At 40.7% G+C, this 576,716-nt stretch overlaps 1 protein-coding gene across 4 annotated transcripts; it reads left to right on the forward strand.

The window, feature by feature from the left end:
- The first annotated feature begins 30,767 nt into the window (after nt 1-30,767).
- Nucleotides 30,768-435,946, forward strand: NLGN4X (neuroligin 4 X-linked). Of its 4 annotated transcripts, none has more exons than XM_040338158.1 (7): nt 30,768-31,196; nt 187,317-188,074; nt 258,001-258,060; nt 296,137-296,289; nt 347,721-347,906; nt 393,688-394,477; nt 433,807-435,946. In XM_040338158.1, the coding sequence occupies exons 2-7, from the start codon at nt 187,603-187,605 to the stop codon at nt 434,648-434,650; spliced, it is 2,505 nt and encodes an 834-aa protein (XP_040194092.1). In that variant the 5' UTR covers nt 30,768-31,196; nt 187,317-187,602; the 3' UTR covers nt 434,651-435,946. The 4 variants fall into 4 exon arrangements, with proteins under 4 accessions (XP_040194092.1, XP_040194095.1, XP_040194093.1 ...); XM_040338159.1 differs by lacking the exon at nt 30,768-31,196 and adding an exon at nt 68,600-68,665; XM_040338160.1 differs by lacking the exon at nt 30,768-31,196 and adding an exon at nt 81,470-81,536.
- Nucleotides 435,947-576,716: the final 140,770 nt, after the last annotated feature.

The following is a 576,716-nucleotide window of genomic DNA, read 5'->3' on the forward strand; positions in this document are numbered from 1 at the left end:
TAAATCTATGCCATAGTTTATAGATGCTATAACTTTTGCACAAACCAATCAATATTTACGCTTATTGGGATTTTTTTTAACCAAACATATGTAGCAGAACACATATTGGCCTAAATTGATGAAGAAACATTTTTTTTTTTTTATATATATATTGGATATGTTTATAGTGCAAAAATTAAAAAATGCAGAGGTGATCAAATAACACCAACATAAAGCTTTATCTATGTGAACAGTGTTGCACGGCCGCGCAATTGTCATTTAAAGTATTGCAGTGCTGCATTGCAAAAAATGGCCTGGTCATGAAGGGGGGTATACCTTCTGAAGCTGAAGTGGTTAATGTGAAAGTATTGGAGTCCATTTACATTTTTTAAACATCACATTTATTGAGTATCAATAAGAAGAAAGAGGAATTACATAAAAGCGGAGTTGCAGCTCTAAGGAGTAACATAGAATTACAAACCATAATCATAGAATTGTCTATTGCTACCAACTATTCTGATGAAGCATTAGACATTATCTAGAAAATCCAATGTGTTGTAACTGAAACAAAATACTCACATAGGCTGCTGAAATATAACTGACAGCAATGAATCTCAATACTAGCTTCCTTAGGTTTTTATGTACTATAAAATAAATCAGTAGAGCAATCGCAAATAATACTGTAAGAATTAAGAGAAGGAGAAAAAATACAAAAAAAAAGAACGGAAATAAAAAAGCAAAGTGGAATACCAGAAGCAGGAAAGTAATAGAAAATACCTGTTCAAGTACTGCGAGTGAGGTTTAGGCCCCATACACACGAGAGGATTTATCCGCAGATACGGTCCAGCGGACCGTATCCGCGGATAAATCCTCTCGAGGATTTCAGAAGATTTCTATGCGATGGCGTGTACACACCATCGCATTGAAATCCGCGCTGAAATCCTCTGCCGATGACGTGTCGCTCCGTCGCCGCTATTATGACGCGGCGACGGGCGCGACGCTGTCATATAAGGAATTCCACGCATGCGTCAAATCATTACGACGCGTGCGGGGAATCCCTTTGGGCGGATGGATCCGGTAAGTCTGTACAGACGAGCGGATCCATCCGTTGGAATGGATTCCAGCAGATGGATTTGTTGAGCATGTCAGCAAATATCCATCTGCTGGAAATCCATCCCAGGGGAGATTTATCTGCGGATAAATATCCGACGGAGTGTACACACCATAGGATCTATCCGCAGAAACCCATTTGATGGGATTTATCTGCGGATAGATTCTATGGTGTGTATGGGGCCTAACTCATAACAATGTCAGTGTCATCTTAGAGACATCACAATGCCGCAAGGGGCAGAGCGAAAGATCGGAGGCCCCTAGTTTATAGTTATGCTTTGTCCATGAGGGTCATGTAGACCTGAGAGTATTTGAATACAAACCAGGGTGACCAGGTCTCATGGAATGCCTTAGCATTGTCCCCGGCCTGAGCTATAGATTCCTCCATCTCACATATATTTTAGAGATTTTACAAAGCCACTCTTGAATCGTTGGGATATGGGAGGATTTCCAGAATAGTGGAATCAGAGCCTTGGCAGCGTTAAGAAGGTGCTAGTAAGCGACTGTTTGTACTTTTTGATGGAAAAGTTGGGGTTATGGAGGAGACAGCCCTTTGCATCCAAATCTAACTTTGTTTCAGTGATGTGATATATCAATTACTTCTTCCTGGTCCAAAAGGGTCGTATCACAGGCCATAACCACAATATGTGGAGTAAATAGCCCTTCTCCCCAAGGCATCGCCAACAGGTGTCTGGTGTTTGTGGGAACCAGGAGTGGAGTCTCACTGGTGTGGCATACACCCATTTAAATTTATGTGGTGTGCTAACAGATGTGTATGTCATGCATTAAAGTGGAGTTCCACCCATTTTTTTATGTTTGTCTGTGCTGCATGCTCTAATCTCATAGTGTTCAGAATGGACAATTTTTATTTAATTTGTTGCTTGTAAATACCTTTATTCTGTAGACCTTCATTACTTCCCCCTCCTTATTTGCCTAGGCTATTTGCAAGGGTTTCTGGGATAGGCATCATGTTTCCCAGTAGTCCTTGCAAACATGACTGAAACCTATTACATTGCTTGTGCACTGAGCATGTGCGAGATATGCAAAGCTGAAATCCAGGAAGTCATACAGTCTGGCTTCATGATGCCCACGCTTAAGATGGCCACGGTCTATTTCTAGATTATAAATGCTGTAACAACCTAACAAAACGGACCATAGTTTACAGACTAACTTTACTAGAATACATTAAGCTTGTGTATTACAGGGGTATTTATATTTAAAAAGTGAAATTGTGGGTGGAACTCCCCTTTAAGGTGAGATGCATTACGACTGACCACCAAAATGTCCCAAAAATTGAATGCACAAAATTTCAAATGCTACTTATCACTCTATATTGTGTTTCTATGTGTTGTTGTGTGCTCAAATGTAATGTCAAAACAAATGTAGCAATGCATACAATATATATTAACACAAGCATTAAGGGCCAGATCCACAGCCAGCGGGCTTAACTTAAATCTTCCTATTTAAGTTACACCGCCGCAAAATGTCTACCTAAGTGCCCGATCCACAAAGCACTTACCTAGAAATTTTCGGCTGTGTAACTTAAATCTGTCCGGCGCAAGGCGTGCCAAATCTAATGGGGCGAGTCCCATTTAAATTAGGCGCGCTTCCGTGCCGGACGTACTGCACATGCTCCCGACGCGATTTTCCCGACGTGCATTGTGCGAAATTACGTTGCGCCGAGTTTTGTGAATCGCGCCGGGTAAAAAAAGTTGCGTCGGGAAAAAAAAAGATGCGGCGGGAAAAAAAACATTTAAAAAAAATTTTGACATCGCCTCGGGAAAGAAGGGTATACTTTTACAAGGTGTACTAACTTTACACTTTGTAAAAGCAGCCCTAATTTTGCGTTTGCAAACTAACAACTTAAGGAGACTTCACGAAGGGAAACCGCTTTGTGGATCTCCGTAAGTGCTAATTTGCATACCCAAAGCGGCATTTCGACGAGAAATGCCCCCAGCGGCGGCCGAGGTACTGCATCCTAAGATCCGACAGTGTAAAACTATTACACCTGCCGGATCTTAGGAATATCTATGCGTAACTGATTCTGTGGATCAGTCGCATAGATAGAAACAGGGATACGCTGGCGTATCAGCAGATACGCCTGCGTATCCCTTTTGAGGATCTGGCCCTAAGTTTCCTATTTATAGTTTTGCATATAACTGAATTATCTTTGTTTATATGTTTACAATGTGTACAGTTAAAAGCTTTGATGTATTTATTAACGCTACTGAGACTAATATTTTTTATTGTTATATTGTTGTTCAAAGTTTGAAGAATTTCCTTTGTGAGCAATCTTTTTAAAATATGTGGGCTTTGGGTCCTGTTTTCCTGGTTCAGATCAACAATTTTAATTTTATTTTTTTCAAATAAAAAAAAGTGCAGCAATACGAATATGATCTTGTCAAGTTTTTTTTTTGGAAAATGTAACGTTTTTGGAGTTACAGTAGAATATTCAAAAAAGGAGAAATTGTTTTTGTAATGACAAAGTAAAAAAGAAAAAAGTTACTATTTTGGCCCCTTTTTGAAATTGCATCAAAACTCCTGCATACAGGACTTCTGATGCACTTCAATTCCCCGTACACAGGATTGGAAATTCGCTGTCGGAATTTCCACCAACCAAAGATTGAGAGATGGTTCTCAAATTTTCAGACGGAAAAAAATCCAATCTAAAAATCCGATCATCTGTATGCAATTCCGACATGCAAAAAAACATGCATGCTCAGAAACAAGTATGAGACGGAAGCGCTCGGTCTTGTAAAAATAGCGTTCATAATGGAGATAGCACATTCGTCACGCTGCAAATTATTGTATCTTTTATTGCAGCGCATTCTTTTCTTCTTTATAATGCTAGAATAATGAAGTTGTTTTGCTGCTGATATTCACACAGAGTTCAGAAAAACGTATTTCTTTATTATTTCTCGTGATCTTCTGAATAATCTTTGTTTATTTTTTAAAAGCCAGATCTCCATAATAATGTTTAGAATTATTTTTTATAGTCATCTTTTTTAATTTTTTTTATTTTAATCAAGATCTCCTGTTTTTTTGATTATTTGAAAATTATTTTCTAATGATTTCCATCATTTTTTTCTTTGTGTGTCAACTTACCACAACAACATTATTATCTCGACTTTTTCAACCTTGTGGAGGTTGGTTGGTGTCCCTTGTTAATTTGACATTGTATTTTTGAAATGTACCTGCCTACTCACAAACTGTCCTTTTTAAGAAAAACGCATATACAAGTATTTTCAGAAAAAAAAAATATCCATTTATTCTGGCTCATAACAAAATGAAGAAGAAGGCAATGCTGGAGCAACTGCTGGAATTTGTGAAGCCTTTGGACCCCAGGACAGACATCAACTTTTTGCAAACAAAAATTGATAGCTTGAGAAGAACTCCCAGAGATCAGGAACAGCAGCAGATGACATATATGTCCCCAGTCTGTGGTACTACAACAGCCTGAGTCTTCTGTCAGACCAGAATGAACCCAGGTCATCACTTTCTTGTCTTCCCTGCAGCCTTCCCTGTAGTCTTCCCTCCTCGCTTCCCTGCATGCTTCCTTGGAGGCTGTGGCTCTGGAGGTGGACTTGTGGCAGGAGGAGGAGGATAGGCGATGTTATCTGTCAGTTTGCCCCTCGACCCCTTATGAATGGCCTGAAAAATAATGTCCTCACAGATGAGGCATTGGCCCTCCATTTTCTGCAATTTCACAGCTACATAGTAGCCATAGGACTCTTCAGCATCGGGGGAGGACGTTTCAGGGCCGCATTAGCCTCCTTAATGAGGCCTAGTGCTGCCTCCTCCAAGTTCCTCCCCTTCCTGGGCCTTTTGTTGGAAGGCGGAGGGGAGGCACCTGAGATTGGGTGAGGCTACTGGGCCCAGCCACCTCCTGGCTGACACTTACCCCACCTCCTCCTGGCTGCCACATTCCAGAGCCTTGTCCTGGCTGAGGTCTTCCTGTGTATACAAAAGGGACATAGTTTTCGTTTTTGGTTCATCAATCACACACAAGTTTCAGCTCATGAGTGTTGCAAATTGAATGTTAATAAATAGAAAAGACTCATTCTGACCCCAGCAGTTTTCATTCTTGTCCCAATCATTTTTGGCCACTACTGCCTATTGATATGTAAAACACTTTTTGTTAAATCAATCATTTGTTATCAATAATAACATCTTGTTACCATCAATAATTTAAGGACAATAAATACTGGGGCAGATCCACGTACATCGGCGCATACTTCCGCCGGGCGTAGCGTATCTAAGATACACTACGCCCCCGTAACTTACTTTTTATTTTAATCCTCAAAGAATGCACGCCGTAAGTTATGGCGGCGTAGTGTATCTTTCGCAGCGTAAGGGCGCGCAATTCAAATTGATGTGATGGGGGCGTGTTTAATGTAAATACGTCGTGACCCAATGTAAACAACGCCGTCCATGGGGGTATCCCAGTGCGCATGCTCGAAATTAAACCGGGACAAGCCAATGCTTACGACGGTGACGTCATTCTACGCAAATACCTATTCGCGAACGACTTACGTAAACAACGTAAAAAAATCAAATTTCAACGCGGGAATGACGGCCATACTTAACATTGAGTACGCCTCATATAGCAGGGGTAACTATATGCCGGAAAAAGCCGAACGCAAACAACGTAAAAAAATGCGCCGGCTGGACGTACATTCGTAGATCGCCGTATCTAGCTAATTTGCATACTCAACGCGGAATTCGACGGAAACGCCACCTAGCGGCAAGCGTAAATATACACCTACGATCCGACGGCGTACTAATATGTACGCCTGTCGGATCGATTCCCTCATTCCATCGTATCTTGTTTTGTGGATACAAAACAAAGATACGACGCAGGAACTTTGAAATTACGCGGCATATCAATAGATATGCCAGCGTAATTCGTTTGTGGATCTGGCCCACTGTATGTAGAACAATACTATACCTGTCTCCAGCTGGGCTCCTCCACTTTTTCTAGGATGGAAGGCCCAGGTTGGTCCTTGGAAGTCTCAGCTGGGGTTGATGGAAGGGTGGAGGAAAGGTTGGAAGGAAGTGTGGAAAGTGATTCCCTGACTTCAGTCTGGTCGTCCAAAAAATGCATTCTCTCATAGTACTACAGACTGGGTACATAAACGTCTTCTGCTGCTGATCCTGATTTGAGGGAATCCAGGACCTTCCTATATGTGCTCCTCAAGCTACCAATTTACTTTTCCACAAAGTTGATGTCTGCGTCGGGGACCTGTGTCTTTACAAATTGCTCAGCTCCCTGTACCTGTCTATGAATTGGCCCATGAAATATTGGTCATTAACCACTTAAGCCCCGGACCAAAATACTGCCTAAAGACCCAAGGGGTTTTTACAGTTCGGGACTGCGTCGCTTTAACAGACAATTGCGCGGTCGTGCGACGTGGCTCCCAAACAAAATTGGCATCTTTTTTTCCCCACAAATAGAGCTTTCTTTTGGTGGTATTTGATCACCTCTGCGGTTTTTATTTTTTGCGCTATAAACAAAAATAGAGCGACAATTTTGAAAAAAATGCAATATTTTTTACTTTTTGCTATAATAAATATCCCCCAAAAACATATATAACATTTTTTTTTTCCTCAGTTTAGGCCGATACGTATTCTTCTACCTATTTTTGGTAAAAAAAATCGCAATAATCGTTTATCGGTTGGTTTGCGCAAAATTTATAGGGCCAAATTCTCAAAAATCCTGCGTAACTTAAATTTCAGCAGTTAAGTTACACTGACTTAAAATTTCTACCTAAGTGCCCGATCGTCAAAGCACTTACCTAGAAATTTCAGGCCGTGTAACTTAAGTGCCGCCGTCGTAAGGCGGTCCTCCTCTCCTGGGGGCTTTTAAAATTTAAATGAGGCGCGCTCCCGCGCCGGCCGTACTGCGCATGCGTGTGACGTCATTTTCCCGACGTGCAGCGCGCGAACGTAATTAACGCCAGGCGGCTTTGAGAATTTCGACAGGACACTAAAGTTGCGACGGGTGAAAAAAAAAAGACGCGCCGGGAAAACAAATAATTATTTAAAAAAATGACAGCGTCGCTCAGCATGCATTCCCGAGGGAGAACTCCATGCCAATTTTCAAAGAAAAAACCGGCATGGGTTCACCCCCCAGGAGCATACCAGGCCCTTAGGTCTGGTATGGGTTGTAAGGAGACCCCCCACGCCGAAAAATTGACGTAGGGGGTCCCCCTACAATCCATACCAGACCCGTATCCAAAGCACGCTACCCGGCCGGTCAGGAAGGGAGTGGGGACGAGCGAGCGCCCCCCCCTCCTGAGCCGTGCCAGGCCGCATGCCCTCAACATGGGGGGGTTGGGTGCTCTGGGGCAGGGGGGCGCACTGCGGGCCCCCCCACCCCAGAGCACCCTGTCCCCATGTTGATGAGGACAGGACCTCTTCCCGACAACCCTTGCCATTGGTTGTCGGGGTCTGCGGGCGGGGGCTTATCGGAATCTGGGAGTCCGCTTTAATAAGGGGGCCCCCATATACCGGCCCCCCACCCTAAGTGAATGGATATGGGGTACATCGTACCCCTATCCATTCACCTGGAGGCAAAAAGTAAAAGTTAGTAAACACACAACACAAGGCTTTTTAAAATAATTTATTATTCTGCTCCGGATGCCCCCCCTGTCTTCTTTATTAGCTTATTTCCAGGGGGGGCTTCTTCTTCCGCTCTCCGGGGGTCTTCTTCCACTCTCCGGGGGGGGTTTCTTCTTCCGCTCTCCGGGGGGGGGCTTCTCCGCTCTCCGGTGGGCTTCTTCCATCTTCTCCCCTCTTCCGCTGTTGACTCGGCGAACCCCGGTTCTTCTCCAGATGTCCGGTGCCTTCTTCTTCAGCGCTGGCTGCCTGCTATGTTTGTGTGTTAGCTCAATTAGTAACAGGCAGCCGGCGTGGTCTTCTGTGACGTCAGGGTCTTCTATTCTTCTCCCCTCTTCCGATGTTGACTCGTCGCCTGTTGTCGCTGTAATGCTGGAAGCGCGCCTTGCATCCCATTTATATAGGCATCACCGTCCCATCATGCTCCGGTAGGTACCCACGTGGTGGGTGCACGTGGGTAGGCACCCACCACGTGGGTACCTGCCGGAGCATGATGGGACGGTGATGCCTATATAAATGGGATGCAAGGCGCACTTCCATCATTACAGCGACAAGATGCGACGAGTCAACATCGGAAGAGGGGAGAAGACCCTGACGTCACAGAAGACCGCGCCGGCTGCCTGTTACTAATTGAGCTAACACACAAACATAGCAGGCAGCCAGCGCTGAAGAAGAAGGCACCGGACAGCTGGAGAAGAACCGGGGTTCGCCGAGTCAACAGCGGAAGAGGGGAGAAGATGGAAGAAGCCCACCGGAGAGCGGAGAAGCCCCCCCCGGAGAGTGGAAGAAGACCCCCGGAGAGCGGAAGAAGAAGCCCCCCCTGGAAATAGAGCTAATAAAGAAGACAGGGGGGGCATCCGGAGCAGAATAATAAATTATTTTAAAAAGCCTTGTGTTGTGTGTTTACTAACTTTTACTTTTTGCCTCCAGGTGAATGGATAGGGGTACGATGTACCCCATATCCATTCACTTAGGGTGGGGGGCCGGTATCTGGGGGCCCCCTTATTAAAGGGGACTCCCAGATTCCGATAAGCCCCCTTCCGCAGACCCCGACAACCAACGGCAAGGGTTGTCGGGAAGAGGTCCTGTCCTCATCAACATGGGGACAGGGTGCTCTGGGGTGGGGGGGCCCGCAGTGCGCCCCCCTGCCCCAGAGCACCCAACCCCCCCATGTTGAGGGCATGCGGCCTGGCACGGCTCAGGAGGGGGGGACGCTCGCTCGTCCCCACTCCATTCCTGGCCGGCCGCGTAGCGTGCTTTGGATACGGGTCTGGTATGGATTGTAGGGGGACCCCCTACGTCGATTTTTCGGCGGAGGGGGGGGGTCTCCTTACAACCCATACCAGACCTAAGGGCCTGGTATGCTCCTGGGGGGGGAACCCATGCCGGTTTTGAATTTAAAAATTGCCGTGGAGTTCTCCCTCGGGAATGCATACCAAATGCCGTCGCTGGAATGGGCCTTTACAATGTGTGACTAACTTTCCACATTATAAAACCAGCCCTAGTTTTGCGCAGGCAAATTCGGAACTTAGGCAGAAATCACAGTGATGAAATGCTTTGAAAATCTGCTTAAGTCCTCATTTGCATACGCAAAGCTGCATTTCAATGAGAAATGCCCCCAGTGGCGGATGCGGTACTGCATCCTAAAATCTGACCGTGTAAGTGTCTTACACATGTCAGATTTTCTGCCTAACTTTGGAAAAAGCCTTTTGAAAATCGTTTCCAAAGTTAGGCACAGGGATACGCAGGCTGAACAGCAGTTAAGTCTGCGTATCTCTTTTGAGAATCAGGCCCATAGTGTTTACAAAATAGGGGATAGTTTTTTTGCATTTTTATTTATTTTTATTTTTTTACTACTAATGGCGGCGATCAGCGATTTTTTTCGTGACTGCGACATTATGGCGGACACTTCGGACAATTTTGACACATTTTTGGGACAATTGTCATTTTCACAGCAAAAAATGCATTTAAATTGCATTCTTTATTGTGAAAATGACAGTTGCAGTTTGGGAGGGGGGCGCTGTAACATTTAGGGATCACTGTGTATGTGTTTACTAGTGTAGGGGGGTGTGGCTGTAGGAATGACGTCATCGATCGTGTCTTCCCTATAAAGGGAATGACGCGATCGATGCGCCGACACAGTGAAGCACGGGGAAGCCGTGTTTACACACGGCTCTCCCCGTTCTTCAGCTCCGGGGAGCGATCGCGACGGAGCGGCTATAAACGAATAGCCGCGCCGTCGCTGAAGCCACGGGGACCGCCGCATGTACGGGGGGGGGTCCCGATCGGACCCCCGACCCACGTCAAGCAGAGGACGTATATATACGTGGATGTGCCTGCCTGTGCCATTCTGCTGACGTATATGTACATGAGGCGGTCCTTAAGTGGTTAAACTGTTTTATATTGTCTGCAAGACAAAACACAAGACAAACACACTAATGTTAGGCTAAACTCTCCTAATCTTATCCAAATTTAGACCTCAATCTAGAATCAGTATAGGCCACTGATGCCCCAAGTTAAAATTTTACCTTTGTAAGAACGATCGGTGCTTCCATTACTCCTTCCTCGAGCGTAGGTAAGACACATGCGTGTTAGATTTATGTACACTGTGCATGCGTGAAACTCTGCACACGTCGCCCGCCCCTGACGTTCTTTCTAGTATATTCCCCACCCCCTTCTCTTGCATTGCAGTGGGAAAGGAACATGGCGGAGACACAACAGGTGCGTGATAATAGCAGTAACTAGGAGGAAAGTCCGGAGCCAGAAACGTCCCGATCCAGGAGGAGATATGAGGCCTCAAATATGTCTTTTGTAGATGGTGGATATCTTGAAGAGGACTGATTATGATGGGAAGTAAGGATGAGCCGATCACCCCCCTGAACTTGCGAACTTGCGAACACACCAAATGTTTGTGTGAACTTAAGAACCCTGTTAAAGTCTATGGGACTCGAACATTTGAAATCTAAAGTGTTAATTTTAAAGGCTAATATGCAAGTTATTGTCCTAAAAAGTGTTTGGGGACCTGGGTCCTGTCCCAGGGGACATGTATCAATGCAAAAAAAAGTTTTAAAAACAGATGTTTTTTCGGGAGCAGTGAATTTAATAATGCTAAAAGTGAAAAAATAAAAGTGTAATATTACTTTAAATTTCATACCTAGGGGGGGGGGGGTGTAAAGTCAGCATGTGAAAAAGCGCATGTTTCTCCTACATAGAACTGTCCCTGCACAAAGTGTCATTTCTCAAAGAAAAAAGGGCATTTAAAACCGGCTTTGCGGCTATAATGAATTGTCGGCTCTGGCAATTCAGAGATGATCATTCATAATTTATTTTTAAAAAAAGCGTGGGTGTCCCCCAAATTCAATTAACAGGCCCTTCAGGTCTGATAGGGATATTAGGGGGAACCCAGCCATCAATTTAAAAAAAAATGATGTGGGGTTCCCCCCAAATATCCATACCAGACCCTTCAGGTCTGGTGTGGATTTTAAGGGGAACTCCACCCCAAATAAAAAAAAATGGCGTGGAGTTCCCCCAAAAATCCACACCAGACCCTTATCCGAGCACGTTAACCTGGCCGGCCACAGAAAAGAGGAGGGACAGAGTGTGCCCCCCCTCTCCTGAACCGCACCAGGCCACATGCCCTCAACATGGGGAGGATGTCCCCATGTTGATGGGGACAAGGGCCTCATCCCCACAACCCCTGCCCGGTGGTTGTGGGGGTCTGAGGGTGGGGGGCTTATCAGAAACTGGAAGACCCCTTTTAACAAAGGGGACCCCCAGATCTTGCCCCCCCTATGTGAATTGGTAATGGGGTACACTGTACCTCTACCATTTCACGAAGGAAGTGTAAATAATAAAAAAAAAACACAGACACCGTAGAAAAAAATCCTTTATTAATAAATAAATAAAAAAATCCAGCGGTGGTAATCCACTCTCGATGCCGCTCCCTGCTCCAACTTTGTCTTCTATCCAGCGACAGGTGATCTCTCCAGCGATGGGTGATCAGCGGTCCGGTCCAGCGATGAGAAGATACATCCATCCAGAGCGCAGCAGGTGAAATCCATTCTCCGCTGGACACAGCCCAACGGAATGACGCGCTGGAGCTTTGACATTTCTTATATAGGGGAAGCAGCCACCCATCACGTGACACCGCCCCCTCTGATGCACCCTCGTACGTCACTGGGAAAGACCGGGCTTGCCTGCTGCGCTCTGGACGGATTTATATTCTCATCGCTGGACCGGACCGCTGATCACCCGTCGCTGGAAAGATCATCCGTCGCTGGATAGAAGACAACGTTGGAGCAGGGAGCCGCATCGAGAGTGGATTACCACCGCTGGATTTTTTTTATTAATAAAGGAATTTTTTCTACAGTGTCTGTGTGTTTTTTTTTAAACTATTTACACTTCCTTTGTGAAATGGTAGGGGTACAATGTACCCCATTACCAATTCACATAGGGGGGCAGGATATGGGGGTCCCCTTTGTTACAGGGGTCTTCCAGATTCTGATAAGCCCCCCGCCCGCAGACCCCCACAACCACCGGGAAAGGGTTGTGGGGATGAGGCCCTTGTCCCCATCAACATGGGGACATCCTCCCCATGTTGAGGGTATGTGGCCTGGTGCAGTTCAGGAGAGGGGGGGGCCGCACTCTGTCCCCCCCTCTTTTCTGTGGCCGGCCAGGTTAACGTGCTCGCATAAGGGGTCTGGTGTGGATTTTGGGGTGGAGTTCCCCTTAAAATCCACACCAGACCTGAAGGGTCTGGTATGGATATTTGGGGGGAACCCCACGTCATTTTTTTTAAGGGTTCCCCTTAATCTCCATATAAGACCTAAAGGGCCTGTTAATGTTTTTTATTTTTTATGAATGAATCATCTCTGAATTGCCAGAGCCGACAATTCATTATAGTCGCAAAGCCGGTTTTAAATGCCTTTTTTTCTTTCAGAAATGACACTTTGTGCAGGGACAGTTCTATGTACAGGAAACATGCGCTTTTTCACATGCTGACTTTACACCCCCCCCCCTAGGTACGAAATTTAAAGTAATATTACACTTTTATTGTTTCACTTTTAGTATTATTAAATTCACTGCTCCCGAAAAAACGTCAGTTTTTAAAACTTTTTTTGCATTGATACATGTTTCCTGGGACAGGACACAGGTCCCCAAACACTTTTTTAGGACAATAACTTGCCTTTAAAATTAGCACTTTAGATTTCTCCCATAGACTTTAACCGGGTGTTCCGCGGCTTTTCGAATTTGCCGCGAACATCCCTAATTGTTCGTTGTTCGACTCGAACTCGAAGCTCATCCCTAATGGGGAGTATGGACCATACCCCAACCCAAATGTGAGAAAGGCCAAGATCATGTCTAAAGTTGTTAAAAGTCTGCACAGGAATTTTGGGGTACAGCGAACCAAGGAGCAATTGAGGGAACGCTGGTCAGACCTGAAACTGAGGGAGCACAATCAGTAGAGAAGGATCAGGAAACTGATTCTAAAAAGTAAGTATTTGTCCTGTGTTCCTATTATTATTATTGCTTGCATGTTGCTCCATGTGCTTTTCTTTACTGTTGTACAGTTTAACCACTTGCCGACCTGCTCATGTACATATACGTCAGCAGAATGGCACGGACAGGCACATGTACGTACCTGTACGTCCTCTGCTTGACGGCGGTGGGGGGTCCGATCGGGACCCCCCCCGGTACATGGCGCGGGTCGGTAAGCTGTAGAAGCGATCCGTGATGAGGGGGCGGCTGTACGTTTTCAGCTCCCCCTCTGCGATCGCTCTCAGCCTATCCCAGCGCTTCCCCCTCCTCTTCCTGTGTTTAGTGTAAACACAGGAAGCAGGAACAGTGTGATCTCTCCTCGTGGTGGTCATATCGACCACCGCTGAGGAGAGAAGACATCACAAAAGTAAGTGGCACCAAGCAGCACACTGACACCAGCACATTAGGCACATTTAACCCCTTTTAACCCCTTCAGTCACCGCCGATCGCCTCCCCCAGTCTCCTGTAATAGTGTCACTGGGGTAGATTCAGGAACAATTTCCGCCGGTGTAGACTGAGATGCGCGGCGTAAATGCCAATTTGCGCCGGCGTATCTCCGCGCCGTATTCAGCAAACAATATTACGCCGTAACGTAGATTTATTTTTTTCGTTTGGACCTTTCCACGCCGGTGCGGCGTGGGCGCCCATTTACGCTGGTCTGAACTAGCGCGGCCCTGGTTTTTCTATTTTAAATATGCAAATGAGGGAGTTGGTCCGATTCAGCAAATTACGAATTGCCGGCGCAGGCTACTCCCGGTGCGTGTAACTCTGGTTTGCAGCGGAAAGTTACCCTTTATAAAGCAGGGGTAACTTTGCACCAGACTTGCTCAAGTCAGCTGGAGAGGGCCCGGATGGCCCGGATGGGAACCCCCTTAAAGGTCCGGAGGCCACCAGGGCCCCAGATGGCAACCCCCCTTTTTTTTATAAAAATAAATTACCAAATAAAGGGGGCTTTCCATCCGGGACCTCTGGGCCCTTTAATAATAATAATAATGATAATAATAATTATATATATATATTTTTGTCCGAAAGGCACTTGCCGTGAACTTGTTCTGCATACAGACGGCAGAACTTTTTCAGCCAACATTCACAAAACTACGTAGTTTTTCTGCTCTTTTGTCCGATGGAGCGTACAGACGGTTTGATTATACGACAAAACACGTCCATTGGAATATTCGATCCCAAAGGTGTTGAGGTCAGGACTCTGTGCAGGCTAGTCCAGTTCCTCCACCCCAAACTCACTCATTTATGTCTTTATGGTCCTTGCTTTGTGGACTGGTCCAAATCATTTGATGAAAGGGGGGATTATGGTGGGGGGTTGTTTTTCAGGGGTTGGGTTGGCCCCTTAGTTCCATTGAAGGGAACTCTTAAGGCGTCAGCATACCAAGACATTTTGGACAATTTCATGCTCCCAACTTTGTGGGAACAGTTTGGGGAGGGCCCCTTCCTGTTCCAACATGACTGCTCACCAGTGCACAAAGCAAGGTGCATAAAGACATGGATGAGCAAGTTTGGGGTGGAGGAACTTGACTGGCCTGCACAGAGTCCTGACCTCAACTCGATAAAACACCTTTGAAATGAATTAGAGCAGAGACTGCAAGCCAGGCCTTCTTGTCCATCAAAAAATATAATTACAAATATATTAAAAAAAATATATAAACAAAAAAAAAGGGGGGTTCCCATCTGGGCCCCTGGGGACCCCCGGGCCCCTTACAGGTGTACTGCCTGTACCCCCCTGATGGCGGCCCTGGTCATAAGTCTCCATTGCTGTTATGAGGGCTGACATCTCCTGGGTGTTAAAGTTTTTTTTCCTCCTCTGCCTGTGGGGAACGGGAGTAGCCATCTCACAGCAAATGTACCTTCCCTGGGGGGGAATAAAACTGGATGTACATTTGCATCGGCTGGGCGTAAGTTGGGCCGGCGTATCTCTGTAAGTTGGGCCGGCATAGTTGTGAGCATGCTCAGAAGGGAACGAACATACTGAGCATGCTCCGTTCAAGATACGCCGGGCGTAAATCACTGCTCCACGTTCAGAACATCATTTGCATAAGGTCACACCCACTTCCACTTACGCCGAGGAAATTAAGTTAGGCCGGTGCAAAGTTAGGCACAAGTGCTTTGTGAATACCCTACCTGCCTCTCCACGCTGGTCCGGCGTAGTGTAAAAAAGATGCACTGCGCCGGACCAAAGATCCGCTGATGTTCCTGAATCTGGCCCACTACTGAATGCAGGGAGCATTTATTTTTTGATTTCTGCATTTAGTGTCAGTGTTACAGAAAAAAAGTGTTAGGGCAGTTAGTCTTAGCCCCCTTTAGGTCCAGGGTAGCCCCCTACCCCCCCTAATAAAGGTTTAACCCCTTGATCACCGCCCTAGTTAACCCTTTCACCCCCTATTGCCAGTGTCACTAAGCGATCGATTTTCTGATCGCTGTATTAGTGTCACTGTTGCCGCTAGGCAGTTAGTTTTTTTTGAGGTTCGCCGCCAGGTTCTATAGCGTTAGGTACCCCCATAAATAAAGTTTTTAACCCCTGATTGCCCCCTAGTTAACCCTTTCACCCCCTATTGCCAGTGTCACTAAGCGATCGATTTTCTGATCGCTGTATTAGTGTCACTGTTGCCGCTAGGCAGTTAGTTTTTTTTGAGGTTCGCCGCCAGGTTCTATAGCGTTAGGTACCCCCATAAATAAAGTTTTTAACCCCTGATTGCCCCCTAGTTAACCCTTTCACCCCTATTGCCAGTGTCACTAAGCGATCGATTTTCTGATCGCTGTGTTAGTGTCACTGTTGCCGCTAGGCAGTTAGTTTTTTTTGAGGTTCGCCGCCAGGTTCTATAGCGTTAGGTACCCCCATAAATAAAGTTTTTAACCCCTGATTGCCCCCTAGTTAACCCTTTCACCCCTTTTGCCAGTGTCACTAAGCGATCGATTTTCTGATCGCTGTATTAGTGTCACTGTTGCCGCTAGGCAGTTAGTTTTTTTTGAGGTTCGCCGCCAGGTTCTATAGCGTTAGGTACCCCCATAAATAAAGTTTTTAACCCCCTAGTTAACCCTTTCACCAGTGATCACCGTATAAGTGTTACGGTTAGTTAGTTTGCTGTTTATAGCATCAGGGCACCCGCCGTATATAACCCAATAAAGGTTTAACCCCCTGATCGCCCGGCGGGTGATATAAATTAAATTTTAGCGTCAGTCAGGGTCTGCGTCGCCCCAGGCAGTGTTAGGTTAGTGCCAGTACCGCTTACACCCACTCGCAAAGCATACACCCCCCTTAGTGGTATAGTATCTGAACGGATCGATACCTGATCTGATCAGATCTATACTAGCGCACCCAGCAGTTTAGGGTACCCAAAAACGCATTGTTAGCGGAATCAGCCCAGATACCCGCTAGCACCTGCGTTTTCCCCCTCTGCCCAGCCCAACCCCCCCAAAAAAAAAAAAAAAATAGTTGTCGTTTTATTGTTCTCTCCCTCTCTATTCTCTCTCTATTGTTCTTCTCTTTTTTACTGTATTCTATTCTTCAAAATTTTATTGTTGTTATGTTTTTTCATGCTTGCTTTTCAGGTATGTAATTTACTTTACTGTTTTCAGGTACACCATTCAGCTGTTGCGCGGACTTATTTATATTGACAGCAACAGCGTTTGCTCCCACGATATATAAAGCCGCGACTCCAGTGCTGTAGGAGGTGATTTCACCACCACAGTTAAAAAAAAGAGCATATATGCCGAAGCATGGGGGCAGCAGGGGCGGAGGAGCGATTTTGCTCCTAATGCCGCGTACATAGGGTTGACATTCCTACGGAGGCTTTCCCGTGGAAAAGTCTGACCATGTGTACACGGCATAGAAAAGTCCAACCGTGTGTACGCGGCATAGAAAAGTCCGACCGTACGTGGCATAACTTTTTTGCGGGAGGATGCCCCCATGCTTCGGCATATATATATTTAGGCACAGGTTGCGTTAAAAAATGTTTTATTTTTTACTATGTTTTTTTTATAGGTATTTGCTTTGCAGGTATGGTATGATCTTACTGTTATACTGGAATGTTACTTTGTTTTAATGTTAACCATCATTTGCTTAGCAGGTACGCCATTCAGTTGCAGTGCGGATTTATTTAGCGTGACAGCAACAGCGTTTGCTCCCACGATATATATAAAGCCGCGACTCCAATGCTGTAGGAGGTGATTTCACCACCACAGTTCAAAAAAGAGCATATATGCCGAAGCATGGGGGCATTAGGGGCGGAGGAGCGATTTTGCTCCTAATGCCGCGTAAATACGGTTGACATTCCTACGGAGGCTTTCCCGTGGAAAAGTCTGACCATGTGTACACGGCATAGAAAAGTCCGACCGTGTGTACGCGGCATAGAAAAGTCCGACCGTACGCGGCATAACTTTTTTGCGGGAGGATGCCCCCATGCTTCGGCATATATAAATGGTGCATGTATGCCCATCATTAGAAGTGGGTGGATGAATGGAGGTATTCTAATGGTGGGCATACCCACCGATCAATCTTTTTTTCGTTCAGCCAACAGGCTGCATGAAAAAAAAAGATTACAATACATGTCCAACAAGAACCATCAACGTACTGGTATGTTGCTGGACTTTGAATGGTTATACCAGAATGATGCCTGCGGGTTTAGGCATCATCTTGGTATCATTCTTTTCAGCCAGCGGTCGGCTTTCATGTAAAAGCAGTCCTAGCGGCTAATTAGCCTCTAAACTGCTTTTACATTCAGTGGGAGGGAATGTTCCCCCCCCCGGATATAAACGGCGCCATTGAGAATATGGGAAAGCATTTTATCACACCGATCTTGGTGTGGTCAGATGCTTTGAGGGCAGAGGAAAGATCTAGGGTCTAATAGACCCCATTTAAAAAAAAAAAAAGAGTACCTGTCACTAACTATTGCTATCATAAGGGATATTTACATTCCCTGAGATAACAATAAAAATGGTAAAAAAATAAAAAAATGGAAGGAACAGTTAACAAATAAAATAAAAAAAGCGAAATAAATATATAAAAAAAAAAAAAAAAAAAAAAAGCATCCCTGTCCCCCCCTGCTCTTGCGCAAAGGCGAACGCAAGCGTCGGTCTGGAGTCATATGTAAACAGCAATTGCACCATGCATGTGAGGTATCACCGCGAAGGGCAGATCGAGGGCAGTAATTTTAGCAGTAGACCTACTCTGTAAATCTAATGTGGTAACCTGTAAAGGCTTTTAAAAATGTATGTAGTTTGTCGCCACTGCGCGTTTGTGCGCAATTTTAAAGTATGTCGTGTTTGGTATCCATGTACTCGTCCTAAGATCATAATTTTTATTTCATCAATAATTTGGCCAATATAGTGTGTTTTAGTGCTTTAAAATAAAAAAAAGTGTATTTTTTCCCCAAAAAATGCGTTTGAAAAAACGCTGCGCAAATACTGTGTGGAAAAAAAAATTGCAACACCCACCATTTTAATCTGTAGGGCCTTTGCTTTAAAAAAAATATATAATGTTTGGGGGTTCAACTTAACTTTCTTGCAAAAAAATAATATGTTTTTATGTAAACAAACAGTGTCAGAAAGGGCTTTTTCTTCAAGTGGTTAGAAGAGTGGGTGATGTGTGACATAAGCTTCTAATTGTTGTGCATAAAATGCCAGGACAATTCAAAACCCCCCCAAATGACCCCATTTTGGAAAGTAGACGCCCCAAGCTATTTGCTGAGAGGCATCTCAAGTCCATGGAATATTTTAGATTTTGACCCAAGTTGCGGGAAATATAAATATATATAGGCAGTGCTTGGTTTTCGGGGCCCCGTACGCGGCTAGGCTCCCAAAAAGTCCCACACATATGGTATCCCCGTACTCAGGAGAAGCAGCAGAATGTATTTTGGGGTGCAATTCCACATATAACCGTGGCATGTGTGAGAAATATATCATGTATTGACAACGTTTTGTAATTTATTTATTTTTGGTCATTATTCAGTGACTTGGGGCAAAAAAATTAAATATTCCATGGACTCAACATCCCTCTCAGCAAATAGCTTGGGGTGTCTACTTTCCAAAATGGGGTCATTTGGGGGGGTTTTGTGCTGTTTTGGCATTTTATGGCCTTCGAAACTGTGATAGGTAGTGAGGAGTGAAATCAAAAATGTATGCCCTTAGAAATCTTGAAGGCGGTGCTTGCTTTTCGGGGTCCCGTACGCGGCTAGGCTCCCAAAAAGTCCCACACATGTGGTATCCCCGTACTCAGGAGAAGCAGCAGAATGTATTTTGGGGTGTAATTCCACATATGCCCATGGCATATGTGAGAAATATATCATTTAGTGACAACGTTTTGTAAACATTTTTTTTTTTGGTCATTATTCAATCACTTGGGGCCATAAAATTAAATATTCCATGGACTCAACATGCCTCTCAGCAAATAGCTTGGGGTGTCTTCTTTCCAAAATGGGGTAATTTGGGGGGGTTGTGTGACATCTTGGCATTTTATGGCCTTCAAAACTGTGATAGGTAGTGATAGGTAGTGAGGAGTGAAATCAAAAATTTATGCCCTTAGAAATCTTGAAGGCGGTGCTTTGTTTTCGGGGCCCCGTATGCGGCTAGGCTCACAAAAAGTCCCACACATGTGGTATCCCTGTACTCAGGAGAAGCAGCAGAATGTATTTTGGGGTGCAATTCCACATATAACCATGGCATGTGTGAGCAATATATCATTTAGTGACAACTTTGTGCAAAAAAAATCAGTTTGTCATATTCCCGCAACTTGTGTCAAAATATAAAATATTCCATGGACTCGACATGCCTCTCAGCAAATAGCTTGGGGTGTCTACTTTCCAAAATGGGGTCATTTGGGGGGGTTTTGTGCTATTTTGGCATTTTATGGCCTTCGAAACCTTGATAGGTAGTGAGGAGTGAAATCACAAATTTGTGCCCTTAGAAATGCTGAAGGCGGTGCTTGGTTTTGGGGCCCCGTATGCGGCTAGGCTCCCAAAAAGTCCCACACATGTGGTATTCCCGTACTCAGGAGAAGCAGCAGAATGTATTTTGGGGTTCAATTCCACATATAACCATGGCATGTGTGAGCAATATATCATTTAGTGACAACTTTTTGTAAACATTTTTTTTTTTTTTCGTCATTATTCAATCACTTGGGACAAAAAAAAAATATTCAATGGACTCAACATGCCTCTCAGCAGTTTCCTTGGGGTGTCTACTTTCCAAAATGGGGTCATTTGGGGGGGTTTAGTACTGCCCTGCCATTTTAGCACCTCAAGGAATGAGATAGGCAGTCATAAAATAAAATCTGTGTAAATTCCAGAAAATGTACCCTAGTTTGTAGACGCTATAACTTTTGCGAAAACCAATAAATATACGCTTATTGAGATTTTTTTTACTAAAGACATGTGGCTGAATAAATTTTGGCCTAAATGTTTGACTAAAATTTAGTTTATTCGATATTTTTTACTTTTTGTTATAAGAAAAATCTTTTTTTTTCAAAATTTATGGTCTTTTTGCGTTTATATCGCAAAAAATAAAAATCGTAGAAGCAATCAAATACCATCAAAAGAAAGCTCTATTTGTGGGAAGAAAAGGACGCAAGTTTCGTTTCAGTACAACATTGCATGACCGCGCAATTACCAGTTAAAGCAGCGCATTGCCAAATTGTAAAAACACCTTGGGTCTTTAGACAGCGTATTGGTCCGGGGCTTAAGTGGTTAAAATGGCAAAGTTCAGGTTCGTGGGCACAGTAATCGGTCATAGTAAACATTGTTCGCCCGCTAAATACAATGTTTTTAGATGATACAGGTTAACTACATTTGGTCATGCCTACAGTATTTGTATAAAAATAAGTTTATTACATTGTTGTCTAGCTGTGTTTATAACTAAAATGAAATGCAAACTTGACTCAGTGTAAAGGAGAGGACACTCAGCAGCCGTTGACACATCTGGACTCATGAGCACTAGTGTGGAACACCAGAACAACCTTTTTAGGGTGTCCCACACAGGTGCTTCAGTGGATACTTGGGGTGTCTCCATGTGTGAAACTTGTCCAAAAAAGGTAAGTATTCCAGCTTTGGTGCTGTTTGGAGCAGGGACAGGCTGTATTCATTCAAATAGCTATATACAAGGTCCACACAAGTCCTTTTAAGCACTGGTATAGGTGTGCTACTTGCTGTGCACTGCAGTATATAGGCGTCTAATACATTCATATACTTTTTGTCAGTGTAGGGAGAGGGTGCTGTTTGGATCAGGGACAGAGTTTAGCGACACAAATCGCTACCTAACAGGTCCACAAAAGTCCTTTCAAGCACTGGCATAGGTGTGCTACTTGCTCTAGTATATAGGTGTCTAATACATTCATATACTTTTTGTCAGTGTAGGGATAGGGTGCTGTTTGGAGCAGGGACAGGCTGTATTCATTCAAATAGCTATATAAAAGGTCCACACAAGTCCTTTCAAGCACTGGTATAGGTGTGCTACTTGCTGTGCACTGCAGTATATAGGCGTCTAATACATTCATATACTTTTTGTCAGTGTAGAGACAGGTTGGCGTTTCCAGCAGGGACAGCGTTTAGCGACACAAATTGCTACCTAACAGGTCCACAAAAGTCCTTTCAAGCACTGGTATAGGTGTGCTACTTGCTCTAGTATATAGGTGTCTAATACATTCATATACTTTTTGTCAGTGTAGGGAGAGGGTGCTGTTTGGAGCAGGGAAAGGCTGTAGTCATTCAAATAGCTATATAAAAGGTCCACACAAGTCCTTTCAAGCACTAGTATAGGTGTGCTACTTGTCAGTGTAGAGAGAGGGTACTGTTTGAATCAGGGACAGAGTTTCGCGACACAAATCGCTACCTAACCGGTCCACAAAAGTCCTTTCAAGCACTGGTATAGGTGTGCTACTTGCTATGCACTGCAGTATATAGGTGTCTAATACATTCATATACTTTTTGTCAGTGTAGGGACAGGTTGGCGTTTCCAGCAGGGACAGAGTTTAGCGACACAAATTGCTACCTAACAGGTCCACAAAAGTTCTTTCAAGCACTGGTATAGGTGTGCTACTTGCTCTAGTATATAGGTGTTTAATACATTCATATACTTTTTGTCAGTGTAGGGAGAGGGTGCTGTTTGGATTAGGGACAGAGTTTAGCGACACAAATCGCTACCTAACAGGTCCACAAAAGTCCTTTCAAGCACTGGTATAGGTGTGCTACTTGCTCTAGTATATAGGTGTCTAATACATTCATATACTTTTTGTCAGTGTAGGGGAGGGTGCTGTTTGGACTAGGGACAGAGTTTAGCGACACAAATCGCTACCTAACAGGTCCACAAAAGTCCTTTCAAGCACTGGTATAGGTGTGCTACTTGCTGTGCACTACAGTATATAGGTGTAATATACACTTATAATATACTTTCGAATATAGAAAGCATATTATAGTGGATTTGTATTGTGCAGCATTGTGACTGGCTGTATATTTGGTTACTGCTGGATTTTTGCCTCTTTCGCTGCGTTTGCTGCACACAAAAAAAAAATCCTGATTTTTTTTTCATACAGTAACTGGTGGAATAAACCAGTGCCCCCCCCCCCCAAAACGACAGATTTTGTAATATACCTTCTTCCAAATATACCGCGCTTCTCTAGAGACTTTTGTTGTCACAGGGTCATTTAAAAAAATGACAGGCAGATGAAGAGGCAGGCCCTTCTGCAGGGGTGGTAGGGGTAGGGCAGGAGCACCAGGCCGGAGCCAAAGTGGGAAGTGGCACAATGTTCGTTCGATTACGTCAAAGGACGCACCAGACTTGGTTGAGTGGCTCGCCACCAACACCACCACCATATACCCTCCACTTGAGTCACAGGAATTATTTTCCGATCCATCAGAAGACATTTCCGATGCGCAGCCATTCTTGGCATTGGATCAGGAAGAGGAGGTAGCAACAGCCGGCACACAGCAGTCTGACGAAAGTACTCAGATCAGCCCAAAGAGGTTGGTGCCCGCTGTTGCTGCCTACTCCGAGATCTCTATTGTTAGTGATGGGGAAGGTGACGTCGATGATGACGTGTCTACAGACGTCACGTGGGTGCCCACAAGAGAGGAAGAGGAGGGGAGTTCAGAGGGAGAGATGAACCAACAGATAGGGAGGAGAAGCAGGCCAAACTTACATTGCACAGGAGAGACAAACCAGACTCCTAATGTATCAGGAGCGAGCCATCAACCATGTACGGTCACATCTGGTGCTCCCAGGATGTCGGCCCATGGCTCCGCAGTGTGGGCTTTTTTTAACATGTCCGCTGCAGACAATGGTGTTGCCATCTGCAGCCTTTGCAGTCAATGCATAAGTTGCGGTAAGCCCAACACTCACCTTAAGAAGGCACCTGGCCTCCCATCACCGAGCCAAGTTGGAGCAACGCGATCAGAACCCATAAAGCCACACTCCAGGCTCTCACTGTCCAGCCTCTTCTCCTTCTCCTTCCCCTCTAGGCTCACAATTGTCCTCCACTCCACCTTCCATCATGCCTTCCTCACGTTTTTCTGCAAAAAGGCAGGCTTCCGTGGCCCAAATGCTCGATCGTAAAAAAAAGATGACGCCGGATAACCCTCTTGCCCAACGGTTGACCGCTGACTTGTCGGAACTGATAGCCCGCCAACTACTGCCATAAAAACTGGTGGAGTCGGAGGCCTTTCGAAAATTTGTGGCCATTGGAACACCACAATGGAAGGTTCCAGGAAGGAAATATTTCTCACAGAAGGGCATCCCAGAGCTATATGGCCATGTTCAGTGGCAAGTGAATGTATCTCTGGCACACAGTGTCGGTGCCAAGATACATCTGACCAAAGACACGTGTTCTAGCCAACACAGGCAGGGAAGGTATATAACTTTCACTGCCCACTGGGTGAACCTTCTGACAGCTGACTCCTCATTTTCCGATCCTACCCTCTCTTCTGCTGCGCTGCCCAAGATCCCCAGAACCAATTCGACATGCCAGATGAGAAGTTGCCATGCTGTGCCTGGAAGACAAGAGCCACACTGGTCCTGCACTCCTTTCAGCTTTGCATTCACAGGCAGATCAGTGGCTAACACCACTCAATTTGACAGTTGTTAAAGTGGTGTGCGACAACGGTGCCAATCTGCTGAGCATGCTGAAACAGGGCAAAATTACACACGTGCCATGCATTGCACACTTCCTGAACTTTGTTGCGATTTGTTGCCAAATACCCTGGGCTCCAGGACATCTTGCGGCAGGCCAGGAAAATCTCAGCCCATTTCAGAAGATCTTACACGGCCATGGCTTGCCTTGCTGACATTTAGCGGCAACACAACCTGCCCATCAGACGTCTTATTTGTGACTGCCCGACGCAATGGAACTCAACATTGTATATGCTTGATAGGCTGCTCCAGCAGAAACGTGCAGTTAACGACTATCTGTACGAACTCTGCTCCAGGACAGGTTCTGGGGAGCTTGGTTTTTTTGCACCGCGCCAGTGACTGCTCATGCGTGACTCATGCAGACTTCTGCGGCCATTTGATAAGATCACCAAACTGGTCAGTCGCAGCCAGGGCGCCATCAGTGACATTGTACCTTACGCCTTCTTTCTGGAACATGCATTGCATTGTGTCATTGATCAAGCCGTCGAGGAGCAGGAGCAGGAAGATGAGGAAGTCGTAATGCTGGATGAATTCCCAGGGGGGCTACTCCACCTGAGACAAGTCAACAACAGGAGTCTGAAGAGGAGTCAGAGGAGGATGGTGCCGGGGCGGAGAAGGAGGATCAAGAAGAGCATGCTTTAAACCTTTCTGGGATCCCTGGTGTTGTCCGTGGATGGGGGGAGGAGAACGAGGATGACATTATCCTTGATGATGAGCAGGAGCCAGGCAAGTACAGCGCTTCCAGTTTAGTGCAAATGGGGGCCTTCATGCTCCGGTGTTTTAAGAGGGACCCCCGTATAAAAAGTATAAAGTGCAAGGACCATTACTGGGTGGCAACGTACTTAGACCCCGGTACAAACAAAACATGGCGGAAATGTTACCACCATCACAGAGGGCTATCAAAATGCAGCACTTCCAGGCCTTGCTTCGAGAAATGCTGCATTCTGCTTTTGCGTCCCCTGGCAGAGGAATTTCTATTCACAGAGAAACAGTTTTGGGTACCAATCCAACAGCGCCTGCAAGAAGAGGGCGGTTTCAAGATATCTTAGTCACTAATGATATGAGATCATTCTTTCAGCCGACCCATCGACAGCTTTCCTCCGGATCCAGCATCAGGGAATGCCTAGACCGACAGGTGTCTGACTACATTGGGTTAATGGCCGATGTGGATGCACTGAGAAGTGACGAAACCCTGGACTACTGGGTGGGCAGGCTTGACCTCTGGCCAGAGCTTGCACAATATGGAATGGAACTGTTGGCTTGCCCCTTGTCCAGTGACCTGTCCAAAAGGATGTTCAGCGCATTAGGGGGGGGGTCGTGACCGATAAGCGCACTCGCCTAGCTCACAACAGTGTTGACTACCTCACATTTATAAAAATGAATGAAGCATGGATCTCGGAGGAATTTAACACATGTGACCAGTAGACCATTTTCATTCAAATTCTGGTGAACGCCTGTGGGCTAATTTTTTGGGCCTGTACTGGCCGACACTTTATACTGTATCCGGTGAATGCCTAATGTTCCACCAGCCACAGAATACAAAGTTGTTTGCTGCTCAGTGAACGCCTGTGGCCTTGGGCTAATTTTTGGGGCCTGTAATGGCCGACACTTACTTCTGTATCCGGTGAATGCCTAATGTATCACCAGCCACAGAATACAAGGTTGTTTGCTGTCAGGTAAACGCCTGTGGGCTAATTTTTGGGGCCTGTAATGGCCGACACTTACTTCTGTATCCGGTGAATGCCTAATGTACCTCCAGCCACAGAATACAAAGTTGTTTGCTATCAGGTGAATGCCTGTCGGCTAATTTTTGGGGCTTGTAATGGCCAGCACTTACTTATGTATCCGGTTTTTCACTTAATACTTCTGGTAGGTCAGTGTCCATGTTGTGGGACTATTTGTGCACAGTAAGTATTTTGTGGCTGCAAATATGACCTGAAGATTTTTATTATTTGCCTGCCATTAAAGTCAATGAGGCCCGCCCCGAACTTGTGGACATTTGCGATCGTTCATGGTTAGCGTTCGCGAACCCTCCCCGTCGTATGTTCGTCTATCACTAGCCAGGAGACTTTGTGAAACAAGTGTAGTGCCTGTATAGAGGTATGAATAGCAGAATCCTGATTAATGGGAAGCTGTCAGAAGCAGTGGAAGTAAAGTCCGGGTTGAGACAGGGGTGCCCCCTTTCTTCCATCACATTTATATGCATAATAAAGCCTCTGCTGAGACACACAATCCAGGATAAGAGCTTTAAAGGTCTGTTCTTGCCGGGTTGTGGGAATGGAGTGCAGTTTTAGCGAAGCTTGGGGTACCAACCGAATAGGGTGAAGACAGTGGAGAAAAACGAGAGGAAGTTGGAATTTTGAAAAAAATGGGGCACCTGACATTATCCGGGAAGACTCTGGTGGTGAAATCTGTTATTCTCCCATTGCTGGTCTATTCTGCTGTAATTTTCCCCCCGAGCAAGCGGCTTATCCAGAAAGTAGTGGGGATGCTCTTTGTGTTCTTCTGGGGTTCAAAGATGGAAAAAGCAAAGTGGTGATGAAACCGATGGTGAAAGGGGGCTATGACTTCCCAAACGCAGAACGCTTTTTGGAGGTGAAGTGGTGGCTGGTAAATTTTGAAACCTTTTCAGCAGGAGGAAAAGCTGCTGCCCTGATGAGGTTTCTGTTAGGGTGGCTGCTATTAAAGTGGGGCTGGTGTGAGTGGGATTGGAGGAGGCCAATGTCACTTGTCTCAACAGTACACTACCGGAGGATGAAAAAGTTATTTGATGGGAATCAGTTGGGTGAGCTGGGGCAGGGAGCTGTGAAGAAGGAGGCACTCTGGAAATGGTTAAGGAGGAGTGAGCTGATAACCAATATTTTTGGACTAGACCCTAAGAGGACAGAGCAGTGATGGAAGAATATGGCCATAAGGGGTGTGACTAATAAGCAAAGGGAGGTGGTGGGGCTGTCGCTAAATAACTGCTTGCTTACTTTAACCTTTTTAAAAGGAAGAGACCTTGTGAGGCACAAAGTGTGTCCGAGGGAAGGATGTAGAGGGCAGGATAAAATAAGGCACATCTTTTTGGAGTTTGTAAAGGAGGTCTGGGTGGAAGGTTTTGTGAGGAGTGTGGTTGGAGTGAACAGAATCACATATGTATATGTATTGACGTTTTGGGGTAAGTGGCGCTGCTGGTCTGGTGAAGGGCTATATATCTTTAAGTGATATGCAAGTATATAGGCAAATAATGAATGTTGGGTTCCTTCCTTTGGTTTAGCTTAAATATATAGCCACCATTAGGATGTGAGGTCCCCCTTTTTATTGATTGGCAGTGTATTTCCACTCTCAATTAATGAATGGTTCCCGTGTATCCGCCAAGGACATTTTTAATGTCCTTGGCGGATACACGGGAACCATTCATTAATTGAGAGTGGAAATACACTGCCAATCAATAAAAAGGGGGACCTCACATCCTAATGGTGGCTATATATTTAAGCTAAACCAAAGGAAGGAACCCAACATTCATTATTTGCCTATATACTTGCATATCACTTAAAGATATATAGCCCTTCACCAGACCAGCAGCGCCACTTACCCCAAAACGTCAATACATATATTTATTAACTCTCATTTGAGGGTACTTAAGGGGAGGCAGCAGCATTCATAACCTAGTCCTAGCGCGGAAAAACCAAACTACTGAGAATCACATATGAGTCAGGTTTCTTGGAGTGGTGGAGGGTGGAAAAGTGATCAAACAAAAAAATGTTTGTTTTTTCTGCAATCTTTAGGGAGGTAGTGTTGGAGACACGTTGTGCATTTTACAAGAAGAAAATTATACTGATGGAGCAGGAGTGTGTGGAGTGGTGTGTGGCCAAAATGTACTATGGTTTGGAGGTTGAATGGAGGAGAATAGGTGTGGAGGCAAATGATATGTGGAACTTTAGGAGGTGGTGGGAGGGGTAATATGATGTGGTTTGGACGTCAGAAGTGCCATCGGATTTTACGTTGTTTACGTAAGTCGTACGTGAATGGGGCTGGGTGTAAGTGAGGTTTCACGTCGTGCGCATTGAGACGTCGTATCGTAGGGAGTATTTGCGACGTGATTCTGAGCATGCAGCGTTCGTTCGGCCATGCATTCACATGGGGTCACGATTCATTTCAATACAACACGCCCACTACCAGCCTACTTTGAATTGCGCCGGCCCATTTATGCTATGCTGCCATAACTTAGGGAGAAAGTGCTTTGTGAATACTGTACTTGCCTCTCTATGTTACGTTGGCGTAGCGTATATGAGATGCGCTACGCCCGCTTAAACATACGCCGCTCTACGTGAATCTGGCTATATGTGTATGCCACAGATGATGTAAGGAACACGCCTCAGTATATTGAGTGCTAAGTTTATGCTTGATTCAGTCTGAGTGGAAAGGAAATAAAAAGGAGGAGGCACTGTGTTACTGCCCCGACTATGGTGGAGGTTGGGGTTGTGGCTATGCAAATCCTACATTGTTTGTATCGGTAGCAACTGAAACCGGGGTGTCCATATGTCAGGTTCTACTAGAGAAATCCAGACGGGTACTTATGATAGGGATGGGGGCTGCACTGGTCTGGCCAAAAGCCAGGTCCACGAAGAAAGCCCTTGTTGCATGTGCCCCTGGAGTGGCATTCCAGGGGTGCCGTAATCTCACTATAAGTGAGGGTCACTTTTAGTTATGGGCCCTAGGTCACTGCACCATCAGGCCTCGTACACACGACCGAGTTTCTCGGCAAAAACCAGCAAGAAACTTGCTGGGAGATATTTTTTTGCCGAGGAAACTGGTCGTGTGTACATTTTCGTCGAGGAAACTGTCAAGAAATTCGACGAGCCAAAAAGAAAGCATGTTCTCTATTTCCTTGATGGGAATAGAGAAAATTGGCTTGTGGAGTTTCTCGACGGCTTCACAAGGAACTCGACCAGCAAAACGATGTGTTTCGCCCGTCGAGTTTCTCAGTCGTATGTACGAGGCCTCACACTTTTTTTACACCTGCCAGCCTTTAGACTAGGACCAGAGGCATTCCTATTCCTGGCCAGAGGCATTCTTATTCCTGGCCAGAAGGCCGGCCATTGTACCATATGGCACCATAGCACTTTCTCCACTTCCCTTTTCCCCACTTCTACGTTGTTTGTTGTGTCCGTCTCATTATGTGTTTTGTTTTTTTTGGTATGTACATGTTTCACGTTTGACCAGTAGGGTGTAGGTACTCGAGCCTCCCCTTAATGTCTTGGGAGGAAGTGGACATTGCCTTCTGGCTTGGTTTGCCCTCTCTCATAGTAAGCCCCAGCTAGTAATTGGGGTGGTCTGTTTTGGCAGACCTCCCAGAGAACGGGGTCCATCTGGTTTCAGCCAGATGGACCATGTGAAGCACCCTAGTCCCCTTCTGGAGCCTAACGCCCTGGGGGATCAGGGCAAAGGTCACTTCTCTTTAGAGGAAGACCATATATATACACCCTGTGCACTTTTTGTGCTTCACTTTTTGGTGTGCCACGGGTATAGTTTTTGGAGTGTGTTCACACACCACAGGCTTAACAAAAAAATGGATTTGATTGACAGCAGCGGAAGCCAATGGCTGTGCTGCTATCAATCTATCCAATCAGGACCTGAGAGTCCAGCTGAAGCTGGTGTGCTCATCCCCGTTGTGGGAAAGGCCGGGTTCAGGTAAGTAAAAGGGGGTCTCTGGGGGGCTGCTGCATCACAGGAGATTTTTAACCTTAATGCATAAAATGCATTAAGGTGAAAAACCCTGAGGGTTTACATCCCCTTTAAATGTAATAGGGTTTAATAGAAAAAGAAAAAAATTAAAAGCTGAAGCTGTTTTTTTTTTCCTTTAGTCTCTATTCTTATTGTCTTTTTAGGCTTTAGATAAAGGCAGACAATGTTATTTTTGTGCTTGCAATCTGGGTTAAACTGTCAAATTGAATGCTGGTACATTTTAGGAAGCCTTATCATGGGCAAGGCGCCAGGCTAAAAACCCACACAGAACATAGTAGCATACAACTAATACAGACCTAATAATAAAACAGACATCTTCCTGATTTCCCATATTTTAAATGCTTGCATAGCTACAACAAAACCACCAACAACAGCGAATATCTCTATATAGTTATCGTTCTACTTATATCATTTGTATTCACATTCCCTGGATAATTAATGAACCAATTTGAGAGTCCTTTAGCTGTTTACTAACATATTTACACCCCCCCCTTCACAATATAATACACCCTATCTCTTCAGACAAGCAAACAACCTTGATGATTCTATTCCATTTGAATTGCACTAGAATTAGCTGCTCTTTGCAATAGGTTGTAGATGTAGATATGGTTTCTGTAGTGATGTTGCAGACTGCAGCAATCTATTGGCTGCTGGCTTTGTAAATTTCATTCAGTTTGCTCCAATAGCTGAAGGAGAACGACTGGTACAGCCTGGTCCTCTCTCCCTCCTCAGCTTCTCTTTTCCTTGCAGATCGGGCTCCCTCTCTGTCTCTGCATAGGCAATCGGAGCTCTTTACTCTCCAAACCTCCTCTGCTCAAGCTGATTGGAATGAATTTTCATGCTGAACGACTATACAGCACTTGCTTCCCCCCTGCCATCAAGACAACCCTTTGTTTTCTGGCTGTTACATTCCTTTGGACTGCAAGACCTCCCTGGATTTCAACAAATATAGCTGTGTATTTGCAGATGTAAAAGGAGCCTGCTTTGCATCAAGCAGTTCGATTAAGGATTTCCATTTTGCAGGATTTGGCTGAGCAGAATACACTGTTGTGCATAATCTCTCTCCCTCTATCTCTCTTTCTCTATGCTTTGTCAAGGTAAGATGCTTAGCAGACTTTAAAATGCATTCTGTGTGCTAGTTAAGCTAACTACGTTTGCAAAGAATGATAAGGCTAAACTGCAGCCCTTTATTTGCGACTACTTTTCCCCTATGGCTGCAAGTCAATACTTTTATTTTTTTTCCCCCCTTGTTCTCTAAACAGTGTCCTATTCAGAGACCAATATATGTGTCCTAGGCAGTAATGGTCATTTTGCTGCAGTCGCCTGTTTGAAAAGGACCATGGTTGTGTGTGTGTAGTGTTTACAAAGTAGCAGATCAGACCTATAAAAATAAAAAAAACATTTCATCCTGCAATCCTAAAAAAAAAAAAATCACTGCTGTGTGGTATCTGTGGGGAAGCCCGTTTGTCGTGTTGGTTAACCAAAGGAAACAAGGATTATTGTTGCTATATCCTGTTACAGCAGAGATACTGTATCTGATCATTTGATACACTTTGGCTTGGATGTTGCAGTGCCAGAGCTTCTTTTTTTTTTTTTTTTTCATTGCCACAATGCTATTGTAGTTCATCTTCAGTATTCAGGGCTTTAGGTGGCTTTAATCCTTAATACAGTGTTGTTAGGAAGCGAGATGTGATATTTTTAAAGGATATTGTGCAGTGAGCTTGGATATAGAATCTATGGTGATGATTTTATTGCTAGACTGCACCTTGCATATTGCAACACATTGCTTGCCATTCTGAATGTGTAATGCATATTGGAACAGAACGTGCTTTACAACTTGAGTATGTCATTGCTATTAGAAAAAAAGAAGTTTAAAGAAAAAAAAAGATGGAAAGCAAAATGATCCCTCCAAAAGTATGCCCAGCCCCCAATTGTGCATCAGAGGTTTTTAGACCCCCCCACCACTTAAATACTGTGATTGCAAGTCTTCTTCATAACTTGATTATTGCCTACCTCTTAGATACCACACCCCCATAAATGACGGGTTCAGTACCCACCCCCCCACCCCCACCCCACCTTATTTTAAGCTGCATGGTTGATCTGATCTTGCAGACATTAGCTTGCATTGCATGACACTGAGAAGAAAAGGAGACTTTGAGGTCCCCTGCTGCCTTTCATGCAGTGGTATCTAGAAAGTAGCTACTGACTAGCCAGCCTTAGATCCTTTCTCTGACCAACTACAGCAGGACAATATAATTTGGCTTGAATAACATATATAGTGCAAAAATGATGCATTTTTTTCATTCCCCCCCCCCTTTTTTACATTTTGGGGATTTTTTTTCTTTCTTTTCACCAACATAGGAGCAACACAAGATCCATTTGATGCTTAACGAAGCTTCATTGTATGGCATTTCAGAAGATACACTGTATCCATAATGCAGCATGGACTAGTTTGATGCACTATTTTGTCTTATCTGTAGCACTGTGCCTTTTGTACTGGAGACCTTTTAAGACACACAAGCAGTTTTCTGTGTACTTGCCTGAAGTCAGGTATGGCTGTATTGATCCTTATCACTTGCAGATATTAAATTAACCCAACAAAGAAAAGGACACTGCTTTTGGTCTTTTTACAAATCATTTGAAGATTTGAGCTTTTAAACATTAGTTAACATTGATGCTTCCACAAGTGATCATTGCAGCAACCTATCATGAAATCCCATGGAATATGGACCTACAGAATCATAAAATGGCAATTGACGGGTGTTTGTATGTAGCTAAATCATGGGCTTCACTGACATTAATCGACCGCCCACTGTGAAATGTGACATTACTCAACCCTCTCTGCTAGGATTTGTCACGTATTGTGACAATAAACGATCTTCAGCAGAGGTCAATCCGTGCTGGACCTTTATAAAGTAAATTTTGCTCTCAGGTTCTATGTAGATTTGCCTATCATTGATGTTTAAGGTAAATTAACATAGTGAGATGAGTTAATGATAGGAATAATCCTGTTGGAATAATCCATGTATATTTCCTAAGAAATGTAAAGTAAAATGACTGGAAAGAGTGGGATGATTAATGATAACTCTTCATTTGCTGTAAGTAATAATCAGACATTATTAAATAAAATAAGATTTTAAAAATGCAAACATTAACATATTTGTTATTGATATTGTCTAGCTCTTCTGACCATCTTTAGATCATAATAAATACTGAAACAGGATCTATTATAGCTACAAGGAACAACATCTGTCCTGTTAAGATTAATCCACAAGGTGGTAGTGTGTACACTTCATTTTCAACATTCTCTGTAGTGGTCACTTATCTGAAAGATGTAGTTAGATGTATATACAGTAAAAGGTCTCACAGAGAGACATTTATTATATATGTAAAGTCCAATACCTGTTTCATGACATCCATTACTCAGTCAAGGCCTTCTGAGTCACATATTTAAAACCAGCACAGTCAATCTAGTAGTGGAAGTGTATTGGAAAGCTGGAACGCAATTACCATTTACAGGCTAACCAGAATTTCGAATCTATATTTTTTCCGACTGCTATGGATCACCATGCTAAATTTATATATATATAAGAAAATCTCAGTTATTTTAGATTAAAGTCCTGTTTAAAGATTCATTATGAAATATATTTCTAAAATACTTAGAAATATTTGTCTACCCTTGCATAGAACATTCAGCCACCTCCTGAATGATTAGGTGTTGACTTTGCTAATTAGAAATCTGTTCCTCAGATTCTAGGGTATTACGTTATTGCAATGAAATTATTGACAGCTATTCCCAACACAGTTTCAGAGGATTTCCCATTAGTCTTAAAGTTCAGGACATCAATCTTACAAGAAATGCAAATGGAAGTCAATGAATATTTGCCAAAGATATTTGAAATACACTTTTTTTTATCTGTATGTTTGAACAGGGCATCAGTATGCACTGGGGAAAAAATACATGTTAGCTGTTAAGAGAAGCGTCTTTCCGTAGAACACACTGTAGCAGTGTGTGAGTGTGTACCTGCGTGTGTGACTCTGCATGTGCGTGTGTGTGTTATTACTATTTGGCATATTGTATTTCATACAATTTACATGGCTTAAGCATACAGAACAATATACGATTATCATTAATGTGTCAAGGTCATTTGTAGATTTTATCATACATCAATTTAAAAAGTACTTGCAGTATACTGAAATACACATATGCATCTAGATTTTTATTTCATATAAGGTATAAAATATTTATAGGTTAACCTCAGTTCTGCAATAGTAACAGTTTGTGTGATTTATGAATCATACAGCTTTTTCCTTGGCGGCCAATTAATTTTTTTGCTTTTATTTTACAACCTACTGAGTAGTTGCTGTAGGTAACACAGTAGTAGATATATTTCTAGCATGGTACAGATCTCAGAATGAGTTACATTGGTAATGTTCGTGCTTTTGAGATGTTTAAGCTTTTGTTGGCAGTCTGATCATTACCATATTGATACAGTTTAGATTAATAGATTACCAATAAGAGGTTTAAGTGATGTAAACTACCCATGTAGACCTCTTAGGTTATCCTGTAACTTGCAGATCCAGGGGCCCCAAAAATAAATTTACACTTTGGCCTCTGTAAATGTCTTTACTTGTATTTGTTGCAGTCCTTACAATCCTTTCTTCTTTTTCTTTCTTTTTTCTTTTTTCTTCTTCTTTTCTTTTTTTCTTTTTTATTTTTTATTATACAACCAGGGATGGAGGTGGTTTACTAACCACCTCATTTAAAGTCCCAAATTTGAACCCCCCCCTTTATTCCTTATAAAAATATGTTAAGTCCATTTTCTCACATGATGGTCTATAGTTTAGCAATTGCTTGACATTTAATGCTCCCTGTATAAAATTACAACAATCCAATCAATGTATGTCAAAACAAATAATTTAAAATAATAATCCATTATTTTGTTTTGTGTCCAGTTTATTGTCTATAATATATGAGATGGGAAATTACCCTTAGAAACCAGTCTGCAGTCATCTTTTATCATTTTATTTGGCCTGACGTATGGTTGCTCAGTTACTTATTCTGTTGTTGATTTTTTTTTTTTTTAATAACCTTAAAGCTGAATTGTATACAGACATAAAATACACACATTAACACAGCTCTGTAATTATTAATATATCTTCAAATGTATTTTTTAAATTCAACCTGTGCAGCTATCTGCATTTGACCTTGTATCAGCCTCGTACAGTCTCTGTACAGATGGGCTGGAGCGTGAGAAAAAGAAGCAGTACAGGAAGTCAATCACTTAATTTACATACAAAATGCATGCTGATAGGAGGATAATGCAGAGTAATAGAGGGATGAGATTTCCTTTTACTGTTTAATCACAGGTTGGGGTGGGTCTAGGATGACCCAAACTCAGAGGTAGAGGGTTTAAAGATGCTGGCCATTGGAATGAGACATGCATTGTCAGAAGAAACAAAAGTACTGTAGAGGAAATCTCTGGATTGAAAGTGCATTTTTTTTAAATGTAGGCTTTATTTTATATTTAACTGACTAATTTGTTTAAATATATATTTATCTATCTATCTATATATAATATATATATATATATATATATATATATATATATATATATATATATATATATATATATATATATATATATATATGCTGGAGTTCTGCTTTAATGCATTTTATTTTTTTATAGTTTGTGTATGATATATTGCTGCCATATTTTATTACATATTGTCATAAAATGATATTGGAAAATTCAAAAGCCTTGGTTTTTTTTTTTTTAATAAGATGATGCAAACAGAAATAGTGCTATATAAAGTACAGGCATACCCCACTTTTAAGTACACAATGGGGTTTATTTCCTAAAGCTGGAAAGTGCTAAATCAGGCTCACTTCTGCATAGAAACCAATAAGCTTCTAACCCAGCTTGTCCAATTAAGGCTGGTAATAAAACCTGGAAGCTCATTGGTTTATATGCAGAAGTGAGCCTGATTTTGCGCTTTCCATCATTAGTAAATAAACCCCATTGTGTACTTAAAAGTGGGGTATGCCTGTATAGTAACCAATAGCAGCCAACCAGAGCATGTTTCTTTTGCCAGTGTTTCTTCAGTTCTTGAATCTATAGTGCTGATTTCAAAGCCCTATCAAAGCTTCAATTCTATTTATATTAGTCCTGTGCAAATACTATTGCTATGTTTATATTCAAATCCATTTTTTGAAAACAATATAAAAATATGCTTTAGAAAAAAAAAAAAAAAAAAATCACTCTTAGTATCTATGTTTTGTATCACTAAACTTAATTAGGGGTTGATACTTGTTCATGGCAGCAGGGGTATAATCTGTGTCTCTCAGAATTGTAGAGTGGTTGGGTTTAATTGAGGGTAGGTAATTGCAAACATTTAACACAAGCCTTATGAGGAAACATTTTTATAGTTCAATGGTGTACTAATTGACTGGGTAAATTCTGCATACTTAACAGAGTAGTCAAGCTCCTGTTTTTGACAGATTCCCAATATAACCCCCTCGGCTCTTCTAGAAGAACAATCTGCCTTTCATGTTACGTAGTCATTCATAGTGACACAGTCACCTGGAAACAAGAGGAAGACAATTCAGTCCTGCAGGCTGCCAAGAAACATATTGGTATGTCATTTTCAGAATTAAGCTGATTAAAAAAAGAAAGACTTGTTGCTATAAGTTCCCAGTCTAAATATCCTATAAGAAGCCTCCTAATAAAAGACTAGGTGCAAGCTTGCAGCTGGCAATAAGCCATATACGTAGATCAATATGGAGCTCTCATTTCAAACAGCAGCACTTCTCTGTCACAGTTCAGCTCAGGTGCACTCAAGCAGTGTTTGTAAAGCATTTATGCTCTGAGCCATTTCGATCCCTACATTTGACAGGGTTATGTACTCAACTCTGTCACCTTTTAATAGTTCTCATTCTGTTTGCTTTATCACTGTTTCCAAGATCTAAATGACAACAATCTTGTCTGTTATTCCCATCACTTAATTGTTGCAATCTAATGTTTATTAGCCCATTACTAAAAAAAAAAAATCCAAAAACCGGCATGCCAGATGGTTAATAAAAAAAGTGTATGTACAATTATTATTTAGGTAGTTATATAGTGCCGTCAATTTACGCAGCGCTTTACATATACATTGTACATTCACATCTGTCCCTACCCTCAAGGAGCTTACAATCTAAAATCCCCTAACTCACATTCATATACTAGGGCCAATTTAGAACAGAAGCCAATTAACCTACCAGCATGTCTTTGGAGTGTGGGAGGAAACCGGAGTACCCTGGAGGAAACCCACGCAGGGACATGGAGAACATGCAAACTCCAGGCTAAAGACTTAGCTATGACTAAGCGCTGATACCCCAGTGCGAAACGCGTCAACTATCCACCCCACTGTCTGCTGTGACTTGTAGTGCTGTTTCCATTTTTTACCATTAAAAGCAACATTTTAAGAACTTCGTGGAAGTGCGGCTGTCCAGTGTTTTTCTCCAGTCTTCGCTCCGTGCATTGCCTGCACCCAGGCTTCTGAGAGGACACTGATTGCTGAGTGCACTCACCTGGAGCGGCAGTTTCCCTTTTCTCTACTAGGTAGTGTCATGGTTGGGATTTGAACCAGCGACCCTTTTTACTGCTAGGCTTGAGTGCTACCCACTAGACCACTGTGCCGCCCAGCAATGGTCGTAATAAAAGTTTTCATAAATATGTAACATGACAAATCTATTTCAACAATAAATATACTGTTCAATTTGAAAGGGAAGTTGCACATAGAAAAAAAATAAAAATAAATAATCCCCAGAGTTTAGTGAGTGTAGTGACACATCGCCCTGCTAAGAAAATCCAATTACATACAAGGCAAAAAAAAAAAATTTTTGCTTGCACAATCAATCCTAAGAGGGTTATTTACGAAAGGCAAATCCACTTTGCACTACAAGTGCAAAGTAGGTCTAAGGGGCCAGATCCACAGTGAGAGTACGCCGGCGTACTTTCAAATTTCCTGCGTCGTATCTTTAGTTTGAATTCTCAAACCAAATACAACGGCATCTGGGTTTGATCCGACAGGCGTACAGCTTTGTACGCCTTCGGATCGTAGATGCAATACTTCGGCATCCGCTGGGTGGAGTTTACGTAGTTTTCTGTGTCGGGTATGCAAATTAGCTATTTCCGACGATCCACGAACATACGCGTGGCCGTTGCATTCTCTTACGTCGTCTCTAGTCGGCTTATTCAGGTGTATAGTTAAAGCTGCTTTTTTTTTACGGAGTATAATTAGATTTGCCATGTTAAGTATGGCCGTCGTTTCTGCAACGAAATTAGAATTTTTTCTTTTTTTTGCGTAAGTCGTCCGTGAATCGGGATGGACGTAAGTCACGTCTAAGTTTAAAAAATGACGTCCTTGCGACGTCATTTCGCACAATGCACGGCGGGAAATTTAGAAACGGAGCATGCACAGTTCATTCGGCGCGGGGACGCGCTTCATTTAAATGAATCACGCCCCCTAATCGCCGATTTGAATTCCACCGCCAGAGATACACCACGCCGCCGTAACTTACGAAGCAAATTTGTTGTGGATTTGAAACAAAGCCAAGTAAGTTATGGCGGCGTAGCGTATCTTAGATACGCTGCGCCGGTGCCGATCTATGTGGATCTGGCCCAAGGTTTTTATGGTCTGACTATAGGTAGACACCCTGTATCACGCACCTAATACCAAAATTAAATAATTAAGGAACAGCAAAAAAGAAACTGGACTATAGCGGTGTCTACTAGATTATGAATTGAACACAATGGAAGAGCCATGTATCTTTTAGTAAAAAAAATATACAAGAATTTTATTAGTTCATTATACAGAAGTCAATAAAAAGAGAACATTGTCACTAGATCAGATGCAGCAGGATGATTCCAGGATGGTGGTTGCATCAAATAAGGGCCGAGAAATTCATACCGGTCCCAACATGTTTCTCCCTTGGGGCTTCATCAGGGGAGGTATGTCTCGGCCGTTTAATATAGTGGCTACTAAAAAATGTAAAGAAAAACATAAGAATTACCATTTAAAGGCAACAATTATAATAATTTATTTGAAATTAGAGGCCCACCCGTTGATGGGTCCACAAATTAAAAAAAAAGGCAACTTGCCACCAGCAAAGTGCACTTGAAATTGCACTGAAAGTGCACTTGGAAGTACAGTCGCTGTAAATCTGAGGGGTAAATCTGAAACGAGGGGAAGTTCTGCTGATTTTATTATCCAATCATATGCAAGCTAAAATGCTGTTTTTTTTTTCTTGCATGTCCCCCTCGGATCTACAATGACTGCACTTCCAAGTGCACTTTCTGTGCACTTGTAATGCAAAGTGGATTTGCCTTTAGTAAATAACCCCCTAAGTATTCTATATAGTAAAACAGATTTTTTTTTTATAATAATACCATTGTAATCCAATGTCTTTCAGAATTTTCTAAATCCCATAGTATCCCTATGGCATTCACAACCTGTATGTTTGTCTTGGGTTAGTGTATTACACTATTGAATGAAGGGACATCTGATCAATTGATACATTAAAATAGAGGTCAACAATAGCAGCACAGTCTCAGTACACATTCCTTGAATGTGTTTTAAATATATAGGGTCTGTGAATTTAGTATTTTAATATAACCTGCAGGGCTATGGAGCAAAATCTAAAACGTGTTCCCATACAAACCACAAAAAGCCTAACAGACTTTTAAAACAAACAAATTTGGTTGAAACATGGGAGCTACTGACTTTTGTGAAGTTGCATTCTTCAGGACAGTTATTATCCCTCATTATATTTCACTATTTAGTGGGTTATGAAAGTAGAGGAATGTGTAACCCAACACCTGATATGTACAGTGCATGCTTGTCCATGGTCAGTGACTCACCAAGCAGGGAAGAAAATATAAAGATGGCATCCCTGCAGCAAATACCTTTAAAACAAGACAACTCCAGTACTTCGAACCTGATATGTTAATTTTAAACAACAGATTACAAGAATTTGTAATAAAAGAGGCAATGTTTCAACAAAAAGGCCATAAGAAATAGAATATATATTTTTTTAGCAGGAGTGTCTTTCTGTATAGATTATAAAATGCTGACATATTCATTTCAACCCCATTCAGTCCTTGGGCCATATATAAATGGCCTATGGTTGAAGTGAGCTTACCGGATCATGGTTAAGGCTACAACCATGATCCTGGTAGGTTTATTTCAGCTGGCAATTCCCTTTTATGTAAAAGTGACCTAAGCGGCTATAAAGCTGGATGCTTTTTTTCAGGTGGCGGAAGGGGGTCCCATCTCTTGCCAACATTACCGGGCTACACTGGATGGAACCAGCTGCATCAACGTTCTGGGACACAGTACTAATGTTGTTCTTCCCACTGAAAGTGATAAGGATTTCAACCCTTCTGGTGTCATTCTCTTATAAACAAGCCATTACGGGCTTGTGAAAGTATCTGATTAAACCGATTTCAGTTTGTTCAGATGCTTTGGAGGCCAGAGGAAAGACCTGGGGTCTAATAGGCCCCAAATGTCTCCAAAAAGAGGACCTGTCACATCCCATGCTATGACAAGGAATGTGTTCATAAAGGTACAATGTGAAGAAAACATAAAAAATAATAATAATAACATTAAAAAAATGAAAGTGCCCATCAGTGCCCATTAATGCCACCTATCAGTGCCCATCACTGTCAGCTATCAGTGTCACCTTTCACTGTCACCTACAGTATTAGTGCCACTTCTCAGTGCCCACCAGTGCCACCTATCAATGCCCTTCAGTTCCACCCATCAGTGCCACCTTTCAGTGTCACCTCTCAGTGCCCACCAGTGCTGCCTATCAGTGCCCACAAGTGTTGCCTATCAGTGCCTACCAGTACCGCCTTATCGGTGCCCATCAATGCAGCCCATCATCGTCAAAGTGCATCAGCGCTGAAAAGCTGAAAATTGGTCTGGGCAGGAGGGGGTTTAAGTGCCCAGTAAGCAAGTGTTTAAGTACTATAGTTTGGCACCACAACCATATGCAATTTTAATGTGAAGAGTGAAATATGAAGTGTCTATTTACTCGGCATAACGTCATCTTTTATGTTTTACCAAACAAATGGGTATTATATTGTGTTTGTGTTCATTAAAACTCATGAAACATTTTTTTCCTGAAAAGTTGTGTTCCATAAACTTTTGTGTAAATATCACGAGATATAAAACATTGCAACAACAACAACAACCATTTTATTCTCCAGAGTTCTACGTATATAATGTTTGGGGGTGCTAAGTAATTTTCTAGCAAAAAAATGCAGATTTTTATTTGTATGTATTTTTCCTAGACTGTTTCTTAAACTGATATCCTAGATATGAGGATTCGTTACAAAAATAGCATTAAACATTTTTAATGGGCATCAGTTTAAAAATATTTCTATAAAAATAATACGTGCACATTTTTGTTGCAGGTAAAAAATGTGCATTTTTATTTTTTTGCTGTAGGAGCCTGTAAAGCATTGCACCAGCGATCAGCAGTTTACTGATGCCATGCAGGATTCCTGCAGACGTGTCAGTGTATCTGCTTGTTATTACCTCATACAGGCAAGCCAATACACTCTGACATGGAGAATCAGTTAAGCGCCATGGTAGTTCATTGAGAATTACAAGCTGATTGCTGCTAAAGCCTAGTACACACTTTACATTTTTTTTTGTTCAACTGACAGCTTCGGGCGGAGCCGTTGTACTAACAATCGGATATTAGTACAGGGATATCCCCCATTGAGCTATTGTGTTTTAACAGGTGGATGCCCCCCCCCCTACCAGAACACTCCAACCAATGCACCATTGGCTGAGAGTGCTGATCAGGAGCCAGTCAGCTGCTGTTTTTTTTAGCATGCTCATCCGACAGAAGCTGGCATCTGTCGGACCAGATGCCATACACACGGGCCAAATGTCGGATGATTTTTATTGAACCTGCATTCGACCCATGTGTGCTAGGCTTAAGGCTTTTCCATTCATGGAACATTGTGAATGAGTGATGTGGACGGCCAGGCGGGGCCCCGCACAGCCATGATTTTTTCTAACTTTTGACAGCTAACTGGTGGAAAAGATCCCTGCTAGCTGTCATATCTGGGAATTGGGGGAGTGGGGGCAGGTCCTTTCATAACATGTTACACTCTGAATATGGGTGTAACATGTTATCAAAGGTGAACTTCTCCTTTAATTATAATCTTAAATGATAAGTTCACCTTTAGTAACATGGGGCCAGATTCACAGAGCAGATACGACGGCGTATCTCCTGATACGCCGTCGTATCTGTTGTTCTATCTATGCGACTGATTTATAGAATCAGTTACGCATAGATAGCCATAAGATCCGACAGGTGTAATTGTTTTACACTGTCGGATCTTAAGATGCAATACCGCGGCCGCCGCTGGGGGGAGTTTGCGTCGTAAACCAGCGTTGGGTATGCAAATTAGGAGTTACGGCGTTCGAAAAAATTATGTCACGGCGCGCAAAGCACGGCAGGAGTTCGGAAACCGAGCATGTGCGGTAGGTCCGGCGTGGGAGCGCTCCTAATTTAAATGGCACACGCCCATTTAAATTGGCCCGCCTTGCGCCAGAGGCCGCCGGCGTAGGTTTTCATCGCAAGTGCTTGGTGAATCAGGCACTTGCGATGAAAAATTGCGGCGGTGTAACGTATCTACGATACGTTACGCCGCCGCTCATCTACGTGAATCTGGCCCATGGTACATGCTACACCAGTATTGTAACACCACTGTGTTGATGAGCGCCCTCATAGTTCATAAATTCTTACTGCTTTTCAATAACTGTCTGTCCATATTGGAGGTACTGTCAGAAAGCTGTACTAAATGTCTGCAGGAGCATAACATTGCACCCACAATTTGCTGATCACAGGTCTAATGTTCTGGGAGCTTCCAAGAAAAGTATAATAAATGTAATTTTTTCATGCAAAATTGATTAGTGGTCTGATTGGTGGCACCATGTAAAAGATTGGAAACAACACATATAGGGGGTTATTTACAAAAGGCAAGTCCACTTTACACTACAAGTGCAAAGTGCACTTAAAAATGCACTTAGAAGTCAGTCGCTGTAGATCTGAGGGGGACATGCAAGAAAAATAAAAAACAGAATTTTAACTTGAACATGGTTGGAGGATAAAATCAGCAGAGCTTCCTCTCATTTCAGTCCTACACCTTTAGATTTACAATGCCTGCAATTTCAAGTGCACTTTGCACTTGTAGCTTGCACTTGTAGTTTGCACTTGTAGTGCAAAGTGTACTTGCCTTAGGTAAATAACGCCCCTAGCCTCTACATCCTCTATAGGCACATTACTGATATCCTCTCTCTATTATCCAAAATAATGTAGGTCTGTCGTTATCTCACAGTCTAAGTTCAGAATGTATGTTCTGTGTGATTATATATAGTGTTGCTCACGAATATTCGCATTGCGAATATTCGACTCGAATATAGCATATTCGAGAAATCGCGCTATATTTCGAATTTCGCGGTGAATATTCGCAATTCCGAATATTCGCATTTTTTCAATTTGATTTTTAAAACAGATCACATCCTATCGACGTCTAAAAGCATTGCTGGTATGATTAGAGACCCTGGGCAGAGTAGCTAAGCTGAGGCGATCCTTTTATGTTGCCAAATTGAAAAAAAAAAAATTGCGATTTTTCGCTATTGCGAATGCGAAAATAATTGCGAATTTTCGATAACTGTGGTAGGAGAACTCTGATTGTCTCTGATGCAAAAGGGGGGGGGGCTTTGTGTATGTGTATGTTATGAATATTTGTATGTTTGATATTATTATTTTTTGTAAGAAGGAAAAAATTGCGCATACCTTAAAAAAGGGGAGAATACAGCAGCAACTCAAAAATGTTATACAACATAAATTAATACAAGACAGAAAATGGAGTCGCTCTACAAGAATAAAAAATATGTCTAGTGACAAGACATGTGGGCAAATTATAAAATAAGCAAGCGCAAATAACTTGTGAAATACACAGTGAAACAAATATATAAAGAAATATAGTCCCAATAATAGAAAAATAATCTTTCATAAAAATGTCTTTGATATGTGAAGTGAAAAAAAGTCCAAAGCATGCAGCATGAACGTGTTCAATCTTCAAGGTGTTTGATTGACAAATGGCTGTGACAGATGGATAGAGTAAAGAATCACCACCAATGCAAAACACTTTTTATTTTCTATTGTAAAATATCAAGAATATTCTGAGCCAATCAGAGTGCTCCTTCTGCATTTGCCGAATATTCGCAATTATTTTGTATTGTAAAATATCAAGAATATTCTGAGCCAATCAGAGTGCTCCTTCTGCATTTGCCGAATATTCGCAATTATTTTGTATTGTAAAATATCAAGAATATTCTGAGCCAATCAGAGTGCTCCTTCCGCATTTGCCGAATATTCGCAATTATTTTGTATTGTAAAATATCACGAATATTCTGAGCCAATCAGAGTGCTCCTACAGCATTTGTCGAAATTGCGCAATAAATATCGCATTCGCATGTTGCGATATTTCGATAAAATATCACGAATATTCTGAGCCAATCAGAGCGCTCCTCCAGCATTTCTCGAAATTGCGCAATAAATATCGCATTCGCATGTTGCGATATTTCGATAAAATATAACGAATATTCTGAGCCAATCAGAGTGCTCCTACCGCAGTTATCAAAAAATCGCAATTATTTTCGCATTCGCAATAGCGAAAAATCGCAATAATTTCATTTCGATAAAATATCACGAATATTCGAATTTAGCGAATATATCTCGAATATTCGAATATATATTCGAGATATATCGCGAAATCGAATATGGCATATTCTGCTCAACACTAATTATATAAACAAAGGCAATCTAAGTTCCATAAAGCATGACAGCAAATCATTATTAAAAAAATATTTATGGATATATAAAATAGATAGGCAGGTATCATAAACTGCAGACCCTGAAAAATAGAGAAAACAAGGTTAATTAAAAATGCCAAGTTTTATGCTGATTTGTCACAACTGTAATACAATTCACCTATCCAACAAATTATGATGTTGTTTTGTTCATTATATAGTAGTATTATCAATCAAAGTACTATTAAGTCTATTATCTAATGATATACCACGATTCGTTAATTTTAAGGTATCTCCAAGTTAATTTTTCTGCTGAGGCAGGCTAATATAACCCTAGGTAGATATAAAAAACATAAAATGAATCCAGGCCTACAATTATTATTACGTCATTAAATGAAGGCCGTGTAAGTATCTAATTTCCACTTGATATTCTACCCCTAAGAGTTACAGAAGAACTAGAGTGTACAAGGAGTACAAGTAACTAAGGTTGAGCGAACCCGAACTGTAAATTTGCTGTAAGTTCGGGTTCGGGTCCGGTGTTCGGCAATGTAATGGCGCGTTGCAGGGCAGCCAATATCCATTTGTTTTACTCCTGTGACCTAGAAGCCATCACAGCCATGCCTACTAATGGCATGGCTGTGATTGGCCAGTGCAGCATGTGACCCAGCATGTGACCCAGACTCTATATAAGCTAGCACAGCTCGTCACTCTGCTTTAGATAGGGTAGGGAAAGGCTGCTGCTGATCTGATCTGAGGGAGAGAATTAGATAGGAGTCAGACTGTCCTGCTACAGAAATCATATTACACCAGCGTTGCATATGTTCCTGTGAGATACTCTGCATTAGATACTTTAGGGAAAGGTTGCTTGGTGATAACCTCAATTCATAAACTATCCATACCCTGAGGCCTCGTACACATGACCGTTTTCCTTGATAGAATCCATCAAGAAATTTGGTGGGACAGCTTTTTTGCCGAGGAAAGCGGTCATGTGTACGTTTTTCATCGAGGAAACTGTCGAGGAACTCGACGAGGAAAAAGAGAACAAGTTTTCCTCGACGGGAGTCTCAATTTCCTCGTTGTGTTCCTCGTCGGGCTGGTTTTCGACAAGAAACGCGAGCGCGTGTATGCTAAGAAACCCGCACATGCTCAGAATAAAGTATGAGACGGGAGCGCACCTTCGGTAAAAGTAGCATTTGTAATGGCGATAACACATTTTTCACGCTGTAACAGACTGAAAAGTGCAAATCATCTCTTACCAAACTTTTACTTAACAAGCAGTAACATGAGATTAGCAAAAGCAGCCCCAAGGGTTGTGCCATTGAAATCGAACTTCCCCTGCCATTGTATGTGTTGTACGTCACCGCGTTTGAGAACGAGAAGATTTTGTCTTGACTGTGTGTACGCAAAGCAAGCTTGTCGAGTTCCTTGACAAGCCTAACAAGGAACTTGTTGAGGAAAACCATGTGTCTTTTCCGACGAGTTCCTCAGTCGTGTGTATGAGGCCTCATAGTTGAAAGGTTGACCATGTTTCCTCACCTTGTTACCTGCTCTGCTGTCTAAGTAGAGCATTAAGGGTAATTTGAGGTGAGCAACACCTCCAAATTTCAAATAACTCCTAGACATGTGCATGACGAAAACATTTGTTTAGTTTTGTTTTGTTTAGATTTGGTAATCTAGTTATTTAGTTTAGTTAAACTTGGTTGATTTGTTCAATTTGTATTCAGGATTTGTATTTGGAATTTGTTTTATGTCTTTTTCTAATTTTCTTGGAATTTATAAATATTTTTTGATTCAAAATGTTTGAATAAATACATTTTTGAATCGGACGAATCAAAAACTTTAGATTTTTTTTCCGATTAGAATGTGGCAAAGTGAACAAACAAATAAACATCTACATCAAATGATTACAATGACTCTTTAAATCATCTTTGACTTAACAAAAACAGCATTATTTTGAAACGGTACTCTAATAACACACACAGTCTTTAATTTCAGAAAAAATGTTTACAGTTCAAAATCGACTGAAATTCGATGTAAAATTTGATTTGAATACCAATATGAATCTCAGAAATTCTGTCAAATTTTATTTAGTTATTGGGAGTATTCAGTAAACCTTGTTTATCCTGTAATTTGCATATACGGACATATCCAAATCTTCAAATAATAAAAAATATGTCTGATTATTTATTTGAAATTAAATGAACCACACATGCCTAATAACCATTAGAAATGGTCTATCACTTGGTGCTTTCATAAGGGGTGATGTGCTCCACTAATTTGTAACTTTTTGTTTAGTTTTTTTCTAGATTGCAATACAAATGCTTTAGGATCACCACCAGTATGACGCTGTCCATGTGAACTATTACTTATTGTAGTGGTTGTGCAAAAGTAGCAACGGAACTAAATATATAACTTAGGTCAAAATAAAGAGCAAGCACTCCTAAATAGTAGTGTCCAAATGCATCTGTATCTATGTAGGGATTATATTTAGACGGAAACCCTGAATCGGGGTAAGATATGGGACTTTATAGATGCAGAACGATATGTTGGAACTAAATCAAGCAAATAACAGATACCAGGTATCTGTTATTTACTTGATTTAGTTCCAACATATCCTTCTGCATCTATAAAGTCCCATATCTTACACCGATTCGGGGTTTCCGTCTAAAGATATAACTTGTTCCACTTCTACTTAAATAAAAAATAGCAAATTCTGTGTGCTTGCTTTTCAGTTCTGTTTTAATTTCCTATAATTTATTATAGTATTACTGTATGACGACTGTATAATATGTGTATTTTTAGAAATTGTAGAGTGGAGGGTCATTTTACTCACTGCATGTGGTAATACTGTTCTAGTATTGAAATTAATTACCCATAAATTGTTTTTTTTTTATCATTTCTTGAAGATGATATTAAGCTATATATTGTATTGCATATTACCATAATTGCATTTTCTATACTTCTATTTGGGGATCTCAACTTACAATAGAATGTAAATCTTTGTTTTTACTTCCAATCAAAGCGAGCTTTGGTAGGCTACATAAGATAAATGTCCTTTATTATATTAGCCTGTAATATGGATAAGTTATGGGCAAACATATTTCTATAAACACACAGTAATTATAAAATCCTATTAAATAATTAACCTTGCTGATACTTGTTACACATGGAAGGAGAATAGGTGTATGTTCACAGTCATACACTGATTGTACCAACCTGATGTATAAACATGTGCGGCTGTGGGCCAAAATTGACACATGCTTTCATATTCTCTAAAGACAAGTGTCCCACTAAGACCCCTTTCACACTGAGGGCGTATTGCAGGTGCTATAGCGTTAAAAATAGCACCTGCAATCCGCCCTCAAACAGCTGCTCCATTGTCTCCAGTGTGAAAGCCCGAGGGCTTTCACACTAGATTGTTGCGCTAGCAGGATGGTAAAAATAGTCTTTGGAGCAGTGAAGGAGCAGTGTGTATACCGCTCCTCCACCGCAGCTGCCCATTGAAATCAATGGGACAGCATGGCTATACCACCCGCAATGCCCTCTGAAGCAGCGCATTGCGAGCGGTTTTAACTCTTTCTCGGCTGCTAGCAGGAGTTAAAAGCGCCCCGCTAGAGGCCACAAATCCGCCCATAGTGTCGGCGGTAAAAATAGTGGCATTTTACCGGCGACGCTATGGGTGGCTCAGTGTGAAAGGGGTCTAAGAGAGGCAAGTACGATGAAAAAGGGTGATGGGTATAAAAGGTAAGATACATCTTGCTGTGCCTGTGATACAGTGCAAACTAAAGCAAACATTTTGCTCATGCACTCATAAAAAAGCTATTCAGTTCAATACTAGGGAAGAATAAACTGATGTGTCCAAGTCATAACCTTCTGTAAATCTGATGCAGGGTTCAACAGGAAGCAGCACTTTGCAAGCATGTTGCAACGTATGCAGTACAAACAAATTATCATATATTCAGCATTGATTACCTAGAATTTAGCAGCAAGGAACCTCAGTAATCATAATGATTTTCACAAGTCATTAGAAAATCACTAATACTGCTCTGTAAATGATTTTATACTTTGATTGTATATTTATTAAGCTTTAAGACCAAAGACATTAAAAACAAACAAGTTTGATGGGTAATTAATTTTATATCTTACAATTTATTTAACACGTGGTTTTTGCTAAAACAACATGTTATATGCTTGAAATAAAAGTACAATACAGGGAACCTAACCACCCTCCTGTCCTTCGACCTAATCTACTAAAATGGGTCAGTAGGGGGCTTTTGGTCACTCCACTTCCAAACAAGTCTATGCGAATGCAAAACCTATTGAAGCAGGTCAGAAGAAGGTTGACTGTAGGTCAATATTGAGGGGTTTTCACCTCTGTTCTTTACTACACCCATCAGAAAGACAAGAAGTAATCTCCCAGTTGGGGAAGTAGACAGCAAATTTTGAAAACGTTTCTTGAAGTTCCAAAACTAAAAAGAAAGGCTAGTGGTAATTTTCAGCTAATAACTTTGTTGGTGAAAATGTTCTAATATATAGCTATTATATATACTATTCTGGCAATTTTTTAGGCCACCAACACGCAAATAATACTAAATCTGTGCTATATTGTATAGATGTACAGCCAGATATTGCCCCACCAAATTGTCTGTCTAGTGTTAATCACCAGTTGTATTGTTTTCTTGGGAGATGGGAGATGAGGCATACAGGAGATTTTATATATATATATATATATATATATATATATATATATATATATATATATATATATATATAAAGGCTTTTAGAAGATGTGTTCAGAATAAAATAGAATAGATGATCAACTACTGTCACTAAGATAGCATCTCTATAGAAATCTACTCAAAACCTCTGTACATCTTGTAACATGGCAGATCACTGCTCTTTCAATAGCAAGGTTTGAATAACAGTCTTAATTTATTACATACATTTGCAATTCAATAATCACCTAAAATTGCCAACAATTAAATGGAAAGGTACAAGCTTACTCATTTGTACTGTAGGTAAATCTGATAATCACACTATATGAAAGTACATATCATATAATTTTTAGGTTGAATTGCTGGCATTAGCAAAGAGTTGCTGTTTTAGAATGCAAAAAAAAAACAAAAACTCGTTTAACTAAACCTGGAGATCGATTCCTGTTTAATATATTTCACAGATTTTTGCTACCAAACCCTAATGGAGCTACTACAAGCATCCCCTCTCTATAACAGGTTTTCTAGATCAGTAGAAGTTTTTATTTATTTATTTATTACGTTTAAAGCCTTGCCCACTATGACTACAACTTGTATAAGAGCCGTGTGTACAGCAATCTATTGTAATGCATTTGCAAAGCCTTTGACAGGCTTTGAGCAGCTTTGTTGAAGCCTTGTAAAGCATATTTTAGCTCTGGAGAGGGAGGTTAATTAAAGGTCTTGATAGGAATGCTGACAGTCAACAAGCTTTTAGCACACTTTAAGCATTGTTGAAAACTCATAGCAGCTCATTTAAAGTGACAGTCAACACTAACCATTAAGATTTGAGCTGTAAAGAGTCATTTCACTTTTGTTGTATCTTCTTATCTTTTTATCTTCAGAAGATAAAGGTAACCTAAAATGATCCAAATATCCTGAACAGTCTACAATACACAGCCCAGGAGTGAGTATCCAACATAAGGCTTGCAATGGCAAGTACTCATTGGTCAGTGGATACATGGGACTATGCTGACCAATGAGTAGCACATCTGAGGCTTCTTCTACTGGCAAGCTGTGAAAGAAATAAGTGCATCTTTTTGGTTAGTGTAGTAATGTGGTTAAATTGACCAACAAATGTTTGTCATTACAAACATGATGGATACTCACTCTGAGGCTGTGTTTTGTAGTGTACAGTGTGTGGACCACTACAGCAACAGTATGGGGCATCACAGCAGCTATGTGTAGTGGGGTTCAGAAGAATGACCTGGATATGTGTAGTAGTTAGTTTATCTTAACGGTTTACAAAGTGAACTTACCCTTTACAGGATTTACTGTAACAAAGCTTCTTCAAATTTACTGAAAGCATTGTAAATGCTTTGTATAAGCTTTCTGTACACACTTTCCTATACATGTTGAAGTAAGGCCCTAAAGTGGAACTCCTGCAGCTCAAGACAGCACCATCTTAGAATCCATTTAGATCTGAAATTGTTATGGTGTTGCACATGTGTTTAGCTATGACCCAGCTATTTTAGGATTTGAAAATTTGGTTGAAAGCATACTGGCTACTGTGACAATTATCACCAGAGGCATACGGTGCATGTTCTAGTAACCAGAGTATAAAAGAAAACAATACTGGTATGTTTGAATAAGGATTTAATTACATTTGTAAAACACTTTTTTAATGTGAGATTTTCTGGGGAAACAGTTGGATTGGTGGATAGTAATGGAAAAAAACAATGTTACTTATCTAATAAATGCTAGCGCCCATCTAAAAACCAATGTGAACTGTAAAAAAAAGAAAACGTGATAGATATCATGAAATAAATAAACCCCAATTTACATAAATTATTCACTATCTAATATGTTCACTGTGGAGTGTAAAGAATCAAACCATGATATTGCAAATAAATAGACTTTAACCACTTAACCCCCGGACCATATTGCTGCCCAAAGACCAGAGCACTTTTTGCAATTCGGGACTGCATCGCTTTACCAGACAATTGCGCGGTCGTGCGACGTGGCTCCCAAACAAAATTGGCGTCCTTTTTTTTCCCACAAATAGAGCTTTCTTTTGGTGGTATTTGATCACCTCTGCGGTTTTTATTTTTTGCGCTATAAACAAAAATATAGCGACAATTTTGAAAAAAAAATATATTTTTAACTTTTTGCCATAATAAATATCCCCCAAAAATATCTAAAAAAACATATTTTTTCCTCAGTTTAGGACGATACGTATTCTTCTATATATTTTTCGTAAAAAAAAATCGCAATAAGCGTTAATTGATTGGTTTGCGCAAAAGTTATAGCGTTTACAAAATAGGGGGTATTTTTATGGCATTTTTATTAATATTTTTTTTTACTAGTAATGGCGGCAATCAGTGATTTTTTTCGGTACTGCGACATTATGGCGGACACTTTGGACACTTTTGACACATTTTTGGGACCATTGGCATTTTTATAGCGATCAGTGCTATACAAATGCATTGGATTACTATAAAAATGCCACTGGCAGTGAAGGGGTTAACACTAGGGGGCGGGGAAGGGGTTAAGTATGTTCCCTGGGCGTGTTCTTACTGGGGGGGGGGGGTGGCCTCACTAGGGGAAACACTGATCTTCTGTTCATACATTGTATGAACAGAAGATCAGCATTTCCCCCACTGACAGGACCAAGAGCTGTGTGTTTACACACACAGCTCCCGGTCCCCGCTCTGTAACGAGCAATCGCGGGTTCACGGACGAGCACCCGCACGGGGTTCACGGACGAGCGGGGGGCGCACGCGCGCCTCCGGCGGCGCGCACGCGCCCCTAGTGGCCGCAAAAAGAGCCAACGTCATTGTACGGGCTCTCGCCCAGGAGAGCCGACCTGCCGCCGTAGAATGACGGTGGCTGGTCGGCAAGCAGTTAATGTTTTACTAAACAAATATACCTAATTCAGTCATAAAGTGACAACAGACCTCTCTGTTCTACTGTAAATAGGTCAAAGTTCTAACAAATAGTTTTGGTGTCTATAAAAAAGTGCAAAATCCAAAATTTAAGTCTTCCATATCCAGCAAACTGTCAAGCTCCGACATTTAATCCTTTTATGCGGTATACACACGTTCAGGCTTTTGCCTGACCAAAAGCACATTGGAATTCGACGGAATTCCATCGGAGTAAAGTTCTATATTTAAATGCTGATCGAATTTCTCCGATGGGGCATACACACATTCAGAATTTTCTATGGAAATTCATAGGAAATTCAGATCGTGTGTATGCGGTATTAGAGTGGCTCGCTCACCAGAATATGTTGACCTCCTAATAATAAGAGGGTCAAACAGTGCTTCAGATTACACACGGTCTTTTTTTGGTCAGATCTTTCCACTAATTGTGCATTAGGGTTAATATTGCATCAGAGTATATTCCTCCTCAACCAGCAGAAACAGTTTCTCAAGTGTATGCTCCAATCCTCCTTTATGTCACTCCATCTCATCAATAGGGGAAACACAGATCGAAACTTATCATTTTATTTAAAATCAGGCAACATTTTTATTGCTGTTGATACCCCTTATTTCCTGTCAGAGAGAAAAAAACATGGAAAGTCAGTCTAGCTGTGTAAGTCCCCTTGTTTTAGACACTAATTAATTAATTTGCTGTTTTGTTTGCTCTGCTTGTACTAACTGTGAACAAAGGGCATGCTTTGTTGTAAATTACATGATTTATTTATGTGTCCTATAATTATTATATTTACATAATATAGTTGCATTATAATCCAAAAAAGTAAGAATGATAAATTATTAAAAACATAGCATAAGTCAAGTGTAGGCACTAATTAATCACTTATTATCTAGAATGTACCTTCTTTAGTACAATATTATTAATTGTGGTGAATTATAGTTTAAGCTAACATTACAGTTTCTTATGTATACTAATATGCTAATTGCAAAAATTTTGCAAGGCAAACTATTTCAAAGTTGAAACGCTATACTTGTTTGTCATACACTGTTACTACTGTTATGTTCAAGTGACAAGATGTACCATTTTGTTTCTCATTTCTCTTTGTTATTATTTTTATTTGGCTTGCCATTTACTGAGACAACAAGTTGCCATGGAGACATGTGGGCTGCCATTACTATTTTATGTGACATAGTTGTTCTAAATTTAGAGGGCAAAGATAGAAACCAATTCTGTTTAGAAGCTTAGGAGTATTTTCATCTTCAGATTAAAGATGCCAAACCTAAGGAGAGTAGTAATACTACTTGTAATAATAATAATAAAAAAAACATTGATTTGAAGTATCGAGTCACCATGAAAGACTGAAAATTCTGTAGAAATTGATCATTAGTTTTGTAAACATAAATTAGGCTGCATTCACACATTCAACAATTTTGGCTAAAAAACATGGTAGGGAAGGAAACTACGTCTAAAGGATAAGTTCAACTTTTCAGAAAAAATAATAAATGCAAATTTTTTTGCAGGTAAAAAAATGTACATGTATTATGTTTTGTTGCAGGAACCTGGAAAGCATTGCACCAGTGATCAGCAGATCACTGATACAATGCAGGTCTCCTGCAACCCTATCAATGTATGTGCTTCATTGTAGTTCATAGGGGGAAGACAATATATGCTGACAGGAAGAATGACACAGTGCTCACAGTGCCTTGGTAGTTCATTGAAAATGACAAAAGCCTTTACGGCTGTCGGACCTTGTAGTTTTCCATTCACAGAGTGGTTTTAATGAGTGATGCGTTTGGGTGGGCGGAGCCCCACATGGCCCCACATGGCCACACTTTTTAAAATGTTTGACAGCTAGCGGGTGGAAAAGATCTCCCACTAGCTGGCACAGTGAGGGAGTGGGAGGAGCGGGGGCTGGTGTATTCATAACATGTTGGTGTTGAATGGGGGATCAATCTATTCTTGTGTTTTTTGAATGTTTTGTATATTTGTTTTAGTCTATATAGGTTTTTGAATGCATGTAAGGTTTTATGTTTATATTAAAAACTTTAAAACAAAAAAATAACATGCTGCACTCTGAATTTGGGTGTAACATGTTATGAATGGTGAACGTATCCTTTCATTTTTGAAATTGTTATATAATTTTTTACCTGCTGATAAATTGCCAATTTATATTTGGTTCTTTATTTTTCATTGTTTGTATACAATTTTTATTTCACAAATAAGCATGATACGTTGTTTGTAGAGCATGCTTGTATTCTCTGTTAAAAAGGCAAGCACTAGCTATCTACCTCATGACATATAGATAAAAGGAAACATTGGAAAGGTCACCATTATTGCTTGGGGAAGATGGGGAGTTAACACTTTTCTTCTGTGTTTTTTTAACCTCTTGCCTACCAGCCGCCGACATTATACAGGGGTAGGTTGGCATGGCTGTGTTAATCACTGTAGGTGTACATTGGTCGCTTTAGGAGGTATAGGCAGGACGCCGGAGATGATGTGCTTGGCCAGTGGCTGTGATGTCTGCCAGCCACCTTTGATCGCTCCATAAAGAGCAAGAACGGGGATCTGTGTAGGTAAACAAACAGATCCCTGTTCTGACAGGGGAGTAGAGAGGGATTTGTTGTACTTAGTGATGAGGGACAGTGATTTCTCTCTACTCCCAGTCAGTACACTCCCCCCACAGTTAGAAACACCTCCCTAGGGAACACCCAACCATTTGTGTTAACCACTTTCCTGCCGCTGAAATTTATACGGTAATGAGTGGCTATTTTTAGCTCTGATCACTGTATAAATGTCAATGGTCCCAAAAAAGAGTCAAAAGTGTCCGATCTGTCTGCCACAATGTCGCAGTCCCACTAAAAATTGATCACCTCTATTACTAGTAAATAAAAATAATACTGTGGCAAACCTAGCCACTTCTGGAACGCTGGACGTTACATATCAAAGGGTTGTCTGTATTATATGCTATGTATTCTACTGGGTCTTATGTGGGCATGGTAATTTGTATGCTAGCAGCCGTAAGCCACTAGCATTCAAGTACTTTGTTTTATGTTGCCCAATCGGTGTTCGGCAGTTTTAAACCAAACTCTCACAACACATAACCCCAGACCCCAGCTATCAACCGACTTTTCCCTCGTGCAGCAATGCCTGATGGGAGAATTATCCAAAATGTGAAGTTACCCATGTGGTCCTCACTTTATTACCCCTGCTAAATCTGTTTGGCTGTTTGGAAACCCCTTGCATGGGGAATTATATAAATATGGAAGCCTGTGAATAAAAAGTCAGTTGACTCCCAGAGCTGTGTTTCGTCCGGTTACTGGGGGGGATTTGGGACATTGCCTTACTTTTCAGCGCTGACTGTGGATTTACCCTAGTTACCAGCGGAGGATCGTGGATTTTAATATTGTACTCCGCTACAAATACAAATGCCATAAATATATCCCTTATTTTGTAGACGCTATATGCCAGATTCACAAAGCCCTTATGCCAATGTATCTAAAGTTGTTTCAATTACGCCGCGCGTATCTTTGCGCCTGATCCTCAAAACGAAATACGCCTGAAATCCAGATTTTTCCATCCTACTTAGAACGATTACACCGGCGCGTCTTGAAGCGCAAAATATGCTAGACACACCATTGATTTTCAATGCTAATATGCAAATGAGGGAGATAGGGCGATCCACAAAAGTACGCTTGTGCGGCGTAGATTACGCCCTGTGCGCATCTGCTAGTTTCATGGTGTAAAATTACACCTTATAAAAGGTGCCCTAACTTTACACCAGCCGTGTAAATGTCAGCTAAAGCAACACCGTTAGGGAAGAGCTGAGCACACACACTTGCAGGACAACAATCTGTATGCCAACATGCCAGGGGAATCCATGCTCATAGCTATACTAGTGACTTTAGTAACTGAGGGTACCCCCTCTTCTGAGGGAACAGCAGCCAGGAGACGCCTCGCAGAATGCATCTTTGCACAGTAAACACACATTAATCATGGCACAATGAGAATGCATGCATGCACACCCACTGTGGTCCCTAGCACAGACACATCACATGCACATCGAATTGGATTAGACCCATGTACCCCCCGATGGTACCAATTATGTCACTGTGCATTCATACACCATTCACATGGACCTGGGATCACTTCTCCCTGGTCCTGGGGATCCCTACTCCACCGAAACTGAGGGTGACACCCTGTTTCACCAGGAATGTCACCCCCACATTCATACATCATTCACACACATAAACCAAATCATAATCACAGTATAATAAAAAAAATAATAAAAATAAAAAAACAAAAGTACAACCAAAAATTAATGGCGGCGGCGTGAGCTACGCCTGGGCCGGCCACGGGCACGGCCACGGCCAACCAGGGGAGACTCATGGAGGGGGAGCAGGGGAAGGAGGAGCCTCATGGGGGGGGCAGCAGGGGAAGGAGGAGCCTCCCCTGGTGACTGTCCTCCTGCTGGCCTGCCCTCCAAGGCCACAGCGATCCTGGTCAGACCCACAGTGAGGGCAGCCATATTGGCCTGGACAGCCTGGGTGTTGGTGTTGACAGCCTGGGTCAGGGCAGACACCTCCAGGGCCATGCCTGCTGTGGCGGTCTGCAGGTCACAAATGCAAGTTATGACCGCCAAGGAGTTGGTGCCCACTTCACTGACCGAGTCCCTAATTGAGCCCAGGCTGTCCTCCATCTGGGCAAAAGACTGGGTGAGCTGACTCAGATGTTGGGTCTGCCGGGCCTGGTCCCTCCGCAGACTGGCCGGCAGAACCTCTGCCACCCCCCTGGTCTTCTGGGTAGCCTTCCTGCCTACAGATGAGGCTTGTGGCCTGGGAGGAGGGGAGAGAGAGACCCTTGTGGGGGGAGCCCTGTTGGGGGAGGAGTGGGAGGGGCCTCAGGGGTAGCCTCAGGGGGAACCACATCCGAAGTCAAAAATATTTCCCTTGCAAGGTCCATCGGATCATCCCCATCCTCCTCCCCCTCATCCTCCCCCCCTCAACCTCCTCATGAGGGGAGGTGTGGCCACTCCCCTCCCCTGAGGACTCTTCAGCAGCCTGGTGGTGGTGCAGCCTGGCCTGATGGCCCAGCAATCTCCTGGCCATCTGTGGAAGACACAAAACATTCACAGGTTGGAGGATCCACACACTTGGCACATATTCCCTCCCCCCCCACACATGCTACTCACCAGATAGAAATAAAATAAAAAAATTACCTGTCCTCACACCCTCCTCTGAGTCAAAGCCAGGCAGGCCCACCACTTGTTGTCGGTGGAAGCACCGGGCCACTGCCCACTCCTCCTCAGTCAGCCTGATGGAGCAGGGTGGTCCTCCACCAGTGCCCGTGGCATGGGCATTTATCTTGGCCATCTTGTCACAGACCAGGCTCCTCAGATCATTTATCTTCTTAGAACACACAAAAAGACACTGAACAAACACACACAAAAAGACACTGAACAAACACACATAAAAATCCAAACGCAAACACAAGACGGCAATATCAAACAACACAAGCAGACAGCTAATACAAATTCAAAAACAAACACAGAAAAAACAAACAGAAAAAACACTCAGAAAAAACACACAACTACTACAACCTCCTACTACAATAAATCTTTTAGCTAACAATACACTCACCAACAAACAGCAACAGACAACAGAGCAAAAGCAACTTGCTTTAGGAAAGGGGAACACAGGGATGTACTTTTGCAATGGAAGTGTGTTTGTCTGGGGCTATTTAAGCACAGGGCGATTCTCAAACTAAGTATGCTTGGCCTTTTTCCTATCTCACTGATTGCGCCGAGCTGAGTTCTGCACATGCCCAGTGAGGTGCATATTCGTGCGTGCATGCGCAGTACGGCCGGCCCTACATTTGCATGGGGTCACGGCTCATTTCAATGGAGCACGCCCACTTCCTTCCCACTTGCAATAACCCCGCCTTACGCCTCGGTATTTACGTCGCGCTGGAGCAAATTTGGGCGCAAATGCTCTGTGGATACGGCACTTACGTCACAAAATTCAGCCGCCTTAACTTAACTGACATACGTTAGGACAAACTAAATTTGCGCCGCTCTACGTGAATCTGGCCCTATAACTTTTGCACAAACCAATCAATATACGCTTATTGCAGATTTTTACCAAAAATATGTAGAAGAATACATATTGGCCTAAACCGATGAAGAAATTATTAAAATTTTTAAAATGTATTTATTGTTTTTTTTTTTTTTCAAATTTGACGCTCTTTTTTTGTGTATTGCGCAATTGCACGGGTGATCAAATACCACCAAAATAAAGCTCTATTTGTGGAGAAAAAAAGACATCAATTTTGTTTTGGTAGAACATTGCAATTGTCAGTTAAAGCGAAGCAGTGGCATAAAAAAAAAAAAGTGCCTGGTCAGGAAGTGGGTAAATCCTTTCGGGGTTGAAGTGGTTAATTGTATTCAAATGATGTTCTACTATACAGGTCACAACACAGACTGTTTACAGTTCAGTATTAAAAAGCTACTGCTTAGGTTGCGTTGTATCCTTTACACTCACTACCTGCTATCTTCAAGTTGTAAAAATATTTTTTTTTCATATTTCATTAACTAAAGCAAAACGTAAAAAAAAATGAATTTTTATTTGCCATGTCCGGAATATAGTACATAATACACACTACATGTACAAATACTATGCTTTTTCTTGAAAAGTAGAAGTTGGAGCAAGACCGTTTTGTGGAGTGATAAAGATTATTTATAAAGCTATTAAATTATCTAACCTGAGAATGATCCATGAAATTTCAAGCTTGCATCCTTTTAAATTTCCAAGTGCATAAGTATTGAGTTGAATGCTAAATTTTCAGTTAGATTGATTGATTAATTGGTTAGCACAACGATTCTCTTTATTTTTTTAGTTCTCCTTGTGTTTTCATCATGAGGGTAATGAACCTTGTTTATTAATTTGCTTCCCATAGTATTAAAAACAATTGAAAAGGGTCACTATATTAAATGCTGCTGCTGATAATATGACCTCTGCTCAACTTATGAAACTATTTTAGGATTATAAAATGCTATATTCAATGACCTTTTTTTTAGCATAAAGCTCTCTAAATATTGTGTGATTTCAAAAGCAGCTCACTAGATGAATCAGTTATCAGTGGAATTTATTCATTCTCTGTAATCATAAATGCTAATCAAAGCACGATTTCTAATCTGTTTGCCTTTTGCTGTGCCAAGTAAGTGTTCTGCCAGATCTATAAAAAGGGCTATTTTAAAATCTTCATTAGATTTCACCCACCTTATGTTAAAAACATTTTAAAAAATAACATTTATTAAATTGAAATTGTTAAGTATTATCATCATGGTAATGTCATGGTGCCAGGATGAGCACAAATATAATTAGTGTCCTATGAACTACAAACACGATTGTGTGATGTGATGGTTACTATAGTTACAGTGGTAGGGTCTTAAGAAAGAGATACGTGTGCTTAGTACTCAGTCACACAAAGCATTTAACCTAGCATTATCAGTGTGAGGGATAATACAATGCATAACAATATATTACTTGTATATGTGACTAATATTGTTCAGTAATGTTATAAAACATAATATGTCTTTAATGGAATAAAAAATTACCTTTAATTGATTCAAAGACTTACACATCACATACAGCTTTCAATATATTCTCCTAGGCAACAAATATACTGTAATACAGACTAAAAAAAGGATATGAAACAGATTACACACTTTAAGATGATCACAAAGCTAGGTTTGAAAATGCAGTTCAACTTTTATAGTATAGTTTTAGATTATTTTTCTTGGGGGGGGGGGTAATAGAACTATAGATTACAGGCTGCAAAAGTCACAGGGGGATTGAATTGCAACTACAATTGAGCTATACATGAAAAGGAAAGCTACCATACTGAAATTTGGGATATTTATTTACAGCCCCTAAACATTGGGGGTATTCAAAACTAACAGGTATACCACTACAATTGCTTTGATGAAATCATTGAAAAATATGTACATGAATATTATAGAACTTGGAAGAAGTGGAAGTAGTGCAAAGAACACGACAGTGTAAAACAGGGGTGGCCAACCAGTGGCCCGCGGAGCCCTCTGATGTGGCCCGCGACCTCCTGCTATGGAATGGGGGTTGACAAGCCCAGATTGCAGGTTGCCGACCATCCATACTACAGCATTATTGTTGTAAATGAAGCTGGTGGTAGAGAAACAAATCAGCTGCAAAGCAGAGCCCCATAAGCCAATGCTTCCTGTACAGCGCTGGCTTTTGCCACAGGCGAAGTCTATGGCAAAGTTCAGCTAACCCGCAGGATAGACACATGTGCAGTACACTGCACCCGCTGTGTGGGAAAACCGCAGCACATCAGTGTGAAAGCAGTCTTAGGCCCTTTTCACACGATCGGCCCGACCCAATCAGATCCTCAATTCACCTCTATAGAGCGGCAGATGTAAACAGACTTTTGTCCGCTTACGCCCGCCTACCGCCACTCCGCAAAAAAAAACAGAAGGAAATTTTTCTTCTTCCATCTGGGTGGATCAGAGGACATATAGAATAGTCATGACCTGTCAACCGCCCGCTCCGTTCATTGTGGTCTGCGGTTGGGCACCCCTAGTGTAAAACATTAAACACTTACTAACCTTAGAATTTTAATCCAAAACTCCCATGAACAAAGCAATTAAAATGAATATTAGGGTTGAATTCTAAATGTTCTAGTTCTAAATGCAAACTTACTGATCTCTCTGCTACAGAGAAACATGCACAAAAAAAAATCACTCAATCTCTAGCATCCGTCAGCTGAACACCAATTTATACAATTATCTTCTACAACACCCCTATTCTTGGACAGTAGACTTCCCTGCACTCCCTTTATTGTGGAACAAACCAAAAGTGTGAGGACATCTCTCAGAGGTGAGAGACAGTTGTCTCCAATGGAAAAATGTACTTCTTCTAGTGACAACTCAAAATTATGCCGCAGCTCCTGTGTCAGTGATCAGTAGGACAGATAGAGAAATGTAATCTCCTTAAAGGAGACATGGACAACAATTCAACTGGGGTTATATTCTTCTGGAACTCAAAATACATATCTTCCATTATGTTCCATGTAACTTCCTGGAGCAAAGGAAATATGTGGCACTCCCAGTTATAGAGCAGAATGTGACTCACCCCATGTGACAGTGCTGGTGCCTAGATTGACCCAGAATTGTCACATTGGGATATGAAGAGTACTCAGCCCTGTGTTAGTTATGCCTTAATTATCAAGATTGTGATGATATTTCTAGGTTACATTGTATATTTTTGAAATCTAAGGCCCCGTACACACGATAGAATCCATCCGCAGATAAATCCCAGCAAATGGGTTTCTGCGGATAGATCCTATGGTGTGTACACGCCAGCGGATCTGTTTCCGCGGAGAAATCTCCTCTGGGATGGATTCCAGCAGATCGGATATTTGCTGTGATGCACAACAAATCCATCTGCTGGAATCCATTCCAACGGATGGATCCGCTCGTCTGTACAGACTTACCGGATCCATTCGTCCAAAGGGATTCCCCGCACGCGTCGTAATGATTTGACGCATGCGTGGAATTCCTTATATGACAGCGTCGCGCCCGTCGCCGCGTCATAATAGCGGCGACGGCGCGACACGTCATCGGCAGAGAATTTCAGCGCGGATTTGTGTACACTGTGTACACTCCATCGCATCGAAATCTGCGGAAATCTTTGAGAGGATTTATCCGTGGAAACGGTCCGCTGGACCGTATCCGCGGATAAATTCTCTCGTGTGTATGGGGCCTAAAGGTTAACAGAAGAGAGAACAGATTTTTTTCAGTATGCTGCTTCATATTAAAATTCAGTATCAATGACTATATTTGGAACAAAAATAAAAATATCACTTTATTGATACTGATTGCTTATAAGCTATAGTCAAATCACAAAGTTTAATAATAAAATAGATTTGCAATTGCATTAAGCATCTCAACAAAGCCAATAATTCTACATAGAACTCAATCCATGTCAAAATGTAGTGAATACCGGTATATATTTTTTATTGAAAGCATAATTTTACTAAGGGAAAAAGAATACCGGTAATAAATGGTTCCGATTATGGTGTACATAGTAACCTACAAAGCAAACTAACTCTACAGTTCAGATGCATTTCTGTGCCAATTCACACACTGCCCTGAAAGACCAGCAAGCTGTAATGTTTGCGAGATAGGAGCACCTAGATCTTACTTCTTAACCCCAGCTGTAAGCTGTAACCTCAATGTAAAAATGTATATCAGTTCTGGGAGAAAATTAAAGGTGTTTCCTAAAAGAAAAGCTAATGTCACTGGTTCTAATACTACCCATACCTCCCCTATTTTGCATGGACCAGATAGTGTTCATTTTTATCTTTCTGCTGCAGAAGCATTCTGATATTGCTTCCTGAATCTGACAAGTCAAATAGACTGTAGTTTTCTGTGCAAATAAAAATAATCACAACAAAAGGTCATACTGTCACTTGTTAAAGGAACATAAACAGGGATGAAATCCTCAGCTATTCTATGTTATAGTGTGTTGTTTCTATTATAGTTTTTGTCTATTTGATTTAGAGTTGCAGTCATAGAGAAAAAAGTCAGGGTTAAAAAAGTAAACAAACCTCAGAGTTACAGTTAGCTTAATTCTTTTAGCTAACTAACTGTGACTACCAATAAGCAAATAATCTGCCAGAATAAAGACCACTGAGGTATAAGGAACTGAAAAAAATGAGCTGAAATCTAAATGAGGAAAATTCCCACTTTAGACAGTTGTCAACTGAACAATTGCCCCAACTGGAAGATTTTTAGTTCCAAATTGTATTGAATACAATGTGAAGGTACATTTTACTACTTACTATTAAAAACTGAATGTTTGATCGGCTTCACAATAGACATGTGGACTCGTTTTCGTCCGAATGCATTTTCGTCCGAATTTCAGATATTTTCGTTATCGTTTTAACAAACGAAAACCGAAAGATCCAACATAAACAAATGCTTTATTTTCATTTTCGTTGCGGTCGAATGTGCCTAACCTTAACTCTATTAGTCCAATATTATTCTACATTTTGAGAAAAGATTTGACATAGAGAGAAAAGATTCGACATTATAGAGACATGAAGAAGAGTCGACAAAGAGAGAAAAGATTTTACATAGAGAGAAAAGATTCGACATAGAGAGACATGAAGATTCGACGAAGTAGCTAAAAACATACGATCGCAGCGAGCAGACATCTATGGTGAAATGCTCTGCCCATAGGCTATAGAAGAATTCTAATGTTGGTTGACTAGTAATAATAATTAATAAATATAATTATTATTAGTCATACAACATTAGAATTATTCTATAGCTTGTAGGCGGAACATTCAAAGCGGCATCGTACAGTTTTGTTGCTCCGTCTAATCTTTTTTTTAAGATTCTGTCAAATCTTTTTTTTTTCTTAGAACATTCGACAGACATCATAAGCCTTCAATGACAGATTCGACCTTAATTAATTTGGATTTTCGGACGAATGCATTTTTTTAACGAAAAACAAAATAAATAAAAACGAATTTCGGGAGTAACTAAATAAATGTATTTTTCGGACGAAAACAAAATTAAGAAACAAAATATTTCAGTGTGCACATGTCTACTTCACAATGGCAGTCTATTTTTTCAATCTTCTGAGTTACAAACTGGGTCCCGGTGGCAACTGATTTCATTTGATGACAAACTCTCCATGTTATATCACATGCGTATATGACTATTATTTTTTGGTCAAACACATTCAGTAAGAGGCGTACGCTGAACAGATTTTGTTGGTGGTGGATAATTTTTTCATCTACATTGCACAGTGCACTTTCTGTATGGTTGGTTGTCGGTTCATCTCAAGACTGTTTGCGATTTACATGAACTTTACACACTGATTTGTTTGTCTGTATTTTTACAGGCAGTTTTTTATGCACAATCACTTTTGCACATTTGCACTTAATGTATTTCCATGAATTTATGTTTATTGAATTTATACTTTTTATTATAATTTATACACATTTATACACATTTGTTTATGAGCTGATAATACAGTTGATTAAGCGTCTGCTTGCTAACTTGTGGTTTTATGACCAAGCGTGGATTTTTTGCATTTGATTAACTGGTAGATTTAATCTATATTTGTGTTTTGTTGACAACTCAAAAATTGACTTTCTCTTGCATATCCAGGTATGACCAAGAGAAAGGGAACACAGAGACCCATAAAAACCTGTCAGGAGTACTAACCTCTCATCACTTTATCCAACCCTTAAACTTAAACTTTTAAAAATCTTTGAACTTCCAGCCTGTCCATTGGACCTAGTCCAGTTTTTTTTCCAGATAGATAGAATGATAGATAGATATATTTTTATATGTATGCAGTCCCATTTTTATGTCAGTACAAGGCAAAGTGGTCTTCAGAATTGGATGAGTGCTTTTTTTAGGTGTTTTTCATCTGGCTTTTAATAGGATTTGGCACAAAACTATTCAGTCAGATTGTGGTTGTATGTCTTTTGAATTAGACTTTATTACATTGCTTTCATGTGGCTAAAAAACTTGAAGGCAGGGCTTTTCTGAAAATGTTGGTATCTTACAACACCTAATATTGTCCCACTCTCATACTCATATATGTAAATTATACCAGCCCCATATTTGGTATTTTGTAGTACATTATTACTCAATTAGTGTCTGCCTACCTATATACACACATATGTCCTTAGTTATACACTATTCCCTAATAGTGATACTTAGAGTTACATTTCAGCCTAACTTTGTCTAGCTGTCTGGATGGTTTGCCGTGTCCAAGGTAACCAGGCATCCAGGAACAGGAAGCAGGATGCTGAGATTAGTGGAGTGCAGACAAAACCTGAAGTGGCAGGACAGAAAGTGAAGTCATAGGACGTGGATGGGCATGGCTACATGATTCAAGGCCTCTGCCTTATTTTCAAGCCAGCTGGCGTGAAAAAAGTAGCATCCAGCTTCTTGTTCCTGGGCTGCCTGGGTACTGTGGACACTGCAAACCATCCAGACAGTGGCGGTGCTCCCTTGGGATCCTGGACTGGTACAGTAACAGATGGATTAGTGACTGCCACCATCATACATAAGTTTTAGAACACCCCCATTTTTCCTTTTTTTATTAAAATTTAAACAGTTTAAGTCCAGTAAATAACCTGAAATGTTATATGGAATTTTTTTTCAGAATTCAACCCATGTATGGCCAGCGTTAAGTTACTCACAGTGTTGCAGAACAACTGTGAGTTATTAAGCCATTTTTCCCTAAAATTTACATTTTTTTTCTCAGCTTTTGTAAACTTAATCTTTTTTCACCTCTGGAGTTTAGAGCTTTGTACCATTATTGGGCTGCAGCAATGGTTGATTTGTGTGCAGCCATCCAATTTGAGTGATCTGGCATGTTGGATTTTTTTCAATGAGAGAATTGTGCGAGAAATGGAAAGAAAAGAAGATTCCTAGACACAAAATGTATTTTCTGTAGCAACATGAAATTGAAATCTTGTTTGGTTGCATTTTGAAATCAATGGTGGCACCATCAGATTACAAAATGGACACAATTTCTGATTTTCTAAAGAACATTAATTCGGAATTCGACCCATGTTGCCTAATTCCTATGGTTGTCCCAAATTTTGTTGATTACTTACAAACTCTCTATTTGTATAAAATCAGTATTGAAACAGAATATGTTACTACACCCTCTTAAGCAATATTTGGATGTTGTACTGCAGGAAGTAGTACAATATATTGTTCTCAAAATGGTGAGAAAAAGGCCATTAACAAAGGAAGACATACAGACCATTATAAACTTTAAAAGTGTGAGGCCGTTTACACACAACTGTTTTTCATGATGAGAAAAATGCAATTTTTTAAATTGGTCGTGAAAAACAGTCGTTCTCGACAAAAAAAATGCCCGTTAAAATTTTAGAACCTGTTCGTTGTGAAAAACGGTTGTGTGTACGCTTTAACGAGGGGAACAAAATACGCATGCTCAGAGGCAAGTTATGAGACGGGAGCACTCGTTCTGTCCGTCCATCGTACGTGTTGATGTATGTGCTTTGCTAGAACATTTTTTTTCACGAGCGTGTGTATGCAAGGCAGGCTTGACAGGAATCACGACAAATCACGTAGATGAAAACGTTGTTTTTTTGCATGACATGAAAAACGGTCGTGTGTGCATGACATAAGTCTTTCCTTTAGAGAAATTGCAAAGAAAGCCAAGGTGTTAGTGAGTACAGTTTCCTTCACCATCAAAAGGCACTTAGAAACTGCAGAAAATTTTGACAGGCAGAGTTCTGGCTGTTATATCTGTAGCTGGGTCTTTTAATGAGTCAAAAATGTAGATTGCATTTTGTTAAATGAACCATTCCGTGATTTTGTTTTTGTCCAATCATTTATTCGTTCTATTCTTTATTTTCATACATAAAGAGACATTAAACTGTGAAAAATGGGGGTGTTCTAAATTTTTTGACTGTTAGTATATATATTATATTATAACTATTACCCTATTGCTATCAAAGCTGGGTCATATTTGGGGCTGTGTGACTCTTTTTGTGGTTTATTTGTGTTCTTTTTTTTTTTTTTTACTTTTCCAGCAGGGCCATCATTACTGATCTCTCACAACAATAAATTGTGGCGTAAGGTAGCAATCATTTATCTTTGAAGTGTTACATTAACACTGCCGTGTATAAAAGAGTCAAACATTTGATGCTATTACTTTTTCTTAGAAATCCCATTGGGGAGTATGCATTATGCTAGCAATAGTACTAATTGGTTCACTTGATACAGAAACTCCCATTGAGTTCAAAAGATGTTTTTTGCTAGTCGACTAGACGTTGGTGCATCCTAATAAAGAATTTCTCTGTTACACATTTTTTAATAAAATAATATTTCAAATATGGCAGATTCCTAACTGCTAATAAGAATACATTTAAAAAATAATATCCTGTAAACAGTTGAAGGAAAAAATTACTCACAATTCCTTTCTCTAAAGTAAATTAGTACCAGATGGATTGGTTGCTATGGGTACTGAACTTCGCAGTGGGAAAATTATGTCGATGGGCAGTCTTCTAGCACTATAGACACCCATTAGATAAATGTATCCTATAATGGATTTTTCTGACTAGTTTCCTCAAAGTAAAGAGGGTACCAGTATATGTCAGTAGAGCCATGAGCCATGTTCAGCACATATGAGCTCTATGTGTTCTCCTCATTGCTTATTTTGATTTCAGATTCTCATTCCCAAAAGTGTATGTACAGTATATTTTATTTTTTGTTGTTGTTTTGGATAGGTTACCTTCACTTTTTGTCCCAGAGATGCAACAGAAATCTTTACAAAATTAAAATCTCTGAGATAGTTATCGCATGAATGAGTACCCCAATGGGAAAATGTACCATTGTTCTGGTGACAGCTACAAAAGTTTGTATTTTTCATTACATGTATTTCGATTTTATTGACAATAGTTGCCAGGATAACAAAAGATTATAAATATCCATAGCTTGTACATAGAACTCTTGTTGATTTTGTGTATGCCTAACTATTAACTAGTACTCTGTCCAAAATTAAAAAGAGAAATGTATATATACATAATCCTGCAAATAACACACTTCCTGTTCTTGCGTGACTGCATCACTCCACTATTGTATCTGTGGAGGGAGTCACGGTTGTAACCCCAGGCTGCTCTCCTGATATAGACTACTAGCATGCCCTTATTTTATCTTCTCCAATATATGAGGAGGAGGGCAATTGGAAAAATAAATAAAATAGCTAGGAAGGAAGATATTATTTGGTGCAGCTCACAGGAAGTCACCGAGACACTGCATTTCTGACAAAATTAACAGGTATTTTCTGTATTTGGTAAAAATGTTCTAAGTGTAAAAAATCAAACAAATGAATCAACATATATAAGTACTGAAAGCTTTAATATATTACATTTATTGTTCTTGGTTTTTAGTAATTCTTCCGGTGCTGTAAGGTTTCCAGTGAAAAAAGTGAACCTGTAACAGCTAAGGATCATACTGAAAGGTAACATAGTTTAAGAAGTCAATTTTTAAAAAGCAAAGCCCTTTTTAGTGAATATTTTTTTTTTATAATCTATTCAACATATAATAAGCATTGCACACATATAAAAATGTGTCAACTCTTTTTTTTTTTGGCTACATTGGTTTTATTGAGAACTATACAAATAAGTCAAAACATATATGGAAACTACATTTTTGGGGTAGCATACATTATAAAGCATAATACGAGCTTATTGCTGGCATTTTGTTGAATAGTAACCTTCATTTAATAAGTAACTCTACTGTGACATACAGTATACATTTGCTACACAAGCTTTTTTTTGTAGTGTTTTAAAGCCCTCTTTAAACCTGTTTCTGGGTGTTAGGCAGGTCTGTCTTCCGTTTGCCTACATGTCCCTCTGCGTTGTCATGTACAGTTTATCTTGAGTGAATTATGGATTTTCACTATTGACTCTTGCATAGGCTAATGTCTACAAGTATGTGACTTTGATATCAATAGTATAACAGCTATTTTATTTTTCTTTACATATTCTCCCACATCATTATGTTCTGTGCTGGTGTAAAATGCCCAATAACCAGTAGAAAAAATGCAGACCATTCTGGTTAAAATGGCAGAGTATTTGCGTTTAATTCACATTTTCATCTACATTGTGATTAAGCATACATTTTTACAGGTATGATAACATATTACGTTCAATAAAACTCACTTAATCTCTTATGTAACAGCTTTCTAAATTGCAGATAAAATGAAGGTGTAGCCTTCTGCAGAGGAAATGTTGACAATAATAAGTAAGAGACCAAAAACTTTGCAATTACTGTAAGCATGGGAACCACTTATTGTTGAAAAAGGAGTTAATGAGCAAAAAGGAACCTGAGTAACAAGTTCAAAATGTCCTTATATTTTTCATCTCCATTTTCCCCTCACAGTATCACTTTCTATTAAGACAAGTACCAATCATATATCTTTTAGAATTATATCATTTTTTTTCTATTTATAAATGTTTTCATACACGATTCCCTCAACTGGGCAATCACATTAACAGATAAAATATTATTAATCAGATTGCAATATTCATAGACTGTGCTGGCCACAAAACTCCTTCCTATTCAATTCATATCTATGTAAATGTCAAATAGGCGAGGATTAAAAACAGGGGGGGCCGGATTCAGATACGAACGCCTATCTGTATGCGCGGCGTAACGTATCTCAGATACGTTACGCCGCTGTAACTTTGGGTGCAAGTTCTGTAATCAGAAAGAACTTGCGCCCTTATTTACGGTGGCGTAACGTATGTGTTGCGGCGTAAGGCCGCGTAATTCAAATGGGGATGTTGGGGGCGTGTAGTATTTAAATTTGTCTTGACCCCGCGTTTTTTTTATTTTTTTTTGAACGGCGCATGCGCCGTCCATAAAAAAATCCCAGTGTGCATTGCGCCAAAGTACGCCACAAGGACGTATTGGAATCGACGTGAACGTAAATGATGTCCAGCCCTATTCGCGAACGACTTACGCAAACGACGTAAAATTTTCAAAATTCGGCGGCCATACTTAACATAGGATGCGCCGCACATACCCCTCATATAGCAGGGGTAACTTTATGCTGGAAAAACCCGAACGCAAACGACGTAAAAAAAATGCCGGGTGGTTGGTCCAGGGGCCCAGATTCACAAGGATTGGCTTAAGTTTAGGCGGGCGTAGCGTATCTCATATACGCTACACCGCCGCAACTTAGAGAGGCGAGTACCGTATTCACAAAGAACTTGCGCCCTAAGTTACGGCGGCGTAGCGTAAATGGGCCGGCGTAAGCCCACCTAATTCAAAGTAGGTTGATAGGGGGCGTGTTGTATGGTAATGAATCGTGACCCCACATAAATGACGCACCTAACAAACGGCGCATGCGCGCGCATGCTCAGTATCATGTCAAATTTTCTCCGTAAATTACGCCGGCTCAATGCTTAGTCGACGTGAACGTAACCTACGCCCATCCCCATTCACGTACGACTTACGCAAACGACGCTGTTCCGATGTTTCCGACGTCCATACCTAAAATGACTTACCCCTGCTTTACGAGGGGTAAAGTTGCGCCGGTCGGACGCCTTACGTAAACAGCGTATTTTAATACGCCGGGCGCAAGTACGTTCGTGAATCGGCGTATCTAGCTCATTTGCATATTCTACGTGGAAATCAACGGAAGCGCCACCTAGCGGCCAGCGTAAATATGCACCCAAGATACGACGGTGTAGGAGACTTACGCCGCTCGTATCTTGGCCAAATTCAAGCGCAAATGATTCTAAGAATCAGGCGCGTAGATGCGACGGCGCACATTCAGACTTACGACGGCGTACGTGGAGATATGCCGTCGTAAAACCTTTGTGAATCCGGGCCCCTATGTTTAATTTTTTCATCAACACAGTCTTTAGTGCTAGGGGTAAGTTTAATAACGGTTATTGCATGCAAGATTAATATTTTCTTTAAAATATCGCACATGAAATCCAAGAGTGAATTCATTAAAGAAAAAAAATCTAATTTTCTGTATAAAATGCAAATTCAGTCAATATGTACATTAATTACTGTAAAATAATTGTGATATATCATTAAAGTCAATTCACAAAAAAGTTATCTATCTCATAGGCATTTGGTATTTAATGAATGTACAACATAAGAATCAGGGGAAAACTGCACTAAAATAATAAAATGTATCAGTCTGAAAGGCGCATACATTTTAACTTATTATAGGATTACTTTGATAGTTTCAGGTTTCAAAATGGTGTAAATATCTTTCAGGTCTGGTATGGATTTTAAGGTGGAACCTAACACACAAAAGAAAAGAGAACAAGGGGTACTCTTTTTTTATCCACTTAAGCCCCGGACCAAAATGCAGCTAAAGGACCAGGCCCCTTTTTGCAAATCGGGACTGCGTCGCTTTAACTGACAATTGCGCCGTCGTGCAACGTGGCTCCCAAACAAAATTGGCGTCCTTTTTTTCCCACAAATAGAGCTTTCTTTTGGTGGTATTTGATCACCTCTGCGGTTTTTATTTTTTGCGCTATAAACAAAAATAGAGCGACAATTTTGAAAAAAAATGCAATATTTTTGCCCTGGCGATCGAGCCCCTAGCCATAGCCATACTACAGCATCCCCTTATTTCAGGTTATAATAAAGCAGGATCAGAGTACAAACTCTGTATGTACGCAGACGACGTATTACTCTTTTTGACTGACCCTTTGTATACATTGCCCAACCTTCTGGACACACTATCCTTATTTGCTGATATTTCTGGCTTAACAGTCAATATATCTAAATCCCTGGCCCTTCCAGTTGGGTTCTCCCCTGCGGAGTTGACTCAGATTAAGCAAACGTTCCCCTTCTCTTGGCCCACCACCTCTCTTCCCTATCTTGGAATAAAACTTTCAGGCGACTTTCACAGTTTATTTGACCTTAACTTCCCCCCTTTAATAGCTTCCCTTAAAAGGCTTTTGAAAACCTGGTCCCTATATAAAATCTCCTTTATGGGGAAAATTACGGCGATTAAAATGACCATCCTTCCCAAGATCCTGTATTTGTTCCGAGCCCTCCCCGTTTTGATCCCTAAGGCATTTCTCCTCAGATTTCAGTCCTGCATTAATAGGTTTATTTGAGGTGATAAACCCGCCAGGTTTTCAAGAGATGTGCTCTATAGGTCTAGTAGGCTGGGGGGTCTTGGAGTCCCACAGTTGTGGCTATACTATCTGGCGGGTAGGTTCTCCCAACAAGCACAGTGGTCTATCAGATGTCCGAGAGTCCCCTGGGTCAAGTTTGAACGTGATTCAATCCTTCCCCGTTTTCTGCCTGGTCTCCTATGGTTCTCGGGCCCTCGTCCTCCGGAGTTGGCGGATTATAACCTCCTGGTGGCCCAGGGTCTGAAGCTTTGGAAGCGTCATTGTTCTTCCCTTTTACTGGCTTCTGCGGCTCCCCCGGGCTCCACTTTCCTGGGGGACCACAGGTTGCCTGCGGCTTTTTCGGACCCTGGTTCATTCAGCTGGTGGGTCTCCTCTGGTTTGACCACTCTAGAGGACTTCCAACATAACAATACATTTTTTTCTTTTGCCCAATTACAATCCCTGAAGGGAGCCCCAGATGAGACATTTTTTAGATTCATGCAGATCAGACATTTCTTTTTGACACATTACTCATTAACCCTTGCACCTTCCTATACGTCTTTTGAATCACTTTGTAGGTCTGGCCCCAGACAAAGAGGACTGATTTCTCTTTTATATAATGTTATGTCATCCACTAGAGACAGAGATAAACTGAAGTATATGGTAAAGTGGGAATCGGAGATGGGCCTGGAGTATGAACTGGAGGACTGGGAGAAAAATTGGCTAAATCTCCGGCAATGTACTGCCTCGCTCTCGTTTCGAGAGACGGCCCTTAAATTTTTCACTCGTTGGTACTACACTCCCCAGCGCATACACCAGATATTCCCCCAGACCTCTACTAACTGCTTTAGGGGTTGTCCTGTTGTGGGTTCCTTCTTTCATATCTTTTGGGACTGCATGCATGTCTCATCGGTCTGGAAGTGGGTCTTTGATCTTGTTGATAAATTGGGGGGTGATCAAGCGGTTTTATCATTTAAACACTGTCTATTATTTGAAAAGATCCCGGATACTCCAAAATCTCTCAGACGTTTGATATATACACTTTGCTCCTCAGTCCTCTGGGTGGTGGCACTAAATTGGAAGTCCCCGGTGGTCCCCTTCCCTCAGGTCCTCTCCAGGATGGACCAAATTATGTTGGCTGAACTAATTTTTCACAAACTGAATGACACAATACCTATTTATGATGCGAAATGGAACCCATGGCGGCTCCATCGTATCCAGTCGTAATTTAGACAATATGCACCCCAATTTAGATATACGAGGCACAATTCCTCTCTTCCTATCTTCTTCTGACTCTCTCTTCTCAGCATAAGTTGATTTTTACTTTTCTCTTCTTCCTTTTTATTTTTATTTGTCCTTTTCTCTTCCCCCATCTCCCTACATTGCTCTCTTATCTGGAGTTTCTATTTACATTGCAACCCTCACCTTGTAGACCGTGCTTACTTACCGTACTGTTTTGGTGGGTCCTTTATGGTCTATGATGGTTGCTGATTTCTAGAATAAACTTACTTTTAGTTTGTTATACTTGTTTTGGATCTTAGATGATCTTTATTTCCATTGGATATGTTTGTCACTTTTTTTTTACTCCATTACTTATGCCTAAATGACATTCTTCTCAATGCAATGTAATGTAATTTGCTGTCTTTTGTGAACTTACTAATAAAACTTTGAAAGTAAAAAAAAAAAAATGCAATATTTTTTTCTTTTTGCTATAATAAATATCTCCCCAAAATATATAAAAAAACATTTTTTTTTCTCAGTTTAGGCCGATACGTATTCTTGAATGAATGAATGAATGAATGACTTGTATAGCGCTACTCATGCGAACTGAATCGCCTCTGGGCGCTTTTTCCAGCCAGTGTCTGCTTGGCTGGTGCGGTAATTTTACCCTGTAGGATTGTGACACGCTTGGGACACACAGTCATACACACAGATATACATATATATACTGGGCCAATTTTTGGATAAAAATGGCCATTCTTCTACCTATTTTTGGTTAAGAAAACGCAATAAGCGTTTATCGATTGGTTTGCACAAAATGTATAGCGTTTACAAAATAGGGGATAGTTTTATTGCATTTTTATAAAAAAAAATTTTTTTACTACTAATGGCGCCGATCAGCGATTTTTTTCATGACTGCAACATTATGGCGGGCACTTCTGACAATTTTGACACATTTTTGGGACCATTGTAATTTTCACAGCAAAAAATGCATTTAAAATGCATTGTTTATTGTGAAAATGACAATTGCAGTTTGGGAGTTAACCACAGGGGGCACTGATGGGGCTATGTGTGACCTGAAGTGTGTTTACAACTGTAGGGGGGTGTGGCTGTAGGTGTGATGTCATCGATTGTGTCCCCCTATAAAAGGGATGACACGATCGATGCTGCCGCCACAGTGAAGAATGGGGAAGCCGTGTTTACACGCGGCTCTCCCCGTTCTTCAGCTCCGGGGACCGATCGCGGGACTCCAGCGGCGATCGGGTATGTGAGTCCTATGGTCCCGATCATGGAGCTTCGGACTGGGTCACGGGAGCGTGCCGTGGGCGCGCTCCCGCGACTCACAGCTGGGTACTAGTACAGGACGTACCTGTACGTGGATGTGCCCAGCCGTGCCATTTTGCTGATGTATATGTGCAGGAGGCGGTCATTAAGTGGTTAAATGTCTGAGATAAGCTTTATGTGAACAAGGTGCAATGCTCTGAATGTGGCAAACACAGGTTCACATTAAAGGTCTGCCCAACTCAAAATCAAATGTCAAAAGTTAAAATGTTGATGTGCTGAATCAACTATTTCTCGTAAACCCCTGTGAAGAGGTGGAAGCACCAGGGTTATATAAAACCATCTTTACCATGACAAGGGGTACTTTTTTCTGTTGCATTTTTCAATATTATTACAATTGTAAGGATATCGCTTAACCCCCTAAACGGTATTCCCGAGTCTGGCTCTGGGTGGAATTTCAGAACCAAAAGCGGTAACCCTGAGCCAGACTCGGGATCGCCTCGCGGTTTCCACAGGCAGGGAATTACTTACCTTGTCCCTGGATCCTGTAATGCCTGCCCGCTGTGTGATCGAGCTGTCTCCTCGCTCGATTCACACAGTGCCCGTGTGCCGCCGAGCTCCATTCCCTGCAACGTTACGACGCACGGGGCGGAGATCGGCGCCAAATTCAAAAAAGTAAATACACACAATACATACGTATACTGTAATATTATAGATTACAGTACTGTATGAAATAAATACACACCCTCTTTGTCCCTAGTGGTCAGCCCAGTGTCCTACATGCACTTTTATATAATAAAAACTGTTCCTTCTACCTGGAAACTGGAGATTGTTCATAGCAACCAACAAGTGTCCCTTTACATCAAAAGTGGTTTTATACCAGCTAGAAAACAGCGATAATAAATTAGAATCACTTGCAGAATTGAGCGATAGTGATTTGTGGGGAAATTCGTCATCAAACAATAAAAGTAATGACAGCGACAATTCTGCAACTGAACAAATTTCAGTGTTTTTTATTTGATTACATTATTGAATCATTTTTATTATAATTACATTATTATTTGTTATAATTATTTATAGTTCAAAGTTTCAAACTTTATCATATCCGAGATGTCTACTAGACTCTTGTTTGGACAGTGAGTTATTCCTAAGAATTACAGGCCTACAATGTAAAACGCCAAACTTCCATGCAAAATAATGGTACCGCTTTCAGCATCCTAAAATGTGAAATAATCATACCACCGGGGAGGTTAAGGAATCCATCCTAAACAATGAGACCAGTTTGGAACAGAAACAAGGATACATGCAATCACTAACTGAGTGTAATTTCTTGTAAATAACAAGTGAAACTATTTCAAGCCAAAAAAATATTGGAAAACAACAGATTTTAATTCCCAGTGGCACAAGGAAAAACACTGCTCAAAAAAATTAAAGGAACACTTTGAAAACATATCAGATCTCAACGGGCAAAAATCTCATGCTGGATATCTATACTGATATGAACTGGGTAATGTGTTATGAATGAAAGGATGGCACATAATTTGATGTAAATGAAAATTATCTACATACAGAGGGCTGAATTCAAAGACACCCCGAAAATCAAAGTGAAAAAATTATGCAGCAAGATAGTCCATTTTGCTGAAATTTCATTGCAACAACTCAAAATGGTCCTCAGTAGTTGGTATGGCCCCCAAGTGCTTGTATGTATGTCTGACAACAACAGAGCTTGCTCCTAATAAGACAACGAATGGTGTCCTGGGGTATTTCCTCCCAGATCTGGCCTAGAGCATCACTGAGCTCCTGAACAGACTGAGGTGCAACCTGGCGGCACCGGATGGACCGAAACATAATGTCCTAGAGGTGTTCTTTTGGATTTAGGTCAGGTGAGCGTGGGGGCCATTCAATGGTATCAATTTCTTCATCCTCCAGGGACTGGCTACATGCTACCACCACATGAGGCCGGGCATTGTCGCTCACCAGGAGGAACCCAGGACCCACTGCACTAGCGTAGGGTCTGACAATAGGTCCAAGAATTTCATCCCGATACCTAATGGCAGTCAGGGTGCCATTGTGTAGTCTGTAGAGGTCTGTGCATCCCTCCATGGATATACCTTCCCAGACCATCACTGACCCACCGCAAAGCCGGTCCTGCTGAATGATGTTACAGGCAGCATAAAGTTCTCCGCGGCTTCTCCAGACCCTTTCCCATTTGTCACATATGCTCAGGGTGAACCTGCTCTCATCTGTGAAAAGCATTGGGCACCAGTGGCGGACCTGCCAATTCTGGTTTTCAGTGGAAAATGACAATCGAGCTCCACAGTGTCCGATAGTGAGCACAAAGCACACTAGAGGACGTCGGGGCCCTAAGGCCACCCCCATGAAGTCTGTTTCTGATTGTTTGGTCAGAGACATTCACACCAGTGGCCTGCTGGAGGTAATTTTGTGGGGTTCTGGCAGTGCTCACCCTGTTCCTCCTTGCACAAAGGAGCAGATACCGGTCCTGCTGATGGGTTAAGGACCTTCTCCTAGAGTAACTGCCTGTCCTGGAATCTCCTCCATGCTCTTGAGACTGTGCTGGGAGACACGGCAAACCTTCTGGCAGTATCACCTCTTGCTACCAGTAGTGACACTGACCCTAGCCAAATGCAAAACTAGTTAAAAACAATCAGAAAAGATGAGTAGGGAAAAAAATGTCAGACACCTCCACCTGAAAAAAACATTCCTGTTTTGAAGGTTGTCTCATTGTTGCCCATCTAGTTAACCTGTTTTTAATTTCAATTAACAGCAAAGCAGCTGAAACTGATTAACAACCCCCTCTGTATACACCCCTCTGCAACTTAACTGACCAGATCAATATCCCAGGAGTTCTGATTCAAAAGTGTTCCTTTAATTTTTTTTGAGCAATGTATAATAAAAATCATATACAAGACATACTAGAGGCAAGTAACAACGTATATAGGGCTAACCAAATAAGGAAAATACTGGACTAAGCACTAGAAACACAAATTTGTAGTACACAACATCAAGCTCACAGAATGCTAAGGCCTTTGGAATTTGAGTCAGGGGTTAATAGCTTCTTAGTAGGAAAACATATGTGGGACATAGTTTTAAGTCAAGAGTCATAAGGAGACACATGCTGGTTTCCCACTAAATCCACTTTTTATTCCCTTCCCCCTGCAGCACCAATCCGCCTGTGGCCCCTCTGCATCACTGTTGGCTTTTACTGCTTTCCCAACTTCAGTTACTGTAGGGGAGCCACAAGGGAGATCAAACTCTGTAAACAGATCTCTCCTGCCACTCTGACCCTCCTGTTCTGGAAACCCCCTTCCCTACAGGACCGATTCCCCATCACCCATTCTCTGCAGCACTGCTGGACTGATTCCCCTCCTTCCCTCTGCCAGCTGTCAGCTGCTACTGGGGCATGTGGTGGGGGATTGGTTCAGGATGCAGAGCTGGGGGGATGATTAACATGTCATGTTTGTACACGAGATGCATATACACTACAGCATATGCCCATGTAAGGCCGTATTTGCCCACATGGGATAACAAGGTTTTCCAGGCATCCCGTGCAGGTAATTCCATTGTTGTGGGATACAGAGGCTGCACAGACAATGCCACTGCTTCCAATTTGACATTTGAGTATGTACATGTCTCCAAACACACTGGGGTCTATTTACTAAAACTGGAGAGTGCAGCGGTGCATGGTGGCCAATCAGCTTCTAACTTCAGATTGACAATAAAGAAGCTTTGACAATAAAAGCTTTGACAATAAAAACTGGAAACTGATTGGTTTCTATGCAGAGCTGCACCAGATTGTGCACGCTCCAGTTTTAGTAAATCAACCCCACTGTCTATGTCTGGAGCCGTGCACCCACACCCATACATATGTCATTGAGAGCAGTGGCTTTGTCCCTGCAGCCATTTTGCCCCATTTGACATCAAGGAGACTGCCTGCATGGGAAGGCATAGAACACTTGTGAGTTATGTTGTGTTTGTGTGTGCTAATAATGGTTTTGATGTATTTTTAGTAAAAAAAAAAAAGATTTGGTAAACATTTGCACAACAAGTGATGGACCTTAAAAAGTATCATCTTTTTTCATTCTATAGGTCATGTACTTTTAGAAAATGTATGTGTTGGGAGCCTTAATGAGTTTAAAAAAAATCTGAAGGTTATAATTACAGCTTTCAGAGTAAGCTGCTTATTTACAATTTTATGTATTTCACCATTTTGCAAAAGGAATTTTTTTGTGTTATTTATTAGCTAATTTTGGTAAACATTTGCACAACAATTGCTGGACCTTAAAAAGTATCATCTTTTTTCATTCTATAGGTCACGTGCTTTCAGAAAATGTATGTGTTGGGGGCCCTAATGACTTTAAAAAAATCTGAAGGTTATTATTACAGCTTTCAGAGTAAGCTGCTTATTTACAATGTTATGTTTTTCACCATTTTGCAAAAGGGATTTTTTTTGTGTTATTTATTAGCTCAATAGAGTTTAACTTTAATTTAGCAGGGTGTTTTTTACATTTTGTTGTGTCTGTGTGAGCTACTAGTAATTTTTGTGTGTTTTTAGTGAAGGTATTATTTTAGAAAAAACAATTGTACAATAATCAGGTAGCATAAAACCAGTAGCATCTTCTTTTTATTCTACTGGTCCTATGCTTTCAGAAAATGTGTGGTTTGTGGGGTCTATAACAAATCTGAAAGTTGTAAGTAAAAAAAAAAAGGAAAAATTGCAAAAATGGTATGGCCACCTAAGTTTAAATTAGAGCACCGGACCTAACAGTAAAAGGGTTAAAGATAAAAACCAGGAAAACAGCTAATTGCATGATTTAAAGCTGACACTGCTTACATTTTTAATTCCCTGGTTTATCTCTCCCACCTTAGGCCTGATTCACACCTAAGCATTTTTAGTGTTTTTTGAAGATTTGCGCTACAGAACGTGTTCCATAGGAAACCATGTTAAATGGACTGAAGGGTAAATCTTCAAAAAGCACTAAAAATGCATAGGCGTGAATCAGGCCTTAATTAAAATGCTAATGGTATTTTAAAAACAAAATCTTTCTGTTTTCATTACATACCGAATTTTAGATCCAGTGACATCATCACTGGGTCTCTGTTCTTCTCTGCAGGTCATGACTCGTGAAAGGCTCCATATATTGAAAGAACTGAAATCCAATTAATGAAAGCAGCTGGCCAGGGAAAGTAAGGATGAAAGGAAATTATTAGACAATGCTTGATGCCTTCCAGCCAGGGAACGGGCCAATCTGTATCTAACTTGAGGCAAATTCTGACTTCTGTGCTTTCTTCGGTCTGCCATGAAATCAGAGTAAGCAATGTTAGTGCTACAGAGGGGTTGGTACAATAATGCACGATTGAAGTACTGTTTTCAATACAATATACAGTGGAACCTTGGATTATGAGCATTATCTGTTCCAAGAGAATATTTGTTGTCCAAAGTGAGTTTCCCCTAAAAAGTCAATGAAAACAAAGATAATTTGTTCCATATTGACTTCTATTGCATGCAATACGGCATTTGACCAGAGGTGGGGGGCGCCGGAGAGACTTGGAAATACTTATTTAGAGTCTGAGATATGCTAGACAAGCATTATAAGACACTAAGTATATTTCAGGTACTTAGACCAACTGCAATAAAAATGTATTTCATTATGTTTTAATGAATGAATAACTGCATTAGCTGATATCATTCAATACCAGCCTGGTGTTTTTAAATACAATAGAATTGTTGGGTGGCCTGACCATATAAACAGACAACATTTTAGCAACTGAAAGACATTCATCAGAATAAAAACAATCCCCATTCATGCGTATAAAAAATGTTTTATTTTTTTATTTAACAATCACTTTTATTCACAATGTACTAGCTGAAAATCTATTGTCTTCAGCGTGCCTTTCAGTTCCAACCCAAAGAACCCTGCTGTCTCCAAGCTAAGGCAGAACATTTGACATTTAACAGTAAATAATAGGCTAGAAATAAGGAAATCTATGGAATACATTTGGTACATTAATTATGATTGACTGAGTTCATAAAACCATTCACATCTGTTCCTCCCACACCGGAGTCTACATTCGATCATCACCACAACAGTAATTAATGCACACTATACATTCTTTTCATGCATACTATATAAACACAGCAATAATCTAAAATTCCCATTGCTTATTACTAAGCCACTAGATCTAAATAACAACAGAAATACTGAACATGATATAAGTATCAATAAATTAAAGGATATCCAAGTGAATAAAATTAGGGCTTATTCACAAGAAAAAAATCTGTTCCATAGAATAATATATCCTTCTATTTTTAACAAGAGAGAATATATGCACCTTGTAAATAATAATGCATTGTTTAGGCTTATTTGCGTTCTCTACATTGACTATGCACATTTTTTTTTTACTATTTTGGGCTAATAATCACCTTTTTTTGCTCATTATATGAAATTTCCACAAAGTGTAGCCCAAGTTCAGTACATAATTAAAATATTAACCGTTGATCTTTTAACAAGGTCATTCTTCATACTAATTCTCATTTTGAAGAATGAATTTCTGCACCCTCCCCCATACTACGTACACAGTACAGAGTCTGTTAGAGGCTTTTGTGTTTTCATCAGTTCATTGCACTTTTGCAGCAGAAGCTCCAAGTCTCTTGAATTCTCCAAGCAGGAATTCACACATTTATTAGTAAAAGGAGAACATATTCATCTGAATGGGGTAAGACATGATTAATGGGAAACGCTTGATTACATCTAAAATCAACATTCCGATTGACTCATTCAATACATCTCATTTCAGATAAGATCTAGACTAGAGTGGAATGAGATGTTATATTTTCTTTTTTTAATCACTCTTTTGTGTTGAGCTTCATTCACACCAATATAGTTTGAACAGCATGCACATGCTTTTGCAAATTTTTGCGTGTTTCTATTGCACCATATTCATTTCAATGGGCTGCCCTACACACACAAATCACAACAAAGAGGTGCAAGCACCTTTTTTTTCCCTTTAAATAATACAGCACCAAATGGCACTTTTATACCATGCATTTTTACATGTGCATTAGTAGGATGTGTTGGAGCTCCATTACAAAATAATTGCATGTCGCATATATGCAAAAGGGATGTGTTTTTTGGACATTTCATGTATACAGTACATGAGTAATTTTTGCGTGCGTTCTTGCATTGTACAAATGTGAACCTAGCCTACTTGTGAAGGGAAACTTCTGAATTTGGCGTACAGTGCAGGAATGTTAGAATGTAGGTTTTATGGCCATGGTTTGTTGCGGAGACTGTTCCCCCTTCTTGTCTCAATGACAATGTTGCCACAGGAACAAGATGTATGGGTATGTATCTCTAACTGGAAAATGATTTTGTATATCCAGCGCGATGGGATCGCGCTGGATAATGCCGCTGTGAGTCTGTGCTTCTCGCGCTCCTCGCCCCCACGAGATGCAGTGCTTCCATAGGAATGTATTGCGGGGGCGAGCAGGAGGAGCGACAGAGCTTGGCGCTGGCTCCCGCGACGGGGATCGCGGGTGGTCAATCTCGCCGCTAGCAGAGGCGAGATTGACACAAAATCGACGGCACCTACTGTAGGTTCAGTAAATTTCTTGAGATCCTGCCAGTCCCTTTAAGAGATATCTGCTTCCTGTTTGTTCATGACCAGATGCAGATACATGCTAGAAAGGTCATTTTGTGTCCATGCCTCCTCCCTGGGACATACAAGATACAAGTCAGCGAACAGTGTGCCTATAGTCCCCTAGTCGCATGTGATGTCACAGGCTAAAGCTGGGTACAGGATAAGGACAGCAGAGGGTGCATCTGTGTGTAGTAGAACAAAAACTAATCTATTTACATGACAATTGACAACTTAAAAGACAATGTAGAAACTCACAGAAGTAAAGGGTTAAGAGCCTTATAACATGTGGGTCTTCCGCCTCACGTGGGTCCGATTGTCCAATTATCATCCAGATTTAAGCGACCCAACAGGGTCCAGCTGTCACTGGAGCCTATGGATGTGGATGGGAGCCCTGGAGAGCACTGGGAGACCACAAGATGGCTAACGGTGGAGAGAATGTGACTCAGGAAGCAATGTCATAGGTATGGGCTTGGTTACACATTTTCAGGCAGGACTTCCTCTTTCTCAAATCAAGCTGGGTGTACATGGATACTCAGCTGTTTCTGTGTGTAATCATTTCTGTTTGACAGAAGCTAATTGTTAGATACGCTTCTGTTGAATGGTCCTTCTGGAAAACCTACATTTAATCAGTTGCTGCAGCCAGTGGCTGTGTATTCTGTGGCAGTGTATTCTAACACGGAATGATTCTCCACTGTCAGAACACAATAGCACAGTGGGGGTGATTCCTGCATCCACCTCAGTTGTATGGATGCAGGAATCTGCAAGTTTTTTTTTTTTCTTTCAGCTCACAAAAAAAAACTTACAGTATGTACTCAGCTTTAGACATTCCTGTTCAGATTTGCCCTGCTTAATTGACACAAGTTACAAGGAGGAGTTGCTGTCATAAGTGTAGCTGTCAATTCAAGAGAGTAGTTTCCACTGCCACAACATAGTGCTAGGAGAGGAAGGGGAGAATAGCAGTCACGGGACAATCACTAATTAAATATTTTTTTTTCTATAGCTTTGCTGATCACTATTATGCTTTTTGAAACAAATTGTGCTTACATCTAATTTAAACAAAAAAAAAGATGTGCATTTGATTAGCTATGATACCAGCCATTCGAGTGATTCATGAGGTAGATTTTGTGGACACCTTCATCAAAGTGATAGATGCAAACGTAGGCTGGATTATCAGGCATCTGAATCATGTGAGTTGCAATTTGCATGTATAAAGTAGTTGGTGATTGTGCTGATTATATTTTCACACAGTTTGCTCTGTAAATGTCTCTAAATTGTTAAGGAGCTGGCAAGTCCAAGTAGCCTTGACATGAAGACTGCACAAGCCATCATCTGTACAATAGATAAGCTTCTAAATTCAGCTTGTTTAGTTAAAGTAAAACTATAGTATAGGCAAAACTTTTTTTTCTTTTTAGATAGAGTATGGGGGGGGGGTTATAACCCCTGTAATGTATTTGTTTTTCATCATCTGTGCCCCATTGCAGAGATTTCACTTTATGTTCCATAGTCAAAACAGGAAGCAAATCCATAGACAAATTAAGGGGATTTCTTGGGGACCCCCAGGTCACCAGAACTAGTGCCCCATTGGACGATTTTCCCTCTATTACTTTTTTGGGGACAACCCACAATTTGGGATTTTATTTTGCTTTCAATTTTAATGATAATGGTTAACAGGACAAATAGAGAGGGTGAATTTCCTTAACCACTTCCAGACCACCCCACGTACATTTACTGCGGCAGGGCGGCCCGGGTGTGAGAAATCACTTTCAAGTACATAATATCGGAAATGCGGTTTAGGGGACGCAGCAGGAGGCAATTAGCAGGCCACCATGACTCGTCGATCATTTACAGGAGAGACAGAGCAGCAGTGAGTCAATGTAAACAAAGCACACCACTGCTCTGTCAGGGAGGAATATAGAGAGATCTTGTTTTAGCTAAGCTGAATCACGATCTCTCTTTTACTTCAGTGAATCCATTCCCCCCACAGTTAGAAACACCTCCCGAGGAACACATTTAACCCCTTGATTGCCCCTGTAGTAAACCCCTTTCCAGCCAGCGTCATTTATACAGGGATCAGTGCATTTTGTTAAGCACCGATCACTGTATTGTGTCACTGGTCCCCAAAAAGTGTCACTTAGGGTCATATTTGTCTGCCAAAATGCAACAGCCCCACTAAAAATTGCAGATCACCGCAATTTCCAGTAAAAACTATAAAGAAAAAATAAAAGTCCCTAAATCAATCCCCTATTTTGTAGACTCTATAACTTTTGCACAAACCAAAAATATGTAACAGAATACATATTGGCCTTAATTAATGAAGAATTATTTTTTACTTTTTTTTGGATATATATTATAGCAAAAAAAATGTAATTATCTGTGATCAAATACCACCAAAAGAAAGCTTTATTTGCAGGAAAAAAAGGACATCGATTTTATTTGGGTACAGCGTCACGCCACCAGGCAATTGTCAGTTAAAATGACGCAGTGCTGTATCGCAAAAAAAAATGGCCTGGTCAGGAAGTGGGTAAGACCTTCCAGGACTGAAGTGGTTAATGGGGGAACAGACAGCAATAAAAGTTGACAGGTGTTCTAATCTCTCTTAACTCCAATCCAAAACTAAAAAAAAAGTTTTTCCTTGAGGTATACTTTAAACTTTGACAAAAAAAAAAACTACAAGCTGATTGGTTACTAAGAACAGCTGCTCCAGATTATGTGTGCACCCGTTTTAGTAAATCTCTCTCATTGTATTTTGTCTTCAAAGAATAATTGTTTAAAAAATCACATGGGCTAGTACAGAGGTATTGAATAAGGAGACCAAACAACAATTTGATACAACATTTTTATTTAACTTTGGTAAAATTGGCCACGGTGTCATCCATAAAATGTGGGGGCGGGGTTACAAAAATTTTCTCAATAAATAAATTAAATTACAAAAGGCCAAATTGGCTAAACTTAAAACTTTAAAATCAAATTAATTTCTGTCCATCCAGCAAAAGCTGGACGACTACTCCCCCCATACAGACGACCCCATGACTTATTATGACAAACTGACAGGTAAGGGTGGGCGGGCGGGCGATGCTGCTTGTCAGGAGATGTGACTGAGCAAATCGCCTCAGCCTCTCCCTTATATAGGCTCGTCCAGTGCAGGTTTTACCTCACGCGAACGGACCTATCAGAGAAGGGGGCTGCCGCAGCTGACCAATCAGAGGCTGTTACTACCCCAGAGCGCGGCAGCCCACTTCTCCCTCTGCTCTATCCCATGCAGGCTCAGCATACTGCCGTAGCCTCACATGGGCTAGTACAGAGGTATTGAATAAGGAGACCAAACAACAATTTGATACAACATTTTTATTTAACTTTGGTAAAATTGGCCACGGTGTCATCCATAAAATGTGGGGGCGGGGTTACAAAAATTTTCTCAATAAATAAATTAAATTACAAAAGGCCAAATTGGCTAAACTTAAAACTTTAAAATCAAATTAATTTCTGTCCATCCAGCAAAAGCTGGACGACTACTCCCCACCGGCCGGGGCCAACCGCGAAGCTGTTGGCCGAGGCCCCCCCACCACCGTGGCTGATTCGATCATGGACTGGATACCCATATTAAAAATGTCCAGGCCAATGCCTGACAGATGAATTTGGTCAACCCGAAACAACCCAGGCAAAAAACCCTCTAACTCGGAATGACGAAAGGAAGAGCCACCAATTGAAGGCATAAAACTATGAATCGTCCTATTTAGCCGTCTGCGGATTCTATCCACGTAGAAAAGGGTGCCGTGCGGCGACCATAACAGCCTGGGAACCATCTCAGAATATACTAACACTGAACCTGGGAACATTTGAGTTATGGAATAGAGATCCCTTTTCATTTCACATAACAAGTCCCATGTGTTGAATTTACCCAAGTCATTAGCCCCCACGTGGATAACTATCACTTGGGGTTGAGGCCAGACAGAAGACAAATAAGCTAGGTGGTCTTTTAAATTGCGCCACCGCATACCTCTAACACCTGACCATAAAATTAAAAATAAATCAGGATCAAGCCCCAGGTTAGCAGAGTATGATCTGGATCCGGAGTGCTTGTAAGCCCAGAACACGTAGGAGTGACCTATGACCCAAGCGATATTCCTGGATAAATCTGAAAGAGAATCATAAAGTTAGAAGACTGGGACGAACATATAACTTATATCTATTGCTGCCCCACCTGCCCACTTTTTTAACCTTACTCTCTGAAAAACCTATAGAATCAGCTGTGGTGGCAGCGCCAATTCGGAAAGAATGGGAAGAAAATTGGTACCCAGATAAATTCAAGCGCTTCAAACAGGAGGCCAAAACAGCTGAGAACTGGTACCTAGTTAGAGAGGACAAGTCTTCATGAATAAAAAAGGAATCGTTACTCAATGGTCTGACCAAAAGATAATTACGAACATGAAACACGGGACAGATAGCCTCATTAGGAGAACTGGATAAAGAAAACCACTGGCCAACCTGAGAGGACTTTGATCTGGACAAAAACAGACGGACAGAACCGACGTCAAACTGAACATGAGAAAAACGGAGAAATGAAAAAGCGTTTCTATTTGCTGCAGTAAACTCACCTAACCGAAGGGCTCCAAAGAATGCTATAGAGAAAGCAGCCTTAAAAAGCAAAGATTCGAAATTGGATGAGCAGACATCTTGAAGGATCTGAAGAAGAATCGATCAAAATGGGGATAGATATGGGACGCCTATTATCTAAAGAGGGCCTAGACTTTTTGAGGCCCTTCAAAACCTGAGTGACCTGAAAGAAAGAGGTAAGAGCAGGAAGGCCTGCAAACTTAAGGAAAAAAGAAACTCCAGCCAATATTTTACCTATGGAAGCCGGGGACAGATTAGACTGAATGAGAAAGGACAAAAAAGACAAAGCCACGTAAGAAGATACATCTAGTGGATCCAAACCCAATGGTTGACAGAAAGAGCACCATTTGTGCCATGAAAGCCTATAATCCCTCCAGGTGTTTTCCGCTACTGAAGCCTTGAGATTCCGGAATATTATTCCCAAATTAAGCCCCAGAGGAAGTCTGGGCAAGGGGTGCCATGTTGATCCGCTGATGGCGCCAACTCTCGGAATCTCTTGAACTGTGAACGAGATAAAGAATCTGCTATGTTATTTTCTTTACCTGCAATATGCTCAGCTCTCAACCATATATTACAGTTCATACAATGAAGTACAAGGAAACGCAATAACCTCAGAACGGGATCAGACTTAGAGGACAGAGTATTGATGGCAAAAAAGACACCTTTATTATCCGTATGAACTAAGATTCTACGATTCCTAAAGATGTCTTCCCAAACAACCACCGACACAATCACTGGAAAGAGCTCCAACAGAACTAGATTTTGAAGTATCTCCTTCTGGAGCCAATCCGGGTGCCAGGACTGGGCGCACCAGCGCCCATCCAAGAAAGCCCCGAACCCAGCAGAGCCAGCTGCATCGGTGAAGAATTCCAACTGAGAACTATTAATAAAGTCCATTTGCCAGGCCGAGGAACCATTAAACTCATTTAAAAAAGCGTCCCAAATTCTTAGATCATCCTTGATGCTTTTTGAAATTCGGAAATGAGCGTAAGGGTTCACCATACCTTTTATGGCTAACGAGAACCTGCGCGAAAATACCCTCGCCATAGGGATGACTCTGGCTGCAAAAGCAAAAAGACCCAGCAAAGATTGTGCCTCCTTTAAGCACACCTTCTTACTGACAAGAAAGGTTGCAATCATAGACTTCATTTTATGTATCTTCTGTTGTGGCAATCTGAATTCCATTCGTTCGGAGTCAACCGTGATCCCCAAAAATTCAATAACTGTCGTGGGAAAAACTGTTTTCTCCTGGGCCAGAGGCACGCCAAAGTCATGACAAACGTCAAAGAAAACCTGTAAAGCTTCCATACACACTGATGACCCCCGGGGACCTAAAAACAAGAAGTCATCTAGATAATGTAGGATAAGGCCTTGAGGGATAACGACTGACACGACCCAATGTAAGAAGGAGGAAAAAGCCTCGAAATAAAAGCATGACATAGAAAACCCCATTGGCATGCATTTATCAAAATAATATTTATTCAAAAATTGAAAACCCAAAGAATTGAAGCCTTGTGGATGCACGGGAAGAAGGCGGAAAGCCGACTTAATATCAGCCTTTGCTAGCACAGCCCCTTGCCCTGCTTGCCTCAAAAGACACAAAGCCTCATCAAATGAGGCGTAGCAGACTGGAGCCTCCACAGAGGCAACTTCGTCATTGAGTGACGAATGCGGTGGGTAAGATAGGTGGTGGATCAGTCTGAACGCACCCAGCTCTTTCTTGGGTACGATGCCCAAAGGGGACAACCGGAAATTAGAGAATGGCGGGTCATTAAAGGGGCCAGCCACCCTACCCTCAGACAATTCTTTGCAAATTTTCTCAAGCACTAAGTTAGAGTGCATGGATACCGATAGTAAATTTTTAACTGGTGTACACCCTGAACCAGTAAAGGATGGCACTAAGAAACCATTGGCAAAACCTTCAGTTAGCAGAGCCGCCATCCTGTGGTCTGGATAGCGCTCGAGCCATGGGCGCATTCTTGCCAGGCTCACCGGAGTCGGAGCCTTTCCCATGTGTGTCCTTGGGTCCTGAATGAGAGGAACTAGCGGCAGCTTTACGAAAACATCTGCTCGCCGCGTGAGTACCGCCACAATAAGAACACTCATGTTTGTATCTACAATTCAATAAGAATTTACATTGACCCTCATTGAATGCAAAGCATACACCCTTCCTGACTGGACTCTGACCATTTGAAGCGGGGCGAGGGGTGAACTGGGGCCTAGGTGGCAGCATAAGGTTTAACCATAAACCAACGTCCTTAGCCCCCCAATGCAGCGATGGGTGCACAGCTAGTTTTTGACGGAAATTCTCGTCATATGAGAACCATGCGGAGCCGCCAAAGTGGCGAAAGGCCTCCGCAATAATATCCAGGTGTTGGAATAAACCTGAGCACTTCCCCGGGAAGCGTTCTCCCATAACTGCTGAATAGATACAGAACGCTTGCAGCCAGTTTTGAAATGTCTTAGGAACCGCTCTCCTCCTATCTTCCTCTGTTCTTTCGCTGGACTGCCTGTCAGATTTAGCCAAAAACTCCTTAGAAGCAGGGAGAAGTGATAATATATCGAGATATTCACCCCTCCAAATTTTTTCTTTGACTGACTTAGACAGATGAAAACCCAGCGGGGATAAACTGCAAGGGAGGGGTTCCTTAAAGGAAGACTCGCTGACCATAGCAGCCGAGGATCTGAGGGGTAAAGTATTATTAACAGCAGGACACCTCACACTCGATCTGACAGTAACATCCTTATTTAGCAGAGAGGGATGACCAGCCTCATGCCACACCACACCAACCTCCTCCATATCAATAGCATTATCGCTATTTCCAGCACCAGTCTCCTGTGCACTCTGACTTACTGTGCATGCCTGAGTACTCAGACTCTCACCTGGTTGCACATACATATTTACATTTTGTGAGGTAAAATCCGCATCATGTATACCTTTGAACTGCTGCACAATGACAGACAAAGATTCAATTAGACTAGAAAATGCAGATAACTGGTTAACATTACTGAAAACAACTTCAGGTAAAACATGCTCACCCAAGTCCCCAGGAGGGGGGGAAGAGGCAGCGCTGCTCCCTTGCTGGCAAGAAGCACCTCTTGTTGCAGCTCCCTCAGCTTGAGGAGCTAAATTATTGGTCTTACATTTCTTTTTTTTTCCAGGCTGTTTCCTGGGGGCGCCCACGCTCATCTCTGGTACTGCAGCTGGGCTGACAGATAAAACAGAGCCACTCTCCTCAGACAGGCAACGCTTCAGCCACTCTTCACCTCCCCTGCTCTCCGCCTTCTCTAGGAGTCTACATAAGAGCTCCTCACGGCTGTCCTGCACAGCGCGCTTCATCCTGAGAGAGAGGGAGAGGCGGGCGATGCTGCTTGTCAGGAGATGTGACTGAGCAAATCGCCTCAGCCTCTCCCTTATATAGGCTCGTCCAGTGCAGGTTTTACCTCACGCGAACGGACCTATCAGAGAAGGGGGCTGCCGCAGCTGACCAATCAGAGGCTGTTACTACCCCAGAGCGCGGCAGCCCACTTCTCCCTCTGCTCTATCCCATGCAGGCTCAGCATACTGCCGTAGCCTCACATTCAGTCATATGGAGAGGTCATCTAATATTCATCCCAAAGATGGTGGCACCTCTATATAAATAATATATTTTTTTCCATGTATGCACTGACGAAGTGAGGAATCAGCTGGTAGAATTTGCAGTGCTGACTGTCTGGTTTTTGTGGGTGCATGACATGAACCTGACAGGTGAACGGGCAGATGTGTATAGGACTTTAGGAGGGAGTGCTGTGAAACCTGTGGCAAACCAGCAAATAAATAAATACAGAAATACATGTAACTATTATTGCAGAGACTACCGTAATAGTTAAAGCGGCTGTTTTTTTTTATTTTATCCCCGTACATACCGTATTTTTACCACCGCTTCCGGGTATGTCTTCTGCGGGACTGGGCGTTCCTAATTGATTGACAGGCTTCCGACCATCGCATACTGCGCATCACGAGTTGCCGAAAGAAGCCGAATGTCGGTGCACAGGCGCCGTATAGAGCCGCACCGACGTTCAGCTTTTTTCGTCAACTCGTGACGCGCTGTATGCGACGGTCTGAAGCCTGTCAATCAATTTGGAACGCCCAGTCCCGCAGAAGACATACCCGGAAGCAGCTGTGAAAATACGGTATGTACGGGGATAGAATAAAAAAAAAACAGCCTATTGTCATTATGTCAACTCGGCTGAATGCAATGTTAAAATGATTTTTTTGGGTGAACTCCCGCTTTAAGAGCATCTAGAATAACAGTGACTTTAGGCACTGTCTAATGCCATGCTAAAGTTAATGTGAATACATGCTAAAGTTGACGTGAATAAATGTAAATGAAGAATATCAGTTAGATAGAACCTTTATTAATAAAACTGTATGTGTACACAGATTCCTAATTATAGTATATGTTTCTGCTTTCCCAACTTCTTTTATCAGCAAGTCCTATAAAATTATTGATATCATACATAATGATATAAATGCATAAATACATAAATATATATACAGTATAAGCTCTCATGGAACAGAGACAGAAAAATAGGTTAGAAGATAAGAGGTTATATGTGCTACTTGGTTTCACCAAATGCATTACAGGATCCCATGTGTTTTAAAAGTACAGCTTCTACCTATAAGTAAAGTAAAATTATTATTTTGAACTTTGGTAAGCATACTCACAATCATTTGAAGGAGCAGTGTTTTATTGTGGCACCTAATTTAATTTACCAAACTCTATTATCTGCAGCCATAATGCTGCATTCCCCTCATCTCTGGAACTTGAGAAAAATAAACACTTTTAGAACGGACAAAATATGCCACTATGGCATCATTGGCTGTAGCTCTATTGCACTGAACACTAGATATGGATTAAGGGCGGTGGTGGAATTACCAGGGTTACACTTGTGACAACAAGGCCCTGCTGTTCTGACACCGTGGGGGGCTCAAGACAGCAGGAAGGGAGTCAGCTGCAGAACATGGGCTTGGTTCACCCTGCAGCAACCCCAAAGTCATGCAACTTGCTTGCAATTTCCTTGCAACTTCCTTGCAAATTGCTTGCAATTTCCTTGTGACTGCCCTACAACTTGCTTTCAACTTTGGTAATTTAACACTGCAGTCTATGGCACTCATATGCCTCATAGTTGCAGAAAAGTAAGCTCAGAGGAAAGGGCCCCATGTCCAATGGAAAGGGCCCCAGGACTAATAGAAAGGGGCCCTTCATTTTTCATATTTTTTTTGCACTGGGACCCTGGTTCTAGCTACACCTCTAATTAAGAGGTCACGGTTGAATAAAGTTTGAGTCTATCTATAGTATAAATTGTACACAGTCCTCATTTATCCTACTCACAATTGTATTTACGTGTCTGTGAGTGAAAGCCTCACAGACACACATATACCTAAAGAACAATGTAAAGTAAAATAAAACAAAATACAGACAGATTTAAAAAAAATCTGATCCTACCTGAAAAAAGAATAAGAGAAAGAAAAAGTTGAGAAATTGTTTGGTCAGGACTATGTAAAACCAAAGATAACATTCTGTATAGAGTGCAGAGGGCAGGCATATGTAACACATTACACATCATAGAGTGTAACTGTCAGGATTATGCAAAGCACAATGTAGTATACAGTGTGCAAACATCATATGTATGTATACTATAGGTCCTTACATTGCTGTTTGATGGAAGAAATAAAACAAGAAATAATGGCCCGTTGTTGCTGGTCAGTCAAGAACAAAATTCCCAGTGGCAAGAATCAGTGGGAGGGAAGAAATGGCAGGGCCAGTAGGATGACAATTCCCACACATTAACAGGAGGAAAAAATGCCCAGCTTTAGTCACTGCCAATTAAAATGTCCTGCATCAGTGGTCTGTGGGACAACAACATGCTTATGATCAGGGTCTGTTGGAGGAAGAATGTCTAGACATCAATGTTCAACAGAGAGGGAATAAATACACTGGTGTCACTAGGGTGAAAAAAAATGCAATAGGTCTAGTTCACACCACTGTATGCATTACCACAGTGTGAGGTAATGCATGTTATGAGTGTCACCATTCTTTGTGTATGGTGCCCCACATTACATTGCACCACATCAAACTGTAAATTACTGCCATGCACTGGAATGTACTAAGTTGCAAAAAAGTCAGTGGGGAAGGAGGGGGGCGGCTAGAGGACATTGCTGGTCTGTGTGGGTTGGAAGGAAAGCACTGATTGGTTGGTTATTTTTTTTTTATTTAATAATTGTAGGTAATTTACAATTGTATGCTCATGTTATGTGCAGAATTAATAGCAGATTCCATATCGTGGCAGATTATATTCGTTTTTTTTATGTTAGAAAAATATCACCTGGACACAATTGTTGATGTGTGCTCTTTGCTGGCTACCACTGCCCCCCCCACCCTGTGATCCCTCACTGTCCCTTCCACCATTAACACCAATGAGACCAGCATCTTGGCTTTATATGTGGCCTATCAATGGGCAACTATTTTTCTGTCACAAAGTGAAACATGAGGTGGCTGTTTGTACCCCTGATATTTCTCCAAAGAGGTGACGGCACATAAGTAAAAAAAAAAAAAATACAAAATAGCATTATATTTAAGAAAATACACCCACCACATACACATCTTATCTACAATGATTTGATTTTCACCATTTAACAGTCACAATTTAACATTTACTAATATCAATCACACTAATCATTTCAGTGTAATTTTTATTTAAAATATTGTTGTTTAAGTAGTATCTCCCAATATCTCAGGACATACAAAATCATTAGCACCATATTTTTATTGGTCCTTTTTCATAAAAAAAATATATGGTTTGGTGGATCTTTTACCAACTCTGAAATCTGTAAGTGAAAAATTATAAAAAAAGCAAAAAAATTGCAAAAAATGGTCTAGTGAAAGAGGTAAAGCAGAAAACCTTCTCTGGTGGCACTCAGCAAAGCAAGCAAATATCCACACAGAGCACCTCCTAACTCTTGTTAGGGCAATCAGGGAGTACAGCTAGCTCTGAGGTGGAGGTGGCAACTTATGTTTGTTTGATTGTGAACTGAGATCACTGCTGGTCGCTTGGTTCTCCCAGCTCCCCAAGTAGAGAGCTGGTGACTGTCAGTAAGAGCTCTCTGCTCTGCCCCTTCTTGCTTACTGAGAGGCTGAGCCAAGTGTGTTGGACCAGGGATCTGGGCGGATCCCAACTTTATGGCCGTGATGATGCAGAGCCTGGGCTGACTCCATGACGTCAACAGAGAGTGGACTTTAGCCCACTCTCTGCTGAAAACGGGTCAAAGGAGTGCAAACAAACTGCACTCCTGTGATCCATATGAGCTTTGGCAGGACTTCTCCTTTAATTCTCTGACTAAAGTTCCACTTTAAGTATTATCTCAAAATCCCTTCTCAAACAGAATTTATTTTCTCCAGGCATTCATTATTCATGTCCTTTCTATTATATATATAATATAACTTGCAAACATGACTTGATTAAAATTGCCCAGAAGAAAGCATGACTCTTTGAGATTTCTATTTTTAAATTTTGTGATCATATTGTTTACAGCAGTGAAATGTGTGCACAAAGCAGAATAACTAGTTGGCTCTTATTTTACGTTAAATTGTCATAGATTAGAAATCAGGGAAACAATTTTTTGTAGTGGCTCAAAACAAATAGAGAGGGGAATGATTTAAATAGTCCTTAAAATTCAAGAGGTGTTTCTTGTTTTTTAAATATTTCCCACATAGCTGCCTGGATGTTCAAAATAACTACAACATTTACCAGTCACTATGTAGAGTGGAGGCTACATGTTTGGGTACAGATTGCTTAACTACTTAAGGAACGCCCCAAGTACAATAACTGCGGCAGGGCGGCCCTTAAGTGCAAAATCATGTACCTGCACGTGATTTTTTTCTATCTGATCTGGGGCACCACCGGAGCCCTGCTCCCTCTGTTATGGGATTCATTGTGGCCACCGTGACTCACCGATAGTTCAGAGGAGAGGCAGAAAGGTAGTCTGCCAATGTAAACTTGTCTTTCTGCTAAGCAGAAATGTGGATCTCTGTTTTCCTCCAATTCATCCATCCCCCACACAGTTATGCCCTGTACACACGATCGGATATCTGATGGAATCTAATCCAATTGATTTTTTCGTCGGATATCCGATGAAGCTGACTTTTATCAGTCTTGCCTACACACCATCAGTCAAAAATCCGATCGTGTCCTACACGGTTACGTAAAACACTACGACGTGCTCAGAAAAATGAAGTTCAATGCTTCCGAGCATGTGTTGACTTGATTCTGAGCATGCGTGGATTTTTGACCAATGGAGTTCCACACAGACGATTGTTTTTTTCTATCGGTTTTTTATCTATAGGAAAATTTTAAATCATGTTCTATTTTTTTTCACCGAAGGAAAACAAACCGATGGGGCCCACACACAATCGGTTTGTCCGATGAAAATGGTCCATCGGTCGGTTTTCATCAGACAAACCGATCGTGTGTACAGGGCTTTAGAAATCACTCCCTAGGAGCACACTTAACCTTTTGATTGCCCCTGATGTTAACCCCTTCCCTGCCAGTGTCATTTATACAGTGCATTTTTTAGCACTAATCACTGTAGTGGTGTCACTGGTCCTCAAAAAGTGTTGCAGTCCCGCTAAAAATCACTGATCACCACCATTACTAATAAAAAAAATCCATAAATGTATTTAATAATTTGTAGATGCTCTATGTTTTGCACAAATTAATATATGCTTGTTGGGATTTTTACCAAAAATATGTAGCAGAATACATTTTGGCCTAAATTGATGAAGAAATTAGATTTTTGTATTTTTTTTATTGGATATTTTTTATCCAATAGAAAGTAAAAAAATATTGTTTTTTTTTTCAATATTTTCAGTCTTTTTTTGTTTATAGCACAAACAATAAAAACCACAGAGGTGATCAACTACCACCAAAAGAAGGCTATATTTGGGGGAAAAAAGGACATCAATTTAGGTACAGTGTCACACAATGCAGTGCCATATCGCAAAAAAAGACCTGGCTAGCAAGGGGGGTGAAACTTGTTCAGCTGAGGTGGATAATAAATCCTAATTGAATGACTAGTTTGTTAAAGCACTACATCATGAACAATTGCAATAAAAAAAAAAACTTTATTCATCCTCAGCATTTCACTACTGCTAATCTGATTCAGTCTATTGCAAGCCAGTTCCTTTTTACATACATTCACTCCAGTGACTGCTGCATTGCATTTCACATGGCGAGTTACTGTACCTGATGGCAACAACAGTGGAACATGCCTATGCGATATTAATTGACACTGCCACTTGTCACAATCAGAAACTTTTGTGACAAGGTGTCAAAGCAGGGACAGAGCATAGTCCTCCTATAACAGAAAGTGTATAAACAAAGACTCAATGACATTCCTACCAGGTATTTTTATTGAAAGCTGCTGATTTACAAAAAATGAAAATATCTATTGAAATTACATTTTAATGATAAATCGGATATGATAATTTTAGTGATTGGGTTTATGTGATATATTTTGGCCAGCTTTAGTAAGCAAAATACATTTCAGTTCATGCATGAACTGTCATTTCTTTCTCTTGCATGCTATTTAAATTTGAAGTGGCAGTGCTGCTTTCTGCAACAGCCACAGCACAGAAGTGTGTGTTTGTGGGGTTAAGGTTTAGATGAAAAGAATTATTAGAAAAATGGTAGCAATGGAAGTATAACTTATACTATCATAGTAGATTATTATTTTAATTTAATTTATAAAATTAATAAAAACATTTTTCATGTGCTTGGGACTCTGTCTCCACTATGGAGTGCAGGTGTACAATGGTGTTCATATGATAATTTTTAAAGACACTGTATTTACATATATTCCACTGTAGTTTTGTGTTTTGTGAAGCCTGTTTTAGATTGACAATCATGTACATTAAGTTACCACTGCTTCTTCACTGGGGAGTGAGATTTTCCAACATTACAGTCAATTAGGGATGAGCCGAACACCCCCCCGTTCGGTTCGCACCAGAACCTTCGAACAGACCGAACGTTTGCATGAACATTTAGAACCCCATTGATGTCTATGGGACTCCAATGTTCAAATTCAAAAGTGCTAATTTTAAAGCATAACATACAGTACAAGTTATTGTTGTAAAACGTCTTTAAGAACCCGGGTCTTGCCCCAGGGAACATGTATCAATGGAAAAAAGTTTAAAAAAAAACTGTCTTTTTTTCAGGAACAGTGATTTTAATGATGCTTAAATAAAAAAGAAAAAAAAGAAAAATTCCTTTAAATATTGTACCTGCTGGGTGTCTATAGTATGCCTGTGAAAACGTCTTTGAGAACCCGGGTCTTGCCCCAGGTAACATGTATCAATGGAAAAAAAGTTTTAAAAAGTTGTACCCAGCAGGTACAATACTTAAAATAATTTTTCCTTTTTTTTTTTATTTAAGCATCCTTAAAATCACTGCTCCTGAATCTTTAGGTGAAAACTACAGAGCACACGGCCAGTGTTTAGGTGCAAACTACAGAGGACGCAGGCAATAAACCACATAAGAATACTGCAGCTAGCACAATCACCTGCCTGCCAGTAAATTAGGAAGAACTGATCTAGCTAAACTATACAGTGTATAAATATATGTACAACACCCGGAATGTATATATATATACTCTACACACTGTAACATTAACTGACTAGCCTGCCTGCCTGCTCTATCTACCTGCAAAAAATGACACTCTCTCTGTACTCTCAACCACCGCAACACACTACACAAGACCGACCTGCAGGCGGCCTTTTATAGTGTGGGGCGTGTACTAAACCCCCTGAGCCATAATTGGCCAAAGCCACCCTGGCTTTGGCCAATTATGGCTCTCCGCTTTTTGCAAGCTGTGATTGGCCAAGCATGCAGGTTATAGTGCATGCTTTCCCAATCATCAGCCAGCAATGCCGCAGTGAATTATGGTCTGTGAAACGTAACTCGAATTTGCGCTAACGACCCGTTTTGTTCGTATTTCGACGAACGATCGAACATATGATGTTGGAGTCGTACATGAGTTCGACTCGAATACGAAGCTCATCCCTACAGTCAATACCTGAGCTAATATTATTGTATTTAGTGATCCTGTTGCTTCTAGTGATACATAGGATTTAGTCTGTGTAAAACAAATTTAAATACAAATTGTATTTGTTTTAAGTTTTTTCCATAGATGCATGTTTTTTTTTTGCCTTGAAAATATACGTTTGTCAAATTATTATACATTTTATTTAACAAAAATGTTATAAATGCATGTGAACTAAGCTGCTTTTAAACAAAAGTGTCTGTGTATGTGAAAGAAAAAACAATGTACTGTGTAGTTTAAACAGCTGCACATTGTGATAACACAAAAAGACCAATGCAGAAAACCAGTTATGTGATTTATTATGAAAAACCTTTGTAAAACCTTACTGTTCATTAACAAGTTGGCCTTATTTCAGGCTTTATTTATTGAGCAAGATTTCCATAAACATGACAATGAAATTACCTTTTTACCCAATGCTCTTCAAAAGCCACAGCCATCACACAATCAGGGATGCCATGGAGGTGGCACTTAATTTGTTTCTATGCTTTGTGTGTATTGGGGACATAGGGTCTATGCAATCCTTCAAAGTACAGATGTGTTCACAGTACTATATAGACTTTGGGTATTTGATATGCTTATTGATAAATAATTTAGAATGTTTCTGATTAACTTTCAATACTATTTTTGTAGCTTAAAAAATTGGTTGAAGACCTAATTTATGATGCTTAAATGGGTTGTAAAGGTAATTTTTTTTTCCCTAAATAGCTTCCTTTACCTTAGTGCAGTCCTCCTTCACTTACCAATCCTCACTTCCTATTCTTCTGTCTGCAACTCCACACAGTAATGCAAGGCTTTCTCTCTGGTGTGGAGTGTCATGCTTGCCCCCTCCCTTGGACTACAGGAGAGTCAGGACGCCCACTAACACACAGCTCCTTTCTCTATCTGCAACATAGAGAGTGTCCTGACTCTCCATTAGATGTATGGGTGGTTTTCTTTATCAGGGTATCATTTTATTAATTATATGCTGACATATTTAAGTGCATGTAAAGGCTTTTTCAATTTAATTTTAAATAAAGTGAGATTTGAGGGTTAGATTCTAAGGTTTTTATTACTGACTACGTCCATGCTGGGTTGATTCAGCCTTTATTTGTACTGGTGACCATTGTCACTGAGGCAGAAAGTAAGGGGAAATCCAAAAAATTGGGCAGAGCCTTAGAATGTGACGTTATCGCTCATAAGATTGGTGATCTAACCGAATGGTGATTCACATAAAGCAGCACTTGGGTGTTGTAAACACAGTCTTGCAAGAGTTTATATATGAGTTTTGTTTTTTAATAAATGTGTGCTGTAGTGGTTTTACACTATGGAGCACCCTTACTTTTTCATGCTACTTTTATTATGGTATGAGATCCTGTCTGCTGGTATTGATGTGGAGTCGGGTGGCAATCCTATTGTTTATCTTGCTTGTGGAGCTAGTAACCCCGAAGCCTCGTACACACGGCCGAGGAACTCGACGGGCAAAACACATCGTTTTGCTCGTCGAGTTCCTTGTTAGGCTGTCGAGGATCTTGGCAAGCCAAATTTCTCCATTGCCGTCGAGGAAAAAGAAGACATGCTTTCTTTTTGGCTCGACGAGATCCTCGACAGTTTCCTCGTCGAAAAGTGTACACACGACCGGTTTCCTCGGCAAAAAAAAAAAAACAGCAAGTTTCTTGCTGGTTTTTGCCGAGAAACTTAGAGGTGCAACATGCTTGTATGACCAATATAATCTTTGTTCATACATATCTGGTAAGCAGCTTGATCACAGTGATGTGGAGAGCTTTTTTTTAAGCACCTTGGAACATTTAAGAAGAATATTTGCACTTTATTTATTGGACACTTTTCAAATAACTCTTTGGACTCATTGTCACTTTTTATTTTTATTTGTTTATTTTATTGAATTTTTGTTTGCATTTATAATATGTCACTATTTTTGTGAATATTGCGGGGGTATGCAGGAGCGGCGAGAATGGGTGGACGTCATATGACCCGGAGAGATGAGAGGTTCCTGCCAGGGTCATATTACAATATGATGGATGGGAACTGGTTAAAGAATATATAAACCTAACATTTCATATCCCTGATATGTGCATGCAGTCCCATGTACTTGTACGAAAAAGTATTCTGTTCTGTTTGTATTGGTTCATTTGTTTGACATCCCTGGTGTTCCAGCCAGTCACTCTGCTTTCCTATCACAACTGACCACACTAGGGATGAGAGCACAGCACGGTCAGTTCTCTAGCTGTTCTGAAACTCAGCCTGATCTCCTCCAATGATAAGACGTGTTTTGACATGTGCTCTCTTCCAATGGTCAGACTTGACCTGACACACCCTCCCACGCACGCCTCTCAAAAGAACAACATAAACGCTGGTGAGTGGCTCGAACGCGCAACACTGCCAGGGATTCTCAGTGCCGGTCAGAGGCACTTTTCTTATAAGTGCCGTCTTTATTAAGTGCTGTTTTTATTATTTTAATAAACAACTATTTTTACGTACTACACTATGATGAGCCCATTGTTTTTGAGGCAATAAGGAAATCTCGCAAGAGGGAGAAGGAGGATATACCCAGTGGCTGGTCTGGTGTTTGTTCAGTTTAGCCGTTGGTGATGGTGGCACATGTTTGTCGGGTGGAAGAGAAAGCTGCACCTCTAATAATTTATTTCGTATAAGAAGCACTACCAGCATTGAACCCCTCCCTCCTTCCCTTATTGGAATCCATCGTTAAATTGCGAAATTGTTTGCTGTTCCTGAACTTTTTAAGTGCTGTTTGCACATTTATTAGCTATTCATGTGACTTTGAAATTTAATATATATTTTTCTGGTATTTATTCACTATTATCAGTAATATTTCCATCACAGGAGCACACGGTGCATTGATTTTGTCCTTTGATGTTCTATGTTGATAATTAACCGCCGTTTACACTTTTAGTATTTTTTATTGCACATTCTATGTAGTTTTTACAACATTTATTTATTTATATATTTGTTTGGTATAGCGTGACAGCCTCACGCATGTTTATCCATATAGTATATCACTTATGTTGTTGTACTTGATATAGCACCTTATTTATGGTTGTTTGTGCACTAATTTAGTTTACGGCTTAATAGCACTTTATGAAATTGCACTTTTGGATAATTGGATCAGCGCAGTAACATTTCTTTCTATATGCATCTTTAACCCTCTGCTGAGGGTTCACACAGTATTGCAGCAGATCACATTTATATTTAAAATATAACTTGTCTTTTATACAGTGCATTATTTTACTCTGAGGGTTTGGGGGGTTGAAAGCCCTAATCTGTCTACCTGTTAGAACTCTATATTTAGATAAGGAATAGATCAATTATTCCATTATTAAGTTAATAAACTGTTCCTCACCAGAGAACATGGACAAAGACCAATAAGTAGGTCAGGAGAGAATGCAGATTTCCTGGAAACATTGCATCAGAATAAACAACTCAACATACTGTAACATACTGTAACTACATAACACATACATAATATTACATTTCAAACTACTAGGCAGCAATATCTTGGTTTAATCCAAAGACAAAAATGTACACCAATGATGTCAGGTAAAACTTTAATCAGGCAACTAGCTTTAGCACATGGTCCACCCTTCTAATATTTTCCACCCACTTGGTGTATACATAGAAGCATCTAGGTAGCAACAACTGTATTTACTAGAACATCCTTGTACAACAAGCTTTAAATAAAGACATAGTGGGGGAAATTTTCAAAAACTGGTGCACACAGAATCTGGTTACAGCTGTGCATAGTAACCAAAAAGTTTCCAGGTTTTATTGTCAAAGCTTAATTCAACAAGCTAAAGTTATAAACGTATCAGTTACTATGCACAGCTGCACCAGATTCTGTGTGAATCAGTTTTAATAAATCTCCCTCAGGGGTTAAAAGTGAAAACTGTGCTACCCTAACTATTTAATATATATATATTATATATAATATATATACTATTAACACATGTGTATATATATATATATATATATATATATATATATATATATACATGTGCTAATAGTGCATATGTATATGCAATACAGTGTGCACAAATAATGAATCAATAGGTGCAATATATACATACATAAAGTGCTTTGCAGTGCATAAAAAAGTGCTTATGCGTAAGAATACTGTGAAATCAGCGGAAAAAAGTAAAAAAGTTAATTGAGTAAGTCCAAGCTCTCAGTGAAGTGACATGCTGTGTAAGCATGTTAGGGTTTACTTTGCTCTGTAAATGTCTCTAAAATTTTAGGGGGCTGGCAAATTTTAGCAGCCTTGAAATGTAGACTGCACAAGCCAACATATGTATAATAGATCAAACTTTTCAAAATCTGTCATTGCAAAAAAACATTTTTAAATGATACAACGTAGCAATACTAAGATCCCAGTTAGAAAGCTTAGGGGGTAATCCACAAAGATCCGGCGTAACTTAATTTTTTCCATTTAAGTTACACTGCCTTAAAATTTCTACCTAAGTGCCCGATCCACAAAGCACTTACCTAGAAATTTTTGGCTGTGTAACTTAAATTCCGCCGGCGCAAGGCATTCCTATTTTCATGAGGGCGATTCCCATTTAAATTAGGCGCTCCCGCGCCGGCCATACTGCGCATGCTCGTGACGTCATTTTCCCGACGTGCATAGCGCGAAATTACGTTACGCCGAGCTTTGTGGATTGCGACGGGTCAATAAAGTTGCGTCGAAAAAAAAAAAAGATACGGCGCGAAAAAAAAAATTCAAAACAAAAAAAAAATTGCGTCGCTGGACAGAAGGGTCTGATTTTACAAGGTGTAAACAGTTTACACTTTGTAAAAGCAGCCCTAATTTTGCTTTTGCAAACTAAAACTTACGGAGAAAAAACGAAGCTGAAAAGCTTTGTGGATCTCCGTAAGTGCTAATTTGCATACCCGAGGCGGCATTTCGACACAAAATGCCCCCAGCGGCGTATGCGGTACTGCATCCTAAGATCCGGCAGTGTAAGTCCCTTACACATGCCAGATCTTCTCCCTAACTATGGAAAACTGATTCTGTGGATCAGTTCCATAGTTAGAAACAGGGATACGACGACGTAACAGCAGTTACGCCGTCGTATCCCTTTTGTGGATCTGGCCCTTAGTGTACAAAAAAAATATTAAAAAGGGGTGAACTGTTAATGCTGTTCAAGAAAATGTAATCTATGGTAATATTATAAAGAACACTTCGTTTAGATGAATCCATCTTATAAGTACAGTAATCTTTTTTTAGATTTCTTTTTTTTTACTTGATATTTATTGAGATTTCAAAAAGAATTTGCAGAATACAGACATACAGTAAATGCATGTCATATGTAAAACATACTGATACAGAAGGTGAACATTTCATATCGGTACAGTATACAAAACATGAGATTAAACTATATGGTAAAGAGTTCAACAGGTGATAAGCTGCAACATTAACATAGGGGGACAGTTTTGAGGTCAGCTTAAAAGTAAGGTAAATTATTATGTCAAATGGCAGATGGGGGGTGTAACAGAATGACCCGGGACAAACAGAGACTTTGTAAGGATGGGGGATACTCCTGTGTCAGCGTCACTGATAACTCTTGGGTCTGAGTCCACCCTGTGCCCCTTTGGGCATGGGGTGGCAAGTGAATCATAATTCATGTATTACATGAGATGGGACATTAATAATAATTCATGTTTGCATATCTTGAGGTATCACAAGTTGTTGGCTATTCAATGTGGGGACACATTCTTTTGAAAGGTGTTAATTGCATCTACTCCTAGACATTTCATTGTCCATTGTGTAAAGGTGTTAATCCAGGTCTGCTCCCAGACCTCTAATTATGTATGCTAAATAATGTTTTGTGTGTGGAATGGAACTTGTCAAGCTGTATGCGGAGACAGAACATCTGTCTAGGGATGTGGATTGAGAAGAGATCATTGTGTGATGGTGTTTTGTTTGAGTTTGGTTAATGAAAGAATGTGCAGTGATTAGGTCATGATAATTATAGCCGGGCGCCGAGATGTCTAGAATGTTTAGTAATTAGCTCAAAGAATGTGATTGAAGCCCCCCAAGGTGTGATGTGTGGGTGGGGAGTTAATTGTTCATGTGCCTTGAAAACTGTATAAAAGCTGAGAGTGAACTATTAAAGTTGTCTTCATTTTGGAACAAGTACAAAGCTGCGTGTCTCATCTTGATTCTGGGGAAATGGGATGGATCGGGTCCTGTTGGTTGTAGTGTCGATAAGCTGTCTTGGATGATGGAAGGTCTTAAACGGTGGTGACCGTTACAATAATTATAGCCTGGTGCTGAGATGTCTAGAATGTTTAGTAATTAGCTCAAAGAATGTGATTGAAGCCCCCCAAGGTGTGATGTGTGGGGAGTTATTTGTTCATGTGCCTTGAAAACTGTATAAAAGCTGAGAATGAACCATTAAAGTTGTCTTCATTTTGGAACAAGTACAGAGCTGCGTGTCTCGTCTTGATTCTGGGGAAATGGGATGGATCGGGTCCTGTTGGTTGGAGTGTCGATAAGCTGTCTTGGATGGGATGGAAGGTCGTAAACGGTGGTGACCGTTACAGGGGGTGTTCAGATTAAGTGTGGATAAGACAAAGTTCCCATTGAACATTACATTTTTGAAGTTGTAAATGAGCTTTGGCATACATATATTTCACCAGGCAGTGGTTGTTGAGGAGTGTGCTCACTTCCAAGGTGGATGGGGGGAGTGGGGATTTCCACTTTCTAGCAATAGGTAGGTGGGCACCTATGAAAACATGGGGAATTATGGTGTGGAATCTCTGGGGCCATGTGTCGATATCCAGACCCAAACGAACCAATTGTGGCGATAGGGAGAAAGAGGTTGAGATGATAGAAAGGATGAGATTAGTAAAGCCATGTACACACGATCGGTTTGTCCGAAATTCCGATAGGAAATTCCCATCGTCTGTGTGGAACTCCATCGGAGAAAAATCAATGCATGCTCAGAATCAAGTCGACGCATGCTCGGAAGCATTGAACTTCATTTTTTTCGGCTTGTCGTAGTGTTTTACGTCACCTCATTTTTGCACGGTCGGAATTTAGTCTGATAGTGTGTATGCAAGACTGATGAAAGTCAGCTTCATTGGATATCCGACAAAAAAATCCATCGGATTTGATTCCATCAGAAATCCGATCGTGTGTACAGGGCATTAGAGTGGACCAGTATAGAGTGAGTGTGGGCAGTTTTACCATATGTGTAGGGGAGATCCATAGCTTCCACAGTGTCTCCAGTAGGAGTTGGTTGTAGAGGGGTAGATATGTACTAGTTAAGCAGTTACAGATACCAGTCATAGAATATTTTCTGGACGGATTCCCAGTGAAATAGGCAGCAGGAGGATTTTAATGGTGCATAAGGGGAATAGTACCATTGCTGTGGGGTGTAAGTACAATGAAGTTGTTTTTCCCAACCGTCCATTGATGGTGTCTTGAGGTCATGGGAAATGGTGGTGATTAATTTGTATATGTAAGAAATACCTTTATGGTATGGAGAGGTTTGATTGTAGAATTGTAACAAGTGCAAAGGTAAAAGGTCATCTGACCAATTTAAACAAGAGAGAACTAAGGGAAGTCTAAGATATTTAAATAATTATTTGCATGTGATGCTGCGGTTGGTCCATAGTTGTTGAAATGAGAGCAATAAGCAGTTTTTATATAGGCCTCCGACTGTTGTTAGGCCTGAGGTAATCCAGTTGGAAAGGTTAATGTCGGGTGTGAGACGTTGTATGATGGTGAGAGGAATGAAGGAGAGTAGGCAATGTGGTATTCCTTTGGTGCAATGAAGATTAGCTTTCCATGTCCTGAAGGTGGCATTAATGGTTTGGAGATAAGAGTGTACTCCATGTTGGTGAAGGAGAAAGGCACTTAGGATTAGCATAGGTTGGGAGGTTAGAGCTGCTGTCTCAAATTGTAGCCAAGTGGAATGTTGAGTGGGTGCCCACCGGTTTTTAGCTTGGTCAATAATAGTTGCTTTGTAGTTGGCTGGTATGCACCCATACCACCTGAAGAGACAGATGTGCATAGAATTTTGCGTTTTATATGAAATCTTTTTACATATGTTTTTTTCAACTATCACGTGTGCATTTAGAAGGGACGTTTACTGTGTTACTATCCTTTCTTACTTATGGATATAATAAAAAAATTCTCTTCTTTCATATTTGCATGGCAGTTGGTATTACCAATCAATCAAGTTAAGACTAGGAAATTGATTGAAAGTGACTTTGTTGCTATTTTTAAAACCCAAAAATATGTTCTTCTTACAAATCAAGCTTTTGCAAGCTCCTACATCATTACTGTAATGATTGAGGAGTCATTGGAGGAAACCCCAGAGCACACCAGGGGACACCAACATCCACCAACATATATTTCCATTGCATTGGGACACCAAAAATCATTTCTAGAAATAATAAATGCTGAAAGTCTTTGAGCAAGATTATCTCTTCAAATGAGATGAGTTTGATGGCATGGACAGAGCAGTAGGTGTGGACTGTAGGTGCATACATACATTCCTGTCAAATGGAAACATTAGGTTGCACTTTTCCTAAAAAAATAAAATAATGGAGGCCCTGTAGATCTAGAGTAAGAGAGATGTGACAAGTGGCCAGCCAGGAAGTATGTTTGAACGCTTGTTTTTCATGTGAGTGGTTTTAACTTCTTTTGATTTTGATAAAAATAAACAGTGAACACTATGGAGTATTTTATTAATTAATTTTGAGCTGAAAATAAACTTTGTGGAGGTGTTCACTGGAGTGGCTGTGTGGAGGAGAAATTTGTATTGGGTGTTGTAACACATGCTGTATATGACCTCCCATAATTATAGAGCTTCTTCCAGATAAGGGAGAGCACATCTGAAGAACACCCATGTCAGAGGAATGCTAGACTGTGTGCACAAAAAAGTTGTTGTCATTGTCACAAGTGAAAGAGTGAATTTGTAATTTATCTAAGTATACACTCACAATGGAGATTTTTGTACATCTTTAATTATTACATATTTATTTATTACCTGTATTATTACCATTTAAGTTCATATATGGATTTTCTGTTTATATGTTTACACAGTTAATATGTAGCCACTAGTTTATGGATTGATTGATGAATTGATTTATTTTATCATTGATCCTTAGAGAGCACTGCACTTGCAAAATGTTTTTTCATGTATTTATTATTGTGTAATCACATTAACCACTTAACCCCCGAACCATATTGCTGCCCAAAGACCAGAGCACTTTTTGCGATTCGGGACTGCGCTGCTTTAACTGACAATTGCGTGGTCGTGCGACGTGGCTCCCAAACAAAATTGGCGTCCATTTTTTCCCACAAATAGAGCTTTCTTTTGGTGGTATTTGATCACCTCTGCGTTTTTTATTTTTTGCACTATAAACAAAAATAGAGCGACAATTTTGAAAAAAATGAATTTTTTTTACTATAATAAATATCCCCCAAAAATATATAAAAACATTTTTTTTTCCTCAGTTTAGGCCGATACGTATTCTTATACATATTTTTTGTTAAAAAAAATCGCAATAAGCGTTTATTGATTGGTTTGCGCAAAAGTTATAGCGTTTACAAAATAGGGGGTATTTTTATGGCATTTTTATTAATATATTTTTTTTACTAGTAATGGCGGCGATCAGCGATTTTTTTTCATTACTGCAACATTATGGCGGACACTTCGGACACTTTTGACACATTTTTGGGACCATTGGCATTTTTATAGCGATCAGTGCTATAAAAATGCATTGGATTACTATAAAAATGCCACTGGCAGTGAAGGGGTTAACACTAGGGGGCGGGGAAGGGGTTAAGTATGTCCCTGGGTGTGTTCTTACTGTGGGGGGGTGGCCTCACTAGGGGAAACACTGATCCTCTGTTCATACATTTTTTGAACAGAAGATCAGCATTTCCCCCGCTGACAGGACCGGGAGCTGTGTGTTTACACACACAGCTCCCGCTCCCCGCTCTGTAACGAGCAATCGCGGGTGCCCGGCGGCGATCGAGCCCGTCAGCGGGGGAAATGCTGATCTTCTCAAAGAGCATACGTTATACTACGGGCTCTCGCCCAGGAGAGCCGACCTGCCGCCGTAGAATGACGGCGGCTGGTCGGCAAGTAGTTAAGTGCAGGCACATTTAAGTAAAGTGGGGGATTTGTAAAAAGCAACATGGGATATTTTTTTAGATTTAAGGTGCTGTATGTATTGAATGCTGAATTTGCAGGATGGATTGCTTTTCATGTTCAAAATAGAAACATGGTCACTTTAAACAAAGGGGTGGTCTGGGCAAAATTGGGTAAAATCCTTAAAGTAGTGCTTCTAAATTTTCAAATTTGTCTCCAGTATGCATTTAAAAATGTGACAGGCCTTATAAGAAAACTGCTAGTTAGTTTACAACAGCAGAAAGACATGTGATTTAAAAAAAAATTGAGAAGGTCATCCATTTAATAAATGATTCTTTATAGAAACGTGAAAAAAAGCACCACTGGCCTTTTTAACTAGTGAGTCTTGCTATTGCAGTAAGTGTGCCCAGGGTTAATGACAGTTGATCTGCTTTAAGTTAATACTCAGCAAATATATTTTATCACAGCAGGCATACTTGTTAGGTCACATTGTTATTCAAAAAAGGACTCTGAAAAAAGTCTTATGATTGCAGTTTGAAAAATATTCAATAAATACAACTTGCTTGAGGTGATTGTAGCTGTATTAGTGACAGAAACAAAGTGGTACTGTCCACGATGCTTTTTTATTTTCACTAACATACAATTTTTTCAGGACAAGCTTTTGGGGGTATGTCCCCTTCTTCAAGGTCCTAGCAGTACTAATTCACAAAAGTAAACGTCTCAGAACACTAGCAGACTCCTGCCATAAGAAAGGGCACAAAGACAAAACCAGCAAAAGCACAGCCTTCAAAACCTGAAGAGAAAATCTACTTCAATACAAAGAGAAAAAAAATAATAACCATGTACCTCTCGTAACCACACACAATCCAGCACTAGAAGGAATAAGAAAGATAATTAAAGATTTACAACCCATCATAACAGAGGATGAAACTCTGAAAGAAATATTCCAAAAATCCCCAATACTGGTATTTAAGTAACTACCCAACCTCAGACATAAACTAATCAGCAGGAAACTTCATTCTGATTATTATATCACACATAATGGAAGCAAATCCTGCAATAAAAAACACTGAAAACTTTGCAACCAAATCAATCCGTGTAAAAGTGTCACACACACTAAATTGACCTTCAATATCCCAGGATCATACAACTGCACCTCCAGTAATGTTGTGTGCCTCATCCAATGCAAAAGATGTAGTAAAGGATCTTACATTGGTGAAACAGGAAAGAAGTTACAAACAAGGATGAATTTTCACAGACACACCATCAAGGAACATAAAGAAGATGCGTTCTGCACTCCTGTGGGACATCACTTCTCACAACCGGACCACACTATGGAAGACCTCAATGTCTTAGTTCCTAAAAGGAATATCAAATCTATTCATGAAAGGAAACTTTTGAACTAGGAATGATAGTTGTATTAGACAAAAAATATTACAGCCTAAATTTAGATATGGGTTTTTGTACTCATTGGCCAAATGTTTTACAACCACCTCTGTGACTGTCATTCCCCACAATCTCTATGTACATTTGTTTGTGTGTGTTTTTTTTTCCTTTTTTTTAACATTCTGCTAAAACTTTTGTGAATAATTACTGCCTGGACATAACCCAAAAGGTTGTCCAGTAAAATTGTATGTTAATGCAACTAAAAAAAGGATTACGGACAGTACGTAATTAAATACAACTGAAACTGTATGTTTGATTTATCAAAAAGCTTATTAGTGGTTTATCTACAGTATAGTTCAGAATTTCTATATTTTGACAGGGTAAATGTTTTATAATTTTAGCTACATGCTAATATTTATCATTATTCTATGCATATGGATTTTTTTTTTATTAAATATAAATGTTTTTTATGCAGTTTGCATTAAGTAGTTCACATTGCATTCCCATCTGTGTCTTATTACCTGGTGGAAAAAAATTGTACCTGCTAGTGATATTAAAGGGGAGTTATACTCCCATTTTTCCCGCCTATATACTGTGTCCCATATTTTAAATACATTATTTGTTATATTGTGAGTGTCCGTGCCCAATTTTCTAACTTTAGGTGGTATCCAAACATTCCTATTTAATTGTGTCGTGCTTAATATATCTTCCATCTGTACCCACTTCTTTTGTGTGTGTATTTGTCCATTCTGCTAACCTTGCTAATATTACTGCATAATAATATCTTTTTATGTCTGGGAGTGCCAACCCGCCGCTTTTTTTTTTTCCTACTAAGAAATGTATAGTTTACTCTGGCCTTTTTGCCTTGCCAGATACATTTCAAGATTACTGTTTTAAATATCTTAAAGAAACTTTGTGGTATTCTTATGGGAAGCATTTGAAATTTATAGATTATCTTCGGTAGTATCATCATTTTAAAAGCAAGGGGCCAGATTCACAGAGCAGATATAACGGTGTATCTCCTGATACGCCGTCGTATCTGTTGTTCTATCTATGCGACTGATTCATAGAATCAGTTACGCATAGATAGCCTTAAGATCCGACAGGTGTAATTGTTTTACACTGTCGGATCTTAAGATGCAATACCGTGGCCGCCGCTGGGGGGAGTTTGCGTCGTAAACCAGCGTCGGGTATGCAAATTAGGAGTTACGGCGATTCCCGATGGTTTTTCGCGTTCGCTACGTCGCCGCTAGTCTAGTTTCCCGTCGCAAAGTTAGACGTTTTTTTTGGTGCCTTAACTTTACACAGCAATCGTATTGCTGTATAAAGTATGGCCGTCGTTCCCGCGTCGAAATTTAAAAAATAACGTTGTTTGCATAAGTCGTCCGGGAATACGGAATTACGCTACGCGCGTCGCCGTTTGAAAAAAGGACGTCACTTCGCGCAAAGCACGGCGGGAGTTCGGAAATGGAGCATGCGCGGTAGGTCCGGAATGGGAGCGCGCCTAATTTAAATGGCACACGCCCATTTGAATTGGCCCGCCTTGCGGCGGCGTAGGTTTTCATCGCAAGTGCTTGGTGAATGAAAAATTGCGGCGGTGTAACGTATCTACGATACGTTACGCCGCCGCTCTTCTATGTGAATCTGGCCCATTGATCCTACCGATCCAGGAGATAGGTTTCCTTGCCAGTCTTTTCAAATCTTGTTTTTTTTCATTAATTAAGGGGACAAAATTGGCCAGATAGAGTTTTTCCACTGTGGGTGTGATCTTTATTCCTAAGTATGTTAAGGTTACCCAAATTCAAAATAACTGTTTTTATAGGATTTATTTTAAAATTAGAGAGTTCCCCGTATTTTTTTATTTCTTTTATTTTTTCGAATTTTATCTAATAGTGGTTCCAGTGATATTACATACATGAGGGGTGAGAGCGGGCAACCCTGTCTGGTTCCATTCTTCATTTCAAACACGGACGACACAATTGCATTCAACAATATATGGGGTACTGCAAATTTGTCTAACCAGTCAACTATTTTGTGTGATATGGCCCTCAAACATTACAAGTGTACATGTAATTTTACAAGCATGCCAACTGTTAAAAAATGTAATCTTTTAATCTTTTGAAACATTCTAAAAGGGTTGATAGTTTCACTTTTAATAACCTGCAGTGCCATTCTTAATCTCTTTAATATCTTTATATTTGAGAAGGGATTAGCAGCACTTATTAAAAAAAAAAGTCTCTGCTTCTTCTGAATTGTTCTTTAGTTATTCCCACAAGTGACATCTGAAAAGCTTTACCAATTATAATTTTAGATAAAATGCAAATCATTTAGAAAATGTAGAACAGTGGATTAATTTTTTAGTAAGTAGTGGGTTGATAGGGAAAACATCAAGAGAGATATCATCATTTGGTTCATCTGGTGTTCTTTGTAACACATTTTTTTTCAAATAATGCATGTGCACATTAACTAACATCATTAGTTTATGAAGCCACAACACACCCAGCATTGTAAAGTTGTCACAGAAAAATGTTTGTATTTCCATTTATTACCATACAAACATACAAACAATGGTATAAAATATCTAAACTGAAGTGATAATGGAAATGGTGGTACAGACTACTGGGTTCTCACTGCAGTGGTTAAAGCAGCTGCCTGGAACCTAAGGATTCAAAAGGATCCATGTCTTCTGTGCCACTGTTGCGGAACAACTGTTATTGAACCCTGAACGAATGAACAGATCCATTGTTACAAAACAGTCAAAGGAACAAATAAATCTTTGCAGTAGTGGTACAGCCTTACATCAAAATTAAAGATAACTTTAAAAAAACATGTATTTCTATCCATAAAGATGTTAAGTAGTTTAAAGACTATATATTTATGAAACTACAAACGGCTACAAACATATCTACTATTAGGGCTGTTGTATTAGGGTTCCTATAGATCAACAATATATCCCAGACTGTGTGAGATTGTGTTTGTATCTCTGTTTGGTAGGCTATCTGTTGTTCGTATGCTAAAATCAGATTGAGATGCTGCATTATTTCAGAGATATTGGAGGCCAAATTACCTTTCCTTTTTCTAAGCATATGTAGTCTAGCTAAAAATATTATGTGAACACATACAGTTCTAAATTGAGGAGGGAAGCTATTTATATCTATATCTATATCTATATCTATATCTATACTTAGAAGAGCCATGGCAATATTTGGCCTTATAGTATAACCTGTGATAATGGAGATTTATTTGAAATATCATCCTCCAATAGTTTTTCACATGAGGAGAGCTCAATAATATGTGATACCATGTGCCCTCATACGATCAACCAAGCCAACATAGCTTATCAGTGATGATGAAAATGTTTCTATATGTGTTGGAGTTAACCTGCCTAGCGGTATTCCCGAGTCTGGCTCGGGGTGAATTTTACATACCAAAAGCGGCAACCCCGAGGCAGACTTGGGATCGCATTGCAGGATACAGGGAAAGTTACTTATCGTGTCCCTGGGTTTCCTGTCAACTCGCTTGATTCACACACTGGTGACTGCCGAGTGCAGCCGAGCTCCGTTCCCGATCGGCGCAACGCACGTGGGCGGAGTTTGGCGCCAAATTCAAAAAAGGAAAAACACAGTATAGATTAAATAATTACACATCTGCTTTGTCCCTAGTGGTCTGTCCAGTGTCCTGCATGCAGTTTTATATTATAAAAACTGTTCTTTCTGCCTGGAAACTGGAGATTGTCCATAGCAACCAAAAAGTGTCCGTTTATGTCAAAAGTGGTTTTAGATCAACTAGAAAACAGCGATAATAAATTAGACGCACTTGCAGAATTGAGCAATATCAAACACTGAAAGTAATGACAGCGACAGTTCTGCAACTGAGCAAATTTCAGTGTTTTTGATTTGATTACATTATTGAATCATTTTTATTATAATTACATTATTATTTTCTTATAATTATCTATAGTTATTTATTATACTATAATTTATGTGTTTCAAACTTTATCATACCCGGGATGTCTAGTAGACTCTTGTTTGGACAGATTTAAGTGAGTTATTCTTAAGAATTGCAGGCCTACAATATAAATCGCCAAATTTCCATGCAAAATAATGGTACCGCTTTCACTACCAAAAATCTGAAAGAATTATACCGCCAGGAAGGTTAAATACCATCTGTGATGTATCTTTTGAAAGAGTTGCCAAAAATGTGAACATTTAAAATATTTGAGATTAGTTCAAATAGCATATATTCCATTGGGCATCAGTAAGATGTGATGTAGACCTCTTTCCCATATCTCTAGTACACAATGTTTATCAGTGGGATGACATTTTAACTGCACTAGTAAATCCTTTAAATACTGTATACTCAAAGTTTAATGCCTCTCTGTTATTTGTCAATGTTTTAGCCTAAGATTTGAAAAACTTTTACCCATGATTCTCACTTTTTACATTAAGATTTTGGATAAAACCTAGATAAATGGATCCCTAAGTGTATCTTGAACTCTTAATTGTTTTCAGTTCAGTACTCTGCCTGCAGTACAAAGTGCTATCAATATTTGTGCAGTATAAAGCTTGTTATGTGCTAGAAATTCTGATGGCCTGACTGTCAGATGCTTATGCACACATTATACAGTCAGGCTCCTTGCGTTCTTTGATGCACATCACCACCTTTTCCTTTGGTCTCAGTAGAAATCATAGATGATTAGTGCACAGTTTACACTTAGCACTTTTTTTAGGAATGCCCTTCATGGTTTATTGTTTTCATTGGTTTTGTACTCCATTTGCTGACGGTGTCAGTTTCTTTCCTATTTTGGCTGTAAGATCAAATCATTTTTAATGATAACATATTTCAAATCTATAATGCGACAGGTGTGCAATTTCCCAATAGGTGATGTTGACTTTGACTGGATAAAATGTATTAATGCTTGAAAGCACAAGATAATAATTTGCAATATTTCAGATATGCCTGATTAAAAATAAATAGTCCTGACTATATTAAATGAAAAACAAGTACAAAACCAATAAACACTATCACCAACTCATAATTATTAGTTACTGAAAATCTATCTATCTATCTATCTATCTATCTATCTATCTATCTATCTATCTATCTATCTATCTATCTATCTATCTATCTATCTATCTATCTACAATATTCATGTTTTTCTTTTGTTTTACAAACACTAATAACTGTACAGTATATAACAAACTGGGTATGTATTTCTTGGTATAAGGAAAGGGATGGTCGGCACTCAGGATGACATCTACAATAGTATTCCTTTATTAAATACATGTACAGATCTGTAAAACAGCCTAACGTCCAAAAAAAAGTAGGCTGTTTTACAGCTCTGTACATGTATTTAATAAATAAATACTATTTTGGATGTCATCCTGAGTGCCGACTGTCCCTTTCCTTATTCTGGTACATTGGAGGTGTCAGCAGCCTCAAGGTCTGAGCACCAGGCAGAGCTTTTATGTGGAAAGGTTGTAGCACCTATAAGAATAATTCTTGTGATATCTTATGTGATGTAAAAAAAAAAAAAAATGTTAATACTAAAGCAGCAGAAATGATAAAAAAAAGCAAAAAGATGTATCATTGCCATATCAGTGCCTCTTTTGCAGCAAGAGATAATGGGCGTATAAAAGCAAGATGTGTTATTAGTTATGAAATTGTCATAATTCCTTGATCATATTTTTTAAAGCAATAGAATGATATGTGCCTCCTACAAGTAAGGAAAAGTTGAAGCTTTGTGCACTGAATCTCATGCTTTGTGCATATACAGTATGTGACACAACTGCTTAAAGAATCAGTATTAAAAACTCCAGGAGAGCTTGTGGGACTGATCTCTTTAGAAAGCATTCAGCTCCACAGATAGGAGAAGTAGCTTCAGTGATCAACTCAGTAATACTGTTTCCAACTGCTCATCACTTCTCTAAAGCTGCATGCAGCAGAGCTTGGTACAAAAGCTACCAGAGCAATAATGAACACTAGTAAAGGACAAACACAGGGAGGGGATTCCTGTAGAGCTACCATGGTTACAGGCTTTATATAGCAATATTTGAAGATCTTTTATACATGCTCTTTTAATGAATCTCTACTACATATGTGGTATTCTGGAACAGATTATAGATAGCAAGATAGATAGACAGAAGATTTTTAGTATTGCATAGGTCTAGAATTATTATTTTAACTCTTTTTTCCTTAAAACAAACAACATATTCAAAACTTTGCTCTATCTACTATTGAGTGGCATATAATCTGCCCCCAACTCCCACATCTGATGTACAATTAAACTGACTGTGCTGTAAGATGCAAGGTCTCATCTCTTCTTACTTAGTTTTTCATTCAATTGATATAGACCCTTGTAATTTCTAATTTCAGTACATTCTAATTTATAGTACATTGTATATAGTAGGTAAACTTGTGAAGGAGGGTTGCTGTAGCACATAGTTTTTAGGATAACGAGAGCTGAGGATCACAATTCAGTTGTTCATCATAAAGCATACATTGAGGTAAAACGTTTTCAACTCCAAATCAGCACAAGGGATGGTACTTACTTTTAAATCAAAGTTTCCCCTCTGTTCTCTGCCCCTCCAATATCCTGCAGCTGTAATCTTCTGATGCCGCAAGGGTTAAAATGAGTTCTGACACTATCACATGCACTCATAAAGAGTGCCAATTATGCTTGCCTTTCTGTCCCCTCCTCCATTCATACCATCTGTACTATAGCTTATATTAATAAAAAGCACTCTATTGCCACGTACAGAGGATTGGACATTCCGACAACAAAACCATGGATACATTTTCCGACAGATGTTGGCTCAAACTTGTCTTGCATACACACGGTCACACAAATGTTGTCGGAAATTCCGAACGTCAAGAACGTGGTGACGTACAAGACGTATGATGGCACTAGAAAAGAGAAGTTCAATACCAGTCGTGTTAGTAGAAGTTTGGTGAGAGACAATTCGCACTTTTCAGCCTTGTGCTTTTCAGTCCGTTACAGCGTGACGAATGTGCTATCTCCATTCCGAATGCTAGTTTTACCAGACCGAGCGCTTCTGCCTCATACTTGATTCAGAGCATACATGGAATTTTGTGTGTCAGAATTGTTCACACATGATCAGAATTTACGAGAATGGATTTTGTTGTCGGAAAATTTGAGAACCAGTTCTCAAATTTTGTTGTCGGAAATGCAGACATTAAATGTCCGATGTGGCCTACACACGGTCAGAAATTCCGAGCATGTGTATGCGGTATAAGAATAAAGGAGGTGGATAATTAATTCATCCACTTGTCCTCTATTGATGGCTCTATTGACACCCATAGTACTGGAAGATTATGGCTGTGGGAGTATGGAGGGGAGCAGAAGACAGAGGATTTCAACTATGACAGCTTTCATCAGCACAAGACACTACTGGCAAACAAGAGAGAGTATGTACTGTTTGATACCACTCTCATCCTCCTTTACCTGGTCTTTCTTTACTTTACTGAGGTCTATGTTATTGACTGGAATATTTCAGCACATATGTTGGAGGAGCATACATGTAGGTAAATCTCCTTTCATCAAAAAATGACACACTATTTCTAAGAAGAAAATATATATTTGGTCAGATTTTTTAATATTTTTTCTTTAAAAAAGAAGATGTGATAGAATAGAAAGTGTTCATTAATACCATCTATGTCACACCTACATTAAAACTTAGACTTAGGGCCAAATCCTCAAAAGAGATACGACGGAGTAACTGCTGTTACTCCGTCGTATCCCTGGTCCTAACTATGGAACTGATCCACAGAATCAGTTTTCCATAGTTAGGGAGAAGATCCGGCATGTGTAATTGAATTACACTGCCGGATCTTAGGATGCAGTACCGCATCCGCCGCTGGGGGCATTTTGTGTCGAAATGCCTCCTCGGGTATGCAAATTAGCACTTACGGAGATCCACAAAGCTTTTCTGCTTCGTTTTTTCTCCGTAAGTATTAAGTTGCATACGCAAAATTAGGGCTGCTTTTACATGGTGTAAAATTAGTACACCATGTAAAAGCAGACCCTTCTGTCTAGCGACGCATTTTTTTTTCGAATTTGAATTTTTTTTTCGCGCCGTATCTTTTTTTTTTTCGACGCAACTTTATTGACCCGTCACAATCCACAAAGCCCGGCGTAACGTAATTTTGCGCTATGCACGTCGGGAAAATGACGTCACGAGCATGCGCAGTACGGCCGGCGCGGGAGCGCGCCTCATTTAAATGGGAATCGCCCCCATGAAATGAGGAACGCCTTGCGCCGGCGGAATTTAAGTTACACGGACAGAAATTTCTAGGTAAGTGCTTTGTGGATCGGGCACTTAGGTAGAAAATTTAAGGCAGTGTAACTTAAATTAGAATTTCGCCGTTACGCCGGGTCTTTGTGGATTTGGCCCTTCGGTCTTAGGCTACAGTTTAAAAAAAAATATATATTTTTTATCTGATTTACTTTTACCACTTATACAATCTGATTTAACATGTTTTAACAGCTTTTCAACTTATTTTATTTCATAAATAATTTTTTTATATGGTTTGCCTCCAATCTAAATGTATGCCTAAAGTCTGGTACACACTAATAGTGACAGATTTGGTTGGAGCTGTTGTACAAATGATCCAATGTTAGAACAGCGATTCCCCCCCTGAGTTATTGTGTTCTGACAGATGGATGCCTCAGCTATTGGCTGAGAGTGTTGATCGGGAGCCGGTCGGTTGTTGGTTTTCCAGCATGCTCATACGACAGAAACCGGCTGAATGACCAACTTCTGTTGGACCGCTTGACATACACATGGGCCGAATGTTGGCTGTTTTTAATTAAAATGTGTACGGGGCTTAACTATGAGCATTCAATAACTAAATTTACTTAAAGCGGAGGTCCAACTGAACTAAAAAAAATACTGCAGCTGCTGACTTTTAATAAATGGACACTTACCTGTCCAGGGTGCTCATGTTCGACTCAAACATTGTATGTTCGATCGTTCATCGAAATACGAACTAAACGGGTCGTTCGCGCCAAATTCGAGTTACGTTTCACAGACCATAATTCACTGCTGCATCGCTGGCTGATGATTGGCCAAGCATGCACTATGACCCGCATGCTTGGCCAATCACAGCTTCCAAAAACGAAGAGCCATAATTCGAATATGAAGCTCATCCCTAATATTCAGGCACTGGAGAAAAGAGGAGCAGAGGGTTAGCTGAAGAGGGACGTGGTTACCCTGCTCTAGACAAGACAAATATTAAATCTCTTATCAGCCAATAGAGGGAAGTGAGCGTTTTAATAATTCAAGACCAGAGTTCAGCTTTAATCAATATCCATTATCATTTAAAATCCAATTTATTGATGATATAATAGCTGGCAAATGTTTGATGCAATCTGGAGGAATTTAAAAACTACTTGGTAATTACCAGTTAGATAAAAATCAGCAAATATTGGTTAACAGTTATCTGTAGTGGTACTTTGTATACGTGTAAATAAAGTGTTAACCTGCTCTCTGTATCTGAACGTGGTTTCAAAAGGGGTAGAGAATTCTCACTTTGTAAGGTGAATTCATGCATCCATTTTAATAAAAGCAAAAGCCTTTATTTTTACATAGCGCTGTACCAAATCACCTGTATATTTGGATGATATTTGAGAATAAAAAGATGGACAAAAGAAAAAAGAAAGAGAAAATAAAAAGGTTATATTTGCAAAAAAATAAATGTTTTATTTGCCGGAATATTCTGAACCAAATAAAGAGTGAACTTTAAAAAGTCCTCTTATCCTTCAATTTAATAATGCTGTAGAACTGAAATCACAATTGCATGCGAAAATAAGCACATTGGCCTATATTGTCTCTACATAATTGCGGTTTTAATCAGCCAGAAAATCATTAATATTGAGTCTTTTATGCTTTCATCCATTGTAACCAGGTAAGATACCTAATGATATCAAGCAATATTTTTCTCAGACTATTCATGTTCAAAATACATATTAAAATAAAATGAAAATGCTTTTTACATTGAAAGAAAAATATCTCCAGCTGATTCAGGTCCTCTGCATACTCATTCAACCCACATACTGGGAATTAAGGGTTTCATGGACCCATCCCCACAGTACCCTTCACTCAGAATATTGCTGAAAAATTGCTGTATGAATGTGTCAAATATTCACACAGCTGCAACAAAACAAAAAACACAACGTTTTGTCTAACATGATCAAAGTTGTCAAAAATATGTCAAAACTTAAATGATAATGGATATTGATTAAAGCTGAACTCTGGTCTTGAATTATTAAAATGCTAATTTCCCTCCATTGGCTGATAAGGGATTTAATATGTGTCTTGTCTAGAGCAGGGTAACCACGTCCCTCTTCAGCTAACCCTCTGCTCCTCTTTTCTCCAGTGCCTGAATATGGACAAGAACTAAATCATTGTGTATAATACAGGAAAAGCAGTGGCTGTAATGAAATACTTTAATTAGGAATATACCAACTTATGTCCACAAGATGGTGCTGATGATTATAGGAAATAATCATATTAGAAAAATGCTGGACATTTCATTACAGCTGGGTAAATGTTTTGTCATGTTTGTAGAGCATTTTTTTTTATAAATACACTCCTTGGTGTCGTTGAACACCACCCAAAAAAAAGGTAAGCATAAAAAAATCCAGTGTGGTCTTCCCATGGGAACGGGGAGGTGGCTGGAGGACAGTAATGTGTTTTAACTAGTGAAAATCATATTCTTTTATAAATCCTGAAAACATAATTAAAAATGACTTGCAATTTCACCTGCACAGAGAGAAACAGTTTATATGCCTTCAAATAATCTGTCTTAACCACATCAAAACTGGGCCTATTATACTATTTCTCACACACAAATCTACGAAATTACTTAGATCCCACAAATATTATGTAAAATGGTACTTGTTGCAATTTTTTATGTCTCACAATATTTGTGCAGCCAATTTAAAAAAAAAGAATTTTCAGGAAAAATACAGTTTAATGAATTTTAAAGCACACAAACACAATCTAAAATCCCCAAAATGTATAAAATATATAAGATGATGTTAAGTAAATATACTGTACTGTACCTAGCATGTCATGCTTTAAAAGCGTGCACACCCATGGAATGGTGACAAACTACAGTACATTTAATTATCTATAGGCAACAAAAGCCTTTACAGATTACAAGTTTAGAGTTACTATTTACAGGAGGCCTAGCATAAAATATACCGTATACCTAATATGTCATACTTTAAAAATGTGCACACCTGTGAAATGGTGACAAACTAGAGTACATGTAACGTAATACTAAAGAGTTTTTTTTTCCATTTAAAAAAATCAACATGTTATACTTACCTGCTCTGTGTAGTGGTTTTGCACAGAGCAGCCAGGATCCTCCTCTTCTCGGGTCCCAATTCAGCTTGCTCTGGGGCACGCAAGCCGAGCCACTGCTCTGTGGGTCAATTCAGACATAGAACGCATTAAGATTCAATAAAAAAAACTTCTGACTTAGAACCACTTTAATTATCTATAGGCAACAAAAGCCTTTACAGATTACCAGTTTAGGGTTACTGTCTACAGAAGGCATGGCACTATAGTTATTTATCACCTTTTGACATTTGTGAGGATACCTCACGTGTGGTGGCCTACGTACAGGAACTACATATGCGTTTGCATTTGCTCATGAGTACAGGAGGACAGAGCACTTAAAAAAGTTTTATTTTACTATTTATTTTATTAATTTATGTTTTTTACACTGTCCCACAAGAGATGAGCAACAACATTGACAAGTACTCTTTACTGAGAGATCTGCGGTCTTATAGACCTCTGCCCTTAATATCATCTGATCAAACCAAGATCAGTCAGAGAGAGAGCATTTTCTTTGATCCTGGGCTCCCCAATGCCATTGACAGCAGAAGGGGGTCTGCTTTCGCACCTTGTAGAAGTGATTTGGTGGCTGTAGAGTCATTTGGACCTTTTCTACGGGAAAGGCCAATACCAGCTACACATTATGATACTAGGCTGATGGCTGCAGTTGCACCCTTCATTCCAGTATAAGGACGGCCATAGATGAAGCAATTTTCTTTTCTGCAACTACGGGCAGTGTTGACAGGGGAATCCCACCTGTGGAGCCATTATGTTCTCCGGGCAGCCACTAGCAAAAATCACATGTAAAATCCTGCAGGGTGTTTGTACCCAAGTTTATTAATTGATCATCTTGGATACATTCAGCCTGTCCATACATGGTTCAAATCTCAGCTGGTTCCTGCTGAACCAGCTGAGATTGGAATTGTCTATGGTCGGCTTAGTCTCCACAATCTGAGGATACACATGTATGTTCTAAGAGTGTGAAGTGATTAAATTCTATACTGGTAGATTATTAATTTCACTTTCATTTAATGTTATCATTAAGTTAGTTTAGAAACCAGAAAAAGGAGAAATAAAGATAGTGAGCCTGACTGAACACAAACATTTTAAAACATTAATATAGAAGATCAGTTGGCTATAGTTTAGAGCACTAGGTAAAATATTATACATTAAGCTTGAATAACTGAAAAAATGCCATTGTCCTATCTTAAAGCAGGGGTTCACCCAAAAATAAATTTTTAACATTACATTCAGCCGAGTTGTCCTAATGACAATCGGCTGTTTTTTTTTTTTTTCCGTACATACCGTATTTTCACCGCCGCTTCCGGGTATGTCTTCTTCGGGACTGGGCGTTCCTATCTGATTGACAGGCTTCTGACCGTCGCATACAGCGCGTCACGAGTTGCCGAAAGAAGCCGAACGTCGGTGCGGCTCTATACGGCGCCTGCGCACCGACGTTTGGCTTCTTTTGGCAACTCGTGACGCGCAGTATGCGACGGACGGAAGCCTGTCAATCAGATAGGAACGCCCAGTCCCGCAGAAGACATACCTGGAAAGGGGCGGTGAAAGTCGGTATGAAAAAAAAAACAGCCGATTGTCATTAGGACAACTCGGCTGAATGTAATGTTAAAAATGTATTTTTTGGGTGAACCTCCACTTTAAGAAGAATACAGCCTACAAATATTTTGGCTTTTGTATATGGTATTGAAGTCTTATACTGTATGTTGTAGCAAAAATAACCAGTACATGCCAGAAAGTCATAAATCAATGAGCCATTCAGTAGATTTTTGCAAAGAATGCTGATACTGAAATGACATCATCATAATGATAACAAAGCATCATTGTTTCATTTAAATATGTTGCTGAGAGCATTTTATGCAAAAGAAGGAGAATTGTAAAACAATCCCTGGGAAAAATAAGACAAATAAATTTAATGAGCATTGTAAAAAGAATTATAGAAAGTCAAATGAGATAAGATTTGCTAACAGATAAGTAAAACAGAAACGTTAGATTAATCAAATCTAAAGCAGTGTTGAGTCTAAGAAGAATAAAGAGGATAATAGAGGAAGCAGGGAGGGAAAAGAAACAAGGTCATTGGAAATGGCATGGATTATGCAAAACAGAAATCCTAATTACAGTAAAAGTAGATTTAAAATGTAAATCCGAAAAAAAAAAACTATACAAAAAGAAAATATGTTTTTTTCAGAATTTCTCATTAATTTACATATGTAATATAGTTTTACCCTAAAGCTTGATTCCAAATAGGTACAGACCAAAAGTTTGGACACACCTTCTCATTCAAAGAGTTTTCTTTATTTTCATGACTATGAAAATTGTAGATTCACACTGAAGGCATCAAAACTATGAATTAACACATGTGGAATTATACATAACAAAAAAGTGTGAAACAACTGAAAATATATTTCATATTCTAGGTTCTTCAAAGTAGCCACCTTTTGCAGCAGACACATCTCTAGAACTGTTAAGAGGAGACTGTGTGAATCAGACCTTCATGGTAGAATATCTGCTAGGAAACCACTTCTAAAGAAAGGCAACAAGCAGAAGAGACTTGTTTGGGCTAAATAAAAAAAAAAAACATCAACACATAGTCAATTCTAATAAGCAGATAAATAAATAAATAAATACTTATTAATTACTAAAGCAGTGCTAGTTGTCACTGAAACTGTGACCTCTCTTTTCTATGACCATGCATAGAAGAAAAAGTTCTCAAGATGTTAGAGTAAAAGCAAGAGTCCAGTGAAAGAAATTTACTTGAAAAGAGTGGTGAGCTGTCTGCTGCAAGTGACATCAAGCGTGCACACTCCACCCTTCAGTGCCAGTGGAGGCCAGGGGGACGGTCGCCCCAGGCGCAAAATTTAGAGGGGCGCAACGGCAGGTGGCAGGTTACCTGAAGCTCTTCTCCTGTGCTGTGCAGTCTAGGATTCTGTGAGCTCTTCCACTTCGTTATGAGGAAGAAGTTGCGGTGCAGTCCTGGCTTAGGCTCCAGCGGTGAGTGAGTGAAAAACTTGTATTGTGCTACATTTGCGAACTGAATCGCCTCAAGGCGACACAGCAGTGAGTAAATGAACACTGAAGACCACCCATGATGATCCCAGGGATTGTGACCATGCAGAGATTGGGGGGAAGGAGGAGGGCAGGCGACTCAAGAGGCATCCTCTCCATTACACGCCACTCCCCACACACAAGGTCCACGTGCGACATGCTGTCCATCCACTTAGCCCACCCCACAGCCCGGACTTCTGACCACCGCCGCTTCTTATGAGTCCTGCATGTGCCTGTCAGTGTGCTGCTATGCCTTCCCAGAACTCTGACCCTGCACTGACCACTGCTGAATGCTGAAATTAGAGAATAAGATTAACCAATTACAGTTGAAATTGGATCCAATTAAGGAGTCACAACAGGTTATATATTTTAATAACAGGATAAAGAAAAAATTAGAAAAGGTCGATAAGGATACTCAAAAGAAGAAGATTAAGAAATTTTATCGGGATTTTAACGATTTTAAGAATAACAGGATTTACTACTGGCAGGAGACAGTGAATAACACTAATCAGAGCAATAGTGAAATAGTGAAACACATATAGATATTGAAATTGATGCTAACCCCATATCTAATGATACACCTACACCTTAAACACCCAGATTCACACAACCCCTACAGAGAGTTGAAAATCATAATAGTGTCAGTGTAGTGGTTAGTATAGAAATCAGATAGTTCAGTTTAGTGGTGAGTGTAGGAATCAGGCAGGTCAGTATAGGAATTCGGTAGGTTAATATAGTGGTCAGGTAGGTTGGTGTAGGAATCAGGTTGATCAGTATTACTGTACTAGCAGAAGGGACTCAGAGAGTGCTAAAAGTCCATGGGTTAGGGTTAGAGGTTGGCGATACTGGTTGCAAATTTAGCGCCCATCGCCACCCCTGTGTGTAAAAACAATTATCGAACCAAAAATAATTGTGCGACAAACAGAAATCTAAAACATCCCTTAAAAACACCTTCTGATGACATTCTGATGATGTAGGAGATCATCTCTCTGGCTTAAAGTCCAATTAAGGGCTAGTAAAGCATCATCGTGTTGTATCACAGTGTACAACGATGTTACATCAGAGGTTACCAAAAAGACTTCATTCCTCCCTGCTAATTTTACATTTTGTAGGGCTTGTAATAGATTCTTAGTATCCCTCAAATAGGCTTTAGTGATTTGGACACTTTTCTGCAAGAATTGGTCCAAATACTGTCCTAGCCTGGAGGTCACAGATCCAATGCCATTAACAATGGGTCTGGCGGGAGGATTAAGAGGGTCTTTGTGTATTTTAAGGAGTGTATAAATGGTGGGGATTCTAATATTGCTTGGTGTCAAAAATATTTTCTCTTTCATAGTACATGTTTTTGTATCCATAATCAATCAGAGCCTCCAGTTCTTTATTATAACGGGGTGTAGGGTCACTATCCAATTTTTTATAGGTTTCCCCATCAGACAACATTACCATTATCTGATTGGTGTAATACTCTTTGGATAGGACAACTACACCACCCCTTTTATCGGCTGGTCTGACTATTGTAATTTCTGGTTTCTAACTTTTTAATCCCTTCATATATATAGTTTGGGTTCACACCTTTTTTTTTGGATTATTTTTTCCATGTCTCTCAGTACTAAGCCTTTAAAGACCTCCAAGTGGTGTATAGCTGTATTCGGCGGGTTGAATAAAGATTTGTTTTTGAGACCACTGTCCACCGCTACTGATGCGACAGTGCTTCCCATCGTAGGATTGGAGGTCCTATTTAGAAAGTATTTTTTGATACTGAGTTTCCTCATGTATCTGTGGATGTCCACATACACATCGGATTTATTAATGGGTCGTTTAAGACCACACTTTAATCCCATCTGTAAAATATTTGTTTCTCTGTCTGTTAGTTCCACTCCGCTCAAATTATAGATCCCAGTTAATCTTTTTCCAGCCTCCTTTTTTTGCTGAACTCTTGATCCTGCCCTACAGCCCCATTTTCTTCCTTCCTTGGGTTTTGTTGTTGTACTCGATCCCTTTCCCAGTTCTGTTGCTCCCTCCATTGTTGCTCCCTGTAATCAGGGCCTATTGGATGGTACGGGGGAATCTTCTGCGGGTACTGGGGCGTTAGTCTCCCTCTCTGTGGAGGGAATCCTCGTCCTCTCCTCCTGTTCCCCCTTCCTCTCCATTGAAAAGGACATGGCGAATGAGTCCGATTATTATTTCCATAATTTGTGAGGGGTTCATACACTGCGACCACCATCTGACAGCTTGGCACACCATTATTGGCACACTCTTCTACTCACTTTTTCACCTATTTTTCCATATTTTATTTTTTGATCACCTCAATTCTTTGGACTTTTGCTCAACTATTTTACTATTTAATTAATATATTAAATCAATTCTTTTTGAGTTTACACTTATACATATTTTGCTTAGTGGGATTACTCACTATCCCACCTTTTACCATTTGTTCACACTCACCATATTTATATATATTTATATATCTAGAGTGATTTACCTTTTTACCTTTTTACCACTGTGTTGGTTCGCGCAGAACCCCTTTATTTATGTTTTATCATATCTATTAGGCCGCGTATACATGATCGGTCCATCCGATGAGAATGGTCTGATGGACCGTTTTCATCGGTCCAAACGGATCGTGTGTGGTCCCCATCGGTTAGTTAACCTTCGGTCCAAAAAATAGGAACTTGCTTTCAAATTTAACCAATGGATGCCTAACCGATAGGTCAAACCTGATCGTTAGTATGCAAAAGCATTGGTTAAAAATCCGCGCATGCTCAGAATCAAGTCGACGCATGCTTGGAAGCATTGAACTTCCTTTTTTTCAGCACGTCGTTGTGTTTTACGTCACTGCGTTCTGACACGATCGGTTATTTAACTTATGGTGTGTAGGTATATCAGACCATCAGTCAGCTTCATCGGTTAACCAATGACAACGGTACTTCGGACCGTTGTCATCGGATGGACTGATCGTGTGTACGAGGCTTTAGCGACCGGTATGTGATATGAATCATCATATTCTCCATATTGTTGGTCACCATTTGAGCTGCCTCGACCTCTCATGCCCCTACCTCTTCCCTGATTTTCTCTCCTGGGTGTGAGGTGATGGATTTTGGGGTGCACGACTTTCACTCTATTATGATTTTCAACTCTCTGAACTAGGGTTGTGTGAATCTGGGTGTTTGAGGTGTAGGTGTATCATTAGGTATGGGGTTAGCATCAATTTCAATATCTATATGTGTTTCACTATTGCTCTGATTAGTGTTATTCACTGTCTCCTGCCAGTAGTAAATCATATTATTCTTAAAATCGTTAAAATCCAGATACAATTTCTCAATCTTCTTCTTTTGAGTATCCTTATTGACCTTTTCTAATTGTTTCTTTATCCTGTTATTAAAATCTATAACCTGTTGTGACTCCTTAATTGGATCCAATTTTAACTGTAATTGGTTAATCTTACTCTAATTTCAGCATTTTCCTCTTCTTCCTCTGCAGAATCAAGTCCTGCAGTTGGAGGCCAACACCATTTAAAAACGTTAACCATTCTGACACTGATTCAGGGTCATCCATAGCGTCCTGAGGTGTAACCTCCCACCTCAGGCTCTGTACTATGATTTTTTTCTTTCAAATAATGCTCTATGGTACATATGTCCCACCATGTGCGAACCTGCTTCTCTAATGTGTTACCCAATGCTGTGATTTTCATGGCTACATACTATTGTGCAGTAGAAAACCTGGAAGTGTCAGCGTGGGTAGCTTCTATGTACTTCTGTGTTGTGCAGCAGAGGAGGGGAGCGGGAAGAAGGCCTGTTTCTGAGTGGGAAACAGAGCTTGGAGAGAACTGTGTTGGAGTATGGAAAATGGAGTATACGTATTTTTTACTATAGTACAACTGCCAGTGCTGCCATTGACAGATTCATTTGGATTCCTATAGTATCAACTGCTACATTTATCTTTTTACTAATGCCCTCAAATGTTCTCTAGAATTGTTATGATATATCTATTTACAGCAAAATGTATTGAGTTCCTATGATTCTCATCTCCATCTACTGGCCATAATGTGGTATTTTTCTGTTGTAGGTTCCTTATCTTCAAATAATACAATGGTTGTGTCAGCATTGTGACAAATTCATATACTGTACATCTCCCTAACATGTATATGAATCTTTCACAAGTTGTGTCGTTTTTATGGAAGCTAATTTCTTTAGTGTCTACAGCACTCTTTTAAGCGGAGCTCCACCCAAAAGGGGAAGCTCCACTTGTTTGCTTCCTCCCCCCTCCACTGCCACATTTGGCACCTTTTTTGGGGGGGGGGGGCGAATACCTGTCAAAACCATGTACTCACTCCCACTTCTGGGTAAGATCGCTGCAACCTCCTCCTTCCCCTCACTGCCTTCTGGGAGACACATAGGTCCCAGAAGACAGTGAGACCATTTGCAGCATGCGCAGTAGAAAACAGGCTGTGAAGATCCCGGAACCTGCACCCAAACCCGATGGATGGATCAGCTTAGGATGCCAATGTTGCGTTATCCCTGGACAGGTAAGTGTCTTTATATTAAAAGTCAGCAGCTACAGATTTTGTAGCTCCTGATTTTTTATTACATTTTTTTGTTGTACTGGCTGGAACTCCTCTTTAAGACTTCCCTGGATTGTGTTTACATGCTGACGTGTTTACATGAGAAGCAAGTGAGGGTTACCATGACAATATTAAACACAGGCTGCTCAAAAATACAGCATGCACTGCCTTGCTCAGTGGCACTGATGAAGACAATTTGATTTAACACACCGAGCGGAGCACAGATACGTGCTTGGAAATATGGTAATAATGGCAGTATCTTTAAGCCCAGGATCATTGTTGTTGAAAGCTGTATTTTGTGTAAGTGGACATGTAAGTGGTTTTAGCTTATTTTATTAAATGGGTTTTATATTAACAGAAAGCACTATGGAACTCTCTGTATTCTGTTTCTTTGAGATGCTATAATAAGAAAAACAATGTGCATGAAAAGCTTTGTATGTCCTTATATTACACACAAGTTCGATTTACTTAAAGCAAATAGGCTGTTCACTTTACAAGGGAAGTTGCCCAAGAGCTTAGCGAACAAGGGGAAGCTCATCCACTTCTATCATCCAATCATGTGCAAGCAAAAATAATGTTTCTTTCATTTCCCTTAGAGGTGATTATTTATTCTTTGCAAACTTCTTTGCAAATTTCACCTCATTCACTAAGCTAACTTGCAAAAAGAGACCATTTGCCTTTTGTAAATCAACCCCATTAAGTCCATCTTAAAAGGAGATTCTGTCTATTGGATTGAAGTTGCACCCAAGGTGTTTTTTTATTGACTCTGCAGTTTTCACAATTGTTGGATGTTTGAAGAAACACTTGCAGAGACACCAACAATTTCAAGTTGGACTTTATTTTCACTTGAAGTCATTTTTATTGTATGCACATATATATTTAATTTAGGGGAATTTGACCAAATGGTTGGGTTTTTGAAACATGTTAAAACAATGTTATCACTTTGTAATGTGAACCCCCATTAAGTAAACGTGGTATTTATTTTTTATTTTTTTTTGTATTACAAATATTATTATTTAAAATAATATATACCAGTAATTCCATTTTATTAAACACATACTGAGTAATTCACTAAACTTCCTGTGCCATGTACTAGGATGCATTGTATACTTTGGGCCAGATCCACAGACGAAGTACGCTGGCGTATCTACTGATACGCCGGCGTACTTTCAAATTTCCCGCGTCGTATCTTTAGTTTGAATCCTCAAACCAAGATACGACGGCATTTGGGTAAGATCCGACAGGCGTACGGCTTCGTACGCCTTCGGATCTTAGATTCAATACTTCGGCGCCCGCTGGGTGGAGTTTGCATCGTTTTCCGGGTCAGGTATGCAAATTAGCGAATTACGATGATCCACGAACGTACGTGCGGCCGTCGCATTTTCTAACGTCATCTGTAGTCTGCTTTTTCCGGCGTATAGTTAACCACTTAAGCCCCGGACCTTTAGGCAGCTAAATGCCCAGGCCAGGTTGTTCGATTCGGCACTGCGTTGCTTTAACAGACAATTGCGTGGTTGTGCAACGTGGCTCCCAAACAAAATTGGCGTCCTTTTTTCCCCACAAATAGAGCTTTCTTTTGGTGGTATTTGATCACCTCTGCGGTTTTTATTTTTTGCGCTATAAACAAAAATAGAGCGACAATTTTGAAAAAAATGCAATATTTTTTTACTTTTTGCTATAATAAATATCCCCCAAAAACATATATAATTTTTTTTTCCTCAGTTTAGACCGATACGTATTCTTCTACCTATTGTTGGTAAAAAAAATCGCAATAAGCGTTTATCGATTGGTTTGCGCAAAATTTATAGCGTTTACAAAATAGGGGATAGTTTTATTGCATTTTTATTATTATTTTTTTTTTACTACTATTGGCAGCGATCAGCGTTTTTTCGTGACTGCGACATTATGGCGGACACTTCAGACAATTTTGACACATTTTTGGGACCATTGTCATTTTCACAGCAAAAAATGCATTTAAATTGCATTGTTTATTGTGAAAATGACAGTTGCAGTTTGGGAGTTAACCACAGGGGGCGCTGTAGGAGTTAGGGTTCACCTAGTGTGTGTTTATAACTGTAGGGGGGTGTGGCTGTAGGACTGAAGTCATCGATCGAGTCTCCCTTATAAAAAGAAAATGTGTAAAACCTGCGCTAGGATATCTGAAGTATAAGGCTGCTGCCTCCCTAAAAACTGTCCCCTAAGGGGCAGAAGTAGATAATAGGTTGGATAGTAGGGATAGTGGCGCTGCCTGTATGGACACTATGAAAGGAGCTAGATCAGGGACAATGACATATCCCCCAGATAGAGCGCTGGGTGTGCAGTCTGCTCTGGTATGGCTCCTCGAATACCTCTGATCACTATGGTCCGCAGCTCATGGGATTATAGTTGAATACAATGCCCTCTGTATTATAAACTGTAATAGGCTCAATATATGCTACTCAGTAAGCTGTGTGTATAGTATGGTAGACCTTAAGTGACAGATATGAGGTTTCTACAGAATAAATAAAGGATTGCAAATTGTATAACCTATTCTTGGTAAATAACCCTCACGGGGAAATACCAAGTGAATGCAGCAGGAATTTAGCTGCGTGCATGAATCAAAATATATGATGCAAGTCAAAAACCAATAAATCATACACGACTGTCCATAGAAAAAATGTCCAGATATAGTAATAGTTAGATGGGCTCCTGCCCCCTGTGGGAAAGAAGAGGTATCTCTATAAACCAGCACCAAATGGTGCAATAAATGAACTGTTAGGTACACACTAAATATATATAAATGTTGTCCGTCCTAGAGGAGGAAGCAGTGTACAAAATCTCATATGCATATACAGTTCATCAATGTTCCTTATATTAACGAGACCATGGGGCAATGTGCAGGAAATCTTGATAGATTGGTGAAAGTCCAGCAAGCAGGTGGGTGTGAAAGTAGTGCCTCTGTCACACAACTCCGAGTGCTCCCGGTGCTCCCCTCAGGGTTCCCCACTCACCAGATAGAAGTCCCCTCTTGGGGTGGTCCGCATGTATCGGGGGTTCAGGCAACCACTGCTCCTGTCTGCTGCTGGGTCCTTCCTCCAAACGGGTATGATACTGCTAACAATCCGGATAGTGTAACTCCCTTGGTCCCTCAGATAAGAAAAAAACACATACGGGGGGCTCCGATAGTGTAATAAGGTCTGACACCTTAATCTTTGTAAAAATAATTATTTATTCAAAAAAGGCATGTCTGATACAGGCCAATAACAGAAAAATAAAATGACTAATAAAAGAAAAAATATATAAACTAAAAATGGCAGTGTCCGCACCTGCTTCCTAAGAGTGAGGTGTACGGGCTAGATGCCAATAAAACAATTGTACCATAAAAATGTAAGCAAAAAACAAAAATAAAATAAAGGAAAAGAAAAAATCACTGGTAGCTGTAGATGGCTGGCTTGGGTCCGCCCTAGGTGACAGCTCAGCCTGGCTACACTAGGTGATAGCGTGTGTGTCCTAGGTAGTGGCGTGCGTTCCAGCCAAAACCACCTATCGTACACCCGGAAGTGACGTCACACGTACAGGCCTGACGTACGTTTCGAATTTGTGATTCGTCTTCTCAGACGACACCTACCAGTGTCATTATAATCTGGCATGCACCACATTAACTAAACAGACTTTTTTAGGTCTATCTGTGCCACCCGCGGCAGTTTCTATTTCACAGTGAAATAGAAGCTAGCACAGGTCTGTCCCTAAATAACAGAGCAAATGTGTCAGTTTCCCAGATATTAAACAGCTGTAAATTCCAACAAGGTGTGACCTATTGTACTGCTCATGCAGTGATTATACAACATGATCAGGGTCTGAGCCCAGGTTCACACTATAGCGATCTCAGACATCGCATGTGATTCACACCCGCACCAAAGGTGCCAATCGCATAAAATGTCTGTGCAATGCGAGTTCAGCCATACAATTGTATGACTGAACTTGCATTGGATTTGCAGAAAAAAGGTGCAGGGACTTTTTTTTCTGCACTTGAATCGGATGGCATGGGTATTCTCACCCATGCCATCCGATTCCTGTCTGAATCCATAGTTCGCACTGAGATCTGTAAACCGATCTGGGAGTGTCATTAACATTTTATTGACACCAGCAGTGGTTTACAGAGGGCAGAACTGCCTGTGGGAGAGATGAAATTTGGGAAACAGCACTGCAATCACACTGGTTCCTGCATCGCTACAGTGTGAACCTAGGCTTAGGGATTAACAGAGAACTGATTGCTCCCAATTAACAAAGAGGTTTTCACCCCTTTTGTTAATTAGGAGCAGCATTTTCTTCATTTTTATGTTTAGAAAAATGGTGCAAGCTTGTGCTTGTGCCACTCTTTATTAAGTCTTCCCATACCATTTCAGTTTAGCACAGTATCTGTTAAAGAATAAATCTCTCCCCTCCCCTCAGCATGGAAGAATTTCTCCTCTACACAGAGAACACATAGAGAGCAGCAGTATGCAGGAGGAGTGGGCATGTCATCCATCCTGCTCTACCTAGAACACACAAGGAGCACTCACATCTTACAGCAGAGAGAGATGTGCAGGGTAAGGGAGGCATGTCAGCACATATCCTCTCTATGGGAGAGCACATATGAAGGACTCAACTCACAGCAGATGAAGATGTGCAGGATGAGGGAGATATGTCAGCACATATCCTCTCTACAGGAGAGCACATATAGAGAACTCTGTTCCGAGAGCGGTGCAAGAGGAGAAGGCATGTCAGCATTTTATTTCACACAGGAAAACACATATTAGGGACTCACAGCAGAGGGGGTGGTAACAATTAAGCAGCACAATAGGAACACCCATAAATCGGGCTTCATGGAGAAGTGGAGCAACCAAGCAACAACAGAGATAAAGATTTGATTTTCTTGTGAACTGATCAGTGTTTTTTTTTGTTTGTTTTTTATGTAAGCACAGATACATGACTCAATAAGGCAGCAGGAAAGTTATTTAATCCTCATTCTTCTTTACGTCATTAAATGCATTAATATATGGAGGTTCAAAAAATACTTGTAAACATACTTGTCATGTGCCGAATTTTATTAATGGATCAATCCATACTTCTAGAGAAGAACCACTTTCAAAATAGGTGTATGATGCTGTTAAGTAATGAATACATGTATTGTACCCTTTCTAACCTGCTTTTCATTTGTGCAATTACATTTTTTTTTCCTGGCAACAAAGCAGAAGCTTATCGCTGTACTTTTTAAAATATATTTTACAGCTTAGGCCAATGCATTTTTAGGTGCCATTTTTAGTTGTGGGTCACTAAGCATAGACTGCACAGAACCTCAATCAATCAAGTTAAAGAAGCAAATTAACGACTTCAGCCCCGGACCATTTCGCTGGCCAAAGACCAGAGCATTTTTTGCGATTCGGCACTGTGTCGCTTTAACAATTGCACATGGCTCCCAAACAAAATGTACATCCTTTTTCCCCACAAATGACACCATCCAGTCGCATCGACTTTGTGTACTGTCAATCTTTCCCAAAAAGCATGAGATCTGTAAGGCCTGTACACACGATCGGTTTGGTCCGATGAGAATGAACCGAAGTTAATTTTCATCGGACCAAACCGACCGTGTGTATAGGCTATCGGTCTGGTTTCCTTCGGTCCAAAATTTCTAAACATGCTTCAAAACCGAACCGATGGACCGCTGCCCCATCGGACCAAACCGATGGTTAGTACAGAAAAGCATCGGTTCAAAACCCGCGCATGCTCAGAATCAAGTCGACGCATGCTTGGAAGCATTGAACTTCGTTTTATTCAGCACGTCATGTGTTTGACGTCACCACGTTCTGACCCGCTCGGATTTTGGACTGATGGTGTGTACACATATCAGGTCGTACGGCCACTTCAGAGGTGAACCGATGAAAACGGTCCAACGGGCCAGTCTCATCGGTTTGGTCCGACCGTGTGTACGGGGCCTAAGTATGTCTCTTTTCTGAATTCTATATGTTTGCATCTCTGAAATTAATGGTTCCATCAGCTCTAAAATGTAATTTATTTTGTTTATATATATATATATATATATATATATATATATATATATATATATATACATACATTTTTTTCTTATAGAAATACATCAGCAAGCTTGTACTCAACCCCTGAAGAAGGATACACATATATAACAATAGGAATTGATTTCCCTGTTATATCTGTTCCGAAACACGTATTTTTTTTTCTGTTGCATCTGCAATTTTCTGTGTTTTGACACTGTGTCAGGGAGATCCGACCCGCCAATGCAACAAATGGGGGTGCAGGAAAAATGGCCAACAAGGGACAGGAAAATCTAGGTATCTAGATAAAGACTGCAGTTTAAACAGTGTTATTGTCGGCACAAAGTTCATGGGGAGGTCGCCATCCAATCACATCAACTAATCCAAAAATCTGAGAGATAGTATTCTGCAATATTAAATAAATATATTAATACAAAATAAACCATTACAGAGCAACAGATAAAATACAGAAAATGTGAGTATACAGTATACAGTCATAAACGGCAGAATTGCATATACAGAGAGTCTAAACTTTCTTTCATATTGTCACACTAAAGAGATTTATTAGGTAAATACATTGGTTTCATGTGATATTAACTGGATAACAGTTAAATTGAAGACATGGGTAGAAAACATGCAGTATAGTGTGCATCAAATAGTTTTGCTACACTTTAGAGTCAGTTATGCATTTATCACTGTGTAGTGATGTGAATGCGTATTGTTAAGTTGTGAGAAGGAAAGTGTTGATTTTAAGGTGGAATTGTGGTTATTACAGGAATCTTGGGTGTGACAAAGAATGGGGGAATTTTGGGAGTGATCTCGATTCGGCGCGGATGTGTAGTGCTGGCACCGACCACAGATGCCGGCAGAAGGGTGCCCGGGGCAGCCGTTGATTTGGGTAAGCATTTTTTAGTGCTGGATGTAGGGTGATCGTCTTCTTCTCGCCAATACTGATGATGTATCAGATATATCAGAGTGTCCAGGCTGTTGTTTGCAATTGTATTGGGGACCCCTGGCACCTACTTTACTAGACCATTTGTAGGCCTTGCCTTCTTAGAAGGCTTGTCTATTTTTGAGGAATTTAAATTCATTTTTTGACAAAATTGTCTTATTGAAAAGTTCAATGTGAACTTTTAGTTTTTCGTTTAGATCATGAAAACAGGATTGTGTTTGCCGGGTTTTAATATTTTCATAGATTGAATCTCTGTTGCTATCGATGTCAATTAGTCTTTTCCTCAATAAGCATTTTCATCATGCCTGTAGAGCATCATTTTAGGTTATTTTCCCAGGCTAATTTGAAGGTGAGATTAATATCCTCAAAAGAGGGAAAGATTTGGACATGAAGTTTTAAAGGATTTAGCTTGTCTTTGATGTACTCCTCGAACCTTTCAACGTGCCAGTATATCAGCGATTTCTTCTCGAGCCATCTAGTAAGGGTCGTGAACAAAAAGCCTAATTCAGACTAAAGGGACTCGTTCTGGCCATAGTCCTTTTTGGAGTTTGGCCACAAAATCGTCCCAAGATTGACTATACAGTTCTGCAATCTCTGATAATGGTCAATAGAAATGTTAAAATATTAAATTCAGAGTATAATAGTAAATAAAGTTGTTAAACAAATAGATTCAAAATGTTAGGGACTGGGCGGGTATCTACTACCCAAATATTAGGGACAATTTTTAAAGATGAATCTATTTTATGAACTCATCCTGGGAGTTCCAATCACATCCAAAATAAATATTGTGGAAAAGAGATGCCCCAAGGGGATAGTGTGGATAAGAACTGAACCTAGGATGACAACAAGGAGTCCCTTCAGTGACTGCTGAGCGCTCTGCGACTTTGCAGTGTTTGGACGCCACCCAGTTGCATAGACTTTGTGCACCGTCAATCTTTCCCCAAAAAGCATGAGATCTGTGAGTATGTCTCTTTTCTGCATTCTATATGTTTGCATCTCTGAAATTAGTGGTTCTATCAGCTCTAAAATTGAATTTGTTTATATATATATATATATATATATATATATATATATATATATATATATATATATATATATATATAAACATACATTTTTTCTTATAGAAATACATCAGCAAGCTTGTACTCAACCCCTGAAGAAGGATACACATATATAACAATAGGAATTGATTTCCTTGTTATATCTGTTCCAAAACATGTAGGGGTTTTTTCTGTTGCCTCTGCAATTTTCTGTGTTTTCACAATGTGTGTAAACATTTTTGTATAGTGCAACAACCAAGCAACTGTATTTCTGTATGATCATGCTTTTCTATTGTTATGATTGTTTTTAATATAGCATACTTTTTTTTACCAATAAAACTGATATTTTTTAGCACCTATTTACTCCTTGTTGTCATCCTAGGTTCAGTTCTTATCCACACTATCCCCTTGGGGCATCTCTTTTCCACTTATACCCTGATGAAATCAAGTTGTGTCTTTTACTGTCTTTATAGCTTATAACTATATCTTTATAAGAGATTACTCATTGTCTTTTCTTATGTACTGTTTGTATATGATTATCCTTTTTTAAATTAATAAGAATATATTGTTGAAAAAAAAACAGCACATATTTATTATAAATGTATGTATTGTATCTGTGTATGTAGCCATTAGTCTGGATTTCAGCTGTAATGGTAATCTTCTGAGAGCAAAAAAAGGCTGGCAATGCCAATCACCCTCTAAAAAAAGAATTGCAAAGCTGAAACTGATTTTAAAGTGCACTGAAGTGCAGAACCTTTTCTATCATCCCAATGGGCCCCCTGAAGTCTGAGGCCCCAGGCAGTCACCTGTTTTGCTCTTATTATCATCTGCCACTGATTCAGCTGTTTAGATGTGATGTTGCTGCCTAATATATTCATGGATTCTATATAAGTTGGTCACACTCATCTGCATCTCAACCCCCCCTCCCTGCTTAAACCCCCTTACATTTTTTTTTTTTTTTTGGCAGACATGATTATTTGAAATGCTATCATGCCATTAAGCACATTTTCATGCATACAAGTTTCCCTGATACAGGATTGAATTCCTCATACAGCTGTCTTTCCTACAGCTATTTACATTGTCTTTTTTTTAGTTTATTTTGTGTTTTTTGTTGTTTTATTTTTAAATGAAAGAAAGCAGATTCTTGTTTTAATTCCAGTATTTGCACAATATAATTTGTTCACTGCATAGACTAGATATTTGCTCAACTGTATATTTGTATATTATAAAAAAAAGTAGTGTAGAGGCCCACGTTTTTTACATACACTTCTATTATTCTCAAATGGCATTGAAATTCCACTCAACCTTTTTAAAATATAAATATTATATTACTTATGGTCATGCTTACAAAGCAGTGATTGTGACTTCCACCAAACATTCACTGGTGGTAAACCAATTACTGTCATTTAAAATACATAGACCTGTAAGATTCACTAGCAGCGAATGTTTTGTGAAAGTCAGATTCACTGTTTCATATATATGCCCCTATTCCTGCTGAATGATAAGTCATTTTATCTCAGGTGATACTTTAGAAATATGTTAGCAGTTTGAAGTGTTAATCCTGATGAACAAATCTGATCTATCCTATCCAGCAGTGTTCTTTTACACACATCAAGGTGAAAATTCAGTAATGAGCATATCATTGCAAAGCACTTTTATCTAGTCTTACCATGCAACAAATTAAAGCTATTGGATGAGGTGTGACCACATGCTTTAGGGAATGTCTACTTACAGAGGTGTTCATCTGTCTATTTAATTTGCTACACCTTACAGTAGTTGTCTAGACATATTTTTATGTTAAATCACAAATGTCATACTGAATATGGATTATCGTTTCACATATCCCTTAGCAGAGACAAAAAAGTTGTATTACATGAAACACATCTGAACAGTAGGTGCCAGATATACTATATACAGTGTATATATATAATATATAGATAGATAGATAGATAGATAGATAGATAGATAGATAGATAGATAGATAGATAGATAGATAGATAGATAGATAGATACTGTATTTTCCGGCGTATAAGACGACTTTCTGGATGCAAAAACATGCATCCAAAGTCGGGGGTCGTCTTATACGCCGGGTACGGTCTCAGTACTCACTTTTTTTCCCCAGCGCTGACAGTCTAGCATGCTGCGATCGCGATCGTGAAGGATTTCAAAGCCGCGCCTTCACTGCAGAGTGTTCTGTGATAGGAGGAACAAAAATCTTCCCAGCAGCGCCTCTGTTCTTTGTTCCTCCTATCACAGATGCCTTCTCATCCTCGGACGAGATGAGAAGACGTCCGTGATAGGCGGAAAACATAACAGAGGCGCTGCTGGGAAGATTTTTGTTCCTCCTATCACAGAACACTCTGCAGTGAAGGCGCGGCTTTGAAATCCTTCACGATCGCGATCGCAGCATGTTAGACTGTCAGCGCTGGGGAAAAAAAGTGAGTGTTATTGCACTGGGGGGGGGGGGGGGCAACAAGTTCAGGCACAGTGGGGGCAAGTGATGGCAATGTGGGGGCATGTAATGGCACAATGGCAATGTGAGGGGCAAGTGATGGCAATGTGGGGGCATGTAATGGCACAATGGCAATGTGGGGGCATGTAATGGCACAGTGGCAATGTGGGGGCATGTAATGGCACAGTGGCAATGTGGGGGCATGTAATGGCACAATGGCAATGTGGGGGCATGTAATGGCACAGTGGCAATGTGGGGGCATGTAATGGCACAGTGGCACAGTCTGGGCATGTAATGTAATGGCACAGTCTGGGCATGTAATGTAATGGCACAGTGAGTAATGTAATGGCACAGTGAGTAATGTAATGGCACAGTGAGTAATGTAATGGCACAGTCTGGGCATGTAATGTAATGGCACAGTGAGGAATGTAATGGCACAATCTGGGCATGTAATGTAATGGCACAGTGAGGAATGTAATGGCACAGTGAGGAATGTAATGGCACAGTGAGGAATGTAATGGCACAGTGAGGAATGTAATGGCACAGTGAGGAATGTAATGTAATGGCACAGTGAGGAATGTAATGTAATGGCACAGTGAGATTTGAAAAAGCCTGTTTCTGTCAGCGGTTCTGGCTCCCCCTCAGCTTCCAGAAAGACAGTAAGAAGGGGGTAGTCTTATACAGTGAGTATATCCCAAAATCAAAATTTTTCCTGGAAAATTAGGGGGTCGTCTTATACGCCGGGTCGTCTTATACGCCGGAAAATACGGTAGATAGATAGATAGATACATAATGAAGTTACTTATTTGTTGCTTAGTAACATGAAATTCAAGGGTTGAAAGGGTTAGCCGACCTAATATTATATTTTAGTAGCTGGAATCTGTTGAGTTAAGTCATATCCCTTGATCACTTCAGCAGCAAAATCTCCCTACCATAACAGCCGGCTGGCTAAAGTCATTCCTCTATTTCCACATCTTTAACAAGCACAGCGTTGTTCCCAGAAACACAGCAAAGTTGCAAAGCTCATGCAATAAAAGACGATTTTATTAGAGCAATGCTTACAAGCGTTTACAGTCAAGTGATCCTTCATAGGCACATCAAAGGCAATCTAGGGATACAGCAGAAATATCAAAGCCTGAAGATCCCTGGAAAGTGGCTGTGCTGAGCAATGGAAGCATCGGCCGGCAGTATTATCCACAGGGCAGAACCAGTTTAGAGATCACAAGCATGTAGTGTCCTTGGTTGCCTGGACAGCTACTGGGAGGATTGCTGCTGGTAACTGTTGCTAGGTGCTACATTTGGAGGCTCTAGAAATCAATATCAATTGCCAGAGCATGCAACTTGGGAATGCAGATGCAAAGATATCACCACCAGAGTCCTTGAAAGACATACCATTCTTTCATTAGCTACAACAAATTAAACATTGATGTTAGATGGAGTGACACCTTTACCCCTTGTTAACATTTACCTCAGATGCAAAATGTTGATTATGGGTGTAATGTTGTTGAAAGCCGATAATTAGGTGTTATGTTTAAAATATATCAAAACCGACATTATTTAACCACTTTAGTCCCGTAAAATTTTACTCCCTTAATGACCAGAATTTTTTTTGCAATACGGCACTGCATCGCTTTAACTGACAATTGCGCGGTCTGCGCACTCAAACAAAATGTATGCCCTTTTTGTTCCCACAAATAGAGCCTTCTTTTGGTGGTATTTGATCACCTCTGCATTTTTTTTTTTTATATATATAAAAAATAATTTCTTCCTCAGTTTAGGCCAATATGTATTCTATTACATAAAATCTAAATAAGCGTTTATTGATTGGTTTGCACAAAAGTTATAGCATCTACAATATAGGGAATAGATTTATGACATTTTTTTTATTAGTAATGGCGGTGATTTGTGATTTTTATCGGGACTGAGACATTGTGGCGGACAGATCGGACACTTTTGACACTATTTTGGGACCATTGACATTTATACAGCGTTTTGGTGCCAAGTGCACCATGCGAATTGGTCCATTTAGACACATGACCTCCTCCTCAATTATACTCTTCCACACTGCTGTTTGTTTCAGAGTGGGTGGAAAAGGGAGAGATGGTGACACGACCTGATAGCTCTAGTTTCCAATATCAGTTTTGTCCTTTGGTAAGCCTAATTTTTTGAGCTTTATGAGGCAGGTTTTCTGTCTTTTTGCTCCAGGCTACCCCTAGACCCCCTGTTTTGGCTTTTTTTTATTTTAGGTTTTGCATTAGGGGCTCTGGTGAGTTGGTTTACATGTAAACCAGAGGCTATTGGCCATGCTGCAGTTGTGGTCTGTGACCATGAATCTAGTCTGTGTCCACAAACTTTTTCAATAAAATGTATGGCTGTTTGGTCCTTTTATATAAATATATATATATACTGCCATACATTTTTTATATATTTTCCTATTTTTTTTTCTTTTATGATATTACTTACTTTATTCATTTGCCAGGATGCGTTATACAATCTGATGACTGCCTGGCATTCCTTGTACTGGGGACACCCATTTTTGGGATATCTGGAACTCATTTCTACCATACAGTCCTTTTTCTCCTTGTGGACCCTCAACATCATATAACCTGCTCCATTTGTCATACTCCATTAATAATGTAATTTCACTAGACGTTGAGGTAAGCCTGATGTGTCTTGCATCTGCTGCATTAGGTTTCCTTGGCCGACCACTGCATCTACAGTCCTTAATGCTGCCCATTTCTTTGTGTTTCTTTAAAGAGCTCAAACAGAATCTTTAAACTCCAGACTGCTTTGAAATATTTCCCTTTGAGAGATATTGCTGGTGCAGTACAACTGCCTTGTGTCTTGTTGCTGTGCTTGTCTTGCCCTGGTGTATGACCTGTGACTTGAAACTGTCTTCCGCAACAGCGTTTGGCTTTTCTTAACCAAGTTTTAAGCTTCCTATACCGCCGTTTCTGTTTCATTTGTCAACTGTGTTTCTGCCTACATATGAAATTGACATTCATTAGCACCTGCTAGGTATAATTGGTTAATCATAAACCTGACTCTAATCCTACAAAATCCCTGACATTGTGCAAGTGTACAATGTGTGCATACACACATACACAAGTGTGTATATACCCTGTATAGTATATAAACATATGTATATATATATTAGGGCTGTTACTGATCAAAATTTTTATGTTCGATTAATCGTTTTTTTTTTATTGATTAATCGACTAATGTCGATTAATTATAACGCACATATAGATCCAACTACTTTTAGCTGATCTCCTTGCAGGCTGATTCCCAGTGCAGCTACCAACCACTGGAAAAATGGATAGCAGGATACAAAAAACAAACAAAGGCAGCGCTCGATGGGAATAGCATTAAAACTTTTTTAGTCTTCAAGTAGATAACAAAATAAATATTGCACTGGAGATAAAATTGATGTAGCTACAAAAACTGTAAAAATGGTGCGAGTAATACCAAACGGGAGCAAAAGCAGTCATAAAAACATGTAGCCATGTATGATACTGGTATAAAAATGTGTACAACGATACCACTGCTGAATCCAGATGCGGAGAGGTTACCATCAGTCCGTCGGCATGTAGATGTCTAGATGTCTAGAGAAGGGAACTATCACAACTCCCAGTGGATGGCTGTAGAATCCCAGGTTGATAAAGGGAAGTGATAGAGGGAAGTGTAACAGCCCTTGCGTGTGGCAGATAGTAAGGTCCCGCCGGCATGCAGATATGAAGGCACAGCAAAGGAGCCCTTCAGATGGACACGGCAAGCCCTGCCGGTTTCCGTGACGTCACCAGATCTGCGACGGAACTCCCTGAAGGCCCGGAATACCAATCCAAAAAATTTTGACCGATCAAAAAAATTAAAGATTAATCGATGAATTAATAGTTAATTTCCACAGCCCATATATATATATATATATATATATATATATTATATATATATATATATATATATATATATATATATATATATATACAGGAGTTCTACTGATAGTCTTCTCACTCCTTCCAGTAAAATCTGAATTTGCACAAGATATGTCAACTCTGTTAAATTATGGTCAGTCAATAAAACATAGGCAAAATAGTAATGTGACTGAATGGGAGCAGTCTGTCGATTAAAAATTGCATTAATGACATTTAATGCCAATGTTCTGACAGCTTAGCTTTACTTTTGACCTGTCATACAAAATATATTGGATTCTCCTCTTCCATGCTTGTAACAACAAAGAACAGATGCACTGAACAAAGCGGATTCAATAAAGCTGCTGCACCACTTTTCTGGTGATAATACTTCGTGTGATATGAAATATTGTGCTAAATTAATGAAGGTTTAGCAACATTTTTAGTTCTGACAGTGACTCGTGCATTAAATCTAGGTAGTTCAAAAATGCAGCACTTTAACATTGTGTCACATTGAATGTGCCACGTTTTCATTGTGTCACATTGAATGCGCCAAATGTAAATGTGGAGCTAATTAGGATTAACTTTCTTTTTGCATACAGAGAAAAACTGTCTCAGACAGATTTTGCAAACGTGTCTCATGTGGATTCTAGTGAAGCAGCATGAGCCAAACTCAAATGCAAGCTCTAGACAGGTACATTAACTTGTTTATTAATTGCAGAGGGATTGTGAACAACATGGTGGGATAGCTATTGTATGTTAGTCTAAGTTAGGATTAGTCCAGAACCTATTATGAACACATGTAAAGCCCCATACACACTATCAGTTTTCCTGCAGGTTTTCTCTTCAGGTTTACCAAAACCATCTAATATGAGGTCAAACCTCAAGAGTCTCAATTTGTATGCAATCAGGCAGGCCCTTGCACTACATAGTTTTGGTAAATCTGAAGAGAAAGCCTAAGGCTTTTTTGCCGAGGAAAACGGTCGTGTGTATGTTTTTCCTCAAGAAAACTGCCGTGGAACTCGACGGGCTGGTTTTCGACGAGAAACACGTTTGTGTGTATGCTAAGAAACCCACGCATGCTCAGAATAAAGTATGAGACGGGAGCGCACCTTCGGTAAAAGTAGAGTTTGTAATGGAGATAGCGCATTTGTCACGCTGTAACAGTCTGAAAAGTGCAAATCGTCTCTTACCAAACTTTTACTTAACACGCAGTAACATGAGATTAGCAAAAGCAGCCCCAAGGGTTGTGCCAGTGGAATCGAACTTCCCCTGCCATTGTATGTGTTGTACGTCACCGCGTTTGAGAACGAGGAGATTTGGTCTTGACCATGTGTACGCAAAGCAAGCTTGTCAAGTTTCTCGACAAGCCTAACAAGGAACTCGTCGAGGAAAACGTTGTTTCAATTACGACGAGTTCCTTGGTTGTGTGTACGAGGCCTGAACTGTAAGGAGTGAGGTCTATATCAGTCTGTGTTAAAGGAGTTCTATGGTCACAGCATATACATATTCACATTGTGAGGCTACTTCACTAAGCATACAAACGTATAAATAAAATGTTCAAAGTTTCCTGCTAATGTGGTCAAACTTCATCAGTGCTATTGACCCTTGCTGTGACTCTATTTAAAAAACATATATTAAGACTGTACTTGATAAAAAGATCACATGCCATAGTCCATATCCAAAACAAATTTTTATTGATTAAAAGCATAGATTGCACTCACATTAGGGAGCCAGAATGACTGCACAAAGAAGTACTAAGCTCCATCTCCCCTCTCATTTCAAATCAGCGCAGAAGAGATATACTGTATTTAGCTGTCTGCTCTCTCCATGTACATCCAAATGCAAAAAGCCATCTGGTAGGTGAAGGGGGGTATACGGCAACACCAAAGCCTGACCAGTTGATTCAAGGCAGCAGCTATTTGTCAGACATGCATGAACCATACTATTAGCATGGGTGGGTTTTTGTTCAAGTGTGGTAACATGTATTTTGGGTGGGTTACATCAATAACTATTTTAATGCAGTTATATGGATTTTATAAGGAGAACATGGCAAGAGAAATCCTTGGAGGGTAACATTAGCATTGGTCTACTGCTTCTATGTGTGTTGGCTTAATATCTGCTTATGAAGCTTCACTCCACTATTAATCTACAATCACTATAAGTGCCTGCTCACGTCTGCTTATTTTCTTTCAACGTTTGTTTGCTTCTACCGTATGTGTGTGCTTATGCCTGCTTATGAAGCTTTCTCTCTACTTTGTTAGGCTGTACTAGATGTTACTTTCCTAATGCCGCGTACACACGATCGGTCAAACCGATGAGAACGGTCTGATGGAACGTTTTCATAGGTTAACCGATGAAGCTGACTGATGGTCAGTCGTGCCTACACACCATCGGTTAAAAAACTGATCGTGTCAGAACGCGGTGATGTAAAACACGACGTGCTGAAAAAAACGAAGTTCAATGCTTCCAAGCATGCGTCGACTTGATTCTGAGCATGCCTGGATTTTAAATGATTGGTTTTGTTCTATCGGTTAGGTATCCATCGGTTAAATTTAAAACAAGATTGCTTTTTTTTAACCTATGGATAAATAACCAATGGGGCCCACACACGATCAGTTTGGTCCGATGAAAACGGTCCATCAGACCGTTCTCATCGGTTTGACCGATCGTGTGTACTTGGCATAATAGTTAGAGATACCGTCTGAACTTTGATTAGGTCCTTTTCAATTTGGAGAGGTTCAGCTATACAGCACATATTAATAACCACACAGAATATACCCACCATACGACTTGCTTGTAAAAAACATATTTAGTTGCGTGTACTCTTGCTATGTGTGCAAACGTATGTCTGCTTCCCCTTTACTTTTATGGGCTCTTCTGAATGATATTGTCTAGTGGTCCCTTCCGGACTGTGATTAGTCCCTTTTCCATTGTGGGAGTTTGAACTATACAGTACAAAGTGGAAAAGGGTTAGGACACCTGTCAGTTTTTATTGTCAGCTGTGCCCCTGTTAGGGACAATTCCCCCTCTCTATTCATCCAGTTTATGATTATCAATGAAAGTCAAAGAAAATTAAAATTTCTGGGTTGCCCACAGAACATGAATAGTGAAGATATTTTCCAATGGGGACAAGTTCTGGTGACCCTGATGACAACCAGGGATTACCTCACTTTAGAATAATTTTCTCTCACTTTCATTTTTTGCCATGACAGGAAGGGAATTTCCCCAGTGACACAGATGTCAAAAGTAAACCTTACTTACTCCCACACTCTATCCAAAATGAAAAAAAAATGTTTTGCCTTTAGTTCTATTTTAAGTGTCTGGGTCATGCAAGGTAGTATAGCTTCTACCTATACTACCTGCGATCATGTCACTGAGCTGCAGAATGGGGAGAGGCCAGTGTAAACAAGTCATCTCCCTGTTCTGCCTAGTGACAGGACACTGATCGTCTGCTCCCTCTCATTGGGAGCATTCATAGCTGCCTAGTGTTTAACCCCTTCCCTGCCAGTCACATTTATACAGAAATCAGTGCAATTTTATAGCACTGATCGCTGTACAAATGTGAATGGTCCCAAAATAACGTCAAAAGTATCCGATGTATCCGTCATAATTTCGCAGTCATGATAAAAATCGCTTGTCGCCGTCATTACTAGTAAACAAAATATTAATAAAAATGCCATAAAACTATCCCCTATTTTGTAGACGCTATAACTTTTGTGCAAACCAATCAATATACGCTTATTGCAATTTTTTACCAAAAATATGTAGAAGAATACATATTGGCCTGAAGACATTTTTTTTTTAAATGTGTGGAATAATTATTAGAGCAAAAAGTAAATTGCAATTTTCACAAAAGATTTGTAGAAGAATGCATAAACTGAGGAAAAATATAGTTTTATATATATATATATATATATAAATATATATATATATATATATATATATATATATTGGGGATATTTATTATAGCAAAAAGTAAAAAATATTGCTTTTTTTTCCAAAAGTGTCACTCTATTTTTGTTTATAGCGCAAAATATAAAAAACCGCATAGGTTTGTGGGAAAAAAAGGACGTCAATTTTGTTTGGGAGCCACGTCATACGACCACACAATTGTCAGTTAAAGTGACGCAGTGCCAAATCGCAAAAAGTGGCCTGGTCATTTGGCAGCCAAATCCTCTGGGGCTGAAGTGGTTAAACTACTCTAAGTGCATTTAAATATAACATAACTATGATGCAAACATAGTCAACCAGAGAGTTTGCATGTAGACTAAAAAAGTGAATGAAATAATTAGGTAATGGCTTGACTGGAAACAATCTAAAGTCTCTCTGATATTCCTCTAATAATTATCATTTGGGGTAAAATAATTGTAAGGGCAAAAAAAAACATGGTTTGCTATTGCTCTCCTCAAGATAAGCTGTCACAGGGGCTGTCTGCGTGTGGTCACTGCTTGCCTTGTCCTTCCTCCAATGTCTAAAAGGAGACTTTCAGGCTGGGTTCACACTGGAACATGCAACAGCTCACAGCAGGAGTCCAGTGTATCTCCATTCACCGTTTCAGGTCCGATTTCAGCCCGCATTTTGGGCTGATTTCGGACCTGAAATGAACCAAAAGCCGCACAGTGCTCCTGTGCAATTTGCACTGGAGCCACAGCGGAGATGTGCAAACCGGCTCCATAGAGTGTTGGTCGCAATCTCCTGCTATGTGGATTGAATGCAGGAAAAGCCTGAATCCAGCCTGAAGCAGCAAAAGTGTTCCTTTTAGGGCATAATCTTTGTCAAATGATGGTACTTGATGTGATTGTAGCCGTACTCAATTTTCTCTGTCAAATGATGGTGAAATGTTGCATGCTGGTCTAAAAGTTCACTGATGTTGATGATAAACTTAAAAGTCCAGACTTTCTCTGGCTTTTCATACTCAAAGCAAATAATTTACAAAGGAAGACTTTAGCTGTTTCAAAAGCTAGTCAACCATATGAACAAAACGTGCAAAACAGTGACAGACTAATGCTCTCTAACGTGTTATAATGTGATATCATTTTTCAGCACATTATAGCAAGTCATGGGAGCTTTGGGAATATAGAAGGCAGCTCTTTTCCAGGCATCTCAGCAAGCACTGTAAAGAATGAAATGGCAAGTATTGATGAAAAAATTACTGTACAGGGAAACAGTTTTATGTAATCTGAGCATGATGAACTAATTTATGAATACAAATAATGTGAATTATATTGTGTTTACATTTCATATAGTAGGTTCAGAAAAAAAAACTATCATGCTTTCTAGGACAAACAACCACATTTATCTGTTTTGTTTTTTAACAGGCCAATTAAAATAACATGACTTATGTTTTTATATTAATTTCTAGCCATATTTGCCTCAGGATATTGGAAAAATGCAGCCATTACAAGCTCAACAGTTAAGCCTAAGAGGTCATTATGATGCTAACAAAAATAGACACCACACAAGCAAGCAGTTTATAAACACTAACTGCATTTGATATAAATGTATAACAGTATTTGATACAGCATCACTGCAATTGTAGTTATTTAGGTTCCATGTTGACAAGTTTGACAAAAAAAAGAACTAAAGCTAAAAGTAGGCCTGGGAAAAATATCAGTTTAACACATTATAAATTTCCTTTTTAAGTGTTTATAGTCTATCTGTAGTAGCATACAGCTTTTTAATCAGTTAAAACAAGAAATAGCAGGGATCTGCACAGTGTGTGTGTTTTTCTAGAACACCAATATTGTGTTAATATACAAATATCAACTTACTCACAAAATGTTTTGCTTAACCTCCTGCCTCCTACCTACATATCCTAATTTGTCAGTGAGATTTGATATCATACAGTAATGATGAATGTGTCAGGATACAAGGGATGTAGAGGAACATTCACTTTCTAGTTGAAATCAGGAGCTTTTTAGAAGAACATTGATAATACATGCTTGAAGGTGACTGCTATTTCTTGAAAATAATGTTTTAAAAAGTTAGCAAATGTATAAAAAAAGCTAAATAATTTTCTGACTCCAAGGGGTTGATTTACTAAAGGCAAATGGACTGTGCACTTTTGAAAGTGCAGTTGCACTTTGCAAGGGCAGTTGCTCCAGAGCTCTGCCAACTTCTATCATCCAATCATGTGCAAGGAAAATTGCAAAAACAGAATTTTTATGACATGTGATTGGATGATGGAAGTCAGCAGAGCTCTCCATCATTTAACCACTTCAATACCGGGCTTTAAAACCCACCTCCTTCCCGGGCCTATTCTGGCACTTCTTTCCTACATGTACAAATCCTCATTATTTTGCTAGAAAATCACTCAGAACCCCCAAACATTATATATGTTTTTTTAGCAGACACCCTAGGGAATAAAATGGCGGTCATTGCAACTTTTTATCTTGCACCGTATTTGCGCAATAATTTTTCAAACGGCTTTTTTTCGTAAAAAAAATGGTTTCATAAATTAAAAAATAACAAAACAGTAACGTTAGCCCAATTTTTTGGTAAAATATGAAAGATGATGTTACGCCGAGTAACTAGATACCTAACATGTCACGCTTTAAAATTGCGTACACTCATGGAATGGCGCCAAACTTTGTTACTTAAAAATCTCCATAGGCGACACTTAAATGTTTTTACAGGTTGCCAGTTTAGAGTTACAGAGGAGGTCTAGTGCTAGAATTGTTGCACACGCTCTAACGCACGCGGCGACACCTCACATGTGTGGTTTGAACGACGTTTACATACGTGGGCGGGACTTACGTGTGCGTACGCTTCTGAGCGCGAGCTACCGGGGACAGGGGCATTTTAATTTTTTTATTATTATTTTTTCTTTTTTATTTTACTTATTTCTTTATTTTTTACACTTTTTTTTACATTTTTTTTTTTTTCAATCGCTTTTATTCCTATTACAAGGAATGTAAACATCCCTTGTAATAGGAATGTGTGTGACAGGTCCTCTTTAAGGAGAGATGCGGGGTCAATAAGACCCCACATCTCTCCTGCAGGCTGGAAAGAATGAGATTGTGAAAAAAAATTCACAGATCTCATTCAAACTAGCCGCAATTGCGGTTTGTTTACTTACGGGGACCCGGGCGTGACGTCATCACATCGCGCCCGGGCCTCCGACGGTCATAGAGATGACTGGTGACCAGATGGTCACCAGTCTTCTCTATGGCAAACATCCGGCGGACGGCGATCATCTCTCCGGGCCCCCGGTGGGACGGGAGAGCCCGGAGAAGCACCGGATGGCGGCGGGAGGGGGGGATGTCCCCTCCCGCCGCCTGTAAGAACGATCTAGCGGCGGAACCGCTGCTATGATCGTTCTTACGGTGCGCAGGATCGCCGCCGCTAAAAAATGATATCTCAATGATGCCTCCGGGTGCAAGCATCATTGAGATATCCCCCCCGCAAAGCCCAGGACGTCATATGACGTCCACCCAGGATAACAGGTCCCCGTTTTGGACGTCATATGACGGCGTGCGGGTGTCAAGTGGTTAATAAGCTCTGGAAAAACTGCCCTTGAAGAGTGCAACTGCACTTTCAAAAGTGCACAGTCCATTTGCCTTTAGTAAATCAACCCCCAAGTGTTTTTGAACATGTTCCTGTTATAGGTTAGTAGTGTATAGGCCTGAAACATAATACTCAAACTTGTTGCAATATGTTTATCTTAAAATTAGTTTTAAAAACATGTGTGCCATTGCACTACCTGTCTGGAGTTTGTGTGTTCTCCATGTGCCTGTGTGGGTTTCCTTTAGATACTCCAGTTTACTCCCACACTCCAAAGACATGTTAGTAGGTTATTTAGCTTTTAATTAAATTGATCCTAGTATGTGTATGAATGAGTTAGGGACCTTACCTTGTAAGCTCCTTGACTGATGTCAATGCCTAATATATATGTAAAGTGCTGTGTAAATTGTTGGTGCTATATAAATACCTACTGTACAATAAATAAAAAGGTATTTTATAATAAAAATTCAAAAGAAGCACTCTCAGATCCAGCTGCTGACATATTCTTGCCAATTTTTTGCACACCTAACCCTCTAATAACCTCCAGTCTAACTAATCCATCAGTTTAAGCTCTGGTTAAAACCTAATGGGAAACCTTATAGTCCTCAAACGTGCTAAACTGTTAATAACTGTTAATAAGGATTTTCAGGCTTTTTGCCACCCAGTGAGGATTGTGATGTTGTTGGCCTGCCATGACCAACCTGTACAGAATAATAGGCCAATTGAGAAATGCAATGATGTTTTGGTGTACATCTGATAAAGCTTCGTAATGAATAGTATGCTTACATGTACAAATCTTTGTGAAGGGCTTAGACGTGCACTCGGACATGCTGTCTCATCCACAGTCTGGGACTTGCCTTCTCCCTCTTGTGTGGCTTGTTTACCTCCCTGCACTGGTTCTGTCCCATTACAGTTTTCTTCAGTGTTCTCCTCACACTCTGAGATGTTTGATGGTGTACTACAATAAAAAGGAGGAACATTTGGTCACAAAACCTTACTATATGGAGACCTACTTTTGCTACTTTATAGATGGTCCAAACGTCACTTACATTCTAACATCCATGACTTTCCTTAGGAAGGTCAAAATTTAAAAAATACAGATTTTTTTTTATTTTTGGTAGCTCTAGAACCACTTGCCTCATCATTCAAATCTCTTTGAAAACGGTCTCTCAGAGAACGCCACCTTTAATTTTGAATCCTGTAAACACACATTGATAAAGATTAGTAAAGATTTTGATTTTGAGTAAAGTGGCTAAGAAAAAAACTACAACCAATAGGACTCCATAGTCTGTGGAGGAATCAGCATGCCCTTGCTTATTCACAATATTAAACAACATGTGCACAGAATATTCAGATGGACAGCAGTATTTTTATGCTTAGGTCACTACAAATTTAGCGTGCAACAAGAAAAGCAATAGACACAAAAATTATGTCCTTCTGGGACAAGGTGCGCAGACTTCAGAGAGGCCGAAAGGATGCGCATTGACCTCAAATTCACATGCATTACTACAAAATGACTTGGAATTTTCACAATTAAAAGAAAGAGTGCAGGTGACTTTCCACATTGACTAGATTCTTCAACTGTGCTATCCATAGTCTTTTTTTCTAGATCCCATGATCTGTACTGGCCATAGGCTAAATTAAGTGCAGCTCACATGAGGACTATTGGGCCAGTAGCACTACTTAGCCTATTTTGAAACCCAAAAGCTTTCCTACTTCAACCTGGAAATCTGGATACAGGCAGAAAAGTATTTTAATTCTGTAATCAGAACCACTGTGCAAAACAGGAGCTCCATTTATGATTCAATTGTTCTTATGCCCATTGTCCAGAGGCATACGAGTATAAAATATAATACATTGTGGCTGGTATGCTTACTTCTAGATTCTGTTGGAGTTACCCAACTTAAAATTTTCCTTCATGACCAAATTTATATATATATATATATATATATATATATATAGATTACTTTTACATTTGGGTTATAGAGGTTAAAAACAAAGAGGGGCAGGGTGTAGCATAAGCAATAAGAAGGACTTTCCATGCTCCAAGTTCCAAGCTCTAGCTTCTTTCCACACAATAAAAGAAATAAAATCAATATTCAATAAGACCTAATTTTAGAGAATTACCGGTAGCTTTTTTGAGCTTATCAGACCCTAGTTTTCATGAAACCGATAGACATACATTGCAATCTACTTTTGCTGAAATTGCAGCTGTTGAATGAGGACTAATGTATGTGGGTGCCTTAAAAGTCCACAGTTTTGCAAAACAAAATACAGCAGTATTTACAGGGAAAAATATAACTTTCTTATTTCTTATTAGAGGAGCCTGCAATGCATTGCAACCACAATCATTGGGCCACGGCTGCAATGCACAGGCCTGTTCACACTCTTTCTGAAGCCACTGCTCCTTACTGACATACAGACCTTAAATTACAGAGCTGTGGGAAGTGTCAATGGGCTAAAAGTGTAGTGTTCACCACATTACACCTACATTTGGGTGAAATGTGTAATTTAGCAAGAAAGATTGAGTTAGCATTTAGGAGAAAATGATGATTCACTCTTTGGGGTGAAATTAAAATTGTACTGTTGGACAGTAGACTTTGTTTTTAACCACTTAAGCCCAGGACAATTTCGCTGGCCAAAGACCAGAGCATGTTTTGCGATTCGGCGCTGTGTCGATTTAACTGACAATTGTGCGGTGGTGCGACGTTGCTCCCAAACAAAATTTACATATTTTTTCCCACAATAGAGCTTTCTTTTGGTGGTATTTGCTCACCTCTGCGTTTTTTAATTTTTTTTGCGCTATAAACAAAAAAACAACAATTTTGAAAAAAAAACAATATTTTTTACTTTTTGCTATAATAAATATCCCCCAAAAATCTCTAAAAAAACCACAACATTTTTCCTCAGTTTAGGCCGATACGTATTCGTCTACATATTTTTGGTACAAAAATCACAATAAGCGTATATTGATTGGTTTGCGCAAAAGTTATAGCGTCTACAAAATAGGGGATAGTTTTATGGCATTGTTATTATTTATTTATTGTTTACTAGTAATTTTATGGCAAACACAACGGACACTTTTTGACACATTTTTGGGACCATTGTCATTTTTACAGCGATCAGTGCTATAAAAATGCACTGATAACTGTGAAAATTACACTGTTAGTGAAGGGGTTAACCACTAGGTGGCATTGAAGGTGTTAAGTGTGCCCTAAGGAGTGACCCTTACTGTTAGGGGGCGTGGCTACAAGTGACACATCACTGATCGCTGCTCCCGATGAGAGGGAACAGACAATCAGTGACAGTGTCACTAGACAGAATGGGGAGATGCATGTTTACACTTGCCTCTCGCCGTTCTGCAGCTCTGCGACCCGACATATATATGTCGCTTTGCCCTGCTGTGCCATTCTGCTGACGTAAATGTACAGGAGGTGGTCGGGAAACAGCTAATTGGTCAGTAAGAAGCATAAAAAATATATAGCTACTGTACAGTGAAAAGATATATTACTAATTTTCAGACGTTTGACTTTGAAGACTTAATAGACTTTACATTTTCGCTGTGGAAATCATCTAACAAACAAACACAGATGACCAAACATTAGCACGTTTGATCCTGATTGTGAATAGTCAATGGTTTAATTGTGCATCGATTTTTTAGTTGTTCAATTTGTTTATAACTGACCTTGAACCAGAGCATACAAGATGTCTGACATGGGTTTGCTCTCATAAAGCAGCTTGAAGCTAAATTTACAACAGTGTAAAAACATCACTTCAGGCAAGATGTTGTTTTCACTCAAGCAAATCTTGTATAACAGTTGTGCTGTACTTCATTTCACAAGGCAGGTTGGATAACATGTAGGTGTAAATGAGATGTCCATAGTGATGTTTCTACAGGCTATATCATTGTCCTAAAGATAATATCATCTTTAACGTAGGTGCTGTATCAGTGATGTCAGGGAAATTCATTGTTCATAGGTTTTAAGACCAATTAGACATTTGGTTCACACCACTTCCTTATGATATTATTTCCATTGTTTTTAAAGGATATTCAAGATTTTAGAAATCACTGTTAAAATAGCTAACTTGGGATAATTTTTTGTGTTTTGTGTTTGCTCAGCATTTGCCAAGAGCCAACAAACATAAAAAAAAGTAAAAAGTAAAATCGTCCTTGCCTAATTCTTGTATGATGATGTGAGCATATGTTTGATAAGTTTCCAATAGAAATATTTTTTTTCTATATACAGTAAATATTTATATGTTACAAAGCAAAAAAAAAAAGGAGAATAAATAAAACAAGTGACTTACATTTAACATTGAGAATTTAAGGACACATTAGTACTGCATAATTTATTGTATGTTTTTGTGTCCTTAATTTGATTTGCTGTGTTCAATAATCAATTCAACATCCAGGATTTAAGCCTGCCATACATGGATAAATGAATCTGGTTCAGTAGGAACCAGGCAAATTGTAATCCATGTATGGACACTGTGGTTGTACAGTAGTCAATCTCTCGATCAACTACCCTTTTGAAATGTACTTGTTGGATTGGCGCTGATGGCTATAGTCTGCAGTGCTGATCAGTGTATTCTGATGATGGGGAAACTCTCCCCACTTTCAGAATACAATGACACAGTGGGAAAGATTCCTCCATTCACTGCAAATGTGTGGATTGGGGAAGCAAGTCCGTTTTTTTTTTTTTTCAACCTGATAGTTGAATAAAACCAAAAAAAAAATGTCTCATATATGGGCTGTCTTAGACTGAATACAAAATATAGTTTAATTTATTGGAACAAAACATAAATAAAAAATAGTATAATGATTTTAATTGAGTTTAATCCAAAAGTATTTAATGATTATAAAAATCAAAATCAAATTTTAATTGCATCATATGGGTTCAACAATTTAGCTTTAACGTTTTTAAAATGTAAAAAAAGATTGTAGTACCATTATAAAAATTTAAACAAGAAACAAAATCTTAATAAAAAGACAAATATAAAGAGAATGCATTTATTATTAAACTTGTGGTTGCAGTTAAAGTTCAGGTCTGCAGCTTACTAGCTACACACTGTGAGGCCTATTCGAGCAGAAATGTTCTCATTGACAGAGAATGCAACAGAATCTAGTTATGCAAAAAAGGGTAAAAGAAGGCACTTAACCTCCATGTACTCTTTTACTGTGTCTTTCTTCTAGCTCTGCGTTACTCATTTTTTCACCCCTCACTGTGCTGGCATATTAAAAATTGCTGCTTTGTTCAGGCTATAACTGTAACACATTTTGTTTCTATCCTTATGCATCTCAGGAATTCTTTTTATTCTTGGAGACTGAATGCTGCTCTCTATGACTTATTTCCCTGGTAAATTTGCTGTTTTCAAGTTGATTTTTATGTTAATATACCAGAACTGTTGTATATACTTGAAGAACATTTTTAGCGTGTTCGTGTAACTTAATAGGTCATTATTTAATAGTGTTTTGTCTTCAGAGACACAGCAACATTAGCAGACGAAACTTGTTACAAAGCACTTGCTACAACTTACAAATGCACAGTTTGGGGCCAATACAAATGATTCTTAAAATGGAATAAGCAGCTAGAATCATAGCTGAAATATATAAGGAAACTTTTACCTGTTAAAGAACTTGAAAATCTGAAGAGACGATTTTGCAACACAGACACTTTTGCTTGAGAGTCCCACTACGTCCTTGAACTCCACAGCAGAAAGCACAAGTTGAAACCCATTCTAGACAGACTATTTGACAGTGAAGGGGCAACAGCACAGTGATAATCCTAATGCCTACTCTGCTCTATTCTCCTACCCTCAAGTTCATTGTCAGCACGTGTGCACTACAGCATGATTGAACAGTACTACTGGTCTTCCCTCTGCCTGTCTGAGTTATATTGTGATGGGGGTGCTAGCAAGAAACATCCAGGTACTGATACTTATACTGGCTGTCTAATATATATATATATATATATATATATATATATATATATATATATGTGTGTGTAGTGCCTGTGTACTTTCAGTCCAGGTGGTATCTTAAATTTAGAGGGGGATGAGAGAGTTAGTTTACTCTCATCCAGTTAATTCATGTAAATTAGGCCTCTACTCTAGCTGGGCTGTACTGCCAGTTCATTCTGTGTTCCAGAGATACCTTTCCATCTCTGGGCGACAGGTGGCAGCAGTGGAGTTCAGTCTGAAGCACCTCTTGCCAGCAGCCAATCAAAGGGGTTTCTCCCTCGCAGGGCATGCTGGGGGAGGGCACTTCTAGAGCGGATGCCATTTTGTGGGGTTTGTCTTCTGCTGGTTCCGGGTGCAGGACCCACCTTCAGGGTGTGCGCACATCACGGGCCCCAGCGATATGGCCTACCAGGCCGGGGCGCACGTGCTACGCAGTGTCCTTGGTTCCGGGACCACGATGGCCCGGAGCAACTGAAGCTGTGGCGGGGCCCCAGTCATCTACTGGGTCCCCAAATTTCTGGAGAAGGTCCCAAGCGAGTTGTGCTGCTCGGTGGGGAGTCAGTCTGAGGAGAGCCCGGAGGCAGGCAATCCAATAGGGCCTAGACAATCCACCGGGGATCAAGGTGACCGGACATTGACAGTTTGTTTGCATGGCAACCTGTCAGTCAGTGACCATTTGAGAGACTACCTGAGGGAGATTCAGGCAAATTACAGTACGGAGAAGGATTCGCTGCATTATCTACGTTCCAGAGAAAAGGGCCTGTGGCAGAGGTTCCACTTCTATCCTCATTTCAGCCAAGTCTGTGGCAGGACTTGTTCCTTCTCAAGGTTCCGAGTGATACCCTGGCTGTCAGGTCGGTGTGAGAGGCCTATCCAGGTACACTATACCCCCTCGGCTGAGGGGCGACGAAAGTGAGACTGTTATTTGAAGCAGGACTGCTTCTGTTCTATCCAAGCCTGAAATTGCTACTTTCTCCTCTTCACCCATCTTTCTCTATCTACCTCAAGTTCACTGTTTGCCGTGCTGGGCAAGAATAAAAGCACAGAAAAAGACACCTTGCTGTTTGGACATTCCATTACTGCTCTCATCATCATCATCATCATACCCCTAGACGCATCACAGAAGGTAACACGCAGTCCCAAATCTAACCAGCGGCTCCTGCAGGGGTATCGCTACATATATATATATTTTTTTTAAATACATAGCTTTATTAACATCATATTCTGAATCAAGATTATAACTTTTGTGTACAAAATTGTCCTAATCCCAGATAGGCCAGGATTCTGCCTCCAGCTAATTGACAATACCCACTGCAAATCCTAAATCTACAGAAAAGATTTCTCACCACTAATAGACACATTGGAATGTTGCTAAGGATTTTAAGAGCAAACCCCTTGGGAAATCATTCTTGCTAGCACCATCAGGAAATTGAGAAAATTACCCAGCCTAATAGCAATGTGCCCTCAGGGTATGCCAGTATTTTCATTCATTGTGTAGAACTGATTAACTTTGTAAAATGTGCTTAAACACAGGAAGAATCTCATACAGCTGATTTGTTTTTGTAATGTTTACACATCACATGAATTTACCCGCTTTTAGTCATTGTCAGTTAAAACTGTCATATGCCAACAAGGAGTAAAATCTATCTAGCAAAATGGCAGGGGGACTAAAGATAGAGCCAATATTTACCACAGGGTAGCATGAAGGATTTAAGAGATACTTGCTTATCCTTTTTATCTTTGGTAATGTCCATTTTTTTAAATAAAAACGGCTTTGATCATCCTTGCTATGCTCGACATTTGTTCACCTGAAGGTTTCAGCTACATTCACTTCTCTCAGTTCCATTCAGACTTCAATTATATAATTGTCAGTAATCATACATTCTATTGATGATTCACCATTTATGGCTTCACAGTAATTTAAACCAATTTACACAGTTACTTCAAAGCAGATTTTCAAGTGTGGAATTATTAGAAGCATATATTTTTGACTTGTAGGTGGTGTTTTACTAAAGGAGTAGTGCAGGTTCACTTTGCAAGGCAGATTTCACTTTAAAAGTGAATTTTTACTGACATTATTGAATACGATAAAATGTCCTATTCTAAAGAATACCCAATAATGTGCCAGGAAATGTAAATACAGTACAAATGATTGGATTATTGCAATCTGCACAGCTTCACTTTATTCATGTAACTAAATGAAAATTCCCTTGCAAAGTGAAAAAAAAATTGTAAAGTGAACACACTCTATTACTTTAGCAAATCAGCCCAATGGTTTCTTAGTGTCACTTTGTACAGTTCCTATACACAATTCCACTGCTTACTATGTGGTTGGAGTTTTAGGTTTACTTCTATTTATCTGCCCTTAATTGTCAATGTGATTTATGTGATTTATTTTCTTTGTCTGCAATATTTAGTAGTCCATAACATGTAGTTATTGGTGTTTCCTAAGTTGGTATCTGGTTATAGAGGAACTCTAATGTTCTAGGGGGGGGGGGTGGCCAGTGAAACAAAAAGTGTAGCTTCCGGATGAGTAATACCTAGTTGACGCCTCTAATAAAAAACTAACCTTTAGTGTTCCTTTAAAGAACTTAAATCTACATGTTCTCCTTTGTGGGAAAAGGGAGATTAAATTATTATATACATTTGGCTGATTTACTGAGTTGAGACTCCAAAACATTGTGTGAATATTAATTTCAATTATCTAGTCATGTGACAAGAATCTGTACATGTTTAGGTATTCAAAGTAAACATGAATTGGAAAATTGAATCACATTTTATTTTTGATTGTTCACAATGATTTTTGATGTGAAAAGGCTAGATTGTTCATGACACGTTCCCCTTCTAGCAGTTGCACTTGGGTATTTGTAATTTGATTATAAGTGTCTCCTTTATATCAATTAACTTAAATTCATATATTTAAAGGTACTCCTGCTCTACCACCTACCCAAATAAATACAAAACAGTGGGCTAACTCCTTATAACCTATTAGTAGCGTCTAACACCATAAATGTGTTTCCACATGTAGCATAAACTGAAAAACAAACTAATGTAGCACTTCTGTATATATCACCAATAAATAAGCTATTTTGAAAAAAAGAAAGAAAGAAGTGTTGCTACACAGCTGTGTAACTATGTGAACAAAAAACACCTAACTACATGATCCTGATGCTTCCAGATAATAACCATACAATAAAAAATGTAATGCAAAACAAACGCTACATACAATATATGGCTATTTACTGCCACAGAGGTGCTGTAAAAAGTGTGGAAGCCCAATGAATTGGCATCAACACACTTTATGCTGAAAACAAATAACTATATATAAGTAATTGACACCAATACACCTGTGCTATGACTAATAAGTAGTACCCTAAACTAAGTGCTGTAAATCTGTGTTGTGAGCTAATAAATTACTACTTTAACAGGTTCCTGACTGACCTCTCATTGATTCAGGTGGACAGCATATGACTTCCTCCCGCAGGGCCATGCAGCGGCGCAATCTGTCACCAGCTAAATGATCACTTACTGGCCCACTATGTGACCACTGTAACCAATCACAGAAGGTCACATGATAGTTGTAAACTGTTGTTGTAAACTTATTTTAAAGCCATCAATTGTGTACAATTGTGTTGCTAGCTGTGATTGGTCACAGTAATTACATGGTACAGACTGGACCAATCATGGCCCATCTGTGCCATATGATCAGCTGTGGTCAATCACAGCTAATCACAACAAAACAAACTGAATCAATAAATTTCAAGTAACATGTTTGCATTTAGCAATGAAATGTATTGCTATATGCAAACATAATGTGTAAAAAAAATGGTAACATTATCTTGCCCTGGTAAAAGTGTGTAAAAATAATGTTTTCGTACTGTCACCAGTCAGTATCCCTGATCACCAGCACACCCTTTATATGATGACACTGTACTGCACTTTTTTCAAAAAATTATGACAAAAAAAAAATTAACTCGACAAGCCTCTTACTAAATACCTTGGACTGTCCTGACATTTTTGGGTCTCAAGAATTGAGATCCATCAGTATATCATGATTGATCAATTTTCAAACATATATCATATTTTGTGTACTGTATAACTTTCCTACAGACTATATACAATTTACTGATTTGGATTATAAGCATAATATATTGTGGTCTAAATTCATGAAGAAAGATAATTTATTTGCAAAATTTGCAAAAACCGAAAGAAAGAAATTATTTTTTTTCATTTTCAGCCTTTTTTCTTTCATTTAGAAAAAAATGAAAAACACAGTGGTGAATAAATACCATCAAAATAAAGCTCTGTATATGTAAACAAAATTATAAAAATGTAGTTTGGGTACAGTGTTGCATGACCGTGCAATTGTCATTCAAAGTCTGACAGTGATGAAAGCTGAAAATTGGCCTGGGCAGGAAGGGCTAAAAGTGCCTGGTATTGAAGTGATTAAACAGGGTGTGTAAACAAGCAATAAGTATTTTCAATTAATTGATGCCAGAACACCAGTGCTGCAAATTAACTTATGTTTAGCACACATAAATTAGTATTAACCACTTAACCCCCGAATCATATTGCTGGTCAAAGACCAGAGCACTTTTTGCGATTCGGCACTGCGTCATTTTAACTGACAATTGCGCGGTCGTGCGACTTGGCTCCCAAACAAAATTGGTGTCCCTTTTTCCCCACAAATAGAGCTTTCTTTTGGTGGTATTTGATCACCTCTGCTGTTTTTAGTTTTTGCGCTATAAACAAAAATAGAGCGACAATTTTGAAAAAAATGAATATTTTTTACTTTTTGCTATAATAAATATACTGGTCAAATGCGTCTCCTGCAGGCAGAGCAGTCCGGTCCCACTCCCCTCCAGTGTAGACAAGACTGTGGCTCTCCTAGTTGGGTCCCCCAGGCCTCTGACATTCCAAGAACATATACTAAATGTCTTATCCTTCATGGATTAATATCATAATTAATGAAAAAGAAAGACAAGAAAAAAAAAACAATCTAACAGTCCTGATCTCCTCCCCCCACCTAAAGTACTTTCTGTAGTCTAAGACTCCCTCCCTCCAATCTCCCACACTTCTCTCTATTAGTGCCATCTGCCATATTAATATTTGTGGTGTGTACTTCTTACCCCCCACCTTACCCCTACCCCCTCCTTTGCCCACCACCCTCCCTCCCATATCCCCCCACCCCTGCCCAACTGGGCCTAAGGGCTTGACCTGTGAATTTTCCATACCCCTCCCACCATTCCCTCCTCACATTCCAAACCAGTGGCATTAACAATTTTAGTGCAAAATATGACCAAAATAGGAGCCCCATTTGCCCCCTTACTCCCATTCTCATTTGCCTATGCCTAGGTGCATTCACACCTAGGCATAGGTGATTTGCTGCGTTTTTTACCGCGACAAATTGCGGCATTTTTTACTGCGATTTGCCACAACAAAATGCAGCGTTTTTACCGCGGTTTTGTATAGGTCATTGTCGGGTATGGAGAATGCCGAAGCCGCCCGATATGCCGCGACAAAAAAGGGTCAGGGACTTGTTTGAGCTTCAGGCGTTCAGCGTTTCGGCGTTCGGTGTGGAGATGTGAACCATCTCCATAGAGAATCAAGTTATTTCTCCCCTCCAGCGTATTGTAGCGTCGCGCTTCAGGCGTTTTGTCGCTTAGGTGTGAATGCAGCCTAATACCCAACCAAAAATGTGTCTCCCCTCCTCCGCTCCCATATAATTTAATCAAGCAGCATTATTATTATAGTGATCAAACCAATAAATTCCAGTTGGAAGAGAAAGAGTATTTGTGGGACTGTGAAACAATGAAAAAAAAAGTAATTTTTATATTAAATGCATTTATTTTCTGTAGCTGTTTTATTATCACTAGAAAGCTGCCGTGATTATGTGATATTATTTTTTATGGTGAGAAGTGCTGAATTACTAAGTCTGTTACATATAATCATGATTTATTCAGGCGTTCACAGTGCATATAAAGACAAGAGACTAGAAACACTACTCCAGTTATACATTTTAAGAATGCAATTTTATTTTAATTTGTTGGGAAAAGTCAGCAAGTTTTGGGAACTGGATATTGTCCCCCTTCTTCAGGGAAGGATAAGAACAGAAATCTGACAACTGCAAACCTAGAAGTGCTCAGCACAGAGCACTTCTATGTTTATAACAAAGTGAAGGGATCAGAAAACATCCAACTCACTCACTCTGTCATCTTGAATGCTTACATTTGCTGGAAATTCAATGATACAATGGTTAACTTGAGAAAAACTTGGGAATAACCATTTTTTTTTAATTCTAAGTCTAAATAACACTCAGAGTTAACTCCAGTGAGGTAGTATTTGATGACAACCCATATCACTGTTCACAAGCAAACCTGTATCCTTCTCAGTCCCATGAATGTCAGCCAGGTGCTTCAGTGATATTAAACCCAAAAGCAAATATTTATTTTATTGCAGCTTACCAATTTGTAGATTTTTTTAGGCTTTCTTTCTTTTATCTCACCCCCGCTAGGGGCCGAAAAAGTGTTAAAACATCCGCAAAGCACCGCTGCAGCGACCCTTGCCGGGGCGCTTTAGGAGCAGTGTATTCACCACTCCTACAGCACCTTAAAGATGCGGCTAGCAGGACTTTTTTGAGCATCCTGCCAGCGCACCACATCAGTGTGAAAGCCCTCAGAACTTCAGTTCTGTTAATTGAACTGACATCACACACTGGAAACTCTCACCCGAAGCCATGCCCCTAATCAGTGGCGGCACGTTCATTAGGATCGCAGGGGCGCCCAGACCCTAATCTAAGGCATCCGACCACCGCCTCACAGGGACCCCTCTAAATTTTCACTTCTTAGCTCCTGAAGCTCAGCTGTGTATTCACCTAATCATGGCTAAATACTGGGTTTCATACTGAATCATTGTATTGCTATAATACCAGATCTTGCCAGAACAATTTTTAAAATTACTCTATACTTCTGAAGTAAAATCTGGGCTATATGCTGTATTATTAAAAGGAATGTTCCAAAACAGTATCTGATTTCCACTTCTTTGAAAAAGCTCAAAAAAATAAGAGCTTTGAAGAATAGTGGAGCTCACCAGGCATTGATGGATAACAATAGAACAGTACTCTTTCCTATTCTTTTTTTACTGAGCAAAGTTGGACCTATAACATTTTATGTGTTACCTAGGCAGTAAGTGGCACAATGGAGTTCAGAACAGCCTTTTATATTCATTCCAAGATAAAGGTTTTATTACTTCATATATAATAGTATTTTGTAATACTAGCATGTGCCTAATTGACATATCTTAAAAGAGGAGTGGAAGTTTTCATGTAAGGTCCAACTGTTCAAGAAAAGAATTAAAGCCAGCCCAGCTTAGTATCGGGTATTGAGTTTTAGTATATACATGAAGCAAAAAATTAATTTGTAAGTAATTGTGTTCATTTTGATGTTATGCTAGCAAACTAAAATAAAGTATTGTTAGCATACATAATAAGCATACAGCATTTATTATAATAAATTCAATTTTATAATAGTGTGCATTGATAAGATTCATTGATTAATTTTTTTTCCAAAGCAGTACTAAATAATTAAGCCATTTTATACATACAGTAGTATTAGTTTTGTTACATTATTTTACAAGTATTATTTTTAGATCTGTGAATAATGGCTCGTGGTATTGTTTACCTTTTCTGAATCATGAAAGATCCACAATGATAAACTCAGTGCCAATAAATGTTTGAACATAGTGCTATGCTAGATAAGGGTAGTTCTGCCATGTGACTGCCAAATAGGCTAATCCAAATAATATTGGAAAGTAAAAAAAAATTCAAATCTCTCTATTATTTATGTTAATGAGCTAGTGCAATCTCTTGCAACAAATACATAGGGTTAAAAAAAAAAAAAAAAACACTGATTCTGCATTATTAGGATCAAATATTTTTTTTTTTTCTGCCTCAAGTATTATAATGCATTTTAGAACATCTTATATGGAAATAAGATATATGACATGATCTTCAGTAGCTCAGCGTATTGGAAAAAAATGCTGCAATATTCTGTTAGCCTGCAGGGATGAGTCATAGTGATGAAGGTGGTTTAAAAGAAAATCAAATTAACAGCAACATTACTGCAGCAAAATATATAAAATGAAGGTGCAGGGCTTCCCATGTTCTCTAATACACATTAGCAATTTAAGTTAGGAACATGTATTTATATGTATTACATCAACTAAAAGGAAAAAATTAAGTATTTTTTTCTGAGTATGCCTGAAATAATGGCAGCAAATTATAATTTTCCTGTTGTCCTATTTGCCAGATGTGTCAGATGTAACCCACATAATACCTCATTTAAAGTGGACCTGAATTTTAAAAGTGAATTTTTGCTATTTTATTGGGAATATCTAGAAATGTTATTTGTGTCTAAACAGTACCCAGAAAATATACCTTTTTGCTTTGGATTCCACCTAAAAAAATATCAGAGAGCTTCTTGTTCCTTAAAGCAGTAGTAAAGGCAGATTTTTATTTTCTTTTACCTTACCTCACCTTGCTGAAATATAGTGTCATTGCTCTGCAGCCTGTCAGACAAAACTCAGTTGGGTTGATTTACCAAAACTGGAGAGTGGAAAATCTGGTGCAGCTGTTCATGGTAGCCAATCAGCTTCTAACTTCAGTTTGTTCAATTAAAGTGGGGTTCCAGCCATAATTTTTTTTTTTTGCAAGCAAATATTAATCACATTCGATAGTCCCAAAAACATATTAATATCTCCCCAATCGTTCCAGAAATCATTGCAAACACTTGCCTTATATCCTCCAGCTCATGTTGTGGCCGTATCCATCATATGGGCATGTGAAGCCCAGTTCCTTTTTCTTCCTGGTTTTCAGGGAGAGGTTCATGCTGGGCAATTTTCAGGTACAGTAATGCCCAGAGACTCCTGGGAAATGAGTGTCATCATTTCCCAGGAGGCAATGGGGTCTTAGGACAGGAAGTTGAATCACCTAGAACCAAGAACTAGGCAGATTACAAAATCTGCTTAGTAACAGCCAGATAGAAGTGAGTAAGGTGTTAATAGAAAGTTCATTTTTAGGGTGGAACTCCACTTTAAGCTTTGACAAAAAAATAAAAATTTGCAGTCACCAGTATTAGTAAATCAACCATTGTATGTGGTGGCTGACAAGCAGTAGTTTTCAACGGCCTGTTAGTTAGGACTCCAATTGTATAGTTAGTGCAGGGATATGGCTAGGATTTTGTTTTTTGGAACTGTTTATTTTTGGGGCACTGTACAGCACCTGTATATAGCATTTAAATAAACACAAATAACGAATAAACACACCAATGTTTGTCACTATACTACTAGACCTGTAGCTGTGCCTGAAATACCTCTACCTATTTTCAGCTCACACATGGTGGAGGACTGTGGCCAGTTATAACAAGAAGTCTGTTATTTTAAGAGCCAGTACTAGTGTTGTCTAATGCAGCATTGCAGCAAGCATATTCTACCTAACAATAGACAAATATCCACTATTGGGACATGATCAGTGCTGTGCAGTTACAAATGCAGGTACTGCTCAAACAGTACATCAGTGCTGTGCAGGAACAAACACAGGCGCTGATTCAGCAGAATCAACAGCAGGTCTATGTTGTGCAGAAACAAATGCAGGTGGTGCACAAACAGATCAATACTGTACAAGAACAAACACAGTTGCTTTTTTAAAAATTGGCAAATACTGCAGCAATGAACAGGAAGACTTCGCAAACAAGATACGATGGCTTTTGGCTAAGATCCGACAGGCTTACGGCTTCGTACGCCTTCGGATCTTAGGCTGCAATACTTCGGCCGCAGCTGGATGGAGTTCGCGTCGTTTTCCAGCGTCGGGTATGCAAATGAGCTTTTACGGCGATCCAAAAAGGTTTTCGCATTCGTTACGTCGTCACTAGTCATTTTTTCCGTCGCAAAGTTACGGCTGCTTTAACATGGCTTAAATTTAGATGAGCCATGTTAAAGTATGGCCATCGTTCCCGCGTCAAATTTCTATTTTTTTTTTTTGCGTAAGACGTCCGGGAATACGAAAGTACGTTACGCAAGTCACCGTTCAAAAACATGACGTCACTTCGGCAAAGCACGGCGGGAATTTCAAAACGGAGCATGCGCAGAAACAAATGCAGGTGGTGCACAAACAGATCAATACTGTACAATAACAAACACATTTGCTGTTTGAAAAGTTAGCAAATACTGCAGCAATGAACAGGAAGGCATTGATAGACGTAGTGGAGACACTTGCACAGTGGTCTCCTTCAAAAGCTGCATGTGTTCCTGGCAGCTCCTCAGCCATCTATATTTGTTGCTTTCTGTCCAAGGTGACTTCTGATGATGAACCAGCAGGTCAGCAGCTGTCCTTTCTAAGTTGAAAGATTTCTGCATTTACAGATGTTTGACCTAATCCACCTTGTGAGGAAGTAGCTGCCATCAGAGTTACTGTCTGGGTCATAGATAGTGAAGTGTGTGGTCATGGATCACTTCCTAAGGTATTGGCCTATCTCCCTGTAAAAATGGGTGAGCCAAAGGGACCCCTAGTCAGTTGACAATCTTGTAGAACTTATTAGAAGATGTTTTTCAGAGGAGAACTCGGTCATCTCATCGACATCCCCACAGGTTTTACACCCAAAGCCACGATCTCCACTGGCAACCAGTAGTACTGTTCTAGGAGGAGTGAGTGGTAAAATCTGCTCAGAAGCAAGCGGAAGAAACTGTAGGGTTAGGTCTAGAGACTGGCTATCTACCCAGGAAGGCTGATGCTTGTTATCAGACTTAGCTGGAGAAATATTAAATGTTTCCTTGCACTGAAAACTTGTGGCGGTGTAACGTATAGACGATACGTTACGCCGCCGCAGTTATATGTGAATCTGGCCCTTTGTATTTAAAAATTTCCAGCAAACGTCAACAATTTTTTGATTTTCAACAGTAAACATTGAGCCAGATCCTCAAAAGGGATACGCCAGCGTATCTACTGATACGCCGTCGTATCCCTGTTTCTATCTTTGGAACTGATCCACAGAATCAGTTTCCAAGAGATAGACAGAAGATCCGGCATGTGTAAGAGACTTACACTGCCGACTCTTAGGATGCAGTACCGCATCCGCCGCTGGGGGAATTTCGAGTCGAAATGCCGCTTCGGGTATGCAAATTAGCACTTACGGAGATCCACAAAGCTTTTCTGCTTCGTTTTTTCTCTGTAAGTATTAGTTTGCCTGCGTAACTTTAGGGCTGCTTTTACAAAGTGTAAACTGTTTACACCTTGTAAAAGTAGACCCTTCTTACCCGCAACGCTGTTATTTTAAATTTTTTTATTTTTTTTCCCGCTGTATCTTTTTTTTTCCCGACGCAACTTTTTTTACCCGGCGTGATTCACAAAACTCGGCGTAACGTAAAACCGCGCTATGCCCGTCGGGAAAATGACGTCACGAGCATGCGCAGTATGTCCGGCACGGGAGCGCGCCTAATTTAAATGGGACTCGCCCCCATTTGAATAGGAACGCCTTGCGCCGGCGGAATTTAAGTTACACACCCGAAAATTTCTAGGTAAGTGCTTTGTGGATCGGGCATCCGGCAGTGTAACTTAAATGGGAAAAGATAAGTTACGGCGGCTGGCTGTGGATCTGGCCCATTGTTTTTTTTCTGATCAATTTCTACTAGTGCCCCTACTGCTCATGCCCATTCACTTAATTTTTTTTCAAAGGACTGACCTACAAACAATTAAAAAATAAATCAAAAAGTTTTTGTTAATTTTTGGTATTGAAAAGGAAATTGGCTGTCTCGGTAACCACACTAGTAATACAACATTTAAATGACTGGTCTACTGACTCGACTTTTCACAAATTTTCTATCCATCTATGGCCAGCTTTACATACATGCTGAGAGTAATAAACACATATCTAAGAGTCAAAAGTTTTTAATAATAACATTGGTTCATAGCAGAAAAAGATTGCAGCAAGTCAGAGAGAGTCTTTCTCATTTCCTAGCTATGTCCAGCATCATCTACCTCTTTACTGTCCCTGGCGGGCCATAGATGATGCTATGTCCAGCATCATCTACCTCTTTACTGTCCCTGGCGGGCCACTTTCATAAATGGATTCCAGTTCTTTCAACCATGTGAGCATTAACTTTGGGTGGCGTTCATTCAAAGGCAGCCTGCCTAGAAATCCACACTCCTGCATATTGACATCCACCAACCTAGGCATTGTAATACTTGGATACATTTAGCAAAAGCTGCTCACTGTTTGCACCAGGGCCTGAGGGTTTTTGAGAAGGGTTCTGAGGCATGATTCCCTGATGTTTCAGGAAGTTATGTGGAGGATCATGCCAGCCCATTCCACCAGACACAACCTGCCTGCATAGCATGGAGAAGCGCAAAGACCCAATGACAGAGTCCCAGTGATGAAGTCAATTAGCTGGATTCAGGTAGATTGCCGCATCTTTCAGGCGGCGTAGCGTATAGTATTTACGCTACGCCGCCTTACGTCAGAGAGGCAAGTGCTGCATTCACAAAGCACTTGCCTCCTAAGTTACGGTGGCGTAGCGTAAATCGGGCCGACGTAAGCGTGCCTAATTCAAATGAGTATGAGGGGGCGTGTATCTGAATCGGCGTATCTAGTCATTTGCATATTCTACGCCAAACTCAACGGAAGCGCCACCTAGCGGCCAGCATAAATATTGCACCCTAAGATACGATGGCGTAGGAGACTTACACCACTCGTATCTTAGCCTAATTTAAGCGTATCTGGTTTCCAGAATAAGCTTAAATTTGCAACGGTGTAGATTCAGAGTTACGACAGCGTATCTACTGATACGCCGGCGTAACCCTACGTGAATCTAGCTAATTGAGACTAAAATAAGGTACATATGGAAAATGAAAGGGTTCCATATAAACATTTTATTATTACATTGATGAGGAGGTATGGTGTAACAAGGGAAGGCAAAATGTAAGCAGATTCAACAGCATTATTAACTAATATATTTTTCTTCGGAAACTAAATCATAAAAAATAGAAATGAATTATGTTTTTAATGGTATGTCTGCCATCTTATGTCTTATGTCATCTTACTGTTATGCACTTAACAAGCTGATCTCAACCATTACAAAAATAAAAAGTCTCACAGAAACAGTCACCCTGTCTTATTTAAATGCTACATTTTTATTAGCACAGAATAATTAAATGAGCTCAATGGCACTGGAGAACCAGCATAAATGCAAGCTTATCTAGTCTAGCCATCATAAAACATCAGCTAATGGGAATGTCATAGACATTGTAGACAGAGGAGGAAAGAATGATCGCTTTTAAGCATTTGGTATTTTAGGTCAGACTGGCACAATATTTCCTATTAGATACTCAGTACAGTGTTAATTTGTTTTAATAATCTTAAATATTGCAGTGATCATTAAGCATAGAATATGTTCATACTGATAGATTTGGGTCTTGCAACACACTTCATTGATTTCCTCTGTTGTAATCTATTCTTAAAGATTACTGTTTTATGCTTTTCATGCCAGGAAATTTTCTTGCACTCTTTTTACTGCTTTTTTAGTAGAGGAAATCACTCTGTTTTGCAATGATGGGTTAAAATAAGATAAGCAATGTGCTTCATTCTAAGTGGACATTTCAGTGTAGGTCAGGGAAACAAAAACCATATTGTGCACCTCTGCAATACACGCACATTTTCCAATGTTTTATTTCTTTAAAGACCCTGCATGTACAGGAAGTTCTGATGTGGACTGGCATTTGGTGGACCAAGTAATGTCTGTCCTGCCCAGTTACCTTTGTTAACCACTTTCCACCCGACTTGTTGACAAACGATGGATGGCTCTGTTGTTTTGGGATGATGTCATATGAAGTTGTCTCACTCTCGTGGCGCAGCGATTGGTGGTGCGCTCCGTCCCTGGGACACGGTACATCACCGATCTTGGTAAAGAGCCGATGACGAGGCTATTTACCCATGTGTCCAATCACAGCTGATCACATGCAAACAAAGAAATGCTGGTTATCGGCATTCCTATTTTCACACTGACAGCGTATGAGGAGAGGAGAGCGATCAGCAGCATTTATTCACAGAGGAGATCTGCACCTATAATCAGGGCACTGATTATCAGTGCAGCCCCAACAGTGCCCAGCAGTGATGCCAGCCAGTGCCCATCAGTGCTGCCAGTCCGTGCTGCCTTTCAGTGCCTGCTCATCAGTGCCGCCCATAAGTGCTGCCCATCAGTGCCTGCTCATCAATTCCGCCCATCAGTGCCATCAGCAAGTGCCTATCAGTGCTGCCTATCCATACCCCCCATCAGTGCCAGCTATCAGTGACCATTAATGCTGCCTATCAGTTCTCATCAGTGCTGCATATAAGTGCCACCTTTTAGTGCCCATCAGTGCTGCATATTAGGCCTCGTACACACGACCGAACCAATTTCCGCGGACATGTTCGGTCGTCTGTACGGCCGACCGGACCGGATTCCCGGCTGAGCGGACAGGTTTCCAGCGAACAAATGTTTCTTAGCATGCTAAGAAACATGTCCGCTGGAAGCCTGTCCGTCGGACATGTTCGGTGGTCTGTATGACTCACCGCACATGTCCGCTCGGCCGAAAGCCCTCGCATGCGTCAAAGTGATTCGACGCATGCGTGGAAGCATTGACCTTCCAGGGTCGCGCACGTTGCCGCGTCATCGTCGTGGCCACGGCGTGGCCGCGTCACCGAGTATCCTGTCCGCGGGGAATTTGGTCTGATGGTGTGTACAGCCATCAGACCAAATGATCCCAGCGGACATGTCCGATGAAAATGGTCCACGGACCATTTTCATCGGACATGTTTGCCTGTGTGTACGAGGCCTTAGTGCTTCCCCCTTACTGCTACCTTATCAGTGCCCTTTAGTGCGGTCTTATCAGTGCAGTCTCATCAGTGTCCTTCAGTGCAGGCTCATCAGTGCACATCAGTGAAGGAGAAAAATTACCTAATAATAAAATGTTATTTTTGTTTTTTTAACAAAAAATAAAAATCCCAGTGGTTAAATACCACCAAAAGAAAGCTCTATCTGTCTAAAAAATTATAAAAAAAAAATTGGGTACAGTGTTGAGTGACCGTGCATATGTCATTTAGAGCGCAACAGCTCTGAAAGTGGCTTGGAAGGGGGTAAAAGTGTCCAATAGGCAAGTAGTTAAGCTACTCAAACCCCCCACTCTCCTGTCTGGACACTAATCATTCTGTAGTCCCTAGATAAGAACAAGGCAGGATATTTACCCTTTGGAAATAATACGTGATGACACAAGGACGGCTCTGAACTTCTGACATGATCAAAATCATTTTTTTGCACTTACTGAATACATATTGCAAAATGCTTTCAATGGTATATTTAACCGATCAAAATGTCTCAAAAGTAGAAGTTCATTATTATGGTTTACATATAATATAACATAAGGACAAATGAAAGAGAATTTTAGATTAAAATGGTATTAAACCCCCAAAAAAAAACATTTTCTAAATGTCAGCTTACCAATTCTTAGATGTGGTGGCTGCAGTTTTCTTTTTTTTAGGCTTTTTTCCTTTATTTTCACCTGGCGATTCATCCAGTACATATTATTTTTCAATTTACTTTAACAGTTCGGTTCTAGCCGAATGGTATCTGGTCACAGTCAGATTGTACCCCCTGCCCCTTTCTTCTTGTACCTCGTTTTATTTTGATTTAATGTCCTTGACTTAATTTTTGTCTTTTGTCTTGGAATGGTCTTCTGTTTCATTCCCTTTTGTATTTGTATATTCTGTATACTTAATAAAAACTTATTGAACAAAAAAAAATTTACTTTAACAGACCAAGCTTTCCAAATGAGTAGTTAGAGGGTTGAGGCAAACCATTTAACACTGACAGAGGAGCATACGATGGTCAGCTTTTATTCATGTATGTAAAACCTTTATCCCAAAAGGAAAAAGAACTGTTTGCTGTAACTGCTTATAAAGGGTAAGCTGAGCTCAGCTTCAATTTGTTAAACAAATCCATATAAATCTACTTTAAATGCTTTAAAAAATTACTGCGCTACTGACATAGCATATAATAGCCGCTGACACTACAATCAGACAAATTGTGCAAGTGATAAATTCAAAAAGTGCAGCGCTGAAAATGAACCATATAAAATGTGCAAAGCAAGCATAAAATAATGTGTGCAAATATGCAAATCATTTATGAACTTAAATGAGTATGAGGTAATGTTCCATATACAGATAATAGGAAAAGTGCATAGTGTCACAAACAAACATTATAAATCAATGTTAAAAAGTCCACATATGAAAATTGAAGCTAAAAGTGGCCTCCCAGCCACTGTCCATTCCAACAGTCCAGATAAGGAAGGTTAAAAATAAAATAAAAATACACTCAGTATACTTCTTGTAGTTTGTAACGCTGGAATCTGCTGGGAGAAAGGTAAAGGATTACATGTGAAGGATGGAGATTAGAGCAGTATATATACAGCAAGTTCTACAGGGTGGGCCATTTATATGGATACACCTTAATAAAATGGGAATGGTTGGTGATATTAACTTCCTGTTTGTGGCACATTAGTATATGTGAGGGGGGAAACTTTTCAAGATGGGTGGTGACCATGGCGGCCATTTTGAAGTCGGACATTTTGAATCCAACTTGTGTTTTTTTCAATAGGAAGAGGGTCATGTGACACACCAAACTTAATGGAAATTTCACAAGAAAAACTATTTTATTCTTTCATGAGTTATTTACAAGTTTCTGACCACTTATAAAATGTGTTCAATGTGCTCTACAGTGACATGTGGCGAGTGCTATGCTGTGGGCTCTTGCTGATGGAAGCTAGGACAGTCACTGATGTTTCTTCATTAGACCCCTTTAACACTGGATACGCCTATAGCGGAGCGTTAAAATTGCGGTAAAACACTGCTATTTTACCGCGATTTTACCACATGACCCACTTCCTATTGAAAAAAGTTGGATTCAAAATGGCAGACTTCAAAATGGCCACCATGGTCACCACCCATCTTGAAAAGTTTCCCCCTCACATATACTAATGTGCCACAAACAGGAAGTTAATATCACCAACCATTCCCATTTTATTAAGGTGTATCCATATAAATGGCCCACCCTGTAGAATCACTCACCAATGCAAAGACTGCACACAGGTTATGCCTTTTAGGAGCTTCCCTGAAAAAGAAGTTTGATGATTTCCTTTATGGCAGCCCATATTTCCTATTATTATTATCCCCAACAAATGAAACTCTAAATTCTACTAACAACTTGCAAAGCCATTCACAACTCAGCCCCCAGCTACATCACTAACCTTGTCTCAAAACACCAACCTACTTGTTCCCTTTGTTCCACTAAATAACTCCTGCTCTCTAGGTCACTCGTCACCTCCTCCCATGCTCCCCTCCAGAACTTTTCCGGAGCCTCTCCCATCCTTTAAAACTCCCTACCCCAATCTGTCCAACTATATCCTATCCTACTCTGCTTGCTTTTAGACAATCCCTGAAAACCCTTCTCTTCAGAGAAGCCTATCCAGCCCTCACCTAACAACTCTACTTTTACTTTCTCCAGAAGATTATTCCTCACAGCTATTACCTTTTGTATCACTCAACCCTCCCCGCTAACAAGCAGGGCCCCTGATTCCTTCTGTATTAGCGCTGTGAAAACTGTAGCCACTATATAAATTCTGTATAAAAATAATTATTGGTCCCATTCAGCATGGACTTTGACACAGCATGAGTGCAGGAATGGTAGAAAACACAGGCCACCAGAGTCCAAGATTCAATTCAGGGGCTGGTAGTTGTGGTAGATCTCCAGAGACTGTTCCTTAGATCATCATTACCAGTTTCATCTTCATGCTTGTTTGTCTTTTTGCTGCTGGCAATAGAGTTCACGCATTGTGGTAAGCATGTTTACTCTCCCCTCTGGGTGGTGAATGCACAGTCCCGGGTGACTCCTTTAGTGGACAGCAGTTAATTTTCATCCATACTGAGCAAATATTTATTTTATTTTCAACCTTCTTCATCTAGACTGTCAGGATGCACAGTGGCTGCCTTATACTTTTAATTTCAATTTTCATATGTGGACTTTTTTATATTGATTTATAATGTTTGTGACACTATGGACTTTATAATTATCTGTATATTGTAACATCACCTCATACTTATTTGAGTTCATATTTGATTTGCATATTTGTACACAGTATTTTATGCTTGCTTTGCACATTTTAGACGGTTCATGTTTAGTGAAGCTCTTTTTGAATATAAATCTACGAGCCTAATGCGGCTTACAGACGACCATTTTTAATGACATGGAAAAAACGATGTTTTTCTCGACGTGATTCTTGTCAAGCCTGCCTTGCATACACACGATCGTGAAAAAAAATGCTCGAGCAAAGCGCGGTGACGTACAACACATACGACGGCACTATAAAGGGGAAGTTCGATTCGATTTTGCCACCCTTTGGGCTGCTTTTGCTGATTTTGTGTTAGTAAAAGTTTGGTGAGAGACCAGTTTTCTTGTACAATTTTTCTTTATATTTACCAAAACCATATAATATGAGGTTGAGCCTAAACACTTTCAAATTGTATGCAATTTGGCAGGCCCTTGCACTACATAGTTGAAGGTTAAAGGAAATTGAATATTTTTTTTTAATAATGTGTAGCCAGCTTTAGTGTTTTTAATAAATGCTTGGTGTGTTTTAAAATCATTGCATTCCAGCCCATCTGCGTGAATAGCTGGTTGTTAAAGCGGTAGTTCACCCTCCTTCACCCCATTATTCCATTACTTTCGGCATCGTAGCGCGAGCTACGGTATGCCGGTCTTAAATTTTTAAACCCCGTACTCACTGTGCTATTGTTGATTGAAGAATCCGACTCCCGCGGGGAATGGGCGTGCCTATGGAGAGGGAGGATGATTGACGGCCGGCTCTGGCACGTCACGCTCCCCGAAGACAGCCGGAGTAGGTCTCGGCTATTCACAGCGCCTGCGCACAGGCTATGCGCAGGCGCCGTGAATAGCCAAGCCTATTTCGGCTATTTCCGGAGAAGCGTGACGTGCCAGGGCCGGCCGTCAATCACCTTCTCTCACCAGAGGAACGCCCATTCCCCGGATTCTTCAATCAACGATACCGCAGTGAGTACGGGCATAAAAAATGTAAGACCGGCATACCGTAGCTCGCGCTACGATGCCGAATTTAATTGTCTAATAAAAAAAAACTTTTTTTTTTTTTTTTACAGGGCGAACCCCCGCTTTAAAGTGGATCTAAACCCACTCTCATCCTTTCTAAACTACTGCCATAGTGCTGATCTATAAAGATATACATGCCTCCTGCATGTATCCTTACTTGTCAAAAGTCTCCCCTCTGTCTGTTATGGTGGGTCTGTTGCCACTCTTTGTGGCAAGCCTAGGCACAGATGATAGGAAATCTTATACTCTACATTGTGACATCAAATAAATTCATTCAAAATTTGGGTTTACATCCACTTTAAGGACAACATCTGGTGCCGGCCTCTTAACAACATGCCATTTGTTGGTTGTTAAGAACGGCAGTGGGTGGTTGTTAAGGAGAACAAGTGATAAGGCATCCCTCTCAGTGGTCAGCAGGAGCAGTATTACCACCAGATGAGAGGAGGAGGCAAGGAGACAGCGGACATGCATCAGCTTGGAGCACCAGGTAGGAGGGAAGGAGAAGGGGCGTTCAGACTGGACGAGCTGATTTACAAGATTGTGCCTATTGGCAAGATTGTGCCCATGCTACCCTGGTTGGGGATAGGGTAAGTGCAGGGGTGCATTTTTATCTATCCGTTGATTGGTAATGAAACCAGCATGTTTTAGCTACTTAACAATCAGCTATTTACTGTTTGTTAAGGAATACAGTGGCCCAGATTCAAGAAGCACTTGCGCCCGCGCAACCATAGGTTGCGCGGCGCAAGGGCTTACTTGCTCCGGTGTTACGAGTGCTCCTGATTCAGGAACCTTGTTACACCGACTGCAGCCTAGGATGTGACAGACATAAGCCTCCTTATGCCTTCACATCCCAGGCTGCATTCTTGCGTTGGCCGCTAGGGGGCGCGTATGAAATTGCATACTACCACCGATTCACAAAAGTTGCGCGGGCCCTGCACACGCAAGGTACGGAGTTTCCGTACGGCCACTTTAGCATAAGGCTGCTCCTGCTAATAGCAGGCGCAACCAATGCTAAAGTATAGCTGCGCTTCCCGCTCGCAACGTTCAAATTTTACGTCGTTTACGTAAGTGAACCGTGAATGGCGCTGGACGCCATTCACGTTCACTTAGAAGCAAATGACGTCCTTGCGACGTCATTTGCCGCAATGCACGTCGGGAAAGTTTCCCGACGGAGCATGCGCTGTTCGCTCGGCGCGGGAGCGCGCCTAATTTTAATGATTCCCGCCCCGGCGGGATCATTTACATTAGGCGCCCTTACGCAGGGCTATTTAGCATATTGCCCGCGCAATTTACGGAGCAATTGCTCCGTGAATCGCGGGCAAAGCGCAATATTTGCGTGGGCGCAGACAAAAAATTTTGCTCTTTGCCCACGCAAATATTGCGCGATTCTACCTGAATCTGGGCCAATGTGTGCTCAGTCCTTAACAACCAGCAAAAAAGCCCCGTGTGTGCATTTTTGGTGCATTGGTGATGTGGTTCCCATTGATTTCAATGGATGGTGCATTTTTGGTGTACTTTTGCATGCATGACTTTTAAAAACGCAGTGCAAACACAGCTCAGAAACGTGAAAAGTCCCTGGATTTAAAGGGAAATCATTTTGATGCACTTTTTTCGATATGGAAAGGTGGGTACCAAAAACACATCGGTGTGAAAGGGTCCTTACTGAAAAAGCTAGCCATTTGCAAGTGTTTTGGTGACCAAGGGACAGGTGCAATTCAACAAATCTATGTGGCTGCAAGGACCCATTTAAAACAGTTTAAAAAAAAAATCCTATATAAGGTACACTGTATAATGTATAGGGATATAGGTATGTTAGCTGCTCAAAAAATAATGCTTCCTAGAATGAATAATATTTTTCACAATTTGAGTATTCCAATTTTTAATTAAAATGTAAATACTACATAAATGGCATTTAAGGGCAAATTTATAATAGCAGATACCACTATCTTCTCTCCACTGAACACCACCAAACTTTCTACATACTGGAGCACTCTACCCAGGGCCAGGACAAGGGGTGGGCAGAAGGGGAATGTGGCCCAGGCACAGTAGCACTTTGTAGCGAGGGGGCTCCCACAGCCAATGCACACTACCCTAATGACAGGAGTGATGTTGCCGTCAGGCCTGGTATTCAGAACAGAGCACAGTGCATGACTGAAATAACTGCTTGAGGCAGGCACCCCTGAGGCACCCTGAAATATTAACAAGGACTTTCAAGCTGTAAACATATGGCCATTTAACAGTCACCATAGTTTTCCAGCTAGAATTACATTTCCGTCCTTGTCCAGCTTTCAAGATGGAAGCTGAAAAAATGTACTTTGATTGACTTGTAATTTTTAGGGTCATTATTTAGTTTTAGGTAGATGCCGAGTTACCTACCCAAGGGTAAGTCCATCTTTTACACAACCTTAGGCACTTTCTATCAACTAAAGTAAAAAATAAAATCCAACAGACATAAAAATAACCCCTTGCAATGTCTGTAGCAGAATGAACAGACCAGGAAAGTAAAAGGAGAAATACAGGAAAAACTTTTTTACATTTTAGACAGTTATAAACCCTGCTATTTTTTTTGCCATCTGTGACCCATTGGGGAATTTTGCCCCTCACTTCCTGTCTCATAACTAATCCTTTTAACCAGGGTCACCAGAACTATTATAGTGTCCCCATTGGGAGATATTACCTCTATTACTGTTCTGGGGACACCCCACAATTTGGTAGTTTCTTTTACTTTTATTTCAATGATAACAGTAAACAGAACAAATAGAGAGGGTGACCATCCATAACAGAGACAGCAATAAAAACCCGAAGGTGCTCAAATTGCTCTCCATTCTGTTAAAAAAATGCCTTTCGTTATATTTTATCTACCTAAATACCAGATACTTTCACCTCCCTCCTGACCAAGCCAAGTTTTCCATGATGTCACAGTTTAAATAACATTTACTTAGTCATGCAACACTGAGCCCCATTTTCTGAGATAAAAATGATTTTGCTACATTTCTTTGGCAAAAAAAAATAACCAAAATAGGTGCATATTATTTAGTCTGTGTGAAAGTCTACAATTTATGGTATACATACATATATATTTGAAAATAGATTGATTGATCAAAGTCATACCCTCAATGTGTCTTCTGAGTGAATTGTACTATAGTCAAGCAATGCAGACTGACCTGAGACCAAGCTCCACTTATTGTCTATGAAGAAGTAGCATCACTCTGCATTTGTTTCCTGTCATACAATGGCAGCTGGTGTTTTTTTTTTTGGTGGGGGCGGCAAACCCCCCGCTGTTTTCCGGTCGGTCTGGCACTTACCCCATTGTGGTGCAGTGGCTCAGCTATGAGTGCCCTCTCCTCCATGGTGGCTTCCAGCCCCTCCTCCTCCTAGGCATCCAATAAGATCACCTGTCCTTTCAGCCAATCGGATGACTGGTGTTAAAAGACGCTTCCTGATTGTCCGGAAGGAGGATCAGTGTTACAATAGCGAATATTTATTCACTGTTGTAACACACCTGGGTGGGCTCAAAGTGCACTCTCTGTGACCTGAGCTCACCCTATATTAAAGCCTATTAGAGCCTCTAATCGATGCTTCAAAAACAGCCCCTCAGCATTGGAGACCATCCACCCGTGTCCTGAAAGGGGCCAGACGTATGGATAGGGGAGGCGGCAATGGACAGGGGGAGGCACACGTGCACTCTTCAAGGTTTTGCCGCCTCTGCTGTCATATATATATATATATATATATATATATATATATATATACACTATAGCCCGGATTCAGAAACAATTTACGTCGGCATATCTATTGATACGCCACGTAAATTCTAGCATGCGCCGGTGTATCTTCCTTCTGTATTCAGAAAGCAAGATACGCTGAAATTTGGCTAAGATACGACTGACGTAAGTCTCTTACACCATCGTATCTTAGTTGCATATTTACGCTGGCCGCTAGGTGGCGCTTCTGGAGATTTACGCGTAGAATATGCAAATTAGGTAGATACGCCGATTCAGAAACGTACGTCTGCACGGCGCATTTTTTTACGTCGTTTACGTAAGGCTTTTTCCGGCGTAAAGTGACCACTGCTATATGAGGCATAGCCAATGTTAAGTATAGACGTCAGGCCAGCTTCGAATTTTGCATTGTTTACGTCGTTTGCGTAAGTCGTTCCCGAATAGGGCTTTGCGTAAGTTACGTTCACGTCGAAACCAATGAGGCTTTGCGGCGTAATTTGGAGCATGCGCACTGGGTTACGTCCACGGACGGCGCATGCGCCGTTCGTTAAAAACGTCATTTACGTGGGGTTACACTGAATTAACATAAAACACGCCCACATCTTCCTATTTTGAACTAGGCAGGCTTACGTCGGCCCTCATATGCTACGCCGCCGTAACTTAGGGCGCAGGTTCTTTCTGAATACAGAACCTGCCTCACTAGGTTACGGCGGCGTAGCGTATCTGAGATACGTTACGCCCGCACAAAGTAACGCCAGGCTTTCTGAATCCGGGCCTATAGGTTTTCCAAAATTTAAGCTTGTGGGTAATTAAATATATATTATTTTCAACATGCTTTACCTGCATTAGAATCAAATATAAAATTCTTCCATGATGTTAACTACAGATAAAAGTCTTGACATGTATTTGAAATGAATGTGAGCTTTCCACATGATCTACAGTCAGAGGAGTATGTGAAAAGCAAAGGATTCATTGCACCATCTGTTAAAATTATAGAAGTCCACATGCATCTTTGCATGTGCTGTGAAAACAGATGGAGCACTCTAAATAATCTGAACAGTAATCATTCTACAAAGGGCCATTATAAGGCTCCTGATAAATATTTTTTATTACATCAGGAGAGCTGAATACAATATTTGTCTGTTGCAAATTGTAAGAGTTATGTTTGCTGTCTGCTTTACGGAGAAAAGTGAAATAACTGAGTATCCCTAATGTAATAAGTCTTTTGTTTTGTTCCCAGAACTATACTTGATATTTTACTAAGAACTAATGCAGAAACTGATGATAATGAACTAATAACCTTGCAAGTAAGGTGCAAGCTTCCATTTGAGGAAAGATGTAATACTGCAGAGAGAAGCTTTGAAAATGATGTAAAGGACTCATGGAGGAAAAGTTTCTACTGTCTGCACTGTAAAGCATTTTGTGCTACATGCTTAGTTTGAAGGTCACACTAGAAGTATCTGAACTGCAGTGATAGATCTCTAAGTCAACACAGTGAGCACAGACAGAACAGTAATCTTTTATGGGTTGAGATTACCTTCTAGACACCAGTTTGGTGTTTAAAAAAAGGGCACATGCATAATTATTTACTTATTAAGTGAATATAAAATAAAATACATTCATAGCAATCTTAATAAAAAATAAATGTATGTGCTTTTAAATCTCATTCTATAAATATTTATATGAATTAATTTTGATAAATTTTCTTTACCATATTTTGAATCTATACGCTGTTTTTTTTTCTTTTTTTATTTGGTATTCATTATCTATATAAAATTATTATTTTTTAAATAAACATTTTAGGCAGTGTGCACCATGACATTGATTTTTGAGAGCATTCTAAACAAAAGCACATCATTTTCTGCTCATTTTTGACTCTCTCAACAGCAGGAACATGCGGTGAGGTCAGTGACTTGTGAGGCACTGGCTAGTATCAGAGCCAGATACACACAGGTTACATACGCCACGATCGTTAGAGCGAGAGCAATAATTCTAGCACTAGACCTCCTCTGTAACTCTAAACATGTAACCTGTAAAGAAATTAAAGCATCTCCTATGTAGAGTCATAAGTGATACAAAACAAGGGTGCATGAATATCTGCGCTAACTGAAACAAATGATAAAAAAGCAGCCAGCACAGTTTGTTGATTTAGCAAACATAAGTAAAATAGTTCAAAATGCAGAGCTTCAGTGTAAAAATATATGTGTTATAGTCCATGTGATAGAGTTAATATATGATGAAAAAACTGATAAGAACACCTCCACCAAGCTTCAATGTGCAGGAATGAAAAAAGCACACCACACCAACGTGCTCATAATCTGTTTACCAGAAAATATATGATAACAAGCAATGTGATCATAGGATGCAGAGGGTCAATGGTAAAGGCAACACTCCAAACTTCATAGATGGATGGTAAATATCATCAACATCAAAAAAGCCTCCAGGACTCATACAGGCAGATGATTGTACAATCATAAACGGGAGGTTTGACCCAGTATGAGGAAAAAAGCAATCATAGTGAAGCCATTGGTCCAAGACTCCAAGCTGTTAATTGAGCTCAGTGCCTCTGACAAGAAGTGAGAGGCACTGTGAGCTCATCCTCTCAGTCTGCTGCAAACAGAGTGTGTCAGCTTGTATATAAAGTGTCCGCTTTAGCTTCTGACAGGCTGTGCAAGGAGCCCTATATCTCTGAAACCATAGGTCGTAGGAACCCCATTTTTACCAGTGGTGGGGTAGGACTTAGCCTACGCACCCCACACATTTTGGATCTCACCTGCCTTCCCTGACTGCATGTCCCTGCTAAACAGAGCAGAAAGGTGTGTCCATTCATATGATTCTTTCAGATAAATATATAATTTAAATTAGTCATAAATCCAGTCACTAAAATCTCACATAGTCTTTAACCACTAAAAGACCACTGTATAGCAGATATACTGCTACAGGGAAGCCCTTCTGTGCAGAATCACATGTATAAAAGTGATTCTGTAATTTCACCTAGGGGGCGCACATGCGCACAGCCGACAGGCCGCTTCTGCTGTGATTACCCACAGCAGAAGGAGATCTGCGGGTTTCAGGCACTGGATGGCCACCGCTACCTGCTGATCATAGAGCAGAGACACAGAATGGAGCTCTGCCTATGTAAACAAGGCAGAGCTTTGTTCTGACTGGGGGGAAGTGATGGATTTTGTGTCCCTACATTCATTTGTGTGAACCATACTGCTTTAGGGTACAAAAATATCACAATGTGTCATATATATCTTCAAATATATCAGACCCTTGGTGTGTTTTTAGGATGTGTATATTTTAATACTAATAAAACATGGAACATTTTATGTAAAATTCCTCTTTGTGTCTGTACTAAAGTCCCATGAGATGAAAACATTATTTATGTGGAAAACAAGTGGTTGTAGCAGCATATAACTCTGTATAAATGAATATGAGTAAAAAAAATACAATTAAATAAAAAACAAGGGATTAAAAAATTCCCATTATGAGGCTATATTTAAAAAATGCCGCTTCAAGCAGGCCAGTCATTGTCTCATCCTTAGGGTGGGCTCCCTTAGCAAGTAATACTAAATAAGCAAAAAGCAACAGAGGCTCGATAGATGACCACCCAACAAGTAGTTGTCAATGAGGACCAACCGTGGTATTTTAGAAATGTAGAAAAAAAACTTTATTGAATTATAAAAAAAGTGACAACTGGCCAAATGGCCATTAAAACTCTGTGTAAACTGCTTTTCTGTGTGTAGAACTTAATGAATGAGATGAAGTTCATATGACTTCCATCATTGAATAATTTGCACGCATTATTTCCCTTGCCCTTGATTGCGATTGATTCTTTACAAAGTTGCATTTTTGCCATAATCACTTAATTCCCTTTCAAACTACAACTTCCCTTGCAAAGTGAACAACCTATTTCTTCCAGCCACCAATCAGATTTAAATCTACCCTGGAAGCTTGAATGATGTTGATCAAGCAGGCAGCAGAGAGAAGTCGTGTACACAGGGATCGGTTAAAAAAAATGGCTGACATTTGGCCCGTGTGTATGTTAGTCTGTCCCCCTGTCAGAACACAACAGCTCAGCCGGGGGATATCACTGAGCTAACCTTACATGGTTAGTACAGCAACTTTCCAAGATCGGAAAAACTAGTAGTGTGTACCAGGCTAGGAGAGAGACAGTTAAGCAATGGGTCCCAGAACTACAATCCTACTGCCTTTCTAATAAAGTGCTTTGTGTTTTTATTTGTAAGGTAAATCTAGTGGACTGCCTTTAACACAGTTGCATTATTACTTGATAGTGTGATTAAATCAGAAAATGATTTCACTGGATGCCTGGAATCACTGTTTAACATTTTGTAACTGAAAAAGAGCAATAATTACATAAATTCCAGACATCTCAACTCTTGCCAAGAAATGTAACTGACATAATATATGACAAATGTTAAAGGCAGTTTTCTTCCAGTCAAGCATCCATCATTTTGACATTAATTTGTGCACATGCGTTACCTGATTTGCATTGCCATTATTAAAATCAGCAGGATAATTTACATTGGTTTGTGTTTTACTTATTTGTATTTTACCCAAAACATATTATAACTATGGCCTCAGGGTGTCTTATGTACAAATAAGTGATGTCCCTTCTGGAAATATTCATAATGCAGTAATATAGCTTAGGACATAACTAAAGTAATGGGCATTGTTTTTGATGGTCTAAAAGTGCTGATAATATAGTGTTGTTTTATTACATATTTAAAGTCATAAGAGAAAGTCTTTATTTTGTGGCACATGCTCATAAATTGTGACATTCTCTTCCAGAAACAAAATATAGTTAATTTAATAGGTTTTCACTTTTCTAGACATATGATGAGTTTGGTTTACAGTATATGAATATTTCTTGCATCTTATAAATGTAAGAAAATTACGTTATTCTTAAATTTACTTTATTGTTGAGGTAGCCATAAACCATAAATGGGCAACTGACAAATGTAGAAAAAAGTGCAAATTTATCTTAAAGCAATTGGCTTGTGGAAAGTTCATGGTTGCCCACGCAAAAACTATGAATCATACAATGATATTTATTTGCCAGTGATGTTAAACAAATGAATGCTAGACTTACTGTATATATGACTACATGCATTCTATGATACATTTTCTTTTTTAAGCAATTTTCCTTTAACTAATCTACAAATAAAGCAAAATGAACATGCCTAGTATTGTTGTAATGTTCTCAAATATATTAACTTACAGTGGCCCAACAACATGATATTTTTAATCAGTTGAAACTATTCTACTACCGTTAGGACAGCTGCATATACACTATATTTTACTAAAAGTATTGGGATGCCTGCCTTTACACGCACATGAACTTTAATGTCATCCCAATCTCAATCCGTAGGGTTCAATATTGATTTGGCCCACCCTTTGCAGCTATAACAGCTTTAACTCTTTTGTGAAGCCTTAACACCAAGTTTAGGAGTGTGTCTTCGGGAATGTGTGACCATTCTTCCAGAAATGCACTTGTGAGGTCAGGCACTGATCTAGATGAGAAGGCCTGGCTTGTAGCCTCTGTTCTGATTCATCCCAAAGGTGTTCTATTGGGTTGAGGTCAGGACTCTGTGCAGAACAGTCAAGTTCCTCCACCCCAAATTCACTCATTCATGTCTTTATGGACCTTGATTTTGCAGCGGCGCACAGTCATGTTGCAAGCATGGAATTGTCCGAAAGGTCTAGGTATACTGATGCCTTAAGAGTTCCCTTCTCTGGAACTAAGGGGCCAAGCTCAACCTCTGAAAAACAACCTCCTCACAATCCCCCATCCATCAAATGATTTGGACCAATGCACAAAGCAAAGTCCATTAAGACATAGATGAGCGAATTTGGGGTGGAGGGAATTGACTGGCTTGCACAGAGTTTTGACCTTAACCCTATAGAACACCTTTGGGATGAATTAGAGCAGAGACTGAGAGCCAGGCCTTTTCGTCCACATCAGTGCTTGACCTCACAAATGCGCTTCTGGAAGAATGGTTGAACATTCCCATAGACACACTCCTAAACCTAAAATTAATAATCTACTTCATAAAACTCTGATGATCTTTTTTAAAATGTGATTGCCTTGTATTCTTACAGCTTTTTAAAACAACTTTTTCCAGCCTATGTTTTGGGAAAATAACAACAAATGAACAAATAAGTGGAAAACATGTTTTTTATTTTTTATTTTGTTGGGGGGTTGGGATGTGCAGCTTACCTGGTAAACCACTAATTGTTCTTCTGGCTTATAGAGAAGCTGTCTAGTTTTATCCTGGTATGCATTGTTTTTGATATTAGGAATTTTAGGCTGACTTGTCTTTCAGTGCAAGGTCACACAAGGTCATATGTATACTGGAAATGTATCTTTACTCTATCTAATTTCTGGTTTGTGAATTATTAGGACAGTATTTTGCCCGACCTCTGCTCAGTTCTTTCACTCATTAAGGTAAAAAAAATTAAAAACAATAGTATTGGTAAAATTATATGGTTCTTCTTCCCTAGGGTGCCTAAACAGTATACAATGAGAAAAACTAGGTTTAAAAACATTTTATCAGTCAAATTGTTTCCTAATAAACTACTGCATTATGTGTATTATTGTTATTTTATGTTTATAAATACTTGTGTTTATTAACCACTTGAGATCCACGCTGTAGACAAAAGACGTCCACAGCGCAGCTCTCAAGTGCTGGGTGGACGTCCCTGGAGGTCCTGTTGTTTACATTCCCCATGCGCGCCGCTGGGGGCACACATCGGGGAAACACTGTGCCCGGCGCATCGCTGGTAAGCCGATGCGCGTGCCTGGTGGCTGTGATGTCTTCCAGGTACCCGCGATCGGCGGTGACAGCAGGGACGTGGAGCTCTGTGTGTAAACACAGAGCTCCATGTCATGTCAGGGAGAGAGGAGACCGATCTGTGTCCCTTGTACATAGGGACACAGCATTGTTCACCTCCCCCAGTCAGTCCCCTCCCCCCACACAGTTAGAACACACCCAGGATACACATTTAACCCCCTCCTCACCCCTAGTGTTAACCCCTTCACTGCCAGTCACATTTATACAGTAATTAGTGCATTTTTATAGCACTGATCGCTGTATAAATGTGAATGGTCCCAAAATTGGGTCAAAAGTGTCTGATACGTCCGCCGCAATATCACAGGCCTGACAAAAAATTTGCAGATCGCCGCCATTACTAGTAAAAAAAAAAAATCATAAATCTATCCCCTATTTTGTAGGTGCTATAACTTTTGCGAAAACCAATCAATATACGCTTATTGCGTTTTTTTTAACAAAGATATGTAGAAGAATATGTATCGGCCTAAACCGAGGGAAATGTATTTATTTATTTTTAAAAATTGGATATTATTATAACAAAAAATATTGTGTTTTTTTTCAAAATTTTCTGTCTTTTATATCGCAGAGATGATCAAATACCACCAAAAGAAAGTTCTATTTGTGGGAAAAAAATGATAAAAATATAATTTGGGTACAGTGTTGTATGACCGCGCAATTGTCATTCAAAATGCGTCAGCGCTGAAAGCTGAAAATTGGTCTGGGCACGAAGGGGCTTTAAGGGCCCAGTAATGAAGTGGTTAAATAAAACTGCATTGATACAGGTCTTGTAATAGAGGTCACAGTTTTGGAAATAAGCAGCAAAATTGATTATTTAACACTGTAATGGTATTTTATATACTAATTGAACATACCAGTAATCTCTGACCATGTTTTTTTTTATTGATATCTTATTTAGAATATCTAGTGCTTCAGATTGTAATATATACTCATAAACCACTTTATTTTTTTATTTTTCAGACTGATTCACTGTAAAGGGTCACAATGCAAAAATACAATGATTAAACTAAGGATTTAAACTGGAGTCAACACTTGGAATAGCAGTCCATCAATTACTTAATTCTCGTGGAATGGGCCTCACAAAAAAAGTAATCTGGATCTTACAGATGGCAGTAATGAAAATAAGGCAATAATTTCTGTGGCTTATTTGAATGAAAGGATTTGGTTTATCCTGGCTGAAGTTATTTATTTGTTAGTTTTCCTCTCTACCTGGGAGATCTCACCTTTGCTGATGTTGATGTAAACGATGTCGAGACCAAAGGGATTACTATGGTTGCCTTTGATCTTCACTCCTGTCTGTGTCGTTGTAAACTCAAACTTGCTACTATGGATTACAGCCTTTGCTGTAAGATTTACAATAATAGATGGTCAAGCACAGCATCCAGTTGTACCTACGAACTATGGCAAGATACGTGGCACAAGAACATCTTTATCCATTGAGATTCTTGGACCTGTAGAGCAATATTTAGGAGTTCCTTATGCCGCACCACCGACGGGAGAGAGGCGTTTTCAACCTCCTGAACCACCTTCATCGTGGACTGGCATTAAGAATGCAACCCAGTTTGCTCCAGTATGTCCACAGTTTTCAGATGAAAGATCATTATTAAATGATATGCTGCCTGTATGGTTTACTGCCAATTTAGATACAGTTGTAACCTATGTTCAGGATCAAAGTGAAGATTGCCTATATTTAAACATCTATGTGCCAACCGAGGATGGTAAGTCTTTTTTTATAATTAATGGCATGATCTAAAACTATCTATCTATCTATCTATCTATCTATCTATCTATCTATCTATCTATATATCTATCTATCTATCTATCTATCTATTTATCCATCCATCTATTTTTCTAACAAAACAAACATGCATTGTTTCATAATTCATTCTTTTTTTCAGTGTAACATTTTCTACAAATTTACAGTTTTTTTTTTTTTTTTTTTTAAACAAGTTCATCGCCAGAAAGGCACATTCTAGTTTGTTTTGCTATAAAGAGGTCAATTATTGTTCCTATTTTGGTTTTCAATTACTACACCTAAAGTAAATATGTTACTTATGCAACTAGTCTATTTGCTAGATTAAAAAGATTACTTTAGCCATCGTGTGTATGTGTGTGTATATGCATTTATGTCTATGGCTTACAAAATAGTTACTTCTATTTTTACACAAATCATATCATGTGGATTTTACATTTCTTTCCCAAAGTGCCTGTATTTGCAAAACCTTGCTCAAATCACTTATGAATTAATTTTATACAGCTAAATATAGATTCAATAATAAAGTTAAAATACTGCAGTATTACTGCTTAGACCAGCAACCATAGTGATTGTCTAACGCCTAAAGCAGGGTATCTGAAATCCTTGTACCAACTGCCCCATTAGATGTTTTTTAGATTCCTCCAACTATGGCATTCTTTTCAGGCCCAGTTCCCATGTCCTATTAACCTCACTTTCCATACTATTGAGAGTTTATTAATCTATGAACATATAGGTAAAACTCTTTTCTACCTTTATCTTCATTGTTTAAATTTTAATACCTCCAGAGTTACCCAGCACTTTCATATCCCTTTATTAATATTGGCTATAGATAAGTACAGTTGAAGTTCCTTTTTGAGTCTATTACTTATCCCACAGACAAGCTCTGATTTATAATTTGAGAAATATTGCTTATCTATGATTAATGCAGCCACACCACTCTACACACTTGCCTATCTGGGACACAATTGTCCTACAAAATGTAAAAACATATGAGTGGCTTGGGTTGAGGTGAGGGAGCTGACACTGTAGGCTATAGCTGTATATGCTGATACTATTGATCTAAAGGGTTTTTGCTTATGGCTTTTTTTTTCAGCAGTTTATACATAGAAGAAGGGTCCAATAACCCCCATTCTTCTTTGTCACTTCTCTTCCCTCCCTTATTCTTTTTCCCTTTTCTTCCTTCTATTCCCCTCTTTTTCCCTCCCTCTCTTCTACCCTTACCTGGTTGCCTATTTTACTATATGGGGGTGGATGCCTATTGTTAATTGCTCTTTTTGTACTCTTTTTTTCTTGTAAATGAATGTAACAATACAATTTTAAAATCTAACTTCTGGAACTATGTGCATGATTATACTCTACTTTACTACTATGTAAGTGGTGTAAATTGACTGGGACAAACTATATTATATTCTTTGTACCATTATCTTGTTCTCTTTTGAAATAGAGAGCCACAGCTGTTAGTTGTGTTTTTCCAAAACACAATAAACCTTTCTGAAACTGAACATCGTCAAGTTCATCGTCTGCATGAATGGGTTGCCTTTTAGAACGTGTGTACTGCTGTGTGTTCAACAGAAGACAATCTAATGACCAGCTTCTGGTGAGCAGTCATGCTGGAAAACCAGCATTTGATCAGTGCTTGCAGCCAATTGCTGCTGCAGTGATCTGTGTATTCTGATGGAGGAAGGAGAGGGTGCCCACTTTTCAGAATGCAATAGAACAGGAGCGGAGAATCCTGCATCACACATTATTTGTGTTGATGCATGGATCTGTCGGGTTTCTTTCCCTTCAATCTGCTTGAACAAAAAAAACTGAATGTGTATACCCAGCTTTATGCAATCTCCATTTTAGATACTTTCACCAGACCGAATATTTTTTATTAACAGTTACAGAAAACATCTCATTCCATACTTAATTTATTGTTTTATTTGTGGCTTGATATATAAGACCCCTTTTACACTGGAGCCGCGGCAGCATTAGTGCTAAAGCGCAGCTTGTTTTAGCTGCGCTTTAGCACTGTTTAAAAGTCCAGTTTTGCGGTGCTTTCAATGAGCAGGGGCATTTTGGGAGCGCTGTATACAGCGCTCCCAAACCGCCCCAAAGATGCTGCTTGCGTGACTTTTTCTAGCATCCCTCAAGCACACCGCCCGGGTGTGAAAGCACCAATTGCAGAGAATGGGAGGCAGTTTTCAGGCACTTTAAATGCGCTATTTCTAGTGCTAAAACACTTGAAAACTGCCTTTGTGCGAAAGGGGTCTAAATATGTTTTTTTTATTATCATTTTTATTAGAATCTTCAGTTTTAACTTAAATTAAAAAAAAAACATGTTACAATTTACTTAAATAATATTGCTGGTGTTGTATTAAATGTCCTACATTTTCAGTAAATATTTAATACACGTGAGAACTAACTTTGTATAACTGTTCAGTTAGCTACATTTTTTTTTTTTACAATTCCTTTATCTGAAAATGTGAGGCTGTAAGTGCCCATCTGATTACATAAAAGTAAAAGGACAGATTTATTTTTCAGAACTCAAGATAAGAACAATAAAAACAGCAAGGGGTAAGCAAAGGCTGGAAATTGTTGTCCATACAATCTGATTAAACACATTACATATCCTTACATGACAGATCCCTGACAGAATAAACTTGGTTGCTATGGAGACAGACTGTGAAATTTGCTTTTCATGTCAAAGGTCTGAATGTGACTCTTTGAGTTATATTCACATTACCAGTTTATGTTGAAAAATACATTATAAAAAATGTTCATGTGTTATAGCATGTTGTAAATGTCAGTTTTTCTTTTTTGACTATAAATTAATTACCAAATTACAACCTTGCATACACTATTTCTACACATATAATAATAATAATAGAAAGCTACAATGTGTAATATAAACACAAGTTTAATTTAATCAATCTCATTTTTTTTTCTTCTGTTATAATCAAACATTTTTGTTTAGTAGTAATTGGTATATGAGAGAGTTTCTTTATACTTTCTTTCTTACCTTCCAGATTTTTTTTTTTTTAATCAAAGGATGGCAAGTTCTATTATGTCAGTCATAGAACTGTCAGTAATAGAAGAGGAGTTATTTTCCCACATTTGTGCAATACTGAAAATCCATTTGAAAGGCATGTCATTCACCACAGCAAGCATTTTTAAGAGGGATTAAAATAACATAATTACTAATGAGTTGCTTGGGAAACGAGAAAAAAAAAGTGTTTTCTATAACACTGAAAACTGATTTCAAGGATTTATTTTTTATTCTAAAAGTATTGATCATAAACTGTAACATTAGTCATACTGAGAAGCAAATAGTTTGTAAAGATTGTTTTTAATAATTAAATCACAACAAAAGGTGTGGCTGAAAGCTTAATCTAGATAGATAGATAGATAGATAGATAGATAGATAGATAGATAGATAGATAGATAGATAGATAGATAGATAGATAGATAGATAGAAAAAAAGATAGGTAGCGTATTTGTCTTTAATTAAGATGTGTGATGTGATTTCACACTAACAATGATTGACTTTTCACAAAAGAAAAAACTTATGCCTCGTACACACGATTGGTTTTCCTGACGGGCAAAAGTCCGCCGGGAAAACCGAGGGGAAATCTGAGAACCTGCTTGGTTGCTTTTCCCCATGTACACACGATCGTTTTTTCCCGACAGGAAAACTGCCATGAGAGCTTTGGCTGGGAAAACCGGCTGTGTGTATGCTCCACTGCAGGCACAAGGCTGGTTTTCCCAAAAGCAAACATGGCAGTTTTCCTATCTGGAAAACCGATCGTGTGTACGAGGCATTCGTTTTACTAATTGAGCTACTTAGCTCAAATATGCATTAACAAAAAACATTTTTACACTTATTTAAAGGTTATCTTTGAGGGTTTGTATTTAAGCTACGTTATTGATTTAAAGCGGAGCTCCCACTAAATTTAGAAATATATTCTATATATGTGTCTCATGAGGCAATCACGTTGCATAAGTCAGTCCACTTACTGTATTTAAATTAGCCACCTATCTCCCGAATAAACTTATAAAGACACTTTATAAAAATGTTCTCCTCGGTTCTCATTTTGCTTGTGGGTATGTGAAGCCCACAAGCATTTACTTCCTGGATACGTTGATGATGAATTACCATCATGCACCGTCCTATCCCGCCCCATTCTCGCGCATGCGCTTTCTGGTCATCAGAGCAGCGCCGATAACCTCTGGTGTTGCTATTGCAATCGCGGCGTTGTAGTAAGCACCCGCCCCATTGTAATGGCAATGAAAAAAAAACATAAACAGTGTAAGCAGCCGGAAGATATGATGGGATAGGAGATAGAAGAGGGCATCAGCATCACTTCCGCTTCCGAAATACCGTGATAACTCACAGCAAGCCTCCGCATTGACTCCTGGCAATGACAAAAGCTCCCAGGAAACACTGTAGTAAAAGGAAATGATGCACTGCCCGCACAGTACCCGCAGATAACAGAGACCGGAAGGAGGTGACAAAGGACAAGAACACAGGTGCAGTCAACAAAAAAAAATTGCAATCATAGCTTCTATGGTATTGACGTGAAGTGTCAAAATAGGGTGGAGCTCCGCTTTAACTTTGTATTTGAGATTTTTACATTTTTGTGTATTTGTTCATTGTTTTTGTACTGTTGGTTTTAAAAAAAATGAGGCTAATAAGGGTCCATTTCTGTTAAACCCAAACTAGTCCAGTTTAGCTGGAAAAGCACTCATAACACTTAGGAGCTATTTACAGCCCACTGCACTCATACCAACTTTTACACATTTTACCAAAATCTCATTAGGTTGGTATAAATTGATGTCAATTCTCCTGTAAACCACACATGTTTTAATGCAAAACTTCTTGGTATGTCATTTTGTAAACAATAAAATGTAAAACACTTGCAAAGAAACAGCATAGGAGGAATGTTGTCAAGGACAGTTTTAACATTCTTTATGAACAGTGGAAGTAGGAGATTGGAGAGGATGCAAAATGTTAATCTGTGCTTAATCCCTGACCTTTCTCATTTGAATCTCTATGCTGCACAAACAAGGAAGCGAAGAGATTGCTGACTGATTATTACAATCTCACTCCAGCAAGAAGGAAACTTTGCTCTAATAAATTGCAGAAACTTGGGATAGCAATTTTATCACCTAGATCATAAAATCACCTTGATTTGCTTTAAAGCTTTTAGAGTGAATGTATATTTCAGCTTATAATTCTATTGGATAATGTAATCTCTTTTATACTCTGTGAGACAGGAAAGAAAATAAGGCTCTGTAAAGTAGTTATTTAGCTAAAGAGCTGGCATATGCATGCCCAGAATTAATTAGAAATGTCTGCACATCTTAAATAATGGCTTGACTGTAGTGCACTATGCCCTTCCAAATTACCTCTGGCAAAGGAAACAGAAGTGAATCCATGTGGAATATCTCCATCTTCTGACATTAGTAGAGGGAAACATGATTCATTTCTGCAGAGCTCCCTTGGAAATTATACCTGCAAAGTCATATGATGGCATTTATATATTTGCTTTCTATTTTCTAATTTGTTTAATGTGCTCTTAGTTTCACTAATGTGAAAAACAAAACATATGCTATAACCAGAAAATAGAGTTAAAAGAATACTTTTAGTGGCTGTGCACTTTTCCACAGTGCTGGTGATTAATCTGGCTACCAAAGGGAAGTAGAGCACAAAGCATTACTCAAGGAAGTTTCCTGTAGGCTCAATACATCATATTTTTCCCTATTACTGACTTACCATGCCTTACTGCATATCTGTGTGTATTTTGCCTTCTTCATCGAGGAGCAGAGCTTTGCTTACTCTTGTCAGAACTGCCTCCAGGTCCTCAGGTACAGCTTGTTCTCCAACATGTCCTCCAAAGAGGTGAAAGGCACATACTGGACAGTCGCCAAAACCTCCATTTCCCTATTCATTTAATTGACACAACAGTCCAATAATATACGTTGTACATCCGATTGAAAACCCCGATAGTAACAGCAGGTTACTTCTGCTGTGCATAAAGAACTTCCATTAAGGCTGTGACACTAGGACTTTTTTCTCTCAGTCTTAAATCCACAGGGAGACCATACCTGTATACCTCTTAAAACAACTGACTCTTTTAACTCAACCCCACCGCCACTGGTGACCCGAATGTCCTGGATCACTAAAGCACATTACAAAGTTGGGCCAGATAAGGGTACATGAATGCAATGAAGAGTCAGTAAGTGCTGAAGGTTCAAAGATAGAAACATAGTTTCCTCACTGGCCATCTCCCAGCCACAACCCATGACTACATTAATATAAGCAAATTTTTTTTGTTAGCTCAGGTAGAAATACACACATTTTTTAAATAGAATTATGAGGAATAAATGCAAATACAGACATTTATTAATACATATTTGTAATCATCCTTTCAAAGATTAGAAGACACAATCAGATCTGATATTTTCTCAAACCAAACTTTTAGGCCCCGTACACACGACCGGATCTATCCGCTGGGATTTATCCGCGGATCAGTTCCAGCGGATAGATCCGGTCGTGTGTAGGCCCGAGCGGACATTTTCCAGCGGATAAAAATCCAGCCGACGGATTCCCAGCGGATACAAATTTTGTAGCATGCTACAAAATCTATCCGCTGGAATCCTGTCCTTTGGACTTATCCGGTCATCTGTACAGACTCACCGGATAAGTCCGTCCGCTCCCCATCCCTCGCATGCGTCGGAATGATTCGACGCATGCGTGGAAGTATTTACCTTCCAGCGATGGCGCGACACGTGACCGCGGATGTTTTCCGCGCGGATTTTGATCTGATGGTGTGTACAGCCATCAGATAAAAATCCGCCAGAGGATTTATCCACTGGAAACGGTCCGGCGGACCGTTTCCAGCGGAAATCCTCTCGTGTGTACAAGGCCTTACACTTTAGTCATTCACAAAGCTTTTTTTTTTTAGCAATGCAGAATAAAGCAGTACATTTCAGATAAGCACAAACTAAATAAACTCAGGTAAAGACATATGGATGATGAAAGAGTGGCTAGAGAGAATAAAAATGTGATGCCCAAAGCATATGCTTTTTGGCTTTTCCAACACCTTCTGGGCATAGTAGTAACTTAGCTAAAATACATGATCTCAATCATACCTCAGCATCTCTGAGGTATTTATTTTTCTCCCAAAGAGCTAGATGTTAAGAAGGTTGAAAAAGGGCACATGTTAAAGAAGAACCTCACATGAAGATAGAAAGGCCTGTTAAATCATTCAGGTGACCTTGTGCATATAGCACTGGTTTTCATTGAATTTAATGTTGTTGTTTGCTGTTTTTATTATTCCCATTGCTGACTGTAAGTCTGTCCCATGCAGAAGCCCAAATTATTGGTGTTCTTGTGGGGAAGGTACATGCAATACTGAAACAACAACCTCGACTCAGTTCTGCTCCCACAACCTACCACACACTCCACTCCATTCTGCAGCCATGCATACTCTGCTACTGTTAAAAGACTGAGCAAGCAATCTAATGAAGTCACCAGATAATTCAGAGGAGATTAGTACAGTAGTAGCAGTCAATATGTGTTGTGTAAATTATAGTTGCTGGAAAGCAGTACCATCATTCACAAAAATACAAGCCAACACCAGCACATGTTGGCAGCTACTAAACTAGTCTACAAATGTAGGGGCTGTCAGCATGTGCTATTGTTAGCTTGTGTTTTGGTGAATGACTAGTGTCACGTTCATGCTTCTGTTATTTACAGCACATAAGCCACAACTACTACTGTAGTAATCTCCTCTACACTAGCTGGTGGCTGTGAGAGCTCAAGGGCTCAGGCTTTTAATTAAAGCAGAGGAGACATGACTGCAGGGGCGGGGGGATGGGGGTTATAGGAGGTTATGTACTCAACCTTTAATTTGTAGAAATTAAGCAAATGAAGTACACGGATGCATGGTAGTTTAAACTGCAGAAGTTTTTTCTGCAACATTCAGAGAAAGCATATGGGCTCTGTGTTCTCCGTGTCTGCACCACCCCTCTTCTTTGTCGAGTCAGTCAGAAGCATATCTCATTTGTCCAGCATTGGCAAATAGCATTAAAGTGGTAATAAACCTATCATGTTAATTTTCTGCCATCTCAAGCAGTGTAAAGCATTAAACTGGTTGCTCTGTGCAGAATCCTTCCTACCTTCTTTTTTTCTTGTTTATGTGAAATCTGTCCTTTTTTTGCAATTACACCGTTGGTGCATGCACTTGTTCCAAAATAGAAGAAAGAAAATCCTAAAAAATAAAAATGAATGCACCAATCACATTTAACCACTTCCATACAGGGCATTTTCACCCCCTTCCTGCCCAGACCAATTTTTAGTTTTCAACACTGTCGCACTTTGAATGACAATTGTGCGGTCGTGCAACGTGGCTCCCAAACAACATTGACGCCCTTTTTTCCCACAAATAGAGCTTTCTTTTGGTGGTATTTGATCACCTCTGCGTTTTTAATTTTTTGCGCTATAAACAAAAGAAGAGCGACAATTTTGAAAAAAACACAATATCTTTTACTTTTTGATTTAATAAATATTATAATTAAAAAAAAAAAAAAAATCCTCAGTTACGTATACTTCTACATATTTTTGGCAAAGAAAAAAAATTACAATACGCGTATTTAATTGGTTTTCGCAAAAGTTCTAGCATCTACAAAATAGGGAATAGAATTATGGCATTTTTTTTTACTAGTAATGTCGGCGATCTGCGATTTTTTTTATTGTGGCCATGACATTGCGGCGGACACTTTTGACATGTTTTTGGGACCATTCACATTTACACAGCGATTAGTGCTATAAAACTGCAGGGAAGGGGTTAACACTAGGGGGCGCTGAAGGGGTTAAATATGTATTCTAAGGTGTGTTCTAACTGTAGGGGGAGGAGGACTCACAAGGGGAGGATATTGATGTGTGTTCCTCTGTACTGGGAACACACATCTGTCTCCTCACCGCTGACAGGACATGGATCTGTGTGTTTACACACACAGATCCATGGTCCTGCCGTTATTTCGGGCAATTGCGGGTGCCCGGCGAACATCGCAGCCGCCGGGTACGTGCACCGGGTCCCGAGCAATGCGGCGGGGGTGCGCTTGCATCGCCGGTGGGGCGCGCGCGCCACCTAGCTGCCCGAGAAGGCTAGGACGTCATATGACGTCCAGTCTGAGGGACGGAGGGTTCTCCCCGACGTCATTTTACAATGACTCGGTAGGGAACGGGTTAAAAACTGGTGTGCTGCAATATAATAAATGTCTGTTTTTGGGTTTAATACTGCTCTAAATAGCGGTGGAAAGGAGTGGCTATCCAACAATTCTCCTTGGAGCCAATTTTAACAGGGACAAATGTTATGTGCACAGTGTCCACTGGGGCAACAATCTTTATTTACTTATAGTTAAACATCTTCTATAAAGTTCATTATTTTACAGGTTCTGGAATTTTACAGACAAAACAAAATCTTCTCACATCTTCCATGTCTCAACATCCCCTTTAGGACCAACCTTATTTTTTCTGCCTTCAATCACAAACAGGGATGAATTCATATCACTGCAAAATTGCCAGTTGCACTGTTCACACAATTTTATACAATTGTTGGAGTGTTATGGGGAGAACATATATATATATATATATATATATATATATATATATATATATATATATATATATATATATATATATATATATATATATATATATATATTGGTTAGGTTAGTCTATTTCATTCTGTGAAAAAAAAATTGTAAAACAATGACATGGATTTCAAGGAAAAGAAACAGTCCAGAGAATCTAAAAGTCCATTGCTCGCTTAACTACTTGCTGATCTGCCACAGTACATATGCTGAGGTACAGGCACAATAACGTACATGTATGTCATGTACCTTTCTTCAGGTTTAGGAACATGCTGTGTCCAACCCGCCACCCCCCATGATCACTGTGTGGGATTGTGGATCCTGATACTTGGGGTCCAGGGGCCCAGTGATCATGTAATTGCTATGCAAAAACTCAGTAAAAAAAGGTAAAAGAGGGAATAAAATAAAAAAGTAAAAACAAATGTTTTTCTTTGCATACAGTCACCAGTCAGTGTCCCTGACCACAGCAGCCATATGATGATGCTATACTGGGCTGGTGACAGAAGGTATTAAAAAAAGAAATTCACAAAAAAATAAAAAAATAAACAGTGGTGATCAAATACAATCAAAGAGAGCACTAAGTGTGTAAATATATTTATATATATATATATATATATATATATATATATATATATATATATATATATATATATATATATATATATACAGTATTGCTTATTCAAGCAATTGCCACTTAAAGTAGCGCAGTGCTGAATATCAAAAAGTTGTCCTGGTCATAAAGAGGTAAAACCTTCCGGAGCTGAGGTGGTTAAAAAAACACCAAAATTAAACCATTTCCCCTTATCCATAAGAAAAAGTTAAATTTTAATAACTTCTCCTGAATTGTGGTCATAAAAAAGGCTCAATTTCTCTCATACCTATTAAAAAAACTGTTTGAAAGTTTGATCATGTAACAATGTAAAAAACAACCTTTACCTCTTTACATAGAAAGTTGATTTATACCTAAATATAAACTGCAAAGTTGTGCAAATAATATCCAAGTATTCATTAATGTAACAGCCTGAGACAAAAAAAAATTGAATCGACTGTCCTACCATACAGTGATTTGTATAAATAAATATATACTGTAAAAAATTATCTCAGTAAAGCCCTGTACACATGATCAATTTGTCTGATGAAAGTGGACCGATGGACCGTTTTCATCAGACAAACCGATCGTGTGTGGGCCCCATTGGTTTGTTTTCCATCGTGAAAAAAAAATAGAACATGTTTTAAAATTTTCCTATGGATAAAAAACCGATAGAATAAAACGATCATCTGTGTGGAAGTCCATCAGTCAAAAATCCATGCATGCTCAGAATCAAGTTGACGCATGCTCGGAAGCATTGAACTTAATTTTTCTCAGCACGTCGTAGTGTTTTACGTCACCGCGTTTGGACACGGATGGGTTTTTGACAGATGGTGTGTAGGCAAGACTGATGAAAGTCAGCTTCATCGGATATCCGACGAAAGAATCCATTGGATTAGATTCCATCAGGTATCCGATCGTGTGTACAGGGCTTAATTCTTCAGGCAAATTAAACAGGCACATAAAATACATCCTTTCCAAAATGTTTTACCCTCAAACATTGCATAGTGTCTGACACCCACAGATGACAACTTAATCTAGGAGTAGATAAAGACCAGTTGTGGTGGATTTGTTTTCATCAGTAGTAGCTGTGGGTATAAAGATGTATACAAAATCTAATTGTGCATTTTTTTTGCAGTTTATAGAAAAGTCCAATAGTAAGATTTTGTCTGTATGTCCGAACATCTTAAATGTTTGTGGACAACTGTAAACTTATAACCTATGTGTTGATTTACTGGATCATTTCATTTTCAATAATTTCATGAACCAACTTGGTAATTGAAACAAGTCAAGTGATTCCATTTAAATTTGTTTAGCTGAATATGCTTGAGTAATTTAACCTATTAATATTCAAAGAAAGCTTACTAAATTGTTTTATTTAGTTTTCTCTAATTGATTTTTCTGAACTCCAGTGAATTTCACACAAAAGCTTATGCATGAAAATGTGTTTTGAAACATTAAACAACAAAGTGTGACGAGATAAAACATTGATTTATCTTCATTTTAAATTTGATGGTTGTTCTAGTTTATCTATACATGCTGAGGCTGAACACGCTATTCATGTGGAACTAAACAAATAAGGAGCATACGAAAAAAAAACACACACTTAGGCCCAGATTCTCAAAGGACTTACGACGGCGCAGCGCCATGTACGCCGTCGTAAGTCCTAATCTGACCCGTCGTATCTATGCGTCTGATTCTTAGAATCAGTTACGCATAGATATCCATTAGATCCAACAGGCGTAAGTCTCTTACGCCGTCGGATCTAAACTGCATTTTTTTTGACTGCCAGGTGGCGCCTCCATCGAATTCCACGTCGAGTATGCAAATTAGCTAGATACGCGAATTCCCGAACGTACGCGCGGCCGACGCAGTAAAGTTACGATGTTTACATTAGGCTTTTCCGGGCGTAAAGTTGCCCCTGCTATATGAGGCGCAGCCAATGTTAAGTATGGCCATCATTCCCGCATCGAAATTTGAGAAAGTTACGTCGCTTGCGTAAGTCGTCCGTGAATGGGGCTGGACGTCATTTACGTTCACGTCGAAACCAATGACGTCCTTGCGGCGTACTTTGGAGTGATGCACACTGGGAAATTCCACAGACGGCGCATGCGCCGTTCCGCAAAAACGTCAATCACGTTGGGTCACAGTAGTTTTGCATAAAACACGCCCCCCTGATCCAAATTTGAATTAGGCGGGCTTACGCCGGCCGATTTATGCTACCCCGCCGCAACTTACGGAGCAAGTGCTTTGAGAATACAGCACTTGCCCGTGTAAGTTGCAGAGGCGTAATGTAAATCAGATACGTTACGCCCGCACAATTTTATGCAGCTCTACGTGAATCCGGGCCTTAGATTTTTAAGTTGAGTTATTTACATAAACAAAAAAAACTTTATGGGTCTTACAGTATGTGTACAAGGGAATTTGAAAACAAAATCACCTTCTACTTTACATGATTGGATGTGTGAAGCAAACTTCAATTCACCTTATAATTATTTAGTAAAGCAGCCTCTATGAGTGTTGGTCTACACAGTATTGCTTATCTGATTTTAAATAAAACTAATTGATGAATATGTTCCCCCACATTAGCCCGCTCCAACCCAATAATTGTTATCATTACTGACAAAAATAGATCTCTCTTCTGTTTTCTATATGGGGTAGACCATAATCCTAACAATAGCATGCAAAGCCAAATTGCATTGTCTAAATATAGAAAAATATTTTATTTTATTAAAACAGTAAAGACTCCTGGGAGAAAGAGACACAATTTTTTCATGTACAAATCATTAGTAAAACCTCATCTGGAATATACAGTTCTGTTTTGGGCACTTATTCACACAAATAAATATCATAGAACTTTAGAAAGTGCAGAGACGGGCAGCCAAACTGATTAAAGGCATTGAATAGCTCAGCTGTGAGAAAACACTATCTGAACTTAATGTATTCTCTCTTGAGAAGAGACAATTAAGGGGTATATGATCACCATGTATAAATACATAAGTGGTTTGTGTAGTGAACTCTGTGCTGAGTTATTCACTGGAAGAAAAAAGTTTAACCTGTACATATGGAAAGACCTTGTCACAGTAAAGCTGTAAAAATGTAGAATAGACAGTAGAGCTGTGAAAAGACTTCTTACAGAAGATATTGCCACATTAGACTGGATACTAACATTTATAGGTAATAACTGGGTAATCAGTAAGGAATTTTTTCTCCCGCTGGGGCAAATTGGATCATGCTTTAGTGTCACATTTTTGCCTTCCTCTGAATCAACTGTGGGTATAGGATAGTGTATATGGATTTTTTTTTCTATTCATTGAACTACATGTGTCTTTTTTCAACTGGACTAACTATGTAACTATATAACTATCCATGGTCTTAGAAATATGGTCAGTGAACTAAGAAAGCCTAATAAGGGGGCATTTTTTATTAAACTAGCTATTTTACTAAAAGGGGGCATGAAACAGCCATACTGTCAGTGAATTCTAAAATGCTGGAAGGAAAGCATAGGAAAAACTAACGAGCTGCATTGGAAAAGATTTGAGTTAATTAGGAAACTGTACTTTAATTCTTGGGCAATCAGCCACTTTGTTGACTTTTGTAATTGGTATTTCTTGCTTTTGTTTCCTTTTTTATTTTAACCTAAGGTCAGTTGGAACTTTTAGCTGTTGTTCCAACAATGAAAAACATCTCTTTTAAAAAAATTGATTTTTGTTTTAGTGTTATTTTAAGGTTTTAATGTTTTTTTTGGCGATGTACTGCTTTTTAATCTTTGTTAATAGGGTCTTTAGGTTTTTGGTTCTCAAAGTGGAGCATTCAGTTGTTACTGACAAATGATCATCTGTTCTTAAAATGTTCATTGCAGCACGCTACTGCATCATTTGAGAGAAAAGATTAGCGCAAGAACAGTGTGCACCTTAACCGCCTCACATTATGTCAGTCACATTTATTGCACTTCCCTATAGATAAAGTCATGGTCAGGCATACACCAATTATGTCTGTTATGTCCAATTAAATCTGTCCAGTTGTGCACCAGTTATCCTTTGTGATATCTTAATTCTTGTAGCAAAACCTGAGCATGGCCACCTTTCTCTAAAAATTTGGGTATAACCTTACCTATTAAAATTGCCCGGCTGCTGGCTTAAATCTTACGCTACTGTATTATCAGCTGTATCCTAATTCTTGTAGTAAAACACTTGCCTGTACTCTTTGACTCCAGTATGTGTTGTCCAATTATCCATAAAAATATTCTGCTACTGGCTAGTTATACATTGCTGTATCCTCTGATCTGTTTTTTATTATTATTTATTTTGTAATTCTTGGTAACCAATTTTTGTCCTTATAATGGGACCTACTGTATACTGTGTTCCATCACTTACAACTCATTTCATTTGTTTAAATTGGCTTCTGTGAATTGATTTAAACTTGGAGGGAGAAAGCTCTGCTAATTGTTAAGAACCCTCTAAAAATATTTTGATTCTTGCATGCCTTTATAGTGTTCAACAAGTCTACACTATCCCAGATGACCAATGTGAAATCAAATCAGAAGTATCTCTAAAATATTATTTAATTTCTACAATTAAAAGTGTCAATAGATCACATCGTATGCCCTGTACACACAATCAGTTTTTCTGTCGGAATAAACTCTGACAGGTCTTGCATACACACGGTCACACCGAATTCTGACCGTCAAAAAAGCGGTGACGTACAACACTTACGACGAGCCAAGAAAAATGAAGTTCAATGCTTCCTAACATGTGTCGACTTGATTCTGAGCATGCATGTTTTTTTCTCCGCCGGAGTTCCATACAGACGATTGGAATTTCCGATAGACATTTTTTCCTTCGAAATTTCCAACGTAAAACATCCGATGGGGCATACACACGGTCGGAATATCCGATGAAAAAATTCTGTCTGGCTTTTTTCATTGGAAATTCCAATCGAGTGTACTAGGCATAAGAACTTCGCCAAAGGAGAACAAACTGAATCCATACTAGACACTATGGATGAGATTTACTAAAACTGGCACACACATAATCTTGTGCAGCTGTGCATGGTAGCCTATCAGCTTCTAATTTCAGCTTGTTCAGTTAAGCTTTGACAATAAAACCTGGAAGCTGATTAGTTTCTATGTAGAACTTCACAAGATTTTGCACTCTCCAGCTTTATTAAATCTCCTCCTATAGGTCTTCCCTGGAGTGTTAATGGATATTTATTAATAATGGATACCATACTGTATATTAACAGCATGACAGGATGTTCCAATTAAACTTTTTTTGTAATTCCTGGTCTATAATCTCCTCTTTGTATGCTCAGGTTAAATGTCCTGTTAAATCCCCTATGAAATTTCATTAGTGAAATTAGCTATTAAAAGGTGATGTATTTACCTGTATACTTCCTTTTCCTTTACTATTTAACATCCATGACTACCATGTATCCTTCTTTGTCAGCAGGCTTGATGATCACATCTTGCTGTGCTGACAAATTATCCACGGTTTCTGTGAGATAATTCAGTATATGATCAGTCCTCTTACTGTATCTGCCTAACATGTTTGCAAATGTCTCTCTCTCTCTCTCTCTCTCTCTCTCTCTCTCTCTCTCTCTCTCTCTCTCTCTCTCTCTCTTTCTCTCTATATATATATATATATATATATATATATATATATATATATATATATATATATATATATTTCTATTGGGAAAAATGTAGCAGGTCTATTAACCGCACTCTGGCTCTTTAAATTGAAATTGCCAAAAGATAACATAGAAGTGGGTGGTATTTTGAGAGATTTACGGATAAACAAAGCTTTCAAACATAATTGATAGTACAATTATATAACGTAGATGTACGCATCCTAACCTTTAGGCAGAAACCTAAGTCTTTGTTTAACTTGGATAGTTCAGTAGTAATTAAACTTACAGTTGTGAACTTGCTTCTTCCTTCACGTAGTTATCCCTCTACAATGGTGGCTTTCTTCCCTCTCCGGCAAATGCTATGGGTGTTGTTCAGGCTAAAAAAGAAATCTTGGCTGCAGTGGAGGAATTAGGTGAATTTAATGAAAATTAAGAAGCCAAAATTTGTCTATTTGCCTATGTGGAGCTCTTGGGTGCCCAAATGATGGATGAGACCAGTCATGCACCCTGTTAGAAGCATTATCCTCTTTGGTTCCAGGTTTTGCTAACTTGGAACTTTTCCGTTTTAATATCATTTGCAATTTGTGAGACAAAAACAGCTTTTTCTTTTCAAACTCCTTTGTGCCAACTAATGACTTCAGGTACATTTCTAAAACAGCAATCTATGGTTCTAATATCTTGTTCTCTTTCTGTATAACCCTAAAGTGAGCACCATTAAGTCTCTAGAGCCTGTATTTACTATAGTAATAACTTTTTTTATTTCCTTATTCTGTGCAAATAATCCACACCCCCACACCTCGAGTCTATGATATTCAGTCAATGTAAACACATTATATCAGTTTTAGGGACATATTTTCCAGCTTCTGATTTAATTGTAGCAAATATGATAAAGTTAGAAAGTCTCATGAGTTGCCCCCATTTGGGTATGACCATATACTGTAAGTATGTTTAGTCCCATGGTGGGCACTCCAATGTCTGTTTTCTGATTCTGATTCTGAATAGGTTTTGCATTGTTTTTTCCTTATATTGACTATTTAACATGGTAAAGAGCATACGATTGTTAGAAATGTATGAATGAAAAGTAACTGAATGGTTAATGCAACAAAAATGTGTCACAGCTGGATACTAATAAATTTAAATTGATACTTTGTAACTAACAATAAACATGTTTCAAGCCTCAGGAGGGGTTGAAGCAAGTTGGCAACTGATATATGTACAAATGGTTTGGATGGTATGCTGTTTGATGGTTTTCAGAGTGCTGCAAGCTGGTCACTTTTTTTATGTGAATTGAGGACTCCTTTAGCATGTCTAAACTAAAAAAAAATATACATTAAAAATCTGTAGATACACATACAGTAGTTTTGGTTATAAGTATAAATAAGCCGGTAGAGTTTTGAAGAAAAATTCCAGTAACTTTTACGGACCCTGATTTTTTCATCTGAAGATTGTACTGCTAGGAAGAACATTTTTATGCACTTGGTTTTATAGGGTATGGGCTTGATTTTGCTTGTTATTATCAGTTTCTACTGGATACATAAAAGAACAACTGGATTAGCTATATGCTGCTTTAAAGAGAAGAAAAACGTGACTTCTGGGATTTTTTCGTCCTACTTCTTCTTATCTGCACTGCCATCCATTCCTAACATATCCTGTGCCTGCGCAGATTTATCGCAGTTCTCTGCCAGATCTTTGGGATCTGGTAGAGACCGGCAGCATATTTGTGTATGCAAAAGGGAATCCCGCACATCCACCAATGGATTTTGGTCTCTGCGACCTTGTAGAGATCTGCTGTGTATGTGTAGAATCATAGACATTCCCCAATGTCTGCACAGATGTATCACAATTCTTTGCCAACTCCCAGAGACCAGCAGAACATATGTGAACGGGCAGAATGTTACAGCGCATATGTTCCCCACATGAATAAATTTAATGTGAACCTAGATAGGAATATGAAATATGCCAGTTCCAATGTGTCTTTAAAGCAAAACAAAAGCCTTGTTCACATTAGTGCAATGGATTTTCAATGTTATTTGAGGTGTGATTATGCAGTGCAGGTGCTGTGCCATTTTTGAGATTTGTTTTTGCAATTGTCATATGATTTTAGTGCTGCACATCTTTGGATGTGATTTTAATGGCTTGAGATTACTTCTACAACTATTATACTGGCATAAGGGAGAATAGTCTAGCAATAGTCTACGGGCCACAAAATTGCACTGCATTGCACCAAAGCAGCACTGGACCCTTCCTTAAATTCTTATCACAGTCGTGCTGCATTGATGTAAACAGCCACCACTATACTATATCCATTGTCACGCTATTGTCACGCTATTCTGTGTGACTCAATTCGAAGAAATTGCACCCATGTGAAACAGCCCTTACTATGGTTTTCTATTATCTTCCTAGCCCCACCTCACATAAAATGAAAAAGGATCATGTGACCACTTTTTCTCTCTCATGTGACAATGTTTTTATTCAGTTTAAGTGCAGAAAGAATCAGTTAAATGTTCAAATCAGGGAGACTAATGCAAAGCATGTATGGGGAATATAATCTGTTGCATACTGGGTTTCTTCTTTTGGCATCCCTATCTAGTTAATAACTCAGTATTAGGGATGAGCCCGACATTGGGTATTTGCCTGTTTGCCGAATAATGAACAATGTGGGGTGTTCGGTGCAAATTTGAAAGCCACGGAACACCCTTTGGAAGTCTAGGGGAGAAATCAAAATTGCTAATTTTAAAGGCTTATATGCATGGAATTGTCATAATTAGTGTTTGGGGACCTGGGTCCTGCCCCAGGGGACATGTATCAATGCAAAAAAAACTTCTGTTTTTTCATGACCATTGATTTTAATAATACTTAAAGTCAAACAATAAAAGTGAATTATTCCTTTAAATTGTGTACCCGGGGGGTGTCTATAGTATGCCTGTAAAGCGGTGAATTTTTCTCGTGTTAAGAACAGTCCCTGCACAAAATTAAATTTCTAAAGGAAAAAAAGTAATTTAAAACTACTCGCGGCTATGATGAATTGTCGGGTCCCGGCAATACAGATAAAAGTAATTGAAAAAAAATGGCATGAGTTCCTCCCAGTCTATTACCAGGCCCTTTGGGTCTGGTATAAGTATTAAGGGGAACCCCCAACCAAAATTTTAAAAAAAATTGTGTTGGGTCCCCCAAATTCCATACCAGGCCCTTCAGGTCTGGTATGTATTTTAAGGGGAACCCTGTGACAAAATAGATAAAATGGTGTGGGGTTCCCCCCCAAAAATCCATACCAGACCCATATCCAAGCACGCAACCTGGCAGGCCGCAGGAAAAGAGAGGGGGGACGAGAGAACGCCCCCCTCCTGAACCGTACCAGGCCGCATGCCCTTAACATGGGGAGGATGCTTTGGGCTACAAGGGCCTTATCCCCACAACCCTTGGCCGTGGTTGTGGGGGTCTGCGGGTGGGGGCTTATTGGAATCTTAGATTCTTTGATAATACTGGGCTGTGGTGTCTTAAAACAGTAGTAAACCACTGTGTGTTTTATTTTCTGGAACCTGCAAGGTAAAGCCATAATTTGCTAGCATGAATCACATACTAGCACATTATGTGAAACTTACCTTAGAACAAAGCCCTTCCAGCAGCGAGCTGTCACTGCTAACATGGCTTCCACCTTCACCCGTCTTCCTTAGGTATTCCCACAGTCCGGCTGTGTGAGCTGTGTGTGCTAAAATAACATCAATCCCACGCATGTGTGAGAGAGCCACCGTTTACGTCACAGGACTCTGAAGGACTGGCCCGGGTGGCTGTTCCTTCACAGCGCATGCGCCAGTGAGGTAACTGGCAGCATGTAAAGTAAAATCTCCTAAACGGTGCACGTTTAGGAGGTATTTTTAGTACTTATAGGTAAGCCTGATTATAGGCTTACCTGTAGTTACAAATTATGCCTGGGAGTTTATTCCCACTTTAAGCACCTATCAGTCCTGACAAGTTATATGCTTAGTAGGTAGGAAGGATAGAGTCAAGAAAATGCTTACATTTTGGGAAACTAACTTTATAGTCTGTTCCCTTACTGAAGTTCAATTTGTCAAACTCAGACTAGGGCCCCTTTCACACTTGTATGACTTTTCCTGCTACTTGGGACTGCAAAGTGGCACGACAAGTCATTCTCAATGATTTCCAATGACAACCATTCATATTAGTATGACTTCAAGTCATGCCGACTTCAAAGTAGTCCATGCACTACTTTGGTCCGACTTTGATGTGAGTTACACAGGCATTCCCTGAAATTGTGGCAAACTCACGCCAAAATTGCGGATGCAAAATTGTGGCAAAATTGTAAGACTTTGAAGTTGCAGTAGTATGAAAGGGGCCTTAAGGCTGGTAAACACAAATATCAGCCAGTATAGCCCAATTCAGCAGGAACCAACCAACATTCAGCGAGTGTGTACAGCAGCTTGTCCAACAGAAGGCAGACATTAGTTCAGCTTCTGTCAAATGGGCATGCTGGAAAGCCAGCCGCTGATTGGCATCCAATCATTGCTGGCAGCCGATGGCTTCCAGCACTGACCGGTGTGTTCTGGTGTGTCCCCCTGCCAGAACACAATAGCTCAGCAGGAAGATCATTGTACTAACATTGCATATTTAGTACAGAGAGCCCCTTGCAAGCTCCTGTTTTTTTTTGTTTGTTTTTTCATTGATCCTCCTGCTGTGTGTACCAGGCATACAACTATAAGTTGAACATAAAACAGTGTTGATAATTATTATAAAAAATAGTTGTCATGTAAACCACCTAAAGCTCACCCACATGTGACCAACCCAATATCCAGTTCAGTGAACATTAAGCAACATAATGTACTAACCCATACACTGTGATCTATTGCTATAAATGTGTGTCCTATAAATGTTATGTTTTGTATATATCATATATACATGCTGTGGCAATTCAGTGAAATATAAATGGATTATATATACCAGGGCATAGCAAAGCAAATATGAAAGCATGTGAAGAGCAAAAGAAGATAAAAGGAATAATTTAACAGTGGCTACAGAAGGCAAAATAAATGATTAGCATGCAACAATCTGATCTCATTATCATTCCTATTTTAAATTTGGTCTCCAAGCACGCTCTATTAAAGAGTGTCAATATTATAGAATGTCGTCACTGCAGGAAATAAAGAACATCAATAAATGGCAGACATTGCGATGTACAGCATGGCTTCTAGTCATTTTGCTTCAAAGCATGATTGAATTCCACCATACATAAACACAAGCAAATTATACAGATGCAAGGTTAAAGGAGAATCCTAGGCAAAATGTAAACATCTGTGTCTGCATTTGGAAGCAAAAAAGTTATTTACCCATGTCTGCTTTTAACATTTGGATGCAGAGTTAAGAAATTCTATTTTACATTCTAAGCGATCACGGCAAAAAGGCAGCCTCAACCATTTAAGGTCCAAGCTAGGCATTCTAGGCATAGGACTGTATGAAGAACATTAGTTAAAAAATATTTTTTTCAAAAATGGACAGACAGCAATAATAGAGAAGGAGAAAAAAAAGAGAAGACAACATAAATATTTACATTCCTGCTATATTCCAGGACCAGGCAAACAGCACAGCAGAGAGCCTCCAAATATGAAGACCAAAATCATGGAGGATCTCCCCTGAGAGTCCATAAAACATTGCACCACAGTTCAACAGATTGTGAGTGCAGATCAGGTTCCTGCAGGCTATAGAGCTGTCTGCCCATACCTTGTATGGGCAGGCAATTACTGAATTACAGGAAGAATCAATGAACTACTCACCAGCACCCTGGTAGTTCATTAAGAACTACAAGCCGTCAATTGCAAAGGCTGTCAATACTTGTAATTTATTCATTCACAGAACCCTGTGAATGAATAATGCGGCCATGTGGGCCACATTCTTTTTAAATTGTGACAGCGGGTGCTAGGAGAAGATCCCCAGCCTGCTGTCACAATAGAAGGGGGATGGGGGAGAGGCTGCAGGAGCAGGGACATGTTACATATAGGTAGGACGTAGCAGGTTCCCAAAGGTAAAATGATCCTGTAAATTGCTCTAAGGTGTCATGTACTGTAGACATGCTGTAAGATTTCTTAATCAATTTAACATCGCAAATACTAACATGTAATGCTAGAAGAGATGGGGGTTCAGCTTTTTTTCCATTTAAGGGCTACCAAACAGCTGACTGTGAAGAGAATGTGTGATAGTAATTTCTTGGCAGATTTAGAAAAGGTTGATAGAAATAGACCCAACAGGAAAAATGTATAAAGGGAATCAATGAGTCAAATAGTAGTGGATAAGATCATGAACCGATTCCTAGAAGGACTTATTAGGCAGGCATTGTCAAAATATATGGCAAAGAGAGCCTGGTTTCCTTTACATTTCCAGCATTTATTACTGGTCATTGGATATATAGTGTGGAGAAGCTCTGGGGTTTGGTACCAATTTTAAAGTACCTTATGTACCTTATGTTGTAAACTCTTTCTTACAAATGGAGCTTTTCGATGGTTGAGAATGAGATCAGATAGTCTTCCACACCTCCAGAGGCAATTCCTTTCCCAAAATCTTCTCCCATTTGTACACTTAAAGCGGTGGTTCTGCGGGAATACGATTTTTTTTAAATATTATTCTTCCGCTGTTAATATAACTAATGTTGTACTCACCAGTCCTGTATATACAGCCGCGATCATTCCGAATTCCCGAAAAAGGATACTTTATAAAACCGATCGATGGATGTTTCCATCTTGTTTGTGGGCACTCCTGAAGCCCACCACTGTTTATTTCCGGGATGCGGTGAATGCTGGGGCTCTATCCCGCGCATGTGCAGTGTGCAGTGTGCTGTCTGCCCCTGTGTCAGTGCCCGCAACCCCCTCCTCCCTCCTGCTGCTCTCATAACTATTAAACTATGAGAGATTGCTCCCCAGTGTGCAGTGGAGATTTCGTTGCCGCCCGCTTGCCGAGTCACATGACCGGCGAGATATCGCGGGATTAAAGCAACAGCGCGTCTCCTGGGATTGTCATGAGACACAGCGCTGGTCCGGGAAAAGGAACATACACGCCCACTCCCCGCGGGGGATTTTGATTGACAGCACAGAGACGACAGCATTAAAAAGGCAAGGATTGAGATAAAAAAAAACACAACGGATTATTTACTGTCTATTACTAGCAGCTTGATTGAGCAAAAGTGACAATTTAGAGTGAACCACCGCTTTAAGAATGTCTACCTGTATTTTGCAATGAGATTGTATTCAATATGTTTTATATATCAGATATCAGTGCTTTGTGTGAGAAAAATGCAAGAAGTTCATAATGGACTGGGTGTAATGGTAATTGTGCAGGTAACTGTACAAAGCATGGTTTGGTGGGTCAACATGTTATTTAAGAAAGTCAATTCCAAATTCTAACATCTACGAGGTGTAAAAAAATGAAAGAAAGCCTTTGAAATCTAAGGGGAAGTCATCGGTGAGGTCAAGTTGTCAGGAATTTTTGAATTAAATAGGAAAGCCATCATTATAGTTACTCTAATGCCAAAGAGTATTGGTGACTGCATCAGAGTCCTCTGAGGAATGAAATAGTGTGAGGGGACTTGTTTGGCTCTATATTAGCTTCAGTATTCAATATTAGTGAATTGGGATGGACAGGTGCATCCACAAATGTTTCACTTCAGTCCATCAATTATAGGCATACAGGGTAGACCAGGAGGATATGGGTTGCTTGATAATATTTCCTCAAATTTGGAAGCACCAGACCACCATGACTTTAAGAGGCTTAAAGAACGATAATGTCTCTTGTCACCAAGATAAAGTTCAGCGAGTCTGTCTGTTATCTCTTAAGATGAATAGTTATAATTAGAGTTAGGCAAGCAGTTGGGACAGAGCAAAAGTTTGGCCCGAACATCGCTTGTTTGCCCTTTCAGCTAACACCCAAATTTGCAGGGCACTGCACTGTGCATTCTAAGCCCTGATTGTGAAAAGCTTTTCCTATCAGGGCACAGTGAATAACTGGTAGGGATGAGCCAAACACCCCCCCCCCCCCCCCCACTTCGGTTCGCAGCAGACCATGCGAACAGGCAAAAAATGTGTTTGAAAACAAATTAAAGTCTATGGGACATGAACATGAAAAATTAAAAGTGCTAATTTTAAAGGTTAATATGCAAGTTATTGTCATAAAAAGTGTTTGGGGACCTGGGTCCTGCCCCAGGGGACATGTATCAGTGCAAAAAAAGTTTTATAAACTGCATTTTTCGGGAGCAGTGATTTTAATAATGCTTAAAGTGAAACAATAACAATATTCCTTTAAATTTCGTACATGGGAGGTGTCTAGTATGCCTGTAAAGTAGCGCATGTTTCCTGTGCTTAGAAATGTCCCTGCACAAAGTGACATTTGTCCTGGTTAAAGCTTGCCTTCCCTCTCTGTCCTCTTTAATAACTAATATCATACATTCTTATCACATAAGAAACCTGGTGCAGACCCCAGTGACTTCAGTAACCTTTGGCCCATCTCCAACCTTCCTTCTCTAACCAAAATCCTTGAAAAAATTGTTGCTTCTCAGATCTATACTTACCTCTCTTTCTCTGACCTGTTCGATAATATTCAGTCTGGTTTTCATCCCCTACATAGCACTGAAACTGCATTGGTAAAAATCACAAATGATCTCCTCATGGCAGCTGATTCTGGTCTCATAACTATCCTCATCCTCAATCTGAATGTGGCCTTTGATTCCATTTATCATAACATCCTCTTTGACAGATTAGCCTCCTTTGGATTCACTGACACACCAATGAACTGATTTAAATCTCATCGCTTTGGCTGTATGCAATTCAACTCAAATCTTTCAAATCTTAACCATCTTTACTCTCTACTGGTTTGCCCCAGGGGTGTGTCCTGGGGCCCCTTCTGTTTATGACCTTGGCCTAATACGTCATCAATGTAACATCCACTTCCATTGCTATGTGGCTGACACAGAGCTCTATCTGTCCATTATACCTACTACCACCCTTCCACCTCAATCCCTTACAGATTGTTTACAGGAAATCAAATTCTGACTATTTCCCAGCTTTTTCAAATTAAACAGTGACAAAACAGAGATTCCCCTCATTGACACAAAATCCACCCTGACCCTCCCCTCAGGTAAAGAGTCTAGGTGTCCTCCTCGACAGCACACTATCTTTCCAAGACCACATCCGCAATGTCAGCATATTTCCATCTACAGAAGTCTAATCACCTCTCTCACTCAGTCAGCATATTTCCTTCTACGGAAGACTAATCGCCTATGTCCATTTCTCACACCTAAAAGCACTGCCGTTATCATTCACAATCTGGTCACTTCCTTCAAATATTACTGCAATTCCCTTCCTTTTGGTCTCCCTTTCAAGTCCCTCCCTAAACTGCAACTGGTTCAGAACTCTGCTACTCCCATCATCACCAGAATCCCCTCCTTTAATCACATCACCTTCAGCACCTCCACTGACTTCCAGTCAAATATTGTATTGATTTCAAGATTCTGTTACCTACCTTTAAGGTAATTTATAACCTTGCTCTTCCATACCTCTCTGAACTCCTGCATATTAACAGACCCTCTTGCACTCTTAGGTCTTCTTCCATGCATCCGCCTTACCATTATGGTACTGAGAGTCTTTAGTTGCTCTGCCCCTCAACTTTGGCGCAGATGTGTGAAGCTCCAGTCTATGTGTGAGATAGATCCGCTGGTGGTGGAGAAATTCTGGGCCAGATTCACAGCGGAGATACGACGGAGTATCTCAGATACTCCGTCGTATCTCTCAGAGTATCTATGCGACTGATTCATAGAACCAGTTACGCATAGATATCCCTAAGATCCGACAGGTGTAATTGTTTTACACTGTTGGATATTAGGATGCAGTACCGCGGCCGACACTGGGGGAGTTTGCGTCGTAAACCAGCGTCGGGTATGCAAATTAGGAGTTACGGCGATCCACAACGGTTTTTCGCGTTCGCTACGTCGTCGCTAGTCTAGTTTCCCGTCGCAAAGTTAGTCGTCGTTTTTGGTGCCTTAACTTTACACCGCCGATCGAAAAAATGACGTCAGTTCGCGCAAAGCACGGCGGGAATTTCAAAACAGAGCATGCGCAGTAGGTCCGGCGCGGCAGCGCGCCTAATTTAAATGGTATCCGCCCCATTCGATTTGGACCGCCTTGCGCCGGACGTGTTTACGTTACACCGCCACAAGTTTCCAGGTAAGTGCTTTGTGGATCGGGCACTAAAACTGAAAACTTGCGGCGGTGTAACGTAAACGGCTTACGTTACACGGGCGCAATTGTACCTGAATCTGGCCCTCTGGTCTCAATTGCAAAAAATGGCTCCTGACAGCTAAAAAGACAGGAAATAGCAGAAGAAAAATATGTTTCTGGTTGTCTTATTATTTTGAAACAGTAAGCTACTTCAATACAAAAATAGTGTCTGAAAAAATAAATATTTTATTTTATACAATTGGTTTGTGCAAATACTGTCTCTACGCTAATACAGATATGCACATTCTTTTTTGTTCTATCTTGTTTGGAATTATCATTTAAAACCCTCTGTTTACATAGTACATTTTGTAAATCCTCCATATGAAATGTGAAGTAACTTTATTTACAGTTGCTAATGAGTCAAATGAAGCCATAAAGCATGCAATGACAGATTTTCTTCATTGATGCATCCAACCACAAAGTTAGACCAGCTGTGCACACATGTAGTACTATATTCTGTATAAAATCAAGTAGCTATTTCATTCCTTCACTTTTTTTTTTATTTCTGTTATCTATTACTTAAACCTCTAGTGGTGGTATAAGAAAAGCCATGTTGAACAAATTTTGGAGAGGTCAATGTCTTTGACACTACATTGGAGAAGCAAAGCTGGAGCCATGGATCCACTGTGGATCCACTGTGCCCACAATGTACTGGTGAAGGGAATCATTCAGTGCACAGGCTGAGGCTGTCATACACCTTCTTATGGGATTTTGCAGATATGTGTGACTATCAGGACTTTTAAATTTTTCATTAGACAGCTGAGCACGGATTACATTTTAGACAGGAGAACTAAGAGCAGCTTCTGATATCCAGAGTGAATTGGCTGTTAGGATGATAACAAAGTCATACAAATTACACTGAAAAAGTAGATCTCAAAAGTCAAACTGTAAATTGGTTCCTCCGTGTTTGTGCATAGATCTGACAGGAGCTTGTGTATGATGAAATTTGTGGACTTAAAGTGTCCCTAAACCCACGTCACAAAAACAAACTATCAATACATGCTGTATTACATGCTGTTCATACTCACTCAGTTACTATTGGATTTGTTCTTTGTATTCTGCAAAAAAATGGTATATCCTACTGTCCTCTATCTCCACCTCCTGTCCTAGTCTACAATACATATAAGGATTTTGCAGCTGTGTGGGCAACTCTGCACATGCTCAGTTTTTAGGGAGTTTATATACTGAGCATTATCTTCCTATCACATCTGAGCAGCCCATCTGACTATAGAGTCACACATGTGGGTGTATAGACAGTGGTGAATGACAGCACACTCCCTCTCTCCTCCTCCATGCTCACTAACCAGCTAAACACAATGGGAGTGGCATATTACATGTAGATTAATGGAGGCTTCACCTCCCTCGTATTCTAAGACACAGGCTGGAGTTCCGTGGCACAGCCTGTGACTGGCAGAAATCAGCCAACACCATGTTACTGCCAAAAGATAATAACAATTTAATTTCAAATATATATTTGCATGACAATTTAAAACAGTTTAATGACATTAATTATTTATTTTTAAGCTATATTCCAAAGGCTCTTTTTATTTTATTTGAAGATGTGACCAGCAGCAGAGGACTACAAGCTCCCCCTGCTTATGTTTCCCTGCAGACAGGCTGACAAAGTGCTGGGACATGTGACAACTGTATATTATTATTATTTTTTTATTAACGTAATTATAGTGTCATCATCCACATACAAAATAAGAAGGGACAAGTCAAATTAAACAGTGTGTGTAAAGTATCACTACATGGAAACAATATTGACATAGGGTATTCTTGTTAGTGTTTGCATGCTAATCAAATTACCATTGCATGGTCTGCTCAAAATGTCAGTTCTAGCAAACATGCATGTTATAAAAAACTACAGTGCCTTGTTAAAATGATTACTGTTAACAAATAAAAGGTGACAATCGCTGGCTTTGATTGAAAGAAGCAGGAGCCAATGGTTCCCGGTGCCCCCGCAAAGCCAGTGATACATGGAAGTGAGGGTTGAGAGCTTCAGACTTGCACTGCCACTGCACTGGATTGAATGAAAGCTTAGGTAAGTAAAAAGGGGGGTGAGGGACCGAAATTGATGCCTAAACATGTTTTACCTTAATGCAAGGAATGCATTAAGGTAAAAAAATGTTTTGGCTTTAGAACTACTTTAAGTATACAACATTTTTTCCAAAAGTCTTCAATTAAATTATAAATAACATGATCATACTTTGTAACAGAAACATAATGTTAGCACCTTTATAAGAAGTGAAAAATAACAGTAAAAACATTTAATTTGCAAAGTATAATCTACTTTTGTTTCAGATAGAAAAAAAAATGCTAATCTTTGACAATAGTAAGAAAGCTGTCAAATTCTGTACCCTGCACAAGCCCAGTCACTGTACACAGCTTGGGTGGTGGGTGTGTTGGCACTCGTTAATATGGGTTTCAGAGAACCTTGCCTTGGCACTTCATACAGAGACTGAAAATACTGAGCGTGCGCTTGATTTTATTTTTAAGGAAGAATTTTTTTTCAACATTTGAACATTTTCAAGAAGGAAGGTTAGAAATAATGTTCACCAAAATTAAATGTTCTTCTTACCTTTGTCCATGAAAACCTCTTAAACTGTACACTGAGCTATGTACAATCCCTGTATCTGCCAGGTTCTGGGATAAAAGAGTCCCAATGCACAAAATGTCCAATGAAGGTGATGTTAGCATTGTTCCACCTTAAATATGTCAAAAGCTTAATAGCTCAATAGTACAGTTGCAATGCAAGTTTCTGTAAGATTTATGGTATGGCATACCTTTGCATGAGGGACTTGCAGATTTTGGTTAAGTTTAGTTTGATCACCACTTTTTTTGGGGTAGAGTAAAAAGGTGACGTCTTGCTTAGTTTATCTCTTCTCTGTGTGACCTTTAAGATTTTCCTTCACTTCTTTCCCAGTGACACCCATGGTATAGTAAGGGGTATATATATATATATATATATATATATATATATATATATATATATATATATATATACCTTGGCAGTTGTGTTAGATAACTAGTAATGCACTAAAGGAGTACGCATGTTTGAAAAAATAAGGTATTCCTTTGTGCAATATGCAAAGATACAAACACAAGTTGAGAGAAATTCAATTAAGTTGAATGAGTCATAAAAATGACTGTCTTTTTGTTATTACAATAAATATAATGTAAAAAATAAAATAATGGCTTTTATCATCCAAATGACACAAACCAATTTGTATAATTGTTTATTTAATTTTAGATCAAATGCAAATTGATAGCTAATTATTTAAAATATTTTATTCATCTTTAAAACATATGTCATTTATACAAGCCTGTCAAGGAATAGTTCAATCTTGTTACAAAAGCACAGGTGAGTGTAAAGCAGTTTATACATTAGTCGTTTTTTTTTTTGTTCAACTGACTGGTTGAACAAAAAAAACCTCAATTGATACCTTCACCCACATTCCCGTTCTATTCCCTCATGGGGATGGGGGATTCCTTCCCGCTGAGCTATTATATTGTGAAAGTGGTGAGACATCTCTACCGTTAGAAAAAACGGATCAGTGCTGCAGGCTATAGCCTGCGGTATTCAGTATATTAATAAAAATGCAGCTCCTCCAAATGATGTATAATATACAACAAGAGTCCATAAAATAACTAACATAAAGGCTAGTGACAAATATAAACAAAAATTCTCAAGAAAAGTTCATGTGATCTTCCACCACCATCCAGATAAGTATACACCAGTGTATCAATTTCCATTGATCAGATAAAAATTCTAACTCACCAATAGGTTTGCTGTCATCCAACAAGCGGCGGACTGTGCTCAATGCAATGTATGTGAGGTTTCCTTTAAGTCCTGCTTTTGATCAGTGCCTCTGGATTCTCCACTCCTCCACTAGGAGCAATAGTATTCACTGATTTCTGTACATTATAGCATTTAATAATAAATGAATTGCGCACCAACAAAACAGCTCTAAAATATTGGTCGAGCTTAAACAGAAAAAAACTGCTAGGTTGGGGTGACGCAAAGCTCTGCTTGCAGTTCAAGTTAAAACTAAGAAATGTAATCTTCTTGAATTGCTTGCATACATTAAACACAGGTGAAAGCTAAGCTTAACTAATGCAAAATACATCTCAAATTCTAAATAATTAAAGCTGAAATCCAGGTAGATATTGGAACATAAATTCATATAGTTTGATATTTATTTAAATATTATGCAAATGTTGTATGTATCTGATAAAGACTTGTTATCAGCTTCTTTAATTTACCCCACACAGTATAACTTTGGGACTGGGAGAGGAAAGGGCAGTAATAAGAACCAGTCAGGTGTGCCAACTAATTAAACAGTGATGGGATGAGGTAGCAGAGTGTACAGAGGAATTAGATCATCAAACTGTTGTTTTATAGGTACATGACCTAGCTAACAGTAATCTATGTTTATGTATATTTTTGTGAAACTATTAACCACTTAAGACCCAGAGCATTATGCAGGTAAAAGACCTGGCCCCTTTTTGCGATTCGGCACTGTGTCACTTTAACTGACAATTGCATGGTCGTGCGACGTGCCTCCCAAACAAAATTGGCGTATTTTTTTTCCCAGAAATAGAGCTTTCTTTTGGTGGCATTTGATCACCTCTGCGGTTTTTATTTTTTGCGCTATAAACAAAAATAGAGCGACAATTTTGAAAAAAAAATGCAATATTTTTTACTTTTTTGCTATAATAAATATCCCCAAAAAATCTTTTCCCTCAGTTTAGGCCGATACGTATTCTTCTACATATTTTTGGTAAAAAAAATTGCAGTAAGCGTTTATTTATTGCTTTGCGCAAAAGTTATAGCGTTTACAAAATAGGGGATAGTTTTATGGTATTTTTATTAATATTTTTTTTACTAGTAATGGCGGCAATCATCGATTTTTTTCGTGACTGCGACACATCAGACACTGTTGACACATTTTTGGGACCATTGTCATTTTCACAGTGAAAAGTGCTATAAAAATGCACTGATTACTGTGAAAATGACAATGGCAGTGAATGAGTTAACCACTAGGGGGCGCTAAAGGATTAAGTGTGCCCTTAGGGAGTGATTCTTACTCTAGGGGGGCGTGGCTGGACATGTGATGTCACTGATCGTCGTTCCCTATGACAGGGAACAGACGATCAGCGACAAGTCACAGAGAAGAATGGGGAAGGTTTGTTTACACTCACCTCTCCCCGTTCTTCAGCTCTTTTGACCAGATCGCGGTATACCTGCGGCGATCGGGTTCGCGGGTCCTGCGGGCGCGGTCACAGAGCTTCAGACCGGGTCGCGAGCGCACCGGCTCAGCACTTAAAAGGCAATGTACCTGTACATGCCTGTGACCAGCCGTGCCATTTTGCCGACATATATCGTCGTTAGGCGGTCCTCAAGTGGTTAATTTGGGCAGTGTTATTATTGTAAATATTGCTAACGCCCTTAAAAAATGCTTTTAAATCTAAGTTTTTATTTTTACTTTGATTTGTGTGTTTACATTTTCATTAAATGTGATGTTTGTTTTTGTGTGTTAGAGATGTAAATAGGAGTCCATTTGGAAGCATAGGTTATTTTGGTTCCTGCAAAGAGATACCTGACATCGTATGCCTTTTAGCTATGGCAAGGTTTCAGTAATATGGCACCCATGTTTACAAGTTTCCTCTCCCTGTGCTCTATAAGTATGATGCTGCCATCTGTATCCTTTGCGAAAGCCCGAAGCGGGCGATACATGTGAGGCAGGTGGGACCTGTGTAAGGTGCCATCTTGCTGAGCTGACAGATCTAGACTGTGTACATGCATGCCGTGAACAGACACTTGTATGTGTCTCTGCACATTGTGAGCGTTACTCCTTTTTATTTTTTTATTAAAAAGTCACTGCCAATACTACACTATTGGGCCTTCTTTGTATATATCTCTTTAAACCTTTTTATGCAAGAGCTGCGGAATATAGACTTGTGACCTTGGTGCTTCTTAACTGGTGCCTATGTGATTAAAGCGCTTTTGACCACCTTGACTGTTTTAAGGGGTCCATCACATCGGGTGAGGAGACACCCAGTTGGGCACATGGGTGATACTCTTAGGTGGCAGTCCATTGTGGAAGATTTCTGATACCGTGGAAGATTTACCTTTACTTGTGTCACATGAACTATGGTGTTATTTTTTTCTGGACACTAACAATCTATTTGGATGATCTAACACAACTTGATGATATATGGACTGTTCTTTTTTTTCAACCTAGTTGGATGATGTACAGTATGGAATTGTTTTCTCAATTTTTACTTTTTTCTGCACATTTGTAATAATTGTGTATGAGCTTTGTTATATGCACATTTGAATCCACAATTGATATTTTTTTAAGAAGCCCTTCGCTGTTAGTAGGTACACAGTGGCAGGGCCGTCTTTACCACAGGGCAAATGGGGCAGCTGCCCAGGGCCCTGTCACTGTTGGGGGCCCAAAGCAACCCCCTTTAAAAAAAAAAAAGGAGTCCGGAGGTCCCCAATGGCCCGGAGGCCCCCAGGGCCCCAGATGGCAACCCCCCTTTTTTATTTATTTTTAAATTAAAAAAAATATATTTTTTTAATATATTTTTATTTTTTATTAAAGGGCCAATTTTTTTTGAGTTTTTTTTATTAAAGGGACTATTTTTTTTAGGTGTCCCCAGGGGCCCGGAGGCCCCCAGGGCCCCAGATGGCAACCCCCCTTTTTTATTTATTTTTAAATAAAAAAAATATATTTTTTTAATATATTTTTATTTTTTATTAAAGGGCCAATTTTTTTTTAGAGGTCTGGGGGTCCCCAGGGGCCCGTAGTTCCCCAGGGCCCCGGATGACAACCCCCCCTTTTTTATATAATTTTTTTTTTTTATATATTTCTTTATTTCTTTATATATATATATATATATATATATATATATATATATATATATATATATATATATATATATATATATAAATATAAAATATTATTATTATTATTATTATTATTATTATTATTATTATTAAAGGACCCAGAGGTCCCCAGGGCCCCGGATGGCAACCCCCCTTTTTTTATAATTTTTTTTCTTATTATTTTATTTCTTTTTTTTCTTTTTATTTCTTTTTTTTATATATACAGGTGGTTCTCAAAAAATTAGCATATTGTGATAAAGTTCATTATTTTCTGTAATGTACTGATAAACATTAGACTTTCATATATTTTAGATTCATTACACACAACTGAAGTAGTTCAAGCCTTTTTATTGTTTTAATATTGATGATTTTGGCATAAAGCTCATGAAAACCCAAAATTCCTATCTCAAAAAATTAGCATATCATGAAAAGGTTCTCTAAACGAGCTCTTAACCTAATCATCTGAATCAACTAATTAACTCTAAACACCTGCAAAAGATTCCTGAGGCTTTTAAAAACTCCCAGCCTGGTTCATTACTCCAAACCGCAATCATGGGTAAGACTGCCGACCTGACTGCTGTCCAGAAGGCCATCATTGACACCCTCAAGCAAGAGGGTAAGACACAGAAAGAAATTTCTGAACGAATAGGCTGTTCCCAGAGTGCTGTATCAAGGCACCTCAGTGGGAAGTCTGTGGGAAGGAAAAAGTGTGGCAGAAAACGCTGCACAACGAGAAGAGGTGACCGGACCCTGAGGAAGATTGTGGAGAAGGACCGATTCCAGACCTTGGGGGACCTGCAGAAGCAGTGGACTGAGTCTGGAGTAGAAACATCCAGAGCCACCGTGTACAGGTGTGTGCAGGAAATGGGCTACAGGTGCCGCATTCCCCAGGTCAAGCCACTTTTGAACCAGAAACAGCGGCAGAAGCGCCTGACCTGGGCTACAGAGAAGCAACACTGGACTGTTGCTCAGTGGTCCAAAGTACTTTTTTCGGATGAAAGCAAATTTTGCATGTCATTCGGTAATCAAGGTGCCAGAGTCTGGAGGAAGACTGGGGAGAGGGAAATGCCAAAATGCCTGAAGTCCAGTGTCAAGTACCCACAGTCAGTGATGGTCTGGGGTGCCATGTCAGCTGCTGGTGTTGGTCCACTGTGTTTTATCAAGGGCAGGGTGAATGCAGCTAGCTATCAGGAGATTTTGGAGCACTTCATGCTTCCATCTGCTGAAAAGCTTTATGGAGATGAAGATTTCATTTTTCAGCACGACCTGGCACCTGCTCACAGTGCCAAAACCACTGGTAAATGGTTTACTGACCATGGTATTACTGTGCTCAATTGGCCTGCCAACTCTCCTGACCTGAGCCCCATAGAGAATCTGTGGGATATTGGGAAGAGAAAGTTGAGAGACGCAAGACCCAACACTCTGGATGAGCTTAAGGCCGCTACCGAAGCATCCTGGGCCTCCATAACACCTCAGCAGTGCCACAGGCTGATTGCCTCCATAACACCTCAGCAGTGCCTCCATAACACCTCAGCAGTGCCACAGGCTGATTGCCTCCATGCCACGCCGCATTGAAGCAGTCATTTCTGCAAAAGGATTCCCGATCAAGTATTGAGTGCATAACTGAACATAATTATTTGAAGGTTGACTTTTTTTTTATTAAAAACACTTTTCTTTTATTAGTCGGATGAAATATGCTAATTTTTTGAGATAGGAATTTGGAGTTTTCATGAGCTGTATGCCAAAATCATCAATATTAAAACAATAAAAAGGCTTGAACTACTTCAGTTGTGTGTAATGTATCTAACATATATGAAAGTCTAATGTTTATCAGTACATTACAGAAAATAATGAACTTTATCACAATATGCTATTTTTTTGAGAACCACCTGTATATATATTTTTATTAAATGTTTATTTTTGTTTATATATTTTTTATTTTATTAAATGGCCCTTGGATGGCAACCCCCCCTTTTTTTATAAATGTTTATTTTTTATATATATTTTTTTCTTTTCTATTAAAGGGCCCAGAGGTCCCAGATGGCAACGCCCTTTTTTTGTAATTTATTTTTATTAAAAAAAAATTATTAAGGGCCCAGAGGTCCTCAGGGCCCCAGATGGCAACCCCCTTTTTAAAATATATATATATATATTTGTTATATATATTTTTTATTTCTTTTTTTCTTTTTATTAAAGGGCCCAGAGGTCCCCAGGGCCCTGGATGGCTACACCCCTTTTTTTATATATATTTTCCTTTATTTCTTTTTTTGTAAAGGCCCCCCGCTTCTAAATTCGCGTCAGCCCCCTCCCCCTTGCTTCTCAATTTCAGGCGGCAGCACCCCCCCCCCGGTTCTCCAGGGGGACCATGCCTGAAGCTGTGTAAGTGGCCCCATAATTCCTGCCGCCCGTTAAGCCCCTGTGCTGCCCACAAATCAGGCTGAAAATCATCAGCGGCACGCAGCCAGTGACAGTATTGCTTCCCTTCCCAGTGTTTTAAAATGTACAGCACCCCTGGCTTCCCTTTAGACGTGCACTTCTCCCTTCCTGCCACTGGGTGCTGCTTGTATAAAAAAAAAGAATTAGAATGTGATTTTATAACATCCCCAGTTTGCTCTTCCCGAGGCTGACTTCTTCATGTCCTGCTCCTCAAGGTATGTCACTGTTTGCTAATCTATATTGTAAATAGAAGTTTTCTGTAGAGTGTGCCCAAAGTCTTTATAATATTTGATGATTCACTGCAGGTCTGGTCAGTGTTTTAAAAAGTTCCTCTATTTTACACATGGCATGGCATGGGGGTCACAGCACCGTCTGTCCATTCTGCTTTAGCACCATGGGACCCCATGCCATGCCATGTGTAAAATAGAGGAACTCTTTAAATCACAGACCAGACCTGCAGTCCAGGCTGAGTAAGGCCTCAGAGCACATGGCATTACTGTCTGTATTTAACTGCTTGATGGGCTTATTTTGGGCCTGGCTGGTTCACATGCCTGCGTTTTCTGCAAAGAAAAGTGCATGCCTCATGTAATAGGCTGCGCACACGGCACGCCTATGCCCATCAAGCACTGAAATACAGCACTGTCTGTCCATTATGCTGTCTGCTGTGACTTATCTGCAGTTCCCGCACTGTCAAACTTGCTGCATTTTTAGACGTTTAGGTCACGCTTTTAAAAACACAGTGCGTTTGTGTGTGCAAGAACTGCAGGTAAGTAGCATGGTGCAAAAGCAGAATGGATTTCAAGGCAACTGTATTTTTAAAATGCTGAATGCACCTTTTTTCTGCAGGAAACGAAGGCATGGCAGCCCATTCAAATCAATGGACTGCTGTGCCTGCACAAATGAGGACCGCCAAAACAAACATGTGAACCAGCCAGGCCCAAAATAAGCTGGAGGGGGGCCCAAAAAAAATGTTTGCCCTGGGCCCAAACCATATTAAAGACGGCCCTGCACAGTGGCTGTGGTTTCACTTAAAAAGAAAACATCTTAATGCTTTCACTTATGGGAAAAAAAGAAAACAATTTTGCTAAAACAATGCATCTAGAAGATTTCCCCTGTAGTTGTAGAAATCACATGTTTTGATTAAAAATTGTGCAGTGATTATATTCCCATCTTCCCTTTCATATATCCAGAATCCCTGTAGCATAACCAAACAGATAAACTGCTGAAAATCTTCCCAGACTTACTAATTTTGATGGCTATATAGGAAGAGCTTCCCATATTAAACACGAAAACTATCCCACTGAGATGTATGACTTTAATTAGGATTTATTATTTTTTCAGTACTGTAAGCTGTTATTTGTACTATGATGATACGTCATCGTTAACAAAGAGTTAATGCATTAAAGTGTTGTGTTCATTCAGACCATAAATAAATATGGGGTTTATTTATTCAGATTACATAAAAACTTAACTAAAACATATAACATAGCCCCCAATGCAATTTCAAAAATACAGTTAGTGCCGGTTCACACAGGGGCAACCCGACTTACAGCGCGACTTTACAAGGTGACTTCAGCGCGACTTTAGCGTTACTTGGAGCAACTTACAACGTGACTTAAAGTTGCCTCCAGGACAGGCGACTTTGGCTGTGGCCAATCATAGAATTATCAGCTCTTTGGGAGGGAAGGGTTTGCCTGAGTAAACTATTTTATTTTCCTGTAAAGTTGCTTCAGTTAAGATGGTGATCCGACTTTGGAGGCAACTTCCATTGAAATCTATGGGTACAAGTTGCCTAGAAGTCCCTTTGAAGTAGTACAGGAACCTTTTCTGAAGTCAGAGCGACTTCAGTAGCGTACATTATGATGGCTCTCATTGACTAACATGGGATTACTGATGTCAAGCGACTTGGGGCAACTTGAGGTCTGACAACTCGGATCCCAAGTCGCTGTAGTGTGAACCGGTACTAAGTTATTATATTTTTATATTATATTCAAATTTTTATTATTAAAAAACAAACACAACTCCAAACACTCAATTTTGTCCTCATTATTTTACAGCTAAGAAGGGATAAATTATGAGTCACAGACTCGTGTGCCTTCCACTGACCCCCATTGAAGTTTAACCACTTAAGCCCCAGACCATTTTGTAGCTAAAGGACAGGCCACTTTTTGCAATTCGGCACTGCGTCAATTTAACTGACAATTGCGCGGTTGTGCGACGTGGCTCCCAAACAAAATTGACGTCCTTTTTTTCCCACAAATAGAGATTTATTTTGGTGGTATTTGATCACCTCTGCGGTTTTTATTTTTTGCGCTATAAACAAAAATAGAGCGATAATTTAAAAAAATAAATCAATATTTTTTTTACATAAAAAAAGTTTATTGAAAACATAGAAGATACAGAAATGGAGTCACAGCTCCACAGAGAAAGTATACAGTGAGTAATTGGATAATGCTCAAAATAGACAATCAAGCAGTATGAAAAAGAAAATTAAACTGTCAATAACTTTGTTTGACGTGTCTGAACAATAGGAGTGAGCTAAAAGGACGCCACCGCCCTTTATATTGAAAACAAATTGTTGAGTACTACACGTCTAATACAATGAAAATCCAACTAGATAATAAGCCTCAGTACCTAGAGATGGGAGAACAAAGGAAAAGAGAGGGTGTCGTTCTAGTTGAGTAGAGGTAATAGAACAGATACAAAAAATAAGAATAATAAATGCAATAGATCTATTAGTTGCAATTACCAGGAATTCTGTGCAGGAGACAGGATCCATACTGAGTAGGTAAATCAGAGCACAATGAAGCCATCAGTTTGTATTTATGAGATCAGAGTAAGCCTGGAAATATTTGAAAATGAACCAGAGTGACCATGTGTCGTGAAAACGATCAACACTGTCAGGCCTTGTACACACGGCCGAGGAACTCGACGTGCCAAACACATCGAGTTCCTCGGCCAGTTCAGCACTGAAGCCGCCGAGGAGCTCGGCGGGGCGAGAGCTCCCATAGAACAACGAGGAAATAGAGAACATGTTCTCTATTTCCTCGCCGAGCTCCTCGTCGGCTTCCTCGGCCGAAAGTGTACACACGGCCGGGTTTCTCGGCAGAATTCAGCCAGAAACTCGGTCGGAAGCTGAATTCTGCGAGGAAACTGGTCGTGTGTACGGGGCCTCACTCGACTGGGTGACAGTGTCCTCCATCTCACAGTTCTCTGAAACTTTGCTTTGCCAATCTGGAATGGTTGGCACTCTGGAAAACTTCCAGAAAAGTGGTAGAAGTGATTTTGCTGCATTCATCAGGTGTCTTGAGAGGGAATGCTTTTATTTTCTGATGGTAAAATTTGTGACATGGAGGACGCAACCCATTGCATCAAGCCTCAGTTTTGTTCCTGTAATCTGAAAAATTATTTCCTTTACCTTTGACCAAAAGGGCTGCAATCTCAGGCACTGCCACCCTTTGGACTGTATTGAGAAAGAATTTAACCACTTCCCGACCGCCGCATGTATATGTACGTCCACAGAATGGCACGTACAGGCAAATGGGCATACAGGTACGTCCTTGCCTTCTAGCGGATGGGGAGTCCGATCGGGACCCCCCCGCTACATGCGGCGGTCGGATTCCTGCGGGGAGCGATCCGGGACGACGGCGCGGCTATTCGTTTATAGCCGCTCCGTCGTGATCGCTCCCCGGAGCTGAAGAATGGGGAGAGCCGTATGTAAACACGGCTTCCCCGTGCTTCACTGTGGCGGCTGCATCGATCGAGTGATCCCTTTTATAGGGAGACTCGATCGATGACGTCAGTCCTACAGCCACACCCCCCTACAGTTGTAAACACACACTTTTTTGCTGTGAAAATGACAATGGTCCCAAAAATGTGTCAAAATTGTCCGAAGTGTCCGCCATAATGTCGCAGTCATGAAAAAAATCGCTGATCGCCGCCAATAGTAGTAAAAAAAAAATTAATAAAAATGCAATAAAACTATCCCCTATTTTGTAAATGCTATAAATTTTGCGCAAACCAACCGATAAACGCTTATTGCGATTTTTTTTTACCAAAAATAGGTATAAGAATACGTATCAGCCTAAACTGAGGGAAAAAAATGTATATATGTTTTTGGGGGATATTTATTATAGCAAAAAGTAAAAAATATTGATTTTTTTTTCAAAATTGTTGCTTTTTGTTTGTTTATAGCGCAAAAAATAAAAACCGCAGAGGTGATCAAATACCACCAAAAGAAAGCTCTATTTGTGGGGAAAAAAAGACGCCAATTTTGTTTGGGAGCCACGTCGCACGAGCGCGCAATTGTCTGTTAAAGCGACGCAGTGCCGAATTGTAAAAACGCCTTTGGGCATTTAGCAGCATATTGGTCCGGGGCTTAAGTGGTTAAAGGGGGTTTGAAATCTGTAGTCATACATTTCTCCAAGATATCCTCTTGATCGAGTAGGATTTAAATATTCAGATTTTGGTCTGGTAATCTTTAAGTTTCCTAATTTCCTAATCTGCAATGGGCAGAAGTCCAGGCCCCTTTTCAGCAGAGTACTTTCTTGTTCTGATAAAATGTATGTTGATAGATTGAAAATCTTCACTGTCTTAGTCTTTTTCAGATAGAGTAATGGATCTTGTAAATTATCTTCTTCTGCCTTTCCTTCCTCTGCAACTTCTTTGGCATGTTCTTTGAACTATCTCCCTGATTCTATTGACAGGAAGAAGCTAGTGATTTTCTCAATTTTTGGACTTAGGGGGGGAGGGAGAAGTTTGACTCTGATTGTGCGGGAGGGGTGGTCTGAAATGTGATCTGGTGGGCTGATGAGTTGTCATGTGTCACTGATCAATTCTTCCTAACCCTTTAGCTCTTCAATTAGTGGACAAGATTCCAGATCTTTATTGTTTAGTGTTGTCAGATGATGCAGAGATGAGAAGTATTGGAAGAAAATGATGCAGGAGTGAGAATCATTGGGAAAAGGTTGTGGGGGATTTAGAGGTGAAAAGTGTTGGAAGTAGATGTGAGCAGGGTTGGAAGAGGTTGACATGGGATGTATAGGTGAGAAGTGTGGGAGGGGAGTGGCAAAGCTTGAGAAGAGAGCAGTGTTAGAAGATTGTTGCAGATGAGAACACTGTGGAAAGTGGGTTGCAGGGGATTCAGGAGTGAACAGTGCATGAAGAGAATTGACAAGGTTTGGAAGTGTGTAGTGTACGAAAAGGTTTGCAAGTGGTAGAGAGGTAAAAGGAGGTGGAAAAGGACAGAATGGGGAAGCTTTGCTGAAAAAGGGTTGGGGGGTAGTGTTGAAAGGGGTGATATGGGATATAGAGGTAATCAGTGTTGGAAGAGAGTGGCATGGAATGCTGGGATGAGCAATGTTAGAAGAGGATGCAGGGAATGCAGAAGTGAGCAGTGGCAGAAGTGGGTTGCAGGTGGTGCAGTGATAGACGGTGATGGAAGAGGTTTGACAGGAATGCAGAGGTGAGCTGTTTTGGAAAAGGGTGGCAAGGGATTCAGATTTTAGAATTGTTGGAAGTGGGTGGCAGGGGATGCCGAGGTAAGTAATTTTGGAAGAGAGTGGCAGAGTATGCAGGGGTGAGAAGTGATGGAAGATGGTGGCAGAGAAGCAGGTAAATAGTGTTTGAAGAGAGTCACAGGAGATGCAGAGGTGAGCAGTTATAGAAGAGGGTGGCAAACGATACAGACATATGCTAATTTAAATACCAATGGTTGTACTTGGAAGTTATTAATGTTTGAGGAAAAATATTAAGTTTTGAAAAACCCTGGATTGCAGCAAGACAATATTATAATCTAAAAAACTGCTACTGAATGCAAAATCTTGTTTTCCTGTAAGTTTTTTTTTATATAACTGAACATATATAGGCAGATTTGCATGCCAAAAATATATTTTTAAAAATGCTTCTTGGTTGATCAGTATTGACTAATGATTTTTGCAAATACCAGCACCCTCTCCATCATCAACAGCTTGGTCACAATATTAGAGGAAAGTTTTTATGTGTGTACACTTCCATGCAAGCTCCTTGTCGCATGGATAAGCCCATTGAGTGTTAAATATCTTAAAGTTTTCACATGTCATTTATTAATTCACCTATGGATCGCAGTTAAAATGCTCAGCATAAACGCTGGTGTTGTATTGTGGTGCTGCATGGATTTTCTGACAGTTCCGATCAACAGCTAATCTATTTCAATGAATTATTAATTACTATTGACATACATTTTGCCAGTGCACACACAGCAATTCCAGTGAAATTTAGAGTAAACTACTAAACTGCTATTAACCTCATGAACTCACTGAAAATTAATTACCGTAATAATAAAAACTTTTACTGCTCCTCTAAAGCACAATTAGTTGCTTATGTTAATTCTTCAATATATTTAAAATGTGTATGTTTTCACAAAAGAAACCTGAGATTTTCATGATATTGTAATTAACATGTTTTATATTATTTAGCTATTTAATCTACGATATTCCATTATCCTGTTACACAAAGGAAATTGTAATAATACTTTGCCAGCAACACTTTTCTTTTTATATACTGCATATTTTGCATGTACACTATATAGGTCCACAAAAGGCTACATCATCTTTATACAGAGCAGGTTTAATGCTTATGATAGATGATCATAATTAGTAAAATATATATATATTTTATATAAAAATAAAAAAAAAGTACTTTTATCTTCACAAAATGTTGGCAAAATAAGATTCTGTAAGGATAATCCATTAGCTTGTACAGCTGTACATTTCAGTAATTTTACACTAATTGGTTGAAAGCATTACGGCTTTGATGCAGACAATCAGAGAATAAGAAAGCAGCATTTACCATTCTAGAAATCTTATTTTTAAATCAGTCCACCATGTATAACAGAAAAATAAATCAATGTGCTAAAAGGCATTGAGATTATTGTTATAATGTATGTAACTAGACCACAGGCATAACTCTTAGACCTGATTTGCATGGGAGCTGTGGCCTGGACAACATGAATGGGCCATTTCTGTATGCAGCTGGCGCCACCTGGAGTTTTAAGGAGGCAGTCTCTGTTGCTCCATGGGGAAGCAGTGGCTTTATACCCACTTGTCCTAATTTGACCCTTTCACTGCCAGGCCCTGCACTCCACTTTTAAACCCAGGTAGCCAAACCATTTTTGCAATTTTATCACTTTTTTTTTTTTTTCCCTTACACCTTTGTTTAGGTTTGTAAAAGACCATCCACAATCTATATTTTATGAATGCACATAATCAGTAGAAAAGTAGAATAAAAAGAAGGTGCTATTGTTTTTTTAGGGCCCCATGATATTTGTGCATATATTTATCAAAACAATATTTCCACCAAAAATACACTAAAATCATTATTAGCAGATACAAACACAGAACATTTTGCAAAATTCTTGCTAAATTCCTACCGAATTAAAAAACTTTAACCTGTACTGAGTTATTAAATAAAAAATAATTGTAAATTTTAAATTGCACCTTTTTGTGAAATGGTGAAAATCACTTACAGCTTTCAGAGTTTGTAAAAGACCCCCCAAACCATTTATCCATATATTTTCTGAAAGCACATGACCAATAGAATAAAAATAAGGTGCTCCTTGTTTTTTAGGCCCCACAATAGTTGTGCAGATGTTTATCAAATTGCTATATCTAGTAAAATGACACTAAAATACTTATTTGCACACAAAACCACAAAACTTACACAATTCCTGCAAAATTCCTACTAAGGCCTTGTTTAATGTGGTGTGCCAAAGTGTACACCCATGGAGGGCCATATTTTCTTGCATCGGAATGCACAGGACACTGTGCATCCCTGTGTCAACTGAGATGCAGCAGTATTTAGACTTGAGGGTGAGGGCATTAAAATGCTCTGTTGAGCTATGTTATTGTCATCTGCCAAACACCCTCTTAAGCTGCAATAGGCAGTGGACAGGGTGTTGATGCTGTGATGCTTCAGGTCCATGGCAAATTTGACCTAACTTGTAGCAATGCCACCCATCAAACACAACACATTGCTACCTGATCGTCAGTAGCCACTGGTGCGTGATCTAAATACTGATTGGGCTTCAGAAGCAAGGGATAATTAGACGCATGTAAATCTACCCTTACTATGTTATTTATTGTTTTTCTTTTTTTTACAACTTAATTTTTTTTGCACAGCAACTTTTTTTTTTTTTTTTACATTTTTTGGGGACCTGTAATGTCTCCTTTTTGAAACAGAGAAAGGGACTGAGATGCATTGTGGATGAATGGATATGACTCTGTATAGATTCATATTCCTTCAAAAATTAAACATAGTACATTTGCTATGTTTCATTCACAAACTGACATGTAGGTAATACTGTTTACTATGTGTCAGTGATGAAATAACACAGTTGTGATCTGTACTGATTTCTGATGATATTCTTTCAGAAAATAAAGGGGCTGCTAAACACATGTTTACCACCCCCCCCCCCCCCGCATTCTTATGATCTGACAGCAGCTGCAACCAGTGGGAAGGGTGGAGGGAGAGCTGGCTAGGAGCTGCATGGAGGGGGTGCCCAGGGAGTCAGAGGAGCGGGGGGGGGGGAACGATTTGGCCAAGCATATCCCTCTGTGGCTGCCCTGCAGCTTTAAAAGTTGGTGGAAGGGAAGGTGGAGGGAAGCTGACAGCTGCAGGGTAGCCACAAGGGGATTGGGTTTGCAAAGGGAGGATCAGTACTGGGGGAGTAGCGAGGGTGAAGTGGCAGGGAAAGAGAGAGTTAGGTGTGGGTGGGGGACAATTTAGATGACAGCAAAGTCAGGTGAAGTGGCTGGCAACACAGCACAGTGAAGCAGCAGTCGGGGGGTCACATTTCAAGTAAATAGCTCTGAACAGTGCCTGATCAGCTGAACTATCAGTTTGTTCATCAGCATCTGCTGAACAATTCTGCTATATGTTTATTGTCACTGAAATGACCATGTGCTTATAGCAGAGGAGGATTGCCAGACCTGGTTAGCTTGGTGTTGTAGGTCCGTACGCCGTACAAACCAGCCAGCAAAAGGGTTACTAGGCATGCAGGGGTGGGTGCACAACCCGGAACACACACTGTCTACATTTAGGACAGCTCTCCCACCCCTGCTGTACATGCTGTACATATCACAGTACCGATGTGAATGAGGTCTTACCATAACAGACCAAGAAACTGCAAGAGGACCCAGTCATATACAAGAAACTCGATAGGTGAAATTACTGATTTCCTTGATTTTGTTGAAATTAGCCCCAAAAATCTCACAATGTAAACTGTGTTGACACAATTAGTTTAAGACATAAAATTGCTTTCTTTTGTATCTTTCTATGGAAACGTAGTGAGCACATGGCTGTTTTCATGAACAAAAGAATAAAAAACATCAATAACATTTTAGTTTAGTCTTTCCCATTGCCCAACCTTTGGTGGACAGAAAACTCCAATTTGACTTCCCTCTTTATGCTATTATTAAGACAGAGAGAAAGAAGGAAAGAGTGGATTGCCTCATCTCTAAAGGTACATTGCCATTTTGTCATTCTGGTGCATTGTGGTAATACATGCACATTACTGTGCTTTGTTTTAGGACACTCCATTCAATGAATGGTCTGTCTATGCATCAGAATGGGAACAAAAATGGCCATGCAGTGCCACTTGCATAGTAGTTACCCTGTGTTTTGGTGTGCTGCAAAGCATGTGCATCAGAGGTATGTTTTGCTTGTGTGCTGTGGTGCCATTGAAAATAAATGTCACAAATGTAAAGTGAGTTGACAAGTGTTCATGTAATGCACTGTAACAGGTCTAAATAGGCTGAGGCTGGGAGTACAGCTATTCATGGGAATTAATATGGCTACAGCTGCATGCACAGTACCATCCTACCATTTTTAGAAGAAGGACTGTGCAGCTGTGAGCTGGGCTGCATGGTGAATATTGCTGTGTCAGAACTGAAGGTCAGTATTTAACCTAGTCGGCAACAGTCAGGGGATTGGGGGGGGGGAGTTATTATAGGGAATATTACAACACAGTTGTGCCGTGAAACATTTTTAGTAGGAAAATTCATCTGCAATGAACAGTAACTGCTTCATAAAAAAGCAAAAATTTGAGTTTTTTGTATATATAATAGGGGAGAGGGTATTGGTAATAATAATAATATTAATAATAATACAATTTCCATTTGTTATTTGTTATTTCCATTTTTCATTCATATAGCACTGATCTATTTCTTAACATTGTTCAGAGAACAGTAACCATTTACATAATTTCTGGCCACAGAAAGGTTTGGTACCCTTCTTAACCATAATCTAGGACCAGTTTTAGATAAATACTAATTATTCTACCAGACTGTTTCTAGGTTGTGCAGTGAAATCATAGCACTCGTAGCAAACCCACTCGTATCTGGGAAGAGTGTACAAACAGACAGCATTCCAGGTCTATAACACTGCAATGCAGATGTGATAATCACTCTCTGGCAAGAAAATTCTTTAGCAGTCAGAAAGTGATGTCTTGTTGATCGTTAATAAAATAATGCTAATAATTTTGAGTAAAATATTATGAAGATGATTTGATAAACGTGTTATGTACTTGATAGTAATGATCATATTGAGTACCTTATCAATAACATTACTTGTTTTTTGCATTTGTTTCTATATAACAGTTATTTTCTGCAAGGCATGTTAAATCATTATTATATGAGAAAAACGATCCCAGGAGAACACAGCATGCCCTGTGTTATCCCCAGCACAAGGAATCTTCATCGAGCTATCACATGGCAGGCCTAAGTCTCTCTAACATACAGTACACAGAAAGGTGTTCAATGTTCATTTAATGGCTAACTCCCCAGAGTTATTGCAGTTTTTGCGCACTTGCATATCAACAATTCATTATTGTTATGTTTTATTTCCAACACAGATTAGCACCATATTTATGAACAACTCCACATTCACACATTGTCTACACATTTTCATTTATATTTATTTAATAGCACTTTATTTTTGCAGTATATTTATATATATTTATTCATTTATTGCATTTCTTTGTATATTTTTACATACACTTATAAAGTCGATATTATAAAATGTGTTTTAGGTTAGAATGTCACATACACATGTGTGTTTTTGATTGTTTTTGATTGTGCAGATGCTGTTCTGACCATGGGTTTTATCAGTTTCAATCAGGTATCTAATTTTCTAATGCTGTGCAGACCAGCTCTAATTGGTTTGGATGCATTCAAAGTTTTCTATTTAAATCCTTTTAGATCCTCACACAACCCAGCTATGACTAAGCATCTATCCATGATGTGAGACATGTTAGCTTTTTTTCCCCTATGTCCACTTCCTACCATTGATCACAGTGTTGCATGAATTTTTGGATGTTATACAGCTTTGGATTTTATCCTTTGTTCATTTTGTTGCAATAAATCGCCTATCAGAGTGCGGCAGTCCAGGAACATTTATTTTTTCCTCCCCAGAGTTAGGTTTATTTATTTAGAATATGCCCAACCATTTATAAGATGGTTACATGTCATGATTTTTTTATTTTTATTTTAAAATGAAATCTAATAAATACATGAGTGTATTTGTACTTGGTAAATCTTATTTTAGCACATCTAAATCATCAATCCCAAGCATATGCTTTCTCAGACTGTATAAACATCTTTTTACAGTTATTACTTCTCAGACATAAAAACTGATGCTTACAGTTCATATGTACAAAACATGCTGAATGTTTGTATTATGTCATAGTAAACAACAAATGCAGCTCGACTATTGCTATTCCAAGGCTGTAAATTTTAAACACAATAACACTTAAAGCCAAACTCCTGGTAATAATAAAAATTTGAAGGGAAGGGAAGAAGCGCCAAACCTGCATAGTGTAACACAATTTAATAAGTAAAATACCATATACAACAAATAGAACTCACAAGCGAGGGGAAGAGAGAGGATGAGAGTCTGCAGTGGATTATAATGAGCTGGGAGATGTGTGGTTGTCCTTGGTGGATACTGATAAAGAAGGTGTGGTTAAGCTTTCGAAACAATTGGCTCACACATTGGTTGGACTGACAGCTCCTCTCACTAGTCCAGCTGGACACATCATCTTTGGGCAGGCATCCAATTTCTGGATATACCATAATGGCCACATAGGGCAGCCTGACGCCAGTCTCCCTGCACAGACTCCAGGCTCATCTTGCTCCCCACAACAGTTGGCTTTCTTCTCCACCAAGGACTACCACACAGCTCCCAGCTCACTACAATCCACTGCAGACTGTAATCATCTTTCTCCCCCTCACCCGCTTGTGAGTTCTATTTGTTTTATATAGTATTTGACTTAATAAATTGTGCTACACTATGCTGGTTTGGCGCTTTCTTCCCTTCCTTTCCTATTTTACAGATTGTGGATTTCCAGCACACAAATTAAAGCAGCCTTTCCAGCACCACAGTGTCAGCCATTTTCTACTAATTTACATTTGTATTCCTATACCTCTGGGAATAAATATCTTTAAATGCTTTTTTTTTTACCTGGTATGTGACATTTTATCACTACAGAATGGGCACAGTGTCAATACTGTAGTATGTAGTATGTTGTGTTTAATAATAAAAATGTAACAGGGTATTGTCAATATTGTACATGTGTTTGTCTTTTGTCTGCCTTCTGCCAAAGCATGTTCCCAATACATACAGCAATATTCTCTTACAAAAATAAATACAAATCCCAGCATTTTCAGCGACATTTCCTGCCCTGTGGATCATACATGTTTGCTTACCATTAGCTGCTAGAGGATCAGTCCCTTTACCACTCCTCTCATAGTTCTCAATGTTCCCTTTATGATGTAAACATGCCAGATTGAACAGTCTGATGCGTGGGATTTTTAAAAAGACTTAGGTGTCCGTTTATGAAGCAGTGAATTCTATTCACTGCTTCGTTCTCCGGCTATCACAGTGAAGATTTTTCTCCTCTGTGTGCCGGTTTATCAAGCGGAGAAGATCGCTTCACCCTCGGAGGAGTGAAGTGATCTTCCAACGCTTCTAACACTGGAGAATGGCCCCTGATACTGGAATCTCGTGAGACTCTACGATATTACAGTACCAGAAATTCACAGAAATACAGAGATGTCAGTTTATTGAGTGGTGATAAATTATCACCGCTCATTACACTGACAGACCGCGTGGTCAATGTAATTAAAATAACATAATATATATATATATGTATACACACACATACACTATATATACATGTATATACACACACATTACATATATATATATATACATGTACACATTATATATATGTATGTATATATATATGTATACACATAAATATTACAGGGGGACATGATTACAGTGTTGGGGTGTCTGAACGAGGTAGAAGGAAGTTAAAAATCTTCCTCCTTCCTCCTCAGAACCCCCGGGATTCTCTCTTCACTCCCCGCTTCACCACCTCTGAGATGGTGAATCGGGGAGTGTGAATTCTGACTCAGATCGCCAGTGAAGAGCTCAGATCACAGCTTCATAAACTGTCCGTTTCTGTGTCAGTCTATGAGACTTCACTGTGTGTAGAGATAAACCGCGGGAGAACAAATTCAAACACTTCTCCCCATGATTATCTCTGTTTCATAAACTGTTTATGGGCTGTGATCGCTGGTAATCCCTGGGATCACCGATCTTCACTGCTTCATAAACGGACACCAAAGTCATCATCACACCTGACATTTTTGGAATAGCAATCCACCAATGACTATTAAGTGTTAATGTTGCATTCCCCATCAGTAGTTGACCAGACCATTCTTAGGCTGAGGGATATGCCGGGCTAACTAATAATTGATGGGTATCAGTGCACAGAAATAAACATTGGCTTGCTGGTTGCCTGTCAGGATTTGACAAAGGGGCATACCCCAAAACATGTTATCCTGGCAACCAGTGTTGTCAGTAACAGCGTTAAAATAAATGTCGTTACCTAACGCAGCCACTTTAGAGGGTAACGAGTAATCTAACTGATTACTCTTCCCCTTGTGGTAACGCTGTTCCCATTACTTGGGCGGCGTTACCGCAATTACATCTACCGCCACTAGATGGCAACAGAGTTCCAGAGGATTTACGACACTACACACAATGGAAACCATCAGAATATGTCACGGATTTGATGGAGCGCGGGGGGGGGGGGGGGGGAGAGAGAGAGAGACATAATGATACAGAGTTAACCGGGGCTCAGGGAGGGGATTACCTCCCTTATGTGCATTACTTGCCCTATATACATACATACATATATATACAAAATAAAAAATGTGCTGATAATTAAGATACTTTAGAAAGTCTTAAGCTGTCACATTTCACAGTAACCTACCCACATTCTCAAAAACACAATAAAAGTATACTGGAACAACCATACTGTCAGAGTGCATTAACCTGTGGTACAATGCTGGGACTTGTAGTGCCTATCAAGAGCAACCTGTGGTGCAATGCTGGGACTTGTAGTGCCTATCCAGACCAACCTGCTGTGCAATGCTGGGACTTGTAGTGCCTATCCAGAGCAACCTGTGGTGCAATGCTGGGACTTGTAGTTCCCATCAAGAGCAACCTGTGGTGCAATGCTGGGACTTGCAGTGCCCATCCAGAGCAACCAGTGGTGCAATGCTGGGACTTGTAGTGCCTATCCAGAGCAACCTGTGGTGCAATTCTGGGACTTGTAGTGCCTATCCAGAGCAACCTGTGGTGCAATGCTGGGACTTGTAGTGCCCATCAAGAGCAACCTGTGGTGCAATGCTGGGACTTGTAGTGCCCATCCAGAGCAACCTGTGGTGCAATGCTGGGACTTGTAGTGCCGATCCAGAGCAACCTGTGGTGCAATGCTGGGACTTGTAGTGCCTATCCAGAGTAACCTGTGGTGCAATGCTGGGACTTGTAGTGCCTATCCAGAGCAACCTGTGGTGCAATGCTGGGACTTGTAGTGCCTATCCAGAGCAACCTGTGGTGCGATGCTGGGACTTGTAGTGCCTATCCAGAGAAACCTGTGGTGCAATACTGGGACTTGTAGTGCCCATCAAGAGCAACCTGTGGTGCCATGCTGTTCTAAAATACTGTATATAGTGTTTTTATTCTTCAATAATATAAACATCTTTGATATTAAAGATGTTATAGAATGTAATTGCATTGTAGAATATAAAAAAAAAAAGTCACAGTTACTTTGCTGAGTAACTAATTACTTTTTCAATGTAGTAACTGAGTCACTAACACAATTACTTTTTCAGAGAAGTAATTTGTAACTATAACTAATTACTTTTTTAAAGTAAGATGAGCAACACTGCTGGCAACCGACATGATTCTCTGGTGTGTCCCAGACTGAGTGTTCACCCTCATAGACCAGCTACGTCACTTCCGGTGATATCTACTTATGGTGATGTGGATCGGCCCAACTCCTTGCCATGACTGGTGAGAATATTCCAACGTGGGTCATACAGTCCTCAGCAATAACCCAAATCCCCAGCATATTCTGCATGCCTGTGGTATGGTGTTGGTCATCAACTGGTAACCACTGTTCATCTCATTTGTTTTTAAACCGTGTGTGAAATAAACCACATTTTAATGGGCACAGTGTCCTCTGTGCTTCTGGGCTTTTACTATCACTGCCAGTCAGCCCTTTGAGGTTTTATCACATTGTGCATATGTGACACCAACATGTAATTTCAGGAGGGCCTTGTCAGTGTTATGTTCTCATGTATTTCTCATCACTATCCCAGTGGTTACTCTGAAACAGCCCTTCTAACTGACTATTGATATCTGGATCAAAGCTGTTGTTTGGCCAGCTCCCCATGGCCTTTATAACAAAATAAATGCAAATTGGTCTTTAAAAATGCCCGAAAAAAAAAGAACAAGGTTCAGCTTCTATAACCCCTTCCCGCCGAGCGTACGCACATATGCGACCTTGGCTTTCGGGGGTTATACCGGCATAATGCCTGCAGCTGCAGGCATCATCCCAGTATCATTATTTTAGAGCGTGCGATCAGCTTTCCAGTGATAGCAACCAATGCAGCTAAAAGTCGTTCGGTTGTTATCCCGGAGGCGTGGGAGGAGACAAACCCCTCCCACCGCCTCCCGCTGCTCTTACCACGCCTCCCGTCCCACCAGGAGACCAGATTCACGATGCACAACTTCTGGCACCTAGACACAGACTGGAAAAAAGCTGTAAATGGCTTTGTTCCAGTCTCCTGAATGTAAACACGAAACCGACGTCATGACGTCATTTCCGGTTTACTCGGCTGCCAATGGTGCCGGATTTAAAAAAAATACACAGTATTCAGAATCACAGTTTTTGGAGATCTGAATACTTTGAAGTGCAAAGGAGGGATTGGAGGTCTTTTAGACCCCCGATCCCTCCATAAAGAGTACCTGTCACCACCTATTACTGTCACAAGGGATGTTTACATTCCTCGTGACAGCAATAAAAGTGATCAGAATAATAAAAAGAACACACTGTAAAAATGTAAAAATAAATAAAATAAGAAATAAAAATAAATAAAAAAAATTAAAGCACCCCCGTCGCTTTAACAGACAATTGCGCGGTCGTGCGACGTGGCTCCCAAAAAAAATTGGCGTCCTTTTTTCCCCACAAATAGAGCTTTCTTTTGGTGGTATTTGATCACCTCTGCGGTTTTTATTTTTTGCGCTATAAACAAAAATAGAGCGACAGTTTTAAAAACAATGCAATATTTTTTACTTTTTGCTATAATAAATATCCCCCAAAAACATATATAATTTTTTTTCCCTCAGTTTAGGCAGATACGTATTCTTCTACCTATTTTTGGTAAAAAAAATCACAATAATCGTTTATCGGTTGGTTTGCGCAAAATTTATAGCGTTTACAAAATAGGGGATAGTTTTATTGCATTTTTATTTTTTTATTTTTTTTACTACTAATGGCGGTGATCAGCGATTTTTTTCGTGACTGCGACATTATGGCGGACACTTCAGACAATTTTGACACATTTTTGGGACAATTGTCATTTTCACAGCAAAAAATGCATTTAAATTGCATTTTTTATTGTGAAAATGACAGTTGCAGTTTGGGAGTTAACCACAGGGGGCGCTGTAGGAGTTAGGGTTCACTTTGTGAGTGTTTACAACTGTAGGGGGGTTTGGCTGTAGGTGTGACGTCATCAATCGTGTCTCCCCTATAAAGGGGATGACGCGATCGATACGCCACCACAGTGAAGCACGGGGAAGCCGTGTTTACACACGGCTCTCCCCGTTCTTCAGCTCCGGGGACCGATCGCCGCACTCGAGCGGCGATCGGGTCCGCGGGACCCGCGGTCCCCGGAGCTTCGGACCGGGTCGCGGGAGCACGCCGCAGGCGTGCGCCCACGACCCACGGCTGGGTACAAGTACAGGACGTATATATACGTGCTTGTGCCCAGCCGTGCCATTCTGCTGACGTATATGTGCAGGAGGCGGTCCGGAAGTGGTTATAAAGTGTGACATGTTTGGTATCTATTTACTCAGCGTAACATCATCTTTCACATTATACAAAAAAATTGGACTAACTTTACTGTTTTTTTTTTTTTATTCCTGAAAGTGTCTTTTTTTCTGGCAACAATTTTATCACCATTTCACCATTTTATTCTCTAGATTCTCTGCTAAATATATATATACACATATATATATAATGTTTGGTGGTTATAAGTCATTTTCTAGCAAAAAATATGGATTTTTACTTGTAAACACCAAATGTCAGAAATAGACATGAAAGAGATAAAATGGAATTAGATTGTAGTTGATATGAACAGGTGCTGTTAGTTTATATATACTGTATATCTACACATTGATATACAGGATATATAGATAGATAGATAGATAGATAGATAGATAGATAGATAGATAGATAGATAGATAGATAGATAGATAGATAGATAGATAGATAGATAGATAGATAGATAGATAGATAGATTTAAATAGAATAATTCTTTTTTTCAGTCAGCATTAGGTTTTAAAAGTCTGCTATTGTCTAAAAGTGAAAAGTCTACAGCATCACACTATGAAACTGCAAAGACCTTTTTTAAGTTTATACTGCTATTACTACTGAGTAATTATGAAGAAAGCACTACTTTAATGTAATACCTACCAAATTTCAAATTGCTTGTAAGTAATATATGGAGGTGTCATTACCGACCTACTTGAATATTATGCTTCCTGAGTCTATAATTTGAAACAACAATGCAGATCAGGAAAGTGAGAAAAAAGTCAGCAGTCCTTATTTGCATAAATGTTTTGAGCCAGTAACTTCAGTGATATATGAAGAAAACTGGCTTGATAGGCAAAAAGCAATTGCAGAATAAAAAGTCAGTAATGGAAGCCTCCATTTTTCCTCTCAGGCTAGGTTTATTTTCTGTTCAATTCTTTCTGTGAATCTTGGTGTCTATTATATTCCAAAGTAATTTTCAAATGCATGTGCTTGTGTGTATTCAAATTAATATACATTGTAATACTAAAGCCCTGTACACGCGATCGGTTTGTCCGATGAAAACTGACCAATGGACTGTTTTCATCGGTCAAACCGATTGTGTGTGGGCCCCATTGGTTTGTTTTCCATCGGTTAAAAAAATAGAACATGTTTTAAATGTTTCCTATGGATAAAAAAACGATAGAAAAAAATGATCGTCTGTGTGGAAGTCCATCGGTCAAAAATCCACGCATGCTCAGAATCAAGTCGACGCATGCTCGGAAGCATTGAACTTCATTTTTCTCAGCACATCGTAGTGTTTTACGTCACAGCATTTGGACACGGTCGGATTTTTGACCGATGGTGTGTAGGCAAGACTGATGAAAGTCAGCTTCATCGGTTATCTGACGACAAAATCCATCGGATTAGATTCCATCAGATGTCCGATCGTGTGTACAGGGCTTAAGGCGTTGACATAATCCAAACCTTCTACTTAATTTATTATCATTTACAATTTAAATACATCTGCCACAAACCCCACCTAAAATTGAGTATATGATAAAAAAAGGCATAGGCAATTAGTAGTTTTAAAGATATAGAAAGGTGGGGTTATTTGCAGATTTAAACTTTTTGTATATTTCCCTATTTATTAACCTCCCTGGCGGTATGATTATTACTGATTTTAGGTGCTGAAATCATTATTTTGCATGGAAATTTGGCGTTTTATATTGTAGGCCTGTAATTCTTAGGAATAACTCACTTAAATCTGTCAAAACAAGAGTCTAGTAGACATCACAGATATGATAAAGTTTGAAAAACAAAATCATAAATTATAATATAATAAATAACTATAAATAATTATAACAAATAATAATGTAATTATAATAAAAAATATTCAATAATGTAATCAAATCAAAAACACTGAAATTTGCTCAGTTGCAGAATTGTCGCTGTCATTACTTTTATTGTTTGATGACGAATTTCCCCACAAATCGCTTTTGATGTAGAGTGACACTTTTTGGTTGCTATGGACAATCTCTAGTTTCTAGGCAGAAAGAACAGTTTTTATTATATAAAAGTGCATGTAGGACACTGGGCAGACCACTGGGAACAAAGGGGGTGTGTATTTTTTTCATACAGTACTGTGATCTATAAGATTACAGTGTACTGTATGAATTGTGTGTATTTACTTTTTTGAATTTGGCGTCGATCTCCGCCCCTGTGCGTCGTAACGTCGCAGGGAACGGAGCTCGGCGGCTCACGGCACTGTGTGAATCGAGCGAGGACACAGCTCGATCACACAGCGGGGAGGCATCGCAGGATCCAGGGACAAGGTAAGTAACTCCCTGCCTGTGGACACTGCGAGGCAATCCCGAGTCTGGCTCTGGGTTTTCCGCTTTTGGTTCTGAAATTCCACCCCGCCAGACTCGGGAATACCGCCAGGGGGTTCAATGAGACTTTCCTCCTCAACGTTTTGCATATCAATTTTGCTGTGTTTGGATCTACTGACCTTTGACATGAACAAACATATGTTCTTGCTTTGAGCTCTTGGATTTTACCAGAAATAAGATCTGTAGTTTTGGATGCCAACGAATGGTAACAGCTAATGTAATAGCAAGGCTATACATGTTACACATATTATAAGTGCTTTATGAGACCCTTTGTGGGTTAATATTTTGGAATAATGGATGAGCTAGGATACTCCTGAAGTCTATTTTTATGGGTAGGAAGGGCCAATTCAGCAAGTTTTTGTTTTCCTGAATATTTTCATTGATCTGATCTATAGGGATTAAGCCAATTTTGATATAATTATATTATTGTTTGCTAAATGGACAAATCTGCCTATATTCTTGGAAAAAAATAATGTATAGATTTTTCTAACTTTTGTTTGACTTTCAAGCCAACCTCTTTTGGGGTTCTTGTGGGTTGATGAAACAGTCTGAGCTTTTTCATAATGAATATTCTCTTAATTTGAATCCCTTCTTCAGCAGTACTAGGCAAAAAATGGTCTGCTTTTATGAGGTCCAACAACAAAGTTGCTATTATACACAATTCCTTCTGAAATCATACGAAACCCTTCCATCAAAACTGAATACTAACATTAAGCAATTGTAAATGTAGCACTACCCCGAAGGATCTGCTGGTTTGTTTTGGGTTGCGTGTTACCTCTAGGGTATATGATGAGAGCTGAGAAGAACTTCAAAGTCCACACTTTAGGGTTTTTTTTTGTGCTTTATTACCCAACGGGGTAAAATATTAAAAGTAGTAGTAGTTGAAGAGGTGGGAAGAGGTAATAGGTAGTAGGTTCAGGTGTATAACTTTGTTCGGAAACACTCCTGCTTCCATCAATGTAGCTTTCGTCGCCACTCTAGCCAGAGTGGGTATTGAGCACCTGCATATGCCTCTCTCACTAGCCTAGCAGCCAGGGTGTAACACGGAAACTTTAGCAAAGTCTCTGCCACAGACCTTCCCAAAAAAGGAGATGTGTTCGGTCCAGAATCCTTCTCAACACAGGATTAAGCAGCCGGATCTCTCTTGAATAAACTTTTGTGAATTCAGAACTGACAGTAAACCATCACTCAGCCTTTCAGTAACAGTGCATCCTTCAATGAAGTTCAAGGCCTCTCCTGAGACACCAGCCTCGTGTCCGGTGCTCTCCCAGACAGGTTCTTCATCGGGCGGCTTCCTCCCTCAGGACGGACAGCACAGGACCACTCTGTGAATGTAGACCCGGTCTGACTACCAGGCCTACACCGTAGATCACAACCCACCAACGTTCAAAAAGAGGGGGGATAGGGGTGGGACTTTAAATGAGACATACAGTATATAGATACTACCATAATCAATAGGCAGACATATCACCTGTCCTCTGCCTATTGATTAACACACCTGGGCTCCCTTTCAGGAGACCTTAAATTCATAGTTAGGACCGCAGCTATACAGAGTGCCATGTCGTGGCGCTGCGGCTTCCCAGGTATTTGCAAATGCTTGCAACTTAACCTCTGTTTTTACTTACATCAGTTAGACAGATTTATTTGGTTAAGTGATTTTTGGTTGACAACTTTGAGCCTGGCCACATGGTAACATTATTTTTTCCATGTTTATATTTAATTGCATATTGCTAAAATCGCATCTCATGTAAAGTCCCAACCTCCCCCATTTTTGACAACCCACCAACGTGGTCCCAGAGTCAGGAACACTTGAACATGCACACCCGGCCATGAGGGCCACACACAGGGGGTGGTGGGATGACAGCCAGGATCGGCCACACAACGACGTTGACCCAGAACTAATGACATCTGTCCCTTAAGTACTCTCCCCCAGCATGCACAGCGAGGCGATCAACCCTCTATGATTGGCTGCTGAGGAAAAACACCCAATTCCCCCCTTTACTTGCCTGCTGCCACCCTTGGCCTGGGGTAGTACCAACACCCCAGACAGCAATAGTGGTCACTCTCAGTACAGCCATGGCTGAAACAGAGGCCCAAATTTGGTAAAACAATACAGTCAGAGGTAATTAAATCTCTGACCACCCTCTAAATTTAAGGCAACACCAGCTATAAAAGTAGCAAGTCGCTACATAAGCTACTGGAAAATGTTATCCTTAAAGTAGAAGTTTACATCTTTCCAAGAACTAAGAATATATTGTACCAAAAGAAAACAACACTAACAACACTACAGAGGTTCTTCTCAATTTAATATTGCTCATTAAGTCTATAAATATATGAATCGCTTGGTAATTTCTCCATCATAATTTTGCATATGTAACAGGGAAAAAGGTTGCCATCTTTATGTATACAGGTATTGCTGTATTATTTCACTTTCTCCTTAAAAACAGCTTTCTTTCCACACTGAATTTATCTACATAGAACAGAATGCATGGTGATGTAAATAAATGTATTCTACCATCCACAGAGCTTTTTCCCTACAAGTATTAAAAACACGAATCCAAAGGCTAAGTGAAATTCTATAGTCTATATGCAAAGAAATAATTCAATGCAATTTACCTGCCTGTCATACCTTATTTTTTTCTTACACTGGCTGTCTAGTTGATGACAAACAGAATTTATGCAATATGATGCTGCCCTTCACATACCTGTCTCTAATGCAGTTTGATAGAATGAAAACACTGCTGTCTTTCGATGTTTTCAGTTAAGCGTTTCTATTTGAACCAAATTTTTCCAGCTGGAAAGTAAATGGACTTAGCTGAATTGACAGAAAATTGTTTGTAAGATTGTAGCTATTTGAGATTGTTACAGAATCATTTATATGTCAGAGAATATGAAAGAGCACTAAAAACAAAAGAATCATAATGCAAACACTCTTACATTTCTGCGTGTATTTTTGTATTATATGTGTGAACATACTGTAAAGAAGTATGTATACTGTATATACATATTTATAAATGTTTCTAGTGCAAGTATACATATATACCGTATATATAGGTGATATTTGCCAATATATTAAAGTAATTCCCAGAAACATATGCTGCTGATTCTGTGTAACCAAAGCTAGGAATATGACAGTAGATGGCAGACAGAGATTAGCGAATGGTGTTTACAACACACCCTTTGAATATCACTGCTATTTAAGTGAAATAATAACCTGTTGGCCAAGTGGGTCAATTGTTGTAATTGTGTTATAATTCTGTACCATACTGCTGATTTTGCAAGGATTGGACTTAGCAGAGAAACCCATGTGGCATTGCCACAACTGGATATATCTATCTTTAAAGGTGTTACATCTGCATTAAAATGTACTACTTGTATTCAATGTTCACATTAATCAAAGCATGTATTAATTATGCAAAAAAAAGTTTTAATGATTTTCTTAGAATTAATGAAAAAATATGTCATTCCATCAAAATATGGCCTAGGGGTGGCGTCTGTTTGAAACACACTGGCATAAATTTACTAAAGGCATAGAGACTTATCAAAAACATTTTTTTTTGCAGAGAACAATAGTAAATAAAGTCAATGTGTGTTCATTTGAAGTACCCAGTCTTGTGCAATAGAAATAACCTTATTAATTTAAGTAAACACTGCGTACTTATATTTAACAAGCTCAGTAAACAGTTACTAGGTAAAGTGAATATTTACCGAAATTTGTGGGACTGTAACATGTATTTTTTTTATCATATAGTATATTATGAGATATGTAATTAGCGACTGAAAAAGTGGCATACAATTATGACAATGGGTTAATTACAATAAGTAAGGGGACAATTTTAAATTCAAAGGACCCAGAAGCAAAAAGAAAGAATGGTCCTTGGCCCTGATTACCTAACTAATAACTTGGCAGAATAACCACTGTTGTTGAATCTATATATACACACTTGGAGGCCTAGACTAGGCCCTGATTCAGAAATTCACTTAGCCTTCCTTCTTTCTGTATCTGTGAAAACATGAGACCCTGTTTCACAACCCTGTTTTAAATGGCAACTGGAAAGGGCAACTGGAAACTGAATGTTACAATGTAAATGTATTTTTATATAATATCATTATATTTGCATCTTAGACGTTTGCACATGCCACAAATCTAAACTTGCAGCATATTCAAGCTGATTCATGTTTCACTTGAGCAATCCACTTGATCTGCTGGCAAAATAAGTTTATGGGGATGAAGTTGAAGAAATCCTCTTAACTACTCTTAACAAAATGTTGTTAAAAACCCAAACACTTAATCATTTAAGTTGGCGTTATATCTGTGCTATTTGCATATTTAACTTGGTACAAGTTGGCTTAAGAGCTTGGCTTTATTTGTAGTGCAGAAGATTTCAACTTGGCATAAATTTGAATGACTGAGCTTAGTATGGCATATTTAGCGGCTCAGGAAAATCTGGAGATTTGAAAATATAGTATATTTTTTTCAGAAAGCAATGCACACAGGCAGAGCTGTGAAATAGACAATTTTTTGCAATTTCCTAATTGTTAGTTTGGCAAACAATATTTTAACAGTTGAAAGTGCATTGAGCAATGTCTAAACTGACATCTTACAAAGTTAAAAAAAGACAAACAACTTCAGTCCCTGTTTAATATGTAAAGCAGTCACACAGAAGGGGATATGAGATAACAGTTCTATTTCAATTAGTTGTGGATGACTGCATTGTTTTCAAAGGAATTTGCATCAGTACATTTTTCAATTGCAAAATACCCTCAGCTATTAAATTGAATTGAGCAAACTACAGGTGGCTGGCAAATATGTTTCATTTTTAGTTTAGGAAGCTGAGATCAAAATGTGTTTTAGGCATTGAAAACAAAATAAAGTGTATAGGGAATTTTACAGCACTGTGACCATTAATTCTTTAAGGAAGGAGAAAAACAAACCCACCTTGTGTCCCTGTGTTGATTCACACCCAAACAATGTAAACAGTAGAACATTTGAAAACTGTTACCTAGAGAAAACCATCAAACAGATATTGATGCACTGTAGTCTTAAAGCCCAACTGAACTTTTAGATTCAAACAAAAGGTATACAAATTCTTACAAATAATTTTACTTAAAAAATAACAGTCTGAGTAGAAAAACCTGAACCCTGTCACCCTCCCTTTCTTTGATGAGTGTGAGCTCTCTATGAGCAGTGTTGCCTCGACATAGGTCCAATAAACCTACTGCTGAGCAGACAGAGCTTTCCAATCAGCAGGAGGCTTGAGGTTTGTTGATTTTCTCTGACGCAGCAGAGGGTGCATCAAACATTTTCAAAGCAACCACATAGAGGGAAATGGCCTTTTACTATAGAATGCTGACAAGTAGCTTTCTAAAAAAAAAAAATGCTGTAAGACTTTGCAGACCTTTGGGAATGTAGATGAGAGCAATGCACACAGCAGAAAGAAGACACATCCATAAACGAATGGGATTAGTATAAACCACAAATGGCTGGTGAGCCTAGTACAATAAATGGTACTAATCCCCTAAAGCTCACTTGACAAGTAAAAGTTTATAGGTTTCACTTTAATAATTGAGTTCTGCACTTGAAAAGTTTCTGAAGAAGTAGGCACAAGGCGCAGCTAATGGGAGGAGGGGGGGGCGTTGAGAGAGGACTGCACCAAGACCAAAATCTGAAGCACCAACCTCCACAATGAATGGCAGGCAAGGGGCAGATTAGTTGATAACAATTGCTGACATAAAACCTGATTTGAGTTTGTGGAAGGCAGAGATTTCCTCTGTGTGCTAAAGAACAGAAGTATCCCCCTTTTTAGTAAGAGCATGGCAGTAGTGCAAAATGGTGAAAAAGTTTTTAATGAGCCTCCTATAGGAAATCGCAACACCCAATAAGTGCAGGGCAGCTTTCAAGCATCTGGACTGGGTTTATTGAGTGATGGTCTGCACCGAAATTCATGGTTATTCTAAAAATAATGTAACTAGAAAGTGGACTTTTCGAAACGTGGATTTTGCACGTAGAAATCTTGGCATACAAAGAGTGTTCTCAGTTTGGCTAGTACTGCACTGACTTGACAAGATATCATCCAGGCAGACTAGGATGGACTGACCAAGGAACTGATGTAAAATGTAATTGACATGTTCCTGGTAGATTGCTGGTACAATACATATGTCAAATAGCATGGCCAAGTACTCATCTCCCTCATAAAAGTCCTGGTCTTGTTAATCTTAAATACAAGTCACAGCATTGTATCCAATCAGGAAAGGAACCCTGAGACAGGAATATGTGTGGCTGTAGGCCAATAAATGCACAGGAGGCTAGGTAGGTGGAGCTGATGACTAGCAATGAGGATGCCCTAAGAGGTGTGCTGCCACCAGCCAATGGGAGCGAAGGAGGCATTACATCTGTTGCTGGGCAGGGCTGCAAGTGACTGTGTGGAAGGCTACTTAGTAGAAGCATATTTTTATGTTGCCAAAAGAAACACCCTCTAACGGATAAGAATGCAACCTAGATTAAAATCTCACCATTTAGCCGGTGTGACTTTTCTATCAGACAAACAACATGCAAATGAGTTCATATTCTGTTTTCACTCACAGAAAACGTAATACCTTTTTTATGCTAGAAAATATGATGTCCTACACCCAAATTGCTATAAAAGAGGAGTTGTTTAGAGGTTGAACCTAATAAGGGAACCATGCTTAGCTTACAAGTGCATAAAACTCTCTGCAGTGCTCTTGCATGTTAATACCGTAAGGGTGCTTGGACCAAACCTGTATCATTGACTGTTCTCTACGATAAGTAGGTAGGTTTACACTTTTATAATAATCAAGTTTACAAATAAATTGAAAATGATGCACCTATTAAAGGGGTTGTAAAAGTTTGTTTTTATTTTCTAAATAGGTTCCTTTAAGCTAGTGCACTGTTGGTTCACTTACCTTTTCCTTCCATTTCCCTTCTAAATGTTTTTTTCTTTGTCTGAATTTCTCACTTCCTGTTTCTCCTCAGTAAGCTTTCCACCATCATCCGAGCGGTGGATAGTCAGCCAGAACACCTTACTGAACAGCTTACTGAGGAGGATCAGGAAGTGAGAAATTCAGACAAAGAAAACAAACATTTAGAAGGGAAAGCGAAGGAAAAGGTAAGTGAACCAACAATGCACTAGCATAACGGAACCTATTTAGAAATAAAAAACAAACCCTTTTGACCCCTTTAACAGTATAAAGTAAATTTTGTTGGTGATGTACTTGGCAAATAGCAGTTTACATCTGATAAAGCATAACTAAAACAGTTTACTGATTTTTTATTCTACAAATGAGTGAACATCATTATTTAAAATATTGTTTATATATATATGTATATATATATATATATATATATATATATATATATATATATATATATATATATATATATATATATATATATATATATATATATATATATATATATATATATGTATATATATATATATATATATATATATATATATATATATATATATATATATATATATATATATATATATATATATATATATATATATATATATATATATATAAGTTTGACAGATCTGGATGATTTTTCTGGACGACTGCACAATGATCTTGATGTCTTTGGGTGATGGCATAGGTATCCCTAGTTGACAGTTCCCAGATAGAAATGTTATGTTTCATGTTGGATTAGTATGACTGACAGACATGTAACATAAAACACAAAAGGATTCAGGGATGTTTATTGACATGAATGTCTGTATGCTAATTGTAAGGCATTTTAATTATTACATCATTACTAACAAATCTGCCTTTCATAATAAATCCCAGCTCCAGCCACAACATAATTTTTGTTTTTTAATATACCATAATGCAGTCAAGGTTTTATTGTTCTATGTGTCCCTTTTGAAGAGATTTCCCCTTTAGTTACTATCCTTGGTGACAGAGGGACAGATGGAAAAGGTAATGGAAAGTAAAATCACCTTTGGTGATAGCGAAAGCAACATATATTTCGTTTAGTACAATAGGAACATACTAGAACTTTGTAAGATTTTCATTGGTGTCCAACCTTATTGTCCTGATGACCCTTGCCCCCTATATTTATTGTCATGTGTTCACTGTGACAGAAAGTGAAGGGTCATCAAAGTCAAAAAGTCTGATTTATCAAACTAGATTTAGCCTGTGGCTTATATTTGACATCAGAGTAAACAATAAATAAGCCAGAATTTGCCAGTTTGCTAGATAATTCTGTTGGATGATGATGATGATGATGATGCCAATTTAATTTATTTAATTTGTAAGTGTTATTCTTTTTTGCATAATGACACCAAAACTGTAACATCATGTAGCAATCCTCTTAATACACCTCATAACATACTTCCCCGTAAAATGCTTTCCTGTTATGGACAGTGGTGAATGATGCTACACTTTAATAGGACCCTGTCGCCAGTAAAAGTGTCCCTTGTGTAGATATCTTAAATCCCCAGAACACTCGGAAGCCGATCGGCAGAACTTTTTCGGACATGCTCCATCGACATCAGACCAGTGGCAGTATACACAGGCCAAATGTTGACCGGTTTCAGTTGAACCTGCTGATGCTGCCCAACAGTCAGCCCATGTGTACTAGACTTTAGAATAAGGATCATCATTGCCATCTTGGATAAAATATCAGCAGCCCCAGAACACTCAAAACTGTAACTCAAGTAACATTTTATAGTATTTTCCTTTGCTCCCCCTCCTCTTGGAAATGTAGAAATGTAGGTAGCGTGTAAAAAGGGGGGTGGGAGTAATGAGCTGGACTAGCACAGAAAGTAATTAAATACTCTGGTATGCTTAAATGTTTTAGTAAACTCAGTAAAAAAAATATTTATAGAAGGAAAAATGCCTATGTTGAAGGTAGTGGGTAAACAGATTACGAGTAATGTATTCATCTCCATATTTCCTTTATTATAACATCAGATATTATACAGTAGGTTGCCATGCCACCATTCAAACATTATTAAGCCCTTCCAGTTTTGCTATAGGTAATGCAATTCCCCCTCTCAACTTCATTAATTTGATTAGAGGTACGAGTGAAGAAAATGCATCATGGTAGTTCTGATAGCCGTTAGATATTCCATCCAACTGAAGACACCCCAGGTTGGAACAATGATACATCTACGATAAACGCTGATAATAATAGTGAAGAAATATGGGGATGGGGACGGGGACATGTTCGCTGTTGTTTATCAAGTCACTATGTTCTTGTACATTGATTTATTCACTTACTGTACTGCCTTTTCATGCAGAGGTATAAGCCCCATTTGACGTCCTCTAAAATGTACTGTTGAGATTATATGGTTAATGCCTATGTTTATTCTTGAAAACGTAATAAAGTTCTTTGAAAAAAAAAAAGGAAAAACGCTGCGATTGAAATACCAATTTTTCACTTTGTTTACCTGGATTTTTTATGGTTTCTATAAGAGCAACTCAGTAACCACATATATGTCTACTGCCATGGGAAATTTGCAGTTCAATATACATGTTTTATTTTTTTCCAGATTTTTGGAAATGTAGGGGTATCTGAAAGTGAAATATATTTTAGCAGGGATTTGTTTGCAAAAACTACCTGTACTTTAAAAGGAATTTGCATATATTTTGAACATATTTTCAGGGCAATAATAAATAAATAAATACTTATTTTAGCAGATACATATGGAAAATGTAGGGCTCTTTGACTATGTTTTCTTATCTGCTTTTTTTGCAAAAGCTCAACGTGCCATACAAGTATAGCTAAAGGCTGTTGTATGATATTCAACACAAGTTCTAAATCCAATTACTATGTGGTGCACACGCCTCATAATGTAAACAAAAAGCCTCCTTTATGTTTTTTAGATAGAGCCAACTCCTTCAATTGTGTCTCACCTGCTCCCTCTCCCAGACACTGAATCTTACAGCTGTATGGGTCTAGTAGCAATGTCCCTGCAACATTTTTTTTCATCTCAGTGTATAGAGTGCCAACTCTGCTCTAAACTCAGGAGTAGAGCTGTTATGTTGACACCATCATATTGCGTAGATTTTACTGGCAGACTCAACAGGTATTTGTGAAACTTTACACAGACTATATGACAACAGTGTAAAGGCACATGCACTTATAATTAAGTGCTGTGGTACATATACTGTATACATGGTTTTTACTGAGAAGCTATAGTTCTTCTTTAATGTACAAAAAAGAAGAAGGGCGCACCAGCCTAGCGTGTTACCGTTGACAATTTATTAAATAAAACTGCTTTGGCTTGTTCCTCCACCATTTCAGTCCATAGTAATATAGTCTGTGGTTTTTGTCCCTTTTCCAATTCCCTTCTGCTTCCCTTCAGGGCTTGGTCTCCACCAGAATGGCGGTGACCAAGTCCCTGTGTTAGCTTTGTCTGTAGGGTGATGCTTGACGTGACCTCTAGCAGTATGCCAGGCACACGGGCTATTGCTGATGACGCTGTACTCTGGCGTGTCAGCAATTGGAGCGCAGATGTAGCTGTTTGCGCTCCATGCTAACGCAGCTTTGCAGCAATACACCACTTGTGACGGCAGCGTGTCTGGGGATGTTACCCATCCATCCGAAGTCTGGAGGAGCAGGGATCCATGCACCCCTCTGATCCAAACAACAACAAAAACCTGGGGAATGCCCAGGGAAAAACCAAGCCTACTTACCGACCAGCTTGCAGAAAACCAATTAACCTGTCTACAGTATGCGTTAAAAACAGGGGTTCGGTCCGCACGCATTTGCAAACGCATGCGTGAGCCACAGAGCCACGCCAAGGCACCCTGTAATATCTGTTATCTCTGATCCACCTGTTGGAGTTTAACCCCAAGTCCAGCCCCCCTCCTTTTTTTTCATGTTCAGTGAGTTGGTCTATACTCCATCTACTATTTATATAGCTATATACAGGCTCATATGGAGGTGATCGCTACAGGGGACACTGCTGTTGTTCCCATTACTGGATCTACAGTACATTTCTTTTTACAGTATTCTCATCATGATATTATATCACCTCAGTTTTTTATTCCTTTCTTCATTCATTCTTTATTAAGTTATTTATTCATCTGTCTGTTATTATTCTCATTTCTTGATTTGTATATAGTATCCGGGACTGCCCATCATTAGTTGGGAGGAGTCTGGATGGCCCCTGGGAGCTCCCCCGTGGCTTGTGGTGGGTGTGTTTTGTGCACATGTATATTTATATAAGGGGTGACTGTGGAAGGGTCTGCACTGCTGTGCTCTGATGAAGAGGCTCTTGTCGCCTCGAAACGCGTCAGCCGGCAGTGACATACCTCTATTCCCCCTATTCTGGAGTGCGGTTCGAGGGGTATCTAACACATCGTTGTTGACAAGCCTATTTTACCATTTCTCTTGTGAGTAGTTTTTTATTATCAGTTTTATTAAATAAATTGTCTAAGGTAACACACTAGGCTGGTGCGCCTTTCTTCTTCTTTTTTGTTCTCTGCTAGGATGTTCCCCGTCCATGAAGGGCAGCAAGGCCACTGTTACCATTTTTTGACATTTGTGGAATTTTCCATGCGGAATATTGATCAATTGTTGGACAAGCCACCCGTGTGCAGGAGTTTGTTTTTTCTGTATATTTCTTCTTTAATGTAGTCTACTTTAATGTGAACTCTTTGCCACATGCCAAATGTTCAGTTGTAAAATTAACATTATAAAAATGAATTGTAGGGGAAAATATAAAACAAAATTAAATTACCTTGATTCAAAACCATTACTGTATTTCTTCAAGAAATGTAATAATAAAAATAGAGAGAAAATCTGTCACATCTGAAACAAAATTGCAATGTTTCAGATGCTAACACTGGCAAGTAGCAGTCTAAGGTAGAACAGGATACAGTGGGTGACCGCGATATTGTGTCAATCTCGCTCCCTTTCTCAGCGAGATTGACCACCTACGAGCCCTATCGCGGGAGCCAGCGCCAAGCAAAGCCGTCATAGAAGCGACGGGAGATCCGACTTGGATTCCCACCAATTCTAGCCGGCGTTTGGTATGCATTCTGAGAGGGAGAACTCCACGCCAATTTTTAATAAAAAACTGGCATGGGTACCCCCCCAGGGGCATACCAGGCCCTTAGGTCTGGTATGGGTTGTAAGGAGACCCCCCTACGCCGAAAAAACGGCGTAGGGGTCCCCCTACACTCCATACCAGACCCGTATCCAAAGCACGCTACCCGGCCGGCCAGGAAAGGAGTGGGGACGAGCGAGCGCCCCCCCTCCTGAGCCGTACCAGGCCGCATGCCCTCAACATGGGGGGGTTGGGTGCTCTGGGGCAGGGGGGCGCACTGCGGGGCCCCCCCACCCCAGAGCACCCTGTCCCCATGTTGATAAGGACAGGGCCTCTTCCCGACAACCCTGGCCGTTGGTTGTCGGGGTCTGCGGGCAGGGGGCTTATCGGAATCTGGGAGCCCCCTCAAATAAGGGGGCCCCCAGATAACGGCCCCCCACCATAAGTGAATGGATATGGGGTACATCGTACCCCTACCCATTCACCTGGAGGCAAAGTGTTAAAGTTAATAAACACACGACACAAGGGTTTTTAAAATAATTCATGTGTCTGCTCCGGAGGCCCCCCCTGTCTTCTTTAGCTCTTTTAGCAGGGGGGGCTTCTTCTTCCGCTATCCGGGGGGTCTTCTCCGCTATCCGGGGGTCTTCTCCACTCTCCAGGGGTCTTCTCCGCTCTCTGGGGGTCTTCTCCGCTTTCCGGGGTCTTCTCGGCTCTCGGGGGGTCTTCTTCTATGTTCGCCGCTCTCCGCTGTTGACTCGGCGCACCCCGGTTCTTCCTCCCGCTGTCCAGTGCCTTCTCCTTCAGGGCTGGCCGCCGCTATACTAGCGGTGGCCAGTCCGCTCTTCTGTGACGTCATCTTCTTCACTTCTCTTCTTCTGCCTTCTCCCGATGTTGACACGACGCTTCTTCTCACTGCAATGACAGGTGCGTGGCTTGTATCCGACTTATATAGGCCTCACAGTCCCATCATGCTCCGATACCTACCCAAGTGGGTAGGTACCACGTGGGTAGGTACCGGAGCATGATGGGGGCCCCCTTATTTGAGGGGGTTCCCAGATTCCGATAAGCCCGTGCGCCCGCAGACCCCGACAACCAACGGCCAGGGTTGTCGGGAAGAGGTCCTGTCCTTATCAACATGGGGACAGGGTGCTCTGAGGTGGGGGGGCCCCGTACTGCGCCCCCCTGCCCCAGAGCACCCAACCCCCCCCCATGTTGAGGGCATGCGGCCTGGTACGGCTCAGGAGGGGGGGCACTCGCTCGTCCCCACTCCCTTCCTGGCCGGCTGGGTAGCGTGCTTTGGATACGGGTCTGGTATGGATTGTAGGGGGACCCCTACGCTGTTTTTTCGGCGTAGGGGGGTCTCCTTACAACCCATACCAGACCTAAGGGCCTGGTATGCTCCTGAGGGGGGAACCCATGACAGATTTTTATTTAAAATCATCCTGGATCTCTTCTCAAAGTTTTCAAATGCTCTGCTTCACAATGTTGCAAAGAGATCCAGAATTAAAATGTTTAACCGCTTGCCTCATGCTTGACACCTAACAAGTAATCATCAGTGTAAAATCAGTTGTTTAGGCATCTTTTATTTAACTGCCAGACAAAACATGTAAATGCTGCAAATTTCCAATTGTTGCTATGTTACTGACAAATGCTTTTTAATTGATAGGTGGGTTTGTCATTCTGATTCTTATATTGTCATTATTATTAAAGAAAACGTAAAACATTACATACTTAATCAAGAACTGCTGTAATAGTAAAATGCATACATTAACAATAACAGTAAACTATTGTATTTAGAAAAAGAATAAAAAAAACTATGAGCTCAATTCAACAAGGCTGCTCACTTCTGAACACAAAAACTGTAGTTTTATCTTAGTCTATAAATATATTTACCAAAGATTTTAAATGCACCACTTGTAAATGAGGGGCAATGCCTGAGTACAAAAGATAAAGCTCTGATAAAAATAGTATGCAGATAACTGAAATGTGTTGGCTTTCTGTTTAAGAACAAAGCATCAGTTTTAATAATAATTGTAACTTACTCTTTTGAATTCACGTATTGCTACTTCAGAATCATTTATGAGTGGTGAACCTGTTACCCTTTGCTAATTGCATATGTACAGAACAATTTTAGGTTGACTATACTTTCCCTCTTCTTACATTTTCCTTTTATTATGGAACAAACAGTGTACAGATGGCTAAAGTGTCTGAATCTTTTTATGACAACTTTTGCAGTGTGCCTTGATCCATCTTCTTTTGTGAACATTTTTTCTTTTGTTCATAAAAAAAATCTATATTTTCTTAACAATTCTGTCATTTTTGATACTTTTTTTTTTTTTTTTTTTTAAACAGAACATTTAAATGAAGCTACTAAATAGCAAATTATCATTTCACTTTTTCTTCTTGGTAATTAAAATACATTTTTCACATCAATCGTTTTTATTCATTATTTATTTTAATAATTTTACATAAAATGTAACATGTTGTTACATTTTGTATCCCAAATTTTTTTTAAGCACTTTTTTCCATTCTTTTTAAACCAAGTACTGTATTTGAATTATCGTTTTTCCCTTTTTTTATTCTTCCAACTATAACCTTTAGGAGCCAACACAAAGAAACAAGCTGATGATATAGCCAATAATGATCGTGGTGAAGATGAAGGTATTTTTTTAATATTCACAGTCAATGTGATGCATGTTTTTTTCTTTTTTTTTTTCGAATCTCAGATTTTTTTCTCCTGTCCCCTAATTTTCTTGATTTTACTTATTTTTCCTTTGATGAGAAATATTTTCCTTTTTATTTGAAAATAATTATTTTACATTCAATTTGAAATCTTTAATTGCATTTACTTATTTTTTTCTTTTGAAATGCATGATTAGAAAAATTGTGCTATCATCTATCACGGGTCGTATATGGCAAAATTGAGCTCTATAAACCATAAATATTTTGGGTTTGTTGTACTAGCTGTGAAGAATTGATCAATAATAGTATGATAAAAATCGAAATTGCAACAGACTCCCCTACCTTCATTTCTGAAGACTTAAGTTTCATTACCGTCAGAGTATGGTCACATACCAACCTAACTAGTACCATCACTGGACTTCACCATTGTTGGCCTGATATTCACTATTGATTAAGGAGTTGCCAATTTTTACACAATAAATTGCATTTTACAAGATTGGATAATTAAAGTGATTATTAACACAATTTATTGTGTTAAATAACAATACCAGGTATGGATATTTTGTACATACAGTAGTTACAATGTAACTATAGATCATATACTATAGATATACAGTACTATAAAGGCTGTTCCCTCTAGAGTCCTTGACATCACTAAAGTTGACACTACTACTCCAGTGATGTCCACTTGATTCCAGACCTTGTGTTGAGCAGGTGCACTTCTGACTAATGAACACAGGAGGTCAGCAGCTCTCTGCATTTTTTAGATAAGTGCAAATCACTCTCTGATTGGACAAGGTGGGAAGGCAAGGCAGTGATGTCACAGCCTAACTGGATTTAGGATTCAAAGCAACTTTATTAAACCAATCTTTGTGTTCTTAATAGAAGATTGAAAGTAGAACATGCTGTGTTTCAGTAAATAATAGCAATAAATAGCAAACAATCAGATGCGGAATCAATGCCAAATAATGTATTTGTAAAACGAATCACAAAAATCTCAAATAAGTATTAATATGGTAAAGCAATAAAAAAAAAACATTTTTAAATCTGCAATTTTCTTTAAATTATACTTGGTAATTCTGACAACAAAGTCTTTGGTCAGGCACCTTCTGTTATAGGGTGACATACTTATGTCCCTGTCTCCCAATTGTTTGCTTGGGTTGTCACCCTGTCACATACTTTCACAGTGGAGACTATAAGCAGACATGTTGATTCACATTGCACAAATAGAATTAAATTTTATGCTAAAGCATCAGTTACCTTGCTTCTAAAATATGGAGTTGCTCCACCTTTTTCGGCCTGATTTAACTCAGATTTTTTTAATGGGTTTGTAAGATGAAGTTAGATTGCAGCAAAGAGGACCAAACTGCTCTAAATACTTGAGTATTCTCAGACGTTCTTTTATACAGAAAATAAGCAGTTGATTAATGGGGGTCAAGAAATCTCTGAAAGAGAGCAACAAGTCAAGTGTTTTACATTTTGTTGTTAAAATTGCAAAGCTCATTTACAGACTTTATCTAATAACTGCTGTATACCATAAACCTGTTTTAATATCAGTAAACTAAAACCATGTAACAATAGAATTGCCAATGACACTTTCATTGACAAATTATCACAATTGGGCAGATCATTGAAGATGTCCACAAACAAAGAACCATCAAGGACAGTTGGAGGCGTGGGCATAATCTTACCAGCTTCAGATATCTTTTGCCCCAAACTTGTCTCATCACTTTCTCCTCAGAGACCATATGTTCAAGGCTGTCCAACAAATACAGGTGTATGCAGAAAAGCTAGGACGCATTTATCTTCCCATTAACAGCACTTAGTGTCATGAATACATAGTCTCACAAGGTCCATGTGAAAGGGGTTAATGTGTAGGGAAAAATATATACAGGAACACAGTCCAATGGCTCTAAGGGCTGCTGTCACAGAAGAACAGAAACCAGGTTCCAAAAACTGCAGAAAAACAACAAGGAAAGAGGCGCCTCTAAGAGTAGATGTATAGAAAGACATTTTAATAGGCATACAGTTTATGCACTTACATTTGGTAGAAGTAAACAGAGTGTATCGGTCCTAATGGAGTCAAGGTGGTCGCTCCTGCAGACGACACTCTCCGTTTGTGTGTCTCTGTCGCTTGCTGAGATGGCTTCACTCTGTGTGAATGGATGCCGGCTACTGCTGAGGAACTCGATATCAGAACGAGGCTTGGAACTCAGAGCAGAGATGGCAGCAGGGAGATGGCATCACCAATATTATCCACTATTGGTGATGCCATCTCCCTGCTGTGAGTGCATAAACGGTATGCCTATTAAAGTGTCTTTCTATACATCTACTCTTAGGCCCCGTACACACGAGGGGACATGTCCGATGAAAACGGTCCGTGGACCGTTTTCATCGGACATGTCCGCTCAGAGATTTCTGTCTGATGGTTGTACACACCATCAAACAGAAATCCTCGCGGACACGATACGCGGTGACGTGGCCATGCCGTCGCCGCGACGATGACGCACCGACGTGCGCGGCCCTGGAAGATCAATGCTTCCATGCATGCGTCTAATCACTTCGACGCAGGCGAGGGCTTTCGGCCGAGCGGACATGTCCGGTGAGTCTGTACAGACGACAGAACATGTCTGACGGACAGGCTTCCAGCGGACATGTTTCTTAGCATGCTAAGAAACATTTGTCCGCTGGAAACCTGTCCGATCCGCCGGAAAATTGGCCGGTCGGCCGTACACAAGACCGAACATGTCCGCTGAAACTGGTCTGCGGACCAGTTTCAGCGGACATGTTCGGTCGTGTGTACGGGGCCTTAGAGGTGCCTCTTTCCTTGTTGTCTTTCAAGGCTGTCCAAACCTGCCCATAGATATGATATTTTTCCCACTCCAGCCAAAATGATCAGATTATACCACAGTTTTGGGGGTTGATTTTCTAAAAGCAAATATGCTTTTCACTTTGCAAGAGAAGTTGCTCTTTGCAATGAAATAAAAAACAGCATTTTGCTTGCACATGGTTGAATGATGAAAGTCTGCAGAGCTTCACCTCATTCGCTAAACTCTGAGAAAAAATATTTTGGAAAGTGCAACTTCTCTTGCAAAATGTCTATTTGCCCTTAATAAATCAACCTTTTGTGTCTTTAAGCCAGGGGTCTCCAAACTTTCTAAACAAAGGGCCGGATTACTGTCCTCCAGACTCTAAGGGGGCCGGACTGTGGCCATCAGGAGTACAAAATCCCCCATCATTGGTGTCATTGGATCCCATCATTGGTGTCATTGGGAGGAATTCTGCCCCATCACTGGGAGGAATTCTGCCCCATCATTGGTGTCATTGTGAGGAATTCTGCCCCGTCACTGGGAAGAATTCTGCCCCATCATTGGGAGGAATTCTGCCCCATCATTGGTGTCATTGGGAAAAATTCTGCCCCATCACTGGGAGGAATTCTGTCCCGACACTGGGAGGAATTCTTCCCTGTCATTGGGAGGACTTCTGCACCGTCATTGGGAGGAATTCTGCCCCGTCGTTGGGAGGAATTATGCCCCTTCATTGGTGTCATTGGGAGGAATTCTGCCCCATCACTGGGAGGATTTCTGCCCTGTCATTGGGAGGAATTCTGCCCCTTCATTGAAGTCATTGGGAGGAATTTTGCCCCATCATTTGTGTCATTAGGAAGAATTTTGCCCCATCACTCAGAGGAATTCTGCCCTGTCACTGGAAGGAATTCTGCTCCTTCATTGAAGTCATTGGGAGGAACTCTGCCCCATCATTGGTGTCATTGGGAAGAATTCTGCCCCATCACTGGGAGTAATTCTGCCCCCGTCACTGGGAGGAATTCTGCCCCGTCACTGGGAGGACTTCTGCCCCGTCACTGGGAGGAATTCTGCCCCGTCACTGGGAGGACTTCTGCCCCATCATCGGGGGAATTCTGCCCCTTCATTGGTGTCATTGGGAGGAATTTTGCCCTTCATTGGTGCCAATGAATAAAAAAGCACCCCAAGGGCCGGATAAAATCAAGCAAAGGCTGCATCTGGCCCCCGGGCCGCAGTTTGGAGACCACTGCTTTAAGTCATCACATTGCACATAGAGATATACACTCAAAGGTAGCCCTTATTGACAACTATTATCAACACTTTGGGGGAGATTTACTAAAACTGGTGCACACAGCATCTGGTGCAGCCATATATAGTAACCAATCAGCTTCTATGTTTTACTGTCAAAGCTTAATTGAACAAGATGAAGTTAGAAATTGATTGGTTACTATTCACAGCAGCACCACATTCTGTGTGCACATTTTAGTAAATCCTCCCATTTGTTTAGAGATTATGCAGCTAAAGATTGTTATGTACCCTGTATGCAGTGCATATTTGTGCTTGTTCAAATCTTTTTAAGCACTGTGCTGTGCATGTTCAGCCCTGTTTGGTTTAGAAGGTATAATCTGTGTTGAAGTGGTCAAATTTAAATATAAGATACATTCTGTAAGAAATGTAATAAAAAAAGACACATTTCATGCATGTGACCCTAGCTATTTGGCCTCATGCATATTGCAATGCATTCTTGTAAAATATATTTTGTTTATGTAATACTTTGCAGCCAAGCAGCAATAAATTTCATTATCCATTTATGGTTACAATCCTATTCTGTCTATAATGGTTCAGTCAGTGTATTGTTTTGTGTTGTGTATTGTTTTTCCAAAGAAACAATGATTCTGTAGATAATACTGCAAGAATAATTAACCGGTTAAGACCCGGACCATTATGCAGGTTAAGGACCCTTTTTGCGATTCGGCACTGAGACGCATTAACTGACAATTGCGCGGTCATGCGGCGTGGCTCCCAAAAAAATTGACGTCCTTTTTTTCCCATAAATAGAGCTTTCTTTTGGTGGTATTTGATCACCTCTGCGTTTTTTATTTTTTGCGCTATAAACAAAAATAGAGCAACATTTTTTACTTTTTGCTATAATAAATATCCCCAAAAAAGATATAAAAAAAACGTTTTTTTCCCTCATTTTAGGCCGAAACATATTCTTCTACCTATTTTTGGTAAAAAAAAATCGCAATAAGCGTTTATCGATTGGTTTGCGCAAAATGTATAGCTTTTTCAAAATAGGGGATAGTTTAGGGGATAGTGCTAAAAAAAACGAAGTTCAATGCTTCCAAGCATGCGTCGACTTGATTCTGAGCATGCACAGGTTTTGAACCGATGCTTTTGCGTACTAACCATCGGTTTTGACCGATTGCTCATCAGTCCATCAGTCCGATTTTAAAGCAAGTTTTAAAACTTTGGTCTGAAGGACAAAAGTCTGATGGGCCATACACATGGTAGGTTTGGACTGATGAATCTGAACTTCAGTCCGTTTTCATCAGTTTGGACTGATTGTGTGTACAGGGCCTGAGTTCCCAGCATAGCTAGAGAACTCAACACGGTGTGTTCTCCTGCTTAATGTGGTCAGTTTTAATAGGAAAGCAGAGGGACTAGCTGGAACACCATGGATTTCACACAAAGGAAGCAATACAAAGAGAACAGGATACTTTTTTGTACAAGTACATGGTACAGCAGGCACATATAAGGAATTTGACATGTTGGGTTTACAAACATTTTAACTGATTTGTAAAACAGTTGCTGTTAATTTTGTTGCACTGTCAATATGTGGATTCTATTTTTGTCTTTATTGCAATCTTGCTAATACATTAAAGTGGAGGAAAAGTCTAACTATATTAATTCTTAAAAAGTTACCTTCTGTCACCATCCTCCTATCTATCCTGTCTAACCTGTATAAAAAAAAAATCAATACTATGTTACCAAAAGTATTGGGATGCAAAAAGCAAGGTCAATAAAGACATGGATGAGTAAGTTTGGGGTGGATGAACTTAACTGGCCTGCACAGAGTGCTGACCTCAACTTAATAGAACACCTTTGGGAAGAATTAGAGTGGAGACCAAGCCCTTGTGCACCAAGCCTTCTGGTCCACGTTAGTCTGACCTCAAAAATGCGCTTCTGAAAGAATTGTCAAACATTCCCATAGACACACTCCTTCACCTTGTGGACAGCCTTCCCAAAAGAGTTAAAGCTGTTATAGCTGCAAAGGGTGGGCCAACTCAATATCAAATCCTACAGAGTCAGACTGGGATGCCATTAAAGTTCATGTGCATGCAAAGGCAGGCGTCACAATACTTTTGGCAATATAGTGTACGTACTTACCTGTTTCTAATCCACTCTTCCAGTCCTGCGGCTCTGTGTAAGTGAGTGCTCCCCCTTCTCCCCTGCTACAGCTGCTCACTGACACAGAGGAGCTGGTGCTGCATAATCACATGACTGGACTGGGACAGATTTAAAATAGGCAAGTATATATTGGTAGATCTTTTTTAAACAGGAAAGGCAAAATTTATAGGAGGGGAAGGCGGGGGGGGGGGGGCATTTTAAGAATACATATTGTTATGTTTTTCTAGCACCTTAGCATAAAAAAATATTCACTAATCTAGCAATACACCCTACTCTCTACATTGCTTCTACTTCCTGCCATGTAGGTCCACTCACAGCCTATTATAGCTAGCAATGCATCATTTACAGCTCCAACAGATGTGCCATTAGAACAGGTGGACATTCTAAATACCTTGTCATGATCTGTCCTGTCTGGAGTTTCCACCTTCTTAAGATGGAAGTCCTCTCCTCACGATATTACTCTGATGAGCAAGATTGTTTTACTTTTTAGGTCTCTATTTTGATGGTAAAATCTTCCAATATATGATAGTTTTTATTGCTTTCATTTAAGTTGACAAATGAATTGTACATAAGGACTGATAGTAGTTTTTTCATGGAAGTTCAAACTTAAAATATTATTGTTGTTCATCCAGGACTATTACAAAAAAAAAATATGGTTGGCTTCAAAATGATGAGTCCTTCTTCCTTTTGAGACACAAGTTATCAATATTGTTCTCTCGAAGGCCCCGTACACACATCCGAGGAACTCGACGGGCAAAACTCATCGTTTTGCTCGTCGAGTTCTGTGTGAAGCCGCCAAGGATCTCGGCGAGCCAACTTTCCTCAGCGAACAACGAGGAAATAGAGAACATGTTCTCTATTTGGCTCGACGAGGAACTCGTCGGCTTCCTCAGCCGAAAGTGTACACACGGCCGGGTTTCTCGGCAGAATTCAGCTCCGATCGAGTTTCTGGCTGAATTCTGCCGAGAAACTCGGTTGTGTGTACGGGGCCTTAGCCTTGATATGGAATGCATTGTGCATTGGTCTGTCATTGTTTTTGTTCTATGAGACCATGGATGTGCGCTTTTGCCCCTGAAGTGATGGAGTAACATTTGTAATTACTCTACATTGTATTTCTTTTTTAAATGTCTGCATCTATAAGATGTATTTCTATATTATTTCCATTGTATTAAAAATAATTTAACTTATTTGTATATAACAAACCAAGTTATTATGCAGTTATTGCAACATTCTATATATTTTGCCAAAACTACCTTAACAGCAGAGAACTTTTTCTATGGGGAATCTTTAAGCAGTTTTAATACTTTAAGATTATGCAAAGCCCAAAATGCTTTGCTCAGCTTTAAATGAAGACCTACTTTAATATATAACTGTGCAACAATGCACCACCTAAAAATATATTTGCTGATTGAAACAGTTTTAAAAATCATAATTTTAGTGCATTTGCAATGTAATGCATGTTCAATAGGTTTTTACAATATGTTTAATCTACAAGGTTTTAAGCACAGCTATTATGCTTTCCTATGTAAACTAAGTTAGTTACATATTCAAAATGTCACAGGCATAACCCTTTTTATTTTAGTGTTGCATTAGAATGTCATTTATTCAAGCTGTACTTTAGCGCTAATGTAATATGTAGCTTTAACACTATGGCAGCAAAGAAAATTGCTGTGAAAGTAGATTAACTTTATTGCCTTTTGACATAGTATAATTTTGTGTATAAAAAGTGAATGTGTTTCTAGTTATACTTCTTTGCACACTTTAAAGTTTTTAAATATCACACAATATTTCCTTTCTCAGAACTTGATATTAGTGCCGATATAATATATATATATATATATATTTTTGATAAATAAAGCTCACATTCATTATTTTTAATGACCAAATGTTAGATAATGCATGGATACAGGACAATGGAAATATAGAAAAAAGACTTATGATATGACTGCAACCAATTAAGGGCAACCAATTAAATCGCTCAGTTCAAATAGATTTAACACCCACCTATTTTTAGCCATGCAATTGTAATTTTTAAATATATTTGGACTCAAGTGAAAATAACTGTCACATTTTTGAAAATAAGAATAATTATTTGGTATGTAAGCTTTGGGAATCAAGCCTAAACATGTTGTCCAAAGCCATCATCTGATTCTACCAGTCATTTTATTTTTGAGTAGGTTAGAAAATTGTTCAATTAACTACTTAACCCCCGGACCATATTGCTGGTCAAAGACCAGAGCACTTTTTGTGATTGTGACTTTTTGTGTATTTGATCACCTCTGCGGTTTTTATTTTTTGCGCCATAAACAAAAATAGAGCGACAATTTTGAAAAAAAATAATATTTTTTACATTTTGCTGTAATAAATATCCCCCAAAAATATATAAAAAAAAATTTTTTCCTTAGTTTAGGCCGATACGTATTCTTCTACATATTTTTCTACATATTTTTCGTAAAAAAATCGCAATAAGCGTTTATTGATTGGTTTGCCCCCTAGTGGCCGCTCGAAGAGCGGACGTATAGCTACGGGCTCTCGCCCAGGAGAGCCGACCTGCCGCCGTATAATGACGGTGGCTGGTCGGCTAGTGGTTAACCACCTCAATACAGAGCACTTATACCCCCTTCCTGCCCAAGCCATTTTTCAGCTTTCAGCGCTCTCACAATTTGAATGACAATTGCGCGGTCATGCAACACTTTACCCAAATGAAATTTTCAGCATTTTTTTCCCCACAGCTGCGGACATATTGGACACTTTTGACACTATTTTGGGACCATTCACATTTATACAGCGAACAGTGCTATAAATATGCACTGATTACTGTGTAAATGTGACTGGCAGGGAAGGGGTTAACCACTAGGGGGCGATCAAGGGGTTAAATGTGTACCCTAGTGAGTGATTCTAACTGTAGAGGGAGGGGACTGACTGGGGGAGGTGTCCGATCTGTGTCCCTATGTACAAGGGGCACAGCATCGGTCTCATCTCCCTGACAGGACGTGGATCTCTGTGTTTACACACAGAGATCCATGGTCCTGCTCAGTTACTGGGCAATCGCAGGTCCCTGGCTAACATTACGGCCGCCAGGCACGCGTATCGGGTTCCCAGTAACGCGTCGGGTGCGCGCGTGTGCGCCACTAGCGGTGCACACCCACTAGTGGCTCGGCAAGGCGAGGATGTCATATGACGTTTTTTTTGCTGTGATATTTGGCAGTCAGTGCTATATCGTTGGACAAGTCTCTTTTTTCTTGTTATAGAATAGGCAATGTAATTCTCTGATGTTCTTCAAAGTGTCACTCCGGTATCCATCTATCAAACCTTCAAGTTGATGACACCCCTTAACTAACAGCTCAAGTTACACAGCTTTGTAAGAATACTTCATAGGCCTCGTACACACGACCATTTTCCTCGACAAAATCCATCAAGAAACTTGGTGGCAGAGCTTTTTTGCCGAGGAAAACGGTCGTGTGTATGGTTTTTCGTCGAGAAAATTGTTGTGGATCGCGACGAGAAAAAAAGAGAACACCTTTTTTTTCTCGTTGGGAGTCTCAATTTCATCGTCGTGTTTCTTGTTGGGCTGGTTTACGATGAGAAACATGTTTGTGTGTATGCTTAGAAACCCGTGCATGCTCAGAATAAAGTATGAGACAGGAGCGTACCTTCGGTAAAAGTAGCGTTCGTAATGGAGAAAATACATTCGTCACGCTGTAACAGACTGAAAAGCGCGAATCGTCTCTCACCAAACTTTTACTTAACAAGCAGTAACATGAGATTAGTAAAAGCAGCCCCAAGGATGGCGCCAGTGGAATCAAACTTCCCCTTTATAGTGCCGTCGTACGTGTTGTACGTCACCGCGTTTGAGAATGACAAGATTTTATCTTGACAGTGTGTACGCAAAGAAAGCTTGACAAGATTCTCGACAAGCCTGACAAGAAACTCGTCGAGGAAAACAATGTTTCTTTTACGACGAGGCCTTGGTCTCATTCTGTCTTGTGAATATTTGAGCCAAAGATATTTCCCAAAAATAATTGTGAATAAGTAAAAAATCCCCACTTCATATGACATATGTTCTAACAGGGGATTAGACCATTTTGTTATGCATGTACATTACATAATGTTTGGAGTGATTGGGAGGTTTGCATTAAATGATACATATTCTTGTATATACACAAAAATGTCTCCAAAAACCTGGTAAAATGACTGTAGAAAAAAAGAAACATTTCACTACATGTAATGGGATGGATTTACTAAACAAAATGGGATTGATTTATTAAAGGCACATAGACTGAGGACTTTGCAAGTGCAGTTACTCCAGAGGGATCTCTGCTGACTTCCATCATCCTATTATGTGCAAGCAAAAATGCATTTGTTTTATTTTATTTTCACTTGATTGGGTATTCTTTGAAAAGTGGAGCTATACCTCGTTTACAAAGCTCTGGAGCAACTTGCAGAGTAGTACTATAGACACAACTTTTTTTGGGATAGTAAGGCTTCATTTCCACTGGCGTTTTTACAGCCACTTTTCTGAGCGTTTTTTACAGCTTAAAAACGCCTGTCCATGTTATTCTATGGCATCATGCCCACATAGGCGTTTTTGAGCTGCAAATGGCATAGGCGTTTTTGAGCTGTAAAAAAAAACGCAGGGCCAGGGCGTTGTGAAGCACCAGAGTAGAGCTGTAAAAACGCCAGACGTTAAAAAACGCTCAAAAACGCTCAAAAACGCGCGAAAACGCTCAAAAACGTTACTGCGGCATTTTTAAAGCTGCAGCTCACAATTTTTTTTTTTTTTTTTTTTTTACAAAATAAACATGGACAGGCGTTTTTAACCACTTCCCTACCGGCCCATAGTAAAATGACGTCCACAAAGAACCTCTGCCGTTCTGAGTGGACGTCATATGACGTCCTGGGCTTTGTGGGGGGATATCTGAATGATGCCTGCAGCTAGAGGCATCATTCAGATATCCTTCTAAACTGCCGGCGATTCTGCACAACGTAAGAACGATCATAGCGGCGGTTCCGCCGCTAGATCGTTCTTACAGGCGGCGGGAGGGGACATCCCCCCCCTCCCGCCGCCATCCGGTGCTTCTCCGGGCTCTCCCGTGCCATCGGGGGCCCGGAGAACGAATCGTCCGGCGCGCGCAGGAAGCATAGAGATGACTGGTGACCAGATGGTCACCAGTCATCTCTATGACCGTCGGAGGACCCGGGCGCGATGTGATGACGTCACGCCCGGGTCCCCGTAAGTAAACAAAGCCGCGATTGCGGCTGCTAAGCAACCACAAGCATGAGATCGGTGAATTTTTTTTCACCGATTTCATGCTTTCCAGCCTGGAGGAGAGATGTGGGGTCTTGTTGACCCCGCATCTCTCCATAAAGAGTACCTGTCACACACATTCCTATTACAAGGGATGTTTACATTCCTTGTAATAGGAATAAAAGTGATCAAAAAAAAAAATTAAAAAAAAAAGTGTAAAAAAAGAAATAAATATATAAAAAAAAAAAAAAAAAAAAATTTATTTTTTTAACGCCCCTGTCCCCGGTAGCTTGCGCGCAGAAGCGAACGCACACGCAAGTCCCGCCGACATATGTAAACGCCGTTTAAACCACACATGTGAGGTATCGCCGCGTGCGTTAGAGTGCCAGCAACAATTCTAGCACTAGATCTCCTCTGTAAATCTAAACTGGTAACCTGTAAAAATTTTCAAATCGTTGCCTATGGAGATTTTTAAGTACCGAAGTTTGGCGCCATTCCATGAGTGTGCGCAATTTTAAAGCGTGACATGTTAGGTATCTATTTACTCGGTGTAACATCATCTTTCCTATTTTACAAAAAAATTGGGCTAACTTTACTGTTTTTTAATTTTTTTAATTCATGAAACAATTTTTTTCCAAAAAAAAGGCGTTTGAAAAATTATTGCGCAAATACCGTGCAAGATAAAAGGTTTCAATGACCGTCGTTTTATTCCCTAGGGTGTCTGCTAAAAAAACATATATAATGTTTGGGGGTTCTGCGTAATTTTCTAGCAAAAAAATTATGATTTGTACATGTAGGAGAGAAGTGCCAGAATAGGCCTGGTATGGATGGGTGTATAACTGCCCGGTATGGAAGAGGTTAAGCTGTAAAAAAGGCTAACAACAGTGGCTGTAAAAACGCCAGTGGAAATGAAGCCTTAGGAGGGTTATAACCCCTGACATGTTTTTGCCATCTGTGTTACTTTGTAAGATTCATCCTCTATTACTTTTTCTGGGGACAACACAAAATGTTCTTTTACTTTTTCTTTTAATGATAACAGTAAACAGGGTAAATATAGAGGATGACTCTCCCTAATGGGGACACTGAGAGCAATGGAAAACTGACAATTGTTCTAATTCACCTCCACTCTATTCAAAACTAAAAAAAGTCTTTCCTTTAGTTATAATTTAAGTAAATCAACCCCAATGATTTCCATATTTTCATATTTAGGTTTCTGTGCATTACTGTTGAGAGAAATGATCCAAAAAAGCAGAGACTACTCAAAATTGGGTATTCTTTGTTTACATTCCTTAAATACCACATACCTGGACCACTACTTAAATACTGCATGCATGTAATTACTTATTCTTCTATGAATTGACTTTAATCAGTCTTCATTTAGAATTTCGGGATGAGCCCGATGTTCGAGTCGAACGTAATAGCAAACAATTTGCGGTGTTCGCGGCAAATTCAAAAGCTGCGGAACACCCTTTAAAAGTCTATGGGAGAAATTAAAAGTGCTAATTTTAAAGGCTTATATGCATAGTATTGTCAAAAAAAGTGATTGGGGGCCTGGGTCCTGCCCCAGGGGACATGTATCAATGCAAAAAAAGTTTTAAAAACAGCCATTTTTTAGGGAGCAGTGATTTTATTAATGCTTAAAGTTAAAATAAAAAGTGAAATATTCCTTTAAATTTCGTACCTGGGGGGTGTCTTTAGTATGCCTATAAAGTGGCACATTTTAGTGTGTTTAGAACAGTCCCTGCAATAAAATGACATTTGTAAAGGAAAAAAAGTCATTTAAAACTGCTTGCAGCTATAATGAATAGTGGGGTCCTGCAATACAGATAAAACGTATGGTATGAATATTAAGGGGAACCCCAAACCCAATTTAAAAACAAACTGCATGGGGGTCCCCCCAAATTACATACCAAGGCCATCAGGTCTGGCATGGATTTTAAAGGGAACCCCAAAAATCCATATAAGACCCTTATCCGAGCACACAACCTGGCAGGCCGCAGGAAAAGAGGGGGGACGAGAGAGACCTTCAGGTCTGGTATGGATATTAGGGGAACCCTGCACCATTTAAAAAAAAATTGTGTGGGGTTCCCCCCAAAAATCCATACCAGACCCCTGGTGGTTGTGGGGGTTTGCGGGCAGGGGCTTATCGAAATCTGGAAGCCCCCTTTAACAAGGGGACCCCCAGATCCCGGCCTCCCCTATGTGAATTGGTAACGGGGTACATTGTACCCCTATCATTTCACCCAATAAAGTGTCAAAAATGTTAAAAAAGACAAGAGCCAGCTTGGGACAAGTCTTTTATTAAAAAAAAATCCATCAATGTAATCCATTCTTGGGACAACGGGACGATATTGAGAAAAAAAAAACGGAACAGTTCTGCCTCCAGGGGAGGTGGCCGCCGAGTGACGCTACCCCCGCCATGACAGCTGTTAAATAGCTGTGGACGGGGGCCACCTGATGATGAGTATGGGTGACCCCGCCCCCCTCTGACGCCACAAGGTTTCCCATACGCGTTACTGGGTGGCCCTGCCCACAGCTATATAACAGCTGTCATGGCGGGTGTAGCGTCACTCGGCAGCCACTTCCCATGGAGGCGGAACTGTTCCATTTTCTTTTCTTGATGTCATCCCGTCGTCCCAAGAATGGATTACATCGCTGGAATTATTTATTTATTTTTTAGAAAAGGACATGTCCCAAGCTGATTTTTTTGGGTGAAATGGTAGGGGTACAATGTACCCCGTTACCAATTCACATAGGGAGAGGTGGGATCTGGGTTCCCCTTGTTAAAGGGGGCTTCCAGATTCTGATCAGCCCCCCGCCCGCAGACCCCCCACAACCACCAGTCAAGGGTTGTGGGGATGAGGCCCTTGTCCCCATCAACATGGGGACACGGTGCTTTGGGGGTGACTCCAAAGCACCCCCCCATGTTGAGGGCATGTGGTCTGGTAGGTTCATTAGGGGGTGCGCTCTCTCATCTGCCCTCTTTTCCTGCAGCCTGTCAGTTTGCGTGCTCGAATAAGAGTCTGGTATGGACTTTTTAGGGGACCCCCATGCCATTTTTTTTCTTTCATTTTGGCGTGGGGTTCCCCCGTAAAATCCATGCCAGACCTTAATAAAATTCACCCATCAGTATTAATAAGCATGTTCTCATTCCAATTTCTCATTCCATCTTGGTACATCTGTCAATTTTGGTCTCCAGATACACATCACCTGACACTTTTAAGTGAGGAGAGATAGGTGGATTGTACCTGTGGTAAGACCAGCAGCCAGGAGTAATATATGTTACATATCTGAAGTGATGCAAGTGGCCTAGTGTGGCACATGGAATATACCAGGAATTATGTCAGGAACGATAGACCATACCTGTAGTGATGCCAGTGGCCAGGAGCAACATATGGAACATATCTGGAGCAATGCAAATAGCTAGTAATTGCAGAAGCAACATACCCAGAGTAGCAGCTGTGTGGACCAGGAAGCAGCGGCAGAGGCATATGAATTTAGGATCCAGAATACCTTATTAGCCCCAAAGGTAAATTGATATTTAATCCCAAAGGGAAATTATAAGGATGCTCAGAACTGAAGAGGCACAGGCTAGGCAAGTTTGTGGGGGCTTGGTGACAAGTGGAAAAACATTGCAAGGCCATTTGTTCACAGGGCACCCTTTGGCCTAATGACACTGTTGTGTGAATGGCTGCAAATGTGGCACCAGGATTAAACCCAGAAGTGAGCATGGTTGTGAGCATTAGGAGATGTGCTGATGGAACATGGAGGGCAAGTAGCCATTACAAAGATATTCAATACAATTAATGCTAAAGTGCAGGCAGATATAAAAGATGCACATTAATTCAGCTCAGCATTCAATAACTGTATTTATTTTTAAATGCAATGGTGGAAGTGACTTAAAATCAGCCTTTTGCTAACAAAGAACATTATGATAGGAGAGAGCAAATTGACATAAAGATGAGCTCAACAGTGTGCTGATTTTCCTTGTACTGTCATGTCACATGCTGGGAAAAGGGCATTACCTGTAACTGTTACTTTACTGCACCATGGCACAACCAGTTCTCTTTCCCTGTTAGGACAGGCTGTGCTGTGTGTCAGAGTTATGTAATCTCAGGACTGAAATTGTAATCTCAGGACTGGAACTAAATGCAAATCATTGGACAGGCAAACAGAGCTCCAATATGTACGTATTTCATATCCTTATTTGACTGTTTGCTTGGAGTTCAGTAATATAGATAAATTCCAGGATGAAAAAAATCATCCCATGTAGTGGGGCTACCTCTGCACTGAAAGAGTCAAATGCTTATTTAGATCTAGGGTACCAGAAAAATCACCTTTACTTACTCCCACGGGCTATTCCCACTCTGCTAGACTGATCCCCATAGCCTCTTCCCCCCTATGCTCCAGCAGTCAAAAGTCCTCTGACATCAACACCCCAGTGTCCTGTCCATAGTCTAAAATTGGAGGAGAGGATACTGAGGGGTATTCCACCACCAGAGAGTAGGGGAGCACCAACTGGTGGGGGGAGAAGGGATCCGGTAAATAAAAGTGCTTTTCAAGTTCCCCAGAAATAAACAATAATTTAACCCTTGCAGTGCACGGGCAGTCGCAATGTAAGGGAGGATGTTTTTTTTTTCCACTGATGGAAAATCTTTTAAAATATCTAGAAAACAACCTGAAAATGAAAAATAATTTCCAATACTGAAATCATGAATCATAAATGATATAATCCAAATCATGAAATATAATCATACTTTGTTTTTAACATTTCCACAATGCAGTGATGTCTTATAGGTTTTCCAAGCTGTGATGTGAAATATGCTTACATATGGCCAAAAAAGCACATTAAAAGCTGACATTTAGGAAGTCCTACATTGGCTACAGATTTATTTTATGAATTATCCCAAGCTCTAGGGCCATTGAAACATATGATGCACATTCACAGAGTGACATTATGTGTGGTAATTAATTGCTGAGAGGTATTTTTAAATTAGAAGAAATTGCTTTAATGAAAATATTACATACTGTAGTGGATTCCAACCACACTAGACACTATAAATGCAATGCCTCTGCCATTGACCTCATTAGTTGTCTATGTAAGGTTTTCTAAACTCCCTCTAACCCTTTCACTGCTAGGCCATGCACTACATTTTTCACCTTAAGTGGCCAGACTATTTTTTGACAGCACAGGGACCATATAATAAAAAGAGGCTGCCACTGAGTTTGTAGGCCCTGTGATAGTGGCATACATGTTTATCAAAACTGTATTTTCAATAAAAATACACTATTGGCTCACATAAAAACACCATAACTTACACGTTTTCTAAAATCCTAAATATTGACAGCAGCACACATGATGATACTACAGAGGCCTAACAGGAATTGCAGTGCGTTATGTTTCTATCCTTCTGATTATATTGCTGAGGAAAATACCCAAGATTTTGCATGTGTGTCTTCTTGCAAGATTTGGACTGCTCTGTACTGTATTCCCCAGGATCTTTCCATAGGGCACTGATATCGAACCTTGGCACCCCAGATGTTTTACTGCATTTCCCATGATGCTCAACTACACTGCCGAGTGCCTGAGCATCATGGGAAATGTAGTTCCAAAACATCTGTGGTGCCAAGGTTGCCATCACTGCCATAGGGTGACCACGTGTCCCGGATTGCCCGGGACAGTCCCGCATTTTGCAGGTCTGTCCCGGGCACCTTCATTCCAGGACAATACAGTGTCCGGGAATGAAACTGACATAGCCACCCCCCCCCCTAGCCAAACTAATGCCCTCAAAAAAAGGATGCCACATCACTGCTTTATTCACTGACAGTACTTGTCCTGGCAGGGAATGCCTGGAGAAGCACAGTCCCCGCCCCCTGCTTGTGATTGGAGAAATCATAAATCCCGCCTCTTGTGTCCAATCACTGTGCTGTGATTCGTTACATGACAAGCTGATTTTTGGGAAGGGGGTGTCCCTGAATGAAAGTTTGGAAATGTGGTCACCCTATCTTGCCAGTAGGTGTGTAATGTCTCCCTCGCCTAGGCACCGCAGGAGAAAAAGGGATAGAGTATAACTCAACTTTTTCATGTACAATTGGAGGTGATTTTTTCAGGGGCGAGGGTTCAAACCTCATAAGTGGGCCTTGCATTTTACTGCCAGGTCTGCTTTAAGAATGGTATATTTCTCAGCAATAAAGACATTTTCTGAGCGATACAACCATTCTTTCACAGATGATTCACATTCCAGAAGCTGCCATAATCTACCGCAATCCTCTCTACAATGAGGCCAATGAAACAACACAGCACATGGTAAAAAATTCTTTGACTTTGGGAAGGAAATGATTGGAATTGGGTTTTAAAAGGTTTTTTTTTTTTTTTTACTGTGCTTGAACATCTGCAACTATTGACCTATGTATGATTTTGGTTTTATATTAAGCAATCAGTAACTAGGCACACAGATATAAATAGACACATGAAATGGCATACTGTATGATCTAATATAAACACAAACCTAACTTTTCCAAATAAATGTGGTTTGAATTTGTGAAGTGTTCAGGTCACACTTGATGTTTCACTAGTAAATGGGATTTCTAAGTATAGTTTCTTAATTGGCATTACCTTTTTCGTATGTAAATAGGTTGCAGCTGTATCTGTATTCTACTCATGATTATGGCATTTTTGTGTTTCAACCTATTTTAGGAATCTCTGCATAGATTACACAACAAATAATATTTATTAGTATCTCTGATGTGGCCGTTATAATTGTCATAGACCTGAGCCCTGCTTTTTTAAATGTAATGACTAATGAAAAATAATACACAAGCAGGACCACTGTATTGATCAAGTTTAGGAACTGTCATTCCTACCTCTTGTCATTAAAAATTACAATCCATTCATCTGCTCTAATAAAGCCAAGCTTTTAGCTTGAGTAGATAATTAATGATTGTCCCACCCCCCACATATACAGAATATATTGTTTATTCAGGGGGCTTCACAGAGCTGACTTCTGACGTCATGGCATCTGTGAGGAGTTGGTCTCCTGACTGCCTAAGAGGAGTTGGTTTGGGAGACATGTCACCATGCAGTTAAAGCAGGAAAAGGGGATGCTTTAAGGCCTTCTCCCTGCTTCTCTTCAGGGAATTACACTTTTTTTTCTGGTGGGGGGTGGATACCTGGTTTTGACCACCTAGTTGACCCAAGTGCAAGTTCTCCTCATCCACTCTCTCTTCTCAGTCTTCTGGGACACATCACAGGTCCCATAAGGCTGTGGGACCAATCACAACGCACAGCATGGCTCACATTTGCAGAGTGGGAACCGGCTGTGAAAACACGAGCTGTCACAGCCGCGTTCCCTCAGCTAAGATTCCTGCATCAGGGATTGAAAATAGATCGGGTGAGAACAGCGCTGGATACTGGAACAGATGACTGTCTGTTTATTATACAGTTTTTGTAGCTGCTGGACTTTAATTTTTACAAATATGACTGGAGCTCATCCTTAAGTAAATCACTCTATTAAAGCAACCTGAACTAAAGCCGGCCATAGATGGTTTGAATTTTGACCAGTTTAGCAGGGCCTGGCTGAGACTGGAACCATGTATAAACAGGCTAATTGTACCCAGTATTATTGATTGATCATCTTGGGTACAACCAGCATGTAACATTTTTCATGTGATTATTGCCAACAGCTATAGCCACTAGCAATAATCACTGTGTGTTCCCCTTGCAGGGATAACTACCCGCCCCACCTCCCCCCACCCTGCTGGGAGAACACCATAGTTCCACGGGAGGCATTACCCCATCAACACTGACCCATGGTTGCAAGAAAGAAAACTGCACAATCTATTACTATATAAAAAGTATATACAATATATTGTAAAAATTATTGGGACGCCTGCCTTTACATGTGCACAAACTTTATTGTCATCCCAGTCTTAGTCCGTATGGTTCAATATTGAATTGGCCCACCCTTTGCAGCTATAACAACTTCAACTCTTCTAGGAAGACTGTCCTCAAGGTTTAGGAGCGTGTCTATGGGAATGTTGGACCATTCTTCCAGAAGCATATTTGTGATGTCAGGCACAGATTTTGGATGAGAAGGCATTGCTTGCAGTCTCTGCTTTAATTCATCTAAAAGGTATGCTATTGGGTTGAGGTCAGGACTCTGTGCAGGTTCCTCCACCCCAAACTCACTCATCCATGTCTTTAATTACAACATAGATTGTGTAGCAAATTATCCTTTTTTGTATAATGATTCTTTTTTTAAACATAAACTGACTTTCGAAACACAGTATTGTTTAATATAGACTATTATAGTTGTATTTAAATGTAAAGAGCATAGTGGAGGGCATGTTCAGTAACCACAAAAAGAGCTCTCTTCTTCTGCTTAATGTTAACACCACTACCAATTTGCTTTGGTTCATATAAAATATTACTGACAATGGAGAAAATCGTGATATTTTAATCTGAGTTACATGTGGGTCTCTGAAATTTTTTTAATACATTTTTTTTTTTTAAATAACAGATGAATTTCAGGCATCTGAACACATGCAAGATTGGTTTATTTAAACAAATTATTTAGTGTCTTTTTAAAGCGGTAGTAAACCACAAAAAAAAAAAAATCTTCACCTGCACTGCTAAAGTAAATATCTCCTAAACGGTGCACGTTTAGGAGATATTTACTGTACTTAAGGTAAGCCTTATTATAGGCCTACCTGTAGATATAAATAACAAAAAGGTCTTTACTACCACTTTCAAAGCAACCTTAATTTTAGCCTTTTCTATAGCAGAGCGCTACAGGGAAGATGAAGGTTAAGCACTAGTCAATAAGTTATGCTACAGTGCTCATGTACTAACAAAACATTATTAGTATCTGTTAATAGGAAAATAAAGCAGGGTTGCAGAGAGATACGCTCATTAGCCTGCTACTTCATATCTATTATCCATTCAAAAACTGGGGACGGTGAAATATCTAGTTGTATTACTTAAAGTGTATCTACAACCAACATTTTTTTGTTTTACCAAGAGTTTACAAAAGTTAAAACTTCTGTCAGGTTTTACTACTGTGAGGCACTCTGTTAGAAAAATTGTCCCCAAAGCTTGCCATGCATTGTCTGAGACCAGCAGATTTTTGATGAGTGTGTAGCCCTTCCCGCTCAACAAACATCAATCAAATTAGGGTCATGTTGGAAAAATGTCCTCAATCAGTGGCTGCAACCTCAATGTGTTCAGACATTGACAGGTGTTGCTGTCAGAAAAAAACAAAAAAACAAAAACAGTTTATGGCCAGCTTTACTCACTGTAATTTTTTTTGGGGGGGGAGTGGGGGCTTCGGTAGGTGTGGGACTTCCTGTCCCACCTCCTCCTTCCGCCCAGGGAGCGCCTCTGCAACTCCTCCTCTCGCCTTAGGAGGCCCCTCCCTCTAGGACAAGTGACAGGTCCCAGGAGATTGCCTTCCACTCAGGGAGCGCATTGCCACTCGCGCATGCGCAGTGCATTCCCGGGCTTGAAGCCGAAAGCTGTCATGGCCAGGTGCCCACAATGTGAATGGAGGCACCGGCAGAGGGGGGGGAAGAAGCGACGCTCCGGGGCAGCCGCACCTCTAGACCGTGGAGCAGGTAATTGTCTGTTTATTAAAAGTCAGCAGCTACACTTTTTCTAGCTACTGACTTATAATAAACCTAAAAATGCTGAAACTTAGCTTAAAGAGAACTCTGCAATGGTAGCACAGACATAAGTAACTATACAATTATGTTAGCCATGTGAATGCTGGAACTCCTGTTGGCTTTTTATTTTTGTTGGTTTTCCGTTTTTAGGTTTGCCCTTATTTCCAGACTGTAACATTTTGCCCAGAAAACAGAAACATTAGTGAACATCTCTCTAATGGAGCCCCAATAGTAAAACCTGACAGGTTTCTAAACCTTTCCCACTCTATCACAAACTATAAAACACATAACAAAAAAAAATGCACGAATCTGGTGTGCTCTCTGGCAGAGAATAAATCTCAGAAATGAATTAGCAGAATAAAAATCTGTTGGTAGGTAAAATAAATCTGATATATGTGTTTCTGAAGTTCAATAATGCTTGAATGTAAAAAATAGACTTGTTTAAATCATGACAGGTTGCTTTTGTTGAATGTCTGAGACATAATATACTCATAAATGGGAATTTTTGGAAGTGGTTTGAGCATGAGATAAAGGGAATTTGTCATCAATATATCAACATAATTATTTCTTAATGATGCAAGCCATGACTTAATTCTTCTGTACTGAAAATTCTCAACAATGTAATAATAATGGACAAATACAATGACCCACTTAAGCCATTCATCATCATCATAATCATCACAAACTTAATAACATAACCACCACTATTGTTTCAAAGTGTGACACTGTCATTTACAGGAAGACTCAATAGAATTTTAATAGACTAACTTGAAGAAAGTGTCATATTTGATGCACCTGGTCAAAGTGACTCTTCCAAAACATCACAAAATTTAAAATCTGCAAAAAATAAATAAAAAATAAGATTTTGCAACATGTCAAGCAATATACCTGTATAACACTGTAAATAAATCCATTAGCTGTGTATTTTATGTTTCTATATACACAAATCCTGTAACTGACCACAGGATCTGTTTCTCATAAATGTGTCACTTTTCATTTTGAAAGTTCTTATGGATTGACCAATTGACAAATGAAATGTCCCACCTATTAAATTGTATTAGAGTATATAACACCCTAAGGACACCTGTGTTGCTGTCTGAAAAGTGATGCATGGTCAGGTGCAGCTAATACTACCGCCTCCAGAATGCCTGCTTTTTCTGAAAGTAGAATGGGATTTTTCAATAAGAATGCTGTGTTACAACTGTGAGCCTAGCATTTGACTCAAGGTCGTGGCGCAACTCAATTCACTTGAATGGGTCACGCTCACAATGGTACTGCCTACCTAATGTGATGGAGGGGGACATTTTTGTCATGCCAAAGAGCAAGGTAGCACTGGCATGTGTACAATCTCACCTGGCTGTCTTTGCAGTTTAAGGGGGGTGGTTGGGATGTGGTAGCTCCTGCAAGACTCTTTGATTGGGGACACAGGTATCAGACACATCTATCAATGTTGATTAGTGGAGAATTTTACCACCGGAACAGAGGGAAGGTAGGAGACCCCCACGAGAGAGGTGAGTTTAAAGCAGGCCACAAATTATGTGATTTCTGAACATCTTTGGCCAGCTTAATGGCACTTTTTTTTTCAGAGAACCTTCGAACTAACTATTGTCTTGACAATGGTAATCAAGACATACAGTGCCTTGAAAAAGTATTCATACCCCTTGAAATTTTCCACATTTTTTCACGTTACAACCAAAAAAAACATAAAAGTATTTTATTGGGATTTTATGTGATAGAGCAGCATAAAGTGGCACATAATTGTGAATTGGAAAGAAAATGATAAATGTTTTTCAAAATTTTTTTACAAATAAATATGTGAAAAGTGTGGCGTGCATTTGTATTCAGCCCCACTGACTCGATACTTCGTAGAACCACCTTTTGCTGCAATTACAGCTGCAAGTCTTTTCGGGTATGTCTCCATCAACCCTGCACATCTGGAGAGTGACATTTTTTCCCATTCGTCTTTGCAAAATAGCTCAAATTCTGTCAGATTGAATGGAAAGTGTCTGTGAACAGCAATTTTTAAGTCTTGCCGCAGATTCTCATTTGGATTTGGTCTAGACTTTGACTGGGCCGTTCTAACACATGAATATGCTTTGCTCTAAACCATTCTATTGTAGCTCTGGCTGTATGTTTAGGCTCGTTGTTCTGCTGGAAGGTGAATCTCCACCCCAGCCTCAAGTAATTTGCAGACTCTATGGGTTTCCTTAAAAAATTGCCCTGTATTTGGCTCTATCCATCTTCCCATCAACTCTGACCACCTTCCCTGCCCCTACTGAAGAAAAACATCCCCACAACATGATTCTGCTGCCACCATGGTTCACAGTGAGGATGGTGTGTTCAGGGTGATGTGCAGTGTTAGTTTTCCGCCACACATAGCTTTTTGCTTTTAAGTCAAAAAGTTCAATTTTTGTCTCATCTGACCAGAGCACCTTCTGCCACATGTTTACTGTGTCTTCCACATGGCTTTCGCAAACTGAAAATGGGACTTCCTATGGCTTTCTTTCAACAATGCCTTTCTTCTTGCCACTCTTCCATAAAGGCCAGATTTGTGGAGTGCATGACTAAGTGTTGTCCTATGGACAGATTCTACCACCTGAGCTGTGGATCTCTGCAGCTCCTCCAGATTTACCATGGACCTCTTGGCTGTTTCTCTAATTAATGCTCTCCTTGCCTGACCTGTCAGTTTAGGTGGACGGCCATGTCTTGGTGGGTTTGCAGTTGGGCCATACTTTTTCCATTTTCGGATGATGGATTGAACAGTGCTCCATGAGATGTTCAAAGCTTGGGATTTTTTTTAACCTAACCCTGCTTTAAACTTCTCCAGAACTTTATCTCTGACCTGTCTGGTGTGTCCTTCATGATGCTGTTTATTCACTAAGGTTATCTAACAAACCTCTGAGGGCTTCACAAAACTGTATTTATACTGAGATTAAACTACACACAGGTGGACTCTATTTACTAATTAGGTGACTTTTGACGGCAATTGGTTCCACTAGATTTTAGTTATTGGTATGATAGTAAAGAGGGCTCAATACAAATGCACGCCACACTTTTTAGATATTTATTTGGGTAAAATGTAGAAAACCATTTACAATTTTCCCTCCACTACACAATTATGTGCCACTGTTGTTCTATCACATAAAATCCCAATAAAATACATTTACATTTTCGGTTGTAACATTACAAAATTTGGAAAATTTCAAGAGGTATGTGTACTTTTTCAAGGCACTGTATAACATAGCATAGGGTGACAAAAGACTCACCTAGTACATCACAACAGGTTAAACAGAACCATATTGAAAAATGTCAAGTAATATGTAGACAAAAAACAATATGACCTGTGCAGTTTAGGGTCCCATGAACATAATCACACAAGATGTTATTAGAATTAGGGATGAGCTTCGAGTTCGAGTCGAACTCATGTTCGACTCGAACATTGCCTGTTCGCCTGTTCGGCGAACAACGAACACTTAGGGGTGTTCGCGGCAAATTCGAAAAGCTGCGGAACACCCTGTTAAAGTCTATGGGAGAAATCTAAAGTGTTAATTTTAAAGGCTAATATGCAATTTATTGTCCTAAAAAGTGTTTGGGGACCTGGGTCCTGTCCCAGGAAACATGTATCAATGCAAAAAAAGTTTTAAAAACGGCTGTTTTTTCAGAAGCAGTGAATTTAATAATGCTAAAAGTGAAACAATAAATGTGTAATATTACTTTAAATTTCGTACCTAGGGGTGGTGTAAAGTCAGTATGTGAAATATCGCATGTTTCCCATACATAGAACTGTCCCTGCACAAAGTGTCATTTCTGAAAGAAAAAAAGGCATTTAAAACCGGCTTTGCGGCTCTAATGAATTGTCGGCTCTGGCAATTACAGAGATGATTCATTCACAAAGAAAAAAAAATGTGTGGGGGTTCCCCCAAATTAAATTACCAGGCCCTTCAGGTCTGTAATGGATATTAAGGGGAACCCCGCCGTAAAAAAAAAAAAAATGACGTAGGGTTCCCCCGCAAATATCCATACCAGGCCCTTCAGGTCTGGTGTGGATTTTAAGGGGAACTCCACCCCAAATTAAAAAAAAAATGGCGCAGAGTCCCCCTAAAAATCCACACCAGACCCTTATCCGAGCACGTTAACCTGGCCGGCCGCAGAAAAGAGGGGGGGACAGAGTGCGGCCCCCCCTCTCCTGAAACACACCAGGCCACATGCCCTCAACATGGGGAGGATGTCCCCATGTTGATGGGGACAAGGGCCTCATCCCCACAACCCTTGCCTGGTGGTTATGGGGGTCTGCGGGCGGGGGGCTTATCAGAATCTGGAAGACCCCTTTAACAAAGGGGACCCCCAGATCCTGCCCCCCCCTATGTGAATTGGTAATGGGGTACACTGCACCTCTACCATTTCACGAAGGAAGTGTAAAGAGTTAAAAAAACACACTGACACCATAGAAAAAATCCTTTATTAATAAAAAAAAAAATCCAGCGATGTGAATCCACTCTCGGCCTGGCCCGCTCCAACGTTGTCTTCTATCCTGCGATGGATGATCTCTCCAGCGTCGGGTGATCAGCGGTCCGGTCCAGCGATGCAGAAGATCCCATCCGTCCAGAGCGCAGCAGGGGAGCTCCACTCTCCGCTGGACACAGCCCAGCGGAATGACGCGCTGTAGCTGTGACAGTTCTTATATAGGGGAAGCGGCCACCTGTCACATGACTCCGCCCCCTCTGACGCACCCTCGTACGTCACTGGGAAAGCCCGGTATTTCCCGGTCTTTCAGGGTCTTTCCCACCACCGGGCAAGGGTCCCCACATCCCCACAACCCTTGCCCACCACCGGGCAAGGGTTGTGGGGATGAGGCCCTTGTCCCCATCAACATGGGGACATCCTCCCCATGTTGAGGGCATGTGGCCTGGTGCGTTTCAGGAGAGGGGGGGGACGCACTCTGTCCCCCCCTCTTTTCTGTGGCCGGCCAGGTTAACGTGCTCAGATAAGGGTCTGGTGTGGATTTTTAGGGGGACTCCACGCCATATTTTTTTTTAAATTTGGGGTGGAGTTCCCCTTAAAATCCACACCAGACCTGAAGGGCCTGGTATGGATATTTGCGGGGAACCCTACGTCATTTTTTTTTTTTACGGCGGGGTTACCCTTAATATCCATTCCAGACCTGAAGGGCCTGGTAATTTAATTTGGGGAACCCCCCACACATTTTTTTTTTCTTTGTGAATGAATCATCTCTGTAATTGCCAGAGCCGACAATTCATTATAGCCGCAAAGCCGGTTTTAAATGCCTTTTTTTCTTTCAGAAATGACACTTTGTGCAGGGACAGTTCTATGTACGGGAAACATGCGCTTTTTCACATGCTGACTTTACACCCCCCCTAGGTACGAAATTTAAAGTAATATTACACTTTTATTGTTTTACTTTTAGCATTATTAAATTCACTGCTCCTGAAAAAACGTCAGTTTTTAAAACTTTTTTTTGCATGGATACATGTTTCCTGGGACAGGACCCAGGTCCCCAAACACTTTTTAGGAGAATAAATTGCATATTAGCCTTTAAAATTAACACTTTAGATTTCAAATGTTCGAGTCCCATAGACTTTAACGGGGTTCTAAAGTTCACACGAACATTTGGTGTGTTCGCAAGTTCTGATGCGAACCGAACAGGGGGGTGTTCGGCTCATCCTTAATTAGAATAGTACATTTGAAAAAACAAATGTATCCTTATCGGCTCAGCTTTCTTTCTCGGCAATCAATTTTGAATTTTGAATTTTGGCTAGGGGATGAAGAAAATTACATTGTAAAGGGGAATAAATAAATAAAACACTTTCAGGTTATTATTTGCTTATTGTTTATAATTTATGTATTCAATACTAAATGTGAAGTAGGCTGTCATAACACACACTATAAACTAAGTACTGCATACTTCTTAAAGTAAATACTGTATATTTGTTAAAAATTACCAATAAAATGACTGGCTGAATTTAACCACTTGCCCCCTGGAAGATTTACCCCCCTTCATGACCAGGTCACTTTTTGCAATACAGCACTGCACTAACTTAACTGAAAATGTTACATTCATGCAATGCTGCACCCAAATACAAATGTTGTCCCTCCCCCCCCACAAATATAGCTTTATTTTAGTGGTATTTGATCACCACTGCATTTTTTTTTGTGCTATAATCAAAAAAATATGTTTTTACTCTCTGCTATATAACACATCTAATGCATTAAAAAAAAATCGAATTTGTTCATAAGTTTACGACAACATGTTTAAAATGGTGTCTATTTATAGGTTTTTTGAAAATGATATAGCGTCTACAAGCTATGAGCTATATTTATTGATTTTTTTTATACTAGTAATGAAGGCGATCAGCGACTTAGTGGTACTGAAATATTGCGGCGTACAGTCAGACACCAACCAACACTTTTGACACTTTGTGGAGACCAGTGACACTAATACAGTGATAAGTGATACAAATATGCGCTGTCACTGTATTAATGACACTGGCTGGGAAGGGGTTAAATATCTAGGGCGATCGAAGGGTTAACTGTGTGCCTAACCAGTGTTTTTGTGTACACAGTGTGCTGATTTTATTAGGGAAAAAGATCGATTCTAATCCCTGCTTTGCAGAGACACAGAATACATCCCTTTCCCCCTGTCAGAAGGGAAATATGCCTTGTTTACATCAGCATTTCTCAGTTCTCTGTGTATTGCTGACAATCGGTGGGTGCCGGAGGATACCAAGTGGCCGGCATTAGCAGATTGGCTTCTGCTTTAAATTATCACAACAGAAGCGGCCTGCCGGTGGCGCCTGCATGCCCCTTGCAGGCAGAAATGCAGAATCACATATATATATATATACGTGATCCTGCACACAACTGCCACCTTGTAGCAGTAAAACTGCTAGACGGCGATTGGCAAGTGGTTAAAATATCATTCAATGATGTTTCAATTTGTAAACTAGAAACAACTAACGGTTGTTAGTCAGTACTTTGGAGGCTGTCTAGGTAGCTTATTTAATGGAATTCAAGACAGCAGTTTCATATTTTGTGGAGTGACAGGTTTCTTCTTTAGGTATAATAATGTTATACTGCATCAAAGTTGCCAGATTGTTTGTGATAAAAGTGATTCTCTATTTTCTATTTTGTATTTCTTTATTATAGGAAAGATGCACCCAATGTCAAAATTGCAGTGTGGTAGAGGTAACACGTGTTTCACAACTTGCCAAAGTTGTCATCTAGTGTTTTAAAATCCTGAAACTCCCACAATAATGTATCAACTTCTTCTGAAGAAGTATCCATAAAAAAGGCATTTATAAAGTCAGTGAGGTTATCACTGAACAGCTGTAGGCTCTTTGGAACATTAAGTATAGGAACTTCAAGAATGAGAACTGAATCATGTAAGGAAAATTGCTTCTAAAAATAGCATCAAACTGTCACAAACACCTTTAGAGAAGACATCCACATCTCTGTATTGCAAATTTGGAGTATTTCAGTATCTTGTGGTTTACAGAATACCCAAAACTCTTCAACTATGCCATTCTTATGGATGGGAAAGACAACAGTAAAAACCATAGTTACAATGTTGTCTGCATCCACACATAACACAGAAACTCCCTTTGAAATGCTTAAATGCAGAAGATGAGATAAGCAGCCTTGGTTATAGATGTTCCTTTTATGGTTACTAACCAACTTCTGTAGGCCATTAGGTATTCACATATTAACATTGCAATGTCTACTGACAAGCCCACAAGTTTTCCTAGAAATTCTTTATTTCTTGAAACATGTATCTGCTAAATGAATTATATAGCATTTGCAGAACTGTGCAGATCAGCTTCCCCAGCATTGCAAGTTGTATTTTGCTAGAAGAGGGATCAAGAAAACGAACTAGCAAAGGGAGAACTTTTTTTACTATAGACACCATTCAAACACCATTCATAAGGTAAATAGTTCCCTTCTCACAATATCATTGAGAGCTCTAGTGCATTTTGGTGCCAGTGCATTATTGGTTATGGCTGTACACTTGTGACGTCCATATATATCACTTTGCAATTACAGAGAGAAGATTCTTCTGAACAGTTGACTCATTACAAAAAGGTTGGTGGTCCCAGGAACCCTGCAGTAGTAAAATGGGGAAGTGATCCCATATAGTACAGGGAGGGTGTGATCATAAAAATAGCAATAAATACAAAAAACAAAAACAAAAAAAGAAACATCTGCACACCCAAAGGCTACCTAATTTAAATATATTAGAAAATATTAAATTGTGTACAGCATCACAGATCCCACAATGCCATCCCCCATCCCCCCTCTACATCCCATCCCACATCCCATCCTTCACCTATCATAACTCCCCCAAACAATTAGCTCAATGACTCCCTCCTCTGAAATGAATGTGGCCCTACCACCAGGAGCTGGGACGGGCCACCCTACAAAAAAAAAAAAACTAAAACTCCATGCTTCTAGTACCTGTCATAGGTATGAAAATGTGCCCTGTTCAAGAAATGGTCTAGCTGGCATGTCACCTTAAGACCAAAATGGGCGAATGACGTGGACTCGCTGTTCCACAGCTGAAGCCATCTACATGTATCAATATTCAACCTCACAAATCCAGATGATCTCAATCAAAAGCCTCAATCCTACAGAGCGAGGATAATTCTGCTGGAATCAAGTGTTCACCAAGATATATGATGACAATCAAATTGGTATTCACAGATGTCAGTCTGCACAGTGCCCTGTCATCAATATGAACCAGCTGATAGGAAATAGGAAAGACTGGGTAGATGAAGAGATGCTTGGAAAGTAGATTGCATGCTGAGTAAGCTGCAGTAAGTAGTGCTGTCAAGTCCCACTAACCAAGCAATGTAGTGAAGCATATGGTGGATACTAACATACCACCAAAAAGTGTTCATACAGATTACAGGGACAAACAGGGAAGCTGGATCAAGTACAATCATAAGCATTTTCCATATGCCTAACACCTGTACCTGAATGCTCTGAATCCCATACAGGTAGGTGTTATTGGTCTGGCCTGTGCTGCTGGGCTGGTCCTGTGGTGTATGTGCACCCCCTATATGTACAGCCAATATGACCAGTTTATATAACAGAGAGGGTCTATCTGGGACTCACAGTCCCTGGTGTGCAGGTCCAGTTTTCACAGGCATAACTCCCACTACGCTGTATCTGCAATAAATCATGTATGGAAAACAGCCACTGCTGACACTGGCTTCTTGTATGCTCCCAATCACTGCAGTGGTTCTGAGCTCCCTTTAGTGCAGCTTGAATAGATTGGTCTGCATATTCCTGTATGTTTGGCATACCATGCGGTGCTCAGGAAGTAGGGGATCCACCCCACAACATGTTTTGTTCCGCCCGCCTGAACTTTGTCAGGACATGTAAGCCAATAGGCTGTCACTGTAATAAATGCAGGGTTGGGTCATACCCCCTAACTAGATTTCTTAAAATGATTAGTTCACCAGTGAACTAAATTGCCTATTATAGTGAGATAGTGGATGTTACCAGATGAACACACTATTAAAATCATAAAGAAAAAACATATATGATCACTTCCACTATGACAAAGAGAGATATAACAGAGAGGAGCATAGTACAGTTAAATGGCCATTTCTCAAATATATAACATTTTAACATATACTCTTGATCATTCCTGAAGCTTTTCCATTAATTGGGATAACCCTGTTTGAACATTTGACATCCCTGACCCCTGTATATACAGGGTGATAGGGTAGTATTCATTGGGTAAATCATTTGGTTGGGAAGTGAGGGATTGCTTGGAAAAGAGACATAAAACATCAATACCTAGGAATGGGATCACCATGACCTCACTACTAAGGCCTCGTACACACGACCGAACATGTCTGCTGAGACCAGTTTCTGCGGACATGTTCGGTTGTTGTGTACGGCCGACCGAACAATTTTCCGGCGGATCGGACAGGTTTCCAGCGGACAAATGTTTCTTAGCATGCTAAGAAACATGTCCGCTTGAAGCCTGTCCGTCGGACATATTCGGTCGTCTGTACGACTCACCGGACATGTCCGCTCGGCCGAAAAAGCCCCTGAATGCATTTAAGTGATTCAACGCATGCGTATAAGCATTGACCTTCCAGGGTCGCGCACGTCGCCGCGTCATCATTGCGGCGACGGCGCGGCCACGTCACCGCGTTCGCTGTCCACGGGAAATTTGGTCTGATGGTGTGTACAGCCATCAGACCAAAATCCGGCAGCGGACATGTCCGATAAAAACGGTCCGCGGACCGTTTTCATCGGACATGTCCCGTCGTGTGTACGAGGCCTTACAGTGTAAAGTAACATATCATAAATAGGTAATTTTGTCAAGAGTGATTTACAGGAAGCATTGTAATGATAAGTCACCGTTCAACCCCTATTGGACAGTGAATCTAAAATAAAAATCAAATTTCGTCCTTTTGTAAGAATATTTTGTCCCAGTCACCTCTTCTCTCTGACATTTCTAGCTTGTTAATAACCATACATTTAAATCCTCTAGTTGGGGCACCATGTATGTCCCAAAAATGTATCGCCACTGGCGACTTGTCATCATTTGTTGTTATACTGGTCAGGTGTTCCCCCATTTTCTTACAAAATTCCCTTCTGGTTTTCCCAACATATATGTTGCCACAAGGGCAGATAACATAGACCTCCTCCCTCTCCCACCATCCCAAATGTATACAAGCATAAGAGGGGGCACATGCGGCTCCCATGGCAACTCATCCCCTCTGGGGATAGTACTTTCTGTTGAAGATGAAAAAGTTATTATTCAAAACCATCTCCAGGAGTTCCACTAGTAACTCATTATGGGGACCCTCCAGAGGATGACGAGTATCAAGCCATTGGGAAACTGCATGTATCCCCACCTCATGTGGGATTGAGGAGTATAGGGATTTAACATCCACCCCTGCCAGGACACAGTCATCAGGTATAGTGAGATTCACCAGTCTTTCGTAATATGTCTGTTGAGTCTAGGACAAAAGAGGGTAGTTCTCTGATTAGTTGTTTTAGTCCTTTGTCTACTCTTTATAGCGGCCCTCCTATGCCTGAGACAATAGAGCATCCTGGTGTCCTTTGGGGTAACATAGGATGTACAGTGGGTGACTGCGATATTGTGTTTTTAGCACGACAGCATTGCGCTGATTCTCGGCGACAGGGTGCCGACATCTCGCACTCGCTGGAATAGACAAAGCACATTCCAGCGAGCGCGTCATAGAAGCGACGTGAGATCCGACTTGGATTCCCGCCAATTCTAGCGTCGGCATTTGGTATGCATTCCCGAGAGGGGGAACTCCACGCCAATTTTTAAATAAAAAACCGGCATGGGTTCCCCCCAGGAGCATACCAGGCCCTTAGGTCTGGTATGGGTTGTAGGGAGACCCCTACAATCCATACCAGACCCGTATCCAAAGCACGCTACCCGGCCGGCCAGGAAGGGAGTGGGGACGAGCGAGCGCCCCCCCCCCTCCTGAGCCGTACCAGGCTGCATACCCTCAACATGGGGGGGTCGGGTGCTCTGGGGCAGGGGGGCGCACTGCGGGCCCCCCCCACCCCAGAGCACCCTGTCCCCATGTTGATAAGGACAGGGCCTCTTCCCGACAACCCTGGTCGTTGGTTGTCGGGGTCTGCCGGCGGGGAATCTGGGAGCCCCCTCAAATAAGGGGGCCCCCAGATACCGGCCCCCCACCCTAAGTGAATGAGTATGGGGTACATCGTACCCCTACCCATTCACCTGCAAGAAAAGTGTTAACCTAAATAAACAACACAGGGTATTAAAATATTTTATTAGTCTGCTCCGGAGGCCCCCCTTGTCTTCTTTAGCTCTTTCAGCAGGGGGGGCTTCTTCACCACCGTCTGGTTCTCTTCCGCTCTCCGGGGGGGCTTCTTCTTCTTCCGCTGTCCGGGGGTCTCCTCCGCTCTCCGGGGGTCTTCCCCCGCTCTCCAGGAGTCTTCTTCTATTTTCGCCGCTCTCCGCTGTTGACTCGGCGCACCCCGGTTCTTCCTCCCGCTGTCCGGTGCCTTCTTCAGGGCTGGCCGCCGCTATACTAGCGGTAGCCAGTCCGCTCTTCTGTGACGTCATCTTCTTCACTTCTTTTCTTCAGCCTTCTCCCGATGTTGACCCGCCGGCTCTTCTCGCTGCAATGACGGGTGCGCGGCTTGCATCCGACTTATATAGGCCTCACAGTCCCATCATGCTCCGGTACCTACCCATGTGGGTAGGTATCACGTGGGTAGGTACCACGTAGGTAGGTACCGGAGCAGGTAGGTACCGGAGCCCCCCCTGCTGAAAGAGCTAAAGAAGACAGGAGGGGCCTCCGGAGCAGACTAATAAAATATTTTAATACCCTGTGTTGTTTATTTGTGTTAACACTTTTCTTGCAGGTGAATGGGTAGGGGTACGATGTACCCCATACTTATTCACTTAGGGTGGGGGGCCGGTATCTGGGGGCCCCCTTACTTGAGGGGACTCCCAGATTCCGATAAGCCCACCTTCCGCAGAACCCGACAACCAACGGCCAGGGTTGTCGGTAAGAGGCCCTGTCCTTATCAACATGGGGACAGGGTGCTCTGGGGTGGGGGGGGGCCCGCAGTGCGTCCCCCCTGCCCCAGAGCACCCAACCCCCCCATGTACGGCTCAGGAGGGGGGGGCGCTCGCTCGGCCTCACTCCCTTCCTGGCCGGCCGGGTAGCGTGCTTTGGATACGGGTCTGGTATGGATTGTAGGGGACCCCCTACGTCGGTTTTTCGGCGTAGGGGGGTCTCCCTACAACCCATACCAGACCTAAGGGCCTGGTATGCTCCTGGGGGGGTAACCCATGCCGGTTTTTTATTTAAAAATTGGCGTGGAGTTCTCCCTCTCGGGAATGCATACCAAATGCCGACGCTGGAATTGGCGGGAATCCAAGTCGGATCTCCTGTCGCTTCTATGACGGCTTTGTCTCCATCGCGGCTGGCCAGCTCGGCGCTGGCTCCCGCGATGGGACTCGTAGGTGCTCAATCTCGCCGAGAAAGGGAGCGAGATTGACACAATATTGCGGTCACCCACTGTATGCTCTTTTCTTTCTAAGTAGACCAACTTCATAAGCCTTATTAATGCAATAGTTGATCTCTTTAACCAAGTCAGATAATGGGTTTTTGGGCCATCTCTCGTAGCAAGTTGAGTCCTCCAGTTTCCTATATACCTCTTCTAGATAGTCTCTATCAATCCACAAGACTATGTTTCCTTCCCCTATAACTAGGTTTAATGATACATTCAGGGAGCTCTTTAAGTTCTCGTAGGGCTATATGTTCACCTTGAGTCAAGTTGTCACTACTGGCTGGGATTTGTTCCTGTTCAATAGAACGTAAGTCATATGTAGTAGCTTCCAGAGACATCAGGAGGTTCCTATTGGTCCCAAAGCTTGAGAACAATTTTGATTTACTTAACAGAGATAGGTGATCCTGTCCCAACACATGTTCCATTAAATTAATAACATTTAAGTTTCTTTTTTAAGATTTTATGTGGTTACCCTGTTCTCGCAGGAAGTAGAGTTACCCATCCTGGATTGTCTCTGTTCCTGTATTTGGGTTCCCTTTCCTTTTTCTTTTCCTTTTTTGTTTCCTCTTTCTCCTATTTGGCCCCCTGGGTCTTCTCTGTCTGTCCTATCTAGGGATGTCTCTAAAAAAGTTACTGATTTATTGGCATCTAGACCTTGATCCCTCTTTTCTCTACTTTGGTTCCTAAATTTACTATGAGACCTACTACGTCCCCTCCTTTTTTCCAGTTCAAGCCTTTTCCCCACTCTCAAAATCCATTACATCACTCTGGAATATCTTCTGGTTACCAATCCTTTGTTCTTTCTGAAACTCCTCAACTTCCCTTTTTAGCTATTTGTTTAATTTCTCTAATCACTCAAGATCCTGGTACCCATCCAGTGTCTTAACACTTTCCTGCAATTGTTCCTCCAATTTCTGCAGCTGTATCTTTTCCTCCTCAATAATAAGCCCAATTTAGTGTAATCCATGTTTGATCTACTCCTCTGTCCAAATTTTGTGGAATCGATCATTAGGGAGATGCTTTGCTGGGATAACACATTCCCGTAGCCCTTGTGAAATTATTTTTGCTTCTACATATGCTTCCAATTTTTATTTTAGATGTTTCATAGTAAAGCTTCCATGTTTTCTAAACAATTGTTTAAATTCTCCTTGATGTTTAGAAACATTACGTTCCTGTCTACAAAATACTGCTCGCATTTCTTGTCCAACCTCATCATTAATACGGAAAGCCATATTTACTCTATTTCATCAGATGCGAACAAAAATAAAAATAGCATCTAAAATCTCACACAAAGGGTGAAAATGGTAATAACAATGCCCCCCCCCCCCCACTGTATGGGAGGACCACAAAGGTGGGGTATATGTATGGGGAGTAAAGGTTGTCCCTGTAAAACATATTGGGCATGGGGGAAATGTTGGTGGTAGGGAACAAAGAAGACAGCATAGAAAACGGAAGGGGAATATAAAACATTTGACTCACTTGGTCAGATGCAGCAGATGTAGGTTATGTTGATTCAAAGAACCTGTAATGAACGTTTTATCTTCAATCATTTGGTAAAAGAGATACCATTTTAGACTGCAAAAATGTACTTTTTGCTGAGCTTTATACTCTCTGCAGATGCTTTTTTTTTATGGATTGTACTCATACAATTTGTGCTTTTTAAGACCTTTATGGGTTATCGAAATATGAGGACAGCATATCAAGCAATAAATGTACCATATTCCCTTTCTTGACTTTTTAAGGAACAGGAATGCTATAGTATAGTTTTATATGTATTAGAAAGTACAGTGTATTTTCCATTAATCAACTTCAAAGCACTGTTGAATATCTACAGGTATTTGTATCTACTGTTGCAGTTTACTCTTGATTTAGCCTCTTTATTTTTTGCTATCTGTCCTGAAAAATATATATAAATCAGAAAAAGCAATAACTTAATCAGAACCATTAAGCTTGATAAGTAAAACAATGGTGCAAGGACTGGGGAAAAAATATTCAATACAAATTACCATGTGCCAGTTCTATCCTGTTCAGTCCAAAGATGAAAAACCTTGTCTTGAGGTAGATTTCTGTGGGCTTGCTTAAGAGAAGAAATAAAGATGTTTTGATTACTCTTGGTTCAGTGGATGAAAATGTGTGGATTAATGGAGAAGGCGTTTTTTTTTTTGTTTTTTTTTGGAGAACCACATAAGAAACTGGAAAACCTCAGTGCAATGGGCAGACACGCATGACTTTAAGGAAGAGGAAATACAAAAACTCAACATGTTCTACTGGTGACAGGTTTGACCTTGGGCATACTCTTCCAGTAGGCAGATTCAGGCTTGACTGTGGGCACAGGGTGAAACAATAGTCCCTTGGATGTCACTAGTAAGCTTCCAGGAGGAGATACAGGTAACTAGGATGACTGTGTGAGTATCTGTTGCTGAAACAGGAAACCTCAACACAAAGAGAAAATGTGCATCACCAGTAGGGACAATGACAAAGGAAAACTCAACAGGTGATGTTGGTGACAGGTCTGATCATGGGCAGATTCTGGAAGAAGACAGAAATTAGCTTTTTGCCATAAAATTATTCTAATAAAGGTGGCAGCGCAGCCACAGTCACATGTAGCCACAATAAAATATCTGGCATATCCATGTGTCCCCACCATTCATTTGTCCTGTGTACAGAAAAAGTTGTCCTTCTGGGTTGTTTTCCTGTGTGTGGTGCCTGTAACAGTGTGTTCTACCCTGTCACGTGTCTTCAAGCCTCCCAACCCTATTCAGTTCAACAGCAACTTTTTTTTTCCAATGTTGCCTACATCCACACCCAGCATCCACACTCAGTCTGTTAGAGTATGGTTGTAACACAAACATCAGTTTAGGTCCCCTTTCACTGTCCTTCACTTTCCTTGGCCCCTTCTGGTCTCCAGTTCATCCAAGCCAGGTCACATGTTCAGCTCTCTGTTTCTGAATCTCATTTTTATGCAGCTGTCCTGGGAAGGCAGAGCTAAAAGTGCCCGTGGACACTACACCTCCCTATCCCCTCCCTAATCTCCACAGTGACAAACAGGTGTCAAGTGAACAGGATAAGCAGCGTGACTCACGTGAGTGACATCATGTAATGTTTACAAACATGTGGCAGGCTGGAGACTTGTAGTTGAGAACCTGAGAGCTGGTAACACACATAAAAAGTCAGCAAGTGCCTAGGTATGTATATAATTTCATAGTTACAGGATATTGTAAATATATTTTGTTAATTCAGTATTTCCAAATCTTATTTTTAAATGGTTTCTTCACCAAAAACTCACATTTTACATATTGCTAGTGTGAAATGATTAACTGCAAAACAGGACTATTACAGAGTGTTCCCACACCACACTCCCTGAATTATATATATATATATATATATATATATATATATATATATATATATATATATATATATATATATATATATATATATTTATATATATATATATATATATATATATATATATATATATATATATATATATATATATATTTATATATATATATATATATATATATATATATATATATATATATATATATATATATATATATATATATATATATATATATATAGTTTTAATTGATTAGGAAAACGGGAACACTCTTAGGTTGATGGGAACTATGGTAGAGAGTCTTCAACAGATACAGTATAAAATGCCAGCATGTGAATTATTCCAAAGTTTGACCAACAACTGGGGTATCACTGATATAATATTTCCTTTTTTTAAATCACAAATACAGGGTATGTATAGAAAATAGCACAAATGAAAGCAAATACTATATGGGCACTTTTTTACTAAATAACCAATATATTCAATTATATTTCATTGTTGCCTGATCCTTTTTTCTGTGCTTACAGATATGCACGATCCAAACAATAAAAAACCAGTGATGGTATACATACATGGAGGGTCCTACATGGAAGGCACTGGAAACATGATCGATGGAAGTATTCTCGCAAGTCATGGAAATGTCATTGTTGTTACTGTCAATTACAGGCTTGGTGTCTTAGGTAAGTCCAGAACTGTGTTAAATTCCCACGTTACCTTTTCTGTAATTATTATAATTAACAAATCCTGATTTTTGAACCCAGTTTTGCAACTTTGACATGTGTTTGTAAAAGTTTACATATCATTACAACTACTGATTTATTTATTTAAAAAATTACATCAAAGGTAAACTCTGTTTTCCTTTGATACAAAATAGTATTTTTATTTTTATTTTTTACATTTAGCTGTAAATGTCTTGCTATTACCATGGTCCACCACCCAAAAAAAAAAAAAAAATTCTTCTACTCCTGGCATTGCAGTAATTCAGAAAAAACACAAAACCTCCTGCGCTCTGGTGTCTCGCCAAACCGGGTACAGCAGTGTAGTCTAATGGAAAAAATCAGTCTTGCCCTCCACAGAACAAAGGGTGTTCATATGGCTAAAACGAAAAAGATAAGAAAGGAGGGTGCACCGACCTTGTGCATTACCACTTAAAATGTATTAAAAACAGAATAAAAAGCAATGATCCTACTCACAAGACAATCATAAGTAAGCGCTTTTCAGACAACTGGACTGGACCTCGCGGCACCTGCCAGTGGGATTTCAGACATCTGAACGGCTGACGCGTTTCTGGGGCGTACCCCCTTCTTCAAAGCCTGGATAGTCCATGATGCCTCTCTCCGACACGCAGTAGGAGAGAGGTATCATGGACTATCCAGGCTTTGAAGAAGGGGGTACGCCCCAGAAACGCGTCAGCCGTTCAGATGTCTGAAATCCCACTGGCAGGTTCCGCGAGGTCCAGTCCAGTTGTCTGAAAAGCACTTACTTATGATTGTCTTGTGAGTAGGATAATTGCTTTTTATTCTGTTTTTAATACATTTTAAGTGGTAATGCACAAGGTCGGTGCGCCCTCCTTTCTTTTCTTTTTCATTGCAGTAATTCCACATGCATACATTATTTGTTGTTTGTTCTCATAGTAAAAAATATTTTTTATTCTACATAAACATACTGACACTAACACCGACACAATGTTTTTTTATACTACCTGAAAAAACAGGCCCTGACACTTGGGTCTGGCCTTAAAACTTGACTGTGACCTTTGTGTCACTCTTGTATTTTTTTTACTATTTATAGAAGAATGAGAGTACAGAAATGTGATCATTGTGATAGCCAATCACAGACTATTAGAGTGATTATGTGATTGACAGATGGTCCTCCCAGCTCTCGATTCTTTGTACAAGACCAGGACAGCTCAGCCTCCATGCAAGGAGCAGGTTATGGAGGATGCTTCCCGTAAAAATGCTGAGAACATACTGTATATGCTGCACCGCAAAAGAAGACCCACGTCTGCAACGCCGCATGTACAGTATGTGTGCGCTTGGCATAAACCAGATAAAGTGTATCTAAGCCTGTATATAATACTGTATATACCAAATATGTTGTTTCACAGGTTTCACTGTAAGGTCAAAAACATTCATTTTTGATATATGTATATTTTCTCAGTTAAATAATTTCAGATGATCCTACTAACAAGGTGTATCCATGAGTATTTTTTTTTTTGGGTGACAACACATACTCAGTTAAGCTACAACTTTGTCACTCTTTCCTGCACACTCTTTTGTTGGACTAGAAACTGATGTGTACCACCTTAGCCACTGCCAGAAAACTGTGGCATTCAGCTGCTGCTGAAACATATGCATATTTAGAGAATTCGAGCAAACATAAAAAAAAAACATAAGAAAAAATAGGCAAAATAAAAGAAAAACTGTACTTACAGTAAATTAATAATAAAAAGTGATATTTTGCTTAAAGTGGATGTAAACACAATTTTTTTATTTTTTTTGCTATCACAATGTAGAGTATAAAAATGATAGGTGAAATACTACAGCGCTATTAAATAAAAATATATAAGAAATAAAATTCACAAAAATAACCAAATAATAATTGCTGCATATAGAACGGTGAACTAAACCAATTAAAGTGAATAAAATAGGTACATGCGCTAACATTAACTATAGTGGTTAACAGTGTACAGCAAGAGTGTAAAACCTAGTCCAGGTAGGTAAACACATAGAACCAGTGAAATACAAATAAGGGTGCCAAAAAACAATATGTAGTGTAGACTTCTGGGTTAATCAGTGAGCCAATCACACAAGCAGGAACTGACATATCTGGGTGGTGTTCTGTATACATTCTGTACATTTCTGCATTGCATTTTGCAGAAAATTATAGAGCTGCAGATTGAAAAGGAAAGCTAATTTTTAATAACATTCAATTACATTATGACTTGCATCGCAATAGTATATGCAAAATATATATATTTTTTTTTATTTACATGTCTTTTCCCACAAAAGTGGAGTTACCCTTAAACTATTTACATATTCTTCACAAGCACCAGAGATCCAGTGAATTATCTGCATTCGGATCTACTCTCTTCCAGAGTAAGGTTACCAGATTTGGAAAAATGTAATTCAGGGACACCCTGCAGGCCTGCATGTTTAACTAAACCCAGAATACCCCACAGCCATGTTTAGCCACAACCACAAAATCATGCTCTGATTTGTATCATACCTGCAAACAATTGGTCACAGATGTTTGGAAGAAAAATAATTTTAAGGTATTTAGACAAAATGATTGGAAAAATTATGCGATAGGCTACACATGCCATTGTAAATTGTGGGTGTGGTCAAATTGTGGTAACAGTGGGAGAGGTTTAAAGATGTGTGGTTAAGTAAAACCTGAGCTTGCTGAGAAAATAACACACAAAGTGCAGGCATCAGGAGTGTGTAAGGCACAGAGTGCAGGGATCAGGAGTGAATGATGCACAGACTGAAGGGGGCGAGGCATGAGTAACTCAAATAGTGCAGTGTTAAGAATGTGTAATATACAGAGTGCAAGCACCAAGAATGTGTAGCATACAGAGTGCAGGGGTCAGGAGTAGGTTACATACTGAGCCTTACACAATATAGCTTTGCAGGACCAACTGGGATCCTCTCCCAGCACCAGCAATCTCCAAGGCAAAGACGGTGTTGCACTGAAATAGGAGAAGGCCAAGCCAGCCCTGCCAGTTGTTTTTTTTCTTCACTATGATGCTACCAACTTCTGTACTCAACCATCACTTATCAGACCTGCAGCACAGAGCCAGGGGAAGTGCTCTGAAACTCCTCCTTGGATTTGTTGTGTACAGCGCCTTGCAAAAGTATTCACCCCCATGGCATTTTTCGTGTTTTGTTGCCTCACAACCTTGAATTAACATGGATTGTTTAAGGATTTGCATCATTTAATTTACAGAACATGCCCACAACTTTGAAGATGTTTTTTTTTATTGTGAAGCAAGCAACACATTGGACAAAATAACAGAAAAAGTCAATGTGCATAACTATTCACCCCCCTTAGGTCAATACTTTGTAGAACCACCTTTTTTGGCTATCACAGCTCCACACCTTACCACTGGGATTTTTGACCATTCCTCCTTGCAAAACGGATCCAGCTCCTTCAAGTTGGATGGTTTGTGCTTGTGAACAGCAATCTTTAAGTCTGACCACAGATTTTCTATTGGATTGAGGTCTGGGCTTTGACTAGGCCATTCCAACACATTTACATGTTTCCCCTTAAAGCACTAAAGTGTTGCTTTAGCAGTGTGTTAGGGGTCATTGTCTTGCTGGAAGGTGAACCTCCATTCTAGTCTCAAATCACACACAGAGTGGTACAGGTTTTGCTCAAGAATATCCCTGTATTTAGCACCATATATCTTTCCCTCAACTCTGACCAGTTTCCCAGTTCCACCTGCTGAAAAACATCCCCTCAGCATGATTCTGCCACCACTATGTTTCACTGTGGGGATGGTGTTCTTTGGGTGATGTGATGTGTTGGATTTGCGCAAGACATAGCGTTTTCTTTGATGGCCAAAAAGGAAAATTTTTGTCTCATCAGATCAGAGCACCTTCCTCCATACATTTTGAGAGTCTCCCACATGTCTTTTCGCAAACTCAAAATGTGCCATTTTGTTTTTTGCTGAAAGCAATGGCTTTCTTTTGGCCATATAGCCCAATTCTATGGAGCGTATGGCTTATTGTTGTCCTATGTACAGATACGTCATTCTCTTCTGTGGAACTATGCAGCTCCTCCAGGGTTACCTTAGGTCTCTGTGCTGCCTCTCTGTTTAATGCCCTCCTTGCCCGGTCTGTGAGTTTTGGTGTGTGGCCATCTCTTGGCAGGTGTGCTGTTGTCACATAATCTTTTCATTTGATTATGATAGATGTGATGGTGCTCCTAGAGATCATCAAATATTTGGATATTTTTTTATAACCTAACCCTGACTTGTACTTCTCAACATAATTGTCCCTTACTTGTTTGGCGAGTTTATTGATCTTCATGGCAGTGTTTGGTTAGTGGTGCCTCTTGCTTGGGTGTTGCAGCCTCTGAGGCATTTCAATAAGGTGTGTATATGTAATAGCAGGTCATGTGACACTTAGATTGCATATCATTTCACTAATTATGTGACTTCTGAAGGTAATTGGTTGCACCAGAGCTTTTTATGTGCTTCATAACAAAGGGGGTGAAAACATATGCACATGACAACTATCAGTTTTTTATTTCTGAAAAATTGTTTTATGTACATATTTTTCAAATTTTGCTTCACCAACTTAGACTATTGTGTTCTGATTCATCACATATAATTCAGATTAAAAAAAAAACATTGAACTAAAGGCTGTAATGTAACAAAATGGGTAAAAAGCCAAGGGGGTGAATACGTATGCAAGGCACTGTAAGCCCAATAGGCAGTGGTGGGGATAATGCTAGGAATGTTTGTATTGTGAGGGAAGAATGATGATAAACTGATAGAACTCAAAAGGGCAAATATTTTTTCTACGAAATTTGAGCATGAATTTCTCAATGACACTTGCAGCTGGAGAAGACATAGAGGACCTAAAAAGTATTTTACTACGTGTTGCATTTCATAGCCTCACCGCATATCTACTTTAAGGATTTTTTTTTACTTTTTAATTCAACCTATTAAGCTATACCACAACCTATGAAAACTACTATTTTATTCCACAGTACAATACATCTAGTACTGTATATGAAACAAACTTAATTTTCTTTGTGATCATTTTTTAAAAAGGTTGAGGGTTTTAAGTTTAGATTTTGAGTCAACAGCGTATGAAAATGTTTCCATTACATTGGTGAATATTGGTGAATTACTGATTACTAAGCGTACATTGATTGTTTTTTTGTGCAAAAGTTATAGCGTCTACAAAGTAGGGAATAGATTTATGGAATTTTTATTATTATTATTTTTTTAATATTAATGGTGGTGATCAGCGATTTTTAGTGGGATTGTGACATTGCGGTGGACAGATTGGACACTTTTGACACTTTTTTGGGACCGTTGAAATTTATACAGCGATCCGTGCTATAAAAATGCACTGATTACTGTATAAATGTCACTGGCAGGGAAGGGGTTAACACTATTGGTGATAAAGGGGTTAAATGTGTTCCCTGGGAGTTGATTCCAACTGTGAGGGCAGTGTAGAGACTGGGGGAAGAGAGGGATCACTGTTCCTGATCACTAGGAACAGACAATCACTCTCTACTCCCCTCATAGAACAGGGATGTGTTTGTTTACATTGACAGATCCCCATTCTGCCTCTCTGTGGAGTGATCACATCGCGGCCGCCAAGGGCCGAAATACAGCTACGACGATTTGATGGAACAAGCCGACCTGCCACAGTATAACAATAGCGGCCGGTCGGCAAGTGGTTAAACAGCTTTTAATACCTATTAAATACAGTTTGTGTAAGGTGAAAGAAATGTGAAGTTATAAATAAACTATGAAAACTATTGAAATGCATGATTACTAGTACTGCTATTGCATTGGAATCCTTTCAGGAATAATTTATGAAGCATATCAGCATGAGACACTTTAATTAGATGGCATTTATGAGGAACTGATGTCCTAATGCCCTTGCATGAGAGCATATTGTAGATTACATGAACTTTCTGGGACTGTTAAAGAAAACCTTTTATTGAAAGAAATCTGTTAACTGCCAATGATGCCCTCCTTTATAAAATGCTACTTGCCTTTCCTTTTTTTTTTTTTTTATATTTCATGTCACAAACATGGAATAAGCTTACAGTCAGTGACACTTAAATATGGATCAGCAATGACAGCCTACATATATTCTGTCACCAGACCATTATTTTCAGCAAAAATCTTCCCATATGATTATATGTGTATTTACCATATTTTATGTATATTATGTATCCATAAAACTCTCCCTTGTGTGGACATGTAAAAGCCCCGATGCTGCTTTTAGATGCCATCACCCTAAATGTGATGTCACTATCCCCAGCAGATCTGCCACTCAACAAGACTCTACAGAAGTAGTAGGCAACCTCACACCTCCAAACTGCGGGGAAATTTCATAATGCCTCTGCCTCTGGGTGTCATCTATGTGCCTGTCAGACTTTTGCAATGTCTCATGAGATTTGTAGTTTCACCACAACTGGAGTGCCAGGGTTGAGTACCCAGGATGTTCATCCTGTACCTAGTTCTGCTGGCATCCTGGGTACAGAGCGGAGAGGGAGAAGGAATAAATTGATTTGTAGGAAAAAAAGCAGCATATAATACACACATTAACACTTTACACACACACTTAGGCTGCATTCACACCTAGGCGTATATACGCCTGAAGCGCGACACCGCAGCCGCCCCTAATACGCTGGAGGGGTGATTTTACATGGTCGGCTATGGAGATGGTTCACATCTCCACGCCGAACGCCGAGACGCCTGAAGCTCAAAAGAAGTCCCGGACCCTTTTTTTCGGGCGGCTTCGGCGTTCGGGCATAGCCGACCATGTAAAAAATCACCCCTCCAGCAAAAAACACGTCGCGTTTTGTCGCCGCAAATCGCAGGACAAAACGCCTATTTGATGTCGCCGCAATACGCGGCAGATCACCTACGCTGAGTGAGGTGTGAATGGAGCCTAAATCCTCTTAAGGCCTCATGTACACTGAAACAAGGGTGGGTGTAGTGGCGCTTGCCAAAATTAATAACAATAAATCCTGTTAATAAATAATATTCCACACAACAAAGATGTGCATCCAAAAGGCTAATGGGTCAATCATGTACACTGCTGCTGTTAAACGAGCGTTCAGAGGCAGTTGGATGCTTTTTTCAACTGCCCCTGAACACATTCAATGTTATCTTATGTGACCATGTACACTGTCTCATTTACAGACGTTTTTAGGCAGTTGCTTTTAACAGCGTTTCTTTGAAAGCAAAAAAAGAGTTTAGAAGCTGGAGATTTCAACGTTTCAGTTGCCAAACGCGGCTAAACGTGGTACCGGCGTTTAGCCGCGTTTGCGTTTATAGGCATTTTTCGTTTTTGCCTGTTTAATTTTTTTTAGAAACGCTTCTAAACACAAACATGGCAAAATGTAAATGTGGCAAAACGGGCGTTTTAAACATGGATTATTATCTGTCATGTTTAATCATTTAGGAGCAGTTGTAAAAACGTTCCGTGTACATGGAGCCTAATTATCCTGAGATGTTAACTTCTTACCAGCCAGTGTCATTAGTACAGCAACAATGTAAAGTATTTTCACTGGTCATCAAGTAAAAGAAGCAGCCAGCAACTCCAAAACATCAAGTGTATTTATTGTGAAGCCTTCACAGTGAGTACAGTCAGTAGCAGACTAGTTTCGGCAATAAACCTTGTCCACAGCACTTGAAAATGGTGTTCAAACCACACATGTGAGGTATCGCCACGCTCGTTAGAGCAAGATCAATAATTATAGCCGTACACCTCCTCTGTAAATCAAAACTGGTAACCTGTAGACATTTTTAAACGTCGAAAATGGAGATTTAAATGGTACAAGTTTGTCGTCATTCAACGGGCGGGCACAATTTTGAAGTGTGACATGTTGGGCATCAGTTTACTCAGCGTAACATTATGTTTCACAATATAAAAAAAAATTGGGCTAATTTTACTGTTGTCTTATTTTTTAATTCAAAAAAGTGTATTTTTTCCAAAAAGACCGCTGCGCAAATACGGTGTGACAGAAAGTATTTCAATGAACGCCATTTTATTCTCTAGGAAAAAATATTGGCGGACACTTCGGACAATTTTGACACATTTTTGGGACCATTGTCATTTTCACAGCAAAAAATGCATTTAAAATGCATTGTTTACTGTGAAAATGACAGTTGCAGTTTGGGAGACCACAAGAGGGCGCTGAAGGGGTTATGTGTGACCTCATGTGTGTTTACAACTGTAGGGGAGTGTGACTGTAGGTGTGACGTCATCGATTGCGATTCCCTATAAAAGGGAACACACGATCGATGACGCCACCACAGTGAAGAACAGGGAAGCTGTGTTTACACACAGATCTCCCCGTTCTTCAGCTCCGGGGACCGATCGCGGGACTCCAGCATATGGACGAAAAAAACTCTGGATAGCCGCACTCCAAGATAACTTAAAATAAAGTTGGTCTTTTTATTTTCAAATGCACATGCAGATACCGCAAAAACAACAGGTACAGAAATGGCCGACGCGTCCGCGAGTCCCGCGGTCACGGAACTTCGGATCGGGTCGCATGCACGCACCCGCGGCGCGTGCGACCCCACGGCTGGGCTCGCACTCCATGTACGTGGATGTGCCCAACCATGCAATTCTGCCGACGTATATCGTCGGTAGGGGGTCCTTAAGTGGTTAACTGCTCATGCAGTACACAGCTATGATGACCAGTCTCAGGTAACGCTGCCATTAGAACAGACAGCATTTCTTAATGAGAATGAGGGGTAAAGGAGTCAAGGCACTATAATATATTGATATCAAACCTAAATCCAAAAATTTTACATTTTGCAGCTTACCCATCTTTAGATGTGGTGGCTCCATTAGTTTTCTTTTTTTAGATTTTTTTTATTCTGTTTTCAAATGTTGATCTGGCTAGTAACATACCTCCTGTATTAGAGCTCCCCCACTCTGGATAAAGCAGTACAGGTGCACCTTTGGACAGCAGCATTGTCAGTCTGGGGGAGGGGAATGTCAAACATACTAGCAGCAATTACACAAGCACTTACATAAATATATTTTTTTCCCTTTTGGGAAAACAATTTTACATGAATAAGTAACAGCTGATCATTGTAAGTAGGCCTGTCAGTGGTAAATAGTCTCAACACTCTAATTAATACATTTGCAAGGGAGCTTGGTCTGTTCAAAAACAACAGACTTACTGACAGGATCACCAGGTGAAAATAAAGGAAAGAAAGCCTAAAAAAAGAAAACACATGCAGCCATCAGATTGAACAATGTGTAAGCCGCAATAGTTTTGCATTTAGTTTTAATAAACTAAAAGTTTATTTAAAATGTTTATAAAATTAAGAAAATGTTATCTAAGGCCCCTTTCACATTGAGGAGTTTTTCAGGCAGTACAGCGTAAAAATAGCGCTGCTATGCCGCCTGAAAAACTCCTTCACTGCAGACTCAATGTGAAAGCCCGAGGGCTTTCACACTGAGGCGATGCGCTGGCGGGAGACAAAAAAATCTCCTGTCAGCAGCATCTTTGGAGCAGTGAGAGGAGCGGCATGTATACCGCTCCTTCACCGCTCCTTGCCATTGAAAACAATGGGAAACCGCGGCAATACCGCCCGCAATGCGCCTCTATAGAGGCGCATTGCGGGCGGTATTAACCCTTTATCGGCCGCTAGCGGGGGTTAATACCGCACCGCTAGCAGCTGATTCCCGCGGCAATCCCGGCGGTATAGCGCCGCTATTTTTAGTGGCGTTATACCGCCACCGCGGCTCCCGCCCCAGTCTGAAAGGGGCCTTAGGCAGTGGCTACAGTTTATAAAAAAAAATGCCTGGACAACAGTTTTAGAGCTTTAGACATGTGATGCTCAGCAGGTAAGAAGGGCAATTAATTAATTAATTAGTTGTAATAATTACACTTGAACAGCCTAGCCTCGCATATCTGATACAATTTTAACAGAATATATAAATGTATGATCTTTTTCTAGATTTAATGACGTCATCATCCTTAAATCCTTGCTATACATGTTAGTATTAAATACATTTATCTCCTAATGCTTACTAATTTTAACTACTCTGCTGAAATCTCCTTCCTCTTAGTTCAGCATAATCACTACATTTATGAGCATGACATCTTGATGTACTGAATACTAAAAAGACATTTATAATTAACACTTTGACTGGAAAGTGCTAGAAATCTATAACTGGCATCCACAGTATGTCTAGTAGAATATCTGCACATGCAAACATTTAAAAGCAATTTCTGTAAAAGGATAAAAAAAGAGAAAACATACACTAGACTTTGAATATACAATGATGTGTGCTTATGTGGTTCAAAGCAATAAATCCTATGTTTAAAAAAAAAATAATCAATTCATGTTACGCAATATATTGAATTAATTAATTTAAAGGGAGTAGGAAAATAAAAAAATATTATACAACAATGGCATTGTAAATTTTGCATTTCCTTTTGAAACAGAAATGTTTTAATAGTATCATTACAGAAAATAAATCTTACTCTGGAAAATGATCTAATATTATAGATATTATATAAGTGTGGTAGCTGTTATCACATCTGTTGTTAGTAAATAAAATGTAACGTTTCCAGTACAGTAAGTTTGAAGTCAGACCATTGTCTTCTCTCGCCCATTATTGCTAGTGGCTATAGCAACTACTAGCAATAATTGCAAGTGAATATGGCATGCCGGTTGTACCCAAATTGATCGATCGATCAATTTGGTACATTCAGCCTGCCCAGTAACAGTTAGAGTCTGATCTGGTTCCTGCTAAGCCGACCAAGATTAAAACTGTTTATGACCTGCCTAACCCTCTATGATTGCCCTCAGACAAAACCTTATAGGAGAGCCGAGGTCTGTAATCCTACAAAATGTTCACATGGGTGGTCAGGGGGCAGTTAAAACCAGCTGTTTATCCAACAAGGTAACATGGGTGCTGCTCTGGACTGTCCACATTGCCATGATCATGATGCTTTGCATTGATGGCTAGCCATTTTAACTCAGCATGCTAAGTTTAACAGGTGGTACTGCCTATCAAACCTACCTATTGAAGTCAATAGGGCTGCAACACAACCACAAGCCAAACACTTGGATGCCAGTTGTGTCATGATAGTCCCATGAAAAAGCACTCTTTAGCTGTGAAAAAAGACAAGTAAAAAAGAAACAGGCAAATGAATCTAATGCCTAATGCAGTCAAAAATCTGTTTAAAGACTGAGTTCTCACAGGCAGTCAGGAAGTGGTAAAAAAAGGTAGCTGATCGGTGTTTGTACTACCCCTCCACGGACCATCTATAAACGGATATAGTGGTCTCTCAGGACTGTCCACTTTTCCATGGCAGCCATGTTTTGCCAAGCTAAATCTACCATGAGCCAAACACTTGACTTGCAATCGTGTCGTGATATTCTATGCAATGTCCCAGTAAAGTGATTTATTAAGTTAAATAAAATAATAAAAAAAATTAGGGCTGCTACTGATTACAATTTTTGTGTTCGATTAATCGTTTTTTTTAATCGATTAATCGACTAATTTCGATTAATTATAATGCACATACAGATCCAACTACTTTTAGCTGATCTTCTTGCATTGCAACGCTGCATTAGTCAGTGGTAAATGTGGTGTACACTATATACAATCACCCGACACTAGTTAGTTTCCATAATCCATGACTTAACTTCACAGTTCACACAAATACATTTTAAATTCAAAATGTAGCACTGACGCAAGTAATTTTTCCTTATTAAACTTTAACAAAAACGTAGAAAGTTAGTTCTACTTTAATTATAAAACGTATCTAGTATATTGACTGTCAGTCACTTTATAGTAGGCAAGAAGGGATCACTTTAGCCAATCACACAGACATACCAGAGTGTTTACATTTTCTGGAAGCAGACATGATTGCATTTTATTGACAATAAACCCTGAAGAACTGAACAGTCTTTCGCACGGAACAGATGTTGCCGATACACAAATAATTGTCTGCACAAAACTGCTTAGGACAGGAAAACAATGTTTATTTTTGCCCTCTTCCCCTGATGGAGCCTGATGCATCCTCCTGCTCCACAGATGCAAAGGTGCCTCAATCCAATGGGTGCAGTTTGCTCGCATCCAGCAGGGTATGTCTCACTGTCCAGGCTGTCCGGTGACGTCAAGAATTTTGATCGATCCAAAAAATTAAAGATTAATCGAGGAATTAATCTTTAATTTTCCCAGCCCTAAAAAAAATCTCTTGCAAACTTAATCACAGCTGCCTCTAAAAAAAACATCCACTGTGGTCTACTTGTCAGGGGAAGGGGCGGTTATCACTGCCACGCACATGAAAAAGGCCAAAGAATCATAATATAATAGAATAATGCCATTATATAAACTATCATTATGATTGTTACTCTTTTTATTTCTACTCCAAACTCTACAACTATTACTTGTATCCAAGGCTCTGGTCCCTAGTTGTGTACTGACTATGTGACAGCTCTCTTTACTGAATGTTATAGCAGAACTTCAACTTTAACTCAATCAACATTGACTATATTTAATCCTTATGCTGCTAGCTTTAAAAAATATATAGGAAAGTATATTATATTTACCTGTTTAAAACGTTTACATTTCATCAGTTAATTCCTGGTTTCTAGGCCTAGGCAAATTAGGTTATATATCCCAGGAGTCTTCAGGGGGAGAGGAGAAGTGGTCTTCTCAGCTAATCACATCCCCCTGCATGCATGCCTGAGCTAAAGGCAGATATATTCCAGGAAGAAAATTCTACATGAATTATCTGTCCTTATGCAAGATGGCCACGTCCAGAGATGCTAGAGAGTGTTTTTCAAAGCAATTTTTTCATTGCATCGTTCAACCCTAAGAGCAATAAAATGTATTGTCACTACCAGCTGCTACTTTAGCAGAGAGGGCTCAATACATTTTTTTAGGGCCCCACAATTCAAAGTTACACCTAGGGATGAGCTTTATGTTCGAGTTGAACATGAGTTCGACTCGAACATTGGCTGTTCATCTGTTCGGCGAACAGCGAACAATTTGGGGTGTTCGCAGCAAATTTGAAAAGCCGCGGAACACCGTTAAAAGTCTTTTGTCATAAAAAGTGTTTGGGGACCTGGGTCCTGCCCCAGGGGACATGTATCGATGCAAAAAACTGTTTTAAAAACAGCAGTTTTTCAGGAGCAGTGATTTTAATAATGCTTAAAGTGAAACAATAAAAGTGAAATATTTATTTGAATTTTGTACCTGGGGTGTGTGTATAGTATGCCTGTAAAGTAGCACCTGTAAAGGCGGCCAGGGTTTCCCAGTGACGTGGAAGGGTGACCTCACCCCGTGACGTCTTGGGGCGGAATCACCATGTTGAGGGCATGTGGCCTGGTACGGTTCAGGAGGGGGGCACTCTCTCGTCCCCCCTCTTTTCCTGCGGCCTGCCAGGTTGCATGCTCGGATAAGGGCCAGGTATGGATTTTTGGGGGAACCCCACACCATTTTTTTATTTTGGTGTGGGGTTCCCCTTAAAGTCCATACCAGACCTGAAGGGTCTGGTATGGATTTTTGGGGGAACCCCACACCATAAAAAAATGGCATGGGCTTCCCCTTTATATCCATACCAGACCTGAAGGGCCTGATATGGAATTTAGGGGGACCCCCAAGCTTTTTTTATTTATTTTTGGTTCGGCCTGTAATTTTTTTCAATGACTTTGATCTGTTTTGCCAGAACCGACAATTCATTATAGCCACGAGTAGTTTTAAATGACTTTTTTTCCTTTAGAAATTACATTTTGTGCAGGGACAGTTCTAAACACGGGAAACATGTGCTACTTTACAGGCATACTATACACACACCCCAGGTATGAAATTCAAAGGAATGTTTCACTTTTATTGTTTCACTTTAAGCATTATTAAAATCACTGCTCCCGAAAAAATTGCATTTTTTAAACCTTTTTTTGCATTGATACATGTCCCCTGGGGCAGGACCCAGGTCCCCAAATACTTTTTATGACAATAACTTGCATATTAACCTTTAAAATTAGCACTTTTGATTTTTCATGTTCGTGTCCATAGACTTTAACGGTGTTCGAACACATTTTTTGCCTGTTCTGGTGCGAACCGAACCAGGGGGGGGGGGGCGTTCGGCTCATCCTTAGTTACACCCCTACATAGATTCTTTCTGTATGGAGTAAATATGCTTTCTCTGTATTTGTGTGGGCTTCCTGCTGGTTCTCTAGTTTCCTTCCACAGCTCATGTTGATGGTGTTGGTTAATGTGTTATTTTACAAAGTGTAGAGCAAATACATCGGTCTTGTGTCTTGTGCTAATGTGGAATAAAAGAAACACATTTTAAGCAGACAATGGGGTTGATTTATTAAAACCAGAGATTGCACAATCTGGTACTGCTCTGCATAGACACAAATCAACTGTTTCTTTTGTCAAAGCTTATTTGAACATGCTCAAGTTAGAGGCTGATTTTCTACCATGCACAGCTGCACCAGATTTTGGACTCTGTCCCATTGTGTGAGATCATGCCTTTTTATTTATGTAATTGTTTTTGAGTCTAAGAATGAGTCTGGGTGAACCTATTAAGAGCATGTATTCTGACATATACATATGTTAATGGTTATATTGTCTACTTACCTAAAATTGGATCACTGCCTTGCTGTGGTCGATGGGGCTTGCATAATTCTGTGAAGCTAAAAGCTATGTTGTATAGGCTCAGCTAAGACAGACAGGTCACAGCAGAGAATTCTGACAAAATGTGATCCACTGGAGAAGGAAATGGCAACCCACTTCAGTATTCTTGCCATGAAAACCTCATGAACAGAAACAAAAGGCTGACTGATATGACACCGGAAGATGAGTCCCCCCAGACCCGAAGGTGTCCAAGTAGCTCCAGAAGTAATGAAATGGCTGGGCCAAAGCTGCAAGGATTCTCAACTGTGGATGGTAGAATTGAAAGGAAAGTCTGATACTGTAAAGAAGAATACTGCTTAGGAACCTGAAATGTAAGATCAATGAATCAAGGCAAGCTGAATGTGGTCATACAGGAGGTGGCAAGATTTAACATTGATATCTTGGGAATTAGTGAACTCAAATGGACTGGAATGGGTGAGTTTAACTCATATGACTACTATATATACTACTGTGAATACAAATCTCTTGTACTGTGGACAAAAAATGGCTTAGCCCTCATAGTCAACACAATAGTGAAGAAAGCAGTACTGGAGTTCAAACCCAAAAAATTACTAAGGATGATCTCAGTCCATATCCAAGGCAAACCACTCAACATCACAGTATTCCAAGTTTATGCAACAACCTCTGATGCTGATGAAGCTGATGTTGACCGCACTTATTAAGATCTACAACACCTTTTAGAACTAATTTCAAAAAAAGATATCCTTTTCATAATGGGAAATTGGAATGCTAAAGTAGGAAGTCAAAGCATATCCAGAATAACTGGTAAATATGGCTTTGGATTACAAAATGAAGCAGGATAAAGGCTAATAGAGTTGTCAAGAGAACACACTGGTAATAACAAGCACTCTTTTCCACCAACAAAAAGGGGACTCTACAAATGGACATCACCAGGTGGACCATACAGATTGATTACATTCTATGCAGCTAAAGATGGAGAAGCTCTATACAGCCAGTCAAAACAAGACCTGGAGCTGACTTATGGCAAAATTCACACGTAAATTGAAGAAAGTGGGTTATACCACTAGATAATTCAGATATGATCTAAATTGGATCCCTTGTAAATACTCAGTGGATGTGACACACAGATTTAAGGAATTAGATCTGATAGACAGAGTGTCTGAGGAACTATGGAAGGAAGTGTATATATTCTGATGAGGCTAGACAAATAGCTGAACAAGGAATGAAGGCAAAACACTATGGAGAAAGGGGAAAATATACCCAACTGAATGCAGACTTCCAGAGGATAGCAAGAAGAGACAAAAATACCTTCTTAAACAATCAATGCAAAAAATTTTTGGAAAACATCAAAATGGGAGACTAGAGAGCTTTTCAAGAAAATTGACGATATCAAGGGAAAGTTTTGAGCAAAGATGTGCATGATAATAGACAATAGACATGTGCATTTGTTTTCGTCCGAATGCATTTTCTTCCAAATTTCAGGTATTTTCGTTATCGTTTTACCAAAGAAAACGAATGCACAGAATACGAAAACCGAAAGATCCGACATAAACAAATGCTTTACTTTCGTTTTCGTTGGTTGAATGTGCCTAACCTTAACTCTATTAGTCCAAGTTAATTCTACACAGAGAGAAAAGATTTGACATTATAGAGAGAAAAGATTTGACATTATAGAGAGAAAAGATTTGACATTATAGAGAGGAAAGATTTGACATTATAGAGAGAAAAGATTCCACATTATAGAGAGAAAAGATCGCTGCTGGAATTGGGTGGGGTAAGTAAAATAAAAATAATGATGATGATGATGAATGTTATTGGCTGATTGTAACCAAAGAGGAGGAGCAGTAAAATAGCTAGAACTAACTTGACATTTCAACGTGAACGACGAAGATTCGACAAAGAATCGAAAAACGTTGAATCTGTCATTGGAGGCTTATGGTGTCTGTTGATATTTCTAAGAAGATTCGACGGAGCAGCTAAATTGTACGACGCTGCAATCATAGATTTCCTGTCAAATGCTCGGCCCATAGGCTATAGAAAAATTATATTGTTGGTTGACTAGTAATAATAATTAATAAATATAATTATTACTAGTCATACAACATTAGAATTCTACTATAGCTTGTAGGACTGAACATTCGACCGGAAAAGTATGATTGCAGCGTCGTACAGTTTCACTGCTCCGTCAAATCTTCTTTGAACATTCGACAGCCAGCCAGACACCATAAGCCTTCAATGACAGATTCAACCTTAATTTGTTTGGATTTTCGGACGAATGCAATTTTCAACGAAAAACTAAATAGATAAAAATGAATTTCGGGAGTAACTAAATAAATGTATTTTTCGGACGAAAAGGAAAATCCGAAACAAAATATTTCTGTGTGCACATGTCGTCTAATAGACAACATCGCCAAGGACCTGATAGAAGCAGAAGAGCTAAAGAAAAGATGGCAAGAATACACAAAACAACTATACAAGAAAGATCTGATTGTCCTAAAAAAACACAATGTTGCAGTCACTGACCTTGAACTGAATATCCTGGAGAGTGAAGTCAAGTGGGTCTTAGAAAGCATTGTTAATACCAAAGCTAACGGAAGTGATGGTTTCCCAGCTGAGTTATTTAAATTCCTAAAAGAAGAGTCCACAGGACTGGAAGAGGTCAGTTTACATTCCGTTATCAAAGAAAGGCAGTGACAAAGAATGTTCAAACTACCGTACGATCACACTCATCTTACACGCTAGCAAGGTAATGCTAAAAATTCTACAAGCTAGGCTTTAGCAGCATGTAAACCGAGAGCTACCACAAGTACAAACTGGATTTCTAAGAGACAGAGGAACTAGAGATCAAATTGCCAACATTGGCTGGATCATAGAGAAAGCAAGGGAGTTCCAGAAAAATGTCCACTTCTGCTTTATTGACTACAGTAAAGCATTCTACTGTGTGGATCACAACACGATGTGGTAAATACTGAAAGAAATGGGAATAAAATACCAACTCAGCTGCCTTCTGAAAAACCTGTATGCAATTCAAGAAGCAACAGTTATAGCAGAACCTGGAACAAATGACTGGTTACAAATTGAGAAAGAAATGTGGCAAGGATGTATATATTGTCACCCTACTTATTTAACTTATATGCAGAGTACCTCATTCGAAATGCCAGGATCAGTGAATCACAAGCCAGAATTAAGATTGCCGGGAGAAATATCCACAATCTGAGATATGCAGACGATACAACACTAATGGCAGAAAGTGAAGAAGAACTAAAGAGTCTCTTAATTAAGGTGAAAGAGGAGAGCGCAAAAGTGGGCCTGAAATTGAACATTAAGAAAACTAAGATTATGGAAGCCAGTCCCATCACTCCTTGGCAAATAGAAGGAGAAGAACTGGAAACAGTGACAGATGCACACGCCTATTTAAATTACGCCTATTTAAATTACGCGGGCTTACGCCGGAGGCCGCCAGCGTAGGTTTTCATTGCAAGTGCTTTGTGAATCAGGCACTTGCGATGAAAACTTGCGGCGGTGTAACGTATCTACGATACGTTACGCCGCCGCACTTCTACGTGAATCTGGCCCATAGTGTGGAGTCAGATCTGATAGGAACTGTGTTACAGTAATTAAAGGAACAAAGACACACTCCACCCACACATCACACAATGGGACTTCGATCACATTCTTTTAGATAATGACATTCAGAGGAGTTAATTATCCCCCAGACGTTCAGGCTCCGCCAACAAGTGATTCACCTGCATAATACACATTCCTATGTCAGACGTTTTGGCACCGATCTGACATTATTAACATGACCTAATTACTACAGTTGACAAGTACATTCCACACACAAAACAGTATTAGCATACATAATGAAAGGTCTTAGGAACCAGGCTGAATTAACACCTAAAAGCTAGGCATCTGACCTTTACAGACTTAATTAGCATCTCACAATGGAATGTCTAGGAGCAGACGCAATTAACACCTCAAAAGCATGTGTCCCCCCATTGAATGAAAACACTCCATTTGGAGTGAGTGAGTGAAAAACTTATATAGCGCAACACATGCAAACTGAATCGCCCCTGGGCGCTTGTCAGACTTTAACAATATTATTAGTAATATTCCAAGATATCCTGCAAAACATGAATTATCATTTATCAGTCACCCTATGCCTAAAAGGGGCACAGGGTGACCCTAGACCCAAGAGTCATCAGTGACGCTGGCACAGGAGTACCCCCCATCCTTCAAAAGTCTCTGGGTGTCACGGGTCATTCCGTTACAAATCGTTTTTTGGGTGTTGACACGAACCGATACGAATCAGTTGTAGGAAAAATGGCATAACCATTACGATTGTATGATAAAATACACCCCGGTATCCTCCCATAAATGTAGGCCACCATACTGGCTTAGATAGATAGATAGATAGATAGATAGATAGATAGATATATAGATAGATAGATAGATAGATAGATAGATAGATAGATAGATAGATAGATAGATAGATAGATAGATAGATAGATAGATAGATAGATAGATAGAGTATATATATATATATATATATGTATATATATATATACTACAATATACACTTAAACTAGTTAACAAGGATGTATAATGATATGGAAGGGACAGGTGATGTATGCAAAGATCTAGGCAGATCTATTTGGAACAGTGTTAAAGGATGATTGTCAAGGTAAAATATAGGTTTATTCTCATTTGAAATAAAGGTTATACCTTTTATACCTACAACTTTTTTAACAATTGAAAATATCATAGTCATGCTATAACATCTACAATTGTTATTTTATTTTTTATATATAAAGTAAAGTAAAGAAGGGATAAAGTATATAAAGTACCAGTATATACAGGTATTATCAACATAGCAATATTGCTATAACTATATTATTAATGTTAGGTGTCACCTGCGACAACCAAGGCATATTATGAGCAATGCATTTTCAGTTGATGGATGTTCTGGATTCTCTAGTAGATGCCTACAGATAAAGGTTAGCATCTGGGAAAAATTATCAGTTTTTAGCCTCTCTATTCTGTTCCTTAATCGAAACTAATGACTTTCATCTACAGCAAAGGAAACACTCATTGTTAAGTAATTTTTCACAGTGAGATTGTTTCTGTAATAGGACTGCGCATGACGCAGAGCATTGATTGGAAGACACTTTAATGAGTAGGCTCATATCACATTTATAAAAGAAGAGAAGAAGGAAAGCCTTATGAGGGCCAATTTGGATTTGGATAGCTTGCTGTGCTTGAAATGGAATACTTGCTGAGTCTGCAATTTAATACTCCCACAGGGATGTAAACACACAGCACTGTATAAATGATAAACCATTCTTTTTGGTTGTGTGATAGGCTAAACATACAATGTAACATCAAATATTAAACAAAAATACACTGGGGTTTTGTTCCAATGTGTTCATTGATCTAAGCTGTTAACAACATTTTAGGAAGAGGCAGGCAAGAATAAGGAAACTACACAGCATGGTGTCTACATAAAGAGTACACTGTAATATCATAAAGGACAACAGAAATCAAAGGATGTAAACCAAAACAAGGGATAACTAAATACCTCCAGCTTTCTAATTGCGAAGGAAGATAACATAAGATTATATACAATGTCGCGGGTTTAGTTGTCCTTTTACAAATGTTGGAGATGATGTAGCTATAATTGATATAAAATATATAGTGATTTCGCTCAAAGTACTGTTTTGTTGCTTTGTTTTTAACCACTTGCATTCCGAGTGCCATTTTAAAACGGTGCTGGGGAAATGCCTATTTTTCACAGATCTTGTTTAAATTTAATAGTTTTTATTGAGAAATATATTTTTTCAGAATACAATAAACATAACAAAATAGGGTGATGATGAAAATGGTTGCCAACATCTGGTAATACAGAAAAGTAGGAGTTTATTAAATAAGTTTTGTTTTTGACATTTGACATATAAAGTGATATCATGAGCGGGGATAAACAGGAGAAAGTTTAGATAGCCTTGTGATAATTCCGATGATACCAATTTGACCATAAATCCCAGTGGTTGTATGCAATCTTCATACGCCCTCGAAAATAGCGAACATGTGTTCATATGAATAGTGTGTGTGTGTACCAGGTGGATTATCTTATACATATAGATATGATCGAGGGTTTTCCAGTGTCTGACGATTGACAATCTGACTGCTAAAAGTACCAATACATTTAGCAGCTATGGTATCAGACCCATGCTATGTCCATACTTTCCTGTGAACATATTTGTGGAGGTGGGGATTACAGATTAAGCAATGAGTTATTTGGATGTACTTGAAGTACTCCTTGCTCAGTAATGAGAAGGATTTTTGTACGTAGGAAAATGGGATAAGGAGGTTATAGGTCAGAGAGGAGTAAAATCCCTTTTTCCTCCCAAGATTTCATAGTAGTTTTGGGTATCAGTAATGATAACACGAAGATTGAAAGTGAGATTTTGCATGGGCTGTACCTTGCAGCGTTAGCCATGAAGTAGTCAAATGCTCTTAGAGTGACGATGACCGTGGTGGAGAGAGTAGCATTGCTCAGTTACTTTGAGGGCGTACCAAGTAGCCAGATTTTCAGGTTGCGCCCTGGGATCTGGAGGGCTTTAATGTCACCCCACAGACATGAGGAGCTATATTGGAACCATGCTTTTACTTGCGCTAGTATGGAGGCTACATAGTAGTCTCTGAAGCAAATATACCCTACTCCTCCCACAGATTTATGTTTGATGAGGCATGCCTTTTTTTTTTCTTGTGCCACACCGTGCACCTCAGCAGAGATTGAAGGGAATTTAAAAAGGTTAGTGGGATTTTGATGGGTATAGGTCTAAATAAGTACAGTGGCTGTGGTAGATGGATCATTTTAAATGCTGATAATCTGCCTGGCCAGGATAATGTGAGTTTGGTGATTTCCTCTAGATCCTTAGGCAGATTATCTAAGAAGGGGACAAAGTTGTCCTGGTAGAGAGCAGAAACAGATTTTGTAAGTTTGATACCTAAGTAAGTGAGGAAATCCTTGGCCCATGTGTAGGGATATTTGTTTTCAAGAGTTGTACTGTATGTATGTCATGTGTTAAACCTAATGGCAGAATGTGAGACTTTGATGCGTTAACTTTGTAGTAAGAAGCAAGGCGGAATTCATTTAACTGCTTAAGGACCAGCGCACGCACATTTACGTAGACAGAATGGCATGGACAGGCATATGGGCATATGTCGCAAGCTCCGTGACCGCGCTCCGGGTCACAGAGCTGAAGGACGGGGAGATGTTGTGTGTAAACACAGCATCTCCCCGTTCTGCCTAGTGACACTGTCACTGATCGTGTTCCCTGTCATTGAGAACAATGATCAATGACGTGTCACATGTAGCCACCCCCCTACAGTAATGATCACTCCCCAGGGCACACTTAACCCCTACAGCGCCACTTAGTGGTTAAGTGTGGGAATCCATATTTGGCACACTGCAGTTTTGGTAAATCTCTCTCAATGTTTCTTGTAGGCCATAGCCTTCTTCAGCGCTGAAACTTTCAGCTCTCAGTGGCAGTTGGGGTCCAGTGCTAATCCCAGGAACTGATGACCAGTCATTGGGCTTCCAGTCCTGCTACAGGCTGCTGCATAGGAATGAGTGAACAATAATGAGGAAGGTGAAGGCACTGGACCATATTCTACACCACTGTTACCATGCATTCTGTCACTACACCCATGCGCACAATCTAAATGGACCCCACTCTGCTTTGCTGCACTAACAGGTATAACCCAACCTGACTCCATTTTCTGCCACTGAACCAAATCACACAACTCTCTGATTCCCTCCCTCAGAAACTCATAGAGGCCACACATGTCATAAGTAGCTGGTGAGCATCCCTCTACTTGCAGGCAGCTGGACTTAAAGTGGAAGTTCAGCCTAAAACTAACTATCCCCTTTCACACTAGGGCAGTTTGCAGGCGCTATTGCGCTAAAAATAGCGCCTGCAAACCGACCTGAAACTGGCAGGCTGCTGTTTCTGCTGTTTCTCCAGTGTAAAAGCCCTTGGGCTTTCACACTGTAAATGTAAGCAAAGGGGTGGGGACAGTGTGAAAAAATGGCATGAGGTACTTCCAAAGTTCTAACCAGGCCCTTCAGATCTGGTATTAATTTTAAGGAGAAATTTGTAAAAAAAAATTAAACTAAGGCACAGTCACAATATCACAACATCAATGAATAAAGTATTCATTGCACAAGGTGGATCTCACTCGTGAAAGGGGTTTTTACTCAAAAATCTTGTGATTCTGACCTCTGTCTGATCCTGAGTGTCTGCATATCAGCTATTAGCCTGGATCGTCTCCCTGCTCTAATGAAAATGCATATGTTGCTTGTAGCTAAAAGTTTGTCTTTGTCTAGATAGAGGAACTGTGGGGAGTTTGTGCATGTATCATGTTGTACAATTTTGTATGTATATGTTACTTTCTTTCATTTCATTATTTACTTACGAATTTTAAGGAGAACCTCATGAAAAAAAAGGCCAGGAATGGGGGGACAAGTGTGCAGCACCCCCCCCCCCCCATACGAACCTTAACAGGCTTTCTTTACCAACATAATATTCTGCATATCAAAATCCTTCTAGAATACACTTTATTCTCCCCCTAAAAAAAATCCTGGAAGAATTGTTAGTGTGCAAAGGGATATGAAATGTGCAAACAAGCTTAAATGTAAACTCAACATTTGTATTTTTCATTAAGGTTTGCACCTTATACAGTATAGGATTTCATGCCATCTGTGCCCAGTCTTGCCACAAAGAGTTAATCCAGCTCTATGCAGTTCTCGTATCTTTTTTCAGTAAGATAAAAACTGACACACAGAAAAATAGGAGTCAGTTCTTTCCCCTTTATGTGAGTCACAGGTTATTTACATATCTCATGCACCAGCCTGAGAGACATCCTGTGTACTTCAGATCCCCTCCTCCTTTCTTTTCCAGCTCTCCCAGATTGGCTGCTCAACACCCAAGCATGATTGGGCATGCTGAACTCATGTGGTGACTTGTCTTACTTTTGACTGGATGTTAGTGATCATAGCAGAAGTTCAGTGTAAGAAATACACAGGAGAACATGCATGTTGATGAGTGTAGAGGTGGACGGGGAGTCTACTGACATCACGACTCCACCCACCAAGCTCTGGACAACAGACCTACCCACAGAATCTGCAGTTTTTAGGGTCTCATAACAGAGGGGAGACATTTGATAGGTAAGGATACATGCAGGAGGCATGTATATGCTCATAGATCACCACTATGGCAGTAGTTTGGAAAGGATGAGAGTGGGTTTACATCCACTTTAACACAAAATCAAAGCTGATCTCCAGTAAACAGCACAGATCGGTCAAACATCAATAAAATAACATTGCGATTTGTTTTAATATTTGGAATTTAGTGTTAAATAGTCTGATCGTGTGTACAGGGCATAAGGCTCTAATTGGCTTGAAAAAGGTTGGGCTTGGGGCACAGAGCATTGCACCTCGAACCCACCCACTTGTGACAGTAGCAAATTAATATTCACTATTGTCTTCTGGTTTCTCCACCTGGTCAATCAGGATAGATCAGGATGGATGGGAGGAGAAGTTGAGGAAGCTGTGGAGGGTGAGCTCAGGGGGGGGGGGGGCATCACCATGGAGGGATGAGTGCGGGCAAACCTGGGGGGTCTTACTATGTTTGTGTTTTTTAACAGTTATTTTTTTATTTTCTTTGGGGAGGGGGGATCTTTGGTGAGATAAACAGACCCTGTATCTCTTTTTTGGAGACAGGGAAAGGGACTGAAAATAGTCCCTGTTCTCTGCAGCACTTTACTTGAATGAATAAGGAATCTGTATAGAGATGTTTTATTCATTCATAAAATGACAGTCTGATACATAGTAACAATTGCGGTTTACTATCAGCTGTCAGTGGATATAAGAGCAGTCGCTGCCTATATCCACTGTATTACAGGGGATACTTGGTAAACACATGTATACCAAACCTCCCCAAGCCCCAACTTCATCCCCACCCACACTGCTCCCCTCCTGTGCTCCCCAGCCTGACAGCTCGCCGGAGATCAGTGCAGGAAGAAGCTGCAGATGGCAGGATGGATGGAGGGATGCCGCTTAGAGCAGGCATTGACGGGGGTGCAGGGTAATTACGGTGGGAAATCTCAGTGATGGCAGACACATCTGGATCCCCCAAGCTCCATGCAACATCTGAATCCGGTGGGAGTGGAAGGGGGGATGCCGGCTAATGAGGGTAGCTGCAGGGATCCGGTGGAGTGGGGTCGGATCAGGTGGAGAGGGGTAATCAGTGTTGGGGGAGAAGGGGGAAAGGGGATAGGAAAGGAGAGTGGGGGGCAGTTTTATGTGGAAGAGAGCAGCGGGGGGTGGAGAAGCAGGGGGCAGGGAAGCAGCAGCATGTGTGGGGGGATGGTCATATTAGAGGTTAATAACTCTGATCAGCGGCTTGTAATCCACTGATCAGAGTTATAGAATTGTTCAGCAGAGTCTGATATAAGCTTATGGTCATTGAAGTGACCATAAGCTTATAGGAGAGGGAGAAATAAGGTCCATACTGCATACAAACTTGGCCACCCACAGGCACTTTTTAGGCCCGTAAAGTGTACGGACCTGGCAGTGAAAGGATTAAAGGGTAAGTAATAGCTCTTAAAACCTCCAATTCTGTTGGAGGTAATATCCTTGGCTTTTAGCTTTTCAGAGGGTAGAGGCGCTTGGATAAACATCTTTTCCTAAGGTTGAAAACTTTTTAGCTGCTGATAGCTATTATTGCTTGAGTTATCATTTTGCTTGACATATGCTTAGTCTGTGTATTAGGCCCCTAGAGAAAAAAAACTGGCATACAGCACCTTCTAAAATTGGAAACCTTCCCCAGTTGCCTGTGTACTTTGGGAATAGGTTAACCTGCAGTTAATCTAGCACAATAATGCTGCTAAAATAAAATTACAATGAGAAATAAATATCTAAAAGCAAACTGTGCCAACATAAGTGCTCTGGATTTTCATTTTTTTCACAGTTGCTTGGCAAAGCAATTTCCACTATTTAATCTCTTTACATGTAAACAAGCTTGATTCATTTATGCAACAATAAACTTTACAGGAGAGGTTTATTTCTCTGCTGGATGTGATAGTATAAAAGCAAGCAAAAGTAATTCCACAGCCATTTTAAAAATCCCCCTGAAAATCAAATGTTTAAGGAACACAATAATAGACAACATTTTATGCTTGGATGTCCAAGAGACTTGATTTGGATCACTAAAAAAAAAAAAAAATCCTGTTCAACACTAAAAATGCTGAAGCGCATAATTCAGATTCACTCATATGACTCATGAGGGATCTGTTATACACAAAACTAATCTAGAACAATCTCTCGGCTAGAGTTTCCGCTGAAATGAGGGCATTGTCAGGAAGAAATTGTGCTATCGTGCTTAGGTTTTTCTTTTAATGTAACATTTTTACAAGCAGTTGTTAAACGTGAGTTATGTACCTAAACTTTGATTAAGCCATATCATTAACAATTAAAATAAAGTTTTAAAACAAGATAAAATAAGTTGAGCTTTTACTGAAAGTATAATTTCTGCATTTGCAGTGCTGAAAATGAATGTCTTGTGCATCAACATATCAACAAAAACAGCTACACAAATCAGATAAAAATACAATGCTGTACACCTGCTGTGATGTTATATCTATGCCTGGCAGGCGGAGTGTATGCAGGGTAAAAGTTAGGGATATATATTTTTTTTAGTCATGTAAAAATTAAATATTTCATATTATTTTTATTTCAATGCAGCCAACTTGTAACGTTCTCAGCATATCTCTTATTTTTCTTGTTCTGTTTAAGGAAAAAAATCCTTTTGTAAAGCTCAGCAGCTGAATTTACACACACACACAAGTGAATGAGCAAGACTGGGGTTGGTTTTATAAAGACAAGAAGACTGCTGATTTCCATCATCCAATCATGTGAAAGTAAAAATGCTGTTTTTTTATTTTTCTTGCACCTGATTGGGCATTCTTTACAAAGTGAAGCTTCACCACATTCACTAAGCTCTGGGGAGAATGAATGCAACTGCAGTCTATTTGCCTTTAGTAAATCAACTCCATTGCCTATTTCATACAACAAAGTTTCCTTATACATTTCACGTTAGCGCATGCACATTTCAGCATTCAGTGAGGCAGTCACCAGTATACTATATACACAATATTTTCCAAAAAATGTCTGGTTTGCACAATTGTGGGTCACATTATGACAACAGGATGCATAAAGGAAACAATATTCGGATGTTCAATGCACATGGCAATCTAGATCATTAACACAACATTAACATCAGTGTAAAACAGTTGTATAGATTCAAACAATGTTTGCAAACACATATAGAATGATGATCATGCAATTATATCCTTCTTATTGACTTCAATTGGTAAATCAGCCTTGGCATGAGAATGGTGCATTAACCACTTCCATACAGGGCACTTACGTACCTTCCCTCCCAAGCCAATTTTCAGCTTTCAGCACTGTTGCACTTTGAATGGCAATTGCGCGGTCATGCTACACTGTACCCAAACAAAATTGGCGTCCTTTTTTACCCACAAATAGAGCTTTCTTTTGGTGGTATTTGATCACCTCTGCGAAAAGACCGAAAATTTTGAAAAAAATTACGTTTTTTATTTTTTTCTGTAATTTTTTTGTAAATAAGTAAGTTTTCTCTTTCAATTACGGGCACTGATATGGTGGCACTGATGGGCACAGATGAGATGGCACTGATGGACATCGACGAGGTAGTACTGACGGGCACAGATGAGGTGGCACTGATTGGCGGCGCTGGTATGCGGCACTGATGGGCACACATAGGCGGCACTCATGGGCACACATAGGCGGCACTGATGGGCACTCATGGGCGGCACTGATGGGCACTCATGGGCACTGATGGGCGGCACTGATGGGCACTCATGGGCGGCACTGGGCACTCATAGGCGGCACAGATGGGCACTCATGGGCGGCACAGATGGGCACTATGGGGTGGCACAAATGGGCACTGTGGGGTGGCACAGATGGGCACTGTGGGGTGGCACTGATGGGCACTGTGGGGTGGCACTGATGGACACTGTGGGGCGGCACTGATGGACACTGTGGGGCGGCACTGATTTACTTGTTGCCAGTCAGTGCCCATTTGTGGGCACTGATTGGCATCTTTTTTTTTTGCATCTTTTTTTTTCCCCCCCAGACTTTTTTTTTTTTAAACTTTTTTTTTTTATTTGGACTTTTTTTTTCCCGTTTTTTTTTGTTTTGCCCTTCCCTGGTGGGCATCACTGGTGGTCCATGTGGCGATCCGAGGGGGGGGCTGCGCTGATAAACAATCAGCGCGAAGCCCCCCTGTCAGGAGAGCCGTCGATCGGCTCTCCTCTACTCGCGTCTGTCAGACGCGAGTGAGGAAGAGCCATCGACGGCTCTTCCTGTTTACACCGTGATCAGCCGTGGTTGGACACGGCTGATCACGTGGTAAAGAGTCTCCGTGAGAGACTCTTTACCGAGATCGGTGTTGCGGGGTGTCAGACTGACACCCCGCAACAACGATCGCCGCGATGCGCGCCCCTGGGGGCGCGCAGCGGCTCAGAATCCTGAGGACGTCATATGACGTCCAGTCAGGATTCTACAACCACTTTGCCGACGTCAATCTGTCATTGGCGGGCGGCAAGTGGTTAAACAGAATAGGCAAACAATCATTATTAATAGGGATGAGCAAAGTGAGCAACATTCCTGATGACATCCAGATTATGAAATTCATCAGGCACAAAGTCTACATGCAGGGGAGGTGGAGATAATCAGATAAATAAACAGAGAAAAAACAGCTTAAAGGGGTTGTAAAGGTTTGTTTTTTATTTTCTAAATAGGTTCCTGTAAGCTAGTGCATTGTTGGTTCACTTACCTTTTCACTTACCGTTTCCTTAAATTTTCCTTCTAAATGTGTTTTTTCTTTGTCTTAATTTCTCACTTCCTGTTTCTCCTCAGTAAGCTTTCCACCATCATCCGAGATGTGGTTAGTCAGCCAGAACAGCTTACTGAGGAGAAACAGGAAGTGAGAAATTCAGACAAAGAAAAAAAACATTTAGAAGGGAAATCGAAGGAAAATGTAAGTGAACCAACAATGCACTAGCTTAAAGAAACCAGTGGCATCTCCAGCTTTCATATTTAGGGGGGGGGGGCACATGGGGGACAGGGACAAAAGTAGGGGGGCCAACTATAAAATGCAATTTATATATATATATATATATATATATATATATATATATATATATATATATATATATATATATATATATATCCTGGAGCCCTTCACTACGATCCCACAACGGGCCCTTTCACATGTTCTGCAGTGAGCTCCCTTCCTACTATACTGGGGCCCCCCAGGGTGGCAGAAAACAAGAGATATATGTCACCAGCACACCAAGAAAATATAAGGGTCCAAAGCAGTGGGAGAACTCTCAGGGTTGCAAAGGTTGTCTTTCCACCGGGGCCTGGTGTTCTGCCACTGTGGGGTTCCCCAGCTGTCCTGTCCCTGCTATTGACAGCGCTGGTCTGGTGTCTGTCTCCTTGGCAGCGGCGGCAGTCTATTAGGACCTAGTGCTGGTGACATTATGGGTGCATGCAGGGGAAGGCTGGCACTATTGGTTATAGAGAGCCGAGCCCCCAGCTGGTCACCTACAGTAGCAGCAGTAATGCTGTATAACCTTCTCTGTTGACATGCTGATCGGGATGTGATCCAGGTAATGCTCCCAGTCAGATCTAATAAACACAGTATTTATTAGCATCAAGAGTACAACCACATATATATAATCAAATGTATGTTCCGCAGCCATGTGGGCTCTATGCCTGTAAAGTGTGGGCTTTGATCAATAAAATCTCTGATATTTAACACTAGGATTTGACTAGGAGCATCACCTGGATTGCATCCCAATCAGCATGTCAGAGAAGGCTCCACTGCTGCTAAGCAACCTGCAGGGAGCTCAACTGTCTACAACCAATAGAGATGGGTTGGGTGCGTTTGAAATCCCACATGCCCAATCCTGCCAGGAAGTCGACACTCCACAGTGCTAATCACAGGCAGTGAGACATTTCCTGATCTGTGTAGCTGCGGACCGGGAAATGTCTCACTGCTTGTGATTAGCGATGTGCAGTGTGGGCTTCCTGGCAGGCTCTGGCATGTGGAATTTTGAGCATTCCCAGCCCATCTCTAACAACAAATTGTGCTGGCCCTCCTGTACATCAGCCCAATAAAATAACCAGCTCTGGGTTCCAATGGTCTGCCACCGCTGCCATGGAGACAGAGACCAGTGCTGTGAATAGCTGGGACAGGACAGCAACTCTGGTTTTTCCAGCAGTGGTCAACACTTGGAGGATTCCACCATCCACCTATAATGTGTAGATGGGGGAATTGGATCATTTCTTTTTTTTTTCATTCAACCTAATAGTTGAATGAAAAAAAGTGATCAATGTATGGGCTGCCTAAGAGCTAAGACCAGCCATAGACAGTTTAAATCTCAGCTGGTTCAGCAGGAACTGGCTAAAATGAACCATTAATGAGCAGATTCTCTTATGATTATCACTAGTGGTTGCTATAGCCACTAGTGATAATCACTGTTTGTCGGGAGAATACAATTGCTGGGCAGGAGGGATATTCCCCTGTCAGCACTGTCTGTGTTGATGGGGGAATCATGCAAGTTTCTTTCCTGCAATCTGTGGATGTAGGAAAGAAATTTGTATCGTTTATTACCTGCCTAACTTAAAGTGAAAGTAAATTGTGAATGTCTTGAAATAACAGGAGAGGGGGAGGGAGACAGATGGGGGAGAGAAGGGATGGAGATAATGCAGTTCAGTGATTACAGTGTACTGCAGTCTGCAGTGCACACACTTACCCATGGTCCAGGCTAGAATCTCAGGCATCATTCACACACAGCCAGGAATGCTGCTGATTTTAATATTTCCCGCCCACACATCCCCTCTCTTCAGATACAGCACACCGGGATAGTGTGGGCAGGACTGAAAGGAGGAGGAGCTGTAATCCTCCCTGCTCATATGTGAGGAGAGTGAGGGGGGGAGGTGGCTGACTCGCTGGGCTGTAAAAGAGTGTCATAGACTGACACTCGGCTCAGCTTGCAGTCACCACTGTCGGAATTTACAGGCTGGTTCTCCTGTCCTCCTGTTCTAAGGACGGGAGAAATCAGTCTGTTTTTTTCAGTAACTGAGATGAAGGCTTGGGCCCCCCCTCCCCCACAGTGCTTATGGAGTCCTTTCTGCAACTCGCTCTTCTCCGTGCCAATGAGGATGCAGGGGAAGGAGCAGATCGGGAGGCTGTGGTTGTGTGAGCGCTCGCAATATGCAGTGTCAGCGAGCACAGGGAGGTGGGGGAATGCCCCGCAGAGCTGACTAGGGATGCTCTCTGAGCAAAATAAAATGCAAAAAAAAATAATAATAATTTTTTGGTGGGGCACAGCATAATTTTAGGGGGGGGGGTCAGGGCCCTCTCTGCCCCCCCCCTAGGGTCATCATTGAAAGGAACCTAAAAAAACCTGTGTTTATTATATAAAAAAACATACAATATCCAATCACAAAACAGTTGAGCGACAAAGCACATAACCACTAGGGCAGAATAGACCATACGAGTGTTGCAGAAGCTGGAGATCAGTAAATCTTGCAGGAATGGAGCAGGATGGCGAATGAGAAAGGAAGCCACTTGCCAGTGGAAGCATGCCTGCCAGGAATAAATTATGATCGAGTGGTGGTGAGGGTCTGGATGCTTTTCTGAGAGATTTGCTCTTTCTTTTGAAGATTGTTTCCATGACCTATACACTAACTTATCACTGTAATTTGTGCTTTTGTGCTTAGTCTGTGAGCTACATTTTTACATTTTTTTATAAATATTATTTCATTTATCCTCTTTGGTCCTCTGGTTTTTACCTTTTTTGGGGTAATTGGTTTTCAATCTAAATAGGACACCAGGGCCCGGTCGAAAGGGGCCCAGCTACATATTTTATATTTTCACAGTAAACTGGGGATAGCACAGCTGTGCAGCTGCCTGCTACTTCACAAGGAGCGATTAAGAGTTGCTGTACTTGTAGGCAGTTAGTGTCTGAGGGGGGCATGCCAGTACAAACAGTGTTAATGAGGCCTCTTCTCTATGTCTTTTTGCAGTCCTTATTAATATCAATTTAATTTATGTGAGGCAAAGCTGCTAACTTGCCTAGGGCCTTATTCTGCCTTAAATCATCTCTAAAAGTGCAGATTGCAGAATAAGGCCGGGTTCACACCTATGCGAATTGGTTGCGGATTAAACCGCATCCAATTCACATAACATTATAAAATACATTGATTTTAATGAGGCTGGTTCACATATGTGCGATGCATTCGCACTGCGCATTGCCGAAAAAACATGTGCATTTTCTAGGCATTGTGGTGTGGCTCAGGTGCAAATTTAGGCCCATTATATTCTATGGGCACGTATCTGATTCACACAAGTGTTGCGTTCTGAACAGGGATCATGAGGGGGAACTCCACACCAAATTTCAAATAAAAAACAGGCTCCCCTCCATACCAGGCCCTTAGGTCTGGTATGGATTTTAACGGGAACCTGTACGCCGAAAAAACGGCATGGGTATCCCCCCCAAATCCATACCAGACCCTTATCCGAGCACGCAGCCCGGCCGGTCAGGAAAGGGGGTGGGGACAAGCAGGCGCCCCCCCTCCTGAACCATACCAGGCCGCATGCCCTCAACATGGGGGGGTGGGTGCTTTGGGGCAGGGGGCGCCCTGCGGCCCCCCACCCCAAAGCACCCTGTCCCCAGGGGCCTGGTATGCTCATGGAGGGGAACCCATGCCGTTTTTTTATTTGACATTTGGCATGGAGTTCCCCCTCATAATAACAGTGGCAAGACTTCCCTCCACTCTTCAAGGTCATCAAATCCGCAGCTAAAACGCAGTGGATCCACTGAACAACTGATTGAGAACTTCGCAAAGAGAACAGAGCTCAAAAACGCAAAGCACAAGTGTGAATCCGGCCTAAAAGATGCCTTAAACAAAAATGTTCTCACCTTTTTCTCACCAATGTTTTTCCAATAATGATGTTCCAGCATTCCCTGGGTAATAGCATTTTCCGCTGACATACATTTCAGTATTGATAATCAAATGCAACAACAAGCATTGTTTAGACCATATCAATAACCTGGGATTAAACCAGACACAAGCTCATCAGCCTTTCCAGCACATACTGAATTTCCTGTTCAGATTTGGCTTGGTAATGTATATTTCTAGATTATGTTATCATTAAAATACAAATAAGTGTGTTTATATTTGTTCTGTCATTTTGTCATTTTATTGAAAAAAAAATTAATCTATTTTAAAGCATTTTATTGGCAAACAGATCATCATTATCCTTGTGAAATGATAAAGATAAACCTCATGAAACGTGAGGAAAATATACAGGAGACTAATGCATATATCTAGTATTAATGAAGGACATTTATCTAAACAAATATTCTATATATTAAAGAGCCATTTTCTATGGTCTACTGGTATCTTCCATTTTTCAGTTAAAATATTCCCCTTACATGTTGCTATAGGTTAGCCTGAGCACAAATCAATAACTAATTATAAATGAACACCTAAAGAAATGTAGTGTGGTGCAAACTGCATGACAAGTACTTAATGATCACATTTTAATTGGATTTCTGAGGCTCATTACACTTGTCTAGTTAAATCACTAAATACATTATTGGCAAAAAGACATCTTTTTTTATTTTATTTCCAAGTATTTTACATGGTAAACATGGATAAACAAGTACAAATCTACACATATTACTTGTTCATCCCTACAAAAAGGTACATGAGAAAGTAATGCTGCGTACACACGATCATTTTTCGGCATGAAAAAAACGTTGTTTTCAAAAAATGTCATTTTTAAATGATCATGTGTGGGCTTCACATCATTTTTCAGGTTCTGAAAAACGACCAAATTTTTTTTCAAACATGCTGCATTTTTTAACGTCGTTTTAAACAATGTCGTTTTTCGGGTTGTAAAAAATGATCGTGTGTGGGCTAAAACGATGTTAAAAAACCTGCGCATGCTCAGAAGCAAGTTATGAGACGGGAGCGCTTGTTCTGGTAAAACTACCGTTCATAATGGAGTAAGCACATTTATCACGCTGTAACAGACAAAAAAGCGCGAATCGTCTTTTACTAACACAGAATCAGCTAAAGTAGCCCAAAGACAAATGGAACTTCCCCTTTATAGTGCCGTTGTACGTGTTGTACGTCACCGCACTTTGCTAGATCATTTTTTAAAAACAATGGTGTGTGGGCAACGTCGTTTTAATGATGAAGTTGGAAAAACTTTTTTCAACATGCTGAAAAACAACGTTTTTTTTTCATGCTAAAAAATGATCGTGTGTACGCGGCATAAGGCTGCAAAGTTGTTGACTTCTGATGAAGCATTCATACTGCAATTGGAATCCTGATACAGAGCATCTCAATCAGTGTATACCTAAACAGAAATGATTGACAGATCATGCCCTCCATAACAACGTACTACTTTATGAAATGTTTTATTGTACAGAAATATTTTTAATGTAGGTGTTTTATTGATAGTTGCATATTTGGCAGTGCCCATAAATAAATTTATAAAACTCACTTTTTAAGGTTACATTTTAAACAACCACATGCCCGAAGGCATGTTTTTGGTATATAATAAGAATAATTGCTATTAATCCATACTTCTCTTTAGCCCTGGTTCACATTGGTACATTTTTACATGTGATTTGACATGTCAAATTGGCGGCAATTGCCGAAAATGGCACCATCCTAATCGGTGCGGCGCTGCATTTGTGGCGCTGCACCGATTTCAAAAAGTAGCTTCTGTACTACGTTTTGTGATTTTGGGGTGCGAATTCCATTGACATCTACTTTTAGTTTATGTTGGAACTACAACTCAATATTGTTAACATACAGTATATGTGGTCTTTTCTTTTGCTGTCACCATATGTACTTATGTATGCTAATTGTTAAAATTCAGTAAATTTGACAAGGCATCTATGCAGAAACCCGCACAGATGTCTGCAAAATTGGGACTGACATGCATGAGTGAATTTGTGCGAGTTCAGTTGAACTCGCACGGATTCATTCCTGCAGCTCAGTGTGAATCTAGGCTTTAACATGTTGCAACGTATCAATCCTAGCTTAGACTCTATAACCTGCAGAGCCCCTTGTTACATTCACCTGACAGGTTTAAAGGATGATTTATATGCATGAACTGGTTTTTAGGTGCTCAAGGAGTTTATAGAGCTTGGGCAGGATACAGTGCTTGATAATTGTAATTCTTCAATCATCTTCAAAGATTTTCAAAAAAGAAGATAAACATTGGATTATTTGACATAGTTTTATACCAAGGGGAACACTAAACTTAGGCTTATGGATTTCGGCAGAAAAACAGTGACCATTGCAGTGCCATTATTTTAAATCATTACTGAAATCTACACTCGAGTCTCCACAATATAGGCAATGGTTTATATACTCTTCTGCCGGAATATTAGCTTGTTGAAGGTTACATTACCTGACCCCATGGTTAATCGACACACAGTAGAATAATGCTACCTTCAAAGTTCTAGATTGAGCTATCTGAGCAACTTAACTATGAATTAGCAAGGGTCGATGTTTCAGAGATATATAGCCAGATTCAAGTAGGGCGGCACATCTTTAAGGCGGTGTAGCGTATCGTATTTACGCTACGCCGCCTTAAGTCAGAGAGGCAAGTACTGTATTCACAAAGAACTTGCCTCCTAACTTACGGCGGCGTAGCGTAAATGGGGCCGGCGTAAGCGCGCCTAATTCAAATGAGGATGAGGGGGTGTGTTTTATGTTATAGGGGGGTGACCCGACGGCATGCGCCGTCCGTGTACATATCCCAGTGTGCATTGCTCCAAAGTACGCCGCAAGGACGTATTGGTTTAGAAGTGAACGTAAATTACGTCCAGCCCCATTCACGGATGACTTACGCAAACAACATATCATTTTTAAATTTTGACGCGGGAACGACGGCCATACTTAACATTGGGTACGCCACCTAGGGGGCAGCTTTAACTTTACGTGGCGTATCTCTCACGAAAATGGCGTATCTTTACTGCGACGGGCGCACATACATTCGTGAATCGCCGTATCTAGGCATTTACATATTCTACGCCGAACTCAACGGAAGCGCCACCTAGCGGCCAGCCTAAATATTGCACCCTAAGATACGACGGCACAGGCTGTCGTATCTTAGCTAGGTTTAAGTGTATCTCAGTTTGAGAATACACTAAAACTTACGATGGCGCAGATTCAGAGTTACGTCGGCGTATCTAGTGATACGCCGGCGTAAATCTTTCTGAATCTAGCTAATAATGTTTGTTTCTCGTCTTAAAGCAGAATTTATCTAAAACTTGTTGACGGCTATCAAGAAAATGCTATGGGAATTTATCCTGATTTTTCGGCCACACTGTACATACAATTTAGCTGGTAAATCATAAATCAGAATCCCATTTTGAACACATTTTTAACCCCCTACCACTCTCCCCCAGTGGACCTTTAACTGGATCTTAACAGTGGGGTAGACTTCCCAATTACACGATCAATCAGATTGTCTGTCACAGTGGTCATCTGATTGGGGGCTTATCCTGCCAACTCAGTATCATGAACAGATACAGGGATGCTGTCTGACTGATGCTGATAGCTTGGTAAGAATGAGGGCACTCTCTGATGATTCTTACCAAATAAGGGGCATTGTAGTGTAGTTGTTGATGTATGTAGCATCATACCAGCTGGCGTTGACATCACATCAGCAAAGTGAAGTGTGGACAAGGAGGGTGGAGTGTTGTAAGTTAGTTCACCTTTTCATTTTTTTATGAAAAGGTCAACTTACTTATTGACTGTTTCCAAAAAGAAATCTTGGGTTAGAAATGTACAATAGATTAAGACTGAACTGTGGGTATACACTTCTTTACATAGTTTTATAGCTGTTTTCCTACCTTTCTAGAATACATAGCCCTTCTTCTGGTTGTCTCAGTAGTATGTGCATTTTTTTCAATTAATGGGGTTAATTCCCTGTGACTTCCTATTTTCAAGACTGGTGTCCACTATGCCTTGCATTCCCCCGGCCACCAGTCTTGTCACATCCCTCCTGTAGTTCCTAATTCAGCGAGAAATTCCTGCTTGCTGCAGTGAGTGGATCATCTAGTCTGAGTTTCCTGGTCTGAACTGCCCACAGAGGCAGTATGCTCCTTCTTCCATCACAAGCTGAGTTGGAGCTGACAAGTTCCCTAAAAGCATTTTACTCCATAAATTCGAGGCAAGAACACAGGCAGGCAGGGGATACAGGATTTTACTGGCACTGTGATAACAGAGCAGGGAGACAGACATCAGTTATCACAATTAACAGTGCCAATCCATAGGATATATGGGGTGGGGGGTTGGGGATACAGGATTTTATGAGTATTCTGTATAAGCAGAGGAAAGTAAGAGCTGAGCAGTTGCACATACCTAGCCCCATAGCTGCTAGGGAGGGAGTTGAGCCTGTGGTTAACAGTTAATATTAGGACACTAACCTGTCCAAGAATCCAGTGGTGTCTTCAGCTGTTTCAATTTTTTATTGACTCTTGGGCTCAGCCTCCGCCATCTTGGGTAAGGGAAACTATCAGTGAAGTCTTGCCCGGTGGCGAGGGAAGGAGGAGGAGGGCCATGTCTGCATTTAGACGTTTTCCTCTGCACATCTGAATCTGTTATTTTTTTAATTAAAGTGATGAGATCATGATTTTTCTACTTGACTTGTCCCTTAAACAGTGAGGGTGTTAACTAAATACCTAACTGTTTTGTGTTTTATATAGGTCAGTTTGCTAACTGATGATTTTTTGTTTCAATCTTTTTCAGCAGTATTTTTATTTATGCTCTGCCTACTGGCACATAAACATTCAAGGCCATCTAGATGGAATAAAAATGTATTTTGTTTTTGTTATATTACTGCAAAGAATGATAAGATGATTTAGTTCTGCATACAGTAGATAATGTATTGTGTCTCAAAATTATACAAATGTTTAATGACAATACAAACATCAATTAGAGATACTTGATTTCTCCTACATACAAAAATAAAATAAAACCATACACAACTCTTTTTTTTCCTGCGTGTCTTTAAAGGCTAAGTTCACCTTTGTTCACCTTTTTCTTTCTAAATTCCATGTACTTATTTTGCAAAACAGTTTTCCATTTATTCTACACATACTTACCTCATTCTCCTCATGGCTGTTCAAAAACACATATCCATTACTTCTACCTTACATCCTGGACAGACTTTAGGTCATGACACAGGAAGGGGTTGACCAGCTGAGGGTACATGATGCAGGATGTGTGCTAATGAGATCAGCTGGTCAACTCCTTCCTGTGTCATGACCTAAAGTCTGTTCAGGAAGCAAGTCATAAGTAACGGATAAGTGTTTTTGAACAGCCATGATAAGACTGATTTAAGCGTGTGTAGAAAAAATGGAAAGCTGTTTAATTTTTGCAAAAAAAGTACATTAATGCTATATTGGTACATAGAGTAGCTGTAATTTAGAAGAAAAAAGAACACAAGCGAGATTAACCTTTAATGAATTTGCCGCCGGTGTCCCACGATCGGTCACCGGAGCTGAAGAACGGGGAGAGGTGTGTGTAAACACACCTTCCCTGTTCTTCGTTGTGGCAGTATCATTGATCGTCTGTTCCCTGATATAGGGAAAGACGATTAATGACATCACACTTCCAGCCATGCCCCCCTACAGTTAGAAACACATATGAGGTCACACTTAACCCCTACAGCGCCCCCTAGTGGTTAACTCATAAACTGCCACTGTAATTTTCACAGTAAACAATGCATTTTTATAGCACTTTTTGCTGTAAAAATGACAATGATCCCAAAAATGTGACAAAATTGTCTGATGTGTCCACCATAATGTCGCAATCACAAAAAAAAATCGCTGTTCGCAATAAAACTATCCCCTATTTTGTAAACGCTATACATTTTGTGGAAACCAATCGATAAACGCTTATTGCGATTTTTTTTACCAAAAATAGGTAGAAGAATACGTATCGGACTAAACTGAGGAAAAAAAAAGTTGTTTTATATATTTTTGGGAGATATTTATTATAGCAAGTTAAAAATATTGCATTTTTTTCAAAATTGTAGCTCTATTTTTGTTTATAGCGCAAAAAACAAACAAACGCAGAGGTGATCAAATAACACCAAAAGAAAGTTCTATTTGTGGAAAAAAAAGGACGCCAATTTTGTTTGGGAGCCACGTCGCATGACCGTGCAATTGTCAGTTAAAGCGACGCAGTGCCGAATCGCAAAAAAGGGCATGGTCCGGGTCTTAAGTGGTTAAACAATGTTTCTAGAATGAAGCTTCTTACTGATAAGTAAAGCACTGGGAACAGTTGTTTTTTTGTCAGCAATATGAGTATGGGAACCCTACAACCATGAGTGGATAGAAGTGTAGCGCTTAAATATCTATATCAGAGAGGTGAAACCCAAACGATAAATATCGGTGAGTGGGTGTGAAGCCCAAAATTGATAAATTCACTGTGAAAAATAAAACAGTATCAAAATTGCACTGCAAACATGAAATCTACACACAACACATGTAAATAGCTTCAAAAGTCCATATGTAATATGAAAATAAATGTTTCCTTCCACTTCACAATTATGTGCCACTTTGTGTTGGTCTATCACACAAATCCCAATAAAATACATTTACGTTTTGGTTGTAACATGACAATATGTGGAAAATGTCAAGGGGTATGAATACTTTTTCAAGGCACTGTATGTGGTTAAGCTGTGAAAAAGCCTTGCCCATGTGGTATCAGCTAATCTGGGAGGTGTGGAAGAATGTATTGGGGTTTATTTGCAAGTATGCCTCTACTGTGTGAGAGAAATAACTTTATAAATTGACAAATTAATTTAATAAAATGTATTTTATTTCTTCATTTTCCAAAGAATTGTGGGATAAAATACAACTTATCACTATGCCTCTTACTAAATGGCTAGGTGTATCTGCTTTTTAAAAAAAAGGGGTCATTTGGGGGTATTTGTACTTTCTTGACATTGAAATGAGATAACAAATAGGTAAAACTGGAAAAACGAAAGTTGAAGTAGAGTTGTTGCCAGTACTAGCCAAGCGGTATTAACTGACATTTTCTGGAAACTTTAAACGATTCTAAATGGTCACTAAGGCAAACAACTATACATCTGTTCTATTTTTTGTTAGTTTAAATGAATCTGCTTCATTATGTATTTTCCACTAATTAAAAATTGTATTTATTTCTTTGCTTATTAATCATCCTGACTTTTGAAAGGTTATAGCATTTAATCTGCAGTCAGCAAGTATGGTTGAAATTTAATGAAAAGAGTCATTTACAAAGTGTGCTACCGCCTGACTTTAAAATGCAAAAACTCACATAAATAATTAGATATTCTTATGTATCAGAGGACATAATGGCATAAAACATTGTATTAGCAAAAATCCACTTACTTAAGTAATTGTGCTGTCCTTTTCATTCTTTTAATGTATGCACTTGTAAAGAATATGTATAGCGCCATAATTTCAAAAATGCTATTTGTAGAAACATTATGTGAAGCATCTTGCAAATATTGCAATATTGTTAAGAAAAAGCCATAGGCAGATTTGTATAATGCTTGCTAATATTATAATTCTGAGCACATAACGGTAAGGAAATACAGTTTTGGGAAACACACAGAAAGGCACTGCTTCATCAGTTGCTCAGACTTAGAAAAAATTCATTTGTGGCAACAGTTCATCGGGAGTATATTGGTTATCAACATATTTTGTTTCAGCAGGAATCGTTCCTCATGATTGACAAGGATTGCTGGATAATGTTTTTGAAGATGAAATTACACTGCGGGACTTTTTTTTATAAAGGACTGTGTGGTGTCCTTTACTGTACATTAACTGTACGTGGAATTTTTTAGGGCCCTAATGCCTATTTACTCAATCCATGCACTTAAAATATAGTTTGTTTGGTTGTAGGTATTGATGATAAGTGCACAAGCCTTCTTTCAACTGACCTTTTGTGACTTAGGCCTCGTACACACGACCGAGTTTCTCGGCAAAAACCAGTAAGAAGCTTGCTGGGGTTTTTTTTGCAGAGGAAACCGGTGGTGTGTACACTTTTCGACGAGGAAACCGTCGAGGATCTCGTCGAGCCAAAAAGAGAGCATGTCTTCTTTTTCCTCAAAGGGAATGGAGAAAATTGTCTCACCGAGATCCTCGACAGCCTAACAAGGAACTCGATGAGCAAAACGATGTGTTTCTCCCGTTGAGTTCCTCGGTCGTGTGTACGAGGCTTAACAGATGACCAAAAGTAATCATACAGTGATTGCAATCACTACAGATGTCAGTGGAAAGAACGTTTGGGTAACTCTATAATTCTGCAACAAAAGTATAACTCCATCCGGACTTGAAAGTATGAAATGGTCTTTAAACTATATGTTTTTTAAAAACTGACTGTGATGATACTGTTGGAACAGTGAAAGGGGGAGAAACAACCTTTAATTCATTATGGTTAAAGTTGGGCTGCAAAGCTAAAAACTCTAGTTCTAGATCACTAAATTCTCTGCTGCTAAAGTGGAAGATCTGAAAGATGTAAACAATCCAAACATGACATTCACAATGAACAATTACCATTTAAATCACTGGTAAAATAAAATTCTCAGCTGTTTTGTTCTATTTGTATAGAAAGTGGCTGGGGATTATTTTCATTTACAGCAGAACCATATGCTAAATGAGGTCTAATATAGATGTTAATGGGGATTCCCAAGAAAAAAACAGTGTTGGATTCTGTCTAAAAATACATTTTAAATCCTCATCCTCAATTAGGTATGGTGTGGATTTTAAGAGGGACCTAAACCCCCCCCCCCAAAAAAAATGTGAGGTCCCCCTAAAATCCATGTTAGACCCTTATCTAAGCATGTAATGTGTGTCCCCACTCTTGAACCATAGCAGGCCATATACCCCCAACATGGTTAAGGTGCTCTATCTTAAACGGTGCCTCCTGGACATTTAAGAGGTCTATGATGCCAGGAGGTGGGGCTTAAGACCACATGACCGATGTGATTGGCTGTCCGGTGGTCACGTGATTCGAAAACTCCTGATTGCATGGAGCGTTCGGGAGCTTGTGGTTGGGTGATGGTAACTGTGTAGGGAACGTGCAGAAATTCACGCAAATGTGCACCCCTTGGCGCTAAGTACCAGGCAATAAGAGGCCACATATTTTCGTACGGCCAGTGGCAAGGTGTTAATGAGAGCCTGGTAGAGACTTTAAGGGGGAGCCACATAACAAAAGAAACACACATGCATTTTAGAAGGTACCTAAAGCAAAACACAAAAAATGTGGCCCCCACAAATTCCATAAGAGATCCTTATCTAAGCATACAGTCTGGCTGGGCAGGAAAGGGATAAAGGTACTTTGACAGGGGGCCTTCCTTGCAAGGTACCCTCCCTATGTTGAAGGCATGTTGGTTGGCATGATTTGGGGGGCACTTGCCACCCCTCTGAATCATGACCTCAATGTTGGGCATTAACACCCCCTAAAAATATTGTTTTCCCCTTTACAGCCCCCCACATTAATGAGTTGAGGGTACAAAGCATGTCGGGTTACCCATCTACAATATATATATATATATATATATATATATATATATATATATATATATATATATATATATATATATATATATATATATATATATATATTTAATGAAGCGTAAACACACACATCTACACACAGATACACATTTTTTATTAAAAAAACACAATACAGATCCTCGACAATCATGATAAATTATGATCCTTGTGAACTCTCACTAGAAAAATGTCAACTGTGCACAACAACCCACTCCCAATGGTCTCTGTGTTGCAACTGACAGATCCCAACCTAATGAAAACAAAGTGGCTGAAAAGTCTGACAATATTGACCAAATATGATATGTTCTGGTGATAATTATCACTGGAACAAGACAGGAAATACAGAATTTTTACAGTTGTCACCGAAACAGGGGAAGATAAGGGGAAACATTTTCCAATGAAGCCACATTGACAAGAGTAAAAGGGATTTTGCTTTACTTTTTGATATTCCCATTTGCTTGTATTCCCAGAGCATACACTGAAGGAATATCTTACCAATTGGACAAAAGAAACCTGAAAAAAATGGTTAGTGATACACTTTAAATTTGAATTCCAGGAATTATTTGGATTACATAATTACAATGGCCAGCTTGGTATATACAGTATATGTTGTAAAAACGTGTTTCCTCAATGTTGGGAATGGACCACAAACTATAAATGGCCAACAAACAGTGATGTATGAAAGTAGTTACAATTTTATGTACATATACAAGAAGCATGGTGAAACATCAAGCACTAAAAATGGTTTAGTTAAAAACAAGCATATAGAGTTGGGGATACACTGTATGAAATGCTCACTTCAACATTTGGGAGCTTTCTTGCTTTATGAGGCCTCGACCTGCCTGCGTGTGTGAGGGATGGACCATCTCTCTTTTTTCTCTGTTTTTATTTAAACTATCGTCCAATGGTTGGTGAAACGTTCATATTGGGGATTCAAGTCACAGCTCTGCAAGCACTAAGCCCAGTTTAGACACTGAAGAAGATTCGAACCATGTGTTTTTTTAAATGCGTTGGATGCTCTGACGGTTGACAGCTTCTGGGATTTTCTCTCCGCTGGATTTTATGTATCCCCAACCCATTTTTTTGTGCTTGATGTTTCATCATGTACTAGCGTCTTGTATATGTCAATACAATTGTAAAATTTTAACTACTTTCATGCATCACTGTGGTCCATTTAAAATCACACCATTGAGGAAAAATGTCTTTACTACCGTATATGTATTTGGGATGGGACTTACTGTACAAACAGTTTAGTCGAATAACTCAGGCAAACCCTCCTTTACTATACAGTATATGTTACTCATTTGTGATGGACTAGTAGCAAAGCTAGAAAATACTAAAGTAGCTGGTGCAATCTTCCTGGTTATGCTCAGCTTCTATTCCCCACTGCACACTGACCACAGGGGGTTGCTCACTTGGCACTGCGACCATTCATAAAATACCTTGCATTTTTTTAATGAATACAAGTTATTCTCTGATTAGATAAGTTGGAGAGGAGGAGCAGTGATATCACAATCTTTACCTCATTGAACAAAATACAAGGTGTCCTATCAGGTGTGTGTATTGCATACTTACATTGTGCCAGGCTAGATAAACATGAGTATAAAATCCCCAAAATTTCCAAAGTTCCGCTTTAAGATTGCATTGGTTGTTGAGATTTTTATTCAAAAGATAAAATAAATAAAATGTTACAGTTAAAAAAACGAAGAAATACTAATATTTGAGTGCTTTCCTTTTATTTTCCAACATATAACTTATACTGCCAACACTACAGTTATCAAAATATTTCCACTATGACCGGAGAAAAAAATTAAATATGATTTGTTAAAGCTGTGCAAACACAGTGGCTACTTTTTCCAAATGTCTTAAAAATACACGGTAGTAAATGTCCTTCATTACCATATTACTTGCATCTTTCTTCAAACGTTCTATTGCTTTGAATAATGTAGGTTATGGAACTCTAAAAATACACAGTGTTCTGTAGATAGAATGTCAGCATGAACCAAATAGAAAATAAAAAAAAAAGAAGTAGCTCAAATATTTTTAGCTGCTCAGTCAGCAAAAAAAAAAAGAAATCATAAAGAGTGCAATAAATGCACACTGTAATACTGTACCATGTTTGTGCTTATGCTGTAACCTGAAAAAAAAAAACCACGACTTCCTTTATTGTGCTGAAAATGGAGACATGCTTATCTTAACTATTATTTTATGTTATTACCTGCATGATCTATGTGCAAAGAGTGGTTTGTGATTCTTCACTGTTTGCAAGATGTTAATTTATAGTTCTTCAATCACAACCACTTTTTTATTTATTAGCATATGATTTAATTATTTTAGTCTAATGTTTTAGAAACAATGATAAAATAAATACTTGTTCATATATATAAAATATATTACAAGAACATATACAAAAAGACCGCAAAAATGTCATACCTTCTTTCTCTCAGTAGTTGTTCAAACTGTTAATTATATAGCTATTATATTTGTTTTCTTTGTTAAGCATAGCACGACAAAGGTCATATTGCGGTTCAGCTTTTTCAACTGCTTGAAGAATTTGTTTTCATCTTAAAAAATATAATTTTTTTATCCAGAAATGATAAATAAATATCTTTGGATTTTGGAATCATCTAATGGCTTTTCGTATCTTTTGTAGATTTTTCTACAGCAGTTTGTGCCTCATTCTTTCAACTGGAGGCCATAATAAATGTGTGACTGTATTGCAGTAGATAAGCTATAAAAATAAACAAATCCAGGCACAAACCCAAGGCCTGGGTTGATTTACTAACGGCAAATAGACTGTGCAGTTGCACTCATTTTGCCCAGAGCTCAGTGAATGTGGTGAAGCTCTGATGATTTCCATTATCATCCAATCATGCGCATGCAAAAATGCTTTTTTCCTTGCACCTGACTGGGTATTCTTTACAAAGTGAAGCTTAATTCCATTCATTAAGCTCTGGGAAAAAATTAATGTAACTGCAATTGCAAAAGTGCACATTCTATTTATCTTATTAAATTAACTCCATTGTGTTAATTCATGGACAAGTCAATTCCTGGCCAGTTCAGCAGGAACCAGCTAAGATTCAAACCATGTATGGGCAAGCTAAACGTGCCCCAGTTGATCGACCAATCAACTTGGGTACAACCAGCCTGTCAGATTTTACATGCAATTATTGCTAGCAGCTGTTATAGCAATTATCACTGTGTTCTCCTTTCAGGAATGTGAAATGGCCAGCCTTAAAGATCAACAGACCATGGGGGATTTATTAAAATTGTAGCACACAAAATGTGGTGCAGCTGTGAATAGTAACCAATCAGAGTTTTATTGTCAAAGCTTAATTGAAGAAGCTAAATGTAGAAGTTGCTTGGTTACTATGCACAGGTGAACCAGATTTTGCATGCTCCAGTTTTAGTAAATTCCCCGTATGTGTTCCATGAAGACTAGATAAAATACAACCAAAGTGATCGTCCTACTCCATTTGGTTTAAATTAATTACTTCAATTAATGAAAGGTAAGGATGAACACATGGTTCTCAAAAGTTGTTTTATTTGAACCATTAGTCAATTACTACATTTCCATACATACTGTATAAGGTTTTACCTCTCTTAACTGGAATGGGGCACTCACTTTGATTGTATTTTATCTATTTCAAAATATAAGACACTTTGTTTTTGTTTTTTTGATGGCAATAGCAGAAGAAATCTTGATGGGACATAACAAGAACTTTTGGTGGGAAAGTCTTACCCCATGAGTCTCAAATATATATAAAAGACACTGATGACTTATGCCCCGTACACACGATCGGAAATTCCGACAGCAAAAGTCAGATGTGAGTTTTTAAACAGAAATTCTGACAGTGTGTATGCTCCATTGGACTTTTGCTGTCGGAATTTCCGCCAAGAAAAGATCGAGAGCTGGTTCTCATTTTTTCCGACAGAAAAAAATCCTATCGGAAAATCTGATCGTCTGTAGCAATTCCGACGAGCAAAATTCTGATGCTTGCTCAGAAACAATTCGACGCATGCTCGGAAGCATTGAACTTAATTTTCTCGGCTTGTCTTAGTGTTGTACGTCACCGCGTTCTTGACGGTCGAAAGTTCCGAGAACTTTTGTGTGACCGTGTGTATTCAAGCCAAGCTTGAGCAGAACTCCTTTGGAAAAAACATCCAAGGTTTTTTCCCGTGGAAAATATGATTGTGTGTACGCGGTATTAGGGGACAAACTAATAGAAAATATTGGCTGCATCTCTGTATGCAAATGTTTAAACAGTTTGTTTTGTATAATTTGCATCTATATAACTACATGGGAATGGCCATATTTGTTAATTACATATGTTGGTGCTGCTGTCTGCATTTCAGTGCAACATTATGGCTGTGTGACTATGAATTAGCAAATTTTTTAAACATTTGATATTTTTTTTATTTTGAAGGTGTTTTCTTAACCACTTCAGCCCCGGACCATATTGCTGGTCAATGACCAGGCCCCTTTTTGCGATTCGGCACTGCGTCGCTTCAACTGACAATTGTGCGGTCATGTGACATGGCTCCCATACAAAATTGACTTCCTTTTTTTCCCACAAATAGATATTTCTTTTGGTGGTATTTGATCACCTCTGCGGTTTTTATTTTTTGCGCTATAAACAAAAACATAGCGACAATTTTGAAAAAAAATGAATATTTTTTACTTTTTGCTGTAATAAATATCCCCAAAAATATATAAAAAAAATATTTTTTCCTCAGTTTAGGCCGATATGTATTCTTCTACATATTTTTCATAAAAAAACCTGCAATAAGCGTTTATTGATTGGTTTGCGCAAAAGTTATAGCGTTTGTAAAATAGGGGATAGTTTTATGGCATTTTTATTTTTATTTTTTTACTAGTAAAGGCGGCGATCAGCGATTTTTATCGGTACATTATGGCGGACACTTCGGAAACTTTTGACACATTTTTGGGACCATTGGCATTTTTATAGCGATCAGTGCTATAAAAATGCATTGATTACTATAAAAATGCCACTGGTAGGGAAGGGGTTAACACTAGGGGGCGAGGAAGGGGTTAATTATGTTCCCTGGGTGTGTTCTAACTGAAGGGGGGTGGGACTGACTAGGGGAAATGACTGATTGCTGTTCATGCATTATATGAACAGACGATCCATCATTTTTCCCCCTGACAGGACCGGGAGCTGTGTGTTTACACACACAGCTCCTGGTTCTCACTCTATAACGAGTGATCGCAGGTGCTGGCGGTGATGGTGCCCACCGGGCACGCGCGTCGGCACCAGGGACGAGCGGGGAGCGTGTGCGCGTGCCCCTATTGGCTGAAACGCGAGATGACGTATAGCTACGTGATCTCGCGCAGCCGAGCCGACCTGCCGCCTTATAACTGCGGCGGCTGGTCAGCTAGTTGTTAAGGAAATACATAGACTGACATTGCACCATCATAATAGCAAAGAAACCAACATCTGATATACAAATATCTTAGTTAATGCATGAAATTTCAGTATCAAGCTTCATACTTCCAATGATGTATGCTATTTGGCAATTAAGGGTAAGCAGGGAAGTGGGTCAAGATGAAGATTGGGAAGAGATAGGAAAGCAAAAGTGGATAAAGTTCTAATTAGTGAAAATATAAACACAAACAATAACCAGTTCTTTGTTGCCCTGGCAACAAAAGAAATACAGTCAAATAATGAATTTGAGATGAACTAACCACTTATGCCAACATTTGATTAATTTATTAATTTGTTAAAGGAATTACTCTTTAATTCCATCTTCTGTTCCATAGCACATTGGTAATTATTGGCTGAAACAGAAGGCAGAGTCCCATAGGATATCAGTTATACTGATATTCAATAGGGCTAATTCAAGATTAGGGACAGTGGGGATCCCTATTATATTAACCCTGGAATATTATTTTTTGGAATATACATTTTTAAAGAGTTTTTCTGTATAAATCAAATTATCTATAAACACCCGTAGATTAAGATGAGGATTACAATTTTCTTACATAAGTGTTAATTGTGACAAGTGTGTTTTTACTCATGCTTCAAGGTGGAGTGAATGGTATGGAATTGGGCATTAAGATTAGGAGTACCTACTTTTATGGATAACCAAATTTCAAAGATTTTGATTACTGTTTTTGGTCATCTATTTTTGCCCAGGCTGACAGTTTGTTAAGAGAGTCAAAATACTGCTCCTTTTAGAGATTAATCAACAGATATCTATATTTAATACTATAACAAAAATACAATAGATCATACTTGTAAATATGTAAAAACCACATGAGCATGACTTTAACTAAAACTACAATAATAATAAAAATGATCTAGACAAGTACATTAAATGGTAACAAAAGGCTATACTTTAAATTATATCCCCTTTCCTTCTCTGTTAAGGTCTTTGGCCTCGTACACACGACCAGTTTCCTCGGCAGAATTCAGCTTCCGACCGAGTTTCTGGCTGAATTCTGCCGAGGAAACTGGCCGTGTGTACACTTTCGGCCGAGGAAGCCGACGAGGAGCTCGGCGAGGAAATAGAGAACATGTTCTCTATTTCCTCGTTGTTCTATGGGAGCTCTCGTCCCGCCGAGGTCCTCGGCGGCTTCAGTGCTGAACTGGCCGAGGAACTCGATGTGTTTGGCACGTCGAGTTCCTCGGCCGTGTGTACGAGGCTTTACACTCACCTGTCTGAAACTCTTTTGTTTGGTTCCAAAGTGTTCTGTGAATGGGTGCACATATTCCATTCTTTCCAATGGAAAGGACATATAACATTAGGTTAAATGTCCATAGAAATTAATTGTAGACCGGTAAGGATACGGCATGATCGTAGTGGTAGTCATCTAAAAGGAGTATTGTACAAAAGTACAGTTTAACCAAATAAAATACTAAATATTTTCCCTTTGATGACTAATCATGTACAACTAATTACAAGCCACACATTTACTGTCGAAAAATGACTCTGACTTTTATAGACAGTGTCCCAAAACGTATTGCAAACATTATCAAGCCTACTGTCATTTACTAAATTTGAAAAATTTTTAAAGTCAGAACCCTTTCACACTGAAGCGTATTGCAGGCGCTATAGCATTAAAAATAGCACCTGCAATCCACCCTTAAACAGCAGCACCATTGTCTCCAGTGTGAAAGCACGGGGTAAAAAAAGTCCTGCTAGTCGCATCTTTGGTGTGGTGAAGGAGTGGTGTGTTTACCACTCCTTCACCGCTGCTGCCCATGAAAATCAATGGGACAGCGCGGTTATACCACTCGCAATGTGCTGCTGCAGCAGCGCATTGCAGGCGTTTTTAACCCTTTCTTGGTAAAACTGCCCCGCTAGTGGCCGAAATGTACTGCAAATCCGCCCATAGCGTCGGCGGTAAAAATAGCTGTGTTTTACCGCCGACGCTATGGTCGGCTCCTTGTGAAAGGGGTCTGAACAGTGTCTACTACTTAAGTGAATCAAACCCATAGAGTGAAGGTAGTTTACTATTTACAAAAAAAAAATGTAATATAAATGTAAAGGGCACTTACCGTAGGAGTCGGTTCACACTAGGGCGACACGACTTCCAGCGCGACTTTCAGAGGCGACTCCGACGCGACTTGAACATGAACCACAGGGCGATCTGGGGCGATTTACAACACAACTTGAAGTCGTCTCCAGGACAGGAGACTTTCCAGTGGCCAATAAAACAACAATCAGCTCTGGGAGAGGGAGGGGGAGGGAGGGGGGCAGGAGAGGTTTTGTATGTTATCTTCCTGGAAAGTTGCTTCAGTTAAGACAGTGATCCGAATTCTGAGGCGATTTCCATTGAAATCAATGGGTACAAATCGCCTACAAGTTGGATTGAAGTAGTACAGGAACCTTTTCTGAAGTCGGATCGCCTTGAGTAGTGTGTATTAACACCGCTCCCATTCACTTACATTGTTTTTCTCTACAGCGCGACTTGGGACGACTTGAGGCGACATGAAGTCGGATCGCAAGTCGCCCCAGTGTGAACCGGCTCTAACTCAGAGTTTCTGCGTTTCTGACAATATAATCAAATAAAGTTGTTGATTTGTTTGCAAATAATGATTATTATAATTCTACGTATGTTTAACAATAATGCTTGGCTTGACATCTAACTTTTCTGCCTTACTACCTTTTCTGCAAGCAGGATATATTGAACTGTTTAATTGCAATGTTGGAGTATACTGAACTCAAATGAGTTTACTTGCTATTTTGGATATGACAGACTGGAATGATATATTTTTCCACGTTGTATCTAAATGAGCCATTGTGTATGCAATTACATCACTTGGAGTTATACAAAGTTTAGATCCATTTATAGCATTGACACTCAATGAAGCATTTTTTGGAGTTCTTACCATCTGCCAGGGATTGCTATTCCAAAATCCCCTTTTGTTTTTTCCATTGCTTGTTTGCTACTGTGTGGTGTTTTTGATGTTTACACATAGCCAAATTATGCATCAGAGGATTTGAATCTGACCTGCAGTGGTGCTTAACTGATAGAGAGTGTGATGTATATGTAGTGCAACAACTTGAGCATACTGTATAAGCCAGAGTTAAAACAACTATATCCATGTATAGGCGTGTGTGAGGTGTGTATGGGGATGTCCTACACATGGCAATGTTGTCATAGACGATTTTATTCTAGGGGAAAAGATGATGGTTTCAATATTTTTTTACATTTTGTAAATTTTTCATATTTTTTAACATTTTGATCATTTTTAATGAAGTATACTACTTTATTTCAAAGCTCTGTGATCCTTAGAAAGACTGCCTTTTCACAGCTTTTCCCACAAATGTTTTTCAATATAGTTGTACAGTCACAAGATCATACCAGACTGGGGAATAAGCATATACTAAAAATGACACCATATTTCCTTTTTTATTATTATCATAATTCTAAACTGCTGTTAAATAGACTGAATAAAACAATTCACCAAATGGTATGTTAAATGAAATATCAAATATGAATATTAATATTTTATTTTGTATTGTTTCAGGGTTTTTGAGTACAGGGGATCAAGCAGCTAAAGGAAATTATGGATTACTTGACCAAATTCAAGCTTTGAGATGGATTGAAGAAAACATAGGGGCTTTTGGTGGTGACCCAAAACGAGTTACAATTTTTGGATCTGGGGCTGGAGCATCCTGTGTAAGCCTATTAACCTTATCCCACTATTCTGAAGGTAATAGTGTTATGTTATACCCATTTGTCTACAACAATAGATAGAATTGATGGAATCCGATTGTTCAGTTTCTAATATAAAACAGGCTAGATAATTTGAGGCTGCATTTCCAGGAAAATATCTTATGAAAATAAAAGAAGAAATATGTATGCCAGGCCATAGCCAGAATGCAGCATTAATATTCCATGGTCCATATGTAATGCTTAAACATGCTGCCATTGATGAGTTCATTGCACCCAAGAAAAGAAAGCATTATCCATCATTCACAACTCATTCATGCCTCTAACAAGCTTTTTACTTATCATGTAGTGAAATAGGCAAGATTGCTAGAAAGAAAATCTGATTTGAGCTCACTTTTTTTATACAGTAAAAAGGAATTCTAGACTATTTAATTGAACAGCTGTATTTAAATTATAACATTTTTATGTCAGATACATGAGCTTTTTAAATAAAACAATAAGTACAAAAGGTAACCATGATATTATTCAAATTTTACAATTGCATAGCTACCAGTTAGATTTTGTATCACTGTAGTCAGAGAAATGAAGTGTGATTTGAATTGTTTTTTTATATTTTGTTCCACTTGTTCTAATACATTTTGAATAAACATACATGTAAAGCGGATGTAAACCGATTTTTGAAATTTGAGCTGGGCACATATATCGGTAGTGTTTTCCTATCTCTCTTCAAAGCACTGAGTCCCATAGCTTTCTTTTGTCCAGTAGTTGTTATCAGCCTGATGCCAGCCTGAAGTGTGTCATGGAAGTTTGCTATAAGTAGATTAGCAGACAGCTTGCCATCTCAGAGCAGAGTTCTGCACATTTCTTACTTCCTTTGCCAATGTGGAGTCAGAATAGAGAATTTTGTTTATCTACAGAACATTGATACTCACCACAAATTGTTGATCAACAATTAATCTCCATTTTGCTACAGAAAAAGGGTATTATTCAACAGTTACCAGTTCAATTTGTATGTACCATATATGGGTAGTCTTTCTTTCGGTTCTGTGACCAGCAGTCAGTAAGTGGTAGGATCCAATGAACATTTACACAGAGATGAGTGGTTCTGTCATATACCGCTTCTTTCCAGTCTGGATATAAATATCAGATATTCCAGCTGCTCTCAAGCACACAACGAGATGATACTTGTTTGTCTGCTGAACATGGAGTGTTTAATAGAACCAATAATACATCCTTATATACAGTTTGAGAAGGTAACCAGAACATAAATTAACATGAGCTAATTAACTAATCATTTACCCAGACGAGATGACTCATAGATATGACCTGTCAGGGTAGACGTCACGTCTCCCCGCTCACTTTCTATACAATACACATTATTATAAGTGTAAACACAGGATATCTTCACACAATAGCAGGGTCAATTAGCACAGAGAACAGACAGATGGCTGAAGGTGACGGCATTAGCATCTAACAGTATGTGTCCCAACAGTATGAATGAGTCACTCTTACAATTAACCTGTTGAGTTCAGAATCAACAAACAGTAAATAGTTCTTTACAGATATCCTTGAATATATTGTGTATAATAATTACATAATAATCCCATCTCAGGTAGTCCAAGATATAATTTCTCAGTCATCCTATGCCCCTAGTGGACATAGCATGATTTTAGACATAAGAGTGTCCGGGGATGTCCTATGGTATGAGAGGTAGCACCTAAAAAAAAATCCTTATCAAATTATTGTATGTGGCAGGGTAATTCTCCACATATTTCCCTGTGTCTCCTGTTAATAATAAATACAACATAATGAATGGTTCTCAGTCCCCTTGACTGCAAAACCCTTTTGATGGTTCAAATAATGACACATGATTTTTTGAAAAGCAGTGGTTGACAAACATTGGGGATTATTTACTAAAGGCAAATCAACTTTGAACAACAAGTGCACTGCAAGTGAGTGTTCAGGAGCAGAGGAGCAGAGAAGCTGAGAACAAGAGGAAATGGTCCATTGATACCAAATGTCAGAAAACTTTTCCTCTCTGTGTTATATGGAAGCCGTAAGGCTTTACACGTTTTCAACATCATTAACTTGGGCCAGTCAGTAAGAGATTAAAGGGGTGATAGGCTGCTTCCATAAGGCTGAAATGCATGCCATGACCACATTCAGCAGATTAACTTTAAGTGAAAATGTGTAATGCCTAAGTGGTACGCCATTAAAGTAAATTAAATAAATCATACTATGACTGCCTAGCTCCACTGCTTTAAGCTTGGAGTGGAACTTTAAAATGAAGTCATACTGTCACATACCTGGTCGGAGGCGGAAGTGCCGAAAGGGCTCCCCTTGCTGCTAAGTGCAGTACACCCCTGAAGATGGTACAGAAGGTGTAGCACCTAAAGAAGCACAAGTTGCCAGATGGGTACAGGGGGGTAGAGTCGGTTGTCACCGGATAATGCAGGATACACAGCTGGGCCAAAGTCTCTAGGGATCCTCAGTAACACTTGGCAATGGTGTGTGCAGAAGACAATAGTGTAAGCCAGGCTGGGGGTTAAACACTGCGGATCCAACAGGAGGAAGAGGCAGGTAGCAGGGAAAGGATCAAGCCAAGGTTAAATACAGGAAGGCAAGCCAGGAACAGGTAATGGTAGCAAAGTCTGTGATGCAAGCCAGTATCAGACACTGGAGACAGCAGCAAAGTTGGTAAATCAATCCAGGGAGTCAAACCAGGAGAGCAGATCAGACAGGTCAGGAGCAAGTCGGGTCACAACAGGAAATCCAAGTATAATATGCACAGAGGCTCGGTAAAACTGACAACAATCCAGCAATGTGATGGGCTCAGCAGCAGTCTTATATAGGCCAGTAAGTGGCCACATCTGTCACACTGTGTGACTATTGCGTACGCGTGTTTGTCAATTAGTGCCGCTGCACATGTGCGTTTGCACATTAGTGTGTTGCTAACCACATACGCCTGTTTATTCTTCTTGCACCAGTGCACATGACAATGCTCCAGAAGCGTCCATTACCTCCTATGGTAATTTCCCTGACACATGTTAGATCATTTTATGCTGGCTGCTTTTTCAGGTATAGGTATGTAAAACATTAAACATAAGTATACAGTGCCTGTACTGTTTAAAATCCAGAAATACACTGCCTCATCCTGCTCTGTACATGCTCAGTTGCTCTATTTTGTGGCTCTGGGCTTCAGAAAAATGTAAGCCTCCAGCAGGAAGAAATAGGAACAATGCTGCAATTTACAGAACACTCTAATTTTTGTAGCATAATTATTAAAGTGGTTGTACAACCACTTTATGCTACAGGTAAGCCTATATTAAGGCTTACCTGTAGCTACCCAGGATATCTCCTAAACCTGAATGGTTTAGGAGATATTCCCTGCCCCTTGCATGTGCACATGCGCACTGGGGCAAACTGAAGCAATGGCATATATGTGCCGTTGCTTCAGTCCGTGTGCTGTTTCCAGCAGCTCCCGCACTCATGCGCATGAGTGACATCATTGCGGCTCCGACCAATCACAGCGCCGGAAAGCCGCGATACCTGGAAGTAACCCCCGGGAGAGATGGGGGGACGAGCATGTTCCATGCTAAATAACATTATTTGTTTGCAAGTTTTTATAGGTAATGTTTCCCTTTAAGTATTAGTTGTCTCACTTCTTCCTGAAATGTGTATATTTTTTGGCCCTCTTCCTGATGGCAACATCAACATAAGTTGGATGTTTGCGGGAAAGTTAGTTGAAGCTTAGTTGGTCCCTGTACCACCTAGGGCCATCTTATCAAGCGTCCCGGGTCTTAGGAACCTTCATTCTGGGACAATACAGTGTCCCGGAATGAAACTGATAGAGCCTGCAAACCCCAGCATAGTGCTGGCTCCCCGTCCACCTGAGCCTTACTGGCCACTGGTTGCTAGAGCTGCCTGGCATCTAGCAACCAGTGACATGATGGCTGCAAATCCCGCACACCTCACAGCATTCAAAGCGGAGTAGGACCACACCTCACCTAGTGCTCTCCACTAGGGCTGGGATAAGGGGATGGAGTGGCTGTACAGGGTGCAGTGTTGTGTCATCCTATGGAGGAGAGGGCGCCGGAAGCTTGTTATTGTCTGACATGAGTGATGCTGCTTTCATTTAGGTAGGTGGAGATTGTGATAGGGGACACCTGATGTATGGGGATACCTAATGTATTGGGGAACTTTGATGGGGGCAGCTGATCTATATGGGCACGGTAATGTGGGGCACCTAATGTATGTAGGCACTGTGATTGGGACATCTGATCTATATGGGCACTGTGATGTGGGGCACATAATGTATGGAGGCTCTGTGATTGGGACATCTGATATATAGTATATGGGCACTGTGATGGGGGGCACCTAATGTATGGCGGCACTGTGATAGGGACATCTGATCTATATGGGCACTGTGATGGGGACACCTGATGTATGGGGACACTGTAATAGGGGGACACCTGATTTAAGAGGACACTTTGATAGGGGACATCTGATGTATGGGGACACCTAATGTATGAGAGCACTGTGATGGGGACATATGATCAACATGGGCACTGTGATGAGGACCTGTAGTACAATATATGGGCAATGTGATGGGGTGACATGATGTAATGGGGCACTGTGATGGGGTGACATGATGTATGGGGACACTGTGATAGGGGGACACCTGATTTAAGAGAACACTGTGATGGGGGACACCTGTTGTATGGGGACACTTAATGTTTGGGGGAACTTTGATGGGGACAACTGATCTATATGGACACTGTGATGGGGACTAGGGATGAGCTTTATGTTCGAGTCAAACATGAGTTTGCCTCGAACATTGGCTGTTCGCCTGTTTGCTGAACAGCGAACAATTTGGGGTGTTCATGGCTAATTTGAAAAGCCGTGGAAAAGCCACGGAAAAGTCTATGGGAAAAAAAATGTGTTTGGGGACCTGGGTCCTGCCCCAGGGGACATGTATCAATGCAAAAAAAGTTTTAAAACGTTTTAAAAAGTTTTTTCAGGAGCACTGATTTGAATAATGCTTAAAGTGAAACAATAAGGCTACATGCCCACAGACGTTTAAAAAAAAAGGCTGTAAAGCTAGTACAGATTCCAGGAAAAAAAGCGTCATTTTTTCCGCGTTTTGCAATGAATTCAATGCACGTTTCGCCGCACTAGCTTTCAGTCGCGTTTTTCTTTCTCTATTCAAAATCAATGGTTCCCTATGGGAGCCCATTGAGTTGAATAGAGGTCGCACCACAAGTCGGATCAATATGATCCGACTTGCGGGGCGACTCGTGTGCAGAGAATCTTGAAGGAGAAATTAAAAAAAAAATTGTGTGAGGTTCCTCCCAGGATGATACCAGACCCTTCGGTCTGGTATGCATCTTAAGGGGAATCCCCCACACCAAAAAAAAAACAGCGCGGTAGTTCCCCCAGTATCCATACCAGACCCTTATCCGAGCACGCAGCCAGGCAGGTCAGGAAAGGGAGCGAGCGAGTGCCCTCCTCCTAGACCATACGAGGCCACATGCCCTCAACATGGGAGGTTGGTGGTTTGGAGCAGGGGGGCACTGCGCTCCCCATCCCAAAGCACCTTTTCCCCATGTTGATGAGGACAAGGGCCTCTTCCCGACAACCCTGGCCATTGGTTGTAGGGGTCTGCGGGTGGGGTGCTTATCGGATTCTGGGAGCCCCCTTTAATAAGGGGGCCCCCAGATCCCGGCCTCCCCCACCCTATGTGAATGAGTATGGGGTACATCGTACCCCTACCCATTCACCTGGGGGGGAAAAGCGTCAGTTAAAAAAACACACTACACAGGTTTTTAAAGTAATTTATAAGGCAGCTCCGGGGTCTTCTTCCCACTACTGGGGTCTTCTTCTGACTTCTCCGCTATCTCTCCGGCATCTTCTCACGCTTTCCGGTGCCTTCTCCGGGTTCTCCGGTTCTTCTCTCGCTCTCCGGTGCTTTCTGCCTTCTGCCAGGCTCCACTTTCTTCTTCCAGCTCTTTTACTAGCGGCGGCCCGATCTTCCCTGTCGTCTTCTTCCCTCTTCTCTTCTGATGTTGACTCGATGATGTCTCCTGATGTAATGCCGTGTGCGCAGTCTGCAATGATTTATATTGGCATGGGGCATGGTCACCGGGTGATGTCACCTGGTGACCCAGCCTCTTATGACATCACAGTCCCCATGTGACCACTCCCCATGCCTATATAAATCATTGCGAGCTGTGCACACGACATTATAGAGGGAGAGATCGTCGAGTCAACATCAGAAGAGAAGATGGAAAAAAGACATCGGGGAAGACCGGGCCGCCGCTAGGAAAAGAGCTGGAAGAAGATAGCGGAGCCCGGCAGAAGGCAGAAAGCACCAGAGAGTGAGAGAAGAACCGGAGAGTGCAGAGAAGGCACCGGAGAGTGGGAGAATACGCCGGAGAGAGCAGAGAAGTCGGAAGAAGACCCCCCGAAGTCGGAAGAAGACCCCTGAAGTCGGAAGAAGACCTGGAGCTGCCTAATAAATTATTTTAAAAACCTGTGTAGTGTGTTTTTTTATTGACACTTTAGTCCTCATCAACTTCGGGACAATGTGCTTTGGGCGGGGGGCGCAGTGCCCCCGCCCCAAAGCACCAACCCCCCCCGTGTTGTGGGCATGTGGCCTGGTATGGTCTAGGAGGGGGGTGCTCGCTCGCCCGCTTTCCTGACCTGCTGGGCTGCGTGCTTGGATAAGGCTCTGGTATGGGTCCTAAGGGAACCCCCACGCTGTTTTTTTTTTTTTTTTTGGTGTGGGGGATTCCCCTTAAGATCCATACCAGACCGAGGGGTCTGGTATCATCCTGGGGGGCAACCTCACACATTTTGTTTTTAAAAAATCACAGGGTTCCCCTTCAAGATTCTTTGAACATGGGTCGCCCCGCAAGTCGGATCATCTTGATCTAACTTCTGGTGCAGCCTCTATTCAAATCAATGGGCTCCCATAAGGAACCACTGATTTTGAATAGAGAAAAAAACGCCGGACGAGGCTTAACACAGCGTTAAGCCTAGTTAAATCCTGTTCAACACTCTTTGCCGGCGTCTGACATCTATACAGCTCTAACGCTGGAGCTTCAGAATGCACTGGTCCTGTTTTTTTTCCGCTTAAAAACGGCTCAGCCATTTACAGCTCAAAAACATCATGTTGAACATGAGGCCATAGGCTAACATGGAGAGATGTTTTTAAGCTGCAAAAAAAACGCTCATAAAAGTGGCTGTAAAAACGTCCGTGGGCATGAGGCCTAAAAGGGAAATATTAGTATAGTATGCCTGTAGAGTAGCACATGTTTTCCGTGCTTAGAAAAGTCCTTGCACAAAATGACATTTCTAAAGGAAAAAAAGTAATTTAAAACTATTCGCGGCTATAATAAATTGCCGTGTCTCGGCAATACAGATAAAAGCAATTGAAAAAAAAAAACAACACAGGTTCCCCCTGGTATGAATATTAAGGGGAACTCCGAAACCAAAATTTAAAAAAAATGTGTGTGGGTCCCCCCAAATTCTATATCAGGCCCTTCAGGTCTGGTATGGATATTAAGGGGAACCCTGCGCCATTTTTTTAAAATGGAGTGGGGTTCCCCCCAAAATTACATACTTTTTAAGTACCCCACATGCAACCTGGCAAGCAGCAGAAAAAAAGGGGGGATGAGAGCATGCCCCTCTCCTGATCCCTGCCAGGCCACATGCCCTCAACATGGTGGTTGTGGGGGTCTGCGGGTGGGGGGCTTATCGGAATCTTTAAAAAAGGGGAACTCCAGATCCCACCCCCCATGTGAATTGGTAACGGGGTACATTGTACCCCTACCATTTTTCAAAATGTTAAAAACCACAAATAAAAAAAAAGGTTCCAACGATGTAATCCTGTCTCGAACGATCCGGAAAAAAATGCTGCTATGAATGATACGGCGCGTTGCGGGAAACCCACGTTGTGCCAGAGGGGGCGGGGTCACCCGTACACGTCATTGGGTAACCCTGGGCTTTCTTCTTGCATCAGAGAGGGGGCAGGGTCACCCACGCATGTGACATATGGCCCCACCCTTGGCTATAAAAAGAACTGTCACTGAGAGAGCGTCATTCGGCTGGCGCCTCCTATGAGGCGGTATCGTTCGTAGCTGTGGGTTTTTTACAAATCGCTTGAGACAGGATTACATCGATGGAACCTTCTTTTTAATTTTTTTATTTTTAATAAAGGACTTGTCCCAAACTGTCTCCTGTGGTTTTTAACATTTTGACACTTTTTTTGTGAAATGGTAGGGGAACAATGTACCCTGTTACCAATTCACATAGGGAGGCAAGATCTGGAATTCCTCTTTGTTAAAGGGGGCTTCCAGATTCCGATAAGCCCCCGCCCGCAGACCCCCACAACCACCGGGGGTCTGGTATCGATTTTTGGGGGGAACCCCATGCCATTTTAAAAAAAATGCCGCAGGGTTCCCCTTAATATCCATACCAGACCTGAAGGGCCTGATATGGAATTTGGGGGGAACCCACGCATTTTCTTTATTATGGTTCGGGGCTTCCCTTAACCACTTCAGCCCCGGACCATTTTACTGGTCAATGACCAGGCCACTTTTTGCGATTCGGCACTGCATCGCTTTAACTGACAATTGCACGGTCGTGCGACGTGGCTCCCAAACAAAATTGGCGTCCTTTTTTTCCCACAAATAGAGCTTTCTTTTAGTGGTATTTGATCACCGCTGCGGTTTTTATTTTTTGTGCTATAAACAAAAATATAGTGAACATTTTGAAAAAAAATAATATTTTTTACTTTTTGCTATAATAAATATCCCCCAAAAATATATAAAAAAAATGTTTTTCCTCAGTTTAGGCCAATACGTATTCTTCTACAAATTTTTAGTAAAAAAAATGACAATAAGCGTTTATTGATTGGTTTGCACAAAAATGATAGCATCTACAAAATAGGGGATAGTTTTATGCCATTTTTATTAATATATATATTTTTACTAGTAATGGCGGCGATCAGCGATTTTTATCGGTACTGTGACCTTATGGCGGATCAGTACTATAAAAATGCATTGATAACTGTAAAAATGCCACTGGCAGGGAAGGGTTTAACACTAAGGGGCGATGAAGGGGTTAATTATGTTCCCTAGGTGTGTTCTAACTGAGGGGGGACTGACTGACTAAGGGAAATGACAAATCACTGTTCATACATTGTATGAACAGACAAACAGTCATTTCTCCCCCTGACAGGACTGGGAGCTGTGTGTTTACACGCGCCCCTAATGGCTGGAATGCAAAATGACGTATAGCTACGTGATTTCGTGCATCTGAGCTGACCTGCTGCCGTATAACTGCATCGGCTGGTCGGCTAGTGGTTAATATTCATACCAGAACCAAAGGGCCTGGTAATGGACTAAGGGGGAACCCTCTTTTTTTTTTTTTTTAATTACTTTTATCTGTATTGCCGGGACCCAGCAATTCATTATTGCCGCGAGTAGTTTTAAATTACTTTTTTTCCTTTAGAAATTTAATTTTGTGCAGGGGCTTTTCTAAGCACGGGAAACATGCACTACTTTATAGGCATACTATAGACACCCCCCAGGTACAGAATTTAAAGGAATATTTCCCTTTTATTGTTTCACTTTAAGCATTATTAAAATCACTGCTTCTGAAAAAACTGACATTTTTAAAACTTTTTTTTTGCATTGATACATGTCCCCTGGGGCAGGACCCGGGTCCCCAAACACATTTTATGGCAATAACTTGCATATTAACCTTTAAAATTAGCACTTTTGATTTTTCATGTTTGTGTCCCATAGACTTTAATGGTGTTCGTGTGTTCTAATGAATGTTTTGCCTGTTCGCATGTTCTGCTGGGGGTGTTCGGCTCATCCCTAATGGGGACTCCTGATGTATGGGGACACTGTGAAGGGGGGCACCTGAGGTATGGGGCCACTGTGATGTGAGAACCCAGCGTAAGGGACACCGAGGTGGGGGACACCTGATGTATGGGGGCACTGTGAAGAGGGAAACCTGATGTATGGGGACACTGTGATGGGGGAACTCAATGTATGGGGACACTGTGTTGGGGGAACATGATGTAAGGGTGCACTGTGATCGGGAAACCTGATTTTAAGGGACACTGTGATGGGGACACTTGATGTATAGGGACACTGTGATGGGGGAACCCAATGTATGGGGACAGCTGATAAATGGGGTGGAATGATGTAAGGGGACACTGTGATGGGGGAACCCAATGTAAGGGGACTCTTTGATGGGGACACCAGCTATACAGTATATGGGCACTTTTATGGGGTAACAAGATGTATAGTGGTACTGTGATGGGGACACCTGATGCAGGCTGGTAGGGTCCCCAGTGCATTACTTTTCCCAGGGGCCCATGATGCTAATAAGATGGTCCTGGTAACACCGCAATAATATCTAGTATCCCTGCTCCTAAAATTTGTTGGCAGAACACTTAAGTGCAAAAAATATAGCACTTTAAATTTAAGTCAGAGAGAAAGTAATAAGGGTGGAGAGGAAATAATGTATACATGGTCATTGTTCCCCCATATGAATTTAAGAAGTAGTGAGTGGAAATGTTGAAAAAATATGTAGGAATCACTATAAGGAAGGTTTGGATCAGATATAATATCTGAGGTAGATTAGTCATTTTTTAAAAACCGATAGACTCCCCAAACCACATCAGGTTTAAAGCCCTACAATTTTGTACATCCAAGTGTATTTGAGATAATAAGGGGTAAAAGATGGCCTCAAATAACTGGTCCGGGCTTGGGTAAAAAAGGAGTCCCAATGAAAGGAAACATTGTCTCAACCTAACAGGCCAGTCCTAGTATATTGATGACTTCAGATTTAGCGTAATTTATCTGATAGTTATATACAATACCATCAATGGACTAGAGACATTAGGTTCGGAAGAGTCACCTCAGGATTCAAGATTACAAATAGGAGATTGTCCATGCATGATCCACGGTAAGTATGGTGATTGGTTGGTAGCTGCTACATTGTGGGAGATTTTTGTCTTGTTTAAGAGCATACCAGGCCCTTGGGTCTGGTATGGGTTGTAGGGAGTTGTACATTGTCCCCCTACAATCCATACCAGACCCGTATCCAAAGCATGCTACCCGGCCGGCCAGGAAAGCGGAGAAGACCCCCGGAGAGCGGAAGAAGAAGCCCCCCCTGCTGAAAGAGCTAAAGAAGACAGGGGGGCCTCCGGAGCAGACGAATAAAATATTTTAATACCCTGTGTTGTTTATTTGTGTTTATACCACTTTGCTTGCAGGTGAATGGGTAGGGGTACGATGTACCCCATACTCATTCACTTAGGGTGGGGGGCCGGTATCTGGGGGCCCCCTTATTAAAGGGGGCTCCCAGATTCCGATAAGCCTCCCGCCCGCATACCCCGACAACCAACGGCCAGGGTTGTCGGGAAGGGGCCCTGTCCTCATCAACATGGGGACAGGGTGCTCTGGGGTGGGGGGGCCCCACAGTGCGCCCCCTGCCCTAGAGCACCCGACCCCCCATGTTGAGGGCATGTAGCCTGGTACGGCTCAGGAGGGGAGGGGGCCGCTCGCTCGTCCCCACTCCCTTCCTGGCCGGCCGGGTAGCGTGCTTTGGATACGGGTCTGGTATGGATTGTAGGGGGACCCCCTACGTTGTTTTTTTGGCGTAGGGGGGGTCTCCCTACAACCCATACCAGACCCAAGGGCCTGGTATGCTCCTGGGGGGGGGGGGCCCTTGCCGGCTTTTTATTTAAAATTTGGCGTGGAGTTCTCCCTCTCAGGAATGCATACTAAATGCCAACGCTAGAATTGGCGGGAATCCAAGTCGGATCTCCCGTCGCTTCTATGACGGCTTTGTCTCTATCGCGGCAAGCCAGCTCGGCGCTGGCTCCCGCGATGGGGCTCGCAGGTGGTCAATCTCGCCAAGAAAGGGAGCGAGATTGACACAATATCGCGGTCACCCACTGTATAATGGACAGTTGCTGTTTCTCTTAGGGTACAGTAAATATGATGCCAGTATTGCTGGGAAGCCCTTGTCGTGGACACTGCAGCAGTGACTGACACCACCTGTTGCCCCTAGGGGGTGCCTCTAAAATGTTCAGTCATTTGGGAGGCTGAGCTTTGACAGACATGAAGCATTCTTGCTGAAATACCATTCAAATAAAATTAATAGGCACACATTTTGGAGAGGAAGGGGAGAAAACTGAAGTGCAGTATAATTTTCTACAAGACACCAAAGGCAAAAACAAATGGGACAGGGAATCCTGAGACTAGAGTTCTTCTTTAAGCAAATTCTCTACAAATACTGTATATAACTTGCTTTTTTCTGAAGAAATTCTCACTTGCACTATACTTACATACTTACATTATTCAAACTGATGGGTCTGCTTCTGCTATTACCATTAGATCAGTTTTATTGAGAAAAAAATGCAGAGTCTGCATCCCTTTAGGTAAAGAATAGCCTTATAATCTCAGCCAAAAATAAACTCTTATTGCAAGGGATGCCTGTGATCTGATTTCTTTCTAAGTAAAGTTTACTGGAAAAGAAACAATGAGCAAGAGACTCAAGTAAGGAATGACTTATTGTATATGGGGCAGTTATGTACACATACAGTCTACATATTGCCTGTAGGTTGCTATATTGCAGACAGTGATATTTAAAATTCTTGTCAGTTTCTTTTTTTTAAATCACAGCAGCTGCGAATTGAAATAGAAAGATAATTTTTAATAACATTCAAATACAAAATGTAAAGCAGTTGTGTATATTGTATTATTTTAGTGAACATTTAGCTCTATTAGCTATTACAAATACCCATTATCTTTGGACTACTAAATAAGTACAAATGCAGGAGTAAATTGGAAGGTCTTCAGGAAGGATAGTTTATCTCTCTGTAGATCTATGTGATATTTTAAGACGCTAGATTCATAAATATCTTCATGTTTCTCGAAGCCCACATCAGTTATTTTTATTTGTGACTTTTCAGAAAGATTGCAACACTAATAATTATTAGTGTTGCAATCTTTCTGAAAAGTCACAAATAAAAATATATTTGATATTGTTTCTTACTTTGAGAATATTTTGTGACCCACTATAATTTCAATCTAATCTCTGGGTAGAAACAGTTTCCCTATTGTTGCTAAGATTAAGATTAAAGCAGGCCATACACGGTAAAATTTCGAACAAATTTTCTTTTCAAAATCAGAAAGTTTTTTTTTTTTTGTGATCCGATGATGTCACCATTGATTTTCGAAATTCGGCCGACCAAACCTTCATGTTTGGTCGGCCGGTGTTTTACTCTCCCTACTCTCCCTACTGTAGTTATGTTTCAGGAAGCAGGGACATAACTAGGTTATTGAAGTGGGTGGACCCTGGAGTGTGATAGGTACTCTTTATGGAGATATCTGGGTCCATAAACCCCAAATCCCTCCTCTTCACTTAAAGCATTCAAAACACTAAATTCAGTGTTTTGAAAGATTTAGAATGCTTTAGATTTTTAAAAACTGGTGCAGATGATTTTCGAGTAAACCAGAAGTGATATAACGACATTGCTTTAGGTTTATTGTTACAAACAGCCATCAAAGCCTATCTCGGCCGACCGCTAGCTATAAAAAACAATATCAGGGTAATGCCTGCAGCAGCAGGTATCATCCTGGTACGATCTGCAAAAGTCTAGCAAAGTAAGGTTACGTCATGGGGCGGGAAGTGGTTAAGTACGCTGGACTGTTCTGTGCTACTGGATGGGCTACATATGGAGATTTGCGTAGAATAGGGGTTAATCTGCGCTTAGGCTCTAGCCAGGCTAATATATATGACAGTAGATACTAGACAGATGTCTAATCAAATCCAGGAAAACCGATAAATAAAATAATCAGAATAATTGTAATAAAAATATTCAATAATCAGGCTGCAGCCCCCCAAAAACAAATCCCCATAGGAGATAGTAAAAGGACTGGATGAACGTGTGGAGGGGTAGTGGCGCTGCCCTACCTGCAACTGGGCACAGCAATAATTGTGAACAGTAACCCAAATGGGTGTGAGGTGATGTGTAGTGGTCAGTACAGTAAGTAAACCAGACCTGTATACCGACAAAATATTAGGTGAAAATACAATATTAAAAAATTATAACATAAAATGCCCCACCACATATAAATATGTGTTATGGGGTGGGGATATATGCAAATATCACTGGTAGGCTATAAACTAGCCTGTGAAGATTCCAATGTGCTATAAGTAAAACACCTGTGAAGGTGAGTGCTCAGGTATGCAGTAGTGGAGCACCGTGAACACTGCGTGCAAGTTCCACTACTGCATACCTGAGCACTCACCTTCACAGGTGCACCTATCACAGCACGGACTTTATCACCCCCTGGATGGCTTTTTTCATATTATTGCTGTAAAAAGTACTTTCACCGCATCCATATTGCTGGATTATATTTTTTCTATATAAGCACATTATTGGACTATTACTATATATACATTTTTTATATATTTTTTATAAGTACCACAATTTTATATTTTGGCTACATGCTTTTCTTTTGTCACATGTATATGTATTTGCATTATTGTTTTACTTATAGCACATTGGAATCTTCACAGGCTAGTTTATAGCCTACCAGTGATATTTGCATATATCCCCACCCCATAACACATATTTATATGTGGTGGGGCATTTTATGTTATAATTTTTTAATATTGTATTTTCACCTAATATTTTGTCGGTATACAGGTCTGGTTTACTTACTGTACTGACCACTACACATCACCTCACACCCATTTGGGTTACTGTTCACAATTATTGCTGTGCCCAGTTGCAGGTAGGGCAGCGCCACTACCCCTCCACACGTTCATCCAGTACATATGGAGATTTGGAGGTGATACCAAGTTCCCCATAGATGATTTATTAACCTACATGGTCATATGACTCTCTGTATATAAATAGTCCAATCGTTCTGGTAAGAGTCATCTTAATCTATGGTGGTTCTGCACTTTGGTGCTGCAAACATCTGGTTATGCAAGTTTTCCTTCATCATCACAACAAATTTTGTGGAGGACCCCCCTGTCAGAATACAATAGAACAGCTGGGTCAAATCTCTGCATCAACATTGTTTGTGTTGTTGCAGGGATCTGACGGTTGAATGAAATCAAGAAAGCTCACAGTGCAAACCCTGTTTTAAGAAGCCAGTCTTGCTAATGGTATGTCTGCTTTTTCTTAATAATTTTAGATTTATTGTTTCGCTGCCTTAAAATTGTTGAACTAATTCTTAAGGCTGGGTTCACAGTCAGCCACCGTGCTATTCACTTTCCATAACAAGTGGGGTCTCTGTCCTTCACCTACCACTTCCTTGAGGCATGCCCAAATTGTTATAGAGCCTCCACACCAAGATGGCTGCCATAGGTCACAAGAGTTGCAGGGTTCAACCAGACAGCTGCCACCTCTGTAACAGCTATAACAACAATTCCATCTTAAGGCTTCTCTCCATCTGTACAGTGGCACAATGAAGCCCACTGGATGGTGGAAAATCTGCATTTGCCTACAAGTATGAAACATTTTGGAAAAGGAGCTCAACAGCTCAACAATTAGCCTTAAAGTGCCATTAAACCTCCTCAACATTGCTACAGTAACACTGTGAGTTTGGGATATTTTTTTTTAGGAATGAATTCTCTCTTAATTGCCGGGAGCCGACAATTCATTATAGCCGCAAGTCAGTTTTAAATGACTTTTTTTCCTTAAGAAATTACACTTTGTGCAGAGACAGTTCTAAGTATGGGAAACATGCGCTATTTCACATGCTTACTTTACACCCCCCCCCCCAGGTACGAAATTTAAAGGAATATTTCACTTTTATTGTTTCACTTTAAGCATTATTAAATTCACTGCTCCGGAAAAAACGTGAGTTTTTAAAACTTTTTTTGCATTGATACATGTCCCCTGGGGCAGGACCCAGGTCCCCAAACACTTTTTAGGACAATAACTTTGCATACTAGCCTTTAAAATTAGCACTTTAGATTTCAAACGTTCGAGTCCCATAGACTTTAACAGGGTTCTAAAGTTCACACAAACGTTTGGTGTGTTTGCAGGTTCTGGTGAGAACCGAACAGGGGGGTGTTTGGCTCATCCCTATTCTTTAGCAGTTAGCTGCACTAGATTAACCACATGCATTATACAAGATTTGGCGTGACTTTTATTTTTTCAGTGATTGAAGAGTGACACACCATGCACTAGAACTCCCACATTGTCATCAGTTAGCTGTTGGGGGGGACAGAAAGAAGAAGTCAGCTTTCAAAATGGTGGCTTGAGAGTGGGGCACAGGGGGAACAGTAAGAATGTGGAAAACTATGGCAACAAATGGTTGATAACTTACGTAAATGTACTCCTAGTGTGTTGGTAGCTTTATAAGAGATGGGAGGTGGAGTTTTCTTAAAACTTGTGTATTATCAGTGCTCTACTTTTGCATTTCTCAATGCGCTCTTTATTTAAGAAGCCTACTTGTTAATAGTGTAGGTTGAAGTCAGTATAGACAGCCTATATTCACTGCAGCTTCATTTTTGCTTGATAATGTTCCAACAATATTTTAGACCGACCAATTTTACCTCCTTCTGTTGATTTGTTGCATGTTTGTGTGATCTCGTCTGCATGAATGATGCTTACTCATTCTGTTTTGAGCAGCCGGTGCGACGCTCAAGATGGCCTGCAATAATAAACAGATACTATTATGTTTGTTTTTACCAGCTCAATGCATGATGCATGTTGAAAATGTTAGAAGAGTAGTCAAAAGTATTTGCTGCTGTTTTTTTTTTTTCTGGAAAGATACTGATTTTTAAATATTGTGTTAGTCAAAAAAACTTCAATATCTAGCAGCCTTACTTATAAAATCAGCTGCCTGTGTCTGATAAAGATAATTCCCTCAGCACAGTCATAGCAGGTGTTCTCTGATTGATTTTTAAAAGGAAGCTTGGAGCATGGAAGCTTAGGAGAATACAAAGGATTTTCTGGAGGAGAACTGAGATTGAATTACATTATTATAATACATATACATACATGCACTGTTGCCATAGTAATTTATGACTACAGTTTTATATAAGAACATTTAAATGTGGATGTTTTGGCCTGTTAAAGCATGAAACTACACACAACACAATGTCAGGTCAGTGCCACATGAGAGACTTTTCTGCCAGTGATTTCACGCCTGCTGCCCTGACAGATGACATAATCTGCCTCCAAAAAACACTACACATGTGACGGGGTCAGAACTTTTACTGATGACATTCATAATAAAAGTATGCACAAAATTATCACCCCTACTGTATGTGGTAGTTTTATAAGGTGATTTGAAAAAAAAAAAAAAAAAAAACATTTGCTAGAAAGGCTTTTCTGTAGCATCACTTAAACATTTGAAATAACATATTTGAAATACATACATATTTAAATTGATCATTAAATGGAGTTTTTCATTAGAGGAGCTGGAAACTGTTTTTGCTAAATTCTTCTTCTAAAAATGTTGGTTGCTTGGCTGTTATACTGACCCCTTGCTTTAGCATTAGGAGTCACTGAACCAGAATAAATATGAAGATAATGTTTCCTGACTTTACAGACATTACTATCATTTCCAGAAAAGATTAGCAATATTAACTTCTGTGATTCATGACAAGTACAATTTAGGCACAATTTGCAACTAAGGAAAAATGAATTAAATACGGTGTGTGTGTATGTGTGTGTCTATACATTTATATCACACACATATAGATAGATAGATAGATAGATAGATAGATAGATAGATAGATAGATAGATAGATAGATAGATAGATAGATAGATAGATAGATAGATAGATAGATAGATAGATAGATAGATATGTAGCGCCCCCTTACTTTCAGTATGGGCACTACGCTAAAGTTAATTGGGAATGGGAGAGTTATTTTGCTCCCATTCACAATTTGCTAAATTATGGGCTGCTGTCATTCCTGAACTGTCCTGTAAGTCAGTCTGTGCTCCAGGGGTGCTGATTCCACCACTGGGTGACAGGTGGCGCTAGAGGGGTTCTGGCAGAGCCACTTTTCCCCAGCAGCCAATTAGAGGCGTTTTCCCTCGTGGGGCATGTTGGGGGAGAGTATATCTGTGGCAGACGCCATTTTGTGTGGTTCTTCGTGGGTTCCAGGTTCCAGGTTCGGCACCCACCTTCAGGGTGTGCGCATCCAACGGACCCCGGCGATGGCCTACCAGGCCAGGGTCACACTCTACGTGGAGCTCCATGTTCCTGAAAGGGGCCGCAGTGACTTACTGGGTTCCCAACTCTACTGAGGAGATCCCAGGCTGGATGCCACTCGATGGGGGGGTCGGCTTGAGGAGAACCCGGAGGCAGGTTGTCCAACAGGGCTTGAACGAACCATCGGGGATCTGGTGACCGGGACATTGACAGGTACACTTCAACTGTCACCCGGTGACCCCTTACTTAATCTACTGGGAGGATTCGCTCAATCCGTTCGGTTAACTTAAAGTATTAGGCCTGTGGCACAGGCCCTAGAGCCAGGCCTGTGGCAGAGGTCTGTTCCTCCCAGCAACCTAAAGTGACACTTCGGCTGCCAGGCTTGTGGCAGGACTCTGTCCGGGGGCACTTCACCCACTCTGGCTAGAGTGGCGACGAACTGTAACTACTACTACTATGCTGTTGAGAGCAGGATTGCTCAGTTCTTATCCAGGCCTGATACTGCAAAGTTCTCTTTTGCTTCATCAACCTTTTGGCTATACCTCATGTTGATGTTGGCCATGTTGGGCCTGGAAATAAAGCATTTGAGAATCTTTATTCATTGACTAGATAGATTTGAAAATATCACCAGATCCTCATGCGATCGGCGTCAGTGTCTCCTTCTCGCACCGCTGACAGGATACCAGGCAGAGTTACAGCTGCCTCGTCCTGCTTCGGTGGAGTGCGGGGATCCTTCAAATGTATGGTGTAGCAATACATTTGAAGGATCCCCGCCTCCACCGAGGCAGGAGAGGCAGCTGTACCTCTGCCTGGTATCCTGTCAGCGACACTGACGCTGATCGCATGAGGATCTGGTGATATTTTCAAATGCCTATTACTGTTTGAATGAATGTACGTTGAATATATAAGGGGAGCCGGATGTACTGGGACTTGAGGGTTTTACATATTAAAAGCTGAATTACGCTATGGTGACTTTTTCTGTTCTTGCTTGTTTTACCTGAGGGTCCTTAAAGCATCTGGTTCCATGATAGAAGCTGTCCGCTGAGATCCATGGTTAATGAAGTGTTACTCACTGAAAGGCGTATTATATATTTAATTGCGGTGAGTTTGAACCCCGACGGGCGAGTGATCACAACTGGTGAATTAAGAAGATTTTTGGTGGATGGTGCATGCTGCTATTTTTCTTTCTTTTTCAACACTCCTTCTGGGACATTTCTCATCTGCTTCTCAGCATTGATTTTTGATTTTTAGACTGCTTGGTGGGAGTAATAACACCACCTATAGCAGTGATGGCGAACCTTGGCACCCCAGATGTTTTGGAACTACATTTCCCATAATGCTCTTGCACTCTACAGTGTGGTTGAGCATCATGGGAAATGTAGTTCCAAAACATCTGGGGTGCCAAGGTTTGCCATCACTGACCTATAGAGTAGCGCTGTTGTGCTTTATTTTTTGAATGGGCTTACCTTTTCAATAAGTGTTAGAGTACTTTTTTCTTAAAAGTGACAGCTTGCAGTATTTTAGGACTATTCAGCTAATGAAAAAAATTCTGCCAGTTTAACATGCATTCTGCCAGTGTCAGGATTTTCTGATTTAACAAAAGAACAAATGGTGCACTGGATTCAGGTTTTCTAACAGCCACTGAAATTTTCACTGGGCACACTATCTCTGGTTCGGCAGCACTCCATAAAACAAAAACTCCCATCAGAAACAGGAAAGGACCCAGAATTAAGAATTCACATACACATATTCCAGTGAGAGTGCCAAACAAACCTCAGGGATTTTAATGTTTTAATTGCACTATGTACAGTACAGACCAAAAGTTTGGACACACCTTCTCATTCAAAGAGTTTTCTTTATTTTCATGACTATGAAAATTATAGATTCACACTTAAGGCATCAAAACTATGAATTAACACATGTGGAATTATACATAACAAAAAAAGGGTGAAACAATTGAAAATATATTTCATATTCTAGGTTCTTCAAAGTAGCCACCTTTTGCTTTGATTACTGCTTGGCACACTCTTGACATTCTCTTGATGAGCTCCAAGAGGTAGTCACCTGGCGCAGCACCCTATCACTCTCCTTCTTGGTCAAATAGCCCTTACACAGCCTGGAGGTGTGTTTGGGGTCATTGTCCTGTTGAAAAATAAATGATGGTCCAACTAAACGCAAACCGAATGGAATAGCATGCCGCTGCAAGATGCTGTGGTAGCCATGTTGGTTCAGTATGCCTTCAATTTTGATTAAATCCCCAACAGTGTCACCAGCAAAGCACCCCCACACCATCACACCTCCTCCTCCATCACGGTGGGAACCAGGCATATAGAGTCCATCCGTTCACTTTTTCTGCATCGCACAAAGGCACAGGGGTTGGAACCAAAGATCTCAAGTTTGGACCTATCAGACCAAACCACATATTTCCACTGGTCTAATGTCCATTCCTTGTGTTCTTTAGCCCAAACAAGTCTCTTCTGCTTGTTGCCTTTCTTTAGCAGTGGTTTCCTAGCAGATATTTTATCATGAAGGCCTGATTCACACAGTCTCCTCTTAACAGTTCTAGAGATGTGTCTGCTGCAAAAGGTGGCTACTTTGAAGAACATAGAATATGAAATATATTTTCAGTTGTTTCACACTTTTTTGTTATGTATAATTCCACATGTGTTAATTCATAGTTTTGATGCCTTCAGTGTGAATCTACAATTTTCATAGTCATGAAAATAAAGAAAACTCTTTGAATGAGAAGGTCTGTACTGTATTTATTACGTTTTATCAATAAAAAAAAGAAAGCACATACATGAAGACAATCTTAGCGTGCAAAAGAAACCGCACCAAAATATTAACAACAAATACAAAACAAAGTACATTCTGGAATTGAACATTTACAGGAGCGTAAAAACTCATGTATAAATATTGATATATTCAGTAGTGAGCATGAGACTTTTCCAAATTAATTCCCTCCAGCAGATAGAAAAAACAGAAAACAAAACAACAACCACAACAACAACAACAAAACAGTTTATACATACAGGGAAGAAACAATTGTAAAAGAGAGCAAGACTTTCCAAGGCTATACCTATAGGGGAAACTGTTCTGGTACTATAAGCAAGCATACTCTAATAAGTAAAATGAGTCTGAACTTTTGTTAATTATCTTGTTTATTTCAGGAGTGGGAGAAGATTTCCAGAGTCTTACAATGTTCAATCTTGCAGCTAGAAAGATATGATTTATTGTGGCTATTGTGGCTCTAAACATGGTGTATAGTTGCAATGCCTGGATTTAAAATGTTACTAAAATAGTTCACCTGCCTCCCCCCCAACTATATACCTTTTAAGCTGATGTGTGTACCATGGTCAGTGATAAACTGCACCATTTCTACATTGCTGAGAGTTCAGGAAGATGGAGATTTCCACTGCAGCCTGTATACACGCCCACGTGTGTGATGCCAATATCATGTGACCTGACTAGCTCCGATCAACAAGTAATTATTCTCTCAGCATAAGACACAACTGGGTGCAGGTTGGCTACTCTGCCTGTGTTAGCTGGCTTTCCCCAGATAAACAGTGCAGGAGGGGAGGATCTGTGCATACAGGATAAAAACAGCCTTTTTACACAAATACACAATGCAGAGGATTAACTCCTTAAGTTTCACAGTGAGTATAACAAGTGTGATATGCTGCATATACAGACAGATTTTACTGTTGTGGGTTTAGTAACACTTTAAGATCGACAAACTAGGAGACATACTGTAGGTATTGATAGGCCTGTTATCTGGAAAAGTCAATAAAATATTTTAGGCCAAAGGAGAGGTAGATTCTTACAGGACATAAAACTATGATATATTGTTACAAGCTGATTACAGCAATTTGGAGATGAGGTATGCCTAATTTTGGAAATGCGGTATGGAGTAAGATACCAACATAGTATCATTTTGTGGGTTAATTCCCAGAGATCTGTGCTTGGTAGATATGTAATTTTCCTTCAATTGTTTTTTATTGAAGCTTAGAAATTAAATCATACATTTTACATCGGGGTAGCAAAAATATCACATAATAGGTTTGAAAATTATTCCACATCTAAGTATATTTTGCCTAAAGTAAAAGTACGGAAAGAGTACACAAGTTAAGTTTCATATTGCCCATTATACATAGTCTAAACTGAGTAACAGACTATTTACATATACTGAACATTAAGAAAAAAAAATATCAAGAATCAAATACCTTTCTACAGAGAGATACCTTAAAGTGTAAGTTCACCTTTACAGAAAAATCTGTAAGGTGAACTTACACAGGACCCTCTCCTCACCCGCCCCCCAGTCCCACTGACCTGCAGCATGGCAATCTCCTGTTCTGAGCCCTGCATTAGCTGCTTCATGGCTTCGGGGCTTAGGAATCCCCTCAGCATTAATGCGTCTTCTTCCCCGGGCTACACGGGTTCTGATTGGTCTGAGCCAACCATGTGATGGTGCCAACCAATTAGAATGCCCATAAAAATCCCTCCTGATGGGGTACTCTTAAGAGATTAAGCTCCTGGGATTTATAAGCTGTGAAGCGGCTATAGCAGGGCTTAGAACTTGAGATTGCTGCGCTGCAGGTTAGCAGGACTGGGGGGTGGGGAGGGGTCCTGTGTAAGTTCACCTTACAGATTTTTCTGCAAAGGTGAACTTACTCTTTAAAAAACACCTAGAACGAGGTTTATATTCAGTTTCTATTAGTCATCAACTGGGAAGCATAGAACCCAAGGAGCCCAACAGGATGTAAAAGTACCTAAGGTGTTGGAATAGGCAGCAAAATGTCTTTCATTAAAGTATTGTGTCTTGACAATATACATTACCTCAGTGACATTAGGATGTTCCATTTTGATGTTAAAGTTAGATGTGCTGCAATGAGTATATAGGTTATAAATTGCGTAGGTATATTGTGTATAGAGAATAAGTCCAGTAACTGACGTAATGAGGGTAAGTACCGTGTCCCAAAAATGACACAAGCTTTTGCACTCCCACAATAGATGTAATATACAGTAGGTGTTTGTGATATTGTGCTTTTAGCACGACAGCGTCGCGCTGATACTCGGCGACAGGGTGCCGAGATCTCGCCGACATCTCACACTCACTGGAATAGTGACAGCACATCCCAGCAAGCGCGTCATAGAAGCGACGGGAGATCCGACTTGGATTCCCGCCAATTCTACACGTGTGCGGCGTTTGTTATGAATCCTGAGGGGGAAGTCCCCGCCGGATTTTAAATAAAAATCCGGCATGGGTCCCCCCCTCAGGAGCATACCGGGCCCTTAGGTCTGTTATGGGTTGTAAGGAGAGCCCCCCTACGCCGAAAAAAACGGCGTAGGGGGTCCCCCTACAATCCATACCAGACCCGTATCCAAAGCACGCTACCCGGCCAGCCAGGAAGGGAGTGGGGACGAGCGAGCGCCCCCCCCCCTCCTGAGCCGTACCAGGCTGCATGCCCTCAACATGGGGGGGTTGGGTGCTCTGGGGCAGGGGGGCGCACTGCGGCCCCCCCCCACCTCAGAGCACCCTGTCCCCATGTTGATGAGGACAGGGCCCCTTCCCGACAACCCTGGCCGTTGGTTGTCGGGGTATGTGGGCGGGAGGCTTATCGGAATCTGGGAGCCCCCTTTAATAAGGGGGCCCCCAGATACCGGCCCCCCCACCCTAAGTGAATGAGTATGGGGTACATCGTACCCCTACCCATTCACCTGCAAGAAAAGTGGTAAAAACACAAATAAACCACACAGTGTATTAAAATATTTTATTTTTCTGCTCCGGAGGCCGCCCCCTGTCTTCTTTATTAGCTCTTTTACCAGGGGGGGCTTCTTCTTTGACGTCTTCGGGTGGGTGGGGGCCGCCGTCTGGTTCTCTTCCACCGCCGGGGGGGTGGCTTTTAAAAAAGCCCCCACCCCCCCGGCGGGTTTCCTCCGGCGTCTTCGGCGGGGCTCTTCTTCTTCCGCTATCCCGACGGGTCTTCTCAACTCTCCGGGGTTCTCCTTCTGTCTTCGCCGCTCTCCGTTGTTGACTCGGCGCACCCCGGTTCTTCGTCTCGCTGTCCGGTGTCTTCTTCCGTGCTGTACGTCTTCTCCTTCCGTGCTGTGATGAGTTCTTCTTCCGTGCTGTGACGTCATGTTCTTCACTTCTCTCCTTCTCCCGATGTTGACACGCCGGTCCTCCTCGCTGAAATGACGGATGCGCGCCTTGCATCGGACCTATATAGGCCTCACAGTCCCATCATGCTCTGTACCTACCCATGTGATACCTACCACGTGGTAGGTATCACATGGGTAGGTACAGAGCATGATGGGACTGTGAGGCCTATATAGGTCCGATGCAAGGCGCGCATCCGTCATTTCAGCGAGGAGGACCGGCGAGTCAACATCGGGAGAAGGAGAGAAGTGAAGAACATGACGTCACAGCACGGAAGAAGAACTCATCACAGCACGGAAGGAGAAGACGTACAGCACGGAAGGAGAAGACGTACAGCACGGAAGAAGAACCGGGGTGCGCCGAGTCAACAACGGAGAGCGGCGAAGACAGAAGGAGAACCCCGGAGAGTTGAGAAGACCCGTCGGGATAGCGGAAGAAGAAGAGCCCCGCCGAAGACGCCGGAGGAAACCCGCCGGGGGGGTGGGGGCTTTTTTAAAAGCCACCCCCCCCCCGGCGGTGGAAGAGAACCAGACGGCGGCCCCCACCCACCCGAAGACGTCAAAGAAGAAGCCCCCCCTGGTAAAAGAGCTAATAAAGAAGACAGGGGGCGGCCTCCGGAGCAGAAAAATAAAATATTTTAATACACTGTGTGGTTTATTTGTGTTTTTACCACTTTTCTTGCAGGTGAATGGGTAGGGGTACGATGTACCCCATACTCATTCACTTAGGGTGGGGGGCCGGTATCTGGGGGCCCCCTTATTAAAGGGGGCCCCCAGATTCCGATAAGCCTCCCGCCCGCATACCCCGACAACCAACGGCCAGGGTTGTCGGGAAGGGGCCCTGTCCTCATCAACATGGGGACAGGGTGCTCTGAGGTGGGGGGGGGCCGCAGTACGCCCCCCTGCCCCAGAGCACCCAACCCCCCCATGTTGAGGGCATGCAGCCTGGTACGGCTCAGGAGGGGGGGGGGGGGCGCTCGCTCGTCCCCACTCCCTTCCTGGCTGGCCGGGTAGCGTGCTTTGGATACGGGTCTGGTATGGATTGTAGGGGGACCCCCTACGCCGTTTTTTCCGGCGTAGGGGGGCTCTCCTTACAACCCATAACAGACCTAAGGGCCCGGTATGCTCCTGAGGGGGGACCCATGCCGGATTTTTATTTAAAATCCGGCGGGGACTTCCCCTTCAGGATTCATAACAAACGCCGCACACGTGTAGAATTGGCGGGAATCCAAGTCGGATCTCCCGTCGCTTCTATGACGGCTCTGTCTCCATCGCGGCAAGCCAGCTCGGCGCTGGCTCCCGCGATGGGGCTCGTAGGTGCTCAATCTCGCTGAGAAAGAGAGCGAGATTGACACAAAATCGGGTTCACCTACTGTACCTCCTCTTGCTCCACATTGTCTCTAATACAATATGGAAAGATTTGGGAAAGTCTTACCAGTGTTAGATTACTTCTGTATAGAATTTTTAGCATGAGTTCCCAGTGGTTAACACAATCAGCATGGTAGTAATACGATTGGATAGCATGTTGCCACTCAGTAGGGGTAACATTAGAACCAATTTTTATTTCCCAATTAACCATATTGGAGTTCTTGGTGAATTTCCCTTTGTACTGAATAAGATAATACAACCAAGACATGCCTCTGGGTTTGTTAACGTTTTTTAAGTAAATAATTCTACATTTCCCTGTGGAATTTATAGTGTATTTCTGGGTGATTAGTATGGAAATGGTGCAGTTGAATATGAGCATATAAGAAAAGCTCGGATTGTTTTGACAATAACTATTTATATGTCAGGATATCAGGATATTGCACTGTAAGAAGGTAACCTTAGATTGGGTTTTAAATATTCGTAAATCTGAAGTGGGATATTAGTACAGGCCACAGTGAACTCTGTGGGTATCATGTTATGAAGCTTGTCCCATGCAAGTAGAGTATTTGCATGGGACTATTGATGGGTAAGTTACCTGTAGGTGCATCAATTTAGCTAATAATAGTGAGGGCAGATCTATATAACCCCACACGTCCTTCTCAATATGTGCCTGTAGTTTTTTGGAATTTGGATCAAACCAGGCCTTCAATTGATCCGGAAGCCGCAAAACAGTAATTACATATAGCAGGGGAAGCTCACACCTCCTTTATGTCTATGCTTGAGTAACATTGAGAAAAAAAGTTTGGCCACCCCTCATCTACTCAAAAATTGATATAAATGGTTTTTACTGCAAGGTGAAGAAGGTCTCTGGTAAACATACCTGGATTGTTCTAATTTAATAGAAAAGTTTAGGCAAAAGGAGCATTTTCAAAGCCACCACTTTCCCCGTCCATGTTAGGTCATGAGTGGATATGTGTTTTAGGTCTTTTAGTATTACATCCAAAAAATTAGGAAAGTTTGAGAGAGTTTTAGTGGCTCACCGAAAAGGAAATCATAGTTTGAATTGTGCAACTACAGTAGTTTCTCTGGGACTCCATACAAGACTTAGTGACATTACATTTATAGTAAGATATCAATCCAAATGTATCCAGTAAAGTTTGTACTCTAGACGGAGAACAAGCCAGTTTAGTGAGTGTAAGGACCAGGTCATCGGCAAATAACCCTATTTTGTGGTTATAGCCAGCTATGTCAATTCCTGAGATAGAGTCATCACACCTTGGTGGGTGCCATTCGTGATATAAAATGTATCCGATAAAATATCAGACGTGTAGACTTTGGCGAATGAAATGGTGTATAATTCTCTTAGAAAAGCTGCACGGCGATACCCCCAATGAACCCTGTCAAGCGTTTTTTCAGTGTTTAGTGTAAGGATCACTGTAGGCATCTTATGGGTTTCTGCAATTTTAAGGAGATTGAACAGTCTCCATGTCCCATCTGGGGCTTTCTTTCCTTTTACAGAGCTCACTCAGTCCGCTTTAACTAATAGAGGGTTTACCTTGGCTAAATGGTTAGCTAGAACTTTTGCGTATATCTTCAAACCAGTATTTAAAGGAGATATAGGCTAAAAGTTTTGTGGGCTATCTGGCTTCTTCTAAAATAACATTTTATAATATTCTGCCGAGGAAAACTATCTATGGCAGAGAGTGGATAGTATCTAATATCTGTTTTTCTAAGATTGGAGAATTAGGAGATCTTAGTGCATCGCAATCCAGCTTAGGTAATTTATTCAAGCTTAAAAAATGATTTATACTAGAGTTTGACTGTTCTGGGGTATCACCATCTGAGTGAAGGTTATAGAGATCCTGATAATATTTCTTTAAGGCATAGGCAATAGCAAAGGGGTGAAGTTCTAACCGACCCCAATGAAGATTTTGATGGAGTTTAATTGTGTGTGTTGCTGTCTCTTACGCAAATATTTGGCCAATAGTTTCCCTGCTTTATTGCTGTGTGCATAGTAAAGTGCTTTAAAGCATTTTACAGATGTCTGATGGCTTGAAATAAGAATTAATCAAACAGTTTGCCTACATTTAAATAGGTCAGATTGAATCTGAGGGGTAGGGTTTTGTTTATGTTGTGTTTCTAGTTTGAGTTCACATTGTAGACTGGTTAAAACTCTTGCCCTCTGCTTATTTTCCCTAGCAGCCACTTGTATAAGCAGTCCTTTGCTGATGGACTTATGAACACATCATTGTGAAACAACATTAACAGATGTATTATTCACTTAAAAAAAAATTCTCAGTTGTCAAGATAAACATTCTTTGTGTTGAGGTTTGTATAGTAGTCTGGTATTATTCTGCCAGAGATATGCGGGGATACTCAAATTCTGTTCTTTAAGGCCCCGTACAGATGACCGAACATGTCTGCTGAAACTGGTCCGCGGACCAGTTTCAGCAGACATGTTCGGTCGTCTGTACAGCCGAGCGGACAGGATTCCACTGTACATTTGCCCGCCGGGCCTTTTTCGAGCGGGCAAATATTTCTAAACATGTTTAGAAACATGCCCGCTGGAATCCTGTCCGTCGGACATGTTCGGTCGTCTGTACAGACCTACCGTACATGTCCGAGTGGCCGCCATCCCTCGCATGCGTCGAATGACTTCGACGCATGCATGGAAGCATTGAACTGCCAGGGCCGCGCACGTCGCCGCGTCATCGTCGTGGTGATGGCGCGGCCTCGTCGCCGCGTATCGAGTACGCGCGGATTTCTGTATGATGGTGTGTACAGCCATTATACAGAAATCTCCGGGCAGACATGTACGCTGAAAACGGTCCGACGGACCGTTTTCATCGTACATGTTTGCTCGTCTGTACGGGGCCTTAGTGTTATAGATATAGGAGCATGGTCCGACCATGTTTTCGAATGTATGGTGACAGAAAGAGTACTTTGTAAAAGTGTAGAGTTTGATACAAATAGGTCAATCTGTGAATGTGATTGATGTGGTGCTGAATAATAGGTGTAATCCCTTCAGTTGTCATATACTGTAGGTCTGCCACTGTTAAAAAGGGTAGCAGTTCATATCTGTGTGAAATTTGAGGGGTTGAGCAATCCAGGGATTTATCTATAATGCTATTAAAATCACCACAGAGTAGTAGAGAGCACTTAAGAACTTTGCCAATATGCTTCTTCAGGAATCCCAGGAATGAGTAGCATAGAGGGAGCATAGAGGTTGGGAGCATAGAGGTTAACTTTGGTGCATGTAATATTGTTTAGGTTGCAGACTAGAATAATGTATCTCCCATCTGAGTCACAGATGTCCTCATGGAGTTGAAAGGCCACTGATTGCTTGATTGCGATTAAGAACCCTATTTTTTTTTTGACTGGGGGGCATGCAGTACAAATGTGAGGTAAGGATTTATCCGTACACTTAGGTTGTTTATCTATGGCAAAGTGCATCACTTGAGCACATAAAATGTCCCCAATTAAATTTTCACTTCTTGCTACATAGATCTCCTTTAAAAATTGGCTGTTTAGACAATGTGCAATAATAGAGACTACTTTAAAATGGTTTTACACCTTGTACAACCACTTTTATCTACAGATAAGCCTAGATTAAGGCGCTGGAAATATCTACTAAACCTCCACAGTTTGGGAGATATTTACAATAGAAACGAGAGCCGATGTCTACGCGGGAGTGATGTCATCATGGCATCGTGGCTGTGTGGGAGGGATGTCATCGGGGCTCCAGCCAATCACAGCGCCGGAGCCACGATACCCGGAAGTAACTCCGGGATGACATGTGGCTGGCCGGTGCTGTGTCAGGCAACGGAGCAAGGGTTTTGATCCCAGGTGAGTATTACATAATGAGCTAGTATGCTATGTATTGGACAGGAATTGAACAGCAGTTGTCCTGTGACAAATCCTGTCCCACAATATCACCTGCATACTTGTGTGTAGAAGATCACTTCTGTGCGGATTTCTGTGGGCTGTGGATAGGAGAACTCAAGGGCATGATCTGCATCTGCTATCCTGTGATGGGAATCCCTACTGTGATAGCTGACATTCAGTGTGAGGAGATCTTTGTTGCTGGCCGCGCCGATAGCCTGAGGTCACAGTGCCATCTTGGGGCCTTGGTGTGCCCGATGAATTGAATAAATCTGTCAGCTTTTGGGGCCCATTATTCTTTTTCCATATTATTTCTTAGGGATAGTGGAGTGCAATAAGCTAAAATATAGCCTCAAATTGCTGTCCTATGTTGCTTGATGCCGCAGGATGCAGTTGGGTAATGACAGAGCTCTCTCCTCAGGCTGCCATCTCTCCGGCTGCTGGCAACACCCCAGATATGTAATTTTCAATGCCTTTTGACATTGAGCAGGTGAATAAGAGGAGTTCAAAACCTTTTCACAGGCCAGGATAGGAGACAATTTAACAAAAGGTATTTTGTCATTGAGAGAGGAATAGAATAATGAGATCCCACCTGCATGGCATTGCTGATGAACAATATTGCCCCATTCACCAAGGACGTTTACATTCAAGACAGGGATTTATTTTTAATATAAGATAACATTTGGAGGTAAGTAAAGTTAGGCAAGTGGAATTCTATTTGTAAGGTTGTGAATGATTGTATAGCTGCACTGAAAAATAATTCACTAATTTGACCAGACCCATAGCTGCCCAAAGGTCTAAGGATAATAATTAATATAGTTATTAATGTGAGAAGCTGAAACGGGAGATGAGCATGAGACCCTTCAGGCTTCCAAAGTAGTATATATTGTCGGAGATAGATTTTTAGGAATGTAAGGTATGCGTGTAGAGGCTAATAGATACGTAGTTAGACTGTTACCCAGTATTGAATGCTATTCAGTTTCATACCAAAGAGGTAATGAAGGGACCAGTTTTTAAAATTGTGGCCATATGATAATCCACTAAGGCTATGTGGGCAACCCCCCCCCCCCCCCTGCAGATTTTAGTTTAATTTGTTTTGTAAATGCACATCTAGCACGCTTTCCTCACCATAAAAACATATATGTAATGCTTGTATAGAGGCAAACTAGTGTTTAGTAGCTGGAATGGGGATTGTATTTGTCCTGAATACATACAATAATTGTGGTAAAGGGTTCATTTTGAAGGCATCAAGCCTGCTTCACCAAGAAAGTTTATACTTGGCTCTATGAGTTAGCCTAGTACAAAGTTTATCTATAAGGAGAGGTAGTTTTCCTTAAAGAAGTAGATACATGTTTTTAGTAAGGACAATACCCAAGTATGAAATTCCTGTATCTTTCGAAACATAAGGGTATATGTTCTGGAGCTTGCCTATTCTGATGGGATCTACTTCTAGATCTAAAATATATGATTTAGTCTCACTTATGTTATACTAAAATACAGAGTTGTAATGTGCAGTAAACCTCAGCCAGGGAAGAAGTGGGGTTAGTAAGCATTGAAATAGCATCATCAGCAAACAAGCTGATAACGTGTTCTTGGGAGTTGATGGGAAATCCAGGTAAATTCCTGTGTTGTCTAATATATTCCATCAAGTGCTCCATTAGAATAGTGGGCACCCCCCAGTGGGGTGCCATTTGTTATCTTACAGTAAATGGCATATACATCATACATGAGGTAAAGACTTGGGCTGACTGAGTGGTAAACTAAGCTGTTATAGCTGAAGAAATGTGACTACTAAAACCGAATTTGGAAACCACCTTTGTCAGGTACTGCCAGTGTATTCTGTTGAATTTATTCTCTGCATCCGAAGCTAGGAGAAAAGAAGGTGTTTGATTTTGAGTTGCTAGATGAATTACATTTATCAATCTTTTTCTGGCATCCAAAGTCTGTCTTCCTTTGGTAAAGCCAGATTAATCTGGAAGGATTATACATAAAGCTATTCAAAAAGCATGATTGATCAGCATTTAGTAAATATACGATCACCAAAGTGTAGCGCACTGAGTTTATACTGCAGGTTTAATATAATGTAGCGAACTGTATGCTCACTTAGTTCCATATGTAGTACAAAAGAAACAGTGGGGGTTATTTAGGAAAGGCAAATCCACGTTGCACTACAAGTGCAAACTACAAGAGCAAAGTGCACTTGAAATTCCACTGCACTATCAATTATCAGCTCACAGGGGTTTAGATCAGGACAATAGTGTAGAAAGCAAAGTAGTAGCATACATGCAGAGTGTCGCCTGTTGCACTGTTTCAGGTATAATACTAATTTAACAAGTGACATGAGCGTCGACCAGTTTGTTAATGATTATAGCATGCTCCCCATCTTGGTCTCAATGTGATCAACTCTGTCTCCAACTGCTGTAAGCTGAGAACAAAATCTTTGCATACATTGCATCATATCAGCATGGAGTGTGCTTCTAAGAGAGATGAGTTATTAAAGTTGTGTCTAACACAGGCTTATTAGTTGTAGGGAAAGAGTTATTGGCATCAAGAATTTCTCTAGTGTCGTCTTGGGAGTCATGGTTAGAGTTTACCTCCTCCTGATGGTAAAGAAAACTTTTGTATTATTCACAAAGGACTTGATTGCTGTTATTTAAAAGTTGGCATGGCTTTTTCATTTTTCTCCTCCTGATGGTGGTCGTGGTCATCCATCCTAAACCTTGATTTCTCAAGTTTCCCTGAGATGGGAGTAGAGAGTTGTGAATCTGCAGGAAGTTTTGCATTATATCTGTAGGCATGGCTGCTGTCATACTGTGGAGAGTGAAAAGCTGCTGATGGATAGCTCCTGGGGCCAGTGATCTTCTTTACTTTTCCTTATCATGATGGTTAATGTGGGGACAGGTGAACCGCCGTACCAGACTAATTCAAGTGCCCTGTGGAGCTGGAATCAGCAGCAGTTCCCTGTCGAGTGCCGGAGCTAAAGTTCTAAGCCGCCGTCTTAGCCAGCGCAAGCCATGCACTCCAAAATTTTAAGGTTTTTATTGATTGAATTCATTCATTTTTAACTGTGCTTATACTGACTACTAGATATCAGGCTGCGTACACACGGTCGGACAAAACCGATGAGAATGGACCAAGGTTCAGTTTCATCGGTCCAAACCGACCGTGTGTACGGCCCATCGATCTTTTGTCCTTCGGACCAAAATTTTAAAACTTGCTTTAAAATCGAACCGATGGACCGCTGACCGATCGGTCCAAACCGATGGTTAGTACAGAAAAGCATTGGTTCAAAACCCGCTAATGCTCAGAATCAAGTCGACGCATGCTTGGAAGCATTGAACGTTTGTTTTTTTCAGCACGTCATGTGTTTTACGTCACCACATTCTGTTTTTTGAACTGATGGTGTGTATACACATCAGACCATCAGGCCACTTCAGCGGTGGACTGATGAAAACGGTCCGTCGGACCATTCTCATCGGATGAAGCGGTCGTATGTACAGGGCCTTAGATACTAAATGGATCTGCATTGTGATTTACTACTTGGAACAGTTACAGGAGAGCAAGTTAAAGGCTAAAAAAAGTTTTCTCTATATTTTAGAGTAGGCATCACCTTATCCTTTAGTGTCTGGAAAACATATCCATTATTTTGTGACATTTGTCCTTAGGACATTAAAATAATTAAAAGTAAGTAGTTCAGCAGATGACTTTTTTAATACACACCTTGCAGCTACCCTTCCCCTCCAATAGATTGATCCCACCCACCTCTGTAGTCCTCTCCAATGCAAGACAAGTCAGTGAGCACTGTTCTAACTAAATACATACCAAATGTCTTTCTCTGCTGATTGATTCTTTTGTACCTTACCTTCATCTTGCATAGATTGTTTATTTGGCAGAGGGTGCAGGAGCTAAGAAATCACATAACAGCCTATGTGGAGAGGAGCTGTAGTATTGAAAGCAGGAGAAATGTGTCCCTGAAAATCTGAAAGACTCTCCAAATACTATATGGTCTGATTTTGCAATCTCCTTTAGATCTATCATGAGCTATGTAGCACAAGAGCCTATCTGATTGGATACCAAGTGATTGGATAAAGTAGTAATGTAGTAATTCTAAAGGAGATTGTACAGAGGTTGTAGAATCATATTGTATAGTGTATCGACACCTTTATACACCTAAAATTAACTAGTTGCGCTTTGGGTGCCATTAATTGTGAACAGCAAACAAGAATTTTTCAAAGTGCAAAAAAACATGGCAACTGCGCAGTAAAGATTGTGCAAACCACAACACAGCAAATCCAAAATGCTCCATGGGTTACTTTGCTTCATTTTTTTTTTTTTTTTTTTTTTTTTTTTTTTTTTAATTCAAATAGTTTTTTATTGGAGTTTCAAAGTACAGTATTACAGATACAATAACAAGCGATACACATGTCATTAAAGCGGTAACGTACCTATTATGGCATTATCCAAGTATTGAGCGCACACTAAGAGGTGCGTCCGGTTTCATACGGTATAACAATAGGAGTATAGGTATTAACAAACCAAACCGAGCAAAGGGTCTAGGGGTGAACCTAGTGTGTGGTGTGTCTGTAGCATAACACAAGGGGGAGGGGGGCAGGGGACAGGGGGTGGGAGAGAGAATGCTGAGAAAGGGGAGGGGGGGAAGGGGGGGAGGGGGGGGAAGAGGGAGGGGGAAGGTGAGCACCAGTAAAGCTTTTATCATAGAGCACAGTTGTATCATTTGGTGTATGTGGTCGTGTACCAAAGGGTCCAAGGGTTCCACAGGGCAAGCAGTTTTGAGTATGTGGGTTTTCCCCGAGCCAAGACAGTTTCATACGTATGGTGCGTTTGTACTAAGTTAATCACTTCCGTGAGTGTGGGAGTTTCTTTTGTTTTCCATTTCCTGGCAATCAGTAGTTTTGTCGCTAGGAGAATGTGCGTGGTCACCAGTCTATGGTTTGGTGGTAGGTCATTGATAGATAGGTTAAGGATGGCTAGGTGGGAGGACAAAAGTATGGGGGAATGAAAGATCTCCCGCATGGTTTTCTCAACTGCCCCCCAAAGTTGTCTTATGCGTGGGCAAGTCCAAAATATATGTAAGAGAGTGCCAGGTAGGGTGCACTCCCTCCAGCACATGTTAGATGTGTGTGGATAGAATTTGGCTATTTTGTGAGGTGTCATGTACCATCTCATGAGTATTTTTTGGGAGAGCTCCCACAGGGAGGTACAGGATGTGTATTTGTAGATTGATTTGATAGCCACCTGCCATTGTTCGTCAGTAAAGTGAGTCTGAACATCAGATTCCCAGTCTGACAGGGGTTTGGATTTGTGGAAGAGGGTCTTGTCCTGCAGAGTGGAGTACAGTATAGATGTGCCTCTAGGTTTGCTAATAGTGTTTAAGAAGTAGTTCCAAACATGGATGGGCAAAGAACATTCTAAGGAAGGGTTTGCTGTTAGGCACTTTTGCAGCCTGTAGTATGTATAAAAATCTGTGGCTGGAGCATTGTATTGTTGTTGTAGTTGCAGAAAAGAGGTAGTGGACGCAAGAGATCGAAGGTCAGAGGTGGAGGCCACACGGTCTGAAAGCCAGGTCGGGACGGTCAAGTCAGGTGATAGTAGTTCCAGTGTTTCTAGGGGGACGGGTACTGGTTTGGTCAGATGTTTCGTCCAGTGGGTGTTGTGGAGGATCTTCCAAGCTTTGACAGAGGCTTGGATAGTAGGTGAGTAGGTGGTCAATGGTGTGTTCTTTGCGGTCATGCTAAACAGCCATCTAGATAAGTTAGGTCCCGGTGTCTTGGTGTTTTCTATGTCTCCCCATAGTGTAGAAGGTGATTTGGAGAACCAGTCTCTCATCTGGGAGAGGATAGAAGCTAGGTAATAGTCCCTAATGTCTACGTGCCCCATTCCGCCCACTGATCTGTGTTTAACGAGCTTGGAGTGACTACATCGGGGTCTTTTCCCCTGCCACACAAATTGTGTTAAGATGGATTGTACAGATTGGAGATACGAGCGTGAGAGCGGTATAGGTAGCGTGCGGAAAATGTACAGCAGCCTGGGGAGTAACATCATTTTGAAGGCCGCTAGGCGGCCTGCCCATGAGAATTCATGTTTGGAGAGGACAGTAGTTTCCTTGATCAGGATATGCTTAATGTTAGTGTAGTTACGTTTAGAGATATCTTTGAGTGATTTAAAGAGTGTTATTCCCAGGTATGTTATCCCATCTTCGGCCCATGCGTAAGGATAGGTGTTTCTGAGTATGTTACTTGTAATTGCATCTAAACCCAGGTCTAGAATATGAGATTTTTGTTCATTCACCTTATAATATGAGACATTACTGAATCTCTGTAGCAGCAGTTGTACCGAAGCCAGGGAGGATATTGGGTCTGTCAACATTAATATCACATCGTCTGCGAATAAATTAATTTTGTGGTCTTTAGTTCCTAAGCGGAAGCCCGTTATAGCGGCGTGAGCTCTGACATGTTCCGCAAGAGGTTCCATAACTAGGTTGAATATAAGCGGAGACAATGGGCAACCTTGACGGGTGCCGTTTGTGATGGGGAACGGGCGTGATAGCATTTCCGAGGTGTATACTTGTGCCGAGGGGGAAGAATACAGCGCCATTATGGCCGACAGTATAGGACCCTGGAAGCCAAATTTAATAAGGGTGGCTCTCATATAATCCCAGTGGACTCTATCAAACGCCTTCTCTGCGTCCAAGGATAGAAGCAGAGAAGGCGTTCGCGTGGATCCTGCATCATGTATGATGTTGAAAATTCTAACTTTGCTTCATTTTTCACTCATAGGAAAGCCCATTGAAATCTCATGGGTAAGGATGGACGAATGGTTCGGCCCGAGCATGAGTTTGGGTTAAACATTTGCCCGTTCGTCCATCCCGATGAACACCCTACAATGCACTGAATGCTGCACAGTGCATTCTGCACCCTGATTTGGCAATGCTTTGCCCAATCAGGGCACAGTGTAAGCTGGTTGTTGGGGAGCGGGGCCGGGAAGCCAGCCATGGCATCCTTAACAACCAATGAGTATTCAGCTGTCAATGGGTTTCCCTGCTGACAGCTGAATAATAAAAAAAGTGCAGATTAAAAAAATAAATAATTAAATGGCATGGGGTCCCCCCAGTCCATGCCAAGCCCTACCGGTCTGATATGGATTTGGAGGGGAAACCCCATGCCAAAAAAAAAAAAAAAAAGGCAAGGGGTCCCCGCCATAATCCATACCAAAACCTTTTCTGTGCATGCAGGCTGGTAGGTCAGGAAAGGGTGGGGGGTGCATGAGGGCCCCTCTCCTGAACCATACCAAACAGGGGGGTGTTTGGTTCACATCTACTCATGGGCTGCCCTGTGCATGTTGTATGATAAACACATAAAAAAAATGCGCTCCCACTAGACTGTGTGAATGAGGCCTGAAAGTGAAATGGTTGTATTTACACTCTCCTCTCTGTACAATTTCCTTTGGATTTACCAAAACTATGTAATCAGAGAACCCAACTCAAAAACGTATTCAATTTGTATGGAATCAAGCAGCCCTTGCACTTCATAGCTGAAGGTAGATCTAAAGGAGATTGTACAATCAGATTGTACAGTGTATGGCAACCTTAAGGAAGAAGTAGAAAAGTGGGTGGAAATAAAAAAAGAGGTGGCATAGTAAGGGAGATGTGGTACACATAAGTAAAACACACCTTATTCTGTGATGCAGTAAGGCAGTGCATGATGGAATATAACGTTTACTAGAAGGTTACATGATGTCACAGCTAATAATGGACTTTGTCTTTTTTTTTTAAACACAAATGTGCAGTTTGAAATCTGCCAGGGAGAGAAGTGAGAGATAAGCACATTGGGATAGAAAAAACATTAGAAAAGGCTTACAGTATATTTCACACGAAAAGTTGATTTCTGCCTGCAAAGTTGAACTTAGCCTTTAATACAGCATTGTAATAATAACAAGTGTGCAAATCAGTTATCTAATAAAGACAAAAGAATATGAATAAATATGTTAAGCATGTGTCAAGTGAAAAAAGTCCTTAGTGATGATCCACCAGTGCTGAAGAATTCACAATTTGTGACAATCCCTCCACCATAGGTCTCTCTAGGTACTCTCACCTCTAGCATGGACCCCTGAATCACCAGAAAGTCATGCAAAGCAGATAAACCAAAGATCAAATGCCTCAAAGTAAATCTTCCAAATAATGCTTAGGACTCCACAGGGAACAATCTCCCCTAAGCGACTGTTGGGAGAATAAAGCACAAATACATTATTTACTGTGCTGCAACAATATCCCAAAACCATAAAACATTGTATAAATACTAGAAGCTGAGGAGGACTTCATCAATTGGAGAAGAACCCAAAGCCCAACACCACCGAGCAACTGAAACCCAACCGAAAATCAAGTCTGTTATGTTCAGTGTCTTCCTTCTTTTTTTATTGCCAGTCGCTTAAGGTAGATGGTTCTCTGTGGAGTCCTAAGCATTATTTGGAAGATTTAAGGCATTTGATCTTCGGTTTATCTGCTTTGCATGACTACCTGGTGATTCAGGGGTCCATGCCGGAAGGTGAGAGTACCTAGAGAGACCTATGGTGGAGGGATTGTCACAAATTGTGAATTCATCAGCACTGGTGGATCATCACTATGGACTTTTTTCACTTGACACATGCTTAACATATTTATTCATATTCTTTTTTCTTTATTGGATAACTGATTTGCACACTTGTTATTATTACATTTATTGGGTTAATCTTGCGCTGCACTTTTCCTTTGTATATGATTTGCCACTAGAATTTTGTGTTTATTTTATAGTGTTCAGCTTGCATATGGGGGGTTTGGTCATCAATAATTTTTGCGCTGATTGCAATTTAAGTGCAGACAATATTTCTAAGGCCTGATGAAGGGGGAGTTTGTTTGGCTCCTGAAACACATTGTTTTTTTTCTGCTATGAATCTTTTTTGTCAATTAAAACCACAAAATCTTGGATGTTTGTTTGGCGCTCTGTTTGAATTGTTTATATGGCATTTTTTTGTGATTGGCTGCATGTTATGATAACATATTAGTCCTTAAACTGAATTACAGAGAAATGTCTCTAAAACTCTGCTGGCTATATTTGACAAAATGTAAGAGAAAACAGCTGAAAGAGCAGGGCTCAAGTCCTGCAGGAACGCGTGGGAACGGAGTTCCTGCACTTTTTTCACAGCAGGAACGCAGTTCCCTTTGCAGCACTAGAGCAGCCGAGAGAAGCCGAGCCACTCGAGCCAATCCTTCACTAAGCGGCGATGCCCAGCTCGAGTCACTATCAAGGGCAGACGAACCTTAGTAATCCTTTATTTTACTGGCCGCTTTTTGTATATGGATTCATCGGGTAGTGTGCGGGTATTCCGTCACTTCCTCAATGCCGCAATGTCTCCTGGGAGCTTTTGTCATTGTTCCCAGGAGATATTGCGTAACATTCTTTCTAAATCCCACGATAACTCGCGGCAGACCTCCGCAATGTCTCCTGGGAACAATGACAAAAGCTCCCAGGAGACATTGCAGCATTGAGGAAGTGACGGAATACCCGCACACTACCTGATGAATCCTTATACAGGAAGCGGCCCGTAACATAAAGGATAACTAAGGTACAGTGGATCGAAAAAAACATGCGGTTTAGTAATTTTATGCATATGAGCGTATCTTTTTTTTTTTTGGTGGGGGAGTGGATCTTGGGTGGTAGTTCCCACACTTTTTTCCCCAGGACTTGACCCCTGTGAAAGAGATAACACTTGAAAGGAAACAAAGTGCATCCAGCAATGATCACAGCAGGTAATCGCTGGCTGTGCAGATAGCTGCGAATAGCTGCATACCCCGGAGACCTGCCATTATAGTGAATGGGGCCAGTGGCTGCACCTATCCACTCACAGTAGAAATCTGAAGATTCCTGCCACTACAATTCAAGCTGGCCTTAATCGCCGGTGTAAGTGTAGCCTCATGCCCCGTACACACGTCGGAAAAACTCAGCTGAGAGATTTTGGTCGGGAATCCCGACCGTGTGTATGCTCCATCGGACTTTTTCCCACAGGAAAACTGCCGGAAAATAAAAGAGCAGGATCTCTTTTTTCCCGTCAGGAAAAAATCCTAGCGGGAAAACCGTTCGTCTGTATGCAATTTCAACGCGCAAAAAAATGTGCATGCTCAGAATCAAGTCGACGCATATTCGGAAGCATTGAACTTAATTTTTCTCGGCTCATCGTAGTGTTGTACATCACTGCGTTTTTGACTTTCGGAATTTGGTGTGACCGTGTGTACGCAAGACAAGCTTGAGTGGAATCCCGTCAGAAAAAACATTGGGCAGAATTCACAGAGGAAATACGCCGGAGTATCTACTGATACTCCGGCGTATTTTGAAATTTGCTGCGTTGTATCTTTATTTGTAATTCACAAAAAAGATACGACGGCTTTTGGCTAAGATCCAACAGGCGTACGGCTTCGTACGCCTTCGGATCCTAGGTGTAATTTTCCGGCGGCCGCTGGGTGGAGTTTGCGTTGTTTTCCAGCGTTGGGTATGCAAATTAGCTGATTACGGCGATCCACGAAGATACGCGCATTCGTCTCAATCTCTTACGTCGTCGCTAGTCGGTTTTTCCCGTCGCAAACTTAGGCCTGCTTTTTCATGGCTTATCTTTAGAACAGCCATGTTAAAGTATGGCCGTCGTTCCCGCGTCGAATTTAAATTTTTTTTTTTCGTAAGACGTCCGGAAATACGAAACGACGTAACGCACGTCGCCGCCCTAATTTTGCGCAAAGCACGTCGGGAAATTTTTAAACGGAGCATGTGCAGAACGTTTGGCGCGGGAACGCACCTAATTTAAATGGTACACGCCCTATTTGAATTAGGCGGGCTTGCGCCGGATGGCTTTACGTTACACCGCCATAAGTTTATACGCAAGTGCTTGGTGAATCAGGCACTTGCGCTGAAAACTTGCGGCGGTGTAACGTAAAGGGGATACGTTACGCCGATGCAGATATTCGTGAATCTGGCCCACTGTTTTTTTTTTTCCTACTGGAAAATCGCTCGTGTATACGTGGCATAAGTGTAGTAATGCTAGCCATACTAATTTCAGCTAATCCCTGCTAAATCAGTAAAAATTTGAGCCGGGGTTGTCCCTGTTGGCACCAACCGGCTTGACAAACTTTGATTTGAAAATCAAAGATTCTAGGTGGAAAGTTCTTGACCAACAGTGACTGCAACCAATCAGACACAGTCACTGTTTTGCTATTCAGAAAGCTGCAAAAACAGGAGCAGCAGTTGTCAGACTGCAATAGCATACCTCCCAACCGTCCCAGATTTCGCGGGAATGTCCCGCGATTCACGCTAAATCCCACGTTCCCGCGAGCAGTGCTATTGTCCCGTGATTTCGCCCCCCCCGCGATTACCGAGATCCCCCGCTCAACAACTTTGATCCGCGGACCCCCCCCCGCTCAACAACTTCGTTTGGGGGGTACAACTCCGACCCCCCCGCGCTCAACAACTTTGTTTGGGGGGTATGCTCATTTGTCCCTCATTCTGAAGTTGAAAAGTTGGGAGGTATGCAATAGTCAGCCAAGAAAATGTTTAGCATAGATCGGAGAATCAAGTGATTATTCTCATTCAGCCTGTGGGGCTAAATGAGGAGAATCTGCATGTACTGTATATAGTTAGCCTAATTTATGATAAAGATAAGGTGATAAGAGAGCAGAAGACACATAAGCAAAGAAATGCAGATACAATGGATCCAAACAATATCATTTGCAATTGTGTAAACAATTTACTGACCCTATTTCTCATCTGGGATTTCCTTATTTGTGACACTAGAAGCTGTGCAATACACAAGAAAGATTTTATTTAGAGTGTTAACCAACCAAATAATGCAGACATTTTCTATTGATTGTTGTGCTTCACTAAAGTACCTTTCTTTGTTCACTGTACGATGTACTTTAAATTATATAAATGTATAATTTTGTATAAGGATGCATTCAGACTTTCGTGTGTTATTTTGCACATGTACATTGTGGCAAGGCAGCCCATTTGTCTTGAATGGGCTACCCTTGCACCACAATGCAAGTTTTAATACACCTGCAACCTTTTTTTCATAGGAGGCCAATACAATATGCAGATGGTTTACATCTGTGCATTTTGGTATGCTAACACACATGGATTGCTGGCAAAGTGTGATGGGGTACCATAAGCATCATGCATTGCTTTAATATGCAGTCTGTTTTCAAATATCACATGTTATTCCACAGTGAATGTGCAGTAAATGAATAGTAAATGTCACATCCTCTGCTCTATGCTAGGTAAAAAAAAAATAGGAAATGTTGGCCCTATTGTTTTTCTTACAAATCCGATAACAAATATAGAGACATACAGCAGCCAGCTTCTGCGCTAAAATCACTATGGAAACAAAATGAGCATTAAAAGGCAGATTTTCATGACAGAGCATTGTCTAGTATGCACAGTTTTAACAGATTATCAGAATTCACTGAGAGTAATGCCCTGTACACACGATAGGTTAGTCTGATGAAAACGGTCTGATGGATTTTTCCATCAGTTATCCGATGAAGCTGACTGATGATCAGTCGTGCCTACACAACTTCAGTTAAAAAAACGATCGTGTCAGAACGCGGTGACGTAAAACACAACGACGTGCTGAAAAAAATGAAGTTCAATGCTTCCAAGCATGCGTCGACTTGATTCTGAGCATGCGTGGATTTTTAACCGATGGACGTACCTACAGACGATCGTTTTTTTCTATAGGTTTTTTATCCATCAGATAATTTTAAAACAAGTTCCTATTTTTTTAACCTATGGATAAATAACCAATGGGGCCCATACACAATCGGTTTGGTCTGATGAAACGGGTCCATCAGACCGTTTTCATCAGACTAACCTATTGTGTGTACGCAGCATAAGAAGTGGCAATAATCACATGCTATTGTATGGAAGCTTTTTCATTGCAAAGGTAACTGAGCATTAAAACAACATTAAAGGCAAATGCACAGTGATGAAGTTTTATTTTAAACACACAATTATGAAGTTTTATTTTGACACTTAGACGAGGCACAAGTTTGTCTTCCACAGGACAACAGTGAAGTGAAACAAAACAAAATAGGTATATACCCTTAAAGACTCACATGATTTCATCAAGTGCAAAAGAGAAAATAGTGGCCAGTTCAATGTACAAGTACAAGGGAGGCACTGCAGAGAAACCTGCCACAACAAAGATACAGGTCAAGTGAAAAGCCCCAAAACAGACATGAACCTAGTGTAAAATCACCATATAAATATGTTAAAAGTAAAAATATACAGAACTGTGGTACATTAGCAGAACTACATTAGCAACAACAAAAACATTGGAACTCAGAATAATCTCTGCAGACCATTGCATAGTTACCAACAGCCCTACATTTGCTAGGACAGTCACAGTTTTCAGACAAGTGCCCTGAGATGTCTGTGTCCAGTGCTATGTTCTGGCATCAGGGTTCTGCATAAAATGAGAGTTTGGGGGAGCTCCAGTGCTTCTCCCTCTTCCACACCACTTTCTGCCTACAGTATATTACATCAGGGCACAGGTGATAATACTCATTAGATTGCTGGAGGAGGGGACAAAGTTCATCTGCATCTATACTGGGGGTTCTACTACTGAGGGGTCTGTACTGGGAGGGGGAGATGGGGGTGTCTGTACCGAGGGGCCTGTACTGGGGTGTTCTGTATTGGTGTCTATATTGTGGGGTGGGGTTTCTATACTGAGTGGTCTATACTGGTAGGAGGGGTGGATTTATGATAGTAATCCAGGTTGGGTGGTCTTTTTTCTAGGGAGGAGTCTGTTGAAAGATATGTGCTGGGAGGGTTGGACTGTTCTTGGGTGGTCAGTCTGAACTGAGAGGTCATTGCTTGGTGGGTTGGTCTGTGCCAGGGAGTCTTTGCTGGGGAGGTCAATTTGTGTCAAGGGTTATTTGCTGGGGCATCAGTCTCTGCTGAAGGGGGGGGGGGGGGGGGGTCAGTCTGTGCAGATGGGTCTGTGTTGTGGGGGTTAGACTGTGCTGGTTGGAGAGTCTGTACTGAGGGGTCTGTTCTGGGGGGTTGGTGTTTGCTGGGGGGTTATTTTGTATTGAAGGGTTTGTGCTGGGGCAGTCTGTGCATAGGGGTCTGTGCTGGGGTGGGCTCAGACTGTGCTAGAAGGAGAGTATGTACTGAGGGGTTTATGCTGGGAGGTCCATCTGTACTGAGGGGTCTGTGTTGCACTATGTACTATAGACTCTTGCCCACACACTAAACAGCAGTTTAGTTTACGGGCAGCTGTCCATTTTGGGCTGCAGTGATGTTTGTCTGGGGGTGGTGTGATTCACGTTTTCCACATCACACAACTCACTTTTTTTGTGTTGGAACTTTTATTGAAGTCTATAAAGTCACATGTCATTCATGTCATTACACAGCAGTGTGGTGTATTGCTCTGCTGTGCTGTGACATGTAGTGTCTTCCAATGAGGTGTTATAAAATTCAGCATTTTATCACACCTTACTGCAGTTCTGGGCTCCATGGTAGTGAGAATGGGGTGCATAGAAAATAATTGTTTTCTATGTGCCCCATTCTCACTATGGTGCAACCTGCAGGAGCACTGAAGTAAGGTATGATAAAATGCATTTTATATCATCTCATCGGAAGACACTACATGTCACAGCACAGTAGAGCAATTGTTTTCTATGTGCCCTAGCGGTGACTGGTGTTCTTCAGGTGCTCTTAGGGAATTTATTAAAACTTGATCAGACAGGATCTGTCGTAGCTGTGCATGGCAACAAATCAGCTCATAGATGAAGATAGAAGCTGATTGGTCACTGTGCACAGATGCTCCAGTTCAGATAAGTTCCCTCTACAGTGTTAAAGGGGTTGTAAAGTTTTTTTTTTTTTTTTTTAATAACAAACATGTTATACTTACCTCCACTGTGCAGCTCGTTTTGCACAGAGTGGCCCCGAACCTGGTCTTCTGGGGTCCCTCATCGGCTGTCTCGGCTCCTTCACACAAGAACTCAACACCTTCACGCAAGCGAGCTCGCATGGTGTTGAGTTCCTGCGGGCGCTCTCCCGTGATACAGTCGGCGGCTATTTCCGCTCACTGTATCACTCGGCCCGCCCCCCCCGCGCGCAAAGGCATTGGATGTGATTGACAGCAGCGCAAGCCTATGGCTGCGCTGCTTTTAAGCCATCCAGTGTAGCCAATCAACGGCCAGGCTCAGAAACGAGGAGGATGACGGGGGCGAGCGCGGGACTTTTGAGGGCTCAGGTAAGTAAAACTGGGGCTCGGGGGGGTCGGTATTGTCGGATGTTTTTTCACCTTAATGCATCCTTTGATGCATTACCTTACCTTTACAACCCCTTTAACATTGCATGCTTTGCATATTTTGTGTATAAAAGGACTGTGGTTTAAGTGTGCAGAGCTTAGGGCTGTTATAGCAATCAGCACAGTGCATGTGGTGTGCTACTTGTTTCCTTCTGACCGTTTTTGGGGGGAGGAGATGACTGGAGAATGAGAAGGCTGTACCCTGGACAAGATGGAATGCTGCATGTGACAACAATCAACAGTGGGTAACAAAAAGTTTACAGCAATGTCTGCATACCCAAGAATGCATAAAGCTAAATCTTTAGTTTTATTCTTTTCACCTTGTTCTGAATTTAAGTTTTTAAACATTTAAGGAGTTGCTTAAATGTGTGTTCAATTATAGTTGCATTTTATTTTTAGGTCTGTCTGGCCACTGAATAAATATTCTTACAGTTAAGGAGACATTATTAGTTTAAATGTGTGTTTAACTAGTTGTGTTTTATTGTTAGGTCTATCTGGTCGTAGAATAAATATTCTTACAATTGCAGAGATATTATTTGTTTAAATGTGTGTGTTAACTAGTTGTATTTTATTTTTAAGTCTATCTGGTCATTGAATAAATATTTTTAAAGTCAGACATGTATTTAAATAAAAATTCAGTTCAGTTAAATGCCATTACTGAAATAAAAGTAGAATGCACTGAATAAGAAATCACACTTCTGAAGATAAATGTTATTGTGTTAAGGATGAGGATTTAGAAAGAACAGAAACAATGTATGGATTATTTCCTTAGTAAAAGCTGCATTGTTGTATAATTTTGTAAGTTTTTTCATTTGCATTTATAAATTTTGCACCTGCAGGTTTGTTCCAAAAAGCAATCATACAAAGTGGAACAGCCTTATCCAGCTGGGCAGTGAACTACCAGCCTGCCAAGTATACAAGGATATTGGCAGATAAAGTGGGTTGTGACATGCTGGATACTATTGACTTAGTTGAATGTCTTCGGGAGAAGAACTACAAAGAACTCATTCAGCAGTCCATCACACCAGCCACATACCACATTGCCTTTGGACCAGTCATTGATGGTGATGTCATTCCAGATGACCCACAGATACTCATGGAACAAGGGGAGTTCCTTAACTATGATATTATGCTTGGAGTTAATCAAGGAGAAGGCTTAAAATTTGTGGATGGCATAGTAGATAATGAAGATGGTGTTTCACTAAGTGATTTTGACTTTTCAGTCTCTAACTTTGTAGACAACCTGTATGGTTACCCAGAGGGGAAAGATACTCTCCGAGAGACAATTAAGTTTATGTATACTGACTGGGCTGATAAAGAGAATCCAGAAACAAGAAGGAAAACTTTGGTTGCACTATTCACAGATCACCAGTGGGTGGCACCTGCTGTTGCAACAGCTGATTTACATGCTCGATATGGCTCTCCAACCTATTTCTATGCATTTTATCACCATTGCCAAAGTGAAATGAAACCAAGCTGGGCTGATTCCGCCCATGGTGATGAAGTTCCTTATGTATTCGGTATTCCCATGATTGGACCCACTGAACTCTTCAATTGCAATTTCTCAAAGAATGATATCATGCTCAGTGCAGTGGTTATGACATATTGGACTAACTTTGCCAAAACTGGGTATGTAGCATTTTTTCTTTTTTACTATAATAATATTTGTTGTAGAGTTCTTTGCTATTTGTGCAGAAAACAGGGCAGAGTTCTATGTTAAGAAACAACCAACTGGAAAATTCAAATCACTTTCAATACATAGGATGCATGGTTTTCAAGATCCTACGTAGGTTCAGCCTTTTTTACATTGATAAAAATATGAAATTCAGAATTTTTAAATATTGTATATCCAATGTTATAAAAACATAACCCTAAAGTTTCGTACACATGCACGGTTTTCTCAGCCAGAAACAGCAAGAAAACTGCTGGCAGAGCTTTCTTGCTGAGTAAACCATGCGTGTGTATGAGGCTTTGAGGTTTCTCGCCGAGAAAACTGCCTAGAATCTCGACGAGAAAAATAGAGAACCTGCCGAGAAACCCGAGCGTGTGTATACTTACCTGTCTTCATGGAAACCTGTGCATGCTTGAAATGACTTTGACGTATGCGCGGTAGCTTCCAAGGCATAGCTAGGGTGATGCAAGATGGCAGCAACGGCATCGAATGTGACGAGTGCATGCTCGTCGTAGTCAATGACGTCACCACGTTTGTGCCATTCAAAAGTACATTCGGCCGGCAAGAAAATCTTGCCAGGAATCTCGTCAGGAAAAACAACATTTTTTTTTTCCTGACGAGAATCCCGGCCGTGTGTACAGGGCTTAAGTCATACTTAAATGTAGCTTTCTGTTTATCAAAAGGTATACTTCTGTAACTTGGTAGAAAAAAACGTAGATGGCAAATTGCCACCATCCTCTGACAGAAGTTTACACGGGATGGAAATCTACCAAAAATGGTCAGTTCAGCTCCTTGTCCAACAGAAGCCAGTCTCACAACCAGTTTCTGTCCAACAAGCATGCTGAAAAACCATTGGCTGCAAGTGTTGATTAGTGTGTTCTGGCAGGGGGGGGCAGTCCAGTCCCCCTGTTAGAACTCAATAGCTCAGCGGAGAGATCTCCACACTAAAATAAAATGTGTTAGTACAGTGTTCTGTACATTTTTTGGGGTTCAGCCCAGAAAAAACAACAACGTATATTGTGTACCCAGTTTAAGTGATATTTCAGTTATAGGTGTAATATACAGGACCAAATCACCAACACGAACTCTGAGTTTAAAATTCATATTTCGTCCCTAAAAAAAAGCTTTTATTATGAAATAGTATACTCAGTGTATAAATATGCATGTTATGGCAGTACAAGTATACATTTTTGTGTATACATAAGTTACAATCAAGTCTTAGGAAACAAAAAAAAAAAGCCTGCCATGATTTATATTTCTTGAGACCCTAACCGCCCCATGTATTTATATTGTGGCAGGATGGTCCTTAAGTGCAAAATTGCATACCTGTACATGATCTTCTTCTTCAGCTCTAAATGGACACAGTGGGTCCATCGTAGTGAGGCAGAACGACAGGCTGCCTATGTAAACAAGGCAGACCACCATTCTGCCAGAGAGGAAACAAAAAATGGAGATCTTGTGTTTCTGCTAAACAGAAACACGGATCTGTTTTCCTTTAGTCAAAACACATGCCCCAAAGTTGGAAAGCACTCATAGGAAACACATTTAACCCTTTGATTGCCCCTGATGTTAACCTCTTCCCTGCCAGTGTCATTTATACAGTGACTGCTGTTTTTTTTTTTTTTTTAGCACTGATCATTGTATTAGTGTCGCTAGTCCCAAAAAAGTGTCACTTATGCCCTGTATACACGATCAGACCTTTGACCGACCAAATTCACATCGGAATTCCGACGAAATTCCATCAGAGTAAAATTGAACATGTTATCTATGTAAACTCCGATGGAATTCATCGGAATTTCCGATGGAATTTCTCCGATTTGGCATACACACGGTCGGAATTTCCAATGGAAAAAGTCTGTCTGACTTTTTCCATCGGAAATTCCGATCATGTGTACGGGGCTATAGTGACAGATTTGTCTGCTGCAATGTTGCAGTCTTGCTAAAAAATTGCTGATCACTGCCAATACTAGTAAAAAATAAAAAATTAAAAAGTCCCTAAATCTAGCCCATAGTTTGTAGACACTATAACATTTGCACAAACCAATCAATATATGCTTACTGAGATGGCTTTCAACAAAAATATTTAGCACAATATATATTGGCCGAAATTTATGAAGAAATTTGATTTTTTACATTTTTTAATTGGATGTGTTTTATAGCACAATGTAAAAAATATATTTTTTTTTTCTAAATTGTTGGTCTTTTTTTGTTTATAGCACATAGAATAAAAACCACAGAAGTGATCTAATACCATTCAAAGAAAGCTCTATTTGTGGGGGAAAAAAGTACATACATTTTATTTGGGTACCATGTTGCACGCCTGCTCAATTGTCAGTTAAAGTAACACAGTACATATTGCAAAAAATGGCCTGGTCAGGAAGGGGGTAAAACCTACAGGAGCTGAAGTGGTAAAGAATTCAATTACTAAAATTATGTTTTCTGATTTACACAAATGTTCTAAAATGTTTACATAATTCACCATATACAACATGGACTTATGGATTACTAAACCCAAGCCTTTGTGGACTTTATAGATAACTAAACCCAAGAATAAAAATTTGATATACTGTATTGCAGCTTACCAGTCTTTAGATGGTGGTGGCTGTGTTAGTATATCTTTTTTTTTTCAGGCTAATAATTTCAGCAATGGCAGGCATTACCTGTGGAACTTGTCAGGCAGGCATTGTCTTTGTCACTTCCTGTGAGCTGAAACATAAAACAATGTTATATTCCTTCTGTAATCTACAGATCTCATTACCCCATATGTAACTGCTGGACATGTTTGAAGTCCAGCCTTGGTGGCAACCCTGTCTCACTCCATAGATTCCATGGAGGAGAGAATGTAGCCACTCTGGGACAGAAAGTCAGGCAGGATAATCAGGTAAAAATAAGGAAAAAAAGGCATGGAAAAAAGCAAGCTAATGCAGCAACAATATTTATGGACTGTAAGTGTCAACACATTACATATTTGATTTTGGGTTTAGGTATGCTTTAAATTAATCTTGTTTAAGACCCCTTTCACACTGAGGAGTTTTTCAGGCGCTTTAGCGCTAAAAATAGTGCCTAAATACCACCTGAAAAACTCCTGCCCTGCAGACTCAATGTGAAAACCCGTGGGCTTTCACACTGAGGCGATGTGCTGGTGGGATAGCTCCAAAAGTCCTGCCAGCAGCATCTTTGGAGCAGTGAGAGGAGCGGTGTGTTTACCACTCCTCCGCCGCTCCTTCCCATTGAAAACAATGGGACACCACGGTAATACCGCCGGCAATGCACCTCTGCAGAGGCACATTGCCAGCGGTATTAACCCTTTTTCGGCCGCTAGCGGGGGTTAAAACTGCACCGTTAATGTCCGAATACATCCCACTTCCATGGCAATTCTGACGGTATAGTACTGCTAAAAATAGCGGCGCTATACCGCCACCGCACCTTCCGCCCCAGTGTGAAAGAGGTCTTATTCCTTGCCAATTCCAACTGAGCATAATATGGACAAACGTATAAGACATCACATTCCGTCAAGATAGTCAGTAGCTCCATAGGCGTGCGCACAGGGTGTGCCGGTTGTGCCTGGGCACACCCTAATCTAGGGTGACCAGACATCCCCGGTTTCAGGGGACAGTGCCTGGATTGAAGACACTGTCCCTGGACCAAGTCTGTCCCCAGTTTTGTCCCCGGATTGGATTTGAACAGGGGCTGGGGCAATTTCAAAGACAGTCAGTACAGAATAATAATAAAAAATTGCACACCCACTGCTCCTACTAGCATAGGGGGGTGTATTTTTTCCATTATCTGTGCCCCTTTCTGATGATCATGTGCTGGTCGAAGCGGAGGGAATATTTCTTAAGTTATGGGCCCATGCCCATTCAGCTCCGCTCACATGTTCTTTTGCCTTGGCTCAAATCCCGGCCAGCCACCTGCCTGCTTATCTCCTTGCCTTCCCTGGCGGAGGGATCTTCCTCTGCTCCCCATCCAGTAGTAGCCGGGGCCTGGAGAGGAAGACTTGACAGGCTGGAAGGCTGGCGGGGGCGACGGGCAGAGAGTCGCTGATTGCCCCCATTACTAGTAAAAAAAATGTCCCCGAATTTCATTTAAAAAATCTGGTCACCTTACCCTAATCACTACATGCAGGACTGACCCCCCCCCCCCTGCTCCCCCCCCCATGCAGTGCTGCCAGATTCCCTTATTTCCTCTCAGGAACGAGGAAGAAGCTGGTAAATATTTAATTAACCAGCCTTTCTTTTCTGTACCGATCACTTCTGTCTTCATTCATGTCTCAAAAGTGCCAGAGCCTTGACCCTTGATATTTCACCAAAGTCTCATACTGGGGGTCCTAAAAAAAAAGTAAAACATGAATACAAAACAATCTTTGCACTACTGACACCATCCACTGCTCTGCTGATATACACACAAGTGTGTTTGTGCTCTCGGGGGGCACACCCTAATGCAGCAGGCTGCGCACACCAATTAGTAGCTCCAGAGATAAAGGCAACTGAAGTTACTCTAGTCTACAATTCTTTACCTTTCTTTTGGCTGGTGAGGTCACTGATCACATTAGGTATGGTCCAGAAATAAGTGAGGGTGAGCTTGACATTTAAACATTTTGTATGTACATTTTGCTGTCAAAATTTTAGGATCTACTGATCATTTTGTCATGTGGTTTTCAATATAGGTAGTTTTAGTTTATGCATTTTTTATCATATTCAGTACATCTTTCATAAGCGCAGTATGGAGGCTGCTGTTGCTGGTCTCCTGTTGTAAATACTACCGGTATTTACCAGGTTTTCTCTGAGTTCAATACTTTTTAAGTCACTGTTATGGAACAAGCATGAAGAAACGTAGACTAAGCCCTTTCTGCATGCTTGTTCTGGCTCAGAATTAATTAGCAACTCATATATTTGTCTCAGTACAGGTTTACTTTAAGAAAAGGAAGTTATACTTCTTAAAGACATGCTGAAGAGAACCTGAAAATAAAATAATCTGAATGAATTTCAGTATGTAAATATACGTGAAATTAAACACTAGATGGCAATATAGCACATTACATTTATTATTGTTAAAAATAACTATGTGCTCTGTTTTTTATATAGATAAATACGGATAACAATTTATAATATTTGTTATTATTATTTCACTTCCTTAAAAAAATAGTGATAATAATAAGAACATTATATATATATATATATATATATATATATATATATATATATATATATATATATATATATATATATATATACACACACACACACACAAATATATATATATATATATATTGTGTATGTGTATATATATATATATATATATATATATATATATATATATATATATATATATATATATATATATATATATATATATATATATATATGTTATCAATCATCATCATCATTTTAGCACTGTCAAATATTATTATTATTTAAGGTACTTATATAGCACCATCAATTTACACAGCACATAGTACATATACATTGTACATTCATTCACAGTCCATACCCTCAAGGAGCTTACAATCTAAGGTCCCTAACTCACATATATATACTAGGGACCATTTTAAACAGAAGCCAATTAACCAAACAGCATGTCTTTGGAGTGTAGGAGGAAACCGGAGTACCCAGAGGAAACCCACACAGGCACAGGGAGAACATGCAAACTCCAGGCAGGTAGTGTTAGCAAGTTAGTGTTGAAGCAAAAGTGAAGACTTTATCAAGGTGGTCAAGGTGCATGCTGCCATACACTGCAGCAAATATTGTAATCAGAGAACTACATATTTTGTCATCAAGGCAATTACATCCAAACCCCAAAGTTCACCTTGATGATGAAATGTGTAGGGTAGAGACTAATTATGTCATCATGCTAAAACGTACAGCATCATGCTCCTAAATGAACGTAAGGGAAGGGCACGTTTCATGCTCTGGCTGGCAAATAGATTGAACGTATGCCTTTTACGGTAAATAATGCTTTGTTGCCCTGTTGCTATGCATTTGGCCTTTTTATCTGCTTTTAAATCACCACTACTTTTAATAGAATATCACAATTGAAATTGATTTTTTACTTTCCTCTGAGACTGAGCGTTCATGCTGAATTAGTAGATCTATATGGTTATCATTTGGAAGGTAATTCTGGATTATGTGTGTCCATTGCTCATCAAAACTAAGTGCATATTGACCTACCAGTGGCATGGGCTATTATTAAGGAAGGCAGTGTAAGGCAGTGAGTGAGTGAGTGAGTGAGAAACTTGTAAAGCGCAACACATGCAAACTGAATCGCCTCTGGGCGCTGTTTCCATTTCATGGGTAAGGAAACCCCTTGACCTCAGAAGAGATGAGTTTTAATCTTTCTCCTGAAGGCCAAGTGGTCTGACTCCAGTCAGATGGTAGTTGGTATCGCATTCCACAGCCGAGGTCCCTGGACTGCGAATCTTCGATCTCCTTTGGACTTGTATTTGGTTTTGGGTATTTGAAGTAGGCTTTGATCGGTGGATCGCAGAATGCGATTGGGGTTATGGGCTTTTATTTTTTCGCATAGATATTGGGGGACGTTTCCTTAAATACACGTATGCTTTAGGCAGAGTGCCTTGAAAGTGATTCTGTCTTTTACTGGCAACCAATGAAGGGATCTCATCGAAGGTGAGATTGACTCCCATGTTTTTTTGCCAGTCACTAATCGAGCGGCCGTATTTTGAATGACTTGCAGACGAGTGATTTGGTATTTGGGGAGTCCTAGATAGAGGGCATTTGCATAGTCAAGTCTGGAATTGATGATTGTTCCCACCACGACTGCAATGTCCTCTTTCGGGATAAAGGGGACGAGTCGGCGTAGTAGGCGCAGCAGATGGTGGGATCCGCTGACTACAGAACCTATTTGTGAATCCATTGTCATGTAGGTGTCAAAAAATTACTCCGAGACTTTTGACTTTGGTGCTAGGGGTTACCCAGAATGGGCGGGGGGGTCCACGTTGACGCAGAGTGACTTTTCCGGTTTGCGTGAAACAGAAGAAGTTCTGTTTTTGAACCATTGTGTTTAAGATAACTGGATGTCAGCAGTGAGTTGCTTTTCAATAATGGGTGGATGCATGTGGTGATACTTCACTGAAAATGTTTGGACTCTAAAGGCCCGTACATACGATCGGATGTTCCGATTGGAATTGTGTAATGGCAGGCTTTTTTTGGAAAATCTGACCGTTTGTATGCTCCATCGGACAATTGTTGTCAGATTTTCCGACAACAAATGTTGGATAGCATGCTTTAAAATTTTCCGACAACAAATGTGTGCTGTCGGATTATCCGATTGTGTGTACAGAAGTCCTTTGGGCAAAACTCCAAAGTGCAAACACGCATGCTCAGAAGCAATGCTAACCATAACTCAACATTAGCAGAAGTTGCCCAAAGGGTGGCGCTAAAGAGCTGAAAAAACACGTTCTTTTGTGATTGTTGGCCGACATTCTTTTTTGCAGTTTGTATGCAAGACAAGTTCATGGCCAACGCCCTTCAGACAAAAGTCCTACGCTTTGTCTGTGGAAAATCTGATCGTGTGTACCAGGCTTAACATCGATTGTGTTGGTTGATCATCATTTGACATAATATTGAATTATTTTATTTGTGTGTGTGTGTGTATATACTGTATATATATATATATATATATATATATATATATATATATATATATATATATAGATATATATATATATATATATATATATATATAGATATAGATATAGATATAGATATAGATATAGATATATAGAGATATATATATATATATATATATCTATATATATAGATATATATATAGATATATATATATATATAGATATATAGGTATATCTATCTATCTATCTATCTATCTATCTATCTATCTATATATATATATATATATATATATATATATATATATATATATATATATATATATATATAAACATACATACATATATATACATATATAATGTGTGTGTGTATTTTTGGGAAAACGTGTGTGGTAATTTTTAGCAACACTATTCTTTCTGTCCCTAAAATGCAATTAAATACAGAAAAAGCCTAAACAAAATTCTGTATTTCTGTTAGTCTCACTTAGGTTTTCTGTTATGACTCTCTATTTTCAGTTTCACAACCTGATCCATTTTACCACGTAGTTTGTGTTTTAAACTTGCATGCTGTAATTATTCTATATTGAATGGTGTAAAACAGCTTATTTGCATTTATTGATTGTGCAAGCTATCAGCGTTAGCAAAACTACTGCTGTAAGCTATATAGGGTAAATATAATTAATGTAAAACGTATACTTGATCAATAAACAGAAACTTTTATGCTGATATTTTTATGGAAGAACACCAAGACCATTAACCAAAACCATTCTAGGACAACAGCTTTCTTCCTGCTTAATTTTTCTCAAGCATATTTTAGCATTTCTGCCCGGATAATATTTTCCTATAACCTTGCAGGTTTTTTTTTTCTTTTGCTTTGAATTAAAATAAAGATAAACTCAATGCTGCAATAGGGAACAGTAAATATTTTCACTGAAGGTTTTAATGACAGGATTTAGCATTCCAAACTGCTGCCTTTCTGCAGTGCAGTGTGCAGACTGCAGTATTATGAAAGGGTTTTAGTGATGTTCTAAATTACATGGCTGGAAATGGAAACTATTAAAAATGTCTCTCATTTTCTATAAAGTTCAATAACCAGTGAAGATATTCTTAATAAACAAGCAAGACATTATCTTGCTTTACATTAAATTTAAAAAGTAAACACTATTAGCCAGATTCACAAAGAGTTACGCCGGCGTATCAGTAGATACGCCGACGTAACTCGGAATCTAAGCCGTCGTAAGTTTAAGTGTATACTCAAACTGAGATACACTTAAACCTAGCTAAGATACGACGGCCTGCGCCGTCGTATCTTAGGGTGCAATTTTTCCGCTGGCCGCTAGGTGGCGCATTCGTTGAGTTCGGCGTAGAATATGTAAATGACTAGATATGCCGATTCACGAATGTACGTGCGCCTATCGCAGTAAAGATACGCCGTTTATGTAAGGCGTTTTCCGGCGTAAAGTTAGTCGAACAAATAGCTGGCCTAGTCAATGTTAAGTATGGCCGTCGTTCCCGCGTCTAAATTTGAAAATGTTACTTAGTTTGCGTAAGTCGTCCGTGAATGGGGCTGGACGTAATTTACGTTCAGGTCGAAACTAATACGTCCTTGCGGCGTACTTTGGAGCAATGCACACCGTTCGTAAAGAACATCAATCACGTTGGGTCACCAATCATTTACATGAAACACGCCCCCATCCTTATTTGAATTAGGCGCGCTTACGCCGGCCCCATTTACGCTACGCCACTGTAACTTAGGAGGCAAGTGCTTTGTGAATACAGTACTTGCCTCTCTGACTTAAGGCGGCATAGTGTAAATACGATACGCTACGCCTCCTGAAAGATGCGTCTCCCTACCTGAATCCAGCTAGTTGTTTTACTTGTTAATTCATGCTGCATGTACTTTGATAGCCAAGAGCTGAGGGTAAATATAATTTACTCTTTAAAAGTATAGCAATAATTAGTGCATTTTAATACATAAATGTATATGTTAAAAGGACTAAATTACTTTTGGTTTCTTCAAGTAGTGCCCCTTCCTGGGGCTCTCAAGTTCAACTTTTAATAGAAATTTAATCTCCTTTGCCAAGCAACACATGCTCACTTTACATTCATTACCCCAGAGCTCCATTCAGCTTTCAGGAGTAAAGAAAATGCCTAATACTTTTGGGAATGATGGAGCATGTGACAGCACTAAAGTCCCGTACACACAGCCGAGGAACTCGACGTGCCAAACACATCGAGTTCCTCGGCATGTTCAGTGTGGAAGCCTCCGAGGAGCTCGGCGGGCCGAGTTCTCCCATAGAACAACGAGGAAATAGAGAACATGTTCTCTATTTTCTCGCCGAGGTCCTCGTCGGCTTCCTCGGCCGAAAGTGTACACACGGCCGGGTTTCTCGGCAGAATTCAGCTCTGAACCGAGTTTCTGGCTGAATTCTGCCGAGAAACTCGGTCGTGTGTACGGGGCCTCAGCCAAAGAGCACCAATGTTGTTATATGGTAAGAATCCATTGTTCATTTTAAGGTATGACTTGAACAACTCATACTGTAGGGGTCAATTTACTAAAACTGGAGACTGCAAAATCTAGTATACATAGATCAGCTTGCAGGTTTCTTTTGTCAAAGCTTAACCACGTGCCTACTGGGCCAATTCTGACACTTCTATCATATATGTAAAAATCTGTGTTTGTTTGCTAGAAAATTACCCCCAAACATTTTATATATATATTTTTAGCAAAGGCCTTAGAGAAAAAATATTAGTTGTTGCAATTTTTTATGTCACAGTTTTTGCGCAGTGATTCTTCAAACACAATTATTTTGGAAAAAATATACTTTAATGAGTAAAAAAAAAAGCATTATATAACCCCCTTTTTTTTTTCAGTAACAGCCCTAAAAAAAGTAAACTCTACTACTATTGTTAGTGTTTGGTTTTCCATGTATGATCACATTTTTATGCCTGCACTTCAAATGTCACTAACCATTGCTTGGAAAAAAAAAAAACATTTGGAGAAGACAAAACAAAGCATAGTGACTTACTCCTCAAAATATAATGGCCCAGATTCAAGTAGAATCGCGCAATATTTGCGTGGGCAAAGAGCAAATTTTTTTCTCTGCGCCCACACAAATATTGCGCTTTGCCCGCGATTCACGGAGCAGTTGCTCCGTAAATTGCGCGGGCAATATGCTAAGCAGCCGGGCGCAAGGCTGCCTAATGTAAATGATCCCGCCGGGGGCGGGAATCATTTAAATTAGGCGCGCTCCCGCGCCGAGCGAACAGCGCATGCTCCGTCGGGAATCTTTCCCGACGTGCATTGCGGCAAATGACGTCGCAAGGACGTCATTTGCTTGTAAGTGAACGTGAATGGCGTCCAGCGCCATTCACGGTTCACTTACGTAAATGACGTGAAATTTGAACGTCGCGAGCGGGAGGCGCAGCTATACTTTAGCATTGGCTGCGCCTGCTATTAGCAGGAGCAACCTTATGCTAAAGGCGCCGTACGGAAACTCCGTACCTTGCGTACGCAGGGCCCGCGCAACTTTTGTGAATCGGTGGTAGTATGCAATTTGCATACTACACACCGATCACAAAGGCCGCGCCCCCTAGCGGCCAACGCAAGAATGCAGCCTGGGATGTGAAGGCATAAGGAGGCTTATGTTTGTCACATCCTAGGCTGCATTCGGTGTAACGAGGTTCCTGAATCAGGAGCACTCATTACACCGGAGCAAGTAAGCACTTGCGCCGCGCAACTATGGTTGCGCGGGCGCAAGTGCTTCTTGAATCTGGGCCACTGTCTGTACATTTGTCATGGTGGCAGCAAATGGAGAGCTGAAGAAAGCCAATCATGAGTGATAAAGTGAGTTATTGCAAGCCATACCTTCTGTTTGAAAAGCAAGCTTTAAAAATGCAACCTGTTTCAATTCAAACCTTAGATAGGGGAAAAAGAACAATGCTGTTTTCCTGCTTTCAGAGGATGCAGTAAATGAAAGTCTGAAAGTCTGTACTGTTCAGTGAACCTTTTAAGGAACAGTGGGCCGGATTCACAAAGAGTTACGCTGGCGTATCAGTAGATACGCCGACGTTACTCGGAATCTAAGCCCGTCGTATGTTTAAGTGTATGCTCAAACTGAGATACACTTAAACCTTCCTAAGATACGACGGCCTGCGCCGTCGTATCTTAGGGTGCAATATTTACGCTGGCCGCTAGGTGGCGCTTCCATTGAGTTCGGCGTAGAATATGCAAATTAGCAGATACGCCGATTCACGAACGTACGCTTGCCCGTCGCAGTAAAGATACACCGTTTCCGTAAGAGATACGCCGCGTAAAGATAAACATGCCCCCTAGGTGGCGTATCCAATGTTAAGTATGGCCGTCGTTCCCGCGTCGCAATTTGAAAATTTTATGTTGTTTGCGTAACTTATCCGTGAATGGGGCTGGACATAATTTACATTCACGTGGAAACCAATGATGTCCTTGCGACGTCATTTGGAGCAATGCACACTGGGATATTTTACAGACGGCGCATGCGCAGTTCGTTAGGACGCGCTTCATTTAAATGATACACGCCTCCTACCCGCCGAATTTGAATTCCGCCGCGTGATTTACGCTACGCCGCCACAACTTTACAGGCAAGTGCTTTGTGAATAAAGCACTTGCCTGAAAAACTTGCGGCGGCGTAACGTAAATCGGATACGTTACGCCGCCGTATAGATACTCCATTCTACAAGAATCTGGCCCAGTGTCTACAAAATTAGAAAACTCTATTGCTTACTGAATGAATCATGTACCACTATGGAATATTTTGACCAATAGTATGATGACGCCTATATGTATGATGACAATGAAGACAAAGGCTAGGATTTTTTTTAGTTTAGTATTTTAGACTAGGAAATAATTTACATGATTATTATTATTATGATGCTTATTATTGGTATTATTATTATTGGTATTACTATACAAGAAGTGAAACCAAAAGTCATAAAACATTAACAAAAAAGGAGTGTCTGTTATTATCATTATTGTAACAAAAGCAATGTACCATACTGCATTGCCATCTAGTGTTTAATACCACTAATGTGCATTTATATTATGGTAGGATGAAGAGTAAACATTATTAGTACAACATAGATTGGTAAAAAATATATAATAAATAAATAACATCTCTGTCTGTGAAATCTTACACTGTTATGCTTCGTACGCATGACCATTTTTTGCGATGTGAAAAATGACATTTTTTTTTAATGTCATTAACCACTTAAGACCCGGACCTTTAGGCAGCTAAAGGACCTGGTCAGTTTTTGCTATTCGGCACTGCGTCGATTTAACTGACAATTGCGCGGTCGTGCGACATAGCTCCCAAACAAAATTGGCGTCCTTTTTTCCAACAAATAGAGCTTTCTTTTGGTGGTATTTGATTACCTCTGCGTTTTTTATTTTTTGCGCTATAAACAAAAATAGAGCACCAATTTTGAAAAAAATGCAATATTTTTTACTTTTTGCTATAATAAATATCCCCCAAAAATAAATAAAAAAAAAGTTTTTCCTCAGTTTAGGCCGATACGTATTCTTCTTCCTATTTTTGGTAAAAAAATCTCAATAATCGTTTATCGATTGGTTTGCGCAAAATTTATAGCGTTTACAAAATAGGGGATAGTTTTATTGCATTTTCATAATTTTTTTTTTTTTACTACTAATGGCAGTGATCAGCGATTTTTTCCGTGACTGCGACATTATGACGGACACTTCGGACAATTTTGACACATTTTTGGGACCATCGTCATTTTCACAGCAACAAATGCATTAAAAATGCATTGTTTACTGTGAAAATGACAATTGCAGTTTGGGAGTTAACCACAAGGGGGCGCTGAAGGGGTTAAGTGTGACCTCATCTGTGTTTCTAACTGTAGGGGGGTGTGGCTGTAGGTGTGACATCATTGATTGTGTTTCCCTATAAAAGGGAACACACGATCAATGACAGCGCCACAGTGAAGAACGGGGAAGCTGTGTTTACACACAGCTCTCCCCGTTCTTCACCCCGGGGACCGATCGCGGGACTCCAGCGGCGATCGGGTCCACGAGTCCCGCGGCTATGGTCACGGAGCTTCAGACCGGGTCGCGTGCACGCGTCGTCGGTGTGCGCGCGCGCGACCCCACGGCTGGGCTTAAAGAGCCACATACAGGTACGTGTATGTGCCCAGCCATGCCATTCTGCCGACATATATCGGCGTGAAGGGGTCCTTAAGGGGTTAAAAACTATTGTGTGTGGGCTCCAGAGCATTTTTCGCTACGTTAAAAATGGGCATAAAAAATTTAGAACATGCTCTAAATTTCTGTGTCGTTTTTAACGTTGTCATTTTTAACGTCATAAAAAATGGTCGTGTGTAGGCTTTAAGGATGTGAAAATAACGCGCATGCTCAGAAGCAAGTTATGAGATGGGAGCGCTCGTTCTGGTAAAACTAGCAATTCGTAATGGAGATAGCACATTCATCACGCTGTAACAGACTGAAAAGCGTGAATCGTCTCTCACCAAACTTTTACTAACACGAAATCAGCCCAAGGGTGGCTCCATCCGAATGGTTGTATGTCACCACGCTTTGCTAGAGCATTTTTTTTTCACGATCGTGTGTAGGCAAGGCAGGCTTAACAATAATCGGGTTGAAAAAAACTTTGGCCCAGATTCTCAAAAGAGATACGTTGTATCTCTGCCTAGCGCCGTCGTATCTATGCGACTGATTCTTAGAATCAGTTACGCATAGATATCCTTTCGATCCGACAGGCATAAGTCTCTAACACCGTCGGATCGTAACTGCAATTTTTTTTCCCCCGCTAGGTGGGGCTTCCGTCGATTTCCGCGTCGAGTATGCAAATTAGCTAGATACGCAAATTCCCGAACGTACGCGCGGCCGACGCAGTAAAGTTACGACGTTTACGTTAGGCGTTTCCCGGCGTAAAGTTGCCCCTGGGTCTATGAGGCGCAGTCAATGTTAAGTATGGCCGTCGTTCCCGCGTCGAAAATTTAAAAAGTTACGTCGTTTGCGCAAGTCGTCCGTGAATTGTGCTGGACGTAATTTATGTCCACGTCAAAACCAATGACGTCCTTGCAACGTCATTTAGAGCAATGCACGCCAGGAAATTTTAGGGACGGCGCATGCGCAGTTCATTCGGCGCGGGGACGTGCTTCATTTAAATTAAACACGCCCCCTACCCGCCGAATTTGAATTCCGCCGGGTGATTTACGCTACGCCGCCGCAACTTTACAGGCAAGTGCTTTGTGAATAAAGCACTTGCCTGAAAAACTTGCGGCAGCGTAACGTAAATCAGATATGTTACGCCCGCCCATTTTTACGCCGATCTACGAGAATCTGGCCCTTTGTTTTTTCTAGACCATTAAAAATGGTTGTGTGTACGCGGCATTAGACTTTGTAAAAGCCAAGAAGCTAATTAACGTTCAGGAGGATGCAGCACCTATTTTACCTTTAGCAGTACATTGGGAGGCAGTTACATAACTAGGTTGGAAAACGACACAAGACCATCTAGTTTAACCAATAGAAAAAAATAATAATAATGAAAAATCTCAATATGCAGAACCCTATACCCTATACCCACTTTTGTTCCACCGGGGGAAAAAAATCCTTCCTGATGCCCTAAAGCAATTGGATATTTCCTGTATGAACAATCCCTGGTGTTATTACTTGCAAATGTTTATAGACAGTTATATTCTGTCTATTCAGAAATGCATCCAGCATTTTTTTTAAAAAAAACAACTAACTAAGCTGGCTGGAACTATTTCCTTAGGGAATCTGTTTTACATTTTCACTGCTTCTACTGTGATTAAGCTTTTGTGTATGCAGAGGTTACATCTATTTCCATTCGGTATCAAAAGAGTCTCCTTGTCCTTTGTAATGGCCTTAAAGTAAATGCCTAGTTCAGATACAAAGTTCACTATAGGGGTCATTTATGTAGGTATACATGGTGTTCATACCCTCTGAAGCTGAAGTTTAGTATTTTTTGGAGAGATACAGCATCATACATATTAGTTATTTGTAATGGCACGTATCCCATTGCCTGCAGGATGATGCTTCTCATAAAAATCTTCCCTATTGTGCATTCTTCAGAGTTTCTGGATACTGCCCTGAGTGGCTGACATCTACCTCTATGAAAGTTAATAGCATCTGATGCTACAGAGAAAAGTTTGATCACTCACCCATCCACTTCTTCCCTCTCTGCATATTCATAGAACTTCTACTATAATTGTCCCCCAATCATAGGTGTGCGCAGCCTATTGCATTAGTTTGTGCACCCTAAAGCTCAAACACACATGCATGTGTGTGTGTCTACATATATATGACCCCGGAACATTAATTTCCCTGCCACCACAGTGAAAGAGAAGAGCATAAACACTTCTCCTATGGCAGAGCCGGTAAGAGGGAGATCTTTCCCATGTTCCTGCTACACAGAGTGATAATACTAATTCACATGGGATGAAAAGGGTGTGCCTGGGCACACCCGGCACACCCTGTGTTCACACCTATGCCCCCCATCTGTGAATGGAGGAGGAGCAGTTGATTGGATGGAGTTTGTGAATGGCAGTATGAGTGGCACAACTTTTCTCTGTAGCAAGAACTCTGAGGCCCCGTACACACGACAGAGTTTCTCGGCAGAATTCACCGAGAAACTCGGTCAAAACCCGGATTCTGCCGAGAAACTCTGTCGTCTGTACAGTTTTGGCTCGATGGAGCCGCCGAGGAGCTCGACGAGAAAATAGAGAACATGTTCTCTATTTTCTCGTTGTTCTATGGGAGAAGCCGTCCCGCCGAGCTCCTCGGCGGCTTCATCCCAGAACTCGACGAGGAACTCGACGTGCTTGGCACGTCGAGTTTTTCTGTCGTGTGTACGGGGCCTCACAGCTCCAGCTCCAGAAAACAGAAGCTCAGGACAGTATTCAGTGGCTCTGAAGGAGGCACGGTAAGGGAAGATTTATACAGAAGCAGTCACCTGCAGGTAATCAGATACACATAATTACACATAACTAATGTGTATTGTGATGCATCCCAAAAATAAACATTAGGGGCCAGATCCACAAAGAAGTTACGTCAGCGTATCTATTGCTACGTGGCGTAACTTCTAGGATGCTCCGGCGTATCTTTGTTTTGTATCCACAAAACAAGATACGCCTGAATGGGGGCTAGATCTGACTGACGTATGTCTTAGTACGCCGTCGGATCTTAGGTGCATATTTATGCTGGCCGCTAGGTGGCGCTTCTGTTGATTTCTGCGTAGAGTATGCAAATTAGCTAAATACGCCGATTCTCAGAACGTACGTCCGGCCAGCGCATTTTTTTACGTCGTTTACGTAAGGCTTTTTTCGGCGTAACGTTACCCCTGGGTCTATGAGGCATACGCAATGTTAAGTATGGACGCCGGGACAGCGTTGAATTTTCCGTTGTGTACGTCATTTGCGTAAAACGTTCGCGAATAGGGCTTTGCGTAAATTACGTTCACGTCGAAAGCATTGACTATTTGCGACGTGATTTCGAGCATGCGCCGTCCAAAAAAACGTAATTTACGTGGGGTCAAGTTGAATTAATATAAAACACGCCCACATCTTTGTCATTTGAATTCCGCACCCTTACGCCGACACATTTACGCTACGCTGCCGTAACTTTAGACGCAAGTGCTTTGAGCACTTGCCTCTCAAAGTAGCGGCGGCGTAGCGTAACTACGATACGCTACGCCTGCTTAAAATGATGCCGAACGACGTGGATCTGGCCCTAGGTTTACTATTTAAGTGATTAGGAAATCAGTTCAGCTAAACTTTCCTGGTACCTGAGGTCCTCTATGACACATAATTTTGTTTTCCCTTCTCTGTATCCTCTCCAGCTCCGCAAGATTGTGAACTGGTGGCCAAAACTGTTAACTTTACAACTATGCTTACAAAGGTTTCCAGTCACCTCTGTTGTAAATGAAGGTCACCAAAGCCAACCCACACAAAAACTCCTGATACAGACTTATGATTTAAATAAGAAAAGGGATGTATCAGTTGTCTTCATGATGATATCATCATGTTGATTTGATGATGTTGCAGACCACAATATACAGTTTACAGTGGGGGTTATTTATAAGGCAAATCCACTTTGCACTAGACATGTGCATTTGTTTTTGTTCGAATGCATTTTCGTCCGAATTTCAGTATTTTTGTTAACGTTTTAACAAATGAAAATGAACATGCAGAATCCGAATTCCGACATAAAAAAATTCTTTATTTTCGTTTTCGTTGCTACAACAGTTCGATATAGATAGGAGATTCGACATGACGCTGACACTAGCAATCTGTGTCTATAGAACCTCTGGTCGAATGTGCCTAACCTTAACTCTATTAGTCCAAGATTATTTTACATAGAGAGGAAATATTCAACATTGAGAGAAAATATTCAACATTATAGAGACAGTGTTGGGGTAGACCATTCGACATGGACAACGAAAATTCGACGAAGCAGCAAAAAACATACAAACGTTGAATCTGTCATTGAAGGCTTATGGTGTCTGTCAAAAGTTCAAAGAAGACGCCAAAATCATACATTTTCAGTCAAATGCTCTGCCCATAGGCTAAAGAAGAATTTGAATGTTGGTTGACTAGTAATAATAATTCATAAATATAATTATTACTAGTGTCATACAACATTAGAATTCTTCTATAGCTTGTAGGCGGAACATTCATCCGGAAATGTATGATTGCAGCATTGTACAGTTTAGCAGCTCCATCAAATCAAATAGATCATTCGACAGACACCATAAGCCTTCAATTGACATAATAAACCTTAATTAATTTGGATTTTCGGACGAATGCATTTTATAACGAAACAAAATAAATAAAAACAAATTTCGGGAGTAACTAAATATATTTATTTTTTGGATGAAAACAGAATTCCAAAACAAAATATTTCAGTGTACACATGTCTACTTGGCACTGCAAAGTGCAAAGTGCACTTGGAAGTGCAGTCGCTGTAAATCTGAGGGGTAGATCTGAAATGAGGAGAAGCTCTGCTGATTTTATAATCCAATCATGTGCAAGCTAAAATGCTGTTTTTTATTATTTATTTATTATTATCTTGCATGTCCCCCTCGGATCTACAGCGACTGCACCTCCAAGTGCACTTTCAGTGCAAGTGCACTTTGCACTTGTTGTTTGTACTTGTAGTGAAAAGTGGATTTGCCTTTCGTAAGCAACCCCCTGTATGTAGTATACGTAGTGCTCTACCAGTTAAAGCAAGTGTTGGTTTCCAGGGTAGTGATCAGGGATGAGCCAAACACCCCCCCGTTTGTGTGAACTTTAGAATCCCAGTGAAGTCTATGGGACTCGAACGTTTGAAATCTAAAGTGCTAATTTTAAAGGCTAATATACAAGTTATTGTCCTAAAAAGTGTTTGGGGACCCGGGTCCTGCTCCTGGGGACATGTATCAATGCAAAAAAAAGTTTTTAAAAACGTCCGTTTTTTCGGGAGCAGTGATTTTAAATGACTTTTTATCCTTCAAAAATGACACTTTGTGCAGGGACAGTTCTAAGCACGGGAAACAAGCGCTGCTTCACAGGCATACTTTACACACCCCCTAGGTACAAAGTATAAAGGAATATTTCACTTTTATTGTTTCACTTTAAGCATTATTAAATTCACTGCTCCCTAAAAACTGATGTTTTTTAAAACTTTTTTTGCATTGATACATGTCCCCTGTGGCAGGACCCAGGTCCCCAAATGCTTTTCATGACAATAACTTGCATATAAGCCTTTAAAATTAGCACTTTAGATTTCTCCCATAGACTTTTCCAGGGTGTTCTGCGGCTTTTCGAATTTGCTGCGAACACCCCAAATTGTTCACTGTTCGGCGAACAGGCAATGTTCGAATCGAACATGAGTCTAATAAATGCCAAAGTATTAAAAAATTTCAGAGGTATTTTTTTCAGAGAGCAACATTTTTGAACAGTATAGGGAGAGAGGTATCTGATGACCGTGAATAGTGAGTCTGTTAGAATTTCGGGACAATTTAATCACCTATACTATTACAGAGAAAAAAGTGGGGTTTGACTATAATATCTCTTGGAAGAGATCCGTGTGTAGTGGTTGCAGGGCTCTGTGCACCCTGTCTAGCTCCAAGCAGTGCTCTGGGATATCTGGGATAAGTCCTTAATAAAGGAGCGGACTGCTGGGTTAACTTCTTTCACTGATTCAGGGAGACCTCTGATTCTGAAATTATGGCATCTGAATCTGTTTTCAGGGTCATCTATTTTGGACAGTGCAGTCTATGTGATCCTGGAGATCCTGGATTCTGGAAGTATTTTGAATAATTCTGACCACAGATTGGCTTTCTTTTCCATGACCTTGATCCCTGCACCCAAATGCAGATCAGCATGAATGGAGGAGGTGATCTGGGCAGCTGTTTGGGCTAGGCCCCTGGATAACATTTTAGAAAATGCTGACATCATGGAATTATAGTTAGTAGAGATGAGAGGATAGTTGTGGGCCCTGTTCTCACATGTATCTGGGCTAGCCAAAATGTCATTCATGGGTGTTAGGACGAGGCCTTCCAATGTCCTCCCAATCAGTGATTTGGTGGATGCAGGGGAAGGAGCAGACTGACGTAGGTTTCTCACTATGACATTCTCTGGGTGAAGGGCTGAGGCTCTGGCAGGACCAGCTGATGGAAGAGGTCCCTCTGAGAAAAAACAAAGGACATCAGGTGAGTCCTGGGGTATTCCCCTGGTGATCACCAATGGAGCAGGCCAGGGACCAGTGCTCTGAGGGCTGCAGTGGGGATCAGAGGAGCGGTGCGGAGACTACATGACCATCTTGGCTTCTGCGCATTTGCCTTTTTGGTATTTTTTTTTTACTAAATCTTTCACAGCACTGAAAACTATGGGGTTGTTTTACTAAGACTCATATACTGTTCACTTTGCAGGGAAAATTTCACTTTGCAATACATAGAGTGGGGAATATTACATGGAATCATTTTTCCCTTGCTTTAAAACAGGGATCCTCAAACTACGGCCCTCCAGCTGTTGTAGAACTACACATCCCATGAGGCCTTGTAATGCACTGACATTTACAGACATGACTAGGCATGATGGGAATTGTAGTTCCTGAACAACTGGAGGGCCGTAGTTTGAAGACCCATGCTTTAAAAGATTTGCTCTTAGGTTTGGCTTAATTTCTAAGACAGAAAAACAAAAAAATCACAGGAAGGGTCTCAACCATCCCCTGTTCCATCAAAATAAAATAACAAAAATGGATGTATATGCACTTTAATCCTGCCACTGCCAGAGCTGTTTTTTTTGTTGTTTTATTTTGGCACACATGTTAATGCACAAATTACCAGAAGATTAGTTAAAACTCCCAAGATATTTTTTTTTAAAAACACAGCCCTTGAAGAATAACATTTTCAATTTATTTCACACAACTGTTTTCTATAATACCCCCTTTTTTAGGGTAAACTATAATAAATGAAGTTGCATTGAGTAAATATATACCAAACCTGTGAAGCCTTAAAGAAGAATCCCAGCCCCCCCCCCCCATCAAAACAACAGATGCATTGTGTAATTAAATTAATCACAACCCCATTGTCAGTTTGTGTGTAACTTACCTCCTTTTGCTATATACAGCACGCTTCTGTGTCTGTGATGTCACTCTTCTTCCTGACTTCTTGTTTCCTTCCTTTTCCAGTCCTGTAACTTCATGTCCCATGATCCTTTGAGCCTCTGTAGTTTCAGGGCAGGCTATGGGAGTCACGTGTATCAGTTCTGGAAATTGATGTGAGCGTTTGCTAGGGTCACTGTGGGTGTTTCTGGGCCTTCATGTGGGTGGTGAAAGGTGTAAATGTGTCATACCTCCTCCTGTGTCATTCCTTTCTTCCTTTCTTGCAGCATGCCAAAGAATAATGGCTTACTGCAAGACTACATAGGAAGGACTATGGGAGGTTTTTATGAAGTTGTAAATGATCACTTCACCTAGAGCAGGGCTATGGGAGGGCAGGATATGAGGGTTGGGAATCTCCCTGTTCACACTGGTTGGGATATTTAACTTGGCAGGATTTAATTATAATTGTAATCAATTCAATACTGCCCAGAAGCAGCACAGCTACCTTTCAGAACAGGCTCTGTATGAAGGTGTTACCTTCTTGAACAATGCTGTGATCTGTGAGGCAGGGCTTGGGAGGTTTGGACTCTTCCTGTAGTTGTGACTCGACAAGAAAAAAATTGGAATTCAGCTTTAGACTTCTGTGCGCCAGGGCGACAAAGCTATACAAAATCAGTTTGTTAGTTAACTATGAATGATGGCCCTATAATTATTGTTCTCACTCAAGTGTGCATGGCAAAAGCTTATATGAACCAATCATCATTTGTAGATGTTAGTGCACCTTATTCTCATGTTTACGCTGAAATTGATTTTAGATAGCTCTAATTTTCTAAACTTTTTTTCACCAAAAGCAGAACTTATTAATTTAACTGTTTCCAAAAAAGATACATTCAAGTCATGCTGGGAATGATAACTCTCTCATGCTGGGAATGATAACTCTCAAAAAGCTGGTTTCATAACTGACCACGTGTGCAGCACAATGGCAACTGCAGATCAAACAGAGGCTAAGATGGCAGCTTCATTGGCTGTAAAGAATATGAAGGTTTAGTTCAGTTTTAACTTTATTGCTATCACATAGACTGGCAAGCCCCCTATGTGATAGCATAATGTAAATTCCCTTTGATGATCAGGTTTTATTGTAAGGTTGATAAAACATCAAGAGTCCATTATACCCCTAATGTCACACTTGCACTCCATTGAAGCTGATCAAGCACATATCATGCTAGACCAGCTTCTGATCAGCTGAAACCAAAATTAAAATCTCATGCCTTCTGTGTGCACTGACTGCAGAGACACCCAGTGTGGTTGTCCCACAAGCAGTGGAACAAGGAATGAACGGATGGGTGGTCAGACCCTGGGGGCGGGGCAGCATGTTTACTGTGTGTGTGTGAAAGGGATCGGGTGGCTTTACAACTGACAAAAACACTTCCACTTGAAAGATGAGAGTCAGATAAGGAATTGTAAACAGTCTACCATGTGTTATAGCAGCCATGAGTCAGTTTACAGGTCAGAACAGCTACCAACATAAATCCTACTTAGGTGGATGCAACATAGTTAAATCTACCATCAATAGTTACAAGATGTGTTCTTATGAAGAGTTATATACACTAGTAACAAGTCAAACTAGTTGTGAACCAGATATCACCATCTGTCACAGTATAACATGGCCTACATTATCAGACACTAGTGGGTCCACTTTACCCAACTGTCATACTAAAATGATTAATGTGTTCTAAAGATTATCAGTACAGAATCTTCAAGTATGACTGGATTTAGAAAAGATAACTATGAATATCATGTAACATGTGCATGCATTTCCCTACCAAGAGATTGTAGAGAACGAATTGGTAACTATTTCAGTTTTTCCTGAAGACTGCTATTATTCTCCAAATAGTAGAATAGTGGGCATTTTGCAGTCACACTTTATGACCTTATTTTTTATGTTTATGAACACCTAAACTATATGTACTTCAAAGTGTTTGCATAGCTTAAAACAGTTTCACTTGCATATATAGTTTATGCACATGGAAGAAAATTACAGCAATTGTATTTTTTTTATTTTGTTAGCTAAAAAGTTGCTTTATAACTTGATCCAGCAGTGAAAATAGTTTCAAAGTTTCTAAATTCCCCAGCATTCATGGTCTTTTAGTTTTGTAATTTGTAGGCATAGCGAGTAAAAGATAAAAACTGAATCATGTTCATGGCAATAAAAGAGCAATTACTATACAGCCAAAATTTTGTGCTTCGCATTTAGATGAAGTATAAGGAACATAAAGTTCTAAAATATCTCATATAAAACCAGGTTTCTCCTTTACAGAGGAACATGCTGTTAAGCAAAACATTAAAATTTAGTATAAAATATGCTTAATTTCCATGTACCTGACAAACCACAGAAAACATAAATTACAGTTTTGAACAATTTACATAAATATAAATTATATATATATATATATATATATATATATATATATATATATATATATATATATATATATATATATATATATATCTCAGGACCAGAAGGAAAACAGGCATTCACCAGACAGTTTTGTAAACTTAAAATATGCTTTATTTCTCAGCAAACATACTGTAAAACAAATACTGGCTTTTCTTTTGGCTTCAATGCAAACAAACAACAGCTTCTTGTCATCACAATTCACAGCTTTTAAACAGCAGGCAGAAATGTGTGTTAGATTCAGCACATGCTGGAAATATAACAAAGCAGCCTTACCAACCAGGAAAATCCAAAATCTATGTGAACCTTTCAGTGCACCCTGTGTCAGCTTTCACAGGGATCAAGTGTGCAAAAGGGTTTTCCTCTCTACAACACACACCACAATGTCTCTTTGAGCTTAACTGTTTTTTTATAGGCAGGAATTAAAGGATTTTTTTTGCTCTCCCATATTAATCTCCTCTTTACCTAGCATAAGGATAATTCTCCACATACCCCACCCCCCGCCACTCCTTCCTGGTCAGGGGTCTGGACACCTCGGCCAAAAAAGCATTAGACCTAAAAAGGGCATCCTCATTCTGATGCTCTCTGCCATGTAACAGGGAAATGTAAAATCTTGAAAAGCAAGAAACCACCCCTTACTTGTCATCTAGGTAAGGAGGGCATGCTTTGACATCGGTTTGAACGGTAGGCCCAATAATTACTATCAGAGTGTCCCTAGGGCCCAATTTATTGCAAGACACTCCTTTTCCACATTTAATTTTTTTTCTCAGCTGGAGTGAGCTTTCAGCTCAAGTATATGACAGGCTTCTATTTTCACCAACTAGCTAGGTCAAGACTTCACCCATTTCCAGTTTTGAATCACCTGTTTGTACCAGCAAATATTTCTAAATGCCCAAGTCTTTGATGACTGGTTCCTGGCACAATGTCTGGTTTAACTGGCAGAATGATGCCATGTGGAGATTTTCCTAGTTGACAAAGTTGGGGACAAATCTTCTCTAACTGCTGAGAATGGAGTATACATACTTTTTGGGGAGTGGGAAGAGCCACTTAGGATGGATCCACCTGGGATTGGTTGGATGTTCAGCTGGGCTTTGATTATACCTCTGTCTACAATGTACCCTAAAAATTGGCCTCCTCTCAGGTATCATCAAAATCCTACCTTCTGTAGGGCATCCAGGAATAATTGAACTTTTTTAGATGTCTTTCACAGTCCTGGCTAAACATGACAATATCATCCAGGTAAGCTCCTGAGAATCCCTTTTGGGATCTCAGGAATGTATCCATGGCTCTCTAAACAGTGGCCAGGGTTCCATGCAACCCAAATTGCATTATGGCATACCCCACAACTCTTCACAGAGTGGAATCTACCTGAGGCATGGGGTATGCATCCATTTTGGAGACCTCAATGATTTCAAGGTCCAATATATTGATTTTTTTTTTATTTATCTGCAAAAATTCCCAGGACTCCTGTTTTGATCTTAAAGGGTTCCTGACATTTTGATAGGAATTTGCTCACCACTGTTGGAAATTGAGCCCTTGTTCCGCCTGCAAATGTCCCCTGACTATGAACATCATGTCTGCCATTTAGTCCTGCATTTGCACATTGTCCACAAAAGGGTTACGACGGCGTATCTGCTGATACGCCGTCGTATCCCTGTTTCTATCTATGCGGCTGATTCATAGAATCAGTTACGCATAGATATCCCTAAGATCCGACATGTGTAATTGTAATTGTTTTACACTGTCGGATCTTAGGATGCAGTACCGCGCCCGCCGCTGGGGGCATTTCTCGTCGTAAACCAGTGTCGGGTATGCAAATTAGCACTTACGGAGATCCACAAAGTCGCCGTAAGTGTTAGTTTGCCATCGCAAAGATAGGGCTGCTTTTACAAAGTGTAAAGTTAGTACACCATGTAAAAGTATACCTGTATTTCCCGCGTCGCTGTCAAATTTTTTTTACATTTTTTTTTCCCCCGCCGCATCTCTTTTTTACCCGTCGCGATTCACAAAACTCGGCGCAACGTAACGTAACGCAAAGCACGTCGGGAAAATAGCGTCGGGAGCATGCGCAGTACGTCCGGCGTGGGAGCGCGCTTAATTTAAATGGGACTCGCCCCATTTGAATTGGCCCGCCTTGCGCCAGACTGATTTAGGATACACCGCCGCAAATTTCCAGGTACGTGCTTTGTGGATCGGGCACTAACTTGGGCAATTTGCGGCGGTGTAACTTAAATCACAAAAGTAACGTTGCGCCCGCTGGTTGTGGATCTGGCCCTGTATTCCATTACTCTCTGATAGGTCTTAGCTCTTTGCTCCTACATCTCTTTTACCATGTTCAGCAAATGATGGGGCTGTCTCCCATAAACCAACTGAAATCCAGAAGCCTCACTGATGTCTAGGGTACCTCCCATATAGAAAACAACAAATGAGAGTAATAATGAATAAAGTGAATCTCTCGCGCTACTGTGAGTATATAGATATATGTGTAGAGGTAAAATAGATAACTAAAGCTGCTGAATCTCGTAACGTTCACCGAACATAAAAATGGATATGTATAAATAAATGATTAGCGCTAAAGTGGATACATACATATAAATAGTGCTAACACCACGTGTCGTGTTACTAATAAATCTAACAAGCAATATAATACAAACGTGTAGAATCAAATAATAAATAAATATTAATATAAATAAATAAATATAAATATAAATAATGCAAAAAAGTGTAATAGATAGATTATGTAATTTTTCCCATGCATAAGAGGCTCAAAAACCTCCTGACAGTCCAAATTTCAGATCTGCCCCTGGTTTAGTTGTAGTATTGAACCATGATGGTGATCCTCCACCTGTCTCCCAAAATTCTCACCTCCCGGATCTTTGTATTAGGCACATAAGTTTAATGTCAGCCTCCTTGCATCTGTGGAGTGTCCAAACGAATGGTCCACTGATCTCCACGATTCGGTATCCTGAAATGGGTAGCTGGAATAGGGGGAGGGGGTCGGTGGGGGATCGCTCCAGCCCTAGCCCAACAGGAGGAGAAAAGACTACTATAGTGTAGTATTATCGGTAAACTTTTAATGTGTAAATACAAAATAGAACTCTTACAATTAAAATAAACAAAGCAGGCATGGTATGATTGCAGTGTATACACACTGTCTTACTGTGACCTCTGCTGCTCCCGGTCTGCGCTGTCGGCCTCAATCTCACTACTGCGTTACGTCACACTCCACTTGACTTCTTCAGGGGAACCTGATTGGCTGCTGAGGCATTCCATTTATATTGCTAAAACCGGAAGTCTACAATCCGCCATATTGTTGGCTATTGTAAACAAAACCTGAGACTAAAAAATTGCAGTTTCAACCATCTTTTTCAGCCACTTCCTTGAGCATCTCCTTTAGGATTTCGTTGAACCAATTCACTAACCCTTCAATCTGTATTTTATACACAGACATCTACAAGTGCTTAATTTTAAAAAATTTTTAGAGTTTCATCATAAACCTAGACCTAAATGTCTGCTCAAGATCTTTAAGAATCTTGGATAAGAGCCCAGCTCTTATGAACATGTGATAAAACTTTAATGTGATAACCTGGGATGAGTGTTTTTTAACCTCCCTGGTGGTATGAATATGTCATATTTTTGATGCTGAAAGCAGTACATTGTTTTGCATGACAATTTATTATGAAACAAAACAAATGAAAATTTGGTGTTTTATTTTGTAGGCCTGTAATTCTAAGGAATAACTGAGGCCTCGTACACACGACCGAGGAACTCGTCGGGCGAAACACATCGTTTTCCTCGTCGAGTTCCTTGTTAGGCTTGTCGAGGAACTCAATCTCAAACGCAGTGATGTACAACACATACAATGGCAGGGGAAGTACAATTCCACTTGCACAACTCTTGGGGCTGCTTTTGCTAATCTCATGTGTTTGCGTGTTAAATAAAAGTTTGGTAAGATACGATTTGCACTTTTCAGTCTGTTACAGCTTTAAAAATGTGTTATCTCCATTACAAATGCTACTTTTACTCCTGTCTCATACTTTATTCTGAGCAAGCGCGGGTTTCTTAGCATACACACGCCCGAGTTTCTCGTCAGAAACCAGCCCGACCGGGAACTCGTCGAGCCAATTTGAGACTCCTGTGGAGGAAAAAGAGAACTTGCTCTCTTTTGGCTCGACGAGTTCCTCGACAGTTTCCTCAATGAAAAATGTACACACGACCGGTTTCCTCTGCAAAAAATCTCGAAGCCTTACCTAAATATGTCCAAACAAGAGTGTAGTAGACATCCTGGGTATGATAAACACAAAATCATAAATTATAATATAATAAATAACTTTAAAAAATTATAACAAATAATAATATAATAATTTATTCAATAATGTAATCAAATCAAAAACACATACATTTGCTCAGTTGCTGAATTGTCGATGTTGTCACTTTCAGTGTTTGATGACTAATATCACCACAAATCACTATTGCTCAATTCTGTGAGTGAATCTAAATTAATATCGCTGTCTAAAACCACTTTTGATGTTAAGGGACACTTTTTGGTTGCTATGGACAATCTCCAGTTTCCAGGCAGAAAGAACTGTATATACAATATAAAATTGCATGCAGGGCACTGGACAAAGCACTAGGGACAAAAGGGAGGTGAAATAATTTGTGTTCTGTGTTATTCACATTTTGAATTTGGCGCCGGGCTCCATCCCCGTTCGTTGAGAAGCTCGCAGGGAACGAAGATCGCCACTGTGATAGATCGAGCGGAGGACACAGCTCGCACACACAGCGTGTAGACATCACAGGATCCTGGGGACAAGGTAAGTAACCTGTACATGGAGCCTGCGATGCAACCCCGAGTGTGGCTTGGGGTTACCGCTTTTGGTTAATGAAAATTCACCCTAAGCCACACTCGGGAATACCGCCAGGGAGGTTAAAGGGGCCACTTCCAGATATATAGTGGCATAGTTGAGGACCACTAAATGTATTTGAGTCCTCTAGATGATTTGACTAAGAGGCCCACCAAGTCCATGGCCATGTGATCAAAGAGTAGTTTGATAATGGCAAGTGGTACACATGGACTCTGGAGTGTTGGTACGGTTATTTGTTAGGTTGGACAGGAATTACAGAAGTCTTTGGTTTCCTGGTATACTTCTGGCTGGTAGTATTCCTATGTTTTAGCCACCATGAGATTCCCCCATGTGAGCATTAGCCAAAAGTAACACTTTGCACTTAAAATGCTGAATAACTACCAGTTGTTCAAATATTCCATCATTCTCTTTGCTTAGTCTGTACAACATTTACAAAAAACAAAATAAATCCATGCTAACTAATGAACAAGCAGCTACAAAAAACAGTGAACAGTGGAATAAAACAAATACAACATACAAATAGTAGCGCTAAATTGTGATGGTGAAAATCAAATAACTGATATAAAAAAGGGGAGGAAGAAGTCCAAATAAAAGTGAAAAACTGAATACGTAAGTGGATCAAACGTGTAGTTCAAATATCAGATGACTGATAAATAAAACCAAAAGAACGAAAAATCCAAATATATGTGGTAAAGGAAAACTTGATTGATGTGTGATCACAGTGAGTGACGTCAAATCAATGGTGATTGTCTCTTGAACATAAAGAACACTAGTGATAAACCCGCCACCAATAAAGCAGAGGCTTACCAGATGTATGGGACCCAAATGAGCCTACGCCCAGAGGGTCTCAAAGAGCTGGATGTATACAAAGGCTGTATCAGGATAGGACTCGATCTTTACACAACAACACTGCCAAGATGAAGAAAGATGTTCAGTGTTTAAAGTTGGTCACTTGCAAATGGTCAAATCATAACACCGATGTATGGAGAAAAGTAAACAGAAGAGGCACATAGAATAATACCATAGGCACTGAGTTTTAATAATGGTTATAAACACTTACATGAAAGTGGAAATAAACCAGCATATTGATCAATATGTGCGTGGCAGCAGTGGAATCAGTGGTGATTGTCTAACTGACTTTGATTGACAGCCACAAGAGCCAATGGCACTGCTGCTGTGTTACAGCCAATCGAGAGGGAGAGTCCCGGAATGGCGAGAGACTAGTGGACATTGCTGGACAGAGATGGGACTCTGATAAGTATTAAGGGGTGCTGCAGAGACTGCTACACACAGAAGGCTTTTTATCTTAATGCATAAAATGCATTAAGATAAAAAACCTTCTGCCTTTATGCCTTTACAACTCCTTTAAGAGTGGTTGTAGTTATTTTTTCAGAGGCTTCATACTTTTTAGGGGAGGTTCTGAGCCCTTCAGCGGGTTTAGTCTTTCACATCACAGTGCACACAGACTGGGCCACCCAAAGGTTCCTTGGGAATACTGTACACAAAACAGTCCAGGGTCACCAGCTTCACACCCTTAGTAGAGGTCAGCTCTTCAGGTCACAGTCAATCTTGGGTAATTGGGGCTTGCAGCTGCACATAGGCAGGTTTGGCCTTGTCAAAGGGCCAGGCATAAACATGGCTTCTCTTCATGGTAAGAGTCAACCCCAGTCTGGCCAAGTTTTCATCCCTTCTATAGTGTGAAATTCACTCAAAAAGAACCAGGTAGGCTTCAACACGGCACTGGTCATCATTTGTAGAATGCTCTGCACAGCCATCTGAAGGTCAGCCAGCATATCAGAGATGAGACATTTTAGAGTTTCCCAGCATGTTGGGTCACTGCATTTTGTAGGGCCATAATTATGATCAATTGCTCAGCAAAAAAAAACATTTTTTTTAAAACCACAATAACCAGGGGTTGATTTACTAAAACTGGAGAGTACAAAAACTGGTGCAACTCTGAAACCAATCAGCTTCCAGGTTTTTTTGTCAAAGCTTAATTGAACAAGCTAAAGTGAGAAGCTGATTGGCTACCATGCACAGCTCCACCAGATATTGTACACTCCGGTTTTAGTAAATCAACCCTCATGGGGTTGATTTACTGAGACTGGAGAGTGCAAAATCTGGTGCAGCTCTGCATAGAAACCAATGAGCTTCCAAATTTTTTGTCAAAGCTTAATTGAACAAGCTGAAGTGAGAAGCTGATTGGCTACCATGCACAGCTCTACCAGATATTGTACACCCTGGTTTTAGTAAATCAACCCCCATGGGGTTGATTTACTGAGACTGGAGAGTGCAAAATCTGGTGCAGCTCTGCATAGAAACCAATGAGCTTCCAATTTGTTGGTCAAAGCTTAATTGAACAAGCTGAAGTTATAAGCTGATTGGCTATCATGCACAGCTCCACCAGATCTTGCACTCAGAAACACTCTGCAGTGAGATTTAGCTAAACTATATATATATATATATATATACAGTATACACATTCCCCGCGGGAGTCTGAAAAGAAAAAGAACGATTAAATGGTAAGTACAGCAAAAAAAAAAAACAGCATACTGTACATGTCGGCAGTATGCTGGATGGGATGGTATATAATTGTTTTAGGTGAACCTCCACTTTAAGGGCAGCAAACCGACTGCATCACACCGCAGAGCTCCGCATGTGCAGGGCGTTTTTCAAAAAGTTCACACTTAACACCCAAAGATCAATTTGTATGCACCTGTTTGACAGGTGCACATCATTACATTTTTTGACAGCAAGGCAAATCCTTGCTTTCATCAATAATACCTCTATAGGGTTACGGTGTGAAGGCTCCACCAAGATCCAAAGAACAATCTTTCTGCACCTGTTTGACAGGTGCATATCATTGCAATTGACAGCAATGTTTTCATTGCAATTGACAGCAATGACAATTCTTGCTTTCATCAAGAGTATCTCTATAGGGTTACATTGTGAAGGCGCCACTGACACCCAAAGAACAATTTTTTCACACCTGTTTGACAAGTCCATATCATTACCATTTTTGACAGCAAGGCCAATTCTTGCTTTCATCAAGAGTACCTCTATAGCAGTGATGACAAACCTTGGCACTCCAGAATTTTGGAACTAAATTTCCCATGATGCTCAACCACACTGCAGAGTGGGTTAGCATCATGGGAAGTGTAGTTCCAAAACATCTGGCGTGCCAAGGTTTGCCATCACTGCTCTATATGGTTACGGTGTGAAGGTGCCACCGACACACAAAGAACAATCTTTCTGCACCTGTTTGACAGGTGTACATCATTGCGATTTTTGACAGCAATGTCAATGCTTGCTTTCATCAAGAGTACCTTTATAGGATTACAGTGTGAAGCCAACACCCAAAGAACAATTTTTCCGCACCTGTTTAACAGGTGCATAGCATTGCAATTTTTGACATCAAGGCCAATTTTTCCACAACCGTTACAGAAGTAAAAATCCAAAGTCTGTGGTAGAGACAGCAGAATTCATCCAAAAAATCTCTAATCTTGTTCCCAGTGCACTACATTGTGGCCTCATCATACATACTGTCTCCCCAAGCCATTGCTTACAAAATAAAAGAAAGCTTGCAGGGAACATGTAATTTGTTGGGCTTTATAAATGCAATTATTGCTGCAACAGCTTCTATACACAGTACAGATGTGCCACTTTACAAATGGACTTATGCCACGTACACACGATCGGTTCATCCGATGAAAACAGACCGATGGATTTTTTTATCAGATATCCGATGAAGCTGACTTTCATCAGTCTTGCCTACACACCATCAGTTAAAAATCCGTTCGTGTCATAACGCGGTGACGTAAAACACTACGACGCGCTGAGAAAAATGACGTTTAATGCTTCCTAGCATGCGTCGACTTGATTCTGAGCATGCATGGATTTTTAACCGATGGACTTGCTCACAGACGATCGTTTTTTCTATCGTTTTTTTAACCATCAGAAAATTTTAAAACAGGTTCTATTTTTTTTCACCATCGGACCGTTTTCATCAGACAAACCAATAGTGTGTACAGGGCATAGGGAGACCCCCCAGACACTATATTGAAAGGACTTTTTCTTTTTTATACTTTCACTTTAAGCATCAATAAATCACTGCTCATTTAAAAAAAAAAAATGTTTGCAAACTTTTTTCATTGATACACTTCCCCCAGGTCAGTACCCGGACCCCCATAATCATTGTATGCCAAATTACTTGCATAGTCTTCAAAATGGGCACTTTTGATTTTTCGCATTTGGTATAGACTTCAATGGGGTTCGTTATTTGGTTCCGAACTTTCGCGAAGTTCGAAAGTTCTGGTGCGAACCGAACAGAGAGTTGTTCGGCCTATCCCTAGAACTGAGGCGAGCTGGGTGTTCTGGTAGATCTGGATGTTCTGGTAGATCATAAGCTTAATAATGGAATGCAATGCCAAGCAGAAGTTTGAAAGTATAGACTATGGAGTTATTAGTTATTATATTATATTATATATTAAGACCTCATCTAAATATGCAGTTCAGCTTTGGGCACCAGTTCACAAAAAGGATATTTTGGGACTGGAGAAAGTGCAGTGTGCAAGAGCAACCAAACTGATAAGAGACATTGAGGAGCTCAGTTATGAGGACAGATAAGAGGAACTACATGTATCCTGTCTTGAGAAGAGGAGATAAAGGGGGGAAATTATCAAAATGTATAAATACATAAGTGGTCCATATAGTGAACTTGGTGTTGAGTTATTCACGTTAAGGTCATCCTGTTGTTTTCCCTTTTAATCACAGAGGACGAGAGGGCACTCTATACATCTGGAGGAAAAGAGATTTAATTTCAAAACATGGAAAGGATTCACAGTAAGAGCTGTGAAAATGTGGACTATACTCTCTTAAGAGCTGGTTCTGTCCAGCTCAGTAGATTTCTTTAAAAAAGGCCTGGCTTCTTTCCTAAATGTACATAACATACTTGGTACTAACATTTATACTGTAGGTAAAATTGATCCAGTGAATATCCAATTGCCTCCTGGGGAACCAGGTAGGATTTTTTTCACTGCTGGAGCAAAATGGGTCATGCTGTTTTTTTTGCCTTCTTCTGGATCACCTGTGTGTGTAGGAATGTACATATAGGATTGTATTTTTTATTTTCCTTTTGTTGGTTGAACTAGATGGACTTGTGTCTTTTTTCAACCAGACTAACTATGTAACTATGTACAGTAACTGTGAGCCAAGATGGATGTTAGCTACTCCCTAATGGAACTGAAAAAAGTAATTGTTGTAATAGACTTATTGATAAAAAGTATCATCAGGTCCAAAAAATGGACCTCCTTTTCACTGTATGCAAAATAACAATACATTATTGAATGGCTTTGACTGTATAGTGTCCATTTTGGAAGGTGTACTTCCGCATGCACTCACACCCCCCCCCCCTTTTATATTTCCAAGCTCTCTCAATCTTACTGCAATTCTCAATAAACTTGATCCAATTTTAAGTGTATAAAAATGATGCTGCACTGTTGTTGAACTGTAGTGTGACCAGTGTGTTAAAGGTGATGCAAATATTGATGCTAAAAATAATACTAAAGTAATGCTAAAGATGTGCACAAGATGGCAGTATAAACCAGATATGCAGATGCAAATCTTCAAAAAACAAGTTCCTCACAATATGGTAAATAACAAACAATTTCCATGACAAAACACATATCATGTATAACAAAAAAGTGGGTGATCAATCAGTGCTCATATGCAAAAATGTAATAAACATGACACTCGATAATATTGTGAAGATGTGACAGATAAAAATGTCTCTGAAATAATCCTGGAATTAAGATGTAGAAGGTGAAAAAAAGTGCTACAGTCTTTCACTGTGAAAACTAATATATAGCAGGTGTCTCTTCATTCCATACAGTGGCACCTCTTTATGGAGTGGCCTCTCACCTTACTGCTGTAAGGTAACAGCATGAAAAAAACAATAATTACAATATCCTTTGTGGGTCCTTACATGGATGACTGGTGGATTTTAAATATTAATAATTTTGATTTCCTTTAGGGGTCCTCCCCTCATTGTCCCAAGAATCAATACTAGATGGTGGGTGGTGGCTACAGATTCCCCTATCGGTATTTGCAGCAGTTGTTTTATTTTATACAGATTTCCTTTTATCTTCAGTGATAGCGTGGGAGTATTCCTTTAATAGTCTCTCATCCAAATTTGCTGTCATACATCCTACTCAGGTCTCCTATAAAACCTGCCATTAGACATGTGCAATTTGTTTAGTTACAAATCAAAATTTGGACAAAATTGACAATATTTGGATGTATTCACATTTCTGAAACACAATGGTAACAAATTTTAACAAACTCAAAATAAATGATGATAAAAAATTATCCGAATATTTTTTTTTTAAATAAATTTGAATTTGAAAATAAAAACATATTGCAAAAAATACAATCATTTTCTAGTAAGTTTATGAAAATAGATATTAAAAGAATATATTAGACTAAAACACAATAGAACACAATACAATGCAATAGAAAATAAAGGAATAGAATAGAATAGAATATAAAATAAAGGAATGGAATAGAATAGAAAAGATTATAATGGAAAATAATAGAATACAAATATTATAGATTAGAAAAGAATAGAATAGAACGTTCTGAAATATTGAATTTTGGAATTCAAATTTCGAATTTGAATTTTGCATTTCAAATCAATTTGAAAATAATGAATATATGAAAAAAGCCTGAATATATGAAAAAAAATCTGAAAATTAATCATTCTAACATATTAACTTAACAAATCTAAAATGAAATTAAACAAATGTTTCTGTTGTGCACATCTCTAATCATCATCCTCAATTACCCTCCATACCTTTTTTAGTACTCTAGTACAGGGCTCAAAATTTCAAGTCCTGAGCTACTAGCCAGGCCTCAAGAGTTACTCGCCACCAGTTGCCCCACCTAATTCATACACTGCCCTGCACCTAATTGCACCCGTAAACACGCCCTCGTAGATTATCTCATGGAATGACAATGTTTTATGCAGAATCAAGTTACAAAATTAAATATTACCAACAACAACTTTAACAAAATGGGACAGGGCACTGGGGGCAGACCAGAGGGACAGGGCACTGGGGGCAGACCAGAGGGACAGCGCACTGGGGGCAGACCAGAGGGACAGGGCACTGGGGGCAGACCAGAGGGACAGGGCACTAGAACTGGGTATCTTCCCCATTCTCTTGCTGTCTCCTCTGCAACTCCAATCCATCCTCTCTCTCTCTCCCATTCATCTCATCATCAGGAGCCTGTGTGTGCGGCTCCACGCTTGCATGTCCCCACTTCCCCCTTTTATTCAGGCTGGCAGAGAGGAGAGGAGCTGCAGCACAGCGGGAGGGAGTACAATCCAGCGCTGAGATCCACACAACTGCACAGCCATTGACACCATAGCACAGCGCACACTGACAGTGCACAGCACACATTGAGACCAGTCTGTTCACAGTGCTCAGGCTGAACTGTTGGACACTTACATAGAGCACAAGGAGAAGAAAACTGCACAAACTAGAAGGCTGCCGCTCTCATGTCAGGGCAACTTTCAGTGAGCGCTGCACCGGAGTGGTAATTTTTGCAATCCTCCACCTCACTCATTACTTTCTGCTCTCCAGCTACATTGGTCGGGGCCCGGGGGAGGGGGGCAGGCTCAGAGAGGTCATACTGTTAGGTCCCATGGCTTAATGAGAATTGTAAGGAGAGCACCTGTGTACTGCTCTGCCTGTGCGCGGCTCACCAGACTACTTTTCCCGAGAATGCCCCTTTCCTCTTCGGCCAACAATCTCATCAGGACTCTAAGTGTAGGCCCAGATTGGAGGGAGATTGGTCATGCAGCCCTGTCATCACTCGCCCCCAGCTTAAATCCACTCGCCAAATGCTAGTAGGCGAGTGGAAATTTTGAGGGCTGCTCTAGTACATTAGTTTGATCAGCTCCCTTTTCAGTGGGAACTGAGCATCAAACATAGAAGTAGTATTTCTACTTCTATTCAACGTCTATGAGGTTCACTGTACCCTGCTTGGACCAAACCCAAGGCAGTTTGGCTCACCTCGTTTCCCAATGTAGTCTTCATCTAAATGGCATTAAGTTCCATCCAGCGTAATCACCAATCATGGTCAAGCATCAAAGTCAGTTACCAAACTCAAACTTTAGAATCAAGTGGCAGGCATGGATATCAAATTAATGGGGGTTATTTACAAAAGGCAAATCCACTTTACACTACAAGTGAAAACTACAAGTGCAAAATGCACTTTAAATTGCACTGAAAGTGCACTTGGAAGTGCAGTCACTGTAGATCCGAGGGGGACATGCAAGGAAAATAAAAAACAGCATTTTAGCTTGCACATGATTGGATGATGAAATCAGCAGAGCTTCCCCTCATTTCAGATCTTCTCAGATGTACAGTGACTGCACTTCCAAGTGCACTTTCAGTGCAATTTCAAGGGCACTTTGCACTTGTAGTTTGCACTTGTAAGTGGATTTGTCTTTAGTAAATAACCCCCATTGTGTCTGTTTCAGGTGTCAGTTGTAAGAAACAATTGTGATACTCAAAGTTGATTATGACCTATGATTACCTAAAGTTACATAAAATACAAGTAGGTGTCCAGGCAGCCTACTTTTACTTATTCAGACGAGAACGACACGCCTACTGATGGATCAAATCCCACCTAAAGTGGGTTCTTATTAAGGAAATTATTTTCATTTACCTAATTTTGCAATCGTGTCATAAGGCATCATGGAAAAGAGGTCAATAATGTATTTATTGTTTCAAAGCGTAGGTTAATTGTTTTTGCACATTCCTGGATTTATTTAAAATACAATGGCTATTGTATTTACAGAAATAATCAGCATTATAATTCAAAGATAGAAATTAGATTCAATTATGAGAGTTAATGTAATAGTTAGGAACCAAACTCAGGTGTCATGTTATTGAGTCAGGCATCAGAGTCATGCCTCAAGGGTTCATTTACTATCTTTATTTAATGTCTTTGTCTGCCATTCAAGTCTAACATGTGACTCTTAAACGTGGTATACATATTCAGTTTGTTTTCATTCAATCATTGGGTTGAACGAAAAAAAAAAAATGAACAACCAACAATGTGCGATGCAGGGATTTCACCCACGGTTCTATTGTCTTATGACAGGGGAACTCTCCTGACAGAGGGGCTGATCAAATGCTGGTTTTCTAGCAAGACCATTTGACAGAATCCAATCATTAGATTGGCTTCTGTTGAAAAGACAGCAGCGCATGTACAAAAAGTCAGATGGTTCCTGTTGAACCGGCAGATTTTCAGTACGTGTGAACCGGGCTTTATGTATAATGAAGGTTTGAGAGACAAGTAATGGATTTTTATAAGAATTGCTTCTTGAAAGTAATTAAAAATGACTGAAGATGGTTAGCATTATAAGTCATGAACATTTATAAACTGCTTTATGTAAGTGATGAAAGTTTGAAGGACAACTGACAAATGTTTGGTGGATTACTGATGGAGTATTGGTAAATGAATGTCAGACTAGAAAGATATCTAGGCAGAGTCTGGAGAGTAAGAGGGAGAGTTAAGCCCTGTATGCACAATCGGTTTGTCTGATTAAAACAGGCCGATGGACTGTTTCCATCGGACAAACCGATCGTGTGTGGGCCCCATCGGTTTGTTTTCAATCTGTGAAAAAAAATAGAAAATGTTTTAAATTTTTCCTATGGATAAAAAAACGATAGAAAAAAATGATCGTCTGTGTGGCAGTCCATCGGTCAAAAATCCACGCATGCTCAGAATCAAGTCCAAGCATGCTCAGAAGCATTGAACTTAATTTTTTCAGCACGCCGTAGTGTTTTATGTCACCGCGTTTTGGCACGGTCGGATTTTTGACTGATGGTGTGTAGGCAAGTCTGATGAAAGTCAGCTTCATCGGATATCTGACGAAAAAATCCATCAGATTAGATTTCATCAGATATCCGATAGTGTGTACGAGGCTTAAGATGGATGTGAATACGTTGTAGAAAATACAGTTGAGAGGTTCAAGCAAGTCTTAAGCCTCATACACACGATCAGTCCATCCGATGAGAACGGTCTGAAGCTGACTGATGGTCCGTTGTGCCTACACACCATTGGTTAAAAAAACGATCGTTTCAGAACGCGGTGACGTAAAACACAACGACGTGCTGAAAAAAAAAAAAAAAGTTTAATGCTTCCAAGCATGCGTCGACTTGATTCTGAGCATGCGTGGATTTTTAACCGATGGTTGTGCCTACTAACAATCGTTTTTTTCCCATCGGTTAGGAATCCATAGGTTAAATTTAAAGCAAGTTGGATTTTTTTTAACCTATGGTTAAATAACCTATGGGGCCTACACACGATCGGTTTGGACCGATGAAAACGGTCCATCAGACCGTTGTCCTCTGGTTAACCTATCGTGTGTACGAGGCCTTAGAAGATGGGGATGAAGGATGAAATGAGTGAGGTGCATGCATGCTGTCTCACTCGGACACATCCTATAATGAACAACAATATGTATACATTTAGCTAACTTGAGATTGTTATTTACTCACACTTCAAATTACACTATAATAGAAAGTAACATCTGAAATAGAGGCAATTTTATACATTTTAAGCATTGAGGCAGTTTCTGTCTATTTTTTGAATCCATGAGATCCATGGAACTTTGATTAAAAAAACACAGCTTAATCATCCTTAATTGCCTTTGCATATAATATGCTTTAACTTACTTTGTTTAATCTTTGCAGGGATCCAAACAAACCAGTTCCGCAAGACACAAAGTTCATCCATACAAAGCCAAATAGATTTGAAGAAGTTGCTTGGTCTAAATATGATCCAAAAGACCAGCTGTATCTACATATTGGTCTAAAGCCAAGAGTAAGAGATCACTACAGAGCAACCAAAGTGGCTTTCTGGTTAGAATTAGTACCACATCTACACAACCTTAATGAAATATTTCAATATGTTTCTACAACAACCAAGGTACCACCACCAGATATGACTTCATTCCCGTATGTTACACGACGCTCTCCTGCTGTAAAGTCAAGGGCTACTACCAAGCGTCCAGCAATGACACCAGCGAATAATCCAAAAGAAACACAAAAGAATGTTTTGGGTGAAACCACTATCATTGCAGAGGATAAAAGAGATTACTCCACAGAACTAAGTGTCACCATTGCTGTAGGAGCTTCCCTTTTGTTTCTTAATATTTTAGCCTTTGCTGCTCTGTACTACAAAAAAGATAAGAGACGCCATGAAACACACAGACGGCCTAGTCCTCAGAGGAACACAACAAATGATATAGCGCATATTCAAAATGAAGAAATAATGTCCTTGCAAATGAAGCAGTTGGAGCATGATCATGAATGTGAAGCTCTTCAGGCACATGACACTCTCCGGCTGACCTGTCCACCTGACTACACCCTCACACTGAGGAGATCCCCTGATGATATTCCTCTAATGACTCCAAACACAATAACAATGATTCCAAACACATTAACGGGTATGCAACCACTGCATACCTTTAATACTTTCAGTGGAGGCCAAAATAGTACTAATTTACCCCATGGCCATTCTACTACCCGAGTATAGCTTTGCCATGTTTTCCATTCTCTTGGAGAAAACAAAAACAAACAGAAAACTTGTGAAGAAGTAGAAAAGAAGGAATTATTTTCTTACTCATTCCCGTCTAGAGGAATTGTCTAATATTCATACCGATCAGCCCAAGATGTGAATTGTGTAAATTGCTGTTATGATATTGCTTATGAATTTATCCCTGCTAGACAAAATTTTGATAAACTTAATATTTTGAACAGTCTTCTTGAAGAAAATGGATGTTTTCTCTATTATACATAACGAGGAAAGCTGCTCGGGAACACAAAATGTCTTTACTGCTTTGTTTTTGTTTTCTGAGTTCTCTATGTGCCATACAGAACAAGGCCCCTTGGTCAAATACATTAGTATCCTGAGCTTTTTATAAAGCTGTAACTCACAATGGAAATTCTATTTAAAACCACGGACTGACTATGCAGAATTAAATGTATAGTTCTGGCAATGAAGGTATATGCCATCATGAACTGTATTTAAAGAAGAAAAAAAGTTTGTAAAAATGTAAATAGCCGTGAGTTTAAAAAAAATATCTTTTATTGTTGTTTTAAGTTTAAGAAAATAACTTTTAGAAAGATTGTGCTTTTAGTTGTGACCTATGTGTATATACATTAGTCAAATTCCATCTCTGTTGCCTCCAGAAAAAGAAAAGAGTTTTCTTCTTAATAATGTAAGAAAGAGTTAAGGAATTTTATAATCTTTTAATTTGTAGGAAATAATGCAAGTTCTCTTGAAGATGACATTTTGGATATGTTAACTGCAAAACTCCCCTTTGAGGTTACACAAATGCATGTGCAATTTTACCTTTTTTTCTCTTTTTTTTAATGTTTTACATTTTTACTATTGTTTCTTGAATATCTGGAGCACTGGGTAATATTCAAGAATAACGAGCACTATTCAAAAGATGTATCTAAGAATGTTTAAAATTGCTGTTCTTTCTTATTGCCCTATTTTTAAAAAAAACGCTAAATGTAAACTCAGACCACACTGTAGGATACACAATGTTTAAAAGAAAAACAATTATATGAAAATAAGAATTTAATTATTGCAATTTGATGGAGATTGTGTTCTTTTACATAATATAAGGCTTTATCCAATATGCCCGGCATCTGATGTTTGTCATATAAAATGTGGGTTAACATTATTTTCATTTGTTTTCCATTTATTTATATTTTTAATAATTATGTACCTGTCACATGCGTAATGCGCAGTACTGAAAGTTAAAATTGAAGACCACCAAATGGTTTGCAAATAAATTCTGAACATTTTATTGGAAAAAAAGTAAGCAATTTATTCTCATATTTTTGGTTTAAAATATGCTTCAAAAAGGTTTTTTTCATTTATTACACAGGATGACAGGATGCATGTTTTTTCTTAACACGCATACAATCTACTACAGATTCTCTAGTCTAAGGAAACAAAGTCTGCATCAAACATCCATTTTGAGTTATTTGTTTCACTAAAAGGATATCTGAACCCAAGAAGAAAAATCTAATATATTACCATTTACCAGTCCTTAGATGTAGTGACCGCATACAGCAAGTACAGAAAACATATCTGATCGTGCCAGAAATTAGATGTCTTAGTAATGACATGTCATGTTTTTAGTCTCCACGCACACACAATAATGTTTCATGTTGTAAAAAACGACGTTTTTAAGGGTCTAGAAAAAAACAACGTTTTTTTTCAACCCGATCATTAAAACAGCCTTGCCTGCACACGATCGTGAAAAAAAAATGCTCTAGCAAAGCGCGGTGACGTACAACACGTACAACGGCACTATAAAGGGGAAGTTCCATTCGGATGGCGCCACCCTTTGGGCTGCTTTAGCTGATTTTGTGTTAGTAAAAGACGAGTTGCGCTTTTCTGTCTGTTACAACGTGATGGATGTGCTTACTCCATTACGAACGGTAGTTTTACCAGAACGAGCGCTCCCATCTCATAACTTGCTTCTGAGCATCTGCGGATTTTTCACGTCGTTAAAGCCCACACATGATCATTTTTTACAACCCGAAAAACGTTGTTAAAAAATAAAGCATGTTCGAAAAAACATGTTGCCTGTTTTTCAGAACCCGAAAAATGCTCTGAAGCCCACATACGATCGTTTTTAATGACATTAAAAAAAACTTAATTTTTTACAACCCGAAAAATGATCGTGTGTACGCGGCATTAGGCTGCATTTACACTATAACTTGTTGTGAACATGAGCAAAATTATGCGATTCTGTGTGCCTTTATGAAATGCACAAAATCGTGTCCAACTTGTGGGGCAATTCTTTGTTAATGGCAACCTAAATGTGATAGAATCATTTTTTTTCACACAAAAAAAATGCAAAAAATGTGGAAAAGTGGTCTGTTAAAAACACGCACACCACTTTATTCAGTCCATATATCCAAATCTGGTCAAAATCCCATTCTTTCGCTTACAACATGAGTAGCTTCTCTTTCATGAAAATAAGAGGATTCGTTTTCCTAAATTGTTACAGAAACATGGTTAACTATTAAGAACATGTTAACCCTTTCATTGCTGTAGGTTATTGATACCTAGGTGTCTAGACAGAAATTACAATTGCCAGTAACTGGAAAACCATATGATCACAGTGTTGTAGAAATGCTTATTGGGTCTTAATTGTTGGTGGAGACCCGAAGTTGTCATTGATGTTGTCACTGGGATCACACAGCTAGGAGTGTACAGAGCTGAGTGCTCCAAGCTTTATAGGGAAATGTAGATACACATTGATTCTGCAGGAAGCATCATGCAGTGGAGCATTAATCTTCACACTGTAGATGAAAAGTTGTTAAAGAGAAATTCCTTCTAAAGAAAAAAAGGTGAAAGAGCTCACACATCTTGAAATTTTATTTATAATTAAATTTTTTATTAAAGACTGCCTTTCTATTTTAATATTAAATCAGCTTTGATTTTTTTTTTTTACTAAAATGGAATAAAAACGAAATTTCCCCAATGACCCATCAAGCTACTTTTATATTTTTTTTTCCAGACCTTGAAAATAATTCTTAGATGCTGCCAAAGCTGCTTATAGATTTTCTGAAATGAGCCTTTCATATATGATGATATGGGGTCAGTTCAAAAAAGCACATTCTTTATTACAAAGGTAGTATATGTTTGCTGTTCATTGTTTGCAAGTGTTTACCATCACCAAATCAGGTTTTAATGCACTAAAGCTTATATCTTTTAGAAAAACTGTATTTAATTTAAAATTTTTTGATAAAATACCAGAATTCTGAGATAATAAACTGGATTTACTAAGATTCAAGCAACTATATAGCGTGGGTTTACATGAGTGTGTGGATATTCACACTCCCAGCAAATTAGATCTCTACAAGGATCTGCTAATGTATACAATCATACTCAATGCATAGGTTAAAATCCTGGATAGCAATGGAAAGTAAACATCCATGCTGATGTTCTGCCTTATAAGCAGATACGGTGAGCTAAGTATTGTGGGCATTAAGACTGTGCCTTGAATAAAAATGGTGCAAAAAAAAAAAACGTAATTGCCCAATATGGTTGAAAGACACATATGCCAAAGGAGAAGTTAAAAAAACTCCATGTGGTGCTCTTGCAAGTGTAAATATGTACTATTACAACATAGAACCGGGGTTATTTACGAAAGACAAATCCACTTTGCACTTCAAGTGCACTGCAAGTGCACTTGAAAGTGCACTTGCAGTGCACTAAGAAGATCAGTCGCTGTAGATCTGAGGGGAAGATCTGAAATGAGGGGTAGCTCTGCTTATTTTATCATCCAATCATGTGCAAGCTAAAATGTTTTTTTTTTTTTTACTTTTCTTGCGTGTCCCCCTCAGATCTACAGTGAGTGCACTTTCAAGTCCACTTGCAATGCACTTGTAGTGCAAAATGTATTTGCCTTTCGTAAATAACCCCCACAGTGTTGTTAATGCATAAAATGTAAAACCAAAGTAAGTAACATATATAGGACAGCCAACAAAAATTTTTGAAATAAACTTTTTTATTTTAGTTATGCCACCACATAGCTAGTATACCTTCATATTTGAATGTGAATGCTTAAAAAATATATTTTATAGTGAATTAGACATATTTATGTAATCTTAGTTTAGTGTATCTCTGTGCATCACATACATATTTCATTTTACCAGGTTTGTTAGAGCATCAATGTGATAGTATATGTGCCTTTTATTTAGTAAATCATACCCATTATTTTAGAATTTGAAATTTTTTGGATTGATTTTTTAAATGCAAATAGGCCATTGACTTTGCAAGGGAACTGTCCCCAAAGCTTAGTAAAAGTAGTGAATTTTCACTTTGCATATAATACCCAATCACATGGAAGACAAATGAAAAAATGCATTTTTGCAGTATTGAGTGATGAAAGTCAGCAGAGCTTCACCTTATTCGAGGGATTATTCCCTTTCAAAGTGAAAATGTATTTGCAATGTGAGAAGTCTATTTGTCTTTATTAAATCAATCAGGTTATGTGTATATTTTAAAATATTTCAGAGTGTTCTTTTGAATCCTGAGATTTAAAAATTATTTTAGGAAAATGTGTTAATATAAATTGTCTTAGAATTATATTTGTTTTAGCTCTTTATTTACCACATGCTCTTTATTTACCACATACTCATCCTTAACTTTATTAGTTGAAGTATCATCTTGACTGTTGTGGGACATGGTTAATCCCCTTTATGGAATGAAGTCGATTTTTCACAAATGAAGTCCTTCATTGCCAGCAAAATAGAGCCTAATACACTTCATCCTACTTAACAGCAAATGGTGTCTTTCAATCCCAGATACAACGTGAATCAGTTACTATATAATTGTTAACATGGCAAATTGGATTGTTTGCAATCAAACCTCCAGCTTTTGATTTTGATAGTGGGAATGGTCAATTAAAAGCAGGATTGCATTACACAATCTGGCTTTTGTGTTAGTAACTAGAATGGAATGCTGGAATACCAAACTGGATCAGAAAGGAGTATGCTCCTGGAATGAAGAACCATTAAAGTAAGGTGAAAAATGCACAGATACTTTTAGGACACTTGTCAGATGTCCTGTTTGCTAGTGGATGGACTTCCTGTACACCTGAATAATTTTTCAGTTTTCACTTAATTAAAATAAACCTGTGTTTTGCCCAGGCATACAAAAAAGGTGCACTGATTTTATGCCCCCCAACCTGCTTGTATAAATCCCCTTTGTTAGCTCAAACTCACTGTGATGGTTGCTTACTATGTAACTGATGAAGCTTAGGACAGAGGCTCTTCCTACCCTCATGTAACAGCTGTGAAGCTTGATGATTGGCTGCTCCGGGACTCAAAGTTGCATCACAAATAGATGGATAAATAGTACCTTTCAAACCAGGAAGCACCATATTTTCATATCACCCCGACCTGAAAACTGAATGATGGGGTGAGAGAAAGATAATAGTAGGATCATAAGCACTTCCACTGTATACTAGGTACCCTCTGGTGCTTTTAGATATGCATAGTTACTAGTTACAGCTCACTGTCCTGTTCCAACTGCTGCTCTCCACAAAGGCCTTAGCAAAATAAAATGTTCAGGCCAGAAGATTGATTTTTTTCAGGCAGATAACTGCATTGTGAGAGGGCAGTGGGTATCAAATATTCTATGTCACACCATTAAACGCAGAGGCAGTGAAGATTTGGACAGTAGACAGTGGCACCAGTGGCGTATCTAGGGTATGGCAGCCATGGCAAGTGCCATGGGCGCCATATGAAGGAGCGCTGTTGAGTGGTTGGGCAGCAAGGCACTTACCAGGGTCTGAGGGTTTCTTCTTCCCTCCTCCCAAGCATAGGCAGGATCTCCTTTACATCACCTTTGCTAATGGACAATGGCAACAATATCCCTGCTGCGTTCAGCCACAGCCCTCCCCTGTTCTCCCAGGCTCTCCCATTCCATCTGGTCGGATTGGCAGTGCACAAAGAAGAAGGAGAATCATCAGTTTCTCCCTCTCCTCTGTGAAAACTGAGGCCTTAAGTGATGAAGATTTTATCACTTCCAGTATTGGTTCTGCATTTAACTGGCCTTGGAGGGCAGAGGAGGGATCAGGGGTCTAATAAACCCCAGATTTCTCCATAGAGGATATGTCACTACCCAAGGTATCACACGGGATGGTAAATATCACTAGTTTTGTTAGCTGTTTTTTTTGTTAAGGTTATCTGAAAGATGGGTTTCAAATGTTTCAACAGGGGCGCAGTTTCAGTGCTTGCCATGGGCGTTATTTTCACTAGATACGCCTCTGAGTGGCACTATTAGTAGATCAAGTCATTGAAGAGTTTATTACAAAGTGAAAAGGATATCTTTGGGAACACATCCACCAAATAATGTGTAGTACAAAACCTAGTTTGTAAGAGAAATACATTAGGGTTGATTTACTAAAAATGGAGATTGCAAAATCTGGTTCAGCTGTGTATGGTAGGCAATCAGCTGCTAACGTCAGCTTGTTCAATTAGGCTTTGAAAAAAGAAAAACGGACAGTGATTGATTTCTATGCAGAGCTGCACCAGATTTTACACGCTCCAGTTTTAGTAAATCAACCCCATAGTGTGTTGGCAGAAGACGTTCTGATTGCCTGCCCATACTTCCATGCATCCGCATCCAAATTTTATCTGCAAAGTCTGCAATTTTATCTGTCCCAGATTTTGAATGTCACTAGAGAGGCTGTAGCATTGTACGTGCAAGCACTTGCACAAAATTCAGGCTGTTACTTTATAATATTTCAAGCAAGTGAAAGGTTACTATAACATCTACTGGGAAGTAGAAAGTTGGCAGCATTGATTGACTTTCCACTATGTCTGTAAATATCTGTCAGGGAGTAAAAATTGTGTATTTCCCCACGTAGAACAGAAAATCATAATTAATGAGGTATAACAGAGAGATACTGAAGATGTAAGAGCTAAAAATCTTGTTAGAATATAAAGGAGAGATGCAGAAGGTGGAAGTAATTACAGTCTATTTATAGAGTAGGTGTAGATCCATAACTTGGAAGAATTTACAGTCTATATATCATTATATAACCACATCCATACAACAATGACAATAGATAAATTAAAAATAATTATCCACACACAAAGGTTTGTGAAAAAATGTATATATACTAATACACAATAAAAAAATTATAATCCAAAAACACATGTGAAATGTATAAATAAATAAAATATTTTTTTTTTTCAAAATCACAATAAATGTCCTTTAGTGCAGTGATCCTGAAAGTGAAATATATAGTAGAAAATCTTGCATGGAAACCATTGCTCCAAAAATCAAAAATTTTGCGTGAAGAAAGTGCTCCAAGCAATATCTTGCACCACAGTGTACCACCACCTCATACTCTGACCTCTTACCTCACAATTAGACCTATACAATGGTAAGGTTTAAAAACGCTTGTCCCAATTTAGGGTATGAATCCATAAGTATCTTCAGCTCCACCAGTATGGTGTATAAAATCCCTTTAGATAGCGAGACTGCCATCAACACAAATGCATCAAAACAATAAGGAGATCATCATAGTGTAGTATTAAAGACATCATTATTTATTAAAAGTAAAATCCTCCCAAATATAGTGCACTAATGACATCCAGTGCACCAGATGATTCCCATGCAGCAACAATGGTGATAGTACAAGTATAGATCCCCTTAAGGATGAAGGTTCTTGGATGGATTTTGGAGTTCACTGAAAATTATACAATCTGACTGAAAAAGACGTCACATGGCCCCACCTTCTGATACATTTTGTTATGTGATCTTGACTTAATCATAGGTAATCTTACTTACTTACTTAATTTTACTTATGATTAAGTCACGGTCAGGTGGAGGGACAATTCAGGGAGTTGGGCCTATATTTGTTATTTTGCCTAAGGCTTTGTTTTGCCAACCGGCTCAGGCCGATACAAGTCGGCAAACTGGCACGGGTGCGCAAAATCACGTACCCATATGTTGGCCCTTTAAGAGCCGCCAGAGGGCACGCGTGCACCATGGGAGGCACGCGAGTGCGCCTGCTGCACGGCGGGGGACACAATGCACATGGCCAGCGGGTGCGAACACAGGAGGGAACACACAGTTAACTCCTTGATCGCCCCCTAATGTTAACGCTTTCTCTGCCAGTGACATTTATACAGTAATCAGTGCTTTTTTATAGCACTGATCTCTCTATAAATGTCAGTGGTCCCAAAAATGTGTCAAAAGTGTCTGATCTGTCCACAGCAATATCACAGTCATGATAAAAATCGCAGATCGCCGCCATTACTCATAAAAAAATCATAATAAAAATGCCATAAATATACTATTTTTTAGACATGGTAACTTTCGTGCAAACCTATCAATATACGCTTATTGAGATTTTTTACCAAAAATGTGTAGAAGAATACATATTGGCCTAAATTGAAGAAGAAATTTGTTTTTTACATATATTTTTGGGGATATTTATTATAGCAAAAAGTAAAAAATATTGTTTTTTTTTTAAATAGTCGCTCTACCGTGCAATTGTCAGTTAAAGTGACGCAGTGCTGAATCGCTAAAAAAGGTTCCAATACCTCTCCACATCCAAAATGTAGAAAAGTTTTAACCTCAGTTGTATTTTCAATCTAAAATTCACGCAAAACAATCAATTTATATGTGCAATAGACAACAGGTGGCTTACCTGAAACATCCCCTGCATTCCACAGTAGTGCCTCCTTTCACCATAAATCCATTCCTAAGTAAGTGCTACTCACCTTCTGTTTCTACTTGGGATGACTGGTCATTGTTGATTTTTTTCCTCTTAAAGAGGGTGAACAGTGTTATCAAATAAATATAAAAAGAGCCAGTACCCTGTGGAGAAAGAAGGCTGCTATTACCAATATGCACAAACCCTTACTTTAACACCTTCCCTACCGAGTCATAGTAAAATGACGTTGGTGGGAACCCTCCCTCCCTCTGGGTGGACGTCATATGACGTCCTGAGCTTCCCGAGTGGCTAGGTGCCCACAATCACGGTAGGACCATGGATCTGTGTGTGTAAACACACAAATCCATGTCCTGTCAGAGGAGAGGAGACTGATGTGTGTTCCTAGTACAGAGGAGCACACATCGGTCTCCTACCCTACAGTTAGAATCACTTACTAGGGAACATATTAACCCCTTGATTGCCCCCTAGTGTTAACACCTTCCCTGCCAGTCACATCAGTAATCAGTGCAGTTTTATAGCACTAATGTATAAATTAAATTAAATTATAGCACGCTTTATAAAATGTGAATGGTCCCAAAAACGTGTCAAAAGTGTCCTATATGTCCGTCGCAATATCACAGTCGCAATAAAAATCTCAGATCGCCGCCATTACTAGTATAAAAATAAATAAATAAATAAAAATGCCATAAATCTATCCCTTATTTTATAGACGCTATACATTTTTAGCAAACCAATCAATAAACCCGTATTGCAATTTTTTTTACCAAATATATGTGACACAAAAAACGACGTTTTGAAAAACGACATAAAAAATTGAAGCATGCACAATTTTTTTTTTGTCGTTTTTCAGAAGACATAAAACGATGTTTTCCCCACACACGGTCATTTTAAATGACGTTTTTAAAAACAACGTTTTTTTTCATCACAAAAAACGACCATCTGTACGCGGCATAACATTTATGGGATCTGACATAATAAAAAAAAAACTCACATCCATTCTTCCTACTGTGGGATCTATATATATAAAACTCAACGTGTGTGTGTGTGTGTGTGTGTATGTATGTATGTATGTTCCAGCATCACGTCCAAACGGCTAAAGATATTAACATAAAACTTGGCACACATGTTACTTATATGTCAGCAACAAACATAGGATAGGTGGTTTAACCCTTACCCACCCCCATTTGCCATGGTCGGGGTTTTTCTTTAAAGTCCCATTCAACTCTATGGGAAATACATGTTACTTCATGTTCCAGCATCACGTCCAAACGGCTACAGATATTAATATGAAACTTGGCACACATGTTACTTATATGTCAGCAACAAACATAGGATAGGTGGTTTAACCCTTACCCACCCCCATTTGCCATGGTCGGGGTTTTCCTTTAAAGTCCTATTCAACTCTATGGGAAATACATATATATACATATATATACATAGATATATACATAGATATTTCGATAACACTTGGTCACATGTTACTTATATGTCCACTTAAACTATAGGATAGTTAATTTATCCCTTAACTACCCCCATTTGTGAGGGTCAGGGTTTTTGTTTAAAGTCCCATGCAAATCAATGGGAAATGTATGTTCCCACTGAACTTCTGTATGCCTGGAGATATTTCAATAATACCTGGTACACATATTACTTATATGCCAAATAAAAATATATGACAGTTAAATTAACCCTTACCTACACCCTTATATAAAAGATGGGTATATTTATATTACTATGATTTTCCTCCCCAAAAGGTTAAGATAGGAAGACCGGGCAACGCCAGGTATTCAGCTAGTATAGGCATAAAGAAAGATGGCATCATGGCAAATTCAGCTTGGCAGTAATATTAAAAAATGGCGTTTTATTATTTATTAAAATGGAGCCTTGTGTGGTAAATTCAGCTCACCCTTCAGCTTTAATCCAATGCTAGAGGAAATAAAAGCACTTACTAGAGGATTTAATATGAAATATATATTCATCGAATTTCACATACCCAAACTTCCCTGTCCTGGACACTAGGAGAGTTAAAGTAATGAAAAGATTAGGATTCCTTCCACTATATAATGGTGATAACAATATAATTTTGCTTTCAGTACATTGATGTTTTATTAACCAAACAACATCTCTGCTTTGACTTCCACTTCAACTACAGAAACTAACCACGGCAACCACTTATTTCCACATCCTTGTCACTCTTACACTAAAGAACCCTATACATAGTTTAGGGTTAAACCTCTTTTCTTCAAATTTTAATGTGGCCATGTGTCTTGTTAAACTCCTTTCCGCAAAAAAGTTTTATCCCTATTGTGGAATCACCAGTACGGTATTTGTAAATTCAAATAATATCCCCCTCAAGCATCTCTTCTCCAGAGAGAATAAGTTAAGTGCTCGCAACCTTTCTTCACAACTAATGTCCTCCAGACCCTTTATTAGCTTTATTGCCCTTCTTTGTACTCGCTCAATTTCCAGTATTCATTTATGTAAAATGAATACAAGTTTAACCTTTATCCCCAAAAAGGCAAAACTGCTTAAAAAGTATTAGCTGGAGTTTGGCTTTAAATTTCTTAATATATCGAAAAATGCTAGTGCATTTAACACTGCCCTTCCCCAAGACTGGAAATGTTGCTATCCAAAAGGTGTCTATGTTGCTCCTCCATCCAGACTGTAGATGTTCTAATACAGGAAGGGTGTAACTGGGTGGACCATCAGTTGAAAACAGAAGGGAAAAAAAACGAATGCAGCCAACACATCTAATCATTTTTAAGCTGCAATATATAAAAACTTTTGTTTTAATACTGCTTAAACTGTATTAGTAACTGAATATCAAATTAACAGGAATTACTTTAAAATTGTGAAATCATGTACATTGTTACCATCCTGACCATACATTTATTTTCCACATGCCTTTGAGACTATTGTATTTTAGAAATGCAACAGAGAAATATTTACTAGGGATTTGCTATGAAGAAATTTTAAGGATCACAATCAATAACAAAAAAGTGTTTCTGCAAGTTAGCAACTTTATGTAAATTCTCTAAGGATATCAATATGTGTAAGACAATGATAATTATGGTTGTGAAATTAAGAAGTAAGTCAGATACATAAAAAATGTATAAACTGTTGAATGTTTAACTTCCATTCAGGTATTCACTGAGCATGTATCTGGTAAAGATTAGGGATGAGCTTCGAGTTCGAGTCAAACTCATGTTCGACTCGAACATTGCCTGTTCGCCTGTTTGGCGAACAACGAACAATTAGGGGTGTTCACGGCAAATTCGAAAAGCCGCGGAACAACCTGTTAAAGTCTATGGGAGAAATCTAAAGTGTTAATTTTAAAGGCTAATATGCAATTTATTGTCCTAAAAAGTGTTTGGGGACCTGGGTCCTGTCCCAGGAAACATGTATCAATGCAAAAAAAGTGATAAAAATGGCCGTTTTTTCAGGAGCAGTGAATTTAATAATGCTAAAAGTTAAACAATAAAAGTGTAATATTTCTTTAAATTTCGTACCTAGGGGGGGGGTGTAAAGTCAGCATGTGAAAAAGCACATGTTTCCCGTACATAGAACTGTCCCTGCACAAAGTGTCATTTCTGAAAGAAAAAAAGGCATTTAAAACCGGCTTTGCGGCTCTAATGAATTGTCGGCTCTGGCAATTCAGAGATGATTCATTCATAAAAAATAAAAATAAAAAAGTTGGGGGTCCCCCCAAATTCCATTAACAGGCCCTTCAGGTCTGATATGGATATTAAGGGGAACGCTGCCGTCAATTTAAAAAAAATTACGTGGGGATCCCCCCAAATATCCATACCAGACCCTTATCCGAGCGCGTTAACCTGGCAGGCCGCAGAAAAGAGGGGGGGACAGAGTGCGCCCCCCCTCTCCTGAACCGCACCAGGCCACATGCCCTCAACATGGGGAGGATGTCCCCATGTTGATGGGGACAAGGGCCTCATCCCCACAACCCTTGCCCGGTGGTTGTGGGGGTCTGTGGGCGGGGGGCTTATCAGAATCTGGAAGACCCCTTTAACAAAGGGGACCCCTAGATCCTGCCCCCCCTATGTAAATTGGTAATGGGGTACACTGTACCTCTACCATTTCACGAAGGAAGTGTAAATAGTTAAAAAAAAAACACAGACACCGTAGAAAGAAATCCTTTATTAATTAAAAAAAAAAATCCAGCGATGTGAATCCACTCTCGGCCCGGCCCCCCGCTCCAATGTGGTCTTCTATCCAGCGACGGATGATCTCTCCAGCGACGGGTGATCAGCAGCCCGGTCCAGCGATAAGAAGATCCAGCCGTCCAGAGCGCAGCAGGCAGCTCCTCTCTCCGCTGGACACAGCCCAGCGGAATGACGCGCTGGAGCTGTGACATTTCTTATATAGGGGAAGCGGCCACCCGTCACGTGACCCCGCCCCCTCTGACGCACCCTCGTACGTCACTGGGAAAGCCCGGTCTTTCCCGGTCTTTCCCAGTGACGTCGCTGCCTGTTGCTCTCTGGACGGATGGATCTTCTCATCGCTGGACCAGACCGCTGATCACCCGTCGCTGGAGAGATCATCCGTCGCTGGATAGAAGACAACGTTGGAGCGGGGGGCCGGGCCGAGAGTGGATTCACATCGCTGGATTATTATTTTTTTTATTAATAAAGGATTTTTTCCTACGGTGTCTGTGTGTTTTTTTTAACTATTTACACTTCCTTTGTGAAATGGTTGAGGTACAGTGTATCCCATTACCAATTCACATAGGGGGGGCCAGGATCTGGGGGTCCCCTTTGTTAAAGGGGTCTTCCAGATTCTGATAAGCCCCCCGCCCGCAGACCCCCACAACCACCGGGCAAGGGTTGTGGGGATGAGGCCCTTGTCCCATCAACATGGGGACATCCTCCCCATGTTGAGGGCATGTAGCCTGGTGCGGTTCAGGAGAGTGGGGGCCGCACTCTGTCCCCCCCTCTTTTCTGCGGCCGGCCAGGTTAACGTGCTCGGATAAGGGTCTGGTGTGGATTTTTGGGGGAACTCCATGCCATTTTTTTTTTAATTTGGGGTGGAGTTCTCCTTAAAATCCACACCAGACCTGAACCCCACATAATTTTTTTTTAAATTGATGGCGGGGTTCCCCTTAATATCCATATCAGACCTGAAGGGCCTGTTAATGGAATTTGGGGGGACCCCCAGCTTTTTTATTTTTTATGAATGAATCATCTCTGTAATTGCCAGAGCCAACAATTCATTAGAGCCGCAAAGCCGGTTTTAAATGCCTTTTTTTCTTTCAGAAATGACACTTTGTGCAGGAACAGTTCTACAGTAGGTGTTTGTGATATTGTGCTTTTAGCACGACAGCGTCGCGCTGATACTCGGCGACAGGGTGCCGAGATCTCACCGACATCTCACACTCACTGGAATAGTGACAGCACATCCCAGCAAGCGCGTCATAGAAGCGACGGGAGATCCGACTTGGATTCCCGCCAATTCTACACGTGTGCGGCGTTTGTTATGAATCCTGAGGGGGAAGTCCCCGCCGGATTTTAAATAAAAAAACGGCATGGGTCCCCCCCTCAGGAGCATACCGGGCCCTTAGGTCTGTTATGGGTTGTAAGGAGAGCCCCCCTACGCCGAAAAAAACGGCGTAGGGGGTCCCCCTACAATCCATACCAGACCCGTATCCAAAGCACGCTACCCGGCCAGCCAGGAAGGGAGTGGGGACGAGCGAGCGCCCCCCCCCCCCTCCTGAGCCGTACCAGGCTGCATGCCCTCAACATGGGGGGGTTGGGTGCTCTGGGGCAGGGGGGCGCACTGCGGCCCCCCCACCTCAGAGCACCCTGTCCCCATGTTGATGAGGACAGGGCCCCTTCCCGACAACCCTGGCCGTTGGTTGTCGGGGTATGCGGGCGGGAGGCTTATCGGAATCTGGGAGCCCCCTTTAATAAGGGGGCCCCCAGATACCGGCCCCCCCACCCTAAGTGAATGAGTATGGGGTACATCATACCCCTACCCATTCACCTGCAAGAAAAGTGGTAAAAACACAAATAAACCACACAGTGTATTAAAATATTTTATTTTTCTGCTCCGGAGGCCGCCCCCTGTCTTCTTTATTAGCTCTTTTACCAGGGGGGGCTTCTTCTTTGACGTCTTCGGGTGGGTGGGGGCCGCCGTCTGGTTCTCTTCCACCGCTGGGGGGGGTGGCTTTTAAAAAAGCCCCCACCCCCCCGGCGGGTTTCCTCCGGCGTCTTCGGCGGGGCTCTTCTTCTTCCGCTATCCCGACGGGTCTTCTCCGCTATCCGGGGGGTCTCGCCGCTCTCCGCTGTTGACTCGTCGCACACCGGTTCTTCGTCTCGCAGTCCGGTCCCTTCTTCCGTGCTGTACGTCTTCTTCCGTGCTGTGAGTTCTTCTTCCGCGCTGTGACGTCATGTTCTTCACTTCTCTTCTTCTCCCGATGTTGACTCGCCGGTCCTCCTCGCTGAAATGACGGATGCGCGCCTTGCATCGGACCTATATAGGCCTCACAGTCCCATCATGCTCTGTACCTACCCATGTGATACCTACAGTACCCACGTGGGTAGGTATCACATGGGTAGGTACAGAGCATGATGGGACTGTGAGGCCTATATAGGTCCGATGCAAGGCGCGCATCCGTCATTTCAGCGAGGAGGACCGGCGAGTCAACATCGGGAGAAGAAGAGAAGTGAAGAACATGACGTCACAGCGCGGAAGAAGAACTCACAGCACGGAAGAAGACGTACAGCACGGAAGAAGGGACCGGACTGCGAGACGAAGAACCGGTGTGCGACGAGTCAACAGCGGAGAGCGGCGAGACCCCCCGGATAGCGGAGAAGACCTGTCGGGATAGCGGAAGAAGAAGAGCCCCGCCGAAGATGCCGGAGGAAACCCGCCGGGGGGGTGGGGGCTTTTTTAAAAGCCACCCCCCCCGGCGGTGGAAGAGAACCAGACGGCGGCCCCCACCCACCCGAAGACGTCAAAGAAGAAGCCCCCCCTGGTAAAAGAGCTAATAAAGAAGACAGGGGGCGGCCTCCGGAGCAGAAAAATAAAATATTTTAATACACTGTGTGGTTTATTTGTGTTTTTACCACTTTTCTTGCAGGTGAATGGGTAGGGGTACGATGTACCCCATACTCATTCACTTAGGGTGGGGGGGGCCGGTATCTGGGGGCCCCCTTATTAAAGGGGGCTCCCAGATTCCGATAAGCCTCCCGCCCGCATACCCCGACAACCAACGGCCAGGGTTGTCGGGAAGGGGCCCTGTCCTCATCAACATGGGGACAGGGTGCTCTGAGGTGGGGGGGCCGCAGTGCGCCCCCCTGCCCCAGAGCACCCAACCCCCCCATGTTGAGGGCATGCAGCCTGGTACGGCGCGGGGGGGGGGGGGGGGGCGCTCGCTCGTCCCCACTCCCTTCCTGGCTGGCCGGGTAGCGTGCTTTGGATACGGGTCTGGTATGGATTGTAGGGGGACCCCCTACGCCGTTTTTTTCGGCGTAGGGGGGCTCTCCTTACAACCCATAACAGACCTAAGGGCCCGGTATGCTCCTGAGGGGGGGACCCATGCCGGATTTTTATTTAAAATCCGGCGGGGACTTCCCCCTCAGGATTCATAACAAACGCCGCACACGTGTAGAATTGGCGGGAATCCAAGTCGGATCTCCCGTCGCTTCTATGACGGCTCTGTCTCCATCGCGGCAAGCCAGCTCGGCGCTGGCTCCCGCGATGGGGCTCGTAGGTGCTCAATCTCGCCGAGAAAGAGAGCGAGATTGACACAAAATCGGGTTCACCTACTGTATGTACGGGAAACATGCGCTTTTTCACATGCTGACTTTACACCCCCCCCTAGGTACAAAATTTAAAGTAATATTACACTTTTATTGTTTCACTTTTAGCATTATTAAATTCACTGCTCCTGAAAAAACGTCAGTTTTTAAAACTTTTTTTTGCATTGATACATGTTTCCTGGGACAGAACCCAGGTCCCCAAACACTTTTTAGGACAATAACTTGCATATTAGCCTTTAAAATTAACACTTTAGATTTCAAATGTTCGAGTCCCATAGACTTTAACGGGGTTCTAAAGTTTACACGAACATTTGGTGTGTTCGCAAGTTCTCATACGAACCGAACTGGGGGGTGTTCGGCTCATCCTTAGTAAAGATGGCCCGATGATTGTAAATTTTAAAATATAATGTACAATTTTTACAACAATATTTATGAGAAATCTACAGTATAAAATTGGGGGTTTCTGTTTTTTTGTGCATGAAATATCACACTATATTTAAGCCACAAAAACAGTGTATGTACAGCCAAATATTATTTATTTTGGTTAAATTAGGTAATAGATAAGTCCCTTTCATCCATTGGGGAAATTATCCTTAACTTTCTGTGTTGCCGACACAACAGTAAATTAGAGGATATCTCTCCAAGTAAGAACAGATCAACTTTTAATAGTCGATTGACCCGTTTGAATTTGAAAAAAATATATATGTAGTACGTATTTGCATAATATTTGGTATTTGATATGAATGCAAAAAATTAGTTGCAGTGTTAGTTCATATTTCACCTCCACATACAAATCAAGTTTAATAAGCATGTTGGAAAATCTCAATTTAAATACAAAACATATTTATTTTTTTAGTGTAAGGTTTCAAGGAGTTGCTTTCTATTTGTTTTACCTAATACATTCACTACTGGTTTTCAGTTTTTCCACCTTAATTTTTCTAATTTTGTATGCAGTTCATGTCGAACCTATAATAATAAAAAGTTAAAAGTGGTTAAAAAAAAACTGACAGAAACTTTTAATGACTGGTCGCCTGCAGCTGCAGCTTTTTGATAGCTATTACCTGTGGTGATCGCTGCTGGATGCGTGTGCAAATAGCTGCAGCCACCAGTGACCTGTCATTAAAGTGAGCCGGGTCGGTGCCCCCACCTAGCCATTCAGAGCCACAGCTGCAATCTCTGATTCCTGCTTCTATAATTTGCATATATGATTTAAGTTTTTTGGCACACGTTTATTTTTTTTTTATATTTTCCACTCATACTGCTTAATTTTCAATGCATATCATTATGGGTTTTTGATATGGTTTGACTAATTGTGATGATTAGAATAAGTGCATCATTCACATTCTAATTGATAACTAGAAGGACACATCCAACATATTATGCAAAAACCTTGATCCAGGTTAGGGAGATGCAGACCAAGTATGGGATCTCCCCCAGGACACAGCCCCCCACTGGATACAGAATTCATGTTAGCCAGCTGGAGGTTGGTACTTGGTGTACCTCACACACTAGATCCCCAACAGGTATTAGTAGAGTGTTTTAGTTAGAAAACACTAATTTGTGTGGTGTGCACTGTAACATAACATGGGGCTGTGTGATCATCGTACAGTACTAGAAGAAGGAGCCCCATAAAAATACAGCATTGCCAAAGTTCTCAGATAAATGCAATTCTAGAGTCTAGGAATATATCCACAGAGATCAGAGGTGGGGGCCTCAAGTGAACCATTGGAGATTTCTCCGAAGAGATGCTAACAAGGGAAACACAAATCAAAGTTCTAAATAATCAGTTGGAGATTTATCCAGAACTTTGTTGATAATACAGCAGCAACCACCCTACCCAGGAGTTCTGAGCCAGGAGTGGCCTCCACAATACCGTGCAGTCGTATAGTATTATGGTGGAGTGATTTTCAACGTCCCCCACCTTAAGGTGCATGGAGATAAATGAGAGCTGATATTGTTCAAACCCTCTTACCAGGAGATTAACACAGGTACCAAAGAGAGCCGAAGCATTTGGCAAATCCTCTACATTGGAATCTGTAGTTGACAATTGTTGCATCCATCTCTGTGCTTAGAGCATATTTTATTTCTGTAGCTCATGAGCAGAGTTCTGCCTTAGTAGACAGTGAGTGCAGAAGTGAGTGGCATTCAGAGTCTGCCATGAAGGAGACAGCTGTTGATCGCTGAGAGGAGTCACTCTGCCCAAGAAAGGAGGAGAGGAAGGTGCCAGCCGGTTAGGAGTGGGTATTGGCTGTACTGTACGAGGAGCCTGTGGTGGGGAGGTAGCAGCTTCCTAGGTTCATCTGTGGCTAGTCTCAGTGCTAAGAAAATTGTATAGCTGGCTTAGCCTGTGCCATCTTGCTAGCACTAATGTCTCATTTTTTTAAATAAAGAAAGGCACTGGTGACATACATACCCAATCCTTTGTTTGCAACCTCAGCTGCATTGGAAGATGAATGAACAGGAGCTCTGTACAAAGGCTTCTATGCATTCACAAATTAAACACAGTTTACTATGCTTCAGTTATGAATAAACATAGTGAGTGATTGATACTGATCACTGGGCCGATAAATATTTTCTAGCCCCTTTACTCACTTTCAATCTTGAAAAATCTCCTTGTGTGCTATGTGCGACATGTGCAGCCAACAGAAGGGAGAGAGGAGGGAAGCTGCCAGGGCTGCAGGGGGGAAGGGTACACAGCATGGCAGGCACACAGCAGGGGGGAACACAGTGAGGGCCCTGGCAGCAGGGAGAAAAGTATGTGAAGAAAGTGGTGATTAGTGTGGCGTGGGGGGCAATTACTGGAACTGATGCCCTCCAGCAGGCGGGAGGAGAGAAGCTGGCTTTTAGCTGCTGCAGGGGGACCGATTCCAGTAACCCCCTTCCCCACTGCACTGATCACCCAGTCTGTCCACAGTGGCCCTGCCTATAGGTAAACTTTAGGTGTTACATTTTTGGTCAGACATAAGGTTGGTCCCGATGTTCGAATCAAACGTAAGTTCAACTCAAACATTAGGTGGTTGTTCACGGATAAACTGAACATATGGGGCATTTGCAGGAAATGCGAGCGCCACAGAGTACCCCATAATACACTGTGAGATTGCAGTGTATTGACGGCTGCTAAATGACCAAAGGAGTCCAGATACTCACTGACCTTTTATACACACACACTAATTAAAAGCAAACAGATCACAGGTGAGGATGGTTACCTTTAGTAGCCATTCAAAGGATGTTTTAAAGAAAAAATTGTAGATTCCGCGCTACGGTATGGATATATAGGCTGCTGCCCCCTGGTAAACCTCCCTGAGGAGAAGTATGAGATTAAAATAGTATGGTGTAGGGGTAGTGGCGCTGCCTGTGGGTGGTCACTGAAATTCCAATAACCAATGTGTTAATCCCTATAACCTGTCTAAGGTGAACGTGTGTAGAAAAATTTGTCGGACAACTCTGTTCGGTGGGCTCATATGAAGAGGGCCTCCGGGGTGATCTCAGTAGGTGATCCTATTAATGAACTTCATGGTCCCTCCTATGGACTCTGAATCTATGTCACTTGTTAGTGTATGAAATATCTCCGTGATAAATAGTGGTAGTATAATAATATGTGAGTGTTAGCCCTTGTGCAGCCAGTGCTTGATGTGTTATTGCCTGTGGGCAATTAATTATAAAAGATGTGTATAGATAGATGCAAGAATAGCATTGCATATGAAATATGAAAAAAAAGTATGAAAAATAAAAAATATATACATTATGTGATTCAGTCCAAATATTCAGGTGTGCAACATAGTGAGCATACCAACTCATGTGCAGGAATCCATAATAGACATAAATTCAAATCTCTGTCATAAAAGAAATATGAGATCTCAAAATGACCATATAAATATACCATATGCAAAAACAAAAATGTCCACTGATAAGGATATGTGATATGGCTATTGTAATGACCAACAGTGTAATTTCAACAGCACATCATAATTAATTTATTTGAAGTGACTGGTGAAAAAAGGAGAGAAGGTGAATATCCTATGTCTTGATCTTCAATATGTTTACATCCGTGCTCCCTCCTGCTAGATCCCCACTCACCAGATTGTTGTCCCCAAAAAAGGGGTGTTGTGCCTTACGGTGTCAGGGGAGATCCTCTGTTTGCTTTACAGCTTCCTCCGATAGTTTAATTTTCCCAGCAGGGTTCAGGAGCCACGTTGAGCGTTTTAAAAAATAAAAAGAAGATTCCACATAGTGTAGTACCAAAAAGGATAATGGGCGCTTTATTAAAAATGTATGCCAAAATAAAAATTAACTAAAAAACTTGCTTGCAAGCAAGATTAAAAACAATTCCCAGCGGGAAACAGCACCAGGCTGTTCCCGATAATCACAACGGGTGCGCTCCGCTATGGAGAACGTGTGGTTCGTGCGTTTGCGTTCCACACCTCATCTCACGCAACCTGAAAGTGACGTATAACGTGTGACGCTTCTAGATAAACTGACGCGTTTCGTCCAATAGACTTTCTCAAAGCATGTTATCAGGCCAAAATCACCAGGGTATGTAAACTTTTGATCAGGGTCATTTGGGTAGTTTCTGTTGTCATTGTGATTTAAAAAGAATAAACACAGTTGATTGATAATAAATGGCTTCAGCAAAACACTAACCATGAGTGAAAGAAACGTGTTTGTGTTATAATTCATATTCTCTGAAAAATGGCCAAGTTTAAATGAAATTTTTTCCTTTAGAAATGTAATTTTGCTGCAGCACTGTTCTACACATCACACACATGCACCACTTTACAGGCAGACTAAGGGGACCCCCCAGGCAGGATATTTAAAGAAAAATTTCATTTTTATAGTTTAACTTTAAGCATTATTAAAATCATTGCTCCTGAAAAAAATGGTTGGTCCCCTTACACGTTTTGTGGCAATAACTTGCATATAACCCTTTAAAATTATCACTTTTGATTTTTCATGTTTGTATCCCATAGACTTTGTTAGGGTTCGCATGTTTGCTAGGACCTTTTGACTGTTCGCATGTTCTGGTGCAAACCAAACCGGGGGGTGTTCGGCCCATCCCTAGTCAGACACTTGTTATAGTGTTAATGGCTTGCTTTTGGAAATAAAGTATACGTAATAATCATGTTAGATTTAGAGTTTGGAATTAATAGAACCTAGGTCTCACTGGTAATATGTCCAAAAATGGGTTTTCTTGTCTCATCATTGTATTTGGCTCTACTGAAGATATTTACTTTCCTTCCTGTCCTTATTAACACTCTAACTAAGCAGAAATCTCCCCTAGTGAGGCACAGATAGCAATTTTGAATAGATAATAGATCTAACTATTAGACTATACTATTAACATTTACTATTAAAAGTCGTCATGGAAATTCTATTTAATTCTATAAAAGCAATCTTAACAGAAGCAACAGTTTATTTACGTTTTCTTTTTTTTTTGCTTTAACCACTTAACCCCCGGACCATATTGCTGCCCAAAGACCAGAGTACTTTTTGCGATTCGGGACTGCGTCGTTTTAACAGACAATTGCACGGTCGTGCGACGTGGCTCCCAAACAAAATTGGCGTCCTTTTTTTCCCACAAATAGAGCTTTCTTTTGGTGGTATTTGATCACCTCTGCAGTTTTTAGTTTTTGCGCTATAAACAAAAATAGAGAGACAATTTAAAAAAAAAATTATATTTTTTACATTTTGCTATAATAAATATCCTCCAAAAATATATAAAAAAAAAAATTTTTCCCCAGTTTAGGCCGATACGTTTTTTTCTACATATTTTTCGTAAAAAAAAATCGCAATAAGCGTTTATTGATTGGTTTGCGCAAAAGTTATAGCGTTTACAAAATAGGGGGTATTTTTATGTCATTTTTATTATATTTTTTTTACTAGTAATGGCGGCGATCAGCGATTTTTTTTTTCGGTATTGCGACATTATGGCGGACACTTCGGACATTTTTGACACATTTTTGGGACCATTGGCATTTTTATAGCGATCAGTGCTATAAAAATGCATTGGATTACTATAAAAATGCCACTGGCAGTGAAGGGGTTAACACTAGGGGGCGGGGAAGGGGTTAAGTATGCCTGGGTGTGTTCTTACTGTGGGGGGGGGTGGCCTCACTAGGGGAAACACTGATCCTCGGTTCATACATTGTATAAACCGAAGATCAGCATTTCCCCTGCTGACAGGACCGGGAGCTGTGTGTTTACACACACAGCTCCCGGTCCCCGCTCTGTAACGAGCGATCGCGTGTGCCCGGCGGCAATCGCGCCCGCCGGGCACACGCACGGGAGTCGGGGGCGATCGGGGGCGCGCGCCTCCGGCGGCACGCGCGCGCCCCTAGTGGCGCTTGGGAGAGAGGACTTCATACTACGTGCTCTCGCCCAGCCGAGCCAACTTGCCGACGTATAACGGCGGTGGGCGGTCGACTAGTGGTTAATTGGAAATGTAACAATTAGAAAAAAATTGACTGATTAGTACAATAGTTCAGACCAGCTGCCTTAGCACAGTTTGACATATTTTATGTTAATTGTTTAACATTTTCAATTAGTATCTTTGATTCAACTAAAACCAAGAAAATTTGAACTGTTTATTTCACACTTTGATTGGTTTTAATACTTTAAAGAAGGATTGCCAGCAAAAACATTTTCTGGTGACCTTTGCCCAAGTTTATATTTATTAAAAAAAATCAAAGCATCCCTAAAAAGTCATCCTTCTTAAAGGGGTTGTAAAGGTACAATTTTTTCCCTAAATATCTTCCTTTACCTTAGTGCAGTCCTCCTTCACTTACCTCATCCTTCGATTTTGCTTTTAAATGTCCTTATTTCTTCTGAGAAATCCTCACCTGTTCTTGTGTCTGTAACTACACACAGCAATGCAAGGCTTTTTCCCTGGTGTAGAGAAAGCCTCTTGAGGGGGGAGGGGGCGAGCAGGAGGGTCAGGACACTCTCTACTTTGCAGATAGAGAAAGGAGCTGTGTGTTAGTGGGTGTCCTGACACTCCTGCTCGTCCCCTCCCCCCTCAAGAGGCTTTCTCCACACCAGGGAGAAAGCCTTGCATTACTGTGTGGAGTTACAGACAGAAGAACAGGAAGTGAAGATTTCTCAGAAGAAAAAAGGACATTTAAAAGCAAAATGGAAGGATGAGGTAAGTGAAGGAGGACTGCACTAAGGTAAAGGACAAAAATTCACCATACATATGTGTGCAAAACAGAAAAATGAATATTTTACTATATTAATGAGTACAGAAAGAATACAAAAAAATATATATAATATCTATATATAACATGTGTTATCGTGACAAGTGTCCATGTGTCGATCAAACACCAAATGTCCAAATAAATATGGATGACCGCCAGTGAAGGGACAAAAACCACTGTGTCCAAAGGGAAAAGAAAAAATTCATGCCCTTTGAAAACGTCACCTGTGACAAAACTGGTCAGGGCGGTGCTACGTATCGACGTCACCACGTCCCCACGTGACCCCGGAAACACGGGCGTTCATTTTTTCTAGTCTTGCCGGCTTTTTTTAAATGTATTTTTGTTTTTGTTTTGTCTGCTGTATCGTTTCTCTGTGATACACAATAAACGATTCATTTTTAAAAGAGTTTACGCACATTGCTGCTCTTTATTTTTATCAATCTATACTGCCTACGGATCTGCCTGCTTTGGAGAGAGCGATACCACCGGACCCCTATCGGTAACTCCAGGAATAGTGATGAGGAGACCATGAGGAGTTCAGCGCTCTGGATATCCCGGCTTACCATTCAAACCCTGTAGAGGTTAATCTGCTAAGCTCATATGACCTTGTCATCTGAGGTCCAACTTATCTGGTAAGGGTCCCCCCTTATTATTGTGTGTTGCACACAAGGAAGAATCCATTGCGGTGGTGGTGGACAACTCTCTTTACTCGCTTTACTCTCTTTACTTGTATTCTGCACCCCTATCTTGCTTTTCTTGCAGAATTTGATTTTTTCTTTTTCCTTTGGACACAGTGGTTTTTGTCCCTTCACTAGCGGTCATCCATATTTTTTTGGACATTTGGTGTTTGGTTGACACATGGACATCTGTCACGATAACACATGTTCTTGGGATATTTAAAAAAAAAAAGTGGTATTCTTTCTGTACTCATTAATATAGTAAAATATTTATTTTGCTGTTTTGCACGCATATGTATGGTGATTTTTTTGTCACTAATAGCACCTTCATTTGTATATTTCAATTATCTGGTTTATACACTTTATCAGTTTTTAACCTTTTAGCGCAACTATACTACTCTTATACATTTTGTCACATGATTATCACATGTTTTTGTGTTGCAGCTTATTTATTCAATTTACATTTATCACCTTTGTTACCATTAGCACCGAATTTACCCCCCCCCCTTCCTTCCACTAAGGTAAAGGAAGCTATTTAGGGAAAACAAAATGTACCTTTACAACCCCTTTAAGCTGATCACTGGTGATATCTCTCTTTTCTTTGACCATTTATTTTGTGTTCTCTTTTTCAGGGCCTAACTGTTTCCAGTGGTAATACGCTAGAACATTTCTACACATTTTTTTTTCTTTAGGTATGACAACATAGGGAATCCCCATTGGGGGATTTATTTGTAGTCTAGGAGGTACAAATTCTATTTAGGGATGAGCTTTGGGTTCCGGTTGACCCAAGCCCAAGTCCTTTTAAAGTTCAAGAAGATGGCAAACTACTGCTTTTGGCTCAAAAATGCTAATAAATGCCGAAAAGCAGAGTTTTTTTAAGCTGTTGTCTGCTTTTTTCAGTGTTTTTACAGCTGAAAAATTCCTCTCAAAATCAACTAGTTTTGTTTTTTTCCAGCTGGAAAAAAACCCTGCCAAAAAATGCTGATAACAGCCTATGGGGGCAAATACACTTTGCACTACAAGTGCAAACTACAAGTGCAAAATGCACTTGAAATTGCACTTGGAAGTGCAGTCGCTGTAGATTCGAGGGGGAAAAGCAAGGAACATAAAAAACAGCATTTTACTTGCACATGATTGGATGTTAAACTCAGCAGAGCTTCCCCTCATTTCAGATCTACCCCTCAGATTTACAGCGACTGCACTTCCAAGTGCACTTTCAGTGCTGTTAAATTTGATGTTAAAATCAGAAGAGCTTCCCCTCATTTTAGATCTACCCCTCAGATTTACATTGGCTGCACTTCCAAGTGCACTTTCAAGTTCACTTTGCACTTGTAGTGCAAAGTGGATTTGCCTTTCATAAATAACCCCCTATGTGTGGATGGACACATAGGATAACTTGCTGGGGAGTTTATTAACTGCAGAAAAAAAATATCTGAAGCCAAAAACAGCAGCAGTAAAAATGTCCAGCGTGCATAAGACCTAAAAGTCCAGGTTCCCAAGAGCAGGCCAGTGTGTGTTTGAAGAGATAGGGTATAGTTTGGGAAATCACATAGAAGACAGGGAAAATTAGGTCTTGTGCTGGTGCTCAGTGCTCAATTCTGAAAAAAGTCTCTCTATTTTTGTGTACACTAACAGACACAATCAGAGAGGCTGATTTATTAAAATTCACCAGTGGTGCAGTAGCATGACTGTGAGGAGTGCAAGGAGGAGTATGGCAAGTGAAGACCCCGTGATAAATGTCAAACCCCATGATAAATCCAAAAATGTTTGCATATACTAGTTCAGTGCTTTTACCTTTAAAAATATTCATAAATAATACGATTTGAATGACTTTACACACCAGTAAATTGTAAAATGTTCGTAAATTTCTTTCCATGGGCTCAATTCACCAATACTAAAATACTGCACAAAAAATTGCAGCAAAAAAATGCATGCTCTATTTTCTAAAAACTTTATTAATTCCTTAAAAACAATTGAAAAAACACAAATGTTACTCCACAAAATTGTACTTTAAAAGTACACTATGAGGCAGTCCACATTTATCATAAAAACATGTAGTAAAGGATCCACAGACATAAAATCTATGTAATCTACTGTCCTAGAGACCTGCAGAGTATAATAATCACATAACTTTCAATTCTTGGCAATGCATCTTGTAATATGTAGCAAAGCATCCTCCCTGTATTTACTGTCAATGCGTTTCGCGTCAACCCAGCTTTCTCAGGATGGAACAATTGTTTATTAATCCACTAGATATCAAAATTGTGGACGTCCAAGATCGATGTTATTGACATTTTTAAACTATCGTGATAAAGAGTCTTTGTTGAGGAAGAGCAGAGAGATGGGAAATGTTTTCTTTGAGGGGTCTAAGGTCTCATTTTATCCCGATTTCTCTCCTCTTCTACAAAGGCGGAGGGTGAGTTTCATTGAGGTTAAGCGGAAGATGCAGAAAGTTAATCTCTCATATGCCTTACTATACCCGGCGCGGCTACGGGTGACAGCGCTGGGTAGAACACTCTTTTTTGATACCCCAGAGGGATCGACATTATGGTTCGAGCAGAAGAATGGTCAATTATCAGCAGGGGAGGGGGGGACACATAGATTTGAATTAAGGGGAAGAAGGAGGGGGTTAAGGGGACCAATTTATCGAAGTAGGGGGAGGGGGGGCTTGCACTCAAGAGAAGGGTACTAATGAGACAAGAGTGGCACTCAACGAGAGAGGGTATAAGTGGTGGAGGTGGGGAGAGGTGGGGGGGAGGGAGGGGGAGTGAATGTAGGTATGGGAGGAGTGGAACCGGTTACACAACAAGCCCCTGGGGAATACCTAGGAAGGTGTGGGAAGGGGATGGGAGGAGGGAGGGATGGGAGGAGGGAGGGAGGGGAGGGGGGGTAGGGTTGGGGGGGGGGAGGATTCACTCTAGGGTGATATATCAGGGGGAAGGGAAGGGATTTAACATAGGGAGGGAAAGATATATACACATACAACAAGCACAAATCACGGTAGATAGCAGGAACATACAAATAATAAACCACAGGGGAATAAGTAAGATGTTACAGAACATAAAAGATAAAATACACGTACTACAAGTTCACTAAATTGTTCACTAAATTGAAATTAGAGGAAACAATAGCCTCGCTTTATATTAAGGAAAAAAAGGGAGATCAAGGAGGTATGAGGCCACTATGTGGGGTAAAGTGGGAATTGGTTATGAATTTGTTCTTTCTCTCCCCTTTTTTTTCCTCAGTGTCTATTTCCCACTTTAGATTGTATATGGATCTTTGATTGTAGAAGGTATAAATGTAAGATCTAATGTCGGATAGAATTTTAAGAATAGGATCTTGGAATGTTTGTGGGATGGGTACCCCGGCTAAAAGAGCAGTAGTATTCGATATATTAGATGCACATAAAGTTGGACTAATTTGTTTACAGGAGACTCACTATACAAATGAAATAAAAAAACAGACTCAGAATAGGAAATTTCAATATCAATATCATTCAGTCCACACATCCTGTTCAAGAGGGGTGACGATCCTGGTAAAAAGGGGGGTGGTGTTTACCTGCAAGCGCGCCATTATTGATGATGAGGGGCGCTATGTTTTCCTCCATTGTGTAATAGAGAACAGGGAATATATTCTTGCCAATATATATATATCCCTCCACCATTTAAACTTGAGGTTATGTATAAGTTAATGGATTTTATGCTGGATAAACCCGGGATTCCTGTCATAGCAATGTGGGATTTTAACGAGGTAGTAAACAAGAATATTAAGAAATGTTGTTCGTACAAATTGTACTCCCGCGCTGACCTTGTGATATACAAAATTACAAAAATAATATATACAAATATATATGTATGTAAATTGTGATAATTTCCACACCACCTCTAATGGACGTGTTATTTAAAAAGATACCATGTACTTTTCAAAAATAAAAAAATATAAATATTTAAAAATATAAAAAATATATATATGTGAAGATGGATAAACTCCTAGCCCTTACAAAATCTAGTGCGCCTACGCGCTAATTGATAGAAAATATAAACAATAAAAATAAATATAAATGTGATGAATATGCAAAATACAAAATAGTCCAGTGCAATCATGCAATAATAAAAAACTCTCAAAGCGTGTCTTCAGTTAGTGCCAGAATTAGTGCGTTGCTGCAAACAATTTTCGTGACTTTTCCACCTTAAAGTGTCACCACCACCTCCTATTGCGCTATATTCTCACCAGATTTAGGAAAATAAACTGCATGTAACCATATGGTGTGCGGTTTTCCACTGCTGTTTCCCGACTCTCTGTGCTCCTACTTTCTGTGGATGATTTTTCACTCCCAGAAAGAAAAAAGCTCATATGGTGTAGTACTGTTTGAAAGTTGGTGCGGTGTTGTTTTCAGGGGCCAAGATCGTGTGACCTGGGTGTTATATATATGCGGTACCCCCGCGCCTTGACGCGTTTCGAATTCTATGATCCGTCTTCAGAAAGCTGCCGGTGTACCCCTCGCTTGTCTCTTTATACCCTAGAATGCTTAATAATGCCTAATTGTTTGATCGTTCGTGACCGGAAGTGACGTCGTTGAAACCCGGAACTCCCGATATCGCCATTTTGAAAGTGGTATATTACTGTTCTCAATCTAGGCTGTAATATTCGCGGTCGGAAATGATGTCACCGGCGCCGGAAATGCTGTTTCCACCATTTTGCTAAAGGCAAGCTATGCCCCTGGTGCTCAAAACGCCGGATGTGACTTCCGGTTCCGGCGCCGTATGTAGGGGAAGCAAGCTCCGGAGGCTCCGCACCCACCGCTCGGATATTCAGCATATAAAACCCCAACATAGCCCTGGATTGCGGCGACCTGCATCCCTGCTCACTCTACGGGCCTCAGTGGATGGAACGATACCTCACACAAGCCCGAGCGTCACGGGGCTCTGGCACAACTGAACCAGCCGTGGAGAGCACGGCCCTGGGCAACATGGCCGCTGCAGAGAACGCACGTGGCGCTCCTTCACTGCAAGGTAATCATCAGCCAGGCTTATCCAGCAACCTGCCGGACAGCGGAATCCACCCAGAGGGAATGGACACTTCACTCCCTGCTCTATCTGACCAAGCCAGCACGCACGAACGAATCGCTAAAGCTGTGGCGGCGCTGCTTTCACCTACCATCACAGCGGCGGTCGACAGGGCGGTCGCAGAGGGCATACAGCAGCTCCGGAAGGAGATAGGCGAACACTCTGCGAGGCTGGAAATGGTGGAACACCGGGTGTCCTCGATAGAAGAAGACCAACACTCCATGGAGACCGTCCTGGAGCAAATTTACACAAGACCAGCAGCACCACCATGATCGCATGGAGGACCTCGAGAATCGCTCCAGGAGAAATAATTTGCGCATAATCGGCCTTCCTGAATCCCAAAAACAGAGTTCTTTGATGGATATCTGCTCGGCGGCTCTACCGCAGATTCTAGGCCTTAACCATAGATGTGTTGTGGAGAGAGCACATCGCATCGGCGCTCAGTCCGAGGATCATACCCGCCCCAGGCCTGTTATTGCCAGATACTTAAATTACGCTGACCGCGCGGATCTGCTACAGGCCTTCCGTAAGTCCCGCTCGATAGAGTTTGAGGGCCACAAGATTTTATTATTTGCTGATTATTCGGCGGAAGTGTCACGCAAACGAAAAGACTTCCAGTCTATCTGTGCTGAACTTTATAAGAACGGGGTCCGCTTCACGCTGGCCTACCCGGCTGTTCTGCGCCTGCAAGCTCCAGATGGAAAACAGCATACATTTCAGTCCGCAGAGAAAGCCAGAGCATTTCTTCACTCTTTATCTACCGAGCGTGAACCCACAGCCACATATGCAGATCGAGTGAAACAAGGCCCTAGAGATCAGAGGAGCCCACGCAAAGAACCTCCGAAGCGCCTCAAACAAACACAGCCATCCGACCATCAGGAATCTGGTTGATGCTTTTCTACTCCTGCCTTGATCCCAGTGATACCTTTCAACCGCCTTGTTACTGTGCACTCTCCCCAGGAGCCGTAGCCATTAGAGCTCTAGGGCTACTCTATTGTGCACCAACACCCATAGGTGTATGTCAAGGGAGTTTCAATCTATACGGAGTAGTGTGGGGATTACATACCTCCACAGCTGGTAATGTTAATGTCATTGTTGGTTTGGTTCTATTGGTTTTATTGTTTTATTGTTTTATCATTTTATTATCTTACCAACGCAGTCTGTCTTTTCACAAATATTTGCCCTGTCTATAACGAGGCCCGGCCAATATGGCTGCTGATGAGACGATTGTTGGTTGTTATAACTTTGTATAGCACTCTCCTAGCGAGCAGTCGATATGTACTCCCACCGCAGGGTCGCCCGCAACCGCCACCAAGTTCTACCTGACCAAGGGCCGAATAACGGTAAATATACCAGTCCCTCCCAATGAGGCTTTGTTGGGACAATTGTCTTCTCTACTAGCGGTGTGGCGGTACATCCGGTGTGGGGATTACATACGGAAAAAAGCGAAGTCAATAATATGATATGTGGTTATTTTGCTGTTAATTTCTTCTATCTTTCCCTTTCTGTCTCACTTGACACTTTTCTTTTTCCTATGAGAGTATGGTCCTACCATTGTAAGCTCAAGAACCGAAGGTACGTTGTAACATGCCTATCCGAAGTCACCTTTCAGAGACCGGGTAAGAGTTATACAAATTTACACACCTTTATCCCCTTTATATATTTAACATGACTCATTTGCAAGTAATATCCTGGAATGTCAAGGGGCTTAGGTCACCGACAAAACGTATGAAAAACCTCAAAAGACTAAAGGTAGACGTTGCTCTACTACAGGAGACCCACCTAGAGGGCAAAGATTTTTTTCGAATGAAAAAACTATGGGTAGGGGAAGTGGTAGGATCGGCTTCGGTCAAACGTAAGGCAGGCACGCTCATTTTATTACATAAAGATTTGGTATATGAATTAATTTCTGTTACCAATGAAGCAGACGGGAGACGTACTTCCATACATCTTAAACTCCCATCGGGTGATCTACGGATCTCTAACATTTATGCCCCCAACTCTCCAGACCAGGACTATTTTACAAAATTGGCACCTCAGCTACACCCACATGACTTTATTCCCCACCTAGTGGGGGGGGATTTCAACTCAACGCTAAATGACCAGGAGGACAGATCTCAACCTAGACCCAGACCTCGAGCATCTCACTCGTTTCGCCCCACCCCTTTTTGTCGCATGGCACATGCACTAAATTTGATTGACACATGGAAAATGCAACACCCTATTGATACGGGTTTTACATTTTTCTCGCCGGTACATAAATCCTTTGCCAGGTTAGACTATTTTTTGTGCACGCAAGCGCTCCTACCACGCATACATGATACGGTCATACATGATCTAGCGATCTCTGACCATTCTCCGATTTCGATCTCACTTAACTTCTGTCGACCGGCTTCATCTGTCATACAGTGGAGATTTCCAGCTTTTTTGGCCCACAATGACGACCTCAAGGCAATGCTTAGCTCGGCATGGGAGGAATACTCACAAGACAATATCCAACATTTAGACAATCCAAATTTATTTTGGGAAGCGGGTAAATCTTATCTAAGGGGTAGGATCATATCGTACGCAGCAGGGTACAAGAAAAATGCACAAAAGCAATACATAGAAGCTAGCAACCAACTACGTGCGGCACAACAGACCCTGAATGATTGTCGCACAGACGACAATCTTAAGACATGGTTGGCAGCCAAAGAACAATTTGATAGCTGGGCAGAAAAGGTAGAACGGACGAAACAATCGGCGACACAATTACTTTTCCACAAATGTGGGAACAAAGCTGGGAAACTTCTGGCCAGACTCACTAAAAGCCCCTACACACCGACACACATCGACAAGTTAAGGAACCCCGACGGATCCCTATCCACAACACCCAAAGATGTCAATAGAACACTAGAAAATTTCTACAGCAAATTATACAGTGCAGAACATATAGATATGAATCTAGCAGAAACCTTGTTAAAAGACACTAAACTCCCACTGATAGACCCAGGTCATCTAGAACAATTAAATGCGCCCATTACTTCTGAAGAAATAAAACGCGCTATAGGGGGTCTTTTCAATGGAAAGGCACCCGGCCCGGACGGGTACACATCCGAATTTTACAAACTGCTAGGCCCAGACCTTATACCCGCTCTCCATTCGGTTTACAACCACATATGGGTAGGAGGCCCTTATCTTCCCACGGGTCACCTGGCTAATATTAAACACATTGCGAAAAAAGGAAAAGACCCACAGGATCCAGGATCGTTTCGCCCCATATCTTTACTAAATGTTGACTCCAAATTAATGTCCAAGATAGTAGCCACCAGATTGGGAGATATAATGCCATCCCTTATACACAGCGCTCAATCGGGATTCACAAAAGGAAGATCTGCGGCAGCCAACATTCGTAAAGTTATGATGGCCCTCGAATATGCAAAGACACATCCCTCTAATAATACGGTAATAGTCACCCTCGATGCCGAGAAAGCTTTTGACAACGTAAGTTTCAAGTGGCTTTCTCTGGTCATGCAACGCTTTGGTCTAAATGGGTCGTTCTATTCCTTCATACATAGTATGTACTCAGCCCCCTCTGCCACGGTCACTGCAGCAGGTATACAATCCTCGCCTTTTCGCCTACATAGGGGGACGAGACAGGGTTGCCCTCTATCCCCCCTACTTTTTAACCTCGCCATAGAGCCCCTCTCACGCCTCCTCTCTTCGTCCCCTCTACTACATGGCCTACCCATAGGACAGGAGGACTTGAGAGTGGCTCTATTTGCAGACGACATACTAATATTTTCCTCATCCCCCCTCACAGACATCCCAGCCATACAACATATTTTTGAAGACTTCCGCAAATGCTCGGGACTCAAAATTAACTTTTCAAAGAGCGAGATTCTTTCGTTAGGCACTGCTCCCCTCCAACACACTCTCCCTCCCTCCTCTCTTAGAATAGCTGACACCCATATTACATACCTCGGCTTGAAGATTGGTAAAATACCGTCCTCTCTTTACACATTGAACTACCCTCCTTTGATTGATAGAATAGTAGGTGAACTTGAAACTTGGAGGGACCTACCTCTTTCGCTCTTTGGGAGATGCGCACTATTTAAAATGGTCAGCTTTGCCCGCTTACTATACCCCCTACAAACGCTACCCTTATTGCTGAAACATAAAGATGTACAACTACTAAATAAAGCAATAACTAAATTTATTTGGAAAAAAGCAAGGCCGAGGATAGCCCTGACCAAACTATTTCTCCCGAAGGGTGAGGGGGGCCTGGGTCTACCCAATATAAGGATGTATAGCTTGGCCTGCCTACTGAGAGTTGGGTTGGATTGGATACGCCTTATGATCTGGCAGCTGTGCTTCATAGCTCACTCCAGAAAATGCCAGCGAAGATCAAATACAACTTACTTTTTAAAGACACTCTGGTGGCCTGGCGGGAAACCAGAAAGAAACTGGGCTTATCCCCCTTATTTTCTAACCACCTCCCGATCTGTGGCAATCCTATGTTTACACCCAGTCTTCAATACGAACCCTTCTCTAAATGGAAAGACAAGGGGTTGGTGGGGATCCACTCCCTTTTTCAAGATGTAACAGGTACTATCAAGTCATTCTCTCAATTATCGCTTGAGTTCCATCTTCCCCAAAACCATTATTTCCCATACATGCAATATGTAGATTATATCAATAAGGTCTGGCCAAAAAAGGCTGTCCGTCTCCAAACTTCGTTCATTGATGTCCTTGCTAAGAGTAAGAATTACTCAATTTCGGCTATCTACGCTCCCCTGATTGCTAAACTTTCAACTCCTCTGCAAAATACGTCCATGTCCTCCTGGGTCAAAGACCTGCCAGGTTTGCTGGAAATAGATGATATCATACGTGGTTACAATCTCACTAGGTCTGTCATTCAGTGCGAATCCTGGAGAGAGACTCAGTTCAAGATCATGCATGGTCCTCAGTCATTCGCTTTGTAACCACAGTAACACAATTCTGCCCCATGCTGGAGCCAACGCTTTTACTTTTTGGATGCCCTCCTCACACGGAACCGTACTCCTCCACTTACATCCGGCTGCCCCAAAGCACCAGATACTGGATACTTCTAGCCCTGCTCACAGCCCGCAGGACTATTCTGCAACATTGGATCGCCTCATCCCCTCCCTCCATTTCAGTCGTGATAAAGGAGTTGAAATCGCTGTTACTCAAGGAAAACTTGGACATGTTCTCTGCCCCCTCACACTCCAAAGTCAAATTTGAACAAAGATGGTCGGCTTTCATTATGCACTACCTATCTACTTCAGAACAAAATGCCTTGTCTTCTGGTTCTTTTGCCTTCCTGGACCCCGACCTCACGTGTAAATCCCTTACCTAAGGTTTAATAGCTTAATTATATGACCTCCCCTCCCTCCCCCCCTCCCACACTACCCTATTATTGTTTAGATAGACACGTATATATCTTGTAAAATGTGATATTGACCTAGCTGCATTGTTACAACCATACACAATGATCTCTTCTCCTCCTTCTCCCTCTCTTTACTTCTTCTTCTTTATCTTTATCTTTATCTATCTCTATCTCCACCTTTTTATGGAGGATCGTCCTCTGGTTATAAAACAGTTATAAAACAGCTAACATTTTCACATTTTAACATGTCCTAAAATACCTGTCTTTGTAAGATAGCAATGTCCACCATTGTAATGTCTTTAATTGCCATTGGACTGGACACTGTGTTTCTGTTTTCTTTATTCCTTTTGTATTCTGTAAACTCAATAAAATATAAAAAAAAAACTCCGGATGTGTTGTCGGCGCCGTCATTTAAGTGTACCAGTTGGACGTACCAGTGACCATGGATAAGCCTTACAATCTTATATACATTTAACCTTTATTAAAAATTATTTAAAAAACCTGCCTAAAATTTTAAATAATTTTTAATTTTTCACTCCCAGAAAGAAAAACGCTCATATGGTGTAGTACTGTTTGACAGGTGTTTATTCATAAACTTTAAAAACTTTAAAAACAATTTAACACTCACATGTTCCTGTGCCTAGCTTATCCAGTATTACTGCTACCTCCCCGGCGTGCGTTTCGAGTGTCAGCCCTGGTGCGTCCCAGCGTACGAGAAAAAAGTTGGTGCGGTGTTGTTTTCAGGGGCCAAGATCGTGTGACCTGGGTGTTATATATATGCGGTACCCCCGCGCCTTGACGCGTTTCGAATTCTATGATCCGTCTTCAGAAAGCTGCCGGTGTACCCCTCGCTTGTCTCTTTATACCCTAGAATGCTTAATAATGCCTAATTGTTTGATTGTTCGTGATCGGAAGTTACGTCGTTGAAAACCGGAACTCCCGATATCGCCATTTTGAAAGTGGTATATTACTGTTCTCAATCTAGGCTGTAATATTCGCGGTCGGAAATGATGTCACCGGCGCCGGAAATGCTGTTTCCACCATTTTGCTAAAGGCAAGCTATGCCCCTGGTGCTCATAACGCCGGATGTGTTGTCGGCGCCGTCATTTAAGTGTACCGGTTGGACGTACCAGTGACCATGGATAAGCCTTACAATCTTATATACATTTAACCTTTATTAAAAATTAAAAATTAAAAATTATTTAAAATTTTAGGCAGGTTTTTTAAATAATTTTTAATAAAGGTTAAATGTATATAAGATTGTAAGGCTTATCCATGGTCACTGGTACGTCCAACCGGTACACTTAAATGACGGCGCCGACAACACATCCGGCGTTTTGAGCACCAGGGGCATAGCTTGCCTTTAGCAAAATGGTGGAAACAGCATTTCCGGCGCCGGTGACATCATTTCCGACCGCGAATATTACAGCCTAGATTGAGAACAGTAATATACCACTTTCAAAATGGCGATATCGGGAGTTCCGGTTTTCAACGACGTAACTTCCGGTCACGAACGATCAAACAATTAGGCATTATTAAGCATTCTAGGGTATAAAGAGACAAGCGAGGGGTACACCGGCAGCTTTCTGAAGACGGATCATAGAATTTGAAACGCGTCAAGGCGCGGGGGTACCGCATATATATAACACCCAGGTCACACGATCTTGGCCCCTGAAAACAACACCGCACCAACTTTTTTCTCGTACGCTGGGACGCACCAGGGCTGACACTCGAAACGCATGCCGGGGAGGTAGCAGTAATACTGGATAAGCTAGGCACAGGAACATGTGAGTGTTAAATTGTTTTTAAAGTTTTTAAAGTTTATGAATAAACACCTGTCAAACAGTACTACACCATATGAGCGTTTTTCTTTCTGGGAGTGAAAAATCATCCACAGAAAGTAGGAGCGCAGAGAGTCGGGAAACAGCAGTGGAAAACCGCACACCATATGGTTACATGCAGTTTATTTTCCTAAATCTGGTGAGAATATAGCGCAATGGTGGTGACACTTTAAGGTGGAAAAGTCACGAAAATTGTTTGCAGCAACGCACTAATTCTGGCACTAACTGAAGACACGCTTTGAGAGTTTTTTATTATTGCATGATTGCACTGGACTATTTTGTATTTTGCATATTTATCACATTTATATTTATATTTATTTTTATTGTTTATATTTTCTATCAATTAGCGCGTAGGCGCACTAGATTTTGTAAGGGCTAGGAGTTTATCCATCTTCACATATATATATTTTTCATATTTTTAAATATTTATATTTTTTTATTTTTGAAAAGTACATGGTATCTTTTTAGATAACACGTCCATTAGAGGTGGTGTGGAAATTATCACAATTTACATACATATATATTTGTATATATTATTTTTGTAATTTTGTATATCACAAGGTCAGCGCGGGAGTACAATTTGTACGAACAACATTTCTTAATATAGCACAACTGCACCATCTGGTGGAGTACACTGAAACTGCAGCAGACCAAAACAGTAGTTTTTTTAGCACGAAATATATATTTAATTTAATTTAACCCTTTTGCGCTGGTACATCTACTCACACAAGTAAACAAGAATATGGATAGGTTCCCCAGGGTAAAAGTACAGAGAACACGGAAAAGGAATATATTGAATATCCAACGGAGGAGAGGCAAAGAATATGGCTGGATAAGCAACAGGAATATAAAATAGAGGTGCTAAGAAAATCAGAAAACAAGAGAATGTTTCAAAAACAAGCAGCATAAGGGGAAGGGGAAGGAGTAGGAAGAATGCTTGCTCATTTAGTAAGAACAAATTCTACACCATCCACTGTTCCGGCCGTTAAAAGAAGTAATGGAGACATCTCCACAAATGTGACAGAGATTATGGACACATTTAGGGAATACTATGATAAACTATATAGGTCCCAAAGAACAGCGGGTGGAGAGGAATTGGAACACTTCTTTAGGAACCTAGAACTACCAACTCTTACGGGAATAGAGAAAGAGCAAATGGAGGCCCCGATAACTCTAGAAGAGGCTCAGTTAGCAGTCAAAGAGATGGCTAACCAGAAATCCCCGGGCCCGGATGGGCTTCCGGAAGAGACATATAAGTATTACGGGAAAGTGTTGCTCCCAGAACTTATAAAAGTACTTAATGAGGCCATGGTAGAAGGGAAGTTGCCCATCTCAATGACTGAGGCCACAATAATAGTACTGCACAAGGAGGGAAAGAATCCATTGGAAACCACCTCCTATAGGCCTATTTCTCTTTCAATGTGCAGATGCTAAAATCCTGTCTAAAATAATGGCTAGCAGGTTAAATAAAATAATTAGAAGACTTATACATCAGGATCAAACAGTATTTATTCCTGCTAGATCAACTAGTATGAACATTAGGAGGGTATTCCTTAACCTGCAAATACCCACAGAGAATAGTGGCAATAGGGCAGTAATGTCCTTGGATGTGGTTAAATCATTTGTTAGTTTGGAATGGGGGTATATTTGGCATGTATTGGAAACATTTGGGTTCGGCCCTTCATTTATAGGATGGATTAAAATATTGTATAACGGCCCCAGTGCAAAAATTAGAGTTACGAATACTCAGCCAAAGTAAAGTTGGAGAGAGGCACGAGGCAGGGGTGTCCTTTGTCACCCCTACTCTTCGCCTTGGCAATGGAACCGCTAGCTACTGCTATAAGAAGGGATAGGATAATGAAGGGATTCGTGAGATCGACTGGAGAGGAGAAAATTGCTCTGTATGCGGACGATGTTCTCCTCTTCCTTGGTGATACAGGTCACTCCATTAGGCAGGCAATGAGTATTTTTGGCGAGTTCGGTAGTATATCCGGTCTGGTAATAAATTGGGAGAAATCGGCTTTAATGCCGATAGACCAAATGAGGAACCAAAGCCTGGCCGAGATTCCACAGCTGGAGATAGTGGGGAAAATGAAGTATCTAGGAATAGTCATCGCACAGGTTCTCAATAAATACATAGAGAATAATCTGGCTCCACTCTTGTTTAAATTAAAAAAAAAATTGGTATCTGGCGGCACCTCCCATTGTCGGTTGCAGAGAGATGTAACCTGATTAAAATAATGTGGATGCCTCAATTATTATATGTATTACACAATGCGCCAATATGGATACACAAAAAATGGTTTAGGAATATAGATACTCTGTTTAGAGAATTAATTTGGAAAGGAGGACAAGCTAGAATAGGGCTGCAGACTCTGCAGCTGCCAACGAGGGAAGGAGGAATGGCAGTACCACATCCACGTTGCTTTTTTTTGGCAGCACAATTGCAGCATCTCAGAGTAAAAATAGAACCAGAAGGAGATATAAATGGAAACCTAATGATTCACGGGGGCCCCACATAAAACAATTATAGAGGTGCTGGAGGCAAATTCATTCATTAATTTAACCCCTACAGTTAAGATGGCAGTCAAAGTATGGAAGGCCATAACGGCAGCCGGAGGACAGGTGGGAGAGACAGAGAACGCACCACTGTGGAACAATAGGAACCTCCGGGAACTGGAGACAGTGGGAGAAATTAAAGAGTGGGCAGTAAAGGGGATAGTTAGACTGGCTCAGTTATATGAGGGAAGTACTTTAAAAACGTTCGCCACCCTAAGAGAGGAATATGAAATTCCTAATTACACGTTCTACAGGTATGTCCAAATTAGGCACGCGTTAAATGCACAGTTCGATAGAGTGGGACCAAACTGGATTAGGAACAGAGTCTCCCAAAAACTAGCCGGGAGTATAGAAAAGAAAGGGTTTATTTCTGAAATGTACCCATATATATGTGAAGAAAATATTGAGGGACCAGAGCAGCTTAAATGTAGGAAGAAATGGGAGGAAGATCTGGGAACTATAACAGACGATCAATGGAGGAAGGTGTTGGAGAGGGGGCATATGGCCACAGTTTCGCCCGCTCAGAAGATATCATTCTTAAAGATGATACACAGGACGTACTACACTCCAAAAAGACTATTTAGATTCGGTTGGAGAGCAGATGCGGGATGCCCCAGATGTCAGGATACGGGGGACTCATATGCTGTGGAGGTGCCCAAAATTATTTAGGTATGGGCTAGGGATCATCGATATTATTAACATGACATACGGGATTAAGTTGGAGATGGACACTAGAACGTGTATACTGGGAATATGGGAGGAAAGAGATGGGGGGGCGAGCACTATAAAAGCAGTGATAAGATGCCTCTTTCAGGCAAGAAAACGAATTGCTCAAAGATGGCAAGCAGTAAACCCCCCAACAATAAGTGAGTGGACTAATGCAGTGACAGCAACAGTATGGAAGGAGAAAGCAGTTTATGCTAAGAGAAGAAAAAATAAGGAATTTGATAATATTTGGAAACCGTGGTTGATCAGGATAGGTTACTCTGTGTAAAAGGATGTTTATTAAATGGGTGAATAAGGGTGGGAGGAGGGAGGGGGATGGTTGATAATATAAATTAATGAGGGAAAATTATAAGGTTATGACATGCGGGGAATGTGCAATATTTTGTAAAAGAAATATTAAGAATGTAACCTGTTTTTTAAATATGACGAAAACATTTAATAAAGAGAATTAAATCAAAAGATATCAAAATGCACATCTTCAATACAATAAATCTGTTAAACATATCTTATTAATGTATAACAAAAAAAACAAGGTTTATTGCTCATATATTCAGATGGTACAGTGGTTTTAAGAAAGGCCTGGATTCTTTCCTAAATGTACAGAATATAACTGAGTACTAAGATTTGTAGGTAAAGTTGATCCAGGCTAAATCCGATTGCCTCTCGGGGGATCAGGAAGGACTTTTTTTCCCCTGCTGTAGCAAATTGGATCTCATGCTCTGCTGGGGTTTTTTGCCTTCCTCTGGATCAACTGTGGGTATGGAGTTGGGTGTATGGGATTGTACTGTGTTTTTTATTTTGTTTGTTTATTTTTTTTGTGGTTGAACTGGATGGACTTGTGTCTTTTTTCAACCTGACTAACTATGTAACTATGTCATGCAATAGTCTCACAAGTGGACACAGGGGCACATGAGAGCCACCAGAAATGGGCAGATTGCAGGTAAAACAGTGGCTTGTAATGACATAACATCAAATAAATATACAGTATTCCCTATAATGAGTATCATAGCAATGCATTCATATCCATAAGCTTAATATTTACAGGAGGGAGAATTGCATCTAGGGGTATAAGACATGAAAGCCAACACCTATATAACAGGGGGGGGGTTGTGGGAGGTCAGCTCAGTCAATACACCTACCAGGTCCACTCAATAGCCACCTCAGAATGAACCCACAGCTACAAATTAAAAGTAGAACACCGAGAACAGATCTTTGCTGAATATAGAAAGTTTGGATACCATTGTTCAAAATGTTGGGCCTACATGATGTTTGTTTGTGAGATGGAAGTCTTTTATAGAGCACTCTTTTTCTTCATCTGAAATAGCCCCCCTAACCCTTTCAATACACAAAATGGTATGCAAAGGCCAATCTTACCAACTAATTGGGAAAGCTAAAGCCACAAATCTCAAATCAAAACCTCAGGCTTGACCCCCCTCCCACCTAATCACTTGAGAGTATAATGTATCTGTTTTGAATTTCTCTATTCATTTTTAGTGTGCTTATTTATTTCTACTACTAACTTACATGTGTGGTACTGGTCGTAGTAGTACGCGTTTAGTTATTTTTCCTCAACTGTATGATTCATTATACAGAGCGATTTTCACCCATGTTTTTATTAGTATATTTCTGGTAGGCTTGGGCGTGATAAATAGCAACATCCTTCACCAACTACTAAGATAAGATACAGTTATACCCAAATGGTGTTACAACATTATTTGGCTGTAATATGACATTTTATGTATGCACTTTTTTGTATGTTTACTTAAGACACATGTTTTTCTGGTCAGGCATTCAATGAACCCAATATTCTCTGTTTGTGAAAAGATGAAAATCAATAAAAATATATATATATAGTAATTAAAAAAAGTAGAATACCAAAATTAACTATGAAACTGCTACATGATGGCCCCCTTATTGCCAAGCATAGCATCCCTCCCAAAGGGATCCCAATCCCCAAAGTACCTACTATCCAGCTATATGTATGTATTGAATAGGCTTCCCCACAAGGAATAAACCATCCAACAGCCTGTTAACTTTGAACTCTTATAACAGAATGGGCCATAGCTATAGTATATTGATGATAGGTTAATCCATAATGAGTCTGGGGCTTGCTGGGGTAAAACCACTCTTAGGTGGTTCTCCCCATTAGTGTAGCTGGAGTCTCTATGCAGCTGCTCTTCCTGGGAACAGAAGGTCCCCAGGAGGTTAATCTTCCACCACTGATGGAGTGTGTGGCTAGGAAAAAAAATGTACATGCAGGTAGAAAGCTAAATAATTAAATGGGTGTTGGAAGCTTGAAACGTAACCCTCAAAAAGTCCTAAATTTCATTTAACAATATTTGTTTATAATCTTTATTTATAAATTTTAATTTTACACAAACAATACATTCCATCTATATTTAAATCTATTCTTAACTGATTTTGTGAACATTAATTGAGAAAATCCTTTTATAGTTTATCCCACTCATACCAGTACATTCCTACTCTCATGTTCCCCTATTTCCTAACATACCATCTACACCACCACATTACCAACAAAAAAGAGGAAGAAAGAGAAAAAAATAAAAATGCTTGGGGGGGGGGGGGGGGGGGGGGTATCGGTACAAGGGAAAAGGAGATTCCCTGACATGGAACTCTTACATGTATGTTGATATTAGTGTGGAGGCTCTAAATTTAACCCATTGCCGCCATGTCCTTAAAGTTAATTCTCGAAGGCCCGCTTCTGAATCTATTGTCATCTCCAGAGTATGCATCTCACTCATTTCGCATATCCATTCTCCAATTGAAAGTGTCCCAGTTTTCTTCCAATTTCTGGCTATTATTGTACACGCTGCTACCAACATATGTCTTAAGATACCCTTCTTTATATCTTTTATCATGGAATCATAGATAAAAGAGAAACTAATATGTCTGGTTGAATATTAATCACTGTGATTTTATAATGTATATTGTGGATCTTAGTCCAGAATATCAATGCTTCCAGGCAATAATACCATATATGGGACATTGTACCTATTGCATTGTGACATCTCCAGCATGTCTTGTCGCTTTCACTATTTATTTTATGCATATCTACTGGGCATCTGTACCACCTTGTTTCTTTCCTGATATCCACTAGATATTGATAGTTTATGTGCTATAAGGAAGGCGCTTTCCCATTCCACTCTGGGAATGATCCTTCGAAGTTCTTCCTCCCATCTAGTTATAAATATTAGTTATTTTTCTACCTGAGTTGAGGTGGGGCCAGACCCCTCTGACCCCCGGATATTTTTTGGGAGGATAATACAGATAATACATGTGTTGGTCTTTCTTCCTGTATTAATAACTGCTCAGATTCCATAACCGGTCTATCTAATACCCCATTTTTACTGATTGAATGTATGTTTGAAGTTGCTGATATTGTATCCATTTATTTCTGCCTTCTATACCTAAGGCGTCTATCGGGGGACGTTTGCCTTCAATCAGGATCTGGACCACTCTTGAGTCCTCATTTCTATACCATTTTAGAAAGATCAGGGTGTTCATTGCTGGTGGAAACTCATGGTTTCCGAATAGGGGTGTCATTGGCCCAATCTGTGTGAACCATTTCCCAGATCGCTCTACAAAGTTGATGTATTAAATTAGTTGGAAAATATATTGTAATTGTTTGAAATATATATAAAAGTTTCGGAAATATGTCCATTTTTACAATATTAACCCTTCCAATCCAGGAGAAAATTGTTCTATCATATTTTTGAAGCGTCTATGTTATATTTGGTATTATTGGTACATAGTTCAGTTCTTGAAGTTTCGTTAAATCATTAGGAAAATATGTTCCCAAGTATTTAACCGATAACTTCTGCCATTTAAAAAAGTATTATTATTTTTTTTTTAAGATGTCAATATCCTTACTTGGGATTATGATATTCAGAGCTTCTGTTTTATCATAGTTTACTTTAGAATTTCTCATCTTACCAAAGTGGTTTAATTATTGGATTACATTTGTTATGAATGTTGTTGGATTTGTTATACAGCAGCAGGTCATCTTCATATAGACAATTCTTTCACCGCTCCAGGTGAGTCTCGTGGATCATTAAGGGTTGTTGAACCACCAGGGTGCTGGCGATGCTAATTGTAGCACATGAACGAAAAAACTCTGGATAGCCGCACTGCAAGATAACAAGATAAAAAGACCAACTTTATTTTAAGTTATCTTGGAGTGCGGCTATCCAGAGTTTTTTTGTTCATGTGTCATCTTCATATACAGACATTTTGTATTCTATTCCTTTTCACTTTTAGCCCTTGTATATTTGGATTTTTCCAAATGGCTGTAGTCAGGTGCTCCATCACTAGTACATATAATAATGGGGATAGGGGACATCCCTGTCGTGTTCCATTAAATATTTTCACAGGTTCTGAGAGGTTTTCATTTGTTCAAATTCTAGCTGTTGGATTTAGGTAGGGGGCCATTATGTTCCCCTTAAGTATTGGGCTTATTCCCCATTGGTCTATGTTTTTTTTCCATAAAACTCCATCCCACCCTGTCAAATGCTTTTTCAGCATCCACCGCCAGTAGACAGGCTGGGATGGAGTTCTGCTGGGCATATTCTACCAATGTCAAAGTCTTCAATGTATTGTCCCTTGCCTCTCTCCTCCTTACAAACCCTACTTGATCCAGATGAACATATGTTGGCAGAATTGGAGTAAGTCTATTAGCTATGATCTTGGAATATAATCGAAGATCTATGTTGGTTAAGGAAAGCGGGCGATAACTCCCACATAGCGTGTGATCCTTTTCTGGTTTTGCTTATGCCTCTTTTCGAGGTTGGGGATTTCATTTAGTAGAGAAGATATATTACTTTCCCTTTCTTTTTTTAGTCTGGTACCGTGCTTTATGAAGAGACCCCGTAAGTAGACATGAGCACAGCAAAAATTTTCGTTTATTTCTGTTTAGTTTCTGTTCGTTTATCGTGATTCGAAACGAGTCGTAATTTCGTAAGACGTTAGTTATCGTATTCGTACTCTTTAGTATTTTCGTAACACTCTTTTTTCCATTTCCGTTTTTCGTTAGTTTATTTTTCGTTGAATCGAGATTCGTATTTTCGTTATATTTTGTATTCTGCCGCGTTCGTATTTTTAAAATGATTTTATTCGTTCCTTCGTTTTTACGTTAGTTTAATTTTCATGTCTAATTTCCTTTGATTGTAAAAACGTACTTTTGTAGATTTTATTGCATTCGTAATTCTGTTAGAATACATTTTACGTTTATTCGACACACTACTCGTCGCAATTGAGTACAAAATTAAAGTCCCCTCCTACTAGGGTCACCCCCTCCGCTTTTTCCATGAGATCTGTCAGCTTCTGCGTACCTATCTTAATCTGATATTGATTTGGTAGGTATAAGTTAATGATAGTATATTTTTTCCCCATACATGATTAACTTTAAAAGTAAGGCCCCATACACACGATAGAATCCATGCGCTTGAATTTATCCGCGGATCGGTTTCAGCGGATCGGCGGATTTATCTGTTGATCCGCTGTCACGTACACACTAGCGTATAAAAATCCCCGCGAACCAGAACGTATGCAACGTAAACCACGTAAGACGTCACTATAAAGGGGAAGACCAAAGTCAACGGCGCCGCCCTCTGTTCCGCTTTTGCTAGTTCCGTGTGACCGCGTGCTAGTTAAGGTTTGGTTAGAGCCGATTCGTGCTTTTCAGTCTCCGCGGTTTGACAGGTGGTATTCTTGGGTTCAGTGCGTGTGCTTGCGGGTTTGCAGTTGGCATTCGGGCACTGGCTTTCAGCACGTTTCCGCGTACTGTGCGCTCGTATCTGTGTGTCGTGCGGGCTTAGCAGGTTGTGCTGGATTTGGGGGTGCTTTCTGTTGGAGTGTGTTCTTGACTGACCAGCCTGTCGGTTTGAATCCATGATGGAGCAGCATCGTCGATTCTCGCGAATTGGTGGTGTTTATGGGTTTGCTTATGGACAGGCTCAGCGAATCAGTTGTTTGGGCAGGAACACTGGGAGGAGGCATTTCTGGACCAAGAATTGGTTGCGCCAGCGTGACCATTTTTCTCATATGCCTCTGCTTAGGGAACTCCAGGAGAATAATCCTGATGATTTTAGGAATTTTCTCCGCATGACGGACCCCGTATTCAACCGTCTGCTGGAACTTCTGTCCCCCTATATCACGAGGCAGGACACTGTGATGCGGGAATCCATCACGGCCGAGCAGAGGCTTATTGCCACGTTGCGGTACCTGGCGACTGGGAGGAGCCTGCAGGACCTCAAGTTCTCGACAGGCATCTCTCCCCAGGCGCTTGGGGTCATCATACCCGAGACGTGTACTGCCATCATACATGTTCTGCAGGAGGAGTATATTAAGGTAAGTTCCCTAATTTTAACATCACAATGTTTTTTTTTTAAATGTGTGATAAAGTCTAAGATTTTTTTCTTCCATAATAACCATGAGATTGGAATCTGCTGTGTGTGGGATGTTCCCTTTTCTCCCCATGCATGTTGTTAACCTTTACAATTTTTTTTTTGGGCCTACCTGCATATTTTGTCCTTACCCACCATAAACCTGTCCAGCATGCTTTGCTAGGCCCAAACCCACCTAGCCATTTTTTGCATTTTTGGCTAATCAATTGTAGCTCTGCCCTCCCCTCCTCCCCCCCGAAATTAGTTTATTGCTCTATCATCAGAGGGATGTGGAGTCTGATAATTAAGTGGGCCTATATTGTTTTAACTAAATACTCACTTCACAATGATGGTATGAAATTAGAATCCTGTTGTTGAAGTTGCACAATGATGGTTTTTGTATTGTGATTGCAATGTTTATCTGATAAATTATTAAACATTTTTTTTTGTTTGTCCCCACAGCTACCCTCCACACCACAGGAATGGCAGTCTGTGGCTTCCCAATTTGCCCAGCGTTGTGATTTTCCGAACTGCGGTGGAGCAATAGATGGGAAGCACGTCCGCATTGTGCCCCCACCCCACTCGGGGTCCGACTATTTTAACTACAAGGGTTTTGGTGGTTGATGGCGGTGGTGTCGGCACAGTATGAGTTTCTCTATGTGGACGTGGGGAAGAACGGCCGGCTGTCAGATGGGGGAGTGTTCTCACGGACTGAATTCTACGATCGTCTCCAAACTGGTGATCTGGCACTGCCACCAGATGAAGATAATGTAGAAGGACTTCCGTTTGTGTTCCTAGCGGACGAAGCTTTCGGGCTTGGACCTCACCTAATGCGGCCTTTTCCCCTGAGGACTCTCACCTACGAGAGGAGGGTGTTCAATTATCGGTTGTCCAGAGCTCGGAGGGTAGTCGAGAATGCCTTTGGGATTCTCACCAACCGGTTCCGCCTGTTCCTGACAGCTATACATCTGGCGGAATATAAATTGAACACCATTGTATTTGCCTGCTGCATTTTGCACAACTTTTTACGCAGGCATTCCCAGACGTACCTACCCGACAGCGTTTCTGAGGCAAGACTACTCTCAGATCCTCTCCCTGGGCTGGTCACTGGTCGCGCTGGCATTGGCACCCAATCTGCTCGTGAGGTACGCGACAAATATGTTGAGTACTTCATGGGTCGGGGGGCCATTGCTATGCCAGATGATATTACTTTCTAATTCGGCCCCCAAAAGAAAGGAATATTCACAGAACTAATAAATAATTAGACCATTGGACTTTATACAGTTGTTTGTCATTACTGCTTTGTTGCTTTTTATCTGTCTTCCTGGTTTGCACCAAAAATAGTGCACTTCTAGTGCCAAATGTAGGGTTCAGGTTTTAGTAAATAAACACAATTGCACATTATTCACTCATTTACAAACTGGGTATCCAGCATATAAAAGAAGAAAGCCACTCATTGTTTGTTTTTTGGACAAGCTTTTTTTATTTTCAGCTTTTTCATTTTCCTTGCTTACTCAAATTTGTATTAACAAACATGTCAACTTTGAGTTTTTGCAAGTTTTTTTTTAATTTTTATATTTTTTAGTTATCGAATTCTCGGATTTTTAACAATCATTATTCTCCTATATTTTTGGAGTTCACCAACAATGTATTTAAAATTTACATTTTTCACACAACTAGAATATTTCACAAATGTAAACTTAACACAATTTTTGTGTGTGAATTTTTTAATCAAAATATTTTTTATTTTTTATTTTTTTTAGGAATAATTTATTTATTTTTTTTTGGTATTATTGCTCAAATCTTGGTCCAAGTTTTTGGACATATTTCACACCCAACATTTTTAGTGAAACTTTTTGAATATTTGGAAAGGTTAATTCTCAAAAATATTATATTTTACCTTTTTATTTGGTTTCCTTTATTTATTATTTTTTTTTTTTAGAAAAATAATTAAAATCTTCTAAAAAAAATTCTGTTTAAATTTTTACTTTAATTTTAATAATAATTATTTTTTTTAAATTTTAAATTTTATTTTAATGTTAATTTTAGATTTTTTTTTAAGTTTTTTTCCAGCTTTTTGATTGAAGCCTTTATTTTTTAGAAAACATATAAAATGTGTAAAACATCTAAAAGACAAAAATGTTGCACTTGTACATCCCAGTCATGGTGTGAGTTCACACCTGAACACGCCAAAATTTGAAGATGCACACACCAATGGACAAATGTCAGTTCTACAACATCTAAACACCGACAAAGGGCGACATGTGCTATCTGCCATCATGAGTGATCAATGTCTGTGTTATGTGGGAGCAAACCCTTCCTCCAAAACTACTTGAGAATCGAGGAGGGGGTTGTACCCACAAAGCACAGATAATCAAGATTCTGTGATGGCAGATAGCACATGTTGCCACACTGTGTGTGCATCTTCAAATTTTGGCGTATTGCTGACTAACAAAATAAAACTGGTTGGGGGATGGGCGGGTGGGGGGGGTGGTCAGTCTTTGACCCGGCCCATCATGTCAATGATGTTTTTATAGTTCTGTTCGATGGCGCTCATTTTTTGGCGCATAGTTTCCAGCTCGGTGCAGCACTCTAAAAAGTATGATTTTACATTTTGTTCCATGAGATGCAGTCTTTGGCGCATGTTGTCCATCTCACTGCTGCACTCCATCACTTGCTGTATAATGATTCCAGCACTGGCGGCCGAAAAAATGATGACCAACATCTTCATCCCCTACAAAATGAAGCCAAAAAAATACTATGTGAGAAAAAGCCTGTCTAGATCTATATAGGGTTGCCACCTCATCCCTTTAAACCACAACACATATTAATTTAACAGGTTCTGTGGCTGATTAAGGTGGTAATTAAACTCATCTGGTGCCATATCAGCATTACACTAGCCACAGAACATGTGTAATCCATATGTGTTTGGGAATAAAGGGATGAGGTGGCAAGCCTATCTACATCTGTTTTTCCATATCAAGCTGGTGTGACACTGACCTGATGGTGTGCTCCTTCCAGCCTCCACATCTTCGACATCTTGAATCACTCCTCCTTCTTGCATCACTTCCCCATCATCCTCCACGACTCCTCCTTCCATCAATCCACCATCTTCTAAATTGCTAAAATCCTCCTCATCAAATTCCCCTTCCTCATCCACAAGTACCAGATCCAAGATGACTCCATCTTCCTCTCTTCCTTGCATATCCTCCTCCTCCTCCACATCCTCCTCTCTTCCTTGCATATCCTCCTCCTCCTCCACATCCTCCTCTCTTCCTTGCATATCCTCCTCCTCCTCCACATCCTCCTCTCTTCCTTCCACATCCTCCTCCTCCTCCACATGGCGAGATGTTTGATGTTGGCCTTGTCTGGCCCTCTCTGCCTCCTCAAACTGCAGGCGTCTTCTTTCCCCTAAATAAACAATGACAAAAAGGTATACTCATCAACACACAGATATTGTAGAGCAGAAATCGCATACATTGCTTTATTAAGGAAGAGGCTTTTTTTGGGGCTAAATTGGGTCTTCTTCCCCCCACTCCTACATTTAGGATGACTTCTATGGCAAGCTCTGATTCGGGCCCTTTTTAGCGAAGTGACACACATGGATGTCCCCCCCTTAAATTTTAACACGGACACCATACAAATTACAATCTTAATATTTAGGTGGAGACACAGGTGCTCTGGATTTCAGATATGAAAACACCAGCTTAGTAGCACTGTTGGCATTACACAGTCTTGGATTTGCATTTTCCACAACTCTATTTGTACACAATGTTTACAAACCATGTTTTTGGCCAGAGAGGCATGTCCAGGTGTTTTGTTCCTGGGCCAACATCGTATTTAGTAGAAATAAGCTGATGTCAAAGATGTTTACTATTAACAGTCGTTGCCCAAGCAAAATGTTTGAGAACAACACCTTCTATTTCAACATGAGCTCAGAAGTACAACCAGGCCAAGGAGACAGATGTAGAAATGTACCTGACCAAGCTAAAAATCAAAAAAGGTTCCCCCCCCCCAACTAATATAATTAACTTACTTTTCTTTAAGATTTTTTTGATCCTCTTGTACTGATGTGGCTCCCTCAGTTTCAAATCGGACCACCGCTTCCGTAGCTGCTCCTTGGACCTGGTGATCCCAAACATTCTCTTCATTCTTCTTGCCACCTTCTCCATTATTTTCCCCTTTCTGCGGTTGGGGGTCTTGTATGGCCCATATTTGCCATCATAATCCTTCCTCCGCATTATATCCACAAGTAGACATGTGCACAGCAAAAATTTTCGTTTATTTCTGTTTAGTTTCTGTTCGTTTATCGTGATTCGTAATGAGTCGTAATTTCGTAAGACGTTAGTTATCGTATTCGTACTCTTTAGTATTTTCGTAACACTTTTTTTTCTGTTTCCGTTTTTTTCTGTTAGTTTATTTTTCGTTGAATCGAGATTCGTATTTTAGTTATATTTTGTATTCTGCCGCGTTCGTATTTTTAAAATGATTTTATTCGTTCCTTCGTTTTTACGTTAGTTTAATTTTCGTTGTTTTGCTATTCGTATTTACATTATATTTTCCATCATGCCGCATTCGTATTTTCGTAAGAAATATATTTTCGTTGCTTTATGATCATTCGTATTTTCGTGTCTAATTTCCTTTGATTGTAAAAACGTACTTTTTTAGATTTTATTGCATTCGTAATTCTGTTAGAATACATTTTATGTTTATTCGACACACTACTCGTCGTAATTCTGTAATTCGTACTTTACTGTGATTGACTTGACTGTCTTAGTTAGCACACACACCCTGTCTAGAATGAAGTCTGACGTAGAAGAAAACTAAAATATGTCGGATATTACAAATACAAATCTATAAATTAGATGCACTGCAGTCTAACACAGAAAAAGACACAAGGAGCCAGGAGGTAATGAGAAAGAAGCTCATTGGGGGAAGGAACAAACCTCTTCAGAGGAAAGGGACAGCGCTCAGTGGCTATTGGTCAATGTCCAGAAATATTTCAGTACTAACAAAAGCTAATTTACATTATTTTGTATTTTCGTTGTTTTCATTTCCGTTTTCCGAAGATTCGTAATTTATTTTTCGTTAGTTTTGGTTTTCGTTTTTTATTCTTTGTTCGGCATTTCCGTTGTTTTCTTTTCGGTCATTCGAATATTAGTAAGTTTGCATTTTCGTTCATTTTGTTTTTCGTAATTATTATTTTTTTTGGGTTCGGTATTTTTGTTGTTTCTATGTTTTCGTTTCTTTCATCTTTCGTATCTTCCTTGTTTTTCATATTCGTTATTTTGAAAATATCGTTATTCGTTATTAATTGTGCTAAATTGTTCGTTCATTCGTATGTTAACGAATCAACTAAAATAACGAAAATTGACGGAAAACGTATTCGTAACTTAAAAAATTGCACATGCCTATCCACAAGCTCTATCATTTCCTCAAAAGCCATATTAGTGGCCTTATACCGTTTTGGACGGGATCGGGACATTCCTGCCTCTGTCCCCTCACTTCTGGCCTGAGAGCTCCGTGCATGGTCGCCTGTCATCGCCATCTTTCATCCCCACAGAGATTAGGGGCGTGGAAACCAGGAAATGTCCCGTCATGGGCGTGTACGAGGGCGGCGGTTCATGCATACGCGGAGTGTAGAGAATGAATAAGACGTAATTACGTAGGTTACGCGGAGATTATTCGCTCGTTTCACAGAAGTTACATAGTTCACGCCATATTTTTGGAGTTAACATTGATTAGGGGGCATGGCAAAGGCGGGGTGTCACGCACACGCGGAGTGTCTAGAAGGGAAGCCACGTGGTTACGTACGTTACGCGGAGATGATTATAACATTTGACAGAAGTTACCCACTTAACGCCATATTTTTGGAATTAACATTGATTAGGGGGCATGGCAAAGGCGGGGTGTCACACACACGTGGAGTGTCTAGAAGGGAAGCCACGTGGTTACGTACGTTACGCGGAGATGATTATAACATTTGACAGAAGTTACCCACTTAACGCCATATTTTTGGAATTAACATTGATTAGGGGGCATGGCAAAGGCGGGGTGTCACGCACACGCGGAGTGTCTAGAAGGGAAGCCACGTGGTTACGTACGTTACGCGGAGATGATTATAACATTTGACAGAAGTTACCCACTTAACGCCATATTTTTGGAATTAACATTGATTAGGGGGCATGGCAAAGGCGGGGTGTCACGCATACGCGGAGTGTATAAAAGGGAACCTACGTGGTTACGTACTTTACGCGGAGATTAATTGAAGGTGCTTCACGAGGAGCTAGAGATAGTAAGGTAAGAAAATTGGAACATGGGATCAGCAGAGGCCTAAAAAATATAGAGCCATGGGATTGGGGTTTGGTCTGTTGTTTGCACCCTTTTAACGCTACTTATGTTTCTTGTGTCCCCAAAACGGTAATTCCTTCTCACAATGCTTTCACACATCACTTTAATGTAGATGTGAAGAATGCTCTACGTATTTGTAGTTTTTGACAGGTGTATTGTGATCATGCAAGTATTGTTCTGTGTTGGTTGGCCAGAGGTTAGTATGTGAAGTGTATTTCTATGTCAGGAATGATGAGGGGCATGCTAGGTACACATGAAATAGTGCCTTGAGGAATGGTCAAAATATCAAAAATGGAGGATGGTTAGAGATGACACGTATTTAGCCAACTTTTTTATAAAATGGGCTGCATATGAAATAATTTTTGGTCACAACAATGGGGCAGAGCTCGGCAGCATTTTAGCTGCAGGAGACACTGTGTTTGCATAGTAGTTTTGAAATCTGGTGCCACATATTCTTACAATGTGAATGCTGTGCATTTTTTTATGCTTCTTATTTTTTATTTTTACAGTGTGTTAATTGTGTTTTTTGGGAAAAAACTTTCACAAAGGAAATGGACCAGATTGTGGGCCAAGAGGCTATCAGTCGCCTTATTGCGAAGTATCGGGAGACGCCCCTACTTTGGGATAGCAGACACCCCCTGTATAAAAATCGGGCGCGCAGAAAGACAGCACTTGCTGACATTGCAACATATATGCAGACATGGGTTCCCGACTGCACAGGCCACATAGTCAAGAACAAAATGAACAACCTGAGGGCCGCATTCCGCACAAAAAGAAAACAACTACGGGAACAACGATCAGGAGCAGCAGCAAGCCAGTCCACGGAGCCAAGTCTGTGGTACTACCAGGAGCTGGAGTTTTTGGGGGATCAAATGGATGGCGGGCGATCAATGTCAAGCCTTCCTCCCAGACAGCAGGGCAGCAGACCTTCCACGGATCACCGTAGACAGGAGGAGAACAGTGAGGGGCTGGCTGGCATGCGTCCAGATCTTCGACTGAGCACTTCTTCTGATGAGGTAGAGTATTTTACACCAAATTTTTTGGCTGCTAATTATGGTTTAATTCTTGAGTTGATATTGTAAGCACAAAATAAAAAATGGCTGAGAAAATTCGGGGTCATAAAAATAGGGGTCCAGGATGACAAGTACAGGGATCAGAAGGAGAGTAGATTAAAGATTAAAGTAAGATAAAACAAACCAGTCTAGAGCCTGAAAATGTGTGTGATTTGCTGGTGTCAAATTGTAAAAAATGTCCCTTTTTTGCCACAGGAAGAAGAGACCAGCCTGGATTTGACGACTACTGAGCCCGAGATGCATGCCAGCCAGGAGGAAGGGGTCATTGCCAGCCAGGAGGAGGAGGCCGGGCCAAGCACTAGTCAGGAGGGCCCCAGGCCCAGGGCTAGCACAAGCCCGCATGTCCCTCCCCCCCAGGTCAGGCAAGCAGGCCTAATGAGGCGCAGGAGGGAAGTGGAGGATAGGAGCCTTGAGATGATCAGGGAGGCAAGCGCCATAATGAGGGCCCCCCTGACCCGCACTGAGGCCTACAGTGCCTATGTGGCACACGAACTATCAACAGGGGGGGAGGAAGATCAGAGGCGTGCCAGGAACCTATTTAATAAGGTCATTCTATGGATGCAGAGGGGCTGGCTGACGGATGACACCGAGCTCAGTGACCCGGCCCATCCTGCCCAACATCTCTTACCTCCTCCTGCTGCCACATCCTCCCCATCTGCAAGAGGCCGTTTCCGGATCCGTGGAAGATCTGCTGCAAGGAGGGTTACAAGGAACAGGAGAAGATGATTCCCGGCCTTCCATTTGATCCCCCAAAAACTTTTTGCTTTTTGGACTACCACAGCCTGGGCTCCATTGGCTCGCTTGCTGCTGCTCCTGGTTTTTGATTTTTGTGGTTGTTCTCTTTAGTTGTCGGTATGCGGTCCTCAAGGTTTGCCATTTTGTCCTTGACTATGTTGCCTGTGCAGTCTGGAACACAAGTCTGCATGTATGTTGCTATCTCAGCAAGTGCTGCCCTTCTAGTTATTTTTTTGTTGAATTATGTTTGAAATAAATGGTGAGTTTATTTTCAGAAATACCTTGTCTATTGTTTTTTTACACTGTGTTGATTAGGCATGAAACATTTTTGGTAATATGTGTCATTTAGAAAGGACACCAACTCCTTGTGGGGGGGGGGGACATTTGGTGTACCAACTTGGTGAAACCAAAAAGGAAAAACACACGCATAACAAAAATGGTGACATAACCTCACCCAAAAAAATACAAAAAAAAATGTGCATGAAAAAACAATGGTGCCAGAAATTGCAAAAAAAAAAAAAAAATGGGCATGAAAAAACAATGGTGCCAGAAATTGCACAAAAAAAAAAAAAAAAAATGGGCATGAAAAAACAATGGTGCCAGAAATTGCAAAAAAAAAAAAAAAAAAAAAAATGGGCATGAAAAAACAATGGTGCCAGAAATTGCACAAAAAAAAAAAATTAAAAAATGTGCATGAAAAAACAATGGTGCCAGAAATTGCACAAAAAAGAAACAAAAAAAATGTGCATGAAAAAACAATGGTGCCAGAAATTGCACAAAATTTTTTTTTAAAAAAAAATGGGCATGAAAAAACAATGGTGCCAGAAATTGAACAAAAAATATTAATAAAATAAAACACCAAAAAAAAAATGGCCATTTAAAAATAAACCAAAAAACATAGACATGTGGAGGACTAAAATAAAGTTACAACATCTGGATAGATAGCATTAGCAAGAAAACGGGTTTATTCTAGCAAGAGAACGCAGAGAAAAAAAGAGGCAAGAAACAACACAATAGAGCTTTAACAGGACGAATGTGCCATATCACAAACAAACGAGAGTTTTACCTGAACGAGTGCTCCCATCCCCTTATTTCGTCTGAGCATGCGCGGGATTTTTATACGCGGATATTGTGTACTAACCAACGGATATATCCGTCGGATAGCTTCACAGCGGATATATTTGTTAAGCATGTCAGCAAATATTTGATCTGCTGAAAAGCGATTCGACGGAAAAATATCCGCGGATAATTATCCGCTGGAGTGTACACACCATAGAATCTATCCGCTGAAACCCGTTTGCACGGATTTATCCGCGGATGGATTCTATCGTGTGTATGGGGCCTAAGGCTCTGCCGTCATTACTACACCAGCTTCCTGTAATTTGATGCAGTAGGGATTTATGAATTCCTATTGAGACCCCTCTGGATTTTGAGTAGGCAAAGGAATCATGATACCAGGTTGAGTAATATCTATTATGTATATTAGGTATGCAATCTGAGCAAAAATGTGTCTCCTGGAGAAGGACAATACTGACTTTTTGTTTCTGTAAATAGTATAGAATCTGTGATCTTTTTGATGGGGAATTTAGTCCCCTCACATTAAAAGAGCACATTTTTATTGAGTTCATGTCTAGGGAAAGGGAGAGACAAAAAAAAAGAAAGGAACAAAAAAGACAAAAAAAAACCTATACTACGTCTAACCCAACGCTATTTGACTCTATTGAGTCAGAACTTATTTTTAAGTTCACTATGTTTTGAATATGGGGGAACCATCCAGAATGGATCCTGCCTACCCAGGTATCTTAAAAAGTTATGTACTCAACCTCCACCCCCCCACCTTATTCCTCCCATGAGGGACTTATTACATTGCATGAGGATGAGAGGAAGAAAGGACAGGAGAATGGACCCCAAGTAAAAGGGAAGTAGGAAAGGAAGACTAGGGCAGGGGGAGGGGCAGGGAGACAGGGAGATAAGGGAGACGAGAAATGAAGAGGAAGAATATAAAAAAAGGGGGGGACACCTCCCCTAGAGGGTATTTGTGACATCCTACAATCTGTTTCCCAATACATACCCAGTATATATATATATATATATATATATATATATATGATGTAACATGTACATTTCTATAATAAGTGAAAATTGTGCATACTATGTATCATGTTACAAAATCGTGCCAACATGTCAACTCTGGAACATTTAAAACAACAAAAAAAGCACAAAAAAAAGATATTGTTGAATGAAAATTACTTCCAAAAATGTATCTCAATGTGGTTTGCCGTGAAAAAAAAAATATTTTAATCCCCATCCCTACCTATTTGTCCATTTAAAGTTAGGTGTGTTGTCGAAATGTCCCATGACAAATGAATCATTCAACTTGTGTTGTTGTAAAAGCCCAAGAAAAATTTACTGGAACCCCCAAAGGAAAAAACAAGGGAAAAACTAAAAAACAAGTTCTATTTTCCCCTTATTGGTGTGCCCTATACTCCTCTCACCCCATGATGCCAGTGTGATGTACAATGCTTTGCATTGCAAAAATAGACACCACAATGTGCACAATGTGCAGTAGGTTTCTATTAACCCCTTAACGCCCGCCGCACGACTATTTACGTCCGCAAAATAGCACGGACAGGCAGAAGGACGTATATATACGTCCCTGCCTTCTAGCGGGTGGGGGGTCCGATCGGGACCCCCTCCGCTGCATGCGGTGGGCGGATTCCCTCGGGGAGCGATCTGGGACGATGGCGCGGCTATTCGTTTATAGCCGCTCCGTCGTGATCGCTCCCCGGAGCTGAAGAACGGGGAGAGACGTATGTAAACACGGCTTCCCCGTGCTTCACTGTGGCGGCATATCGATCGAGTGATCCTTTTTATAAGGGAGACTCGATCGATGATGTCAGTCCTACAGCCACACCCCCCTACAGTTGTAAACACACACTAGGTGAGCCCTAACTCCTACAGCGCCCCCTGTGGTTAACTCCCAAACTGCAACTGTCATTTTCACAATAAACAATGCAATTTAAATGCATATTTTGCTGTGAAAATGACAATGGTCCCAAAAATGTGTCAAAATTGTCCGAAGTGTCCGCCATAATGTCGCAGTCACGAAAAAAATCGCTGATCGCCGCCAATAGTAGTAAAAAAAAATAATTAATAAAAATGCAATAAAACTATCCCCTATTTTGTAAACGCTATAAATTTTGCGCAAACCAATCGATAAACGCTTATTGCGTTTTTTTTTACCAAAAATAGGTAGAAGAATACATATCGGCCTAAACTGAGGGAAAAAAAAATATATATGTTTTTGGGGGATATGTATTATAGCAAAAAGTAAAAAATATTGAATTTTTTTCAAAATTGTCACTTTATTTTTGTTTATAGCGCAAAAAATAAAAAACGCAGAGGTGATCAAATACCACCAAAAGAAAGCTCTATTTGTGGGGAAAAAAGGACGCCAATTTTGTTTGGGAGCCAAGTCGCACGACCGCGCAATTGTCGGTTAAAGCGATGCAGTGCCGAATCGCAAAACCTGGCCTGGGCATTTAGCTGCAAAATGGTCCGGGGCTTAAGTGGTTAACCACTTAAGGACCTTGCCTGTTTTTCAGACTCAGTGTTTACAAGATTAAAACATTTTTTTTTGCTAGAAAATTACTTAGAACCCCAAACATTATATTTTTTTTCTAACACCCTAGAGAATAAAATAGCGGTCATTGCAATACTTTTTGTTACACCAAATTTTTTCATTGCTCTTACAAGCGCACTTTTTTTGGAAAAAAAAACTTTTTTGAATTTAAAAATAAGACAACAGTAAAGTTAGCCTAATTTTTTTTATATTGTGAAAGATAATGTTACGCCGAGTAAAATGATACCCAACATGTCACGCTTCAAAATTGCGTCCGCTCGTGGAATGGCGTCAAACTTTTACACTTAAAAATCTCCATAGGCGACGTTTAAAAAATTCTATAGGTTGCATCTTTTGAGTTAAAGAGGAGGTCTAGGGCTAGAATTATTGCTCTCGCTCTAACGATCGCGACAATACCTCACTTGTGCGGTTTGAACACCGTTTGTTAATGCGGGCGCTACTCATGTATGCGTTCGCTTCTGCGTGCGAGTTCATCGGGACGGGGCGCTTTAAAAAATAAATGTTGTTTTCTTTTTTCTTTTTATTTATTTATTATTTTTTGAACTGTTTTTTTAAAAAAATGTGTCACTTTTATTCCTATTACAAGGAATGTAAACATCCCTTGTAATAGAAAAAATCATGACATGCCCTCTTAAATATGAGATCTGGGGTCAAAAAGACCTCAGATCTCATATTTAGACTAAAATGCAATAAAAAAAATTGTCATTTGAAAATGACAACAAGAAAATATGCCTTTAAGAAGTTTTGACATTGCTTCCGCCCTGCTATGCTATGGAGACGGGTGGGGGCCATCTTTCCCTCACTCGCATCCACAGCAAGCAGGGGACAGGACCCGATCGCCTCCGCCGCTGCCGATGGCTTCGGTAAGCGGCAGAGGGCGCGGGAGAGCGGTGGGAGGGCCCCTCTCCCGCCGCCGATTACAGTGATCTTGCGGCGAATCCGCCGCGCAGACTACCATTATCATTTAAAGGATCGGCGCATGAAGAGATGGATATCTCGGTTGTGACAGCAGCTGCTGCCGTTACCGAGATATCCCCCTTCAAAAATAGGACATATATAGTCGTGCACGGTTCCTTAAGTGGTTAAAGAGCCCTGATAATTTTGCGGCCATAGAGGTAGTTCAATCCTGGGCAGCTGCATCTCGCTTAGGAAATCCGGGAGATCCACAATGTCTCTAAATATTATTGTATTTCCCTTGTGTTGTACTTTTATTTTAAAAGAGAATCCCAATCTATATGGAATCCTTTTTGCTTTAAGGGCTTCCAAGAGTGGTTTTACTGCTTTCCTCAGAGTTAAAGTATATTTAGATAGATCCTGGAATAAAAATATTTGTATTCCATCAATGTCTATAGTTTTTTGCTGTCATGTGGCCGCCATAATTTTTTCCTTAATATGGAAATGGTGTAATCTACAAATTATATCTCCGGGCCTTGCAGGATCAGAGCTTTTGGGGCCTAATGCATGGTGCGCTCTGTTGGTTTCCAATTTGGCTGCAGCTGGACATTCCATAAGTGTGTTAAACATCTCCTGAAGTTTTGGCATTAGATCCTCTGGACCTGCTGTTTCTCTATTTCTATTTCTATTTCTCTGTTTCTGCATTCCTCTAATTCTTATGTTATTTCGTTGATTTCTTTTTTCGAGATCGTCGATAGCAGAAATCGCATACTTTAGACCCAGCTCCTGCTCTTGGTTTTTCCTATCTGCCTCCATCAATTTATGTTCAATATGTGAGACCCTGGTTTCAATAGTGTCCATTTTATATTGAGCATCTGCAAGGGATGTCTTTACTAGTTGTAGTTCGGCTTTGTATGTAGTCTCTAGTCTGAACACATATTTGTCCATTTCCTCCCTTGTCGGTAGAGGCTGGATGTAGGCCTGCATGTTCCAGGGCCCCCCTCCTTCAGTGTTCCCCCCTTCTATGATAAAGTTTTGAATGCTTTAAGGGGGACTATTACCTGATTTGTCTAATTCCTCTGTTGAAGATGAGATATTGAGTTCTGTTGTATTGGGGGCCTCTTTATGGCACAGTGGATATTGCAGTTATCCCTTAATGTCAGTTTGGGCTGATTGTGTCTTGGGGGTGTTTTTAACCGCCCCTCCCATTGACCCTCTCTTGGCTTTCTGTGCCTGTGACCACTTGGGTGGCATATTACAGTCTCTGTGCTTTATTTAATTATTAGAACTAGATTTAGATTTAGGGTCTCACCTCTTGTCTTGCAGTGGTGGTGGATCTTACTCCAGTGCGCAGTCAGTCTCCTTACAGTAAACAGAAACAGAGAAAATAAGGCGCCACTTAGAAAAACTGCAAACTTTAATATTAAAGTAACATCAAAGCACTCACATTGAAGTAGTAGTATGCAGGCATGTAGATAAGGTCCTGGTGACAGTCAGTTCACAACCGCAATCTGTAGTCCCTTGTAGCTGTGGAATCCATTCACTGTGCTTATGCTGCTTAGTGGGAGAGCGTGTGCTCGGTTTGCCGACAAGCGGTTTCCGGGTAAGTCTCTGCAGCATCAGAGAGAGGGCTGGAGCGCAAACAATGGATCCTGCTGGGACGCAAACGGCATGTGGGGGATGACGTCACTTCCGTGGACCCGTTACCAATTCACATAGCAGGGGTGGGATCTGGGGGTCCCCCTTGTTAAAGAGGACTTCCAGATTCTGATAAGCCCTCCACCTGCAGACCCCCACAACCACTGGACAAGGGTTGTGGGGATGAGGCCCTTGTCCCCATCAACATGGGGACATCCTCCCCATGTTGAGTGCATTAGGCCTAGTACGGTTCAGGGGGGTGCTCTCTCATCCCCCCTCTTTTCCTGTGGCCTGCCAGGTTGCATGCTCGAATTAGGGTCTGATATGGATGTTTGGGGGGACTCACACCATTTTTTTTGGTGCAGGGTTCCCATTAAAATCCATAGCAGACCTGAAGGGTCTGCTATGGATTTTGAGGGGGACCTCTATGCCCATTACCAAGGTGGGGCCGGGATCTGGGGGTCCCCTTTGTTCCAGACCCCCTTTGTTCCAGATTCCAATAATCCCCCACCCGCAGACCCCCACAACCACTGGGCAAGGGTTGTGGAGGTGAGGCTCTTTTCCCCATCAACAGGGGGCATATGGCCTGGTACAGTTCAGGAGGGGGGCGCTCTCTCATCCTGCGGCCTGCCAGGTTGCGTGCTCGGATAATGGTCTGGTATGATTTTGATGGGATGGAACCCCCATGGATTTTTTTTTACATTTTGGTTTGGGGTTCCCGTTAATATTAATACCAGACCCAAAGGGCCTGGTAATAGACTGGGGGGGGGGACTAATGAATTTTTTTTCAATTAATTTTTATCTTAAAGGAATATTTCACTTTTATTGTTTCACTTTAATCATTATTTAAATCACTGCTCCTGAAAAAACTTCAGTTTTTACAACTTTTTTTGCATTGATACATGCCCCCTGTGGCAGGACCCAGGTCCCCAAACACTTTTTTTGACAATAACTTGCATATTAACCTTTAAAATTAGCACTTATGATTTCTCCCATTGACTTTTAAATGGTGTTCCGCGGCTTTCGAACACCCCAATTTGATCGCTATTCGGCAAACAGGTGAACACCCAATGTTCAAGTCGAACTTACATTCGACTCGAACATCGGGCTTATCCCAAATAGGGAGTCACTTTTACTTTCCATTCCATTCCCAGTATAAAGATGTGCCAAAACCAGTGTATAACTGTGGGTAGAGTGCATAGGGTGTTAAGAGCTTTTAAAAATAAATTATATATGGAGTGTTTTCTTTTGGTTGTTGTTGAAAGTCTTCCTAATAAATAACATGGCAAAAGATCCTATACAAAGATGCATGCTGCTGAAATTAATCTGAAGATACTAATCAAGCCACTGAGATATGTTTTCCGCACAATTTCAAAGCTGCAGACCAGTGTGATTTTATCTTCCAATTTCATAGTGGTTTGCTACTTCGTTTAAGATAAGTCTATGCAAGTTGCAATGAAATCAGAAAAAAAGTAGTGCAAGAATCTTTTTCAAAGTCGCCACGACACGAATCACAACAATATGAACGGTTCCCTTGTTGGTAATGGGTCATGCAATTTGGAACTCTCAAATCACATGATGTAACCGGTGTAAATGAGGGCTAAAACATCTATCATTATACAAATGATTTGTATCTCTCTGGCAACACCTTTATATGCAAGCTCTCACTTGTAACTTTGGTACCTAATTTCCATGTGATCCAACAAGGTATATTTCCATAGGTTTCACTCTATACCTTTAGCACTTTGTTCATGTATCCTTTAGATTTTTTACTATCTCATCCAGGATATATCTTTCTTTTCTCTCATCCACTTTCATACTTGTTCTTCCTTTCATCTAACCTGGTGTATGGGCTTTTTCACACTTCTCAATAATATTATACATTCAATATATACTACTAATTTAAATTCACAGAAGTGAAGGCTCACTGTCATCTACATTGGCACATTGGCCTTGGGGAATACACAGTGCTCCCTGCTTTTCCACGTGTCTCTACTAGGGATGAGCTTTATGTTCGAGTCGAACATGAGTTAGACTCCAGCATTGCATGTTCGCCCATTCGCCGAATAGTGAACATTATTGGGCGTTCGCGCCCAATTCGTGTGGAGCGGAATGCCCCATAATGCACTGCAACATCGCAGTGCATTGTTGTCTGATGATTGGCCAAGCATGCACTATGACCGCATGCTTTGGCCAATCACAACACTATCAGCAAAGCGAGACATAATTGACCAAAGGCAGGGTGCCTTTGGCCAATTATGGCTCAGGGGGTTAAGTCCACGCCCCACACTATATAAGACCGCCTGCACGTCGGCCCTGTGTAGTGTTTTGCTGGCGTTGAGAGAAAGAGAGTGTGTCATTTCATTTAGTTTGAGCAGGCAGGTGATTCAGTTAGCTGCAGTGTATATATATATATACATCCAGGTTTTATATATATATATATATATATATATATATATATATATATACTGTATATATATATATATATATATATATATATATATATATATATACTGTATCCAGTTTAGCTAGATCTCACTGAAGACCGTTCCTGGTGTACTGTTTCTAATATACTTCAGGCAGGTAGGAGATTCAGCTAGCTGCAGTGCATTTAGGGCCAGATCCACAAAAGGGATACGCCGGCGTATCTACTGATACGCCGTCGTATCCCTGTTTCTATCTATGCGACTGATTCACAGAATCAGTTACGCATAGATATTCCTAAGATCCAGCAGGTGTAATAGTTTTACACTGTCGGATCTTAGGATGCAGTACCTCGGCCGCCGCTGGCGGCATTTCTCGTCAAAATTCTGCGTCAGGTATGCAAATTAGCACTTACGGAGATCCACGTGAAGTCTCCGTAAGTTGTTAGTTTGCAAACGCAAAATTAGGGCTACTTTTAAAAAGTGTAAAGTTAGTACACCATGTAAAAGTAGACCCTTCTTTCCCACGACGCTGTCAAATTTTTTTTACATTTTTTTTTTCCCGCCGCATCTCTTTTTTTTCCCGACGCAACTTTTTTTACCCGGCGCGATTCACAAAACTCAGCGTAATGTAACTTCGCGCAAAGCACATCGGGAAAATCGGGAGCATGCGCAGTGCGTCCGGCGCGGGAGCGCGCCTAATTTAAATGGGACTCGCCCCATTAGATTGGGCACGCCTTGCGCTGGACGAATTTAAGTTACACCTCTGAAAATTTCTAGGTAAGTGCTTTGTGGATCGGGCACTTAGGTAGAGATTTTGCGGCGGTGTAACTTAAATAGGAAAAGTTAAGTTACGGCCGCTCGTTGTGGATCTGGCCCTTATTTTATATAAATATATATATATATATATATATATATATATATATACATATATATATATACACTTCCCAGCTTTGTATATATATATATATATAAATATATAAAAATATATATATATATATATATATATATATATATATATATATATATATATATATATATATATATATATATATATATATATATATATATATACTGTATCTTGTTTAGCTAGATATCACTGAAGACCATTCCTGGTGTACTGTTTCTAATATACTTCAGGCAGGCAAGCGACTCAATGAGCTGCAGTGCATTTAAAATATATATATATATATATATATATATATATATATATATATATATATATAGTATATCCACTGTATTCTAGTTCAGCCAAGCCTATACCTGACTGTAGGCCATTCCTGGTGTATGTGTTCAAAGACACTTTCAGGCAGGCAGGCAGATGACTCAGTAATCTGTAGTGCACAAAATATATATACAGTCTCCTACATATATATGCATTGCATTCTAGTCTAGCCAAGCCTATACCTGACTGTAGGCAATTCCTGGTGTACTGTTTCTAGTAAACTTCAGGCGGTGTTTTGCTAATCTAATTGTCCTGGGCAACGTGTTGCTGAGGCTTTGGTCAGTCACAGAATAAGCGGTGGAGAAGGTGGCCATCTGACCGATGCGTTCAGACAGTTTTTTAGTCCACTGCCCCAAGGTCTGATCGGTTCCAGCAACCATCGCCAGTGTCTGATTTACATGGTTCAGGAATACCTAGGGGCAAGATTAGACTTGGAGACCTTTCCAACTGAAAATCCACTGGCTCACTGGGTCTTGAGGATGGATCACTGGCCAGAGCTTGCACAGTATGCAATTGAGCTACTGGCCTGTCTTGAATTCTATCTGAACACACATTCAGTGTTGCTGGAGGCTTTGTAACTGACCACAGAGTGTGCCTGTCCACAGACTTAGTTGATCAGCTCACCTTCATAAAAATAAATCAGTCTTGGATCACCAGCTACCAAGCACCTGATGCTGATGTAACCGAATAATTTTACTGTGAATGTGAGATCCCTTGAAGACTGCCTATGCTGATGCTGAGTGACTATCCATTTTATGCTGAGTGACTATTCTATTCCTCCTCAATGTTCATGTTGATAATTTATAAGAACATTTTTGTTTCTGGGCACCACCACCAGTGGCTAAAGCCTATTTTTGTGCCCCTGTTTAACAGGGGCGTGTAATTATTTTTTTGCTGTAATATTTCATAGCAGGGCTCAGTCCTCCACTCAACTAGAGTATCTGTGAGGGGTTGCAGTGTTGTGGCACCTCCACCACCACATCCACCGCCTATGGCCCATTTTTTCTGCCCCTGTTTAACAGGGATGCGTAATTACAATTTTTGATCTAATATTTCTCAGCAGGGCCCGTTCCTGCACTCAACAACAGTATCTGTGTGGCTTTACAGTGTTGTGCTACCACCACCACCACCACCGCCTAAGGCCCAATTTTTCAGTTCCCTACTTTCAAACATCCGACTTACAAATGACTCCTAATTACAAATGGAGGGAGGCAACGGGAAGTGAGAGGAAATCTACCCCTAGGAAGGGAAATTCTCTCCTGTAAGATTTAATATGGAAAAAGGGTGTCTCCACTGAAGCTTTATCACCAATAGGGATGAGCCGAAAACCCCCCCGTTCGGTTCTCACCAGAACCTTCGAACGGACCGAACGTTATCGCAAACATTTAGCACCCTATTGATGTCAATGGGACTCGAATATTCAAATTCAAAAGTGCTAATTTTAAAGCCTAATATGCAAGTTATTGCCGGAAAACGGGTTTGGGGACCCGGCTCTTGCCCCAGGGAGCATGTATCAATGGAAAAAAAAGTTTTAAAAATGGTATTTTTTTAGGGAGCAGCGATTTTAATGATGCTTAAAGTGAAAAAAAATTAAAAATTTCTTACAAGAAGCCTTCTCCCTCATGCAATCCCAAATCAAGGACCTCGATAATAGAAATAGGCGCCATAACCTAAGGCTGAGGGGGGTCCCGGAGACTATCACGGATTTGATCCCAGCTGCCATTAAAAATTTTAAATCTCTTCTCCCTGACAAGGAGTCCTCGGCTTTCACTTGTGATCATATTCACAGGGCCCTGAGACCCAAACCTCCGGCTGATAAGCCCCCCAGGGATATCGTGTTATGCATGAAGGACTTTCTCATTAAAGAAGAGGTGCTCAGGGTGGCTAGAAACACCCCCAGGATTGTCCTTGACAATTATACCATCCAGATTTACCCTGACGTCTCTCCTGCCACTTTGGACAGACGTCGAGCCATGAAGGAGATCACCGGCCCCCTCCAGGAGGCCAGGATTCGCTACCGCTGGGGTTTCCCCTTTAAGCTGCAAATGCCCCATAATGGCTCCACGTACACGGCCACTAACATCGCGGAGGGCCAGGAAATCCTGGTGAAGCTGGGTCTCATGGATGCTGCAGCTCTGCGCCGACCCCCACTAACCCCCAGGCCTTCACAAATTTGGCACACACCTCCTACCAGACGTGACAGACGGAGAATTCGCTATGAGGAAGCCTCTCCCCGGAACTGATTGCAGCACAAGCTTCTTTTTCCTGCAAATAATAGACTTTTCCACAGTCCTGGACGACGCTGCAAACTTTTTTTTTTTTTCTAGCCCCTAAAGTCTCACTTGGCTTGGATGCTTGTCCCTTGGTGCCGCCTAATGTGGCTCACCCCAGCAATGCTGCGCTGTGTTCGCTTTACCCCCCCCCGGGTACAGTATCGGTTGCCCCTTTTTTAGTTTGGGCCTTCTGTTTTGTTTTGCGCTCATGCTGGGTTCGAGGCCTCTGTGCCTCGGTGTACTGTGTTACCTATCAGGACTTCCTGATCCATGTCTTTTTTTTCTATACAGTTTTTTTTACCTTCTATTTTTTTGGTGGTCTATGATTCTCTATTTTATTTGTCTGTGCTCTTTTTATTTTTTTTGTTTTTCTCTATACCATACAAATGTGGTTCCAGGTATACTTGGTTTTATATTTTTCTGTGGATGTGTAATGCTTCTCGGGTCGAGGGGAATTCCTTAGATTTTCTGGGGATGTTACTCTTGACTGTGGGGGGGGGGGGTGGAGAGGGTATGGCAGGGAATACACATTCTATTCTCATCCCCATGACAGTTACTCCAGGTTGGACTATGTCTTTTCTACCCCGGTGCTCCTGGCTAATTCACATGACACTTCCATACATAGCTGTGTTTGGTCTGATCATAATATTGTTTCCTTCTCCACTAATTTCGTTTTGTATTCCCCTTCCTCCTACACCTGGAGAATTAATGAGGCCCTTCTTTCGGATCATGTAGTGGAGTCTGATATGTCCCAGGCCATCGATGGTTACTTTGCCCTTAATTCCCTTCCTGAGACCCCTGTGGCCACGGTCTGGGTTGCACACAAGGCTGTACTAAGGGGCAAATCTATTAGCCTGCCTGCAGCTCGTAATAAACAGAATAAATGTGACATTCTCAGACTCACTGGTGAACTTGATAGACTGTACAAGAACCCCACAGCTCTGTTGTTAGAGTCCACCATGCGTACTATAGAACAGAAACGTCTGGAATTAGATGCCCTGCTCTCAGCAAAAGTGGAGAAGGCTCTCAGATGGTCCAGAGCCCGGTTCCTTCTGCATAGCAATGCTTCCTCCACAATGTTTGCTAGAAAGCTTAATCAATCCCTCCGTCCTCCACATGTTTATAAGGTTAGGTTCCCCTTGGGTCACTTGACTTTGCATCCCCAGGAGGTGTTAGGTATTTTTAAAGACTATTATTCCTCCCTATTGGGGGCTCCTCAATCGCAACCTTCTCAGGCCTCTATTGATAAATTTGATGACGTCCCCCTCCCATCCCTCACTAAAGCCCAATCAGATAAGCTCAATGTTCCCATCTCAATATCGGAGGTTCTTGCTGTGATTAAGAGCCTAAAGAATGGCTCCTCCCCTGGCCCTGACGGCTTTTCGGCCATTTGTTATAAAAAGTTTGCCCCTCAGCTGGCCCCTAGATTAGTTAGTTTGTTTAATTCAGTTCTCCAAGGGGGTTAATTTCCTGAGGAAATGCTTCTGGTCAACATGTACCTTATCCCCAAGCCCAATAAGGATCATTTCTTGCCACAAAACTTTAGACCGATATCAGTTATCAACAACGATTTAAAGATTTTTAGTAGGATTTTGGCTGACAGGCTTGGAGGTGTGATTTCCTCCCTGATCTCCCCCGTTCAGTCAGGTTTTATCCCTCATAGATTTATTACTGATAATATCCACTTGGCAGCAGACGTTATTCAGGACGCAAACCTATTTTCCCGAAAATTGTTCCTATTGGGGTTGGATATCAACAAGGCATTCGACAGTGTGTCTTGGAGCTATGTGTCTCTCCTATTGCAACGTTATGGTATTGGGGGGGATTTTTTGCACTCATTTCATGCTCTCTATTTGAACCCTAGTACACGTATTAAGATCCCGGGGTGTAGTTCTGGCTTTTTCTGGCTCGGCAGGGGGACAAGGCAGGGCTGCCCTCTGTCTCCACTTATTTTTGCCTCAGCAATTGAACCACTGGCCATTGCTATCCTTAGGCACCCAGATATAGTGGGGTATAGTAAGTCTGAATCGGTGTATAAATTATGCATGTACTTCTATTTCTCACCAACCCCTTGGTTTCTTTACCCAATCTTTTGGACACCCTTTCCTCTTTCGCCAAAGTCTCCGGCCTTGCAGTGAATGTCACTAAATCTGTGGCCCTTCCTGTGGGCTTCTCCCCTGTCGAGCTGGAAAATCTCAAACAGACATTTAAATTTCAATGGGCTAAGTCTAACATTTCCTACTTGGGTATAACATTTCCTACTTGGGATTTTACACAATTTTTTTCCCTTAACTACCTCCCTTTGGTGGCTCAACTTAAGCAGCTTCTTAAGTCCTGGTCCCAATATAGGATTTCGTTTTTAGGGAGGATCACGGCTAGTAAGATGACATTTTTACCCAAGCTCCTGTATCTTTTTAGGGCCCTCCCGGTGGCGGTATCGAAGACCTTCCTCCTGAAGTTACAGTCTCATTTGAATAAATTTATCTGGAATGGCAAACCTTCTAGGTTTTCTAGACAGGTGCTCTACAGACCATACAGGTTGGGTGGGTTGGGAGTCCCTCAACTTTGGTTTTACTTTTTGGCGAGTAGACTTTCACAGATGGCCCAGTGGAACATTAGACACCCTAGAGTCCCCTGGGTGCGTTTCGAGGGAGATTCGATTAAACCCTTTCATTTGCAGGGTCTATTATGGTCCTCAAAATCTTGCACCACATTATTAAAGGGTAAAAACCAAATAGTTGCTCAAGAGCTGGGGATGTGGGAGAGGTTTGGCTCCCGTCTGGCCCTTATCTCTAGGTTCCCTCCAGGAGCATCCTTTTTAGGGGATCCCAGATTTCCTACGGCCTTTCACACGCCTACTTGCTTCAGTTGGTGGACTAGCTGTGGTCTGACTTCTTTGGCTGACTTGCAACATGAGGATGGATTCATTTCCTTCTCTCAGCTTCGTGCTGTGAGGGACATTCCCCTGAGGGAATACTACCGGTATTTGCAGGTCCGGAATTTTTTTCAGACACACTATGCTGCTGTGCCCTCTGACACCAATACGGCGTTTGAAACCCTGTGTTCTACCTCCCCGAGGCAGAAGGGTCTTATCTCTATACTATACGGTTCTATGGGGGGAGGTGGGAGTGATTCTGTTTTGAAACACATGACCCAATGGAATCAAGAGATGGGCCTTGACTATGACCACAGGGACTGGGATGTTTGCTGGCAGAACATGAGAAAGTGTTCGATTTCCCTTTCAGTTAGGGAGACGGCTGTGAAATTATTCACCCGCTGGTACCTCACCCCTCTTCGCTTAAACAAGATTTTCCCTCAGAGCTCCCCTTTGTGTTTCCGTGGATGCACCCAACAGGGATCTTTCTTGCATTTGTTTTGGGAATGTGAGAAGTTACGCTCCACTTGGAGGGAGGTCTTGGCTTTGTTGGATAAGTTGGCGGGGGGTAGCATGGCTCTGACACACACTCACTGTTTGCTATTCGAGAATATTCCAGATACTCCTAAACCCCTGATGCGTCTTTTGCACACAGTATGTGTAGCAGTTCATTGGACGATTTCGCTCCATTGGAAGTCTAGCATGGTTCCTCTGGCACAGATTGTGTCTAGGGTGGACCAAATTATGCTCACGGAGAAGAAAAAAATGAAAAATTCATTTAAATATCGTACCTGCTGGGTGTCTATAGTAGTGGCACATGTTTAGAACTGTCCCTGCACAAAATGAGATTACTATAAGGAAAAAGTAATTTAAGACTGCTTGCGGCTTTAATGTAATGTTTTGTCCCTGCAATATGGATGAAAATCACTGAGAAAAATAGCATGGGTTTCCCCGCCCCCTCCTCCCAGGTCATTACAAGCCCATTTGGCCCTATATACTTTGAACAGAAGTATACAGGCAGTGCAAACAAGACAGGGACTGTGGGTTTGTTGTTAAGTAGAATCTATTTGTAATTTTCAACTGGTACCTCTTTAACCACTTAAGACCCGGACTAAAATGCAGGTAAAGGACCCGGACAGTTTTTGCGAATCGGCACTGCGTCGCTTTAACTGACAATTGCGCGGTCGTGCGACGTGGCTCCCAAACAAAATTGGCGTCCTTTTTTTCCCACAAATAGAGCTTTCTTTTGGTGGTATTTGATCACCTCTGCGGTTTTTATTTTTTGCGCTATAATCAAAAATATAGCGACAATTTTGAAAAAAAATGCAATATTTTTTCCTTTTTGCTATAATAAATTTCCCCCCAAAATATATAAAAAAAAACATTTTTTTTCGTCAGTTTAGGCCGATACGTATTCTTCTACCTATTTTTGGTAAAAAAAACGCAATGAGCGTTTATCAATTGGTTTGCGCAAAATTTATAGTGTTTACAAAATAGGAGATCGTTTTTTTACTACTAATGGCGGCGATCAGCGATTTTTTTTCGCGACCGCGGCATTATGGCAGACACATCGGACAATTTTGACACATTTTTGGGACAATTGTTATTTTCACAGCAAAAAATGCTATAAAAATGCATTGTTTACTGTGAAAATGCCAATTGCATTTTGTGAGTTAACCACTAGGGGGCGCTGAAGGGTTTAAGTGTGAACTCATATGTGTTTCTAACTGTAGGGGGTGGGGCTGGACGTGTGACATCATTGATCGTGTTTCCCTATATTAGAGATTCGGGAACACACGATCAATGACAGCGCCACAGTGAAGAATGGGGAAGCTGTGTTTACACACAGCTCTCCTCGTTCTTCAGCTCCGGGGACCATTCGCGGGACTCCACTGGTGATCGGGTCCGCCGATCCCACGGTCACGGAGCTTCGGACCGGGTCGCGTGCACGCGTCGGCGGCGCGCGCGTGACCCCACGGCTGGGCTTAAAGGGCCATGTACAGGTACGTGGATGTGCCCAGCCGTGCCATTCTGCCGACGTATATCGGCGTGAAGGGGTCCTTAAGTGGTTAAAGTGTAACAATTTGACACATTTCAGGGGGGAGGGGGGTGCAGATACCTGTCTAAAGACAGGTATTTGCACCCACTTCCGGCCACAGTCTGCGGGCAGACTGCGGGCAGGACGTCACCTCCCATCCCTCCGTTGTGTTCTGGGAACAATCGGCTCCCAGAGCAAAGCGGGAGCCAGTCAGCGGGTGCAGCGCGACTCACGCATGCGCCGTAGGGAACCGGGCAGTGAAGCCAGAGCGCTTCACTTCCTGGTTCCCTCGCCGAGGATGGCATGGGGGCAGCAGAGTGACGAGCGATCGCTCATCCTCTGCTGCGGGCGGCGCTGGACTCCAGGACAGGTAAGTGTGCCGATATTAAAAGTCAGCAGCTGCAGTATTTGTAGCTGCTGACTTTTAATGTTTTTTTTTTCAGCGGACATTTCCGCTTTAAGGTAAGAATAATTGTTACATCTGGAGAAATTACCATCATACAGTATTGTAATATTTCTATACAAGAACTACAACTGTACATAATAAATTGAAACACTTTATAGCTGACTCAAAGATAGAGATACATATGTCATGGTTCACCATTAAATGTTAATCATAGATAGATCATTTAAAAAAACAAACTATGATTAACTATGTTTTTTTTTTTTAAATATAAAGCAGAAGCTCAAAGTGGGCCACTGTTTATAACAATATTCAGCAAAAATAGGAAACATACTTATTTTATGTGTAAATCTACAGAATAAGTGTTAAAATAGCATGTAAAGATTTGTTCCTAAGTTTATTTGTATGGTTTTGCAATGCAATCTTCATTAGTGATTTCAAAGGCCAAAGATTTCTAACTGTGAAAGAGATTTTATTAGCAAATTAAGTACTCAAGCAATTTGGCAATATATTAAGGACTATCAGTCTGATTTTTGAAGTGCTAATAAGACAAAATTGCTAAAAACCTGATAAAGTAATTACAAGATTGAAAATGTTAATAGGATGCAGGAAGAAGGATAAATAAGAAAATTAAAATCTTAGCAGCAGAAAGGAAATTAATATTTAATGAAAAAAATCAAGTAGAGAATAAGACCAGAAAATGCTACATTTACAAAGCCTAGAGACATATGATTCATGTTCTAGAATTATTATAATTTAATATTTAAAGGCAAAGATTAATGCACCATTTTTATAATTATAAATTAGTTACAATAAAATATATCTCTAAGACATAAAAATAACTGAACACAAATGCAAAGAAAATTTTACTGTGTAAATCATTGTGCAAAACTACATTGTTGTGTGTATTTACCATACTGTACAAAAACATGCTAGTGGAGTTAACAAACGTTTCCAGGATGACTATACACACAATAGGGGTGCTTCAGCCAAGAGCAGCTGTCTGACAGCTGAAATCCTATTAGGTTTATTTCTAATACCGTATGTTTTTGTTTGTTTTGCTTGTTTTTGTTGTATTTCAAATGAACAACTTTATAAAACAAGATTGTAAATGTTTAACAATTGAATTATACTTTATACTGGGCCATGGATATATCGATCAACTCTTGTTAGTTCAGTTTTTGAAATAGGTTTTGTTCTCTTCAATTAATATTAAAAATAGCCCTTACGTTTCCATTCCTGTTATGCTTACTTATTTTAACTCCTTGTTGTGAAGCATGAATTTATGGGAAAAAGGGGTGGTCTTGCTTTTCTTTAGAAATCACCTAACCTAGCTGTAAATATCAGAAAAAAGTTTGATCAGTTAACCGCATTATGATTGCAGATATATTAGTGTATTCACAAATAAATGTATTGTAGAATAGTCTGCACTGTAAATATGGTAGGTTCAGGAAAAAAAAAAAAGTTCAGTTATAATAAACTATGTGGCGAATTGCCATAATGACACAACATTATTAACCAATTTGTAATCATTGATCACTACCCTAGGTTTCTTTGTCCCATATTTGAGGATTTTATGTTATACTCTTTTACTGATCGTTTTAGGATGCCTAATTCTAGGCACAGTAACAATGCTGAATTTCTGGTAGTTTTTAGAGAATGAGGTTCATTAATGAAAGGTGCAGAGTACAAATTCTGGCGCAGCCAATCAGCTTCTAACTTCAGCTTGTTCAATTTGACAAAAAAAGCTGGAAGCTGATTGGTTTCTATGCACTAGATTTTACACTCTTCAGTTTCAGAAAATCAACCCCAGTATGCAATAAAATTAACGGTTGGAGGCCCTAGTCTTTCAAAAATCCTTTTGTAACCCTTTCCACATTTTTTGAGTTTTAACAACTCTACTTTTCCTTTCCTCTGAAAACCCTTTTAAAGGAAACGTAAACTTCAACTGAAATATCATGTGAAATTGAGGAGATTTTATAAGCAGCTTTACCTGTTTTTACAAACTTATACTCAAACTCATTAGAACATTAATACCTGATTTCAAAAATCTACCTTTTATTCTAAAATGTTTAACAACTTTTTATTAAGAGTAATTAACCCTCATATAGATTTAAGCTCTGGATAAGTGACCCTGTTTACTCTACTTTGCTATTACAATATGTTATCTTAAAGTCCAGAAAAAAGAACAAACATGTTATACTTACCTGCTCTGTACAGTGGATTTGCACAGAGAAACCTGGATCCTCCTCTTTTCAGGTACCTCTTCGGTGCTCCTGGCCCCCCCTAATTTTCTCCTCATTGGCTGACTGACTTTAATTGACAGCAGCAGGAGACAATGGTACCACGCTGTTGTCCCAGCCAATGAGGAGGGGAGTCCCGGGCATCTGAGACAATCCAACAACAATTCTGGATCAAAATGGGCTCAGGTAAGGATTAGAGGGGCTGAGGGGGCTGCTGCACACAGAAGGCTTTTTATCTTAATGCATAGAATACATTAAGATAAAACATGGTCTGATTTTACAATCACTTCAAAGGATCATAAATATTTTCACAGTTCACATGTCAGTTTTCACAAAATATTTGTAAATGTAAATAGATTTTTTTCCCCCATCATTTTTTATTGAAGTCAAAAAAAGAAAAGTGTTCACAATTCGAACATCATGTACATCATGTAAATATCTTATAGACTATTAATGTCCTTCAAATCATACTGTGTACCAGAAAAATAACAAATTGCGAAACATTCAGGGAATCATATGAGCACATTCTCCATTTAGCACATTGGTTGCAAGCCTAACCGTTTCTTTATGCATACAGTATGGTCATCAACCCTGCTATACCTGGTACGTTGGAATCAGTACACCAAATTCAAAGGAGGGGAAATAGTTGGTTAGAGAGATGTCAATCAGGTTGTCATATGAACAAGGGGTACCTTTCGAAAAAAATGTCCACTAGGGATGGTTGGATGAGTGGATGTGTCAAGGTCTCTTTCGGCCAGTGTCTAGACAGAAGCAAGGAGAGATTATGGATTGGGAATGGTAAGGAATAATTTCCTGTCATCGTGAATATTCCAGTCTGAGATTCTGGTGAGATGGCAAGCCAAATAGTATTTGTAAAGGTCAGGTAAGCCTACTCCTCCCTTAGTCTTTGTGCAAGTCAACCAGGTATATTTAATATGTGGTAGGGAGTTCTTCCAGATAAACATTGAGCAGGTCTGTCTGTACATTGTAAAAAAAAAGAAAATTGTTGCATGTATTTTTTAAATAAGATACAATCTTTATATAATATCCATTTAAGAGAAGATCACACACCTTCAATGTATTCTTATTCATATCTAGGGTGTAATGCAATATAATATATGAAAAATCCACACAAAGGGATAAAAGTTATTATTATTCCATGATTTTTCAAAAGTCGATGATCAGTGTTTCAGAAGTGTAGTATCCAGTCTACCGAGATGTTGCTACACTGCTAAAACACACTGGGGCAGATCCACGTACAGCGGCGCATATTACCGCCGGGCGTAGCGTATCTAAGATATACTACTCCGCCGTAACTTACTTTTTTTTTCGAATCCTCAAAGAATGTGCGCCATAAGTTACGGCGGCGTAGTGTATCTTTGGCGGCGTAAGGGCACGCAAATCAAATCAATGTGATGGGGGCGTGTTTTATGTAAATACGTTGTGACCCGACATAAACAACATTTTTTTTAACGGCAAATGGGCCGTCCCTGGGGGTATCCCAGTGCGCATGCTCGAAATTAAACCGGAAGAAGCCAATGCTTACGACGGTGACGTCATTCTACGCAAATCCCTATTCACGAACGACTTACGCAAACAACGTAAAAAATTCAAATTTTGACTCGGGAACGACGGCCATACTTAACATTGAGTACGCCACCATATAGCAGCTTTAACTATACGCCGGAAAAAGCTGAACGCAAACGACATAAAAAAAAACGCCGCCCGGACGTACGTTCGTGGATCGCCGTATCTAGCTAATTTGCATACTCGACGCGGAATTCAACGGAAACGCCACCTAACGGCCAGCGTAAATATACACCTACGATCCGACGGCGTACTAAGACGTACGCCTGTCGGATCGATCCCTCATTCCGTCGTATCTTGTTTTGTGGATACAACTTTGAAATTACGCGGCGTATCAATAGATACGCCGGCGTAATTTCTTTGTGGATCTGCCCCTCATACTCTAATGTGCTTTTTTTATACAGTATGTTACTATACCTTGGTTAAGATTAGATGTCATTTTAGGATCCTTTATGCAGACATAAAAAAAATGCAAAACTTCTTGCATTGGTTTATGCGTGCATTTCTTTACTTATATTGTGACTAATAATTGTGTCTAGGTAAAGTAAAATATTTAAAGTGGTTCTTTATGTTTAAGTTTTTTTTTTGTACCTTAATTCATTACCTGCATTAAGATAAAAAAAAACTTCTGTAATGAAGATCCCTCCCACCCCTCCTTAAAACAGAGCACAGAGCAGGTATAATTTATTATTTAAAAAAGATCACTTGAATATGAATGAGAACAACTGGCTTATTAAAATCATCTGGTGCACCTGCAATGTTCTTATGAGACAAGTTGGCGTATGCCTTTAGAAATAAATAACTCTAAGGGAGTTTTGATGCAATTACAAAACACAATATTTAAAGTGGTTGTACACCCACAGGACAAACATAAAATGAAATACAAAAAAAAATTGTAAGGCAAAGGCAGGGCACTCATAGCGCATGCGCCGCTAATGTCAGTGGCTGCATGCAAAGTGAAAATCTCCTAAACCGTACAGGTTTAGGAGATATTCATTATGCCGCGTACACACGATCGGTTCATCTGATGAAAACGGTCTGAACCGTTTTCATCAGACGAACCGATCGTGTGTGGGTCCCATTGTTTTTTTATCCATCGGTGAAAAAACTTAGAACTTGTTTTAAAATTATCTGATGGTTAAAAAAACGATTAAAAAAAATTACCGTCTGTGGGCACGTCCATCGGTTAAAAATCCATGCATGCTCAGAATCAAGTCAACGCATGCTTGGAAGCATTGAACTTCATTTTTCTCAGCACGTTGTTGTGTTTTACTTCGCCGCGTTCTGACACGATAGGTTTTTTAACTGATGGTGTGTAGGTACAACTGATGAAAGTCAGCTTCATCGGATATCTGATGAAAAAATCGATCAGTCCATTTTCATCGGATGAACCGATCGTACAGGTAACCCTTATTATAGGCTTGCCTGTAGGAAAAAAATTAAATGTAAAAAGTGGGTCTACACCCACTTTAAGCAGCGCACTTTAGGAGTAGTTAAAGGGAACTTCACTACATGTCAAATAAACATTTTGACTCAGCAAATAATAATATCATGAATGTGTTCCCAAAACCAAATAAAACTGGTAACTGAGAAAAGAAAATCCCACTGCTGCCACCTTACTAATATAAATCTTGACTGACACACCTGACCACTAGTGAGTAATCATACATAAAACAACATAACAACACTTGTAACAACCTCAATCAATACAATGAATCCACTCAAATAATAAAACATTTTTGTAGCCACTCCTTTTTTATCTTGACTGTGTGCTTAGGGTCCTTGTCCTGTTGGACGATGAACCTTTGCCTCAGTCTGAGGTCCAGAGTGTGCTGGAGCAGGTTTTTATCAAGGATGTCTCAGTACATTGCTGCATTTATATTTCCCTCAATCGTCACTAGTCACCCAGTTCCTGACACTGAAAATCATCCCACAGCATAATGCTGCCACCACCATGCTTCACTGTAGGGATGGTATTGGACATGTAATGAGCTATGCCAAGTTTCCTCCAGACATAATGCTTGCTCTTCAGGCCAAAGAGTTTAATCTTTGTTTTATCAGACCAGATAAGTTTGTTTCTCATGCTCTGAGAGTCCTTCAAGTGCCTTTTGTCAAACTCCAGGTGGGCCGTCTTGTGCCTTTTACTGAGTAGTGGCTTCCGTCTGGCCACTCTAATATACTGGCCTGATTGGTAGAGTGCTGCAGAGATGGTTGTTCTTCTGGTAGTTTCTCCTTCATCCACAGAGAAATGCTGGAGCTCTGTCAGAGTGACCATTGGGTTCTTGGTCACCTCCCTGACTAAGGCTCTTTTCCCCCCGTTTGCTCAGTTTGGCCAGGCAGCCCGCTCCAAGAACTTCTTCCATTTATGGATGATGGATGCCACTCTGCTCATTGGGACCTTCAATTCTGAAGACATTTTTCTGTACCCTTCCCCAGATATGTGCCTTGATACCATCCTGTCTTGAAGGTCTTCAGATAATTCATTGGACTTCATGGCTTGATTTGAGACACTGTTAACTGTGGGACCTAAATAGACAGGTGTGTGCCTTTCCAAATCATGTCCAATCAACTGAATTTACTACAGGTGGACTCCAAACAAGTTGTAGAAAGATCTCAAGGATAATCAGTGGAAACAGGATGCGCCTGAGCTCAATTTTGAGTGTCATGGAAAAGGCTGTAAATACTTTGTGATTTTTTTATTTTTAATACATTTTCAAACATTTCAAACAAACTTCTTTCATGTTGTCATTATGGGGTATTGTTTGTAGATTTTGAGAAAAATAATGAATTTATAAATCCATTTTGGAATATAGCTGTAACGTAACAAAATGTGAAAAAATTAAAGTGCTGTAAATACTTTTCAGATGCACTGGATATGGGCTGTAGAAAATGCCCCTTAAATGGATATCTTAAACATCAGGTTTGGCTATTGCCAAACAGTGGGGCAGATCCACATAGAAATAGATGGGCGCAGCGTATGTGAGATACGCTACGCCGCTGTAACTTACTTTTGTCCGGTCCGAATCCCCAAAGAATTTGCGCCGTAAGCTACGGCGGCGTAGTCTATCTCTGGCGGCGGAATTCAAATCGGCGATTAGGAGGCGTGTTTTATTTAAATGAAGCGCCGAATGAACTGCGCATGCTCCGTTTCTAAATTTCCCGCCATGCATTGCGGTAAATGACGTCGCAACAACGTAATTTTTTTTAACTTAGACGTGAATTACGTCCATCCCGATTCACGGACGACTTACGCAAAAAAAAATTCAAAATAAATGCGGGAACGACGGACATACTTAACATGGCAGGTCTAACTATACGCGACAAAATACCAGCTTTAACTATACGCCGGAAAAAGCCGACTAGAGACGCCGTAAAAAAATGCGCCGGCTGCTCGTACGTTCGTGGATCGTCGGAAATAGCTAATTTGCATACCCGATGCGGAAAACGACGTGAACGCCACCCAGCGGACGCCAAAGTATTGCATCTTAGATCCAAAGGCGTACGAGGACTTACACCTGTCGGATCTAACCCAGATGCCGTTGTATCTTGGTTTGAGGAGTCAAACCAAAGATACGACGCGGGTAATTTGAAAGTACGCCGGCGTATCAGTAGATATGCCGGCGTACTCGCTCTGTGGATCTGCCCCAGTGTTTCTATGCATTTTAGACACGTCCATAGAAGAGATCCTCTCATGGTTACATTTTTTGGGAAAATATAGGATTTTTCCCTTGTGGAAGGGGTCCAATTTGGTTAGGGACCTCTTGAGGAGGAAAACTAAGTGGATGTTTCAACTTAAAACATTGAATCCCAGTGGTTTTAATGTTGAGGTCAATGCAAATTGTTCCAATAATGATTATTAATTCTTGAGTAATTATAGTTACCAGTATTTGAGACAGATTAGCATTATGGGGCATAGTGAATTGTGATTATATTTTTACATATGCAATTGGAAGTAGTGGGGTTGTAGCCTAGTAAATTGGGCCTATGTATACAATATTTTAGTTAATTATTTTTGAAAGATACATTTTTTGTAAAACCTGAGGGGAGGATTTTTGGATGTAAATATTGGTAATTAATTATGTAGTTGTAATTGAATTGTTTTCACTGGTTGGTGTAATTTCTGGAGGGCTATGGCTTGTATTTTTATTTTTTAGTTTATTATTTTTTTTTACTTATTTGAAATTTATAGTCATGCAATATCAGTATTTTAGTGCTAATATATAGTACATTATTGAATTTCTAGTGTTTTAATATTAGTATTGAACATAATTATTTACATAAATGCTATGTGTGATGCAGTCTATTATTTGCCCACGAGATGGAGGTTTTGACTACCACGGTCTCGGCATGGTTTACTGGGATTCAAGGGGTTAATTTCTTCATTATTGGAGGGTATATAAGTGCTGTTGCTGTGCCATACAGTTAAACCTCTGAAGAAGAAGAAAATGTCAGAGCCCCTTCAGAAGTGACATGGCGGAAATCATGAAGGAACGGAGCAGTGAGACGCCGATCAATCGGCTGAGGAGTGGGGTTATACCTTACAGTCCATAGTTGTGGTTTTGACAAGCATTGATATTTGGATGTTTGTTATTCGATTTTTACCTGGAGAGTGAATAAAGTTATTGGTCATATGGTTTTAAACTATTAGCAGCTTTCATTTTTTAATTATGCTTCCCTGAGTGACTTAGGCCTAGTACACACGAGAGGATCGATCCGCGGAAACGGTCTGGCGGATTTTGATCTCATGGTTGTACTAACCATGAGATCAAAATCCCCGCGGAATTCCCTCCGCGGTGACGTTTCGCGCCATCGCCACGATGATGACGCGGCGACGTGCGCGACGCTGTAATATAAGGACTTCCACGCATGCGTTGAATCATTACGACGCATGCGAGGGATGGAATCGGATGGATTGATCCGCTGAGTCTGTACAGACCAGCGGATCAATCCGCTGGACTGGATTCCAGCGGATAGATTTCTTAGCATGCTAAGAAATTTTGATCCGCTGGAAATCCATCGGCCCGAAAAAAATCCGCAGATAAATATCCGCTGGGTTGTACACACCAGGGGATCTATCCGCTGAAACCGGTCCGCGGATAAATTTCAGCGGATCGATCCTCTCGTGTGTACGGGGCCTTAAAGAAGAAGTGAAGTGCATATACAGTATGTGAACTGTTACAAGAGGTGGAAATTCACCATAACACTGGTGGAGTGGACTGCACTTTATATCTATATGTGGATTGTTTTATACATTTATATATGCAAAATGATGGTAAAATCAACTTATAAACATCAATTAAATATGTCCAAGTCATAAACCACAAACAGCGCTAAAGTTGGTATTCCAGTGTAGCTGAAATAATGGTTTAAAGATCAGACCAACTTAACACATTAAAACAGTTGCTGAAGTGCAGAGCAGTAGAAAATAAAGTCCATAGGTGATTGTGTTGAAGATCAAATATCGAGCACCTTCCACCATAAAAATCCAGAATCACCACGTGGGGTAAAACAAACCCCCTCTGGGGTGCACACTCACCGGACAGTTCTAAATATCAGGCAATGTACAATATCCCAAAGGCTGGTACACTCATCACAACACAGGGACAGCAAATGGTCAGTTGGAGGCTCCCAATCAAACAAAGAAACAAAAATAGGCCAATAGCGTAATTCCGTTTATTTTGATAAAATCGAAAAGCCCCCCACATGAACAAGTCCCCTCATAAGATGCACGTACTTCAAATATTAAAGGAAAAGTGTATAATCACCGTCTTCTATGAAGGAGAAATCGCCGTGTGGACCGAGATGCATAGCCGACCGCTATCACTTCCTGGTTCCGGGTGAGGCCGCGGTGGAACGCAAACGTCATATCCTGTCAGGATATGACAAAACACATCAGGGCGTGACCTACACGACGCAGAGGGGGTTTGTTTTACCCCACGTGGTGATTCTGGATTTTTATGGTGGAAGGTGCTCGCTATTTGATCTTCAACACGATCACCTATGGACTTTATTTCCTACTGCTCTGCACTTCAGCAACTGTTTTAATGTGTTAAGTTGGTCTGATCTTTAAACCATTGTTTCAGCTACACTGGAATACCAACTTTAGCGCTGTTTGTGGTTTATGACTTGGACATATTTAATTGATGTTTATAAGTTGATTTTACCATCCTTTTGCATTCTCTTTATTTTTAAACAGCAGCTCATTGTTATTCATTCTGTGGGTATTTTTTGCCACCAAAAGTTCCCATTATCTTGGCGGTTCTCTAGTACACATTGTACTTATTTGTGATTGTGATTCAACCATATTGTAGTCTGTGTCCATTCAGGCGCTGGGAGGTGTACTATAGGCCTTTCAGTTACACCTTTGTTTTATACATTTATATATGGTCATATTGTTCTACACTATTAGTGGCTTTATTTTTTTATTATGCTGCCTGAGCGACTCCTTAACCATAACATTTTCTAAATAAGTATGGTTTCTTCCTTCACTCATGGGCCATGATTAGGCTGCACTGATGGGCACTGATAAAGCATCACTAATGGGCACTGATGAGGTGGCACCAATGAGATGGCACTGCTAAGGTGACAGTGATGGGCACTGATGATGGGCACTAATATACAGCACTGATTGGCACTGATAGGTGGCACTGATGGGCACTGGTGGCATAGATATGCAGCACTGATGGGCATTGATAGCTGGCACTGATGGGCACTCATTGGTAGCACTGATCGGCACTGATAGGTGACATGATGTGCACCGAAAGGCAGCACTGGTGGGTACTTATGGGTGGCACTGATATGTAGAACTGATAGGTACTGATAAGTGGCACTGATGGACACCGATAGATGCCACTGATAGGCATCACTGATAAGGAGGCACTTGCAGGCATTATTGATGGGAACTTATTGCCATCATATATTGGTGCTGATTGGCATCATTTATGGGCACTGATTGGCATCCCTGGTGATCATGGGTGGCATACCTGGTGGTCATTAGTGGTGAGCATCCTTGGTGGTCCTGGTGGCATCCCTGGTGGTCCTGGGTGGGTATCCTAAGGGGGCTGGACTGATAATCAATCAGCCCAGACTCCCCTGTCTACTTGTGTCTGTCAGACGTGAGTGAGGAAAAGCTGATACACAGCTCTTCCTGTTTACGCGGTAATTAGATGTGATTGGACACAGCTGATTACATGGTAAAGAGTCTCTGTCAGAGACTCTTTACCGAGAATGGTGTTGCGGTGTGTCAGACTGACACAACACACCCCTGATCACGGCGTTGTGCGCCCCCATGGGCGCACGTCAGCTGTTATCCTAAAAAAATACATCATATAAGGTCCAGTCAGGTTAACGGAACCATCGGGAAGTGGTTAAAGGAGAAGTGAAGTGCATATATGTGATCTGTTAAAAGAGGTGGAATCCATACATCCCACATGTGCTATTGCCTATTAGGAAAGTGAAGGCAATGGGAGTCGGTGAGTTTCCTGAATGTTGGGGAGTGGATTGCATGCATCACACCAAGTGGAGCCATATACGTATATCATGTGGATCTTCAGTTTGTTTGGACCTAAATTTGATCAAGGTTTCAAAAGACCTTTGACATCATAGCACTGGTGGAGTGGACTACACTTTGGGCCAGATCCAGAGAGAGAGTACGCCGGCGTATCTACTGATACGCAGGCGTACTTTTAAATTACCCGCGTCGTATCTTTAGTTTGAATCCTCAAACCAAGATACGACGGCATCTGGGTTCGATCCGACAGGCGTACGGCTTCGTACGCCTTCGGATCGTAGATGCAATACTTTGGCGTCCGCTGGGTGGAGTTTGCATCGTTTTCCGCCTCGGGTATGCAAATGAGCTTTTTCCAACGATCCACGAACGTACGCGCGGCCGTCGCATTCTCTTACGTCGTCTCTAGTCGGCTTTTTCCGGCATATAGTTAAAGCTGCTATTTTGCGGCGTATAGATAGACTTGCCATGTTAAGTATGGCCGTCGAAATTTGATTATTATTTTTTTTTGCGTAAGTCGTCCGTGAATAGGGATGGACGTAAGTCACATCTAAGTTCAAAAAATGATGTTGTTGCGACGTCATTTCGCGCAAAGCACGGCGGGAAATTTCGAAACGGAGCATGCGCAGTTCAATCGACGCGGGGACGCGCTTCATTTAAATGAATCACGCCCCCTAATCGCCGATTTGAATTCCACCGCCAGAAATACACTACGCCGCCGTAACTTTCGGCGCGCAATCTTTCAGGATTCAAACCAAAGCCGGAAAAGTTACGGCGGCGTAGCGTATCTCTGATACGCTGCGCCAATCCATTTCTATGTAGATCTGGCCCTTTATATCTATATGTGGATTGTTCTTGATCTTGTGTGCATATTTTTTTTTACTTGAGTTAATTCATTGTAAGTTTGAAGCGATTTTATGTATATGGATTGTCCTACAGCATTACCTCATTGCTGCTCATTTGAGGTCAGGTGTGTTAGTCAACTCTTAGAAAATATTTTTTGCAGAAGATGTTTAAAATGTGACTTGTATCTCAGTGCAGACTTCTGGAAAAATCTGTGAGACAATCACACAAGCAGAAAATTACATTTGTTGAGGCATTCTGTACACCAACAGTTTACAGAATGCCTACTGGTTGCCATATTGCATTGAATTGTATTATTTATTATTATTATTATTATTATTATTATTATTATTATTATTATTATTAGCAAAAAGTAAAAATAAATGTTTTTTTTTCAAAATTTTCGATCCATTTTTGTTTATATCGCAAAAAATAAAAACCACAGGAGGTGATCAAATACCACCAAAAGAAAGCTGTATTTGTGGGAAAAAAAGGATGTAAATTTTGTTTGGGAGCCACGTCGCACGACCGCGCAATTGTCATTCAAAACGTGACAGTGCTGAAAGCTGAAATTTCGCCTGGGCAGGAATAGGGTATATGTGCCCAGTAAGCAAGTGGTTAAATAAACAAATGTAAGGTTCCCCAGCTAAAACATACGGAATATTTCAAAATAGGAGGTACATCTCAATGATTTTGAGTTGTAATTGTATTTATCATTTTGACAGGAAGAACTTAAAGTACAATATCGCCAGAGCATAAATGCTCCTCATTATTCTTTGCTAATTAAGGCAACTAAACTTAAAAGCCAAGACATTCTTAAACAGAGTATAGGGAAATTAATATCTATTTGGCCTACTTAGCCAGAGTAAATATTAGACTTTGCCTTACTCATTTGCCAGAAGCTAAATCTTAAGTTCTTTCATGTCTTCAAAAACATCCCTCAGAACCCAAATCAATGGCATGTGATTGTGAAAGCAAATATTATGAGTGTATACTGAAAAAAAACATTACCTTAACAGGTCTATTTTAAAATGTTTTCACGCAAGATTCACCCTAAAATTATTTTTTTTTAAATTTGATTCAAATGACATGTTTGTGCCCTGGGTTAAAGTGGTGTGAATTTTATGTGAAAACTTATAAATAGACCCCTTAATGCTGTGATAATCAACATATAATTAACTTTTAAGGCTAGACTTTGGGTTCAGATTGAACCCACATTCAGTCCAAATTTTACATGTTTAGCATTCTGGAAACAGCTACAAGGGTATTAGCTAAGCTAAACTAGTTGCAGAGAGAAGTAACATAGTTTTCAGTGGTGTTATTACCACTGCTAAATATGACAGCTTCCCATGCAGGCTGGTTGTTAGGGAACTAGTGGTCTCTGGCTTCCTAGTAACCATTGATGTATTCCTGCCTGGCAAATTCTGCTGTTAGAGATTCCTTCTGCTTTAGTATATAATTCAAGGAAAACCCCATGCAAAAAAAAGTGTGGAATTCTGCAAAAAATCTGTAGCAGACCCCTACCTGAGCATGCAGTCTGCATGGCCAAGAAAGAGGAAGGATGAGCATAGCTCTGTCTGTAAACTTTACTAGTCCACATCTCCTAAAACATGGTAAATGTACATTGCCAAGGGGGTCCCTCTAGCAAAACACCTTGTTTCCATGTCGATAAGGACACGGGCCCCTCCCAACAACCCTTGCCTAGTGGTTGTAGAGCCTGGGGGCTTACAGAATCTTGAAGTACCTTTAAATTTGCACAAGTGTAGACTTTGTGAAGGAAAAAAAGCATCCAATTTCCCGCTGAACTTGTGATATAAAGTAATATATTTCAATGTGATTTTAAACGGATGTTCAATAAAAATGTAAAACATTTTTTTTAATTAAGTGTATTACTCAGCACCCTGAAATCAAATTTCCACCATCCCTGATTAAATTCAAGATATAACAAAGGATTCTTCCTGGTAGAGTACCAACATTGGATACATGTGGCCTAGTGTGGTGGGGTGCCACACTGTTCCTTTTTCCTGTATGCTCAGATAAGAGTCTAGTATGGATGGTACCCTTTGCTTTTTTAGGCCCCTTTCACACTGAGCAGTTTTTCTGGCGGTTTAGCGCTAAAAATAGTGCCTAAATACCGCCTGAAAAACTCCTGTCCAGCAGTCTCAATGTGAAAACCCATGGGCATTCACACTGAGGCGATGCGCTGGCGGGAGAGAAAAAAATCTCCTGCAAGCAGAATCTTTGGAGCGGTGAGAGGAGCAGTGTGTTTACCGCTCCTTCACTGCTCTTTCCCTTTTAAAGCAATGGGAAACCGTGGTAATAAGAATCTGGTATAAATGTAGAGAATCCATGTCAGTTTGATTAAAAAAAAAGAGCAAAGTAGCCAAAAACTGTAATTTACCAACAGTTTAAACAGCATTTTTTTTTGTTGGAATGTTTTCTGTAGTTTGTTGTATACAACCTACATTGGCCGCTAGGTGGCGTTCCCGTCGAAATCCGCGTTGAGTATGCAAATTAGCTATTTACGGTGATCCACGAATGTACGTTGGCCCGACGCATTTTTTTCCGTCGTTTGCGTTCGGCTTTTTCCGGCGTATAGTTAAAGCTGCTATATGGTGGCTTACTCAATGTTAAGTATGGCCGTCGTTCCTGCGTACAATTTTGAATTTTTTACGTTGTTTGCGTAAGTCGTTCGCGAATAGGAATTTGCGTAGAATGACATCACCGTCGTAAGCATTGGCTTGTTCCGGTAAAATTTCGAGCATGCGCACTGGGATACCCCCAGGGACGGCACGTGCGCAGTTTAAAAAAAACGTTGTTTACGTCGGGTCACGACATATTTACATAAAACATGCCCCCATTACATCCATAATTCGTTGAGGATTCAAAGCAAAACAAAGTAAGTTACAGTGGCATAGTGTATCTTAGATACGCTACGCCCGGTGCATTAATGCGCCGTTGTACGAGGATCTACCCCATTGTCTATTCTTCCTTCAAAGTAATAATAGTACCTTAACCCAATACCTAAAACACTGGCTAGTATACCTATATTTTAGGGCTGTGCTAATTAACTTTTAATTAATCGATTAATCTTTAATTTTTTTGATCGATCAAAATCTTTTTGATTGATTAAAATTCTTTTGATTGGTACTCACCTCTCCGCCAGCTTCTGGGCCTTCAGGGAGTTCCGTCGGAGATCCAGTAATGTCACAGACACCAGCAGGGCTTGCCGTGTCCATCTGAAGGGCTCCTTTGCTGTGCCTTCATATCTGCATGCCGGCGGGACCTTAATATCTGCCACACACAAGGGCTGTTACACTTCCCTCTATCAACCTGGGGTTCTACAGCCATCCATTGGGAGTTGTGATAGTTCCCTTCATGGGACATCTACATGCCGACGGACTGATGTTAACCCCTCCTCATCTGGATTCAGCAGTGGTATGGTTATACACATTTTTATACCAGTATCATACTTAGCTACATGTTTTTATGACTGCTTTTGCTACTGTTTGGTATTACTCACACCATTTTTACAGTTTATGTAGCTACATCGATTTTATCTCCAGTGCAATATTTATTTGGTTACCTACTTGAAGACTATAAAAGTTTTAATGCTATTCCCATTGAGCGCTGCCTTTGTGTGTTTTTTGTATCCTGCTATCCATTTTTCCAGTGGTTGATGGCTGCGCTGGGAATCAGCCTGCAAGGAGATCAGCTAAAAGTAGTTGGATCTGTATGTGCGTTATAATTAATCGAAATTAGTCGATTAATCGATTAAAAAAAAAACGATTAATCGAACACAAAATGTTTGATCAGTAACAGCCCTACTATATTTGTTTTACTGACACTAATGCCCCTTTCCCCCCCTGATACTGATTCCCATTGCCTTAAAAAAATTCAGTTGCCAAAAAAATTGAAATATCATATATGATATAATTTATTCAGGGTAATCTTTTCTTTGTTCAATTTTTAAGCAATTTATTCAGTGTAATCAGCATAACCAACATCAAAATAATCTTATGCATTTCCATATGGCCTGCTAAAAAGTTTATAATTGCAAATGTCAGGCTAATGTGATTCATCAACAACTTACTTATCCATTCCCTAACTCTATTCCACATCCTCTTAATGTTTCTGCTGTAGAAAAAATATGATTTCTCAATCTAAAGTAAACTTCTCTATGTTTGGTTTCCAAAATGAACTAATATACATTTTTATAACCTTCCTCAAATATCTCACCTAATTCTCCTAGTTTGGGAAAAATGGGCCAGATTCACGTAGCACGGGCGCAACGTAACTTAAACGATTTAAGTTACACCGCCGCAAATTTCCCAAGTTAGTGCCCGATCCACAAAGCACTTACCTGGAAATTTGCGGTGTATCCTAAATCCGTCCGGCGCAAGGTGGGCCCAATCAAATGGGGCGAGTCCCATTTAAATTAGGCGCGCTCCCGCGCCGGACGTACTGCGCATGCACCCGACGTGCATTGCGCTAAATGACGTCGCACCGACGTCATTTGCTTAGACATTAACGTAAATGGCGTCCAGCGCCATTCACGGACGTCTTACGCAAACGACGTTGAGTTTTAAATTGCGACGCGGGAACGACGGCCATACTTAACATGGCTTAGGACAACTAGGGCTCAGCTAGTTTTACGCGGCGTAACTCGACGGAAGCAACGTAGATTTAGATCGACGGGCCGTTCGGGGATCGCCGTAAGTATTAATTTGCATATTCTACGCCGGCCGCAATGGCCTCGCCACCTAGCAGCCGGCCTAGAATTGCATCCTTAAGATCCGACAGTGTAATTCAATTACACCTGTCGGATCTTAGGGCTAGCTATGCGTAACTGATTCTATGAATCAGTTGCATAGTTAGAAACAGAGATACGACGGCGTATCAGTAGATACACCGTCGTATCTCGTTTGTGAATCTGGCCCATTATTCCTAGATTTTTTGTTGTATAATGCATGGCCTATATGATAGTAAACATATCATATGATACAGTATATTACTAATAGGAAGTTGTTTTTTTTACCAAAATCCCTATTAGTTGGGAGGTTCCTAACATGAGACTCAGCATAACCTAACTATTTAAACAATGCTCCTTTATTGAACCTATAAAATCCATAATCTGTTTATGAAAGAAAGAAAATCATTTTTTTTATTCCCTGATATATGTTCAGGATAACAGATGGGACAAGTCCACTTTTTACATTCAGGGAATCCTTTAATAAATAAAATCCCATTTTACCACATGTATTAAATAGTGTATAGATTACCATATATACTTGAGTATAACCTGAGTTTTTCAGCACATTTTTTGGTGCTGAAAATGCCCCCCTTGGTTTATACTCGAGTCACCTTTTTGTGCCTGATCTCCCGGACTTTGGGGACCCGGTACATATATAGCCCCACTCTTCCTTTAAAAGTGTGCAAAGTTTTCTGTTTGGGGGAGCTACGGCCAGGGAGCACCGATTTTTCAAATCCGGGCACCCCTTCTATATACTCCCATGTTAAACTTAAGTCTAGTCATGGACACAGTGAGGCATGGGCACAGTGAGGCATGGACACAGTGAGGCACAGTGAGGCATGGACACAGTGAGGCACAGTGAGGCATGGACACAGTGAGGCACGGGCACAGTGAGGCATGGATACAGTGAGGCATGGGTACAGTGAGGCATGGACACAGTGAGGCATGCACATGGACACAGTGAGGTACAGTGAGGCATGCATATGGACACCCTAGGCTTTTACTCGAGTCAATACTTTTTTCCATTTTTTTGTGGTAAAATTAGGTGCCTTGGCTTATACTCGAGTATATATGGTATATTACGTTTAAACCTTGGGTTCCCTGTAGTGGGCAAATAATGTGAGTTCTCTATTTTTTTACAGAAACTGTCATGCCTTAAGAATATCCCCAAGGGAGACCCCCTATCCCATTTACATATTGAAACTAATAGTGTGGTCTTGCTTGGAAAGTACTTAAAACTTCCAGTACATTAATGCTTCTGGACAGATTAAAAATATTTTCTTATTGGCTGTTATTAGTTACTTAAGTTACTGCTCATCTTTAGTGTTTACAATATTTTATTAAGTAATATTCCATGTATTCTACATAGACTATGGCTAAGAAAATGAGATATATATTATAATTTTAATTATTGTATTAACTTGCCATAGAAATATTTTTGACTAAAATGAGTATTAAATATACAATTTTAAAATGCCAATAAATGTATGTGAGCAGAAGAGCATTGCTAGTTTCAAGATTCTGAACATCAGCATGGCAAAGGGAATTCAGTTTTCATGATAAAAAGTGTAATAGAGTTTCTTGATGCAGAAATGAATAATGATGTGCTGCCAAGTTTAAAGTCGCTTGTGCCTTTTTATGCAAACAAGTCTACAAAAATCACTACTCTATTATTTCCTGTAAGCACCCTGCAAATTTTAAATGATTGAAATATGATGCCAAAGTTTTAAAATCCATGATTTAAGAGTACATTAACCAATATGATAATATAACAAGAAGCTTATGTCAAGGCTGACTTCCACATTTAAAAGGATCAATCATTTCTTTTTCATCTATATTTATACATCTATTACTTATCTCGTCAAAGTACAATTAGAGATGAATATACAGACTACACATCTTATGAATCCAGTTGTATGTTTTTTAGATCATAATTCAAAGCATTAACATGATGATGGAATTTTAACATTTTTATTTATTTGATTGTAATATTTTCAGGACTTTAATTTATAGTGGTTATCTGTATGCAATGTTAGCATTTCCTGAACAATTTCTAAAATAAAATAAAAAACAAAATGGAGGATATAGTGATTTCATTTAGACTAAGTAGGCTGGTCATTTTTGATTAGAAAAAAAAATCATAAATGCTACAATATTAAGCAGGAAGCACAATATTTTAAGGTAAATATGTTTTAGCAAGGAAGTTTGTATCTGTTTGCTTTAACTAACATATTTTTAGGCAAAACAAGTTTACAGATACAACTTTCTAGTTATAGTCATGTCCATCCTGGTCCTAGTCTTTTAAATTCCCCGTACTAACTATAAATATGTGTTTTTCAGGCAATGTTAGAAAAAAAAGAAACATAATGCAAATTGCATATTTACAGAATTAGAACCTGGTGATATTATCATGTATCACTGTACCATTAACAAAAAAAATCCTTGCAAACACATTCTGAGATATAGGTATTTTATGTCATATACAGGTGCTCAGACACTTGTCCAATCCATTTTAGAATTAACAAACAGACATACGCATCTATATATATTTCATGGGCACCAATTATATACATATCAGAATATATTACATTCATAACACATATGCATTTATAGTAAAATCACAGAGACATCTTCATCTGACTATTTGCAGTCAAGACTCCATCAGCAAGGTGAAAAATAGGGTCCCCTCATTGACACGGGCAAGGAAAACAAAAAATAGGACAGATCATGGCAGGAGGCAATGTGCATACCACAAACAGTGGCGGCCCATGGGTGTGGTAACAACACAAGGAGGGTGGTGCTGGGGCCCACAGGCAGGCACAATGACTTCATGCACTATCTGCCCACTGGCACGCATCCAATAGCCATGCTGAAATACACAGGAGGCCAGATAGCCAAGCCTCATTCTAGTGGTGACAACGCAACATGAATCCAGCAGGCATATGAAGAGGGACCACCGAGTGCAGCCATAAGGCACAATGCGGCAGTCTGTGTGCATCAGGTGAAAGAAACACCGGGGAAATAGATGAACCCTGAAGTCACCTATAGGACAAGGGAACAGTGGCACAGACAATGATGGCTAAACAAAGACAATGAATAGAATTTTTACTTTTGTTTTTCTTCACTTTTTATGTATAAAAAATGGACATATGCATGACAGGAGTCCTATATTGACCGTCCATTGGATAAGAGGCCAGTCTGAAAGAAGATTTGTGCATACGATTATAATCCAGACATGTTTGACTCCTCCCCTCTTCTCATGACGATCGGTACAGCATGTGAGGAGAGGAGGAGAACCGAGTGCAGCAGCGCTGTGGGTCTGGATATGAAGTTCCCACAGCGCTGGTCTGTGCCCAGCCATGGATCATCAATCCTTCCATCCATTCTCCATCCATGCTCCATTCATGGCTCATCCATGCTCCATACATGTTTCATCAATTCATCCATCCATCCATGCTCCATCCATTCTCCATGCATGCTCCATCCATGGCTCATCCATCCATCCATGCTCCATGTGTGCCCCATACATGCTGCATGCGTGCTCCATCCATGGCTCATCCATCAATCCTCCATCCATGCTCCATTCATGGCTCATCCACGCTCCATACATGCTTCATCAATTCATCCATCCATCCATGCTCAATCCATTCTCAATGCATGCTCCATCCATGGCTCATCCATCCATCCATGCTGCATGCGTGCCCCATACATGCTGCATGCATGCTCCATCCATGGCTCATCCATCAATCCTCCATCCATGCTCCATCCATGGCTCATCCATCCATCCATGCTAAATTCGTGCTCCATCCATGGGTCATCCATCTATCTGTGATCCATTCATGGCTTATCCATCCCCATTCATGGCTCATCCATGGCTCATTTATGCTCACCCATCCCCATCCATGGCTCATTCATGATCATCCATGCCACATGAGTGGTCATCCATGCCCCATCAATGATCATCCGTGCCACATCAGTGCTCATCCAAGCCACATCAATGCCACATCAGTGCTCATCCGTGCCACTGCAGTGCCTCACACAAGTGTAATAGGTAGTCAAATTAGATTTGAATTATATGTCCCTGATGGTGCTACCTGGATGTTGGGCCTCTCTATGTGGCCAGGCTCCATACCCAGGAGGAGTAACAGAATGGATTGTGGGGTGCCATTTTTGTTATGTACATGCTATGTGTTCGAAATATCTTAGAAATGGACAACTTTGTGTAAAAAAAAAGCCTTTTTACTTTTTTCCACATTTACCCAAAAACTTGTGGGAAAAAAACGGCATGTTCAAAATACTCATTATGCCTCATAGATTATACGTGGGTGTTTGCTTTCAAAAATTGGGTCATTTGTGGAGCATTCCTGGTGCTCCAGGACCTTCAAAAGTGTAATGGGTGGTCAAAAAATGTAATGTGTAATTTGCGTCCCTAGAACCCCTGATGGTGCTTCCTGCATGTTGGGCCTCTCTATGTGGCCAGGCTGTGTAAAAGTCTCACACATGTGGTATTGCCATACTCGGGTGGAGTAGCAAAATGTGTTTTGGGGTGTAATTTGTGGATGCATGTGCTGTGTGAGAGAAATAACGCATTAATATGACAAGTAGGTCTGAAGAACCAGATATTGTGAGTCAATATAAGTTGCCAAAATTGTCAGGCCTTGTACACACAACCGTTTTCCTCTACAAAATCCATCAAGAAACTTGGTGGCAGAGCTTTTTTGCCGAGGAAAACGGTCATGTGTATGTTTTTCGTCAAAAAAACTGTTGTGGATCTCGACGAGAAAAAAAGAGAACGAGTTCTCTTTTTTCTCGACGGGAGTCTCAATTTCATTGTCGTCTTTCTCGTCAAGCTGGTTTACGACGAGAAACGCGCGTGTGTGTGTATGCTTAGAAACCCGCGCATGCTCAAAATAAAGTATGAGACGGGAGCACACCTTCGGTAAAAGTAGCGTTCGTCTGCCAAAGGCGCCGCAGATCTGCCTCCAGTTCACCGAGAAGAGGCCCTGATGACATCACTGACCATCACCCGAGATCCTCACCCTCAGCGGCTCGCCGAAAAACAGACCACTGAACGTGAGTCAGCAGGCTGAACAAGCGATGATTTCCTCTCCGACTCCCGCACTCTTGTTGGCATGTTTGCCGCCATGTTTGACTTCCACCCACCAGCCAATGCTAGGGCACCCATCCAGACTGAAACTGCCGCAGAAACTTGAATGTTAATAACATCTCCCTCGCTGGCATTACATAAGTGACTGATGTAAGTCAGACTTCCTCATATAATCCAGAACGGTCCTCAACCTGCTGATGCCTTCTGAAGACCATCCTCTTCATGTAAAAGAACAGAACCTTTACACACTTAAGAGATCCTACTGCCATAGCTCATTTTTGCATGTTTGGCCCAGAAGTCGCATAATTTTCAACTTACACTACCCCTTATTATTTTATTTATTTAATAATCCCCCTCCCCCCCCCCCTTTTTTTTTTTTTTTTTTTAAGGGGGCAACACCACTCTTATGCTCTAGGGCTCAATGGACTGGACTCAGGTAAATAACTGTTTTTTTTCTTTTTTTTTTTTTTCTTTAAACTCATGCCTTAGTTGGGCCATGCCCCGAAGGGATTGCGGGGCCTCCCAAGGGGAATTTGGGATTTCTTTGGCTGTGGCCCTGCTTTATGCCTAAGCTACACCATTGAAACCTTGCATAATGTTAATTGCAGTTCGGTCTGATAGCACAGTTACAACAATGCACAAATCTCGGTTAGATAATGTAGATGGCTTGGCCTGTTTAGTAGGGCCCGGGGCAAACAATGGGCCATGCGAGACAATTAATGAGAAGCTCCCAGGACCAACAGATGATACAACACATGTTGGGGATGGGGACGTGGCTCCCTTGCCCGGAACATCTCTTCCAGTAGAGCAGGATGGCCGGATGGGAGAGCGAGTCTCTACATTCTGATGGGCAGTGGCATCCCTGTTTTATGACCCAGTTATAGAGGCGGGTGGATGGACAGACTAGCTTAGACTGTTAAGTTCTATGCACTGTTTATTTGCGGTACTTGTATTAACATTCCCACGGTTACACAGGATTTCTATAGCGGTGTATACTGACCTCCGGACGGCTACATTCGGATCTCCTGATATTTTGGCCGGTTCCTCGGCGGGATAAGAGAGCCGAACAGAGATCACATTTGTGGCCTTCCGAACTTCATATAACACGGCATAGATATTACATTTCTTAACTGGGCCCAAGGGGACCTGGGAATGAAACGCTTGCTTATCTAAGGAAGCTCTTTCTAGGGCCATGTTACTCCTTACATTGAGGCTGTTATATATGTTATGTTTTTTCTCAAAGTGTGTTAGTCCTGGCTGTCGATACTACCTATTACCCGGTGTAAGACTACTACCCCGCTTTAGAGCGGCTAGCTCCCCTCTAAAAGTACCCGGCTTCTTCTTCCTGTACCCTTCTATAACCCTTCCCTGACTTTTTTAGGTGGAAGAGCAGGCCTGTCTCCACCTCCGGTAGTTGCTCTGCGAGGTTTCACTCCTCGCCCTTACTAGGGGAATCTTCCCCATCTCTCTCTCCCCCCCCCCCTTTTTTTTTTTTTTTTTTTCTTTTTCTTCTTTTTTTTTTTTTTTTTTGTCCCCCCCCCTCCCGTCTTCCAACCTCCCTCGCCCCTCTCTATCCCGACCCCCTCTACCCTCTCCGGCACTCTACGACCCTGGTTGTCTATTTATAGGCCCACCTCTGAGCGTGTACACCTCAATATTCACCATGCCATCCAATCCGACACGTTCAGTTCCCCTCTCTCTCAAGGTATATTCGCTGAACGCCAAGGGACTAAACATCCCCGAAAAGCGCAGCAGTGTCTTAGCAGAAGCACACCGACTTGGAGCACAAATCCTTTTTATTCAAGAAACACACTTTAAATCAGACTCGGTCCCGCGCTTCCGCAACGATTACTACCCCACGGCCTACCAGGCCACCTCCCCTAACTCTAAGACTAAAGGAGTGTCCATTTTGTTCTGCAAGGGGCTATCTCTAGATATTGTGGACCAGCTAATAGACCCGGAGGGTAGGTACATTTTTTTGAGGGGCTCATGGAAAAACAGACCAATAACACTAGCTAATCTATACTGCCCCAACTCTAAGCAGGTCACATTTATTCGGGAAGCCCTTGCGAAACTCACACTCTTTCAAGCGGGGCTCTTGATTATGGGGGGCGACCTTAATGTCCCTCTCGACCCCCTATTGGACACCTCTACCAGTACTTCCTCCCTCCCCTACTCTGCCCTTCGCCAAATTAAACTTCAGCTTGCGTCCCTGACACTACACGACACCTGGAGGACCCTCTACCCTAAAGACAAAGACTATACCTTTTTCTCAACCCCACACAACCGATATTCAAGGCTGGATTACCTATTTGTAACACAGGCAGACTTATCCTTCCTTCACTCAGCATCGAACGAACCTATGACGCTGTCTGACCATCATCCTATCACGATCACCCTGCAATTCCCTGACATGGTCCCTTCTACTAAGCTCTGGAAACTAAATGCGTCCCTTCTTACAGACCCTGGAGACCTAGCGACGCTCAAACACGAAATAGAAGCATTCTTTATCCACAACGACACACCAGATAAATCTCCCATGACACAATGGGAGGCCCACAAATGCGTCATTAGGGGCCAGTTGCTCTCGATTTCGGCTCGGAAAAAAAAGGAACGTCAAGCCCTGGTACTTGCGCTGTCCACCAAAATACGCACTTTAGAAGCTCAACACAAACGTACATTAGCGCTTAAAACATCACAAGAACTGGCAGAAACACGAACACTATTACGGGAGGAACTTTTTAAAAAAGCACGCCGAAGTAATGCATTAGCCCAGAAACTTTTCTTCGAACAAGGCAACAAACCAGGCAGGTTACTGGCCAGAGCCACCCAGCAGCGTAAATTGGCCTCTACAGTCCATCATATTGTAGATGCTTTGGGTAGGACACACTCAAAAACCGAAGACATAGCACAACAGTTCCACTCCTTTTACAATAACCTCTATAACTTACGCCCAGGAGATGAGAATCCTGCAACGCAGGAGAAACGCCAGAAGTTAATTAGGGAATTCCTAGGTAAACACAGTCCAGTAGCTTTGTCAACGGAGGATTCCCTAGCCTTAGAAGCCCCCCTGACCCTAGGGGAATTCCTAGCGGCACTCAAAGCCACAAAACCAGGCAAAAGTCCAGGCCCAGACGGCTTTACGGCCATATATTACAAAACCTTTGCTGACGTCATAGCACCAAGCTTCCTTAAAGCATTTAATTCTCTTCCTACTGACTCCTCTTACAGATCAGAAAGATTGCTTGAAGCCTATATATCTGTTATCCCCAAAGAAGGGAAGGATCCAACTAATGTTGCCAGTTATCGTCCAATATCCCTGCTCAATGTGGACGTCAAGCTTTTTGCCAAAATCTTGGCAACTCGCCTATCTCACCACATACCTGCCTGGGTGGGCCTGGACCAGGTGGGGTTTGTCCCTGGAAGAGAAGCCAGGGACAACACCATTAAGGCCCTGAACCTTCACAATTGACTTACTACCTCCGGGCAAAAAGGTTTTTTCCTGGCAATGGACGCGGAGAAGGCGTTCGACAGGGTGGCTTGGGACTACACAGCAGAAGTCCTAACCGCGCTGGGATTGGGGACCCGTATGCGGTCATTAATCTTCTCATTATATGCTAACCCAACGGCCAAAGTAAAAGTCAATGGTCACCTGTCGGACGCCTTCTCCATCCACAATGGAACTAGACAGGGGTGCCCTCTATCCCCCCTGCTTTATATACTTACACTGGAACCCCTTCTCCGTTGCATTCGAGCCAACCCAGATGTGAAAGGCATAAAGATACAGGAACGTGAATTTAAAATTGCGGCATTCGCAGATGACGTCCTACTGTTTCTTTCTTCGCCGCTCACATCCCTACCTAATCTCCTGCAAATCCTGGAACATTTCAAATTGCTATCAAATTTAAAAATCAATTACTCTAAATCGTTTGCATTAAATGTATCTCTACCCGCGGCACTAGCGAAGCAATGCCAGCTAAATTTCCCTTTCCAATGGAAACCGGATGCCATACCCTATTTAGGGATCCAACTTCCGGCCGATTTAGCAGAGCTTTATAATAGGAACTTCCAAACGGAATTGCAGAACATACGTCATGATCTCCAAAAATGGGATAAATCCACTATTTCCTGGTTTGGGCGAGCGTCCATTATCAAAATGACAATCCTCCCCAGGCTGCTTTATAAAATCCAAACGCTACCTATTCGTCTGCCACCTTCCTTTTTTGAACTCTATAGGTCCATATCTAGAACCTTCCTGTGGGCCAACAAATCCCCTCGGATTAGTTGGAAGAAGCTGGTGCTCCCGAAAGCGCGCGGAGGAATAGGTCTTCCTGACCTGCAACGATACTACTGCAGTACATTTAGCGCGAATTGTAGATTGGAAGGTACATAGTCGATATAAGGACTGGGTGACTGTTGAAAACATGACAACAAACTCGGACTTACAATGCGCCCCGTGGATCCCTAAGTCACACATGTCCCCAGTTGCCTTAACCCACCCTCTGGTTGGTGCCACCCTTCAGGAATTCGATAAGGCTTGCGCTGCTCACGCAGTCTCAACTAAATTTTGCCCAATTACTCCAGTAAGACACAACCCAGACTTCCCCCCAGGCCTTTCCGGAACGTTTTTACGATCTGAATGGTCGCAAGCTGAAATGTTGGCCAAACATTTTTTTCAAAGGGGTCGCTTTTTGCGGCAAACCGAACTTGCTAGACGCTCTAACACTGGCACATTTCCATTCTGGCCCTATCTCCAGCTCAAACACTTTTTAGACGACCCGTCCAGAAGAAAAGACTTTACAAGGACCCCTACGGTTCTGGAGTCTTTATGTTCTCGCTCGACACCCCAGAATCATGTCATATCCATGCTTTACACCTCTCTCTTTGGGGAGTCCTCCTCACTATTAAACTCAGAACGCTCCTATTGGAATTCAGCCTTGAACTCGGAGATCGACGAGGAGAGTTGGGACTGTATACACTTGTACATTCACAAAGGATCCCTGAACGTCTCTATCCAGGAAAATGGGTACAAGCTAAAAACCCGCTGGTATAAAACCCCAGACTTGCTCCATAAATTCTCCCCGTCGGTCTCTGACCAATGCTGGCGATGTGGCAAGGAACGTGGCACTTTTCTCCACATCTGGTGGGAGTGCCCAATGCTCCAACCCTTCTGGCACAAAGTACATAATTGGACAAAAATGGTGTCCCTACTCCCTCTGGAATTTTGCCCAGTACAATACCTCTTGCATTTCTCTAAAAACCTCAGGGGGGGTACTTCAAGTCGGTGGCAATGCACATGATTAATGCTGCTAGAATGTGCATACCAGTACATTGGCGTTCGCCATCCCCACCCTCCATGGCTGAATGGGCTTCTCGAATAAACCGTGTCGCTGAGATGGAGGAACTGATTTACACGGCCTCAGATAATATCTCTAAATTCACTGCTATATGGGAAGCATGGATAACCTTTAAAAACTCTCAATCATACAAGGATCTCCTCAATAATGCAGATTAGTACCACACTGTGGCATTATTGCCCTTAGTCTAGGATACAGACTCAGACTCACACTCCTGGCCTGGCACACAGTAGAATTATGACCACTAGATGCTGGAGAGGGTAGCTGGTGACTTTTGTACCCCCTCTCCTGATTAAACCTCATTCCCCCTCATCCCTTCTCTCCCTGCTTACCCATATACTCCCTCCCCCCCACCTATCTCTCTCCTCTCCCCAACGTGCCCCCCCCCTTTTTTTTTTTTTTCTTTCTTTTCCTTCTCTTATCTCTCTCTCGCTCTCCCCCCTTCCCTCTCTCTCCTTCTAACTCTTCTAAATATGCCCACCCAAACAAATCATTTGACCCGGGAAGCTATTGTGTAGACTTGTACAGACATATTGGATCTATGTTTTGCCAAAATTTGCCTGTACGACTTTGTGTTTGGGCTCATGGAGCCACTCCATTTTATGTTATATGCAAATCTTTTCAATAAAATCTTTAAAATAAAAAAAAAAAAGTAGCGTTCTTAATGAAGATAGCACATTCATCATGCTGTAACAGACTGAAAACTTTTACTTAACACGCAGTAACATGAGATTAGTAAAAGCAGAACCAAGGGTGGCACCAGTGGAATCCAACTTCCCCTTTATAGTGCCGTCGTTTGAGAACGACAAAATTTTGTCTTGACAGTGTGTATGCAAAGAAAGCTTGACAAGATTCTCGACAAGCCTGACAAGGAACTCGAAGAGGAAAACAATGTTTCTTTTATGACAAGTTTCTCGGTCGTGTGTACGAGGCCTAAGATGAAGGCATTGTGTTCATGCAACTCTACACTTAGCTTTTATAAGAAGAGGCCATTACTTTTAATCCAAAATTATGTAGAATGTTTGAATACAAACTATCCAAATCTACTAATTGCAAGTTGTATCAGGGGATATATACAACTTATCCATAATGGTCAGATGATGGGGGACATGTAATCTGAAATAGATTAGTCATCTACCCTCCTACTGGAATTCTGGGTCAAACAACCCTTGAGACCCTTAAGATGATCAGCCAATCAGATGGCTCTGAAATATTTTAGTTTTTTGTTTTTCTGAGAGGGAAGTGGGATGCATTATTTTTAAGAAATCTAAGTTTGTTGGTAATAATCCGAGCAACAATTCCAAAAACTGCCTTGAAATGTCTATATGATATTGGGTGATACCTTTGAATACCAGGACTTATTGCCCAGTTTTGTTTGGCATGTATTGATCAGTACTCAGAATGACTACATTCTCCCTCCCTTTTCTAAAGGGTTTATCAACTAAGTCATCCCTCTTCTTTAGATTTTGACGGGACAAATGTTTATTCAAACGGTGACATTGTTTAAAAGCAATTTTTCAATCCCACCAACCAATCTACCACCCTACCATCAACCTCACAAACAATTTAACACCTGCATTTTTCTAACTAGGAAATGTAGTATATTTCTACCCATATTGTTGTCTTTTCTTCCAGGGTTATGGGTACATCTCCTTCTGAAAAGGGGGGGGGGTGAGCTTAGCCCCCATTATGTTGTTGATATCAATCATATTTTTTGATTAAAAAATATAAAATCTGTAGGTGCCCCAATAGGAGGTCCTGATTCATTATTTAGTGTCTTTGAAAATATATTTATAAATACTTAGAATGTTTATACATATGATTATGCACTGGTGTGAATTCATGTTGGAACAAGAAGGGGCCATCCACAAACTGTTCCCACAAAGTTGGGAGCATGAAATTGTCCAAAATGTCTTGATATGCTGAAGCCTTAAGAGTTCCCTTCACAGGAACTAAGGGGCCAAGCCCAACCCCTGAAAGCAACCCCACACCAAATGATTTGGACCAGTGCACAAAGCAAGGTCCATAAATAAATGGATAAGTGAGTTTGGGGGTGAAGGAACTTGACTGGCCTGCACAGAGTCCTGACCCCAACCCAATAGAACGCCTTTAGGATGAATTAGAGAGGAAATTCTGAGCCAGGTTTTCTCGTTCACATCAGTTCCTGACCTCACAAATGCACTTCTGGAAGAATGGTCAAACATTCCCATAGACACACTCCTAAACCTTGTGGACAGCCTTCCCAAAAGAGTTTAAGCTGTTATAGCTGCAAAGGGTGGGCCAACTCAAAATTGAACCCTACAGACTAAGACTGGGATACCATTAAAATTCATGTGCGTGTAAAGGCACACATTCCAATGCTTTTGGTGATATAGTGTATCATCTATGGTAAAAATCCCATTAGCTACCCATTGCTTGAGAGAAATGTTCAGAAGTATAATTTGAAGTATCTCCATAAGCATTGGGATACAGGAGATGGGGATGCCTTATCACTGGTCTGAAGGTAGTAGGTCAATGCTGAAGTGACTGAAGTTCAATAAATGGATAGTCCCAATATTTCACAATGTGATGAGACATCGCTGCTAATATTAGGGAGCTTAAGCTATCAAGTGGCACTGCTGCTCTTTCTAAGTCACACCAAGGTTTAGCATAGGGATGGGAAAACCAAAATTTCAATTGATCTAAAATGGTCGCCATATGGTAGTCCTTGATAACTGGGACTCCCATACTGCCAGATTTCCTATGGCATGTGAGTATGGATGATGACCATCTAGCCTTCTTATCTAACTACATATAGTTCAAGATTTCTGAATGTATTCAGCAGTAAAACTTCTCGGAAATGCATATGGGTAATGTTTTAAAGTAATAGAGAATTTGAGGAAGTAGGACCATTTTAAATGCAGCAAGCCCACTTGTCCAGCAAAAGTAGTATCTTCTCATTCTGCTCAATTTTGAATGTAATTTATTTATAAGAGGTACAAAGTTTGCTTCATACAAATTTGCAAGTGGTGAGGTCATTTTAACGCCCAAATATTTAAGAGAACCTTGAGCCCAAGGAAAGGGAAGGGTAGTCTTTAGAGAAGACTTCAATTTAGCATGTATATTAACACCCAATATGCTTGATTTGGTGGCATTGGGCCAGATTCACAAAGGAGATACGACGGAGTATCTCAGATACTCCTTCGTATCTCTCAGGCCCCGTACACACGACCAGTTTCCTCGGCAGAATTCAGCTTCCGACCGAGTTTCTGGCTGAATTCTGCCGAGAAACCCGGCCGTGTGTACAATTTCGCCGAGGAAGCCGACGAGGACCTCGGCGAGGAAATAGAGAACATGTTCTCTATTTCCTCGTTGTTCTATGGGAGAACTCGGCCCGCCAAGCTCCTCTGCGGCTTCAGGGCTGAACTGGCCGAGGAACTCATTTCGCGCAAAGCACGTCGGGAAATTTGCGTCGGGAGCATGCGCAGTACGTACTAAATCAGTTACGTTACGCTGCGCCCGGGCTACGTGAATCTGGCCCATTGTGTGTGTACGAGATTAGCACAGCACCTGTATGTACATTAATTTATTTAAGACATAAATGTGTCATCTCCTTTAGTTGATAATAATAATAATAATAATAATAATAATAATAATAATAATAATAATAATAATAATAATAATAATAATAGAATACTGTATGCGGCTTCCAGAAGAAGTTGAGTAGCATAAATTAAGTGAATAAATCCCAGACCCTAATATTATATTTAGAAAAATAAATTTGCCAAGTTGGCACATTTCAAGTTTGAAGTTATTTAGTCATGTCTATATTTAACATTACATTGTGCTTTAGAATGTTTTTCAAATCATTTAAATTGTCAGTTGTGTCAAATTGTCTCATATAAATGATCATTTGCATTTAAGTAAAGATAACTTTTGATATACTATATTTTTCTGCAGTGGTTTGCTATCTCTGTAGCCTCTGTGAATAAGGTCAAGGGAGAAAAAAGTATTGTGTATGCAGAAATATTCATACTTAGAAATATATCATTTATATCTTAGCATAGATTTAGAAAGCATTTTAATACTCATTTAAGTGTTGTGCGAAGATTGCATGTTTTTATTGGATTAATATGTTTATTTTCATAACCAAAAGTATGTTTAAATATGAAAGAACAAAGGCTTCATCTACAACATTCTGGTGTAGATGAGAATAGTCACCATTATACTATGGTAGGCATCAAATGTTGGTAATCCATTCCATACTTCACCGAGTCAATAAACCAGATGAGTAGAAAATAGTTAATCAGGTTTGATTAATGGGCTGTTCAGCAAATCTTTTGTAAAATCAAGATATTACAGACATCTTATTGAAGTCAATGGGGGGGGGGGGGGTTAAACTTTATTTGTAATAGAAAGGTCAGTAAAATACAAATAATAAATATTAAATGTTAATATAGACCAAGTAGCGCTTTAGCATAAATAATATACATGATTTCTGATAATACAAAGTCCATGTAATGAGATCACAAAAAAATAAAAAGGATTGATATGTGTAAACAGTCCACTTAATCCCAAAGCGAGAGAAGTAGAAGAAAATCTTGCTGCGGTCCTGTATGTCACCACCACACACGTGCTCAGAGAAAAATAGAGGGGGTTGTGCAGATAGAAGCCCCCCTTTATCTAAACTCTTACCCCAGAGATAAAAACTGTAGGCATATAGTTGTAAAGACGATCTCCAGCAGGTGTCTCCAATCTCTCACTAATGATCACACTGATCCCTTAGGCCGCGTACAGACGACCGAACCTATCCGCTTGAAACTGTCAGACCGGCAGTTTACGGCGTACAAGGCAGATTTGTCTTTTGGTCCGCTGGCTTGTACACACCAGCGGACCAAATTCCCGTCGGACCAAAACACGTGCACGTAAACCGCGTAGGCCGTCACTATAAAGGGAAAGCCCAAAGTCAATGGCGCCGCCCTCTGTTCCGCTTTTGCTAGTTACGGGTTTGCTTGTGTTAGTGAAGGTTTGGTTAGAGCCAATTCGCGCTTTTCGGTCTCCGCGCTTTACCAGGTAGTATTTTCGGGTTCAGTGCATGTGCTTGCGGGATCGTAGTAGGCAATCGGGTACAGGCTTTCAGGTCGTGCTGCTTTTCAGTTGCGTCCTGTCCGTTCGTATCTGTTTGTCGCGCATTCTTTGCAGGTTGTGCTGGATTTGTGAGTGCTTTCTGTTGGAGTGTGTTCTTGACTGACCAGCTGGCCGGTTTGAAGCCATGATGGAGCAGCAGCGTCAATTTTCGCGAGTTGGTGCTGTTTATGGGATGGCTTCTGGATATGCTCATCATTCCAGTAGTTTGGCCAGGAACAGGGGGAGGAGGCGTTTCTGGGCCAAGAATTGGTTGCGCCAGCGTGACCAGTTCTCTCATATGCCTTTGCTTAGGGAACTCCAGGAGAATAATCCTAATGACTATAGGAACTTTCTCTGCTGGATCTTCTGTCCCCCTATATCACGAGGCAGGACACTGTGATGCGCCAAGCCATCACGGCCGAGCAGAGGCTTATTGCCACGTTGCGGTACCTGGCGACTGGGAGGAGCCTGCAGGACCTCAAGTTCTCGACAGGCATCTCTCTGCAGGCGCTTGGGATCATCATACCGGACACGTGTTCTGCCATCATCAAAGTTCTGCAGGAGGAGTATATTAAGGTAAGTTTCCTAATTTTAACCTCACAATCTGTCTTTAATAATGTGGGCAACTAACTTTTTCTTTTATTTCCCAGATATGCTGTGTGTTTAACTAACGTTCCCTTTTCTCCCTATGCATGTTGATATAAGCTTTCCATGTTATTTTTCTTGGCCTACCTGCATATTTGTACCTTACCCAATATTAACCTGTCCAGCATGCTATCCTAGGGACAACCCCACCTTGCCTATTATTATCTGGACTTTTTAGTTTTTCAGTTCAAACCCCCCCCCTTAAAACTGTGTTTGTCCCCATCAGAGGGCTGTGGAGTCTCTTAATTAAGTGGGCCTATATATTTGTGCCCCAAAATTATCCCTGCACAAATTCGAAATGCAATTTGAATACTGTGAAGTTGCACAAGGATGCTTGTAGGATTATGTTTGCAATGTTTATGTGCCAAAGTACTAAATCTCTTTATTTGTTTGTCCCCACAGCTACCCTCCACACCACAGGAATGGCAGTCTGTGGCTTCCCAATTTGCCCAGCGGTGGGATTTTCCGAACTGCGGTGGAGCAATAGATGGGAACCCCATCTCGGGGTCCTACTATTTTAACTACAAAGGTTATCATAGTATTGTGTTGATGGCGGTGGTGTCGGCACAGTATGAGTTTCTATATGTGGACGTGGGGAAGAACGGCCGGATGTCTGATGGGGGAGTGTTCGCGCGGACTGATTTCTACAGTCGTCTCCAAGCTGGTGGTCTGGCACTGCCACCGGATGAAGATAATGTGGAAGGACTTCCGTTTGTGTTTCTAGCGGACGAAGCTTTCGGGCTTGGACCTCACCTCATGCGGCCTTTTCCCCAGAGGACCCTCACCTCAGAGAGGAGGGTGTTCAATTATCGGTTGGCCAGGGCTCGGAGGGTAGTCGAGAATGCCTTTGGGATCCTCTCCAACCGGTTCCGCCTGTTCCTGACAGCGATACACTTGGCGGAATATAAATTGAACACCATTGTATTTGCCTGCTGCATTTTGCACAACTTTTTACGCTGGCACTCCCAGACGTACCTACCCGACATCGGTTCTGAGGCAAGACTACCCTCAGATACCCTTCCTGGGCTGGACACTGGTCGCGCTGGCTTGGCCCCCCAATCTGCTCGTGATGTACGCGACAAATATGTGGAGTACTTCATGGGTCGGGGGGCCATTGCTATGCCAGATCATATTTTTCTAATTCGGCCCCCAAAAGAAAGAAATATTCACAGAACTAATAAATAATTTGACCATTGGACTTTATACAGTTGTTTGTCATTATTGCTTTTTCTCTTTTTATCTGTCTTCCTGGTTCTCAAACTAACTAGTGCACTTCTAGTGACAAATTTAGTTCTCCACTTTTAGTAAATAACCACAATTGCACATTATTCACTCATCTACAAACTGGGTATTGAGTCTAGAAATAAGAAGCCACTAATTTTTCTAATTTTGAGGTCAAGCTTTTTATTTTCAGCTTGTTCATGACCACACAAAAAAGTATGCATTTTTTGAGGAAAACAAGTTTTTAGAATTAGGAGTCATCAATATTTTTTTTTTTATTTTAGTTTTTTTGCCCTTTTTTTTTATTTTGAAAATGATTATCAAGAATATACATTTGTAAACAATTTCACATTTTTTGGTATCAAATCTAGATAATTTTTTTAGTTTATATATATATATATATATATATATATATATATATATATATATATATATATATATATATATATATATAATTTTTTAAAAAAATAGAAAAAAAATATATATATATAGGTCCAAAAATTTCGATTTGTGTGCTTTTTAGCAAAATATTCCTTTTTTTTGTGACTTTTTTTTTTTTCAAAAACATTTTTATTTTTAATTTTATTTTTTTTCAAAAACATTTTTAATTTATTTTTTTAAAAATATAATATTTCTTGATTTTTAATATTTTTGATTATTTCCTCTAAAAAAAAAATCTTTTTTTTTTATCTTTTTTTCTTTTTTGAAAAATAAAGCTTTCTGTTTCCTTTTTTGGAGCAAAATATAGACTTAAAAAATGATTTGTTTTATTTTTTAAGATATATAAGATATATATAAGATATATATATATATATATATATATATATATATATATATCAAACTTTTTTATTTTTTTGGGTTGTTGATTTTCTCCCATTTTTATTATCTAAAAATGTCAAAATGGACAACCAATAGAACTTAAACAGTAAAAAATGTAAAGAATTCACAACAGCAGTCAGTCATGGTGTGCTTTCACACTGGAACACGCCAACATTTGAAGATGCACACATTCAGTGTCAATTCGCCAAATGTCATTGGTTCAACAGACAAATGGCCACATGTGCTATCTGACATCATGGGTGATCAATGTCTGTGTTTTGTGGGAGCAAACCCTTCCTCTCAACTACTTGAGGATCGAGGAGGGGGTTGTACCCACAAAGCACAGACAATAGATATTCTGTGTTGGCAGATAGCACATGTTGGCACACTGGGTGTGCATCTTCAAATTTTGGCGTATTGATGAATTTAAAATTTGAAAGGGTTGTGGGGGCGGGTTATGGGCGGGGGGTGTTTCAGTCTTTGACACGGCCCATCATGTCAATTATATTTTTAAAATTTGCTTCGATGACCATCATCCTTTGGCGCATATTGTCCATCTCCGTGCTGCACTCCAAAAGGATATTTGTAACATTCTGTTCCATGACAACCATCCTTTCCCGCATATTGTCCATCTCTGTGCTGCACTCCATTACCTGCTGAATAATTATTGCAGCACTTGCACGCGAAAAATGTGCAACACCATCTTCATCCCCTAAAAAAATCTAAATTGGGCAATCAAAACTAAAAAAAAATCTCAGGCCTATCTACATATGTTTTGCCATATAAAGCTGGGGTGACACTGACCTGATGGTCTGCTCATTTCCACCTCCACAACTTCGCCATCTTCAATCACTCCTCCTTCTTCCACCACATCACCCTCATATTCCACGACTCCTCCTTCTTCAACCACTTCCCCCTCATCATCGACTCCTCCTTCATCTTCCATAACTGCTTCATCCATCAATCCACCTTCTTCCAAATCGCCAAATTCTTCTTCCTCAACTTCCCCTTCATCTTCTAGAAATTCTAAATCCAAAATGACTTCTTCCTCCTCTCTTCCTTCCTCCTCTCTTCCTTCCTCCTTTCTTCCTTCCTCCTTTCTTCCATCCTCCTCTCCTTCCACATCCTCCTCTCCTTCCACATCCTCCTCTCCTTTCACATCCTCCTCTCCTTCCACATCCTCCTCTCCTTCCACATCCTCCTCCTCCTCCACATGGCGAGATGGACGATTTTGGCCGTGTCTGGCCCTCTCTGCCTCCTCAAAATGCTGGCGTCTTCTTTCCCCTAAATAACACCAAACAAAAGGGATACTCATCAGCACACAGATATTGGAGAGCAGAAATCGCATACATTGCTTAGAAGAGGCTTTCATTTTTTTTCTTTTTTCTTCTTCCACCAAACCTACATTTTTGACAGACTTCTAGGCCAAGCTCGGATCCTGCCCCTTTTTAGCGAAGTGACACACATGGATGTCCTCCCTAAACTTTCTTTCTGGGAGACCCTACCAAAAAATTGTGTAAGGGGGGAACTAATGCGCAAAACCACTCTAGGACACTAAAACCTAATATTAATATATGAATAGGAAATGATAAAATAGATAAAATATGAAGGCAGCAGCCACTACTAAAAGATGCTCACGCACCAGCAACAATGTAAAGTATGGGGGGGGGGGTGTAATGGCGCTTGCCACTAATAAATTAATAATGGATTAAAATAATTAATAAAAATGTGTTTCACTCCTTATTCCTTAAAGAAACCTCCAAACATCAATAACAAATGATGAGAATGATGAATAACGTGAAAAATAATGAATATCCAAAATATGATTGACTAAAAACCATTAAGGTCATCAGACACTTTTCAAATAAATATCTCAAAATGATAATAAATAAAAGTGCGAAAATAAATCCTTCAGTGAATAAATAGTGACATCAAACATCCAGTGTATAATATAATAAACAAAAAATTGCAAGAAAGAATTGCAATAAAATAAATATATCAAAAAAGGTCCATGTGCACAATCCCTGTGCTAAAAAAATTCAAACAAATAAATCAGTGCTTCAATAATGTTTTCAAACAGTGCGTAGTGTTTCAAAGAATAATAATCCAAATAAAGTATTTCCAAAGTGCAAATGTGCTTGAAAGATAACTGTAATCCACCGTACAATCTTTAAGTGTAACTGTGCAGAACCAACACCAGTGTATGGTAGTACAAGCCTCTCACCTTAAGAAAGGCTATAATGAGCCTATAATGAAATGCTGAAAAGCCCAGCAGGTATCCCTGTAGATCAATGGGCCAAATTCTCAAAAACTGTGCGTAACTTAAATTTCAGCAGTTAAGTTACACTGACTTAAAATTTCTACCTAAGTACCTGATCGTCAAAGCACTTAGGTAGAAATTACACGCAGTGTAACTTAAGTGCCGCCGTCGTAAGGCGGTCCTCCTCTCCTGGGGGCGTTTAAAATTTAAATGAGGCGCGCTCCCGCGCCGGCCGTACTGCGCATGCGTGTGACGTCATTTTCCCGACGTGCAGCGCGCGAACGTAATTAACGCCGGGCGGCTTTGAGAATTTCGACGGGACACTAAAGTTGCGACGGGTGAAATAAAAAGACGCGCCGGGAAAACAAATAATTTTAAAAAAAAATGACAGCGTCGCTCAGCATGCATTCCTGAGGGTGAACTCCATGCCAATTTTCAAAGAAAAAAACGGCATGGGTTCACCCCCCAGGAGCATACCAGGCCCTTAGGTCTGGTATGGGTTGTAAGGAGACCCCCCCACGCCGAAAAATTGACGTAGGGGGTCCCCCTACAATCCATACCAGACCCGTATCCAAAGCACGCTACCCGGCCGGACAGGAATGGGAGTGGGGACGAGCGAGCGTCCCCCCCCCTCCTGAGCCGTGCCAGGCCGCATGCCCTCAACATGGGGGGGTTGGGTGCTCTGGGGCAGGGGGGCGCACTGCGGGCCCCCCCACCCCAGAGCACCCTGTCCCCATGTTGATGAGGACAGGACCTCTTCCCGACAACCCTTGCCATTGGTTGTCGGGGTCTGCGGGCGGAGGCTTATCGGAATCTGGGAGTCCCCTCAAATAAGGGGGCCCCCAGATACCGGCCCCCACCCTAAGTGAATGGATATGGGGTACATCGTACCCCTATCCATTCACCTGGAGGCAAAAAGTAAAATGTAGTAAACACACAACACAAGGCTTTTTAAAATATTTTATTATTCTGCTCCGGACGCCCCCCCTGTCTTCGTTATTAGCTCTATTTCCAGGGGGGGCTTCTTCTTCCGCTCTCCGGGGGTCTTCTCCGCTCTCCGGGGGTCTTCTCCGCTCTCCGGGGGGGCTTCTCCGGACTCCGGGGGGCTTCTTCCATCTTCTCCCCTCTTCCGCTCTTGACTCGGCGAACCCCGGTTCTTCTGCAGCTCTCCGGTGCCTTCTTCTTCAGCGCTGGCTGCCTGCTATGTTTGTGTGTTAGCTCGATTTCAAACAGGCAGCCGGCGCGGTCTTCTGTGACGTCAGGGTCTTCTGGTCTTCTGTTCTTCCGATGTTGCCTCGTCGCCGGTTGTCGCTGTAATGATGGAAGCGCGCCTTGCATCCCATTTATATAGGCATCACCGTCCCATCATGCTCCGGTAGGTACCCACGTGGTGGGTGCACGTGGGTAGGCACCCACCACGTGGGTACCTGCCGGAGCATGATGGGACGGTGATGCCTATATAAATGTGATGCAAGGCGCGCTTCCATCATTACAGCGACAACAGGCGACGAGGCAACATCGGAAGAACAGAAGACCAGAAGACCCTGACGCCACAGAAGACCGCGCCGGCTGCCTGTTACTAATCGAGCTAACACACAAACATAGCAGGCAGCCAGCGCTGAAGAAGAAGGCACCGGAGAGCTGCAGAAGAACCGGGGTTCGCCGAGTCAAGAGCGGAAGAGGGGAGAAGATGGAAGAAGCCCCCCGGAGTCCGGAGAAGCCCCCCCGGAGAGCGGAGAAGACCCCCGGAGAGCGGAGAAGACCCCCGGAGAGCGGAAGAAGAAGCCCCCCCTGGAAATAGAGCTAATAACGAAGACAGGGGGGGCATCCGGAGCAGAATAATAAAATATTTTAAAAAGCCTTGTGTTGTGTGTTTACTACATTTTACTTTTTGCCTCCAGGTGAATAGTGTTGCTCACGAATATTCGCATTGCGAATATTCGACTCGAATATAGCATATTCGAGAAATCGCGCTATATTTCGAAATTCGCGGTGAATATTCGCAATTCCGAATATTCGATTTTTTACAATTTTTTTTTTGAATCAGATCACATCCTAGATATCTCCATCGACGTCTAAAAGCATTGCTGGTATAATTAGAGACCCTGGGCCGAGTAGCTGAAGCGTTCATTGAATTTTCCAGAAAGATCGCAATGCGATTATTCGGCAAACGCAATATCGCGCGATTATTTTCCTCGCCCCGATCTTCCGCATCAGAGCGATTTTTACAGTTTCATTTTTAAAACAGATCACATCCTAGTGATCTCCATAGACGTCTGAAAGCATTGCTGGTATGATTAGAGCCATTGGGCCGAGTAGCTGAAGCGATCATTTTATATTGCCGAATAATCGCAATGCGAATATTCGGCAATAGGAATATTGCGCGATTATTTGCTCCGCCCTTTTGCATCAGAGCCAATCAGAGTTCTCCTTCCACACTCGTCACAGGTTAGCAACCAATAGGAACCTGCCTGCATGGACATTATATAAGCTCACTCCCAGCACCATTTCATTGCAGATTCAGAAGCTTGCTATAGAGTGTGGAGGCTGTTTCTGTGTTCCTGGTTTCCTGGTTTCCTGTGTCTTTGTTCTTGATTGATTTAGATCATCACCAGCATTGCTATTTAGTGATTCCAGTGGATCTTTTCCAGTATATCAACTGCTTTTTTCAAAGCAATAGACCCAAGAGCTTTTTTCAAAGCTACGTTTTGTGCTGTTTTGTGCTGTTTTTTTCATTTGTGTTACTGTTTGATCCTGCAATCCTCCCTGTTCAGTTATATTTGCAAGAGATTTCAGAACACATATTGATCTGAGCTTTATAAAAGAGCTTTTCTAAAAGCTAAGTTTTGTTCATCTTGTGTTACTGTCAGATCTTGCAGGTTCACTGTTCAGTGATATTTGATAGGCATCTCAGTTCAAATTTTGTTTAGTTTTCCCTAAAGAGCTTTTATAAAAGCTAAGTTTTGTGTTCAGTTTAGTTAAATTTTGTGTAGTAAGTGTACACACTGTTAGTGTACATTTATTTCATCTAGCTTAGCTTAGTGTGTGTTTAGTGTCTGTGTTTTGTGTTTAAAAAAAAAAAAAAAAAAAAAGTTAGTGTTTGTTTAGTGCTTTTTTTTTTTTTTCTTTAATTTTGTAGTCCTTGTCTGGTGTACTACTTTTCTTATAGTTTAGTAGCTGTCTGTGTACGTCTGTCTGCGTGCCTGTCTTGTAAAAAAAACACAAAAACACATTTTGTTCACATTTTCCCCCCCAATAAAGTTTAACCCCCCCACACACATATCAGCAATTATGAGCGGCATCCGTGGCCGTGGCAGTAGGGGTAGGGGAGTTACTCCCAGTGCTGGATCGCTGCCAGCACGGGGTACCTCTCGTGCCCCTACTAGTGGTAGAGGATCGGGTGCAAGGGGAGTACGCCTGATCCGGGAGTTCTTCCCATCGGGCAGCCGCCCGATATTGCCATCTCAGGCTCAAGTAGTGGTGGACTACATGGGGCACAGCAGTGCCACTGAGTCGTCGGTCCCGACTCACAGTAGTACCACCATTACACCGTTGCCTGTACTACCCCCCCCCAGCCCCCAAGAGTCCAGCATCTTACTGTTCGACAGCGACAGTGATAGGGATCTCTTGGGGGAGGCCATGCATCAGGCAGACCTCCAGCTCTGTCCTGATGGTCAGGACCTTTTTGAAGGGATGGATGAGGAGGATGGGATACCTGCTGGCAGTATCCCAGAGACATCCCTTCAAACTGGTGCTGCTGTTTTGGTGCAGGAAACAGCAGCACCTAGTCAGACCCAGGCGTGGGTGAGGGGACAGCGGAGCCAGGCTAGAGGCTCCATGTCACGTGGTTCCCTCAGACCAACACATCTCAGCCCTTGGTCTGACATCTCTGGGGGCGAAGAGGGTGACCCATCATGGTTGCCATCTGACGCGTCGGCTCACTACGTCAGTGACGACGGGGAAGGTAGGCACCCTGGTGAAACGGTGCGCCAGGTCACCACCAGGGAGACCATCGTCAGGGTCTCCACTGGTGATGGCAGCAGGAGGTGTCAGGAGGAGGAGCAGCAGCAGCAGCAGCAGCAGCAGGCAGCTCCACCTGTGCGCACCGAATCCCAGCAGGTGCAAGTAAGCGTCACCCCATCTGACAGGAGGGCGGTGCTGAAGTCACCTGTCTGGAATTTCTTTACCCTGGTGGCAGACAACCCTACCGTGGCCATCTGCCGGATTTGTAAAGTGAGGGTGAAGAGAGGGAAGTGTTTGGCTCGGGTGGGTACCACAGCCCTGAACCAGCACCTCAGGATAAACCACTGGGCGTTGTATGAGGAGATGAAGCGTGGTGGTGGTAGCAGCGCCACCACCACAAGTGAGCAGGGTACAGCAGCCCCTGCCACATCTTCATCTGTTTCCAGCAGGTCATGCCCCCCCGCTCCCTCTAGTAGAGGTACTGGTACCGGCAGCCAGACCTCTACTTCCACAGCACCCTCCACGTCTGTGTCCCGCACTGCCGTCCGGCGCCAGGCGTCGATTTCAGACGCCTTTGACCGCACCACTCCCTTCCCCCCTGGAGACCGACGTGTGCGTTCCCTCAATGGGCTCCTGGCAAGGGTTATTGCCCAACATCTGCTGCCCTTCAACATAGTTGACAGCAACCCCTTCAGGCAGATGTTGGAGCAGGCCCAACCCCAATGGCGTGTCCCCAGCCGCCATTTCTTTGCCAGGACTGGTGTCCCTGCCCTACACCAGCACATTGTTCAGAATGTAACCCTGTCGCTGGATCACGCTGTCAGCGACAGGGTTCATCTGACAATGGATGGCTGGACCAGCAGGCATGGGCAGGGACGCTACATCAGCTTCACGGCCCATTGGGTTTCCCTCCGAGGCGTCGGTGAGGGATCGTCGGCAACCGATCTTGTGGTGCCGCCCCGGGGTGTCCAGGGGAGAACTGCTGGTCTCCCTCAAGCCACTGTCTCCGCAGCTGCTGAGCCTCCCAGCAAGCGCCCCCGTAGCTACTCAAGTGTGGGGCACGTGCGCTGTCAGGCCGTGCTCCAGCTTGTTAGTTTAGGGGACCGGAGACACACTGCAGAAGAAGTGCTGAAAGCACTTCAAGCTCAGGTCCAGAAGTGGCTGACACCCCGAAGGCTCCAGCCAGGTATGGTTGTCTGCGATAACGGCAGCAACCTACTCGCCGCCCTCCATGCTGGCAGTCTGACGCACGTGCCCTGTCTGGCACATGTCCTCAACCTGGTGGTGCAGAAGTTCCTGCGCACTTATCCAGGGTTGAGTGACATTGTGGCAAAGGCGCGTAGGATTGCCAGCCACTTCAGGCGCTCCCCAACCGCTACCGCGTCCCTGTCCAAATTGCAGCGGAAGTACAATCTGCCCCTTCACAGGCTGATTGTGGACAGTGTGACGCGGTGGAACTCCACCCTCCACATGCTGAAGAGGTTGTGGGAGCAGCAAAGGGCGGTGAGGGAGTACCTGATGGAACTAGGCACTCAGAGGGCTTCACCACAACTCCCTTTCATCGCCTGTGCGCAGTGGGGGCAGATAAACCAGGTCTGCCAAGTGTTGTCCTCCTTCGAGCAGGCGACCAAGATGGTCAGCAGTGAGCAAATTGGCCTCAATAGCGTGCTGCCAATACTGTTCATGCTGGAGAGGACACTAGATCGCCTGCTCGAGGCTGGGGAGAGTGCCTTGGTGGAGCAGGAGGAGTCAGCAATGCTCCACCGAGACCAGGGCCAGGACCAGGAGGAGGAGGAGGAGGATGATGATGAAGAGGAGGAGGAGGTGGTTGCTGGTGTCGTCCCGGAGTCAGGGCCTGGTCAGGAGGGAGAGCCGGTGTTGGGGGCACCGATAGTCCGGGGGTTGGGCATGTCTGAGTTTGACCAGCAGCGCCTCAGGGAAGAAGAGTCGCACCTCATTCACCTGGCCAGCATTGAGGAGTCACAGCGGGCTGTGCTCTTCCCCATGGCTGCCCACATGCTCAGATGCCTCAGGAGGGACCCCCGGGTTAAGACCATCAAGACGAGGGATGATTTCTGGATGGCCACCCTTTTGGATCCCAGGTGCAAGGGGAAACTGGAGCAGTTCATCCCAGCCAGCCGGAGGCAGCACCGGATGGAGGAACTGCAGGCAGCCATTGTCAGACGGTTGGAGCAGGCAACTCCCCGGCCTCCAGTTGTCCCCCCTCATCTCACCCAGCAGGTGGCTGCACCCAGCTGCAGCCGAGCAGGGGACCTAATGGAAGAGATGAGGATGTTCTTCCAAACCGAGCGACCCAGTACCACCACCAGCAGCAGCAGCAGCAGTCACCACCAGCGGCTGGCCCACATGGTGGCAGACTACATGGCGTCCGTCGGTGCTTCTGACAGTATGAGCACCGACGACCCCATGGAGTACTGGGTTGCCAGATTGGACACCTGCCGCGAGCTCGCTCAGTATGCGCTGGAGTTATTGTCTTGCCCCCCCTCCAGCGTACTATCTGAGCGGACATTCAGCGCGGCAGGTGGGGTGGTCACGGACAAGAGGACCCGTCTGTCCACAGAGTCCGTGGACAGACTCACATTCATAAAGATGAATGAGTCCTGGATCGGCGGTGACTTTCTGGCACCCGTCGTCGGTTCAGGGCGCTGAAGGGTCCCTTGCCATGCATTCCCTGATGAAGCCCCGGACCTGATGTATTTACAGTGCTGAATATAACTATTTCAACATCAGAGAAAATCAATGTTAATATTTGGTACAGTAGGCTTTCTTTGCAATTACAGCGGTCAAAAATTTCTTTTATTTTTACACCAGCTTTGCACACACTGGAGGAGGGATTTTGGCCCACTCCTCCACACAGATCTTCTCTACATCAGTCATGTTTCTGGGCTATCGCTGAGAAACACGGAGTTTGAGCTCCCTCCAAAGATTCTCTATTGGGTTTAGGTCTGGAGACTGGCTAGGCCACGCCAGAACCTTGATATGCTCCTTACAGAGCCAATCCTTGGTTATCCTGGCTGTGTGCTTTGGGTCATTCTCATGTTGGAAGACCCAGCCTCGACCCATCTTCAAAGCTCTAACTCAGGGAAGGAGGTTGTTGCCCAAAATCTTGCAATACATGGCCCCGGTCATCCTCTCCTTAATACAGTGCAGTCACCCTGTCCCATGTGCAGAAAAACACCACCAAAGCATGATGCTACCACCCCCATGCTTCACATTAGGGATGGCGTTCTTGGCATGGTACTCATCATTATTCTTCCTCCGAACACGGTTAGTGAAATTATGATCAAAAAATTATATTATAGTCTCATCTGACCACATGATTTTCTCCCATGACTCCTTTGGATCAGTCAAGACAATTATGTCAGCAGTTATTTCACACCCTATATACTCTTATTAAGACTGCTGTACATCATGGCAACTCCTGCCCATGTGATATGACTCTGTATCAACTACTACTGTTAATACTACTACTGCTGCTTCTGCTGCTGCTGCTGCCCAGTCAAGACACCTATGTCAGCAGTTATTTGACACTCTATATACTCCTATTCCTACTGCTGTTCATCATGGCACCTCCTGCCCATGTGATATGACTCTGTATCAACTACTACTGTTAATACTACTGCTGCTTCTGCTGCTGCTGCCCAGTCAAGACACCTATGTCAGCAGTTATTTGACACTCTATATACTCCTATTCCTACTGCTGTTCATCATGGCACCTCCTGCCCATGTGATATGACTCTGTATCAACTACTACTGTTAATACTACTGCTGCTGCTTCTGCTGCTGCTGCTGCCCAGTCAAGACACCTATGTCAGCAGTTATTTGACACTCTATATACTCCTATTCCTACTGCTGTTCATGATGGCACCTCCTGCCCATGTGATATGACTCTGTATCAACTACTACTGTTAATACTACTGCTGCTTCTGCTGCTGCTGCCCAGTCAAGACACCTATGTCAGCAGTTATTTGACACTCTATATACTCCTATTCCTACTGCTGTTCATCATGGCACCTCCTGCCCATGTGATATGACTCTGTATCAACTACTACTGTTAATACTACTGCTGCTGCTTCTGCTGCTGCTGCTGCCCAGTCAAGACACCTATGTCAGCAGTTATTTGACACTCTATATACTCCTATTCCTACTGCTGTTCATGATGGCACCTCCTGCCCATGTGATATGACTCTGTATCAACTACTACTGTTAATACTACTGCTGCTTCTGCTGCTGCTGCCCAGTCAATACACCTATGTCAGCAGTTATTTGACACTCTATATACTCCTATTCCTACTGCTGTTCATCATGGCACCTCCTGCCCATGTGATATGACTCTGTATCAACTACTACTGTTAATACTACTGCTGCTGCTTCTGCTGCTGCTGCTGCCCAGTCAAGACACCTATGTCAGCAGTTATTTGACACTCTATATACTCCTATTCCTACTGCTGTTCATGATGGCACCTCCTGCCCATGTGATATGACTCTGTATCAACTACTACTGTTAATACTACTGCTGCTTCTGCTGCTGCTGCCCAGTCAATACACCTATGTCAGCAGTTATTTGACACTCTATATACTCCTATTCCTACTGCTGTTCATCATGGCACCTCCTGCCCATGTGATATGACTCTGTATCAACTACTACTGTTAATACTACTGCTGCTGCTTCTGCTGCTGCTGCTGCCCAGTCAAGACACCTATGTCAGCAGTTATTTGACACTCTATATACTCCTATTCCTACTGCTGTTCATGATGGCACCTCCTGCCCATGTGATATGACTCTGTATCAACTACTACTGTTAATACTACTGCTGCTTCTGCTGCTGCTGCCCAGTCAATACACCTATGTCAGCAGTTATTTGACACTCTATATACTCCTATTCCTACTGCTGTTCATCATGGCACCTCCTGCCCATGTGATATGACTCTGTATCAACTACTACTGTTAATACTACTGCTGCTTCTGCTGCTGCTGCCCAGTCAAGACACCTATGTCAGCAGTTATTTGACACTCTATATACTCCTATTCCTACTGCTGTTCATGATGGCACCTCCTGCCCATGTGATATGACTCTGTATCAACTACTACTGTTAATACTACTGCTGCTGCTTCTGCTGCTGCTGCTGCCCAGTCAAGACACCTATGTCAGCAGTTATTTGACACTCTATATACTCCTATTCCTACTGCTGTTCATGATGGCACCTCCTGCCCATGTGATATGACTCTGTATCAACTACTACTGTTAATACTACTGCTGCTTCTGCTGCTGCTGCCCAGTCAAGACACCTATGTCAGCAGTTATTTGACACTCTATATACTCCTATTCCTACTGCTGTTCATGATGGCACCTCCTGCCCATGTGATATGACTCTGTATCAACTACTACTGTTAATACTACTGCTGCTGCTTCTGCTGCTGCTGCTGCCCAGTCAAGACACCTATGTCAGCAGTTATTTGACACTCTATATACTCCTATTCCTACTGCTGTTCATGATGGCACCTCCTGCCCATGTGATATGACTCTGTATCAACTACTACTGTTAATACTACTGCTGCTGCTTCTGCTGCTGCTGCTGCCCAGTCAAGACACCTATGTCAGCAGTTATTTGACACTCTATATACTCCTATTCCTACTGCTGTTCATGATGGCACCTCCTGCCCATGTGATATGACTCTGTATCAACTACTACTGTTAATACTACTGCTGCTTCTGCTGCTGCTGCCCAGTCAATACACCTATGTCAGCAGTTATTTGACACTCTATATACTCCTATTCCTACTGCTGTTCATCATGGCACCTCCTGCCCATGTGATATGACTCTGTATCAACTACTACTGTTAATACTACTGCTGCTTCTGCTGCTGCTGCCCAGTCAAGACACCTATGTCAGCAGTTATTTGACACTCTATATACTCCTATTCCTACTGCTGTTCATGATGGCACCTCCTGCCCATGTGATATGACTCTGTATCAACTACTACTGTTAATACTACTGCTGCTGCTTCTGCTGCTGCTGCTGCCCAGTCAAGACACCTATGTCAGCAGTTATTTGACACTCTATATACTCCTATTCCTACTGCTGTTCATGATGGCACCTCCTGCCCATGTGATATGACTCTGTATCAACTACTACTGTTAATACTACTGCTGCTTCTGCTGCTGCTGCCCAGTCAAGACACCTATGTCAGCAGTTATTTGACACTCTATATACTCCTATTCCTACTGCTGTTCATGATGGCACCTCCTGCCCATGTGATATGACTCTGTATCAACTACTACTGTTAATACTACTGCTGCTGCTTCTGCTGCTGCTGCCCAGTCAATACACCTATGTCAGCAGTTATTTGACACTCTATATACTCCTATTCCTACTGCTGTTCATCATGGCACCTCCTGCCCATGTGATATGACTCTGTATCAACTACTACTGTTAATACTACTGCTGCTGCTTCTGCTGCTGCTGCTGCCCAGTCAATACACCTATGTCAGCAGTTATTTGACACTCTATATACTCCTATTCCTACTGCTGTTCATGATGGCACCTCCTGCCCATGTGATATGACTCTGTATCAACTACTACTGTTAATACTACTGCTGCTTCTGCTGCTGCTGCCCAGTCAAGACACCTATGTCAGCAGTTATTTGACACTCTATATACTCCTATTCCTACTGCTGTTCATGATGGCACCTCCTGCCCATGTGATATGACTCTGTATCAACTACTACTGTTAATACTACTGCTGCTGCTTCTGCTGCTGCTGCTGCCCAGTCAAGACACCTATGTCAGCAGTTATTTGACACTCTATATACTCCTATTCCTACTGCTGTTCATCATGGCACCTCCTGCCCATGTGATATGACTCTGTATCAACTACTACTGTTAATACTACTGCTGCTGCTTCTGCTGCTGCTGCTGCCCAGTCAAGACACCTATGTCAGCAGTTATTTGACACTCTATATACTCCTATTCCTACTGCTGTTCATGATGGCACCTCCTGCCCATGTGATATGACTCTGTATCAACTACTACTGTTAATACTACTGCTGCTGCTTCTGCTGCTGCTGCTGCCCAGTCAAGACACCTATGTCAGCAGTTATTTGACACTCTATATACTCCTATTCCTACTGCTGTTCATGATGGCACCTCCTGCCCATGTGATATGACTCTGTATCAACTACTACTGTTAATACTACTACTGCTGCTTCTGCTGCTGCTGCTGCCGCCCAGTCAATACACCTATGTCAGCAGTTATTTCACACTCTATATACTCTTATTAAGACTGCTGTACATCATGGCAACTCCTGCCCATGTGATATGACTCTGTATCAACTACTACTGTTAATACTACTACTGCTGCTTCTGCTGCTGCTGCTGCCGCCCAGTCAATACACCTATGTCAGCAGTTATTTCACACTCTATATACTCTTATTAAGACTGCTGTACATCATGGCAACTCCTGCCCATGTGATATGACTCTGTATCAACTACTACTGTTAATACTACTACTGCTGCTTCTGCTGCTGCTGCCGCCCAGTCAATACACCTATGTCAGCAGTTATTTCACACTCTATATACTCTTATTAAGACTGCTGTACATCATGGCAACTCCTGCCCATGTGATATGACTCTGTATCAACTACTACTGTTAATACTACTACTGATGCTTCTGCTGCTGCTGCCGCCCAGTCAATACACCTATGTCAGCAGTTATTTCACACTCTATATACTCTTATTAAGACTGCTGTACATCATGGCAACTCCTGCCCATGTGATATGACTCTGTATCAACTACTACTGTTAATACTACTACTGCTGCTTCTGCTGCTGCTGCTGCCGCCCAGTCAATACACCTATGTCAGCAGTTATTTCACACTCTATATACTCTTATTAAGACTGCTGTACATCATGGCAACTCCTGCCCATGTGATATGACTCTGTATCAACTACTACTGTTAATACTACTACTGCTGCTTCTGCTGCTGCTGCCGCCCAGTCAATACACCTATGTCAGCAGTTATTTCACACTCTATATACTCTTATTAAGACTGCTGTACATCATGGCAACTCCTGCCCATGTGATATGACTCTGTATCAACTACTACTGTTAATACTACTACTGATGCTTCTGCTGCTGCTGCCGCCCAGTCAATACACCTATGTCAGCAGTTATTTCACACTCTATATACTCTTATTAAGACTGCTGTACATCATGGCAACTCCTGCCCATGTGATATGACTCTGTATCAACTACTACTGTTAATACTACTACTGCTGCTTCTGCTGCTGCTGCCGCCCAGTCAATACACCTATGTCAGCAGTTATTTCACACTCTATATACTCTTATTAAGACTGCTGTACATCATGGCAACTCCTGCCCATGTGATATGACTCTGTATCAACTACTACTGTTAATACTACTACTGCTGCTTCTGCTGCTGCTGCTGCCGCCCAGTCAATACACCTATGTCAGCAGTTATTTCACACTCTATATACTCTTATTAAGACTGCTGTACATCATGGCAACTCCTGCCCATGTGATATGACTCTGTATCAACTACTACTGTTAATACTACTACTGCTGCTTCTGCTGCTGCTGCCGCCCAGTCAATACACCTATGTCAGCAGTTATTTCACACTCTATATACTCTTATTAAGACTGCTGTACATCATGGCAACTCCTGCCCATGTGATATGACTCTGTATCAACTACTACTGTTAATACTACTACTGATGCTTCTGCTGCTGCTGCCGCCCAGTCAATACACCTATGTCAGCAGTTATTTCACACTCTATATACTCTTATTAAGACTGCTGTACATCATGGCAACTCCTGCCCATGTGATATGACTCTGTATCAACTACTACTGTTAATACTACTACTGCTGCTTCTGCTGCTGCTGCTGCCGCCCAGTCAATACACCTATGTCAGCAGTTATTTCACACTCTATATACTCTTATTAAGACTGCTGTACATCATGGCAACTCCTGCCCATGTGATATGACTCTGTATCAACTACTACTGTTAATACTACTACTGCTGCTTCTGCTGCTGCTGCCGCCCAGTCAATACACCTATGTCAGCAGTTATTTCACACTCTATATACTCTTATTAAGACTGCTGTACATCATGGCAACTCCTGCCCATGTGATATGACTCTGTATCAACTACTACTGTTAATACTACTACTGCTGCTTCTGCTGTTGCTGCTGCCGCCCAGTCAATACACCTATGTCAGCAGTTGTTTCACACTCTATATACTCTTATTCCTACTGCTGTTCATCATGGCAACTCCTGCCCAAGTGATATGACTCTGTATCAACTACTACTGCTAATACTACTACTGCTGCTGCTGCTGCTGCTGCTGCTCAGTCAAGACAACTATGTCAAAAGTAATTTCCCACTCTATATACTCCTATTACCACTGCTGTTCATCATGGCACCTCCTGCCCAAGTGATATGACTCTGTATCTACTACTACTACTACTACTGCTGCTGCTGCTGCTCTGTCAAGACACCTATGTAAAAAGTTAATTCCCACTCTATATATACTCCTATTACCACTGCTGTTCACTGATACCACTGATAGTTAATTTATCCCTTAACTACCCCCATTTGTGAGGGTCGGGGTTTTCCTTTAAAGTCCCATGCAAATCAATGGAAAATGTATGTTCCCACATAACTTCTGTACGCCTGGAGATATTTCAATAATACCCGCTATACATATTACTTATATGCCAAATAAAAATATATAACAGTTAAATTAACCCTTACCAACACCCTTATATAAAAGATGGGTATATTTATATTACTATGATTTTCCTCCCCAAAAGGTTAAGATAGGAAGACCGGGCAACGCCGGGTATTCAGCTAGTAATAGTATAAAATGTTTTCGGTTATTATTAAGCTAGATGTGTTGATGTTGATGTTGATGTGTTAGATGTGAAGTTAGATGTGAAGTTAGATGTGTTTAAAAAACTAACAATTTCAATAAGAAATGAAACCTTTGCAAAATATAACATTTTTTATTAAAAAAAAAAAAAAAAAATTAGGACATTAACTTCTGAAGCTCTGTCACCTCATCCATGTTTTTCGCCAGTTGTTGCACCAGTTGTTGATTTTGGCGCATCAAAAACAGTATCTGCTGCTCATTTGCCATTACTCTCTTCGTGAGGTTTTTCATGGCAGCTTGCTTCACCTCTAGCTTTTTTAGAACTGTTAGGATATAAGAAAAAAACATTTGGATTTCAAAGACCGTTACGAAAGATTATTTTCAGCCATAAAAATAATAAAGTCTGACTTAAGAGACTCTATGAAAGAGGATCTGGCAGAGGCAATTCTCTTCCTTAGAACTCTACATTGCATTTATTTGCATTTGCTAAGCCTAGAACTACATTTCAAGATTAATATAAACCATTTCTAGGTTTTTCATATTTTTTTTTTTGGGTTCATTATAGATAAGCTTTGTTTTGGTTCTAAAACAGCCAAATAATGTGGTCTGTATTTTTGAACTGTTAAAGATCATGTTCCTGATGTTTAAGCCTGCTGCTACTATCCAGTCACTTGATTGTTTTCATTGTGTTTGTCTTTTGCTTAAACTGTGCAATACAGTAGACTGTTGGCTTCCCAGCCAGTAGTCCTGTGGTAGTTTGCGTTTCTTTCCCTCAAGGAATCTATAAAATACATTCGCATATTAATACAGAGGAGTCGGAGTCGGGGAGTCGGGGAGTCGGAGTCTGAAGTACATAAAACTGAGGAGTCGGAGTCGAAAAATTTATCTACCGACTCCACAGCCCTGCTTTAAATGCTGTCCATTTTTAGAGCTACATTTTATTGTTGAAATTTTATTAATATATGTGCACATATTTACCCTCCTGATTGACGGTATAATTAACCGTCTCATCCTGCTCCTCTTCCTCGTCACCCACTACTCCACCAGAAGTTTCGGGGGGGGGGTGCAGCTCCTCCTCTTGCTCCTCCACAGGAACTGGGGGTGGTGATGTGGATGGCCCTGGCTGCTCCTCCTCATCCCTCTCCTCCTCTTCCACATCCTCCTCCTGCTCCTCCTCTGCGGCCTGTCGCCTTGTGCGCTTGGGGCGCACAGTTGGTAGCGGAGCTCCTATAATAACACAATGTTCATATATTATAAAAATGTTTTCTAATGACGTATGCAAATTCTGTGTACTCTACTGTATTGTATATGAATACAAATTAATTTATATAGACAGTTAACCAATGGGACAATGTTATATTAAAGGGTCTTGTGGGCACTACAGGGGACTGAGCGTGAGCTGGGCTGCCACCATGGTAAAATGAGCTGTTTTTGTCTCCTTTGTTTTGTTCAGACGATCTCATGTTAAAAAAAAGTACTTGATGGAGTACACAGGATTACTATAACAACCCCACGCCTAACACAGGAATTTAGTGGGAATCTATATATATAAAACTCAACGTGTGTGTGCATGTATGTATGTATGTTCCACCATCACGTCCAAACGGCTAAAGATATTTACATGAAACTTGGCACACAGGTTACTTATATGTCAGCCACAAATATAGGATTGGTGGTTTAACCCATACCCACCCCCATTTGCCTTGGTCAGGGTTTTTCTTTAAAGTCCCATTCAACTCTATGGGAAATACATGTTATTTCATAACAGCTGTAGATATTTCGATAACACTTGGTCACATGTTATCTATACGTCCACTTAAAGTATAGGATCGTTAATTTATCCCTTAACTAACCCCATTGGTGAGGGTCGGGCTTTTTGTTTAAAGTCCCATGCAAAGCAATGGGAAAAGTATGTTCCCACATAACTTCTGTGTTCCTGTCTGCTGTCCCATGTTTTTTTCCAACAGTACTATGAATACCTTGGCTGGTGGTGATATATGTTACAACAACATGGCGTCTTGGTTAACAACATCTGACCTTACATTAATTACATATGACCTTCCATAACTGTCCCCAAGGGACCCGGGCTGGCTCAACGCGATTGCCACTGCGCTGACAAGCCATTCACCTCTGCAGCTAGGGGTTCGGATCCCGCTCTCGGCTACATGTGAATTGAGTTTGGTGGTCTCAGCTCGGCCCCCGGTGGGTGTGCTATGCGAGGTAAGCCTGCGCTTAGTATGCCCACCTCCCTCCCACAAAAACCACCACACTTACACACGCACTCGCAATTGGGTTAACATGCACGCACTCTGACCATGCGGTCTCTAAAAAGAGAGGCGAAGGACTAACGGGGCTGGTTGAGCGGGCAAATCCTCTCACTCCCTTATAGGGAGTCCCTCTGCCCCGTGGGGCTTCGAAGCGGAGCAGGTAGGACGGTCTGTGTGGGAGGACCCCCTCACACCCGCCATTGCCACCCGGGGCATGGAGAAAGGTGGCAGATTACCTCTGGGGGAGGCCTGCCTACTCCCAACTCCTGCAGTCCGGCTCCTCTCTCGAGTACACGCACAAAATACACTTTAGGGAAAAAAAAACATAACTGTGACCAATAACTTACCAGGATGATATTTATTCCGGATACGCCTGACCCGGTTCATCTGGCGCCTCTTCAGGTCGGACCACTTTTTGAGGATCGCCATGCGAGTGTGTTCTTCGCCTAGTTCCTCAATCAGGGAGCTTATAACTCCCTGTTTTTCTTGCTGCCTCCGCAGCTCATCGTATCCTGTTTCCAGGAACTTCTGCAAGATGAAGAACAAAGTATATTGTAATACTTTTGTTGACAGCCTTATGGATATATGACATAAATGTATGCTATTCAACAATTGGAAGCATTCTCGCCTTATTAATCAATGACAGGGGTAACATGACAGATTTTATATACTGCCATTTCCGTCGCCACCTTTTTTACATAAATATAGCAGCCATTATCATTTGCATAATTATGAATATATACTAACTTTTAAACTAGACTAAAATGCAGTTGAAGATAATGAAATAACAGTGGTCAAAATACTTACACAAATCAGCAACTTTTCCTCAGATACAGTGAAATTACTTCCAACCATCTTGCTCTGCGATTGCGTTGCGATCATAAAGTTGGAAACTGGCAAGGGTCCAGGAAATGGTCGCGTGTTGTTCGCGTGTTGATTGCGCTGCTTGGACCGAGATGGGTCCATATGGCTTCGGCTGTATGGACCACAGTAACTCTTTTCCCTGTCAGGAGCCTAACGCCCCGGGGGGTCAGAGACGGGACCTTTTCGGAGGACCACTGACGTATGCAACCGTCGCAGTTTTTTGTGATGTCACTCTTTAGGTGTGTGCAAATTTTTCCTTGCACCGGGTGGAGTTTTTGGGTTGTGTTTTGCACGCCACAGGCTTTTCAACAGAAAATAACCAGCTGGAGGCAGAATGGTTGCAAAACACTACGGGTTTGTTACCTAACTCTGGGTTTCAAGACCAGTCCACCTCCAGCTGTTGCAAAACTACTACTCCCATCAGCCACGGTCTGTCAGTGCATGCTAAGAATTTTACTTTTGCTGCATCTAGGGTGCCACAGTTTAGAGACCCGTGCATAAAGGCCTGAAAAATGTGGGCCTGCAGAACTTACAATACTAGAAGTGCCAGCATTCCCAGGCATGCTGGAAGTTGTAGTTCTGCAACATCTAAAGGGCAATATGTATTCGAACGTCCTTGGGCCTTGAGGACACTGAAGTCAGGACGTTCGCATACGTCCTATGTCCAAAAAAATTTTAAATTCATTATGCTAAATAACAAGGAAAAGTGCCTAAATACACATTTGCCAACCAGGGTGTCTGCAGCTGTCCAGGCATGCTGGGACTTGTAGTTTTGTAAAAGCAGGAGACACATTTTTGGTTAAATACTAATATCTGATCATATATACTAACTTTTAAACTAGACTTAAATGCAGTTGAAGATGATGAAATAACAGTGGTCAAAATACTTACACAAATCAGCAACTTTTCCTCAGACTTTGAGAAATTGCTTCCCACCATGTTGCTGTAATATTGGGAAACTGGCAAGGCTCCAGGAAATGGTCGCGTGTTGTTCGCGCAATTGCGCATGCGCGATCGAAAAATCGCAATCGCAATATGTATTTTGGTTAAAATATCATACATATTCGATTTCAGAGTGCTGCTACAGCAGTTTTCGAAATATCTGCAATAAATTTCGCATTCGCATGTTGCGATATTTCGATAAAATATCAGGAATATTCTGAGCCAATCAGAGCGCTCCTCCAGCATATCTCGAAATTGCGCAATAAATATCGCATTCGCATGTTGCGATATTTCGATAAAATATCAGGAATATTCTGAGCCAATCAGAGCGCTCCTCCAGCATATCTCGAAATTGCGCAATAAATATCGCAATCGCATGTTGCGATATTTCGATAAAATATCACGAATATTCTGAGCCAATCAGAGCGCTCCTCCAGCATATCTCGAAATTGCGCAATAAATATCGCATTCGCATGTTGCGATATTTCGATAAAATATCACGAATATTCTGAGCCAATCAGAGCGCTCCTCCAGCATATCTCGAAATTGCGCAATAAATATCGCATTCGCATGTTGCGATATTTCGATAAAATATCACGAATATTCTAAGCCAATCAGAGCGCTCCTACCGCAGTTATTAAAAAATCGCAATTATTTTCGCATTCGCAATAGCGAAAAATCGCATTCAATTAATTTCGATAAAATATCACGAATATTCGAATTTAGCGAATATATCTCGAATATTCGAATATATATTCGAGATATATCGCGAAATCGAATATGGCATATTCTGCTCAACACTACAGGTGAATGGATAGGGGTACGATGTACCCCATATCCATTCACTTAGGGTGGGGGCCGGTATCTGGGGGCCCCCTTATTTGAGGGGACTCCCAGATTCCGATAAGCCTCCGCCCGCAGACCCCGACAACCAATGGCAAGGGTTGTCGGGAAGAGGTCCTGTCCTCATCAACATGGGGACAGGGTGCTCTGGGGTGGGGGGGCCCGCAGTGCGCCCCCCTGCCCCAGAGCACCCAACCCCCCCATGTTGAGGGCATGCGGCCTGGCACGGCTCAGGAGGGGGGGGGACGCTCGCTCGTCCCCACTCCCATTCCTGTCCGGCCGGGTAGCGTGCTTTGGATACGGGTCTGGTATGGATTGTAGGGGGACCCCCTACGTCAATTTTTCGGCGTGGGGGGGTCTCCTTACAACCCATACCAGACCTAAGGGCCTGGTATGCTCCTGGGGGGGAACCCATGCCGGTTTTGAATTTAAAAATTGCCGTGGAGTTCTCCCTCAGGAATGCATACCAAATGCCGTCGCTGAAATGGGCCTTTACAAGGTTTGGCTAACTTTACACATTATAAATCCAGCCCTAATTTTGCGCCGGCAAATTCGGAACTTAGGCAGAAATCAAAGTGCTGAAATGCTTTGAAAATCTACTTAAGTCCTCATTTGCATACGCAAAGCTGGATTTCAATGAGAAATGCCCCCAGTGGCGGATGCGGTACTGCATCCTAAAATCTGACCGTGTAAGTGTCTTACACATGCCGGATTTTCTGCCTAACTTTGGAAAAAGCCTTTTGAGAATCGTTTCCAAAGTTAGGCACAGAGATACGCAGACTTAACTGCTGTTCAGCCTGCGTATCTCTGTGCCTAACTTTGGAAACGATTCTCAAAAGGCTTTTTCCAAAGTTAGGCAGAAAATCCGGCATGTGTAAGACACTTACACGGTCAGATTTTAGGATGCAGTACCGCATCCGCCACTGGGGGCATTTCTCATTGAAATCCAGCTTTGCGTATGCAAATGAGGACTTAAGTAGATTTTCAAAGCATTTCAGCACTTTGATTTCTGCCTAAGTTCCGAATTTGCCGGCGCAAAATTAGGGCTGGATTTATAATGTGTAAAGTTAGCCAAACCTTGTAAAGGCCCATTTCAGCGACGGCATTTGGTATGCATTCCTGAGGGAGAACTCCACGGCAATTTTTAAATTCAAAACCGGCATGGGTTCCCCCCCAGGAGCATACCAGGCCCTTAGGTCTGGTATGGGTTGTAAGGAGACCCCCCCACGCCGAAAAATTGACGTAGGGGGTCCCCCTACAATCCATACCAGACCCGTATCCAAAGCACGCTACCCGGCCGGACAGGAATGGGAGTGGGGACGAGCGAGCGTCCCCCCCCCTCCTGAGCCGTGCCAGGCCGCATGCCCTCAACATGGGGGGGTTGGGTGCTCTGGGGCAGGGGGGCGCACTGCGGGCCCCCCCACCCCAGAGCACCCTGTCCCCATGTTGATGAGGACAGGACCTCTTCCCGACAACCCTTGCCATTGGTTGTCGGGGTCTGCGGGCGGGGGCTTATCGGAATCTGGGAGTCCCCTTTAATAAGGGGGCCCCCAGATACCGGCCCCCCACCCTAAGTGAATGGATATGGGGTACATCGTACCCCTATCCATTCACCTGGAGGCAAAAAGTAAAATGTAGTAAACACACAACACAAGGCTTTTTAAAATATTTTATTATTCTGCTCCGGATGCCCCCCCTGTCTTCGTTATTAGCTCTATTTCCAGGGGGGGCTTCTTCTTCCGCTCTCCGGGGGTCTTCTCCGCTCTCCGGGGGTCTTCTCCGCTCTCCGGGGGGGCTTCTCCGGACTCCGGGGGGCTTCTTCCATCTTCTCCCCTCTTCCGCTCTTGACTCGGCGAACCCCGGTTCTTCTGCAGCTCTCCGGTGCCTTCTTCTTCAGCGCTGGCTGCCTGCTATGTTTGTGTGTTAGCTCGATTTCAAACAGGCAGCCGGCGCGGTCTTCTGTGACGTCAGGGTCTTCTGGTCTTCTGTTCTTCCTATGTTGCCTCGTCGCCTGTTGTCGCTGTAATGATGGAAGCGCGCCTTGCATCCCATTTATATAGGCATCACCGTCCCATCATGCTCCGGTAGGTACCCACGTGGTGGGTGCCTACCCACGTGCACCCACCACGTGGGTACCTGCCGGAGCATGATGGGACGGTGATGCCTATATAAATGGGATGCAAGGCGCGCTTCCATCATTACAGCGACAACAGGCGACGAGGCAACATAGGAAGAACAGAAGACCAGAAGACCCTGACGTCACAGAAGACCGCGCCGGCTGCCTGTTTGAAATCGAGCTAACACACAAACATAGCAGGCAGCCAGCGCTGAAGAAGAAGGCACCGGAGAGCTGCAGAAGAACCGGGGTTCGCCGAGTCAAGAGCGGAAGAGGGGAGAAGATGGAAGAAGCCCCCCGGAGTCCGGAGAAGCCCCCCCGGAGAGCGGAGAAGACCCCCGGAGAGCGGAGAAGACCCCCGGAGAGCGGAAGAAGAAGCCCCCCCTGGAAATAGAGCTAATAACGAAGACAGGGGGGGCATCCGGAGCAGAATAATAAAATATTTTAAAAAGCCTTGTGTTGTGTGTTTACTACATTTTACTTTTTGCCTCCAGGTGAATGGATAGGGGTACGATGTACCCCATATCCATTCACTTAGGGTGGGGGGCCGGTATCTGGGGGCCCCCTTATTAAAGGGGACTCCCAGATTCCGATAAGCCCCCGCCCGCAGACCCCGACAACCAATGGCAAGGGTTGTCGGGAAGAGGTCCTGTCCTCATCAACATGGGGACAGGGTGCTCTGGGGTGGGGGGGCCCGCAGTGCGCCCCCCTGCCCCAGAGCACCCAACCCCCCCATGTTGAGGGCATGCGGCCTGGCACGGCTCAGGAGGGGGGGGGACGCTCGCTCGTCCCCACTCCCATTCCTGTCCGGCCGGGTAGCGTGCTTTGGATACGGGTCTGGTATGGATTGTAGGGGGACCCCCTACGTCAATTTTTCGGCGTGGGGGGGTCTCCTTACAACCCATACCAGACCTAAGGGCCTGGTATGCTCCTGGGGGGTGAACCCATGCCGTTTTTTTCTTTGAAAATTGGCATGGAGTTCACCCTCAGGAATGCATGCTGAGCGACGCTGTCATTTTTTTTAAAAATTATTTGTTTTCCCGGCGCGTCTTTTTATTTCACCCGTCGCAACTTTAGTGTCCCGTCGAAATTCTCAAAGCCGCCCGGCGTTAATTACGTTCGCGCGCTGCACGTCGGGAAAATGACGTCACACGCATGCGCAGTACGGCCGGCGCGGGAGCGCGCCTCATTTAAATTTTAAACGCCCCCAGGAGAGGAGGACCGCCTTACGACGGCGGCACTTAAGTTACACTGCGTGTAATTTCTACCTAAGTGCTTTGACGATCAGGTACTTAGGTAGAAATTTTAAGTCAGTGTAACTTAACTGCTGAAATTTAAGTTACGCACAGTTTTTGAGAATTTGGCCCAGAGATACGCAGGCTGAACAGCAGTTAAGTCTGCGTATCTCTTTTGAGAATTTGGCCCAATGTTTCTAGGACAGATCCTTCTCCATAATCCCAGCTGCAGCTCTCACAGGTCCCAGCCAGAACGCTCCCAGCATAGATGGCACTCAATAAAACACATATGATATCCCCATAGTGTAGTATGCAAACATGGGTTTTAATGAGAAAAAAGAAATGCACTCACATTTAGAACGATAAAATAAAACATCAGGCAGCATAAAGCTGACAGGCGTGTGTCTCTGAGTAGTCTCCGTTCTCGGCCGCGAACGGAGATGACGTCACCGACGGCTCTCCTGAATCTTGACGCGTTGCGTGGCAGCCCGACGCCACTTAATCATAAGATAGAGAGCCGTAGATGCACTGGTGACTTTTATAATGCCGCACTCGGCACACGAACTCGGCAGCATAAATTAATAATTCACTGACATAATTTAAATATGCAATATATTGAAGACTCATCCGCTTGGGACAATATAAAAACAATTACAAAAGAGCAATTAGTATCGAAACTATATTATACTGACATATCCCTCTGGTGGTGGATAATAGTACTATTTGAACTAAAATTATTTCATTGTAAGCCAATGGTATTAAAACACCCTCTAGTGGATAATAGAAGAGTCAACACCTAAATATGTAAAATGGCCATAACAGTGATAATAAAATATAATAAAAATGGACTATGAAAAGTAAAAAGTTTCTTACAATGGAGAGATTAATAGTGATGGGCAAAGGGAGGAATATCTCGGTATGTTAAAGGTAGTAGTCCATATAAGAATATATAAAAAATATTAAAAAATATATATAAAATTATTTAAGTGAATAACCTATAAAATATATTTTAAAAGGAAGATGACATGGAGACTAATAATTTGAGATAAAACAATTTAGGTCAAACTCTATGTTATGTCCGTTTGGCGCCAAAGTGCACAATTCGTGAATCCATCGAGATTCAGCTTGACTGATCTTTTGTACCTTGTTGTCCCCTCTCCAGTGAGGTTTGTACTTCTCTATGCCCCATACTCTTAATGAGGAGGGGTCTTTATTATGAAAACGCTCATAGTGGCGGGATAGACTATGTTTAGGGTATCCATTTTTTATATTTTGTGTATGTTCACGTAGTCGTTTCCAGAGTGGTCTTTTAGTTCTTCCCACATACTGGATTTTGCAAGGGCACTCCAAAAGGTACACCACCCCTTCTGTTTTACACGAGATGAAATCTTTGATTTTATATTCTTTCCCTGTAAAACTTGATCTAAAGGTTTCTTTTTTCTTTTTGCTTTCTTTCGTATGTTTACAAGTGAAACATGTCTTGCATGGATAATAACCTTTTTCATTGAAAAAAGAAAAACTTTTCTTTTCAGGAGGATCCAACACATTTTTTGCGATTAGATCTCTTAGGGTGGGGGCCCTCCTATATGTGAACAGCGGTTTCTCTGGGAGTATAGATGACAGATGGCGATCAGCTTTAACAATATGCCAGTATTTTCTACAGATTGTTTCTACTTGTTTGTGTTGTACACTGTAGTCCATTATCAATGGAACCCCACCAGGAAAGGTATTATTTCTTATAGAGTCCTGAATTAAAATATCTCTGTCCAAGGCCATGACATCTTGTATTTTTTTCTCGATAAAATCCTGTTTGTAGCCCTTCTCTATAAAACGTTTTCCAATAAAATCGGCCTGTTCTAAAAAAGTTTCATTTTTTGTACAATTTCTTTGTAATCTTAAAAACTGTCCTTTTGGTATGTTGTCCAACCAGGGGAAGTGGTGGCAGCTATCCAAAGGAAAGTAACTATTTCTATCCACAGTTTTAAAGTGCGTCTGCGTAATTAATTTAGTTCCTTCTTTGATGATTTCCAGGTCTAAAAAATTGATTTTTTCATTGCTTATCTCCCAAGAGAGTTTTATATATTTTTTTTTCATTAGTATTTAAATAAAAACCGAAATCCACAAGACTCTCTCTGTCACCTGACCAAATAATTAAAATATCATCAATATATCGTTTATATAAAAGCAGCTGTTTTGGTTTCCTATTATATAAAATATCTTCTTCCCATTGGGCCATATACAAATTTGCTACACTCGGCGCATATTTCGCGCCCATTGCTATACCGCAGATTTGGAAGGAAATTTATAAATAGGGGGCGCTGATAATGATAAAAAATATATGAAGTGGCAGTAAAGTGCCTGTGCAAACTATACTACAAGAGGTCTTCTGAAAAACCTATAAAAAAATAATAATAAATCAGGGTATGAATACCTGTAATATATGTGCCAAAATACAAGTAGATAAAGTGCGTGTGCAATTCATAAACCAGTATAAAATGTGTATGAACCTTAAATATAAATCACACAAAACCATTTAAACATCCGTCAACTACACAATGAATATATATATGATAAGTTGACATATACATGTGCTGAGTACCCCCAAACAAAAACGGGGGAGGAAAAACCTCAGTGAAAAATAGAAATAAAAACAAACAAAAAATAAAAAATAAAAAAATAAAAACAAAATAAAAAAATATATAAAAATAAAAATACAAAATACAAAATAAAAAATATATAAAATGCCAAACAATGTGAGTGATTGTGAAATATTAAACAAAAGTGTGAACCAGTGAATAATCACAAAGAAGAGTCCAAAATCAGAAATAATATGCGTCCATAAATTTCTTATTCTATACTGCTTGTGTGGTAAGTTGAGGAGAAGTAGGGATTACACCTTCACCAGTCCTATCACCCAAAAGTGCATAAAGGATGGCCCCTTACCGCATGGAGTTGATCTTTTTAACTAAAAAAAGATCAAATAAGCTTTGCTGTCACCCAGGACAGATGGTGGATGGTCTGAGATTCCTAAGGGTCAGCTTAGTGGAACATCATAAAAATAAAGCAGAGAGATACCGCCATAGTATATTACCATTTATTAAAATAATTTAAAAACAAAGCAAGTGACGAGTGGAGGCTTACTTTAAAAGTGCCCACATCCCGGCACTGAGGCTTTAGGCTAGATCAGAAAAATAACGATCCTGAGGACCTTTTCCGTAGAGAGGGATGTCCGCGCTGGGGAGTTCTACGGCGTGCGTTCCACCTTGCAGAAGCCGAGAACCAGCTGGACAGGAAGCTGTGCGTGGTCTGCGTGTCGCCTCGACGTACGTTTCAGTAATCCGTCATCAGGAAGCGCGCAAGACCACGCACAAGACCAGATTAAATAGGTCTGTCAATCAGCGATAGATGGCGTGCCGTTGAAAGCCTCAGTCTCGGTTGCTTGGCAACCGAAAACATTATACAAAAACTTGCACTAGCAATCGATATTCAGACAGTTCATACAATACCAGGACTAAATAGTCCATAAGTGGTGCGATGATAACAAATTAAATATATCTTGGAATACAATGGCAGTGAAAGTTGCATGGTAAACAGCAGGCAATAATGAGAAATATGTATATATAAAATACCTGTCACAGGGAGAGGTATTAGAACTAAGCCAAGGGGTGATTCGTAATACATACAAGAATTTATACAAAAAGAATAAAAAACTAATAAAGATCTATATATAAAAACCATACCCATAAAAAATAGTTTCTTTGCAATAGATGCAAAACCGCACCAAAATGCAAAAAATACAAAAAGTGCAAAAAACTAAAAAATATATATATATAATATCTAAAATTTAAAAATAAAAAATAAATTGCACAAAAATAATTATAATGAGATATTTATAATAAAAGGACTCCTACTTGATCAATCGTTATTCAAAAAACAGTTGAGATCAAGTTCAATGTTGAGACCCAGTGGTCGCATGGTCCTCAGACGGTGCAGCCACTGGGTCTCATTTTGGGACACTGCTCGGGTGAGGTGCGTACCCCTCCAGTGACTACTAATTCTATCTATACCATAGAATGTCATTTTGCTAGGGTCTCTATTGTGAAATAGGTCAAAATGTTTTGATACACTGTGATTAGGGTAGCCCTTCACAATGTTGGCTACGTGCTCATTGATCCTTATTTTGAGCTCTCTAGTAGTTCTGCCTACATATTGGAAAGTGCACGGGCACTCCAAAACGTTTGTTACGTACCTAGAATGGCACGTTATGAAGGGTTTTACAGTGTACTCTAGCTTCGTCACACTGGAGCTAAATTTAGTGACCTTACGACCTTTTCTAGTAGTTGCCCTACATGATCTGCACCTAGTGCAGTAGTGAAACCCTGTGGTGTCCAAGAAGGTAAGAGGTCTTTCCGGGGGGTCGGGAACATTACTAGCTATTTGGTTTCTAAGGCCGGGGGCCTTGCGGTAAATAAAGTTAGGTTTAGAGGGTAGCAGTTTAGACAAATCATTGTCTTTCAGAAGGATGGGCCAGAATTGTTTGAATATCTTTTCCACATGCTTATATTGTCTGTGAAAGCCGGATAAAAAAGAAATTTGTCCCTGATAAGGGGGTTTAGGTTTAGATTCAAGCAGCATGTTTCTATCCATATTCTTAACCTCTTGTTTGGTGCCAAGCAATGTTGTTTGAGAATAGCCTTTGGCAACAAATCTGGAGGTAAGAATATCTGCCTGTTGTTCAAAATCAGCAATATCGTCGCAGTTGCGACGTAACCGCATGAATTGTCCCTTAGGGACTGCTCCTAGCCATTTCGGATGGTGACAGCTGGTGATTGGAACATAGCCATTCCTGTCGGTAGGCTTGAAAAACGTTTTAGTGCAAATTTTGTTATTTTTCTTCATTAGGGACAAGTCAAGATAATTGACCGTGACCAAACTAAATTCCGCTGTGAAGCTCAAACCATACTGATTGGTATTCATTTGTGATATGAACACCAATAGTGATTGTTCGGACCCCTCCCATAACATAAAAATGTCATCTATATAACGTTTATAGTATGTTAATGATTTATCAGGTTCTTTAAATATGGTCTCCTCTTCCCATTTATCCAGAACTAAGTTTGCAACGCTAGGGGCATAGCGGGCCCCCATCGCAACTCCTCTTATTTGTTGGTAGAACTGGTTTTGTGCCCAAAAATAGTTATTACTCATTGCCAAACGGAGGCCCTGTACCAAAAATGAAATCTGAGGCTCTTTTAATGTAGATTTACTAAGAAAGGCCTGTCTGACAGCAACAATAGCATCAGACTGCACAATATTGGTGTATAAAGATTCTACATCAATTGTTACCAACAAAGTATTGTTAGTAACTGAGATATCTAACAGGGATTTAATGAGTTCCCTGCTATCTTTCAGATAGGCTTCACCCGTTAGTACCATAGGCTGCAAGAAGATATCTAAATATTCTCCAGTGCGTGCGAATAGCGAATCAATTCCGCTTAGTATAGGTCGCTCTGGGGGTTTAGTTCTGTGTTTGTGAATTTTAGGGATGATATACAGCACCGGAGTGCGCGGGACCTTTGGAACCAAATGAGATGCTTCCTGCTGAGTCAATATGGTTTCAGATACACCACTATCGACCCAGCGGGTAAGTTTCTCCTTAAATTTAGACATAGGATCTCCTGGTAGGAGCAAGTAAGTAGTGGTGTCACTTAAAAGGCGTTGGAGTTCTGCGTAGTAGTCCTCTTTTTTGAGAAGCACTACTCCTCCACCCTTGTCCGCCGGTCGGACTACCACATTTTTGTTATGTTCCAATCTTTTAATCCCTTCTGTTACCATTTGGTTATTTTGTTTGGCTTTGTTTACCTCTATTTCTCTAACTTTGTCCTGAACCATATTCTTGAACACCTCTATATGATGGTGTGTGCCCTTATTTGGGTTAAAAATAGAGTTGTTTTTCAACCCACTGTGTTGATATACTGTAGAAGAAGGTTGGGCTGGGTTATTAATCTGTTGGGCAAAATGTTTTTTGATATTAAGTTTTCTGATAAACTTTTCAATATCTAAAAAAACATTGAATTTGTCAATATTTTTGTTGGGGGCAAACTTAAGGCCTTTCGAAAGGACCGTCAGTTCAGCTTGGGAAAGTTCGACCTCTGCTAGATTGAAGATCCCCTCATCTAGTTGTCCCGGGGGCGCTTTCTTTCTGGTTCCCCCTCTTTTACCTCTTGGTCTAGTTTTTCTATGGTATTTTTGGTAATGACCGGGGGAATTTTGTAAGGTTCTTTCCATCCCCTCCATTCCCCCGCTTGTTGGTTATGCTGTTGTTGTGCAGGTCTACCTCTATGTCCACCTCTATAGTGACCTCGTGAGGGTCTGGGGGCATGGTATTGTTGATTCTGCTGATAATAAGCATTAGAAGGGGCTCAGGCTCTCCAGATACATTTATCTAAATATGACAGTGATACCAAAAACAAAAAACTCAAAAAATATCAGAGAGATATCACAGACTATAGTGATCAGAAAGTATATAAATGGCAGGTGGTTTCTAGTTCCACTGAAACACCAGACATTTCCACAGAGAGGAGCGATAGAACACTCAACATGGTTACTCAGGCCACTTTTAAACCTAAGCCTAAAATACATACCCCCAAAACCCATACCCCTAAAAAACCTAGGACTCCATCCCAATCTAATCATTTTTACCCTACTGGAGGCGAGAATGTTTCACAAATAAATCATTATCCCACTCCTAATAATTATCTCTATCCCCCACCCCCCCCCATATATGATTCCAACTCATAATAAATTTGCCCCCTTGGACTATAGACCTATGGATCCTTCTAATGCTTATTATCAGCAGAATCAACAATACCATGCCCCCAGACCCCCACGAGGTCACTATAGAGGTGGACATAGAGGTAGACCTGCACAACAACAGCATAACCAACAAGCGGGGGAATGGAGGGGATGGAAAGAACCTTACAAAATTCCCCCGGTCATTACCAAAAATACCATAGAAAAACTAGACCAAGAGGTAAAAGAGGGGGAACCAGAAAGAAAGCGCCCCCGGGACAACTAGATGAGGGGATCTTCAATCTAGCAGAGGTCGAACTTTCCCAAGCTGAACTGACGGTCCTTTCGAAAGGCCTTAAGTTTGCCCCCAACAAAAATATTGACAAATTCAATGTTTTTTTAGATATTGAAAAGTTTATCAGAAAACTTAATATCAAAAAACATTTTGCCCAACAGATTAATAACCCAGCCCAACCTTCTTCTACAGTATATCAACACAGTGGGTTGAAAAACAACTCTATTTTTAACCCAAATAAGGGCACACACCATCATATAGAGGTGTTCAAGAATATGGTTCAGGACAAAGTTAGAGAAATAGAGGTAAACAAAGCCAAACAAAATAACCAAATGGTAACAGAAGGGATTAAAAGATTGGAACATAACAAAAATGTGGTAGTCCGACCGGCGGACAAGGGTGGAGGAGTAGTGCTTCTCAAAAAAGAGGACTACTACGCAGAACTCCAACGCCTTTTAAGTGACACCACTACTTACTTGCTCCTACCAGGAGATCCTATGTCTAAATTTAAGGAGAAACTTACCCGCTGGGTCGATAGTGGTGTATCTGAAACCATATTGACTCAGCAGGAAGCATCTTATTTGGTTCCAAAGGTCCCGCGCACTCCGGTGCTGTATATCATCCCTAAAATTCACAAACACAGAACTAAACCCCCAGGGCGACCTATACTAAGCGGAATTGATTCGCTATTCGCACGCACTGGAGAATATTTAGATATCTTCTTGCAGCCTATGGTACTAACGGGTAAAGCCTATCTGAAAGATAGCAGGGAACTCATTAAATCCCTGTTAGATATCTCAGTTACTAACAATACTTTGTTGGTAACAATTGATGTAGAATCTTTATACACCAATATTGTGCAGTCTGATGCTATTGTTGCTGTCAGACAGGCCTTTCTTAGTAAATCTACATTAAAAGAGCCTCAGATTTCATTTTTGGTACAGGGCCTCCGTTTGGCAATGAGTAATAACTATTTTTGGGCACAAAACCAGTTCTACCAACAAATAAGAGGAGTTGCGATGGGGGCCCGCTATGCCCCTAGTGTTGCAAACTTAGTTCTGGATAAATGGGAAGAGGAGACCATATTTAAAGAACCTGATAAATCATTAACATACTATAAACGTTATATAGATGACATTTTTATGTTATGGGAGGGGTCCGAACAATCACTATTGGTGTTCATATCACAAATGAATACCAATCAGTATGGTTTGAGCTTCACAGCGGAATTTAGTTTGGTCACGGTCAATTATCTTGACTTGACCCTAATGAAGAAAAATAACAAAATTTGCACTAAAACGTTTTTCAAGCCTACCGACAGGAATGGCTATGTTCCAATCACCAGCTGTCACCATCCGAAATGGCTAGGAGCAGTCCCTAAGGGACAATTCATGCGGTTACGTCGCAACTGCGACGATATTGCTGATTTTGAACAACAGGCAGATATTCTTACCTCCAGATTTGTTGCCAAAGGCTATTCTCAAACAACATTGCTTGGCACCAAACAAGAGGTTAAGAATATGGATAGAAACATGCTGCTTGAATCTAAACCTAAACCCCCTTATCAGGGACAAATTTCTTTTTTATCCGGCTTTCACAGACAATATAAGCATGTGGAAAAGATATTCAAACAATTCTGGCCCATCCTTCTGAAAGACAATGATTTGTCTAAACTGCTACCCTCTAAACCTAACTTTATTTACCGCAAGGCCCCCGGCCTTAGAAACCAAATAGCTAGTAATGTTCCCGACCCCCCGGAAAGACCTCTTACCTTCTTGGACACCACAGGGTTTCACTACTGCACTAGGTGCAGATCATGTAGGGCAACTACTAGAAAAGGTCGTAAGGTCACTAAATTTAGCTCCAGTGTGACGAAGCTAGAGTACACTGTAAAACCCTTCATAACGTGCCATTCTAGGTACGTAACATACGTTTTGGAGTGCCCGTGCACTTTCCAATATGTAGGCAGAACTACTAGAGAGCTCAAAATAAGGATCAATGAGCACGTAGCCAACATTGTGAAGGGCTACCCTAATCACAGTGTATCAAAACATTTTGACCTATTTCACAATAGAGACCCTAGCAAAATGACATTCTATGGTATAGATAGAATTAGTAGTCACTGGAGGGGTACGCACCTCACCCGAGCAGTGTCCCAAAATGAGACCCAGTGGCTGCACCGTCTGAGGACCATGCGACCACTGGGTCTCAACATTGAACTTGATCTCAACTGTTTTTTGAATAACGATTGATCAAGTAGGAGTCCTTTTATTATAAATATCTCATTATAATTATTTTTGTGCAATTTATTTTTTATTTTTAAATTTTAGATATTATATATATATTTTTTTAGTTTTTTGCACTATATATTTTTCGTACTTTTTTGTATTTTTTGCATCTTGGTGCGGTCTTGCATCTATTGCAAAGAAACTATTTTTTATGGGTATGGTTTTTATATATAGATCTTTATTAGTTTTTTATTCTTTTTGTATAAATTCTTGTATGTATTACGAATCACCCCTTGGCTTAGTTCTAATACCTCTCCCTGTGACAGGTATTTTATATATACATATTTCTCATTATTGCCTGCTGTTTACCATGCAACTTTCACTGCCATTGTATTCCAAGATATATTTAATTTGTTATCATCGCACCACTTATGGACTATTTAGTCCTGGTATTGTATGAACTGTCTGAATATCGATTGCTAGTGCAAGTTTTTGTATAATGTTTTCGGTTGCCAAGCAACCGAGACTGAGGCTTTCAACGGCACGCCATCTATCGCTGATTGACAGACCTATTTAATCTGGTCTTGTGCGTGGTCTTGCGCGCTTCCTGATGACGGATTACTGAAACGTACGTCGAGGCGACACGCAGACCACGCACAGCTTCCTGTCCAGCTGGTTCTCGGCTTCTGCAAGGTGGAACGCACGCCGTAGAACTCCCCAGCGCGGACATCCCTCTCTACGGAAAAGGTCCTCAGGATCGTTATTTTTCTGATCTAGCCTAAAGCCTCAGTGCCGGGATGTGGGCACTTTTAAAGTAAGCCTCCACTCGTCACTTGCTTTGTTTTTAAATTATTTTAATAAATGGTAATATACTATGGCGGTATCTCTCTGCTTTATTTTTATGATGTTCCACTAAGCTGACCCTTAGGAATCTCAGACCATCCACCATCTGTCCTGGGTGACAGCAAAGCTTATTTGATCTTTTTTTAGTTAAAAAGATCAACTCCATGCGGTAAGGGGCCATCCTTTATGCACTTTTGGGTGATAGGACTGGTGAAGGTGTAATCCCTACTTCTCCTCAACTTACCACACAAGCAGTATAGAATAAGAAATTTATGGACGCATATTATTTCTGATTTTGGACTCTTCTTTGTGATTATTCACTGGTTCACACTTTTGTTTAATATTTCACAATCACTCACATTGTTTGGCATTTTATATATTTTTTATTTTGTATTTTCTATTTTTATTTTTATATATTTT

This window comes from Rana temporaria, chromosome 2, assembly GCF_905171775.1.
Source record: "Rana temporaria chromosome 2, aRanTem1.1, whole genome shotgun sequence".
Taxonomy (NCBI): Eukaryota; Metazoa; Chordata; class Amphibia; order Anura; family Ranidae; genus Rana; species Rana temporaria.

Coding starts and splice junctions, on each gene's coding strand:
- NLGN4X (XM_040338158.1), top strand. CDS start 187,603: ATGTCGAGACCAAAGGGATTACTATGGTTGCCTTTGATCTTCACTCCT. Junction 258,061..296,136: donor TGATCGTGGTGAAGATGAAG/GTATTTTTTTAA, acceptor CTGTGCTTACAG/ATATGCACGATCCAAACAAT. Junction 394,478..433,806: donor ACTAACTTTGCCAAAACTGG/GTATGTAGCATT, acceptor TAATCTTTGCAG/GGATCCAAACAAACCAGTTC.